We start from the raw sequence: 556454 nt of genomic DNA on the forward strand, positions 1-556454 counted from the left end.
CACAAGAATCAGCAACCACCACAACCCATTAGTCACCCAACTACTAGACACGACGGACCAGATCCGCAGACTAAAAAGAAAATACCCTCTAGATTAAATCCTTAGTTTCTACTAGAACCAACAATATAAAACTATTATAAGCCATGTCATTATATCACGCCAAATGAAGTTACTGAAAATTCTCAACGAGAATTGATTGTAAATATTCTAATAAATAAAAAAAAAAAAGAAAAAAACTTCCTTAACCAAAATTACCATCAACAAATCCGAGAGTCCCATGTCCTTAGACATACCCACCCCTAGCTTTCCTCAGACACAGTATCGTCAGTAAGATTCACTTATTCTGTATTCTTAGAATAGTCAACTTATCCTTACCGGTCTCTATCCTTATAACAGTCGCGTACTTAACGTATCATTGTAACTCAGCATGTATTCCGTTGTGATTGCTGAATTCGCAATAAAGTTTAACTAAAATTAATAGTTGTGCTACGACTCAGCTATCTTATTTTATCCAACCCTCAAATTACGTGACAAGCCCGACGTTATTCAATATCAACGTGGCAGGACTGGAAGAAAAACTAAGGAAAGGACAAGCTGGGGGCATAGTGGTAGAAGAAAGAAAAGTATGGTCACTAACATATGCAAACGATATTGTGCTAATGGCGGACGGAGAAGAGGAGTTAAAAGAAATGTTAAAGAGGTTCAAAAAATTTTTAAAGGAAGCAGAATTAGAACTGAACACGGAAAAGACCAAAATAGTAGTATTCGAAAAAAGAAGGAACAAAAGGAGACAAAGAAAATGGAAATGGGGAGAGCAGGAATTAGAAGAAGTGGGCGAGATAAGATACCTAGGGTGCATACTACAGAAAAACGGCAGCGATGAGAAGCACATGCAAGACAGGAAAAAGAGAGCAACGATAGCAATGAAGAAAACATGGAGCGTGGGAGAAAGAATATTCAAACAGGACTACAAAAGGAGAATAAAGATATTTGGAATACTGGTAGAGATCGTGGTGTTGTTTGGAGCAGAGGTATGGGGCTGGAACATAGAAGAAAGACTGGATAAAGTACAAAGAAGATATGCGAAATGAATATTAGGCTTAGATATGACAACTCCAAATTACATATTAATAGAAGAATACAAGATAATAGAAATAAAAGAAAAAGCATTAAAAAGAGCAGCAAGATATGAAGAGAATCGAATTCCTAGAATCGAAAAATGAATTAGTAAAGGCGTGTATAAAGGAAAGAGAGAGAAACTGGAGAAATTGCCATGAAGGGAAAAGAGCAAGAAAGAAAAAGACGGGACTAGAAGAGGTGAGAAAGGGAGGGACGCAGATAGAAGCAAGAGAGGAGCAAGAAAGGATGACAGCAGATCAGATTATAGAGGAAAGAAGAAAGAGAGAAGCAGAAGAGAGGGGGAAAAGGATAAGGGAATCCAAATATAATATACACTACGGAAATATAACCAAAGAAAAATTATCAAAGTACCTAGAAGGGAGGATGAAGTAGAAAGACAGAAGAATACTGGCAAGATTCAAATGTGGACACGAGACCAAAGCAAGGGAATACTGGAAGGAAGAGGGAGAAAAAAGATGCAGACTATATAAAAGGAATGAAGAAGACCTGAGACATGTAATAGAAGAATGCGAAATAACGGGAGGGCCAAAGGACATAGGAAAAGTACTAAATGAGACGGGACAAAGTTTAGCAGAACTGAAAACAATAATAGAGAAGAGAAGGGCAAACGACAGGAAGGATGCATAACAAGGAGACTAAGGCACACAGTTGCAATAGTTTTTAGTCATTAGTGGTTAATTTGTAGTTCCTAGTTTTAGTTTTTAGAGAATAGAATAATTAAGGGAGTACAATAGAATAGAGTGGAAAAGAGGGAAGATAGATATATAAGAAAAGAATTAGACATAAGAGATGTAAAACCGAAAGTTCGTCCAAAGCCGAAAGGCACGGACTATGCAACAATAATAATAATAATGTAGTGTAATACGATATAACGTAATACTATATAACGTAATTCATTATAACGTAACACTATACAGCGTAATATTGTATAGCGTAATAGTATATAACGCTGTACTATATAACGTGATACTATATAGCGTAATATTGTTTACCGTAATAGTATATAACGCTATACGTAACGTATAACGTAATACTATGTAATTTAATAATAAATAACGTAATGCTATATAACGTAATACTGTGTAACGTAATACGTTCTAACGTTATACTATATAATGTAGTACTATAATACGTAATACGTTGTAACGTAATAGTGTATAACATAATACTATATAACGTAATACATTATATCGTAATACATTATAACGTATTGATATATAATGCAATGTAATATAGCGTGATATTTTATTATGCGATGTAGTATAACGTAATATATTATGACGCGATACGATATATTCTTAGCTTATAAAGAAACTATACAGACTATCTACCACAAATCTACCCACACTAATGCAAGTAACTGAGGCAATTAATATATGGATCGAAATATTAATCCGTTAACAAAAAATATACACTAAGCATATATGTAAAAAATGAAACATTATGAATATAAATAAAAATAATTGTCTTTTTGGTAATACTTATATAAAAGTAAAATTATTGTCGCAAATATTGAGTTTGAGATATAATTGTTTGTATTAGTATTTTTCTTGCAAGGCGCAGTTTATCTATATAAGTCTATGTACAAAGCGGTACAAGACTTTAGATAAAATATTCAATCCTTCGTATTCTTTGTATCAAATGGTTTTAACCTTTCCTGTTAAAATAAATTGCTTTTATTAGTATCAATTCTTTATCCTCATCAAATAATTTACGCAAAACATATCAATTTATAATTATTTTATTATTAGAATCACTTTTAATATAATTCAGCTAGAAATCCGTCTTTAAAATCTCAGTTTAAAGCTTCTTTCCTATTGTGAAAAATTATATTAGTAATTCGAATCCATCTTGATTATATACAGAGTGATATATGTACGTATGTATATTGAATTTGTAACGTACTATCGTAGTATGTATAATAATGTGCATGTTTCTAAATTCTTATAGGCGTGTCACAAAATGCCACAGACGAATGTACCTCGTTTCACTTTTTGTGCCAGTACTACAGAATCGATAACATCGCATGTGACATGAAAGTGGTAAAAACAGGTATGAATCGGTAAAACTGGAAGTGACATAATAGTGGTAAGAAGGCTGGTAAAACTCCAATCTCTGTTGTATTGCATAATTTAATGTCACTTCATTCTTTATGTTACATTCATCCTATATGTTCCTCGTATTTGGTATGTGCCCATGTGCAATAATGATGCAATTTTATTTGGCTAGAATTGTACAAGACAGGTTTACTAAAATCAACATAAAGGTTACATTACGTGAAACTTAAAATCAAATTTGGTATCAATTTACAACAACAAACTATGTACATTGAATTAATCGGTTTCAATTTACTTGTCATTTAACGTTATTACATATATAATTGTATAACAGTAAAAATGTATTTTTTTTTTTATTTATTTACTTACTATATACATTTAATTGCATTGATAATTCTAATAAATTTTGTAATAATTGCAACAATAACTTGCCGGTTATTTTATTAAATCATAATTTACGATCTGAACGTTTATATATCGTGTTTTATTTTCATAGCGATAAGTTTATTATTTTCTGAATTTGCATATGAAATGGCCTGGTCTGGGAGATTTCACGCAAAAAACAATCATGATCTTATACAACATCTGAAATGTAAGTGATATAAATATAACTTTGCAATTACATTTACTACCAAAAGAAAGTTAGATGTAAACCACATGTCTTTTTGATTTAGCATCAAGAATAATTAAATCAGACAGAGTTTATGAAGCAATGTCTTCTGTAGATAGAGGAAATTATACCTGTTCTGGCTATGCATATATAGATTCTCCACAGGATATTGGCTATGGTGCAACTATAAGTGCTCCTCATATGGTATACAGATATGTACTGAATTTAAATCTGTGATTTGATGCAAGTTCCAATGTCATTATTTATAATGCTTCCTGCTGTTTCAAATTTCTTTCGCAACAACAACAAAAAGAATGAATTAAAGCTTATGATATTTGTATTTTTTATAGTGACTTTGGTATTTTTTTACAGTGTTTATTTTATAAAAAATGTTATCATTACATACAAATGCCATTATAATCATTTCCAGGTAGAATTTTCAGATAGAACTTAAAATTGTCGTTTTTTTTAAATAAAATATACAATTGCTTATAAATTCAATATTTTTATCAATAGTCATTTTTGAAAAAATATGACATTGGCACATTTTGCACCAAGACACAGAAGCATAATATAGAAAATATGTCAGTGAAATTGATAAATTAAAATTATTCAGCATGCATATGCTTTGGAAATACTTGAAGATAAGCTGTGTGATGGTGCTAGAGCATTAGATGTTGGTTCTGGTTCTGGATATTTAACAGCATGTATGGCAATGATGTTAGGAACAAATGGATTAGCTATAGGTATTGAACATATTTCTGAACTTAAAGCATTTGCTATGCAAAATATTCAGAGAGATAACCCAGAACTTCTTGAAAGCGGTCGTGTTCAATTAGTTGGTAATTATTTTCTAAATTTTATACAAATATGTGGATTTGTATATTTCATATAAAAATATGTAATATTCCACATTTGTTCTAATATTTATACATAATATTCTAGTTGGAGATGGAAGATTAGGATATCCAGAAAAAGCACCATATGATGCTATTCATGTGGGAGCTGCTGCTAAAGAAATGCCTCAAGCTGTAAGAAAAAACTTAATTACTTAATGTTATACAGAAATATATTATATAATCATTAAAATATTTATTACACAGTTAATTGATCAACTAGCTCCTGGAGGACGTTTGGTGTTACCAGTGGGTCCAAGGAACTCAGATCAAGTTTTAGTACAGGTTGATAAAACAAAGGATGGGAAGATTAAGAAAAAGTCTCTTACGGGTGTAGTTTTTGTTCCATTAACAAGTAAAGATAAACAACATCCTTCATGAGATACATGCATGCTCCAATAAGTGAGCAGGCTTTTTTCTGTGAATTAAATGCAAATGATAAATAAAGCTTATAGGTTTTAGTTATATACGCACTAATATATATACCCAAATACTTGCAAATAAATAAAGTACTTGCAAAGGAAGTAAAAAAGAAAAGAAAATCTTAGATGTAGGCATTATAAGTATCAATATATTTCAAATTGTATGTAATATAAATTTAGTTACAAACATCCATAAAAAGTAGATATTATGTAATATATTCAATAATATATCAATGATAATTCACAGGGCACGAAATGCCTCCTATAACGGATTTTTTTCTGTTAAATTAAATATTCTATCTAGTTTAAAGGGTTTAATAACACATTAACAATGAATTGAACTATATTCTTTTATTATTAATACTTATAGCTAAATATAAATTATTATATTATGTTACAGTTTTAGTTTTGACAAACTAGTTTTGACAAAGGTTGAAAGATATATCATAATTTATTGCATTCTTCGATTTCTTAAAAATACATTATTTAAATGTATAATAAAATTGTACCTTTCCATATATGCAATCAATTAAGTCTTTATGTATCAGCATTTGAGATCTATTAGATGTAATTTGGCACACACAATTATTTCCATTCTATACACAAAACATTTTGTATATTCATGAACTGATCAAATTTTACTATATAAATATTTTAAAAAAGTTTCAAAAATAATTTACTATGATATATCAAACATTACATTTATAAATTTTGTCATAAAGTATAAAATAAAATTATTTAATTTGATCCAATTTTATGTCTTGTGGTCCTGTTTTATTTTAATATAGAGGGCAGTATTTATATATTCCTTTGGTTCAGACACAAATTGTACAATTAAAGTGCTTTAACTATAAGCAAACTGAGTGCAGAACCTGATATCAATCCTATACCAAGGAAAGCTCCCATCATAATACATGCAATTTCCTTCTCTTGAGAATCTACAACCCTGTATAAAAATCCTTAGTATCAAACTAATAAAAATTTATTAAGTTAGTATATATAATAACTTACATAGGAGTTAAAATAAATGATAAATTACATAGATAGCCATTACTGATGGCAAATGCAACAGTCATTAAAATATAATAAAGATCATTATGAATATAAACAGAAAGATGATGTCGGGGCTGAGCATTACAAAATATAAAAGCTGGTACAAAGATGACTCTCATCAGACTTAAAAATACGACTTGCCATGGTTTATTTTTTGGCTAAAATATTAATTTAAATATTATTATAGTAACAAAAAAGTATATATTTTCAAATCGCGTTTATACATACCCATTGAAAAATGCCTGATAATATTCTTCCAGTATAATCACCACAACTAAAAATGAGGTAGGTCACCACAGGTACAAAATAAATATCTATAAAACATATAAAAAAGCTATAAAAATTTTATAATTATATAAAATTCAATTGCAAGACTTACCATTCCATACATAACCTTTGCCTTTATACTGACTGTCCACTAACACAGTAAGTGCTGGATATACAGAAAAGGATATCAAAAATACTAAAAATACATTAATACCATAATGCCAAATTCTTTTAATAATACGCATATAAGATATTGTAGTGCCTTGCGAAAAAGTTACTTCTCCGGTTATTGAATAATCTGCTTCTACATTTTCAGACAGTTTTTCTACCATATGATGTCTGAAAAATACCTATGGTAAAAAATAAATGATATCCATAATTTAATTGACATTATAATTTAAGTCTTCTCTTCAGTTCGTAATAGATTATTTTGTTATATGTCTGTTATTATCATAAGCCACTTATAAAACACCTGTATGATAAATATCATTATAGAATGCTAAATTACTTACTGCTTTTTCTAGAATTATATATGCAATCAAAGATAAGAACAATATAACATCTCCAATTATAAAATAAACTAGCCCTGAAAGTATAGGACTAGCACCAATCCAAAGAGAACATATTTCTGCTATAGCAGTAATAATTCCTCCAAGAGCTTGCCCACTTGACATAGCTGTTATATATTTTGGAGAAAAGCGTCCAGCAATACCCATTAAACTCCCTCCAAAAATTGCACTTGCAGCTACAAAAACGCAATATAATATCACTATTTTATCTGATTTAAATGTTGTAATATTCAATAATACTTCAAATTCTAATGATATACCATTGACACATGCCACTGTGATCAAGGTAATTATTAAAAATGTTCCCTGCCCTAAAACCAAAGTTAGTATATTACTTTAAATGTAAAATATATAATTTTATTCCGAATATTATCTTTTTATTAAACTTACATTTGTCCGTATTTATTTTAACAAACATTGTTGTTAGAATAAAAAATAATAATATTGTGCATTGAGAGCCCACCATTCTTACTCTTAAGGGAATTCTGTTATTTTAATATTTTGTTACATAGTTTATATAGTTTAGTTGTTATTTATATAGTTAAAAATTTCTTTTAATTTATATATTGCACTAATTCTTTTTTATTATATAATTACAGTTTTATTTTACTTACCTTTCACTAATAAATGCATTTACAATTAAAAAAAATGTATTTGGTAGTGCACTTGCTACGCTTATATATGATGTAAAACTAGCTTGGAGATCAGTTTTTTTTTCTAAATTTTCCATATGAGTATAATTAATACCTTTTGTAGAATTTTTCTGTATCTCTCGAAATTTATACAACCAATAATCATCAGCTGTGATGAAAAAGCTCCAAGGAATTAATGTATTTATACCAAGTACATAAAAAACAATATATGCAAGATTATATCTGCAAAATATAATTTCCAACATTATGTAAATTTTTTAAATACATGTATGTACATATTCATACAGTAATAAAATATGTATTCATAATAATAATTTAAATTATTTTAAACAGTTTTTACTTATCACTCGGTTCATATTGATTTAGGAACGGTTTTTCATCCGGAACAGAAATATTTGGATCATCAGCTTCAGTTTCTAAATCATCTTCAAATTCACTGTCTGATACACCTCCTAGCAAAGGTCTTCTATTTATAGAATATGACATAGTGAAACTAAAAATATTTAAAAAATTGTTACATTGTTACAATATTTACAAAATTATAAACATTGTAATATACTATACATATAACATGATAACATAAATAAATAAATTTTATCATAAAGTTGCAATGAATATAACATTAATTAGACATAACTATATTTATATTTTGTACTTACAATACTATATACAAAGCAGCAACAATGTTTCAACAAATTTTCTCTTGATAATTTATATACATTTAAAGCACTAGTTATTTACATGTTGATAAATAATCAAAGTAAATTTCTTTAAACGTTATCGAATTTAACAGATGTAAAAGCTTTCAATGACCATGTTTAATAAACCACGTCTATGAAACGATTGACAATGTCCTCAGTACATTATTGTTTTACAGTCTCAAAAGATTTAATACCGTAAGTATATATATATACATATATAAGTTATTTCCTTGACCACCTGTGATTAAGCACAGATATAAAAACCAAATACTGTGGCATTATAGTATTATATTAATCCCAATGTTCTCCTTTCACCATTACTTATTTGTGTGTATAGACATAAAACAGCTGGTACATAATACAAATATGACATAAGGCATAAGGTATCTGTGTTAATGTAGAGTAGGGATACTCTTTGGTTAAAACTATGCGATACATCATATGGGAACAAAATATAAGTAAACTAGGACATTCTAAGCTGGTAGTACTTATTTTACTGATTAAAACTGGTGTTTATATTGCGCATTGTATATGATAATTTAACCAATCAAATATAACGTTTTATTTTTATTTTTACTGATCGCGTATAGCACGTATATACAATATGTATATATATACATATCTGTACATACATATATAGATCCCACCATTGGTTAGACAAAAAGAAGAGGTTCAAGTCCAATGTTGCTCGAGTTTGCATACTGATGCGATGTAAAGACAGTTATGTAAAGTGTAAAGAAGTGTAGGTCAGTAGGTTTTATGTAGATTATACATCTGAAAAATTATATTCCACGGTTAATGTGCGTCATTATTTGTATCTATCAAATGTAGAACGTTTAGTAAATTTGATGGATAGTAAATGCGATATTTATCGTATTTCAGCTCGTAAACGTTTACATGATATGGACGTGTGATGACAGTATAAGAAACTGCAAAAATGTATTGTGCATTAGGAAGATGGTAAACAAGTTTACTTAATTAAATTCGCCAAAATATAATTAAATGGTATCGTTTTTTTAGTATTTTAATCGATTTAACAATCATCTTATAGTTTTTGCAGGAAAGATGCAGTAAGAGCTTTAAGTACGGGTGAAATATCCACTGCACTGCGACCTTTTTATTTTACCGTTCACCCCGATCTTTTTGGACAATATCCTACGCAAAGAGTGAGTATATTTTAATATAATAAGTTGAACAACTTATAAAAAGTAAATTTTGAAGATAAGCAATTTAAAATCGTTTATACGTCGACAACACAGTTCATCATTTGATTATAGTTAGAATTATTTATAGAACGAAGGAAGTGCAATAATTACTGCATACACGTGTATGCATGTATAAATACTTATGTATAAATAAATTCTTTACACTATGTTAAAATTTTTAATTTCTACTAAAAATGGTAATGTATTAAATATATGATATTTTTGCTTTTTTAAATGTTTCAGACAGTAAATGAAAATTCTTTAAAACAATTAAGTTCTATTATAGAAAGTTTACAACAGCAAAGACCAATAAGACCTACCACTTTACCATTTTATTTACGCTCAAAAAATGAAAAGGAACTCAAGGCTGGAAAATTTACTTTGGTACAGATACAGTTGAAAGAAAAGGATTTAAGACAAACTATACTTTCTATCTTAAAGACATGTGATTTGCCAACAACATTCGTAGATCAAATTGAAGAACAAAAGCCACCAGATAGTACAAAGTACAAGTCAAGATATTGGCAAAGAAAAGGAGCTGGGGAAGATATAGATTTCTCAGAACTAGAAGATGATCCTATTTATGCATCTATTTTAATGAAAAGAAAAATTAATTCAGAACCTGATGCTCTTAAGTAAGTCTATTTTAATCTCTCATTTGTGTAACTAAAATAATAAAAACTTGAAGCTAATTATGATTTTATAGGGCATATTTAGATAAACACATTAATGAAGTACATGTGAAGTTAGAAGCATGTAGACCAATGAGAGAAGAAGTACAAAAGTTGGAAAAGATATTATGTACTGAATTAGGTTTGAAAAATATTATATGGGACTGTGGATGGAACATAGCTCATTACAGGGGATGTTTATTAGCTTTTAAGGCATTAGCCGAACATCATCCTGAACCAATGGAAGTACTCAAAAATAGGACACTTGTCTTTGCCAATGATACGGGCATAAGTGTAGAGGGAAATGTTATGTTAAATTCAGGTGAAGTTAGACACAATTGGCTTGATGTAAGAATAAATTATTAAATTTATATAACATTTATAATATATTTTACTTTGCTAAATCAATATTTATTTTAACAGTTAATCAAGAACATTCAGAAGTATGATGTGGTATTATTTAGATTACCAGCTTTCGAAAAGGCAGTTTCACAAGTGCTTCTTGACATTAAAGTTGGTCGACGGTGCGTAATACAACACATTAATTGAGTGACGGTAAGGCTCAGGGTACTCTATATGTGCAGGAAATTCATGCCAAAAGTAATGGTTAGCCAGTATGAACGCCAACTTCGACAACTTACAACAACCCTCTCGGATTATCGAGGACGACGAAATTATCCGAAAATGTGGCCAGCCGATTTATCTACTTATGAAATCGTAATTGAAGCGTTAGTATTACTTACTTTTACCTATTTAACGTCTAATATATATCTTCTTTCAGTTCATTTATAAGTATATATATTTAATAGTGACTTAATTTATTTGTAAGTATAATATAATATAAATTTAGGGTATACGTAAGAAATGTGAGTAAATTAAATTTTATTTTCAGTGAAGCAGGTCCTTTAATGCTCTCTCCTACTGGACAGTTTATAGTTCCATCTTCATGTCCAAGTTTCCTTTTAGTAAACTTTATTACTGATAATTTAGAAGAAGCCACTAAAAGATTACATCATTACAATAAGTAAGATCGTGTGGTAATCTAGCATAAAAAATTAGTTCATTATTCTAAATATTGTTTTTTGCAGCATAAAATATGTAGAACGCGAACTACATGACAAAACAGTCCAGGAATTGGGATTGACTGTTTTAAATAAGGATGACAGTATAACTCCTGATTTGATGATACAATGTTGTGAACGCTTATTATTACATAAAAGCATTCTAGCTCCTTTATTGAAAGGCGTTATGCTTTGGGTGACGCATTATTACTCTGTCATGAGTGATGGTGTATTATGTATTCCATGGGACTGGAAACTTTGAGTTTCAGTGTAAAATATTTTCTAATGTCTTGCCGTTTTTATCTTCGTGCCGATTAATAGAACAATGACAAACTGATTAGTTGTTAATAATTATTATGTAGGTTATACATGTGATAAAAGATTTACATAGATTACATAACTTAGGGAATTGCACAAAGCAAATAACTTTTGCATTATGCTTTGTAAAATACAATTAGCAATGCAAATAATTCATTGTACCTTATAAGCTATATTCGCATGTTAAACATAATTATTATGTAACTAATCTTAATATATTGTACATGAATTTTTGAATTTGAGCAAATATAAAAAAGAGAATATTTTGTAAAATCATGCAATACGAATAATGCGTGTAGAAAAATAAAGATTAGAAAATTTTTACATTAATGCTAAATTTTATTAAAATTCCCTCAATTCAATATCTCAAATAATTCATTGTACCTTATAAGCTATATTCGCATGTTAAACATAATTATTATGTAACTAATCTTAATATATTGTACATGAATTTTTGAATTTGAGCAAGTATAAAAAAGAGAATATTTTGTAAAATCATGCAATACGAATAATGCGTGTAGAAAAATAAAGATTAGAAAATTTTTACATTAATGCTAAATTTTATTAAAATTCCCTCAATTCAATATCTCACTATTGTTAGAATTACAAAATCTCCCCTCTCTCTTCTTCGTCATAAATTTTTCATAATTATATCCAGACTTGCGCAGAAAATCTGACACCAATCAGTAAGAAATAGAATATACATATGTTTGATTTATGGTGGGGCGAACGAGAGAGACCAACGGACGCCTTACGATTTAGTATAAAACTATCATGATGGCCGTTACGTTATTATGACAAGAAATACGTCAAATGTGTTCCTGATTTCGTTGGTCCTTCATGTATACACAAACAATAAAAATGCCGGTCCAGAAAGATACAAATATCGTAAAAATCGCTGTTCAGATGACGGAACAAGTACCACAACTTATTGAATTTAATCAAAAACATCCACTTACTGCTATTATTCAGGTACTTATAAATTAAAAATTAATAATTTATTATATATAACATACATAGAAATTTTGTTAGTATACATTTTTATTGATATTCTTTAAGAAAATTTGCCTAAAATTAAATGTATATAAGATAAAGGCTTATGTAAAATGAGAATTATATATTTTATTTTTATTAGGAATTGTGTAATGGGTGGGGTCTTTCTGATCCTGAATCATATTCATTACAATTTTCGGAGAGTAACAATCAAAATTATATCACAGAAAAAAATCGTAATGAAGTAAAAAATGGTAGTATTTTGAGATTAGAATTTTCCCCCTCTAAAACAGCTTGTGATATTCTAACCAAGCTCAATAATGGGACTATCGAAGAAAAAACTATTGCTTTGCAAAAATTGAGCACTCTTAGCACAGATATGACATTTGCATTAGAATTTATTAACAAGCAAGGATTAGCTTTAATCATATCACAGGTATTATAAATTTGTTTCTTTCGTTTAGTTATATTATTTTATACTTTATTATAATTTATAACATACATAGGTGGAAGGCGAAAAGTATAAGGGAACTGCACTTGCATATTCACTTCAATCATTTGTGGAGCTAATGGATCATGGAATTGTTTCATGGGATATACTAGAGACACCTTTTATTAATAAAGTAGCAAGCTATGTGAACAATCAAGCTGTAATTCAAGATACTAGTATTATTGAAGCTTCACTTAGCATTCTTGAAAATATAGTATTGAATTCATCAGGAAAATATGGACAAGTTGAAAAAGAAGTTACATTTCCTAATCTAGTGATGCATTTACAAAGTGCTCGTCCACAAATACAACAAAATGCAATAGCTCTAATAAATGCCTTATTTCTTAAGGCTGATTTATCTAAACGTAGAGCTGTTGCTGCAACTCTTCAATCTAAACAAGTTAGAAATGTATTTTTGACGAATATCATACAATCTACTGGTCAGGTATAAAATCTTCCTTTTTCTCATATTATACAGGATGTACAAAAAGTTAGGGAAATACTTTAGGAGCATATAGTAATCATCAAAACAAGTAAAAAAAATCTTAATAAACAACAGTTCAAAAATCATTAGTTTCTGAAATTACAAGGTGTTTTTGTCAGTAAGACATTTGCAGCATATGTTTCATATGTCTCCCAATCATTTCAACATTCACTTTGCCACATCTTCTCATAGGAACATATATATGTTAAAAGATTCCTAGCATTTCTCTTATTTCTTGACAGTAGTTTTCAATTTGTTGTATCAACTCATTTGATAAAGCAATTGATTTGTATTATACACTTAACATCTTGTAACTCAAAAACTAGTAGTTTTTGGATCCACGTTTATTAAGACCTTTTTACATATACCCTGTATATGCATATAAATTTATGATACAATCAAATTTAATTATAGGTTGGTGCAGAAATGGCACACCAATTATATGTACTTCAAACACTTATGTTAAGTTTATGGGAACAGCGTATGATGACAAAAATGGATCCACAAGATCAAGATGCACATGATAAGATTAAAGAACTTCGAAGAATTGCTTTTGATACTGAAGGAGCTGTAGGTGGAGATATTACTGCTAGAAAACAAGGTCTTTTTGCTAAGGATTATAAAAAATTGGGTTTCAAATATGATATTAATCCTGCTCTTGATTTTACTGAAACTCCACCTGGCATGCTTGCTTTAGACTGTATGGTTTATTTTGCACGTAATCATACTGAAGCTTATACTAAAGTTGTTTTAGAAAACTCTTGCAGGGCAGATGAACATGAATGTCCTTTTGGTAGAACAAGCGTGGAGCTTGTCAAATTACTTTGTGAAGTAAGTACTTACATAAAACTTAACATAAGCCTTTAAAATAAATTAAATTCTCCATTGGATTTGATTAGGTTTTACGTATTGGAGAAGCACCTAGTGAACAGGGACAATCATATCATCCTATGTTTTTTACACATGATCATCCATTTGAAGAGTTCTATTGTGTATGCATAGTCCTTTTAAATAAGACTTGGAAAGAAATGAGAGCCACCACTGAAGATTTTGTAAAAGTATTTTCTGTTGTCAGAGAACAAATTACTAGAGCACTTCAGTGTAAACCTACAGCATTGGATAAATTCAAAAATAAATTACAACAATTAACATATTCAACAATTACTAATTTATGGCAACAAGAAAGGACTAGCAGGGAAGAGTGGGAAAGTCATGCAAGACCCATAGTTGAGCTCAGAGAACAAATTACACCTGAAGTCTTAGAACTTATTCAACAACAACGCTTAGGATTCTTAGTAGAAGGCACCAGATTTATGAAATATAGCGCTAGAGGACAGGTATTGGTTGTCATATATTTCATAAAATAATAAATGAAATGATATTTTTGTTGCTTTAATGAACATTATAATATATATAGAGAATCAAGGATAAGTTCTGGTACGTTCGACTTTCACCAAATCACAAAGTATTCCATTATGGTGACTGTGATGAAAAATCAGTACCAACAATAGATGAACTTCCTACAAAATTAGCTGTTGTTGAAATTCGTGCTTTACTGACTGGTAGAGATTGTCCCCATATGAAGGATTTGCAGCGACGGAAAACTACGCATCAGTTGGCTTTTTCTTTAATTTTAGATTCTGTAGAAGTCTCAAGCCTAGATTTCGTTGCTCCTGATGAACAAGTTTTTGATTATTGGACAGATGGCATTAACGCTTTACTTGGTATGTTGTAATGTTATTCTCGCCTTTAACTGACATTTCTTCAGATACAAAAAGAGCATGTTTTATTTATAGGTAGTAGAATGACCAGTAAAGAGGCGGAAAATGATTTGGAGACATTATTATCCATGGACATTAAACTAAGACTTTTAGATACGGAAGGAATTGATATTCCCCAAGATCCGCCTGCTATTCCTGATCCTCCATCAAATTATGATTTTTGTTATGAATTAAAATAAGAATTTCGTCTTATATATGTTCAGTAATTGTTATAATAATTTAACATAAGATATATTGACAAGGTAATGCTTAAATATTTATATATCAAAGAGAAAACTAATTATAAGCTATAACAAGCTATAATAAGGTATTCTAGACTATAATTTTTATACATACAACTAATTTTTAGCATTTTTTATTAATGCTGTTTCAACACAATACTTTTAATTATATACATAAATTTTTAATTATGTAAACCAAAACTGATACTTTAATTAGGTACAAAAATGCAGTATATTTTACCAAAGATACATTTTACATGTACAAATTATATACATATAACATTTTCAAAATTATTTGTATATATCAAATTTATATTTACATAATAATATATCCCATCTTTTTTATCTAATTATCATAAGAGGATAAAAATATAATATTATGTATGATTCCTCTAATAAATTTTTAGTTACATTATTCCAATCATGACGAAACTTTGTTTAGAGAGAAAATGTAATGTTTAAGGTATAAAAAATTCATAAATATAAATTAATAAATTATTTATTGAATCATTTCTTATTCAATATCATGAGTAAAAAGCTATAATATTAAAAGCAATAATCATCGAGATTATGTGCAGGTACATATGTGACAGTTGACATAACGTTAATTGCTTAATTATTAACATTTTCAATTTCTTAGAGGTGCAGCATTACCGAAATATAGTAATTGCAATTTATCATTATTTACATGATATCTTCTGAAAGTATCTGGTAGTTTTGTGGGTCATTTGTTTGATGATTTGGAGGACATAAAAAGAATTCTATAAAGTTAAGAACAGGACCTCTACTAAAGGGATTCAAATATCTTCCTTTTTTGTCTCGTAAATACGAGTACCGTTTATAATTAAACATTTCATTTGTTGTTAAATTCATACATGCATGTAAGACCTGTATAAAGAAAAGAAATCGTTACAAATATAGATACTATGTATGACATTCAATGTTAAAACAGAATAAATTTTGATATTTACTGAAGTACATGTCAAAATCCATCCAAGCCCACAAAATACTAATGCTTCTAGTACACCCAATACATATAATAATTGGATTCCTTCAATTGCCATACAATAGCAAGCAAAATAAATAGTGAATGAACAATTTATTGCTACACACATAACAAAAAGAAAGAACCACATTCTGTAATAATAATTAATTGGTTAATTATAGAAAATATTGAATTATAATTTTCTATGATTAAATATAAATTGTATTAGACATTACCTGTTTCTCAAACCTACACAGTTATATATAAATGGGCAGTGATGATCAAAATATGTAACACATCTGTTGCAGATTCTGCAATGCTTAGCTCTTAAAGGCCTAAAACATCTACAGCTATGACACAAACGTGACAATACAACATTTCTTTTTTTCCATTTATCAAAATATGGAATCTGAAAGTAAAAATCGTTTTATGTAAAATGGCTATATAATATTTTATAATATATCATAGAATTATAGAATACTTGTTTAATTGCTCTATAGTAGGTTTCGCTATTCTGGGGTACATAACCAGGATCTCTTCTGTTTGCTACAATCCATGAGATCCACATAACAATGTTCCAATAAATAAAACAATAGTGACTGCCACGTAAAAGATTCCATGTTAATGGAATACATTTTAATAAATACATTGGATATCCCCATAAAAGAACGGATATCATAAATAATAATATAGGACCTTTACTGTTTCCAGCTCCACCAAATAATAATGCCCTTAAAGGAGAAGCAAGAATAAATATCTCTATTGATAACATTTTCTGCAAAACACTTTACAAAAGAAAATTACAAACCAAAGTTCATTAATTGGTGGAATCCATCTAGCTCGCCGTTTCTGTTCAGCTTGTAGTATTCTTACAATTTCTGAATGTCTGTGACTTTTTGCCAATTGTAATGGTGTTTTACCATTTTTATCACGAGGTTCTAGCTCAATCTTGCTTTTTTCACATAATATTTTTACACAACTGACATTTCTAGAAAGACATGCTAAGTGTAGTGGAGTGGATCCAAAGTAATCTGGTTTTTGCAAATCTACTCCACTATACATAAGTAATCTTATTAATTCTGCATGACCTTTATATGCAGCCCAATGAAGTGCAGTATCTCCATTTATATCTGTTAAATGTCCTAGTGCACCAGATCCTAACAAAAATGCTGCTGTTGCAAATTTTCCAAACATACAAGCAGTCATGAGTGGTGTTAAGCCTTTAAAATCCGCTGCATTAACAGCAACTCCAGCCTGAAATCAAATGAAAACAATTTAAATGTAGATAAATAAATAATAAGCTATGAAACTGTTTATTTCATTTTAATACCTTTAACAATAGCTGAACTATTGCACTATGGCCTTTTCGACAAGCCCAATGTATCGGTCTTGGTCCTTGAGTTCCAAGACAAGAAAGATCAACTGGTCCATTTCGTTCTATTAAATATCTCATTACCTGTAATATGACAATAAATATAGTAGTTAAAGAAAAAGAAATTTATTCTTTTCGAATAGAATTAATTAACAAAAGTTTACTTCAATATTTCCATCCAGAGCAGCCCAGTGGGCAGGAGTATATCCCCATTCGTCTCTTGCACTTAATACGCTTAAACCATTTTTTTCTACCAATTCATCGACTGCTCCAATCTCACTAAAAGAACTTTTTAATTATTTTGATCATCCTTGTATTTATTCGCACAAATAACATTATATTTATAAAACTAATAGTGTGCACTGCAGATACCCAGCTCTAAGAAGTTCAAATATTTGTTTTGTTTCATCAGATGGAGTTTGACCTGGTGCAGTTTCATCGGCATAAATATTATCATCAGGACCATTTCTAGAGCTTAATTCAGAGCCTTTAGGTGGTTCATGACTATGATGAGTAGTGCTAGAAATTGGAGTATTTGGTAGATGCCCGACCATGTCGGGATCTGGACTTAATTCCCATACGGATCTCGCAGCCCCTGGCCCTGTTACAGGGCTCACAGGATATACCTAAAATTAACATTAATTTTTATTATTAATTAGAATTTGAAATTTAAAAATTTTCAATTTATAATATAAAATGAAAAAATTTATAATTCCAATCAAAACATTTAAATTTAAATTTGGAATTTTAAAAATTACAATTTAAAAATATAATTCAAAATTTTAATTTTTTTTTAAGCCTTTAATATGTATAAAATTATTTTTTTATATTCCACAAAGTTCCAATTCTTCTCTTATTGTATGTACGATATGCTTTATATGACGAAAACTTTAATCAAAGCTTACTTTGCAAAACGTTGCGAGTTCCGGATTTACACGTTCGTGTTCGGAAGGTGTCCTAAAAGATGTGCCCTGTACAGAGGATGTTCCACCTTCCGGAACGGTTAGTCACAAAGAAATATTTGGTCCAACCATGTTTTCTAATCTCCTTTTTGTTATACACCTTTTCTCTCAGCGCGACAGATTCTAGAACAATACGTTCTTCGTAATAGCACTATGTCAAGTTACAAACAGCAGTGTTCGCATTTCTAAATGGGACTATCGTTATATGATATTGCGCATTTAAATCAATACTTTGGTTGAATAAACGCCTGCGTACTAAAATTAGCAAAATCCTGAAATTTATACTATGTATGGTACCTTTTATAATTTCGACATAAAATATGCATTTTATTATGTTTTATAGAATCACCAAAATCAAAATGGCAATTCAAAAATTTGGTAAATGAAACTAATAATCTATTATAATAAATGAAATATACATATATATAATACATGTATAACGATAATATACATAATTATGTTACATAATAAATATAGTTGTTAGATATTATGTATATATAAATATTTAAATAGTCTACTTTTTAAATATTTCTGAAATTAAAAAAGGATCGCTTTCCGAATTTGAATATGTATTATGATTATGAGCAGAGAGAAAATGAGAGTGCCCACGCTTTTGGTTGTTCCCGAACTAGCGCTGCACCATGCGGTTAAGTGCTGAGTTTAACTGACGCTAGTATATACAAGAACCTATAAAATTAGAGATCTGCCCTGTTTGGTTGTAGCTTGGCATATACAAGAACTTTTTGAGTTCCACGCTACAGGAACCTATTTAATTGTACGGTTATCCAAGATTATTTTTTTATCCAAGATGGACAAGCATGAGAATGATAAAATCGCGCAATAATGAAAATAATTGTAAGTTGCCTAAGGAATAGAAATTAATAGTTTACTATATTTTTTTGGCGAAGAAAAGAGAATATTTCCTTTCAAACGATTATGGATTACTGGAATGATGCAATAATTTTAATATTTCTCTATACACTATTTAGATTTAACATTAATCCATGGCACTTGGTACTTCAATTATATTGGCATGAATATTTTTTCATCGTAGTATAAAATCACATATTCTTTTTCCTTAGTACGATGGTGTTTGTTGAGACGAATTGAGCGACTTTGTATATGAGGTCATTTATTGTTTTAAAATGTTATAAATGTCTTTTTGATAGTACTCATATGAATAGAGATAAATAGAGACGACATATATAAGTTTCTAATGTAGAAAACCATTGGTTCAAAAGTTTTGCGTTCTTAAAGTTTGATACTTTTAGCCTTTTTTTTTGCGTGGAAGAAATCTTTATAAATAGGTTTTTTCCCCCAGAGAACGCAGGGTAGTGCCCAATTTCTACCGGTTAAGATCTCTACGATGGCCATCCCGAGCGCTTAAGGAGGCGACTTTGGGAAAGGAGTTCCCAACCAGATAGGTGGCAGCCCCGCGACGCTGACCTTTATCCCCAGCGCCTAGGACCTATTGGCCACGGCACCCGTGTCCTCCACCTCTCTATGACCCGCAGATCTGCTCAGGGTGAGAGCTTTCTACCTCGGACGCCTCTTTCCGGAGCACTAACTGCTCGCAGGAACAGGCGACCGTCCTCCGGTCGCTCATGCCTTTGTACTATTTCCAACCTTGCTTTATATGTGTCATCGTTCAAAAATATAGTAGCTGGTACATTTCTCTTTTTTAGCTAACTTACAATTAGTTTCATCATTACGCGACTTTATCATTCTTATACTTGTTTATCTCAGATAGAATAGTAGATATGAACTTTTCCGTAGAACTGTGCAATTAAATAGGTTTTTCTAGCATGAAATTAAATACGTTCTTATCTATGTTAGTATGCAGTTCAACAGTGCAGATACCTAACTTTAAGCTTAACACATTGTTGACCGGTCACGAGTTAACTCGTGTTTTCATGGCCAAATGTTGCTGACCGGCCACGAGTAAACTCGAGATGCGCTTTGTTTTCGTATCAACGTCATTTTCTTAGTGCGCTGTTGGAGATCATACACTGCAATTGTTGGTCAGCATACCTCAAGTTGTGTCTCTCACTTATAAGACCCGTCAAGTTGTGTCCTTTGTTGTAAAAAAAAATTTCAACGATGACGGAACGTACCAATGAAGAATCTTTCAATGAATTATTCTGATTGTCCGAGTGATTGTGAATCACATTGTGGTGACTTGAAAAATGATACTCTATCAGAAAATAGTGAATCTGATATTAGGCCACCAAAATATCATTAAACCTATGTGCATATTACAATACAATAAGCACATGAAAGGGATAGATTGTGCAGATCAGTATTTGGCGAACAGCAGTATTTTACGAAAAATGTTTAAATGGTCCGAAAAGTTAGCATTTTTTCTGGTAAACTGCACCTTGTTCAATGCATATAAAATATATTGTACCTATCTGCCAGATAATAAAACAAGACACAAAAAATTTCTACTGGAAGTAGCTAGAGAATGGATAATTGTGGGTTGCAAAGAATGCAGCATTGCACCTGACACTTCTCTAATTTCTAAAACAGCTCCTTATAATGATGCACCCTTCAGACTTTTCGGTAACTAAGAGACCACGTTATAGAAAAAATAGTCACTGGCAGAAAAACAAATCCGACTAAAGCGTGTAGAGTATGCTCTTCAAAAGGAAAACGCAGCGGAACTAGATATATTTGCAAAAGCTGTTGTGTACCATTATACGTAGGTGATTGTTACACTGTTTATCATACGAAAAAGAAATAGTAAAAGTTGAATAATAAATAAAATTTATTAAATTTTATTTATATTGTTTTACTTCTACATCCAATTACGAAATAATAGCCGGTGACATGAGATAAATTCTCAGTAAAATTGCCGGTCAACAATGTGTTAAATACATAGGTTCTTGCGTATACTAAATTCTAGTCAAACAACCCTAATTTTATAGGTGTTTGTATATACTGATCTCAATTAAACTCAGCACTTAGCCGCATGGTGCGGCACTTGTACTGTGAAACTAGAAATACAGGCATGAGTACTCTCATTTCCTATCTAGTGTGAGGTATAACTACGTGGCGTCGGATAAACTGTTTTTAGTATACAAAGTGTAGTTTGCGTTTCGGAATTAGGGGTTTTGTAATGTCTAAAATCTGTTAAATGTCATTTGTTAATGTAATATGGCTCCTACAATTCAAACTAATGGTAATACAGCTGAACGAGATAAACGTACGACTAGACCAGCAGAGAAAAGGTAAGAGATTTGATTATAACCTGTGGTTTTTATAACAATGATATTTTATACTCTTTTGTTATTTTTATTTCAGATCTGAGTTAATATGTAGAGTTAAATATTGCAATACATTGCCTGATATACCATTTGATCCTAAATTTATTACATATCCTTTTGCATCCACTCGGTAAGATCAGATACTTAAATATCAATAGTAGTTTAAATAATGTATAATTAATTAATATTCGTAGGTTTATTCAATATAATCCAACTTCACTGGAACGTAATTATAAATATGAAGTATTGACAGAACATGATTTAGGTGTAGAGATTGATCTTATAAATAAAGATACATATGCTGGAGATTTGAATGCTCAATTAGATCCCGCTGACGAAAAACTTTTGGAAGAAGATGTTCTTACTCCACAAGATTCTAAAAGATCTAGACATCATGCCAGAAGTGTGTCTTGGCTTAGACGTACTGAATATATTTCTACAGAACAAACTAGATTTCAACCACAAACTGTGGATAAAGTTGAAGCTAAAGTTGGTTATAGCATTAAGAAAAATTTCAAAGTGAGTCTTGATATTTATATGCTTTATTTGTACTAAAATTTTCGTCATATGCATAAAATTGTGTTATATTTGCATTTATAGGAAGAAACATTATATATGGACCGTGAAAGTCAAATAAAAGCAATAGAAAAAACATTTGAAGATAATAAAAAGTCCATTGAAAGACACTATAGTAAGCCAAATGTAGTGCCTGTAGAAATTTTGCCAGTATTTCCAGATTTCAAGGTATTTTAAATACTTTTATAGGACATAAGTATGTATTTTAATTTTTTTATTATTTTTCAATGGATCTTTTTCAGCTATGGAAATATCCTTGCGCACAAGTTATATTTGATTCAGATCCAGCACCAACTGGACGTTCTGTGCCAGCTCAAATTGAAGAAATGTCACAAGCTATGATTCGGTAAATTCATACTTTTTTTTTAGTTCGTTAGCACAGTAAACTATAGCCAATACTTGATTTATAACATTTTACAAAATATTATAACAGAGTTATTATTTTAGGGGCGTAATGGATGAAAGCGGTGAACAATTTGTGGCATACTTCTTACCTTTAGAAGAGACATTAGAAAAACGTAGAAGAGATTTTGCAGCTGGTATTGACTATGCAGATGATGATGAGTATGAGTATAAGATGGCTAGAGAATATAATTGGAACGTCAAGAGTAAAGCTTCAAAAGGATACGAGGAAAATTATTTCCTTGTCATAAGACAAGATGGGGTATGTTTTACATTAAAATTATATTAAAATGTACATTTTACATTAATTATGTGAGATGTATGTATTTTATCATTATCTGTGTTATGTAGGTATATTATAATGAATTGGAAACAAGAGTACGACTTAGTAAACGTCGTCAAAAAGTTGGACAACAACCAAATAACACAAGATTAATAGTAAGACACCGACCACTTAATGCTAATGAATTCAAAATGCAAAGATATAGGGAGAAACAGTTGGAACCACCAGGAGAAGAAGATGAAGATGAAGAAGAGGAGGAAGAAGAGGAAGAGGAAGAACCTCAACAAGAAGCTGAGAAAGCAGAAGATAGAGGTCATTAATATTACATAAAATTCTACTAGCTATGTATTATGCATATTTTTTAAATAATTTTATGATCTAATTTTATTTTAGAAGGTTCTGAAAATGAAGCCGAATCTAGAGCATCGTCAAGAGCATCTTCCCGAGCATCATCAAAAGCATCATCCCGAGCATCTAGTAAAAAATCCCGCTCTCGTTCGAAATCTCGTTCTAGATCAAAATCTCATTCGGCATCACCATCAAAGTCTAGATCTGCTTCATGTTCACCTTCTGAATCCCAGTCTCTTAGGTCGCACAGTAAGTCAAGGTCAAGATCTGGTACTCCTCAATCCAGAAACTCTTCTAAATCAAGATCCCAGTCAAAGTCACCTTCAAGGTCACGATCCGAATCTCCGGCTAAATCTCGTTCTGGATCTCCAACTAAATCTCGATCTGGATCTCCAGCTAAATCTCGGTCTGGTTCACCATCAAGTTCAAAATCTAGATCGAAGTCAAGATCTCCATCTCGATCTCGATCAGCTAGTGGCAGTGATAGCGAATCTGCTAGTGGCAGTGGTGAAAGTGGTTCTGAGAGTGAATGAATAATAATAATAGGAAAAATAATAATAATAAGAAAAAAAAAATAATAATAGTAAGAAAAAATATAATAATAATAAGGAAGATGAAAACCTATGTATATATTGATTGTTATAAAAGTAAAGTAAAATGCAGCCACAACATATGCAAAATTTTTAATAATAAAAGATAATCGATGAAGGAGGTTACATTTTTTCGAAACTATTATATTTAGCATAGAAATGTACCGATAGAGGGCAGTCTGTGTTCCGTTACGTGCCTGTAAGCTTCTTTTAAGTAGCATTGCATCATCAACATGACGTATCGAAACTGTGTTTTACCGTGACACGCATGATAAATTATTAGCAACAAAAGTCTCAATTGTGAAGCTTTTATGGTGATACAAAATCAAGAATTTAGAGTATTTGTATGGAATATAAAAAGTAAGTAAAATTTCACATGTACGTAACGCGACATCTTTCGTCATATGAGTTTGCCTTAGAGCAAGTACTTACGTACTCTAATCGTTTAAAATAGACTATATATTCTAAAAACACTGACCATAACTTACATGATGTGACGTATTGTCTGTTATGGATTTATGATTGTACATAAATACATTATATACATATATTATTTGAGCTTACTACATAAATATTTAACAAAAAGTAATTGAACAAGTAACAACGCGATATCTTATTTATAAATTTAACAATATATTTAAAACACTTAAAAGTAGCATTCATGAAAGTTTTTAAATTGAATATATCTTTTAAAATGAATTGTAGATGGCACCCAAAAATAAAGAAAATAATACATCTGGAAATAAGAAGAAAAGACAAATTTCTGAAGAAGAAGATGATGAAGATTATCGACGGCGCAGAGACAGAAATAATCAAGTAAATGAAAGCAATTAATTATTTTGTAGAAACTATATTGAAAACATTTATATATTTATTTAATATTCTAATATTTTTTTAGGCTGTAAAGCGTTCTAGAGTTAAAAGTAAATTACGTACACAACAAACATTGGAACGTGTAAATCAGTTAAAAACAGAGAATGAATTACTTGAGGAAAAAATTAAGATGCTTACAAAAGAATTAGGGTTTTTGAAAGACCTTTTCCTTGCACATGCAGGTATACAGATTTACATTATGATCATGTAATCGTAACATCTTTTTATAGTTTTTAATATGTGTTATGCTTATAATTTTAGGTTCTAGCCAACATTCTGTAAGTTTTCAAGATGTAGACTTAAATGCTCTTTTGGCTGAAGATACAAAACCCATGGAACAGGTGAAAGAGACATCTAAGTCATAGGCCAGAATAAATTCCACGTGAAACAAGTAACGTGGTATTGATCAGATCTGAGATGAAGATGCACTTTGGTTCGTCTATTTCTAATAAAATGTCAGACTTCTTGGAAAGATGTCTGCTTATAATCGACTTTTAATGAAAATTGAAATGCATGATATCTTAGTGTATGCAGGTCTTTGCATGTGAAATTCATTATTATTGGAATCTCAAACACTAAATAAGACAAGCAACAAAATTCAAAGACTAAAAAGTTGACAATGCATGTAGAGATGAAAATTACTCTCAATGGAGGAAATGATATGTTACATGAAGAAACATACTGTATTTGCAAAAAAAATAGGTGAATAACAAGGCATGCGTATAATACATTTAAGTATGTTTACAGTGGTAAAAATTGAATGATTCCACAAAAAGAAAATATTTTGATAATAAATTTACATGTATATAGTAAACTCTTATTTACTATAATGATAAAAATAAAATTCTATGAGTTATAGTTGCTTTAATAGCATTATTTTAAACATTCCATTGTAATTGAGTTTTCGATATTTACCGTTAAATATTTTATGCAACTGAAATATTAAACGGAGGAAGTTTTATAAATTATAATACGACAAAAATTTATTTTAAGAAACTATATTACTATAGAAAACATTTATTGTTGTAATGTTTGTGAAATGTCAAGAATTTAAAATTAAATAAACTAAAATACCCGCCAGTCACTAGTATTTATTCGATTTGTAAATAAATTTATATTTTCTGAAATGGGACATATCTTTGATGAGAACAGATAGTATACGTTTCCCCTAGGAAAACACCTGTCTTCATTCTGTTACTAGAGTTAATGTTAACTTCAGTGACTTAAGTTATTTTTTTAATAATGGCATAAGTTTTAATATCGGAAATAGATATAGCACAATTTAAACGAAGGATTGGATATGGGGAAAACAACAAAAGTAGTTGTTTGTGGAATGAAAGGAGTAGGAAAGACTGCATTGTTGGAACAACTCATATATGGAAATGTCAACGTCAAGACAGTAAGAATATAGGTTATGTTTGCATAAAAATCAATTGCGGTACAATATATTTCTACGTTATATACTGATTCTCAATTTTAAATTTGTATTTTAACTACGACAATTAACGTACTATATTTATTTATGTCAAATTATATTTTATAATTTAAAAGGAAATTCACCCTACGATCGAAGATATTTATGTCGCAAATATAGAAACTGATCGCGGTACGAAAGAAAAAGTGCGATTTTATGACACTGCGGGACTGGAATCTCCTCAGAATAATGCAAATAATCAGCAACTACCTCGACATTACCTTGGCTTTGCTGATGGATACGTTTTAGTTTACGATACCGCAAAACCTGAATCTTTGGATGTGTTGTTCCCATTGAAAAAGGACATTGATAGGAATAAAGACAAAAAAGAAATAATCATGATCGTTATTGGAAATCGAACTAAAGCTGAGGAAGAATCTCATAGTTTGGAGAATATAGCAAGCAAAGCTGCAAATTGGTGTACTAGAGAGAAACTGAAACATTATGAGGTAAATGTTATGGATAGAGCAAGTTTGTTTGAAGCATTCGTTAATTTATCGTCTAGATTAAATCCTCCTACAAATAAGAGCACATTCCCACAGTTAAGTATGGGTAGAAAAAACATAAAAGTTGATGGACTTTAATCACATTTATTTATAATCTTAATCTACAATTAATCACATTTGTTTATGTTACCGATGACAATGGTAATCATTGATACCAATTTACTTGTTTAGTATGCTCAAAATATTTTTATATAAAATAAGCGTATATTCAAAGGATCATGTACTTAAAACATCAATTTGCTGAGGTTCTTATAGCAATGAATAATGATACTTTCTTCTTTGAAAGATTTGGTTCAGTTCTATGTACGTTATTGTACATGTATCTTGTGCATTTTGTTTCTTGTTTGTACTTAAAATATATATATCATCAAACGAACGATAGTATATTATAATTGACTTCTTTTTGTACTGTTTGCTTGTTATATGTACATAGTTCGTATATAATTTACCATTATGGACGAATCGATTTACCATTCAATGGGCTTTAACAATTGCCGCAAACAAATATTCGTTCTGAATATATAATCCCATAGTTTACTGGTGATACCAAAACCTGAAGAACAAAGTTTTTATTTAGGATTTATCTAGTTTTTAGAAAGCAAGTAAATTTTACCTAGATCATGATGTAAAAAATGATGATAGTTATGATTCCTTTTCATTAAGTACATATATGTTCCAAACTTCGGCGCGCCATGATGTAGATAATAATGTACTAAGTCGTAAAATATATAGCCTATGAGACAAATTTTTTTTACATTTGATACATCATTGATATTTATGATAAAATCAATAAATATAAATATTTTAATACCAGTACCTGTCAATGTACCAGAGAGTACAAAATAAAAAATCGTTTGTGGAAACACCACATTATAAATCATTAGTAACAGTTTTGCTACCAATAAAGCTGGTAGAATAGGAAATACTAATCTTCTTGTATCAAATGGCGCCTATTGAACAAAAAATAAAATCATTATGTGATTTAAAATTATTTTCATACGTCGATTTTATCGTCATTTTTTCATTTTCCTTGTAACCAAATCAATTTAAGGACTGAAAATTACTTTTTACCTTGTGATGAACACCGTGTAGTAAAAAGTGCAAAGTAATAAGTAATTTCGAGTTATCGGGTGGTTTATAGTGAAAAATTTCACGATGAAGTACGTATTCTAACATAGTCCATATGAATATACCGAATATAAACGAAGTTAAAGGTTCAAACACGGTGCTTTCTGAAAGTTTCAACAAATAGAACAAAATAAATTAACCCTTTCGCATTGGAGGACGAAATATCTCGCCATGTAATTCGTTCATATAAAAATATTTGTTCATATGCATGAAACTTCATTCAGACGAGATATCTCGCGTGTCCTGTCGTTGGAAAACATGCGGTACGTGTCGTCCAACGATTGGTATAAAAATCAATTCGTAAGACACTGCGTTTGTGAACGTAAAAGGGATTAGGAATGTTAAATGAAGGAAATGTTGTATGAAATAGTTGAAAGCATGGTATTATATGTATGTAATGTTACGTTACGCTGTCCGATGCGCGACTTTCAGTCGTAAACATTAAAAAACGAGAACGTGAAATATTTCATTCAAAACATCATATGAACAATATTGGAACAACATTACATGGCGAGATATTTTATACATTGATATAAAGGGATTAATAAAGTTACCATAGTTCTCAATTAAGTAATGTGTGCAATAGAAATTACTGTGACTGATAGAAAAAAAAAACGAATTAAAAATGGTAAAAATACCGGTATTGATGGCAGCGATGCGTGCCAATCCGTTATAAAAGAAGTAAAGAGACATCGGAATCCATACTATCGGTATCAGATACCAAGGAGTAATTGTTAAACTTTCTAAGATATTTGACTTGAAAAGTTTAATATCCCTATACACTGGTAAATTGACCCATTCCCAATAATGATGACCCAGTGAACCTACTTGTCCGAGTATAGCTTTGTCCCAATCGATCAGATTCTATAAACGTATAAATGAAAACGTTGTCAGTTCGTAACTCTCGATGAATTGTTCCATTTATATTCGCCGAACGTTATTTTTTAAAGCGTGAAATGCCTAGTACAAAATTCGAAGATAATACATACAAATACATATTACAATAAATTTTCCTGTTGTACTTACTTCGTATTTTTGATATTTTTCTTCATTCAACGTGAAGTCCTGCAACAGGTGGAATGCCGCTTGCGAGTGGGGAAATTCTTCGAACGCCTTCTCTAAGCTTCGATTTTTAAAGTATCTCAATATCTTCGATCCACCGGGGTGATACCGAAGAAACTTTTGTATATTGTAACATTGATTTTGATAGTTAATTAAAAAGTCATCGTTTTGCTTATTTTCGGTTGATTGTAATTCAGATTTCGATTCTGTGGTACGTTTGCGTACATCGCAAATAGAGTCCGTGGTCTTCTCCATTGAACCGATCAAACTGATTGCTATTCGCAATCACCGGAATATATTATTGGGAAAAAAGTTAGAAAAAGTTGTGTATATATATAGATATATGAAACGTTGTAATTATCGTCGTTAGACCGATGGGTGAGTAATGAGCAGAAGTTCGCGAAATATCTACTTTTACCTGTCGAATGTTTATCGTGGCACACTTGATATCTGATAGAACTACGTGTATACGGTTATCGTACAAACAGACAAATCACGTTATCTTTGATGTGTTTCCCACCTTGATAAGTTTCTATCTATACGATGACGTCACCGTTTGACCTTTTAATGTATTTTTAACTCTTGCTGCTTTTTTGTCTTCTTTGTAGCAGTATTTGAAATCGTTAGAAATTATCATTTCAATAGGCTAAATATCAGTCATTTGCAGAATTATACAATACCTATAACTCGAGAGTTTCCTTCCTTCTGGTGGTGATTATATTTATCACAGAGTAATAATAGTAATGAAAATTATTAATAAAGGGAATCTGCTTAAGCGGACGATAATGTTGTAGTTGCAGTGGACGCGAATTCGTGCAAACTGACGGTCTGATCAGCTCAGTATGTCAAAGCAATCAAATATGTATTGCGGAACGACCAACCACTTTTATCAACTTATGTCCATCTCAACTTCTACACTAAGTCCGTATAAGTCTACTTTTGTGAGATTTTCCAAATAGAACACTTTGTGTAAGTCATCAATGGTTCTTGCCTTTTCCTACGGCATAATATCTACTAAGAATCTGCAGCACGCATCAGACATCTCCAGACGACTCTCTGATTCGCGATTTTAATAAGTTAGTATCTCTCGTACATCGCTGAATTATATGTTCGAAAGTTTTAGTTTGTGTACAGATAGTTATCGGATAGCTATCGGAAAATAAATATCTGTCGCTCGGCACACGATCGTACGTTTCATTTGTCAGTTCGCCCGGATTCGCGTCCAATGTAACCACAGGCTAACAAAATTGATAAAATCGCTCGATGCTGCATGTGCGACGATACGTATATCTTATTTCTTACATCTAAGAAATCGTACATTTGCTGAAAATCGTTTGTATTTTCTTGCTCAAATTCCGTTAAAACAGAATCAGAGAGGAACAGGCAAGGGGGAAAAATCGATAGATACATAGGTATTCATAGACTCGTGTACTCGGCAATAAATAAGCTTTTATTTAAACGTTTTGGATATTTGTGTATACAATATACCCTATGTACGATCTATATTTAAATGTCTACGAACGCAGCAACGATCATGCTCCGGTATGTCAAGTGGAAAAAACAGAAGAACTGAAAGAGGAGAGAAAAGGAACGGGGTAATACCCTATCACGAAGTTAATCTGATTGTGAGCACACGCGCTGCCAAAAATATAACATTTCAAGCATCGCGATGACAATGCAACGCGATGAACAGTGTATCTCGATATTCTCTTTTCTGTTAGAATTGCTATTGATGTTTTCGAGCCAGGTACTGACCTTGTCAAACGAGTATATTATATCGCTTGACGGAAAGATATCCGCCTTTGCGTTTGCAAAGTATCTGTTCCTCCGTAATTGGTCATTACTGATCGAACGTAATCGATCCTAGAAATTAGAGGAAACGAGAAAAATGAACGAAGACGCGAACCGCGCGTGTACACAGTTTTCTCAATCTCTCATTCTCGATTTTCTAAGGAACGATTGCGCAACCGATACCGATCACGTTTATATCAAATTGAACTTCGACAAAGATTCGAATCATCGCGAAGAGATTTCCGCTTCGTGGTTCTTCCCTTTTCTCCATTGTTTTCTCTCTCTCTCTTGTTAAGTACGATCCTGAAAATTCTTCGACCCGATCTCGACATATCTGCCACGGAGACATTCAAATTTCACGGTATTTCGCGATCTATCTCTGCCTTAAGTAATCGGATTTCTAGCAATTCGGAAGTATTACGAAACTCAACGAAGAGATACCGTCTATACACTATTTCCTACTCGTACAGTTCTATTTAGGCGAGTAGGTTTATAACTTCTAATTAGGTTTCGATATTTCCAACTTTTCTCTTTTGACCATTTCTTCTCTTTTCACCCCTGAGGTTTGGAAGCAATAGGAACGTAGGCACCGTCTAGAAATCGCTCGGACATTTCAAGACGAATGATCGATTCTACGTACTATGAATATCCGTACGTTTCGAAGGTTTCGTTTTTAATTGGACGAGCCTTTGTCAGAATATTTCATTGTTTGATCCGTAACATAAGTAGACGGTACTCTTTCTAAAGATACGAAGGAGGGAGGCTAATATCAACGCGATTCGTTTCTTCGCGGAAGAAGTCTAGACTTAATAATGCTGCCGTAAGGGGTTCGTGCGTAATTCTGCATTTTTTTATTTTTTCAACTTGCTGTATAATACCGATCATATGATCAAACGAACGAACTAGATGGACTGGACAAAAACCAATCACCTGAAGTTATCGATCAGACCAAGTCAAAGATAATTTAGATCTCAATGAAACAGAGTCAATCGGACAAAGCTAGCAAGGCGCGACGAATCGACCTCTCTCTCTCTCACTCTTTACCATGCATTTTGTGACGCCGAGTATTTTTTTGAGTTTTCTCCGCTTTTCCGTTTCTTATTTGCTTCGTACACGTTAATACCGTGTCATAAGTTCGACGGAAAGTAAGTATTGCTTTCAAAAAGCACCGATCGTTCAATTCTTTCATTCCTCGATTCGGATTTGCAATTCTTATCATTTTACGCGTCTCCTAAGAACTGAAATCCCAAAAGGATAAATGTTCGGTTATCCTTCTTTCCCTGATTTGTTCGTAAGAAGAAACGGCGCGACGAAAGATCGCGGACCCAACACTTGCTTTTAAAAGTCCATCACTTCCATTTTGAAGGGTTTACTCTGAAGCTTGTTAGGGACGATCTTCGTTATGGGCGGTGCACTGTTGTTGTCATCGTCGCTATTCACATCTTCGTCCTCTTCGGGAAAATCTTCGAGACGGTCGTGATACTCGTCCAACTGAAAATGGAGATTACTACCGTTAATTACAAGTGGCCACGTTCTTCCGTGATCGAATCGTGAACGAACAATCGCAGCTAAGGCTATGCGTGATTTGTTCGAAACGCAGGCCAGCCAGAGCGTGTTCCTTATTAATGAAAGAAAAGTGCGGTGCCAGTGAGATATCAAAGCGAGAAAGCTCTTGCCCGGTGAACTCAAGTACCGGGTTCGTTGGTTTTTCTTTTTCGCAGACAACATGCCGACTTCGCGCGATGTCTAAAATCTGGTCATCGGCAACGTTCTCTAAGTCGTAAGATTTACAAGCCGAAGAAAACACATCTTCTTCGCGTTTCCTCCGTTTTTCTCTTCGTGCTCGAAGATCATCGTCTCGATAGAAACAACGGTGCAAAGCGCGGAAAATTAAGCTAAGAGCATTCCATAAACGATAGTACGTATACTACGGACTCACGTGTAAAGTATCTATGGAAGAAGCGATTAATCGACGTTACCACACACAGAACGGACGCTTTCCTATAACTGCAGGTACGTCCAACGTGAATCTTAATGCTCGTTCAGGCTTAATCGACGCACCTTGAGCATGTAATTCTTCTTTTTGACTCGCACTCGTCACGCTAACAGCGTAAGCGCGTCTCTCGGTGCGTCAATTAAGTCATTCTCCATTACGATGACTAAGTCTCTACGTTGTTTAGACAAGCATATGAACGTGCCTCGCGTGTTTTATCCATAGTTAGTCAAGACTGGTGATAAGAGACGAATCGCCGAATCAGTGAAGCGGAATGATATAATTCGTATAAATAGCGAGGGTGGCGCGATTTTCTTGGCTTAAGATAATCGTGTTGCTCGATTTATCGAGCATACTTTTCAAACGCGCGAAATAGTCCTTGGTGAACGTTCGAGAGGCTACAGAGTGTAAATAAAAGAAATACACAAATGCAAATGCGTGTGTCGTGATGTATACGATCGAATAGAGAGAATAATGGAGGATGAAAGGAACGTCGGGCGGATGTTGGTGAAACGAGCTCATCACGGTCAAAGATTTTCTGGATCTACTCACATCAACATCGCCCATCATCTCTTTGGTAGAAACAGTGGTATCTATGCGTCGTATACTGCCTTGATGAATGTCAACGTCCAGCTTGACGCATTGGAACCGTCTTAAAAGAAATACGATCGGTATTGGCGCGATGCCCGCGAAAATGATGACGACCGCTATAGCCAACACCCAACCGGGATACGCGGTGGGTACGGCTATACCCTGAAACGTACAAAAGGAAATATCGAGGTCGAGACTTATTAGAAAATTTGGCAACGGAAGAAGCGAAAATTTGAAAACTCAACAAGTTTTTCTCACCCGTGACGCGTCCCATGCTGAATATGTGGGCTTCTTGATGAACATGGACGCTATACTGGAAAGGAGAATGCAGACCATGATTATCGGGGCAAGAAATCGCCAGGTAAATTGCCAATATATCCCCGGTCTGTATCCTGTCATTTCCTCGATATCTTTCGTGAATCTGGAGAAGAATTGTTTCCTGTTAATCAAACGCGAAATGCTCCCTTAAACCAGAAAGGACCATCAAGTATGACAATTTTAGCGTACTTTTCGTGACCATAAACGAAAATGACTGAAATCATTTCCATGAGCGCGACCATCACGAGGCCGATGGTACCGGCGAAACTGTCGAACATTTTTAGCCAATATTCTCCGGCACCGGTACAGAATATTAAACCAACGAAGAAGCAGACCGTACAAACCACCCCTAAGAGAAAAAATTATCGTTTATCGCGTTTGCTCTATCGTGAATAGAAGACGACGACGATCGTACCTACCTGTTATGTATTGCTTCTTTATTCTCTTGAACAGATCTATGTCGAAGATGACACATAGCATTCCTTCTAGTATACCGATCTGGGAACCCAGACCGAGTGCTAGAAGCATTAGGAAGAAGATACAGGACCAAAACGGAGCGCCAGGCAGCTCGACTATCGCCTGGGTGAAAACTATGAAAGCCAATCCTGTTCCTTCGGCAGCCTAATAATCGATTAATTTTTAAAAAATAATTTAAAAACCGTCTTCTTAAAACACAATTATAAGAAGAATGTTTGCCGATTACATTATCCAATTGCTCGCTGAGACTGCAGGTTTCAAGTGTGAAGTTCATCGCAGGTGCGTTTAACGTATTTACAGTTTCCTCGTATTCTTCCATGGTAATGTTCTTGTACATTATATATCCATTTTGAAAAAGTAAGTCTATGTTACTGAAACAAAGAAATGGAATTGCCCGATCGTTAATAGTCTGGATGATCTTCCATCTTTCATTCCTAGAAATTATTTCATGGAAATTAAATAAAAATCAGTTTACCTCGCCAAGCACTTATCGACGTTTGTCATTGCCTTGAAGCCTAGAATGGCGAATATCACGACACTCGCGTAAATAGCGGTGAAGGCGTTACAACCGCTAACCAGGAGCACGTCCCGAACGCAGTTGTTGTCCGGAGTGTTGTAAGAACCGAACGCGATCAAGGAACCGAATGCTAGCCCGAAACTGTAAAAAACCTGCGTCGCTGCATCGAGCCAGACCGTCGGCTCTAACAGTTTCTCGATCTGTAGATGAAAAAGGCAATCGTGAAAATTAAGTGAAAAACAATGAAACACGAGGAGAGTCTGCTCGAAAAAGTGGAAATTAATTACCTTTGGCGTGTACATGTGGGCTAATCCAGCGCTGGCACCTTTTAACGTTATTCCACGAATAAAAAAGATAGTAAGCACCAAATACGGGAACATGGATGTAAAATATACCACCTTTAAATCAAGCAGAAACATAAGTCGTTGACACAGTATATCTGACTCTCGCATTTACACGGAGGAAAAATGGAATGACGGGAAAATGGAACAGGAAGTAATTCGAAGGGAAAGTAAACGACCACCCGCGAGGAAAAGAAAAACCAATTAAAACACTCGACGTTTTCCTACCTTTCCCGATGATTGTATTCCCTTCATCACAATAAAGAAGACGACGATCCAACTCAACAGCAGACAAAGGACGATCCACCACTTGAGACTCTGTCCTTCTTCGATCGACGGTGCCGCGTCCAATGTGGTTCTGTACCAAAAATATGCAGTTTCCGAACTCTTCACGCATTCTTCGACTGGCTTATTATCAACCTCTGGACATTTCGCCCATGGTAACGGCTCCTGCGTTGAATCGTTCGTTCGTCAATAATGTACCCTCGACATCGTTAATCAGAACCGCGTTAATCAGAAAATATAAAAGCGTCTAATTTGCAATTTCCTATAATAAGAACTACATCATGCGCGACGCGTTCCATTTTGTCCATTTCTTTTCCAGGCAAACTAGCGAATGCAAACGAAAATTGAAATTGACAAGTACTTACGTTGAACTTAATCGTGACAGCCTAATCGAGCAGCATGAAACATAAATCGTATTCGTTAATCGAACGATCGCGAAACTGTTCTGGTACCCGGTGATTATAGCACCCGCGTATTCCATCGATCAATTAAACGCCATAATCGAGTTGGTATTAAGCTCGTTTTCGATCGTCGGAATAACAACGGCCTACGGTTTTATTGATTGAATCGATCGATCATCGGAAAACGAAGGGACTCACCTCGAGCGAATTAAAAAGATAATAGAAGCACCAGGTAATGATGACGTTGTAATAAAGCGCCACGAAAAAGGTGACGATGCACGATGCTATTCCTATACCGCCTAGCCATGGGTGTATCGTGTTCCATACACCAAGGGCACCCTGTCGCATTCGTTGACCGAGACCCAGCTCGATTAAAAAGAGGGGTACACCCTCTAGGATTAACATCACGAAAAAGGGGATGAGAAAGGCACCTGAAAAGCATCCCGTGCATAACATGTTTTACCCCTGGCAATTTTCTTTTTTCTTCTTTTGCTGTCTAAAAAGCGAGATCTGTATTCTTCCTATTCTTTCTCTCGGTAAAATAATATCGTTCGTTATCCTCTCCCCTTCCTCGTCCCATCTCTTCTTCCTCTGACCCCTTATTACAAAGCGAATGCCGTAACCGTTCTCTTTTAATCTCTCCCATTTGCCAGGGCTTGGCTGTGACCCTGCTTAGAGAATATTCTTCGTTCCCCTTTTTTCGCAGTAGTCTAGTTTGAGACAGCCGCAGCCGGAGTGTCTGGTACGGTATTGATCGAGTGACGCGTATCTACGTACACGTACATACGTAGGTACACGTTCCATCTTATTCGAACATTCTTTACCAATTTTTTTCATCCTTCTCGTCATTCCGATCGAAAGAATTTCGGGAGTGTCGATAGGCGGCATACTATTGATCAATCGTGTCACGTACGATGTGATATTACCGCGATTACACACGTTCCCAGCGTAAAAGGCTGGATCGTTCAAGTATGCGGCACGCGATTCTCCTGTAAGACTTCTCGATAAATCGTCTGACTAAAATTCCTGATTCTACTTATGCCATGTTCCCATGGGTCGTTCGCTACTCGTCTCCGTTATTATTGTATTTCAAACATTTTGAAATACCAATCCTTAAACTGTTCCTCAAAAAAAACGAAAATAAATAAATAAAGAATACTTCGTATCTAAAAAAATTGGCAAAGCTTTCGTAAAAGACAGAATAGACGATTCATAAACTCGATGCGGATGTGAAATTGTTACGTGTCTGCCGATAAGAACGTTAAAAATCGATCGACGCGCGTCGAACGTCGGCGTCAGGCTGAACGATGGCCTCGACATCGGTGTCGTATTGTAGCATAAGGAAATTTCCATTGAAAATCGAGTAGAACCAGGCTCGTTTTTGGTGCAGTGGCATATACGTTCTGGCGAATCGTTAACACGAACGCTGACCTAGCCAGAACTTAGCTAGAGGAAACGCGCGGTTCGGTCCTTGCGTTCTGCGCAATAGTAGTCTCTTTCTCTCTCTATTCGTCGGGTCTTGGCTCGTCGACGTTCGTAACACTGATGGAAATTTCCACGACGAAATTCGCGGGGGCGTCCGATTTAACGGTCGCGTAAGCCATGTCCCTGTGACGTAACGCCCTACCGTCGTGATTTCATTCGTGCTTCACCCGCCACCCTTGTTCGCGCATCCACCCACGTAAACCAGCAATGTCTATTTTCGCGATACGTGTGTTTCCGTTTCGTTTTCATTGGAATGTAATCGAGTTACGCCGACTGAGGTATAGGTCGTGGATAGAAGAAAGATCATGGATAGGGAGAGCAGAAGGTTCAAGGGCGAATTTTATAGGATTTTATTAGTTTCCCCGGGTTTCCCTCTGTATTTGGATATTCGGCAGGAAGTATGGAATACGATAGCCGGAAACCAAGGACTGTTTACGACGTTCTCGCTGGTATTTCGGAGATCCGTGAAACGCTTCGAACATATATATTTTTAAGCGGATAGGCATACGGCGAGGGCAGGAAAGGGAGGTTGGTCGAACTATGTGACTGAAAATAGCGTATAACGTTGCGTTTTACGTGGCCATTCGATTATAGCGGCTTTAGATCCATCTCTGTATTAGAGAACGTTTTCAAGGAGAACTGGTAACGATTCAAAGTACAAGTTTGATAATCTATGCCTTGGTCGATGAATTTTACAATTTAATAATGTTTACGCGTCTTATTTTCTTCGAGGAAAGAGGCGATAGAGAGGAAATAGAAAGAATTAAGATATCGCTCATCAACAAATATTACTTACCTCCTCCGTTTTGTTGGCACAGGTAAGGGAATCTCCAGATATTCCCGAGACCCACGCTGTAACCGATAATACTGAGGAAAAATTGCATCTTGCCGCTCCATTCTGCTCTGTTTTCTTCCTTGGTTTCTTGACTGCCAGCAGCATTTTGATTTCCGGTTATCACGATCGTCACGTTCTGACCTGCCTGACGTTCCTCGTTCAAGGGAGCCAGCTCATGCCCATTTCTCGTACTCTCGTTCTTGACTACCATGCTTCACCTCGAAGTTCCTTGTTTCAAAGACAAATTGTTCAATTTCCGCTTATTATTTCCTTTCCGTTTTCAATGCTCTGTTTCTATTGCTTATATTCTTCTCCTTTCCTTTCTTCCTGTCTTTAGATGCTTTCGCGTTCGTTGAGAAACAAGTCAATGGACCAGTACAGATCGGGATAACCGAGCCGATATTTAAAGAGTGTACAGATATATTTTGAAAAATCACCACGGCGACCAATTACTGGCACGAGATACAAGGAAAGCGATAAATTGTGGCAGCAACGAGTGACTGCTATCGAGAGCAACAACAGTTTAACAATAACAATAACGACGACGACGTTAACGAGTGTGTCAACGACGCCGACGACAAAGACGAGGACGAGAATGACAACGGCAGTTCAACAAAAGGCCCAACAAGGATCTTAATCGTTACGTTTAACTATAAGAATATTTTTTATTATCTGTTGTGTTTGTTTCTTCTTCTCTCTGTTAATATAATACCGTTATCCTGAATAAGTTAGATCTCTGTGTAGAAAAAATTCCTTAGAGTAACGCGGAAGGCATGCCTGGTACGAAGAACGCGGCTGTTTGTCGGAGCGGCTCCTACGCGGACGCAGACTCCTTTCTGTGAACAACAGAAGGGAAAAACACACAGTGGGCTATTCTTCTTCTCCCTGTTCACCTTACCGTGCTTTCCGTCGTATTATTCTTTACTATCGATCGGTTAAAGTGTCGTGTGGACGTTCACGGAAGTTGAAACTCGTGGTTCGAAATGCGTTCGTTACAATATACGAAGGAAGAATGTGGCGATGATTCAAAGAGATCGACAGAATTACGCGAGAATTATGCGATTCACATTGGCAAGGCTGAAAATCAACGATTCAGATATCTGTCTCGGGGCAGCAAGTATAATCGATACGGCGTGGGTTGTATACGAGGGAAAGAATCGTCGTATATCGGACGCAATTTTTCCTTTAATTTGCACGTTGCGAATCGAGAGATTCGTCGTTTTCTTAACGATATCGGATCGATTAACGGAATAACCAAAAGAAACACGACATACGTGAATTACGAGACGAATCAGAAGAAAGAAAAAGGACAAGGGGGTGATCGAAGAAAGATGCGTGTACAACGATCGTTGAAAGGATTCCTATTTGCACAAGCGAGAACATCAGTTTGTCCCCCATGCGAAAACGATGCATCTAAATCATGAAAGATCGCCACAGCGGTCCAGGCACAAGGAGAATCACTTTAACGACTCGAAGGAATCGAAGGAATCGGAGGAAGCTCACGTTTCACGTTGCTAACAGGATTATTGTCCTGGAACATGCCCCCGATCTTCCGTCCTCTCTTTCCTTACACCGTGACACCGTTCTTCTTTCAATTTTCTCCTCTTTCGTCTTCCGTGGATGCTGATGTTTCTTTCGATTGCCTGTGACATAAGCTTTACAAGCGAGGGACAATTCTCCTACTGTAGAAAATATTAACGACGATTTACTAAATCGGCAGCGTCATTTGCATCGCGATCATGCTTCTCTTTTCTTGCGCACACTCCTTCTCTTTCTCTTTAAGCTCGCTGTCACAGTTGTGATACCTACACTCTCGAGCGTATACGTCGTTCAAAATGTAATATAGGGGATGTACACAGAGCAGAGCTGGCTGCCGCTGGATCGCTCTTCTTCTGCTGACAAAACTCACGAAACTGACCGAACTCGAATCGTATTCGATTATTTCGAAGTGACGGTCCACTGATTGAACCGGTAGTGCTCGCTCGAACGTAGATAGTAGACGCGTGGTCGGGGGAAAGAAGGAATAATTTTTGGAGCCATGTAGTTCGGTTTTGTAACCTCCCTCCTCGCTCAAACCGGGCTATTTTTTCTGGCTGCTACGATCAGTCCCACCTTCCGTTTTTTCGTTCCTCCGGCCTCGGTAGGCCTTTGGTATTTCTCGTTCTCTTTATTTCTGATTGGTCGGCTGACAAACAGCCCGCGCGAATTCTCTTCGCTCTTCTCAAGTTGCTGTGCCTGAAGAGACTCTAGCAACGCGCCCCGTGCACATGAACGTCAATAACCAACTGAACCACCGTTGCGCGGCTGTGTGCGCGCGCGCTTATGCACGCACGCGAGGGAACCAACGGGACGAAGCAGACCCTGGAGCTTCGACGCTTCGACAAAGCTTTGCACAACGCTTTCAATTCCCGATTGGCCGTAGTAATTATGTACATATGGCGCATACGCTCTACGGTCACGCTCTTCCGACTCCCAACTGTCGACTCTCTGCTCTTCCCCACGAACTAGACCGCTCAACGTGTATCAGGAACGGCCGAGTTGCCACTGGCCGACTTCCTTCGGGGAGAAAATCGGGAGAAGGCCGTGAGCAGAGGGGAGAAACTCGTTCGAACTGATCTATCCCTCTGTACCGATATATTCTACCCAAAGAGGACGAGGCTATCTTTTCCTTGTCCTCCGTGTTTTTGGTCAACGTTACGTTATACCCTGCAAGAAGAGTAGGAAGGTGACGCGCGCGCGCGCGCGCCTCGTTGCACATCGATCTTCGTCGCAGCCAATCCCCGCCATTTTCGTTTGCCTCGATTGGCCCACGATCTCCACTTTCCTCGAGTCTTTACAAATAGAATTCGCCTTATTTTTTTTTCTACTTTCGACAGACGTGCTTTCGACTTTAATCGATCGGCCACCAACAAAGTTTACGCTTTTACTGACCTTCGACCCTCGAGGTTCTTACTGATCGTTAACTAAGGTCAGGTGGTTGCACCATGAGTGAAATCACATTGAAGGTGAATAGAAACTGAGAGCGGTGTACATTAAGGAAGCAAATAGACCAGCAACTGGTTTGCTTAAATACAACAACGGTGTTTACATACAAGGCACGATAACTCCTTTGTCTCTGTTTCATTTCAATTCGTTTCGGTCGATCATAGCGTATACATTGTCGTTTACAAAAGGATTTCAATATTGTTTGATCGATATCGAACGATTCTACTTACGAAAAGACTAGCATCTATTTTTTCAATTGATTGCTGATAAAATACAAATTGTCTTTACATACAATAAATATCGCATGTTACGGGGACTGGCACGAAATTTTCATAAACCACATCTGGTACTCGTGTGAAGACGACGAGAGTACCCATTTGTGAGAACCATCATCGACTAAATAAGTGTGTCAAGGGCAGATCACGTCGAAGAAATCAATTTGTTTAATAAATATCTCTCGTGTACGACGATATGACTGATTTTGTGCGATCGTACGCAATTGCGCCACGAATTACCCGTTCGGCTTGTCCGATTAATTCCCCCTTTCTTGTCATCTATTTATAGTGAACCGAGAAACCTCGGCGAGCAGACAATGTCTAAAACGATTCATCGTTGATTGTGCTTATAAATCAATTTCTTTTCCTTTTCTCGTCGATGTTTACTTGCTCTTGTATTTCACAGGTAAACAGAGATGATTACACGTATTTGCTCTGGTTTGAACGTAACCGTGGAGCTGTTGAATATTCCCTCTCGTAAAGTGTCTCACGTCACATCCTCATTCACAAACTTATTAATAATGAGACATTGTTTACACACAGTTAATTTCTGATTATCTACGTGCAGACTATGCGCGGCTTCTAAAGAACGACGCGCTGATATACACAGAAGGGTCGCGTCGCGTGGCGATGATACCTCGATGATTTTCTCTCGTACCATTACATACCAGCCACGTATATAATCGTTATATATAACGTATATACGATGTATACCATGTATATACGTTATATATCAGAAATCGCATTGCGTAAGCGTTTCATAGTTACCGATCCGTGCATAAAAATTTAACTCGTTTCGAGCAAATTCATAGATTAGTTTTGCTTACGATTTCATATCTGCATGCGATCGGAATGTTTGCCATAGACACGCGGCTTTCGTGACCGAAGGCTTTACTTAGTTTATATTTCGCGTGCGTCGTAATATTGCTCGTCTTTTCGCGTTGCGCGTAACAAGCGATTGCTAGAGATCTCGCTCGATGAATCTGACTATGCCGTTTAAGTCGATAAAAATAGGTTTTTGTACGAATAGAATAGTTTTACAATCGATTTGGGTGTTACAAGATACAGACGCTCCGGCGTCAATGTTTGAGCGTTCTTACGTAAACATCAAATAACATTAGCGTAGGCAACGGGTGGTGAGGAAGAGACGAAGAAAGGAGGAGGAAGGTTGGGGGTGAAATAAAAGATTCAACTAACATCATTTAACAATATATATTCAATAACATATCTGAATATTAAGTTACAACGCTTTCGTCGTCTCCAGACTTGAAACAATAAATCGACACATCCTAATCGTTTGATATCCGCACGATATGCAATTGCCGATCTAATACAATGTTCGTGCGAATAGTATGTTTGTATTCTTATCGTTTCCTTGGGAACATTTTAAACCTATAAAACAAGGAAATTTACCTCATAAGTATGTCAGTTGCGTTATCAGCGATATTAATGAAACGACCAGGCCTGCTATCCGGATTGTGTCAAATCGAGTCGAACGATAAGCCGCATTGTCTTATTCTATGATGCAGTACGAAGCGTCTGAAATAACAAAATTGCGAAGGTTACGCGAATATAGCTTTAACTATTTGCATCGCATATTCTACGTCTTACCTGAAGTTGCTGAAATAATCCAGTCGATGTAAGCTCCAACTCTGGTATTTACACCACCAACGACGGCGCAACCTCTACCCCTTGCAATGATTCCTATCAGGACAAGTCGTCTAGTCGTCGGATTTTGCCATAGAACAGGTCCACCACTATCCATCTATTTTTTAAACAAATGCTTCAGTATTACTGCATTCGTGGAAAATTTATTTGATCGATCGATCGCATCGATTCTGTTGTAATTCAAAGCGAAATTTACTTGACACGAATCCTTGTTTTCGGCATAGGTGCAGATTTGATCTGACGTTATATTCTTGTAATTTTCAGAACACTGTAGATACGAAAGCACGCTTAAGGTAACTTTCTGCAAAATATCAGAAGTTGGGCCACCATAATCCGTTGTTCCCCAACCTAATTTTATCAAAAATGTTAAGATATAATAACAAAGCGAATCGTAACGCAGTATGTAACCACTATATCACTAACCCAACAATTCAACATAATTGCCACCAAAAGTATCCGGCGAATGTTGAAAAGGTAGACAGGCCGGGCCAACCTCGTTAGTGAACTTAATTTCGTTCTCTGTTTTTATGATAGCCACGTCATTTTGATCGACTCTTTGACCGTAATTAGGATGAATTATAATTTTGATTATTCGATGTAATACCGTGGCGTTTGTATCCGACCCTAAACATCGAAATCAAATTAGCCACGATCCGAGATACCAAGTATTTGCATTTACAGTAGAAGCTTACCTGTTCGCAAATCATGATCGCCAACCAGGGCACCCAATTTCTGGTATTCCCTCCCGTCGACGCAATGTGCCGCTGTTAGTACGTATCTTGCGGATATTATAGTGCCTCCACAGAATACGACTCGTCTTTCGAAGTCCACAATACCAACCATCATAGGGAACTCGTTCACCCCTGTATTATTTCCACCGACGATGCGGCTCTAAGAACGGTTAACAGAAGCTCTCACTTGCTTACAATAACGTTACTCAATCTAAATGAAGCGTCGATGAATTTGCGTAAATATATACGTACAGGGTTTTTCCATCCACATTCACAATTTTCGGAATCTTGGGATCGTTTCACTGATCTGACTTCACAAGCGAATCGACCACCCCTCGACCATATTGGCGATTGCAGCGTTACAACCATCGTGTTTGATTCAGATTGTATGTTAAACTGTCCATTACCACAATACCGATGCGTAGTAGAAGAATTTACTTGCACAGCTACTTTGTCTTGGAAGCAATTGGAACTCTGCACGAAAATCATTCGTTATCTTACGATTTCTCTTACGATTAGTAATTAATTCTACAATGAAGACTATAGCCTTACCCATGGTAATTCAAACGTGCTACAGGTTAAATCAACTTTATACTCGCTTACGATGGTCCATGAACATGATTGTGACCTGCTATAGAAATTCGGGTATTCGCGATTCTGAATGAAATACGTAGCACCAGGAGTTAGTTCGTGATAGTAGGTGCAACTGCTATTCGCAGCATTACTTAATTCAATCGAAAATATAGACCAACAAAATAACAAAACCGCCGCTGCAACGAAAATAAATTTTTTCTTGGAAAATAATCAGAAAAATAAATGTAAAAGGTTTTTTTATTTTCCGCGAAATGTTAAACGTAAATTCGATAAAGTACTCGAAACGTGATAGCGTCTGAATTGGATGCTTGAAGTCAGATTATCTATGATATAATTCACTTTCTGCGGATATGGCAAGATAATCAGAAATATTTTGATATAACCCCGATTGTATACGATAAGAAGCACTTTATGAATAGTTGCAAATTCTTTGCCGCAAATTTCTTTTGCCAAATAAAAGATTCATTATGTGTACCTTGTATCATAAAACCGTGGAACGCGGTGGTGCGTATAGAAAGCATGATGCTTCGATCAAAAATTTGTTACGCGATAAGTACGAAGATTTCGGAGACACGGTCGCTATCCATCTATTTGCATTTGCGTGCATTCCGGCGTTTTTATCCACGTCGCGAAGACGAGTTAAAGTAGCAACTAATAATTTCGCGGCTATTATCACGGGTTCTTATCAGAGGTAGTTGCAACCTCGAGAATAAAAGTAGATTTACGACAACTACTTAATATTTTCGCAACAAAATTCATACAAAATTTCTTAATATTCATATTTGTTCATTTTCAAAACGTACATGCTTCATTTTTTAATTAGTCGATATAATCGTTTCGATCAGGACTGACGTGATAGTTTATATTACAATTTTTCATAGAAGATATCCAAGATATTGATATACTGCTTTTAATTAGAAATATATAGATATTTCGTGAGATTATAAATGCGAGATATCTTTTGGCAATTAATTCATTTATCACTTGATAAGATAATCAATTATTTCGTAATATTCTTAGCATTCTAAAAAAGCTTTTTTATCTACTTTATATTTGTTAGATAAGTATTTACTTAGGTAATTTTAATCGCGTAAAATAATAATTTGCTTGTAAATGTAGTATAAGAATTTGTTTTCTTAATTTATGGTTATACGTAACTATATTCCTTCTTTTTTATATGTTGTAGACTATATTCGATAAAATAGGGTCAGCCGTATCGCATACTTTTTCTTGTTTCTCGTATATTACGTTCGTATTAAGATTAAAGATAAAATATATAATCGTAATATACCTCAATTCATAATTATGTACTCGTAAAATGCATTTTCCTTTCAACATTTCCTATTTAATTGACGCAGATATATATACAACGTCAAGCAGTCGAGGACATCTTAGATATTGCTGCAATTAGAATGTAAAATATTGATAGTAGTAGTCATTTCTAGACTGATTGTCGAAAATTTTGCACACGTAAAAATGACTTATTTTCCCATTTTGGAAGTGCGATTTTAAAACAAATATTTTTATATTGGGGAATTCATATTGGAGAACGTACAAGCATTTTACTCCAGTAAGTAAGTAAATAGATATTATTATATAAAGATTTAAAGAATCAAAATTATCATAAATCCAAAGATTTTGTGTGGCAAGATTCCAATCTATTTGAATTTTTTTAGATTACTCTTTATGTAATTGCTTTTGAATCATCTTGACATAAGCCAATAACATATCGATTTAAAATAGAGACAGGAAAATCAAAGCAAACACCATCTGGTGTGAATGTTCAGTACAAAAGTAGTTGCTATGGCAATAAGTGTTATACAAACTCGAAAATTAATAAAAATATGCACTCCCGTACAAATATATACGTGCGTATTTTGTTTGATTAAATTTGTGATTTTTCTATCGCGTAAAGTTGATCTGTTTACCTATGATTTAAAATATTTTAAACAGTTTTGATCAAATGATTATATTAACTTATATCGGGTTTAAACTATAAAATAACGAAAATGGCTAATTGTGATAGTATTATTACCCAAGAAAAAAAGAAGGTAATTATCGTTAATAATAGAATTAGTATATTATGTTCGTAAGAAAACGAAAAGCAGTAAGCAAATACTTCATATGACCTTAACCTCATTTTCTTTATTGTACACAGCATAACTATAGAAGAACAACAGGTGTTAAAAGCAATCAGGACACAACTTCCGTACCAATTTACCGTCGCAGACGCGTTGCAAAAACCAAACATACGCTCAGAGCTCACAATGTTTACAAATATCCATCAGATTGGATAACTGATAATGACGTCATTGAACCTGAAGATGAATTGCTTTTGAGAAATAGAACTGAAACGTATGAACATGAAAGAAGTAAAAAGCTAAACGAGGATGGTAGTCTTCAAAAGCAAGCATTTGATGAAGTTGATGCAGATTCAGGTATTAAACACTCATAGGTTATAAGACAATTATTGACTTGGACAAATGATAATCAAAATCTCATGCCGTATTATTTTAGGTATTATTTTATCACGAACAAGAAAACATGTCTCACGGGATGCGATGAAAATAGCTGATGAGTATCAGAAATTGGAAAAACGTTATAAAAGTGTCCAAGAAGAATGTCAGAAATTAAGTAATATATTGGAGCAAAGAGAATTAGAGTACAAGAAAGTATGTTTACATTATGAAACGTTAATACAAATGATTCAGGAATTAGAAGAAGCCAAAGTTTCTCTGGTTCAACACAATCAAAAACTTGAAATGGAGAGAGTTCGGTCGAATGAAGATATAATACTTTTAAAGAATATTGTTTACCAGTTAAATACCGAATTAGAGAGATATCAAGACAAATTAGGAGGTCAAAAGCATGAAAATATTTCTGTACATGCAGAAAATGAAAACAAATATGATTCAAGGATTTGGGGAAGTATTAATTTTCATGCTTTGGGGCCACTTCTAAATGCTTACCAAGAAAATTTATCAGAAAAGCAGGAACTTATACACATGTACGAACAGGAAATGGCTGAGTTTAGTAGTAGATGTAAGGAAATTCTTACGGAAAATGAGATTATGCACAGAGAAGTAGAAGGATTGAAGTCAGAGGTAAATAATTATAAATATATAGACGATATGGATAAATAGATGTATATAAAAAAAAGGTGCTTTACATCATACATATAAATAACTACAATAAAAACTGTACAGTGTGATAGGTATACAAAGGAAATAAAAAAGTTGTTTGAAAATACTATGTTACTAAAAAATCAAAATGATATTTTAAAAAAGGAAGCTGCAAGTGTAAAGAGAGAAACTGATGATATTCGTTCATCATATGAGTTAAAAATGGAAGTAATTTTAAAATGTAATGAAGCATTAAAAAAGGAATATACAACCACAGCATCCGAACTGAGCAATTTACGAGGAAAATACGAAATTTTAAGTAAAGAATTTGAAAAATTGAAGGGTAAAGGAGATCAAACAGTACCTATTGCTGTTCATACTACTGCTATCGAAGAATGTAAAACATTGTTAGATGAATTAAAATATCAATATGAAAGTGAAAAACGTAATCTCTGCAATCATATAAAACGTATAGAGGAGAATCAACCCGAAAACGAAAAACAACTTATAATGGTTACAGCTGAAAGAAATCATTTAAAGGGTCTTGTAGAAAACCTCGAAACAACCTTAAAGTATGTTATTTATTTGTATATTTTTTATGCAAATGTTCTATTCATACAGAATGTATACCTAGATCTTTTTCAGACGAACGCAACATAGAATTGAACATATGCAAACTATTGTTTATTCGACTCGAGTTTCACGTAATTCTCTGAAGGAGAAATTAAATAAAGTGACTGCTTATTGCGAAGAACTGTTTTCCGAGTATGAAAGAATTGTTACAGAGAGAGAAAAATTACTCGCTTTCTTACGCGAAACGGAAAAAGAAAATGCAGATATGGATCGTCTTGGTAAAAGTATTAACAGTCGAGTGGAAGGTTTAAAAAGTCAACTAGAAGTACGTTTAAAATATATGTAGTATTTAATAGAATAACAAAAATCTTAAATAATTTATAATTACAGATTGTTCGAAAAGGTACGAAACAGCAGGTAGATTCTGTGGAGAAACGTATAAAATTACAAGAAGTTCATGTACGCTTGATGAAACATGACTATCAACGTAGAATACAATATTTAAACGATATAATTAAGCAACAGGAAGAAATGATTGAAAAGTTACAGAAAGAGAAGCATTCTAGTCTAGATAGTTCAACAAAACGGATACTTCAGACAACAAATGATGATAACCCAGAGAACTGTAATACTGGAACAAAAAATGCATGATCTTTGAATCTAGTTCATAAAAGGTCTGCATACTATAAAGTTCGTGATAAGATCGTCCATAATAGATTGGACTTTGAAACTGATTTTCAACAAATATCATAATAAGCATCTAATTATGGAATAGGTGCTACTCGAAATACCGTTCTCATATTTACAAACCGTGTCAGTCGCTTTATTTAGCGGTGACATCAAATGAAGCAAGTGATTGCGAAGGCTACTGTACTCCACTCTATGAACTGTCGATGGCAGTGGAGACTCTAATAATCATATGGTGAAAAGTTGATGTCATCCGTTATAGGTATGATGTCAGATGCGTTCCATTCATTCATATGTAAAATACACCTGTTTTAGCTTTACATTTTTTTAAATAGAATTTAATAATAATCTTGAACATCGATAATCTATATCGATATTTTAATAACCTGTCCATACGATATATATCCAAAAAATTAAGGACTTTTTCAATTGCAGGGATATAAAAGATAAATTTTTAAATTCATATTCCTTCCGATCTCTCTGCGTTTCCTTCCTTATTTCGCTTTAGTTTTTATTTAGGAAGTTGCATATATATTCTGATTATTATCATAATTGTATATTTCGAAGAAAAGAAATATTGTAAAAATGAAAAAGATATGCCGAAGAAATCGGAATAAAAAGTAAATAGAGATAACTTGTATTGAAATAACGAGAAAAATGGTTTTTGGAATTAACCCGCGTAATAAAATAGTGTGGTTAACCACCGGGTGGGGGCGTTGCGAATCGAGAAAATTATTCAGTTGTGTCGCTAAAGTTCGGAGATTCTCGACGTAGTTCGGGACTATTCGTCGAAAGCAAAATGTCGTCTGCTAGGCGCGTCGTCGTCGTCAGGAACCGGGCCGTATTTCTAACACGAAAATTGCTATGATAAGTGATAATGCGATGTCTTTGCATACAAGCATGTAGTGTTTTTTGTTGGAAAGTGTGTCAAAAATCGCAAAAGGATATTCTTCGAATCGGGCTCTTTCGTTGCCGTCAAAGAAACTCGAGGGGAATACCGGTGAACATTGATTTTTCCTGCTTTCGCATCTTACTCGACAGATGATCAAACGGTAATGCATACCTTTCGTATTCTGTCGAATCGTTAATATCGTAAGGATTTCAATGACTTCGTACTTTTGTTAGAGGAAATAGATTAAAAAGAGATAATATATCAGTTCATCCACATTGTATTACATAAAGTTGATTATTTGTTTCAAGTTTCCAACAGATATGTTCGACTGAATCACAGTTACATTTCATTATTTTTGGTGAAACGGTTATCTTGATTAGTTACTTGCAGAATGTTTTCCGCAGATGTCGCTGATTCTTGATATTATGTACATTGCTCGTACATCTTTCACGTTTGAGTAGAAAACTTCTGAATTTTATGATAACGTTCTTCTAGAGTATCGTGTACATGTTCGTGATGCGCAAGCTGAAAGAATTTAGTGTCATTTTGTTGTAATATTACTGACTGTGTTCTCACTACGTTTTCTGAACTGTTAGGTTAAGTTTAACTCGAGAATAACCGAATTACATCTTTGTTTCAATCAACAAGGATGTTTTGAAGCAATAGTGTTTTCAAGTGTTTGATTATTTATTAGAAAGACGTATAAAAGTATTTGTTGTGATTTTGCATCCGACATTCTTAAATTTGAAGTACAGAAAAGGCGGAGGGAAGAGGAGAGGAAAATTATTTCGCGTAGTTTTGTGCACCATAAACTGAAGATTTTTGAGTTGTGAATATACAAAAAATCGGATATTTTTTTCATTCGAACTGAAAAAGAAATTAACTAGAACCATGAAAAGCTTCATTTGTAAAAATATTTCGTCGTATATAAGTGTTCAAATCAATAACCATCAGAATAAGCATTTCAAATGAAGTCGGATTATTTTACCTCTGACAGCAATAGAATCATTGTTAAATAGATAATAAAATGTCCTGAGGGTTTCGCTTGTTTCTAGCACAAATATACACATATGCGTATAAGCAACTAACCCCGTTTGAAAATAGAATGGTGAGCTGTACATCGAAGAATTTACGCATGTTTCAATTTTTTTAACGCCGCCTGAGAATTAGTTCGACTTGATACGTTACCACATCCGCTTCCGGCTCTTTGTATCGGATCTCTCTCGATCTATCTTTTGCACCGTTGATGCATATATTTAGCATGTACTGAAATTAAATAGGAAACGCGTTAAATATCGTTATTAGCACAATCAGCACTCGTTTGTTAAATGAAGTTTCATGATATTTCGGACATCCTTAGAAAGCGCTATACGACAGGAAGCATTACTTTCCCCACATGAGTCATAATTCGAGTACTAAAATATTAATGCAATATTGTTTGCCCCGTCTCCACTGGACACGCATATGTCGTGGGTATTTTGAAAACTAAATACATACATACTTTTGTACGATTTACTATTAATATTATGAACGAAAAAAAGGAAGAGGGAATAGGAAGAACTAAAAATATTCTTTTTCATATTTATAGAATGTTTCGGAAAGGGGATAATATCGAGGACAGCGAGGGCGGTGGAACTAGACTACGATATTTTGACGTGTGAAATACTAAAGAATCTAGAGTTGGTGGCAAAGGTTGTGAAACATAGGAACAACGACGGGAATTTATGGTCGTGTCTGGGAACTCGAGCCTGACTTAACTGTTTTCGACCAAATCTAACCTGACCTAAGCGCCGCTGACGACGAAGATACGAAGCATTGCTGATCATCGGCGTGCTGGAAGCACGTTACGTTGCTGGCTAAAGTAACTGCTATACGTATCAGCGAGTATCAAAAGGACGCCAGACATCGCGTACGCTTTCCCTGTTCGTTCGTCTCCTTGCCACCTCTCTTCCTTCCGTTCCGCCGGTGCAGTTCGTGCACTTCTACGCAGCGATACACTACTCTACCCTACAGCGGCGTCGTGTACAGTAAATAAACGCGCAGCATGCTTGATACGAGTTCCACGTGCTTTTCTTTCGGTTGAAACTATTTTCAACAACAAAGCCATTCATTTCGAAAGAAAGAGAAAGAAAAAAGGGGAAACACTGCTAGCGTGATCTATATCGCAGAGGAAGAGAGTAATAAAAAAGAATGTCGTATCTAATATTGCGTGCAAAGTTGCCAGCTGCCCGCTGTCGATAACACGGCGACTTAGTTCGGTGCACTATTCGCCGCTGCCCTCGGCAACATTATTGAACGTAGACGACGTAATACTTTGCAGCTCTCTTGTGTGTTGCGGTTGTGAAATTGCCAAGTGATTGTGAAACAGTGCCGAGCAAAAGAGGAGTTGCACGAATATGGTGTAAAAAAAACAAAAGAAGTTTCAATTACACAGTTTTAGAGAATGGAGTTCGAGCTGGACGGAAGTCTAAAGGAATGGGTAAAGGATAAACCGCTGAGTATCCTGCAGCTCGATCCTGCTGACAGAGCCGTCTTACGGATTGCCGGTAAGTGTTAATCAGTGTTTTCAGTTTCCGTTTTCATAAGCCGGTTACGTACTTAAATTCTCTATGGCGCTGTGTTTCGCCTTCCGCCTTTCGTTTTCGTTCCAAGTTCGATTCGCGAGTATATATTACGCGAGGTTTGCTGCTTTACCGAGGAAGAAAAAGTAAATGTATTTTATCTTTCGTTTTCGATGTATAAAATCAGTTTAAATACCATGCGTTCGCCAACTATACGAGCTATTCGATCAGTTATAAAATGGACCTCATTACGTATACGAGTGTGATGAATTACGCTAAACGGTGATGACGTTTGCCACGATTGTCGTACTACTGATCGACGACATGTACGTAATCGACCAGAATGTTAACATATAATGAGTGAATTAACGACTACATCGATGATAAATCATCTACTCTTATTTTTCAAATCGGATGATATTAATCGAGCAGACTAATATAAATCGTCGGGACGTGCGTTCGAATCAATAATGACGCTAATAATTGATGAAGTTTTTCTGACCCCTTGTATTATTTCCCTGCCGATTCTCCCCCGAGTACCCCTTATCGATCGTATCGATTAGCGCATAAGGGTTTCGTTAAAGGAGGAAAGTAATGGTATATACGTGTATGATCGCATCGTATCGTCTGTTACTCTTCTGTGAATTGAAGACTGATAAACCTACAGTCACGTATATATGTACATACATAGAAGAAGTCATAAGAAATTAGCTGCGTTATAAATTCTTCTGATGTAGGAAACGAGAATCGTTTGCGGTACTATCTTGCGTCGACCTTCGACGCGGGATGTTGACCAGGAATAGATACTCGATACCATTTGATAAATATCGGATTGCAGTTTGCTGATCATCTTACCGTGAGAGATTTTTCATTCAGTTTGCGTGCTTCTGTCACAAGTCGTTCTTCGCGACGCTTGGATCTTCGAACCAATTTTATCCGTCCGTACATGCAACGAAACCTCGGAAAACGGACCTCTTCCGCGATTATCGAGTCCGCTAGTTTCTTTTTTTCCTTCCTCGACGGGCATAGGACAAGCGTGTGTATGCATATGAACGTATGCATGTAGGACATATCCGATTCGTGAAATTACAGGCTCTGATTCACGCTCACAAAAGCAACGGCGCGCGCGGTCTGCTTGGTTCCGCACCATTTTCACGTAGCGTCGTTAAAATGGTGTTCGATCGACGTAACGTAACTCTCGTTATCTCGTAAATATACCGTAGGTGGGAGCCAATATCGAAGTATCGCATCTCGGGCACGCGAGCATAATTGTTTCTAATTATAACGACCTATTGGTACGCTATCGTGAATGCTCTAGTAACCGTTGTTCTATCAAGTACTGGCGGCCGATTCTCTCAATTGCTTTTCTGCTCTCAAGGCTCACGCCGTTTCTCCCCCTGCTGTATTAATTTATGGTTTTCTGAGAACGCGAGCGAATCTCGGCTGGCGAAACGACTTTTAATCACATTGAACGCGTTCCGGTCGAGAACGATGAATGAAGACACTTGTGTCGCGATCAAAGAGAGCAGACAACCGAGCAATATGTGGCTAACGATCCAACCACGTCGTCGCGTCGATGAACTCACGACCATGCTTTTCACCGGTCACGGTCCATAAGATGTTCGTCAGAGAGGTTAGTACTAGTTCACTATGCCTACGCGATGGCAAGTAGAGAGCGGAGGCGGCAGGTTAGGTCGGTCCGCATTAATCTAGGAGCGTGGAGGCGGCAACAGGTGCTCGGGTCATGGTTCGATGCCCCAGCCTCGAGAACGTCTTCTTCCCCCTTCCTTCTTTTTGCTCTTACAACTTTTTTTCCTTCCTCTTCGTTACTTCCTTCCTCGCGGCAAACTCGTTTCGTTTAGATACGCTCCGCTCTGGTGTCATTTACAGATCGTTCGAGATATTTCATTTCTAAAATCGAATCCCGATCCTAATAGAATAGAATTGAATAGCATATACAGTTCGCTTGCTTTTCTACCAAATTGTCGAGTATTTTAATGCCAATAGTCGAAAAGGAAAATATAGATATACGACGAGTTTCAAAAGTCGAAGGTGCAAACAGAATTTCAACCGGTGCATTGTTTTGCACCTGTTAGTCGTACATTTGTTACGATGTCTGGTTTTCTTTGCCTACATACAAGGCTTCACAAGCCGCTCGCTAGATGTCCCGGGGTACCCGAAGTATCCGAAGAGGTCGATGCATCCGTGTTTTGTCTTGTATTTTTCGCGGCAGAACTTTTCAGAATGATTAAAGGCCTACGCGTAACACGCGAGTATCTCTCGAACCGAAAGGACAGACGGTGGCCTAATTAACTTCATGAAACTAATTCGTCTGACAATTGAGAGATACTCTCTCCGTTTCCTTGCTTACCTGCTATGTAAGACTTCTTCATCGCGCACTCCCTTGTTCCTCGAGGATTCTTGTGTTCGAGGGAACAGTAGAACGTTACACGGACCAACATCTGTAGCGTTAACCCGGTTGAATACGTTCCAATCTACCAATTCGGCGTTCAAGATCAAACTAAATTTCTTTGGCGCAAACCGGGATTTAATATATATTTCGTGGAGTAATCTTCATGGCGATCGGCGGTACAGTTAGGAATCCGTGTGTACTTGCCAACAAGGCAGGGAAGATAAAAAAAATTAAGGTAACAGATAAAAAGTTGCCCGATGGGATCCAGGCCATGAGTCGGGAACGATGAACCGCTCTTCGAACTCATCGAATATGTAGTAGACATTACGATATAACGTTAGAAGAGTGGAAATTATTTCATTTGAGACGAATTGGTGCCTGCAGGCGTGCATTCAGCTCGTACCAACGGTTCTATTTGGTAAAGTCGAGAAAATTCGTTTGTGAGGACTTGGATCATCGTCCGGGAAGCCGATGAGATTAGAAGCTGTAAATAGCTGTGTGCCCGATACATGAATCGGTTTACAACAGGCTTAGGCCTCTTATATTGAAATTCAGATCATTTCGACCCTTGGCGTGTTTGTATATCTGTTCACGCTTTCGAGGACTAACGGTTCGACCGAATTATTTTCTTTCCAGTTTTCAGCCGGGTCACTCCTTGTCCAAAGAGAAGCTGTCATTAAAATTTATATACAAATGGCCATCAAGTATCAGTATATGGAGAATACGAGGAGAATTTTTGGTAGTTTGTAAAAAGATTATTTGGAGTTGACGCTCTTTAAAATTATAACCGTAAACATCGTTGATGACACTTGGCATTTAACTTAATGTAGGGATTATCATTAAGAAAAACGGAAATTAAACAGTACATCGGCCGTTAAATCGCAACGAACAGTTATTCAGGGTAATCGATTCCTTAATCACTCACTGGCTTGAGTACTTACTCATCCACCTTTGTACTGGGACAATAGCCGATACCTAGTTTCTGCCAACGAGTTAGTCGCAACATAGTTGGATAATAATTATACGACGCAAATGTTATCATGTATCTTGATAAGATAAACTTTCGAAGATATATCGATAAATTTGTGCATTCGTGATCGCGAGCAGGATTAGCGATCGGGGCGAGAGTCACATATTTAGTGTGCACATCTGTTAGCGGCGACGCCGCGTTTGCCGTCGAGTTTCACCGCGAGCATAAACAAGAGGTAGAATATCGGCGACGTTAGGAATGATCGACGAAGAAAAAATGAGGTACATTTGGCCTGGCGCCAGATCGCAAGAATTCTCACGCTAGCGTCGGGTTCTCCCGCGGCTAGGATACGGCGTCGTTTTCTTACTCGCGATCTTCTCTTTAACCAGGCAGGTCGAAAAATTCTCTGCGAAACGGTAAACGGTAGAGGATTACCGCATTGAATGAATATCAGAACGCGGTCGTATTCACGCGTGAAACGCGAACAATCCTTGTCCTGTTTGGCACACAGTGTTCGGTGCATTGAATTCGTGATTCGCGGGATTTTGCACGGCGCGCCCCTGTCGTTACGTGACCTGCCCTACGAACCTGTTTGTAACGGCAGCTATTCCACGGCGGCGGAGTACATCGCTGTCAAAAAGACAGAGGCCTTGTCTGGTCTTTGTCTATCGCATCTATCTGTTGGTCCCGTCTCTGTTCGGCTCTTAGGCGGTTTCACCCCGACCCTCGACGTGTCGATTTCTCTGTTCAACGAACGGAGAAAGTGAAGGATGAACGAGCTGCAATGGCGGGGTATGCGAGGAGTAGGTTCTGGAACCTCGAGGCTCGAGGTAGAGGCAGCTTGGGTGGGCGGCAGTTGTCCAGGCCGCCGCAGTCTGTGTCGAGGCGACGTGCTCTACACGACGGAGCGGCAAATCGCGTCTTCTCCAACTCGCAAGCCGCTCGCTCGCTCTCCTTCTCTCCCCTTTCTGTCCCCTCCCCTCCTCTTTCCTCTTTATTCTCCCTCCCTTCCTATTCTCTCTCGTTCTCTCCCTTCACGCGTCTCGTTGCCATTCCTCCTTTTGCTCGGTTCGGTCCTCCTCTGCGTTCGTCGCGCTGTTCCTTATCCGTCCGTTGCTCCTCTTTCCTCGGCCCATTCATCCTTCTCGGTCCACCTTTCCGTCTTTCTCCGTTCAACCGTTTCTCCGGCGCGAGCGTGCGCGCGCGTTCCTCTCGCCACGAGTCTCTCCATCCTCGTCGTACGGCCTACAGCTACCTGGCCGTGTTACGGCGGGGTTCCGGATACGCGCGTCGACTTCGTCAACGTTGTCGTGCGGTACGTTCTACCAAGAATTCCAGTGCCACGTCTCGAGTAGCGGCGGTCGGTTGGTTTGGGTCGGACGGCAGGACGAACGATCGGTTTGATTTGTTTATTGCTCTGTCAGTTGTTGGGAATTACATCGATGCTGTCGTCGTCGTCGTCTATATATATATATATATATATGTTTTTCGATGTCAAAGCTCGCGCGCGAATGTTGTCGCAACAAAGCGTTCACGGCGATCGAATAGTGTGATGAACGAAGGAACGAACACCGTTATCGTGACGTGATGTTAGCTTGTCAAGGGTTGATAACGTATCAGCTGATAACTAGATCGATAACGCGGCGATTGATATCCAGTGCGACAATCGAAAGGACGTTTGATATCGAAGAAGGAACTACTCTTGCGATCTCGTGGGTGTTCCTTGTTGCATTTGACACGTGACAGGGAGATTGTTCGGTCAGTTCGGTGTATGGTCGAGAATATTGGCCCGCTTTGACGTGGAATATATAGATATTCAGTGAAAAATTTCGGCAAACTCGGACTGTGAGCAAAACACGAGGCGTTCCGTGAGTCACGCTTCGTTTTGTGGCACCTCCCAGCTCTACTACCTCTGTTTCTAACTCCGGCTGTCTCCCTCTCTCTGTCTCGCTTTTTCTTTCTTCCTCCGATATAGGCTCGTATACTTACTCGCTCGATCGTTCCCACTCGGGTCTCTCGGTTGCCCCTTCCATTAGTAACCGCGTTGTTGGTAATCACGAAACGGCATATTGAGTCTGAACGATTAAGCGTCTGATTCAGCAAACGACAAACGCGTATATCGATATTATCGCAAGGGTTCATTCAAGATTACAATCGCTTGTATTTCTCCCTTTTTGTTTTTCTTCGTCGTTCCGAGCTTCACTTCCTAGAATTCCCCCTGTCTGAAAGACGAACTAGTCACAGTTGGTTCGTATCATTCGTTTCGTTCCCTTTAAGTAGGTAGCGTGTCAAGCAAGCTTCATAATAGCCTGAAATCCGATCGCCGAAACATAAGACATGTCACGGGGTGGGTTGACGTAAGAATAGAGCTATCAATGGGACAAGAATGTCGAGAGGTGTCTGTACGATCAGCGAGGAATACCACGCCGCGCGACCAGTGTATATGTATACATACACTCCCGTTCAAAAATATGATACTTGGATCATCACAACAAGTATATGCTCAAACTTGTGGATAATCATTAACGAATTTAATTAAATATCTGTCTCGTGCTTTCATTACCACGTTTGTAGTTAGCATTTTCGACATTCTGGCTGTTAATTTGTTTATTGCGTTAAGTATAATCTTATTAATTCTTTTTTTTTTTTTAAATATGTATTTCGAGCATGACAATTTAAATTGCTCCAAAACTTCTCTGTGGTCTTCTTCTTGTATCCAAAACATCGAAACCAACAGACTGAGCACGGAATTTGCAATTTACGTCTATAAAGGTTCGAAGTGTGCTTTAATATTGAAAATTTTAATTACAAATCGAAACACGTTCGAAAATGGTACGAGCCCTCGTACTTTTGAACGGGAATGTATATAGATAGACGTGGCGGTTTCAGCAGCGAGTAAATCAGAAGAAAGTCGTTTTCATCGAATACGGCGATTGCGTAATAATTGCAGGCTGTTGGAACTCTATGACAAACCGGCTTCGCGAGAAACACCGCGCACAATCACGTATGAGTCCGCGCTTATGTGTCCCCGCGTGTACGTGAAATTTCTTAATTTGGTCCGATCGGCCTATTCTCTGGCCCGAATCGGTCGTAGCCAGTTGATCCGTCTTGGTACCCTGGTTTCGCCGTTTCGAGCATAATCGAAACACGAAGAAACGTTATCTCGTGTAAGTGCGACTATTATTATTGTGCCTAACTAGACGCAAGAAGTCGCGTGAGTGACCTCTGCTTCTGAATTCCCATCGTTCCTTCCAAGAAAAGCGTACACCGAAACCATGGAAAGCGCGTGATACTCGAAAGCGGAACAAGTCACGTGTTTTCTTGCCAAATTACTGCGCCTGGCGTAATTGAGCACTGCCACGTCCCTCGTGTTCAAATGGAATGTCAATTATTTTGTCTCACACGCGCGATACCCTCCCTGTTTATCCCTCGTTATCTCGCCGTCCTCTGGCACGCGATACTTATGTCTGCTTCAACAAACACTTCGTTTCTCGTTTGATCGGTCCTTGGCTGATTTTCATTCAGATTTTCTATCTTTCCCCTCCAACTTCACGTTCACCACCTGGACTGTCTTCCCCCTCTGCTTTCTTTCTTTTCGTCCATCGTCATCACACACGGATCCATCTGTTCTCGTGCCGATTCGCTCTCGCTATCGTTGTCGTCACTCTTTCTCTCTCTCTTTTTCTCTCTCTCGCTCTCTCCGTCTACCCGTTCGGTTAGTACATCGCCCCACCTTTGTATCTGCGATCTCCTGCGTGTTCGCACCGAAAACCGTATTTGGTTGTTGCGTTAACAAATCCACGAAAGTGCAAGTAAGTTTTATCGTTGTGAAGCACGTCGAGTTTATCGAGCCGCGACTAAAAGTCTTCGAGGGTGCGCAATCGTATGGAGACACGGTTATCGACTGACCCACCTTTCCTCGATACACGCACCGATTTTTCTCTTTTTCCTCTTTCCGGTTGATTCTTGATGACGCAGTAGCAATGATTGCGCGAACGTCGCAAGATTTATCATTTATTATTATTTGACAAACGAGGAACCACATAAACTCGGATTACGCGAATTCACGTCGAGAAACAGCGAAAACGCGTGAATCGATATCTCGTTCCATTTTACGGAATCGCGTTGAATATCAAATGTTCTATTTCATATACGACTCCGGGATCACGTTCGCAATCTCGAAAACCAGTTTGTGTTGCCTCGTGAAACAGGAACAGAGTTTAGAGAGAACCGGAGGCTCTATTAGCTGAAACGCTCGACTTTAACGGCCGGTCTCGAGAATTCTCCGTTTTGCGCCGAGAAAGGTCAGCCGAAAATTTATCTACCGGTCGGAATTTAGGATCCGGGACTTCGTAGAATTCCGCGAAGGTCGTCTGCAAGGCGTTCCTCGTTTCTTCGTTCGTATTTTTGCTAGCGATTCGAGGTATCAAGTTCGAGGCTAATAAGAAGACTCGCGAGACGGTCGATCGGTTCGCGCGAGGGTCAAACTGCGTTCACACAAGGGTCGATTCGTAATCGATATACTAGAATTACGTATTGCGGAATGGATAGCGATCGGAATGGATACGATACAAAAGAGTTAACGGATAGCACATCGACTGTGTGCGTTCATAAGTAGGACGTAACTTGGACAGTGGATGAGCAAAGCGAGAAAGATGCTTCTAGCTGTCGGATGGCTGTTTTGTCACTTGACTCGAGGCGGTGGTTACGATAGATGCGAAGATAGGTGGGGTTTCCGGTGGCGAAGTAACAAGGGAAAGAAGGATGGTGTCGTCGTGGTAAAACGAAGGGGCGCGGAGGTGTCTTGTGAAAACACACCGAAGGAGAGGAAAAGAAGTCTCGCACGCGCGACTCTTTACAGCGGCGTGAGCCACGCTTTGCCGCGTGCAGCTCAAGGTTGAACCGAACTATACGACCGATGGAGAGAGTCTTCTCGGCTTCCAAGAGCCCTCGAGAAATCCTCCGTGAGCCGACTATGGACCCGTTATATTGCTACGCCGTTGCCACAAGAATGCCGCCAAGCCAGCCCCCTCTAGCAGCTCGCATTATGCCGATCTGATGCGTGTACACGCGCTTCCTCCTTCTTCGTTCTTCGTCCGCTTTTCTCCGCAGCTTCTTACTTACTCGTTTATCGGTTCCGGCTATCGTTCCTCTGCTATTTTTCTGCGTGGCTGGTTTCGCGTTAGGAAGCGATATCGTTCACCGGAGAACCGAGAGATCGTAGGTGGTGTAAGATACGTTGGGTGGGGAGCAGAAAGAGCATGCTTTGCGTTTCGATCTGTCGTGATGTCATCGATCGTTTCACGAGTTTCGTTATCTCGTATTCTTACGTGTTCTGCTTCTTCTTAAAAGGAACCCGTTGTTGAGACAGATGTCGGAGTTTCCGTGGAAGAATCCGGTTGAGGAGCAACTGGCACGTCGCGTTCCCCCTTTCACTAGTTCTTCTAACAAAATTTCATCGAGAGATGTGACTATTCTGTTGGCGCGTTACGTGCGCGCGGGGTACTTTCTCTCGAACTTTCTATACGTCGCGTCGTCTAACCAATGCGACGGACACGGTTAGAAGGAGTTCGCCTAACATCGCGTGGCGCGTGACACGCGTTACTCTATTTTCTATTCGCATCTAATTCCGTCTGTCCTAGAGAGAACCGGCCAGAGTCGAGTCGAGTCCGATCCGAGCCCCGCGATCTTGGATTTCGTACGATCACGTTTGACGTTTCGTATTAGACGCCATGCGCGAGCCGTCTAACTTTGTCGAAAATATCAACGGAATAGCAAGGAACAACGAGATCCATTCACGGCTTTTGATATCGGTGTTCAAAGTTCAAATAGGGCGTGACCGTGGTTGGTAGCGATACGCGTAACGGGACAGGTGACTGAATGGATCAAAGAGGGCAAACAACACGCAAACTCGATTCGAGTAATCTGAATTCGAAGGCCGGTAGGATTAGCAAGGGCCCGATGTCGATGTGTTGCAATTGGCAATTGGTTTTCGCTTCGATCCAGAAGACGACACCCACGTGCTGTTGCTTCTATTACCATATACGAAGATCCCGATGGTCTTGGGTTTCCCCGGGTGGCACCCGTGTCTCTCAGTCACCAATCGTCTCGTGGACCGTCAGTTTGGTAGATCGCTCGCTGGTTCGTTGGTACGCTCGCTCACAACCCACAGCCGGTTGTTCGTTCGTTAGTGCAATCGCTGATTCGCTCGCGTGCTCGATCGTTGCCACCGCGTTCGCTTCTCTATCCCTGCCAATTCCCATACCTTTCATTTCGTCTTGTTTCCTTTAGTTTCATTTGGTTATCGGCTACAGTCTACTCTACAAAGTATTTTTTAACATTCTATACTTGGTTGGGTTAGTGACGCGTATACTCGCTAATAGAATTGTTCGGTTTAATTGGTCGCGCGAAAGTCGAGCGGCAGAGTAACGAAAATTACCTCGTGCTCTTCTATTTATCGTGTCTGTTCGGATATAGTCGGAGTCTCTTTCGCTCTCTCGAGGAGAACGATGAACTAGGGGTCCGCGAAAGACCGATTACCGGCGTCTCGTGGTGCACCACCGAGCCACTTTGGCCGAGAAACGTTGAGTGGTTACGTCTGCGACGTGCCGTGATAAATTCGGTCGTTGATTCGTTAAGCTTCGTTCGCGTCTAGAGAGCGGGCGAACGGCCGAACGGACAAACGGGGAACGAAATTAGCTGTTCTTCTCGTTGTCCGCATTGTCCGTGTCGTCGGTGTCGCCGACGCGCCCTCCAGTTCCTTCCTATCCGATCGCGTCGTGCCTACGTTCGTTCATCCCTGGTCGTCTGGCTTCGCGATCGTCGTCCGACCTTTACACTATCTCTCTTCTTCCAACAGTGCAACACCACAGCCAGTGTCAAAATTATTCGATCCGAAAACAAACGAAAACCGAAGGGAGCGCGCGGTAGCAACGACAGGGGTGGAAAGTGAATATAATTAAGGACGAAACTAGGTCTTCCGTCGACTCCAAGTGCCATACGTATAATTAAACCTTCCATTAAGATAAGCCTACGTTAGTAAGTGTTTCTATACGAAACGTTTTCAAAGTGTTCCGCGGTAGTTTCCAAGCCACTAATGTAAATACGAGCAAGAGGCTTCCGCGAAAGGAAACTGCCGGTTATAGGAAAGGAGTTTATTCTTACGTCGACACGGTGTCAAGAAAGAAAAACGGAACGGGACAGTGTGCTTGGTACGCGCGTGCATGTGGCGTATCTTGGCGAACGGAAAGAAGATAACCTAGTAAAAAGGGAGAACTTGTGCGTTTCGTTGGAGATAAGGATTGTTATACATATAGGAAGAAAGAAAAAAAGAGCAAAGGCCCGATGAACAGGGAAAACATCGTTTCGTTGTTGGCTGGTTTCGAAAGAACCTAAGAAGACTTGTAGCGAGCTTAACTGGCTAAACGAGATGTCCACTCAAGCTTATTACAAGGAGAGGCTCGGTTTCGATCCGGCCGATACCGTGGCGGAACATCATCGTGAGCAGAGATCGCAGCACGGATACGAGGAGTCTCTTTCCAAGTTCAAAGGTCAGAACGAAAATGGATTTTCGTGGATGATGGAAGGACGGGAAAATTGGCGGGTAGAAGGGGCCACAGAACACCGTTCCGGCAGCACTCAGGCTTTCTGGGGTTGCTGGGCGATGTTCATCGAGGCGCACGGTAGGTGAAGAGTTGGCATGCCGATGCTGGATCCCGTCCAATACCTTGCCCCTGACCCTCCTCGTCCTGCCAATAGAAACTTCTTTTTCAATTGTCCCGAACACACGTTTTTTTATTTTCTCTCGTTTTCATATTTTTTCTTCTTTTTTTTTTTTTTTTTTTTTTTTATATCGACTTCGCTTTGGCTTCTCCCTTGGTCTTTGTCGTCCGAGAATCGAGACAAATCGGCACGAAATAGCTAGCCCTACGTGCGATTCTCCGAGTTCTCCTCCCTTGAATATTCCTCGGTCAGAACGAGATTCCGTTTGTTAGAAGCGGAGAAATCGAGAGAAAAGGGAGACCGGAGAATTACACGCATCGCGTAAACTAGAGTTCGTATCGGTTTGAGAGTATACCGTGAACGGAAGTATCTTTTTTGAGGTCGTTTACCTTTTGCCGTTTGACCCGAATGTTTCGCGGAAGTAGCCTCGGAAATAGCCGGGGCAAAATAATTCGCGCCTCGTGACGAGCTCCGATCCAAAGTCTCGAATGTCCGATACGAGAAAGTTCTTAATCCTACGCGATTCTTGTAATTTTCTCGCGCGTACAGTGCAACCATGTATAGACGCAAACACGTGTTTGTGAACTTTGAAAGTGTTTTTGATTTCTCTTTCTTTTTTTTCTTTTTTGTTCAGTTAACATTGACTAACTTTTTTGAAGTGTCTTTGTGTGTCTAATATCGCGCCGATCTTTTGTTGCCGGATTGAATCGTGGTGGATAGTCAAGGCTTGCCGCCTCCTTAGCGTTTCGACCATGTAGAATCATTTACATTAGAATCCGCTTTTACAAACGGGTTACGCGCTGTTCCTTTTGTCCACGCACATGCACATACGTAGATAGTGTCTCACTTACGAAACGATTTCACGAATGTATCGCGCGTGATAACCAAGCGTTTTCGCCAAACGGTTCTCTTTTATCGAAAGAATTCTTTTGGGGCGTGTACGCGTGGTTTGCGTACGTAATTCAGTACGTGCCACGTTCGTAGAAACGTAAGCACGTAATTGCCTGTTTGGGCCGTCGTCAGGAAAACATTTATCGCGATTTCCTTTCCATCGTTCCATAACAAATTCATGTCCAGGGACGATCGTCCAGCAATCGTTCCCCGTTATCACACGCTCCGAAATCCCATGTGTGTAGTCGGGGAACGAATGTTCTCATTGTCCCAATTTATCTCCAATTGTGCTTCGGTATGCCACTCTTCCGAAGCGTTGTTTTCGATTACGTTGGAATATTTTTTCCTTTCAAGGCACATGCGGCTTTTCGACGAACTTCGATCGAACCGATTACGAGTTAATACCTTGTCACGTCAATTAGAATAAACGTGTTTATTTATTTTTAACGATTACGTACACGTGTGAGCCTAATCGACCGGATCTTTCTTTTTTTTTATCTACTTTATCGTATATTGGATAACGAGCTTCGGTAATTCGTGAACGCATTACGGACGAAGTATGACTCGAACGTACATTTAATTGCTATTACGCGGACCTTCCATAAAAGCATCGTTGTAAGACGGTGTAAATAGGTTTGTCTTACCTATTTCGTAATGCTGTTGCCACAAAAATGGGAAAATTCATCGAAACCGTTGTTCGCGACTCCTTTCGAAGTTGAGCAATAGTTCGAGGGTCTGAGGGTTCATTATTCGTATTAGCTACGATCGTCTTCAGTCTCCGTCTGGTTCACGGAGAGGTTAAATAAGTGTTTCTTAATGAAAGCCTACAGCTACACAGAATCGGATAATCGGCCGTAATTAATTGCTACTGGGAAGTCCGAGCAGGAGCCTCCTACTCGATTAATCTCGCGATCGAGTAGTGTCGTCGAACTTGTATCTATCTAGTGTAACGATGTCGGTTCGAATACTGGCGGATATTTCATCGATGGACGTTGTAAGGTTGCTAAGACAGATTATTCGAAACGTACAGCATAGCAAGATAGCACAAGTACAGAACACAAGGGGATAGATATCCCATTGCTTTATTATTAGAGATCAGGTGTTTAGGGCACAGGTTGGGAGGACATGGGCAGATTGCACTTGGCATTTATAGAGCCTCCTAATAATGAATAAAGTTTTAACACACTTTCGCTTGTTTGCGTGCACGATCGGCTGTTCTTTTCCTTTGTGACTACCTACGTACAAACACCCATCTACCTATCTATCTATCTGCCTACCTACTTTCCTATCTATCCCGACCACCTACCTGTCTGTCTGCCTGTCCGTCTGTCTACTGTTGCTTTGGCTGCTTACTGCCTTGATGCCTGATGCCCGATGCCTGTTTGCCCGCGTAGACGATCGCTCGTAACTCGTGTGACGGTGATAAAATCGAAATTGACGATTTAATTAAACTTCAACGTAGGAAATCGGTACAATCGCATACGTTAGAGAAAAGGAAGCGGAGAAAGCGTAGAAAGACAACGTTCGCTTTTCACCCTCGCAGTCAACGTTTCTAACAAATTGATCCTCTTTCTGATTGCAGACGAACGAGACGCGATCCAAAAGAAAACATTTACCAAATGGGTGAACAAGCATCTGAAAAAGGTAAGTCTCTCGAATCGTAGAAAACATTTGGCGTTTTAAACGGTGTGACAGTCGATGGGCGTTCACTTAAATCGGTCTGCTACTCGACGACAAACGTTCGAGCAGTAAGTTCGGATTGATCTATAATACATACACGCGCGCGTGTGAGCGCGTGCAATCTACCAGTTATGATCTAATTCTTCTACAAGTAATGACTAGGTGCATTCCGCGAATTATAAGGGGAGGAGGCTGTTCGTCGTACGGCAGCCGTGGCCCTTCCTTCAAAATATCGAACGATACCTAATTTTAGAGCGACCTTAGCAGGAGGCCACGGCTGGTGGAGTCGAGGCGCGAGGGAATATATCGAAACACCTGATAGGTGAGCATACGAGAGCAGCGGCGCGCAACACCGGGACAACCAGCTGTTTCGTAACCACATATGTAAACGATAGGGGACCTTCTTATCCACCAGTATACAATACGTATATGTTGTGCTTGTTCCTGCACCCGTCTCTTTTTCCATGTAGGACGTACGCGTGGGTCGACCGTAATCCCTTCCAGGAGGGTATTTCACGCGCTGCTATAGAAGGTAACGTATCGAGGAAACCGAGTGGGTGAAATCGAGAAAATCATTTGAATCTATAGAGTTTCGACTCGTTCCTCCACGAGTTTCGCTTCTATTTTTCTCGCACCCCTTTTGGCTTCACCCTCGTCAATGCTATCTCGATTAGTCAGCTGCGTGTCAGCGTAGTTGCCTATGATCTCCAGCGGAAACTTGGTTTTTCGATAGAGGAATGTTCTCGCTCTCTGTCTTGTTTTTTTGTAACGTAGATCGATTAATGAGATTCGAATGATCGTGCTACCGTCGATGCGTTGAATTGAACAAACACCGCCACTGTTCTGCGTCGTACGCATTCTCGAGGCAACACGTGACGGAAAAAACGATGCCGTCGGCGGTGCCAGCATCTATTCCAATGCCGATCGCTGGTCGTTGATGCCGACGATACCATCAACATGCCAGTGCCGATTCTGACGGTGACGAAACCATGGGTGTAGACGCGTTAATGGTTCTGACGACCACGGTGACCGCAACCGACGTCGACGACGATGACCACGACGCCGACGCCGTCGACATGCCACGCGACCGCGAACAATTCTCGTAACTCGAGACACGTTAGCCTTGATCTCACGTGACTCTCGTCTTTGTTTCTTCTCTCTCTCTCTCTCTCTCTCTCGGTGGTACCGTCGCGAATCAACGATGACGCAGGTTCTTCTTCTGTTTTCGGAAAGAATAAAAAAGAAAAAAGAAAGAACGGACATGATCGTTCGTAAACGATGATTGTCCCGTTCGAGATAGAAAGAGAAGAGTGCACGTTCAATGATAAATCGAGCAGTGATACATTCCCTGCATTGCTTTCTCGTTACGTTGGCCGCGTATGCAAAGTCAGGAGTCAAGGAGAAAGGAGAAGAGACGCAAGGTTGAAGCGGTCTGTGTTCGTAAGCAGCGAGTATAACTCGATTGGTATTTCGAGGGTTATCGAGCCTTATTTTCTTCCTATGTTAGTTAGCTCTTCGACCCCGGTTCGTTTCGAAATCGAGCGACGACGAAGAACGGCGCCTACCGAGGTGCGGCATTACTCACCCCTCTCTTTAACTGACCCCTGTTCCATTACCTACTTGTTTCTCCTTCTTCAAAGCCTTCGGTCTCTGGTTCGTATATACATTTCCGAACGAACCACGCAGCCCCACAAATAGATGAAAGATTTTCGCATTGATTCAAAAACGATCAATTGGCCACAGTTTCGCAGTGTAAGAGAAATTTCTTTTGATACTGATTTGATACTGATTCCCTTTGATATTTTTTTCCCTTTAGAAGGGAAGAATAAAAGAAACAGTAAATACATACGAATACGGTCCCATCATCGATTATATTGATGGTTAATTAGTTTCAATCAACGTATTTTGACTTCGATAATGAATTGCAGGATATTACGGCGAACGGTACTGCGTATTTGCGCGTTGCTCGGTACTGGTTTTCTTGGCTACCTACCTGCTCGATTCCGCGCGCCCACCTTTCCTCTCGTAACTCTGACCTTATTCGGAAACGTTCTCCTGCGGACGACGTTCCCGATTTACCACCTCTTGCCCAGTAAGTAGGTGGATAAGTAGGTAGTTAGGTACGCAGGTAGGCAAGCACGATTCAGTCAGTCAGTCAGTCAGTCAGTCAGTCAGTCAGTCAGTCAAACAGCCAGCCTGTTGTCGGAGATGTGTTGCACAGTAGCGGAGGGGCAGAGGAAAAAAATCTAGCTGCGATCGCTCAAGAGTGAGTGCATGCTTGGCTATGACGCACCGTTGCCATTGCGTAACATTTGTGCCAGGAAATGGTCCGCTGAAGTAACTTCTGCGTCCATGAATTCCGATCTGTTGAATAATAAAGATATCCCGTGACTCTCCCTTGTGTGCCGTCAATGATTCTTGGGACGAAATTAGAGAAGATCATCGTTCCAAGAAGTGAGCGTTAACAATGTTACAAAGAAACATTCGGAATGAGACACACCCTCTTTGTGACAATATCATGAATTTTTTTCAAACGTTCATTCATGGATATTAGATCGATCGTACGCCCATCAACTGTACGCGTTTTTATCGCTTACCCGATTTCGATTCGCGAAGATCGGTCGTTGTCCCGGGCGGTAGTGCAAAAAGCTACAACGGCTCGATCTCTGCTTCTGCTCACCCGTTTTTACTTTCGTTTTACTCTCGCCCGAGAATAGTTGAAAGCGCGTCGCTTGTGCGCAGCATAACGTCCACCTCGGATACGCTCGTTGTGCCCGTGACAACGCATCGATTGTTCCATGCAGATTCCTGCAATTACATAAGGGTCCATTGTCCAATGAAAATTCATAATAATAATTCTCTACTTTTCATCCTTTTACGCTTATCCACAGCATTGGAAGTACGTGAAGGTACGAATCCATCGTATATTCTTCCCAGAGAACGATCGACTGGGACGAGTGGTTCGGGTTTCTTTTAGATTATGGGATGATCATTAAAATGCATGTCAATAGCACTAATGTGTAAACCTAGGTTCGTTCAAGTCGATAGGCTATCCCTCTCCTTAGTTTAGTATTTGAAAATAGTTATCATTCGGTAGACGTTAATTATGATTTTTCAGCTTCGTACGAGTTAAAAGCAAATGCTCGAAGATTTTTATTTCTTGCGCGTTTTCATAATGTATAAAGTGCAAATTCACAAAGAAACTGTTTTATATTCACGACGTAGAATGTTGAGAAAAGAGTGACGGCGCCGGACGATGAATTTCAAATTTACCGCGCTTAGCAGAACAAACGCTGACGTCTCCAGCATTTGCTTTTCACTCGTCATAGTTCACGGGAACCAGGCTTTGCATTCTAGGTTCGTTCTTCGAAGCGTTGACATGCAATTAAGGATTACCCACCGTAAGTCCTCGGAAATTCTCAAAGGGGAAGTTATCTCTGATGTTTTTGTATTCTTGCATGCCACCGAGCTTTCCGGTCAAGGACCACTCGTCCATGCGACCGACGAGTAGTGGTAGATTCGAACGCGTTAATTACGAGCAAATTAACACGAAGACGAACGATGTACCGTGTGACGGTGACTGACAATCTGCCGCTACTTTCGGTCGCGTCCAAGCCAATCGAAACTAAACACATAACTCGGGCCGTGCTTCTTTTTCAATCGATGTTTTTTTCAGACTTACACGTGCCTACACGTGTGCGTCCTTGTGAACAACCAACCATGCTGTTCCCCCACTGTAAGTTCAGGGCAGGTGATATTAACGAACGTTGCCAATGTTAGAAGGAACTTTACGCATGCTCTAAGAAACGCAATGTCTTGTTTTGTCGATTGAATTAATTGTTTTCCCAAGTAACGTCCTTTCATATTTCCCTCTGCTTCCATTTGTCACTTAAAGAAATCATCAATGAACAGGCCCGTTGAGAAACCGTGGCAAAAGTCGACGTGCAAAAGCTATGCAATTATGGCGAATTAAACGATCTGCGTGTGATTTCTACGATACCTGAGATTCGTGCTTATCGCGGCCGACATTTAAAGTTTAACCGAGAGTTTGAGGGCCACGATTAATGCGTTTGCACGTGACGCACCGCGGCCGTGTAATGTACATTTACTTTCGCGAGACACGCGACTATCTTTTCAGAATACCTGCTTCATCGAAATCCGTTCTTCCCTTATCCCCTTTCTCACTACATCCGTTATATGTGTTTGCACGTACACGTTCCTAGTATTTCGTATTTTCTAACCGTTCACCGTTCGTTGTTCAATGTCCTCCCGCCCATATGCACCACATCTTTTCCTTTTTTACATTTAATTTTTGGTTGAAGTCGCTGCGTTTTCTTTTTTCATAATTTCGATTCGTTCGATGGCTTGTTTTTATTTTCAGTTATATAGAATTGTCGAGAGACACTTGAACAAGGAAGTCATTTATCAGTGCTCTGATGCGTGAAATCGTTGTTGCAGGCCAGCAGACATGTCGGAGATCTGTTCGAAGACCTGCGGGACGGGCACAACCTCATTTCCTTGCTGGAGGTACTCTCGGGCGAGCATCTTGTAAGTATCCCAAAGCTTTTTTCCTTCCGCGATACTCTTTTATGCGGCACAGACGCAATTGGCGCTGGTCCGCTTACCCGTCGGTTTCCAGGGTGAAATGCTCGTTACGTAACTGTCGGGGTGGGACTAACTTGACCTGGATTACAGGGGTAGACGATCTGTATCCTCTGTCCGTTTAAACAGGTCATCATGCTTACAGGCAATAAATAATATTTTGAAACGCCAGCAGTTAGGTAACATCGTTTGAACCTTGTCAATCGAGGGTTGATCGTAATTACGGTGATTATGTGCCATATAATAGGATTTGATGTACGATTAATTCAATTCATCGTTTTTTAGCCGCGAGAGAGAGGTCGGATGCGTTTCCACATGCTGCAGAACGTACAAATGGCTCTTGACTTTTTGCGCTATAAGAAGATCAAGCTCGTTAATATTCGTGCTGAAGACATTGTCGATGGAAACCCAAAGTTGACTCTAGGTTTGATATGGACCATCATACTTCACTTCCAGGTGAGTGGACGCCCGGATCTTCCTGAAATTATCACCGATTACGCTTATCACAAATTATATACCACCGCCAAGTATACTCTAGTGGGTTTGGAGATAGCACCTAAGAAAACGGAACGTTTCAATAGGAACGTCTCGACACCTGGTTCGCCCTTTCGAATCGCGATTATCGAAGGAATAATGATACCCATTGTTCGATCGTGCTCCGGCCGAAGTTCAAGCCGTTCCCGCTTTCAAACAACGAAAACGTTTTTTTCGTAAGAGTCGCGGAGCGATACCGATCGAAAGTTTCGCTTCCGAGAAACCGATGCTCGCGAGGGGAAAACGGTCGGCTAGGAGAATCATCGCGCAGGAATGCCCGACCACTCTCGTTTTTCTCGCGATTCTCGTTCCGATCGAAAGCGAGTCGGACGGAGGAAGCGCAAAGAAAGAGTGAGAGCCGTTGCAGGCGACGTTTGGCGCCGTCGAGGACGGCACGCCACGCCATGCCACGTCGTTGCGCGCCACAGAACGGGAACGCGATTACGCGCGATGGTCGGGTCATTCGGTGAGGAGAGCCGGCGCCAAAAGAGTTGGCCGATACTGGACGTCGCGTCGGATCGTCTGCGGACGGGCGCAAAAAATCTCGAAGGCGAGACATCGATCGCGGCTCGAGTAACCGTATTACGCGACCGCACAAAGACACACAGTGTTCGTTTTCGTAACGATGCAACGAATACGCGACTTCTCGTTATCTCGCGCGCTCTCGAATCGCTACTTCGAGAAAGAAGTAGCCGCCGAGAGAGAGAGAGAGAGAGAGAGAAAGAAAGAAAGAGAAATTTAAGCCTATTCCCCTTATATATTCTTACTAACTATCGGCTCCTCCCGATCAGCATCTGTATCTAATGGTGTATTTTTTGTTCTGTTTCGCGCCGCAGAGCTGGCGTCGCAAGGTAAGTTCCCTACATTTTTATGCCGTAGTTGGTTCCCTCTGCAAAAAAAAAAAAAGGAACTGAAAAGCATTTACCAATTCGTTCGAAAAAAATATTGCGATAATTACGCCCGGATCAAAGATTTGGATACGTATTTAGTAGCCAGTGTTGGCTCGATCTCTTATCGACCGCGTGAACCGATCGAAAAGCCAGATGGCGCTCGCAGATAGTCTTGTAACAGCCGTCGTCCTACGCATGGAAGCTCTCACTGATCCACCGAATCGTTTTGAGATTCATTTTCCTCGACAATCGCGACAACCGCGTCATTTATCCTAACCGCCTGTGACGACTATCCTTTCGCTCGCGACAGACCTGTCCGTTTATGGTAGTTCCACGCGTACGTCGAGTCAGCAAGCCGGAAGGTTGATTGTCAGTCAAAAGCATCGCGTGGTATTCCGGGACGTGGGAGGTGACCAGATTGCGAACAGTCGTGTCGCGGCTCCCTGGCGCGTCTCTCGTGGTCTCTTCTGGTCGCGAGCCGCCCACCTTGTAATTATGATAATCGGAATCGGTCGATCGAGCACCGAATACAAAAACGCGAATGACGCCACCGGCCAAGGTCAGGCTGTGAGCGACCGTTCCTTTTTAGCGCGTTTCATGCATCTTGACGACTTTCGCGCCCTCGTAAAATACACGTTCCTTTGCATTCTTTCCTTGACATTGTACAAAGATTTTCTTCAAGAGAATTTAAGTTAGGAATAACTTCGTTGACTAATAACACAGCTGGTTTAAAAATAGTTTGTATACAATTTTTTTATTTGGAAGGATCGTGTCCATTTAGTTTGTGTTGTTTCTAGGAAGCAAGTCGCGTTACCATTGTATTACGGAAGGAGAAGTACCGGTAATCGCGGAAATTGCGAAGAATCACAAGGATCCCGGAGGATCTTGCAACGATTGGTTCACGCGGCTGGCATTGTAACGGAAGCCAATGCTCGGGGCGGGCGGTTGCGGGCGCGATGACGTCACGTCCGGTCTCGAGCAAACCGCGCGCCTCGAGTCTCTCTTGACTGTTTTCCGTTCCTTTTTTTTTTTCTCTCGTTCGCGTTCACAACGTTCAGGGACGCGACGCCGCGTCCTATTTTTCGCTTGTCTCAACTCGACGTTGCTTATTTAGGCATTGTTTTCGTTTCCTCGCGTACCTCCCCATGCCCTCCAAACGGAGTTGACGCGTATTGTTAATCGAAATTGAGAGAGCCGCGCAACGAATTAGGTAAGTCTGCGACATAATGCGAGCGAACGTCAGCTCGGGACATCGACGACGTTCCGAAGGCGGCGCTTACCAAGTGTTACTGTGCCACGGTGAATCGTAAAAATCTCTGGAAAAGGAAAAGGAGGAAGGACACGATGCGCGACGGACGGCAAACGAAGCGTCGCGTCGCGGCGAAGTGGGGCGTCCGGTGTGTTCCCGACGCGTTTCGCCTCGTTGCAACAGCATGTTCCCCGATGACTCGGCCGATATAACGCGAGCGCATGCGCGATCTTGCACCGGTTATGCACAAATAACAACCATATGACCGCGACGACGACGTGCACTAGGACAAGCATGGATTTTAGGGGGGCGTCGCGGAAACACAGCGAGATAGATGACGTCGTTTGAATTGTAGGGGTGAGCAACAGGATGAAGAGTAGGCTATGGTATAACAAGCACGAGCAGTCATCGACAAAGGGAGAGAGGATGAGAGAGAAAAAGAGAGTGGGGAATCAAGAGGGGGAATGTCGGAGGCGTCTCTCACCTGTGCGCATTTCGTTGGCCTACTCTCGCGACGGCAGCCGGATACAACACGGCACGCTGTCGGACGTTCGTTCGGTGAATCGCGGTATATCCTGTTCTTTTCGTTCGTAAATACCGTTCCGCATAAAATCTCGAAATCGTTGGAACGTGGTCGTGCGACAACGGACCAAGGAACACGTTCATCGAAGCCTCGAACGGTAGACACGTGTCGCGGCTAGGGACGCGCGACGATTCGCATCGCGAAACCTTACCGGTGAAACGTGCGAGCGGACGGTCGAACGAACGAACGAGCGCGCAAAGAAGCACGAAAAGAACTCGAAGTGGGGGATCGGTCTCGATGAGCTACCTGTAGTGCGCGGCAGTCTGTTCGCGATACGCGCGGCGATGGCCGTACCTGCCGTCAAGTGTCTCCTCCGATAACTAACTAATTCTTCCAGCGTTATCATTCCCTCTTCTGTTCGCACTTTCCCCTTCCGCTACTTGGCGGATTCCTCTATCATTCTCCCCGCCAACAGGGTATCGTATTTTATTTGTCCTGATCTACGTTGACATTGTCTTCTGGTCCAGTGAACACAGTTCCCCGCTCGAGGCGGTTTCTCCGAGAGTAGGCGCGATCGCTCCCCCACTTTCAAGAAGCGTTGGTGCTAAAAACGAATCGCAATTCGGTGCAGCTACTCGATGCGCTCTCAGACGATCGCGAGTCGTTCGTTCCGTTCGAATCGCACGCGTATCAGTCGCTTCGGTTTTTTTTTTCGAACTGACCATCGAGAAGATACGTATCGGTCGCGTATTCGCGAATCGATAACTGTTTTTCGAGTCGTGTCGAGTATCTAACTCGGACTAACGGTGATAGACGGACTGCCGACTTTCGATAATCGGCTTTCACGAGCGGCGTCGCGCGGCATAAGCTTGGAGAGACCGAGACGCCGGATAAGGCTACGAATGAGTAGCCGTACGTGCCTTGCCTCTATTCCTGGAGGTCGATGTTAGTTTCTTGGAGCAACTCGGTCCTTTCGACGGCCGCCAGAAGAGAGACGAGAGATCCCCGTGGATACAATTTCGTACCGATACACGATGTCGATATATCGGTTTAGCAAAGGTGGCAGACTGTTCGTGCAAGGCACCAGAGAGGATGACGCTCGCGAGAACGTCGCCTCGCCTGCTCCGTCTACTGCGACGCCTGTCACTGATGACTTAAGAGCGATTTACACCAAGAGAAGACTGTCGACCGAGGTTCTAGGTAGGAACTCCGACAAAACGGCAAGTTCGACGAGTAACCTGGCTACGAGTTTCGAGGCTCGAACGCTTTGATAAGATATTTCCTCGTTAGTCGATCGTGATCAACTCGTTTAAGGGTCTAGAAGTCACGGCACGATCAGCTTAGATGGTGCTAAGTTGGAACGTAGCCAAGCTCGGAGTCGATCGTGACGCGATTTCGAATCAACCGGTTGATCACGAGCACGAGGGAGGCCTCTGAAACTCGTTTGAACATCGCCGGTTAGTCGGAGCTTCGTTGGAATATTTTCGTGCGGGTTTCAGTGTGTTTACGTAGCGAAACTGATAACGCTACGATTTAGGATCGTCGATCGAGTCAACGAAAACTTCGAGACGCGGCGAAAACGGCACGAAACGTATCGTGACCCGGATCGTACGTAAAACGACCACATTGACACGGGGCGAGGAAAGATGCGTGGCCGAGGATCTGACGAAACGTGCCACCTCAGGCTACTTGCAGGAGACCGCTGCTTCCTCCTCCTCCTTCTCTTTGAGTCGACAGGCTTCGCCAAAGCCGAAAACCGTCCGGGTAAGCGTAATCTTGGCAATTTTGTTTCGCGTTCGCGACGCGAGACTCTTCATTTTAATTTCGCGTTTTCGTGTAACGCATTACAAGGACAGGCTCGTCGTCGTTGTTCGTCCCTAGGTTCGCGCTTCTTTTCACGTTTAGTGGCAACAGGGTGTAGTAGAAGGGCAGGACGAACATTTCGGGGCTCGAATCGCGCGATTGAACGTCGAAGGGCGAACCAAGCGGAAGCGACATCGAGGTCGATGCACGACACCAGAATTAGATCTAAACGAAAATAAACCTGATGTACTCTCGTGAATATACAAGCATCGTTTGTTGACGAACTATGACCTTTTCTTTTTCTCTAGATATCCGATATCGTAGTGGGTCAGGAATCGAACGTGACTGCCCGCGAAGCTCTTCTGAGATGGGCCAGACGATCGACGGCGCGTTATCCTGGAGTGCGCGTCACGGACTTTACCGGATCGTGGAGGGACGGGCTAGCTTTCAGCGCATTAATCCATCGAAACAGACCAGATCTGGTCGATTGGAAAGGTGCTCGTGCTAGTCAACCACGAGAGCGGCTCGATCGGGTCTTCTACGTCGCGGAGCGCGAGTATGGCGTTACGAGGCTTCTCGATCCCGAAGGTAAAGATCCACATTTTAGATCCTATTTTAGACGCTCGATAAACAGATTTTTCCTTTTTGGCGAGTTTCCTCTCTTGCCACTTTATACACGCGTTTTCTCCTCGACGTTCTCTTTTTTCCTATGTTTTCTCCTATGGTCGGGAATGCTCGAGGCCGTCACCAATGTCTAACACCGCTTCCGGTCGACGCTCGAACCGTGACGTTCTCCTTTACCCTCTGCTTTTTCCCTTTTGCACGATAAGACAGCCGAGCGATTCTTTTTGGAAAGGAGAGCAAGAGAAGCGTAAAGATTCACGTGATATGCAAGTGCTTTAGGTTTTTGTATTTCGTGTTACAGACGTGGACACTCCTGAACCGGATGAGAAGTCCTTGATAACGTACATCTCTTCGCTCTACGACGTGTTCCCGGAGCCGCCAACGATTCACCCGTTGTACGATGCCGAGGACCAGAGGCGCTCGGAGGAATATAGAGAGCTAGCTAGTTCCCTCCACATGTGGATCCGCGAAAAAATGTGCCTGATGCAGGAACGTGTCTTCCCGCCGACCTTGATAGAAATGAAAAATTTGGCGGCCGGCAGTACGAAATTCAAGAATGAGGAAGTACCGCCCAGATACAGAGACAAACAACGACTTTCTTACATCTTCAGGGATTTGCAAAAGTACTTCGAAGCGGTCGGTGAGGTGGACATCGAACCTCACTTACGTATCGAGGTTATTGAAGAAAATTGGAATAGATTGATGATGCTGCATCAGGAAAGAGAACAGGCGATAATCGACGAAATTAAACGGTAAGGATAGGGATAGATATCCCTTCCTTAAGTAGCGAGATTATTCGCATCAACGATTCGTTTCCATTCCAAGCTCGAGCATGTATCTGTTTCTCAGACTCGAACGACTGCAACGATTAGCAGAGAAAGTGCACAGAGAGATGAAGGCGACCGACAATCGATTGGAGGAACTCGAGAGACGAGTGGAGGACGAAGCCAGGCGTCTCGATCGACTTCATCCTCTGGAAGCGAAACATGCGGTGGATCTTTTGGAACAGGATATTCGTAACACCGAGGTCCAGATCCAAAATATTTTTCCAGACGTGCATACACTTACCGAGGGGCGATACAGTCAGGCGGCCGAACTTCGCAAAAGGTAGCTCTCGCCATATCATTTTCTGTTTCTTCCGTATTCGTTTGCGGAAAAATCACAGAATTATCCGTGTTATAGAGTTCAGAAGCTACATCAACGGTGGGTCGCCCTGCGATCTCTTCTTCATAAACGTTTGGTACAGCCGCTGTCGGCCGTATCTTTCCCGGTAGAAGAACGCGTCGTTACGAAACACCGTACTACCGTCCATGAAACCCGATTGGTCGACACCAATCCACATTTCCGTGCGTTACACGACTGCATCGACTGGTGTAAGGCGAAGATCAAACAGCTCCAGGATGCAGACTATGGCTCCGATTTACCTAGCGTGCAGAACGAACTGGAGGTTCACCAAAGAGAACACAAGAATATCGAGCAGTTCCATCCTAAAGTGGAGAGATGTGTGCAGGCTAAGAGCCACTTTCACGCCGAGGAATTGACATTGTACAGCCAACATCTGACTGTTCTTCAAAAACTTCACACTGAATTATTGGCGGCCTCGAATAAGAGACTTTCCGATTTGGACACTCTACATGACTTTATACAATCGGCGACTAATGAACTGGTTTGGCTGAGTTCTAAGGAGGAGACGGAGGTGACACGCGATTGGAGTGACAAGAATTTGAACGTGCAAAGTATCGAGCAGTATTACGAGGTAATTTATGTTTCAATGTTTTTTTGCGATTATATGACAATTATATACTAGCATCCTGAATTAAATGGTCATCGAATCTAATATAGAAATCATTGATACTTGTTTTTGCCCTGCAAGCGTACGTTTGGATCTGGTATAGAGGTAACGAAGAATATAATTTAAAGCGATCATGGTGTATGATAATCTGCATGATGGACGAATTTATAAATATTTACACGCATCCAAAGACGCGTAGATTATTGTAATCCATCTATGAATTCATAATGTATAAATTGTCGATTTTTTACAGTCCCTTATGAGCGACCTAGAGAAGCGGGAGATTCAATTCTCCGCGGTGCAAGATCGAGGCGAAGCTCTGGTCCTTCAACATCATCCCGCCGCGAAAACAATCGAAGCTTACATGTCCGCCATGCAGAGTCAATGGACCTGGCTTCTTCAATTAACTCTTTGTCTAGAAGTTCATCTGAAACACGCAGCACAGAGTCAACAATTTTTCCGGGATGTTCAACAGGCTGAACAGTGGATCTCGAAGAGAGATGAGTCGCTCAACACCATTTATTCCCAATCAGAATTCTCCTTGGACGAGGGTGAACGTTTATTGAAGGGTATGCAAGAACTGCGCGAAGAATTGAATAGTTACGGCGATCATGTGCAGAAACTGGTTGATCAAGCGAAGGACGTGGTTCCTATGAAGCAACGTCGACAGCCTGTGGCACGGCCTATGCAAGTTACGTGCGTCTGCAGTTACAAACAAGTCAACGTAAGTAGAATGACCATTATGTCGTTCATTCGATGTCTGTCATATTACTTTAACATGTAAATTGCTTGGTTTCAGATGTCGATTGAGAAGGGCGAACAGTGTACGTTATACGACAACTCTGGTAGGATAAAATGGCGCGTAAAGAATCAAGAAGGCGTCGAGTCCCCTGTTCCAGGCGTCTGCTTTGCTCTTCAGCCACCTGATAAGGATGCTCTCGATGCTGCGGAAAGATTGCGACGACAATATGATCGAAGCGTTGGATTATGGCAACGGAAACAGCTTCGATTACGACAAAACATGATTTTCGCGACCATCAAAGTGGTCAAAGGCTGGGATCTACCGCAGTTCTTGGCTATGGGTCAGGATCAGAGAACTGCTATCAGAAAAGCCTTGAACGAGGATGCTGATAAACTGCTGTCCGAGGGCGATCCTGCTGATCCACAATTGAGGCGACTGAAGCGAGAAACGGCCGAAGTGAACAAATTGTTCGATGAACTGGAGAAACGTGCCAGAGCGGAGGAAGAGTCAAAGAACGCGGGACGTATTTTCAATGAACAGATATCTGCCATTCAAGAAGCATTAGACGAAGCAGAGAGAGTTCTGAATACTCGCATAGCTGCGCCATTACCAAGAGACATTGACAGCTTAGAACATCTGGTTCTGCAACACAAAGATTTCGAGCAAACTCTCAAACGTCAAACATCAGATCTAGATAAAGTTCAGCAAACTTTCCGTGGTATTACTTTGAAGACTCCAGCCATGAGAAACAAGCTCGACGCTGTTACCACCAAATGGACAAATATTTGGAACTCGAGCAATCTGTACATCGAGCGGCTAAAGTGTGTTGAGATCGTGCTTTCTAGTCTTGAGGAGAACACAACCTCGGTATCCGAATTGGAAGTGAAATTGGCATCGTTCGACGAGCTGCCACCGGACCTGAAGGGATTACAGAATGTACTAGAAGATCTGATGGTGCTTCAAAATGCCATCTCTCAACAGCAAACTGCAATGGATAAACTGAACGAAGATACGCAGAACGCAAGACATGTTGTTGAAAAGTCGAGGCCAAGTCATCGTGGCTCTCATTCTGATATGGATCGCTTAGACGATGAAGTGAACAAACTAAACTCCAGATGGACCAATCTCTGTGCTCAGTTGGTCGAAAGAGTTCGCAGCGCGGAAGCAGCTTATGGCCTAGCTCAACAGTTAGAACATGCCTACCGTAACGAGGTTGACTTTATTGACGAATCGTACGAAAAACTCGAGGTGGAGAATGCGAAGGTAACGTATAAGGATTCTGACGAATCGTGATCGATTATTCCCAGCCTGTATATTTTATACGCGCTTTCTTTTACGTTCTGTTTCCCTTTAGAATCTATTGAACAAGGTGGTAGAACGAGCGCCGGCGATCGAAGCAGTAAATGTGACGGGCAGTCGATTGATTCGTGAAGGAAAGGTAAGATGACAAGCGACATGATTGCGAATGGATATATTCGCAACCCCTAGGTAGGCTTTGCTAGTATTAGGTAGCCTTTAGGTAGCCTGTTAGCTTACGGTATGAACGCTTGCGTGAATGGGATATTGCGTGAGTCCTTTGTACGCGTTAGTCTTCTCTAGAAGAACACCTTGCGCGATTGTCGTGCGTCGCGATCCCACGTTGCGCTCTCCTTTCGATTACCTTCTTTGTCCGTCCCGACGACTGCTACATGAAGCTACATGTATTGCTCTACATAAAAATGTGTTTACCGTCGTGGAGCCTCGATCATCGGGACATCTGTCACGAGCTGTCATCAAACTGCAAATCATTAGGAGAAGCGATCGCTATTGTCGTCATTGTCGACTGTATGCCTACTGGATAAACTGTAAATCGCAGCCCAGTGTTAATTACAATCTGTTCATGACGACGAACAGACATTTCGAGATCTCAGTTATTTTCAGGGATTAATAAAGTCGCAAGTCTATATTTCTCTTGCTTTTGTCGCATTAAAAATTGCTTTAATTTCCTTCCCGCTATAGACACCGTAAATACCATTACAGGCTTAGCTGATGATAACGTGCTAATGACAAAATATACTTTGCTTTTGGTGGCTTTGCGAGTGCGAATGGGGAAGCGACTGTTCCTTCGTCGAATCAGAAATCTATTTCTTTATTTTAGTCTCCGTCTTGAGTATATTTGCACTCAAGTTCGAACATTCTACACTCGGATTTCCGTGTCGTTCCTCACTTCGTGCACCTTTCCTTCGTTAGCAATTATTTATGTTACACGACATCTCGTAAATTTTCTACAGTATGCAAAGTAGAAAAAGGTAATTTCGTTGCGCTTAATTCACGATCCTTGAGGTATACCTATCTTCATAGTACGTAGCTTTTTCAAATTCTTATATACATTTCTTGCATACGATCAGCTTGCTTTAAGGTTCCGTAAGATATGATGGCAGTAGGGGTAGCTAAGGGAATAGAAAGGGAATAGAGAGACGCACATGCGATAATCTAATTCTATGCACTAACCGTAACGGGCTAACCAAAACCTTTAGATCTACGGACAAAGGCTTCGAGCGTTCACGGAACAGCTGGAAGATATCTGCCCGTCTTTGGATGCTTCGGTGAAAAAACCGCGACGAGAGTTCGTCTCAACGGTTGATGACGTCGCTCGTGATCTAGATACTCTGAACAAGAGGTACACCACGCTGGTGGAACTTCTTCAGGAACGGGTTACACAGCTGGCAGCGCAACAAACCGAGGAGACATCTCAACAGGTAAGATATTTCCTCTCTTTCTGTCCTTGCTTCCTGCGCGTTCATGTCATCGGAAGATTGATTAATATTGCACATTCTATATCTTGTCTTATACGCCTTGCAAATTACGCGATTTTCCCAGAAATGTATTTACGGAAATGGCGCCATTTATAATCGTTTAGCCTTCAGCGCGCCATTAAACGCCCCAATTACATAGGATAATGCAATCTGTAGATAACATTTTAATGTTTATCACGCTTCGTCAAGCAACTGAAATGCGAAAGGTTAAGATAAGAAATAGAATAACAATTCGACTATGTATGATATTTATGGTCTTTATTCCTGCGTGTGATGATGAACAAATATTCAATCTGGAACGAATTACACGCGCCTCGCGGCTGTAGTTAGATCATGGTAAAGTCCTTGCCATGGGGCATACACGACCCGCAAAATGCTAATTGCTCGACCGTCTTAATTGTCAACATGCACAAAATTGGCTGTGACCGAGTCTTCGTCCTTCTCCAATATTCTCAAGTCCGCCTACGGCCGGCACTCACGCATAACAAACTGGTTCTCAAATGGAATAATACGCAACCAGCGACAAAGATTCATCCTTGCCGCCGCTTCCGCGTGGGATCGATACACGAGCGTATATTACCGCGAGGCATGATAATTTTCCTTGCACAACTGGTGCTAATCAACATTCGTTTATTACGCTATTGTGATGATGACACGTTTCAAATTGTCGATGGTTGTATGTTTTCAACCGGGTCGTTCGTTTTTCATTTTGATACACCATCGTACTTAATCCACTATGCTAATTGCTAACCGTTAAGGAAAACTGGGACGCTCGACAATCGCGATGATTGGAGTTGCGATGGAAACAGAGAAGGGAATACAAAGTTTTTTCTCCACATCATGTGTATGAAATCGAGCGAATTATATGCACGATATTCGTCGATTACACGATGCTTTGTAATCGTATCTCCGATTTTACGAAGGTTCACATCAAGTTAGTATAGAGTTGTGTGCATGGAGTATTTAGGACGAATTAGCATGAGACAAGGGTCGAAAGACACGTGTCATTAACCGCAAATGTATGCTTCTCCATTTGTAAAGAGCAATCGGTCGCGTTTCTAAAAAAAGAATTTGGCTTTTTTACGCGCGGCTGTCTCGTTTTGCGAGTTTACGAGACGATCGGCATTTTGCCAACTTTAGACAGTCGACTCAGTCGTTCGGAGATGATCGCGCTAATTAAACCTTCGTTTCGAATCGTTCCGTTGTCCTTTTGTATGGCCATATTTCTGCGAAAGTCCACCTTCGAGAGCAATCTACAGCCCTCGACACACGACGCAGTTTCTAAACGACCGGTACGCGGGTCAAATTTTTAAATCTGCTACGACGATAGATCCACTCGACGAGGACGATCGTGGTAATGTCGTTTGATAGAGGTGTGGCGCCGTAATTAAAGAGAGAAAGATGTAATAGGAAGAGAGGATGCATTTCGTCCGGGATCGGCTAGTGGATTCGTCAGTAAGGCTACCTAGCAGGCCTCGGACGAAACGTGATCTTCATTTTTTCTGAAAAGTTCCAGGAGGCTCTGGAGGGTCTCCAGAAATGGCTAACGGACACAGAGGAAATGGTATCCAACCAGAAATCACCATCGTCGGATTACAACGTAGTTAAGGCGCAATTACAAGAGCAAAAATTCCTGAAGAAGATGCTAATGGATCAGCAAAACTCAATGTCCTCCTCGTACAACATGGGCCAAGAAGTGGCGGCTGAGGCGGAGCCTAAGGAACAGAAGAAGATCGAGAAACAACTAAAAGATTTGATGGCAAGATTCGATAATCTTACGGAAAGCGCTGCTAAGAGAATGGAAGCACTCGAACAAGCGATGGGAGTAGCGAAACAGTTCCAGGATAAACTGATACCACTTCAAACTTGGCTGGACAAGACCGAAAAACGCGTGAGAGATATGGAGTTGGTTCCAACGGACGAGGAAAAAATCCAGCAACGCGTTACCGAACACGATGGTCTTCACGAGGATATTCTGTCAAAGAAACCTGAATTCAGTGAACTTACAGAGGTTGCTAGTCAACTAATGTCCCTGGTAGGCGAGGATGAAGCCGCTGCTTTGGCTGACAAACTTCAGGATGCGGCTGATAGATACGCTGCATTGGTCGAACGATCGGAATCTCTTGGTAACTTGCTTCAACGTTCGAGACAGGGTTTACGTCATCTGGTACTCAGCTATCAAGAACTTCAGGCTTGGATGGAGGGTATGGAAATCAGATTGTCGAAATACAGAGTGCTGGCCGTGCATACGGAGAAGCTTCTTCAACAAATGGAAGACCTAGCTGACTTGACCGAAGAGGTTTCGACTCGACAGACGGAAGTAGACAGTACCACCGATACTGGATTGGAATTAATGAAACACATCTCGAGCGACGAGGCGCTTCAATTGAAAGATAAACTCGATTCTTTGCAACGGCGATTTAATGATTTGGTTAGTCGAGGTTCCGACTTGCTGAAGCACGCGCAAGAGTCTCTTCCATTGGTGCAACAATTCCATGATAATCATAATCGTTTAATGGATTGGATGCAGGCTGCGGAATCGGCTCTGCAATCAGCCGAACCTCGCGAGGATGAAATTATTAGATTAGAAATGGAAATATCGGAATATAGACCAGTTCTAGACAAGATCAACGCCGTTGGGCCGCAGTTGTCTCAGTTATCTCCGGGTGAAGGGGCGGCGACTATCGAAGCTCTAGTCATCAGAGACAACAGGAGATTCGCCGCCATTGCCGAGCAGATTCAACGAAAGGCTGAGAGGCTTCAGCTGAGTAAGCAACGTTCGCTGGAAGTGATCGGTGATATCGACGATTTACTAGAATGGTTCCATGAAGTGGATAATCAATTGAGGGAAGCAGAACCACCGAGCAGCGAACCGGAAATCATCAGGGTACAATTGAAGGAGCATAAAGCCTTGAACGACGACATATCCAGTCAGAAAGGACGTGTTAGGGATGTTATATCCACGGCAAAGAAGGTGATCCGTGAAAATGGTCAATACGAGGACAAATCTACGATCAGAGAAAATATGGAGGACTTACGAGAAACCATGGAAATCGTATCCGGTCTTTCAATGGATAGACTCGGTGCTCTGGAACAAGCTTTGCCATTGGCTGAACATTTACGCGACACTCACATTGATTTAGTCAGCTGGTTAGAGGAGGCTGAACAACAAGTCGCAATGCTTCCTATGCCTGCTTTAAGACCCGATCTAATAGCCGCCCAACAGGACAAGAATGAGTTCCTCGTGCAGAGTATCAACGAACACAAACCTTTGGTCGAGAAGCTGAACAAAACTGGTGAAGCATTGTTGAAGCTGTGCAATGAAGAAGAAGGTATGAAAATACAGGACATATTGGAAGCAGACACTACTCGATATGCAGCCCTCAGAGCAGAACTTCGTGGTCGACAGCAGACTCTCGAACAAGCACTTCAGGAATCTTCTCAGTTCTCCGACAAGCTGGAAGGAATGCTGCGTGCTCTCTCATCAACTGCCGATCAAGTAAATGGCGCCGAACCGATCAGCGCTCATCCTGGTCGGTTAAGAGATCAGATGGAAGAGAATTCCGCTCTGGTCGACGAATTGGCTCAAAGATCCGAGGCCTATGCGGCTGTGAGGAGGGCCGCCGATGACGTGATCAGCAAGGCAGGTAATAGAGCTGATCCAGCCGTAAAGGACATCAAACGGAAGCTGGACAAATTGAACAAACTATGGAGCGACGTGCAAAAGTCGACGACCGACAGAGGTCAAACGTTAGACGAAGCTTTGGCGATCGCCGAAAAATTCTGGTCCGAGTTGAATGGCGTGATGTCGACTCTGCGAGAGCTTCAGGATGCTCTTGCTGGTCAGGCGCCACCAGCAGCTCAACCTGCTGCCATCCAACAGCAACAGGTTGCCTTGCAGGAGATTAGGCACGAAATCGACCAAACGAAACCAGATGTCGAGCAAGTACGAGCTTCTGGTCACGAGTTGATGGGTCTTTGCGGTGAGCCAGACAAACCAGATGTTAGAAAGCATATTGAAGATTTGGATCAAGCATGGGATAACGTGACTGCCCTATATGCCAGAAGAGAGGAAAATCTGATCGATGCTATGGAGAAGGCCATGGAGTTCCACGAGACCTTGCAAAATCTTTTGGAGTTCCTACAAGAAGCCGAGGACAAGTTCTCCAGTATGGGACTGCTAGGAAGCGACATCGACGAAGTTAAAAAACAGATCAAACAATTGGCCAATTTCAAAGCCGAAGTAGATCCTCACATGGTCAAGGTCGAAGCTCTAAACAGGTAACAAAATACGATTCTTTTCCTTTTGATTTCCCCTTTGCGATTTGTTGAATTCATGCGTGATCTCAAGGAAAAATCTATTTCGCGAGTTTCCCCACGAACATTTGTTCCGCATAGATTTACTCTAGTAATCTATTTATGATACCCCGCCGTGCGATATTCCATTTGTACGATAACGCAAGAAAGCCTCTCTACGTATAAGCAGCGAGATTCTAATCCAACTTTTGTTTTTCCGCGCCGGTTCCTGAACGCATAGGAGTCTGATAAGGCAAGTCAACCTCTCTCTGTGTTGTAGCAGTAGTTAGAGCATGGCTTACAATCTTTTTTTTTATATATATATATATATATATTATACCTCGATTACACCTTCGAGTATATAATAGATCCAGGTTACCCAAATGGCTCCGCCCCTTAGCCCTTTTAATCTCATAATTCCGTAACATTATCGTAATACCCCAGCTGAAGTCGGATGATTGGAATCCTTAACTGTCTCTGTTGGTTGGAGTTCGAACAGTATTTGGTCGACGAACGTATCTTGCCTGCATGTCTGCCTTGGCTGTTGCCTGGCTCGTGACGTGCCTGTTCTACTTACACATACTATATCGTAGGTATTTGCCCGTGGACTCGACGGAGGAATGAGTCGCGAATTTCCTTTCAGATGATACCACGGAGTAACTCTATTGACGACTTCCGGGTTAAATAAATATTCTAGATAAGATAATTTGTGTAATACGTTTATTATGTGATTTTAATGATGGCATACGATATTAAAGGCATTCAAGGCAATGTGTCACATATTTATTGTAATCGAATAGCATGAAGGGCAAAAGAACTTGATGACGTCAAAAGAGTAATTCCTTACAATAATTTTGTATCGCTCCTTTCCCGTAGAATTCGTCGACCCTGTGTTCATTATGACTAAACATCGATTCTAAACGTACGAGTTTAAACAAAGGTCGGCATCCTTGACGAGCATTCCTACGGTGTATGCTTTCTCACATTGACGCGTACAGTTTTCCATTAACGATCTACGTAAATCACGCAAGTATTCCTCGTGCAATTTCAGACAAGCTGCCGAACTGACAGAGAGAACGTCCTCGGAACAAGCTGCGGCCATCAAAGAACCGCTTGGTGCCGTTAACAGACGGTGGGACGGACTGCTTCGAGGTCTCGTGGAGAGGCAAAGACTCTTGGAGAACGCGTTACTACGTCTAGGGCAATTCCAGCACGCTCTAGACGAGTTGTTGGTATGGATCGAGAAGACGGACGACACTTTGGATAACTTGAAGGCCGTTGCCGGCGATCCTCAAGTGATCGAAGTGGAATTAGCTAAACTGAAAGTACTTGTGAATGATATTCAAGCCCATCAGACCAGCGTGGACACTCTGAACGACGCTGGAAGACAGTTAATAGAGGATGGAAAGGGAACAGCCGAAGCTTCGACGACTGCTGAGAAATTAGGCACTTTGAATCGTCGTTGGCGCGATTTGTTGCAACGTGCTGCTGATCGTCAACGAGAACTGGAAGATGCGCTTAGAGAAGCGCAAACCTTTACGGCGGAGATACAGGACCTTTTGTCTTGGCTGGGTGATGTGGACAATACCATAGTAGCTTCGAAACCTGTTGGAGGATTGCCGGAAACGGCTTCAGAACAGTTAGAACGCTTTATGGAAGTGTACAACGAATTGGAACAAAATCGTTTGAAAGTCGAATCGGTTCTTCAACAAGGACAAGCATACTTGAAGCGTGCCGATTCTACTAGTGCCGGTGGTCTGAATCACAACTTGAGGACTTTGAAACAACGATGGGATAATGTGACTGCTCGCGCAAGTGATAAAAAGATCAAGCTTGAGATCGCTCTGAAAGAGGCTACAGAGTTCCACGATGCACTCCAATCGTTTGTCGATTGGTTAACCAACGCGGAGAAGATTCTCACGAATCTGAAACCTGTGTCGAGGGTAATGGAAACTATACTCGGACAGATAGAGGAACACAAAGCGTTTCAGAAAGACGTTGGAGTTCATCGTGAGACTATGCTGAACCTCGATAAGAAGGGCACGCATTTGAAATACTTTTCACAGAAACAGGACGTGATTCTAATCAAAAACTTGTTGATAAGTGTGCAACACAGATGGGAAAGAGTAGTTTCGAAGTCTGCAGAGAGAACCAGGGCTCTTGATCACGGATACAAAGAGGCCAGAGAATTCCACGATGCTTGGTCCAATATAATGAACTGGCTCGACGAAACGGAGAAGACTTTGGACGAGGTTGCCAGTGATGGCGCCCTTGGAGGAAATGATCCAGAGAAGATCAAAGCTAGATTGAATAAGCACCGTGAATTGCAGAAAGCTCTCAGCGCCAAACAGGGTACCTATGACGCAACTATGAAGAATGGAAAATCATTAAAAGACAAAGCGCCTAAAAGCGACGAATTTGCTCTAAAAGAACTTTTGAATGAGTTGAAGAACAAGTGGACCACTGTTTGTGGTAAGTGCGTGGATAGACAGAGGAAGCTCGAGGAAGCATTGTTGTTCTCGGGACAATTCAAGGACGCTATTCAAGCGTTGCTGGAATGGCTTAGTAAGTCTGAGAAGCAGCTGGCGGACACCGGTCCACTTTATGGCGACCTTGATACTGTAATGAATTTGGTTGAACAACATAAGACCTTCGAGAAGGATCTCGAATCCAGAGTCTCTCAGATGGAATCTGTAATCAAAACGGGTCGCGAGCTTCTTGCTAAGGCGACACCTGATGATGCATCTGCTATAGGATCACAGCTTGCTGAAATAAATAATCTTTGGGACACGGTAACCAAGTTGTCCTCTGACAAGACTGAACGACTCCAAGAAGCCCTCAGAGAGGCTGAACGCCTTCACAAGGCAGTTCACGTACTTCTGGAGTGGCTGAGTGATGCTGAGATGAAGCTGAGATTCGCTGGACAGTTGCCGGAAGACGAACAGGAGAGCAGGAATCAGTTGATGGAACACGAAAAGTTCTTGCGTGAATTAAGCACCAAAGAAATTGAAAAAGATCAAACATTGGAGCTGGCTCACGTGATTCTTGCAAAGGCACACCCTGACGGAGCTTTGGTTATCAAACACTGGATCACGATCATTCAGTCCAGATGGGAGGAGGTTTCCACCTGGGCCCAACAAAGGAATCAAAGATTGGAGAATCATATGCGAGGACTTCAGGTATTGATCTTTTTATTGACGCTTAGAAATACGTATTGATTCTTTTATAAATTTGTGAACTTTATTTATTGTTTTATTCATTCTTCAGGACCTCGACAATCTTCTGGAAGAACTACTGTCATGGTTAGAAGGTTTGGAGAACACTCTCAACGCTCTCGAAGCTGAGCCTCTACCAGACGATAAAGCTACTTTAGAAATGCTGATTGTGGATCACAGAGAATTTATGGAGAACACCAGTCGAAGACAGAACGAAGTTGACCGCGTCTGCAAAGCCAGACAGATCAAATCTGCGAAAGATACGATGAAGATAACGAAGGCTAAGTCACCTGCTCCAACGTACGTTCATGTTCCTTTTTATTTATCTTTTGTCTTTGGTCCCAGTTTTTTTTTTTTTTTTTTTTTTAGTGAGTTCAAATGTCAAAATCGCCGAAGATCGCGCTCGTCAAAATCCATCGTTTGTTTGAGGTAGAAAAAGTAAACGAGATTCGCCTATGTGCTTCTCGATATTGATTTAAGTAACTGAAACGTTTTCTGTTCGTTTTCGTTTGCGCTTTGTCCTTTGGAAATTACACTTGCCCGTGCATGTGTTGCGTCTGATACTCTACTCTTCTAGTTATATTTATTTTTTTTTTTTGTTTTTTTTTTTTTTACTTTTCTCTTTGTCTACGTAAACGATTTTTGATAATGATTAAGTACGGACGTCTACGAGGACAGCTGGTGGTTTCGACAGAAAGGTGCGTTCACGAATAAAACGGGTTGTCGAGGTCTCTGATCGGTTCATTTCGAAGTAGCAGCATGGTATGTGATAGAGTACTTTTGAGTCTGAAAAAACGAGTACGGACACTCGAAGCGCATCCAAGGCGTTCAACGGAGAATAGGCCGCTCTATTTATAAACATTACTGTCGAATGAATATTAAATATTTTGTCTTTTATGCACGAGTAATACTTGAATAGCATTCTAGGTGGCCTATTCTCCTTTCTCCTTTCCCTTTTCCTTCGTTTGCTCGTCTCACAAGGAAACTCGACGATCGATCGTTGACATGGGTTTGAGCGATCGGTGCACGAAAACGCGAGTTCTGCCAGTATTGGGTAGAAAAATGTCAAGTGATGTGACGCATGTTCCTGTTTAGCCGAGCCAGCCCAGGCCGTGAGAGAACGCCCGATTTGTTGCCGCACATCGGCCCACGGTTCCCACCCAAAGGAAGGTTCGTCACACCTACCGTTACTTCGATTCTTCCTAATCATTCGTGCTTTGCTTTAAATCCCTAACACACTTTTCCATTTATCTTTCTATTTATCTTTTGCAGTTTAATCGATCGCGTCGGTCGTGTCATGGATGAACAATTCTCCTTCATAGATTATTTCATTTCTTTTCTTTCCTTCTTCATCTTCTCATATTTGTACTTTTTTTCTGTTAAGTTTCGAATAATCATTGTGGAGGTCGTTTCTGGTGATTTACATATTTTAGCGTTCATCAGCTTCCATTGCCTTACATGCTTTGTTTATTTAATTCACGATGAGGAACGGAGGTATTGACGTAATTTTTCTGTCCATATAGCAAAGGTGCCGAACCGGAGTTCCGTAGTCCCAGAGTAAAACTGCTGTGGGACAGGTGGAGACACGTTTGGATGTTGGCGTGGGAACGTCAACGTCGTTTACAGGATAAGTATAATTATATCCAAGAACTGGACCGTGTCGCAAACTTCAGCTGGGAGGATTGGCGCAAGAGAGTGAGTATACAAGAAAGAATCATTAATATTCACTCGTCTTTCGCTTGTAATCCGACCACCAAAATTATCCCATTACAGTTCCTGAAATTCATGAACCACAAAAAGTCCAGATTAACAGATCTCTTCAGGAAAATGGATAAGAATAACGACGGACTGATTCCACGGGAGGACTTCATTCAAGGAATCATGAACACCAGTGAGTTCCTTTTTTTTTAACTTGTTAAATTTTTTTGATAACAAAATATAACATCATGAGTATGATTTATTCGCAAAGAATTCGAGACTTCACGGTTAGAAATGGGAGCGGTCGCAGATTTGTTCGATCGCCACGGTGAAGGATTGATAGATTGGAAAGAATTCATCGCAGCTCTAAGACCAGACTGGGAGGAACGCAGAACCTATAACGACACTGACAAGATTCACGATGAAGTGAAACGATTGGTGATGCTTTGTACTTGTCGCCAGAAATTCCGTGTATTTCAAGTTGGCGAAGGAAAATATAGGGTATATATTCGAAATTAATTTCTACTTTACGATTAGGGGGATTTTGTAATTCGAAAATATATTTGATTTTCAGTTTGGAGACAGTCAAAAGTTGCGGTTGGTTCGGATTCTACGATCGACCGTGATGGTACGAGTCGGTGGTGGATGGGTAGCATTGGACGAATTTCTATTAAAAAATGATCCTTGCCGCGGTAAGTGTTTCTTTCATTTAATCTGTCTGTTTTTCTTTTTCTCTACTTCGTTACCGCCGAATTATGCCGTCGGAATCGATGAGTACGGACTTTTTCCTGGTCTAATTTTGAATGGTTTTCTTTACTATAACAACGAGTCTTTACAAACTTTCCTTCGATCGTTCCGTTTCGCCCCTACCAACCTTTGAACGTGACACAAATAGATCGGGTCTTAATTAAAAATAAAACCACTATTTCCTTATCCTTTATCCTCATCCAAAAGAGGCAGCTAAACGTGTTTATATTTTTTTACCAACTAAACAGACGTGTGGGATTTAATTGTTTGTCCTTCTGTTTGAGATACGTTTATTAACGTTATATGCTTCTTACCTTGAGTTTTATTGTTTCTGTTTTTTTTTTTTTTTTTTTTTTGTTAAGGGTACTAAAATTATAAAATTGAAAAAAGAAAGAAAAATCGAACTCAATTACTTTCCGCTGCCTCGGGAATAAATATTTGCTTGTATACGCGTTCATTGACAAAAAAAGAAAAAACAGATCGTGTAACATTTGTATCCTAAAAAAATATTTCATTCATCAAATTGTCTCATTAACGAACCCCCTCATCGATTCTTCCCGCGCGATCATTCTCATTTCTCTCCATTGTGTCGCATTTTTGTTGATGCTATGTATTCACCTACATTTGGTATACGTGTACGATCTCAGCTCCTGAGGTACAAAGTGTGAGCGTGACTAATCATTAATCGACTCCACGCGAGTTTTTTAACACCGTGTATATGAGCAAAAGAGGAAAGCGTGTGCTCGTTATGTACGACCTCCGCTTCGCGTAATATCTACCTGCGTACTCGCTAGATTTTCATTTCACCTTAATCACTAATCACAGCGAACGACTCTCCGTTCCACGAATTACTTCAATATTCAGTTTTATCTTCTTTTTATCGTTACAAGTTCTGGCCGATTCTGTTGCATTAAGTTTTGCAATACAAGTTCGTGGAACTCGATCGTTCGGTTGACTATCAAGTTGACTAAAGCGATTATAATGTATCTTGATACTTTAGGAGATTCATATTGCTTGTCACTTGTACGTAACTAACGTCATCCTCTGCCAGTCCCTCTGATCTCCAACCTTAACGAACAAAATAACAACATTCTACCTTGTTCCATCGAATCATTTCATCTTTTATTGCGCACAATTTTATCGACGTACTTCCCCGATTTCATTACGTGTACATTTTTTAATTACGCATTCAGTTCATTCAGTATTGCATGCCTTCGTCTACTTTACATTAAAAAAGACAAAGAAACGGACCAACTAAAGTCCTCAAATCGTAATTAACTCGTTAAGTTTTTCTAATGCCGATACCGGACCCTAACAAACCGGAACAACATGAGGGTTGGTGTCCGCTCGGTGAGGATCTTTTTATATGGGAATAATTTCAATTCGTGGCCCATACGTTACATTTTTTCCAAAGAAGAAATATTCATTTTTCACATTTCTCTTTACGCTCTATGAAACAGAAAGAAGAACGTCTTCAAAAATGTATTTTGCGATCGTACTGGCCACGAAATGAACATCCTGCATGGTACGTGTTTTGTACGGTGTACATAAGTTTGCTTTTTCGCAACGAGTTCAAGTTTTGTTGTGTACTTTAGTTTCTTTTCATGTTTGTTTGTCGAGCAGAAGACTTCGTGTGTGCGTGTGTGTTTGTATGTAAGTAAAGTGGCATGCGACGCGGAATTCTGATTTTCAATCGTTCTAACGGAGAATCTTAAACCATGTTCGCGTAGATCTCGCGTTTACTTTGTCAAGATAGAACCGTCTTACCTTTCTCAGTCATCTTCCTTTTCCATTACATACCGAAATAATAAAATCCGTTTCTTCAAAGCCATATTCACGTTTCTCTTTTTTTTTCTTTTTATTCGGCAAAGGTATATCGCTAGATTTTCGTGTATATCGAGATATCTCATTTATCACTTACTACCGTCGTCGTCAAAAGTCAGCTAATCTTATTTATCCGGTCTCTAATTAGATTCTAGTCGAAGACAGATTCAATTTGACTATCTGCGTACGCTCTGAAATTAATTAGGTAGTTGGCTTTCGACGCCGACACGATTCGCATGGCATACGATCACTTTTCTAATAGCGTAATTAATTGGGAATTATACTTAAATAATGGGGAATCATAATTAAATGCATATGAAATCAAAGCGGTTAACGTTTCAAAAATATTCCTCGAGTCTTATCGTCATCAACACGATATCCGTCTGATTTTTATCCTTAATTATCACTCGAACCTTTCACAATTATCGTCGGACGAATATTCTATAATACACTGTATTTTGTTTCTTTTTTGTTCTACCGTACACTCGCACATGAACATACCGCGTGCGCCGCTATCATTGCCTTTTAACTGATACTACCGCCGCTACTATCGCTACTACTATCTACTCTCGCTATTACCGCTACAACAACCTATACATTCTCTACTCTGTTACTCTCAACTCCAACTTTCTCTGTGCACGACATCTCAAACACCTGGCAACGATAAAACTCGACCAAATCGGCTCTTTAATCTGTCGCTATTGATAACGCGCATGATTACTCGATAACGCCGCTGTAACTACGCCCCTACTTACGTATATCTGATCGCTTTACGTATTCTGTATATCTTTGATCGCTCTGATTTATACTATGTTTCCTCTATTATTTCTCGGCTACCCGTTAATCATCTGCTCTATATATTGTTACCTCTTTCAACGCTCGTTTTATCTTCTCTCTCTCTCTCTCTATCTATCTATCTCTTTCTCTTTGTAAAAAAATACTATTTTCTATGCTCTGGCCCCGCGCTCCCTTTCTCGACACCCCGCGATACATATCCCGTAACGCCTTCCTTCTAACTTGCGTGCACGCAACACACTGTAGCCAAGGGAAGAACGAATATCGAGCTGCGAGAACAATTCATATTGGCGGATGGCGTCAGCCAGACAATGACGGCGTTCAGATCGAAACCGAGCCCAACCTCGACGCTGCAGCGTACGCCAATCTCATCCGCGAATGCCGGACCCATCACCAAGGTAACGTGTGTGTATCATCATTCTCTCGTATCCTCGATCGATCCTTTAAGTCGCGATCGTCGAGTTTCCAAACTCATTCGAAAGTCATTCATTTCGTTTGAATTTCGCAATTTGACGAATTTCGATATCATGATCCGGGATCGATCCGGGGAACCTTACGGCCTCCTTTGCGTAGATATGCGAGACCCGGCACACGCGTGTCGAGGCAACTAATCTTTTCGTGTTAACAATCTGTTTATGCGAACGTAGAACTCCTACTTTCAACGTAGGTTGCTATCTTGCTACTTGTTTATCGCCATCTGTGCATTCAAATTCGCAGTAACTGCGTGAACGAGGCCTAAACATTTGTATATCTCTTTCATGTCATCGAGTCGCGTGCTCGAGTCTGCCCGTTTGAGGCTGGTTTGAGAAAATGTATGCAACCTGGACCGCTGGATCGTTCGTTGATCCGTTCAGCCGCCCAAAAGCCGATCGATGCTCCACGGTGAATGATGTTGTCGGAGTTTCCTTAGTTCGATATCGATCGCAACGATCGCACGCATCGTAGATCCCTCTCCCTCATATCGTCTCTATATCTCTTGACTTATCTCGGCTTTACTCCGGTCATCTTTCTCTCTGGTCTATATACGCCTAAGCTCGATCGACGATCTCGCTGTGATTTAGGTAAGTATTATACTACTGACCCGAGGAAATCAGGGACTATGTTTTTCTTTCCAATCCTCTGGACTCGTTCTTTTTTATCCTCGCATGTGAGCATGTCAGCTTTCGAAATGGTAGCAATCGTCGCACCTACAGCTACCTTAGCTCAGCCAATTGCACCTCGAGGTAATTGCTTTCAGCCATTCCTGTCCCTCGTTCGGCTCAACTCCGAGCTCCTTTTTGGTTTTCAGCCCATCAAGTCCCCGAGAAAATACCTCCCGGCCCTAGCCACGCTGATACGCCCTCGAAATCGGGATCGAACGGGTCGTACAGTGAATCGGGACGATCCTTGGCGCTTCATTCCGCCGAGGGAATACAGAGAGTACCTCACCTCAGGAGATGCGATTTCACGAGATTCTATCACTCTTTTTTTTTCTTTTTTTTTTTCTGATGATTCTTTTCTTCTCTATCTCTATCTCTGTCAGAATCTGTACATCGTATCGTTAGAATCCAACGTTCGACGTCGGTTCCAGCGACGTGCTTGACATCGCCGTAATCTCCTCGATATTCCAGTGATCCGTCCACTTGACAGAGCGAATATGGAGCTTTCGATCGATAAATATATCAAAGCTGTTATAAAATAGCGTTATACACATGCGAAAGAATCTTGAAAGAATTCGTAAGGGGTCGGTCGAAAGATCCAATATTCGTTCGATCGACGGACAAACGTGAGAGAACCGGTGCTTTCGCCACATTTACGACCGGTGTATTCCTAAAATTTTCGTTTATGGTGTAGCGGAGGAGTTTATGAACCAGCTGACGCCGATTTTTGAGAGTTTGAGGCAAAAGGAGGACCTCCCGTGCTCGTATCCCCTCCACATGCACGCCCCCTCTTATCATTGGGTAAATAAGAAAACTCTGTCTACTCTTTTAATTTCTGCTGTCGATGGTGTGACACACATTGTATTATCCGATACAATTGATTAACCGTTTTATTTTATATTTTCTGTCGAGTTCATCTTTTTTTCTGTTTCTTTCTTTTTGTTTCCTTTTTTATTTTTTTATTTTTTTTTTTTTTTTTTTTGGGGTGATAGTGATTTGTCTTCCTCGAGTGCGCTTATCACGTTCCTCAGCATCGTGCGACGACCGATGGGAACGACTCGTTGTTCACGATTTCAACGCCCGACTATATCTCGTACCGATCTCGCTGTCCCGATTCTTGATCTCTGTTTCTTGTGTTTTTCATTTTTATATATTTTGTAATTTGCGTTGCTGCTACCGCTACCGCTGCTCTCAGCATTCCCGCAAGTATTGTCGTTCGATTCTCATGGTGATGCGCGCGTACATGAACACGACGAAACATCCCCCACGTCTCATGGCATCATCGCTTAAACGAGAATCATCTATGCATGCGGTAGAAATGGTAGTTTAGCTCGACGATCGTACTTTTCATGGTTTTTAGGCCGATTCGCGGGACGATATCTTTAAAAGAGCCGGCGCATGTATCACACTGAACGCGTAAAACGAAATTTCGTTTCGAGTTCGCAGTAGCTCTCGGCGTTTTTTATACTGTTTTTCGTTTCCACGTTCGTTAGCCTAATTTGCCGTGTCTAATTTCTTAAATTGGATGCCTCTGAACGATCTCCCCTTCCTCGTAGGACGAACCGAGAATTCTACCAGCTCGTCTTCAAAACGATCGGTATCCTCGATCTCTTTTATATTCGCCCGCTTACAATTCCTTACTATTTTCTTCTGGATCGAATATCGAGGATGCCGAACGTTGTAGAACGTTGTAATGTTGTTCGCGAGACGCGATTCGCGGATACGGTGAACTACTGTATCGAATATGTGCATAACGATCTCCTGTATTGCTGTATTGGTGCGTGCATAGTGGCGTTGATCGGAGATACTTCGAACCATCATAAGCTACTCTATCTGTCCCAACTTCCTCTGGTAAGTTTGCATGGATCTTTTTTTTTTCCTTAGACGTAAAAAGTCGCTGTCTATCTCTCTCGAGCTACCACGGTGGTCTCTATCTTTTTCACTGGTCTTTTTGTTTTGTTTTTTTCTATACTTCTTCCTTCGATCGATCGATCGGTTTCTAGTTCGCATCGGTGGCGTTGAATGGTTATATACGAACGACCGAGGAGCACCGCGGAAAGAAAGAATCAGATTTCTTCGCGATATATCGCTGATGCAAACGTCACGTGGCGGAAGGAAATTTGTAATTCTCTAAGTACTAAAAGAAAAAGAAAAAGTAATTTTTCTAATTAAAATATTTACTTTTCAACGTTTGAATTCGCTTCCTTCCGCTTTGCGATTCGACGTGTATCGCTTCAACTAACAGTATCGGCGCGTGCCACTCGCGCGTCGACCGGTTCAAACAATTCTCGCTATTTGTCTATCTGTTTGTTTGCCTCTCTATTTCTACCGTGTACTCGCCTCCTCTGGTAGAACGCATTTTTCCGTTTGGTTTCCCATCCGTGTTCGCTTAATCGAGATGAGCTTTCTATCGCGTAGGTGAGAGAACGCAGCGCTCGCAGCGTTCCCATGGGACAGTCACGAGCATCGCGCTCTTCGTTGAGCGCTGGAACGCCGGACAGCCTAAGCGACAACGAGAGCTCCTTCAAGCTTGGCTCCGCCAGAAAAACAAGTACACCCTACAGAAGCTCTATGACACCGGGTAAACAATTCTATCAAATGTTTTTATCCTTAGATTTTTAATTATCTTTTAGTCAATTCTTGGGGGAAAATTTATATTCATCGTTCAATAACTGCAGGCGGTAGTCGACCATCGAGTAGACCAACCTCGAGACCAACGTCCAGACCAACCAGTAGACCCGGAAGTAGGCCCGCATCCAGGCAAGGAAGCAAACCACCGAGTCGCTATGGTTCCACACAGTCGTTGGATAGTACTGGTAGGTACTTATGAAGGATCAACAAGCTTTTTAGTCGTTTTAATATTCGCAATATGTACTTTCTTTGTGTTTCTATTCATTTCAGATGATTCGACAAATGTGAGCCGCATTCCACGCAGAACGGCTGTGAGCACGACAGGCAATACTCCCACTTCTAGCAGACACAATAGCGTGTCAGGAAAGCGCTTATCGGTGAACGGTTCGAGCTCACGACCTCGAACGCCCACCGGCCTGGTTAGTCCTGCCAGTGGTGTTCCAGCGAGGTTTGTACCGACATCTTCCGTTTTCCCGTGTGTTCATCTGAAAAAAAAAAAAAAATACAGAAATTTATCTGCGATCAACTAACTCGCATCTTGTCGAATCTAGATGATTTTGTCGCATCGTCAATTCTCGTGGTAGAGACATTAACGACGGTCGTATGTATCGTGACCTATTTCGCATCTCGTATTCCTATAATCTTGGAATGATATTGATCGACGTGTCGTGTGCAAGATACGGTGTTCGTTCTGCCGGCATTTTGTTCATTTTTCACCGTTTTGTTTCCCCCCCCCCCTCCCCTTTTTTTTCATCTGTTTCTCTTTTTCTTTTTTTATTATTCGTTTTCCGACGAACGAAATCTGCGAATAATTTAGAATTAGAAAAAGCAGAGACCACGGTTTTAGAGCCATGCCTATTAACCATTCGGTACTCACTCTCGTGTCAGTTAACGACGATTAACGTAAATTTAGTTAATAACATTTTTTTAGGTTTGGCACGATCCATAGAGCTTCGAGCATTCCAACCCTGACTGGTGTCGGCACACCGATCAGGTAAACCAAATTAACGATTATGGAATCGAGGTGAAAATTGGCGATTGGCTTTAGCTTCATTTCTCACATGTTATATACTACATACATAGCGCTATTAAGGTGGACTGTCTAAATCACGGTGCCTCGTATCTATCATGTAACCGCTCTTCCAAGTTCATATCCCTATCGCGTAGGCAATGCTCGCAGTGGTGATGGAGGTGTTCTCTTTCCATTTATTTTTATTTCCCGTTGGATTATCTGTTATCTCGGTTTAATTACTCGTGCTTTTGTTCGCGGCTTGTCAAAGGGAAGAAGGAAACGATTAAATTAGTCGAAAAAGCTAAAAGGGGAGCGCGATAGGTGGTATACCGCGTGCGATAGTTGATCAGCTGATTAATCGAATGGTGATGGTTTAGCCGTTCGAGGATCCCCGTATATGTGGGCACGGATATAAAATCCCCACAATCGACGACCAGCAATATTTCCACTCATTCTACGCAAAGCAACTACTCGACGGTTTCTACCGATTCTACCGGGTATGGCTGAACTCTTTCCTGCTCTTATTAACACCGTCACGTCTTTTCTGATTTTTTTTCTTTTTCTTTCTGCACTGGAGATGTCATTTGCATGCGCACTGGAGTATCCTTTTTGATTTGGTACTTTCTCTAATGCTTTCATTTATTCTAGTATCGTTTCCATAGGAAGCGATTTTACGATAGCAAAGTAAGTAAATGCTTCTCGACGAACGCAATCGTTCAACGAAAGGATCTGTGTTTGACGATGAACGATCGCGCTGCTCGGGTGAAAATTACTTAACACCGATCATAATAAACGTGTAAATTTGATACGTTTGCCTTCGGTATTCGCACAATTATCACAACGTTTGATTTGCAGCATCGTCCTATTAACGGCCGTATTTCAGCCTGCAGCACCGCTTAAGATCTACTTAATAATATGGTATCGTGTTTGTTTTCTAACACTATAGGAGCAGCTCGATGTGTACAAATTCAGCAACTAACACCTCGTCGGCCGTTAAGCGAGCTAGGTAATCATCGTTTCGGTCTGATTCGGTTTACACGTAATCTAGTTTGTAGCTTATATCATTATGATCACGCGGACCGTCCTTAAAGAACCCAGACGGACATAGCGGCAATATGTACACGCATTTATATTTAATACGCAGCCGATCGACCGATCTGCGTATTTTTGTTCGCGCGATCGATCGATTTCGATCCGTAAACCGTGAGAATCTAGTATAACGCAAACTACTGGTTTTCTATAGAACAAGGACACCGTCCAGTGGATCGAGCACGCCACTGCCGCCTTCTTTGAAGCTATCGAGGAAACCTTCTGGAGCATCGGATACGTCCGTATCGACCACACCGGCCACTAAACGAAAAGGCAAACCAACGCCGATCGACCAACGGGCGCCATTCCGATTGTAGTCAGCAGATATCGTCATAGTCAGTGAAAGGCCAAACACTTCTGAAAAGCTGCGATTGTCGGCGATCGAAACGAGGACACGTCGACGCTTAGGATATTCTAATATATAGTAAGAATAGATTGGAACGCGCAAGGCCGTTACCCGAGAGAGTTGCTCGTATCGTTGCTAGCTTTCGCTGCTTCGGATAATTAACGCCAATATTCTTCTTGGGGACGTCCGAATCGAGTGAAAGAGCTTAATATTATTGAAATATTTTGTAAAAAAGATGAAAGAGAAACGAAATGCATAGAAACACGAGGAGATGATAGAATGGACGCGGTTACAAAGCGATCCAAAGAGAAACAAAATTATCGCGGAAGTGGACATCGGTTGTACGTAAGGAGGGCGATACGTACGAGTTAGACATAAGTTCCGCGACCGAGCGTACCAGTTAACTCTTTCGTAATAAATTTTCTTTACCGCGAATAGCGATAACGATCATTATTAATGTAATTGTAATTTTACGTTATCCATAGGACTAGGTTTTTACCGGTCGAGTAACACTAATGATTAACGTTTCATGTTTCGAGAAGTAAAAACCGTTGCCGCAGTGTATGCGTATTCAAGAGTCACAGAATTCGACGATACGATGTACGCCAGGTGCCGCGTCGCTGACTCGATCGATTCGGTCGATCTTTTCCGTTCTTTCGTTTTCTTTCGATCGTCGTGTTTTTATTTCTTTTACTATCGTTTCCTCTCTGTCTCTCGTTTACTGATGGAGAAAGGGCCCTACGGAAAGAGCAACACGAAACCGAAAGGATATCAACAGGAAAATAGTGGCCGCGCTGTATATGTACATATTGCTCGATTCTCCGGGTCGGTGTCGCACCGGGAACCACTCCGCGAATAAGACAATTTCCTAAAAAATAAAAGACACAAATTACGCTACACGCAACGATTGCCTTAGGTCTAATCGCCGTAAACCGCTTCTGCGCGAATCGTACCTGCCTACCGAAGTGAACCGACGCACGGATGAACCGGACGGGCCCTTAGAAATGTCGGCCAAGCGAACAGAGAACGCGTTTAATATGGAAACCGTAGCCGCTTCGTCCAAGATGAAAGAGGAAAAAAGAAAAGATAAACGGCAAATGCCCATTTTATACCTGTCGGGCTTTACAAACGATGTATCTATTTTGCGAAAGGCATTTCCGAGCGTTTTTCCCCTCTTTTTCTTCCCCCTTTTTTTTACGTTTTAGAATGCGATAATTAACGCGCGAGATAGCACGATTCGTACGATGATGCGATTAATCTATTAACTATTCTTAAATGTTAATCTCTGTTTTCGCTTTACTTGAAGGTTCTGTATCGTCGCTACTAATTACAGTGGAAAAAATATACGCAAACGCACACGCATTTGACACCAAAAAAAAAAAAAAACACCCGATGAAACTGAAAAAATCAACATGAAAAACTTCCCTCGTATCCTTTCATCGAGAATCGAGTTGAACGGGAGAAAAAAATCGAAGACATGTAAAAAGTATCGTTTATTAGAATTGCTTCGATTTCTTCATTCGCGGAACAATCGTATTTATAAATTAGACACAAACTTAACCAGTCTATATACAATATAACAAATTCATGCCAACGAATATATCTACAACAATAATCATTATTTCGTTTTAATTTCGACGAAATTAGTGCCGTAAAGAGTGGGACGGACCGAACGGAACGGACGATCGATCGATCGATCCCATAAACTATGTTTATTCGTAACAACCAGACACTATCCTCGCTCGAAGACGAGAATAGTTGTATTCGTTCGACTCGTTATAACGCACCTATCGATGTATTCGTGATATCGAATCTAGATTTACTTTCGTGAGAGCTTCTGAATCCGTGCTTTCAGTCCCGTGGCGCTTAGTTTCAATTTTTCTACCTTTGTTTTACTTCCGTATTTCTTCCTCATCTCTTCCATTCGTTCCTTTCTTATTCGTTGTTGCTCCTTTTTCCAGATATCCTACGAAATCCGTTGTACAAGTATAAAGAAACTCGAGGGAATAAAATGATATATACCTTGAAGTCCTGACAGAAACCGAGCCAGAGGATGAAGAACGCGCTCGGATCGGCCGCGTCTAGGTTCTTCGCGCCTTTAGGAGTGTACTGGTAGAATTGCATCACAGCCTTGAATTTGCTCTTCGCGTCGAGCAAAGCTTCCTGCTCGTTTGCCAATTCTGCTCTTGCCACGCGGAAAAACGCATCCATCTTTTCTTTGAACGGTCCTGACGATTCGGGATCCGCGTCAACGACGATTTCACATTTTTCGGTACATACTGCAATACAAAAAAAAAAGAAGAAAAGTACATTTTCAGAATCTAAAAAAAAAAAAAAAAAAGATGAACGTTTATAGATTTTCACCTTGAAGTTCCTTCTTTAATCTTTCTAACTCGGCCGAGACATTCTCAAAATTGATGTTCGATGCCGCCTCCATGTCGGCCGGTTCCGGAACCGGTAACGGCAAAGGTTCTTCGAAGTTGTGATCCTTCTCTTGAGCTAGTCTCGCTCTAACGACATAGTGGAGCAACGTAATACCAGGTACATTTGACTTCACGTCCCTCAACTTCCCTAGAATTTCCAGACCAAAACCGTCGGCTTGCCCTCGCGTCCTGTTCCCGCCATTCATGTAATTGCCGAGCGTGAGAATTAACGCCATCACTTTTTTCAGAGAAGTAGAATTCCGTAAAAAATCGCAGGTGCTTCGTAAATTTGTTAACTTCGATGCAACGAACGAGATCGCGTCTTGAAATTCCGCTTGAAACATTAGACACGCAATTCTCTCGGAGAAGTGATTTATACTGGACAATTTCTTGAGAAAAACCTCTGGTCGATCAAGAGGAACGTCCGTATTGCTCTCCTCGAAAGCTCTTATCTCGTCCAATTCCTTCTGCGTTGGCCTCTAAGAGCGATTAAATCGCACAAAGTTTATATTATATAAACGAAAATCTGAAACTACAGGTTTTTGTAATTTTCGAATACCTACGATTTCGTATATCTGCTGTAACGCTTCAAGGTTAACCACACTAGTATCCAAGTTATAAACCGCGTTCTCAACCTCGCAGAAGTCCACGTGTAAGCTCTTCTCCAAAATGCCCACGGTCTTGGATCGTTTCGAGTCGAGAATCTTTGCTGGTTGTATCTTAGATGGTTTCGAAGCGTCGTCCGCTTTTTTGACCGGTTTTCTGGCAGTCACCTGACGAGAGAACAGGCCGGCGAACTCTTTCATATCCAGATTTTTCTCTTCCTCTATTTCCGCCCACAGAGGAATCTATCGAGTAAATACAATTAATAACCTGGACTTAACAACTCATCTTCCTCCTCTGCTCGTGTTATAACCAAGTACCTGAACGGCCGACTCTGGAGCGTCGACGGAACCACGCTCCGTTGGTACTACAGGTACCAAAATCCTGGTCCAGTAGAGCGGTTTCATAGGAACCTCGGGACAGAGCGGCTCTTTTCTCATGCCTAAACGAGGAACATCGTTCTGATCATCGCGAAATCGGCAGCGTGTCTCGTAGACAAGTTCTGTCCTGTTACTCACACGCTCTGCTGGCTGGGTTCCAACCTCCAACCGGAGGTGCGGGTAAAGGGCAAGGTCCTTGCGATGGTCCTTGGATTCCTGGCGGAGGCGGAGGTGGAGGAGGACCTCCGGGTACACCCATAGGCGGCGGTCGTGGTATGGACGGTGGTGCAGCGGAAATGCCTCCGATTGCAGGTGGTGGCGGAGGTGGCGGCACGCCCATCATAGGCGTGGGAGGAGGAGGCGGTGGCGGCGGTCCTCCGGACACCGTACCGATCAAGGGCGCTGGGGGAGACGGTGGGGGCGGAGGAGGAGGAATCGGAGGTCCTGAGTCTAGTCGACTGATGCTTGACGCAGAGGATAAAGGTGGTGGCGGCGGTGGAGGTGGTGGAGGCGGCGGAGGTATCGAATTAAATAGAGGCGTCTGAGGCGGTGGCGGAGGTGGTGGAACTGGTATGGAACACGCCTGCCTTAAGATCGAGGGTGTAGGGGATGGAGGTGGTGGAGGCGGAGGAGGTGCAGGTGGTGCTGCTTGTATCTCACCCGTCATCGGCTGTAAGATCGGCTGCGGTAAGGGAGGAGGTGGCGGCGGCGGCGGCGGCGGTGGTGGAACTATTGGTAACGAAGTAACGCTTCGTTGAGAGGTAAACGATTGCGTCGCGGTGGTGGAGGCAGGTAGCGGAGGTGGGGCTGGGATGGAGAAAGACGGTTGAGAAGCGGAGGCTGAACTGTTCTCAGAACGATAGTCTAAGAAGGGCGAGGGGGGTGGAGGAGGTGGTGGGGGCGGAGGAGGTGGTGCACTCGAGTATGCAGGCGGTGAAGAAACTTGCGGCAATGGGGAAGTTAGGGTCAACGATAATCGAGTAACACGGCCCGGTGTCGTGTCGTTTCCGCAAGCCTTCGCGTCCTTCGAACCACTTGCGGCTGATGTCGAGCAAGTGGCACTCGAAGACTGCTCTTGAGAAGTCGCATCCTGAACGATAGTCTTCTCCAACGATGAACCGAGCGTTCCAGGAGACTTCCCTTTGGATAAATCTTCGGAAATTGCTTCCGGGAAAGTTGTCGTAGGAGATGTCTGCGTGGATTTACCTTGAGTAGTTTTGTTTGCATGTTTCGCTAGTTCTCGAAGTTTTTCGAGCTCCCGTTTCAGCGACTCCTTCTCGGAATCTTGTTGGTCTTTCGCGGAAACTGCTTGGCAAGTTAAACTGCTCGATATAGATTGCGTATCTTTGCATTGGCACTGATCTTCCTGAAACGAGTGGCACGTTTGTTTATTTTGTTTTCAAGTACATGATCTTTGACATCCACTAGAACGAACAGACGTCTTACTGTAAGCTCCTTATTCCGCGTGACACCATCAAGTGTAATCGATCCGATAATACCATCCGATACAAGTCTGGAATATATTCCAGCCGCAAATTGTTTGACTTCGGCTTCCGTAAGTATCGACTTCAATTGATCCGGCAGCGCCGAGATTAACGTTCCAACGATTCGCCGTTCTGAAAGATTAAAATATTTTTAAATACTTCCCTACTTCTTCTCGTCGATTGCACGTTTTCTACCATGCAGTCTCACCCGATCATTCGTTTCGAAATCAAGCAAAACTCGAGGAAACGAGACAAACATCGAACCTGTGCAACTCTCACTGATCGAGTACGATTTAATGATAACTTCGTTTTTGGCCTCGCCGCCGTTCCAGCCTTCGTCCGGCATTGGCGGCTCCTCTTATCTGCGCGTGACTCTGGACTTTTCCGATTGTACGGTCACATCGTAACTGGATTTCCGCGAAAACTCAACAGCGATCCACAGCGTTCGCGTTGCCGTCGTCGTCTGTGCTCTCGTTTCCCGTAATTTGGAAAATGTCGCGCGATAAGTAAATGTTGGCCGCCTCGTTAACCTCTGACAGCGTCGAGATAATTGCCAATCATATATCTGTACAGTTCGCCTTTAATCGAAACATGCTCCTTTCCGTAAAAACGATCTTGAAGCCAGCAACTATTCGGAAGAAACGCCACCTCGATAGCTGCCCACGTCATATTGAATGGGTAACGATGAATTTTTACAACGTCCCGACGAATTTCACTTTCAAAATGGGAACGTGACCATCGCTCGATGTTGCAACGGGCTACATCGCGAAACACGAGTGCGACACGTGGCGAAATCACGCCTCCCTGATAAACTTTATCTCGTTTCTTATCGAAGCTTTATCGAAGCGGAATACCTATTACTCTCGGTTGTACATCGTTACCGGCGCTTCGCGAGTAAACAAGTTTCTCGATCGCCTCGTTTCCTGATTGAGAAATTAAAATCAAGTTACAGATGGTTTGAGAGTACGCGATATCGTTTCTCCAAGCAAGCAAGCTATCGTAATTACGTAATTGAAACTACATTTTATCGTTTACGACAAGCCGATAGAAAAACAAATTTGTTAAGCCATGAGCCATATACTTTGAAACATCCTGTAACTCATTTTTAGATCTCGTATTGAGGTTACTAATGAGAGAAGATACGAGTTCCGCTCACCGAAAAGCGGGGACATGGAAGACGGCTCGACCTCGTGACTCTTCAAAACAAGCGCCAATGACGTCGAGACTGCTTCCTCCTTGGCGCCATTCGTAGCGCCGGCTACTTCTTCGGGATCGGTGAACACGCTGTCGCTCGAAGATTCTTGGCTAGGTGGCATCGAAATCTCAGTCACAACCATGCACTGATTGGCCAATCGCCACGAGTCTGTGACCAGGAGCGTCGGGTCTTGCTTTTGAATCTGATTTGTTGCTGGCAATAATGGCGTTCCCGATGAATTTTCTTTGGTCTTCGTTTCTGTTAACCCGACTCGTTCTATCGCTCTTTCAAATCCATCTTCTTTGTCGTGTTTTTCTCGTACGTATGACTTTTTCCCCGAAAGCTCTGCTACAACCGGGCTGACCTATTTGAAATAAAGAATCAAGAAATTCCAAGTTATTTCGATATTAAGGTACTTGAAGAATTGATTTCGAATCCTTCGCCATTTGATTTTGTCCGATTAGATACGTATATTTTTCCTTTCATTAGGAGGATATCCGCGAAGAAATAGTGAATTTTTCCGAGATGGTGCAGGCAAATGGAATAGAATTGCGTAGGAAAATGGGCAGATCTTTTCGATTAACTTTTACGCAAGCAATCGCGTTCTTTCGTCATCGTAGAATCGTGTATATCGTATTTAAATCGCTTTAAACGCGGCGCTAGCATTTCAGTTAGCCTCAACTTCCGAAAACATCTGAACGTATGTCAGTGTGTGACTTTCGACCAACTTCACACACACACACACCAGGTAGATTACCATAAACTTCCAATCGACCCGTAGCAATTCCAATTAGTCCAAAGTCCGGGAATCAATTATTCGACCGTTTAGCAGGGGCGGAGTTTTGTATACCATCATCCCGTTTTCTCATCGAAAAACACAGAAAGCCGACATACCACTTCGAAATAAAACACGATAGAACCTGGAACTCCGTTCAAATCATTCCCTATAACTGACCTTTCTCTCGGTAGATCCAGGTGGTTTCGGAGCCTGTCTCTTGTGAAGCGGTCGCTTTTCCACCCCATGTCTCTGACATACTTCCATCTTTCTAGCGGGTGTTTCCTCCGAGTCACCCGTTTCTCCATCATCCCCGGTGTCGGTCGCGTCGTCGAGACCATCCGCTACGGATCCTGGCGTGCTGGCAGTTCCATCCGCAGCCCCTTTGCCCTTCTTTCCTTTCTTTCTAGCCTCGCTTTGGAGATTGCCCATGGCAGGATCGCGCGGCGACGCTTGCCTTGCCGCGAGACTGTTCGGCCCACGGCAGGAGGAGTCGGTGGCTCGTTTGACGTCCGATGCAGCGGTTGCGGCTGCAACGACGGTGAATGCAGCCCCGACGTCCCCGGCATAGAATGCTCGGAACGTGTTAATACAGAAACGGACGACGTCGCGCAGATTTTGGCTGGTGTGCTGTGACGCGGCTGCGCCCTCGTACATCCTCTCCTTCATCCCAACTTCGGTCGATACCGCCAGTCCTTTGCTTCTTCCGCAACAGTCGCCGGTGTCTCTTCTAGCGCGGACACGCGTTTACGCGTGCCGTTACACTCTGTTCTTTGCGACTGTGGCGTTGCAACTGCCGAAAAGATTCTTTCGGTCAGTGGTTTCTGGGAAAGATGCCAAGATCGGGCTCGCCTACGGGAAACATTATCGTAATGTCGTAGTGTTCGATTGACAGGGACCCGGGAAAGAGGTAAGGGATTCGCGGTTTTATTCCCGGCGAGTGAAGTAGACGATTCGGTGGTCGGCCTGTCGTTTAATGCGCGCGAACGATGGTATGTATGATTGCGAAATAAGTCACCGATCTGACTTCGAAAATAACCTTCGATCGTTCCCTGTTGTTGTTGCTGTTGCTGCTGCTGACACAAATAGACAAGCCGCTTCGAGGAAATGAATATCGGAGTTATGAATATGGAGGAGCGTTTTAATTACGCGGGGAGGTATGTCACGTCGAACGTTTGAGTTTCCTCTTACCTGACCGGAAAAAACTATCCGATCGATCCATGATCAAGGTCGGGACGGTGCAAATGCAGACAGCGCCCCGTAAATGAATGTCGCGAGGAAAACGCGTAGTGTTTACATATCCAATGGTTCGAGCGGCGCCACGCTGTCTCTGTCGAACCACGATCCTTGTATCTGCGGATCCCATTCGTTTTGAAAAGATGAACGACGTTCGTCACAATTTCTTCGATAGACGCATTTCCTTTCGCACCGTTTTACGTTCGAGCATCACGCGCCACGATGCCACTTGTCTCGCTGCTTCCTCTCGCCGAACTATCGATTCTCTATTAGTTAGAAAGAGAAACACTCTAGCGGATACCTTCTCGATACCAGACGAGAATCTTTCGCGTAAAATTTCGTCGTTTCTGGTGTGGCTTTCGCGAGAACTCTTTTTACAAATAAGACACAATTCCATCGAACGAGTTGAGATCGTATCTGCCCCTTGTTTCGTGCGTTTCTATACCACCCGTGAAGGGCAAAAATTACGCCTGAAACGAACGAATTCACGTTCCACGGAAATGCAGAGAGATACGAGCGGCTGGAGGTCGTTCACCATGAAATTATCGTCCCCATACTCGTAGGAACTTAATACATGCAAAGAAATAACTGTAAAGCCTGCACGCGTAACGAGGAACAACGGGCTAATCCGGCATAAACACCGAGACTGTTTTGCATACCTGAACGAAACGCGCAGGTCTGTGCAGTCGGGATGAGAGACGCGAGACGCGAGGTGTTGTTGAAGGATTATCGATATGTTCGTTTATATATTCGATGTCAGCCGAGTACATACAGAGCGTCTGTTCTCTATTAGCCTAATTATTCGCCTCGGGACATGTTTGATAATTCGATCGGAACTCGTGGATATTTAAGAGATATCAGAAGGTTTGTCGTTTTATCGTTTATTTTATATCGCAACATAAAATTTGTACAAATAATAATTCGTAATAATATCGTAACTATAATGGACGATAATTGATATATATGCATATGTGTCGATCAATATATATCAATTTCAAATTTGCACGCGACACGCGTGCGTCCGTGGTGCGCGCGCATCGCAACGCTTACAGCGCCTTGTCAATGCGCGTAACCACGCGATCGCACGCGTAACAATCACTTGAACCGACATATGGTACGGTAGAGACCTATTTGACAATGCGAAAACCTCGCGACAGGCGCGTGTCTTATCGCGATACGCTTTCTGTTTCGGAAGCGATAGAATATTTGGTCGGTCGGTCAATCGATCGGTTTGTCGTTGAGAAGCGGAAGAACGGTGATTTCCCATCGCTTGCGGAGACGGTCGAAGATTCGAGGAACGGCGGAAAATTTACATTCAGCTGTATTTTTTCCCCCGTTCGCGAATTGTTGCGTTTAAAAAGGTAAATGAAACTCCAAGATACATAATCTCGGAAACGAAACAGCCTATATGCATATACATATATGCAATATCGGAACAAGAAGTGAAAAGAAATTCTATTAGCGGCAAATAAAGGAGACACCGTCCCGCGGTCGATAAAAATGCTCGCCCGTTCTCCCGAACGTTAAAAAAGAAATCATGTTCGTATCTCGGCGAAGAAATGAGATCACAAGTCGAAAGGAACGAACGCGTACGATCCGGCTGGTCCTGTTTATATCTCTCTTTTTCCTTTGCTCGCTCTTTTCCACTCTTTCCTTATCTCTATATCTCTGCGGTCTCCCTAATAGCGCGCGTATATTTGACACGAGTACTAGAACACGAATTGAAACACGATTTTTCGGCGAACGTCGACGGCGTTCGCAAGAGCGGTACAAAAATAAGGACTTCAACGAAGGTCGCTACGTACGCGAGATTTCTAAACACGCCGCGTTAATACTACAAAACTAAAGGGACGCACGGTAGATGCACGAGCCAAGAAATATCCTTTCAACGTTAAAAGCGTAGCTATCGTTAGTTCGGGCTGAAACCGCGTACTCCCTCCGCGGTGTTCTAACGCGAGACACGAGAACGTAACGGGCCATCCGAGCATTCCACTTTCTCTTCGGTTGGTTAATCGTCCTTCTCCCCTCGTTCTCGTTCGTATTGAATACACGGAACGAAAGGAGAACGAGGCGCTCTCGGATTTCTTTGGAATCCCTCGGGCCCTGTCCGCGGCCGTGTCCCACTTCGTTAAGTACTGATACGTTTACCGTTATTTACAACAGACGAACGCTCGAAAATTCCAGCCAGGCGAAAACGATCGTGCGTGCGTTTTTTTTTTTCTTTTTCATCGAAAACGCGACGATTCTCGACTTGAAAAAAATGCGCGTATCACCTACGCGTCGCTGTCGAACGTCAGACTTATTGCTTAAGTTAATAAGCGCGTCACGGCGCAGTCGAGTTATGGTACATTTACAGAAAAAATCGTCCCCGATCGCGGGAACCGCGGGGATCATCGCTCGAGTCGGCGGCATCGTCCACGATATAAAAGTACAAAATGCGTAAACGCGTCGCAACTCGAAAGTGTCGAGTTCTATTAAGAACAGCGAGACACGTTCAAGCCTCGACGCTCCACGAGATTTTTTCTTCGCCTTTGCTTCTCGAAATGGTTTATGGCCTCTTATGGCATCGCGTCAGCCTTCGTGCGAGATTCTTTCCTCTCTCAAGACTCGATCGTCCATGTTCGTCGCGGTTTGTACTTACATGCTACTTAAATATAATACACATCGAACGATATATCGGTCGGCGAGAAACGAGTTTGACCTCCTTCTTCCATCTAAATTATCAGTTGCTCTCTAGCTTTCACAATTGTTCCGACAAAATGATCACTCGTAACGTTTGGATCCCGTCGTTGTCCGCGAATTCGTCGCTTCTCTCCGAGGATTCCCCATCTTTCATTAGGTTCCTCGTCGACCCGTGCTCGCAGCCCTCCGCTTCCGCTCTTACCTCTTCCGGCGCGCGATTGTTGGACCCCTCGACATCTTCCTGTTTCTCATTCGTATCCGTTTCCCGCATTGCGGAGACCGCCACCGTCGCCGTCGACGTGGTCACGGTGGTCGTGGTGACTCTAGTCGTCGGCAAACTCGACGTTCCCTCGAAACCGGAGAACGCTGTCGCCGTGCGAACGGTGAAAGGAAAATTGCAGCAGGTCTCGGAATATCTGCCAATACTGTCCGCTGTGTTGTCGTGATCGTTCCTGACTAGAGCAAACTTCGACAAACGTCCCGGAGTTCGCCCTCTAGCTTCGCAATTTTCTTGCAATTGGAACGACGAAGCGTAGCCGGATGCGTCCAGATTCGCAGACTCGATTCCATCGAGATTACGGTCGAAAGTCTGTAACGTGGTTCCCGCGTCCGTGTGGTCGATTCTGTGACGAGCTTCGAGAGAGTCGAAGGAGACTGACTTCGTTGGCCTGGCCAGATCAACGACGGACAACGTTTCGCAGGAATCTAATCGAGATCCGTCTATTCTTTCGTGTCCGATCATCGACGCCATACCGATCGGAGGAACGTTGGTCGTGGACGCGACGGGGAACGCGTTAGAGCCGCCAGACGCCACGTTTGCCCGGCTAATTTGTCCCGGGATCTCTGGTACTGGATCCAGTTGTCCGATACACTCGAATCTTCGAGGCGACAGCATCCCGGAAACGAAGCTGTTCATTCCGCAAAGGAATCTTGGCGATCTCAAGCCGGTTCTTAAGGTGGACGCCTCCGGTTCGGTGATACCCAACAGTCCAGACTTGTCGATACGTCGAACCGACGGTGAAGCTCCATCTGGATCGTCGTACGACCTTCCTCGGTGTTGACCGCGGCGCACGGAGTACGGATCGCCGGCGAACGGAAGCGAATTGGCCGCGTACGTTTCTCGATAAGAAAATCGTACAGGGGGTGGGTAGCTGGGAGTTGCGGTGGGTTTTTCGGCGATGGTTATCGTCATCACGGTCGTAGCAGCTGGCATCGAGGTGCACGCCACGACGTTGGACGACGAAAAAGTAGTGGTCGATGGAGCCGTGACGATGGCGTTCCACGAAGACATCGTCAGCGGCTGTAACGGGGGCGGCGGAGGAGGCGGCGGTGGTGGCGATTCCACGGGGTTCTCGATCACTATCTCCATCCTATGGCGGAGAGGATCGCGCGTATGGTCCACCGGGTGATACGTGGCTCCGGTGGGAGTGGCCTCCTGCTATAGCCATGTGGTGCGGGTGCTTCCGGCTCGTGAGCCGGTAGGCAGATCTCAAACGATTATCTCGCGAATAATCCGGCGTCCTCGGCTGTTCGGGGTCGAGTAGCCCGACTCGAGACTCTCGTCGTACGATAGGCTGACCTGCTGAGGTGGCTTCGCGTCCTCGTCGTAGTTCTCCTGATAAGGTAGACCGGACACGTCGTACGGTGAATCTGTCGGACAAACAATCGGCAAACGGCCGTTGAGAGTAGGAAAACAAAAGAACGCAGCGGTGGCGGCGATGTACGTGCACGGAGAACGAGAGAGGAATGCGAAGAGTGGATGCGGTGGATAGCAATGGCTAGGAGCCTCGTATCGAACGTGCTACGACGATAAAAGCTCTTGGCAAATTGCAAAGGTCTCGAATTCGCAATCGCCAAGTTGGAACAGTTGTATTACTTAAGGGTAATTCGAAAACATCTTCATTGAAAAAATTGTGATTCCGCTGGTGTTAGAATTCGCGGCACGCGTCTTCGAAACTTCGCGCCCGTTTTACCGTTTAAAACCGCTCACCTATATTCGGTACGTGGCGCTGTATAAACACGTCGTATAAGACAATTCCGTAACGAAAGAGAAATAAAATCGGCGATCGGTAACAGGCGGGAATTCTAATATCTGAAAACTGGTGAGAATGGCGAACCGCTTCGGCAACTCCGCCAAGTTTGTACGATCGACTATTAAGCCTGTCACGACTGTCGAAAACACCTTGAAACATTTTTCGATTCGAATAACGCTCGGAGGGCGATTCGAACTTTCCGTATAACTAAATTGTTCGAGAACTTGCGACAGATAGAATTGAATGCTCATCGCTGGACGTGGTGGGTCGATCGTGGAGCGTCGGCTAAGGCTGGATAAAAGGGGATGAAACGGGCTGTGAGGTGGGGAAAGGGTCGAGGAAACGGCGATAGGGGAGGTGAAACGGGGTAGAAGGGTCGCGGCGGAAACGGGAGAGAGAGTTCCACCGAAGAATACTACTCACCGACGTGTTTTTGAGACTTTACGACGGTGGCGAATGGTTCCGAGCAAAACTGCTGTCGACTTAGATTATGGCTCTCCCGGTAATCCTCCCTCTGTGGGAGGTAATGAGGATGGGTCGGGTAATCCGACTCGGTGGTTGCGTAGCCCGCCAGGTCGTACGGCTGGCCAACGCCGTTCGCGGCCGCCGACTTCATCTGCCAGATGGAGTCTTGCGAGTTCACCGAGCCCCCGTTATTCGAGTTCGAGTAGCTGTTGTCCATGTAGCCCATGTTGACGCCTGCCGTCAACGCGAATGCATTAATTACCATTTATTAGGCGAACTAAGAGTAAAAAGTTCTTGTTTACCATGTCCGAGGCATATAATCGTTGGCTCGGTGTTGAAGTAACGGTTATTTTCGAAGCGACGAGGAACGCCGAGACGTTAATGGCCGAGACGTTCCTACGTCTCGAATACGACGAGCGTGGGAAGAAGAAACGGAGAATTTCGAAGAAAAGAAGCGGACGTTACTTTTGCACTGTGACAATTTTTAGTCGCGTGACTTATTTACTCCGTACAGGGCGAGTAAGTATCGTGCAAGAAAGAAAAGCTAAATTGCAATTGCACGTCGCTACGCGAGTAATCGTTGGAGTTTTGGAAGAAGTACGGTCATAGGAAGGTAGACCTCGTTAAACCGCTCTACTTTATACCGTATCTTTTCCATTCGCGTCCGAACCGAGATACGTCCCCTCCACCCCGACAAACTTCTTCCAGTTTTTTAAAATTGCTACTTACCATTGATGTTGTGGTTCGGTTGATGGTAACCGTAACCAGGTTGCGAGTACGCCGGCGTCTTGGAGTCCTCCATGGCTAGCGCGTGATCCAAACTGTGTTCGAGGGCTTTGTTCTCCGCGTAGTAGGGCGGCGGCGCCTGGCTCTGCTGTCCGTTTCCGGCGACGAGGCTCGGCCGAACCCTGTACGAGCAAACAACATCGAAATCCCATTCGAGCACCGTGTAGCTGCAACTCTCCTCGAACCGTCCAAACAGATTCAAATACTTACGCGTTCGAGTCCATCTCGTAGTCTTTCGCCTTGGTGACGTGTTTTCGTCGACACCGACAAAAGAGCAATAACAGCGCGGCGAACAACAAAAACACGGCACCGCTGACTACAAGGGCGATCAACGTCGGTGTTGCAAGAGCCCCGGCTTGTGCGATATACGAAGGACCAACTGTGACAAACGAAAAACCGTTCAGTACCGTATGGTCCTTGGATCATGACGCAATACGATTACGATCGGCAAAAGAGGAAACGCGGTTACTCACTTTCAGCCTCCGCGTATTCGCCACATTTTTGCCGATCCGCCTTCAGACACAGTCTAACTCTGAGTCTTGGTTCGGTATCGAGAGATTCTAGGTCATCCAGGACACCCTCCCTTTGAGTAGGAGCGCTTCCAAGTACCTCGAGAGGCCACTCGTCGAGAATCCTCCACTGCGACTCATCCGTGGAGGAAGACGGCCCATCGAACTTCTCAATCGACGACACCAGCGATAGGCAAGTGGCGCCGACACTGATGGCTAGCATCCCGCTCTCTGGGTCGTAGCTAACTCTCAACGGCGACGGAATTTTGGCGACCGCGGTCGTTGCTGTTACCTCGTCGGAATAGTCCGAGTGGTTCTTCGTGTTGTACACTTTAACCTTGAACGTGTACGTCTGATGTTGCTCTAGGCTGGTCACATTACACGGATTAGATCGACGACAGTCCAGTTCGAGCCACTGACCAGCCGGTGGTCTAGGCACGGCGCAATCCGGCGCTACGATTTCGTCACCACCGGGTACTCTTCTGTAAGAGACGAAGTATTTAGTGATGGGCAATCCGCCGTCGAAACCGAGCTCCCAGAGCAAAGCTACGTGAGTAGGGCCGACGTCCATCGCCGTGATGTTGATGGGTCTCTCCGGTGCGCCTTTCGGTTGCAGTCGAATGGTCGAAGTGATGCTACCTTGAGCGTTTGCCGCTCTGCAACTGTAATCTCCGTAATCCAACTCTCGGATGTTGGTTATCCTCAGCACGGATGTGTACACGTCGTAGTTGTCGCTGCTCGTGGAAATCTCGTAATGACCGTCGCTCGATGACCCTTGCAAGCTGGCCGCGTTGGTGCCAAAACTCCATTGGAACTCGGGTTTCGGCCAAGCTTGGACTTTGCACGCCACCTCGGCCGTCTCCCTCAAATTATACGCGACTTTGCCGTGTTGATGCAGAGCGATAGGCTCGTGTTCCACCTTCAACATCATCGTCGACTCGACCTTCTTGACCTCGTTCACGAACACGCAGGTGTATTTGCCCCGATCGCTGGCCACGATCTCGTCCGTTTGCGGTCGGGCATGGCCCAGGAAGCTCAGCGTTGAATTCACGGTGATCACGTTCCCGTGACCCTCCGAGGCTGTTGTAGTCACCTTGTAGAGCCTCTCATCCGCGGTGAGCTCTTGATCGTCCTTCAACCATCGAACACTTGGCCGGGGTTTGCCCTGCGCCACGCAGGACACTTGAAACGACGATTCGCCGACCCTGTGAACGACATTTTCCTGTTTGCGCTTTTCGTTAAAAACCGTTTCCGAGTAATGTTAATCGAACGAGAGAATTTCACGAGCGAACGTCCGAAGCGATACGACAGAAAAATTTGTTCGATGTCTTTCTATACTTTGAGAATAAGTACGCATCCACGTTGTTACGCCAAAGTAACGTAGGTACTTGGATGCGATCGTAGCACACATTTAATCGTCCTCTTTGTCGTTAAAAATACAGGGAAATGTTCGAGAGAAGGGTTGAACGATCTCGCGTGATGGCCGAGGGAAGATAATTCCTGTGTATTTTTAGCAGCAAAGAAGGTAATTAAGTATTCTGTTTCTGATCGTCCACTCTTTATTATTCGTTGTATACCGTATAATTGCGATTCCGTCACGAGATGGAAGATGAATCTTTTGCCAAGGGAAAAGGGATTTGGCCGATTTCGCGTTTCTTCCCCCAATCTACGAAATTCTCTTGCCCGCGCCCGCGTAACGGTCTCTGGATTATTTGTGAATTAACATAGCCGCCAGTATTCTAAGGTGTTCCTAACTTCTCCGCGACTTTTAAACCGTAAACTCTTAATCCCAGCTTAAAGTAGACCGACCCAATTTCCAGCCAGCATACAACGTGGCGAATGGCCCCCGATAGCATCTGAACTTTTCCGTCTTCTTGATAACCTCGAATACAAAACGCTCTAGAAACGAGAACGAGAAAATTCCAGGGAAACTGGATACTCACTTCCTGGTAACGTGTGGTTGCAACTTGGTCAGTATCTTGGGCGGTTGGTGTACGGTCAGGTTAACGGACGCGGCCTCTCCGTTGCCGATCTCGTTGGTGGCATGGCACTTGTACGTGCCCTCGCTGCCCAAGTGAACCGAGTCGATCTCGTATCTCGGGCCGGTGTTCTCCGAGGGCATCGATATCGTTCCAGACTCACCCTCCTTCCACCATTTGTACCTGGGTTCTGGATAGCCAGCTGGACTGGCCATACAAGTGAGAATAACTCTGGACCCCTCGACGGCAACCGGAGAGTCCGGAGTGACCCTGGCTGGACCCGGTTTGTGCCTGACTCGGACGGTTAACCGAGCGGTGGCCGAATAGTTTCGCCTCTCGCCGCCAGAAGGATAGATCGTGTTCACCGCCCGACAAGTATAATTTCCGGCGTGATCGGCCGTGACGCGGCTCAGCCGAAGAATCGAGCCGAGTTGTCGAAAATCCGGTCGGCTGTCACGCAACCACTCGATCACCGTCGGCGGAGGATTTGCAGTCACGTTACAGTGCACGGTCACCGTGTCCTCGACCTCGGCGATCCTCAGAGGATCGCCCTCTATCGAGACGGTCGGTGGATAAAGAACGTCCAACAAGAGGGAACTCTCGCCCCTCTTGCCAAGTCCGTTGTCCGCCTGGCAGGTGTATTTGCCGGCATCTTGGACAGTGACTCTTCGTATGGTGTGCTGAAAGCTGGTGGCCACGAAACTTCCGTCCCGCCACCATCGTACCATACCAACGGTCGGTTTCGAGTCGACACGACACTCGAGGTTTGCGGTTCCATTTACCTCGACTTTCAGAGGATTTTCCGGACCCACGGTAACCCGCGGAAAGTAGTTGACATCGAGGGTTACCGTGGCATTCAACGTTTCACCGTCGCGCATAGCCCGGTTCCTGATCACGCAACGAAAAGTCGCTCTGTCGTCCTCTTTTTTCGGCTCCACCGACAACGTTCTGCCGGAGTGAAGAACGGCGGTCTCGTTGCCGCGGTACCATCTGACTTCCGGCTCGGGGCTGCCGCCGTTCGTGTTGCACTGCAACTCGAGCTTTTGGCCCTCGGTGGCGGACGCCGAGGTCGGCGAGATCGTCGGTGGCCCAGGCGCTCTAAGTACAGTCAGAGTGATGAACTTGCGGTGCAGGTCGTGCCCGGTGCCGCTCGCCTTCACACGGCACTCGTACTTGCCGTTGTCCCTTTCGTACGATACGTTTCGTATCTGAAGATCGTATCGACCTTCCTCCAGGTTCATGAACACCTTGTACTGAGGCGATAACGCGAGATTGTCTATCGCTGCGTTATCGTGATTGTCATTGGTGTGCGTCAACCAGAAACAAGTTACGTTTTCCCTCGGCGGGGAGAAGCGACACTGCAGCTGTACGGTGGACCCCTCGTGCGTGTCCATCTGCGTTTCCTCGACGCGACCCTGTGCCGCTGCTGAAACACATCGAAACCAACCATCTCGTTAGAACTCGCGCTCCTATACGCCGTTGTATATTCTTCGTCGATAGACGCTCGTTTTCTTTTCATCGCGGCGTGTGCATTTTCTCGCGACCGTTTCCCATCGTCTAATTCCGTCTCGCGCTCCAACGGTCTAATATTCTATGCGCCAGAGCTTGCACGATTTATACTGCTCGTCGTCGCCGAGCCAACCTATACGCGGGAATCGTTTTGCAATTTTAACCGTCGCCGATATATAACGTCCACGTATATGCAAAACGATAGGCGTCGCGACGGCCAAACGATCCGTCGCTGTCTCGTCATTGGGTCGCGTAACGGTAAAGTCACCGGTTTGACTTCTCGCTGATATCGCGAAACCTCTCTTTCTTCTTCCTCTTATTCTCCTCGTTCGCGACTGTAACCCCACCACTACTGGACGTTCGTTTCTTCGTTCGTTCGTTCGTTCGTTCGTTCCAAAGGATCGTTCCCCCTTTCCTTCTAACCACCTTAGTCTACGTTATGTCAGCGTGCGTCTCTTTTCAACCTTCCTCTCTCACCTTTACCTGTTCCGTCCGGCTGCCACTCGCTGCTCAACCCATCTTTTCTCTACCTATGCACCAGTCTATATTTACGTCTGCTTGTCTCTCTATAAATCCATCCGCGCCGTTCTATCCCTCTTCGTTGCCTCTATCCCCTATCTTAGCTATTCATCGACCCATCGCAGTTTACGTTTTCCCTTCGAACTCTCCCCGCGTTTCTCGCCGTGGCTTGTTTACTTTTCGATAGCACCGTTTTCTTGCTCACGTGCCATCAGACTGACGCGACGTTCGATTTCTTCTATCTTCTCTACCGACTCTACGTATACGTATTTCCCTATCTTTACTAGCACGCGTGGAATGTGAACGAGTGTATATATACGGTGCATCGTCGAAAAATCGATCGAAAGAGCGTTGTTGAACGAATCGTAACGAGCTGCCATCGGTGTGTCGTCGGTTACCTAACGTATATTATATTCGACGAAGAAGCAGCTGCAAGGCGAGCCGTAGCGTTAACCCGTCGCTCGTATACACGGAGACACCTGTGGCAGTTCGGCTACGTCACGAAGCCTAATACCGTCGTCGCGGCGTCGTTCGGTATTTCTCCAACGGGAAGCTGCCTAAGCGAGCCGCGTTCTGCATACCTAACGAATTTACCATGACTACGCTATCGACACAGCTTCGTCGAATTTGTGTCTTTACAGCGTGAAATACGAAGAAACGTGGCTCGTAATGCCACGTTCACAACGTGCAACGAAAAAACGTCGAACTCGTCAACGAACAGCGAACGAAAAAGTACATCAAAGGATCTGTTTACATTCCGTTCGTGAACTGTAACGGTGAACACGGTGCTACTTCTATTCGCAATGAGCACGTACATAGCGGAATTATTTGCCAACAATTCTGGTTAATGTGGATGCGGCATTACAGTCGGCTCTACAGAGTACGATCTATACAACGATGCCATGTTAGCCAATTAGAATTTTTCTTCGCTAACTGGTGCTCGCTTACAAAATTAATTCTTGGAACTTGTTTTTTGCAACTTCTAGTATCGCGTATGTAAATGCGCAAACGCGGTTGGCTCAATACTTGGGATTTTCGAAAAATACCTCCACACAAGATCGTAACTTGTAGTCAGCTAGAAGAATATTTCCGTACTTCGATCTATACGTGAACGTTCGAACGTTTGTCGATAGGATTGAAATCGCGCGCAGAGTTTTCATTGGTCGAGCAGGCGAAAGGAGGCCTTCTCGGCCTCGAGCGCGGCCCAGAACGGGTTTGTTAAAAGGACGCGCAACAAAACTCGCTACAAACTGCGACATACCGACACGGCACGTCGCGAGAGTCGCGACGCCATGCAAGGGCTCTCTTTCCAATCGTTTTCTTCGCCGGCTGTAAAACCGTTTCGTCATTCACGATGACACGATTCTCGCTAGGAAAAAGTCTACCGTCTTTTTCCTTTTTTTCATCAAGAGAGAACTAGGGTCGACGAGTCTCGACGCAGGCTACGAACGAGAAACGAGTTTTTTTCGTTTCCGGGGAATGTACTTACCGGGATGCAGGAGCAGCAAGGTAACGACAATAATTGCCATGATGCTCGGCAGTCGAATCCTATCCATTCTATCGTCAAAATGAATTCCACGAACGGTTCGAGCGGAACGGAACAACGAGAGACGCAAATTGCGCGGTTCCATTCGCACTGGAGGACAGAGTTCCGCGTTGCAACGACTTTCACCGAGAAACGACGGCGGTGCACGAGTTTTGCCAGCACGCGGCATCGATGATCGTATCGATCTTCTCGATCACGCTCGTCGAACCACCAAACAAACCACTGCACGCATAACTCGATATTCGTTCTATTCTATCACTCGTTGTTTCACTCTCGCACCTTCTCTTCGCACTGTATCTCTCTCCCTTCGTCGAAATCGGTAAAACGGAGACAACAGCAAGCTTCATCGGTCGCGATTCTTCCCGAATTCCTATGCGATCGACGTTTTCGAACGAATCACGACTACCTGGATGGTAGACCCACGCGAATTGTTTCACGATCCACTGGCTCAAAAAAGTATCCTCCCATCGTCTCGGATGCCCGACGCTTGGGTGCTCGATGGTTTCTCACTCGAGGCGATTTCTCAACAGCGGCACGTTCGTTGCAGCAGGTTCGCCGAGAACGACGAGGCTCGCACGGTGATTTCCATCGCGAGCATCCGTCCGTCCGCGGGACGGACAAAAAAGGAAGGTTTGCGCGCGATTTCAAAACGCCACGTTGCAACCGTCCGGCCTAAGGCACTCCTTTGTTCCGCTGGTGAGACTCGCAGGTATTATACGCGTTCTCGCGTACCACCTTCGGTACGCGGATCTTCGTTCAACCGCACCAACCTGCGATACTCGATCGCCACCTACGTGCTTTGTCCTTCTGTTCGTGAAACTTTACTTTCCCCTGTCGTTTTCGCGAGACGGTCAGTCGATGCAAAAATAGCAAGGGACGAGCGAGGAAGCGAGGGCAACGGGACGAAAATAAATCGAAAAATGTGTCAAGATGGAGAAAGTGTAGGGCGAAACGAATGTAAAACTTGCAACATGCGAATAAAAACACTGTTCTGTCCTCGGATATCGTACCAGTCCGTTTTCAGTAAGAACACTACAAGGGTAACGTATCCGTAGGAGCGTTAAAAAATTCCAACACCGACTAACATTCACGCAAACACACTCGACGAGGGTCGCGCGAGGACTGAGCTTGGGGTCGCGTAGCATCGCCGCTACCCCCCACCGGTCGGCTTCTCCCCGATCGCCGCGTCCCCCACTACGGTTTGGTGCGCGCGTAGCGCAGCGCGCAACGTACAACCGGTCGTCGTTCATTCGTATGGATATATATGTATAGGACGATGGTGTCGGAGGTGGTGATGGTAGTGGCGATGCTAGTGGTGATGATGATGCTGGCGATGGTAGCCAAGGTGGCAGCGGCTGGACGGAAGACGAACGGCGAACGAACGTGTTCGACGAGGATAGAGAAAAAAGGATCGGAGGGAAACGCGTAGGGCATGATGAAGACGAGGCAGAATAAGGTAAAGCCATTGAGGAGAAGAGAGAAGACGATGGTTAGAAAAGGTTGGAGGCGCGAGAACAGCTTGCCCCCACCGACCTATGCGGCAGGTGGTTCTTACCGCCGTGGGCTAGGCCCAAGGGGCTGCCAAACCTTCGCACGGCCGTCTGTCGTTGAGCTTTTTCATCGGCGAGCCTGCTACCGACCCCCGCGCAATTTTTTTCTCTCTCGAAATAACCGCTAGGAACGACGAACGACGACCGAGGAATTTAACGAGGATGAACGTCCTGTTTAAGGATCAACTTCGCGGCTACTACTCCTCAACTGGAATCGCGAGGAATCTTAGCAAGAGGGTACGTTGGTCGCGAAAAGAGAAGGGTCGCGACCGGTGGTTTTTCGACGGTCGAAGGACACCTCGGTGCAGCAGGTGTCCGTTTCTCGACGATCGCTCCTCTCCACCCGATTTACCATGCTACCTGCCTCTTACTTTCGGCCAGCTGCTCCTTCCATCTTGCGGAATTCTCTATTTTCCTAGGGATAAATATTCCCATCGTTCTGATAGTCGAAGGATGCGTTGGACGAAAGGTGCGCGGACATATGGCCCGCGTGAAAATCCACGTTTCCCACACCCGCGCTCGTTCACGTTCACAAACCGTAAGAGGAGCGCTGAACGCGATCGAAGGGAAGATGCGAAGGATGAGAAGGAGTACGAAATGAAATCGAAGACGGGTCTCGAGGACGAGAGAGGCCGCAAAGAAGCGGGTCTCGATTCGGATGAAAGGCGGAGGACTCAACCAAGGGGAAACGATCGGTTTTCGGTTCGGTTTGAAAAATCGGGCGAGCGGTGAATGGTAAACGGTCGGGTCGAAGTTTGCACGCGAGACGCGTCAAAAATGCGCTTAATTAAACAGTAACGATTGCCGTTCGCGAGCCGTTAACGAACCTTCCATCCTGCGACTCGACGAGGAACGGTCAGCGGAATAAGCCCGGCGGAATCGTCGAAATAATTGCGGCCGCGATAATTGCGCCTCGATTCGAACGATTCCGGGTGGCTCGCGTCAGCCCCGCGGCTTCTCCAACTTTTCACCCATTGATTAAAAGCGCGCGATTAAACCCTGTGTCATTCTCAACACGTTGTAAACGTCTCGAGTGCCGTCGTCTGCGCCATTGGATTCGATCGATGGCGTTGCTTCTTTCCATTCGCGCTCGTAAAACCGACGCTCGATCGTACTAAATCTAGTAGATCGAAACGACCGAATCGTGAGTCTTCGTGTGCGCGAGATCTGTCCGGCCTGGAGTTTCAAGCAAGGTTAACGGAGAGCCCAGAGAGAGAGAGAGAGAGAGAGAAAAATAGAGAAAGAGAGAGAGAGAGAGAGAGAGGAAAAGGCAAGTAACAACGACGAAGTATGGTGGCAAAGAGGGCAGCCGAGCCTCGCACAGCATCTCGTGGCCGCCACGTCCAGTCACGCGAACCATTAAAGATTCAAAGCCCGGAGGCCGAGCAGATGGTCCCCGAACCGAGAAACGAGAATCGTGAAGAGATCTCTCTGCCAAGAAGCAACAGCCCGGACTCGGACTCGGACCCGAAAGCGGCAGCCCAGGAATTACTAGGAAGCGGCAACACCGCCGGGCCGCGGTTACGTCCTACGGTCGTGCCGGTGACCGAGAGCTCCGACCCCTTCTCCATCTCTCGTGCCCTCCGCGCCAAACGCTTCCCTCGAACACTGCCAGCTTCTTTTCTACGCTTACGTTCGACGACGAGAACCTCTCTCCCCCCCCCTCTCGTTCACCCTCTGTTAAGCCCTCTGCTGCGTCTTCTTTTTCTTCCTCCACCTCCTCCCTCTTCTTTCCTTTTTTGCCTTTCAGAACCATTCTCCCTCTCTGCCGCGTCTTACCTGACGCTCTCCCGGCACTGCGCTCGCCCGCCACCTCTACCTTCCACCAACCTTCCAAACCGTCCGACAACGTCGCCTCCGTGATCTCGCAACACCGTCGGGGCCTCTACCTTTGCCAGAGTTGGCAACGTCGCCTACATCAGGCCCCGATACCGTGCCTCAGGCTCAGCAATGCCTCTCCGCTCTCTGCTCGACTTTCTTACCGTTACCATTCTAGCACGTGCATTATCGGCGCCAGCCTTTGTTCCACGATCAAACTCGATCGACTCGACTAGCTACGACAAGCACGTCGTCCGAATTCACGATGACGCGCGGGTCATTTCGTTCGACAGACGAGCGACGACACGGCATATTATATGTATACGTCGAATTGGTTCCAGAGGTCTCCTTGACGTCTCGATAAGGAGTATCTCGCGACGTGTTGATCGATGACGCTCGAACGTAATTGTAGAAACGGACTGTTCTTGTTTATCCGTTCCATAAATCGTGGCTCTCGACAAACTCTCGCGGGACGTTCCCGTTCCCGGAACTCCTTCCTCCTTCGAACAGCTTAGCCCTTTACATCGCTCTACCGCTACTCTATTATTCTTCGCTTCAAACGATGCTTCGAGTGCCTATTGAACTCTTTCAAGGTCTAATTGAAGCCTAGATTACAGGCTCTATTAGTCGCACGGTTCAAAAGAGTAACCAAGGCAAAGTCGAAAACCTGTCGCAAATCTCATAGAGGATAAGCCTCCATTAGCAGGGACTCGATATTTCCTAAGCCGGTACCATTCCTTTGTCTCGTCTCTGCAATAGGATAGAGCTCGGTCCAGGCGCTAAACTGGCCAGCTTGGTCGTATCTGACTTCTCCCTCGGTTCGCGCATTGCAACGGCGTGGAAGCTACTTACGTGCAGCTCCGAAGGTAAGTATCTTTGGAGAAATACCGTGAGGTATATAGAACGCGTCCACCCACGCCCGTGAATACGACTGTCGCGTAGTCGCTTTCCCTGAACACTACCGTCCCCGCCTTTCGCCGACCTTGGAATTCCTGATTCTCGAGCGGCGTTCGTCCATCGCCGACACGGGTAGCCGCTTTCTGCTCGAACAAATACGAGGTTGCAGCGTCGCCGGAGTTTACACGATGCAATGAACACGCGAGGTTGTGCGTACAAGACGCGTATACCGCTAGGCTGATACCGATATCGGGTGGACCCGTTTCACGGCCGTGAATGTATGTACGCGGACATATGTAAGTACTGTGGAAGGAACGGTCGGTGTCCCGGTTCGGGCGTTAGCGTGGAAAAAGAAAAACGACGACGTGGTCGAAGGCACTGGAAGAGGTCATGCAAGACGGGTGGCGCGAGAGAGGAGAGGCTGAGTAAAACCGCATGGCCCCGAGAATGGCAGCGTGTAACAAGAGGCTCTTTCATTTCGTGGCCGCAGATATGGCGGCCGGATCGGCGACAAAAACTTCTTTTTCTCTCGTCGAGTTGGGAGAGGTTGAGAGAGCGCTTATCGCACGTACAACGTCAAGAGCATTCCTGGATACTGTCTTGGCGAACGAGCGCCACATACTGTGTACTGTTCGACGTTGCGTTAAACGACGAGCCAAGGCGAGGGCGGAAAAAATGGGGCGCGCGGCGAACGTGTCAGAAATGAGATGCAGTGGGGGGGCGGCGAGTCATCTACACGCGCGCCGACCGTAGTCGAAACCGTCGTTTACGAAATGAGAAAGAAATGTAAACTATGAGCGGAGAACCGAAGGGAAGGTGGAACGGGGGGACGCGAAGCCGATAAGAAAGAACACGTGCCACCTCGTTAAAACTCGTCTAGAGACCGGATATCGCAGTGGCCAGGGCGCTCTGTTACTCGGTAGAAATAACAGTGGCTGCTGTTTTGGAACGAAAACCGCGCAAATCACGAACCCTGGTTACGGCTTATATTTGTAGACGAACCGCGACGGACCCCTAGGGCGATCGGAGGGCCGCGGAGCGAAAGCGACCGGCCAACCGAACCAACAGACGGCAGGAACACCGAACGGACCAGAACGAGAGAAGAGGAGGACGGAAAGGTCTTGGGTTCAACGTTTCCTAAGAGAAGATCGAAGCTAAATTTAACCCTGTTCGCGTCACGGTACGCCAGATACCAGAACAGCTTCCACACAGAACACCGTCAAAATTCTCTTTGATTGGCGTTGTTCGATCGATGCTCTTTATACATAAACTCGGTGGCCGTAGGCGCGACAAAAACGAGACACGGTAGTATACGTAACTGGCTCGAGATGCGTCTTACCACGGCGAGTCCACGACGCGAAACAAGGTCACGTTTCCGCGAAAAGACGACCTACTCTACTATCGCCCCCAAATAAAATGATCTCGATGATGTTCCTGGAGAGAGAGAGAGAGAGAGAGAGAGAGATCTTGGGAAAAACAGTCAACAGGATGCGCGATCTAAACGAAGGGAATTATAGGTAGAGATACTTCGATAATAAAGTCAGGACAATTAAATGGTGTTGAGCGATCCACTTGAAAGAGAAAATCTCTGCTCTAGTGTTCTTAGGCGGGAGTCAAAGTCTGGGCGTGTTGAGTCAGAGCGATAACAGCGGCTTTCATTCGACCTGCGATAAGGGGTCGCACCATGCTAGGTTTATTATGCCTGGTGGTATTGCTTACCACATTTCCCGCCTCGTTTATCTTTCCATGATTGCTTTTTTCTATAACACCGTCGCCTCTCGATCACCCCCTCGGTCTCATCGAAACTTCCGTCGAACGTGCAACGCGACGTCGTGACGCACGCCACGGGATTCGCAACTCGTCCTTCCGTAAAACAACGTACTTTTCTACACACATCCATGGTATGTGCGCGTACATCGAGGGACTTGACGTCGTCTTCCAACTCCCAACAGCGAAGGAGCGTGGGATACATTGGAGAGCGTATCACGTGTCCTCTGTGCGCGTTACTACGCGCAACACGCACCGCGTACGAGCCGTGTGTATGCGTAATGTACGTAGCGCGCGTATCTCCGCACTGCTGCGTGCCTACGTGCCTGTGTGGCTGCGTGCTTAGAGAGCCCACTGCTCCGAAGGTTTCCTTTGTGTCCCCTTCACAGCATTTTTTCCTCGGTGGAGAGTGGTCGAACGTGACCGAGCGATCTAAACGATCTCGACGTCAGGACCGGTGGTTGTTGTTGGCACGCCGTTGTTTTGACGGACTGCCGGAAAAGTAACGAGCACCAGCAGGGTTTACGAGCGTAACGAACTCGCGTTTCCCCTCCGACGAACGGGAGAAACAACGAACAGGCTAGGACAATCGGGGCTGGGAAAAATCCAGATCGTTTCCGCGTACGGATACTTACACGGTCGAAGCCTTTCGATTCACGTCGCTCGATTGTTTTATCGTTGTTGCTACTGTTATTATTATTATTATTATCATTGGAAAACAGGGAAGGTATCGCAATTAACGATAGATAGCGTGCAAGGCGAGTAGCTTCGGCGCGGCGTATAGGCGAAGCAGTGATCAGAGCTATTCTGTTTCTCTCGTTGCTCGTTAGCCGTGAAAAAGCCATCGGAGCCAGCTAATCGTGACACGAGATTCGCATTAACCAAACGCCACGCGATCGAACGAAGAAACTCATGCTATAGCTCGAACGACTCGCAACGATTCTCTCGATAACGAAACGAAACGCTGACTCTATTCCAGAGGATATTACCTAACTCAACTGTTTTGTTCGAAGCCAAGCGTACCACAGCGAACTTTGTACAACTTTGTACAAACTTCAAACAACAAAGTGCATTTTTAAAACGAGCCGTGGCCGATGTGTCGCTCGTAAATCTGTTTAGAGACACGCTGTGATCGAGTGGTGGAAAGAGAAAAAAGGAAAAAACATAGTTTCGGGAGGGAAAAGAAGTAGTTCACGAGTTCGGTAGCCTGTCTCGACGCGATGACACGAGAATACATGGCACCTCGCGCGACGATTTATCATCGAGGAACGCGTCGAGAAGCTCGCCTGCCTACATAGTCTCCGATTTTTCGTCTTTCTCTTCCTCGCGGAGCAACGTTATCGCTGAAACATCTCTGACCGCACGCGAGCCACGTCCAACGATCGATTTCCCGATTGGAAAACGCCACGCACCGCGTTCAACTATTCCTTATCGCGACCGTTCCTCCGCTCCCGAAACTGTACCCCGGTACTCTGCGAAACTGTGCGAGAAGTTCGCAGTTCGCCGGCGGCACCTGTTGCACGGATTTCCGGCACGTTTTCCGCGTGCGTTTGTGCGCGCGCCCTCGTGCACGAATGCAAGAGAGAAAAACAGTGGCGAGGAGGAACGAGGAAGAAAGCGGATAGCGGACGCGTCGTCGCGCGATTAACCAGCTATTCGCGGATTTGCTACGTTACGTCACACTCTTTGACGCGTGTTCTGCTATGAATCAGCCGCCAGCGATTCGAGCTAACGCGATTTCTAACGTTATTCGGTCGTGCCTCGTGGCATGAAATCGAAATCCAGTAAATATTAAGATCGGCTCTCGATTGAGTGGCGAAATAAGAACCGAAGAAGAGACAAAGAGGGGGGGGGAGAATTCGCGATATTGGGACGACGTAAGCAAGTACGCGCGAAATCGATGGCACTGAAGATCGACCGTTATCCGGGATTTCCTTGACGCGGAGGAAACGCGGCGAGGAACGAGTGGAACGATCGCAGGCTGTTGCGTGCGTGTATACGTGCGACGAGGTGCGTGGAGAACCGAGGGTCTCGCATCTGCGAACCAGTCACACCGGTCCCACTTCTCTCTCATTGGCGTAGCAGCCGAGTTTTCCGAATTAAATTGCCCGCTAGTGAGTAGCGCTGAGCGCGGTTCGCAAACGGAGCGATTTAAAGGGCTTCGGGCGAGAGCCGCACCGATCCATCGATCGAGGTCATAGTATCGTATCATTAGTCCGAGGAAGCCTCTTTTTTGTTTGCCCGTTTACGTGGAATCGAACGGGATTAAGCCAACTGTTGGTTAACTGTCGGAGTAATTCAACGTCTGTGAGTAATTAATCGTCGAGGTTGGAGGTAAATTTAATCGTACGAGGTAATTGCCAGATTATACGAGATCGCTATGCTTAACTTTGTCGCTCGGCATGATCGTCCTCTTCTATTTACAATGCTTAAGGAAATGTTTGCTAAATGACAAAGATTCCACACGAGGATATTAAAGGAAGCGATACCTTCGAACTTATAGGCGATCGATCTTGATTCTGCCTGCATAGATCTTTCCAATCCAGCCTGGCGAGAAATCTCGAATCATGCTTAAATCCAGCGACCTTCGAAATCGTCGCGTCGTTCACCTCGAGTTCCTTCGTTGCATGGTAGCATGGTAGGAATCGCACGATCACCGAGCACAATGCGTCACGAGTTGCCCTGAATTTTCCGAGTGAATCGCTTCTCACGTCGAACGGGAAAGAACGCAGGTTCGGTCGACTAAGAAGGCAGAGGAAAAGCGCGGAGAAGCAGCGTATTCGTGCTCCAAATACAGGCACTCTCGTTCCATCACGCTTTTAAACGAACGAGGATGAATTTCTCGCTGACGTATTTTTTTGACGGACCACTTTTTTGCATGCAGGAAAATGCGCGCTATATAGTGCAAGTCCGTGGCCCGTTGCTGCTTCTTCTTCCTCTCTGGACGACAACTTTGGAAACCATTTTTCCCCGGCTTCTCCGAGGTTGCAGTTTTTGTCCGCGTCTCCGTTGTTCGTTTCTCTGGCTCCGGTCCTCCACCAGGCCAGTTCCCCGATGTTTTTGCGAGCGTACAGAGCAAAGCCTGGCTCGAGACGGAAAATTCCTGACGAAAACTGAAAATTCTTGGCTTTGCGCCATTGGATTCCAGTCGAGCCGGTTGCCGCTCCTACCCGCCGTTACCTACTGTCTCCCTCCCTCTCCTTTCCTCTCCGTTTACCCGCCCCCTTCCTGTCTCTAGCCTTTCTCTTTCTCTCCGTTTTGTTCCTAACCTATGCCTCTTTCTCTTCGCTTCTGTTTCTCCTCTACGCTCTTTTTGCCGTTTCCCTCCTGTACCTCCGTTCCTCCGGAGACCTTCCAGCCGACGGAATATACCTTTAGCACTCTCGACTACTCTCGAGTCCCGCACTGGCAGTGCCTCTCGTTGTTGGTGGTACGCGTGACTCAATTCCGTCCGATCTTTTCGTTTTGGCTTTAAACGGGCTAATCGATGCGCGTTACTTTCGCTGAATTCCTCGTCCCACCTTTTCCTGTTCTGTAATTTCCTATCCGATCGCCAGCACTTGGGCGAGCATCGCGAATCACGACGAAGAACTTTGGCGTCTACCGGAAACACCGTGATACCGATGTCCGTCGAGATTGAACGAGAACGCAAATATCTCGTCGACGATACTCGGTCTTTCTCGACGAACGAAAGTTTCTCGATCCAACGGTAGTGAGAACACCGGTATTTGCTTGCCAGCACACCGGGAGCTCTAATAGCGGTTAAACGGCCGGTTCTTAGCTCCCCAATTGCAGCCTTATGGAATACTATCGAACAGAGTCCTCGTGAAAAGTCTACCTCGACTAATTGTTCCCCGCGCACCACCATCGACACTCGGCTATTACGAGCGTTGACCCGCTCGATCGATAGGGTCGCGGCCAATAACGCTAAGCTTGCCGATCATCGAGCCACCCCGTGATCTCTGCCAATGCGGTTTGAGAAGAATTCTAGAGGCTGCGAGCGAGGAACTTCTCTTTTCAACCGCGATTCTATTCCAGGAATCGAACGAACAACACGAGCCACTGTGTTCGAGCACGATCGCTCGCCGCCAAGTAGGCCTGCGTCGGTTTTCGGCTTCCAAGAAAGAAACGAAAGTACATATAGTGGATCGCGAGTTTGCTCGATACGTAAGAGAGATCGTGTTCGACGCGCCTGGTTCGTTCACGCTTGTTCTTTCACCGTGAGCTCCTTATTTATGGGCATTGCATTCGCATAGTTACGCAATCCGGGTGTTTATGGTCGAGTAACGGCACAACTTACTAGGCCAGTTACTACTCGGCTCCGTTGTAAACCCGTCTAATACCACCACAGCTCCGTCTCCTAAGTCCAAGCACTGGTCCTGAACTTTTCCTAGTCGTGCGTCTGGCGGGTAGCCTCGCGCGATATCATCGGTCGAGGCAGCTCGTTTTTATAAAGCAACGTACCGCGGACGGTGGTTTCGCGTAAATTTCAGCGGGAGCTCACGTTACTCCATCGTGAGGCGCTAGGAAACTTTCCGACGAGCTTTTCTCATCGGGGTGTTGTTGCGCGCGAACTCTGCGAAAAAATGAGCTGCAATGTTGCCTCGCGTCCGAGGCGAGCGAAGGATCGTTATGCTCGAGCACATCCACCCGCCAAAGAAGTTTATCCCGGCTTTTCCTTGCGAGCGGGAGGAAAAAACGATCGCGAACGCGGATTAAAAGAGTGGCGTGGGCGTGGAAGGGTGGAGCGCGCGGGGACGTGGGTACGACGAGAAAAAGAGAGGAAAAAGAAGACGTGGACGCGAGGAGCCAGCGCAGCCAGCGTAGGAAGACGACGACGAGGCAACCGTCCCGAACCGGGCGGGCAATATCGACGCGGCGAACCGTTCGAAGCGGCACACCGCGACATACGAACGAGCCGAGTAAGCTCGATAAAACTAGTTCTGTCGAATAGCTCGAGGATATAGCTGCCGTTCGGACCCTTTGTTCTCGTTTATCGAGGTATTCGCGGCCTGTCTCGCGGTCGCGACTTTCCGTTGCGCTCCAATCCGTCCGATCGCGTCGTTCTCGATTTCCTCCGGTCGAGTCGTTAAGACTTCTTCTTCTTCTTCTACTTCTACTTCTACTACTTGCCCTTCTTCCTCCGCTTCTTCACCTTTGTTCTTCCATCAACTTTTCCGATAGACGAGAAGAATACGAACAAGAGACGGTTCACGCCTCTGCTCGACCCTATGCCGGAGGGTGTGAGTTCGAGTGTGAGGCAGAGAGAGGTTGATAGTGGCGGGTGAAGCACGAGAAAAGTTCCGAGTGCGTGTCGTTCTCTCAATAAGGCGGAGGACATGGCGCTTCCCTACGTCTTCCGTAAACTCGACGAGGAAAAGGGGGAGAGGAAGCGGAGAATCGGGCGGAGCTTCCGCGAATGCTCGTGTCTCCAAGGCCTCAAGAGGCGACGAGAGAGAGAGAGAGCAAGAACGTAGGAAAGTGTTTATCCTTGAGATTGGACGTTCCGGGAGCTATCCTCGTAATCCCCTGGTGGCAATCTCGTAATCCTGCCGTATAACTTCGCCCCCGCTACTCTCGATCTCACCGTCCACCGATTCGCCAAGACGCACCTCGACTATGAGGCCAGGGATATCTTATCCTATTTTATCCGAGATTCGGGGCCATTGTGCCCGACTCGATATTTTTCACTCGTTTTTCGCCCGTCAGCTCCGACGTCCTTCCTGTCTTTCCTCGAATGTTCCCCTTCGAGCACGTTCTCCGTTTCTTTCTCTCTCTCTCTCTCTCTCTCTCCATATGGTGTACAAACGAGGTAGAAACTATAATTCGCGGAGGACAGAGAGACGGAAACGGAAATTGAGGAGTCAGCCGTGGATATCGGATGAAAACGCGTTAATCGTCCCGAGATGAAGCTTCCGCGTGCTTCTGCGAAGAAGGAGGGTCACTCGAGCGAACGACTTGATCGCCGGCTAACTAGATACTCCGGTGTCTCCCTCTCCTAAAACTGTGGCGGCCACTCCGACTTAACGAAAGGTAAACTTCTCTAGCAAGAACAAACTTATCCGGGCCGGTTTTTGTCCCATTCCAACATGATCTTCCACCCTGTTGAACCGGTCTTCCGTGCCGCTTAAGAAACACGGTTTCACCCTAATCGACTCGTTCCGGGCGACCCATCCACCCGTCACGATCGACTACGGCAGACATTTACTCGACGTTGCTCGTCCCGATTCCAACGTCTTGCCGCAGCGGAACGGTATTCTGTCTTCGTCTGTCGTGTTCGGTCGTACGATCGACGTTAGACGAACAAATGGAACACGTACTAGCCTTCCTCGGTCTCTCGATGTATTCGCCGCGAATCAATAAGGCGAACCACCGATATTATATGCATAAAATTACGAGTTATTATCCGGTTCCAACGAAGAGACAGGATTCCACTTTCGCATCGACGAATAATCACCGTCTGGTTGCAACTGTGTGGGTTAACAGAAGAACGATGAAGCAATACTTTCCACGAAAACAATCATCCGATGTTTTTCGAATAATCGTTAACCAGACCCGGCATGTACGATAATAATGGTAATGTTAGTAATACGCAGCTTGCAAAATTAATAATCAGATTGAAGATTCGAAATTCAATGTTCCATTCGGGTGTATTAATACGATATTCTGCTCCGTTAACGCAGAAACTAATCGTTACAGTTAAAATCGGTAATCTTTTTAAAACGTCGTCCAACGAAACACGCGACATAATATCGTTATCGGGCACGTAGTCGGTCGGAAGTATGGGTTTTCCAACGAGCTTTAAACTCTCTTCCGGTTCGGCGTACGTGCACACGCGGATTGACGTCCAAACATCACACAGCGGAGATTTAGCGCGACGCGGGATCGGGGCAGGGCATAATTCGATATCTCGGCAGAGACGTTTATGTCAACTAACTGACAATGGACTCTTCGTTAGATTACCAGCTCCGGTAAACGTACTTGTTGGCAGATTATACCGGGGATTAAGCTAAACTTTGTTATTTCGCCTTGCATCCTAGTCTCCCCTTTCGTTTTCTCCCTCTACGAGCGATGCTCTTAATTTAACGATTCCTCCCCCGCGACTTTGTTCAAAGAAACCGAACCCTCGTTACGAAAACAGTCGGACGCAAACAATTATGGAAATTACCGATCGTTTCCATAAAGGGTGGCTCGCCCGTTCAAAGAGAGACGTCGATCCTTTTAGCCGAGATCGTCGAGGACACGCGTTACCGGATAATCGGAGGGAACCACGCCGTCTCGCAAAAATCCCTGGGAGACGTTTAGCCGGGCGTTTAAAGGGCGACCTCGTTTCCCACGTCTCAATTCGGTCTTTCAGTCCGACTCGAAAAAGAGTTCGCAGCCGTTACAAAGATAGCGGTAACTGGATTTAAACGATCGGTGGCTGATCGATAAGGTACGCGCTCCAAATCTCTCGGGCAACCGGTCGCTTCGAGTCGACGTCAGCCGACGTCCTTTGAGAGCGTTCCCGGAAACTTTTTTCCCTGGCAGGGAAAGAAAAAGAAAGGTTAATTCTAATCGTGGCAACGTAAACGAACTGGCGAATAAAGGCAAAAAGAACCGAGCTACTTTCCGACCCCGCCATTCTCCACCCACCTATCCTCTGTCACCGTTCTCGCTGCCTCGACATTTATTTTCCCGTACCGTCTTCTGCGGGTCTTCCGTGTTTACCGTACGGCCTCTCCCTGGCCTTTTTCTAAGCTCCGTATATCGTATATCAGTTTTCGCGAGCTCGCGCGCTGTTGTCACACTCGCTAAACTGTTCGTCGAACTTTCGACTAAGCCCAGAAACGAGACGTATCTTCCGCGATCACCTGACTCTCCGCGCTGCTAACGATGTCCAGAGGCTAAACCACCGAAAAACGGCGAGCGCTGCCGTGGTCTCGACGAGAAACATCGCGGAAGTTGCACGAAATTAGAGGTGAAGCGCCCGGCAGAAGTGGCAAGGCCTGTCCGACGTGGAACGGGAAAAGGGTGGAGCGTAAAAAGGAAGCCAGTGGCGGGTCCGGTGGAAAAAGTTTGAAAAAAGCGAGCAGCACGGAAAAGAGAGGTCGGAGCAAAAGCTTGTTTCTGGCGGCATTCGCGGGTGCTGCTCGTGGCATTAATATGCATTTCGTATCGTTACGGACGAGCTTGTGGAACCGTTTCCCGCGTCCCCTCGGCTCGCGTGTATCGCATCGTGGATCAGCGAGAGGTTGTTTCTAGTTAACGAATCGCGGCCTTGGCTCGCGAGAGCAACGCACGACAGACGTTCGAGTGGTACATGGTTGATACCGTGGTAGAGATGGTAAACGAGCGAAATAGAATAGATAAAAGAGAGTTCGCTCGATGGTGGTCGGCTCGTTTCGGGCGTCGCAGACCGCGCACAGACGACCCTGTAGGGGAGCAGGAGCCACGAGGCAGGAAGCGGGGGCAAATGGCAACCAGAAAAGCAATTCAATCTGGAATCGGCAAGATAGAGGCTAACCGTTGCGGCTGCGCGTCCGTTCCATTACCGGTTTACGGGAAGAGAAAAAGGAACAGGGAGCTCGACGGAGGCAGCGGAGGCAGCGGCGACGGTGGTAGCCGGAGACTGGTTGCAATGCCACGGTTTGCCACGACGCACGGCTATTGTCACGGATAATTGCACGGCTAGTTAGCCGGCTACGCGAAGCCACCTCGTAAAGCCCCCACCGTCTGCGAGACCGAGGGACGCTATCTCGTTTCCCTCTGTTAAGAAATTTTCTTGCAACGTTTACGCGCGGTTTATCTATTCGCGTTCTCCGCTGCAGATTCGCGGGGAAACGGCTTGCTTCCGCATGTTGCTCGAGCGAAGACGGGAGGAGGTACAAGAGTCGTTTGTCCCTCGTGTGCGATACCAGATAAGCCACCAACACTGATTCTATTTGTCGCCGCTTGGTTCTAAGACGAAAGAAAGGCGCGCGTTCGTCCATTAGTCGGTGCCTCTTGTGGAAAACGAAAACGACGCACGCGGATTGCAGAAACGGGGAATCGGTGAATGGCGTACAGAGGGTACCTGCGAGCGTCGCTGCATAGGTAATATCGTCTAACGGGGCAATGCGGGATAATAGAGGAATTAAAGTTACACCACGACGCGATCTCCTTCGAGCGTAGCCAAGGCTGATGGTTTCGCCTTACGCGGTTTCTAAGAACTATGCGCCGCAACGCGGATGGAATTTCCTCGGTGTATCGCGATCGTTGTCGACGACGACGATACAGCGGAGAAGCTCTCCTCTGGAAATCCCGAGGTTCTGTCACGAGCACCAGCTTTTCTCGTTGAGGACAGCGTGCGTACGCGTCGCGGATCACGGATGAGCTGCAAGGCAAAGGGAAAAAGAGAGAGAGAGAGAGAGAGAGAATCAGGAAGGACGGATGGAAGAGAAGGGAGAGGAAAGCTTGTTCCTTTGGGCTGGAATGGGAAATGGAGGTTTTGGCTGATAGGAAAACGGGCGCACAAGACGCGAGCGCTCGGTTACGCGTTTCCGATCCTTAATGGGTTTATACAGGCAGTAGCATTCTAAGTTCTCCGTCTACGTAATTCGAGTCGGTTTAACAAGTTCTCGGAGACATCCGCACTAGTTGAAAGTACGATCGATCCCCGGCGTATACGCGTCTTTACCGATGCTCTCTGTGTATCGCGGCGTTTCTACGTTCCGAAAGAGGCACGAAAACGTTTTAGCTTTCGGTTCCTAACATATATCATTGGGTAACGCGTTTCACGTGCTCGACAGATGTTGCGCGTACCAGCCGCGCGTTTTGCCGTCGCACGTTCGCTCGTCGTCCTAGTCATCGTCGTCAAGGGACGAGTATTTGCGTTCGACCCGTGCCGTTTACGTCACCGTGAAACCCGATAAACGAGAAAATAGAAAGAAACGGATAAAAAAGAAGAGAGAAGACCGACATACGGGTAGAATTTGGTATTAAATCGAACGAGCCCTCGTGTCTACGATACGAAGCGCCGCGTATCCCGATACCGCGAGTGCATCGAAGCGGACCGGAAAGCATCGCGAAAGGACGGAACGGTTAATGCTCGGGCATAAATATCGAGGCTCTAATTACGTCGACGAGCGTGCACGCGCCACACATATACCGGGCATATTCCCATCGAATTCGTAATTATGGGCTTAATTGAAAACGTGCCGGCCATTCTCCGTCAGCCGGTCCGCGCCGTTACAAACGCGCTACCTCGTAATTCCTAAAAACAAAACTCTACCGTTTCTCTCTCACTCCCTCTCTCTCTCTCTTTCTTCCGTCGCGCCTCCTCCTCGTTCTCTTATTTCCGTTCTCTTCCTGCTCTCGCTCTTTCTGTCCCCACCCACCCCCCGATGTTTCCTCGACTATTTCGCACTCGACATGTTCACGAATCGCGTCGCGACACCGAGCCGTCCCTATGTACGATACACGAACGATGACCTCGATGGAAGTTACGGTACCCAGACTGCTACCGTGGATCGCAAAACCGGCCGCGAGCACCGTCGCGCGGATTCGGGTCAACCGAAGCCGAACGAACGCACGAAACGCTTGGAACGCGCCAACGTCGGCTCGCCACGCGCGCCGCTTCTCTCGATCGGCCGCGAACGCAAACCGGAATGGCGAACGCGAACTCACGGTGCTCGCCGATTTTCCGAAGCTTGCCCTGCGACGAAAAAACACGAATGCAAAGCGACGGCCGTGTAATTTATATCCGGGAACCGAGCCAAGAAGCTGCCGGTTATCCCTCGGATCTCGTAAATCTCGGCGGAGCTCGTGCGCGCGCGATCGGTGGAAACACCAGGCTAGTTCGTCTGGCTTGTCCACGATTACATCCGTTTCGACGGATAGGAGGATCGAGTACACGAGTCGCGATGCGACGTAATCGACGCACTCGACGAGCAGCTCGTGAGAACGGCCCGTTTGGGTTAATGGCACTGGAGGAAACGCGCGAAGTCGAGGGTCGTTCGTTTTTTTCTCTTTCCTCTTTTTTCTCTCTGTATTTCGCGTCCTGTCGTCGGTGTGTTAACGCGTCACCGAGTTAAACGTCGAAGACGAGAGACTGTTTACGCCGTTGAATAGATTTCGAAAAAGAGTGAAAAGCGATCGAGCGATGGAATTTCAGCGAGTCGAATGGAAAAAAAGCGGAAACGATGCTTTCTGGCATTTTTTAATAGTAAGCCCCTTGGAAGCGGCGCGAGTCGGATTCTCGGCCGAGGGAGGATGGAGCGGCCGTTTCGCAAGAAAAACGAATTCCTGGCTATGTATAAGTCGATAACGCGAAGGGAGGCTACGTCCTGTGGCGGAGCTTAGCCGCGTCGCTTATAGGTATATCGTAGTCTTTGATCTTTAAAAAGAATTCAATTTGCCTGGAGATTGAACCAGGGTCACTGAACCGCGTGCAAACGCCAATCGTTCTTCCCCAGTGCACAGGGGCTCCCACCTCGCCACTGACGGGAGAGAAACCGACCGTTTTCCTTGAAAAACCGTTCCACCGAATCACCCGTGACCTGTTCCTCTTCTTTCGTTTTTCATCCCGTGACCCCGTTTCTGTGTCTTAATCGAAGATGAACATTCGACTACCTTACTGGCGCGTGAGTCCCTTTACCGTTCGTTAGCGCCTCAGAAAGAACTCCGTTCGTAGATTCTAACGCGATTTGAAAATTTTGAGAGACGGCGAACGACGGACGAAGCTCGAGCGAAGAACGCGCGATCTTCTTTCAGACGGTGTCCAGGCGACTGGAACGTGTGCGACGAAACGAACGGTGGACATGGAAGAAGCTGACTCGAAATCGAAATCCGATTGGAAACGTCGCGGCCGGCTGTCGCATAGTAGACGGCGTGGAAGCCGTGCAGGCGGAAGAATCACGGTCGCGACGTAACCACGATAGCGCGCACGTAGCTCTCGAAATATTCGAAACGGAAAGACCGTAGGGAAAGAGCGGCGGACGACCTCTTGGCTGCGCTTATACGCGCATTTGCATAATATCGGAATATCCTTAATGGCGAGCTGCGCCACGCAGCCTTCGAGAAACACCGATTCTCCGGGGTGCCGTGAAACTTATCGCTTCTTAACCGACGACGACCACGACCACGCGTCGATCTTTTCCTCTCTTTTTTGTTCGTTCCGGTCGTTTCGCCTAGTCGCCTCGCGAAACGAATGCGAGATGCGAGATGAGAGTTAGCTGGTAACGAAACGCGGCGGAATATCCAAGGACGGTCGAGTGGACGGATATCTATTCGGCTTTCGCCGGAATTTCGCGGGTAAATTTAACTCGGCCGTTCGCTCGTTTCTAGCCCGCCTCGTAATCGCATTAGCCCGCAGCTACGCGAACGTTTTTTCACGTGGTTCGTTGAAAAAATAGCGCCGCCGCGAATAATATCGTTCCACGGTATTTGCCGGGCGCCGCGCAATCGCGAACACGCTTCCCCTCGAACGCGTTTCACCGAGTGAACAAGGCGTAGAACGCGCTGCAACGAGCCAAGAACGTTTTTCCAGTCTCAGATTATCCCGATCCTTTCGAATCTCGTGCACATCGTCCGATACTCCGGTGATTCTCTCGCAAAAAAGGATCGTTCGAGCGAGCTATGTAGTTTCTTTTGTCTTCGATTGTTCTCCTCCGCGGAGATCAGCAAATTTCGCGAAATCCGTGCATCCATCTCTTGCGACCAACTTCTTCTTTACGACGATATTATTAGCGAGCTTTCGCGGTCGTTCGCGCGAGACAGTTTCGACGAAACGAGCTAACGAGATAACGCAGTTCGCCGTCTGTTTCCGTTCATCTGAAACGTCGGTCCGCTCTCCCTGTCTCCCGACTTTCAATGTCCGACTTAACACCTTCCACGAGCTTGGTTTTGCACGATATCGGATATACGATCCGTTTCGACGTCTCATTCTTTTCTCCTTGCGCTCGTTCAGCCCTGTAATTTACGTCCACTCGACGAATAGATCCGCGAAACTGCCCCGTCGCGAAAGACACTTAATTACCGTCTACAGGCAGCTGGAGTTATCTCGCGGATCACCGTTCCATCCCCTCGTTACCGTCTCGAACTCGATCATGGAAGTGCCCGCTTCGTAATACGCGGCCAAAAGGGATCCAAGCAGCTTCGCTCCTACTTTCTCGCTTTAACTCTGTGACCATACATTAGTTTAATGCACGGGACGCGTGTCCGGTAAAATTCTAACGGAGCATCGGGGGAAAATCGATACGCGCTAACGAGCAGCGAAAAACCTTCTTCCGGCTGGCGTTTGCACGCTCCTGCCTCCACGGTGACCGGCGCGACGGCGCTTGTGTACGCTAGTTCGTCGAAAAGAGCTTCCAAGTTGCCGCGAATACGGTCACGAAGGAAAATAGGGAACGGAGAGGGGGAATGGGGGTGAAAGGTAGGAGAAAGTCGAGAAATGGTTCGACTCTCGAGGTACGGCGGGGTAAAATTCGAATATTCGAAAGTACGACGGGAGAAAAGTAACGGGCGGACGAAAAGGCGCAGCGGCGCAGGGTGTCGTGCGGGCTGGCCTCCCCTCGCGACACGAGCGCGTATCGGCGACAAGGGTTCACCAGGAATAATTTCACTTTGCGGCCGCCGATAAGCCCACGGGTGCATGTTACCCTACCCACGTCGTATGATTGCGGAATCGCGTGATGCTCGAGTCGCGGTAGCGTACCATGGTGCGATGCGGCGTAACTCTAGAACGCGTAAGCTTGGCCCTTTCGCAGCCGCTGAAAGCAACCCCCGATGGGAGGAGGAACGAGTGCAGAGAGGGTCGTAGCCGAGCAAGCAGTTCGCGATCATTGACGATACTCGGAGGTCGTGGACGAGCCGGATACCTCGCAAGCCAAATCATCGACCAACGCCAGGCAAAACCTTCCCATTCATCGAGCAACCTTCTCCGGTTTTTGATCGCATCGCGCTTCGCGGCATGGCCGATCTCCCGCTACCGATAATAACGAAATGTACGTCGAAGTTTTTGCGCACCGCTGGCGAATCGTTTCGTCCAAGAAGACGATGACGATGCTCTGGTTGGTTTTCCTAGGACGATCGAAGGCGAACTCGCAGCGAATGGCGAGGATTGTTCGGCCAGGAGGTCGCGTAAATACGCTTCGTATCGATAAATCTACGAGCGGGCACCCATAAATAGTCGATACGTGTAGTCTGGCTGCTATATCGCGATACACGCCGGCTCTAGGTGAGACTGTCTCGCGAAAGGGTGGCGGAGGCTGTGAGTTGGCTGCGGGCCAGCAGATATTTTCGTAGTCCTGGCCCCGCTGCTGGCTGTATGCGTCCAGAGTAACCCCGTCGCTTCCCGATCGGTCTACTTAAATCACTGGTAATGTACGTGGTTCGATCGGGCACGGTAGATTCGAGCAGCCCTAACGGTACGACGGCGTAGAACGGAAGCCTGACGGATAACCGCTGGATGGAGAATGAATCTGCCATCGTGCTCGCCTTTGCGGCCTCCTCCGATTATGTCTATAGTCTCTACACGTGGCGTATAGCTCGGCTAGGTATAAACTATTCCACGAAACGTTCGAAGCTTCTTCGATCGAAGCCAATGACTCGCACAAAGGCGGTGGCGAATCACGTGAGAGCGCAAACGAGGCTGAAATCGGACAACGAGACCGGCTTTAGCCGCGAAAGGAACACGAGAGATACGCGTATACGAATCCAATTACGCGGGATGAAGACTTCGCGTACCCTCGGTCCAATTAACGGGAAAACTAATTTCTGCGCGGCGGCGAAATCCGTGCTCACCGAGCTCCCGCGTATTTTTTTCTTCCTTTTGTCCTCGGAAAAGCCGCCGAGAACCGAGATCCCCGCTTGCCTCTATCCTTTATGTGATATATATACATTATATATTTTTTTTTCTCCCCACTCGGTTCCGTCGACCGGCGGCGTCCCAGTCCCGATTCAGCGCGCCGTAATACGTGCGGCCGCTCGCTCGTTCCGCTGAATTTAATTTAGCACTTACCGTATTGCGCGGGGCACAGCTAACCGTTTAACCGCCTAACGCCTTTGCCAACTTGGAGGGAGTAACGGCCTGCGAATTTTCGTGGACGCGGGCCGTTTTCCATGCAGCGTGGCGGCCTCGATTCTCGTGGTTGTCGCGTTGAAATACAGTGACCCTCGAACGCGTTCCTCTCGACCCGTTCCGCTCGACCAAATCGTCGCTCGGTGTGCGAGGCGGCCCGATTTTTCCAGGCAATCGCTTTTCCCTTTTCTTTTTTCCATTTGCTTTTTCATTCCTTCTTTTTTTTTTTTTTTTTTTTTTGTTTTCCATTCGATGATATCGCTTTCTGACCGGCCGCGTCGATTTCACCGAGGCTTGGATTAACGGTTAACCGTGCTCGCAAAACGAAACCCTCTAAACTCGCAGGTCTGTTTGTTCAGTATTCGTTTCGTCGATGGAGAGGCTCGATGGGCTAGTCTGCTTTTTCGTCGTCCGCGAGATTATTGCGAATGAACGGACCTCGCACGGTGATTGGTTCCGACTCATCGGTAGCAACTATTCCGCGTATCGAGTCCGAAAAAAGGAGAAAGCGATATGGAAATAGCCTCCATTATGAATCTCATAACTTCTCGGAGAATCGCTCACACCAACTTTCTATCGATTAAGGCGTTAATTTCAAGAAAACGCGCTCGCCGTAATCACGATCAACCTGCAAGCCGTTCTGGGTCACGTTTCCGGTCGGTTTATCCCGCGTATTTTCCTCGCACCTTTTTTCCCGTGTTCACGACGCGACGTTTTGTGCCTGACGTAACCTGAAAACCAAATTACCAGAGCCGCTGCGCTCGAGACGCGTAAGAAGTCGTGAAACGAGACCCGAGCTTGTTTATCGAGGAAAATCAGCGGAAGGAAGAGAGACGCAAACGCGCCGCTGCAACTATCACCAATCTGTCCCTCCCTCCCCGAAAGCGCCATTAAACGCAAGCGATGCCAGCCTGGCTGGCTTTTAATCAGGCTAATGCGTAGCGTCGAGTTATTCCGCGGCTCGTTTCCCTTTCGCGTCCCGTCCCACACGGATATCGAGTAGCCCGTGCACGGCGAAAATCAAATGCGGCCGCGTCCGTCAACGTCGTTCCTGCGCCAAACGAGGATCGCGAAACCAACAGAACGTATCACCGTCAACAAGGAGAAGGGAATCGAAATTCGCGAGCTGAGCCTCGTTATGATATGCATAACGAAAAGAGAGCTTGTGGCTCTCTCGATTGGGGAGGCCACAATTCGGGACGATATCGGTCGGTCGACGAACAACGAACGTCAGAAACGAAAATTTATTCGCGGAGGATCGTGACAAATATAAATTGTCGTGAGACCAAGCGTCGCATTAAAGACCTGTACGGAGCGAAGCGACGTCGTTGCAATTTCGCAGCAGTGATGCTACGCGCTTCAGAAGGATTGCATTTTTAATAATACGATGCGCTCGTTTCTCACATCTGTCTATTAGGAATATAAAGTTGAGCGAATTTTTTAGTTTTTTAGTTTCATTGCAGAAAATCGGAGCGACGAAAATAGCGCAATCGCTGATGAAATTCGTGATTCGTCTTTTTTTTAAAATTCTATCCTTGTTCGATACCGGAGGGGTAAAGCTTTTGCTACTCATCGACGACCTTTAAACGAAGCGAAGTAGCCATAGAAATCGCGTTATTTGGGTTACGAGGAAACCCGACGAGGTCAGAGAGGGCCGTGCAGACGATTCGCGAGTAAATCCGCTTTGCCTGGAACGCGAATTCCTGACGCGGCGTTCTTATCAGCCTTATCAGCTCGCTCTTCTTGCAAACGAGTTCGCGGAAGAAGATGCAACTTCCCTTTTCGGCCAGCTGCACGGTTTTCCCATAATACGCCGCGACGTCTTTTCACTCGTAAACTCGGACTATATCCTCGTGGTTTGGCCGTGTCCCAACAGCCAGCTTTTCGCTTTCTCCCTGAATATCATTTTTCTGTTCTCCTTCCTCCTTCCAAGTCTCTTCTCCTTCATTCGTGTCGTAACATTTGCAACGAAGCTCCGTCCGAGTTATCGAATTTCTATCGAGCGACTTCGCTACGCTATTCCATCTATATGCTTTTTCTATGTAGATAGTCTGCGCGTATGCGTTGGTCGGTCGAAGCATCGCGTATTCGATTTGCAAGCTGCTCCCTTTTTACGGCGAGTCGCACGAAACTCGCGGGAAAAGAGAGTGAAACGAGGGAACCTGTTGAGCCGGATAGGCTCGCGCGGATTCGCGGTGATCAGTCGCGAGGACGGGGTAAGTTTCGCGGGCGTACAAGCACGAGTAGGCGACGTGTAGGAGAGGTTTAGGCGAGCTCGCGGCAAGAATCGGCCCGAGGTCGATTCCGAAAAGCGAACGCGTCGAGTGACGCGAAAGATCAAAGATTCTCGTCGAAGCACTCACCTACGGTTGCCAGCAGCACCAGAAAGGTCCAACGATGTCCGGATCTCTCCACGAATCTCATCCTCTCTGGAGTTACGAGCACTCGAGGGCGGCTAGCTCTTTCCCTGGTCTACGCCCACCAAAACACACGAGACACAATATTCGATATCGACACTTCTTCCGTTATTATTACAGCTGGCACAAGCCGCTTCGCGTAAATTCCTTAATAAAAGGAAATCACTCTGCGTATAGTGGAGTAACTGTGGTAATCGTCCCGTGACGAAACAGCACGCCTCCGACACCACGCACTACTATACCTTGTTCAAAAGAAACGAAGAAGCTTCTTCGTCGAAGAGTTCCAAGTTTATTCAGGTGTACGCGTGCTCAATGGCCGAGGACCTTGCAGTCGAGGCCTGGATCGTCCTCGATCCTCTGCTCGTCATGTCTGACAAAGGTGAGAGAAGCGCGGGAATCGCGACACGATCGGCGTGAGGTACGCGAGGCCGTGGTAACTCGCAAGGATCGAGCTTCTCGACTGGCGGGGTATGTATCCGCGGCGGAAGGACGTGCGCGCTCGCCCGGTGGCCAACTCGCGCGGCGAGAGAACGAGCGGAGCGAAGCGGAACAGAATGGAACGGAACGGAAGAACGCGGCGGAGGCTACGTTGGCACCTTGATAGTCGGCGGTTAAGTGCGACCGCGCTCCGCTCGACTCTCGTGTCTCGCTCGCCGTTTCACGGCCGAGCGACAGAGAGAGACTGATCTCGCGATGCGCGCATGCCTCCGGCGAAAGTTTCCTCGAGTCGAGTGAAGCCGAGTCGAGTCGCGGGGCTGGTTCGTTTATTTCTCGCGCCACTCTTCCACCCGTACAAGTACGCGCCTCTTTTCGCTCTGGCTCGATCGTCTGATCGTCGTCGTCTCACAGGAAATGCAACGGGTCGCGCCTTTTCTTCGTCTGTAAATACGATGGACGTTACTTCCTCCCTTCGAATGGCGGACCATTGATCCATTGGAAACTGTCCGCGGAGACAATCGTTCGGTTTCTCTGTGACTGGTCATCGATACACAGACACACGAAGAGTCAGAGAAACACGATCGAAGTTGGCGAATAAGAGTACCGGGTGAATCGGTGGACGGGGAATGGTCTCTGGGTTGCAAATGGTCGTTAACGGGGACGGATCGGCGCGAAGCAGCAGGTATCCCGTGCAGCTGCGGGACAACGTGAATTACTGGTGTGAATTCCAATGGTGGGTGGTTCGCGGCGGCCGCTTTCGCCGCGAGTACGTCACCGACCACGGACAGATATACCCACGGTGGAAGCCGCTTCCCATTGCGTTAACGCGACGCGGTTTTACGAGCGCCGATTCTACCAGTAAATCGCGCCCCGTGCACGGGATTCTCTTTTATCTGCGGAACATATTTCTGCCGGCGGTGAGGACGAAACGAGACGAAAAACGAGAGAGGCGAAACAAGAAGAGAGAGAAATGCGCGAGAGGACGCGAGACGAGGAACAAACGCGAAATGAAACGAGCTGAAATGAAACGCGCGAACGAACGAGAAAACGATCGTTAAAACGTTTAGAGACGCGGTTCCGGGGTAAAGAGATGCAGTCGAAGATGTGGAGCAAGAGGAGCCGAGTATCGGTAGACCGTAGAGCGAATAGGGGACGAGGAAGGGACGAGGGTGGAACGAACGGGTCTACGAGAGAAGTTAACCAGGGAGACCGGAGAAACTCGCAGACTCCGCATCCGGCCGCTCGATGGTAGACCGTACAATTGTCTGGCATTGTGCTTGCAAATCAAGCGGCGGGCCGAATTTACATGAGATTTACGGCATTCCGTTTGCCGCAGCCCTGGCTGCCGCGTCCTCCTTCGTGTAACGTTCACGATTCCGCCTCGTACCTCGTCCAGCATCGCGCGAACGCTCACCTAGACGATCGTGCCCTGACCGCGACAAAAACCTCCGACGAACACGCCTTTAATAAATTCCACTTCAGTTCGTCTTTTATATCTCTGTCCTTCTCTCCTTTTCCCCATTCCCCCCTTCTTAACTGGATTCGTTTTCCCGCCAATCGACTTTGAATATTTTGCGGAATTCAACGGAGCTCCTCCGAAGGGAGAAGTTTCGGGGAAGGCAAATACGCTACGAACCAGAGGCACGTACACGCTGCAGAGAATACGCCGGCCGCGTTACACCCGAGACTTCCCGCGGGAGATTCCCGTTTCTTAATTACTTCCATCCATTAATTAAAGAGTCGACTCTTGACCGCCGCGAAAGCTCGAGCTTCCGAGTACCCGGATCGCGAAACTCGCTCTCGATCGAAAGAGTGCCGATATCCTGCTAGATAAATCGCCCGAGAGCCTGCAACATCCGCCTTTCAACTCTGAACAACGCAAAAAGAGCAGTACTACTTTGATATTTGACGCCGTGACGTTCGAACCTGAGTGTTTTGTGATTTTTGCGAGTGTACCGGATATCACTGTAATGGAATAATGACGCCTGAGCAAGTTTGGCGAATCGTTGAAGAAATTAAGAAATCGAGAGGTGTTTTCCATGAAATGTTTCCTAAACGACGAACCCGCGATATATGTAGATAAACAAATAAAATTATTATAAAACATACCGATGCATACGCATAATGCTAAAGAAAGAAATAAAATCCGAACCAAACACGGTGTTTGAAATCCCAATGTCGCTTTAATAACTTTACGATCAAGCTCGTTGATCACAGTTTGCCCTTGCTCGTATGGCGCCACTCTACGCGGTAGATTATTTCATGAGAAGCTCGTACCGGAGCAAAGTCGCGGTCGCGAAGCAGACTCGCGCGCTCGCGATTTCAAGACTCCAGAGACTCGGTTCTCCTCAGGCGCTCGCGTAGGTCTCGCAGTTAAATTAGGTGAAATAGCTCCCTAGACGTCTGTTCGTTAGACTTCTCCAGACCGTTATCCTTTCGCGTGATACGAGAACTAAACTTGCCTCTTTCCGCGAGATGCCCACAATTTTGCGACTTTCATCTCAGTTCAGCTTTTCGCGATTCGGACTTCGTGAAGCGGAAGTCGCTCTTTCTAACGGGTTAAGGTCGAAATCAGCACGTGTGTCACGAGAGCGGCACGAAACGATCGATGTACCGGCGCGAATTCATTAAGTATTCGCGCGGCTTTAATTACGAGAACAAAGTTTCCGCTCGATTGGAAAAGTTTTCACGGCGCCTGCATACTCGATCGCGTTGGATCGGCGCTACTGCTGCGCTGCAAACCCGCCCCCGAGGCCAACCGTTCGGGAAAAGCGGAAGCTTTCTTTACCAGCGCAGACAACGTCACGTAAAAATTCCCAGCGATGAACCGACTCGCCCGAATGGGGCATCCCAAGTATCCAAAGTTTGAGCTTGATTTCCTCCGGAGAATTTCTATAGAGATACGGCAGCGAGAATCTTCAGGGGTTTGATCAAAGACAGCGAACCGTCGCTGATCCGACGGTGGATCTTACGTTCGATGCAATTAGAGAACCCTCCTACATTTCTCTTCCCCAAGGAACCTATTCTCCATCGATCTTCCTCGATTTTCTGTCATTTAACGGGGCTGATAGATATTATAGCGGTATGCGACACGCAATATTCGATATTGCTTGTCGGGTAAACAGACAGTGATCTCTGCTCTAAAATCACCAAGTGAATCGAAGATTATTCGACGACGCCACGCGAAAGCGAGATAAGCTTTCTCGAAACATAGTCGTTTTATTGGCAAAGCTTGGGTTCGTAGATTTTTTACCCGGCAAAACTCATTAAAGCCTGCTGTCGGGTAGCCGCACTTTCCTATGATCCAATTTCCAACGCTGTTCTCTCGCGCTTATTCTATTTTCTTTCCATCGCACGACTGAACTGAATAAATAAATAAATCTTCAACTCGACCTGAATACAGGTGGATAATTCTTGCGCCAAAGGAAATTACTGCGAAAGAGCTGACGCTAGAGGACCGATCGGCGATATTGCTTTGCAGCGAAGCCTATCTTCTCTTTTCGCAACCCGTTCAACGTTGAAACAGCTGCGCCGCGAATCGAACTTCTTCTATCCTCGTGCAAAGGAGACCACGTCTAGAGAGATTCCCCTATGGGAGACATCCGTGTCGCTTATCGTCGCTGATAAAATCGGGTGTCGAATTTGTCGCGAGCCGGCCAACGGCTCCGCTCTCGATATCTCCCTTCTCCCGGCTTGCAGAGACACAAATCGGTCGAAGGCGAGCTACTGGGTGAGGTGATGGCGACGAAGGGAAGCAAGATAGGGGACCGACAGAGTGGTAAGGGGATCTCGTAATCCTTTTGTAAGATGGCCGAGAGAACGGTGGTTAACGTTTATCGCAATAAATAAAGCTCGGCTTGCTGTCCCGGAAGGTAGACGTACAGTCGTTAAAGCGTGCAAAGTTTGGGAGGGAGTATCGTTAACGGTAGCGAGAAGCAAGAAGGAGGCGAGTCGTGAAAGCTCTTTGAGGTCGCGGCCGATACTACGCGCGCAGGTTAAGTGCTCGCTACGGCACCAAGATTCGGCTCGTCGGCTTAATAAGCTCCCAAAACGCCGTGGAAATTTGTTGCCCTCCGACACGGTATACGACCCTCTGCTCAGACACCGACTAATCCGGATCCACCGCAGCCACCTTCCTACCATCGATGCCGCGGAATTCCCACGCGAGACTGCGTCGTTGCGGTTCCATCAACGACGAACCGTACCGTTGCTCTCGATCCCGACGGAGGATCTCTGTCGAAGATACTGCGGTAATACGCGATACAGGGGATACACGCGAGGATATCGATGGAACGGAAGACGAGCTCCGAAGGAGAATGATCGCTCCGAGACGGTTAGGTCTTTGGGCTCGGTTAAGGTCTGCGCTCGCAGGTGGCCGCACGCGAACCGAGGAATCGACCCAACCAACGGTCGAGAGGCGAAGCGACGGTGACTCGACGAGCCGTGACCAAGACTTCCGTTCGCACGGCCTGTACGAGCACCTCGCAATAAAAGCGTTTCTCTCGCGTTTCAGTCGGATCGGGAAAGGGACGGGGTCGCGTGGGAGGCTACCGGACTCCTCGATTGCCAGGGCCCGATAGCGATCTCGGACCGATCTGTTGGCGGTAGCGGTGGCGGTGGCGGTGACGGTAGCAGCGCCGGAGGCGGTGAATCGAGACCGTACGTAGTACATTGGGGGGCACCTCTGGGAATGGCAAGGAAAATCTTGACAAAACGGTGATTGCCACGGCAGAGTCGACGTGGTACGCGAACCTAGGGGACGCCGCGGGGAGAAGTCGAGAGTATCGGTTGAACGACGGAAGAGGCGCAGCTGCCAGTGACTCGTTTCAAGTGTCGCGTCTTCGTCCTGCCGTACAACGAACACCGACAAGAACGCACGTCTCTACTCTCCCTAGAGTATCCAGAGAGAGCTCCGAAGTACGGAGACGAAACAAGACGGAATCGGGTATCAAAGAGGTAAACCTCGTTTCGACGGTACCGTTCTCGGTAAACACGATCGAGTAAGGTAACTATGAAGCGACCGAGTGTACGCGCCGGGGATAATTATTCGTCGAATTGCGAGTTCTAATTACGGAGGTCAGGTTTAGAGTCCCGTAGAATTTCTGTTCCTCTTAATTGGCGCCCGGAGACTTTCAGAGTCATGGCTACTGATTACTTTTAACGTACTCCTTAACGATTCTTGCAATCCATTTTCAGCTTCGCCGTTCCTCGAAACTAAAACGGCTGTACGTGTATTGTTTTTGTTCTACGTAATGGGTTACACCTGCTAAGTAACCCCTTTCTCTCCCCCTTGCGTAAGCTACTTGCTTTAAATTGCCATACGTCCAGCTAAAATCTCCGTGGAAGAGCAGGGCGCGGCATAAAGACGACGTCCTTTCTCTTTCCGTTCGTTCCGTTTCGTTTCGCTCGGTAGCCAGAAAGGAGGAAACCACTCTCTGTCCGGGCATTTAATCGAGCCAACGGTTTTCCAGAGTTGCACTCGTAGCCGCGTTCTCTACGACAGTAACGGTCGTCGACGAACACGTGCCAGATGACAGGTGTGTTTGCGCGACTAGGCCGTGTCCGATCGCGACGCGCTATCGTTTATCTACCGGCTTATCGGCTCGACCGACGCTCCCAGTAGTCGTTCGTTCGCTCGAGGCCCGGGTCGCTTCCGAATCTCGACCCTACCGATGGCGATGTCGTTCGACATCTCCGAAAATGGATGAGCTTTATCGCGTCTTTCGATTTCTCCGAGTTGGAGTCGTCGGTGGAATAACGCGCGAAAACTTGACCGTGAGTTTCACGGTTTATTGAAATGCATCGGCGAAAGGAATCAGAGGCGTCGGATCTTTATCGTTTCTGCAGCGCTTCCTAACGCCGATAGGTTTTAGCGGCTGAATCGTCCTTCTTTCTCGAATTCGTTCTTTTCGCCTGGTTCCCGCAAAAAGAAGAGGGAGGTTGATCGATTTATTGGATCGCCGAAGTTCCAAGCTCTCCGCATCAGGGGTCGGATATAAATCGATTTGCTCGATTATCGTAACGGCCAGCTGACTTTAATGGCTCGCTAAACGCTTCCGCTTGTCGTCGAGGTACTTGCCGCGGTTAGCCGACCGAATAAAAACCGTTCTCGGTTCCCCAGTCGACGATCACGGCGAAGGTGTACCGTCTGCGAGACCGGAAACAGTCGGCGACGGCGGCGGTGGTGCTACGCGAAACGAGGACGCCCGTCCTTCCGTTCGTTTCGTTCACAGCGAAGAAACCTGGCTGGCAAAACGTGGCTAAGCTTCTTGCCCGATCTTCGTGACCCGCGACGCCGTCGATTCTCTCTCTTCCTCTGCGGAACCTTTGCAAGAACTTCCCAAAGCAGTCGAATCGAAAACGCGCACAGCCAGCCGGTACGTTATTTACGAGGCCTGCCACTCGTGCTTCTCTTCTTCTTGCGAACACCATGAATCGCACGTGCAACCCTGCACGGCTTCGACAAGCACCGCTGCCACTAGCGGCGATTAACGAGCGTGACCGTGGCCTCACGCACCACTTCTGCGCTTTTTCCGCCTCTCCTCTTCGTCTTTCCGCAGATCTGCCGCGCGGTGAAGAGAAAATTCGTCTTGCGGGCGGAGAGACGCGAGGCCAGAAGAGGTCAGCAATCGTTGGTCGAGAGTCCGGTAGTCGTTCCGCGACACTGCGTGGTAAGTATACTCGACCGGTTCGCGTTCCCCTGCTCGAAAGGGCAAAGAAAAAGACGGGTCGCGGCGGAAAAAGATGGCGGCAAAACGAGTAACTTCTCGTCGAGTAGCGGGCCGCGATCTCCTCCGCTTCGAGCCACCTCGTCGTTAGATCCGACGCGCGGAGTCCGTTGAACTTCTACCGCGCGAGGCCGACCTCTGTCTTCCTTCTTCTTCCACTTCCTCCGTCTCTTTCCATCATCCTGACAAAAGCAAAGGCTGTGGAATCGGATCCATGGATGGTAGGAAATAGCGCAGAAACATCGGCTTCCCCTTTGAATAAATCGATTCCGTCTTCTTAATGCCCAGTCAGGATCCTTCGCTACTTGGCGACTTGAACCGTTCTTCGTGGCGTCTTACGCGATTTATCGCCATGACAATTGTTATTCTATCGCTGCTAGCTTTTCGAAATTAAAACGATCTTTCCACTGTTTAAACCGGACTTCGCGAGGATCACCTTGTACCTTTTGACCGTCTCTCGCGCGACTTTCTCCTCCTTTGTGGTTTTTCCGCAACTTGGTCGATCGCGCGTTCCAAAGTCATACGCTTCCTTATTTCGTCGTTGATATTTGTCGTGGAACAGAGGTGTCCTTCGCTGAGAAAACCGAACGGTTTCGAATGTAGTTCATACAAACGGAGTATTCCGATCAAAACGATAACCTACATTTTCTTACCTCTCGTTTCTTCGATAGAAAAATGACCCGAGTCCCGTTCGTAAAGCTGAGTGGGTAAGCGAGACGCTTGTTAGAAATTATCTCCGCGTAAAAATTTGCTGGCGGACTTTTTGCTCGCCGGTATTCTTCGACGATGCTCGAAGGAAGAAGCCCGAAGATACCCAGAATAGCACTTAACGAAAGCGTCCTCAATACATCGATTTTCGATTCGAAACGAACTTTATACTTTCTTCGGTCTCGAACTAACAGGATCGTGCTATTTTTTCCGGATCTCGTCGACTACTCTCTCTCTCTCTCTCTCTCTCAGACACCTCGTTTCGAAAGATTTTGCCCGAAGATCGTCGGAGACCCGATGCTTTTTTTCCGGCAACGAGGAATAATTTTTTCGTGAGCTGTGAAAGATCGATTACGAGGAATTCATTTGCGCACGGTCGCTCGCAGCTAACGCGACATCACGAGGCTGTTCCAGCCTCTTCCTCGTACTCGGCACGACTTTGTTCGCGAGCCAGCCGCGGAATTTTTATTCGCCGTTTAGTTTTAATCAAAACCCGAGGCGGACGTCGCGATCCGCCGCCGGCACTCTTCAACGGTCTTTTTTCATTTCGCGACGCGTACGACGGGAACGCGAAAGGACGTCCGGTGAAATGAGAACAGGAAAACGAGAGACGCGAACGCCGCTCTGTCCGAGGTAATTGGAAAAGTACCGAGGAAAATAAAAAATTCAGTATTCTCTGCGTGTAAGGCGAATGGACGAGTCGACCGGAAGACCGCATGGGTTTCTAATCTTTCGTCGGAGGTTCCCGCATCGCGTGACTTTCCGCGCCGTCACGGACCTGCATCACGGACAAATGTGTTCGTCCACGGGCAAGATGTTCGACAGATTTTGCGAGTTTCCACTTTAGCCAACGCGGTAACATTTGGAAGACATTCGAGTCGGCTGTCGGCTCCATGGTCATTTGTCTTCGAAGGAGACAAAAGTAAACGTAAAATTCATCCTTAACGAACGAAGGACGGAAAATTATGTTCAACTCTTATTGTTAGCAGAAATAGAAAAGGAATGTTAGTCACGAGTGTCGGTTGGCAAAGAGGCTCTCTTTACCTTAATGCCAAAGGTCGTAACCATAAATTTGTTTTCAATTTTTTATGGCCTCGTGGCACATTCGCCCCCTTAATTCCCCGGTCATTTCCATCAATTTATCGAGAAAGGCGTAATGAGTACCTAGAAAGGTACAAGTTACACACGCGGCTTACTGCGCAACTGCACGTAACGCGCGCCTCGAGTTTTTCTAACTGCTGTACGACACTAACTAGAACCTAGGCAGCTAATCAACTCGTATATCAATATTCGATAACGATAGGTGTTACTTCCTACTCGCCTTAATATTCCGGTGGCGCTCTAATTTGCCGTCGAAACGCACACGATATCTACGTGTACGACAATGTGTAGGATCGCGTCGAGCAGCTGCTTTCGAATTTCCATGGTACCCGTAGATATCATCGCCGCGAAGAAAGGACAAACTATTCGTTCTGGCGTGCAAAGTGTCTCTGGTGTTTCCTACGGCGATAGAAGCGGCGGCGAATCCGTTTCCGCTCGAACGATCGCTCGAATATTAATCGCATCGGTGACTCGAAGGAGACTCCCTGTTTCGGTCGTCTCGGCCTTTTCTCCGTTTCCCCTCGGCCCCGTCTCCTTGCGGACTCTCTCCTAAATTCCCTCCTGTTCCGCGACTGGTTTCCAAAGCCGCTCCGTCCAGAGCAGGGACGCGAGAGCGTCGGGGAGGACGTCGCTTAGCGTTTCTCGCGCGCGTTACCAGAGTTAGTTTCAGCCGGCTGAACTACGCTCGTTAGCATGTCATTTTTATTCATCGAGCCTCGAGAGGACCTGTAAGACAGCCAAATCGATAGCTGGATCCGTGAACCGCGTCTCGTAGGCGCGACCGCGCGCCTGCGTTCTTGTCCGTCTAGCTTCACGCTACCTGCACCCACCTGGTTACCTGCCCTGTCCACGAAAGACCGATGGAAAGAAAAGTCGGTAGATGAGAAAGCCGGAAAATCACGAAAGTTTCGATAAAGCCGGCTGAAAGAGACGGGATCCGTCACGAGCGGATGTTCCGAAATCCGTTTCGATCGGATGAGGTCTTCTTTGCTTCCAAGAATTCTTGACGCCGCGTCGACTTCTTCACTGCGAATCGTCGCGTAATAACCGCGAGATGATCGATCGAACACGGGCCGTTGGTTATCGCGCGAAAAACTTTGACCACAACGCTTCGCCCTTCTATTTCTGGTCCTTCCTGTTTCTTCCGTTGGCTCTGTATTCTCGGGCTCGAAATTTTTCAACATCGAGATCCCAGCTCTCCCTTCCTCTCGATCGACTTTACTCCTTCAGGTTCATACGCGGACAGGTTTTCGGTCGGGCTTGGCCCCGCTCCAGGCTCTTTCTTCGACGTGCTTACCTGAAACGCACGGAAACGGATCCGTTCGAGCGAAACAGGCTTCGTATACGTGTCCGCGATCTCTTTGGTACGTTTCAAATCGCGAGGGACCCTTTTTGGCCTGGAAGCGACGACGGTCGAAACGGAGACAATCGGTAAGCAAGCACGGGGTCAAGACGCGGCAGGAATACCACCCTGGAAGACGACGGGCAAGGAGAAACGAAAAGCAGAAGAGGAGCGGCGTTTCGCATGCACGGACGATCAGAAATTGGCCGCAATCTTTGCGCCGCTTACGGACAATTACTAACGAGATTGCCTTTCTCGGTCTCCCCTCGCGTTCGTTCCCTTCCACAGCCCCCGACGCTATTTTCACTCCCACCTCCCGCGGCCGTTTAACGTCACCCCCGTGTCATTTGCCATAGAGAATCGGACGACCACGCGCCCCCAGCACCGAATAAAATACAATCGTGCGTTCCGATCTGCCGTTACGGCGGATTATAACTTCGTTGATCGCAGACGGAACGCCAGGGGTTCGTCTATTTGTATTCAAAGGCAATTGCGATTGTGCAGGCGCCTCTGCTTCCGGCGTTTCTCGATATTCTCGCATGGGCCCTCTGTTTTCTCTGCTCTGCTCTGCTCTCTCTCCTTCTCTCTGTCGCTCTCTCGCTCTCTTGGCGATACCGAATTTCTCGACGTTTAACTCTAGCCAATATCTTTACCGTTTCGTCGCTATAAATTGCAGTCGTATCTTGGGTCACTGGGAAATATGCGGCGATGATCATTGACGTTTCAATCTTTAAAACTATCGACCGAGTTAAATTTAAAAATATGAATCAGTAGCAATATTTATCTGGATATCTGCAGCATCGACTCTGACAAAATGGTAAATTTGCAACTTATTGACGTATATAGCGTGGTCTATCTACCCGGCTCGGTTTACATTAAGCGACCCGTAAGCTGAAATATTCTTTGGATTATTTCTAATGTAAATGGATCAAAGGAATAATGAGGTATCCATACAACGTTTGTGCGAACAATTTTGAATTGCTCGCTCGAAATATTTATAAACACGACTTGATATACTGGAATTTATTGGGACACGAACTAAAATCCATCGGAGTTATTTACATAGCTGTGTATGATTGCGATCCTCAGTGAACGTGACAAGTATCCGCAACAATGAAATTTAGTAATGATGAAAAGTGAGATCGATCCTCGTTTATGGCGCATGCGACGAAAATTCTGAGAGAGTAAAACGTTTGCACCGCGCGAAACAATATTCGGAGCGAACGCTTTGTCGAACGTTAGAAAAAGTGATAGCAATGCTGAAAATGTTCACGATTAATAGTATTCCGTTCTTAAAATAATTTTAAAGCAATTTAAGATGATGAAATTACGCGAATCACGTGGTATAAACTATTTACTTATCGTACGTATAGATATGACGCATCGATAGAATCTAAATCTATCTCTTTTCTTCTATCGGAATCATCCACGTCTATGTTTGTACGTTTTGACCCCGTTCGTCCGAATACGTAATTTGACAATTATTGCCTCTATCTAAATTTTATCACCCATATTATGCTTTTTGATCAGATTTACTCAAGTTCCGATTACTAAATCATTAATAATTACTATTTAATCGACCGCAGGTGTCACGGTGGGACGAAAATAACGAGTTAATCTCGTCTATTTCTAAAAACGATCATCGAAAATGCCCGTTACTCCCGATCGAACGATAAAAATTCGACCTGGTTTGCTGGATCGCGCTAGAAACAGTGGAAAAGAAGAATCACCGAATCGACAATTACAATTTCACCGTTCGCCCTTTTTCCTTGCCTCGGCAGTCCTCCACAGTCTCTGTGTAAAAGTTCCGCCTCACCGTCGCAGAGTCATCTTTCCTGTCGTCGAGATGCTTGCTCGCTCTACCACTGAGGTCTTTAACCTTCGCAAAGAACTCGACGCGGAGATACGAACGGCATAAAACGAGGCAACGGTGGCGGTGTACGCTGATCGCGCTCGCACGTTCGTTCGTTCGCTCGTTCGCTCGCTCGCGACCACGATCCGCAAGGGAAATAAGGAAAAGGAAAGCGTGGAACAAATAGAAACGCGATACAAATATAAATAGAGAGACGCGACCAGAAGAGACGAGGAAAACGGCAAAGAGAAGACGGAATAGAGAAACTAGCGTGCGACGTTGAAGGCGTCTTGGACTACGTCGAGCTCTGCGATTTCTTTTTGCTTAGTGTATACATGTGTGTTTGTGTGTGTGTGTGTGTGTATACGTACGACGCATAAAGTCGCGAAACAAAAGCAGCCGAAGGAAGGCTATTTTATTCGTCTATTGAAGATGGAGCCGCACAGAGCCGGAGAGAAGCAAGACTGACTATGAGATTCGTCGGGCCACTTGGCGCACATGGCGTTCGTCTCGATACTCTCGATTAATTCGATGACGCGATGGTTAATGAAAATATTATCCGCGAGCATATTTGAGCGAATCCCGCGAGAGTCGTGAACGTTTATTGGCAGAGACACGCTCGGACGGCGCCGTAATTAGGTCCGACTACCGGATACGATGGGTTAACATACGACCTGTGATTATTAAATGGGAATTACCGGCAGCCCCGACATTAATGCGGTGCCGAGTATTATCGCGTGACGACCCTATACGGCTTACACCGTAATTCCGTGTCTCCCGTTGCGCCACTGATTTTACGAACAACAACGACGACCTTTGCAACCGATAACGACGGCGCATGCTCGATCGAGCGGATTGCTCGAAAACGCAGCCGATTTCGATCGATTCCCACCGATATCCCTTCCTTCCCTTCTCTACCTCCGCTATTCCCCTTCGCTCCTACGCCCCTTCTCCGATCCCTCACCCCTTTCCCCGTCCACTGGCCACGTCCAAATTAATTAACGATAAGATTAATTGGTCGACGTTCACGTTCCGACCGTGCCGGTATCAATCGTCGAACGAAACGAGGTCCGTTCGCGTCGCTTCCTATTCCCTTCCACCGTTCAGATGCTTTCATCTATCCGCCGTTCTTCCGTTTTCGCGACGACTTGGCTTGTTAGGCAGAACCCAGGCGAGAACAAAGTCGCGATTCTTTCGCGTCGTAACGACCAAGAACGGTAAAAACCGCGGTTTCTGTCCGTGACACTTTTGCGATCAGAAAATAGAACCGATCGATAGCTTTGCTCTGGAAACGCGTCGCCGCCGGTCACTACAGGGGAGCAACCTTTCGATCCATCCCTCGCGACGAACGCCTCGAAATGCCGGCCATTCTCGCAGTCCCATTTCCCCTTCGCCTCACACTTTTCACCTTCCTCTTTTTCCACCTCTTTTCCCCACCTCTACTCTCGCTATAATGGTCGGGCATCCCCCTCGTTCGCAGGTCCGTTCATCGGTCTAATGCATGGAATACGAAGGAAAGAGGAAAAAGACGTGGATTCGACGGGGTCGCGACACCACCACGAATCATGCCGCTTTCCTCGAGAACGTCGCCGGTCACGGGTAACCAGATTTATTCGCGGTCCTCTCGATACCGATGTCCGCTAACGGTGGGCGGTGCTCGACAGAAAAGTTACGCGCCGCGAAAGGAGTCTCTGGGAAGTCTTTAGAAGAGAATAGCGCGTTCTCTGGCTCGTGAAAAGAGCTCCTGGAGATCGTTCGTCCTCGGTGCCCGAGCACCACCCACCGAGATTGGCCCTAAAGTTCCTCCACTACCCACAAAGGCACGATCGTCGAATTTATGTTCTCCGTTGGGCACCTTTATCGGCGCGCGGATTCTCTTCACGGGACCGCGTTTTCCTCGAATTCCTCGTGTCGAGATCCTAATTGTCTTCCGCTGCCTCTGACTCGAACCTTCCTACGAACGAATGAACAAACGAAGCGAAGTAAGGACGATTTTCGCAAGCTCTAAGATAATTACAGACCGCAAGAGGAAGAAATTCGCGAACGAATATACACCTACCTTCTCTGGAAAAGGGGGGTTCACGCGTCGAAAGGAAGAGTTCGGTAGCGTGATGTTTGCCCTGATATTCGGCGAGGGTGGCACGATGCGGCCGTTATAATTTATCCTCGTAAAATATCGTCGCTTCAACGACGCCAATGACGCGGAAAGGCCGACGGTATATCGTCGAGAATCACGCGACCGTGGACACCGCGAAAGGCCGAATCGCGATCAATTGTTCGGATCGAATTTTCGTTACGAGCTAGGCGGTTGCAGTGACGACGGGGATAAAAGTAAAAAATGTTGAAAAACAGCAAAGGGGTAGTGTATGGTGGGAAAAAAATATAGGGAAAAAAATGCAGAGAACAAAGATGATACGTGGTCGGGGTTGAAAACGTCGAGTTGCCGTTTACCTATCGCAGGACGGTTTCGAATACGTCGGGCCGAAAGCAATTTCGACGGTTCCTCCCTCTTCCCCTCCCGCGCGCGCGGCTCATCGATATGGAAACGGGTCGCCAAGGAATTAGAACGCGCAGACCTCGATGCTAGAGCGCTATCGTACTCCCGAATAAACCAACTACCGCCGCGCCGTTCTGTCCGATTCCCAAGGATAGACTCCGATTTGCTCGATTTCCTACAAACCAAATCTCCGCTACCACGAGATTCTCTCTTATCAATTACGCGTCGATTCAAGCCGGTCGTGTTACCAACCGAATCCGACGATTACGATTCGAACGAGACGCGGCGTAGGTAGGGCGTGTAAGCGACGTGAACAGCTTGATAAGGATGTCCGCGTCAAAAATTCGTCTCCCTAGGGTTGCATGTTCTGGTCGGTGGATCGTCGGATCGAAACATGTCGGTGACAAACAAGCCTGGCCCAAAGGGAACCAACTTCCGTATTTATCCCGCTGACACGTTTATTGCGATATTACTGAGTATTTCAGAGCACGTAATCTGGCCATAATAACAGGATATCCCTGAATATTAGCAAGTGTCAAGGCGTGAGATATTCCCGCAGTAGCTCATCTATAGTCTTTTCGTACAAGATTCATAATGGCGCGGTCCGTGTAACGGAGCTACGGGATCCTGCTTGATTCATCATTAAAATTTGTTAACCGCTACAACACCGACGCTATAACGGTCCAAGAACCAGTTAAACACCGTTCCCTCCCAAGACGATGAACAACCACGTGAACTTCGTTGTTCCGTTTTAAGGTGTATCTATCCCTTCGGTGCGGAGCGATGAACTAGGTTTCTAGTTCACTTAGCGAAATGCTCTATTGGCAAGTTAACGTATAATCGAAAACAGATGCCAAAGTCAGTGTCCTACGAGCGACATCTCGAATTCGGCGCTTTAACGCTTTAACCTCGAGCATCGCCGTCGCTTCCTTCCGTTTCGATTGAACGCGTCGAAACAAACGACAAGGCCGAGCGAAAGACGAGCGTTCCACGCTACAAATCTCGGAAGAAGAAAATATAACTTCACAGCCCATCGTAAATTACCATTTCCCATTAGCGTGCTGTGTGACGCAACGGCGTGGTTCGTTTCACATAATTAGGGGGATGGCTCGATGACACGTACGGGGTACACCGCACCATAGAGTCCCATAACTCAGACCGGGAACAACGATAGCGATGCCGTTATACCGGCGTTATTACTTGCCACGGAAGCTGACTCGGAATAGCTGGTTGGTGATACCGTCGGATTAGACGGTCTTTCCTGTTCCACCCGCTCCCGGTTGCCGCTCCGCCCCTTGGCTTCTCTATTTTCCCTGTTTCCAGAACCTGCGTCCCTGGCAGTGGCCGTGAGCCGCGAAACGAGATCTTCGCGAAGCGAGGCAACCGGAACGTCGTCGGCGCGATTTCTCGTTTCTACCGTGCGACGTGCAGCCGTCGCTCGCGTGAAAAACGCGGTCAACGCACAAAACAACCCCTATACAGAAAGGCGGACTGGCCATGATGAACTTTAACGATCGTCTAGAGCACCGGTGGAACGATAAGAATCTACGTAAGGAGTAGGCGGGAAACGATGGCGAAAAAAAATCACGGGGCAAGTAGGCGCGTGACGCGCACGATTTCGCGTCTACACGTCGACGTGTCGTCGAGTTCCAACAAGTCGGACGCGGTGTCGTTGATCGTTGGGGCGCGTTAGACGAGAACCGGATGACGCGACAGAGCGGGCTCTGGTCACGCACGTTAATCCTTGCTACGTTTAATAATAGCCGCTGTTAATCCGCGATTTATTTCAATTTTACCGATCGTTATCCTCGATCCGAGCGTGGAAACGAAAACGTCGAGAAACGCGTCGCAACGATCGGCAACGTGTGTCACGATCAGTGTACTAAAAGGACCGCTAATAAGCACGGAAATTTGGAATATCGAGCAGAAAGCGAGGCTGTGTAGAGCTGGCTCGCGGTAGAAAAAACCGAGACTCCAAAGTTTCGTGGCTCGGCGATAATGACGGTCATATTTCTTCCCGTTCGAGCAAGCAAAACGCCCACCGTTTTGTTCTCGGGCACTCCGTTTCTTTCCAGTCGTGCTTTCTTCCGCGAGTTCCTCATCGACACGGCGCCACATCGAGCGCTGTGATTCACCGATCTTCAATCTCGTCGACGGAAAGGGAAGGAAATTCGCCGAAACATCGGTCATATCGTGGTGGTAGAGACAAACACGACCTGCTGGTAGATAGGGTGGACCGAGCCTGACTTCCGCACGGCTTTGTCCCTTTGACGCGGAACACCAACGCCGCAGCCACGTTACTAGCCACGTCTAAGACCCGTTTGGCGTTTGAGATCGCGGCATCGACGTTGTGCTCGTCTAATTCAAAGCTACATATTTAATCCTCGGTAAACTCGCGAAGGTTGCCCGGGTAACCAACGACACAAAGAACTCGGTAGCCGCGAGGGATTTTTAGACTCGTGGCCGTTCCCCGCGCCGAAGAATCACGAGTAGGCTGGCTGAAAGAGGGTCTGGAGCGACGGAGGGTGATACGGGAAGATCGCGATGCCGATGCGAACGATGTCGGCCGTGTCTCGGAGGCGGTGCAGGCGACAAGTTACGGTACAGGGCGGTGGTGACGAGCCGCGGCGACGACGACTGCGAATTGCAACTGCAAGCATAAAGCGCGACTGTATACTGGATGGAAAGGAAGAAGTGCGGCTGAAGGAAGAAAGAACACGCGGCACCCTTGTAGTTTTGAACGCGACCCTCGTTTCCGCCGCTTGTATTACCTCTCTTGTTCTGGACGAGAGATGCGCGGTCCTGATGTCTGGCTTCTACTCCGCGAATTCCAGCTCGATCCGAGCTTCGTAACCGTGGTAGAGGCTTCAGCTCGGCTCACGGCGCGAAGTTGCGAAGGTTAACGCGGCGTCCGTGCCGAAACTTCGCATCGTTTTCCCGTGAAAAACGAGGAGACCGCCGATAACGTCGCGCAACCAGCCACGCTCGTGTTTCCATAAAACTGTTGGCTTGGCCGCGCGAAACCGCAATACGTTTATTACCGTCATTAAAGTAGGCACCTACTTCTTAATTAGCAACCGCGGGAAGAGTAAGTTTTCCGGACCGACGGCCGTGTTCACCCAACGAGTCTGCGAGCGCGAGCGCACTCGTGCTCTTACGCTACGAACAAAATGCTAACGGACTCGATCGAATGGATCATAAAACCAGACCCGTTACTGTCGCAAATCAATTATACGCGTAGCCACGTTGCAACAGCCGCGCTACGCCGTTGTGCACCGAATTGCGATCCGCGAGTCGAAGTTTGCCTGTTCGGTCGCGCTTGCTCGCTCGCTCATACGTTGGCAAAAGCTTACGCAATTTCCACGCACAGTCTCGCTCACTGGTGACTAAGCGACGCTGCGTTGGAAGGGATAAACGCGGAGCGAGAGGACCAAGGAACGATCGAGAACGAGAAACGGAGAGAGGCGATTTGAGAGGCGAATTCTCATCCATCAGAGTGTACGAGGCACATGCGCGATATTAGCGGTATTTAGTGCTTACGGAATGCTGATTCAGTTCAGTACCAATGGCGAAGCTGCGAACACTCGAATAGCGACGCGTTCTACCACGAACGAACCTCGCTGCGCCAAGATATCCGCTCGATTTTGCGTTTCACGTACCAAATACAAACAAAAAGATCTTTCCCGGCTTCTCTTTAACACGAAGCACTAACCAAACCTGGACTCTTCCCCTTACCTATCTTCCTTCCTTCCTTTCGCCGTGGATTGACGGAGCTCCGAAATCCCATAAAATTCCTTCCCCCGAAAATGCAGCAGCGAGGAGAGGAGATTCGTTAAGAGGCGGACTCCGCCGTCAGCTATGTATATCACGACGCAGCGAGGGTTTTAAAAAACCGTAGCTTTCTAGCACGCTTTCGACCACCTGAGGTCGCCCACAAAAAGCTTACACCTTATGCCGGCTAACGTCGAAGAACGCGGGCGCGCAACGACCAAGCTTGAAACTGGCCAATTCCGCCAGGATTTACTCCAAACCCCGCGAAATCGCTTCTCTAGCTGCCGATACGGGCGCGTTATTGTTTCCGTGGTTACTCACGGGACGACAGATTAACGGAGGACGCGAACGAACTCTGCAACTCCGTTACAGCATGTATCGGACGGGCTTTCCTCTCGTGGATTAGGCTTGTCGTTCGAGGTCGAGTTTTCGTTCGGGGCTTCCGCGATTAACGTCCACGAAAACCAGAGGCAGTATCTTCTCGTCTAGTCTCTCTTTGCCGCGGTCATTCGCAGAATACGTGAAAACTCGTTTCCGCGTACCGAACCGCCGAACAAAGGACAGCCGTACCGAGATAGTAGTTGTCGGTGGCGGTTTAACCGCGATAAAGGTACGGCTATGGATGGCAATCTCAAAAGAAAACGCGACGAATCGCTGTTTTCCACTTTCTCGGCCTTTGGAAGGGAGGCCGTGCAATTGCCTCTGCCGACCTGAAAGAAGGGACGAAGCGCGATTCGGTTTTTATAGCCGGCATCCTGGACCCCGACTAGAGATACGGGGGATATTTATCGACGTACTTATTTCGACGAGCCTCGGGACCAACCCCAGCCTCGGGATAATCGTCCGAAGAGGCTGCGAGCCACGGCTGCCACCCCGACTGTCTTCCCTGCACCGCTAATCCGAAAGGCACATAGACGAACGTAAATCAAACCCAACACGCGCGCCAACCGGGGAGAGAACGCGTCCCACCCACTCGAGGGAACACCAGCGGACGATCATCGCCGGCCGAATCGCTCCCTTTCTATTGCCTCTCGATTCTCATCCGGCGAAATTCCCCGTTGCCAAAATTCTCCTAACGCGATTGTTTTTGCTCTCTCTCCGTCTATCTGTGTCGAGGTGTTCGTCCACCAATTCCGCCTATTTATCTGCGAGTTCGTAACTCCCATAGTTCGAGAGAATCGTTATCCATTGTTGAATGGCGCGATTGAAAAGACCCGATTGAAAATCACCCATAACATGGTATCGAATATCCTCGTCTAGTCGACGCGGCGCGCCGCGAGGAGTCTATCGGTACGACGGTGTCATGGAGAAGTGCTTTGGTCGGAGCATCGAGTCAGTCGTTTAACCTGTTCGTTCAACCGATACGGAACATTAAGCATCTAAAGAGCAAAAGTCGAACAAAGCAAGCTCGAATCTCTCGGATAGGTGCGTGCGAATTAGATCAGTCGCCGATAAACTTCTGGTTCGAATCGAGTATCCAAGTGACTGTCATTCACAGCGATTCCGCGTTCTCCGATATGTCATCGGATTTCCATAGCCGAGTAATTGTATACGATCTCGAGTGGAGCCGGCAGAGAAAAAGAGGAAGAAGGAGGTCGTTTCGCGAAGAGCATCCCCGATTTACATCCCCGTAGCAGAAACACGACCGCCGCGCCGTGTGGAGTTCGAAAACGCAAAAACCGTAGATTGCCGGTGGATCCCTGTTCTCTTCCTTTGATCTGTCGAGTGGACAGGCCACGGGGATGCGTTGCCGTCCGGTATACCCGTTGATTAAAAATATCCCGATCAAAGAGTTAAAAAGCAAAGGATGGAACTTTGCCGCCGTCTCGATCACGACTCCGCTTGGAATCATCGTTCTTCGCCCTTTCTTTTGCACGACGAGCCGAACGATCGACGTTATTCGTTCGAAACCACGACGCGATCGATTCTCTCGAAATCGTGCCGGTTGTTGTGGACGCCGCAAATAAAGCTCTAAGCGGGACAAGAACGTGTCGCATTGAAACCCATTTAACGGGCTTTCGTGCCGTTTTTCTTTTTTCTTTCTTTAACCACACACAGAGACTATCGAGGTTCTAATCGTCGCTACGAGAGATTCGAAAAGCATCGCGTTGTTGCCCTATCTGAGTGGACCGTGAGCGCGCGAGTTTAACCCATCTATTTTCTACTAGGTTCTCTCTGTTCTTCTCATTCTCAGAATTCCGGAAAGCATTGACGAGGAATCTTTGTTACATAACGAATATTTTATTTATCTTTTTTCGCGTGCACCACACAGGGGCACGGGGACAGGAGGCAGGGATGGCGAGAAGCAGGCGGCGCGACTCTCGCATACATTATCGATCGTTGGCCGGCTTAGTCGACGAGTTCACGATGCCAAAACGGATGTGAAATTCGCGAAAGGGTCCGGTTGAAATTCCCTTCCTCTTTTCGTTTCTCGGATGACCTATATGGCTATAATAGCTTCGATTGCGGAAGAAGACAACGCAACGTGTAGTGGCAGCAAGGTTGAAGGATTTGGCGATCGACACCGATCGTAACGACGCGACGACAGACCCGAGATCTCATGAAAGATACGGTTGATCGAAAGGTCGTTTCGTTAGAAGAAAAGAAAGAAAAATCGAGCAGAAAGCTGACTCTAGCGATGAAAATAATCTTTCGCGAGGCTCGATCGATGCTCTCTCCAATAAGAGCAGCAATTTCCTCCTTATGCAAACGGACGAAGCTCCGTTGGTGAACGGTAGATCGAGTGAGAAGCTCCGTTTCGTTGGCTGTGTGCGCGTGTGTCGCGTCGATTTCTGTGACGAGTAAGCTAGAGCTCGCTATTCTCCGAACGTGTTCGGGAACGGAATCTCAAGCCGGATCGGTCTAGCGTGGATAATTTCCATTATTCTCTCGGCCTGATGACAACTAGCTGGCACCTCGCACGGAAAGCTCGGTCTGCCCTCGATTCCCGCCGCGTTTCACCGTCTTATCCTCACGGCAGCAACGCCGTCTCTACTTTTCTCCACGTTTTCCCCTTCTTTTCCTCGTGACCCGACCACTGACTCCACGCTTTCGTCCGTCCCTTTTTCTGCCGTTTCCACGTCGCGGCCCGTCTCCCGGCTATCCTTCCCACTTCTTGCCTCTCGTTTCCACTCGTTCCTATTTCTTTTCCTCCCTTTCCTTAGCATCGCGCGAGCTTCCGGCGGTAGAATTCGCTTCAACCATATTACATCGTAATAATAGCACTCTACGTTCCGCGACTACTGCCTACGTGACTCGTAATAATTCGCGAACGTGCGACCCGATACACAGAACGGCGCGGAACGGCGGCATACGAAACCGCCTCTTCAGGTTTATATACATCGAGCACAGCGAAGGTGGATTGCAACGGTTCCTCGTATCGATCTCTCGTCGATGCACGCCGCTAGTCCGCTCGATATGCCATCACCGATATACCTTCCAAGCCGGTCACCCCGATCCAAGGCCAATTGGATCTTCCGTACCCTGGAGTAATCGCAACCGAGCGTTCCATTTGCCTCGTACCATCACCAAACTCTACCGACCAAATATCGTTCCTAATCGTTCCGGAAGCGAAACACGCGCGAGCGCGTGCTTCGTCGATTCCAAACAAACTGCGCTTTCTTCTCTCCTTGCTCTTACCAAGTCAGATTCCTCTTTACCTTTTTCTATGGCGAGCAATTGCACAGCGGATAATGGATGAATGCGCTCTCACGATGGAAGACAGAAATCGATGTGGATCGAATCCCACGACCCAGGATTACCCGTCCATTCCTTTGCCATTCCTTCTTCTTCTTCCCGTTCGCTGCGAAAACAACGCAAAACGATCACGGACTTTCGCGTAAACGTTCGCCCTACCAAACGGATAAACGATCGGATCCGCGTAAACGAAGGTAAGGTACGAAGCGTATCGTAGCGCAAATTTATTGAGCTCGACTAAACTGGAATTGCGCGAACCGCTCGAACGCGATACGGCTACCATCGCCAGGGATATGCAACCCCACTCGGGTCGAACTTAAGTTTGCTCGCCGTTGCCCGGTCGTACTCCGCGGAAACGAAAGTACAAATACCGAAGGGATGGCGAAGGTTCGCCCTCAGATCTTTCTAAACTCGACGATTGTTCGCATTTCTCGCGAATCGTTCCTCGCAAAACGAATCTGTTGCGAACTCGCGATACGGTAAATCAACGGCGGTTTCGAGCGCATTAAAAATTTCAGCAATATCACGCGGAATGTTATTTAGAAATTCTATTATTTCTACTAATTATATCCCTCCATCGTCCTACTCCGGTCTACTCTGCAGTCAACTCTGCATTACACGGCACGCTACGCTACGAGCGTATATTTTTTTCGAGTGCCGTTCCGCCTACCGAATTCCATAGTTTTCACGATTATGTTGGCAATAAAGACACGCGATTATAGCGATGTCGTTAAAATTTCAAGCACACAGTCGTTAGAAATCCCTGGGTCGGTCGATGGGTCGCGATCAATTTCTGGTCCTCGACCTGCCCGCCACTTTCGTATTCCGGTAATATGTAAATATATGCGGTCGTCTGTTTCTGCGTGGCAGTAGCTGTAATTGCGGCTGAGAGGAGACGCGGAATGGATCAGAGTCTCGTCTCCAGCGATAAAAAGCCACTGTTCGCGTCGCTTTGTCGTTGTTCCCGCGATTACCTCGTGGAATGACAAGTTTTCCACGGCCGGTTCTGCCAGTTCGCGAGAGGAAAGAAGAAATCAAGAAATTTCCGTGTCAGGGAAGGGAGGACTGTCCGTCCTTTTGCCCGGACATAGCCGCAGCCCGACACGATTATAAAGTCCCTTAACCACGGACTATGCGTCTGGCCGAGATTATACTCGGGGAAAATAATCGCGAGCCCATTTCGGTGAAAGCCACGCGTACAAAGTAATTAGTCTGATTTTCCAGCAGTGCCACCGTCGGCCGTATTCTCTCCTCCTGCTCCTCTTCCTTCTCCCCTTGCTTCTCCTCGCGCGTAAATCCTCTACCCTTCGCTCCTCTTTTTGTCACCGGTTTTTCCTTTTCCTTCGCGTTTACCGCAAGTCCTCTCCTCCTCCAGCTTCTCTCCTCTGAAACTTCAACTCATTTTTCTCGTCGTCTTGTCTTCGTTATCCGAGTCGTCATAGGCGTAATCGAATTGCTCGAAATTCCAAGACGCTCGCCAGTCAAATAGAAACGCGTTAACGTACTCGAGCCTTTGGTTGGTCTGTGGAAACTCGTAAGTTCGATTTTCATCCATGCATTCCTGAAAGAAGACGCGACGCAAGATGAGAAACAAGCAACGGACGACTGTGATTCGACGAGATAACGGGAAAGCCGCGGTTACGTCTATGACACAAGAGATTCTGCTATAGTACATTGCGGTACTCCTCTAGGCGTGGAAATTCGTCGAAACAGCGAGCGCTATTACGCGCGACTCCGCGGCGCAAGACCGCAAGAAAAAAGACGCGAAGCGCAACGGGGGAAAATTTCTTTTCCGCGGAAACCAGAGCGATCTCCGTGAAACGTTTCACCGTCCCATTTCCGCGTGGTCCGGCCAGACTCGTCTCCGGCTTGGAGGTTCCTTGCTTCGCGTGCTCTCTCACGGTTCGTTTAGTCCGTTTCTCGTCACTAAGCAGCCAGTTTATTTAAACTAGTTGTTTAAGCGCGGCCGAGCCAGCTGGGATTGGACTAGTCGCCCGTGCAACTCGTTACTGCGATTCCAAGGGATCGGTTCTCGTCTCGCTGATTCGGCTAATTTACCCTCTCTCGTGCTGCGCTTTCATAAAGACACGGGACAAAGTCTCACGGCACATTGCTCCTGGATACTCGGCTTTTCTCACGATCCCAGGGATTCGAATACGGGCGTGTTATCCTACGCCGCCTCCCCTCGGCTTTCCCGGGGGATTTCTCTTCGAACCCTCCCCTCGAGAACGAACCAAGTCGCGCCATGGCGACGACACGCTCTGAGAAAGACAACTCTCTGAGAACCGTGCACTGTCCGCGAATAAAGCGGGTCGAATTCGACCGATTATGCAGCGGCGTATTTGCTAGTCGTTAGAGAACGACCTAGTTACAAACGCCAGGGATGCGTATACCAACTTTTTAGTCTCTTAAATCCCGCCGGCGTTTAAATAATGCACCCTTCCTAGGAACGATGGAAACGGTTTAAACCGCGTTAAAAGTTCTCATAAACATTAAACGGAGATCGCGTTTAGTCCAGCCAGCGATCGAACTTTATCAAACGCCGCGAGAGATTTTTCTCGTCTCTCGCTCGCAGATCTCGCGTCGATTTTTCGACAAAGGAAAATAAAATACGAGGTAGCTTCTTATCCGATTCGTCTCGGTCTCGTCATTATTTGCATTTAACAGAGGTGGTTTCTCTCTGCCGGTTCTTTCCGGCTCTCTATCTGTCGCAACGACGTTCTTTTCTTCTTTCGACGTCGACAAGAGGGAGGTAGCGGCAGCAAGGGTAGAAGTCGCGACGGAAGAGGGCGAGACGGCGCGAGGGGCGAGCTAACTTTGCCGCAAGGCGACTGGGACGATCTTTCGAGTTAATCAGGGACCGCCAGTGCCAGACGTCTCGAGTTGAGAGATTCGATAGAAAGGAGAGAACAAGTTTCGGCAAGAGTGCGCCGTGAATCCCACGAAACCTTCGCAGAAGTCAAAGTGCAGGACGAAGCCAACGGGATGACTGAAGACGAGAAGAATCATCGAACGAAACTGGACTATGTTGACAACCGAACGTGCGCGCGCTTTCGTAGCTTCGTGACTTCGACTCGTCGATACGATCTCCGAGAGAACGTCGACTCATTGCCATTCGATGGATTTTAATTCGCAGAAAACGAACTCGACGATGATGTAATAAAAGCGTGCCTGGTTCGATGTAATCCCGTAAATCGATGGCGGGTTGGGGAGGGAGCGTAGAAACAAAATAACGACTGCGTAAATCGCCAAACATATCCCCGTTCACCGAGCTTACGGCGTCGTTATACCAACGTTAGTCTGCAGTTATTCCGGCGGCGTAATATCGTCACGATAGAGACCGATCGACCCCCCGTAAACTTTGCCAGATGGGACGAGGACGCGTGCCACGTCGAGATAAAAGATTACCTCGTAAGCCCAACAAGAGCTATTGTACGACACGAGGCCGCCTTTCGCCTAAACTTCCCATCAACGAGTAAACCCCTACGGTCCGTACCCTCTCCCCCCACCATTCTCCTCCTGGGTACTTTTCTGTGCCAGAGCAGGTTCCTTCGAGCGACAGGTTCGTCGATTCAAAACGAAACGGAGGAGGGTGGAGCCCCTCCAAGCGTTGGGCCGGGGTATCGTCGCGGTCATATCCACCATAAGCGAAACACTCGGTCAAAAGGGAGAACGAGCGAGAGAGTATCGAGCGTTATCCAAAGGATGGTGCTGGAGATTCGTGGCATCGAAATTTACGAGCATCCCTTAATCATCTCTGCGCGACTCTTTCTCCCATGTCTGTTTCGAACGTTCCTCGTCGAGCGGTCGAACGCGTTTCCACAAGATCGCAACGATAAGCTACACAATTTTTCTCTCGAGTGTTTTTATCCCCTTAAAAGACAGAATGCGGCTCGTGCGTTAGAGTGGCTGTATATTTATTCGGAAAAGAAAGCACGACTCTCTCGGGCTAAGATCCTTAAGATACTGAAACGTAAATACGGTTGGAAAGTGATCGACCGACAAAGTCAAAGTTACTCTAGGGTGAGACGTATTTAAGTTTGCGTACTGCCATACAATCTTAGAACTTATCACTTGGCCACGCGATAAACCGGGACTTTAGCTGCAGCACTCGGCGCCTACGGCTGCGAGAAAAAAGGAAATTTTCCAAGGTGTTGAGTTACGAATAGATCTTGGCCTTTTGCGAGCGAAGCGCGACGGTACATTTAGCAATTGCGTTTTAAACTACAAAATTGATCGTGCAATTAAAACTTCCGTAGATGAATATCACGAGATCGTTCGTGAATAATTATCGAACGATTTGTCCAACTTTTCAACGCGTCACGATATAATCGGGAAAGTGCTGCCGGATGGAACTCTCAGATTTTATCAGGCTTTATTCTTCGGTAATTTGGTCTTCTCCATCAATCTAAATATCAGTTACTCCCCGAGAGAGAAAGAGAGAGAGAGAGAGAGGGGGAGAGGGAGTTGAACGGCAGTCTCAAGATTCATAACTACGAAGACGAGCAACCCCTCTCGCAGATGAGACGATGATGCTTATGAATCCATACTTCCAAACTTAACACGTTTCTCCGCGAGATACCGTTGAATCGAATCGAAAGTTACCTACTATTCTTCGGTTAGTTTCAAAGTAATTAACGGGTCGGTGAAATGTCCACAAATTTTAGAATTAATTAACTCGGACGATCCCTAGAGAGCACTTAGGGCCGGACGGTACAACGAAAACAGCGATTCGATCGATAGGATGCGTCGAGAGGCAAATTCATTTGCTGATTACGCCGACTGTATCGGCGCTAACCCCGTTTTAATGGCGGAAAAATAAATTTCCCCTCTGGGCCGGAGAGTGGAATTCTTGCTGGCGTTTTAGCGTGAACGAATAAATAGATATGATTCGATCGTTCTCTCGGCCGTTCGCTTTGATGTGCCGCATCGACGCCGGAAAATCGAATTAATACGCTTTCTCTCGGCTCCGCTCCGCCAACGTCTATGTACCTTCCGTTCCGTTGCCTCGGCCGTCTCTTATTTCTCGATTGTTCCACGTTTTCCCTAGACCTTCGTCGGATATCCTTTGAGAAGATAGTAGATAGAAGCGTACAGGCCGAGCGACAGGTAGGACAGTTTTGAGTCTAAATTATTTATCGCCGAAGGGTGTCGCGTCGAGTCTCGTTAATCTTTAAAAAGAGGCAACGCGTGGATTGTGTTACGCGCGAACGTCGCGAAAGATGTCGAATAATATGGAACACGTCAAAGACGATACGTATGGTAGAACCGGACAGCGTCTTCTGCAGCTTCTCGTCGAGAACGGCAGAATTGTATCGTGTACATGTACGATAGCCGCGAAGATAGCGAGGAAATCGAAGTGGTTACGGACGAAATACGAACGGTCAGACCGGACTGATTAATCGCGAAACGGAAACGATCGGCACGCGTCACACGATGGATAATCGATAAACGCGTGAATTTCTAGCGGTGCGGCGTTTGCGCGTCCTGGAATGAACGAGTACACTCGTTGAAACGCCTGGTAGAGAGGTACGCGAGGCGACAGGCAAGAGACGACGAGTGGGAGAGGGACAGGAGAGATTTCACGGCGTTCGACGAGACTTCGTTCTAATAAATCCAAATTAATTGATGCCCGTTAGCGGGTGGCGACTCGACGGTGCGTAACCCTCCGGATTCGAATATTTTATCCGGTGGAATTCGATTAAACGTCATCGCGACCTGTTCGAGCATTTGTTCCCAGCCGCGAATCATTCGCTACCAGCGAACAACGATAAACGCTCGCGGAACAACTTGAATCGCCAGGCTGCCTGTTCTGTCGCTGTAATAACCGTTTCATCGATTGTCGAGGACAATCGATTATGAGAGATCGAATCGGCGCCAGGTATTAGTGGCTTCAACGATATATAGCGAAGTCCTAAATTAAAGCACCAAGTAGCGATACAAATCGAAGCTGCGACATCGAGGATCGTAGCCGATGTTTTGTCTTTACCGATTGAGATCAAACCTAGGCTAAGACGCATATATTTCACGCGGCACAAATTCAACATTTGGACTCTTATCTCGCTAGTCGAAACGCTGAAACATCTAAACTTTGGCAACGATTTATTAATTACTACGATTTATCTATTAATTTATCATGAGCGGACACTTTCACCAAAATCGTGGTTGGCGACTATGTGACTACCATGAGCGTCGCTAAGTGTTCGAAATGAAGATCGGCGATGGGAAGTAATTTATCACCGGATTTCTCTTTGACGATACATTTCCGGAGTACATCTTACCGTGATGAAATTTGGACTTTGAAAAATTTCTACATTCGGCGAAGCTATTCTACCACGTGGAGCGTTTCCAGGAACGAAATTCTAGCAACGAGAGAGAATCCAACCTTCTAAGGAATGAAAAATAGACAACGATAAAACGAGCAGTACGAGGACATCAAAAAAGAGTTGTACCAACAAAAAGAGGTTGTAAGGATATAAAATACAAATACCAACGATAAAGAAACAACGCAAGGAGACCAAAAAAGGGATTTCAGTAATACAAAAAGATCGAAAATGAAGGTTCAGCGAGAGAGGAGCAGCGCGATACCAGGCAATAGGTATAAACATTATCATGAAAAGGAGAGAGAATAACACCAAGGTACGAAAGAAAGCGAAGTTTTCACAGAAGCACGGCGAACAAATTTCAAGATATTCTCAAACTAAAGCGATCTTTAAATTCATAGGATATCCTAGGATTCTAAGAGGCATGTGCCAGAAATCTGAGAATAGCAGGTCGAGATGAGATGGAGTTGAGCTGCGAAGTTATCGTTGTGAGAACGTGACACTACACGCGCAAACTATTGTATACCTACACGGCCGACTATGCAGAGACGGTATAAAGACCGTGAGATTGCAAGTCGAGCTTCGAGACGCGTAATTTCGAGCATTCGTCCTCCCCCTGACGATCACTTGACTCCGACGAAGGATTCTTTTTATCGTTTCAATAACGAGATAATCCGTCGGAGACCTAATAGAAAGATAGAGGCCACCTTTCCACCACTTGTGCCTGGCTGTCTCGCGGAAGAAGGAATCTTTTATCGACGAAACAAGCCGATGAATATTAATGGCCTGCGGGCTCGATTTCTAATAAGCAACGACCCTCGTGATTTTAATAAACCAGCTTTTTCGCCGTAGCGAATGTCGTGATAAATTCGCTACCTTGCATCATCGGATGAAAGACCCTTGAGAAGCTCTGGTCACCGATCGTCGCGTAATCGTACCGTAGCGAACGTCCGAAAGGAAATCGTTACGCGGTGGATGAGAGAGTTTAGAGTGGCCGAAAATTGGTTCGTTCTCTCCGATGGAAAACTGTAAGAAATAACTGTGCTCGTCGTTTCGCACTCGACTCGCTCGTATTTGACGAGATAAATATCACGGAAAGAAAGGAAAGAAACTACACGGCGATGGAACAACCGCGAGAGTCACAACGAGAGATATGTTTCGCCAAGGCAAATTAATTCAAGAGCGTGACATCGTTCCCTAAGGAATCGGTCGAGGGAACGACAGAGGACGCATCGAAGTCAGTGCATAAACTGATACATAATTTATGTAATACCTTTGGGTACGCGATCAGCAAAAAATATCGCCAGAAACGCGATACCGCCAAGGGAAGGAACAATAAATTTAGCGGGACAATCGGGATCAGCGCGATAACGCCGCGGTCTCCAAACCCCACGAAATATTCCGAGACCGAGCTAAAAAATTCAACTGCTATTAATTCTATCGATAAAATTATTTGACGAGAGAACGCGTTCTGAACTGCCGATGTAAATAATGAGTTCGTTCGAGACACTGCCCGTACAAAAATAATAAGTCACATAAAACCTGTATGTAAGGTGAATAATCCTGAATGAACTAACCTAATATAGCGACGATGGTACGCGACAGACGTGAGAAATTCGGAACGAAATACAACGTACCCGCGTGAATGGGTATTCAGGTGTACACGGGTGTGCCAGGATGCGTTTTGTTCTCGGTTCATCATAATCCTGCGCGACCGATAACACAAATTCAACACAACAGTGCCGTGACCCAAATGGAGGCGCATCGAACTCTAATCAAGAGAACGAACCGAACGCAATGATCGTGACCAAATTGTTTCTCTAAGAACTCGAATCTCTCCGGATCGTGATCTAAATGGAATTGCAGCTGCTCGCCAGTGCCGCGCCGGATGTAAAAGGCAGTAAAAGCCTTAAAAAGAGAGAGAAAGGTTGTTCGTCGATCGTCCTCGAGTTACGAAGCGAAAGACATTTTTCGAGGAAACGTTCGACGGTGGTCCTCTCGTCTTGCAGAGTCCTGACAGCGTGACGAACAACTCGAAAGAACGGAAGGAAGAGGAAGTCGCGTAAGAAAAGTGCCAGCGAACAGAAGTGAGAGCTCGAAGCCACATAATTTGCCCCTTCGAGCTCAAGTTTCTCAGAAAACTTCGCCCGTTCCGTGCTTTCCCGTCAACTATTCCAAAACTTCAGACAGTGGCCAGGCTCCGTCCAGGAGGTTTTCGCCTAATCCTAGCTACCGCCCTTCCCGGACTACGAGAAAACTGGCGAAGAAAACCAGATCCAGAGACACAAAGGCGTCTCGAATAGACCAAACGTTAAGCTTCGAAGAATCGCTGTTTAAAAGTCCGCGCATCGACGATATGACGAAGAAATGGAAGGAGAACGATTACGAAAGCGGCGACTCGAGAAAAGTAGCGAGCAACGATGTGTCAGCCCTTTCGCAAGGTGAGGCTTTCGTGCGTCTCTGTATCGACTACGACATACGGGCATGCTAATGTTTGGCAAGTGCATTCCTTTCATCCTCGAGACCCTATTTCGCAACGAAGAAAAGGGCGAGCGAGAAGGAGAGCGAATAAGCAATGGGAAAGACGAAGGTGGATATGCGGGCGAGAAGAAGAAAGCGATAAGGGAGCGAGAAAAGGGGAGAAACGAGGTTGAAAGGACGAAACGCGGGGGGGGGGGGGAAGGGGAGAGCCCTCCCGAAGAAATTGAATGCAAATACGGCTGCAATACGTTTCTTCGGTTAGGGAAGCTTTCGACGACTCGGCTGTTTGTCGGTTATTCGAACGGTGTGCTTACACTGGCCGCGTGCACGCGAGACGAAAAGAAAGGAGGCAGATAGATTGTAAAATGGGTCGAATCAGAGGACGACGGAGGCAAGGAAAGGAAGCTGCATGGAATCTTTTCGGTGGAGTGGCCGAGAGTCGAGGTTTCTTCGGTGCCGTTAACACACGGTTGACTCTTTACTAATTCAAGGCGGGAGCAAGGGCGAATTTTCGTCGGAACCGTTGAATCGAGATGAAGCAAGGGCGGGAATCGAGCGCGGGAAATGTTTGGTCGCTGGTTCCTTTGCACTGTCGTACGCCTTCTACCGTCTTTCGTCTCCAAAGAAGGAATGGTTTAGCGACGCGACCAATAAAATCGTTTCACGGTGGTAATAAAGGAAAACGCGCTTTCACGCTGCTCGTATTTTCAATGTCGTAACGGAATCACGCCTGGCCAGCGGAAAGCGATCATGGCTAGGGAGAAAAGGACAAAGCGAAAGAGAGGGGTGTGTGTATGGGCTGAGGAAAAAAAAAGGAGATCAGAAAAAAAGCTTTCGCGCGAGCTGCTGCGAGAGGACGCGAAACGAGCGCGGAAAATCCGCTTTGGCCGCGCGGTGTCGTTAGCAGGCTAATTGGAATCCAATCAGTGCGATTAATCGTTTAACGCGTCGTGCCCACGTATCGGCGCAGCGGCGGCTGACGGTATTTAGGTATTTAATCGGGGAGAAAGAGCGGGCTATCGGTTGCATGGGCGTGAACCGTCGACTATATTTTACCACGCGCAAATCGGGAATCGGAATCTTTTGTTTTTCCCTGGCCGCAACTGGGCCACGAAAAACGAGGAACAAGAGACGCCCCAGAGAGCGCTACCACTCCACAGGGAAACATCTTTCTCTTGTGGTAACGCCGTGGAAGCGTAACGCGTCGGAAGAAACGTGCCTCTGTCGGACGTCGAATTTCGTTCGTTTACTCTGTGGGAAACCACCGCGTTTTCCCGGCTTTCTGTCCCTGTTTTTTCCCTTCTCCCCTCCTATTTCCCTGTTCCTTTCTCTCCTCCTGTTTCCCGCACGTTCATTAATTAAATCTACTTCGTCAGAACGAGGATGCACGCGCGAGCGAAATAGAGAATGAGGGAGGTCACAGGCCACTACTGATACCGACTATGCAACATTCGGTAAAACGACGACGTAGCAAGTCCGATTTTCCGGAAACCACATTGGAAACGCATCGATCGATCGATGAGCCTCGCGGGGGAAAAAAATGGTAGGAAAAGAGGTGGATCCGGAGAACGGCTAAAGCAGAACGACCGTCCAGCCAGCCAACCCATCTCATGGACGCGCGTTTCACCGGATCCCTGGTAATCCAGTTCTCGCGAACGGTGAACGGCCAACGGAGGAGGATTTAGCCGAGGAAAAATACGACCAGACTCTTCTGATCTTCCCTTAACATCCGCCTTTGCCGCGCCTCGTAATTCGGACATAGAATCCACCGCCATGAAGATTCTTACGCTTGATCGGGAATAACGTCGGATTATTCGAGGAGAAGCATTCCGCGCTCTATGTTCAGCCAACTTTCATCGAAGAAAACGGGAACGCGCGTATAGCTGATGCAAATATGTAATGCGAAAGAGCCGTCCACCCCTCTCCGTCTGTGCCGAAGGTAGTGAGCGCGAAAGTAAGAAGCTGCGTTGATTTGCGAGACGCGGAGGACGTTGACGAACAAAGGGACGAAGAAGCAGAGTACGGCGAAGTGTCGGAACAGTGGTAGAGACAGAGAACGAGAGCTCTGAGCGATTGCCATTTCGTACCTCAGGGTATCGTTGAGCGTTTCAGAGGCGAGGAAAGAAACGAGGGTGACGGGATGCGAAGGGGTTGGCTAAGTGGGAAAGAAGAGAGACAGAGAGAGAGAGAGAGAGAGCGGCGGCGGACTATCGTCGAAGAAAGGCCGAGAAGAACGAGTATGTATCTGCATATAACCTGGTTTCTCACTCTCGCGAACGTAAGCTTTTACGCGGACACACAAGCCGATGTGTAGGAGAGACGAAGCTGAAACGAGTTCCCTTGGGAAGTGACCAGCCGTACCCCGTCCATGTTTCTCGAGTCGTACCTCCCGTCAGATATCCAGGAGAAGACCGACCACTCTCGGGAGACCGGACTAGTGCTTCTCAAACACAGGCCAGCCGGCCCTTCTATCCTTCATTACCTGGCTTCTCGTTCCAGCTTACTGTTCCGCCGAGAGTTTTCCTCGAGTACACCCACGTGCCACGCAAACGTAAACGCACCAACGAATCCGTGGCTCCTTTAAAGCCGACCTGTCGCTGCGTACGTGCCTCCCAGCGGCGATTACGCTTGCACCTGTATCGAATCTGTGCGAATTTGACCGCGTCAAATCGGAACTCGTTTGTCCTCGCTGCTGCTTCGTAATCGTCGATTGTCAGTCGTGACTGATCGCGACCGCAGCCGACTCTCGCATCTCAAAAATTCTCGACATCGCGATCTTCGTAATCGGCAGTGTGGCAGGATTACGTATAGGACATAGTCGATGACGAGTAGTCAAACTCCTCGTAACTTCATAAAAATAGCATTCGATGAATTTTTGGTGTATAGACGACCATAGAAGCGGATCGCGACGCGAATTGGCAGAAGCGTCGAGGTTGAAACGAATCGAGCGAGTCGCGTCTGCGAGCGTGTTCGATCGCTAGCGTCGCGTCGCGAAGCTAACGAGCCACGCTTTAATAGGCAAAGTTCCGTTTCGAGTCGTAAAATCGCGACTGCTGGTGACTTTATCGATGCAGAGGCGGGAACGGAGACAGAAGCGAAAAAGCGAACGAAGACAGCGAATTGGAAGCGGACACGGGAACGAGACGGAGAGAAAGGAAGGTTAGATAGAGAGACCGGCCTTGCCGGATACGAGAGCCAGACCAGCAATATCGAGATGAGTTATTGTTCGCAGAGCACAATACGCTCAAATATGGAACGTAGCCGAGAAATTGATAGAAAAAATCCGTATGGCTCCACCAAAGGCTTTATTAATTCCTGCCAGCGTCTCTGCAAATACGTAGCGAGATAGTCCGCGTTGAAAAAAATACACGTGTCCAAACGAGCGCGCGCGAGCACACGCTACTGTTTCGCGATTGCAGAGGTGGCTGCTGACCTAAGTTTTAAGATTGTCGGAAAACCAGATGCAAAGGCCAAGTGATTTTACATAGGAAGGGCAAACAGTAGGCAACGGGGGCGATTCGGTGGAATTATATTAGGCGGGCGCGCTCGCGCGATACTAAACAATGTATCGCCATTAAATAGACTTAAATCGTGGGACGCGGGCCTCCCCATCTTTGGTCGATCGATACAAGAGAATTCTCTGGCGACCGTTCATAGGGTGGATGACAGAAATAAGAGAGAGAAAGCGAGATGGAGGGTGAGGAGCGACCACGAGAAAACGCAGCGACAAAGGGAAATGGAGATGGAAAGAGTGGCAGTAGGGTGAGCGAGATTAAGGTAGGGGGACACAGTCCCTCGGTCCAAACTCGAGCGGCACGCTTCCACCTCGCTTTCGTGCCTCGACGACGTTTGCCTCGCTAGAGAAAAACGCCGGGGACGAATGACTCCTCGTAAATCGATTACGTGGACGGAAAACGCCATGGTTTTCGGTCTCGAATACTCCTCCTCCCCCTTCATTCACGTTCCCTCTCGTTCACTGTGAAAACCCGGTTTTGTCGTTATCGTTATTCTATCGTCAGATTATTTTGATTTCGTTGGAATCAACGTGGAGAAAAACCCACGATGATATCGTATTCATGCTTTCCGAATGTCGCTTACTTTCTCTCTCTCTGTCTCTCTCTGTCTCTCTCTCTCTCTCTCTTTCTCTCTCTGTTCGAAAGATGCTTTCGATTCCGTGTGATCGATATATTTTCATCGATATTTTATTTTTCACTGCGATAAAAGTGGTTTCGTCGCGTTTCGTAAACCTGTTTCTGGACATAGGTGAAGGAGCGGAAGTAAGGATTCGTCACCGCTCGTGTCTCTCCCATCTGACAAATCCCTCAAGGACAACGTTTCCCTCGTTCATGTTGAAACAAGCCGAGCGTTTTCCTTTTGTCTTCGTTTCCGGTGCGTTTCTTTCTCTCCGCCGAGGGAATTCTCGTTCGTTCTATGGGAATGCGATAATCTTGGACCCTTCTCGCGGGATTTCCGTAGCAGCGTATAGCCTTGCGATTCGGAAGACCGAGAAAAACTCGTGAGCTCTTCTCGTCTACGGATCGTCCCGCTGCTCGAGAGACGCTCCATTAAGCTTCTTCCAGGACTTTTTGCTAGGTAAAAAGACGCGGAACCGAGATTCGCTGCGCGGCAGCGATTCCATCTGGTCGCCTATGTTTCGTTCGCTCTCTTTTCCACGATCATCTCTTCGTCCCCTTCTCGACGATCGTTTCGCAAAAACGTGCTCTTAACGTCGGCTAAGGAATCATTGTTGCCTATTTTCCGGCGCAATTCGCCTCATCGCGCCTCCTCCTTCGTTCTTCTTCGACCTGTACGATCATCTTCGGAGGACCAGCCGAAACGGGTAGACGCGGTCGAGTAGCGTTCAAACATCGAGATCGTCGTCAGAATAAGAATATCGATCGGCGACTCGCTCGAAGCCGCGTAACCTCGATTCCCGCAAACGCTACGTGTCTACGCGTCTACCATGGTGTACGTGTCGCGACTGAGACGAAATATTCTTCCGTCTCGCCGGGGACCTCCTTATTACTCATAGCTTTCTCCGTTCTTGCTGACACTCCGGTCCATTCTCTCGTTCTCCAGGCGGAAGTCGAGAACGACCTGAAAGGATGAACAACGAGGACCGCGAGCGTCGCAACTGATTCTCTTAGAACGTTCACTGAGCAACCGCGCTTCCTTCCATGTGACGTGTCATCTTACGAGGTGCCATGCCAAGTCGCCAGTTACGTCACACATGAAAAAAACCTACCAATTTTCGCTGCGTAGCGGTATTTCGCCGCGTCATTCACAGAGGAGTTTGAAATTTTGAATAACTACGTCGTTCGTGTTCGCGTGGCTTTCGAAACGCAAAGAATTCAGGGAAGCGAACGAGACTGGTTAGTAGCCAGTGGGAGCTCGAGGGGAAGGAGGTGGATTACGTTTACGCGGTCCGACTCTTTTATTACGCCGGTTGCCGCGATTCGCCTACCTTTCATCGATCCAGCCACTATTCGAGTGTTTGCCGTGCCCTCGAGTCGGCTACCATTCGTTTTACTATTTGGATATTGCTGTCGTTATCCGAATAGAGGACGGTCCATCCGGTTGGCAGTTGCGTCGCGACCACCTTTTTCCAGGCGGCTTTCGCGTGGATATAGCTTGGCGAAAAACCGTGTAAAAGCAACCGTAGAAGTGGACGAGATAAAAGGAGGCGGGAACGTGGAAGACGCAGCCCGATGAGCGAGAAAGAAAACGGCGGCGATGATGGTGCACAACTTCGTTTTTAAGTAATTGCCGACCCTTTCGAGAGCTTTCATCGAGACGAAACGAAAAGCGCGCCAGCCTCCGTTCACTGCGAGCATTTCTGGAGTCTCGATTAAGCGATTAAACGAACCCCCTCCGGGGTGCTGCCGTATTTAATTTACCGCCATTCTCCGCCTACTACTCTGGAATTTCTTCCATTCTTATTCCTCTCCATCCGATCGCACCACCTGTCCTTTACCCTTATCTCTCGATCTTTGTCTCTCCTCCCTATTCCCCTCATTTTCATATCCCGTCACCGGTCTTTTATCGTTCACTACGCGTCGTCAACCTCTGGCGGAAATCGAGCCACGACGAAAGACGAATCGATTATATCCCCAGCTCGAAAGAAATTTCGACCTGTCTCACGAAGTACAGCTCGGGCGATAGAGGAAAGGCGGACCATCTGCCAAAGGAGAGGAACCACCATGGCGACGCTGCATCGACGTTTATCGGTGACTCGGAACGGACTCGATTCGGGTGACACTTGACAGCTCGTTAGCTCCTTTCCCCGACAGGAGAAATCGTGGTCACGCTCGTCTATTCCGGCTGTCGAGCCGGTACACGGTGCACCAATTTTCGCGCACAATTTTCCGCGTGAATCTGTCTCGGCTGAATTTACTTCGATGCCACTATCATCCTTTCTCCTCTATCCTTTCGCCAACCGTGTTTCGTGTCCTGTGCCCGTACTTTCTGGCTACTCGCCAGAATTAATTCCTACTCCTTAGACGATCTAACTACAAGCCATCTGCGACCGGTTTTTGCTGCCCCGTTTACGACAGTGATATTTAAAAAAACGTTTCTCTTTAATAATTCTACGCGATAAAAATCACTTTCTCTCCAGCTAGATAAAACACTTTACACCGAGAAAGAGGAAACATTTGTATTGCCGCGAGAGGTTCCAGTAAACAACGATCGATATCTAATATCTATTTTCATTTGTTTCTTTTCAGACAAAATGTACTCTTTTACCTGATAGCAATAGAAGAAGAAGAAAATGCAGGAAACTGGAGAAAGACAAGCTCGAAGTTGGAGAAAAAGGAGGGTGGCAGGAGGCTGGACAGTGATTTCGTCCATCTCGATAGACGGAGAAAACGGCAGGTGTTCGTTGCGGAGCAGCTGCAATCACGACCACCATCTGCCGCAGTAATGCACGCCTCTTCCAAGTCTTCCAGTCTTGGAGAAGCGAGACTCGTTGCCCGAGGCATCCATTCTCAATTAGACGCCACCTGAAACACGTGCCCTTCTCGAATCCATGGATTTCGATGGCTTCTTTCTTCTCCTTATCTCCTTCTTTTTCTCATTCCTCTTCTTGCTCGACTTCGCTCCTCTTTACCGGTTCTCTGCTTCGTATCTTCGCGTTCCAAGGCTTCCTTTCTTTTTTCCACGCCACGCGTCATTATCCTTCACTTCCTGGTATAGCGCCGATGTCATCGATCACCGATCCCCGTTTTTCGCGGCGACAGTTGGCAAGCACCAGGCTTTGCGTAAGCGTAAAAACAGCCCTGACACGTGCTGTCGTTGAAAATGTGAATCCGAATAAGAGATCCTGGATATCGTGTTACCGCTCGATGATTATCTGGTCTGGATTATCTAGCAAGCTAACCTTTCGAAATAAAGTTACTAATTTTCTAAGATGAATGCGCATTTGTATTTTTTTTCACTCATCTTTCCTGAAATTGCTTCTGTAAAAGTTATTGCATAGAAAAGAATGTACAAACGCGATACGAACTTCACTCGAATAAAACACGTATACTGATGTTTTAACATATGTATTTCGCTGGATTGATGGTAAATATTATATGACCGCACTTGGAATAGTTTTCTACATTACCGAGTTCGTAGGCAATAACTTGGCAAACGAATGTGTGGCGTCCTCTACCACGACGAACCTATCTTACCGAATTATACCGCGTTTACTTTTTCATCTTCTTAAAAGATAATAATACCATTAAAGAAAAATTTATTAAAAATTCATAAATTAAGCAACGAAGAAAATTATTAAATTAAGCATTACTTAAATTAAACGGAATTAATTAATTTTTTTTTTCATTTTTACCAATAGAGACGGTAATATTCTCGGCCGAATTAGTGGGAATTACCCTTTCGCTTTCCATTTGTTGTTTCAGTTTATATTTCTGTATTTTCCCACTAGCTGTTTTCGAATATTCCGTTACGAATTCTATGTAACGTGGTATCTTAAAATACGCCATACGACCCTTACAATATTCTCTCAATTCTTCTTTTCTAAGACTCGCGCCCTCTTGAAGACGCACGCACGCGCATACCTCCTCCCCGTACACTTCATCGTAGGCGCCTATAACTTGTGCCTCAGCCACCAGGGGGTGTGTCATCAATACATCCTCGACCTCCTAGAACACGATTTGGCAAATAAACAAAATTAAACATAATGACTGGTATGTACACATACTTTTGGGAAAATGTTCTCTCCTCCCCGAATTATCATGTCTTTCAGCCTCCCTACTATCTGTCCATAACCATCCGATCTTAAGACGAATTGATCACCAGTCATCAACCATCCATCTTTGGTAAGAGTCTTCTCGGTTGCCTCTTTGTCGTTCCAATATTTCATCATGGTGCAGTAACCTCGAATCCAAAGTTCTCCTGGAGTACCGAATGGCACGGTGTTCCCATTCTCATCGACGATCTTTTCAATAGAGAAAAAATGTAATTAAAGAAACGTTTACTTCGTAAATAACAAATACCGAATTTCGTACGATTTTTTGGTTACCATAGCTTCAACGTGATCGGCCAAACGGCCTACTGTATTCTCTGTCAATTCGTTATTCTCGTTGGGCAGTGTCTGAAAGATGACCGCCGTTGTCTCCGTCAGCCCGTATATCGTCTGTTGAACATGGCGAATCAGTAATTCGTTTCGTAATCAGTAATAAGTTTGAAAGAGAGAATATGGTGAATATCAGCGATTCGCGACGTACGAAGAACCTCGGAGCCCGATCTCACGAAAGAGAACGTTATTGATCGAGGCCAAGAAACGATATTTCTCCTCGCAGAATCGTATTTATGCATACGAACCGAGGAGTTGCCCGTGCAAGATATGTGCATAGATAACGCGGGAAACGCGACGCGTTATGTCGGGCCGAATTAAGTACGACCCTGTCGTCGTGTCGACGACCTTCGTCGATTCCTATATCCTACCAACGTTCGTATGAATTTTAAAAATTGTATCTATCGAAAAAAATCCAACTGACGACTCAATTTTACAATTAAGATTTAATTACGTTATACGTACATGCTCGATTTTTACGACGGACATAGTGAACTGTTCAACTATACGGTCGCAAACACGATTACTTTGACATACAGGCGCGCTAGCACGCGCTCGTTTAAACGGTTAAAAAAAAAAAAAAAAAAAACGATCGAAATGTTAATGTTACGATAACACGATTCGACACTCGTGACTCTACATTTTTCTCATCACATCCGATCCCTACCTTCATGTTGTCAAAATTGAAGCATTTTCTTATTTTTTTGAAAAGCTCCGGCGACGCAGGAGCACCACCGGTGACGCCACAGGCTAAAGTTATTGGTGGCGGTTGTAATCGTTGTTGAACGTCCAATAGATTGATCTGTCGTAAATAACAATATACAACACTAATACTTATTTACAACGAACAAACGAAAATGTTATTCATTTGTTATGTGAAACTTTCGAATCGTTTCCTTACCCACATTGTTGGAGTTCCGTAAACGACATTGCACTTCTCACGTACTATCGCCTCCAATGATTTCACAGGATTAAATGAACGAGCTGGTAACACGAGCGTGATACCCGCGTGAAGCATGCACATCAACCCTTTAATAATGCCAAACACATGAAAGAATGGAACGTTTAGGCAAACTTTGTGGTCGACGGTTAACTCTGCTTTCACGGCAGCCTAAACGATCGAAGTCCAAGGAAGGTACTGTTATAAAGATTCGATCAGACATCATTGAGATAATTACTGGCGATAGTATTATACCTGTTTCGAATTGTTCATCACAGACCTATGTGATATCAACGTGGCTTTTGGTCTTCCAGTGGTTCCTGAAGTAAATTGTATATTACTACCATCGTGACAAGATATTTGGCCCTGCTCTGCCGCGATCCACTGCGTCTCGATTCTGGTTGCGAGCTCCTCCACATCGATAAAGCGGCGAGTTCCACTGCAACAATTTAGAACCGCGTTAACCGATCCATCGATCGATCGCGACAAGGTGGTAATGCATGTTAGAAACGGAATCGAAGTGTGCGTAATAGACTACAAAGCAGCAACTGACCATTAACCTAATTGCTCGTCAGTGATTCCTTTTCACGGAAAGAGATTATTAATCAAATCCACTCGATGATCAGACAAAACTTTGAAAGTTACGAGACGCAATTGAAAATAGATCGACCGTGCAAGGGCGACGCAAAACTATCAATCGGATTGTCAATCGGTACGACTGGCCTGATTGTGGCTTGAAATCACGGGAGGAGGTTCTCGAGGTCGCGCATTTAGGAAATTACCAAGCGTTTGGGTTAATTCGTTTCCGCTCGTTCGGCCGAATGATTATCGGTTTGCGGTTCGTTAGACGTTTCATCGAATATCTCGCCCATGAGATCCGATTCGAATCAACGAAATGAAAACAAAAGGGATAACCGTGTCGCGTGGCACATACGAATCGTTTATACGATCGCCACGGTATACGTAGTCTGACCTAGCGATTATACCAACAACTAAATCGAATAGGGACTGTACGTCGATTGTTGCCGCGTTTTACTACACGCGATATTCATGAATTAACAGATCGCACGAGAGCGAGTGCGAGAATACGTTAAAATTGCACCCCTGTTCGACCTCGTCCGCGCCTACTTATCACCAGGAATGGCCAACCGCGACGAATTTACCTCGGAGGGATGCTTGTCGACCGCCGCTAACGACTCGATCCGATCGCGTTTCCTAAGAACAAAGGATTTACGTATACTTCGTCGCGTCCAACTTGTCCCTTTATCGACCCGTCGTTGCCGGATACCAAGAGTTATTGCACATTGTCCATTCCCTCGCTTAAATTAGACGAAATTCAAAGGAAACTGGAATATATCATTCGCGAGAGATAGAGTCACACGCGTCGCCTCAGAAGAACATTCATCTCATGATTAGAACTTAGGAAGTGTAGACAACCATGTTAGACGTTGACCGAACATTTCCTTACGTCACGTGATCCTTCGAATAGATAATTATGTGTTCCAAAGTAGGACACATTTGCTGGGCTTGAAGTAGCATGCGTGGATAATCTTGCGTTTTAAAATTGTCAGGTGATATCACAGCCTTTACGCCGACCTTTTGTATACAGTGGATGAGCTCATCCATTTGATAGTTAGGATTGATAGCAACAAGAATGAAACCCGCTCTGCTGGCGCACATGTAGGTAATTAACCATTCGACGTCGTTGGGACCCCATAGTCCGAGACGATCGCCTCGCTTCATACCCAATTTCATTAAACCGGCAGCCAAACGATCGGCACGCTGAATTACGTCGGAAAACGTTAATCGTATATTCTGATGTAGAGACACCACACATTCTCGATCAGGCCACCTTTCTGCAGCCGTCCCGATTAATTTTCCTATGGGTTCGTCGATTAATGGTACACTTCCATGCTGTAGCATGTGTGCCGGCTTATCTTGGTTTTCGTGAAATAACCGTTGACTCGACATGTTGCATAATTTCCAAGAACTTCGGGGATTTACTACATAAAATGTTTGATAAATACGCTTAGATGACTTGCTTTTCTTTTGTGTCAATTATATATATTTTTGATAAATATCTTGTTACTCACCAAGCAATGAATCTTTCACATTAGCAACATTTCTGTAATATACGCGGTAACTAGTAGCTGAGAAGAAAAACGAATTCCTTGTAATACAAAAACGAAACATTTCTTTAATTTATAACTTCCCAAATCCATACGCACTTTACGGCTGCTGAGATAACACTGAGAGCCTTCCTTCAAGACGAACTATGTTGGAACATTTTAACTGCGTATAGGTAATATTTATCTCTATATGTTTATCGCCTTATCCTCAACCGTATACACACTGTTAACCATTTAAAATATCAAAGTCCAATTAACATTAATCTTAACGCTTTTGTGCACTTGACTTATGATACTCTACTAATCACCTTTTTTTTTCTATAAGGCGACGAAGTTATCTTGCATGATTCAATTGCACAACTGTGTTACATACTACGTATGTATAAACGAGTCCCGATTGAATTACCAAGTGCAGTTATCTCACTCTACAATAAAGCGGTACACATGTAGACATGTATCTGTACATTCATTTAAAAGTCTATAACACGTTTTGTAAGTCATATTAAATTTAATTTATGTTTGTAAGAAACATGATGAAAGATACGACAAGGACACACGTGATTTATTTGAAACGTCAATCAAGCTCCTTCGTTGGAATGTTGAGATACGAACGCAAAAGAAAAAATATATGTTCAAGTGAAAAAATGAAAGGTATGTAAGAAAAGTAAATCGGTTGCAGTAAGGAGGATAGCAGCGGTTAAAGTCTGAGACCGAAGGACTACACATAGACGGATGGCGTGCCTGCTGGCTCGGCGCCGGAAGTCGCGTGTCGACGTCGACCATGGCACCACCGTTCCACCTTCTGCTCCCCACTCTCGTGGTAGGTTTCTCGGCTCTACCGAACCACCACTGCCGCCGCTGCTACCACCACCGAGTTCACCACCGGTTTACCGCATTTTCTAAGCATCCGACGGGGCGAGGGCTACGGTAGCTAGCGGGTGAGCCAGTTAGGCAACGTTATACGCGTCCGTGCAACCCGGTTGAATCGAGTTGTTCTTTGCTGGTGTGTACCGTTACCCTGTAGATTCCCGCACTACCGTGACAGTGATTGGTCGATCCTGCCCGAGCAGCGAGAGGGTCGAGGGAAGGCTACCCTTCGCGAGCCACGTAACGTCTTCAGAATCGCCAGGATAAACGCGGCGTTAGCACGCGTCCGACCAACTAAATCGCTCGTCCAACATCCAACTTTAGCATCGGTTCTTTTTTTATTTCACTATCGACTGTTAGAAAATATTCGAAACAACGTAACAATTTATCGGTATAATGGTTTATAAACGTTAAGAGTTAAATACAACAAAACTAAAAAAAAGTGGAGATATAGATTTTTGAGTGACAAACGAAGTCGTCCTTCAAGCGTGAAACATGTCGGTTGACTACGATGAGAGATCGTACGGAGTACCATGAGCAGTAACAGTAAAAAGACATCGGGTGGGAAGGACGAAAAAAAGAATCCCTCCAGCAAAGAGGAAAGCCCAGTAAGCAAAGATGAGGCCGGAGGATCAGCCTCGACGGGAAGCATCGGTGGAGGAACAAGCGCGGATGGAACACAACCTGGAAGCAAACCTGGATCGGCCGGAGCAACCAGCAGGGAAGCCGCGCAAAAGCTCCTCGGGCTTGCCGCGCGTGGAGAATGGGCACCGGTGGACCAGCTGCTCAAATCTCTGGAGAAGGCGGTGCAGAGCGTCGGAGAGGATGGTCCCCTCCTTCCTCTCGCTAGTATCATGGACCCGGTTAGTCGAAAAAAAAAAAAAAAAATTCTCGTTAACAAAATAGCTCGTTGCCTCTATCTCAATCACTGGTCGATATATATTTTTAATTTTCAGGCAACGGGCATGACACCATTGATGTACGCAGTAAAAGACAATCGCACGGGATTGCTCGACCGAATGATTGAATTGGGAGCGGACGTAGGTGCCAGGAACAGCGCAAGTATTCCAAGAAATTCGAAGTATTTCAAGAAATTTGCTAGCTCTCCCTGGCGTGGTTTAACGAGTAAAATACAACTGGTAGATTTGCAGAATTTTTTAGTTGCTTTCGAGACCGCTCCACATATCACGGACGGTGATAAGTGTTTTCGCGTCAAAATCTAATTGTCTTAATTGTGGCGATACTGGTTTTTGAACAAGTTCCCGGTCGCGTTACGTGGCTGCGACACGTAATATTTGAATGACTGCATGATCACAGCCAGTGGAGACCATGGAACGTGTATAGTTAACGATCTCCTTGTAATCTCTGTTAAGTCGAGTGAAGGAGGGTAAGATCGCGTGAAGGAGGGCCAAGGCCAAGGGGTTTACCGAGGTTAGAAAGTAAGCAAGCAAGTAGGCCGACGAGTGAGTAGGGCGAAAAAGTAGCTCGATTCTAGGAGCTGATTAGGCAACTTCCAGATTTTATCGGCGCGTTTCTTCGCGGTAGTCATGCTTATGCGGCTACGTCCATGCTTGACCAATCCTAAAGCTTCTAGAAGATTAAAAACCTACCAGGCAATCGTGACCCTTTCCGTGGGTATTTCCGCGATTACGCAAGCTCCGAGAATCTCCAAGAATTTTGCGAAAAAACATAGGCGCGCCCCTTCATTAACTTGAAGTAATAGCTAATCACAGGGATCGGGTTTTCTAGCCCCACCCAACGCGTTGGTTCGACGTCATTTTCAAATCGATCGACGATAAGCCATTCGTTTTATTCTGGGCGCGGCAAAATGCGATTTATAACCCGGTTTCCATACTAGCCACTTGACCCGGCGAATCTCGCTGGGTCTTACGATTTATTTCCATCTTCCATAGCTAGTTGGAGCTCTTCGGTTCAATCGAGCGGAAGTAACTAAAAGGCAGGAAGATGAAATCTTCACGTCGATCATACATAAACTAAAAATTGCGTTAACAAAATTCGTCTTCGTCTTTCGTAGGACAATTACAATGCTCTTCACATCGCGGCTATGTACTCGAGAGAGGATGTCGTCAAATTATTACTGTCAAAGCGGGGCGTCGATCCTTATGCCACTGGAGGAGTATGAACTTTTCTTTTCTCTTTTTCAGCTTATTAACCGTTCAAAGTATATGATATCTCTTTTATTATTCGAGTATAGCCGAGGCAACAAACAGCTGTACATTTGGTCGCGTCCAGACAAACAGGTACTGCGACTTCAATTTTACGAGCGTTACTGGCCGCCGCCGGCCGGGACATTAGGTTGAAAGTTGATGGGGTAAGTAGTATGCGTCAATGAAATCACTAGAACTCGATTCTTTTACCGCTTAAGTGCTCTACGTTCTTGTAAGCATCAAACGTGGCAACTTTGTGTCAGGCGTTCCTTGATCGAATTAACAGTTTTTGCGCGATTTCTATCGCGCATCGCTCCCAATTCTCGTTCACGTTTCTCGCGTGACGCGAATGATGGCCCAGGACTATCGCGGCCTGGTACCGAACAGCTGTCATAATTCTCCTCTAGCTCGTTTCTTCTACATTTTCTTCTTCTACCACCCTTCGGCACATTTCCATCCATTTCCCCTTCTTTCTCGCACGCGCATTTACCAGCCTCTTAATGTTCCTTCGTTCTTTGTCTCGTAAACGAGCGAGATTATGCGATTCTAAGAGAAACTGCTCCCCAACGTCGATATTTACGTCTACATACGAATGTGACTATTTATGGAAATCGTACAGGATACGTTTTTCTTTCTTCGCGAAAATCGATCTGACAAGCCGTCTAATGTCTCCCGATACTAAAACGGAAATGAACCGCAGTCTATAAGGAATTGTTTCGAAAACACTGTCCTTGCAGCAGCATAATGTATTGCAGAGAGGAAAGATACCTTTGCTCTTGGCGGTGGAAGCTGGAAATCAATCGATGTGCAGGGAATTGTTGGCTCAACAGGCACCGGATCAGCTCCGTGCCACTACCACTACAGGTGACTCAGCTCTTCATCTGGCGGCTAGGAGACGGGACATCGATATGGTGCGAATATTAGTGGATTACGGGGCGACTGTGGATATGCAAAACGTATGAGAAAATCCTAGGATCTTGGAATTGCGGAAATGTTGCATACCTTTAAAGAAACGTCCTGGGATATCTTTGAATGCAAATATTCTTCCAGGGCGATGGACAAACTGCATTGCATATAGCAAGCGCTGAGGGTGACGAAACCCTCGTCAAGTACTTTTACGGTGTCAGAGCGTCAGCCTCCATCACTGATCATCAGGATCGTACTCCGATGCATTTAGCAGCAGAAAACGGACATGCTTCTATTATTGAATTGTTGGCTGACAAATTCAAAGCCAGCATATTTGAGAGGACGAAGGACGGATCAACACTGATGCATATAGCGTCATTGAACGGTCACTCGGAATGCGCGACGATGCTCTTCAAGAAGGGCGTCTACTTGCACATGCCAAATAAACGTGGCGCCAGGTCAATTCACACGGCAGCGAAGTACGGTCATGTTGGCATCATAAGCACTCTCCTACAACGAGGTGAAAAGGTATTAGAATGGGAAGTCACAAATATAGTTTTGTTCGATTAATCTTGAAAGGGAACTCGTTTAAATTAGTTGTTTGAACATTCTTTGTCGCATAGGTGGACGCAACTACGAACGACAATTACACGGCGCTGCATATAGCCGTGGAAAATGCAAAACCTGCGGTAGTAGAGACTTTGTTAGGTTACGGGGCCGAAGTTCACGTTCGAGGAGGAAAGCTTCGGGAAACGCCTCTTCACATAGCAGCCAGAGTGCCTGACGGCGACAGATGTGCGCTGATGCTACTGAAATCTGGTGCAGGGCCAAATTTGACTACCGACGACGGTCAAACACCTGTGCACGTAGCGGCGAGCCATGGCAACTTGACGACGTTATTGCTTCTTCTGGAGGATGGCGGGGATCCTATGTACAAGTCGAAGGTATGATTTTTCCTCTTCTATCTGTCACTTCCTTTCTCTACGTTACGATGGAACTCATTTCGATAGAATGGAGAAACGCCACTTCACTTGGCGTGTAGGGGATGCAAAGCCGACGTCGTGCGACACTTGATCGAGTTTGTGAAGGAAAGAAAGGGTCCAGAAACAGCGACGGCCTACGTCAACAGTTTAACAAACGAAGGAGCGAGCGCATTACATTACGCCGCTCAGATCGAACCGTCGGAAGTTGAAATACCTGGTGACGATCGCGCAGTTATCCGAGCTCTTCTGGAGGGTGGAGCAGACGTTTCACTCCAAACAAAACAGGCTCAAGAATCAGCGTTCCATCATTGCGCGTTAGCTGGAAACAACGAAGTTCTAACAGAGATGATAAGTGGTATGTCAGCCACGGAAGTACAGAAAGCGTTAAATCGTCAAAGCGCTGTCGGTTGGACTCCGTTGTTAATCGCTGCCCATCGTGGTCACATGGAGCTAGTGACCACGTTACTGGCGAATCACGCGAGAGTAGACGTATTTGACCTGGAGGGTAGGTCCGCGCTTCACCTGGCTGCCGAGCACGGTTATTTACAAGTCTGCGATGCGTTATTGGCGAACAAGGCATTCATAAACTCCAAGTCCAGAGTCGGTAGAACAGCATTGCACTTGGCAGCGATGAACGGCTACTCGCATCTCGTCAAGTTCCTTGTGCAGGACCACGGGGCTGCGATAGACGTTCTTACGCTGAGAAAACAGACACCCCTTCATTTGGCAGCTGGTGCTGGCCAATTGGAAGTGTGCAAGCTTCTACTCGAACTCGGGGCAAGTATAGACGCGACCGATGATCAAGGTCAGAAACCGATTCATGCTGCAGCGATGAACAACTATGCAGAGGTGGCCCAGCTATTCCTTCAAAGACATCCCAGCTTAGTGATGGCATGTACCAAAGATGGGAACACATGCGCCCACATAGCGGCGATGCAGGGCAGCGTGCGCGTGATCGAAGAGCTGATGAAATTCGATCGGCAAGGTGTCATCTCCGCAAGAAACAAGTTAACCGAAGCGACTCCTCTTCAGCTGGCGGCCGAAGGAGGACATGCCGAGGTTGTTAAAGCCTTAGTCAGAGCAGGTGCTTCTTGCGCCGATGAGAATCGAGCGGGATTCACCGCGGTCCATTTGGCCGCGCAACACGGACATGGTCAGGTATTGGAAGTGATGAGATCTTCTCAATCTCTTCGTATATCCAGTAAGAAGCTTGGGGTTACTGCCCTTCATGTTGCCGCTTACTTCGGTCAAGCCGGTAAGCTTATTCCACCTATCGTATCTTAGGAGAGAAACATTCCAAGCATAATCTTCGTTTCTTAACAACGATATCGCGGTATTGATATAAACAATGTATTTTCACACTAGACTTGTCGAGCTTTAGAGACAGTAATCACGCTTATTACAAAGCGGAGATGTCGCTTGGAGGCTTTCCCGCGTTAGACTTTACCCTGTAATACAGTAAAACAATGTATTTTTCGTTCAGATACCGTACGGGAACTCTTAACCAACGTACCTGGAACGGTGAAATCCGATCCCCCAACTGGTGGCTCTCTGGTAGGAGAATTAGGAAGCGAATCCGGAATGACACCTTTACACTTGGCTGCTTACTCCGGAAACGAAAATGTCGTACGACTTCTGTTAAACTCAGCTGGCGTACAGGTATCCAAACGAAAAAAAAAAAAAAATAACAGTATATGGACTTTTTAACGGCGATGAGCTGATGCCAAATCATTGCCTAAGGTGGAGGCAGCGACCACGGAAAACGGCTTTAATCCCCTCCATTTGGCCTGTTTCGGAGGTCATATCACGGTGGTGGGTCTTTTGTTGAGCAGATCGGCAGAATTGTTACATAGCTCAGATCGATACGGTAAAACTGGTCTGCACATCGCCGCGACTCACGGTCACTACCAAATGGTGGAAGTTCTGCTCGGTCAGGGAGCAGAAATAAACGCGACTGATAAAAATGGCTGGACGCCGTTGCATTGCGCCGCTCGCGCCGGTTATCTTGATGTTGTTAAATTGCTGGTCGAAAGCGGAGCCTCACCGAAGAGTGAAACCAATCTCGGAAGCGCGCCGATTTGGTTCGCCGCTTCGGAGGGTCACAACGACGTGCTCAAGTATCTCATGGAGAAGGAGCACGATACATACGCTCTGATGGAGGATAAGAGGGTAAGCTGTAATCGTCACTGCCTCTCTCCGTGACTTTTTTCTTTTTCCTGTAATTTCTTTTCTCTTGAAACTCGAGCTTCGACAACGCAATTGGCACAGCACGGAGTTTCGAAACTTTCAACGCGAGCAATGATCATTGCTCGGTCGAACCAATAAATTTTGGCGAGTGCCGACGTTAAATAGCAAGCACGCGATTCCCAACTTTTCACTTTGCTTCCCTGATGGTTGATTTCGTTCGTGATGCACTCGATCGATTCGAACTCGTTGATTTTTCAGTTCGTCTATAATATGATGGTCTGCAGTAAGAGCCACAACAATAAACCGATCGAGGAATTCGTGCTGGTATCGCCGGCGCCAGTAGACACGGCAGCAAAGCTTTCCAATATCTACATGAAATTGTCGGAGAAAGAGAAGGAGAGAGCTAAAGACTTGATAGCCGCCGGCAAACAATGCGAAGCGATGGCCACGGAATTGTTAGCTCTAGCCGCGGGCGCCGACTCGGCTGGAAGAATTCTTACCTCGATGGATCGCAGAAACGTGGAATTCTTGGACGTTCTGATCGAGAACGAGCAGAAGGAGGTGATTGCGCATACGGTGGTACAACGATATCTTCAAGAACTGTGGCAGGGCAGCTTGAATTGGAACGCCTTCAGGACGATTCTTCTATTCGTCGCATTCCTCATCTGTCCGCCAGTATGGGTGGTGTTCGCTCTTCCGCTCGGTCACAAGTACAATAACGTTCCCATCATAAAATTCATGTCGTACCTCACGTCTCACATATATCTGATGGTCTTCCTTTTACTGGTCGGTATAATTCCTATATATCCGGTGGTAAGACCGAGCCTATTACCGTACTGGTACGAATGGTGTCTTCTCGTGATGCTGTCTGGACTTTTGCTCTTCGAGCTGACCAATCCTAGCGACAAGAGCGGACTAGGCTGGATCAAATTGGCGGTGCTATTGTTCGGCATCTGTGGAGTAGCGTTCCATCTTATGGGCTTCGTGCTCGTTCAACGACAGTACTGGCCAACCCTGCTCTACCTCAGGAATCAACTATTCGCTCTGAGCTTCTTGCTGGCTTGTGTGCAGATCCTCGACTTCCTCTCGTTTCACCATCTCTTTGGACCATGGGCGATCATCATCGGAAACCTGATGAAGGATCTCGCCAGATTTCTTGCTGTGTTAGCCATCTTTGTGTTTGGTTTCTCAATGCACTTCGTTGCGCTGAACCAAGCCTTCAAGAATCAATCGACTCAAGATATGCGCGAGGACAAAAAGAAAAAGGGCGCCTTCTACGACGGTAAGTTCGACGCACATGATTAGCCGTGATCTTTTTTAGAATGTAGCAGAGAGAGAGAGAGAGAGAAAGGGAGAGAGAAATTACCTCCTAACTTTTACCCCCTGTCTTATTCCTCGGATATACGATCGCAGCCACTCTATGAAAAAAAAAAAAAAAAAGCTAGGCGGCGCGGTCGATGGGACCGCGAACATGCGATACGCGGGTACACGAATAAAAACACGCGTACTCGATGCTTCTCTTCCTCTGAAAAGGTAGTATTCGATATTCGAAATCGTTCGAATTAATCAATGGCAGTGAATGACGAATCATTCCTTGTCCATCGCGATGCCTCGATACTTAGATAAGTTTCGAACCTATACGACCTACTAAAATCAATATCGTTTCAACACCACCGGGTCTCACCTCGACGCAGGCCTCCGATGATTTAATAATTTCGAAGACGAAGACTAAGACCTATCGTTGTCCCGACTATACCATAGAACAGCCTAGTTGCCTCGAGACAAACGCATAATCGGATAAATTGCAATGATAGATTTGTTGGCCAATGTTACGGAATGGATGATGGAGACGCCATCGACGGCGCCTCCTCGTCGACACCTCCGTTACAAGACAAAACCACCTGAGTGTTGTGACGATAGCTCCCGAAATAGTAAGTTTTAAAAGCCGATTGAGAACGTTAACGAGAACCAGAACGGAACGTGAATTGAATGGCAATGACACGTGCACAACGGAATGCAGGACACGATTCTTCTTGGTGTCGTACCGTCTGCATTGTGCGTTTGCCCGATGTGTGTTGCCTGCTGGGACTGCTGCCTGATTCCAATTAACATAAATATTTGCAACATCGCGAGAAATGTTTCTCACTCCGCTGTAACCTGTGCTGTGATTCGGGCTTGTGACGAATATCCGGGACAACTCCGCACTATGTCCAGTTTCCTTTATTTTTCTCTATGACGATCAATGCCATAAATTCCTGAAACATGTTCATACTCACGTGCGACACGAAAGACAAAAGGATGTTGATGCTTTTCCCAAATCCTAATTGCCTGGTCGCGAGTCCGAATAGCAGCTACTCGGTGTCTACAGCTCGATCTCGGTTCCGATCTCGAGATCTTAGCATCCCACCGAGTGGGTTGGCGACCACCGCCAGTTTCTTCCTTATTTCACGGAGGCGCCAATCGAGCGCGCGTTTCTCCACAGCCTCTATTGTGCATCGTACGCATTTCTCTAAACATACAAAAGTAATGTTATCTTTTTCGTGCTGTTCGAGTCTTGCGCAATGCGTGTTTTGTGTGTCACTAATCGGCCAAGTCGAATTACGACCTCGAAAAGCGTCGGGCTGGTCCACATCCAGACGCTCGATCCCGATGTGCCACCCGATGCGCGCACTTCTCCATTTTTTTCTGTGACTGTCTCTAACTACCGGAAACCGCCTCGACTCAATCTCCGTTTTAGACTTCCCTATCCCTCGCCTCATCCTCGAATGTCCTCCTTTTCTCCTTCGAATCCCTTTCTTCGTTTAAAGTCGTGGCCGCTTTACGTGTGCTTCCTTACGATCTTGGGAAGCAACGAAGCGTCCGATCTTTTCCTTGCATGCGCACGGTAAATAGTTCTCTTTCTACGTACGTGTTCGCTCGTGCGGTTACGCCGCCGCAAGATCAAGACCAAAAGAGAAAAAGAATGCTCGCCGCGCCGTCTGCATGCTGCATCTCATCGTCCAAAACAAACGAATCAGTTGTAAACCTCGTGAATTCCGAGAACCCGGTAGAAAGAAGAACATGTCAAGAAAGTCCGCGCAATCGGATGATCGATAAAATATACTTACCTTTTGTAGATCCTCGATACATTCCGCGAATTTGCCATCGCAAATTCTTGCGTCTTAACAAAAAAGAAAACAAAAATGCGAACGGAATAGAAATAATAATAACAGGTATACCACCTTGAAAGTTAAACGACACCGAATAATTACATAGCGTGGATCGATCGAAGCTCACGGAACGTCCGGCATGCATTCGACGTTATTCGCAAGCATGGCCAATCTGTATTAGCATGAGCATGTTCGTACATTCATCGTTCGTTCGATCGTTCGTTCGTTCTAATGTACGTATGATATACCACACCCGCATCCATACATAGCGAGTCCACCAGTAGCCGCCTAAAGGCACGAAGCAGCAGTCACGAGAGAAAACACAAAAAAAAAGACAAATCAAGAAACGTATGTGCCTCGAATTCCAGTAAAGATGAATCCTGTACTCGCCTTCGAGTATCTGTTCTTCGCCGTCTTTGGCCAAACGACCCACGGCGAACTGAAGGTCGAGACTAATCAGCCGCAGTGGACCTCGGTCCTGTTCAAGTTGACCTTTGGCGTATACATGTTGGTCTCAGTAGTTGTATTAATTAATCTACTGATCGCCATGATGAGCGACACCTACCAGCGGATACAGGCGCAATCGGACATTGAGTGGAAATACGGACTCAGTAAACTGATCCGAAATATGCACAGGTAAGCCGGCAAACGTGTTTCGTATACAAGACCAATTGGATCTCTCAGACCCGCGTTCGGAACATAAATACGCGCCTATTTCCGTTTCTTGTGCTAAGGAAGCAATCCGTATTCCCCGAAAAATGTCTGCTACTCCACCGCTAATTTTCGCTGTCAGTTTCCCGCATTGAACCGCCTCCGCGCCGCATGTTTCGTCACCGTGTAGTTCTTTCTCGTGAAACGAATCTGCGGGATAGGCTGGACACACGATTCCGTGTTGCAGAACGACCACCGCCCCATCGCCTCTTAACTTGCTCACTACTTGGATCGTGTATTTCATCAAAGTGTGCAAGCAACACGCTGCAAAACGAAAACGTCCCTCTTTAGTCCACATGATGGGACTTCAGCGAGCTGCTCGTCTCTCACCTAGATCGAAGATGGGCGCGAAGTGGCTGGCCAAAGTGAAGAAAGGTCAAGTCAGACCAAAAGACAGTGTAACCTTGTCCGTGGTTCACTTGAGTCCTCTTGGAAGTCAATTGTCTTTCAATAGCGCTACAAGACTCGAAAGCGTAGTCGATTGGGATTCGATCCGTAAGAAATATTTAGCTCTGTCCGGAAGCGAGCCTGAAAAAGAAGCAGACAAGGATACCAAAAACGAGGATGACGAGAAAGAGGATGAAAACGCACCGACGGCTTCTAACTCCTCCATGGTACCAACAACAATGACGCCACCCATCTAGAGGAAGCTGATTTTTCGCCTCGGAAAAATACACAAGTTCGATTCGATGCATAGCGAATTTCATTTTACCGGATGCAATGCCGTATACGAATTTTCGTCGCGCTAATACCGCATTGAAAATAGCTACGACATCAAAATATTCTAGGTAACAACTCGTAGTTGGATTCATATCACCTTTTGAAGGTCGACCGGCTATTCGCGAGATATAATCAACATGCTATCGTTTCGGAATTTACGTAAGTAGTCCCGCGAACACGAAATAGACAAGTACGATTACGATATCGTGCGTCTGTAAACATTTGACCCAGCATGGCTATCCTACTTCTGGAGTGCACTAGAACTACCTTTGGTCCCTTCCTATGGTAGGATTTGTAGATGATTGCTCGTCTAGAGCGATCTGAATTCATCCTTACAAACGCATCCCTTAGTTTAAGAACCTAGAATAACGCGTTCTACTACGACTTAGCGTTTAGCTATAGTGACACTATCCTAAAAACGTCGAGGTCAACAAAAAAAAACATGCACGTACTTACACGCATACAAATATACGCAACATGTACATATGTACGTACTTCACAAACAGATTGAAGAACATAAAATCTATCGCGGTACACAGAGTTTTCACGAGACGTATCGTTCCCACATATTTCCAGTCAGGATGAGTCCCGTATTGGCCGTTGAGTTATTGTTCTTCGCCATCTTCGGTCAGACGACCCACGAACAATTCAAGGTCGAAAAAACGCAGCCCGAGTGGACCAAAGTTCTCTTCAAGCTCACCTTTGGTATTTATATGCTGGTTTCGGTGGTTGTGCTGATTAATCTGCTAATTGCCATGATGAGTGACACTTACCAACGGATACAAGCTCAGTCCGACATCGAATGGAAATACGGATTGAGTAAGCTTGTTAGAAATATGCACAGGTAAGGGTTTATAATCGTTGCTCACTGATAAGAAATACCGGGTTCTCCTGTAGCGTACCATTTGACAATCGAAATCGAGATAGAACCGGTATCGATTTCCGATGCGATAAGAAACGCCGTTGTATGCCCGCGCAATTTGAACGAGACACGTTCGTTCGAACGATCGCGGAAATTCTAATTGATTAGATACGTTTATCGATGTGCAGGACAAGCACAGCGCCATCACCACTGAATCTCCTTACCACCTGGATGGCATATTTGTACAAACTCTGCAAAAAGCGGGCTGCAAAAAAGCAACGACCTTCTCTTGTCCGCTTGATGGGATTGCAAAGAACCGATGCGCTTTCAGCGCGGTCCAAAATGGGCGCCAAGTGGTTGTCCAAAGTGAAAAAAGCACAGGTGGCTCACAAGGATAGCGTTGCTTTATCGGTTGTTCACCTGAGTCCTCTTGGTAGCCAATTATCATTCAGTAACGTTGTCAGAATCGATAATGTTGTTGATTGGGAAGCGGTCCGACACAAGTATCGTGATCTTTATGGTGAAAATATCGAGAAACGTGTCGAAGAATCGAAAGAATCTACCGATCATGAATCTCTACCGACTGTTCTGGAAAGTTCGTTGGCCGGTGTTGCCGTGACAGGAAGCCAAACTGCACTTACTTCTATTCCTTGAATCGATCGATTATTTGCAATCGATATATATTGGTTAAAGTTGAACCTAATTGAACTTGTCCTCCTGGTTCTGGATTACTATAGTAAAACGACGTTATATCGTTTCGTTTAATAGATGTGTACAGTTTCGTCTCATACGTATTTTCTCATTAAAATAAATATCCAAATTAATCGGATCGTTCTGTGATTCTACTATTATTCGCGGACCTTTTACCCTCCCTCGCATCGATGCAACGATTACCGCCTCGATCGTGTTTTAAAGAAGACTACCAAAGGAATGATGCTGTATAGCAACAATGCATAGGAACTTAACGTATCTTTAATGGTTAGTCCATCTATATGTATGGTCACTCGTATTGCCTTGCTCTTTAATTGTCACACTAACAAATCGATAAACTAATTCCACTGCGTTAATGAAATGTTACTGAGTGCATGCGTGCATGCTCATTAGCCGAATATCACCATGCTTACAGACTAATACAATCGAATGCGTATTTGCAAGATTCGATCGTATCGCGAAATTGGTGCATCGACCGTCTGCCGTTCGATTAGTTCTCGATCAAATCATAACATGATCATAACACACCGTCTTCATCAATTAGGATCATTCGCACGAGATATCACGATGTCTTGAAATCGATCTAACGAGCGAATATTCATTCATATATCGTCTAAAATATTCCAATCTCATTAATGATCGTTTAAATTGTACTCCTTCTCCAATACGACAATTGCCCTTATCCTACCTATATTATCTTTTCATCTCCATCGCATGTTTCGCATTTCGTGCTGTATATATCCCTTTCTTTCAATCAATGTCATTAAATTTAGCGATTGGGGCGCAACGATTAAAGTGAAAATTCACGCAAAATGAATCGCGTGATTGAAGATGCAATGTAAGAATGATCTTTGCGTTCCTCTAGGAATACCTTTGACAATTTTAGACGCTTGATTACATTCTTTCAGTGAAAGTGAATCCCATCGATATCACGGAAAATCTTTTCTTCGCTATTTTTGGCCAAAAGGATACGGATGACTTCACGATATCATTAAAACGAAAAATGCAACCAAATTGGACAATATATTTCTTTAAGGTCAGACTAATATTCACAACTACTCGTGCACGATTCATACCTCAAGGATTGACGATCAATGCTCTCGTATTCTAACAGATATCTTTCTCTCTATATATGTTGGTTAGTGTTATTGTACTAATCAATTTATTAATCGCGATGATGTCCGACACATATCAAAGTATTCAGTCGCAAAGCGATATCGAATGGAAATATGGATTGAGCAAACTTATTCGTAAAATGCAAAAGTAAGTAACTCGCAAAAAATATACCTATACATGTCAAAAACAAACTTCTATATTGTAAAGAAAAGCGAAAAGCACATTTACAACTAATACGTCAAAATGTTTACTGTTTTAAATGTAACGAAAATCGAAATACCTATCCTTTTTAAGAACACGTACCGCACCTTCGCCGTTGAATCTCGTTACTTCCTGGATTTCATATATTGGAAGAGCGTGTAAAAATCGAAGCCGCGAACGTAAAACTGGTGTAATGCACCTATTTACGGGACATACATTTATTCAGGTAAGTCAAAGGTCGATAGTAAATAAGTAATAAATAGCAACAAATTGCTTTTTTCGCTTAGGACAATGGAGTATTATCTCAGCAGCGTGACGTCATTAACTTTCCATTACTTCAATCAAGTCCATTGGAAAATCAATCATCTTTGAAAGATTCCATAAGAATTGAAAATGCCGTCAAATGGGATTTTGTAAGACAAAAATATAGAATACGATTTGGCAACGAAGTCGAAAAACCTCTTCCAGAAGAGCCATCTACGACTAATACGAACCGTTGAATGATTTTATATGTAGTTTCCTGATACTTACACATATACACCGTAGATTCGCCATTTTCTCACACACGATCTTTGTATCTTCTACATATTTGATATCCCTTTTATCTTGATCATTAAATATAAAAAAAAGTATTTCTGTATCACTAGTAAAAAAAAATGTAAAAATTATTTAAAGGTTTTTAATGAATGTTAAGTAAAGCATTTTTATGAAATATAATTTCTTCTTCATAATATAAAAGTACAAAAATATTTATATATACATATATATATATATATATATATATATATATATATGTATATATATCTTTTTTATATAATAGTTTTTTCTATAATATTTCATATTATATCATCTTAATTAAAGTAGCGCTTAGATTTTAATAATTAGCTTTGCTAAGGTATGTTATTTCTCTACCGTATCTTTGGTGCGTAGTAACGATCAAGCCGAAAACTGCGGCTTGTTCACGTATACATTTGTCTTCCTCGGGGGTCAAACATTCAGGAAGTGGTTGTCTCAAGGCTTGATTATCTTCAGAAAAGCTTTTACAAATCTCGTATGCAGCTTTTTCAAAAGCAGAAGGCTCTTTCTTTTTATTTTCTTCGACTTTTAAGCAATTTTCCCAAAGCTTTTTCTCCATGTCCAAGTACTTCCTTTGTTTTTCATTTGCCTAGAAGTAATGAGTATGATAAAATATTTCCAGAAACAACATATATATCTTTTGATTTTATTAACTCACAAGTTTAATTTCCTTGACAATCTCCATATTTTTAGGTTCCATCTTCAGAGCAAGCTGCAACTTTTCCATTGCTCTAGAAAACTCTCCCATTCTCAATAACGCCCGTCCATAACTATAAAATAAATACAAAACGTACAAATGTACAATCATGTTCATGTAGGTATTTCTTAGAATTTGTTTTAATCCAACATACTTGAAATGAGTTTTAGATGTAGGTATAGGAACTCTATTGCATGCATTACAAGCATTACGTGGCATATTTTGAATATTGTAGCAAATTGCAAGATTGTTATAACCTCTTGAAAGTAGTTTATTTACTTCATCTTCCTCTTTCTGATTTTTTAGTTCTGTTTCTTCTAACCATTGAAGTGCTTTTCCATATCTGAAAACACGCAACAATAATAATAAGGTGTTGATATATATATATATATATTTCATTTAAAAAATACTTACTCTTTTGTTGCCTGCTTAATTTTCTTTTTAATAAAGTAATCTTTGGCAGTATTAAATTTAGCCTGAACACCTTTAACAGCAGTTACAAATTGTCTTCTTTCTTCTAAAGACAAGCTTTGAAATCTCTTAGCAGATCCATTATCCACATAATCAGTTAAATGTACAATGAATAATACTTCTTCATTTGGTGGAATACGAGGAGCACAACCATATTTTCCATATGCCAAATCCGGATGTATAAGGAACATCGCTATTTCATGCTTTTTCATTGATGTAATACCAATCTCTAAACCAGGTAATAATGAATCTTCACCTAAATGTAAGGTTTCTGTATCTCCGTGAGCAAAACTAGAATCGAATGGCTCATCACTGAATTCAAAATGTGCTATATATTTGATACTAACTTGTGCATCACATGGTATAACAGTACCAACACCTTCCTGTTTTATTAATTTCATGACCTATAAACAGTATTAAAAAAAAACATTATTCTATGAAAGACCATCAATATACTAACAACATCGAGTAATATAATTTACCTTTCCATCTCCAAAAAGATTAGTCATTTTAGTTTTTAATTTTTTAAAACTGATACCACAAACTGTAATTCGGTTATTTATATTATCATTATCACAAGTATCTTCATCTTGAAAATCATCCATATTTAAAAGATCTAATACTTCATCATTAGTTAATGGTATATCTGTGGAATAACCAAAATCTTCGTCGTCGAAGTTCTTACAGTTATTAGAAACTTCAAATACCATTCCATCTTTTAATGTCAAATCTCTGAAATATATATTTTATCAAAGATTTTATTCGAAATTATTCGACGTTTCGATTAAAAATATAGGTTTGTATTGTAAAATTTGGATTTGTATACTTGAGGGTAAATCCATCTGAAGCATTTATACACTTTTCCATTTTAGTAGCTTATATCAATTTATCTAACTGATCAAACTTCAATTTTTATTATTTCCTCTGACAGAATGCTAGTGCAATCCCAGTGGAGATCAGTAATAATTACAAAATTTTGTCAAGATTATTGGTAAATCAAAAAGACTTTACTCAAAGAGAAAAGGTTAAATTCTTTCTATCTTTCGTTATGGTTTTAGATCATGAAAAGAAAGATACTCTTCCCCACTCCTCACTCCCCACCACTGCTTATCGTCTACGTATATTCAAATTACATCCATAACAAACGATCATATACAAAAAAATAGAATAACCATTATACGAAAATATTTTAACTCTGATATTGCTAATTATTAAACGAATATTATATTGTAAATGAATAAAAATATTTTTTCATCATGAATAACACATTCTTGGATATAGATGATACAATATTAACAAAAAACCTAATATTACCTGTAAGTAACAATAGTAATTAGGTGACTTTCATGTTAGAATTAGTATATATATAAACAAATAAATCTTTTATTTCTGTAGGATAATGATACACTGATAAAACAATCTGATTCTAAACCTTTCTTTATTATCCAACCTACACCAGGTAATTCCGGTTATTAATATTAACAAAATTAATAACATTGATCAAATATAGTCTCTCTCTATATATATATTCTAGGTATATGTATAAAAACAAGAACTGATGGTGGAGAAAAAGTGTTCTTAAACATATGTACATCTGATAAAATACCACCACCTGATGATATATCGGATGCAAAACTTTTTGAGATATTGTCACAAGAAAGTTCAGAATTTGTAGTACTTATGAGTATTGGATGTGAAAGATTTGAAACTGATAAAGGTAACTGTATTGTATAGCAAGATAATATAACATTAAAATTAATATATCACATGTAACATTATAGGTGGATCCCCTTGTTTGACATATGACATTGTTATTAATACAACATATTTTGAAAAATGTCAAAAAAACAAAAACTTTTTACTATTCACAATATCAGTCATAATAGATGGTGTATCGAACAAATTTAACAAAACATTAAAGACAGAAGATTATGTGATTCTTAAAAATAGAAAAGTATATTTATTTTCTAATTAAACATATGTTAATGAGATCATGTTACATAAATAGAAGAGACCTCAGATCTGAATTGTATATCTTTTAGGTAATGGGAAAATTACAACAGCACAGGATTGAAGATCGTAAGCCACGAACTCACACACAAATCCAGAAACAATTAATTGAGGAAATTAAAATTCCTACTAAAGACATTCATGAAAAAGAAAATAAAAGTAATTTAGAAAATATTTCTTCAGATACTGTAGTTGGTTTAAATCAAAATTATGTATTACTGAAACATTTAAAAGGAATATCTATACATTTGATTGGCGTATTCCAAATACCTAAAGGGGTAAGGTAATCAAAATTTAATTTCCAGTAAATAGTGTATAAATATTAGTATTTTAGTACAGGTTACTAGAAAAGAGGTAGATGTACTTCTTGACCAAGATCGTATTGTAATTACTATTGATAAAACTGGTCTCGTATATGACTTATCAGTTCCATACATCATAAATATACCATATGTGAAATGTATTTTAGATAATAATCTCAGGGTAAGAATGTCACTTTATTGTAATTACATTTCCTTGTAATATTATAATAACATATAATTTATCTCCTTCACAGATATTAAGGTTAGATATGCCCGTGGAAAGAGTTTTAGAAAATATTCAAACAAGTTAATTTTTAATCAATTATTTTATTGTAACGAAAAACATTGTAACATTTGTTTATATCCTAAAAAGGTAAAATATAAACTTTCTTATTAACTGTTTCAATCTATTTCTTTTACCAGTGAAACTATAATTTTAATGCATGTATATGAACAATATAATTGGAACTAGGTTAACAAGTTTGAAACTTGAAATTGAGCTTTTGGTATATAAAATAGTACAGAACATCTGATTCACATATCTGTGACCTGTAGCAACAATGAATACGAACAATGAATATATGTATACAAAAACAATATCACAAACATTAGTATTGGAATGATTTGTACAATGATTATAATTTCATATTATGTTTACTTTATACCGATAAAACCGATAAAACCGATAAATGCATCATTTTTATAACTGGAGGAAGCGTTTTATATTTCCGTGTAAAATGTCGGTCGTTCGATTCCAATTATAGAAAATACATTTGGCAAGAGATACACTGTATTTACACCTATCATAAAACAAGTCACATATTTGTGGACTAGATCAACAAGAACCTTATTGTTATCTTCTGAATAATTTTGACTTTTCATGAGGTCCTCAGAATTAATTCTTAATATGGCACACATTATTCTATAACAAAGGGATTTGCAAACAGCCCTTGTTACAAGAATACTGGAAAATCCAAGTATTGTTCTAAGTATCATGCAACCAAACATTGGGTATGTTGGCCATATAATATCATATGGTGGTGATTTTGTAGGTGCTATCATAGCTCCAGTATTGTAGTTAAGCCATGCTCCTAAATGAACCCCGGTGGTAACGGATACCACCATAGTTGTATCACCTCTAAAATAGAAGGCTGTTTGTCATAATCAAATTGGTATATTTATAAACTATATGATCATTATATAAATTACCTGGTTGGTGTCCATTTCTTGCTACATGGGTAGTAAACTATAACAGCTATACTAATAGCAATTAAAATTGCCAAAGCCCAAATGTTTGAGAGAATATAATAATCTGTGTAGTCCACTAAAGGTACTAATGGAATCATTAATGCAATGGCTAACATTAAGCCTGCTAGAATGTCTAATACTGTGTGCATACCCAGATATAATCTACTCATACACACAAGTGTACACCTTTTAAATAAATAATAACAATTATATTTAAATTCTTTTGTGAATTTTAATCAATCTATTGTTAGAGAATAATATGTCACTTACCACAACATTGCAATTGTCCAACCAATAGAAACAGGGTAGAGATACCTATTTATTGTAAATAATACTACACTGAATGGAATCGATATACCAATCATAGCATGAGTAGATGGCATTCCATATTCTTCTGACCATTTTATTTGCAATCGAACTGCTGGAGGACATGCAGGTCTTGCCCAACATATAACATCTTTTAATATTTGACCTACATGTAAATTTTCATAATGCAATGACACTGTTTAAAAATAAAATGTATTAGATATTATTAAGTAATAACATACCTGTTGTCATGATAATAGCCCATACTAAAACAACCCTTCTACCCACTGCACCATCAATATTCCAAAACCAGAAAGGTATAAATGTAGAATAAAATATTTCATCCCCTAATTCTGTTCCAAAAAAAAATAAATAATACCAAAAATAGTTTGTTATAGAATAATTGCAATTGAGGGCGATCGATGGTTCGTATATCTCACTCGTACATATATTTGTTTTTACACCACAAACAGATCTTTTTTCCGTTGTAATATAACCATTTTCTTTCGCTTCTCCAAATTTTAATTGGCAGCTATTCACATTGCGTTTAATATTTCGACAATTAGTACCATGGATTTCAGGACAGAGATTTTCCTTATAATGTTCTTTCAAAGTTTCGCTATAATGTATTTTGACACCAAAACAATTTTGTATTTTTGCCACTAAAGATGCATCTTTTAAATATTCTACAATTTCTGACCACATAGTTCCTACGTGTAATGTACAAGTTTCATCGCAGGAATAACATTTTACTTAGTAATTTAGTAAATTACTATTGAATATATGAATCCGACAATGATGAATTCATTAAATTGCATACATCAAGATTAAATATATAAAAAAATTGCTAAAATGGAGGTGATTCAATATAAATCTATCACATAAATATTAATTTATCGAATATTCATCAAACTATTTACAAGAAGTGTAATTCCTTTTAAATTTTTATTTACAACAAGTAAAAAATGAAAGAAAAGATATTTGAATAGTTCAAACGTGTTTAGATAACCGCAAAATCGATGATATTTGTATGTATCATCTTTAAACACATTTTTTACCACTCTTGTAGTACATTATTGTGCGTATATATAAGTACATATTCCATAAAGCATATAGTTATGGAAGAGATGCTGCAACTATGCGAACTTAGATTCGCCAACTTCAAGCTCCGGACTAAACCAATGACCGTAATCGTCTAATATTTTGTAGTTATTTTACAATAAAATGGATAGTTATATCTCGATTAAGAAATGTATTAATTTCTTTATAAAGATATGTATATTAATATTTTTAACTGTTTAAACGAAGATATGAGTTACATATACTTCAATAAGAAAAGATCTAATGAAAAAGGGATTGACTTTAGCCTTTTTATTTGATAAACTATCCTTCACCCTAATTGCAAAACTCTATATACAATATAGAAAACTTACAAAATAAAATTAATCCCATTCCCATATTTTACAATATATGAAATATGTAACGAGTGATACCACTTAAAAATGCAATAAAAAACATTTCGTACATTTATTATTCTTTTTTATCCATGCAAAATATATTTCAAGTAATAATTGAAACATATTTGCAAAATAAAAATTTATCACAGAAACATTTCAATTTGAATTTCATCAGTCATTCATTGAATTAATCTACGATTGAAACATTTGTCCGATAAGAGCGAAGCTTTTAACAGCTAAAGAAACATCAGAAATTTCGGAATTCGAGTGAATATGTAAATCTGATGTATTAACAGCATTTATGTTAGCAATATTCTGAGAATTTATTTTTTGAATATTGTCCATGTAGGTTTTACTACTTTGTGTGTTTATCGCATTAGTATTGTTTAAATAAACTTGCGGTAAAACGGTAATGATAGAGGTTGGTGAAGACGTTTCCGATTCGCAATAGGTTTGTATATTTTGCGTCGAGTTGGATTGATAACTGTTATATTGCGCTTTACACTTTTTCTCATGTACAAATAAACTACCAGAATGGCTATACGCAGTGCCACAAATCTTACAAGCATATGGTTTTTCCCCCGTATGCGTAAATTTGTGTTCTTTTAAGTACTTTAGTCGCCTAAACGATTTACCGCAAGTTTTACAATGATAATTTGCTTCTCCAGTATGTGTTGTAATGTGTGCTTTAAGCGTACATGATTTGGCAAAAGCAGCACTACAAAAGTGACAAACGAATGGTCTATCGCCAGTATGAGTTCTTTCATGATTGATACAATTAGAATTTGAAGTGAATCCTCTTCCACAATATTTACAAACATGAGGTTTATATCCCGTATGCGTCCTCATATGGAACATGAGACCTGTATTTTGTCTAAACGTTTTGCTACATATGTGACATAAAAATCGTTTAAAATTTACATCTTGCTGTTCCTTAGCGCGCTCGTGAATTCTTATATGTTTTTGTAATTTAACTTCCTTTTCAAAGGATTTATTACATTCTCCGCATCGATATGGTTTTAATCTTTCGTTTGACTTATGTTGATTCTTCTCCTTCTCGTCACAGGCACACATTTTACCGCACGTTGTGCAGTTTTCTCCTTCTGTATTATGCGTACTTAATTGATGCTTTAGTAAGGATTTTTTTGTGTCGTATGATTTTCCACAAATTTTACAAGGAAAACCCTTTTCCTCGTTATCTGAATCAAGCTCCTCTCGGATCCAACTGTTTATTAATTTAATGGCTGACTTATCGTCACTTGGTTTTTGCACCTCTAATGCTGAATTTTCATTATGTCCATATCGATTTTTATGACTATTTAATCTATCTTGCCGAAAGAATTTCATATTACATACATTGCAAACAAATCTTTTTTCAATATGAATCTGTAAATGTTTTTGAAGAGATTTTTCGTTCGCATAACGCTTGGTACAGTAGTTACATCGATAAAGTGTCTCATGATCGAAAGAATCAAAGTTTTCAGTAGATATCAGTAGTTCAGTAGATAATGAGCCAGAATTACACTTTTTATCTTTAGATTCTAAAGTCCTTTTTTTTAGGACACTTAAAGTATTATTCTCATTAGTTGCAAATTCTTCCTCTGTTTCTTTTTTATCTTTATTATTTTCAACTTCTTTTCTTTCTGGTTCAGTTATGGTTTCCAATTTTCTTTTATCTCTAATTTCTTTCAGAATAGAAAGGACCTCCTTTGGATTAGTTCTTTTATGAACATTTAAATGTCTTACCATAGTATCAGTTTTCCTAAAATTCCTATTACATATTTTACACAATACTGGTTTAGGTTTTTCTTTAACAATATGTAGTTTATTATGTTGTATCAATTTATCAAGTTGAAAAAAATGTTTGTTACATTTATCACATGTGAATTTCTTTTCATTATGAGTTAATATATGTCTATCCAAAGATCTTTTGCTGGAATAGCACCTGGTACATTTCGGGCAACTATAAGAACATTGAGAATCTGTCTTTTTAATATCTGCTGCATCATCATCCCATTTAACAGCTGTATTCTTTTTTATATATTGTCTCTGTCTTTCTTTATGATTTTTTAAATTTTCTATGGATGTTACTCTTTTAAACATTGTCATTCTTCTTGTTCGATAAACTTCTCTTCCTGTAACACTTTTTTCATATTCTGTTTGTTTACATTTAATATAGGCATTTTGTTTATTCAAGTTATTAGTGGATTCTTTATCTTCTGCGTACTTTGATTCATTAATTACTTCATGATCTTTTATGTCTTTAGTACTAGAATTAAGCATTACCACTGGATAAGAATTATAACCCATTGCAGAAAATGAATCAGCTTCAATTTTGATTAAATCAGAAGTAAATGAATAATCAGTCTGGGAAAATTTATCCTGGTGAGCAATAAAGGACGAAATAACAACAATTTTGTAAATATACTCTTTTTTTACAAATGTAAAATACTTACTTTTGTAGTTTTACATAAATTGATATTATATATTTTTTCCACTTTACCATACAATTCTCTTAATTGGATATCAGATCGCTGGCATTGCCTTCTTAATTCATGGGCATCATTGATCTTTAATATACATTTCGTGCAAATAGTGGAAGGTAAACCATCATTTTCCAGTACCTATCCAGTAAAAATCACATTATAAAAAATATAGCAAACAAACATTGAAGAAAAAAGAAACTATTGGAATTGAACTAACCTCCACGCCACTGCACAAACGAAGTTTTTCAGACAAATCAATTGTACTTTCATTAAATGAATCACTTCGTTTACTATCGAAAATGCATTGATTATTTTGATTTGTTGCAAGACAAACACGGCAAACATTGCCACAATCATTTGATGAAATTGTTGTTTTATTTTCGATTTCCATTGGACCGTAGCTAAACTAAGTGTTTAAATAGAAATATATTCACATTCAAATTCTTTAGAATATTCAACAAAAGATCATAATTTAGATATGATGTGGTGCATTTACTATCACATACACGTTATTTCCTTTTTCTGCGAAAGTTCATCAATGCTTCTGGTAGAGTTTCTATGACAGTTGTGAAAACTCAAGGTTTCTTAAGACATCACCTTTTCAAAACAATGATCTCTCAATATTGTTGTTATTGTTATTTATTATAATATATAGTTTATCTAACTCCATCTTTAAAGATAAATAAAATATTAATAAAAGAGAGGGAATACAAATCGAACGATAATCTGTTTATTTCAGTTGTTCATGACATAAGCAAACATTATGAAAAAATAAATACGTAAATAGTGATTTGAAATATTGACACACTTAAACCGTAGCGTTTTGTCAAATTATACGAAAGAACGGAGTAATTTTACTATATTATACAATTAAGTGATGGCAAGTTTATCAGCAAAAAGAAGTTACGAAGACGATGATAGTACACTGAATGTCAAAGAGAGAAAAAAACATCATACTGATTTATACTTAACCTATGATGTTTTACGACTTGTATTTAAATATTTGAATTGGGTAGATCTATTGAATGCTTCGATGGTTTGCAGGTGTGAATGTTCGATATTTCATTAAATTTTTATATCCTAAATGAAGAAAAAATTCATTGCCAAAAATTTATTTAATCAAAATTGAATAAACTTCAAAAGTAGACATTTGTGTGTTAAATTTTTGTAAAATGTATTAACATGTGGGGCTTTATATTTCAGGTCTTGGTTAGAAGTGGCAAACGATGAAAAACGAACCAGGGGAGGTCCTACTACTTTAATAAACAGTGGTAAAAAATATATTAAAGTTATAGAAAAATTACGGGACAAACCAGCATTAGGATTAGTTTTTAAAGGTCTACATAAACGAAGCATTAGGCAAGGTATTTATTTGAATTGTACCGCAGCTTTTTTAATTTTAAGTTAAATGTTTCCATAAAGTACATATATCACTCTGCTTTTAATCATCATGTTTGGTTCTATCAAGATTGCCTTTGTCAAGTTCTTCCACAAAGTTGTGAAATTGTAACACTGTCCACATTTGGTATACTTATTGAAAATGCAGAAATGGAAAGAGTTCTTCAGAAAAGAGTATATGCATTTCTACCTGAAATACCTGATGTAACAATGAAAGTAATTACAATTGCTTCACGAGATGATTTTACACAGTATTATCAACAAATGAGACTAGCTTTTGTCAAATATGAAACTAATAGATCTAAATGCCTTCTACTATTTTGTAATCAAGCAGGTCGTGCTCTAGCACAGAGAACTGCAAGGATATTACAATTATGGTAAAATTCTAAATTTCATAATCTGGTATTATATTATATTATATTATAACAACATAATGCTGTTTTTACATTTAGTAATGGAAAAGTTAGACCTTCTGTGTGGGGAGGAGTAGTCAAGGATTTATATGTGTGTAATTCAAAAAATCTTAGTCATGATGAGAGATGCTTTTCATATGCATTCTGTGTTGGAATTATTATAGTTGGAGAAATAGATTCATGGTCTATAGTTATGGATGATAGTTGCAACACTAAAGAACTAGTTGAACAGAAGTTGGAATCATTTAAGAATGATATTTCATTAAGAAAACATTCCATAGGTTACATGTTTGCATGTTGTGAACGTGGAACAAATATGTTTAATGAAAGGGACGTAGAGTCTACTATTTTCAAAAAGCTGTTTCCAGAGGTACCATTGGTAGGCTGTTTCGGTGATGGAGAATTCGGAGAAAATACGATATCAAGCAGTAAATATCTTTCATTATGACCACAGACGTTATTATAACAATGGAAAATAATGCACTTTTATTATAAATTTTTTCAGAAAGTCTTAATTATACAGAAGACTACTGGTATCATGAAAGATCTACTGTATTTTTAATAATTACATATGGCCAGAAATTGACTTGAATCTATAATGAAGAAATCTGAACTATCAATTAAATTAATATCAAAATATATTTGATATATGTTAAGTGGCTAATTGTAACATAAACAATCAACAATGGTGATTTAAAAATATATGTTATATAATAATGTATCTTAATATATTTTATGTTCATATAGATTTTTTTATGTTATTTCCTAATTTATTGCCCCATAAAAATGTCTATAGCACGAAAATTTTTACTTTTTTTCTTAAAAAATGGTTGGCTTCCGGAAAAAAGCAATTTAAAAATGATTACCAGTATGGAAAACAACTTTGTTTAATATCATGTACGCGTAACCGTTTCAACGCGATATGGAAACACTTAGCATATCCGACAGTTAATTGGACAAAAACCTGCACCTCTTTGAATATAATTATAATGTTTAAAACATTGCCTGATTCCAGACAACTACTTGACAGTATTTCCGCACGTACGATACCACGGTAAAGATAAAATAAAGGAAACTGGGCCGTGAAAGAATTTATTTATGTTTAGTATGATATTGCCAGGGTTTATAAGGTTGTACTTTGAAGCTTTTCCCATCAAATTAAGTCAAGTAAGGATATATAAATACTAGGACATTGAACTCTTCACCGTGTGGAAATCTTGTATAATTATTTTAGGATCATTTATAATTTATTTAACATATTAAATACGGTGTTTGTTTAAAGCGAAACAATGACTATATTACTATACTCTAGTACTATATTCTATATTCTAGTTGTGCCTGTTATTTTATTTAATTTTACGGTTTGCCAAGCATGGAACAGTGGTTTGCAACAAAGATACGATGGATATGGGGTAGATTGGATTTTTATGCCTGATGGAAATGATCAGCCTCAAGTTGCGGTACTGAGACACACAGAAAATGATGAACGAGGCATTTTTGATGACTCACAAGTTTCTTACGTTCTTTATACTCGGTATATTCAAAAGTTTATAAAATTTAAATATTTACGAAAACACGTTTTATAATCCTTTTGAAACATAAATATATTTCAAGATCTAGTCCAGAAAATGGTACTCAATTATATACGAACGATACTAAAGGACTTCACAACTCTAATTTTGATCCGTCTCGCGAAACTAAATTTATAACACATGGATGGAAATCAAGTGCAATGAATGCTGGCCTCGTTGATATGAAAGAAGGTATTGTCATTTTAAAGATTTGAGAACGTAATTCTAGAAAGTCGGTATATTTTACCGTTTATTATAATTACGTAGCGTATTTAAAGTATAACAATTATAATGTTATTATGGTTGATTGGCAACCTCTGGCTGCAAGTACATTCTATCTTGGACCAATGCGTAATACAGAAAGGGTGGGAAGAACATCTGCTGAATTTATCGACTTCTTAGTGGCAGAAACAGAACTTAAAACCGAAAATATTCATTTTATTGGTATATTATTAATATAACGAACTTCAGATCTAGTAATTATTCCACGTTTTCTATATTTTCATTATTATTTTACGAAGGGCATTCTCTTGGAGCGCATGTAGCTGGTAACACCGGAAGTTTAATAACTTCCGGACACTTAGGAAGAATAACCGGCTTAGATCCCGCTTTGCCTGGATTTCATTTACTTACGTCGGATAAAACTCGATTAGATCCTACAGACGCGATGTTTGTCGATATTATTCATTCTTGTGGCGGAATTTTAGGCTATTTGCAACCTTTAGGAAGCGTAGATTTTTACCCAAATGGAGGAACAGCCGTTCAGCCTGGTTGCTGTTGTATTCCAGAAATAATGGGTAATATATCATTTGTATGCTTTAGCAATAAGTACATATATCTATGTTTCTTTTTCTATAGAGGCATGTAGCCATGGTCGAGCACGTGTATATTTTACCGAAAGTATTGGTTCTAAAACTGGGTTTGTGGCGAGTAAGTGTGATACATGGGATCAATTTATGCAAGGAAGTTGTAATTATTCCAAAACTACACTATTAGGAGAACATGTTGATAAAACGGCGACTGGAACCTATTTTCTCACAACAAGATCTGAATCCCCTTATTCTAATCAGATGGAAATAACTGATAATACGATTTAAATAAAATATTTGGTATTTAAGAAAAGAAGGTATATACTATATATATATATATAGATAGCAAGCAGAATCAATCATAGAATAAAATGTATATTTAGTAAAAATGGCTTATTATATGCAAGATATCTAATGGAAAATATTTCATTTTAATAAATAATAATTACATTATTTAACATTTCAAATACAAGAAACTCTATGTTTGTCAATTTCCAAATATTTGTTTTACACATCGATATTTCATCTTACCTACAAAATATACCTTGCTTCGATGTAACTAACAATTGCCAATATCTTAGGGAATGACTGAAGGACCTTAAATCGGTTTGTATAATAAGGTTGTAACATATTTTTTACGATAACGATGCGTCGCCGATAGAACCATTACGCTATCCTTAATGCTTAAAGCATATAGATGATTTAACATAACATGATTTGGTTCTGGTAGAAGCGTTGGTTCACACTGAAATTAGTATCGGTAAAAATAATAATACATTTTGTAGCAAATTAAAATGCTTGTTAATACATTTTTGTAAACTTACAGATAAAGGAGTATCTTTATTGAGAATAACTTGAAGCAAATGAGGTGGCAATATTGGTGGACCAGCTACTTTCTCCCAGGGCTTATTAGGAGGAATTTCTTGGCCGTACTCAGTCTGAGCACTACTAATAACACCTTCGCTATCTTTTGCAAGTGCTTGAAAAACTTCAAAATCAGATTTTCTTACAGATACCAAATTATTCTTGGAACCCATTCCATTATCAACAATTTTCTATTAATAAAATATTTTTATTAAAGCATGTACAAATGAATGGATATTTTAATATCGTTTAAAATTAGGAAAATTATTTCTTACTATATCTGGATCGTGTCTCCATTCACCATCAACAAAAAACTTATATTGATGTTCCCCCTCTGGCAAATCAATAATTGTTACAAAATCACCATGACTCTTAACCATTGGTAATGTTTTCCATCCAGTAAAAGTTCCACTGATATAAACCTGTTTACCACCTCCCTCCCATTTAAACACCGTTGGTAGAACTTTGCTATCTGCTACTTTGGTTCCTTCAGATACTGTATTAGAACGTGGACGTTGAGAACTAAAGTCTTCTCCATCTTGATGTGTATTAGTCTGTTGGTAAAAATGATGAGAAAATTTTTTAAATAGATCTTTCTGTGAATTTGCAACTAATGTATTTAACATAATGAATTACTAAAAATACCTTAGCAAAATAAGGTTCTTCCTCCTCATGAGACGATTGGAAAACTAATTTTTGGCTTGGCTTCTTATCAAAAACAAAAGCTTGGCCTTCCTTCCCTGGTGAAGGTGGAGGATATTCTTTAGTATGGCGGTGTTCTCTATTTGTGCTGCTAGTGTGATGATGGCCAACTGGTTGATTACTGCCAGCGTTACCCATTATTAGGCTGCAATTTCTATCGCAAAACAGACTAAATGTAACGATCAAAGTATTTATTAATTTGATACGAACGAGTAAAAAGATATAGAGGAAAGTATAGTTATATCTTCACCTTTCTTTTAAATCACTTGTTTTGTTTACAAGAATCTAAGAATTCAACGAAATTTTATCTCATTTAAATAAAATGACAACCAAACTTTAGATTGATAGTGATACAGATTATTTCATTTTCACTGGTAGTAGCTTTTAATTTGTACATACCTTGCTTTTAATCTATAAATTAAACACGATAAAAAATCATAACGTCAAAAGACAGTAAGTGAAACAAAAGTAATGATTTCATTAGATTTGACTAAAAATGGCTACTTCACTTATTGAAGATCTACTTATCGATAAGTTGACGATTATAATAAGCACCTACATTATCAACTGCCGGAAATTCTGACTTACAAATTGTATTTGTAAATTATATCGACAGCGAATATAACAGAGAAGTCGTACGATTTGTCAATATTAACAAGAGCGCTCGTAAAAAGAGCGTTTGCATACGTTTGTTACGGTTTCAAAAATCGTTTTAAGCAAGTAAAGTGAAATTTATTATTTTTATACGCTCGATTCGAGTGGTCCTTTATCTAAAATCTAAATCTTTTCTATAAATCTATAATATTACACATATCTATTAAGGTAACATTATGTATTTATAATATTGGTAACAAATGAAAACTAGATGTGTGCGCGCATGTTTTGTTTTGATCTAACACGATTATAAATATGTGTAGAGTGGTTGTCGTTTGAAATCATCATTTTCATAGATCAGGTGTTGTCGAACATGATCAAACGTGTATTTCTATATCGATATCGTCCAAGCCTTTTCGAACGTTGAAACATTCGTGGTTTTCAAGGTGAGACGAACCTTGTATAGTAAAAGCACCGAGGTGTGCGAAAGGTGATCAATAACCGTCAATATGCAGGACGACGTTTTAATAAGAGTGTAAGCCTGAGATCTTGGGGCCCAGTTTATGACTCCGCGACACAGGACGTCACTTCGACGCTCTTACTGCTTGCTCTTTATTACCACTTGTCTCTATCTCTTTCCACCCTACCTCGCCTTCGTACACTATTCTCTCGTATATGTTTCTTCCTTTTCTCCGTCCTATCTCCTATCTCTATCTTTGTCTCCCTTGCTGTGTTCTCACGCGAATTTATTATTTATAAAGCTAAAGCAGCATATATCTCCTCGGGCGTATTCTAACTTGCCCGTCTGACTTTCAGCTTTGCAACAAAACTCTTACGAAGTCTTAGTCGACTCGTTTCACGATTCTTGATCATTTTTTCGCCAAAAAATGTCCACTCTCTCGTGGACCTTTCTTATCCTGTTTTCAATTTCACGAGTGCATGCAATGTCTTAAGCTAGATGTCACTCTGAGAGGTTTGGAAATCGTATTTGCGCGCTTCGAATGCGCAACATATCGTAACGGACAGATGTATCCCAGTGAAGAGTCGTTTTATCTTTGAAAGCTTGGGTCGAAATTCATTTAACGGAACCACAGATTTGATCGATCATGTTAAATGTATTTCTCGTTCCGCGATGCTGATTAGATTATTGTAAAAGCTTTGGATTATCTGAAGTGGCAACATATGTCGGACATTTCCGGGAGTTCGAGTGGCTTGCACGCGGCCTGCTATATGGATGTTAATTTTTATCGGCAACTTCGATAGACCGGCCGGCTCGAGTAACTCGCGTAACGAGAGAAGTTAAACGGGAGTACAACGACGCGTTCTTGTAAACGTATGCATTCGCCAGGAAGTCGAGGCCGCTAGGATGCGCCTGTGTCGACTACGCCAAGTAAACCCAAAGTCCCGGCTTTCTGTTCCGGTAAACAACGTTTTAATCCTATCGAGATTGCTCGTTACAGGGCACGAGACAATATCCAAGTTTCAACCAGCAATCATCGCCCGAGTACAAAGCATCTCAACTCTCTGTCGTCGCGAAACGTTTGCTTCTCGCATACGATCGAGAACTTGTCACTCGATCTCTCGTATCGATCGAATCGTCTTTTATCCTTTAAATCCGAAACCGTTGGTTGTTTTAGGCGCGTGAGACGGGTGAGGGGTAACAAAGCGGAGGAGAGTTTTGGCACGAGCCAGATGTCGAGCGGATGCGTAACGAAAGCGAGAAAAGAAAGGAAGGAAAAGAAAATAGGAGGAAAATCGCGAGGAGCTGAGAATCGAGGTAACGTGCACGCGTTTAATCGATAATCACCGGCAAGTGGTTTCGTCCGAAAAAGGGTGTGGAGGTTACATCTGCGAGGTATCATCAGTGGCGGCCTACGAAACGGCGATCCATCATCTCTCGGCAGTCCAAATGCGAAATTGCTCGGCCATTTCCTCGGGCTACGCGTGCGGCTATAATAGGGATTAAGACTGGTGTAAATAAATTTCGAATCGCAAGTAATCCTATCTCTTTAAGCTTTGCGGCGTTCGCGGAGTCGAAAGCCCCGGAGGGGCGCCACCGGTCCTCTACTTCTCCTTTCGTAGAACTCGTTCAGGATGATTGCACGTTAAAGAGAGACAAAGAGTACGAACTATTTCAACGAGTTATTCGCCATACCGAATCTTCCGTCTAGAAGAAAAAGGAGCTAAGCTACCGCCTACGACATACTTGTCCTTTTTTGTTCTTTTCTTTCTAGATGCAAAGGGGGCTGGCAACGTGAGCTGATAACGAGAAGTGACAGGAAGGTGGTTCGTTACCGTTGCACGTCGGTAACAGAGCAGTCGATCCGTTCGTTGGTTGTGTTCTTGCGCGCGGTTGCTGAAATAGTATTGTTACGCTGTTCATTGAGCACGAGGCACGTTAGATTATCAGCAGCAGATAGAGGGACACCCGTTGCCGGATAATAATAGATACGTTGTCAGCAGGATGTTTCGACATTCGATCGCAAACTCTTGCCTCTTACCTGACTAAGGAAGTTGACGATCGAATGGAGAGTTCCTGTCGCCGAGGGAACAGGCGTATTCGGGGATGACGCGGACTTAGGCCGTGTCGGCGAAGGTCCGGAGAGGCGGCGCGGCAGCGGGAGAACAAAAAAGGACGCGCAGCAAGATGGAAAGGATTACGGTGCGTCAGAAGCGATGACTGAACGGCCGGTAATCGCCGTTGCCGCTCTAATATTTCGAATAGTTCGCATTTACAATGGGCTTTATTGGCGGGAAAACTGAGGGGGGTATTTCGAGCAGCCGGGACATCCATCACCGGGTGTCAACGTGATTGTCTTGTGTCGCGTTCACCGTGGAAAAGTATTGACACGGAGAGAGTAACCAAGCCGCGCGATTACCAACCCATACCGCTTGCGAATCGAACGACGTTTTCCATTTAGCGTTAGCGAAACTAGCAATATCGCTAGTCATCTCGTGATCTGCTAATCGGTTCGTTGGCGAGTAGAAGAACGCTAAGAATTTTCGTAACATTCGATCGGCATTTTTGGACAGCATTATTTCAACCGACGAACGATATCGCGCAACCGCGGTCCGCTCGTGCTCGGCATTGTGTCGTATTTAAATGAGCTTTCTAATGCGTTTAGTTTGAATATCATGGCGGGCCAACGCGTCATCCTGTCGTCGGAAAGGTATTTAGTCATTTTGTCGAATCTACGTATCGATTTTAATTATACACAGTGGCTGTTTAATTTTATGCGACGAGGGGAAACTCGAGGGATTTTCAATGACACGTTTTAAATTCGAACGTGAGAGATGTTTATTCGAGAATTAGAAAACTAGTTATCCGGAATTATAATTTAAAGGATATCAGCATTTTCGTCGTCGTTGCTTTTCTTAGTAGTTTTCCCCTGCGAAACACATGCTCGTTTCGTCGAGCAGATTCAAAGGGAGTGGAATCGAGAGCGTCGTAACGAATAAAAGTGATCGGCGTTGTCGTCAGCGTGCGGATTAAAGTGGACGAGAAATAAAAGCTGGTCGTTCGTTGGGAAAACAGTACGGGTGGTCAGAGAGTAGGTACATACGCTCACGGGAGGCGTCGATGCATAATCGGAGCGCACCCTCCCGTGGCTATCCGTTTTATTTATCCGATAACACGCCATTATGGGCGAATCGCGGATGCGGCTGTGTCGGTAACGATTGGCTATTTATAATAACACGTGGCATATGGGTAATTAGTTGCGCGTAAGCCGCGCTGAAAAACCGAACGGTGGCGTACGTGTCCAGAAAAATTACCGTCGTTTTTCATCCCTCCTCAAAATCCATTATTTTAGCTCTTGATTTTTCTCTCGTGCCGGCCTCTATACCAAGCCGCGCTGTATATAAACCGCGCGCAATTAACGTTTTGTAAAATCCCGCTCTTTCGTGACTCTCGATCGACTTTGACGCCTGTTTCGCCGCGACGCGCACGTATCTCGCACGAACAAGTAATTACGTTAATTCGATCGATGTTTTCTTTTGCCTTTGATATACAGGCGACGAATCGACGGCCGTAGAAAGCCTGCTGGTAAATTCGAAGGGAATGGAAAGACGATCGCGAGCATCGAACCGGAAACATGTCGAGCAAAGAGAATCGAAGCGACAGACGACAAGGTGGCAATTGCAAAGGAGACGATCGGCAGTAGCAGCCAGTCTGATAAACGCTCTACTCTATTAACTTTTCCCCCTGTATTCTCTTCTTTCTTTCCTTTTTTTCCCTTTTGCACAGGTTAACGCGACTAATGGCGATAGGATAACGGAGGCAAAAAACCTGGACAAAAATTCGCGTCGCGGGTACGGTAAACGGAACGTCGGACAAAGAAACGGAGAAGAGCGACGCTTCCGGTGCAGTGGAGTCCTTCTGACGCGTGTCCGGTTGGTTGGTGCGCAATACCTTCCTTCTATGCATGCTCTTTCGACAAAAATTCGCGCTTTTTTCCCTCTCTTATCCAACGTTACACGTTACCCTCCTTTTTGCCGTACGCTCTGTTACAGTTCTGTGACGACGACGCGCAAACAATGACGAGGGTTACGTAACAGCTATGCACGAGAGAGGCAGCGTTCTCTGCTTGCGCTTCGCGCAATTCTCCCGTGCAGGGTGGCCAATGAGCAGTAACAGGAACGCCGCTAGCGAACCGCAGTCCCGTGAACGCTCAAACAATGCGTATCATACTCAGCCGACTTGCCTGAAAATCCGTCTGTCGTCGATCGGTTCACCTTCTCTTGTCCAACAGATTTTACCCGCTTACGAAATATCAGACAAGTCGGAATTCGACTTCAAAGGGAAACTAACACGATATGGAGGGATTTATAGGGTGCTTGAAGTGGCAATTTTCTGTAAATAGTATCTTTCGTCTATTTTTCACGACGAAACTCGGTCTACAGAGAGCAAACAACGTCGCGAACGAAATTGTTTTCTGGTGGCTGGACAGAAAGACACGAACACCGTTAGCCAGGGTACGTTCAAAGTCGTAATCTCGTGGGTTCCAGATATTTTCTCGTGACCGCAAAACAAGAGGAGGCAGCGGTTGCTTGGACGAGCGAATGCATCGGGCTGCTCGGTCCAACCGACGGGATTGTCCTTCATTACGCACGAAGGAAAGTGCAGTCATCGACGTGCATACCCGTAGGTATGCACACAGAGGCATTAGCTCCCCCAAAGCCAACCGGTATTAATTCCACTAATTGGACGTGGTTTGGTTCGTGGCAAACATCGGTCCCCTACCGATCCTCGACCTTCCTCGGACGAGGGACTTGGATCTCGCGATCGATCGCCTTTTCGCTGCAAACAATGTCTTTATCGTCGATGAAAACGAATACCCTATCTCGAGGATGTTACCTTTATTCGCGATGAACCGCGCGTTTCGTTCCTATAAGCGATATCAACGATACGCTATTTGGATGAATCATAGGCCGAGCGAAGAACTACTGCGATTTCAAAGGGTGTTTGGTACCTAAGAGACGAGATCTCGAAGCAAAGACATTTGGAGAAAGATTCAGGATGATCGAACCCCACTCGAACGAGTCGCGATGGTCAATGAACGTTAGGCCCAGGGGGTCTCGTTTCATTTGGGGTTGCACGAGGTCAAGGGATCAGCTGCGGTGGAGGAATACGTGTGCGAAGCCTATTACCTATATACGTGTATATACTATATACTCGTAACAAACGCAGAGGGTCTTTCCTCGTGGATCTGGGTCACCGGACTGATGAGAACTGATCGGGGGTTCACCGTTGGAAAAAGGCTAAACGATGGTTTTTCCCACTTGCTTCTTTCTCACCCATCTCCACAGCCTTTGAACTCTCGCCTATGACAAGTTAATCGAGCGCAGTGCGTCTTTCCTCCGATCTTAATTTTTTATTTCGCTTCGATAGATACCAAGCTCGACCATCGAGCCAATTGGTTTCCTTCGTTTCAGAAAAAAAAACACGCAGCACGAAGAAAGGAATGGAAGCGGCAGCAACCGCTAATCGCGGATAGTGAAACCAGAAGGTTTTTGTACGACGAAGTAGAATGAGCGGCGGCGGCGGCGGCGGAAATTAGCGACAGACGAGAGATGTTACGCGCGGAGAGCCTTCAGGGAAAGTTCGGACGTAAGAAGCATCGGCGAATACGGACGCTTTAGGTATGGTACAAAGATATTAAGCACTCATACTCGGAGCTTACAGAGAGCCGCGGAGAGTGTCGGGTATGGTATATCGCGTATGCCGCGGGAGGAGGAGCAGAGAAAAGGTGGTAGCGATACTTGGCTTGGCGGGGCAGGGGAGGGGAGGGGACGGACAGGCGGGCGAAGGAAGGGCAGGAAGGGGCGAAAGAGGGTGGTGGAGGAGCAGAGAGAGATCGCGAGGAAGCGAAGTTACCTACAGAAGAAATAAGTGCGCTCGTGTAATGCTGATGGCGAATATGGTAGAGGAGATCCGAGGGAACGGCGAAGAAGAAGGTGGCAGGGAGGATAGGCTCTTTCTGCGGGGCAGGAGAGGATGCAAGTAACGGAAGGGGGACCCCCCGCGCGCGCGGAGACCGACCGATCGATTCGAACGCCGGCGACATTCTTCGTCGTACGGACAGAGAACCGAGGAACAGGGAGAAACCGACAGAGACGGTTGGGTACGATGGAACAGAGGGAGAAACGAGGTGGAGGCTACCGCTGGTCGCGCGAGAGAGCGCGAGTTCGAGAGAGCGTATAACGTATAAGCCATAGGCCAAGGTAGGAGGAGAAGCTGGAAGAAGAAGTGGGAGGCATCTACGAAGAGGCAGACAGAGCGAGTAGGAGAGAGGTCGTGCATTCGTTCGAGATAAAGAGGGCGCGAGTGCGTGCGAAGAGAGAAAAAGGGAAAGCGAGCGAGCAAGAGGTAGGGAGGAAGAGGGAGGTGGTAGACAGGTGAAGAAGAGAGCAAAAGAAGAAAGGTAGCGAATAGGAGAGTTTGGGCGCACGGGGTGGCGAAGAAAAGAGAAAGGAACAGAGGGAAAGAAGGCGAGCGAGAAACACGGATAGCAAACGAAAAGAGTGGAAGGAAAGCGACGAAGGGGTTGGTAAACGGAAAAGTCGTGAACGAAAGAGAAAAGGAAACTGGCGAGGGGTACCGCGCGGAAGAAAGCAAAAAAGGGAAGAGAAGAAAAGAGAAAGAAGGAGAAGGAGAAGGAGGAGGAGGAGGAGGAGGGAAGACCCGAAACGCGACAGAAGCGCGGTGGGGTGGGTCGGTGTTAGGGGCAGGTTAGGTTTAGGTGAGGCGAGGTAAAGAGTAACGTGGGCTACGAGGGGCAGCGAGGAGAGGCGAGCCGAGAGAGCAAAGGGTGGTGTGGAGGGAGAGGTCGCGAGGAAAAAGAAGAAATCCCCACTCGTAGCGCGTAGATCGGCGGTAGGTTCGAATCGTACTGTCTTGTCGAGACTCGCGTCTGCGTCTGGATGTCTCCGTGTGTTAGTCGCCCCCGGAATCGTCCCGGTCGGCATCGTCGGTGCGCGTCGTCGGTGGCAGAGGTTGCCTCGTAGTGGGGAATACTCGCTCGTCCCGCCACCAGCCGAGGGAAGGTTCGAAAGGCGTCGACGGTACGAGGTTACCGTCCAATAGGGAGAACTGCCACCCCGGTGGCTCCGCCAACCGGATAGTCGGTTGCGCGCACAGAACGCCCATCCTCCCCGTTCCTCGGGCTTCCACTGATGTTTTTATTTATTACATCTGTGACTGGGTAGGGAAATACTCCCGACTCGACCGAGAGAGCGTTTGCCACTTTGAGAACGAGCGACGCGCGTCCCTGCGAGTTACCGCCGCAGCCGCAGCCGCTTTCGTCGTCGTCGTCGTCGTCGTCGTCGCCGTCGCCGCCGCCGCCGCCGCCGCTGCTGTCGCCGTCGTCGTCGTCGTCGTCGTCGTCGTCGTCATCGTCATCGTCGTCGTCGTCGTCGTCGTCGTCGTCGTCATCATCGTCATCGTCGCCGTCGTCGTCGTCGTCGTCGTCGTTGTGCTCGTGTCATCATCGCCGTTCTCGTGGTTGCTATCACGCGCGACAGTATCTTCGTCGTTCTCGTTTGCGTTCGCGGTGTACGTCGCTGTCGTTCGCGTCGCGCGTCCCTCGTCTATGCGTCAGTCCTGTCCTACGGATCGTCCTCGACCCAACGACGACGATTCGTTGTCCACGCGTTTTTCAAAGGCAAGAAATATCGTCGCGCGACATCGCGTCATCCAGTCGTCTACTCTCGTGTGAACCAGTTTCCTCAGTGAGAAGAAAAGCACCTACTCGTCGCGAAGGAAAACTCGTGGTTGGTGAATCGTTGAACGAGGGGCAGCTTGGCTGCTCCTCGAGCGAAGCCGACCAGCGTCACGCGGAACACGGACCTGTCCGCAACGAGAACGAAGTCGACGTCGAGGCCCGTATCGAGTGACAACGGTCGATTGTCATGGACACGATTGTTCCAGTGGTTGTGCACAGTGAAATTGTTACCTACGTACACGGTCCAACGTACTCCGTGAGACGCGACAGTTTACCCGAGTGACAGTGACGCTTGCCAGCAGCCGAGATACCCGTGGCTGACCCTGGATCGGCGGCAGCTTCCTCGTCGGCTGGTGTTGGCAGCCGAACGAGCTAGAATCGGTACGAAAAGAAGAAGAGATCGGTCTAGTATGCGTTGACTCGTGCCGGTATCCCGAGTTCCTCGTATCTCGTGGTGTCCACGTGGCGAGAACCGCGGCGAGGAGAGAGGGAGAGCGAAGGAACATCTTCGAGGAACGGGCGAGAAGGAGTTCCCATTGAGAAGGCAAAAGAATAAATTCTAAGGAACGTGGTCAACGAGAGAAAGACACGTGTCCTTCAGAGAGTCGATGGATCACGGAGCGATGGATAGCGCTTCGGATCACAGCAGCCGCGCCAGTCCCGTAACCGGCAGTCCCAAACATCCACACAGCCCGTCGGCTCAACAAAGTCAGCAACAGCTTCACGGGTCGCAGCATCAACCGCCACCGTCGCATCAACAACCTCATCCACGGGACCAGATTCGCGAGCAACAATCGCAACAGCAACAGCATCGCGGCGTTCCCACGCCGGGATCGCCAACCAGAGGTTCGCCACCTCAGGGACTTCCGTTGAGTCCGCCGCCTCTTTCCGCCGGAGGAACACCCGGTGCACCGCCAGGCATGGTGCCCCGTATGCCAGGCCTACCGCCACCGGGATTGGGCCTGTTGGGACAACTCGGCGGCATGCTCAGCGGTCATCATGGCTCGCCGCTCGAGCTGATGGCCGCCCATCACGCTGTTCTGCCTCCGAGATCGTACAACAGCCCGCCGCCGATCAGTACCAGCGATCCCACAGCGAACGAGTGCAAACTGGTCGATTACCGTGGCCAGAAGGTGGCCGCGTTCATCATAGCCGGGGACACGATGCTCTGCTTACCGCAGGCGTTCGAGCTCTTCCTCAAGCACCTCGTCGGTGGCTTGCACACCGTCTACACAAAACTCAAGAGGCTCGATATAGTGCCGTTGGTGTGCAATGTCGAACAAGTTAGGATTCTGCGTGGACTCGGAGCCATCCAGCCAGGCGTCAATCGATGCAAACTGCTTAGCTGCAAGGACTTCGACATACTCTACAGGGACTGCACCACGGCCAGGTAAGCGGAAATAGATCGGTGCTATTTACACTAGCAACTATCTCCTCGTCTAGGTTAAACGGGCGAAACAGAAGGGCCGAACAGATCGAACGAACCTTTCTAAAGCTGGCACATGGCTTCGTATGAAATTACCCTGATCTGCCGATGATTTGCGACGATAACAATGATCGTAGATATAGAGCCACCTACGGTTGTTTGTGCGCTTTTTGTAGCTTCTGTTGTCTGCCGAGAACGGAAGCTACCATCCTCGTGTGTATTAATAACGCCCGGTGTCGCCTCTGGGCAGCACTTTATCTTCGGCCAGCTACGTTCCTTACCGAGCTACCGGTCGACCAAAAAATATTTTAATCGCGCGTTCCCTTCTTCTCGACACGCGTTTCGTTTCCTCCTAACCGAGTTTACAGAGGACTTCTTTCTTATCGTCTATAGTCCGACTATGCTCTATCCATCGAATCGTTCCTACAAATTTCATCTCTTCCACCGATTACTCTTCGACTACTCTACTTTTACGATCGACTCTGACATTTCGTTTCGATATATTCTCCATCGACAGCCCTATCCACGGAAAAGGAGGCTGTGGTAAAGGCACGTGCCCTTGTATCTGGAATTGTCAACGGGCCTCCGTGCCAACAGGTGTCCCTTTCACGGCAGTTTCTCTGAATGAATCGTCCCCACCGACGAGACAGAGAGAAGTGGCTGTAGTACAAGCTTACCCCACCCACGAGTCAGACGGCAGACGAAACGGAATGGTAAACGGAACGAGGGGATCCGGTGTTATCGGGGAAATATTGTCCCAGACTTTGGAGTCTCCCTACGCGTCCTATGTTTCAAGCGTTTCCTTCTTTAACTCGGTCTGCCGTTGCTTCTTCATCTCGCCAAATCGTCGTGCTTCGTAATCGAGAATCGTCGAAAGGGCAGAGCGCGAGTAGAGTGGACTCAGTGGCGAGGCAGTGGCGTCGGTGGACAATAGTATCGCGGCGAGCGGCGCGCAGTGGCAGTCGCAACGGAAACGGATTCAGCGCGACACAGAGAGGGCGAAGGAGAAAGAGGGCCGAGGGATAGCGAACGGAGGGAACAGAGACGGAAAAGAGAACAGGGAGGGAAAGAGAAAACGGGAGGAAAGAGAAAGCTATAGGGATAGGGATCCAAATAATCCGAGTCGTAGTCACAGAACAGAGTTGGCCGAGCCGTCGGCTCGTGCGCGGGCTCTTCTTCGCACGCTCCTTCTCCTCTCTAGGGACCAACAATCTCGTCGAAATACCGACTAAACGTTTCGTAGATCGTTCTGTCGGAGAACGCTTAACCCGCTCCTCGTGCGCCGAATGAAATGCCGAAGGTATCGCGTGTAATTGATCTACGATGTATGGAACAACGCGGAATTAACGTGGTTGGTTATCTCGGTGAATACGAGAGTATGCTGGCCAAAAATCGATTGGAAAAATGAGAGGGGCAGGATCGAGCGGGGGTGAAAGGGGCGGGAGAAGCGGCGAGGGAGTATCGCCAGGAAAAATCGGATGATTAAGAGACCGCGGTATGGTTCTCGTGTGTGCGGTCCGGTCTCGTCGCGTGTACCGCTGACGTCGTTACATTCTGATAATGCACGGCAGTGGTAACAGCGGCAACGACTACACACCGATGTTCCATCCATGGACCGTTGGTCCGCGCACACAGTTACACGGTCGTCCGACCGTGGCCAGCGCGCTTCTATCGCCATCGATGCAACAGCATGCACCGAGAACCGCACCGATAATTCAGGGGGATTTTTCTTGCGGTTTATAGCGTGGCACCGGCTGCGCTGCAACGCTCGCTTCCTCGTGTCCAACCACCACGTTCTCCCCTGGACCCGATCCGCGCTCATCGTCCCTCGGATCAAGGATCGAAAGTACGGTTTGACTATCGCCTACGCGAGAATCGTCGCCGCGCAGTGTCCTCGATTCGGTGCGTCGAGGCTAGTTCAGAACTCTTTTCTCCTCGAATATGCCTAATTGATGCCATATACGCTCGCTAACGAGACGAGGCAATTATCCTCGTCAATTTGCTGGATTCTAACCGAGCGGATTCTAATCGCCGCGAAGCGTCCGCGTGTCCCGATAGCGTTTCATCGAAAGACGCCAGAAGACGAAAAGAGAATGAAGAAGCGCGCGAGCGAGCGAACGAATAAGCGGTAGATCGCGATAAGAAACCGCGCGCACGAACGAGATTTCCTCGTTTCTATCTTCTTCCTTTCCTTCTTCCTTCCCTTAAATGTCTTTCTCGGCGCGTATACGTAACCCACGAACGCAGCAGGATACGTGGGAGTGCGCGCGGCCCTGGACTATAATTCTATGCGCTATTAGCCGTTTAATTATAAAATTGTGCATAGATTAATTGGCTCCCGTAATGGCCCTAACAATGCATAGACGCGCACTCGGAGACTAACGGAGAGAGAGAAAGAAAGACGGAAGGCGGCAGGCAGGAGGGCGGGCGGGGGTTGGGAGGGAAAGGAACGAGAGTCTGGTTGCACCGGGGGAAGAAATGCGCGAGTGGGAGGTTGAGAGGAGGAGAGATCGAAAGAATATGCGCGCGAAGGAGAAAGAGAGGACAGGGGGAGGGTCACGGGGAGAGGAAGCATCGTTATTAATATTTATTTCCTTGGCTCGTTCCTCCCAACTCCTCTTTCGTTGTTGCCGTGTGCTTATGCACAATCGCGTCTCGAGTCTAGCTGCGCGATTAAACGAGTACGCGCTTTCGAATTAAGCGCGCGTACACGCGTGAGCTATGCTCGCGGAACGCGTCGTATGGAAAGTAGTACGATTTCCAAATCGAAGCAGAAAGGAAAGGAGGTAGAGACGGCAGTACCAACGATAGGCGAACAACAAGCAGAAGCAGAGAAAAGATCGTTCGTGAAATCGTGTTTTCCCAGCGAGCAATTATTCCCTGGCTCGAGTACCAAGTTCTCGTGGTTGTTCGCGACGATCGAACCCCGATGCTTCCATTTATCTTCCGCAGAGAACTTATCCGCTCGGCGATTGTATCGAATACGGCAGCTGGCTCGGCCGCTGCGCCTTTTTTCTTCTTTTTTCTTTTTCGGTTTCATAACCCACGCGCGCCCAACCAGCCCGCTAGGCAGCTTTACGTTTTTAAGGGCTTCTATTATTGTCCGGGGGCCGCTTTTGACACAGATACGCGTACATTTTGTTGCAACGACGTGGCCGGGCTCATCACCGCTTTCGTCTATCAGCGTTCTCCTACCGATGTTTTTCTGTTTTCACGTTGCATCCTGCACCCGGTTACAGCATGTTTTTATCACACGCATCACTCCATTGTTGTCGACCAGAATTTCGTGCACGCGTTCGCGTTTCCCCTTAACGAAGACGCGCGATTCTCCTCCTCTACCGGTTCACGTCGGACCGAAAACGCGTCATTCCTTCGAAAAGAAATCGACGCGATGCCTTTGCTATAAATCTCGTACCGAGCTTTCCTTCCAACGTTCCCACTACCCTCCACGAAGTCGAACCCCAGCCGAGCACCGAGACGGTAATTCTCGGTAATTAATAATCTGCAATAAGTAATAATCGAGCCGGTAATCCGCCGGCCGGTGCGCCGCGACAAGCAGCGTTCTTAATTCTAGATAATTAACGTAAAGACAAACAAGAAGGATTAACCGAACCTTCTGCGTCTTTCTTTATTTTTCTACCATTCCTCATTATCGTCTTCTTCTTCCGTCTTTCCGACAATTTCCCTCGCTTTTAATCCAACTTTTCTTCTTCTGTTTCTCTCTCTCTCTCTCTCTTTCTCTCTACCTTCTTCGTTTTCTCCCTTGGTTTGCACTTGTTACGAGAGCTGCCAGATCTTCCAATAATTACTTAATTTTTTCTCAAGAAAGCGATCCTCCGAGAAAAGTATTCGATTTCGCCTCTCCTCGTGGAAAAATTCTCGCAAGCCGCGAACTCGGTAGCGCCGACTACGGAATCTAATAATAAACGCGGTAGACGATGAAATCGTTGCTCGCGAACCACGTGAATTCATAGAAGACAGGCAAGAGGGAAGGGAAGGGAAAAGTAAGGAGGAAGTCGAACGAAAGCGCCTGTGGCTAGGATCCTGCCGATTCCTCTCCTCGTGCAGCTCGATATGGATGCAAGTCATCTCGGGGTCGGCATTGTATCGTAACGGCGCCAGGCTCCCGTTCCCTGACTCCTTGTCTTTCTTCTGTTCGTGCCACCGATTATCCACGATATTTCCATTTATCGGTTCCTACACTTTTATCCATCCAGTTGTAAGATCACGGGATCTTGGCCGACTTGCTTTTTGGAACGCCATTGACGACGCTGAAAACGATTCCTTATCTGAAATATGCGCGTACGATCTGGAAATTCCGCTCGTTACAAATGCGCGTGTAACATCGCTTCAAGCGAAACAATACGAATTCTTTCGTCGCATTTAAATGCAATATACGCGTCATGTGAAATATTATTACGTATCGACTTTGTGGCACTATATATAGAACGGAGTCGTTTATACATACAATAAAATAGCGGCCATAGAAGAGAAATCAAAGAGATGGTAAATGGGCGTGACGCGGTATTAATTGCTGTTACGAAGACAAGTAACGAAAGAAATGTTTTATTTAACTTAAAATAGCTTAATTAAAAATAGGTTTAATGGGAAGGGAAAAGAAAAATGAATGGGAGAGAGGGAAAGAATGAGTGGAACTAGTTCGAAGGAAGTGAACGCGGAATCGCGTATTCGGCTGGTGTCGAATCGAGGCGATAGAAGCAAGTTCGATGTTTAGTGATACGACGAGAATTAAATTGTCTTTAACGGGCTCTAGTAGTAAATATAGAGGAATTTTTTTATAGAGGATTATGCGTCTATACGTTTGTAAAAGCGATGTTTATAATTACACGGATGTCGGGAAAACGTAGGAAATTAATTGCGTAAAACGACTGAAACAGCCATTTCGTCTCCCTTCCGTTGGATTAAATCGTTCGCTTTAAACCGTGGACACGAGAATTCCATAAATGGAAGGTATAACTGCTGTTCTACTCTCGACTTTTTTATCGGGTCAGTGAGTTTGTTGGAACTTGGTGTTCTTAGAGCGATGCGAGTTACGCCTCCTACATAAATATGTATTTGCCATGTGCGCGTAGCCGAGCTTATATCTTGCAGCAGTGTGTGCACAGTAGGGTTGTTCGGTTCGAGTAAACAACCACGAGGCGTCTTTTTCTCCGTGAAACTAGGCAAACCTTTGGCCCTGCGACTTTTCGCTCCGCCATCTTCTCTCCAACCGGGGCGTAAAGGGGGTTCGAGTATCGTCCAAATCGCAACATCGACACCGACCATCTGTTTCGCGCGACCCGTTACTTTTCCACATTGTTCGCGCCAGCATAAATCATAGCGCAACACGGGCCGATGGAATATTTAGCGCCAGATCGCCGGCTTCTATCAACGTTTCCCGATGTTATCGCGATTACGTAGATCGTATCGGTGGTAGCTCGACGAAAAGTGGACGAACGTTCGGGTGATCGATCGAGGGTGCGATCCCGCGGACGCCTCGATCGCAAAGGACGACGTTCGTCGAACCAGCTGGCCTGGAACGTTACGGCAGCTTGTCGGTAATATCTCGAGGTTTCGGCGAATGGAAGAAGAGACGAAGAACGTAGAATTCGCAGTTAGACGGAAATCGATCGTTTTGTAGGAACTGGTGACCCACATTAAAACAGCTGACTACAGGCAGACCCTTGGGTATCTCGCTGTTTCCCCTGGTCCTCCACCCTCGTCGAATCAACGAGGCCTACCCTTCTAGTCGACCCTTTCCTAAAAGACAACCTCCTACTGTCGCGACGTTCCTCTCGACATTTTTGTCCTACTTAACACTCGACCCTCTGCTTCTTCGGTGGCAAGATTTATCTAGCTCGAAACCTTCTACTTTCGTACGCTAAGACTGTTCGGAGCGGAGAAAAAATAATCCAGGCAACAACGTGGCCTACGACCGCTACTGCGTACATTTGTACGGGGGATACCTTCCCTTTGGTCGGTTTTGTAATTGCACCGATTATCTGGCGGATTGAAACGGTGCTGCGTACGAGTAGAAAAGGTGGCCGGTTGGATAAGGCGGAGCGAGGGGTGGCGTTGCTGGCCGAGACAGGAGGAAGGCTGCCAAGGGGTGGTATAGAAAGAGGGAATGGGTGTGAGTCGCAACGGTACTCGGTAATTTCGAGTGATTCGTGGACGACGTCAGCGAGCATATCGCACCCCTTTCTCGAGAGGGGTTTCGTGCGCACGGCAGGCCACTCGAACTTGTTACACACGGTAATTAAACGACGCACGAGACCTCCCTGGTAGACGTTCGTTCGGTATTTTAAGCTACTGTTACAACCAACCGTACAAGAATTCCCCGTTATCGTCGACCATGAAATATATTCTCGTATAGAGAGAATGCGACGCGAGGGATTCGCGCGATACTACGACCGATATCCGATCAGCCAACGAACCAGGATCCTCGTTTATCGTGAGACAGAAATTCCATTTCCAATCGAAAAACAGGAGTAAATCCGCGTGTACGAGCAAAGATGCCTTCGAGACTAGAATCGAGGGGTCGAGAAATTGTCGAGAAGCAATCGGAATTTCCATAGCGCACGGCGGTTTCTCGGCCGTCTAGCTCGAAGCTACTCATTCGGAGCAACGTTCGAGCCGGTAACATCTCGACGGACGACTGTAATCTAGTAATCTGGTAGCAGGCAGAGGATAGTCGGCCCTATAATCGGCACGGTTTCGCGTAGTACGTACCGCACACTGGGATTCGCGACTCGCGGATGGAAGGATCATGTCCGTGCGGATCAGTCCCTGCCCCTTCGGCTCTCTATCTCCACTCGTAGTCGGCGGGTTTGTTTGCCAGTTACCGAGGCGAAATCGCTACCAATCGAGGCCGTTTGCTCGGCTCGCGTGCCGTCGAGTTTGGCGTAACGTCGCGCGTCAATCAACGCTAGCCCTCTCACGGACTCCCACGAGTAACGATCCCTGTACTCGACGTCGGCCCGATCTTCCGTACATGGACGCCCGTCGTGATAGGCCCCGACATACGTACAGCTTTTGAAGGGAAGCCTCGTTTCGAGTCGACACACAGTCTGCGAGTGCAAGTCGAACTCGAAGTCGGAGTCGTAGTTAGAGTCGAAGTCAGACACCGTCTGGAGGAACCATCTTTACACGCGTGCGGTCAGCTCGCGTGTTGCACGCACGCCTTCGTTTCTCGTTCCGCCTCCTCTTCTTCTCTATTCTCGATGCTTTCTTCGCGCGAATCTAACTTCGTTCCATCTATGTCTGCTCGGTTTTTCGTCGCACGAATCGATCGTGATTTTGATATTCGAACGCGTAAGATATCGATCGAATCGGTTGAATCACTGCGAATCGCACGAATTTCGAGCAATCTACTTTTTCGCAAGAGGTTACGAAGCTCGCGCGGAACGGAGATCCCGACACGGTTATTCTATGATACGAGCAATCGAGATAATCGCCAGCGATGTGTAATTATATCATTGTGCCAAATTACCCGGCGGCGTTCACGGTCGTCGTTACGGTTGCGGACCCCCGAAGAACGAGACTACGAGGTGTTATTAAGTGCCGACGTTGATACATCTAGTGCCGGTTCGCAGCGGCACGGGATACGTCTCGTATCGACGGCAACGTCCTTCTTTTCTTACTCGAGCCGGGGGGAAAATGAGTCTGAGAGAATCGTCCGACTATGCGAAACTTCAGTAAGACAGTATAACATCGATCTGTAATAACAAAAGCCTTGTACAAAATATTCGTTCGACATTCGAGTTAAAGAACAACGCATTTAATAAAAAATAAAAGTTCGCGATGGTTGCAGTTATTGGATTATTTACCGATCGCCAGGCGTCTGTTACGAGAGGTGCGATCGGCAGTGGGCATAGACGTGTAATTACGAAGGGTTCGAGTTCTCGATGCGGTCCGCTATTTATCAACGTCGCTCATTACCGCGTCCCCGAGCTCTCTTCCGTTTAACCGAAAGAAATTGCGGCCGATCTACGTTCGAGGCCGGCCGAATTTCGCATCGCGAAATATCACGTCCAATTCGAGATTTCACGGTGCTGCGTTTTCGAGCCTGGAATTCGTCTCTATAAACGTTCCGTTCGATCGACGTCTCGAGCGAAATCTCGGTGATCCTTGAATTATGGATGAACGACGTTTCGTACGTAAAGAATATCGTTGTTTCGACCGCAAGTATATAACAACTCGGGGACAGGCGAGAACAAGAAAGAGCGCGATGGAACGAGAGAGATCCTTACGGCGATCGCTATCGGCTGACACGAGCCATAAAGTACGTTTTAATTCGAGCGCAGTGCGATAGATAAAGCACGAACGGGCTAGGTGAACCGCGTATGTAAGCCCACGGATCGCACGTACGGACAATCAGACTTGCAAAAGCGGAACTTAATTGGCCTCTTAACCGCGCGGGACGATGATTAATTGGCGCGGAACCGGCCACGAGACTCTAGGCACGAACTCTCCTTATCCGATTCTCGCGACGACTTGGCCGAATCTTCGCGAGATAACCGGGTCGATGCGAGTCGTTGGAAACGAGCGCAAACGCCTGTTCGTAATCGTGCATTAAATCGCCGTGAACTATCCGCAGGAGAGAGTAAATCGAGTAAAATACCGAGGCGCGCGACTCGTATGCTCTCTATACAGTTTCCGAGTCTCGGTCCATTCTCTGTTCTCCGTTTGCTCGAACGATTTCCACCAGGCCGTGGACAAAGGGGCAAGGCAGTGCCGTCTCGGTCGATCGTTTTCTACCGCGATAATTCCTGAAAATTTCTACCTTTCAACGCGGCCGGCAAACCGAACCTTCGATACTTACGATGTTACGCGAGAAGGAAAAAGCAGTCCTCGAGCGATTTCATCGGCGTCCTTGGCTTTATTCGTATTCGCGCCGACGATTCTTCTCCGGTCGTCCGTTGTGAAACTACCTCGTGGAAAAAAGCTCGTAACCAGACCGAACGAGAACGACGCCTTCCTTCGTCTCGAGATACTCGCTCTCTCGTTTCTCGACGTTCTTTCGCGTTTTCGTCTACTGTCGCGTCGAAAAACCCTCGTCTCGGTTAATCGTTGGCTATACTAGGAGAAAACCGAACAACGGAACACGAAAACAAGCGGCGGCAACGAAACGACGGAAACCACGTCGAGGGCTAAGACGACGACGAGGGCACGCGTATTCTTGCTTCCTTAGAGAGTTCGCAAACGAGCTGCCGTTAATGAGGCGATATTTCAGTTTTTGAATAACTGACCTAGCCTGGACCAGACACACGTCGAACCGGTTTCAACAAGAGTCTCAGCTCTGTCTACCAGTAGAAACATATGTCCCGGCAACCTTCTTTCCTCTTTTGCCCATTCATTTTGCGCCGCTTCTTCCCAATTTTATCGGCCAAGAGAGAACCATTTACGGTTCCTACACCCTCGTTTCCGTTTTCGTCGTCGTCGTGTTCGAATATTTCACGTTCTCGATCAACGCGTCGACGTCTATCTCTCAATTAGTCGCTTCGTTGTGTCATCGGAATGGGAATCGATGGACCGGGGATGAAAGTCGCGATCCAGCGATGAAAGATGGGAGAATCGTGGGCATAAGAGGAGGAGTAGAAGCGGCGAGCTCGGGATGGGGGAGAGATACAACAAGAGGATCGAATACATCGACGAATCGAAATGAAAACCAAACAAGTCCCCTCCTCCCTCGGCTCGCGTCTATTCGTTTCTTGCTAATAATTGATAGAATAAATTAAATCATTTGTCTTGGCGGGAAATTAAAAAGGTAATTTATATACGGCGAGGGTCGGGGCGTACCTGGCCGAGTCCGAGGACTGAGAGCGCGAGAGAGAATGTGGCGAGACGAGAGACAGAGAGACGGCTGCGTACACCTACACGCGCTGACTTGTTTTCTACCGAGGAATTGGACACGAAGAACGTGTGGAAACGGGTCCCAGGATGCATCGGAACATCGTGCACGGGATTACCACCGTGTGGACGACGGAAGGGACGAAACGAACGATGAACCTTTCCACGGAGGAAAGACCCGAGGATGGAAGGGATTGAGAACAGAGACGCAAGGGGGTGAGACGCGAAGAAGAAACGAAATGTACGCGCGGCGCGGTGGCTCGTTTTGTTTTTGGTCCGTCTTTCGATTTATTCCACGCTGATGAATCAGGTGTGGCGCTCGCCTTCTCCGTCTCTCTTTTACCTTCAACGTGGAGCGCGGGGTCGAGATTACTTTTGTGGGCGGGACGCTTTCTGTCAGTGCCTCCGAGGGTATATTCAGGTATAGAAACTCTTCTCGTACGTTCCACTCGGCCGTGCATACCTTCTGCTCCCGTGACTCGTTCAGGGACCCGGAGCGCACACGTTCACTCTTTCGTTCTTCTCGGACGTTCCGCCCGTTTAAATTGGAACACGAAACGCAAACGTCTGGCGACAAGCAGCGGCGGTACGCCGTCGAGCGTCTCCGTCGTTCACGGCGCCGGCAAACCTCGATGCGCGGTTCTCCCACGTGTTTGAAATCGCGATAAATATCAGGCAGGACGATCGGAAACGATGTTTTGACAGATGAAGCGGCGCGTCGCGTGACGGGGACCCACAGCTTCTCCCGGACCACTCGTAATCGCGGCCATACTTTCGCCATGACGGGAACCGACCAGTGCCCGATCGACTTGCACCAACATCCCAGGCGCCACTAACGATATTGGCTTAACCGTTTCGTTCCTCGGATCATAACCGATAAATAACGCCGTGTTCTAGATACGCGTTCATTCCGTTCGCATCGTTCAGACGGAGAGCAACTCGGTAGCATTTGGCAAGTTAACGTGAAACGAGCGAAGAATAGATGGCAAAGGAGGGAGTGACATGGAGGGAGTTCAGTTTGACGGGCTAGCCATTCTCTTGTAGTTGCTTGAGAAAACAGAGAACGCACCGATGGAATTCTAGTTTCTCGAATTTGCCGGTCGAGCTTCTTTTCTTTTAAATCGAAATTGAAACGGGGAATCGAATTGGAAAACCTAGCGCTTCGATGATTCTCCGAGAAAAGGCCGTATCCATGGTCGGTGGTTGAAACAAACAGCGGAGAGCGAAGGGAATCGAAGGAAAGCGGAGAAGAGAAAGAAGAAACAAAGCTCCGTCTCTCGGCGGCAGCGACGGACGATTTGTTCGCGCCGCGGGAGTTCGACTTAACGAAAATAAGCGAACTTCTCACATAACTCACTGGGGACTTGGCTCTGGGGCCTGGTATACCCTCCGTCTTCGCGTTAAACGAACCAACAAACGAATACAAATAGAAATCATTAATGGTTTTGTTTCATGGGCCTAGGCTCTCCGAGAAGAGCACGATAATGATTCGTTAATGATTCCTCGGGTTTGCTGTCTCGGATGGAAGTTCGGTTTCTCCTTCGTATGAGAACGTTCTTTTTATTCGTTCGGGCCATACCGGTGTAACGCGTTTCGATGGAACGAACGAGATTTCACGCGAGACTGGTAAACGATTCGTTGAAACAGTGGAACAGCGGGAGCGATTTAGAAAGGAAATCGGCAGGTAGCCGATTCATCGTGCGGTGATTTCCACGTTTGCTCGATCGTCGCTTCGTTCGAATCTCTGAACACAATCGGTCAGAAAAAAAAAAAAGGAACGTGGAAAGGGAAGAAGGTCGATATTTAACGCGTGACATCGAACGAACGTGGTCGGTTTTAGGTACGGCGGGGTTTTCCCACTGGAAGGCTAAAGCGGGAAAGCGGCATCGTATCGATCAATGACACGAGTGTTTCGAACAATGCAACCCCGTTTCTCTATTACGGTCATCAGTCATTCGGTATAAATATTAAATTCGCTAAAAAACTGGTCGGCGTTGGGGTCGAAGTTGCATCGTCAGCCGAGTATACAATAGGCGGGGCCAGCTGATCGACATCGCCGATCGAAGGGTCCCGATCACGGGAGGATCTCTGCGTTCCTAGAATCGATTCCATGCGATTCTCTGCCGGTCGCGTCGCCTCGATACGCTGGACTTCTTCGACGGCGTATGGGCGCGTATAGGCCTCTGCCGATTTCGTTCTTCCATTCGACATTGCGTCCTAGCAACAGCTTTTTTGTTTCTGTTTCATCTTAAACATCTGCCTCTCCCCGTGGATCTCCCCAACGAAAAGCAGATTCTTCTGGCTGCTTCATTCTGCGTCGCGCGTTCCTTCGCTCTTGATCGACAATGAGCGAGGAATCGTGGCTGCGTTTTTCCTTCGACGAACAGCCGATGACCAAAGACGGGCCTCATTGTCGCCGTAACGGGCAACAAAACTAATTTCGCCAAAGAGGTCTTTGCCAAAGGAAGGTATTGTGGGTCCGGAGAAACGGCCGTTTAGCGCTCGATAATGAAGCGTATCTCGGCTCGGACAGGAAGATCGAGCGCGTCCGCGCTGTGCACACCGAGCACTCTTCTCGAGTGCAGCTTCGAGGGCACTCGAGTCGGAGAATCGAACCGAGCACCAGTCGAGAAGAAACGCACCGGTCCCCTTCTATCCATGGACAATGCGTTTGATCATTGTAACGCGTCGCAATTACGTGGTCGCGAGCACGGATCAAAAGGGAAGAATTTATCGGCACTTGAGAGAGAGAGAGAGAGACCACATAGTTCTTTTCGTTTCTTCTCTCACGGCCTCTACGGCTCTTTCTTTTCCCTTTGATCCTCTCTCGTACTCGGTAGAGGATGGTTCCTCCCGTGACGGAAAGGAAAACAGGAAGCCAGATGGAGGATCGAAGCGCGTTAGCGTCTAACATGTTGGCGGTAGTCGGCGAATAATCGCTTTTGCAGGTATACGCGAGCACAATGAGACTCGGCATTAATTAACGAGGAAATTAGCATTGCCGGGGTTAGCGAACGGCAGTGATTACGTTTTAATGATACTAACCATCAGTGCGGTAGTAACAGTAGCAGGCGGCAGACACCAGATAACTACGCGACTACGATTCCTCGGGTTGTTGGCTCCATGTCGAGCAACTTAGATCTATCTAACATCTACTCCTATTTTTCGCGCTCTACCTTCTTGCTTCGCTTTGCCTCTCGTCTTACCTCTACCTCTATGAATCGTGCGATTCCTGCAATTACCACTTGCTCCTTTTTTTCTCTCTTTCTTTTTACCTTTTCTTCTTTGCCTAGTTCCTTTCTTCGATGCCACAGAGAACTTGGTAAAACTTGGTTAATATTCGTACGTCAGAAATTTTCCAGGCTATTTATTACGTTGGCAAGTAGGGTCGGTCGTGTCTTTTCGAAAATTCCTTTCGTAACGTCGAAGAAGATCAAGAAGGTTGCGAAAGATCAGGAGTACAGTGTGGCACGTGCGCGTCAGAAAAATGCGACACGAGAACGCAGCGTCGAAAGGGATCGAATGGGATGAGTGGGGACGATACCGGACGAGAAAAATCACGCGCTATCAGCTGGATGGTCGAACAGAGAAATCTCGCGGTGTTCTTAATTAGCTTCCTTGGCTAAAGGGGAACGTAGTAGCGCGTCTCGCTTCGTGTTGCCTCGTGCGCTCATTAATATACGAGAACGCCAGCCGGGAATACGTTAACACCGCGTTAACGCGTACGCGGTTACACGCTCCAGTCTGTTCCCGTCTACCGAAAAATCGAGCCTCTTTCTTATACTTGGAATTTTTTTGCAATTTGCATGCCGGGTAATCGTTGATCGCTCGTCAGAACTATGATTGCACGTTGTTAGGCTTTTTATTTCCTGATTTGTAACGAGCCGAATGAAATGTTGAAGGAAATTGAAGCGCCACATAATTAACGGACACGTCACTCCGGCGTGGGTATACCTAGCCATTTCAGCTAAAATAGTCGGCAATCAGTGGAGATTGCCTATTGCTTCGTCGACTATTTAATTAAACCAGGTCATGGTGACTCGCGTTTTGTCCGCGTTCCTCCTCGACTCGCCGTAATTCGGCAAATAAGTACAGAACGACCTTTTCCCTCGCGTTAACCTGCCTTGTATTTCCCCGATGCGATCGATGTTGGAACTGGTAAGGCGCCGTTTTTCCTCGATATCTATCTCGATTGCTTCGATTGTCACGGCACGAGAACAAACTGGAACGATGGTAAAACGGAGGAGGAACGGCAAACAAATTAAACAATGGACGTCTTGTTCGGATCTCACGGCAGAATAGTGTCGCTGAGGACCGTTACGCATGGTGTGCTCCCGATCGAGACTCCGATCCTGTTATTTCTCTGTTTCCCTCGCGCCTTCGTACACGTACAATTCGTTCCGCGTGTTTTTCAGCCCGCAAGATAATCGTTACCCGGTAATTAGCGATTACGCTGTCCCGCTCCCGTACACTTTGTCTCGGTTAGGCCGAGTACGGCACGGTCGAAGATTTTCCGCTCAAGCCGCAAGACGGAACGCGCAAGGAGTCATGCGTAACGAATCGCATGCTGGAAACCTGTTTGTCACCGTGTCGTAGAAGGATGCGTCCGCGGAGAAGGCCGGAACCGCGTGTCACGGATACACCACGCTTCGCATACATTATGTATGAGCGTCCTTTGCCTTCTCCTCTTCCTCCTCCTCTTTCTCTCCCTCTCTCTCTCTTTGTCTCTCTATTTCTGCTTCGCCTCTTACCGGTCGTTGTCTATATCGCCAGCTCGTCTACCGGCTTACGCGTCGACCAATTTTCCATCGTCTTTCCGTGCGGACGCCTGTGTTCGATATTCCCGAAGCGGCTCGCGTACGCCCGTTTTAATCCGATAGTTGTTTCGCTCTTGCGTCCCCGACACACGGAACTTCTCTTTTTTTTTTTTTTTTACGGCTCATACCACGCTCCAGCGTACCTGAAAGATCGCGTCGCATAATCGCGCCGCGGGTGCCGTTCCGCATCCCTCTTGAACGAGAGGTGCCCAATTTCTCGCCCCCGTCGATCGCGCGACGGGTGGTAGATTCTTTGCTTCGCAACAAACGTTACCGCCACCGGCAAATGGTGGACAAAATGCACCCTAAATGTCCCATGAGCGTCTCTCATTCTCTGCCCGCTCTTCTTTTCCTCGCTCTCCACCCCTAAGGTCTCTCGCCCTGCGAAATCGCTTACGCCCCGATTATCGTGGCAAATAGAGCCAGCCTGGATTTTACGCATCCCCGAATTATTTCAGACACGTTTGCACGACTAAAAGAGACGCGTCGAGCGTCGTTGCCCTTCTCCCCTTGTTTCCTTGTTTCCCGAGCAGAGCTCGTCGCGAAAACGATACAAACTCCCTTTTACGCGTCACCCCGCCATACCTCGGCCCGCCTCTCTACCGATCCTAATAATCACGGTGCTCACAATTTTCAGGCTCTCGAACTTTCTCGCGAGAGTCCGCATACCGTTCTTTTCTTTGTTCGCTTCGGCAAACGAAATGGAAATGCAATAAAAAGTTGTAATCGAGCCGGGTCGCAGGCCGACGAAACGGGGAACGTACTAAGTCGTCGTCGCTTTCCATCGCGAATTCTCATTACTCGAACTCGAGAAACGCTTCGCTCGCTTAAAAGAGATGGAATTTAAAGCGAGTTAAGCACCGTGGAGCGACGCTCGTTTCGTTTCCTAGTTTCCCGATTTCTTCCGCGTTACGTAACACGTTTCGAATTCCAGTATACGCTCACACATGAAACTGGTCGAGTCGAATCGGGTCCGCCGATTATTTAACGCGCTCGAATTAAAGGCTATATAGGACAGACAGGCGTGAAATACTCGAAACGTTTGCCGTGTTTCGTCGCGTCGACAATTGGAACGATAGGTTCGAAATACGCGGGGAACGCGTGATCGAACGTGGCCCGGTTCGCTCCCCGGATCGACACGTTCCTCGGCCTAGTAAGGACGTCGTTACGTTATAATGCGACGTTACACCAACGAGCTGGCGTTTTCGTCGGGTTGTAATTTATTCGAGGCCACCCTGTAATTAGCGGGTAGCCCCAGAGCGTAATATCCCCACTCTGGTCGCGTTCTCTGGATTCCATTTATCACAAATCAGCAGCTGCCTCTGCAAACTCGTGGTTCGGCCTCTGCGTGGTTACCTCTGCTCCGCATCTCCCGTTGGTATTTACGCTTCCAAGTTGGAGACCACGGGACACGATGACGCGTTCCGTTTTCATACCCGTTTTAATATTCCCCTCGTTCCCCTAAGATAGTTTCGCGTCAACTTTTCGGTTTTGAGGTGGTGGAAAATATGTCGCCCAGACCTCTCTGCTCGTCGCTGGCTGAAATCAAACGGGAGTAAATCGTCCGACGAATTCGGACGACGCTAGTCGGGCGCGCGACGATCGTCAGCGAAAGCAATCGAGCGAATGCCTCCAATTTCCTCTCCGTTCTTTTGTCCCCATTCGTTTCTCTGTTTCTCTCTTTGACGTGGTTGCAGAGGGCGCAACGCAGCAACAGGTGTCCGCGGGGACATTCGCAGAAACGCAGAGGGTGCGAGAGACGGTGGAACGGCGTAGAGGGTGAAGGCCAAAGGGTGGTTCGAGAGCAGGGCGAGAGAATTCCTCCTCTTTATTTATGAGCTTTTTTATTCGACTTGTTGAACGCCTTCCTGCTCTCTTTTTCCCTTTATCTCGCTTCATTTCCTGCTTTTCCCCGTTCTGTCTCCGTTTTATTCGCGTCCCTCGGTTCGCCTGCTAATTCCACGAAAGTCACAGCTCCGACTCACAGTGTCATGGCAGGGAAAATATCCTCCTCGTCGCTCGCTCCGGACATACAAGTACTTTGTAACAGTAACCGGAGATATTTCAGGCTATGCTTCAGGTAGACGCCGCTCTAAGCAGACGTAAGGAGCGGATAGATACGATTTGGGCGTAATCCGTCAAAGAGTTCTTTCAACGTCCGTCGGAACGATTTATCTACGATCTCCATTAAAGTTCAGTTAACGCCCTCTTGCTTCTCTTCTTTCGCCTTTTCGTTCCTTTCTTCTCCTGCTCCCGTTGCTTTTTTTCTCTCGCGCGCGACCACTCGGCCGATCTGCTTCCGCGGCATTGGAGAAACCGTCGCACCGTCCTTAGTCAGCGATCCGAATCCAACACTGAAACGGATCTCCCCTTTTTTTTCGGCTTTTCGGATTTGTCCGGAGCCCCCGAGACCAGACCTTTGGAGCAAAAGTGTCAATTATCTTTGCGCTTCTGTTGCTTCGGTCAAAGATCATCGGATCGCGGTTCCAAGTTTCTCGACTGTTTCGTCGCGTTTCACGCAACGAAGAGTCTCATTTTCCGCGGGCGATGGACCGTTTTAACACCGACTACCCTCCGCACGCTATTCTTTCCCTCTCTTTTTCATTTCGGTCGTTCCGATCGATCCTACGACAAGTTCTTCGACACGGAAGCGCAGCCACTAGCTCAATTGGCGTAACGTCCGAGCGATCCTTTTCGAGATAGCAAAGAAGCGCGCGTTCGCGCATATCGTGTAACGTTACGTTCATTAAAGATGGACGAGGCTGCGTATATGTACGTAGCCCTGAGTTGGGGATACGTTTCTCACAACCCTTCGGTCTTACGTTAGACGTAAGCCCCCTCGAAAGCCCCATCGTCTCCCCTTTCTCTTCACCGCCGTACTCGTTCTGCGTCACCCTTTCTACCCGCCTACTCGGAAAGGTATCGAGTTACTCCCAACATAATTCCGTTAATTATGATTTCGTAGGACGATTTTCCCTCGGAGCTCGAACTCGCGTTCCTACGAGTTTCGTGTCTGTTCCGCGAAATTCTCGTTTCACGCTGCCATGGAGATCAGGGACGGCCGATCTCGAATGTGTTCGCGTCTATGGAGCTTCTATGGTCGAACGTTCCATCGTCTACGTTCTTCGTAACGAAATGAACCGCCCCTTCCGTCATTCTCGTCGAAAGAACCGATTCTCGTACTCCGAAGGGTGGAACGCGAGGCACAAAGTCTGCCCGACGCGAGGTGATACCAATAAGGACGGTAGGTGGTAGCAATTTAAACCTCATAAATGCAAAATCGCGCGATGATTGCATTCATAAAGGTCGGGGCGCGTAGGCAGAGGCGAACGTTTTCTCGGTCTCCTTCGCTGCTGGCATCTAGCGCGTGGAGGTAATTTACATTGATATTTATGCCGTGTCATAACTGGGGCTTCGCCGCTCGCCACGGAACGGATTGGTATCGCTAATCCCCCGTCGTGCCGGGGGGTTGTTTTAATTGAAATCTTACTCGCTACCTCGACTCGCCTCGACGATTCGCGTCGGGGATAAGAAGGGAAGGACGCATGTTGCTCGTATTCGCGGTACACCAAGGGGTTAACGAGAGAACGTTACACGTGTCTCGGGGTTCTTCGCGGTACTCCTTCGGTCGAAATATCCCTGAACTTACGAAACATCCCATTTCGTCCGTTAATGGAAATCAAAGAAAGGGGACAAGTCTTATTGTCGCGGTGTCGAGAGGAATCCCTCGGGTGCCGCTAAGAATCGACGTACGATGAATCTCGGATAGGCGTACGCAGGCGCGTACATACGTAATTCACGATGCTCCCGGCTAATATTATTCTGCTTGGGGTTGCTCCGGCCGGCTGCGCGTTTTTCGGAACGACGAAAGTTGCGTAATTTCGCGAGATCGTCGCGCGAGCCGAAATGTCAACCGCGAGACCACTAAAACGAGAGAAACTTTTAATTTGTTCATTTCGCCGGGCTCAAAGGGTCGGCGAATGAGGCTTATTAAAATTTATACGAGCCCTCAGCCTCTTTCTGCCACCTTATCTCATTCCCCTTTCTCCTTCGTCCTTTTCTACCCTTTCCCGCCGGTACGGAACAACGCGAGATTTTTTGTTCCTTTTACGATACCACCGTTAAACGTTTTCATTTCGCTTGTTAGGCTGTACGAGCGTACGAAACCAACCGTAACATCGGAGAATCCGAGTTTTACCTTCAAGAAACATTTTGATTGTTAATCCACTGTCTCCGTGGATATTACACGGCAAGAGAAAAAAGATTGCGAGGGGGAAGTACAAGACCGTGGTTTGTTCTCGAAACGAGAGGCGTTCGCCCTTTAATCCTTGAGACAATAGCCAGACGGGCGGCAAGAAAGAGAGAGAGAGGAAGCTTTTCCCTTGGCAAAGGGTTGCAAGTTCGCATCGACCCCCGAGGTCCGTCTCATCCGTCGTTCTCTTCTTTTTCTCCCGCCACTCTTCTCGGGCGTGCTAATATTTTTCGAAGGGTTGAAATCTAATTTTTTTCAACCCCCGACAAAATTCTCGGCCGCGGTTCACGTTCGTTTTCCTCCTGCTTGATGCGCCGTCTCGTCTTACCCCGTTCCGCACCAGCAGGGAAGACGAGTCGACGAAGGAGGGAGTAGCTTCGCTCCCAATAGACATAATAAAAACGCCATCTGAAATATGCATCCCTTAATAAAACTGTCCAATTAGGCGAAAATGGAATTAAGTATTTAGGGGGTGTCGGAGAAGACTTTTCCGCTGGGTTCTCAGGTGCTCCCGGAAACCCTTTTACGAAAAGATTAGGTTCTTAGACCTTCCCTTTGACCGCTTGACGAAGAAACGAACCGTCGGAGAGGGTTGGGAAGAGGGTTGGAGAATGGCGGGCAAGAAAAAGAAGGAAAGAAGAAGGTCGAGTAACCGAAAGGGGCAAGGAGGAGGACGCGATGGAAGGAGATCGCGCCAGGTTCGCCGTCGGACGGGACTTGAATTATTTATGGAAACGAAATTCTTTCGTCGCTTTTCCTCCTGTTTCTGTCCACAACTTCGATTTATTGTCGCGGTTTCCTTCGCTTTATTCGCTGCAGGCACGTCGACTAATTTGTCCGGTGATGCGGCGGTGTTGGCGGTGAGACGATTCGCAACTGCGAAACGGTCGGGTTCCGGTCGACTCTCGGGAAGGATCTCGAGGTTGATCGTACGTCCGGGATTCGGCGCGTATTCGTTTCGATCCATCTGCGAGAGCGAGAGCCGCGCGAAAGTACAAGGGACAAGATCGATGGAGTGGCGGGTCCGAGGGCTCGTGGCAGGGACAGCTTGGTCATTTATAAAATTAAATCCCTCGAATATTTCAGTCGTACAAATCCCTGGGCTGGCAACGGCGGAAGGGCTGGCAGTCAGGCAATCGTAAAAATTCCACGAGGTCTGGACGCATTGGAAATCCGCGTAATTAACCGAAGGAATTCCAGGGTATACGCCGGGGGGGTCGATTAAAAACGCGAGCAACGCCTACAATGAAACGGGAGGGAAGTTCTTTCTCGCTCGTGCCGCCACGTGTACTTCCTCCGTGCGCCCCACTCTTTCCTCGGCTTCTTCATTTTTTTCGCGTTTCCACCTTTCGTTCGAATGGTTCCGCAACGATGCGCGTTCCCCGATGCTGGATCCCCCGGTTGGAAAATATTTCCAATCCCGGTTTGTAGTCGAGTGGTCGATCGATCAAAATCCTGCCTAACGTTTCTCTCGTTTCTCCGCGCTTTGCCTTCATTTCGTTTCGATCGTTTCGGCTTGTTACGATCGACACGGTCCCGCTCTCGCGATTTCCCAGTCCAATAGCCCGAGTATACGTAGACTGGAAGGACATGTTCATAATATATACGACAGAACACGATCTTGATGGAACGTTGCCCATTAATTTCAGGCTATAGGATAGTTCTGGAGGTGAGCGTAATTAATACTAATCATTGGCATACCGTCTGCGTGTCCGTGGAACCGCGAAGAAAACGCACCAGCGACGAAGAAGAGCAACGACGCGACGAAGGATAGAGGGTTCGGAAACGGTGTTGTGTCCGTAGCGTGGCGTGGCGAGAACGAATCTAACGTCGTTGCTGGGTAAATTTATACGACTAATACACGGGACTCGGGGGTCTTAATATCCAACGGGCGTACGATGAAAGCAGGCGAGTTTAAAAAGTGCAATATCACGGAATATATAAATGCGAGATGAGGCGATTTGAATGAAAACCAAATAAATTTCGCCAGCGACTCGTTCTCTGCCCGTCCGTGTATCCAATTTCGCTTTCGCGCTGGTTTCATTTATTTTATCCCGGCCGTCACGCGTCTTCTTTTTCCACCAAGATTTCCTCCGTCTTAATTGCCGCGTACAAGCGCGCTAACCCATATCTCCGCGAGCTGAGCTAGCGGACTTCGATAGCGGCCACGAGCCGGAAACGAAACGACGTTCCGATCCTCGCGGCGGAGGTCGTTAACGCGATTCTTCCTCTCTTCTTTTTTTTCTTCTTTCCCTTTTTCTGTCTTTCTCTGCAACGCGAGTCATCTCCATGTGCTGGCCGCGTACGCCAGTCGTGCGCGCGGACCGAGGCTGACGTCTCGAAGATAGGAAAGAGGGAGGAGGGCCAGAGAGCATTTCGTTGGATTCGCAAGATTCCGCGTTACGTTCGTCGAACCCCTCTGGGATCGCGCGAGCGTGCTACTTTCGATGGATGCTCACTCGATACGACGAGATACGAGTATTGCGGGGATCGAGATAAAAGAACCGAGTGGGTAGAACGTGACGAGACAATGGATCACCGGTCCACTAGCCATAATACAATCGCATCAGCATCTAGCCGTATTGTTTGCCTTGCTTTGATATCAGCCCGGACCTCTCGATTCCTTTCCCGACGCTCGTGCTCTCCTTCTTTCTCCCCGACGCCTCTCCCTCTTTCCTTCGTTCGATCGTCGACAGCTAAGAGAGCCGATATCCGACAGCTAGACTTCGTTCCCGTTCCTCTGTCGCGTTCTCACCTACTCTAGTCCCCGCGATACTCTTTCAATCGACACGACGTTGGAACGTTTTCGAAATTTCACCCTGGCCTTGTTCGCGCTTTCGGTTCGTCAGCGATTTTTTTTCCTCCCATTCGATCACACGGCCGAGAAGGCGGGAGAAACGAACAGCGAGCGGCGAGCAGATAGCGATAATAACGGAACAGAGGTGTCGCGGCGGAAATTCGCAAGAAAGAAGCGCAACGAAATGGAAAGGGAGAAGCAGTTAGTTAACTCGAGTTCTCGCCGAGTTCGTATAGATAATAAGCCATGATAAATTCGTAACGTAACCGTGTAAGTATCCGCGATGTGGGCGGGCCGGCTTCGGGACTGGCGCGGAAGGAGTACGGACCGTGGTTCGATTTAAAAAGACTGTCTATCGTAAATAGTCTTAGTCGCATTTACCTTCGATTCGCGTATACTTTCGTTTTTCTTCCACCGACGGGAAGCGAGTCGATCAAGGTCAATCTCTCGAGACACTCGATACTCGCCAGAACGAGTTCATCGAACCCATTTGTTCGAGACAAGGATCGGCGATCGATATCGCGCACTCCATTTTTCATATTTCATCGGACGATCGATCGACCGATTCGGCGGCGAATTTGATTTGCCCCGGAGCGACCAAATTTTCAAGAAAATTAGGGGAGTTGGAAGAGATCAAACGACCGAAGAAAGGTTCGTTTCTCACGGTAGGCTGCTTCCTATCGCGGTTACCTTACGACTTCGCGATCGACTCTCTTTCTTCTTCTCTGCCCGTCTCTCTGCGTACGTTCCACTCCCTTTGGATCGAAAAGGAACAGCTCCGTCAGAGATTAAACGATAGAATTCCGTGGCTCCCTTCCAGCCACGTTTTCGCGAGATCGCTGGTGGCTCTCGACAAATTAGTACAATTAGAATCCCTCAAAGAAAATTGATAAATTCCTTCGGAACAATTTCTCGACTCATTTCACCCGGTGCACCCTTCGACGTTCCACGGATATCCTTCGTATCGTCGAAGTTACTCGCGCGAAAACTTCTCTTCGTGGAGCCAGCTGCGCCGAACGAAGGTCGATCTCGAGTAGGAAGAAGTTGTTTTCTATCCTGTGTTTTCGTATTTACGTACGTGAAATCTGGATTATCGGGAACCACGCGACGCAGAACGCGTGGAACGTTCGGGTGATTAATAAGAAACGATGCGACTATTAATTTGATTTACGATCTGGCCTGGGTTTGGAGTGGCGAGAGGAAAGGCTTTGATTTGTTGCTCGCCAGACAGAAGTCAGTCGTGTTTCACGCTTGACACGCCGCGTTTCGAGGCTACGTCGCGTCGCGTCGACCCTTTGCTTTGTTTTGTTTCGTTTCGTTGGCCAGTTCCTTTCCACCAGTATTGCACGCGTGTATTCTTTCAAATCCATGTTACCACGGACATCGGTGCTAGTATCTGCGTTGCACGACCGCGTTCTCGATAGGCTGTCGACGATATTCTATTCGTGTAGCCATCGAAGATTCAAGGTAAGAGAAGGAAACGCATTCTCCCGTCATATTTTCGTCGATCCTTTGAATAAAAGCGTCAGATTCCTCTTAATTACAAGTACGATTGTACTCTTCTGGTTGCATACGAGTCGGGGAACAAAGGTCTTTGTTCCACCCAGCGAGAAAGTTTCTTTATCGCGGTATCGTGATTTACACGGATCGACGAGTATCACGGCAAAGCATTCGGTAGCAAATTCGCCAGTTTCTCGATAATCGATGGGAGCAGCTCGAAAAAACCATGCCTCGTTTCCTCCGCTCGTCTACGAAGAATGTATATGTATCCACCGGTGAAGATTCGCAGGTTCGCACCCGCGGGATTCACGGCGATTAATTGTAATACCGTTTCCGAGAGCGTGCGAAGTAACGAGTTCTTTGCCTACCGTGCGAATGCACCGTAATGCAGCAGACTCTTATCCAAACGAGATCGTCGGCCACGAGAGCGGGGGAAATGGGAATTAAAAGAAACATCCGACGCACAATCGTCCTCGTTTGCGAGTGTGCACGCATTCGTATCTCTTTTCTCGCGGAATACGAGCGACCACGGAGGACGCCACTCCTTAAAACTAGTCTCGTTAGCACCGTAGTAAATCGTCCGTATTCGTAGAAAAGTTTCGGGGCGTTTCTTTCAATGAGCGACCGTTTTCTCGGCGGCGTGGGAACGTCTTTGCGAAACTGGTCCAAATTGCCAGGCAAACGAAGGAAAGCCTGCCACGCGTTCTGCCCTCGGCCCCTTCGGGAACCCTTCTCTCCTTCTGTCGGGTTTCTCCCGTTGCTCCTCCACACTTCCGTGGCTTTCTTCGCTCCGCTTTTACCCCTTTCTCGGTCGCTCGCACGCTCTCTCTCCTTCTTCTTCGCTCTGACTCGTCTCGCTGTTCGCCCAACCTCGCTTCCGCGAGCCACCAGCAAGCATTAAGAGCTCCTAGATTTATTTATAACTACATTTACGCGCATGCCACGCTCGCGCAACCCTTTCGAGCACTGCGAATTATTACGTTTATGCGAACGGGATGGGGAGGCCCGCCCTCGTATTCTCAACTCGTTTCCCCTTCCCCTTGTAAAGAACTCATCGAAGAAGCCCGTCGAGAATAACTCTGACGAAGTTTCTGCGTTTCCTCGACGTTCTCTTTTTCGACTCCGCTTATCGTCTTACTCGTGGTTTCTCGTCGAATCGTATATCGAACGGGTTCGTTCACATACGGGCAAATAGCAAAGGAAAAACGCGTTCCCCGCTGGCGCTGTTCTCTCAAAGCGTGGTCGCGTTTTAACGCTCGAACACCGAGCGGTGGTTACCGGTACAAGGCGAACGCCGTGTGTACGCTGTCTCGCGGAGCGGATGAACGTTAAACAACGTTACCTTTACCGCGTCACGTATATTTGCTCGAATAAACTTTCCACTTGACAAACTGTGGCTCACCGTTGATATATACGTACGCGTACGTGCGTTCCTCGTTCGTGGAATCAGCCTGCCCTCGGCTGCGTCTCGCGCACCCACGGCATACCATCCTTTCGTCGAGAATTATTCGGGCTTTACGTCAAGCCTTACGACGTCCCTCCAGCTAAGGAATCTAATTTGAGCGATGTACGACTATACCGGCGCGATGCGAACCTAACGCACCTTCCTAAGCTCTTTCTCTCCCTCGTATCCCACCTTTCTCCTCCTCTTTCGGGATCTGCATGCTTGTATCTCGAATGTCGTGCAAAGTATTTCGGTCGAAGACATCGTTTTCACGAAATTTGATTAAGAGAATGGACGGAGGTGTTTGTGAATTGCGCTTAATATCGCGAACAATACCATTTTGGCTTTGTGAATCGCATAATATCCGACGTTACTTCTTCGATGATCTTTCTAATACCAATTTCGTATGGGTTGAATAGAAAATATTTTACAATTGATTTTCAATGAATATCGAGTGTTCCAAGCTATGCACACACTTTGAAGCACCGCGATTTCCAATCGAGAATTGAATATTCTGCGTACAAGGAAACGTCAGAGGGAATTCCGTATCGCGAAAACTAGCAAAGATTCGCGTACTTCGGTCGACGCTCGTGAACAGCGGAAGGTAGCGGCGCTCTTCTCGCAAGACGGCTGAATCGAATTTGCAAACTTGCAGATTGGATTCCAACTTGCCTATTATAGGGTGCGTCTGTTCCGGTTAAAAGCAGGGGGCAAGGGAATTAATGTCGATACGCCAAGGAAGGCCGGAGGATTACTCCAAAGGCCCGTATCTCATTGTCTTAGATGTTGCTCCCTGCTCTCTAACCTTCGCTCTACTATCTCCACCCCCGGGAACTCCCCTTCCATATCGCTGTTCCAGCTTCGCTTTACGTCCCGTTACAGCCACGTTTCTCGTCCATCGTCATAGTTGGACGAGTTTGGTTTCGATCTCGCAAACGAAGCTTCGAAACATTACCACGTCAGCGGCATTAATACCTTCCCTGTGCTTGCTTCCAGCTCGATTGCCTATTTTACAAGTGACGTACTACTAGGGCGAGATTTTATTCCAACGCATCGTAACGAGATCGCCGCTATTCAAACATCCTCCGACCATTGTCGACGATTCGATTACGACGATCGTATTCGCGGGACACGCGCTCGGTCTCCTCTCTTGGCAGAATAGAATTCCACCCTCGCAAGAGATCGCGGAGACTTTGCCTTTTTCTCCTCTGTTTCGAGTGCTCTCGGGGCTGGTGCGCTTGCAAGCGTAGCCGCCGTCTGGATGCTCCTTCCCGGTCGAGCGTCTCTCTCTTCGAGGCTCGGCAACTTTGTAATGCATTTTATTTATTCACAAAGGCAAATACTCATTTACCGTAGCGGCACGGGTAAATGTCCGCGAGAGTGAAGCACAGTGGCGCGGTCGTCCCCTTTTTCCAGCTTTCCGGCCATGCTTCTCGCGCGACTGGTGCGTACAACCCGGAAAGAGAGACGGCCACCCTCTTGCCCGTCGTCGCCACAGCGTCATTAGCTTTCGTCGCCACTTCACCCTTGGCCGCGGCAGAGTCGCGGCGCCTCCGGAGTTCCAGCTGGTGAACTTTGAAGAGCGCAACGCCACGCGAGATCCCTTTGATGGAGTTTCTGTAAATGGAGCGGCGACGAGATCGGTTCGCGAGACCCAAGGGTGAGTCGGGACTCCGGCTCACCCTCTCCGACCCTTCATCCCCTCGTCGACTTTGAAGCGCCACGGAACCTTTCAAAACCGCGGGCATTTTTAATTTCCGAGGATTACCATGGAGGATAGAGAAGCGGAGGCGATTCCAGCCGTGTGTCCACTGGATGGTTCTCGTCCTTTCTTCCTAGTCTATTTGCGACTCGACTTTTCCGTCTCTCAATACTCCTACGCTTCCTCCCCACTGACTTCTCATCTCTCCGCCAAATTTCTTTCTTTCGGAACGGTCCGTGCATCACGCTTGACAAGAACGGACAGGGGTACGCGTTTCGCTAAGAACCAAAACCGTCGTGTTTAACTAATAGACCTCTCGACGAATAGATAGATCAGTGGCGGTTGAGAGACACTGGCGTGGTCTCGGCGGTAGCCTTTCATCGGGTCTTCGTTAGGCCGTGGTAAATGTATTATGACTTCTGATTGAGTGCCGCCACAGCGTTACGCGCGTCGGTATGGGCTCGCACACGCTCCATCTCGTCCATGGGGGCGTACGAGCGATACCATTTGCGCGCCACCGTCGAAACGGACCGTGTGCTCTCTGCAACGAGAAAGCATTCGTTCTCTCTTTTGGCAGGAATCGTCGCGCGATACGATTCCGTGGGCGCTTTTCGTGGCTAGTCTGGCGTACTCCGATCGATCGTAAATGAAATAAAGCGGAAGCGTAGGTGGCCGAGCTTTTGCGGCTGGATTCACCACGGAAAGGGAAACCGTTCGGCTTGGCGATAGCCGAATTTTTCTCGACGGCGCGGAAATCGTGGTTTTGCGATATTTTTTGGTCGGGAAATCCGCCAGCGTGAAAGGGGGGGGGGCAATCGTAGTGGCGAAATTCACGGAGGGGGAGAGTATCATTGACACACGCTATACGAACGTATATAATAATTAATGGTGCTCTCGCGTAGATGTGGGAGCGGCATATGCCGGCATCGAGAGAGAGAACGCGACGTATATCTGCACGGGCAAAGATGCGTAATTGCGTTACCCATCGAATTCAGTTATACCGGCATGGCGAGTCTGATGCATAAAATGACGGGGCCAAATTCAGTTATAGTTCGCTTCACAAAGCGAATACGGTCGCGTCGTTAATATCGCGCCGTTCCGAACCAGTGTGATATCGTTACGACGGAATTTCCGTCATCGACGACCGGGACAGGGAGCGGAAAAGTCATTAAGAGAAACATCGCGTGCCAACGCATTCGGTTCCTTCCGACCGCCAGGGCTATAGCGTAGATGTAGTAACATCGCGGCAGCTCCGTGGAAATCGCTCGCTAAGAAGAAGTTGCTCCGGCCTCCGGCATCCCTCGTGCAGATACGTCTCGGGGTGATTTTTTTCCTGGCTCGCTGGAATACGGCTTCATATCCAAGTTATAGAGGATAGAGAGAGCGAGCGAAGAACGAGCAGGCAGGCAGACGTAGGAGAGAGCGTGGTAACGGCGGGAGGGTGAGACACAGGTCGAGAGAGAGAGAGAAGGATCGATTCGCTTTTACTCTTATTTTTCCCGGAGCTCGCGACTTAATTAATCGCATAACACCGGGCCTAATGAAATCAGAACTCCCACCCCATCTCCGAGTCTATTCTCGCCCCCTCGTTGGCCGCCATGGCTGCCGCGCTACCAGCGAAAAAACGGAAATATTTGCCGGGAATACTTTTCCGCCTCCTCCACTTCTTGCCGCTTATTTTAGCCATCGGCGAGCCCCGAGGGTCCGCGATGCTTCCGAGAAACTGCCGCGCGCCACGCCGCTTCGAAAATCGATCCTTCGTTTCCAGGAATATTTCCCTTCGACGACCGGGAAACGAACTTCCATCACCCGATCGTCGAAGATGGTGGTCTACTGCTGCTGCAGATTCGTCTCGCGTTCGATCGCGGTTCCGCGATGGAACTTAATCACGGAGGCAACCCTTGGTTTTCGGATCGCGAGAGATCCACGTAGAAGTCGAGGAATGCCGGGTACTCGCTGAAGCGTGCACGAGGAGCGAAAGCAGCAGCAGCGCCAGGATGTCTCGAGTTCCTTCGGGAATCGAGGGGGTTCCCGATTCGTTTGCCGATTGCCTCGCTGCTTCGCGGCTTCTCCATATCGAGGGCAAAGTAATTTCTTCGACGAGAAAGTCCGGATTGCTGAGCGGGATACTTGCCTCCCCCCTCCACCTCCTTCCCTCTCTTTCTCTCTCGAGGATTAATTAAAATCTCGAGCGTGCCGCCGATTAATCAACGCTGCTCGATGCGCCGAACAGCTTCGTAACAGCGATTAATAATGTATACCACACCGCGTGGCTTGCTCGTGCGAGAGATCGATTTCTTCTCCTGGAGTCCTTTGTCGCTGAAACCGTCGTTCCTTCTGCCGATCGACTCTAAACTTGCCGCGAACGTAGAAACGTTTACGCGACAAACGCGTGGAAAAGAAATACGACGACGAACGCCACGACTTTGGAATCGATCGGTCTACCAGTCCCATCAGTGCGGGTCCGTGTCGTTCCCGATGAAACCGCCTAATCACGAAATTCATTAAGGGCTCGAGACGATCGGGAGCCGGTTAGGAAAGGCGAGGTTGCCGATTGGCTGCTCGTAATTCGGAACGACACGGTTTCCGACCACCTGACCGATTCACACGACGCGTTTAACACTCGGTATTCATTTAACACCTACCGACTGCCTATTCTACTCGTGGTTCCCGCGTAAAATAATAAATGTGCCGGCAGCAGGCGTCGGTGAAACGTACCGATAGCCTTCGGGAACTATCGAACCGGTGCAGCGTTGCACCGAGCGATCTATTTCTCCGACCCTTCCTGCATTTAGGGCTTTATCCAACTCGCGACCTTCGGTTAGGATACGATCCTCGTGGCTATTTCCGATCGATCGATCCGCCTACCGTGTCGCTGACGATTCACGATCGGTTTGTACCCAGAGATCCTACGGGCTCCACGGATTTGAACGCTTCGATTCACAAAGATGAAATGGTCGCGTGAGGAAATAGAAGCGCGGTAAAGTGAACGCTTTATCGATCGAGCGATTCGGCCAGTGGCACGTTGCATTACCGATGGTCATTACATCGGCGATAATTCGACTTATCTGCAGATTTGTTAACGCGATATATCCCGTGCATAGTTGTGGCTGGTTACAGGTGTCGCGGAAGATCGACAACAGGTGATAGGGGCTGTATTGCGATGCAACTGCGAGCAAAAGCTATATATCTTGTCGTAAATATATTCTGACTCGTTTCTCGTGTTCGCCGGTTTCAAACTCGGCCGATTAGCGACCGATAAAACGCGCTTTCGAGTGTTTGCATTCGTCCTGGTCGAGTCACGTCGATTGATTTCAGTCGAATAATAACCGACGATAAGGAGCCCCCTCGTTACCCGTTCTACCAGGCCCGTTGTTCACACCTGGACGTTCGCATCGACTTTTTTCGCCGATTGCTCGAAACAGCGTTCTTGCAACAGTGACAATATTGCGTTTGCCGCTTATATCTAGCTCATTATTAATTTCGCTGAACGCCACAGGCTCGCGATTGCCGGCAAAATTGCCCGTTGTAATGCCCCTATTATTTATTGAAAATGGTACGTCGCTTGGGCGAATGAGTTGGAAATGGAAGAGGGTAGGAAATTTGTTTGGTCGAATCTATCTAAAAACTGTATCCGAGTGAATGAGGTAATCTATAGAATTTCAAAGTTCTATCGTGTAATGGGAGAATCGCGTGAGCTAGTACTTAATAATTCTTTAAAAAACTTTGCAAATGAACGGAGGAGTAGAAAATACTTGATGAATTCCATTCAAGTTTTTCTCTCCTATTTTCTGCATTACTTCGAGGTACACGTATGTCTTTCAAAACACTTTCAGATAATTTATCGTCGCTATTCGTTAATAGTTTTGATATTTGCCTCTTCTAAAAGAATTCTTCCTAATAAATGGAACTCTCTGTCTCCTGTTTTTCATCTGCTGCGTCATTTCATAATCCATATACATGTTTGCTATCAAACAAATAACACTGTTTTGTGCTCTTTCGGGATTATCTGTGACCTTGACGCGTTGTACAATTACCGTCCACTTTCCTTTAACGATCGCTATTTGCATGTTGTCGCAACAGCGAATAAGGTTCTAGACTTTGTCCTTAGATTTAGTAAACAGTTGAAGAATCCTTACGCTCTCCCAAAGTTTCACACGTCTCACTGGTGTCGTCCTGCCTGGAATATGTCACGATTATCTGGTAATGGTAAGGTAGTTAACAAATTTTGTAATCTTTTAGAGAGAGAGAGTCCAACGTCGCTCTTTGAGAACCCTTGCCTATAAAACTGGCTGTCCCGTTGCAAATGATCGTTATAGATCATGCCTTATCTCTCAATTATGACTACTCTTAGTAAAAAACCTTTAGAGCAGCCATAGACTATTATCACAATATTATAAATAACAAAATCAATAGCTGGCCTTCATTAGGCTTGGTCAACTTTAACATCTCGCTCTATTGGGCACGTGCCCTTATTTTATTTGCCTGGTTTTAAGTCAAGATTCGGTCACACTGATACGTTTGCCAGAATATTTAGCACTGCGAATAAGTAACGGATTATTCTTGGATTCTCTGCTGTAATAAGAAAATCTCATCGAATATAGTGTAAACTTACGTAGGTATATGCTCCTAAATTATACCTATATGTCGATGTTCACAATGAGGCTCGGTATTATTCTCGTCGCAACACCAATGTTGCTTCGTATTGTGTGTGTGTGTGTGTGTGAATTCATTGTTTTCGTCATCTGTTCTTTCCTAGCATCATCCATCGATCATTTTGACTGTTTAGTCATAAAAAGGAGGAGCGAACTCGGTTCGGAGTCCTTGCAGAGCGAAACGATGTGAATCAAAGACGAGAATGGGACTTAAAGACGCGCGGGATTCTAGTAGTCGTCTATTTAAAAGTGCCTACATGCGCTCGTTCATCGTGCACGCGTCCCGACTATGCGCGCGAGTGCGTATGTGCGTGTCTGGCCGTTAAGGCTGGTTGACTCCTGCTCCTCCGTTCGCACCGAACTCGCGCGCACCGGGAATGACATTTCGCCGCGCGTTGCATGCGCACGCTTTCGCGTAATCGCACCTGCCTTACCTGCTTTTCTTCGGTTTCAAGCGTGCTCGATGCCACGCGGCGTTCCTCCTCCTCGCTCGGGCTCACCGTGCAAGGTCAACGCTGCTACAAAGCAGGGACGGAAGAACGCTCGGAGGACGAGACATCCACGAGGAGAGTGAGGTCGGGAAATCGATAACTCGCGAACTTCGATACTCGGTGAAACTTGTTAATTTATAAGAGACACGCGTTTCAATTAAAATACATTATACAGAGACTGATATTTCGAACTGCCTGCGGTCCAGAACGAGGACTACTTATTTCTTTCTTTGCCTCGAGAGCAACGGTCTCTTTCTACGCAAGCTTGTTTCGTCGACTGGTTAACTCGCGTAGACATTTCATTTTGCAATGCATCACTGGTTTGGTATAAGTTAAGTTGACATTCGGGCGTGTAGATTTTATTTAAGGAACACCTTCGGCATTTGACGAGGGCGCCATAGGAACGATCGAACCGCGAGTAATTTCGTCACTTAACAACCCAGGAAATACATTCGATCGGTCTATTTTCATCGCGCGCCGCCAGAGTATTACGAGGGCGCGTTAATCCGGTATTCTGACAGGACTCGCGCGGCCGCGGACGCGGAGCCTTTTCCAATCCCGACACACTGATTGTTCGGATTCAATGCGCAGTGGCATTTGGCAGTTGGCAGTTCAGGAGGTGGGCAGACCGGTGGAATAAGCTGTCAGAGTGTTGCACACCCGATGAAAACTCTCTGCCAGCGAGAAAACGCTCCGCCGATTCCCTCTCTCGATTCTACCCTCGACTCTTTCTCCCTCGTATTCGCTGTCTCGGGACTCGTGTTTTCTCTTTTTCTCTTCGTCCGTCCCCACCACGCTGCTCATTGCTTGTTCGTCGCTTTTTTTTGTTTTATTTTCATCTGGATTCGTTTTGACGCACTTTTATTGGGCGACACGTCAGCGGTAGAGGGAATAATAAGCGCGAGTTCGACGAGAACACGGCTGTCAGGTGCGACACGCGGCAAGGCAATTTTTCATCGAGCCCTCAAACTCCAAGATCTTCGGTGCGAATACATGTGAGTGCGACGCCGCGCCGCGCCGCGTCACCTAATATGTACGTGATCTCGAAGCGACGCCACGGTTCTCGAATATCCTGTAAATAGGACAGAGCCGGACCAACGTAGCTACCCATGTAACGAGCTTCCACTTTTCCCATGGTGGAGAAAGAAAAGCAATCGAGCCTAGGATTATCGGGCTAACGGTCAGAGGAGACACAGGGACGGGGGTCGTCAGACACACGAGCTACCGGAGAAGTTTAATTACCGCACTTGAGTAAAGTAATTACAATCAGACACCCTTGTACGGGGTCGAAGCAGCGCGCGGGCTTGGCGCGGGTGGATAGCAACGCGCGAGAGGAAAGAGGAGTCGAGTGCCAAGGGAACCGGGATTCGTGGTCTATGATTAGCCAGAGGTGACCAACGGAAACGAGCAGCGCCGCGTCCGTTCTCTGTTGTACGGTAACGCGGACACTATCCAAGAGGAGGGCTCTTTCGATTAATTACCTGTCGTCGCGTTAGTTAACTCGAGATTCATCGAGAGCCCCGCGCGAAGAACCCGATAGTTAAGCGGAATTCGGAGAAGGGACGCGATTACATAGCGTTACGCTGTAACGTTGTTACCAAGGCTTGCGGCCATGTCCCGACCGATACTCGGGTCGATCGATAACGATTCACGCTCTCGACGAAAGCGGCAACGCGAAACTGCCGCCGAGTCGAGAATCACGGAGCTTCTTCGTGCACGTTTCTCAGAATTTCAACATAGACGAGCAACGTACATCTACGTAACGTCTTAGTTTGTATAAGAAAATACGATAACGTTGCGTTGTACAAACGATATTACAAAAATAAGCGACGAAGGAAAGTGGCGGGAAAAGATAGAACGGGACGATGCGTTAATTACGCCAATTTCGATCCTGGCAACCGCGAATTTTCGCAATTACCGGCGTTTCGCCGGCACCCAGCAGCCGGCTTCGTACGGAACGAGTCCCGTCGGAAATCATAAAAAATGAAACTAATGGATGCGCTGGCTTTTTGTTGCGGCTTTCCGCGTCGCGCGTTCCCTCAAGTACCCAGGCGTAATTATTATCGTGGCCCGGCGTTCGGCACGAGCGCGAACACGACCGCAGATCGGATAGATACAGCGGTTCCTCCTGCCCGTCCTCTTCCCAACCCCATTCTACCCCACCTTCCGCACCCTTTATCTCTCTTTTTCGCTCCACGCCTTTACGTCTTTTTTCCCCTCGCTCTCGTCCTTCCCGTTGGACGCGAGACTGCGCGCACACTTTCGCTTTTATTACCAAGTAGCCGGAGTATTCGCAGTCCGCAATTCCAAGGGGTATATCGCTCGTCGTAAACGACACAGCCAACGCTGCCGGCTATTCCACGCCGAGGAAACTGTGCAAAGACCCGGGACTTTATCGCGAACGCTCGGTGTCGTCGTTTATAGGACTAATTGCGCGCGCGATTTTCCGCGATCAGCCACATTTTCTTCGTCGTTTCAACGAAATCTCGAAGATAGTTTCGGGTCGTGGCACTTGACGCTGACGATTCGATCGATCGACGCGCGGTACAGCGTGGCAATAAAGTCGTCGGCGTTATATTATTATTAGCGTAAAACGACTCGGCTTACAGGTAATTTAAATCCCATCGAGAAATAAAGGCTCGCCACGTACGTAGGTACGTATGTACGTACGATCAGATTACCGAGCGAAGCGAGGCTGTATTTGCATAAGTCAGCTTGTCAGTCAGACTGCGTGGCAACTGCACGACCCTCTTGCCCTCTCTTGCCCCCGAAACAACCCCGTGCGCCAGCCGCGCTCCGCGTGGACAGGAAACCGCTCGAACACGCTCCGTTGTGCTTTCCAACGAATCCCTCGAATTTATTCGCTTTTTGCTCGCCTGTAAGGCTAATCGAAATCTCGGTGAATAAACAACGTTACGATCGGAGGAACCTACGCCAGAAGATTTCCAAAACAGCTCGTTACTCATCGCGAGGATATAATTTCGTTGATATATCGAACGCGTCAATTCCGACAAATTATCTCGAAATACATCGGACAGATATCGAAGGGTCGATTTATTCGTCTGAACGAAAAGAGTGACGAGTCTGGCGTACTAGAAGAGAAGAGGGGTAAAGAAGCCCGTGAAAACGAGAGGCAAGCACGGTCGATTAATCATACTTTCGTAGGAATTACCCTTGTATATGCGGCGGCGTTCGCGAGGTCGAAGGGCAGTTTCGGTTCCCTTTCCCCTCCGTGTGAGTCGGCCGATCCTCAGCTTGCCCCCGTGTAACTCTTATAGTCGAGCCTTGGTTCTCGTACACGCGAGCACGCTCTCGCCAGACATGTGAATTACGTAAGGGGGCCCGCGAACGTGTACAGTCCGGAGATTACGATATTCTCCGATTGGAGTGGCTTGACACGAGTTCAAGAGGCACCGCTGACGGCAGGCACGCACGCATGCACGCACCTGAGCCCGCGCGATTCTGCTCGCCTCGCGGCTATCTGACTTCGCGCCGTACCGCGTTCTCCTTTACTCTCTCACCTCGCCGACGTCCAGCCGTAGCTATGCTCCAGTCACGCGGTTGCTCGCAGGTTAAACTTGGTTCCAAGGTTTCCGTGCGTCCAGGGGACGTCTGCACAAGCTTCGGCTACGAGATCAATATCGGTTTAGTGGAAAAGAACGAGTCGATCGGGCATAGTTGCAGTTTCTCCTTTTCGTCTATTTTGGACATCGTTCCAATCAAAATCTTAGTCACGTATGCTTAACGTTCGATTGATACATGGAGCGCGCGACTAAAAACGAGGACGATGAAGGAAGAAAGTCCGACGTTGCGAACCGGAATCGTCGAGGCCGTTTCTGCGGTAAACGTTTCCTCGTTCCCGCCGGTTTCCACACTGTTTGAACACGAAATGGACAACATATGTAACAGCCGTGTGCGCGGCTGACCGATCGCCACAGGGGCTTCTCTCTCCCTCTTTCACCCTCTCTCGCCCTCCCCCTTTCTCTCGATGGAGAGAAAATAAAACGCGGCCGAGAAGGGACGTGGAGATGTTTGCCGAGCCATCCGCGTGATTGCACGCTCGACGAGCTTCGATCGACTCTCTGCCTTCTCCTCGCGCTGGCTCGATTCGTTCCGTTCTTTCCTCTCGATTTCCCTTCCTCGTCCCTTGTTCCTATCCAAGCTGGCCGCGGTGCAACGTTCGAGGAAGCTTCTCGCGAATGGAATTCGTGCAGTTCAACGAAGAAGAGACTCGATCAACGACAGCGGTTTTGCGGTCAAAACCTCGGAATCGCTCTAGCGTCCTCGGCCGTCCTTCGAACGATCGAAGCTTCGCGTACATAGTTTCGTTTCTCGGAGTAAATTCCGGCTCGCCCTAAATTTCAAGCTTTATCCAAGCCGGGCAGTTACGCCAAGTGGTCGGTGATTCGATGGCGGAAACGGTGCAAATATAGGTATAGCGTGACGGTGGGAAAAGGATGCGAGGAGATTGAGAAAGGGAGAAACGAGCAGACACTCGTGGTAGGGTGAGCGAAGACGAAGGGTGCGCGAAATCCGGCAAAGCTACCCCGAGATACGACACCAATAACAAAAATCATAAACACTCGGACCGTTGATTAAGTCCTTCCGCGAGGATCTTCGAAGCTCTTTCCTCCGTCGAGATGAGGATCGTATCGTAGCGAGGCTAGCGGCGGACCATCTTCCCGGCTTCATTTCGCGTAATACTCCCGGGACACGAGTGGCATGGCTATATAGGAACGGTTGTCGAGTCTCGCGCGTATCGCCGTGCGAACGTCCATCGCGGCTTTACGTCGCTTCGATTGCCTGTCTGTAATTCCAGCGTTACGAGCTCGATCGCGTTAATACACCTACTCTTCTTTCTCTTATCTGCTGTATCTCGCGCCTGCACACCATTTCCTACGCTTGTTGCCGGTGGACGAGCGACGAGTCGAGTCAGCCGTATAACCGTCTAGTCGGTATCGATCCGTGAACAAGCTAGCGATGAGAGAGCGAGCTTTCGAAATCTTGCTTAGTCCGGCCGCAAGTCTCTCGGCGATTCTCTCGGCGAGCGAGCGACGATGGTGTACGAGTCTCCCGGGGCCAGGTTACACGCCAGAAACACTCGAGCTTCTGTCGAGAGGCAGGCTCTTCGGAATAGGTAGGCTACAACGCGGAAACAACGGAGTACATTGTCGCGTGTACCGGCCTGTGCGTAACAACGACACGCTGCCAAGAGGACTCTCGTCCAGGCTTTTCCGTATTCGGTTCTCATGTCGCGGCGGCTTTGCCGACCGTGACGAGATAGATAGGACGGGGACGATGGACAAACTTGGAAATATTTGCCACAGGGAGCTGTCTCTTTCTTCGTTCATAGTGTGTGTGCGTTGTAGGTTCGTCGAGTTAGGCCGCAGCTCAAGCTACGATACACTGCGGCCGAGCGCAACGACGCGTTCCGCTGGCCGAGCCTCGTACACGCGTATATGCGAACGCACGCGCATAACGAATGCAACGTACGGTACCGCGTGTCGAGGATAATTACATCGGTCGAAAGAATGATACGGAATTGCGCGGCGCCCCGATCCCACCGGCCAGATAACCACCGCGATGAATTTGTTACCGTGGAAAAATGCTGAGCCATGGCATCTTGTTTTTTTTTTTTTTTTTCGTACAAAGAGTTCGCGCTTCTGTATCGCGTGAAATCGTTCTCATACGCGGTAGCCGGAGAGAGGAACAAAGAGTGCGGGGCTCGATAGCTTTCCGCTTTGAAGCTTCTGTCTCTCGCTAGCTAGGTTATTCAAACGCAAGTTCTGCGTGAATGCGTCTCTGGCCCCGAAAAGCCTGGCCCCTCTGTAAAGGATATTCTTATCGCGAAGGGCCTGCATCATTTTCGAACGAGTGACAGCCTCGAGTCTCCAGACTAGGGGCTCGAGTGGCGCCGTCGACCTCTTTCGACCAGAAGTCCTCTCGTTGCGCTGTCTTTCGAGGACGAAAAGCAGATACCAAGGGAACCGGCGGTCGGTTTCCGAATGGTTCTACGGCCGCGAGGCGGCATAGATAGAAAATAACTTTTACTTCTCCCTTCTTTCCTTTCTAATTCATCGAAAGGCTAGACGCCGTCTTATTTTGAAACGTGGCCGGCACTCGAGATCGATCGGTACGAGTTGAAACGCGACTTGAAATCACGAGCTTGTGAGAAGGCGAGCGATATTCCATTTTTAAAAGCGGCACGATGGCTTTTCCGGTAGACGGAGCAACGGGGCCCGCCGCGCGTCTCCGCTTGCTACTCGTTTGCATAGCCATCGCCGCGAATAATAAATAACAAGCGAAGCAGGATAAAAATAAAGAGAGAAATAAAGGCAGGCAGAGGGAAAAGCGGAGGGAAAGAGAGGATCCTTGTTGAGTGTATGCGTGCGATTTAACCGCGTGTGAGTGTGCCAGACTACAAAGCCATCTCACAATGGTGGGAGCACCGTGCGATATCCCGACTGTGTTTCCGTTCAAATAGACCTCCGCGTGGCTCGAGTTGGTTCTCAAGGCGCAGGTGTCAACCCTGCCGTGTTTCCGGACCAGATTTGTGCCATTCCTTTCGACAACGAATGTCAGCTAGCACAGGTAGGTGGGGCAGGTGCGTCCGTTTCCTCGAAACTTCTTCGCGAAACGGATAAAAGGCTGGTTCTCCAGAGAGACACGATAAGGCGATCGTTCGATTCCGACGATCGAGATAGTCGCGTGTTATGAAACTTGTTCGTTGATTAAAATCGTAGTAATCGTGGAAGTAACCGCGGAACGTAACAGGATCATAATGGACCACCAGGAATGCCATCGAAAAAAAAAAAGAAAAAGAAAAAGAAAAAATATAGATAACCGACGGTGGGGTGTTCACGTGAAGAGGAGCTCACGTAATTCTGGAAATTGAGTGAAGGACCTGGATTCTGGAAACGCACGGAAAAAAATGGGAGGAGAACATCCTCTTCTATGCTCGTCCTTGCGACCGCTGTTCCTCGAGGAAGCGGTAGTTCTCGAGAAGCCACGATTCCCCTGCTCGACTCGAGTGGTCGGATCCGAGTTATATACATACGAGTAGCAGGCAGAGAGCACAGTGTCAATACTATCCTCCGGAGAGCGAGTTAACACCGTGGCTTTTAACCTTCCCTGAAGTGAGTCCGGCTCGATTGCCGATCTAGCTTTTACGATTCATAACTCAAATATAGCTAGGCGAGCGAAGAGCGGAATCGAGGAGAGGAAGGATCGCCCAGACCCCGAGTATAAACCGTTTATTTATATGTTCTACATAATGTTCGTTCGTTCGTTCGCCACCCCACGGAATTTATTTATTACGGCTGTTCGGTAGCGATGGGCTCGAGCGATCTCAAACGCGATCAACACGGTACGGGTCGTTTAACGTCGCCCAAATACTTTGCTGTTGGCCTTCTATGTCCGTTAAAATTAGAAATTTTACGGTACGTACGAAAGGCGAAAGACGGTCAGGTACATCACGAGGAACGACAATTTGCGCGATGGACAGGAGAGGAACTGATCGATCGGACTAAGCATTGTCCTCGGGACGAGCAACTCGAACGAGGACGTCGAGGTGATTGGGAACGAGGCGCGCGCGGGTTCGCTAGGTAGCATTACGCAATGAAATCTAGTTGTCCAGCCAATGGATCCGCATCCTCTGCCGGAGCAGAGCGCAGATTCACGCATCGAAGCTGGTTGCTAGCGTGATTCGACCTAACCACTCTAACGTCTGTCACCGACGGCTAACCGTCTCCTCTCTGTTAACGACGTCCACTTAACGCTAATAATTATTTTCATTGGGGGCCTCGTGTACACGGGACTCCCCCATCCTACGGGGCCAACTTCCTGTACGAACGGATATAAAAATAGAGCTCGTACCGCTCGGACATTCTGTAACAGGGCAGACACTTCAAACGATTTGTTTTGCCGAGCGCTGGTACGCTTTTGTCTTCGAGATCAGCGTCGATCTCGAGGAATTCGTCGCGTTAACGTTGATCAACCGTGTTACGATCACGGTTAATCGTGGAAAGGCAATAGACGGGCCAGTGGATTTCTTCGAATTCGTGGAAATGGCACGAAACGATGACGCGGCGTGGACGAAGCTGGACGTGGGGGAGGAAAAGAGAAGGCCAGATAGGATCGTAAATTATTTAGTAGCTCGGGCCAAGGTGTCGACGCTCGTCGCCTCGATTGGTCCACGCTGCCCAATCCGGGAGAAAATTAAATAACAACAAAACGATAAAAGACAATTGTTTCTAAGTTTTATGACCCTGGTTCTCGCGGCCTCTCCGACAGCTCGACGAGACGAAGGGCGTTTTATTGCCGCTCGGGGTCTTTCGGTCCAGGCACCGGCCACCCCTGATCCATGGTCACTTTATTTAGGAGGAAAACGATGGGGTGACTTGGCTAGGCTGGTTGGATTTTTTCCCCCTTTTTTTTTTTTTCTTTTGTCGTTTTTCTTCGCGCGCGTGTCCGTTGCGCGCCGGCTATCACGATTCAACGATCGACGAAATCGACGTCACGATGGCGATTTGCAAGAAATCTCGATTACCAGATGCATAAAAGTTTTAGAAGGATATACGCGAACGATCGATCTTTCGTTCGATGAAAAACGACAGAGCGAAACGAAAGAAGCGGGGGACCAGTTTTTCGCCTCTTCCCTTCGCTTCGTTTTTCCACCTTTTTTCCTACATGCTGGTTCGTGTGCGAGCACGGAATACGCGGCCGAGTCTCTCTATCATCGCAGCCGTGGCAATAAGAGAGGGCTTACGGTTCTCGCCATATATTGCGGCCACATTTTTATTTTGACACTAATAGCCACGTGGTATCGACCGCGAGCATGACTTGAGTCCGTCCGATCGTGCTAATCCCGACTCGATATTGCCCGTATAAATCCCCGAGACTCGCAGGACGTACACACATACACACGCGTACTCGCTTCACCTTGGTGAAGAAGAAGGGCCCAGGGGGAAGCGGCAGAAAAGAGATCGCGGGTCCAATACGAAGTGGCGCCTAATGCTATCCTGATTTATCGATACAACCACGCTACCATCGCGCGCTTCTCGAGCTGAGAGGCGAGGAAGAGTTGGAATTAGAAGAACCTGTTCCACAAATCAACGCCCTTTCTTCTTCCCTCGTCCTATTGTTTCTTTTCTTCCGAGCTATCCTCGCGCGTGCTGCTCCCTTTTGCGCTCGACGACGACGACGACGACGACGACGACGACCGGTCGGCTCTTCTTTTCCATTCCATTTCCGATCGTAAGTCTTACGGACGACTGATAACTATAATATCGCTTCATAAACTATCTTACGTCACACGCTTAACCATCGTTCTCGTTTTTCTGTTGCAGGTATGTATCGGATTGGATTCGACGGTGTTCTCAGTCGGAAGGCGACGTTTCGAGAACGCATGGTTCTCGTCCTCCACCACCACACGAAGACCGGCAAACGTTTGTCAGTCACGCGATTGCACGGCAAGTGGTTTTCTCGAATTCCACGTTTCGATGCTTTCGTACGATCGTTTGATTTTGTAACGAACATCGACTCGGACAGGCGGGCAGACTCGATATCGTTGAGTGTATCGCGAGTTCGAAAAGTTGAAACGATACACGACGAACAGGGAAACGGGAGAACGTCCGGCGGGAGAAACAGATAGATAGGCTAGAAACGATCGATTGGACGCGAAAGTAAAGCGCGACCCTCGCATCCAATCATCGAAATTATTTCATAAGATGAAAGCCGGGTCTCGGATTGCTCGTGTACGAGGGACAAACGGTAGAGAATCGAAGACAAGTAGAGTGGAACGGAAGGAGACGGAGTTTACTGCTTCATAACTCGAGCCGAGCACGGACAATCGGCCGTTGTGATTTCGGTTGCTATTTTGACTGCTCCGATCGTGGTGGGTGGCCCACCGACAACAGAACGCTACCAGAAATATGCTACCTCGTAAACGAACGACCCTGCGTCGTAGCCGCGTTGCTAGCGCGCGGTGTCTTTCTTCTCTTCGGTGTTTCCCCGTGTCCCTGCGTGCCAACGTTCCACGCGATTTCGACGAAATGGATCCTATGGTTGTCCTATCGTGGCACGAGTGCTTCCTCCAGGAAAAATCGTCGTCCGTACACATGTATACACGGAGCGTTGTCTCGATTAGTTTCGTAGCCTGTGCGCTACGTCGATCGATGGACACGTTCCCCGGAGAATACCACACTTCTCTCCCTCCGGCTCCGTAATAAATTTGTTCGAAGCAGTCTCGAAATCGTTGCGTAATAGCTATCGATCTTTCGTGCGGCGAATGTCGTTGTCACCGGACACTGGACACGGTTGCCTTTTGTCTCGACAGCAATCAGACCAATGGACGAAGAAGCTCGTGCCACGAAAGAATGCCGGTCCCTTAACTAGCGAATACTTTCTGCTCGATACAAGAGCGCTATGCTAAGCGAACGCCGATTTTGCTTCGTCAACTGACCGTTGCTATCCCTATAATTTCTTAAAATTAAATGTAATCAACGTGCATGGATCGTGTTAGGGTAACTTTCTTTTAATTTTCCGCGAACATTGCTTAAGTCGATTTAACGGATGGCGGAAACATTTTTCATCAAGAATACCGGGACTATAATTCTCGTAACTATGTGAGACGCCCTTTATCGTCGACCCACGCGACGCCAATCCGAAATGGACGAACTGCTGGTCAACACGGACGTTCAACCTCGCTTGTCAATTTTCCAACGTAACGTGTGCACGTTTAAGCGCGTTAAGTCGTAGCGGCGGGGCAACGACGCGACGCTGGGATCCGCGCGTACACCACGCGCCGTTAAATCATCGGTTAACGCTCGCGCGTAATGCCGCCGCGAGAGCCAGTGACACGCCTCGACCATAAAGGGCGACCCACGACCTGGACCAACAGCCTGCTAACGCTTCGCGATGACCAGCTTCGCGAGAATCCATTTTTACAACAATTCAGACGTTCATTTCGCTTCTTCTAATCGATGGAAGCGATCAAAGGAAAACGTTCTTAAAGGGTGTGTTTTCAAAGAATTCGATCGCTAAGGGTCAAGAAGTCAAGAAGCGAAACGAGAGTAGGCTCGTAACGTGACATATTTGTATACCGTATCGCGAAAGAAACTTTGGTTCTCTCTCGAGAAAGTCAAGAAAGTCCTCTCGCGCGACGACGTTAAGCGAAATTGCACGCTGGAGACGCTGTGCCGGAGGAACGGCCTGCAGCGTTCGAGTTTGCTCGCGTCTAGATAGCTGATACGTGGCCGGAGGTGGAACGCGGGGGCTCGTAAAATGTGGAAAGAAGCGGGAAAAGGGTGTGTCGCGAGCTACTCGACGAACGTGGGAAGGGGTACCAAGTTCGACCGATACCCGGAGGAGGAAGCGGGAAATAATATTAACATAAGCTTTATCTAAATGTTAATACGAGGCGTTCGTAACGTCGAGCGTCACGCACGGAATTCCCAGAGTGTCGCGAGAGAATAGGGCCGCGTCGTTGACTGTTCCTCGCTTTTCCTCTCTCTCTCTCTCTCTCTCTCTCAGCCCTCTTCACCCCATGGTTGTTCGTTTGTCGTTGGCCAGGGGATGGTTGGTGCCGCGGGCTCGAAAACGAACGCTTAAAAATGTAATAGCGAGGAGCCCCAGAATCGTCGGACGCGAAAACGACGACGCCGAGCCTCTTTATTTTCTCCATTATTCAAATATAAATGTAAATGTTGATACAAACGGATAGGTAAATGGAAAGAGAGAATTCAATTGTTCGACACTGAACGCGCCGACAGCAGGGAGGCGCTCGACACGAAATTAGTTTATAAGGAAGCGAGCGGCGAGACGGGGGTAAAAAATATACGGTCAAAGAGAAAGAGGGATAGAGAGGTAGAGAGGGGTGGGGGCAGAGCGGAGGGAAAGAGGAAGGCGGGCAGACAGAGGGAACGGACGGGAGGTCGACGGGGATGCCGTCGTCGAGGTCCTCGTGAGAGGATTCCCCCGGGCGCCACTCTGGTTCTCCCGGCTATTCGAATTTCCGTTTTTTCCAGCGTTTATAACGCGACCGAGTATAATCGTTCATCGTGCTAGTTGGTCGGAACAGTGGTAGGAGAGGAATGTCCATCGGCGTCTGTTTCGTCGCGTCAGGAAGAAACTGGATGGAGGACGATGGATATTTCCATTCGTTCGCAGTCGTATCTGTACAGCCCCCGTGCTAATTGTGGAACGACGGTTAAAACAACAGGGTTTACAGGACGAGATAGGGCGTGTATCGGAAGAAAACAAGGCGCAATGCTATCGGTAGCTCGTCGACGCATTCCACGAGATTCTTGGCAGGAAAAAGGGTCCCGGCAATATCATCGGGTGTACACGGGGTTCTCCTATTTCCCTCGACGTATATTGTTCTCGCCCCTCGACCCGGCATTGTGCCACGACGGTAGCGTAGCTCGTGGAACAGACCGAGTCGGGGTTGCAGTGATGCAGGGTGCATATGCGCTGATAGCTCGTAATGCCATCTCTAATTCCATGCAAGAGCCGATTTGATTTTGGTATTAAGATAAAGCGAGTCTCTTTTGCTCACTGCCGCCCCATCGCTGTCCCTCTGCCTCCGCCGACTCATTCCGGCTCCCCCGATTTACTCTCCGTTTCTATACCGACGATCACTTTCGGAACTCGAAATAATACGAGGGATGAATCCGAAACTTGAAACGCGATATCGATGGCTGCACTAACCACGTTACCGCTTAACCCCATCGGGACTAGAGAGAGTGCCGTTTCGCGATACACGCGCGTTTCGATACGAGCCAAAGATAAACGCGACCAGACTCGTTGCTCTAGCACTCGACGAAAGGAAACAAACAAACGCTCGAAGGACCGTCAGCCGGCGTTTCGTCGACGACGAGGGAATAAAGATGGATCGAGGGTATCAACAAAGGGAGAACATGGAAGATAGCGCGAAATCTTGTCGAGCGATCGAAGAAAAAGAACGAGCGTACAAGTCGGTGTTTCGTCGTGTGGAACGGCGATCGTGTCGACGACTCGTCTCGAACGATGACGAAGTGTTCGGCTAATGCTGTTCGATCGCGTGCCATAAGAGGGCGCGAAAATCCTCCGTGCGATCGCGTTTTGAACGACCCTCTCTTCCGCTTGGTCTGCGCCGGACGCAACGCAGCTCCTCGCGCGATCAACCGCGAACGAATCTCGCGCCCAACGACCTGTCCGATTCTTTCGTTGATCGAACGCCTCTGCGTTCTCGCGGTTGAACCCGATCTCGACCTGTGTTTCGTTGCCGTATCGCGACGAAACTGCTCGATCTTCTCAGAAACCGTCCGACTATACCGTGAATTCTAGGGATCCTTGTCCGATCAGTTCGTAGAGGATTGGCGGAGGAAGGGAGGAAGAAAACGACGGATTCTTAGAGGTCGCGTCGACATCGTTATTGGCGATGTGGTAGCCCGGGTGTGCCGGCGTGGCCGCGACCGCAGAGGTATCGGAGTGCGGCATGGCACGGGTCAACCGCAAACCGACAACGTCCACGCGCTCTCTCAGTCCTCTCTCTTGGTCGTCCGCGTTCTGCGGCTCCTTCGATAGAGGCCCGAGGCCGCACACCCTCACGCACACGATGCCCTCGACACGATGCGCCCGATGCACGCGCGTACCTACTTGGCGCTGCTCGCGGCTGTCCGACCCGAGTACCCTACTGTACTACTCGATAATTAGGGAATCTCGCGAATCAAAGGATACCCGAGTAAGACGAGGCACGTGCATAGCTTGGTAATTCGGTTTCGGTGGCGAGTTGCGAACACGGATCTATAGGAACGGGGGCTGAACCGGTTTACGTAGGCCGAAATTCGTTGACCGGCACGGCGTTCAGGGCGGAAACGGGCGCGGCAGGTGCAACCCAGTAATTGCAAACGTTTGATATTTAATTATAATTTAACCGTGCGGCGCGGTGCGACGGGGTCTGTCCTCGGCGAATAACCCTCGTCGCAGCGTCGGTTCGATGGGATCTTCAGATCCTCTTGGAAACAAAATAATTCCCTAATTATTCTTGCCGCGGCTGGGCCACCGCGCCGCGTTCGCGTTGAGTTACGGCCTCGGCTTAATTACGTTATTAATTAGTCCTTGTCGCGGAACGACAACGGTGTGTCCAAAGTTTCCTCGTTCTTCGTCGAGGCTTGTCTCTCGACCCGGTTTCGATACGAAGAAATAAGAAGACACGACGATCGACTTTGTCGATCGTTCGTGACGACATCCGGCGCATGCGGCAAACTCCTTTTTCCTTTCCTTTTTTTTAACCGCACGACAAGACGATCGCGAACAAAGTGACGCCCGAGAAGAGTGACCGTGACAAAACTCTGACGGGAGAAGCCTCGAGTCGTATGTCGGCGTGAGTTTATGTATCGCGCGCGGCGGTATCCCGAGCGAGCTGCTGTCCTGCTTATTATTTCGATCTGGACATGGTTTCGTTCGGACGCGTTAGGACTGTAGCGCGCTCGTAAAAGCCGCACTAGCCGCTCCGAACAGCCGAGAGTAAAAGAAACTGTTCGCGAGAGATACGCACGGCGGCTTTGTTATTTATTCCGTCGTAAGTCGTAAACGGTCCCGGGTGCGGATTTATCGTAGAAATATTAAAATGAGAGACACTGCTTTCGGCGTTTTCTCGGACACAGTCGGAGCCCCGTTGTTCGCCTTCATCGACAAAAAATTGACCGCCGCCGACGCTTTACGAGTCGACGTATTTTATTCGAGCCGAGCGACGGTTAAGATTCCTTGTCTTTCGCTAGCTTTTGCCAAAGGAGATAGAAACGATAGGTAGGATATAGAGAAGACGAACGCGTCAACGCCGCCGAGACGTCCGTCTCTGGTTTCTGGAGGAAATTCGCGAGAACGTCGTCGACTTGAAGTTTCGCGATCGAGCGCGTTCAGAATGTTACAATCCTCTCTCCCTCTTCTTGTTGGATAATCCGCGGTCCAAATTGGCAGGATTACTCGTTCCGAAGACTGGGCCACGTCCTCGAGATTGCCGGGATTACGCGGCTGTAACGCACGTCGAGCGTGCTCTGCGTTTCGCCTGCCACGCGCAAATACAGGTATTATCGGGTATTACAGCGAGTACGTATCGCGTGCGTGAAGGAATGTCGCGCCGTCTCGGCAGGATCCTTGTCATGCCACGCGAGAACCGTCTTTCGTTCGGCGCCACCGAGATCTGTGCCAGGTGAAACCCGTTAAAACTCGTGCCTGCCGTTCATTCGTATTTATCTAACTCCTAAAACGAGTTGGTATTTGATTGGTATCGCGTGCTTGAGCTAGAGCAGAACGCCACCGGTAATAAACTCGCTCGGTACCTTTACGAGCGTGCCGAAATTGAAACTGGCGCACGAGCCAAGCGCGAACAGCTTGGGAAAAAATATTGCCCATCCTGGACAAGCCCTCGAGACATCTGCCTCGCGCGCTTACACGCTTCGTATTCGGATTAATCGCGCATCTGCACGGTCGAGTTCTCCTCGCCTTTGTCTTTCCGTTCGTCGATCCGATGAGACGATAAACATCGAGCAGTCGGACAAGGTTGCCGGAAGTCTGAGTCTCTTGGCGCGAGTCAGGTGTCGCAACGATTTCGGTAATTTTCTCAGCACCCCCGGTGCGACTCCTCCGACGAACTAGCAAGCTAATAAGCGGCGTACCTAGCCTCGCAACATAAATAAACGAGCCACGCTGAAATCGTAATGTTCCCCAACGCGGCGTGGCATCGAAATTAAAATTAGCCTGGAAGATGGGTCGGCAGGGCGTGAAGGAGGCACCGGAAGGAGGAACGAGGAGAACGATCGCGAACAAGGGGCAGAAACAGAGAGGTCCGCCCCCGAGACGAATATTATGCAAAGCCGCGAGCAATAAAAATAACGTATTGCGACCGAGAGAAGCATAAGTTTTAATCCAATATTACTAAGATAAGTCTACCGAAGCCCACCCTCAGGTCGGAAGAGAAAGATTTCTTTTGTGTGTAACGCACCCCAACTTTACATCGTGGTTATTAGAAAATGCTCTCTCTCGATGCTGGCTCATCGCGCGAGGGGAGTTTTTCTTTCTCCTATCTCTCTCTCCGCCTCTTAATAGCCGCCCGTAAAGATCGCGGGATACGCGCTGTTACTCGGGAAATTTGCTCGGGCGCCACAGCGAGAAGAACTTTTCGAAATTTTTCCGCGTTGTTCGTTCGATGAAAGTCGATTCGGAGGAAACAACCGCGATACGCGTTTGTCTACGGCACCTTTCTCTTCCCTTACTTTCCTACAAATTGCTAACATTTTTCAAACGGGTTCGTACGCTTTCTCGACCGGTATTCGATGCCACCGCGTTCCTACCATTTCCTCCTACTATTTCGTTCTCGGAAAAACGCGACGAATACCGGGGAACGAACGTCAGTGCAAAGTTATGATCCATGGCGGCGCTTTGACATTCTTATTACTCTATTTCACGCAACTTTCTCGATGGACTGTATTACTCCCGTTCGACCCGGCCCGAGGAAGGAAGCACTAAACCGGCTGATGCTTTGTTTCTCGCTCGAGGAACGAGAACGAGCGTGAAAAGGAATAATATCTAGGGTGGTTGTGAGATACAGAGAGCGAGTGTGAGAGCGAGGGGACGTGCGGCGAAGAGAGAGGCAAACGACCGCGCGCATCCAGACCCTCGCACGTTCTTTTCCACTCCGGGCGCGAAATCGGACAAATCCAATCTGACTGACGGGATTGCCGCGATCTATGGAGGAAGGGAGAACGAAGCGCGGGGTTCGGTCCGGTGGAAAGGAAATAATAGAGAGAAAGAGAGAAACTCTCGCGTCGGGCTCTGGCTGTGTCGACTCGACGCCCGTACGAGCCCTCGTAAAAATTTATAATTTGGAAAATACCATTCGCCGTTCTCGGATTTCAGCCAGCCAATCGAGTTTATAAAGCGAGAAATCGAAGGAACCCGGTCGGTCTCGAAGCAGAGACGAAAAAAAAAAAAGAAGAGAAAATCGAGGGAAGGGGCGTCGACGACGTCGACGATAACGTCGAAAGACTTTTGACGAAAATTGAAGTCGTTGTTATGACGGGAATTGCCCGCGACGACGCTTTACGAGAGGGACGCACCCGTCGACGCTCGCAACTTTTCGAAAAAGATTCGGGGGATGAGAATCGCGCTTTGTGTGCCCGCGCTTGTATGTGTGCGTACGTGCGTCGTGAGACAGAGAGACGCAGGAGAAAGAGGAGGAACGGTCGGCCGATTACGGTCGCCAATGGCCAGAAAACCAGGGAAACGCGTAAAGGCGAAACTGACAATTAGAAGCCGAGCCACGAACGCTCGTATTATTCGTTATATCGTTTTACGACTTCGCGTTCGCTGCAAGCCGCGCCGCGTTAAGCGGTTTATAGTTTTTTTAATTGCCGAAGGGTGTTCCGCGTTACAAGTATGTAGAATCTCTCGCGACCATACAAGAAATCTGGATTATTCCGCTGGCTTGGCGACGTTCACATACATAAATCGGCTACGGATGCGTCGGACATTGGATCAAATTAACGCGTGTAACGACGCTACTACGTTGATGCTACTCGCGCGAGCAATCGTAAAAGCCTCGTTACAGTCGTAAATGTGATATATTTTGTTTCGACCATGAAATCTTTCCCACATGATCCGGTGTCGGGTCTAAGCCCGTTGTAACGGCGTTACTTAAAATTCTTTGAGTAGGCATTGTCCGGTAGGGGAAGTACTTGATATCGAAGCAGCGTGCGGGGCGAGTGATGCAGATGTTGCGGGTATCAGTTAAACGCACGTCCGCGTAACGAGAGCTCATCTAGGGACATCCTTTAGTGGTTCGCAGAAAGACAATAGGAGAAACGCGAGTAACGCTGTACACAACGCGCACGCTCTGCGCTGACTGTGGAACACAGAAACCATGTAAAAAGATCTCACGGCAAAGAATGCAGCGTTTAAAGCATGGTACGAGCCGCTAGCACGGTTCGTTCTCGTTTCTCCTCGGCTATGGCCTCAGGTTCCCGCGTTTTCGGGCAGAGTGTTTGAACGGCGCAGAACGGTAGCAGGATGCGATAACGCTCGAGCATCGTAATTCAAAGATAGCGCGTTGTTTAACAAGCAACAGTGGCTCCTTTGTCGAGTCGAGCGGTGCTGAGATCGGTGAAACGACCTGGCCTACGAATTCCACGCTACGATACAGCGAACGCGAGGAAAATCCGGAAGTGAAATAGCCGCGGCGGGAATGGAAGGGTATTGAGGGGGAGGGGGTAGGAGGAGAGAGGGGCAAAGGGTGGAAGGGAGGAGGAGGGAGCGAGAGCCGGTGGCCGTTTGGCCTGGAATCGTGTTCCGGTCGCGGTCGAGGCTCGATCCTCGCGAGCTTAACCCACATGCGACCGCGTGTATACACGCGTCGACAACTGCTGGCTGCAGCGCAACATCAGAGACCGTTTAATCCCGGAATGCCGAATACGAGAGAGCAGATCGTCGGCCCCGAGCGATAGATTTGGCCAGTATGCGAAAACGGGGTTGCAACCCTCCGCTCGAGAGTGCACCCTATCCCTCGCCGGGCCATTAATAATATACCCATATTGGACACAATTCACCTTGAAATTAACCGGCAGCCGATTGGTAAGCCCGGGCAAATTGACTTCGAAATTGACAATTTATAGTCGCTCGATTCCGGCCTCGCCTCTCCTTCTGCTGCTGCTGCTGCTGCTGCTGCTGCACCTCCTCCTCCTCCTCCTTCCTTGTTTGTAATTCTCTCTCGTTTCCCGCACATCTTATTTTCCTTTCTCGCGAAGATCGATCGTGATCGCCGCCAGGGATGACGTACTCTCGAATTTCAACCATTACGAGTGATCGAGAGTCGCGTCGATGATTCGACGAGTCGCGGCAATTTTCTCCCGTTCTTTCCTTTTTCTCTTGCGAGACGCCAGATGGATAAGTTCGTAACGAATGCGAAACGAATTTCGAACACGCGTTTATCGGCGAGATCGAGAAACACGAAAGGCGAGAGTCTAGCTTTGCCTCGGTGATCCAAGAGACCAGGTCGTTCGATCCTTAAACGGCCCATCACGTAAGAATGGGTTGCAACTGTTCCTCGCGGATTGGGATTGGCTTTCTTTGTATATCTCCGTGCTTTTTCAACCTCGTCGGATTCTTTTCTGTGCGTTCTCGTTTCTCGTCTCACCGAACGGTCGGACGAGGAGCCGCTTCTGCGGTGCAGCGATCATTAAGGCGGGGAATGATCGGATCAAAGCATAGCACCTGGCGCGATCATCGCGAATCCCACACGCGATACACGACCGGACGCGAATCGAGCGCAACGCGAACCTAACTTCTATCTAATCGATCGATCTGCATCGATTATCTGGCAGGTTCCATCGAGGAGCATCCTGAAGTAAGTCGTAGGTGTATTTCTTTCGATCGGTAAACGATACAGTGCATTGCAAGTATACGTATAAGAACTCTTAAGAATCAGACACGTTACTTGTTCAGGATGCTTACGTGCCTATTCAGCTGCCGAATCGCCCAACGATAAAGATAGATTCCGTGAATTTCATCTACCGACAAGTACTGATAATCTTACAGTAGCCGTTCCACTCTACTGGCCGTTGATTAGAATTTCCACGAATTCAAATAAACCGGAGAGTGGTTGTTGACGCAATCGCTACGACGATTATGCATCTCGAGGAATTTCTACGTTTCCAGTAGTTTTTATCGCGTGTGAGGCAGTTGAATGCTTGCTTGCAGTCTGTCAGCGATATCTATCTAGATTTTTCAACCGCACGCAGGAAAAAGTTGGCGCCAAGAGGCGTGATCAATGCGTTAAGGTATCCTGCGCTTCGTATCCCGATAGGGGAATTAATTCCGTCGAGCCGAAACGAAATCTAGTAGCTACGGGGCTCCGTGGTCGTCGCAATAAGGCCGATTACTATCCATCTCATTTTCTTCCTCGATCTCTTGGCCAACAATAGGTCACGATCACCTTATCCCCGCGAAATCATGCAACATCGGTTTCGCAAACACCTTTCTTCGATATCCGGCCGATCGTTTCAGACGAATCGTTTCTTCGATGTCCGATACTTTCATCGTACGGTCACATCTGGCTTCTTATTAAGGCGTATTTAATTAATTGCGTGTTTATTAAATCAGCCGAATTCGGGCCACGTACATCGAACCTTTTACAGATAAATCAGAGTCGTTACGCGAAGAAAGGATGGAACGCGATCGGCCGTTCATTTCGACGCGACGTTTTTCTTATTTCGCCGGTAGATTCGTACGCAAACAAGTACGCATTATACGGGTCTAAGCGTTGGAGAGTGCGTTCTTGTTTTCGGTGTAACCCGAAGCTAAGCGGTTTAAGAGATCAACGCCGTATAAACCGGCCGTCTGAGAATCGTCTGGAGATCTCGTGCGTGAGAGCTGGCAGAGAGACAGAGAGGGGCCAAACGGCGAGAAGAAGAGAACACGATAAACGAGAACGAACTACGAAAGAGGACGAGTCGGAGAGTGGGAGGGCGCCAGGGAAGCGAACAACGAAGATCGAGAGATCGAGCGCCTCTGGAGGAAGAGAGCGGAAAAAGCACCCCGTACGAGCGATAGAGGAGGGGGTGTAGAGTCGAACGCAGAACGAGGACGAGGAAGACCGTGGGCAACGCGAAGAGGTAAAGCGAGAGGGCAGGCAGAAAGACGGGATGAAAAATTAGATTTACAAATCTGTCCTGACTACTATGAGATTGCTCGCTTACCAAGCAGAGATTCTCAACCCGGTCGAGCTTTTCGTAGCGTCTCTGTCACCGGGTATAAATATCGAGAGGACTGGTCCTCCTCCTCCTCCTCCGCCGTGCTTCAATTTTCGTTCTTTCTCTTTGCTTCATTTTCGTCGCCACGTTGCTACCCGCCCTCCACTTGTCAACGACGCGACGCTTTCGTCGAACGAAATCGTTTATGCTCCGCTGCCAATGGCTGCATCCTGCAAAGGGTGCCGTCGATCCAGCAAGATTATCGGCTAAATTTGAAACGGATTCCGAAATGAAACTGACGCGAGTCGTTCGTAGGAACAAAGTCGGCCGGAGTCGGGGTTGAGTACCACTGGAAGAATATAGCCGCTATATCGGGAACGGAGGAAAGGATCCTGCCACGGTAACAACGAGTCGCAGTCTCAGTCTCAGGCCCGGCGAAAGCAAAAGCTCGAATCACGCGCGTACGCGTATGTACACTTTGCGCGGCATGTGTCCGTGGCTGGTGTGTATATGGAAGCGCCTCTCCGGCGCCTGCCGCCTATGAAAAATGAACGTTTCTGCCAGCCGCGGTATCTACTCCGAACCATCCTGTGAGATCGTTCCGCGTCAGATACTTTTGCGCGCAATTCGCGACACGCTGCTCGCGGCTAGTCGCTTCTATTCTTCTCGATCGTCGTCTATTTGCCGATCGTTGGCGAGAATCGCGGAATATTCCCGCGACCCCTCTTTGAAACCGCGTCCAAGGAGAATAATCGAGTCTTCGAGACACGATAAGTTACGCAAATGCAGGCTGTTTGGCCCGTTCCATCGCCTCTCGCGCAGCTTTATCTTCCCCTCTGCTAGATTTATCGCGGCAAACGTCACTACGTATTAGCCGGTGGTATCTCGTGACTCGTAGCCACGCTCGCTCGCGACCACGCGCGGCCCCGCACGGATCGCGAGAAGGTGAACTTCATTCGGCTGCAGTCGGCCGAGAACCAGTTCTCGAAACGTAGCGGCATTCTAGATAGAGTCTAATCGACACTTGTAGCGACCAGAGCTTGGTCATCGAGTTTCATTCGAGCGTTTCCTCTCTTCCTTCGAGATCGATGAGTCTCGAGATCGGAGCCGGGGGACCGGCCGAAGAGTCATCGTTTCGCGAGAAAAGACGCACTCATTTTGTTCGCATGAAAAGCGTTCGCGTTATTTGTCGTACTAATATTCGTCATATCCATGATCCATTATACTGGATATATTATACTGGAAACGTCTTTTCTCGCGACGTAATCGAACAACTTACGACGAGAGTCGTAAGCTCGACGATCGGGGTAAGACATTACCTCGATGACAGGTGTCTCTAACCACAGTAACTCTCTACCACTGTACAGCTCCAGGCCAGGAAGACCACCGAAGAGAGCTTCCGTCGGTCTGAGTCTCGCAGCCAGCCACCTGGCCGCCGCGACCGGTCACCACCCCCAGCATTCTCTCAAGAAGCACCGAATGGACAACGGCGATTACTACGAGAACGGGCATTTGGGTAAGTCTCGTTACACTTCCTTTTGTTCAAACAGCCGCTCGTAAGCGTCACCGACGCTCGATCGATAGGCCCGCTCGACGGCTGCTTACGATTCTGGTTACGACCGTGCCAACGACTTTTTAGCCATTCGAGGCCTGTCCCGTGTCTCGGCTCTTCCAGACGTTCGTATTTCACGCCGCGTGTCGTGTCCTTTCTCTCGATAACGCCACGTTTTATGGAGACGCCGCGGATTCAGCGACAACATTGTGCCACGATGTCGACCATTCGAACGTTGTTCAACGACCGTGAACAACGAGACGCGTTGAAAGGCTGCAAATGATCGAAGAGGAAACTTTTACAATGTGGGAAATGGGCATTTTTGGATTAATCGAGTTCATTAGCGTGCGAGAGTCATATCGGAGATGACATCGTCGCGACGATCAACGTCGAAAGCGCGGAAAAAAGGGACGAAATCGTGGAATAGGTGAGCCACTCGTAGGTAAAACGGTACAATCGCGTAGATACGTAGCCCTGGTACCAGGGGCACGCACTTGATTACTGCCATCCGTATACGCGCCGGGCCACGGTGACCCTACCGATCAATTAATTAGGGGAATCAAACACACTTGGAGTGAGCAAATTAACTGCAACTGCACCGTCGTGTTGCGGCCTGTGGTGGCGGTTGCCAATGTCGATATTGCATCGATGTACTCGTACCTCCAACAGCTTCTCCTCGCCGTCCCTAAATCTTCTTATTGTTTAGATGCATCACCTTTCCGCTCGATTCCTTGTCCTCTGCCTTTTCCACGATAATAGCAAAAGGCTGTAGCACATGACGCTAATTAACGTTCTTAAATTATCGTGGCGTTTCGCAAGAGCGGTTATTCGGTCTTCGAAAGCGGTAAACTCTGGGCAAAGTCGGATCGTAAAATCGCGTTGAACCGCGTCGACGATCGCCGTTCGGAAATTGGTTAAGCAAATAATCGCGAATACGCCGGCCGTTCAATTTTACGGGCAAATACGTTTGACGGTGCAACGTTAATGAATTAATGCCACGCGGACGAGCGCAAGCACGAACGCAGTTGCAGAACTGTACGATCGCAGTCGGGGTAAACGTTGAAACGGCGAGCAATTAATTACGAGCCCGCGGTAATTGTATAATTGTTTTACGATTGGATCCCCTTTCTGGGTACGATTGATCGCCGCGGCTGCCGCGACCCGTTTCCTTTTAACTTTGTCGCCGCGCTCGTACCAAGGATGCGGCCCCCGCTTCGGACCAACACAACGCCGGACGATTCGCTTGTTACACGGCAACCTCGTAAAATGGGAATCGTAAACATCCGTGTGCTGCGTATTCGTCGCGAGTCTTTAATCTCCGCGTGTTGTAAAAAGTTACGTAGTTTTTCTGCCGCTCAAGGAACTTGGATCCTTTCGTTCCTGAATGTCCCAATCAACCACGGTTCGCTTTTTTCTTCCCTTGTAGAAACGCGGGTAAAAAGCGCCAGGAACGTGGATACACTTACATGGTATAGTAAAAGTTACAAAAGTGTACGCGTTTAATCGTCGAATAAATGGAAAGTTATCGGAGACGCGATCGCACACTCAGAAGCACGCGTTCGCGCGACTTTCGAGCCGAGGATTATCTTCCGCGAGCCATCCCTTATGATATCAATTTACCGCGAGAGGAGCGAGGACCCAGCGCGACGGGCTTCCACGGTATCGACGCTCCTTCGGCTCATCGGGAAGAACGAAGGCCGCGAGTAAAGCTGAAGAGGAGAGAGCGTAAAAAAAGGTGGAAGCAAAGTGTATGGAGAAGGATGCAGGAAGAGAGAGTGCGAGGCGAAAGCAACACGTACCGGGAGAGCGGCGTGGCTCGCGTACAGCGGATTTTTTTCAATTTGGACCGGTAGGCGAGCGCCACTTGCCATAACGCAATTAATAAACTCAACGAGCGAGATCCGATCCCGATAGCGGCGGCGTAACATCCATTCGGGACGTAGCGGGCACAATGGCCGGCACAATGGCCGTGTATATGTGCACCCAACGCTCGGTACAGCCAGGACGGCCGATACGCATCTATGTTGTCTCTACAAAATTAAAACCCATGAGAAAAATAAATAGCCCGAAGGGGAGAGCAGGGTAGGAAGCGAGGAGTTCGAGATGCAGAGAGAGAGAGAGAGAGAGAGAGAGAGAGAGAGCAAAGCGGTAACGCGAGCGGGGGTTGCTTGGCTTAGGTTAACGACGTGTGCGCGCCGCGTGTGCGGGAGAGAGGCTCTCTTTCTCCCTTCGGATGGATGGGAAGCCGCGTAGCTCGCGCCTTCTGGCCGGATTCGCGGCTTACGGTAGCTCGCTCTCTCCATTTGCCACGATCGTTTTTCGATGAAACTATTCCCGGAGCTGGAACTATTAGGCTAGGCTGCGTAATAAACTAATGACTATCGGCTAACGTCGAGCCGTTCGTGTGCGTTTCTGCCCTCGGTAATTATTTAATGCATCGATTACCGAAATAGCATTAATCAAATTGGCCGGCCGCTATTTATATTATATGACCTAATGCACGGCGAATCGTATATTAATGCGCAAACTAAGTAAATTATCCAAGCATCCGCGTTTACGCGGCGAACGTGAATTTCCCTTCTTCCACCTCGGGAGACCCTGAGTGATTCTGGTCGCGTGTATGCGAACGACCGGCACGGATTGGCCGATTCCAGAGCGGCAATATATCGGTGGCGAAACACCGCGAGCAGACGAGTCGCGAATGAGTGCGAATCGGTGGAGGCAAGGGCGAACAGAGAGGAAGAGCGGTGGGTGTCCGGGCGGATACAAGAGAGGGGCGACGCCGAGTGGGTGGCTGGGGTGGTTCGGCCGGTCGCGGCTGCAACGACGCTGTACTGGCGAGCAAATGCTCATAAAAGCATTGATTAACTGTTGCCGGTCGTAGGTCAGCCAACGCGGCTGGCTCGTGTACCAATAAAACCCGGTTAATAGGGGGTCGACGTCGCTTCGATATCGCGCCATCGACCGTTCTATTCCGTTCCATTCCGTTCTTTCGCAGCGACGATTTTCACACTTCGAAAATCGAGCCCAGTCGAAGGTTAGTCTCGGAAAGCCACGAATTTGCGGTCGAAATACCGAGTCGGATCGCGTATCGGCGCAAAGTAATTAACGAGTCGGAGTAAGGGAATCTCTGGCGGAAAGGCGGACGATGGACTAGCGTCGCCTGATCAGAGGTTCTCGCGGGCTAACGATTCGGTATTAAAGATACGAACGGTCGGGGGTGGATGTTGCCGTACCAGCGACGAGAACCACTGGCTTAGGTGGAATTTTCAGGCTGCGGTTAGAAATTACGCGCGGGGCAGAGGGTCGTGGCTACGAGGGACGCGAAACCGAAGCCAAAACCGAGCGGTCCGGAGATTCGACACGAAAGTGAAATAATCCTCGCGATTAAAGCGATAATAACGCTCCGCGAGATTATTACACGGTCCGAGTTTCAACGATACGAGGGGAGACGCGATACGATATTTTCGTTTCACAGGCCGTTATGATTTTCTGTCCCCGCGATATTTTATGGCGTGTATTTTCTCGTCCATCGAGGACGATTATTCTGGCGCGAAGCGGAGGTGAGATTCGGGACGGAGACAAGGACGAAATGGTGGGAGAAGCGAGTTCCGCGCGAGACAGAGTAACAAAACGCCGGTGAATTAAACCCGTTCGTTGCTGCAACATCGTTCTGCGTGGCACGCCGCCGTAAATCAGTCGGGCCAGGAATTTTCGCGTTTCGCTGGTTTTTGCCTCGTAACGAAACACTTGCATGCTCCAGCCAAATGAAGACGTTAAGCGGCGACGCAGGAGAAAAAGTAGGCACGGCCTCGCTGCAGGGAGTTCGCCGGATGAACCGTGTTTGCTTTAACGCTCGGAATGTGGAACGAACCCGATCATGTTCTGACTTTGCGACTCGAAAAACTCGAAATTGTCGTGCGACCGAGCAGTACCATTCTCTCCCCCTTTTATATTCGACTGCGTTATGGGTCGTGCAATTGCGATAACCCGCCGGTTGCTCGTGCGTAAAAGATCGTCGCATTCGACCCTCGCTGCGAACAAGCTGACGCGCATCCTACACTGTCGCGTCATAAATCGCTCGCGAGACAACGTGGCCGGTTTTAGTACGACTTAATTACCGTGCTCCACGCGTCGTTTAATCGGTCGTTTCATCTCGCGGAGACCGCGCGTCGCCCGATTCAGCCTGAATCGAACGAGTTTCGATACGTATGTATATACGTTCGCGTGCCACGGTACTCAACGGACGAACAAAGTCCGCAGAAGGTGGATTCACGCGGGTTGCGACTCTCCTACGAGCGTACGCGTGCTTTTTAGGAGAGTGATGGCAATTTCCTGCGGTTAAAACCGAGGCTAATTGCTTCAAAAATCTGTACTAATTTGCCGGCCATTCCGGCACGGCGGTTCGGGGGAGGGAGAGGGGCGGCAGGTTGGCTGGTTGGCCGTCGGTGTTCGCCCGGCACCGGGGTGATGGTGGTAGTCAACAATTTACTCGTTAGCGGCCGGCGAGTGCCGCGCCGCTCAATTAACTCGCGAATCAACGAGCGGGCCGCTTTGTCCTCGAGCGAACGAGCATAGCGCGCGCTCTAACTCGCTCTTTCGTGTATTTTTATAATTTGCGCGGCCCTCGTGACCAACAAACCGGCGGAAATGCGTGAAACAACGGGCTAGGCCAACTGTGGGGGGTGGAGAAAAAAAAGAAAAAAAAAAACAGCCACGCACACGTATGCGCGAGCATATACACGCGTGCGCATCTACAAACGAGCGGAGGGTGAATAACGCGAAAAAAAGCGCGGGGGAAATGAAAACCGACACCACGGATCGTGGCTTGTTTTCTGCCGGCGGAACCTCCCCCTCGACACGGGGTAAATGTCTACTTTCGAGGGCGGTCGACCGGGCCGGTTGCTCGTTTACACGGGCACATGTCAAAGGTCCTGGTTACGCGTGTACCCACGCAAACGAGCCGCGGTTTTTTGCCGCGCTATTTATTTTCTTTTCATTTCCGTTCTCGTTCGGGCTGAAAGCGCTGGTAACAAGCGCTAGCGCCACTCGTTCGACTACAACCGGGACACGGCTGCCTTTAAATCGCTCAACACTCGATATTCGTGAGGCGCATGCAACACGCACCAACCTAACTCTGCTTACGATACAAACTTCGGAACGTTTAACCGCGTGGAGAAATCGAAGCGTACGAGGAAGGAGGACGGACAGAGAGAGAAAGAGAGGGATTGTAAATGCCGAACTGTGGCAAAACTCGGAGTAGAACGATCTGGATTCAAGCGGAAACGCTTAGGGTCGTACGAAATCGACGCTGCGCTTCTAGTTCGGGATCGTGGATAATACAAATCCCGGTAGGCATTGCGCGATAAAGGAAACCGGTATCGAGCGCCGCCTCCGTCTCTTTCGCTCTCTTCCCACTCTTTTTTCCACGAACCTCTCTTTCTCTCTCTCTGCCTGAACGCCTCTCTTCGTCGCGCCACAACTTCTCGATTCGCTCGATCCCCGGCACTACAGGCAACTGGGCAGGTTTACCTTCAGCGAGTGCACAAAAGTGCCCCGATCCAGCTTCTGGGCCCAGCCAGTCGGAAGATATTAATAACAAAATATGATATAATGGGAGCATCCCCGGCGAAATACAATACAATGTTTATGCAGAGGATTAACCGATGTTACGAGCACGTGAAAAAGTATCGACCGGCGAGCAGCGGGAGAGATACGGGGCCGTTGGTCCGAGCGGACTATTGCAACGCTGTCCAAGTTCACGGGCCGAGCCAACGGGCAGATGTGCCTCCGAGAACGCACGGGTCCCGGGCTCGATCCTTGGTTTTGATTACCCCGCGGGAAAGATTTACTTTCCAGATTAGCTCTGGCATCGATTTTTCGAAGACCCGATTGCCAAACGCAAACGGTTCGCTTCTCGCTCTCCTTTTTGACGCGTCCACGATCCATTTCGTTCGCTTCAGAAATAACAACTGCGTTGATCGATTCGAATGCGTTCGTTGGAATTACAGTTTATCGCAGAGTTCAGCGACTGGCGAATGAAGTTGATCGATTTCGCAAGAACTCTGGGCAACTGCGCCAGAAGATGTAAGCGTTACGGGAATCGTATGGATATGAAACAGCGTTTCGCAACAAAGTCGCAACGTGGAAGATTTTAGAGAATATCGGCGCCACTGTTCGTGACCGGGACGAAAGGGATTCCCAAAAAGGTCTGAAAAAGGAGTCCACCGGCGGCGAATCGGGCGCGATAAAACCAAAGGTTTCGTGCGTATCATCATCATTTCCGAAATAAAATATGCGTCCCTCTTTCTTCGGGTGGAGTTGCGTGCCGAGGCCGTGGTCGCGCGGTGAAATCCAAAATCCGCGCCGGCGGCTATGCGATCGCGTATGCCTGCTCGGAATAGATAATTTCGCGAACGATGCAGCCCGCGCGATCGTATCTAATTTTATAAATTCGCGGTACCTCGACTGGTTGGCGAACACAACGCGGAACATAGAGAATCTAGCGCCGAACCGAACCTGTCGAAGAATAGCTGGCAGGAAATGAAAAACGGAGATGGCGTTTGCGACATCGCCGATGCGGATCACGATGACGTTGCCGAAGAGGCAACGGCGGACGACGAAGAGCAAGAAGAGCGCGCGAAAGAAGTAAAAAAGGCGGGAGGTGGAGGTGGTGGAAGAGCAGCGGGAACGAAGATGCGAGACAACCGACTACAAACCACGAGGAGTGTAAATAATACTAAGGCTGATTGTGGGCGTGGCTGACAGAACTCTAAAAACCTTCGACTATATATCAAAAGGTTTACTGCCCTCGGATGATGCTCGTATCCGAGGAGACCCTGCAAGAACAAATACTGGACTGCTCTTTCGCGAGGAGACGCGTGGTAGGCAGCCAGTCGAGAAAGGCCCATGAACGAAAGGGACGAGAGATAGGGTTAGGGTCGGCGAGGAAACTGGACGTCCGACCAGCCGGATCTTATCGTCGTTAGGAAGCTTCGCGAGAATGATCAACCGTATCTTATATGCCTCTTCGTCATTCTTTCGTTGCTCGTAAGGTAGCTTGCGTCTCAATATCGCAAAATACCTTCCGTCCTATCTTCCCGGTCGTCCAGTGTTTTCCTTTCAATACCAACCCCTCCACTTTGCTACCGATCAACGGAAAGGCGATCGATGCGTCCCGATGACATCGTGAAAACGTCCCGCGAAGAAACGAAATACCAGCGGAACGGTATTCGCGGCTGTCTCGCGCGAGGCAGCAAGCTACGTCTCAATACGGGCAAGCGATTAAGAAGAATGGGTGTGGTGAAAGAGGAAAGCGAGGAAAGAAGAGCAGGGAAGGAAGGAGGAGCGAGGAGGAGGTATACATAGTCATGGCATCCACTCTCTCCTCGGTTGTTTCCAGACTGGACGCAGGGAGCTACCTCGATGGCTGCCCGCCTGCCTGCCTGTCTGCCTGCCTGTGCTCGCCTGCTCGCCTGTTCGCCTGGCTGGCTGGCTGCTTGCCTGCCCGCTCGCCTGCTAGCCCGGCTTCGAGTCTCTCGATTACTTGAAAAACCGGATTCCTCCTGCGCGAAACTGTGTTTCCCGTCTCGTGTTTATGTAGCAATACACGTCGATGGAACAATGTTGGATGGGATGCACGTGCATGCAACCGGCTAACGGGCTAAGCGCGTACGCGAGAATCCAGCTCCCGATCGGGATCACGAATCGATGACACTGTCGGAGAATGCCCGAGGAATGGGTGACGGTCCCGTGGCACGCTGTCCAAGGAAGAAAAGACGCGCGGTACAGCGAAGGAGAGGCGAAGAAGACGCGGAGAAGATGCGAAGAAGAAGAAGCGAAGGAGGGATGGCGTGGAAAGTACTTAAAGGGCCACGATGTCATCGGCCGTAGCCGGAGGGTCGGTGTTCGAGGGTTAAATCCAAGGGTTTTGAGGGAGTCGGTGTCGAGGGTAAACATATACATACCTAAGCGCAAATAACGCGCGTTGTCGGAGTTCGTGGCCGAGCATCGAGATAGCAAGACAGGGAGAAAGGGAGTCGGTGGATTTCTTCGTCGTTTGGTAGGAACAATGGCGGTAAGCAGAGGATCCGCGGACAAAGGGCAAATTTTCCGAATAATTTCACGATGCCTCGTCTCGGTGGTCATTCGAGCAGAGGGAGAGCGGACGGTTTTTTGGCCCGTACGACCACTGTTGGCAGCGGCCGAAGAAAGGAAAATTACAAAGGAAAATGAAAGTTGAAACTATGCGCTGGAGAGCAGAGATAGTCATGGGGTGTATCGATGACGTCGAACGTTTCTTTGCTCGTAGCAGGTTCGCGGTCGAAAACACCGGCGTACTCGGTAAATTTTCGTTAAGCCTAGCAGAAGATCGAGACGATAGCGATGGGAGGAAAGTCTGGCCGTGATCGCGACGCATAACAAATTCCACCTGTGCAGACGGCTCGCCTTCCATTCATCTGTCCATCGCGGAGGGCCGCGCTGGAAGAAGGAACAGACGTGACGAGGTCGCGGTGGAGAGGGATACCAGGCACTCGTTTAGCTCGGCAATTTATTCTCGCGTTTTGTAATTAACACCAGAAAAGAAGTAGCGCAGTCGTCCTTCTCTTACGGGCACGAGACGCGCGGCACGAGGGTGGCGGTGACTACCCACCTCCCGCAGTCCTCCCTTCGCCTTCGCCTCCTTCTTTCTCTGGCCGCCACGCCGAGTCCGACTGCTGATTTCGCATCTTCGCCTCCGCCTCCGCGCCGAGAGCGTTACACATGCAAAGAGAACACGCGTATCGTTATTAAGCGGCGTGGAAGTCAAAGTCCGCTCTCTCGGTGGATCTCTCGGCTCGTGGATGAGATACGCCGTGTGTGGATGAAAGGAGCAAAGAGGGAGGATAAAGGGTAATGAGAGAAAAAGCGAGATCCGCAGATACGGAGGAGAATATGGTCGAAGGAGAAAGAAAGGAAGAAAGCGGAGGAAGGACAAGAGGGAGAGAATGCGCACGGTCAGAAAGGCCAAGGGAGTACCAGGGAGAAGTTGAACGAAGAGGAAGACACAGGGAGGACGGTGAGGAAAGGGAGACGAAAAGGTGGAGGATGATGGAGGCCTCTCCTCCGCATGCCACTGCAGTCAGGCCAGACAGAAAGCGGTCTGTATAATTATGGGTTGTCACCTCATCAGCCACGAGAGGGGCAAAGAGGTGCCGGTATACGTCCGCGCGCGGACCCAGGGGTGGGAAGTTAGAGGAGCGCGGTCTTTAGCTCAAATTGTGTTTTATCGTCCCTCGCGTTTCGCTTCGGTCGGTCGTCGCGACGATCGCGATCAAGTTGGTCGATTCGTTTTTTCTTCTTCGCTGCCAAGGAAACGGAAGATTTTCGGAAACGCGTTTGCTCTTTGACCACGCGGAGGAACGCTGGTATCCTGGGTATCCTTCGTCGAGAGGATACGCCAGGTTTCGGTAAGGTCGGACGAAACGTCTTCATCGGTCGTCGCGTTACAACGCCGAACGTACCGCGACCGACAAATAGCCGTTGTCGAGGTTATAAAATCGGGGAACGTGCGTTTTAAGTATCTTCGGTGATCGGAACGTGCCACGGCGTTCTCACTCCCTCCAACCGTTCCCTTCGTTCACGACCCTTCAGCCCCTCTCTGCCGCGCGCATCCCCTCGCCAGCCAGCCCCCCGACCCTTTTTCTCTCTCCTCCCTCTACTTCTCCCTTTCGATCGTTCTCTCGCTTTCTGCCCGCTCGTATCCACGCAGCTACCTCTCCGTCTTTCTCATCCCGTGACGTCGCTCGGTTTCTTTCGCTCTCTATTGGTACACACGTAGCAATCTACGAGAGGAGCGCGTACACACGGAGGAGGGAAAATAAAAAGAAGGGTACTGCGCGAGAAGGTACTGAGGCTAAGTGGAGAGTTTAGAGGGATTTCATTAAATCATATGGATTGGGGATAATGTATGTTATTGAGCGGAGCGTTCAAATCGTGCTCTATAAGTTGTAATAAGTCCAATTTTAGGGCCGGTCATGGGCCGGGTCCCACAGTGGTTGTCAAACGATCCGTGGCGTTGTTTCGCTGGCAGTCGCGAACCGGCCGGCCGTTCGCGGGATCGACAGTCACTGTCTAGCGAACCCGCCACTTACTCGTCAAACGGCCAGCCGGTCCGCCGAAATCACTGCCATTTAGATAATTTGTAATGAATAGGCACCGCTCATTTTCTACCCCTTCCACCGAGGTCACCTCCTTCTCCCCTTTCTGCCTGGCCGCCGCTCCGTCTCCTTCTTTCCCTCTCGGTTTCGCCTCCCGTTGCACCGTATACCTCGCTGTTGTGCCCTCCTTCCGCCTCCCCCTTCTCCACCGGCCATCACGATCTCGGTCTCGCAATAGCATCATCTTCGACGTCATCTTTGCACGACTGGAATCCCAAAAGTGGGCCTCTCGATAATCGTCGGGTCTCGAATGTTCGTACAAAGTCGCCGTTGGTTCACGCCCCGTGAATCGACCGGCTCTATCAACGGCAGAAATTTGCTCACGATACGTTACGATGTGGTTAACGCGATCGTCCCCTAAGCGAGATCGTGACGCGTGCCGGTTGACGAAGATATACGGTCCGTTTGGAAATCCTGAAACGCATCCCCTAGATCCTCTGGCAAATATACACACGGTATTTGCGGGAATATCGGCGGACATCGCCTGTCCCTTGTTTCGTATGCTCCTCTCCTGCTACCTACAGTCCTCTGACTAACGGGGTTTGCTCGGTTCTTCTTCCAGACGTGCCGAGGATGGAAAAGTCGCCGCTGCTGGCGAACGGCTACAATCACCCACCCACGCATCTCAGTCACATGCAATTCATGCAACTGGGTGGACATCCAGGTGCAGGACACACCGCCATTCTGTCGCCGGCTAGTCTGCCCCATCACCTGCAGGCACAGGCTCAGGCGCGCGCTGAGCAGGGCCTCAAAGTCAACCCCAACATGTCGAACATGGAGGCGCTCGCGAGGTAAGCCTTTGTAAAACGTCTCCTTAAAATCTGCGGGGTCCAAGTTGTGGAACCATACGGTCGAACGCTGCATCGCGTCCTGGGAACGAAGATACAGAGACGATGGTCCCAAGTTAGGAAAATGATCGAAGACAAAGTACATAGCTGGGATCTCGTACGAAGCGATAGGCTACTTTTTCGGAGGTTCGACACGCGTTCGTACGGATCGGCGCGTTCATCTTGTCTCGGTGTAGTTGTAACGAAGGGCCAGCGAGGCCAAAAGAATACAACTTTAAGAGGATTTGAAGAGACGGCGAAGCCGTGGAAATCCGAGGGGTCTCGACACTGCTTGATCTTTCCTTCCCTCCTTCACCTCCTCCGTCTCTCGGTGGCGAAGTCCGTTTCCTTGGGTGCGTCGCGTTCCTTCTAGGTCGTTTACTCGACTCGCGTTACGCTCGCGACCTCAAACGAGTCACCCTTCTATCGTTCCCGCCTGACCCAACTCGACCTCGTCGTACCCGTCGATGACCAACGGTCGTAGCCAAAATTTCGCCAGTTTATGTGGAATTCCGTAAACTCGTTCGTTGCGTCGTATTTCGTTCAGGAGCACGAGGTCGACCGGTTGCTTCGATCGAGGAGAGGGAACCGGTAAATCCTCGAGGCGTTGCAGTCTCGAGACGTATATCATGGATTACGCGTGCCCGTTTAGTCGTTCTCGCGCGGGAGCCAGGGAATAGGGAGAAACGACGGCGCGTTGGGACACAGTCTATCGAAGGAAGATCATCCTTGCAGAGGGAGCGTAGTCTCCGAACTAATCTAGGCATTTGTTAACGTGTTTCTAATAGACGCGGCTGGTGGTGTTCCCTGTTCTCTGGTCTTCCGACGAAACCCCGTCCCAGCCAGTTTTGAGGATACGGAGACTCGCCTTAATTTTCGATTACACCCGCCAGCCGTAATTAGCTTCGTCCTATTCGCCATTAGTCGGTCGGTTCAGTCTGCTTCTTCGTCTTTCATCCGAGTTCCTCGGTTCGATTCACGGTGATTCGAGATGTACTTTCGACCCGACAGCACGAAAAGGTTCGAAGCGTGGAAGGAAAGGAATCGCGTGGATTCGTCTTGAGTGGAGGGGCGGCCAGTGTCGGCTAGAGTAAAGCGTGTCCTTCCGACGCTACGCGCCTACGTGTATAATGACGCGACGAAGGCGGCGCCGCACGTTTCGCATTATGATTTCAGCGCTTTGCTTTTAATTAAAATGCAAATCTATCGTGGCAGAGGAGCGAGAGAGATCGGGAGGTAAGACGGATTACGTCTGGGGGCGGCACGACAAACACCGGAATATGATTAATTCAACGCAACCCCATCCTGGCGTACCGCGCCGTCAGCGCACCGTTGCCCTCTATCGCCACCCTCTAATTCAGCCCCGAGCCCTTCCTGCTCGCCACGACGACCTACTCGACCGGCTTACGCGAGCCCTAGGCCGCCTTCTGCGACGCCAACTTCCTTCCGACCCAGACGATCGCGCTACGGTTTCCACGTTTTTCCTTCAACAGTTCGATCTTACTTTGCCACCGGTTCGTTCTTCCATTTCCTTCTCTTTTTCTTCGCTCAGTTCCGCCGGGATCCACGGTGATCCTTGAAAGTGTTTTCGGTGGTCGATACACCGGCTAAATTAGGACAATCTCGGGGACCGCGTTCTAGGGACGATGCGACGTCTTTTTTAATCAACGACTTCAAAGCGTCTTCGTTTCGAGCGTAGGACAGGCTCGATCGAATCAAAGGACAAACGAAAGACGAGACGGCACAAGGAGGACTCTTAATCAACTCCGCGGATCCACTTTCCTCGAGGATATCCCGTGGCAGGCTTATAATTAACCGATTCGTTTATCAACTCGCGCCCCTTCGTTTCCCCACCGTTCGTGAAACGCCGGTGATGCGCGTTTCTACGTTATTTTTCATTCTCGCGACGCTTCGGCCTCTTTCCTGTTTTGCGTTCCACCGTCGTATCTCAAGTGTCGCTTTTTTTGTGATCCACAGGTCCGGAACGGTTTGGGAAAACTGCCGAGCTGCCTACGAAGATATTGTCAAACATCTCGAAAGGTAGGAGAATTTTGAATCCGTACCTAAAAAAAAAAAAAAAAAAAAAAAAAAAGAAAGAAAGGAACAGAAAAGTAAAGAATGAAAGAAAGAGGATAAAAAACGTGGACAATGTATGGAAGACTCGATTACGTTTCGCGCCATGGGTAATTCGGCCAGTCATCCGTGTCTCGATACCCTGCGTCGGTTTCGCAACGAGTCGAGAAAAATGAGCCGCGAGACGCGGGAAACGTAGGCCGGTGCAACACGCGACCGTTTCGCGTCCGATAAATCAGCATTACCGTCGGCATCGAGTTTCCGGTCGCGCGACAGGTTGAGTCCAGGCGTGACGCTGTAATGCCCGCATGATTTGTACGGTGCGAGCGTCCGCACCCTCCTTCCCACCGTCCTCAAATCCATCCGCCGGCAGCCCGGTCCCGTCACCGATACGACACCAATGTCGACCACCGGCGACCACCCTCGGTATCCGCCACACCGCACCGCGCGCATCGACCATCGCGCGCCATCAGCCAGCGTCATCCGCCACCGAGGTTTCCCCGTGATCCTAACCACTTGTCACTTCACGGCACGCAGATCATCGTCGCGACGTGCCCGTCCATCATTCGGGGATTAAATCATTCGACTGGCTGTGCGAAATACTTGCGCGTCCCGCGTCGCCCAACAGCCTCGTTCCTTTTACACCACCGAGGGAGCTTTAGCCGCGTGAAAGCGGCTCTCTGCCGTTCCGCGGGTTACAAACTGAAACTTTCATCCCCTGCGTGTGGTGGTTGGCTGCCTTCGCGAGACACCCGAGTTCCTTTGTCTGTTTGCTGGTTTACTATGTCGTCGGCTGATCGAGGCGGAGAGAAAGGAAGGCAGGAAGAGGAAGGTGCGAAGTCCAGGGTCGAACTGTTAATACGGGGGTGAAAATCGACACTTGACCGGCCGAAACGTAATTTCCAATTCAAAGGCAATGACCATTGGCTCGCTTCTCTCCGCGGCTCCCTTTGCACCCCTCGACCCCTCGCACGCGTCACCTCCGCGATCAAACCCCTCTCGCTTTTCCCTCTTTTGCTGTTTCTCTATCCAGCCAGCCGTCTCGTTCTATTTGCTTTAACGGCTCCCGGTCCAGTCGACTTCGTCAACCGGACAAACGCGTATTGTGATTTCAGCCTTTGACTGCTAGCCGTTCGATGGATATCGTAGGGGGGTGGCAAATGGTCGCGGACCCGTGCGGAGCGATACAGAACGGTACGGAGGGAGGAAGAGGAGGAGGAGGAGGAGCAGGAGGAGGAGGAGGAGGTAGAAGAGGGTGGTGCAGAGGACGGGAAATAGGGGGTCGAATTGGCGGGTACGGAGACTGGAAGGGACGGACGAGCGAGCACCGTGAATATTCATGCCGAGAACCCTAGACGAATTCGGACTTGTTGCGACTGACACTGATGTAAACCTTTGTTTATCCTGCGTGCACCATACCCTCGGCCGTATCCCTTCCGAGCATGGCTGGCTACGCACTCCGATCGCCTCGTCTCGCCTCCACCCCCGATGCCAACCGAGTATTTAACTGAGAGTTAAATTCTGATTAATCGTCGGTACCGGGGTTATTAATTGTTTGTCCTTTTGATTTTACAAGCACACGGAGCTCACGCCTACCGAAATCTGGTTCTCCCTGTCGGATTCCCTCTCGTGTTCTCCATCTCTCTTTTGCCTTTGTTTCCAAGTTTGCCGTAGTTTCTCTCTTTCCGTCTTCTTTTCCACCGCACCCTGTTTCCATTTTAATCTCGATGATTTGTTGTCGCTAATCCGGCTGAGACCCGTGACATCGGAAACCCGAATTCCGCCACTAAAGTTGGCCGGCTCGTTTGTCTTTCCGCCAGTTCGAGCAATTAAATCTCATAAGCCAGAAATCGCAGCCCTCGAAAAAGTCGGATAGCTCTCGCAGATCCGCTGGTTTTTCCAGCGACGTTACGGACGATGTTTCGTGCCTTCGAAACGTTAAAACTTGGAGAGGGTGAGAACGGAACCAAATGGAATCGCGGAAACGAGCGAAACGACGGATCCATTCAGCCCGCCGTGAACTCTGTCCGTAAACTAAGTAATATTAATGGTCCAGCCGATGGCAGAAGGCGCGGTATCAATGCGCTAATGTCGGCTTCCTGCCTTTAAAACTACCTCGTCATTCCGGGATAATTCTCGCGTATTGTCGTTCGCCATCCAGCTACGCCGGTTTTGCCCGCTTCCTTATCGCCGACCCGTCCGGCCTTACGAACTTACCTCTGATATTCTCTGCCTCCTTCGGTCTTCCTCCTCTTTCGGCGAATTCGCCAACGACACCCTCGGAGATGTCATTAATTACGACGACGACAACGACGACAACGTCAACGAGCTTCTATCGTCGGGGACATCTGCTGGAAAATAATATTCATAAAGTTGAGCCCCGTCGTTACGAGCGTCGTTTTCGATCCATCTTCGCGCGTATTTCACTCCTACCTCCTATCGCAAGAAACTTGGAATCCTATTCGAATATTCCTATCTCTGCATGATTGAGAAAAAATGTAACGAAGAACGATTCGAGAGGAAAACACGTATGTTCTACATACTGAGAGACGTTATTAATGACTAGACTGCGGATGGTTGTGCACTTGTGAGATCTTTAATTATGCAAGAATGTATAGAATGCACATAATACGCAAGAATGTACAAATATTCAAAGTATCTGGAGCATGAAACAAATTCCTTTAATCGTATTCGTAAGAATCTGAATTTGCATAAGTATCCGCAGTCTAATAACGAATAAGGTAGCAATTTCTTTCCACTGTATTAGATTGTCCGAAAAGTGTCTATCCTTTACAGACACGTCTTTTACAACGACGCATCTTTATATAAACGTAACGTGAAACGTAATCTGTCGAACGTTGTGATCTTTATTTTGATAGGATAAAATGGATTATACGTAATTCGATGAAATAATATAAAACGGAATATGTTGTACATCCATTATTTCCTTATAAAATGAGAGAAACGTTTCGGACGATCTAATATGTCTAATCTCAGGGTAAAGGGAGACTTTGCGCGAAACGGCGTCGACATCTCCGCTTTAAGTCGAAGAGAATCGCCATCCCTTTGCCGTCCTTCCCGCGATGCACCCCTCGTTCGCGAATTGCGACGACGCAAAGGGGGCAAGGGAGGATTAAAAAGAAGCGTGAAGAACTCTCGAGTGCCGGGCTTCCCTCCCGAACCGTGACGCAGTGGACCGTTTCGCGAGAGCGGAGCGGCGCGACGAAACGGTTAATTCGATTCGACGATCGTTCGCCGCGATAGCGAGCTCGGAGCCGACAACTATCAAGCGGCGCGTTAATTGCGTTCAAACGAACTGTCAGCGCGTCGACACGCACGCGCGCGCATCTGAGCGGCGTCCCGCGTGCAAATACGCGCATTATGATTAATACCGTCACAAGCGGCTCTAGGCGTCGGCTTGTCAGCGGCTTGCAATCAGGGGATAGGCTAATTACGCTCTCTCTCTCTCTCTCTCTCGTCCGAACGTTCACCTTCCTTCGTTCCCTCTCGAGATCCTCCTTTTTCGGCTACGTAGTTTTCCATTCGACCGAATGCTACGACGAAATTAATAATAACGGGTTAGCTGTCGATCGCTCCGAGTATTAGTTACGGCGTTTCCTTTGTCTTTCATCTCCACCGGTATCAACGCGATCGTTAAACCTATCTTCTCCGTGTTCGCGAATATTTCCACGGCTCGTCTCCGCAGGCAGTCCAATAATAGCACCCACGTGATTTACAGATCCAGTTTAGCGTGGGTGGGGATCTAACAAATCGAATCGGTTACTCGTTCGCGTGTTCGAGGAATGTCGGATCTCTTTCACGTTCGCGTGATAGTCCCGCGAGGTAAAAGAGGACGATCGTCTACAGTCTAGGCGGATAATCGTATGTGGAAGGCGACAAGCGCGTCGATTCGTTCCTCGAATCGGCCGCTCGTGCCAAACATCCTGACCCGAAAATGGACCCTTCTAACGACCCTCTTACGAAACGATACGGCCACGATCTCGGCGGTCGGCTCTTGGCCCGGGTCCGGTGTCCGACCACCGAATAAATTGGTCCTTGCCTGTCGCGCGTAGATCCGGATGAATCATTCTCTCGGGTATATCTGTTCTCCTCTGTCTCCCGCGACGAAAAGAGACGTCGAGGTGGATCGAAAGAAGGACGACAAACGGGCGAGGAGACCTCGTAAAGTTTCTCGACTCATAAAGCTCGCACGGGCGAGAACGCGACTCGTCGACTCGCGACAGGGTGCCGTCTGCAGATCGCAGAAAAGAGTCGTCACCTCGTGAACGAGCGTCTTTGAGACATTCATTTTATTAACTCGACAACGAATTACTTAGGGCCGGCGGCGCGGGTCCACCGGGCGCAACTTCATCAGAAGCCGCGATAATTATCGTTTGAAGGATAATTAATGCCGCGCCATTAACGACGTCGCGCTCTTTATGCTCGCCTCGAAATTTTCGCTGCCGTATTTTTAGCAACGACATCGCTCTCCGACCGTTTCCGGGTCATTTACTCCGCGAACCACCCCCTTCGCCAGGATTATTTCGATAGCCGTCGTCGAGTCGACGGAAGATAACGAGGAAGAAGGCGGTCGACCATATCGACTTGCAGGGGGCGTGAACTTCGTCGCGATGTCTCCTAGAAGCGACGCGTTACATATTAGGCCGCCGTGCGGTAACGAGCGTAGCCGAGTAAACTTTGGCTGCGACGAAACGCGATGATTAATTAAAAACATAATTAGTCGCGACGACCGGGATCCACCCACAGCTCGCCAATGTACCGTGAAATTGTCAACCATCTTGTTTCCCTTTCCTGCCTTTCGCTTCCTTCGATCGTCGTCGTCCGTTCTTTTTCTGGCCCCGGCGATCTCGTTAAAGGCGGGCCCGTTCGCTCATTTTCTCGGGTCTTCGTTCGGGAACGCGCGCGATCTTCGTGGAAGTATCGAACGTCGTGACTAACGAGCTGCTCGCGAGTCTCCTCGTCTAATTTGTCTCATCGATCGGAGAACGAGTCGCCTCGTTATGTCCCGCTTCGACGTCCTTTTTTCGTATATTCTTTCGCGCATTACGACGAACACGACATGGCTCGTCGTAGACAAAGAGCATACCGAAAGCGTCGAGCGAAAGGCAGCGTTCATTCGGGGCAATACCGATTCTAATGATAAAATATCTTTCCTCCCATGTTCGCACCCTTCTTTGTCCTTATTTCCGCGCGATTCTCGTGTACCTTCGCGACGGCCAAGATATATTGTTATTAAATGGTCTCCCTTCGGTTGTGCGCGCACGCTAGTATATTACGTCGCGGGGCTTCTCCGTTGCCTTCACGTACGCACGCACAACAGACAGCCCGCACGCAGTGCTTAGCCTTCCGCGTGTGGAACTGCTCTCTTATTTACGGTCGACTGGCATGCGAGTTTGCCACCAACTTCCGCTCAAAATTCGTCGCGAGACAGAGACAGAGACAGAGAGAGAGAGAGAGAGGGAGAGATCGGAAAATCGAAAACCTCGAGGCGAAAGGGCTAATGTGGCCCTTGAAAGTTGGAAGTTGGGAAGAAGTGAGCGAACCACAGGGAAAGAGTTGCTCGATGGGTGGGGGAAGCGAGGAGAAGAGGCGGTGGGGAGGTTAATTGAAAAGCAGTGGAAGGGTGTCATTAAATAAACCGCGGACGAACGTTCCTGCGGTTCCGCGGCACTACCGTTCGCAGGCACGGTTTCGCCGCCACTTTTGGTAATGAACTAATATTTGCAGTGTGCGTTCGGACGGCGGTTTGCACGCGTATACGCGGCTGGTGGCTTACCTTTTGCCTTGTCCAGACGCGCAGTAGCGCGCGGTGCGCGCGTCGAAGGGTGCGCTTGCCCTGGCAAGGTTAGCCTTGGACAAATACGCGACCCTCGCGGTGATGGCCATGTACCAGCGGGGTTTTAAAGGTTAGGGAACGATCGAAAATTCAATCGTGTCGCGGCAAGGAAGCTTCTACGCTGCGGACGATTATTCGTAACGGTCGTTGGACGCATCGACGAATCGGCTACCAAATTCGATAATACTCGGACGAGGAACGACGAGGAAAAGAGGCGCGGAAACGTCGGTGACAAACGAGCCGAAAACGGTCACTCGAGGAGGGTAATCGTTTCCCAATTGAAATCCAATAGCAAACGACATACAGGCGGTGGCCCTCGTCCCTCGAGAAGGACCGAACGTCCATCGCTGTGTGCGTCCATTGATCATCGGTCTAAACTGTTTCTGACGCGAATTATGCGGAAGTAGGTGGAAAAAGTGTGGGCTGGCAAAAGCAATCGCGAGTCAGCCGCTCGGTTCGTGATCGTCGGTGGCGCGAACACTCGTGGAATTTTCAGGAATTTAAATAATATCCTTTTATATTATCGAGGATGCGCTGAAAGTAGCAGCGGGTAGGGTCGTAGGTTTTCGCGGCGGCTATCATAAATCCGGCGGTTGCGCTGCCAGCGGAGAGAGAGAAAATCTACAATTCTAAAGCTTTCCATAAAACACTCGACAAAACGCTTCGCCCGCGGTTTTCGAGTGGCTACCGGGCCCCTTCTCCATCACCTCCCTCTCCACTTTTCCCGCGTCTTCCCTGGCGCGTCGGCCGCCTGCCTCCGCGCCGCCGCGAATCTGTTGAAATATGTAAAACCGTGTAACCTCTTCAATTTACATAGGAACGCGTGGGCGCGCTGCTCCCCCGGATGAAAAGTGGCCGATCCTCCTCTTATTAATTGATCGCCCGAAATCCGCCGATCCACTTTCTACCCCTCCGTGAAAAACCCTTCCGTTCGCCCTTCTTCCACCTACCAGTTTCGTGGTTTTCCGATTTTCTCCCGGCTAGACAAAGAGGAAGAGAAACACGACTGCTATTTGGCCGTACGGCTACGAGGAATTTCATGGGTGGACAAAAACAGCAGCAAGACTAAAAGGGGAACCGTGACGAACGACGCGGCGGCGGGGAAACGTTGTCTCACGTGATAGACGTCCATCATCGCGCACGACGAAAGCCTTAACGTCGCGGACGCGACACGTAAATACACGTGTGTATCGCCGTTGATACAACGATCATTTTTTTCTTCTGGCCGTCGACGATAATCGCAGTCGCTCGCTTCGTTTTCCTTCCACCTTCGCCTCTTTCCATACCGTCTACTACGGTTCTCTTTCTCTTTTTCTCCAGCCGGTTTCTATATAGGTTTCTCTGGTGGCGCGTTCTCTCGCCGCTATCCGTGATCCAGGGCGACGGCACGCCGCTGCCACTGGTATTTCGAAACTCGCTGAACAAACAAGCGCCGATAAAAGTACCGCGGTATATAGTACATCTGGAAGTAGGGACCATCAGTCACGGCGCATCTGCGAACCACTTTCCTTCCCTCCCCCCGCCGCCACCTCCACCGCCGCCGCCACTGACTCCTCCGCCCGCTCGTTTTCCCTCGCGCTCCGACGACCCCTCCGGGAGTGCAGCGGGTGTCCCGAACTTCTCCTATCCACCCACCGCGCCGCTAAAAACCATTTGTCATCGGCCGCGTAAATATGTTCTCGAGCGAAACGTGCGTTCGACTTTTTTCTCTCGCCCACGGTGTTACGCTCCGCTCACGGAAATTCGAGTCCACGCCAAACGATGATGGTCGATCGCGACGCGACCATCCATTTCCTGAACGCCTCCTACCTTTTTCCATCGAAAGGCGACCGGAATCGCTCGCGTTTCCATACGTTTCTTTGATCGTGCAAGGATTTATGGACTCGTGTCGCAACAACTATCCGACTATTCCGATCTTTGCTTCATTGGCTGAAGTAGAATGTTCCAATGGCGTGTATATTTTCGCAAGCTCCCGCAACCAAATGAACTATCCGCGCGATAGTTCCCTGGCATTGTACCAGAATCTCTAGTATCGTTTAACGCGAAACCGAGTAAATAAGCAAGCACGTAGGAGATCGACGCCGGAATGGCAAGTAACGAGCTACGGCTACGCGGGCAAAGTTTATCTTTATTTCGGCGAGCTCCGCGTCTTCACCAGGGGAGTAGCTTAAAAAGTTGGTCTAATAAAACCCCGGCCCATTTGTCAAGGGGTGTTGTAGTCGGTTCCCGGAGGCTGTTGCGAAATGTATGTAAAACACATCTCGGTCGGCTTGCGGAGTCGTAACACGAAGCGCGGGCGGCTCTGATGGGCCGACATCTAAAATAATAAAAGTTGCCTCCGTCATTTGTCAACGGTTCCTCTAAGGAGCGACTACTTCCAACGCCACCTCGTAATTTCGCGATGTCGCAGCTGCTACCCCCACCCTTGTGTCCCTTGCTTTTTCCACCCCGGAGATGTTACGCGATTCCCGACCTTAATTTTCCTGACACCCGTCACACGGCCGCTTCTTTTCCCCGAGAGCGCGATTTATTCCAAACTCTACGCGGCCAACGTGTAAATTCCAATCTTCCTCCACTTGTTTCATGTTTGACCTTAATATATTCGACACGCGTATATACTTTGAGAAAACAATTCTCAGTGACCGAGTAATTTCTGCGATCGTAATTTCTATTTCGAGAAGTCGATGGTCCCGATCGTGGAATATTCCAGGCTGCGTCACCGATCTCGCACCAGTTAAGATGCAACCGATGTTGAGCGTGGATTGAAAAATATTTCTTTTCAATTTGCAACATCGGTTGAACTTTGAGAGGATGCAAACAGTCGATTGTGCTGCTAGACGGTTAGACAAGCCGCGTTCCGCTGAAAGTTTAATTAAAAGCGAGCGTGTGGGAGCGGCGCGGCTCGAAGGGAAATAAACCGATACTATACTGACCGGTTGAATGGTGGCGCTCGGAGGTGACGCGAAACGAGGCTTCCCGGTTCTTTATGCGAGCCCGCTTTAATCCTTGGACGGAGGAAGACGCGTCTTAAAGTGAAATAATAAATAAAATAATACGTCCGGGGCGTCGATGTCGGCTCGCGGTCTCGGCAATAATCTACGGCAACGAATGTGCCAGACGACTTTTATGAAACGCGGGCCCCTTCTCTTTCAGCCCTTTTACGCGGTTGAAAAATAAAATCCTAACCCTTTCCCGACGTTCACCGAGCAAGAAATAGGGGGCGCGCGAGAAACGAAACGGAGGCGGCGGGATAAAACCTTAAATACGACCGCTGAACACCGGGGGCCTACAATAAAATTCTCGTAAACCATTCGCTCGAATAATACACCTGCTTTGACCATTACTTGACCGGAGAGCCAGCTCTCCGCCTGTTTCGGTGCAACTTTTTCCCCCGATTTTCTCCTCTGATTTACAGTTCGTACGAATCGTATCTCCGACTCGTCCGTGAATTTAATTGGAAAGAGTTGTTCGTTCGATCATCGCCGTTTCTACCATCGAATTAGCAGGTTCCTAGGCAAACGAGCGATTTTCTATGCCTTTTCGGACGAGTTTGAAACGAGAAATTTCGTTTTCTCCATAGGAACGACGTTCGCGCACTGAAAGAATGATCGAGCACCCGGTGCTTGGGATAAGCGGTCCCGGTTGCTTCGTTCCTCCAGTTTATTTTCCAAGTAACCCTTCACATTGCGCTAATGTATTTCTTTGAAACCGCTATTCACCGCGTCGACGTTTCAATCCGGTCCATTCAACGTCCTCCAGCCGTTTCCCGGCTGAAACACTCACCCGATCGATCTAACTACCGCCGTCTATCGTGAATTTTCACACGACTTAATCCGCATGCTTTCACCCCCCTCGGTGACTCGTACTTTTCTGCTCGCTGTTTCTTTTCCTTCCTCTCGCGCTCCGTCTCCGCTCCCTGCCATCGTCTTACCACACGCTATCGATCGAAATTGTAACCGGGGAAAACTCGATCGACCAGGTGGTGCGCGTGTATACACGATCGTCGTCGTCGAGAGGAAGAGGAAGGACGAGGAAAGGCACGAGGAGACGCGTGTCGCGCGGCGGCAAGGGGTTAGCGCATTCCAACTCGATTCGATGGCTAACAGGTCGCCGACAAAGGGAAACAGGCGTTTCGAGGGGGTGGTGTGCCCCGTTTCAATCGCCCCGTCAGGATCGCTAAATATTTCATTTCGTATCCCTCGAAACGTTTAATCTCGGGTCAGGTGCGCGCACGCTCGCGATCGCGTTGCACGCGCGTTTGTGCGCCGTCGATGACAACCATCCGGCGGATGCACGAGCTTTCTCTCTCTCTCTTCTCTCTACTATCTTCTCTAGCGATGCTTCGAGCGATCGAATCGATCCTCATCCCCTTCGTGCAGCGTTCGAATCTCTCGTTTGATTTCTTGGAGCCTTTGTTCTTTCTGTTTTTCCAGAAAGGTTCGCGCGCGGAAAAATGTAGGTGCCGGCAGCCAGCTGGAAAATCATTCCGTAACCGGGAGACGTTCGATAAATCGCAGGCGTAAAACCGTGCCATCGGTTATATCGTTTAGGTATAGCTTTGTGCCTCAGCCCGAGCATCGGAAACTTTCATTATCGGACTGTTCGCCAGCTTTCACCCTCCCCGTTACCCATCTTCGTTTACATTTATGATTTAATATGATCGTCCATTGTTGCGTCCCCTTTGATTCCGCCCGCTCGTTTCCCCTCGCCCTCGACAAATATCTCTTTCTCTCGGTTCCCGTTACGTGTGTAATTCGAACGCCGACCTCTTTACCCGCTTTTCTCTTTTGTCGTCTCCTTCGTGCTATTGGGATCCGCAACAAGCACCCTATCTCGGGAAACCGAGAGTCTGGATGGCGGCAAAGAACCGAACGACACGCGGCGGACAAAAGAATCGCAATTTCGTGGAATCGCGGCTTCTCCTACCCGCGGGGGAACAAACGTGCAAGTTCACCTGGAATATCGGCGACACGGAAACGCAAACGCGAGACGAAACGATAGATAGGTAGAAAGATAGATAGACAGAGAGGGAGGGGGGGGGCGGGAGAGAGAGAGAGAAGTCTAGAGAGAGAGAGAGAGGACAAAGGACGACGCGCGCGGAATATTAAATTCGTGCAGAATTCGAGCAACTTTTCAACGAAGCATTATGGGTCGGCTATCTGGATGATGTAGCACCGAACTTGGAAAGACTCGACCGAGTGAAACCCCGACTCTTCTGCCGTTCCACCTTCCCCATGCTCGTTTTCGTCGTTTCTTCGCTCGCACGCGCGTCTTTCCTCCCTTCTTCTCCATCCGTTTTTCTCTTCCTCCGCTCGTTGTCTCTCGTTCCATCTTTTTCCCCCTTTCCCAGCGGTCGCTTTCCCTCTCCAGGCGTAGCTTCCAGGGTAGCAATCTTTTATTATTAGCGCAGGCTTTACCAGACAATGAAACGAAAGGAACGGAATATGATATTGTAGTACAGAGGCTCGGCGGAAAGGGAAGCTATTGTCGGTCTCTTTGAATTTTAAAGTCAACGATCGATACGGCTCGGGGGATGCGCCTTTAGCCATATAAACCGCTCCGCTCGCCCCCTCAACCCTAGCCCAGCCCTCTTTTCTCCGCGGTACGTTCGCCCCTCGCGGTCCCTTCCATCCTGTTCTCGCGACTCTCACTCCCTTCCCCCTCCTCCACAGCCCCTGTATCACGTTTGTTTGGAATCGCGAAACCAACTCCGCTTTCGATTCGAAACGAACCATCGTCGGGAGACACGTGGGTTGATACGTGTAGCCTCTGACTTCTCGCCTCTGGTTCCCGCGAGCGAAGGACCAGCAGCCCCGAGCGGAATCGGAATCGGAGGGCCGTCAGCGAAATTGTCGCCGGTAATGATAAATTGCGCCCCCGGCCCCGACGGAACAGCCCGTCCGCACAAGTGCCGACCGACCGTGCGGGAATCAAATTGCAATTTGTTATTTGTAATTCCGAGTGTCGTTTAATATACTCTCCCGCGTTCCTGGCCACCCTTTCAGACACACTAGGACGAAGGGGTTAGAAATTAAGCGGAGCTTGATGAGAAAGCGCAAAGGTGAACACGCGTCTCGCCACCTTATTAAGCGCGACAACCTTTATTTTTACGCCAACGCGTAATTGTTTTCCGTAGCGTCTCGAGCAGCTATTTGCTTCGGTTCCGGTCCGATTCGTCCCGGTATCGTGCTTCGCTTTTCTCATTACCGTCTCGACAGGCGATTTAGACGTAAGTAGTATTTACGTTGGCCGATTTATTACAGTGATCGATCTCATGTACATCTCAAACCAAGCGATCGTAACCACGAAGATTTATCTAATCGCGATGGAAAGAACGAAGCAGTAAGCAGAGATAGCAGGCATAGAGGGATGCGGTGGCTGAGTAGGCAAATATTCGATTTTGTCTATTCAATTTTCCAGAAAAATAGTGCGTCGTTTCCCTCGCGTGTTCTTCTTCAGCCTCATCCCCCGATCCAGGCATTATCGACGCGAGGTAGCGACAGAAGGAGGCGATGGCTGGCTGAACGAAGGAAAGGAATAAGTTCGATCAGTCAGAGGGTGGCAGTTACCGTTTCGGTTATGGTTTTCGGAAGCGTCGTCGAATCCAATTCTTGCGCAAACCAGATAAGCGGCCTTTTACGCGTGTATTTTCACACGCGTCGCGCGGCCAGAAATAGGGGTGCGCGTTTCGTTCTATCGCGGACAAGCAGATTTCCACGCGACAGATATCGGTCTCTTTTTGTCGATAAACGATCGCCCCGCGTGCCCCGTTATTTTCTTCTTCTTCCATCGTTTTTCATCCTTCTCCGAGGTAACTTCCATTCGCCAGAATATTCTGCCATATCTGTGCTCTTTGGCTTAAGGCTTCCAAGCGATCCTACGTATCCTTCCGCGTGTGCACCCCCGATCCTTCTTTATTTTTCTCGTTCGGCATATTTTTCTTCGATCTACTCCGCAGGCTGGCTCAGGGCGGCAAAGGGGACGATGGGTCGAGGGTGTACGAAAGGGGATTCGTCAGTTTATTTGCGTATTGCCTGGCGGCTGAGCATCGAGCCGTTCACGCAGCGGAGAACTCGAACGCTATGCTTATCGCCACTGAACCTTGCGTTAAATTTCCATCCCTCGAATCTTTTCTTCTCTGCCAAGATCGACCAGAGTTTCTTCGTTCGAGTGAAACGTTCGTTAGATATCGCACACTGTCAGATATCAAACGACAGACGGTAGAGCGTAACTCTAACATTTAGAATTTGCCACATTACGTTCGGAAACACCGTCGAAGTTATTATAATTTCGCTGTAGAAGATAAAAGGAGAAAGAAAACGAGAGTATATAAAATAGACGAGGAGATGGATTTGGGATAAAAACAGGCGAACGATTCGGTGCCACGACCCCCGGTGGAAATCGGTCCATTCGAAACCGCGATAAGCCATGTCGCGTTCTTTCTCCACTTCCTCCTTTCTCGTTGTAGGGGCGCAGATTCGTGGGCTGAGCTCCCAGAGCGACCATCGATGGCCCTTAATCGAGCGATCCGCCGCCAAAGTGATTTTTATTTTCCACGAATCTTGATTTATACGGGAAGGCTTTTCGCCTCGACCCCGTGTGACACGACGGAAGAGAGGGTTTGGGTGAAAAGGGAGAGAAAGAGAGATCGAAGACTGCAGTTTCACGCGCATACGCCGCCGTGCGGTTGCCTTCACGAGGGGTTACCCTACGCGTTATCTCTCCGTTACGCGTTGGCAGGCATATGGCTGGTCGGCTGCAGGGGGCGCAGAGGCGGCAAGCGACCGGGGGACTGGCTCATAATTTTCAGATTTATGTACAAATGTTTCTGGCGAAGCGGCCGAGCGGTCGCTTCCTTCTTGTTCTCTCTCTCTCTCTCTCTCTCTCTCTCTCTCTGGTGGGGAAGATATCTATCGTAAAGTTTCGCGGAATTGAAAAATGCTTTCGAGGCTTTCTCGCCTGCGAATACACAGCCGAAGGGGCGAACGTCAGCCGACGACGGGGATGACGTATCGTCCACGAACGCGATCCACACAGCCGCCTATCTTTCCGGAATAAATGATTCCTCTCGCTAACACGCGTCTGTTTCTCCACGATCCCCCAACTGCGTCGGATTTATCTCGGGATTTCGCGACATTGACCTCGTTTGTAACTTTCGGAAAGCAGACCTCTGGTACAATTAAATTCCGTATCGTATTTTACCGTAGTTCGATCGAAATTGAAACGTAGATGAAGAGACATCGAGAGAATTAGAAGAGCGAGCAAGGATTAAGGGTTAAACAAGCATCAAAAGCGAACCACTCGTGCTATTTCTATTCGAGTCCCTTCTAAAATCGTGGCCACATGTTACGCCACACGCTACGCGTCTAACCTTGAGCTAACGAGCGGAGGGGCCGAGGCGGGTGGTGGTAGAAAAAGAGTCGCAAGAAGGAGATCATTCCCATTCGCAGTCAGCCATCCGACCAGCCCGACCAGTCGGTCCAAGTGGCGTGGAACGAGAATAAAAAGCGCTTAGAGCCGTATAAACAAACAATTATTCGTCGCAGCCAGTCGTTCACACCTCGTTCCCCGACTCGCTAGTCTGTCGGACAAACTCCAACAGGCATCGAGCGTGAAGTCATCGAGATTGTGAGTTCCTCCAGGCGACTGACAGCCTCTTTGTCCATCGTGCAGTTTACTTTCTTCTCGCTTTTCGATTTTCACACTAAACCACGTGGTTCCTTTTTCGTAACGTGGCAGTGAATCGCTCGTCAGGCTCGCGTTCGCGAGGCGTTCCGAGGATCGAGTCAGGGCAGTCGTTCGTCTAAACGGTCGGTTATCTGGCCGGTCGATCGGCATTGTCTTCCCTCGGCAGCCCCGGAAGCCATTCGGAAGCGAAATAGAGTAGGAGAGAGAGAGAGTGAGAGAGACGGGGTTTCGAAGCGAGTGATCGCTGTGCGGTGCGGACCAGGGCACGATCGAGCAGAAGCGAGAGGCTGAGGAAACAATTTAGCTCGATCAACGTTTCTAGCCGGAATCTCAGGCGTCGTCGTCTAATTAAACCGCTGTCCTGCGCGGATATAAAGTCGGAGGTTATCACCGGCGCGCGGTATCTGATCCCCGGCCCCGGCTTAATCCGACTGTATTTCCAGCCGGAGCGTTTTAAGCGGCCGTCCAATACACACGCAGCCATGGACTCGCGTGTACGTATTTACGCGGACACGGGCGAGTATATGAAACGAATAGAAACTCGGGTAGTCTCATTTCCTGTCTGCGGGGGTCCCGCAGGGGATACATAATTAGCTGGTTCGCCCGTTCGTCGGAACGCCGACAAGACGGGGAAATGTAAGAAGACCTTTCGTCGAAGAGCGCTCGTCTTTTCCTCCTGCCTGAACACGCCGTTGCTCGTGTCGCTTATCGATTGCTCTCGCAAATTATCGTAAAACGGAAGCAAAAACCAGAGGGCGGCAAAGGCGAAGGAGGGGATGGTTGGCGACCGTCGAGCGTCTCACGCTTTGTTCACCGAATTTTCGCCGGACGTCCCTCGAAATTGAAATTATTTTTCAAGGAGAGCGCGCGTAAATCCAGGCGTCGACACGGTTCGGTTCGTTTTCTTCCCTCCCGTAATTCCCCGAGCTGACAGCACCTCTCTCTCTCTCTCTTGCTCTCCCTCTGCTTCGTCGGTTAGGCCAGTTTGGCTTAGGATGAACTCGACCGCGAGAGTATTAAAGCCAGCTACAAGAAGACGTACAACGAGAAATTAATCTCAATCGTCGCTGGGCCTCGGCCCCGTCATTTATCACGACTCGTTACCGGGAACGAGCGGCCGGAATCCACGGATTGATATGAAGTTAGCAACGGTAGTCTGCGCCCGATTGTGTCGTGACTGCCGCTGAGATCTATTAGTCAAGCGGGGCCGAGTGGCGAAACGGAAAATGGAAGAAGAAACCTGCTGGCTGGAAGCGGAGCAGCGTGCGCCCCCCTGAGCATCCGACTCGAACAGAGACGGAGAGAAAGCGAGAGAAACGCGTAGAGAGGAGGAAGAGCGAAATGGAAAGGGCGGGGAGGAGAAGGGGAATTGGAAACGGAGATAAAAGAGGCTGGAGCGTAAGGTCGATTTAGTGGGGGCGCCATGGGTGGGCTTTGTCGCGGCGAGGATTCGCGCACGGTATCGTTGTCATAAGTATGTACCCGGAAAGATCTTGTCCCGATGACAATGAACTCGCGTAAACGTCGCAATTAACGCGCTGCCGACTGGGAAAGCTCCCTTTTTGCCGACGCAACGTGTCCCGCCCGACTTCATCCACTTTCGAAGGGCGCAGATCAAATCTGCATAAGTACGAGACTTGCCGTTTAACGAGTTTCCAAGGAGCGGATCCAGGCTCGTTTTTAATCGTAGCTCTGCCGAACATGCTAATTCGCTCGAGTCGACGAATACAGATAGAGATATCGGATGAGCGGAGAAAAAGACTTTCATGTTTCGAAGGTTCATCCTTAGCGCGATACAATCTTTCACTTCAATGCGAAACAAACGAGAATTTCAATTCGAGGAAACGTTAACGAGTGTCGCAGAGGCGCGATTTTGTGACTCACCGCGAGCCGGACGCCTTATTCGCCGCCAGCGATATGATCGATGAGCAGAAGAAAAGCTGGAATCCTAGGAATTCGATGATTGAATCAGTCCGAAGACCCCCCGAATCCGAGCGGTCGCGCGCGGTTTGATAAATGCTGTCCGTCTGCCGATACGTCGGATAATATTTGCGAGCAGATCCGGTAGAAATCGAAAGGCAGGGGCGACTGGATCGAGTGTAATTCGATTCCTTCCCGGCCCTTTATACCGTTCGTCCGGAGAGGCAACGTTCTGACACTCGTCCCACAACTCGGCCGATGCCTCCTCTCCATCTCCGAGCCAATCTCTGCCTTCGTCCCTCGTCACCGACCTCTATCTTGAATTATGTTTCTCATATTTTCTCCTTCCACTATCTCCGGGACCTGTAGCCACGTGAAAATACAAGAAGAAACGCGTTCCTGGAACGACTCGTTCTTCCTTCGCAGAAGGAAGCGCCACTGATTGCGAGGCGAAATTCGCGATATCTTTTCGGTAAGACGATCGGCCAGCGACCTGGTTCCTTGATAATTACCGAGCTAACACGAAGGAAAGGACGTAGAGAACCGAGATGAAATAAGGAATATCCTCGAAGGACGAAGGCTCGCCTTCGCGACACTCGTTACGAGAACGAACCCCTTTCGCCTCGGATGTCACACCAGCGAGGGTGGCGTTTTCGAGATCGCGTACTTTGGATCTCGTTACCAAAATCCCCTCTTCTTCCTTGTTTATTATTTCGTGGAATTTTCAGAGACGAGTTTCGCGACGAACTACGAACGCCGAAGTAGAGGAGCCCGAGCCAACCGCCAGCATGGTTCATCCCCTTTCGGGCTGCGACCGACAAGGCTGTAACACAATCGCGCCTCGGATTCCAGAGACGTAATTAAAATTACGACGGCGTGGGTCAATCGTCGTGCGTTCCACTCGCAACGACGAAAAGCGAGCCGGTGACAGAAAGGAACGAGAGGACGGGCGAATATCGACGTTCGCGTGCATCGTTTATCGAAAAAGCCGCGGCGGCAGGGTCGCCAGCATACTTTCGCCAATTAGCCCGGCTCTTTGTCCTCTTAAAATTACAACTGTTCCCTGTCATTATCGGAACGCGCGTCACGCGTACGCGATGCTTTTGATTTTTCGCCAAAGTAACAAAACGCGGGCAAACAGCCCGACCGCGCGTTCAATGATTCCCGCCGAACGAGCCGAAAAAGCGTTGATTAAAAACGCCACCGGAATGCATGGAACACCGGCTTCAATCGCAGCAATGTATACGAGGACCGGTGTCGCGAAAATGGCACGTCGAAATCGCGAACCAGCTCGATTCCAACATAACGATGCCGAATCGCAGGTCGCTTTCTTCGCGTTCAAAATACGCCTCTTAATGAACTCCAGCTGGGCAGGCAGCCCGTTCCTTGGCATTGGGGCAGGAATCCCCGCGGTGTTCGTCATTACCGAATCAAAATTAAAGGCAAAGATCTGGAGAAGGGTATCGTTCGTTCAGCTTATTAGTCGCATACGTACTGTACCACGCTAATGGATACGACGGGGATTGATACGGTTCAATCATCGGTAGAGGATATGGATGCGTCTAAAATAGCTGCTTCCGAAGCGAGGGGAGAGCTCGTATCGCCTTTGTAGCTCGTCTTCTCTATTATAGACCGAAGAGGTTTCGATCGATTTATCCGCTCCGTGTTTCAATAAGATTTACAATCTTCTGCCACAAAGTCTCGTCGTCTGTGAATCTCGTGGAATCTCGTTAAAATTCACACTCGTACTCGATCTAATTGAGACGGTAGCAACGCCAACAAAAACCATCTCGGATCATCTCGCGAGGTACAAAGATGCGGCGCAACTCTTCGCTTTCTGCCAAGTTCGTGCAACACGAAATTCAATAGGGCTGAAGCTATCGGTCCCGAGGAAAGGAAGGCAGCGTTTGCTAATTATTCGCGACTAGAAGCAGGGATTGGCCGCGCTCCGAAAGCCGTAGGCACGCCTAATGAAATCCATGATCTATTAAGGCGGCTGTGAGAGCGTCTACGTGTCTACTCATGCGAACCTAGATAAACGCGCGGCTAAACGCACATTTGAGCGCGTAAACGCGCGTACAAACGCTCCATGGCCGGAACCGTGAAGACGCCGAGGCGACTGACGATGTACCTGCAATATTCGACTAATTAGAAATTTAATAACCCCGCTGCTCGGCTGTTGCAGCTTACGACGACGTCCCGGCAAATCAACTTCACCCTCTCTCCCACTCTCTCTCTCTCTCTCTCCCTGCCACCCTTAATTTCAACGTTTTTTCTTTTCTTCGCCAACTCGTTCCTTTCTCTCGACCCTTTTCTCTCGACCGTAGTCGCTCGAACAAGGCTCCGCTATTCTTGTTCCCATCCGAATTTGCCGGACCGACGAGTAAACGGGGGCCAGGTCCAAACGGAGGCGGACCGAGATATCCATCGGTCGTCTTAATCGACTCGTATTACCAATTAAAATTTAATTATCCCCGAAATTAAGTCGTTACGATATCGAAGGCGCGCGAGCGCGATCCGTCTATAATTTTGACGTTGCTGTCGGCGATGATAGCGAAGGGATGATGGCTCGTTCTTGCGTGTTTCGTAGCTCGTATCTCGTCGGCAAATCGACTTCTCCGCGAAATTTCGAAGTCTGGCAAAATCGGTCGTCGAACGAACCGCGGCGAGCGCGTCGCCGAGCGACGAGATACCGCCGCGTATTTCGTAGTCGTCCTCTCGAAAGCATCTGCCGTGGAAAGGGAAACGATGGCTCGTCGACGGAAGAAGAAGAAAAGAGAGGGGGGAAAAAAGAAGTATATGGAGGGAGAACGAGGGGAGAAGGTGGGCATCCTCTCCTCCATTCCGCTTAACGCGGCCGTAACTTATCGCTCGTAGACGCACGGTATTTCTCTCCGGCTCTTTGAAAGCATTTTCTCATTAAAAAATTAAGGTTCGAGGGGTCGAGGAGGGAGGCGGCGGTCGGGGAACTGAGCGGGAGGATGTCGGGGGTGGATGGAGGTCTCGCGGGTTCGCGCGCGGAGCGGCAGCCGCCGGTGAAGAGGGCGGTTTGCGGCGGGGGACGGTCGGTGGTGGGTCGGTAAGTGCTCTGCGGCTCCCAGATGCGCCCAATATTATGTTTAATGATATTAACTTCTTACTTAATGGTCCGCGGTTCGATTCGAGGTGCGAAGAGACGCCCTCGGACCGCGTGGCCTACCCCGACCCATAAAAAGAACTATACCCGGGAGAATAATTTGCAAGACGAGGAAAGGAACGTCGGGATTCGGAGGAGGGGTAACGAAGAGGTGCGGCAGGAGGGTCTAATCGTCTGGAAAACACCAATTTTCGACTACTTCGCGTGGCTCTTGGAAAATAAATTCGTAAATACACCCTCGATCTACACCCTTGGAAATAATTTCTTTCGTCGACCCGTTACCCCCCTCTCTTCTGTCGTCGCTGTCTTCGAGGACTCGCCTTCGTCTCAAGGTTCCGGGACGAAAGGAAATTTCGTTTGAAAATGTGCGCGCGGAGTGTTAAATAGCGTATGGCCGGTTAATGTCAGTCACGGCATCCGGCCGCGAATCTTAACGATTCTCTGCCTACATACCGCGCGGCTCGATCCACGAGGGTCGAACAATATAGAACCAAGATTAAAAGTTTCGCGGTACCGAGGCGTAAAGACTGGCTGGTGTGGCTTAACGAGCCTGGCGCTCGTAAAGACGAAAAAAAACATTCGAGGAAACTGAGAAAAAGAAAATAAAAGAGGGACACTTGGCGCGGAAGCCTCGCAGGAGGCAGGAATAACATCATCGGCCCCGTTAGTGACGCGATCGTTTCGCGATAGATTCGACGAGACGATTCGCTTTTGAATCGACGATGTGATACGAGAAACTCTCGATTCATCGGCCGTGGTGTCGAAACGAAACGTGGAAAGAGAATGTTCTCCGTTACTACCTGCCACTCGGGCTCCGATGGAAATAAAAGGTCGGAGGGAAGCCGGTTTTACGCGAGAGCGTGCGATCCCTCGAGGCGATGCGCGACAGCTCCGCATAGAAAAAAAGAAGCGAATCGATTAACAGCGATAATCGGATGGAACGCGCGGCCGACAGAAAGACCGGCACTTATCTTCCTACGCGGTCGGCTCGAACCAAGACTAGAATAATTATTTAATTAATGGGCAGCGCACAGGCCGAGAGTCCACCTCCGCTTTGACCGATTCGTCGCCATCCGCCGGAATCGATACTAAAACTTGTCCCTATCTGTTTTGCTGTTTGCAGGCTCCGCGAGGAAAGAGGAGACGCCGAGAGAGCACTGGCGTTGGACCAAAAACCCAGGGATCTGAGCTCGCACAATGGTAAGATAAATACGCGTACGCTCGTTTACCGTAATTATAGTAATCGGCCGATAATACGGCGAATAACGCCGAGTCGTATTATGGGCCGAGCACCATTACGCGGACGATGAATCCTCCTTCTCCTGGCGACCGGCGATCCTCGTGATTCGAGGCCGTCGTTCCTTCGCCGTTCCATCCAGTGGAGGAGGATGCTTTTGTACTTTCTTCTTCGATAAACAGCTTCGAATCGAACGTCTCTCTCGTGGAACGAAACGTTCGCGCGATTTCCACTTTGCCTATGACGCGTACGAGATTCTTGTAATGGCAGAGAGCCTCGAAACGGAACATCCCTCCGTAACAGGGATACTGGCCATCGCTCGAGGCCAGGACACGAGTTAACCGAGCGTGTCCGGATCGCGGAGGACCAGTCCCTTTTTCGATTTCTTTATTTCTCATCGCTGGCCCGGTCGAGCGTTTAGGCGGCCTGGAGAGATTAAGTCCGATATCGGGTTACGGGGCACCGTTCGGCTCCGCCTTTCTTCTGATTCTCCGTAATATTTTAATCCGTTCGATCGGATCTTTTATCCTGATGGCGAGTGTGCGCGGCCCTAGGCCCGGCCAGGACGACAAACTGGACGTTTCGAGTTCGAATCCGATCGTGTTGAAGCCGCGGGCCCCACGGAACCTGCGGGATTTCGACGCGGACGTCGATTGTGCTTAATCGAGCGCGTCCTACCGCTGGCCGCGATCCTCGCCTCGAATCGAGACTTATTCGCTCGTCGACGAACCACACGGTTGTTCCACGATGCAGCCACGGTCGAACCACGAGCGATGCGTCATTCAGCTTGGCGTCGCTGGCCAAACAGTATCTATCCACGTCAGGATTAAAATGCCGGGATATCAAATACAAGGGGAGCGGGTCAACCGTGGAAATTGGACGGTCTGTTTCTTCTCGTATAAGCGGAGGCAAATAATATCCATCAATCATTGTCGATCGAAGCGTTCTATTCTTCGAAGAATCGTATAAGCGCGCACGAGATCGTTATCCAACGCGTAGACGGACGATAGATTCACGGAACGATGGTGTTAACAGGTTCCTCGAATGGTCACAGTCCCGTGCTGAACCTGTCGAAGACGGCGGGAAGCGGAAGCGTGGGCGAGCACTCCGGAAGCGAGGCAGAGGCGTCGCACCGTTCGCAAGACGACGAGGAGGAGGACGACAATCTGTCCGAGGACCTGGACGACGACAACGAGAAGGACGAAGGTGAGAGAGCGTGGCGTGGTCGGATTCGTCTCGTGGAAAATGCCGCGAGACCGACCGATCTCCTAAGCGTCGATCGATACGTCGACCAAGCCGATCGGTCGATCAATTAAAGCCAGGTAGAGCGTGACGGTGAATTTGACGTGTGCCGAAAGTCGAAACGATGTTGCCCGTTCCGCGCGGCACGCATACGTAAAATAATTATATCGAATGGACCGGACAGACCGCGTTTAAAGATGAGTTCCCTGGGACGACTGGTAGGTCAGACCCTCTCATCGATCATCTCGGGCCCGCCGCGAAACGACGTTCTCTGGGATTCGTCTTTCATCCGGCGTTCCGAACCAACCGAGGTCTCTCCTCAGCGGTTGTCAAAACTTGTCAGCCGTGCACGATGAAATTTTCACCGAGAGGCGTTTGGAATTTTACGCGCTGCACGTGTCTCAACTGCCACCTTTTTTCCTCCGTCCGTTTCCTTTACCCTTTCTGCTTGTCGTGCGTTCACGTCGAATCAGATTGCACTAGAGAGAGATACATCTCGCGAAATTTTTCTTTTAGTCGATAGTTATATCTCTTGCAAGTCATTTACGAGCGTGATCAATCGCGAATAATTAAGCCTTCTGGATTGAATATTATCTTCGTTCTATGGTTGGAAAACTCACCGGATCTCGATATTACGGGAAAGAAATTTGAAGAAGTTTTAAGGAAAAATTGTACGGTTCCTTTACGATTCGAAGCTCTCCGAAAAACTGATATAAACGAGATTCACGCTGGAACAGCGTGAAAGAAGCACCACTGGTGGAGGGGCCCGTTGGTCGTTAGACTCGCATCTTCGGTATTTAGTTTCATTTTAATAATGAAAGATGGGTCCAGATAAAAATCTCGGTCCGTAGCTCGCGGTGCTATCTGGACTGTCCCGGCGCTTCGATGCACCGAAGCGTCATAATCGCGATGATTTCTAATCGATTTGCCGATTGTCTGCGCGCCACGCGTTAATTGGATATTCCAATTAGAGCCTGCGAGTCTTCACCTCGGTTGACACGAACGGTTGAAAAGAACGTCTTTCTTCCTTCCAATCTCTCGTCGTACCGCCAATAAAAATACTAGCGAGAAAAACTGCTAATAAAAAAGGGAATCGTGGAATCTTCCGCCCCCACCCGCCCCCACAGGATATACATATGTCAAATTGCAAAAGAATATAAAACTAGCAGGACGCGATTAAAAGGCGAGGCCAAGGACCCGGACCCAGAGACGAGGAACAGTAAATGTTCGGTTAGGCGGGTGGATTAGAGGGGAAAGGCTACAGGGTGGAATTAGCGGGCCCCTAAATTTCAGGAAAGACACGAGTTAGACGTATAAATTCTGGTGGTCGTGTACCAGAGGGGGCAGAAATTCGTGTCTCGCAGCGTGTCGTATACATCGGCTACATCCTACCTATGGTGCTCGCGGTGATCGAAGTAGAACCCCATCGAACGTCCGTGGGAGTGTACACGCCCGTGGAATGCAGTTCTGATTTAATGAGACGCGCCGCTATCTCGCTCTCGTTCCTGGAATCCGATCTACCGCGATTCGTTCGTTTCTTGCCCAACTTCCTGGAGATTTCGTCCGATTCCTTTTAACCCCTTCTTCCCGGCGAGATTCTCGCTAAGCGAGAAGAGCTCGCGAGTGGCGCGAGTCTCGCGAAATTTCTCGTCGTCCTCGCGTCGCGTCGGGCAATTCGTTGGGGAAGACGTTGGCCCTTGGCCTCCAACGCAGATAATTGTAATGGGTTTCGAGAGAAGGAGACCGAAGCGCGGCGATGCAGCGACCATCGAGAAGAAATCGAGAGGAAAAGGAAGGAGGGGGTGAAGGAGGGCGACGAAGGAGAGACAGAGGAGTGGAAGGTTTGTGCTATCAAAAGGTGCCGGCGGATCGGCACCGAAGGCAGCCGCGCGAGCATTAAATCGGCCAATGGCAATAAGTAACCGAATGCCGTGGCGTTGTAGGTGCGCGCTGATAATTAAAAGACGATACAATAAAGCACGTATCATTGGCCATAAAGCAGCCGGGGCTAAAGCCCACGGTGTGGGCCGTAGGAGCGCGCGGACCGGTCACTTAAGCTCGGAAGAACCCACGCAGACGTCTTGTCTCGCCACTCTCCGGACCTCTTCGGCAATAACCATAAGGCATCCTTTATTCCGGCGATCCCCGAGCCCCGGATCCTTCCACGGTGTCCAGCGCCACGGTTCCTTTCGTTCCAACGACGAAAACCATGCTTCCAGGCTAATCGTCGATAGAGAGAGAATAACGAGGCTACTCCCGCCTCTTAGCCGGAGAACGACGAGTCGCGATCTCGAGTAGAAAGCAGAAAAAGAGTAGCAGAAGGAAAGAAGTGCGATCGTGCAGGAACTTTATTCCAAGGACCGCGCGTCCTTCGTGGAATCTCGAGAGTTTTCCATCGAAATTCCCTTACCCGCGGCGCGATACCGGAGGATAAATCGCGCGGCTGGAAACGAACGACAATTCGGTGTGTTCGTCCTGGTTCCCCCACGGTGCCGTACACATCGGATCGGCTAATCGGTCGGCCGAGTGCCGTTTTAATTCGCGAATTTAATTCGTCCGCGATGACGTTAAATCAGAGACGTGGCGAAGGGTAACAAGTAGTCGTGGCGGGATTACGGCTTTGGAACACGCACGCGTTGTAAGTCTCCTCGAGAGAGCGGCCGGCGCGAGACCTCCCTCGAACGTTGTTCCACGATCCTTCGGCGAAATTTATCGGCGACGCGTCTCGTATACGCGCGCTCACGCCGAACAAAAAGTCGCGAAGAGACGGGCTAATAGGCGAGTTCTCGTTGCCGCTCGTTCGCGTGTCCGATTATTATATGCGCATTTCCTCTACACCGATCGCGTTTTCTACGTTCTTCACAGCGGATCGGCTCGTAAACGATCGAGGACGATTTAATTGGTTCGAAAGCGCGATGCGAGTGCTTGGGAAGAAAATCCTACGCGAATCGGCACGACGTCGATCGAATCGAAGAATCTTACACGTATGTGGGTAATTTTTTCAGATCTGTCGGACGTGCCGGAGAACCTGCCGCTTCCCGCGCCGGGATCCGAGAGTCCTCAGGCTCTGAATTATTCCCAGATCGCCTCCGCGGCGGTGGCCGTTTCACAGGGAGGCCAGGATCCCTCGGTCTCGAGTACGGAGACCCTGCTCAGGAATATCCAGGGCCTGCTCAAGGTCGCGGCCGACAACGCGAGGCAGCAGGAGAGGCAAATCAACTACGAGAAAGGTCAGTGGCATGGCTTTCTTAACGCGTCTCTAGCCGAGGCCGCAATTTCATTATCTGCCAGCTCTCGCGAAGCCGCATTAAGAGACATTAGTCTCTTCACCGACCCTTCCATCCCATTTTCCTTTCTTTCTTCCTCCCTTCCTTTCTTCCCTTCTTTGTCCATCGTTCGCTCCTACTTCCGTTGACTCCTCTACTTCTGTAATTTGTTCGGCGTTCGACTGTCACGGCACGGTATCGCCCGTGACATCCGGCGCTGAAACTCCGCGAGATGAATCCGAATACCAGCTTCGCGGTGTCGACGACTAATTTCAGGGTAATAACGCGTTACTCTCGCCAGCCATTAAGGTTTAAGGATCCACGGAAAGAGTAGCAATTTAGGCGCCGTTCGAGTGCTGTAATTTCGCCTAGCTCTGTCTCGAGTATGTCGTTACCGTTTGCTTCTCGTACCATTTCCGATGGAACGTGTTATTTTAAGGTAATCCGAATACCTGCTTTTCACGATTTTTATTGAAAACCACGCCGAGAATCTACTCGCCGTTTAGCGTTTGTATATCTCGTGGAAAAAATGCCCAATCTTCGCAAAGACGATCGATCTCGAACGCGAAATATGACCGACTCGCAAATATCAGCCCGCCTAAAGAAACGTTTACTCGTTGAGATATCGTCGTTGTATCCGTGGCGGATAAGCGACGCGTGTCTTAAGTAGATAACGGTCGAACCGGGGTAACGCGATTAACAAGGCCCTGCGAACCGTGGACTCGCGTCGTGTACCTCGCCTTCGTTCTCATTAAGCGCGTGATAGATCGACTCGTGTTATTATTATTATTAGCGTCCGACATGCAGCGTCTTGAGACCTGGAAACATCCGAGGAAGAGGTGTAAAGAGAAGAGAGAGATCACACGATCGGATGAAGACGACGAAGTGTTTAAGTCACTCGTCGACGACGACCCTAGCGTTTCTGTGAACATCGTCCGGCACTTTGTTAAAGATCGATCGATCGATCGGACTTTCTTCTCCAGGCGGCATAATCGCGTGCCTAAGAGGATTCGTGTTTCGACGTCCCGGCGTCGATGCTCGCGATTTGCTAATAGCAATCGGAGACGGCGTAATCGTCGTACGATCGCCATAAAATAAGAAGGAAAGTGGAACATCCTGTCGAACGAGTTCTTTGTACGCGAGCATTCTATATACTACGAGCACGCAGCGTAAGAAAATTCTAATAGAGATACACGGTGACGTCGAACGCGTAGTATGATCCTTTCTTGGCCCAGTTCTCGAGGACCACGTGCTCGCTCGCATTCACTCTCCGTCGACCTCTTCCTCGCTGAAGTAAGGACACGCGATGCTTAATATATATTCCAGCCGAAACGTAAAGCCGGCCTTTAATTGCCCATTAACGGCGGTATAAAGTGTCGTTTCCACGGTCGTCGAGTAACGCGTGTTCACAGCGCTTAACGACGTCGAAGCCGGACGCGGCGAGTACCGGACCGCGCTCTCGTACCCCACGTTTTTCCTCGCAGCGAAGAAGAAAAGTGGCATTCTTTCGGGCACGGTAGGTTCTCTGAGCGCGGTATCTCTCAGCGGCGATCGCCACGAGGAGACCGTCCTTTGTTTCGCGACCGGTCCAGCGGCCGATTAAGCCGGCAGTTTAACGCGAGAGGACGTTCCGCGTCTCGAAGCCGACGCGTGTCCAGCAACGAGTTCATCTTCCATGCCGCGCGACGTCCAAGTCGGCTTAACGCGGATTCCTCGTGTCCACGAACGTTCACCGAGAGACGAGCAGCGAACGAAGGAGCGAACGTAGAGGAGCTTTCGTTCGCGAGCCGATCAAGTCGATAAAGAATCCAGGAGAGAAAGAAGGAGATCGCTGGATAAAGGGACCGACTCGAGACGCGGATACGCGTCAAGGGAATGAAAACGAGATCGTAGGAGGAAGAGAGGAGGGCAGGAATTGAGAGCAGATCGACGAAAATGCGTAGCCTGGAGGACGAGGGCCAAGAAGAGGGTGTAAGAGGGCCGATTTAATACTCGAACGAACCAGCAGCTCGTTTTACACCAGATGGTTTTACATACGGCCGCTATCGTGTTACCGATGGCTGCTCCGTATGGCTGCGTTGGCCGCTTCGACCGGGACCCCTAATACGCGCGGACGCGCAAACACGAGCGAAATCCTCGGAGCGGCGCAGTGACCGACGCTCTCCTTTGGAGAACCGGACTCGATCTTGCGTTTCTTTGGAGAACGAGCACGGGACGACCAGGGAAACCGAGCGGATTTTCGAGAAGGAACGCGGGGTGGTATCCTAAACTTCGTTAAGTCCGCCACGAACGCACGAGTGGATTCCCTCGATGAAAAAGGAAAGAGTAATGTAAAAGTGGCTGAAAGATAGAAAGAGAGGACTCACGGTCTCGTTCGGTCGGTAAGTTACATACACGATGCACGGGAGAACAATATGAGCTCGCCGGATGCTGGCGAGCAACGTAGGTGCTCGCTATCTTCGATGCTCACCGAGATAAGGGTACGAGGGGAAGCCACGGCGGGAGCGCAAAGATTGTGCGCGCCTCCTCTTCGTGTCCACCGCACGGGTCCGCACACATAAAGGTATACGTGGACGTGCACGTGGATAAAGAAAGAAGGAGAGAGAGAGTCCGTGGCGGGCCGGTTGCTTAAGGCCCGCCGAGAGAGCGGAATAGAAAGAGGGGATTGAGTTGTAGCCGCGAGTGGAGGATCTTATGTAGATTCCTTGTAGATCGTGCACCCGATTCGATCGCGATCGGCTACCCGGTACCGGGTTAATTAAAATTGTACGGGCCGGACGTCTTTCTTTCTCGCTGCCTCTCCTTTCTGCCTCGCGTTCGCGGCCTTTCCATCCTCTCCCCCCTGTTCTCTCTTCCTTTGTGTCTCTCCCCGTGCCACCGTCTTCTCTGCTCGCTGCCTCCCTGTTCTCCAGTGTCGCGTCGCCGCCCCTCGCCCCCCGACCACCTTTTCTTTCATCTTCCTTTTTTCCTTGGCCGTTTCGTTCGAACCAGCACGCTGGCTGCACCGGCCGACGGCGCATCCTACCTACAGTAAGCTCCTTCGATTTTTGGCCGCTGCCTGGGAGGCTGCTTACGTGAAATCCTATTACCGCGAGCCACGCCGCGCGACAGCGCAACGACTCTCTCTTCTTCTTATTTTGCTTTTGCTTCTTTTCCCTCTCATGACCTCTGTGCACGAGCCTGGTGCAAGCGGACCAGGATGCAAACAGTCTGGCTACCGAGCTACGCTCTTGTAATCAACGATGTGTTTTGATGCTGCTTCTGGCGTTACGTTGACGCTACGAATAATACTATGCGCGATAATAATACGTGCGTTACGATAGATCGTACGCTTTGAAGTGGTCAGATTCGCTGTTACTATAAATTCGAATACGCTTATCGAGATCAAGATCGACAATTTGTACTATATCTTCCAGCATGGTCACGGTCTAAACACAGATTGCGTAAAGCCGCAGGAAGCTGAACTGGTCCCGAGCACGGGATACCCGAAAAAACGTGTAGGACTGCGAGCTATCGAGTCCGCCGGTACCACTGGTCCCGTTCCTCTACCTACTATAAATAGGGAAAGAGAGAAGGGTACGCGAACAGGCAACAGCAAAACGAAGAAGAGCTGGAAGGAATTACGATTCCATTGGTTTCCTTGGCTCTTGTTCTATCGTCCCGTTGCCCCGTTCGATTCGTTGCTCCCATTCGCGAGAGCCGAATCGGCGCAGCCCCGAGCATCATTAAACGTCCGCAACCACTTGCAGGCTACCTTAAAGATCGTCTGAGGGTCGAAGGTCGCGGGACTGCGAGCGCGCGAACAACCGGCCGCGTCGATTATTATGCTTATTAAGGTGGAAAGTAATAAATTACAGCTGGCTAATAGCGGGTATCGTGAGAAACGACGGGAGATGGGGGGAGGAAACGGTCGAAGAAGCTTCTCGATCCGCGTGTACCGTTCAGATCGATTCGTCGAGGAACTTCTTCGGCCACTGAAAATAAAACCGATCGGCTGTTGTCTGTTGGTCGGTGTCTGGACCGCGCGACCAGTCGCCGGGGGAGGACGTTTCCAAGGCAATAAAGCTGTTCCATTCTTAATTAAATCCGAGACCACGCGAACGAGCTAATTAAAGCAAACATCCGACGCGATAAAGTTCGAACGTTGGCCCGAGGTCTCGAACGACATCCTGGAATAGGGAGAATCAACGAATCGTAAAAAGAGCTAGTTGGCAAGTTTAACCACTCTTGTTTCACGTAGGTTTCCAATACGCTTTTCCTGCTAGTATCAGTGTCTAATTTGAAGCCTGGCAGGCGAACGAGATGGGAAAAGGCAGAAAACCGTTGCTGGTATCGATCTGCGGCGATGCCTACACGGCCACGGAAATATCCGTGCTCTTGGGGGCAGAAAAGCGAGGGGTGGGCAGCCGATTGCTTCGCGAACGACGTATACAGAGAAACGAGTGGGAAAAAAACGAGCGTGCCATCGATACACGTGTGCGTACATAGTTTGCGCGATAATGGCCGCTCCGCCAGCCGATAGAGAGATAGCGTTGCTTTGGCTCGCGCGCGCGACCCAAGGGGGCGGAGGGTCGTTCGCTGCCAGGGCTAAACGTAAATCAATCAGACTGCGTTCAAACGAGAAGCAACTGGTCGAAGGACTCGAATGTTTGCAACGAAAGGTACGACTGCACGTTGCTCGCGTGTGCCATGTTGATTTATCGCGAAATCAATGTGACTGCGAAGGAAAATGTACAAGCTAAATTGAATACATATTTCTCGTCGTATAGAAACAAACGATTAAAAGGACTGTAGTTGCCGTAAAAAATGGTTGGATAAACTTCAGGATATGCATATCGTAATAATTTCTCTTCCCTCGCCTCTGAGAAACAAAGGCGAAATAGCGTACATGCTTTTTCGTCGTGGAAGTACCAAATCGCAGCAGCAGTCTCGATAATGTGTCCCGGTATCGAACTCGAGGAATTTTCATAACGAGCAGCAGCAGCAACAGCAGCAAGCCGGCTGGAAGAAAAAGGGCGCCTTTAATGGGACACGTTGGCGCCCGGGTCAGGGTGGCCCCGTTGTTACTCGTTAATTCGAGCCGCGACCGAGAGAGCACGCACACCAGCGATCCGGTGGCCAGGTCCGGCTATTCTCGCGCGAATCCGTGGAAAGCGCAAACGAGCGTGATCCCGAGGTATGCGCTTCGTGCCGAGGAACCGACGAAGAGCTCCACCCTTTTGTCCTTCTCCCTCCGCCGTGGTTGCCTACCAAACCGGGCAGAAAAGTAGGAATAAAAACGCGAAACAATACGATGTCGCAGCAGCGTGGTCGTTGTCGGTTCCCACCTCGAGCTCCGGAGGTTCGCCTGGTCTGGAGAACGCGGCCGATTGTCAATTAGAGAAACCGCAAGGGCTCGGTTTTAGCATAAGCCACCGGCCAAAAGGGGCTAGGATAAGCGGGCTATAGACGCACGCATCGTGAGCGCGTTTCTTTCTTCGACTTTCTTCTCCTTTCGGGGGGGCGGAGGCATCGGTGCATCGATAAAAGGAGACAATAAGATACGGAGAATCGGAGGAAAGAAGGATGGAGAGTAGGCAGGCAGCGTGCGAGCGAAACAAGGGGGAAAGAATTTAAGAGAGAGGGACCGCTGCTGTTAAGGAAGCTAATAAATTATCCTTAACGCGGCGACAACTGGTTGATTATTTATTTAACGATAAAAGGAGTCACGAACTTGAGAAAGAGTCCAGCTCGCTGGCCTCGTCGAATACGTCGAACGTTGATTCTAACCGATTGGATATTTGGTATCGATCTGGAGGACCTTCGCAAATTACAAAATCCACAACTTCCTAAAGAACACTCGCTACACCGATTGTAACGGATGACGTTGTTCAAACGCAAACGAACGAGGATGAATCGACAGAGAGATATCCGAAGGCGTATGTATCGTTTGCTAGAAAAAGCCTGGACAAGAGTAGGAGGAAAACTACGGTACGCGACGATAAACCGTGGTGAACACGTCGCTTAAATCTTGGATTTAACGATCTCTGGGCATCGATCCTGCCGCTCGATCGTCACCGATCGTTGTCGCTTTGGAATTAAGCGACAAAACGGACATTGGCGACTAACGATCCCGCGCGCGATTTCCCGGCTGGAGAGGAGGTGAGACACTCGCATCCAGCACGATTATAAAAGCGGAAATTTACGAGCCTCTCGAAGCCCACGGGAGGAGATCTCGCGGATTCTTTTCCGTCCCTATCTCTTCTCCCAGACTCTGTCCGAGACTTTGTTGCGTCGCAGATTTTATCGTCGCCGCCGTTTTAAGTGTCTCCCGTGAGACTTTGTTGCCGAGGTCTTTCCTCTCGCGACCTTCGGCCGATTACCGATCGCCGGCTCGATCGTTCGTCCGTCTTCTTTACGCCGTACCTGCAGCATCGGATTGTACGCTTAAACGCGATATTTTTACGGTTAGAGGAAGACCCAAGCGGTAATTTTAAATTAGAAGATGTCTGAAAATGAAACCTTATGAATAACTGTTAATTTGACGAAATTGAAAGTCGAATTCAATTTTGATCAGATTTCTCGTCGAACGCGTCAAGAGCGAACGAAGCGACAGAGACAAAGGAGAGAAACGGCCTCACTCGAAAGAAAGGTGGAAAGAAACTTGACCTACCGCAGTTTTAACTACCGTTCAATTATACAGTTTGCTTTCGGTTGGGTCGTCGCACGGGTCGAATAAAGCGTGTAATTTACCGGCAATAAAAGAGCAGTGGTAACGGCCACGCGAGAGAGTTGGTGGCGACGCGCATGAACGAAAGAGGGAGAAGTCGCGTCGTTAACGACGCCGTTTACTGCCGCGAGCAACGAATATTTTGTTGCGTCTCTCTGGTCCGCCAACGTGGAATCGACGACGGCACGCGGCTTCGTGGCACTCTCGCGGAGCCTTCTCTGCTTTTCCCTCTCCTCGCCACTCCCCTCGACTCATCACCGGGCCCATCCACGACAAAGAGGAAAAGAAGGAACGAACGAGTCGGTACGCGACAGAATCCCGTTTCGAAAGTGTCATCGTGCCCCGGCGAGAGATTCTCGCCAACGGCGTAAAAGCACCGCGATAATTGGCCCTTAAAGCACGCCCCTCGCGGCTTAATGCATATAATCGCGCGCATTATGCGCCTGCGACTCCATCCTCTCGACCCGCGAGACGAGTCTGGCTAATTTTCTCGCGTGACGTAACCGCCCGATTAGACCGTAGAGGAGGCGCGAACCTGCGCGTTGGGTAAATAAGGAAAGCGTGACGACAAGAGTTGTCGTTTCTTTCGTTCTCCAAGAATCGCGGTGGGCAGGTGTTCCAGGTGTCTTCCACCGTACTCCTAAACCCTGAGGCGACAACGCAATCCCGCTTGCATATATATATATATATACATACGTCGTGTTCAGCGATTGTCACGATCGAGAAGATAACGTCGATAATACGTAATCGATGATGTCCAGTACTTGCTTACTCGCGTTTTATTTACGATTACATGTATAGCGAGTAAAAGTTTCAAAGAAAATGACGAACATTTATCGATATCGGGATTTGTCTGCGCGATGCGACGGTGGTAGTTGAAGACATAAAATCGCCAGGCGGTTATTAGCGCAACGCGATAACGGCAGGATGGTGAACGTACGACAAGATGAAGATACCGAGTTACGTCGCATTCGTTAGAGCGATTCTTAATTACGGTTGTCTCGAGTGACATACAGGACGGAGAAAGAGAGGCAGCTGGCTCGGTAGCGCGATTTTACAACTCGTGCTGTTTCCGGTGCACGCGATACGCTTTGCCTTCGCATAAATTGTCGGCTATGGAGCACCGGGTACAGTGTCGCGAGTCGACAAGCCTCTAGGAGTCGCGAGACAGCGGAAACCAATTCTTCTACCTGTATCGACACAGAGAACGATGGTACACCGAGCAGAGGGATAAGGAACGGAGAAAGAAGGATCGACCGTTAAGAAGCTAGCCACAGGTCGGCAGAGGTTATTCGATAAATGCCGCGGGATTCTCGGCCGGTGAACGTTTTACGATCGGCAACCATTAATGTCTCGTGCTGTGCACGGGCGGTCTAGCATGCACGCACGTACAGTCGGACAGACACTCGTAATAACGATAAAGATCCAGCGGCACGTCGCGTCAGACTCGCTAGAACGAGGGGAAAAAGGGGGGCTCCGCGATGGATTACGTATGCGCTTCGGTTCAACGACTGAGCGAGATCGATTCGCGCTCGTGACCGGCGAAATTTGGTGACCGTTGGATACCGAAGTAAAAATCTTTCGCGATGTTACATAATTCATCCTTAGATTCGTTGACGATTTTGCTTGAAAGATCTTTTCGCCCCTTTCGAGTACGAAGAGATTGATTTCGCGCGTGTATTTCAACAATGTCACGCAGCGAAACAAGCTGTTCAAGGCAATTATGTAGCAAATACATAATCTCGGAACCGAACAGAATGGAACCAAAGAGACGGCGATCGCATACGATTTCTGTAATTATTCGTTCTTAGTCGATGAAATTTCTATTTCATTTTTATTTCCGAATTTTAGAACCGAATTACTTCGATTCGCGACGCTATTGAAATACACGTGCGATTTGATTTTCTGTGTTCTCCGAAATTGAAATCCGTTCACGGGGGAAAAGTAAAGAGCGACGAAGATGGAAAGAAGCGAAGGCTGCGATATCGTAGCAGCGGCGGTTTCTAAGCGACGGCTGTGCAATAACTCGGCAAGATATACCGGAGAGTCTGTTCCCGAAGGAAGGAAGGATTATCTTGAAACGCGAAAACGCTCTTCGCCGTATCTCCGGCCGAGTTCGTGCGACGAACACGGCCACCGTAGTCCCGCGTCCTCGATTGCCAACCAAGATATCGAAACTATTCACCTACGATCGACCGCGACTTAGGACCGCGTTCCTTCTGCCCTGGTATCCTCGTTCGATTGTCTCGGTGGTTATCAGGCTGAGAAAAGGACAGGGAACGTGGCTAGATCAGAGATTCCTTCGGAATTCACTGGCTCGTTGTTGGCGCGAAAAGTATTAGTTAAGGAAACGAGGAGAGTTCGCTTTTGTTTCGGATCGATAATAGGAACACGATCGTATGTTTACGTGGGTCATTGTGTACTCTAAAACGACGATGCTCGCGAATGTTTGATACCATAATTATACCAACAGAAAGGGGAGTTGCCTTGGAATGGGAAAGCATCGGGAAGAACACATGCAACAATATTTGCTATGACTGGAAGATAAGTCATTTCGATCGATCGCGCAAACTGTACCTATGGCGCCACGAATACTGTCACATCTGTAAACTCGCCGATACAATTACGCGTTACTGCCGTTGTTATTCCTTCGCTTAAGTTGCGGCTAGAATGGATACGTATTCGTACGAAGTGGCGTTTTAACGAAACATACGAAGACCCAAATGCATATAAGAATCTAGAGACACGTATTCGATTGCCTCGACATTGCCTTTGTCGAAACACGTTTCCACCGTAACTAGAAGATCCTGCTACTACGTAGCAGCAGTTACAAGTTGGATATTTGGCGAATCTTTGTAGAACACTTTCGTAGTTCGAATAGATTACAAACGTAAGAGAAAGAGAAGATCGTCGGAATTTGAGAATGTCGAGAGCGGCGATCAACGACGGAGAAGAAGTTGGATAATCCGTTGGACACGGCTTTTCGGCGAAGAAACCCGACTCCCGGCGCAAACGGCAGTAGTTTTAGTGCGCGAGCTCGACTAGCTGCGATTTAATCCTATTTTCGTTAGATCCGTTAATGGTTAATGGGAGGCAAAGTGGTCAGCGACCGGAACAAGGCCTAAGTCCGTCTTAAATCCTGTAGGAGGGAAACCCTTGTAGCCCTTAGCCGAGGATCGTAATCCGTGCAGGATAACTATTGGCCTCTCGTCGTCTTACGATCTAGCAAAGTCGCGAAACGTCTCGCGTTACCCTCCTGTTCTATCTTGATCGATCCGAGGATCGTGGTTCCGCGATTCGATAATAACGGGGTAACTTTTTAACTTCACCGTCGCGGTGGAAGTCTCGGAGAAGAAGGTGTTTCCGCTCGTGAACGTCACAGACAATTGAAGTGCCGCGTGGAGACGTTATGCCCGCGGGAAAGGACAAACTTGCGAGTATATACGGCAGAACGATCGTTACGCGTTTATAATATGCAAGGGTGGAAACAATAATATCGATGTTTCGGCAGGGCCTTCTTTCCAGAAGGGGAAACCATTGCGCGTGCAAATAAAGCAAATCGCGGGATTAATCGGCATTCGAGTTAAGGAATTTGCGAAATTCGGAAACGACGAAAATCCGATTTCTCCGTGTAATAATCGAGAGAACTATCTTCTCCGAAGAAAGAACAAGCCGCGTTCGCGGAGTTTCCGGAAAATTGGGGAGAAAGGGAATAAGAGAATACCAGAGTCGAGCTTCCGATCCTTGGTGTTGTAAATTAGCGAAACAATCTACAGGTATAATCTACGATTCCCAATGGCGGTTTATTATTATCAGGTCCGTTTCGAAATGAAATTCGTAAACGCCTGTCAATCTCGCACGGGTGAATAGCAGAAGAAGACGAAGAAGAGCAGCGGTTAGGCGAATCCGCGAGACGATCGAGAACGTTGCGTGGGCGTAGGCGTAGGTCGAAGGCGGCGATATATCGATGGACGCGTGTCGGAGGGCGGCAGGGCGTAACACGAAAGCTACATTATACTATTCAAACGATTGCAGGGCACGGCGCGCGGCTAAGTTGACATTGTTGTTTCTGAGGGTGGCCTGAGGCCCTGCGAATATCTTAGCGTCGTGCAGAAGCTATACCGTGCGTACACGTCGTCGTACAAGCCCTCGGGGGATGTGAACGCTACACCGCCACCGCCACCGCCACCGCCGCCTCCCGTCTTCCCGCCAACCATATACTAATCAATAACCATGAATCGCTCCGGGAACAGTGGCATGCACGTTCCGTTGCACCGTTATTGTTGCCGAGCCAGAGTGCTCGAGCTACCGTGAATATTATTATCGCCGATGATCCTTCGTCTAAACTCGATTTCGCGAAGCGATAGTCCGCGGTGACACTCGCCTCTCCGACGATTCGTCCGGGTCTTAACGAGGCGAGTCGCGAGTCGGCGCAGCTGTCGCGCGACTCGAAACATCGCCGACTCGAATCCGAAACGATCCACGATAAGGAAACTCATTCGAGCCTCTTCGGAACACCCTGAACGATTGCAGATAGCGAGAAGGAAAACCGATATGGAAGGAGAGAAGGTGAATGGTTTGGCGAAAGCAGAGTTTCGATCGGCAAGGAACGACGAAGGCAAGCGAAACCGCATCCGATAGATTCGTCCGTCCGAGTAACAAGCAGCGCGTAATTCACAGTTTATGGAGCGACTCGCGATTAGGGAACGTCTAATTGACGCGGGAACGACGACTGAGAAACGCACCCCTCTTGCAGAGGGCGACTTTTCTTACGTGGCAGTTGTTCGTCGCGGCCAACGTTAATCCCTGAAATTTTAATGGCCACGAGCTCGCGGTCGAATTTCAATAAGCTCGCACCCCATGCCGCGCACCCTCCGCGCCGCGTTCGAGGAATTGATTTTCCTGACTTCCGACTTGATCGCGGTTCTCTTTAAAATGTATACATATATATATAGGACCGAAAAGTTATATTTAAAAAGGAATGGTGAAAGGGGCAGAGAGGCAACGAGAGTAGACACAGGGTGATCGTTAAACTGAGCCGATTCGAATCGGGCCGAGGCGGCGGGGTTGACGTTCGCATCAACTACGATCTCTAATAAAGTTCAATTATCTCCGGAAACGTTAGGTACTGAGGGAAAGGTAGACGAGGCGGAGAAGAGCATGGAGGTTCGGAGGTGTAAGGGGGGAAGAGAAGAGAGTCGAACGAGACCCTAACTCGTCTCGGGACGAGAGAAAGAGAAACCGGGAGAGATGATAATCTAAACGATCGCAAAGTGGGCTGCAGAAACGCGCCGAAATTGGCAATAACAGGGTGGAAAGGGGTGGGGCGAGGGGTGGTGGACAGGCGGGAGCACGGCAGGAAGGGGCAGCCGCGTAACGTATACACATAGCGGCGGAGCTCCGGCGCGAACTTCCTATTCTGGTTAGCATTCAAATTGAATCTTCGTGGCGGCCGGTCGTGAAGAGTTACCGCCGTTAATGGACCTCGCAAACGCTCTCAAATTGCCGGCAGACTGCTGAGACGCGCGCCCCTACCTAATCTACCGGCTTGATTCTCCGCGTGGCTCGTCACCCTGCCCCCGTCTATCTCCGCGGATATCGCGCGATTCTGCCCTTTTCGATGCTGTTGCCGAACCGATTCGCTTTTCGCAAGTTGTGTTTCCAACAATATCCTCCTTACAGTATTTATACGTTACATATTCCAACGCGATATCTTTTCCGTTATTCGCTTCGCTTCGTATAGGACGGTACAAAGGAGAAGAGGAATTACAACGATATTGAAGTTGGAATAATCGGGTATATTTCACGAGGGATGGAACGTAGATTAGCTTCCCCCGAGCGGATTAGGTCGTTTCACCCAGTCGTTGCCATATCGAGCAGGTTTTATTGCGTTCGAAGAATCGCGAGAAAAACGACCCTGCGAAATGTCCGCAAATTGGTAGCGATCTAACGAGCGGCTTATCGGTCGATGAGCCGCGAGACGCGTTACGAACTGCGCGGCTCATTGGCTACCAACGTAATTCGAGAAGCAGACAACCAGAAAGAGGGTGGCTCGTTTTTTCCCCTCCCCTGCTTTCTTTTCTTCCGTTAAACCGAATTAGCCCGCTTGATTTAGACCCTGGGAACGTTTCACCGGCTAAAAACCGACTTCTTTCCTTTTCGTCGATACCTGACACGCTGTCCCGAGGGCTTCGAGCCCGATCTACTCGCTTCCAAAATGTCGATAATCCAGCGTCAGGCGCTGTTCTTCAACCATTTCGCAGCGTTTCGTAAACCGAATCAAGAATCATGGGGGTCTCGCAGTCAGAAATGCGAATTTCCGTACGACGACGATCCCAGCACCCTCTTGCCGAGATTTGAAATGGCTAATTTAGCGTGGCGAGTCCCAAGGGTGACGGGGGTTGTTCGCAAAGACGGAGAAAGGGCGAGCGTCTTAGAGACGAGCTAGGATGAACGCGGTCGGTATCGTCGAGCGTCTCGATGTAATTCTATTAAAGGTAACTATGCGAGCTCTGGTCCGGTCGTCGTCTGTTGGATTTAATCACGAACCCGCCAGACCGTACGATATTCTGCCGCGCTATCTTTTGGCTGAAGTAACGACGAAGAAGGTAGTCGATGAATAACACAACTCGAGCTTTAACTTCCAGAATAATTCAAAACGCAAGATCATTTCGATCCCGAAAGTCGTACAACGGCCGAAATGAAATATTTTCTCTTTTTCTGATTACAGCCGAACTGAAGATGGACGTTCTTCGAGAAAGGGAGGTTAAAGACAGCCTCGAGCGACAGCTCCAGGACGAGCAAAAGGTTCGAGGTGAGTATCCAATCTCCTAACGTTTGCTTCGAACGATGACTAGACATCGTGTCAGTTTACTGGCCATATCGTCACGCAAAATTCCATCGACCGCGTCTACGGATGCCTGTCCCCGACTAAACGGATGCTCTTTACGACGAATCTAGCGGCCACGTAAACGAGCTTTTCGTGCATAGTACGCCCGCGACGTACGATCATCCGCGAGAAGAGGAGGTTTCAGAGGGCGTTCCCGCGTCGAGCCGTTTAACTCCGCGATAAATCAAAGCAGCCACGCAGAGACACGCCGCTATAAAGTGTTCGCTACGCTCGTAGGTCCCAGCGTATCCTATTATTCCAGTCTCGAAGGACCCTCGCTCCAGCCTGCTGCAGACTCACGACTACTCTTGGCCGTGCTTCTCCTCCTTCGGACCAGCCTTCGTCCCGGCTGTTTCGCGACTTTAATGGAACGAAGGGTGGAAACAGGGTCGGAGGTAGGAAGGAAGGAAACGTGGAAGGACCGCGGCAAAGGCCGTGATCGCTCGACCAAGTTTGTATCGAATGTCAGTCGGTAATAGAATAGTCGTCTCGCGTTTACGGGCTCTGCTTCTCTTTGACCACCTACTCGATCCTGCACCGACACCCACTCTCCCCTTTGTCCGTCCGTGCCTTCTTCCTCTCTCCTTTCTTTGGCTCGCGTGGAAAAAGCGAGCACCAGGAGCGATCTGTGCATTGTGTCGCGCCTGTCGGATCGAGATCTCGCCCGAGAGATTCGAGACTTCTGGTACGTGGAGCGACACAGTGGTCGATGAATCACTCGGCAAATTCTTTCTGCTTGCAAACATCGGCCGCGTGACTCGATTGTCTATTTGAGAAGTAAGACGCACGTAACGAGACTGCAGGAAAGCATCGTTCACGAGTGAAAGCGTTTCGATGCCGGCGAATCGATTCGCTGCTGGACGAAGGAAAGAGGGAGATGGTGGAACGTTAGCGGCAGAAGGGTGGCAGGTAAATTCAATATCGCGGATTTTCCTGGCAAAAGATGTCGGCGTCCCGGCTGACGCGAGCACAATGCGAGACGCGATAAATATGTAAAAGTCGAGAAGACCGACAGGAATATCCGCGTGCTTCGGGGCGGACGCGCGCACGATCGCTATATTGCGCTTCGTACCAAAAAGAGTGGCTCTCCGGGGGCAGGGAGAAGCGGCGCGCGCGTTTTCGTTCGCGTCGATCATCCACTCGCTCGATCGAGCCGATATTTTATTTTTTCCCTTTCGTTTCTTTTGGTACGTCGATTCGGCTGGCATCAGAGGCGGCCGTCGACGTCGACGTCGACGTCGTCGTCGTGGTATAGCCGTGGACGCGTTTCGGTCGATTCGCAGGAAAAACGAGTTGCAGGGGCCGGGCCCTCGCGGTAACACGAGCCTCTGACAACAGCAGTCCATTAGTCAACCAGCTCAGTGTCAATACATGAATATGACAGCCGGTCTCACGGAATAGCCCATCTATCCCTTGGCTCACCCCCGACGCCACCCATAATGTCAAGCAAGTTCTATGATATCGCAAATATAGGAAATAGTCCACCGACCCCCTCCCCAAACCACTATAGAAACCTTTATCTTTCTGTGCAAAACTTTTGCTTTCGCCTCTCTGTCCCTTTCTCGCCTGCCTCCTTTGGTTCCTCTCACCCATCCACGCGATGATCGATGCCGCTACGAATTCCCTGTTTCTCGTTCGTTCGCCGCTTTCGTTCGCCTCTCGCGTATTTTCGAGGATTCTTAAAGGCGGCGGCGGCCAGCGTAAGACGATACTTAATTTGCGCGTGGCCTCCTGTGGTTCCGGTCGGATGATCGATCATCGGAGAATATTGACGCAACCGCTCTCTAAGACCATCGTCTTTCATTCGGCTAATGACCGGCGCGCAAATGAAAAGCATCGCGAACTGCTTTCTTCCTATAATACCCCAGTCTATTACCCTTCATAGGGAGTATAATCATACAAACGATCCCGTATCGACGACCAACGAAACAGAAGAAACATTGACATTGGCTTGCTTCTCCAAAGGAAAGATACTCGCGTTTCTTCACGTCACGGATAGGTTGGTTCGTCACGTTACCCGGAAGTCGGTGGCAAGCCTGATGTCTTTATCAATTTGATGGCGTATCGTGTTATTCGTGCCTGCAAAGGCAATTTGCGCAATAAGGAGGGAATCGGAGGGTAGACAGGGGAGTTGGAAGGGGGCGCGGCGTTATTAGCCCGTTTAAAGCCCCGTTTGGCATTTCGGTAAAGGTTGAAATCTCCGACCCCCCGCGGACCGACAGGCCGTATTATCTTAGCAGGGGTTGCAAGGAGACGGTACCTTCTCGTTGTTCTTCCACGCCGGTCGAGGGATTTGTAATGGGACACGCGTTGCTCTCGTCGAACAATGAGATGACCTTTGCACGGCCCGATACACCGAACAATCCGCCGCTGCCACGTCTTCCCTACGAACGAGAGAGAATCTTTACGTGGTTACTTCCTCGTTCGAGTTCTCTTCGAAACGCACGCTTTGTTTGGAAAAGATTGAAAAAGCGACGTTTGTTTGTCCACGCCGCGTGTGCACGAGGAAAAGGAGGTTTTTTCCCGCGGAAGGAACGCGAACAACGTTTCCCACGTTGTCTTCAGAATTTACGTGAACCGGATTTCAAAAGTCGTTAATCGCGCTCGCGGTTTTTCGACGACCACGACGACGATACTACGCCGTCATCGAGGGAATAGAAGAGCAAGATCGAGCCAGAGGCTGCGATTGGTGGACGGCGGCTAGGATAACAAATAGAACGCGGAACAAGAGCGACGCTGTTCTGGATTGGATCCGCGGCCGGAAATTCTGGCCGACGTCACGCGTCAACCAACAGAACGACGACCTACGCGCGTTTTCTCCGGAGCAAAAAGCCCTCGACGCGCGTAAACCTCCGTAAACCCGCGGGTCGCCTTGGGAGCCGACAGCTGCCTTTGCCACGGCTTTACGAGAACTTGCGGCCTTCCTGTAATTAACCGAACCTTTTGTCGCCCAAGAGAAACAGCCCTTTCGCGCGGCCTACGCTCTTCTTCCTCTTCCGCGTCCTTTCGGTTTCGTTCGTTTAGCGCGAGTCTCTCGCATCGTTCGTACACCATCGTCGTTTTTTCCCGGGGACAGTAAAAAGAAAAGAACCAAAAAAAAAAAAAAAAAGATAATAGGAGGGAAGAGGAATGACAACCGGGTGAAAGAGAATAATCGTTTCGCAGCTACCCCGATGCAACGACGCCTCGTTTCGACACGGCACGGTGGCGACAAACAGAATTGAAACTGTACAATCAACCGGACGAGATTTATACGCGCGACACTCCTCGTCCCTTGAATTAGCCGGCCTGTAATGCCTGGATCGGGTGTCGGTGTAATTGGGACCCAAGGGACTTTGCCGCGTTTCAACCCCAGTTCGACCAGCGTCACGCTATCCTCCAGTTTACGCAGCTATATGTTTACCACCGCGGGTAATACGGATTTTAAAACTCGAACGACGCCACAGCGATTCAAACTCGAACAAGTCCCGTTGGTATATGTCAAAGTTGAAGCTGAAATAAGCCTAAATCGAATAGCTCGGATCGACGGAGGAATGATAACCGTTCATTAGTCGCACGTTCACGGTTGACGATCCCCTCAAAGATTTCTGACGCGATGCTCGTCAACGATACACCGGCATACTATAATTACTCGTATTAGATTCATCCCCTGGATCAATAGTCCGTGACTAACATATCCATCCAAGTATCTGTCGCGACGCAAAGCAACCCGCTGCTGTGTCATCTTCGAACGAGCTTCGAAGAGCTAATTCTCAAAAGAGTTTGCATCCACGACAACGACGTCGATGACGACGAGGAGGAGGACAATAACAACAACAACAACAACAACAACAACAACAACACCGGCAACGGGTATGGACATCGATGACGTCGGTGCTCCCGTGCGTAACGATAGCTGATTTGCTTTGAAGTGAACGTTTACACACACCGAACGCCGGAACCCTCCCCGGCATTGTTACTGCTCTCGAGGCAACCGGTGGACGGGGGGATGCGTGCAACAACGTTGTCCTCCCTTGTGTCTCCGTCTGACCATCCACGCAGTCGACGTCCTTCTGCTCCTCGACGATGACGCTACTGCGTGGAAACGTGTCGATTACCACCCTTCCTCTGGCTTCGCCTGGCCTACGAATCCTTTGCTCGACCATTCTGATTCATTGAATCCCGCAACCGGAAACCCGGCGCGATCGTTGCGCCAGAACAAAGTCACCGCGGTGGACAAACATTAGGAGACTCGCTATGACAGAGACGATGGGGCGAATATCTTCTGCCCGGAAATATTCGTAGTCGCGTAGTTAGCGTTTCTACGGTTTATGATAGAAATCCGATGCGTGTTGGAAGTAAACGAAAGACATGTGTTAATATAGGGTTACGTCACCGTGTCGGTTTAAAGAACGTATATACAACAACTCGGTGTAATTTAAACATAAGTAAAAAAAAAGATCGGCTATGCAAACGGTTTACACGAGCACATTAGAATTTGAAAGTTTTTACTCGAGACGAACTAGTTCGTTCGAACGAACCGTCGAGATCGAGTCCGGATTCCTCCTTCTTCTCTGGTACCAACTTTGTCGATGACTCATCACGGCCGAGGAAAATCGACGACTAGAACGATCGACGCGAAGGAAGCAGACCGTCATCGACTTAACGATCTCCGCGAGTCTTCAGCCAGTAATGGCTGACGAATTCGTTCCGAATAATGACAGGAACAGAAGCGAATCTAATGCGGTGTGACAAAGAATCGAACGGGAGAAAGGGCGGGAAGAGGGGCAGAGCGAGGGGGACGAGGTTCCACCTCGATCAGCGCTGCGACGAGAGAGCAGATCGGGCAAAGGGTTCGACCGGTGAGAGCGGCTTACCCCCTTTGTGGCAGTTTAGCGTTTCATGTCGTATTCCGACTCATTGGAAATTGAGGAATACAGAAGAGGCGCAAAAGGGATACGGCTTTGAGATAAAAAGAACGTCGGTTGGCGACGCTGACACCGGCGACTACTCTGTCACGCTTTCGCCACCGCCCCGCGAAAATAAACTCTTCTTTCCCCTTGGTGGCGGGGATGCGAGAGCGCCACGACAAAGGTGTCGCCACCGAACAGCAGCCCTTTTTGGCCTCCGGGCTGTCCCCGTACCAGGGCATCGTGCACGGCTTCGATTTTTCCGCGAATTTTTTGCCGGTCTCTGCTTTGTGCTTCGGGGAAAAGAGCCGAGAGTAGAGCGGAGCAAAGTCGCCGTCGCGGGGCTGAGATTCGAACGTTCTTTGGGGCGGAGCTGGGTAGTGCCAAGAATATCGTGTGCTCGGGAGGGAAAGAGTCGATAGAAAGGGGATTAAAAATCTTGGAAAAGTTGGGGTACGCGTGATAAAACCAGGTTCGATGGGTCGATCGGAGGTAAAGCGACGTGGACGTTGGCTGCGGCGGTCGTTCGCCGTTGGAAGCCGATACGTGGGCTAGTATATCCCCAGAAGGTAGCTATATCGGCGAAGAGCCGATGCTGGTGGCTACAAGGGGGTAGGTGCCGCGGTCACTTTGTGAACTAACCTGGCTTTGCCCGCTGTTTAATTAAGTCTCGCCGAGACTACTCGTCCTCGCCCCCGTTCTCACTCTCTCTCTCTCTCTCTCTCTCTTCCTCTCCGCCTTCGTCGCACCCTTTGTCCTTCTCGCTTCGTCTCTGTCCGTTTCTCTGGCTCTCCGGCTGGCACCGGCACGAACCCCCGCTTGATTTCGCTCTGCCGGTGTGGCCCTTCAATGGCCGAGGGCCAGCTGTCTCTCTTGCTTTTGCGCCATCCATCGGCCCGTGTCGTGAATATGACACTCTGCCTACCCCTCCCCTCCCGGTCTCTTTCTCTCTCGGACAGCGAGAAAAAAATTAAATCACAGCCACTGTTACGACGCGACCAAAGGGTAACCGAAGCTGTCGAGGGTCTATGCTCGTTCCTTCAACCCTTTCTACCAAGCGCGAGAACAAAGCTGACCGAAGGGCCAGAGGAAACCACCAGCCCCTTCTCCTCTTCAAATAGGTCCCAGACTCGTTTCCTTTCGGCGGCAACATTTTCCGCGAACGATCGATGCCACGGAGTCCCTCGACACACACGCAGCAACTTTGTCGCAAGAATCGTTCGCAGATTCCAAGTTGAATCGCCCAGAGCCTCTGCAGACCGTAGATCCCAATGGACCAGCTCAACTTGCTGGCCACCGCTCTCCGGATCTCCTTTACCGGAGTATTTTTTCCCTCGATGGTTGCTTTCACCCCACGGAGCCCCGAAGGCACGCGTATGAATTCGCTCGCGCGTAACAGTGAGCTTCCGTAATATAATTGTTAATGCGCTGATAAACGCCTCGGGCTGCGGCGTTTACGCGTCGTACGCGCCGATACGCGCCGCGTCCATGCCGGCCAACCCCTTACGTAAAAATAGATCGGCTGTTACCTTAACGCAAATGGCCGCTTTCAGCCGAGGAACCAGAAGAGATACGCTCGCGAAAAGATCGATTCCTTCCAAGTATTAAATTCGAAATCTCGAAGAAGTACGGGGAAAGAATAATCGGTACGAGGAGATTGATACACGAATCGACGAACAAGAGGAAATTGCGTAATCGCCATTATGCGATAGCACTTTGGCGGCGGGTGATTCGCGAAAAGAGAAGGAACACGAGTCGAGGACAATAGCGGAGGATTAAATACGGACACGCGGCTCGAAGAAAAGTTAGCGTCGATGAAAGCCCGGCATAGCCAGAGGGGTGAATTTCTCGGCTACCTGGCCAAGCGTGCAACCGGTTGCTCGCAATATTCTCGGCAAGCGGGTGGAATATTCCACGAGACGGCGAGAGAAAGGGAGAGGAAAGAAATAAAACGCGACAGCTTATTTACGCAGCCGAGCAGGCACGAGCGATTCCACCGGGAAATAGGCGGTGGTTCTGCTCCGCTGTCTAGTTACATCTTGCTGTCAGGACGGAGCGTAAGCACGTCTTTCCACGATTTATTACCGGAGAAATTCGCACGATTATCGTAAACGTTGCTTGCTCAAAGAACACGCTGACGCGATCGTGTATTCTAAAAACCGCGTGGAAAAAAAGAGAAAAAGAGGAGGAGAGCGAATTCTCGAGTAGAGAGTTCGCGTGTAACGTTTAAAGCAATCGCGCGAAGCTTTGTATCTGCTGAGCGTTCTAAAAAGACAGTTTCGTTGAAATGCAAGTTGGAGAGGCCGTAACGTAAAAAGACCGGCCATTATCGCGGTGAACGAAAGGCGCGAAACGGTATTTCGAGCATCGGCATCGTTCGAACGCGCAAATATTCGAAATAGCCGAAGGCTGGACAATCGGAAGGAGGGTGGAGACGAGAAACGTAAGAGAGTACCGTGGTGTACCGACCTAATCGTATTTCGCAATAACGTCGTCGAGAGCGAGTATGTTGGCGTACGCTCGCTCGCGCGTCGGCCTACCCCGTGATAAATAAGGAGCGTAAGAAATACCATTAGGGAGGCTGGTGTTCCGTTCTAGCTAGGAGAGCACGCGTACATACTTAACCCTTCGGCTGGTTTGTGTACGAGTCGCGCAGGCACAGAGACGACGACGCGAGAAATTTTGTTGCTGCGGAATTTAGATGAAATTGCGCGAATTACTTGAGCGCTCGGCGCGCGCGTGTGTGCATACGTGGTCGGCTTCCTCATCTTTCTCCTCCTGTTCCTCTTCCTCTCGCTCTTCTTCCTTCGTCGGTCCGCGCGAACGCAAACTCGGATCGTTTCCGTTACGCGCGGAGAAACGCTTGCGAAAATTCTGCACGTACCGAAGCATAGCCATCCTCGCGAGCAGACCGTCGTGGAACGCGTGCAGCTTTGTCCCTCGTGAGCCGCCGATCCTTTAAGATAAACCATCGTGCTGGATCGTTCGATAAGAGCGAAAAGAATCCCTGATTCTTTCCATTCGAAAATTCCAAATTTTCTTGTATCTCTTTACGCGTAATTTGTATTTGCAGTCGATTCAGGATCGATGCGACTGCCCTCGCTGAAACGTAACATAACCTGCAGCAGAAACGAGTTCTCCTCGGTTAACCGCTCTGTATTTAAACCTCGAATCACGCGAAATTCCTCGCGGAAGGCGTAAATAAATAAATGTCCATACGTAACCGGTAACCCGTTATTAGGGCCGGTGTCACCCTACTCCGGGCAAACCCGACACCCCGAGCACCTCTGTCTCTTTCCCTTGCCCGTTGGTCACGGCTCGTCTCCCCCTAACTCTACCAAGCTTCTCTCGTTCGCATCGCGGTGTATGGTAAACCAGCGTGACGTCAATGCGGAGATTCGCTAAACCGAATTGCGCGGCGTGACCATTTTTGTGCACGACGGTGCGGTCGATGTTGCGGCGAATCTCCTTCGTCTTTCCGATGAAAATATTCAACCGGCTACGGTCGCCGGTTAGCGCCATCCTCTCTCAGTGTACGCAAGATATTCGTATATCGCGAGGTATTCCGCGTGTGGTGCGGCAAATTTGGGATTCGAGCGACGCAATAATTCCCCGTTTCCTGTTATATGAAAGAAGCAGAGAACGGAAAGAGGACGGCTGGCTGTTAGCTCTGGTTGGTCCGGAGGATGCGGATTCGATATCGTAGCGGTGCGGGCCGCTCGTATGAAAGACGACGAATCCGCAACCCTCGTAATACGAGTGCTCGTAAAGTAGCATTCCCGTGTAAGTCCTTCTGTCGGCCGGTCGACTACCATCTACGGCTTTCTATTATGCATGCGTCCCTTATTGGCAGTAAACGTGCTCACCCTCCTTTCGAACCACCCCAAACCACTGCACCCGTTCTGTTCCGCTTCGTCCGGAATTACGGCCGTAAGCATATTTCTAATTATAAGGTCGCGAGGAAAGGCCTCACGGACAGACGGAGAATCTCATAAATTATGGAGGAACGAAGCGATTTGGCAGAGGAGGGTAGAGACAGAGAAAACCAGTAGCTCCCGGCAAGACACGCGTTTCCTCCACAGCAGAGTGCGCAAAAGTTCCCGCGCGTAACGCCAGCGGAAAGATCGGCGGAGGAGAAAGAGAGAGAAAATGGAAGTGCGGGGTTGAGTCGTCGGGCGATAACGCGAGGCATGTTGGCGTTTACGTTTTGATTCGTCGTAACGGGGATTAACGGGCGGCGCAAATACGTTCATCATCGACCGCGTGAAGCGTCCGCGTTTACGCGGTTACACGCATACCGCGCGTATGCAAGCGTATATGGAGTGCGCGCGATCCGCTCTCTCGCGAGCCCATTCGCCGCCACCAATTTGGCATCGAGAATGGTCCATAGTCATTAATGGGTCGTACGCGTTAACGATTATGTTTCGGCTGTAATCATTGGACCGATTGTTCCGATCGTCGCGCTAATAAAGCGTGATGGCCTGGTCCGGTGTACTGTCCGGACATCGATGACGATGACGATCACGTTAGCGATGGCGCTCGCCCGTAATTGCTCGATCGCCGTGCCCTATAACTTTTCCAGTCATCGAATGGCGCTACGCGCGATTACTCCAAATTGCGCGACGATCATTCGTTTAACGCAAAAACACGTTTCAGTATCCGATGACTCCTACTCGGTGAAACGACCGGTGAATGCGAGTTAAAGCGTTACGTACGTTGGAACGAACAATTCGAAAAGGTCTCAGGGGCGAAGCGTTTAATCCGGAAAATTCGATCAGCGTTTGATGCAAGACGATGGAAGCGAGGGAAACGTTGTTGATTTGGAACGCGTTGCGAATGCGGATCCGCCGATTAGCAGACACTGGCGCTCCGGCATCTCGTTTTCTCCGGATTGTTGGAAGGCCGACGAGGGGCTGAAGACGGTGGGTGAAAAGGGGCCGAGGACGGAGGCCGAGACGCGCAGCTAAGACGTTCGCGGTTTCGCGCGAGGGGCCGCATAGGTCCTTCGGCGTAATTACGTTAACCGCAACCGCCAAAAGCCGATACCGCTCTGCCAGGGACTCGGAAAACGCCGTAATCCGTTGCCAACCTACCTCTTCATCTACCCTTGTGAAGGAACGACCAGCTTCCGGCTGCTGTATACGCGCGTTACCTATTCGTCGATGAGCGGCGCAACCTCGAGATCTCGTGGTTCTCTCATTCTACGGCACAAATCGGTCTCGACGAAGGTCGAGGGAAAGCAGGAAAGGAAGGAGGAGAGTACTAATACGATAGGAGAGAAGGTTGGAAGGCGATCGAGCGGCGGGACGAAGGCCGGAAACACATCTACGCGCTCGATGAATTAGTAATACTGGAGGTCTTAGAGCCGAAGGGACTTGTAAGCTGTAATTGCATTAATCGGGGTGATATTTTGGGCTCAGGTGTCTTCACGCCCGATACGGCTCGTTAATAGCCGCCATTATCGTTCTAGCCGCTTGTCGCGGACGAACTACCATCTCGCCGTGCCCCGAAACTCCACTCGTCTCCAAGTTTCCAGAGTGGCAGGCTCTAGCTTTGACGTTTATCGGATCGGACGACGACAGACGCTTCGATGCTAACATTTTTCTTTTCGCGCGAAACGAATTGCTTTATAGAAAAGGAAAGGGCGACGCCACAATTTCGATTACCCTCGACTCGTTTGCACGAACATCACGATCGTAGCGAACGATTTGACGATAGGGTTCGCCATGATTACGAGAAGTCTGAGTAGGACACGCGCCCAACATAGGCAAGTGTCGTTAAAGAACTGTCGACAGCCATCAGGAGAAAGGGATACACGCGGAAAAGAACGGAGCAGCAAAGAGCGATGCAGAGCGGGAGGGAGGAAGGGATGGGTTAGGACGAAACATTAATCTCTCGCGGTGGCAATATCGGGCCGATGATATTCGAGGCACGAGTATTATAGAGGAGCCGATGTCATTAGTCGGCCGCGTGTGCGTGTGTGGCCAGGATAGCGGAGAGCGGCGCTAAGCGGACACCCTTGCACCCTGTCTAGCGTGTGGCGTCCCCCAATGCTTTCTCTTTCTCCTCCTCCTCCTCTTCTCTCTCTCTCTCTCTCTCTTTCTCTCCCTCTCTTTCGCTCTCTCTTCGCCGCTGTCTCCGGCTCGACGCGCGCGGTTCTGCGCCGCGCGGCCCTGTGTCCGACGGTAGTATCGATATGCAGGACCGTGATAATCGATTGCCGCATTCCTCGAGATGGAGCGACGCTGCGCGCTTTGAATACGCCAGAGGGCCCTGATCGTGCACGATGCATACGAACGTTCATCCCTTGCCGCCTCTCTATCTCTCTCGATCCCTCTATACATTCGCCCTACCTCTTTGTTTCCCTTTCCCTCGCGATAGCACGCACTTATGGATATGCATGTATGGATGAAGAGGCGTACCGGCACGCATACGCGAGCGGATTCACGCGTACATTCGGTCTTCTGGATATTGCTTTTTCGTCGCTTCGCCGAATTCGTTATCAGCCCGCGCGGCTAACGAACGCACGCAATGTCTGTGTGTGCTCTTCGGTCGGCTCGCCGACGCCTCGGGTCGAACGCCGAAAGGCTCGGAGGCTCCTTAGGAAAAAACTAACGATTAGACCGTGCGCCGAGAAGTTTCTATAGATCGCGTGGAACACGAGTCGAACGTGGTCGGCGATCGGTAGCGAGTAGAGCGGCCATCGCTCGAGCGTAGTGGCTGCGGAGGTGCAGAAAGGGCCCTGAACGTTGGAGCTCGCGCCATCTACCCTTCCCGTCACCCCTGGCGCGGCTCGGTTATTGTTCACGTTAATTGATGCGTTATGTTTGATGCCGTTGTGATAGCCATTGTACGCGGGGTGTCCACTGATAACTGAGTTACCGACTGCGGCGGCCAGAGTGCACTCAAACCTAATTATCTCGGCCCAACTGCGACTGCCGCATTGCGTTGCCGGCGAAATCGTGCGCCACATGGCTCGCCGATACACATATCGTTCGCTCAACCAGTCCGCGGAAATCCCCGCGTTTTCTCCTTCTTCTTCCTGTTCCAAAATCAGATTGCGCCAAAGTGAAACGTTTCGTTAATATTTTCTCCCGTTCGTTCGAGCCACGAAGGCCAGTTAAAGTTTGGAGTAGAGAAGGCAGTGGTCCGGGAACGACGAAGAGCCAAGCGAGCGGATGACTCTTTTGTACCGGAAGTTAAACTACAAAGAGTATAAAAGAGGAAAGGTTGACGCGAAAGGATGGAATGAGTGTGGTAAGGGATGGGAAAGGAGAGAGAAAGAACGAAGGCGTTCGCCCGGAACAAAGAACAAAGCCTCTTTCGTGGCGGTGGCCCGCGGCGCGATTAGACCGGCCTTCCAATTAACCGGTCGAAGGTGCTTTCGGGTGCAACCCTGTCGTAAACTCGACTTGTTTACGCGCCGATTGCGAAGCGAGCCGCGGCGAACGGAAGCTCGCCACGATAAATTCCAAAAATCAATTCCGTTGCCGAACGAACCGAGGCTTTTTCGGCTTGCGCCACCGAAGACGAGGTCGTTGTCGCGCAGAAAGACGGCTCTCTACTGGCGTCGTACGGTGTTCGAATGTGGAAAAAATGAATGGCGTGGATGGTCTCCCGTTCGGCGGCCGCGGCACCGAGTCGACCAAGAGGAGAAAGCTGGCTCTGCTTTTTTTTCGGCGGTCCTCCCTTTTGCACGAGGAATTCCCATCCGGCGCGGTTCTTTATTGTCCAGCGAAATTTACGGTCGACACCGAGTCGCGGATCCTTCGCAATAATTCGATCGCCGCGACGCCACGACGTCCCGCGTAGCCGCTTAAAATTATTTGCCAACCAAGGTGAACGCGACCGAGAATGCCCCCGCCCCGCTATTATAAACGTCGTATTTGAAAACGTATTTGAAAATTCCTCAAATTTTATAGCTACGGTAAATCGAACGATACGATCCTCCTTCGTTATAATAACCTTCGATTCCTTCCCGAGGGATACTCGCGAGCGGAGGAGCGCGCTCTCTTGACCGAGGGTCGCCGCAGAACCTTTCGACCAAAGCGACCGGCTATTTCCGCGACCATCGCCTCTTCTCTCTCTCATTCTCTCTCTCTCTCTCTATCCTACATCTTCCGCGATTCTTCCCCCTGCCATTCTCGACTCTGCCGTTCGCGTCGCGTCGTTCCGTCTCCTCCGGCTTTCCGTCGTGGCTTCGACCCCCACGGTGTCCGCACACATATCGCAGAAAATTACATTTTGTCGGTTGTAAAGGGAGCGTCGTAAAAATCGTAACGCCGGCGACGCTGACTGCGCCGCTGCACGCCGAGCGAAATTGCACCGGCCCTCCGCTTATCTGTTGCCCATCAACATTGCTCCACGCTTGATAGACCCTTTGTAAAACGTCATTCTACGGGCTTTTATGCGCTCGCTCCTAGCCAAGCCCGAACACGCTCCATGGATCCTCGTTTTCGCCATTCCTTCGTGCTTTTCCTTTCAACAAATTCCTCTCCTTACCCATCGAATTCTATTATTCAATTTTCCTTCGACTACCAGTCCCTAGTTTATCGCGAAACAAGACGTCTCGATGGAAATTCCCTCTATAGCTCCTACGTGTCTTCCCGATCAAAGAATCCAACTGCAGGTAGAGCTGACCATACGGGCGAGAACGCCTCGTTGTCCCGGCGCGTCTGTGTCGCCGGTACCGCAAAGCCCCGTAATTAAACTCGGTGAGCGTCTTAGATGCAAAACGTACTTAGTAAGCGGAGCTTACTCGGTCTTCCCCTCTCACGGACGGTCTCTTCCGGGGCTCCTGCACGGCTCCGGGATCCTAACAGAGCTTTACGAGAGAACCAAGGGGTTCTCTGGACCGTCCAGCGAGAAAGGTAGTTGGAGAGGGTTGGGACGAGCCTGACGCCAAACTATCTTTCTCTCCCTTTCCTCTCCACTGCGCGGGCGTTGATGGGTTTTCCAATCCCCAAAGTAGAAGCTGGCACGTTCCGACGGCCAGCTTCGACTCGAAACTATGGATCTAGTTTCCACGAGGGCAAAGCAGCTCTTCGAGAAACCGGACAAGAGGAAGACGAACGGATGCCTTGCAAACACAAACTCCCACTCGCTTTACCAAGATTCGCGAATACGAGGAATCGAGTTGGGCAAGAACTGCTCCGACCGATCAAAGCGCTTGGGAAATTCGCCGAACGAAATAATCGTTAGAAGACTATGTGCAACGATATTGTTGAACGCGAATAGGAAACGGCAGGCAGTTAGTCTAACAAGGATTTAGAAGAGCAACTGCCGCTTCCTCGAAGCTCTGCCAACTAATGCAGACATATATCACGGAATAAAGCGACCGGTTTTCGTCGAACCGCCTAGAGTCCCTACCCTCTGTGCGTGTTTCTCGCAGGCATTTTCGGTATTGATACGTGGCCCGATCGTTCGGTCGCAACCCCTCGGCCGTCGAACGTAATAAAGTAATGGCCAGCAGCTTCTTTCCATTCTTGAGGCGGCCGCAAATACAGCGATCTCGCGTGGAAACGGCGTCCGTAATGAGAAAGAGTCGAGGAAAAAGGCAGGTTCATGGAAGTGGAAGAACGAGGAAGGAACAAGGTCGTTCCGAATCGATCTCTCGAACGTGTCTTGGTCGTGGAGAAGCGGAATTAAAGGGGTCGCCGGTTCGGTAATTGTCGGCAAATATTAATAACCGCGACGGGGGCGACAGCTCGCGCGAATTCAACGAGAGAGCGAGTGAGGCAGAAGAAGAGGCAGACGGAGAGAAAGCCGAGCCAAGCTTCGGGCGGCGACTTCGCGAGGGTGAACCCACCGAACCGGTTATACTCGAGAGCAAATACATAATGCCTGGATGATTTTCCGACGACGAGGGAGGAGCCGGGCGTGATTGAAATTCGTCGACTGGCTTTGACGCAATTACCGCATCTCCGTTCTTCTATCCGCGCCGTCACGGCAACGCGTCGCGAGCTTGTTCCTCGTAATTTCGCAGTAAAAGGCCGAACTTCCTTGCACCTACGTAAGCAGAACGACTTAAGAAACGCAAGATAACTCTTGGCTGATTTTACACGAACCTACATATAGAGAAGTCTAGCGAGGTAGTCTCGATCGAAAATGGATCGCAGAAAAATCAGTCCGGATACCTGACTGAAGGTGGAAGGGGGTTGCGGACGGTCAAGTTTCTCGAAAAAGTTTCAGGGAATTCGTTGCGAAAGGAAGCCCCGAAGGTGCGCGCCATAAGAAGCCCTTGTTCTCGATATCCTTCGAGAAACGCGGCCCGGACTTATTCATCGACGATCGTTCCCATACCGTTCACGATTACGTTAGTCCGCGCATAATCGTTCGGTCCTAGTCATATCCGGCTCGGCGTGTTCGCGGTGCTTCGCACGTATTACGTGACCGATCGTTTCGTCAACGTTTTCTCCGGCTTTCTACGAATACGCTGCTCCGAACCATAGCTACGTTCCCTTCCAGAGGATCGGATTGGTCGTGTTGGTTGAGTCGACGCGGATCTAGGAATCTGAGAAACCTCTGGCAGGCCTCCGCGAAAGACGGATTAGTCCTTCAGTGGTAGAACTTGTACGCGTAAACAATGTACCCGGCTGTTGAACGTAGCAATCCTATATCCAGGACGATGGAACGCGACCGTTCCAGCGCGAGTACGGGCGTGTACACGCGAAGCCGGGCCTCCTCTCGGTCGATAGCGTTAGCCACGCGTGTAACGCGACACCGTATATCTGCTGGTAGATTGGAGACGACGATCGCCGTCCAGGGAGGTCGGCTGTCTTCCACCTGCCATAATTCCATAGAGTCTCCTACTTCTTGTCCCTTTTCCCTTTCGCCCTCTTGAATTACTAAACGCGTCATCGATCGACAAAGACGCCAGAGACGGAGCGACGTGAGCGCGATGAAGGTGCCTGGTTCGAAAAGAGACGACTGATTAAAGCGAAAGAGAAAAGGAGCACGTCAAAGGTGTCGAGAGAGAAAGAGAGAGATGGAAATTTGTTCGTTTGGAGAAAGAAACGAAGAAGCGAATCGGAGAAAAAGGTAATCGCGGCGAACTCGGACGGTAATCTCGATGGAAACGGTCGCGCAGGGGACGCGTGACGCTAGCGAAGAGCGGCGGGGGACACGACTAGGGGGAACTGGAAATTCCCTTTGCTGGATGTTTAATGCGGCAATCTAGGGGCGTGATAAAGTGCCAAACGAATGCCGAAAGGGAATCGCGAAACGGCGGCGTGCGCGGTGAGTGGCTGGACCGCCCGGCACAATGCTGGCACAAGCCATTACATTGTATAAACACGGCCGAGAGTCGGTCGGTAGAGTTTTGCGGCGGAGAGAAGAGCCACTTGAACGGAACTGAAACGAAAGGAAAAGAAAAGCGACCGCGACTGCGGTCTCGGATTGAAACGCATCCACCCTTCCGGTACTTCTGTGTCGTTCCTTGCCCTCTCTTTTCTCTGCGCGCGCCACTCAATCTGTTCCCTGCTTTTCTCCTTTTTCCATTCCAGCCGGCGAGAACGCCGCAAACAATCCCTTTGCGGGTGCCGCCTCGAAGAACAACTCGAATGGATCTCGTTTTCCGCGTGCCGTACGTCCCGACATTCTGCGATACGGCTCGGAATCAACCTCCCCCGCGGTTAGCCGCTGTCGCGCGGAAAAACAACGTCCTCGATCGGAGGAGGATCACGGTGTCCGCTCCGCCGTGCTGCGCCGCGACGTTCCACTTGCCAACGGGTTATCCCTGCCACTCTGTCTAAGGCGTCTCTCGACCTGCAGCTCTTACTCTGGTCGCACCACTGGAACAAACTCCACTCTCGGCTAGATCGTAATTACGATCAAATTGCGCGCGAACTTCCAGTCGAATCCCTAGGAGTCGCTGGAATAGCTGCGTCCCTCTGCAGCTTCGAGATACTATCGTAATATAACCTACTCCGTTTCGTGCATTCGCAATCCGACTATTACCGTCAATTCCTCGGTTCTTTCGCCGGAGCAGTTTAAGGCGCCACTTCGCGAGCAAAGCAGCCGTTCCGATAGGCCAAACGAGTTCGTTTTTAAAGACGCCAGGCGTAACGATGCGTTCCTTTCGGATTTCGCCAGCTTTCATCGCGTCGTTAAATATTGCAAGAGCTCGTCGTAAGCTGGCGGTGCCTCGACTCCGCCGCACCCATCCACCGTCCCTTTCTTCTGTATGCCGTTTTGTCGACGGAAAAGAAGAATAACGTTCTTTGCATACTCGGATTAAAAGGCAAACAGTCCTTTGCTTTTGAAGGGGCGAGGCTGGGGGTGGCGGCAGGAGGATTCATGCACGTTTGAAAGGAAATTTATGGGAATTAATATCGGTTCCCCCGAGCGGCACGGAGACGGAAGCAGCCTAGAGGTAACTCGATTCTAGATGTCTCGGGGACTCGCGGAATGCCACATGTACGGCAGGGAACTTTAAGAATTTAATTCGTGGAGATGGTCGTTTTTTTTTTTTTTTTGTTTGTTCCGCTTTCGTGGAAGTTTGAAAAGTTTCTCCGTTTCTTTATCCTCGGTACATTCCACCAAATAAAAACGGGAAGGGAAGACATGCGCATTGTCGCCTTCGCGATAGCCATCGAGGAGAAATCTATCAGAAAATCCGTGTCGTTACGGAGCAACCTGGGTAAGATGTGCTGACACGTCCGGCACGGTCCGCGTGGCAAACGAAAACGAGGTGAAAACGGTCGTATAACGACAAAAAATCACCATTAAGCTGCCGTATGTTTCCCAGGGGATGCTTCCTTGACTCTTCGTGACGCAAAGGGATGGCATTAAACGCGATAAGCTAAAACATTTCTGGCTGTAGTACGCTGCGGGAACTCGATGCCAGTCCCCTGATCGGTGTTTTGGATATTCGGGGAAAAATGAAACGTCATCGAGCAATCTGTGGACGCGTGGATCGCGTATCGATAGGGGAGGCGAAAAAACAGCGGGGTTTCGTTCGCGGGGGACGCCATGGGCTGCTGGCAGAAAAAAGTGGAACAATGCTCTGCTTTTAGTAGAGAAAACATCGCGCGCTTTCTTCGCCGTATGAATATTTAACGAAATTCTTCTACATCGAGGTCCAGATGGTACCGAGCTTGAAACACCGGTTTCTTCTCTGCGAGATACGAGGTTTACAGGGGGAAATAATATCGGGCAGGGCAAGGGTGGCGCTTACGCGACTGCAAATCCAAATTACCCGGTTCGATGCGAGGTCTACGCGCGAAAAAGGTCAAAATAGTTTCACCCCGAGAGAGCCGTTCGGCAAAGAGCGAGCAGCCGCACACGGACGAAGAAGACCGGCCGATCGAGCGAACCATTTAAAAAAATAACCCGGCATTAGAAAGCCTCTGATCTTATTTTATCGGTTCGGCCCGCGATTACCACGATAACCATCTAGCTAACGTTTTTCGGACTCCGCATCGCCACCACCGCCTTTGCCATCGGCATTCGTTCGCATTATGTTTAACGCGATTCGTTCCGTTTCGTAGATCCTCTATTCTCCCCTTTCTCTTTCTCTTCTTATTCGACTTTTATTTGCCGACCAACGAAGCCGAGACAGTTTCCCCGAGTTCGAGTTTCCACGCGAAAACGGACGCCGCGAATTCGCGTCAACGTCCGTTCGAGCAGAAGAGAATGTCTACGCTTCTTTCGTTCCCTCGATTCGTCGCTAGAGATCCGTAGACGGCGTATCGCGTCGAATGGGTGGCGCACACGAGCGTCGACGTCGATGGAACACATAATCCTGATATCTGTCGGTTTTCGGGCAATAAAACACGCGTCCCATAGCGCCGAAGCCCCCGAAAACTGCCGCTGCTCGCTACCGATAAAGCAACGACTCGCAGATACGGATCCCCCGGCGTCCCATTCGACTCGACAAACTTCTGTCGATCGTATTATTTTTTTGCCTTTCTTTGGTGGATTCCTTTCTGTCTTTCTTGCGCTATAGCGGCCTGATCGGCGCGTAATTGCCAGTCCTTGGACGTAACGAGCTTCGAGGTCAATCGGCTCCCGTTAACCGACGAACGTGCGCGCGAAATGCGTTATCACGGCGCAGCCCTATCATCCCGCTCCATCGACGATCATACTTACCGATAATATAATATAAATCGGGCTAAATTAATGTATGCCGGTCGTAACCCGACAGCGATTGCTACCTTTAAAACAATTATCCGGGAATAGACGTGTTACCAACGACGCGACGCGATCCTCCCCTTTCGAATCCACCGAACTGGATCGACTCCTCCTTCTTCTCCAGACTCGCGTCTTTTTCCTCGTTTTCGCGTCGATCGATTCGTCAGGGACGAACACATCGAGCGTACGCTCGGTTTTTTCCATCTCTCTTTTCGATCTCGCCAAAGGGTTCGAGCCGAAGGCAAAGAAGTCGGGCAAAACGCTACTACGGCTATTACGTTTCCGCGCGCTGGACCTAGTAACCAGATCGGTCGGTTTCGAATGACCCACACTCGAACGCGATGTAAACATTTTCGTATCGGTAGCGTAATTCAAGCGCCGCACTGGTCGCAAGTTTCGTCTCTTGCGGCACGCTTCCGCCATGTCCGACCACACCTGAACGCTTAGACGAAACGTGGACGAAAACGTTGAAGAAGCGAAGCTAGGAGGAAGTTCCGTATTTGTTTCTGCGGTCGTTGGAGTTTCTTCCGCCTGTTGGCCTGAATCTCGTTCGAGACACGATCGTTGCCCCGGCAGGCAGTTTCGCGACGCATGTTTCGTTTTCGTTCGCGTTACGCTTGTCTAGCCTCTCGATTTCTTTCCTTCAACGCGAATCTAAAGCTCGTCTGTCCGATAAACAGAATCGCCGAGCCCGACGATAACGTATACAACGGATGTTAATAGGATAAATTAGTTTGTCCTATGAAAACAAGCGGCGAGACGAAACAGACGCTACTCGAGCGAATGGTCGCGAGAATATTTCGTGGCCCGGAAAACCGAAGGGACGAGCACGAAAGAGGATTTTCCCTGGTATACCTCGCCGCCGGATACCGGCTATCCCGATATCGGATAAAAGAATAATACGTAAAAGCGAAAAGCTTTCGACTTTACGACGTTCCGTGGCATGGAAACCAGTCCAAGGGTAGCTACCCTTCGCAGGCAAGGGAGCCGAACGCGTTTGACCCTCTCGGGGATGTTACCACTGGCAAACTGGATTCCGATGACCGATCTCCATTTCCATATGGGTCATGGAGTAGAGAGGAGGGTGGCGAAAAGTTGTCGCCGCAAAATTGATATTTGAACGAGAAGCGACCCTAGCGCGCGCGTAAGAGAGAAGGGTGAGAAGGCACGATTGTCGCGGCGAATCTCTGGCAGTCGTCCCGAAGAATCGATCCTCCGTGCTTCGTGAGGCGACAAAAAACGGCCTCTCCCCTCGTGAAACGCGAGCGTACGTGCATGCGTTCGGAGAGAAGCAGAAAACCGGAAGACATCGGTTCGCGGTTTCGTCGATTAGCCTGAAGGACGGACTCGGTCGGGCATCGGTTCCAGCCGTCCGAAATTAGCATTCGCACAGGATACACGGTCTAACTACTATCGACGTTCGTTGGACTATAATCGTCCGCGGCGAGCGGCGTGGCTCGAGCGTAATGTTATTCAACGGACGGCTTTTGTATGGATATCGAGAGAGCCGTAGAGCACAGATGCTGTCCGTCGGAGGAGATCGAACTGCTGCTGCGTCTCGAGTAGGTGCGTAAGAACCCCTTTAAACACCGGGTAACGGCTGTTTCCACCGCTCCTCGGCCCTCGAGGACGTATTCGGGCAAGATTACGCGCGCTCGTCCACACGCCGCAGTTCATCCGCCTTCATGAATCGTAATTACGCATTAAGTGTACGCGGCCAGCTTCCACGACCCTAATCTTGGCTCCTCGTTATCCCTTTCCGAGGATAGATCTCGTTCAACGTTCCACCTTAGGAGTCGTCGTTGCAGCTTCTCGAATACCAGACGATCGGATTTCGCGGAAAGGGATTGGCACGAGGCGAATTAAAACGTATAGGGAAAGATATAGCGGAATCGCGAATCGACCAGAGAGCAATACAGAGGGAAAGCGGGGATCGTTTTGGGCAGAGTATTATTAATTTTTCCTAAGCAGATCCCGGTCATCGACGAAGAAGGCCGCGGGCTAGGAAGGAGCGAGCGCTGCAGGTGCCGGGAATGGTCAATATAACCTCAAAATGTAAATCATATTGCTATTCCCGGAGGGACTGTTCTCTCGTTCCGGCAGGAGAACGTGTATTAAACGCGAGCCGGGTAAGACGACCGGGCCTGTATATTAGTTTCTGCGGGTTTCCCTATTGGATTTGCCCCGTCGCGTTTCCCCTGATTGTTTACGCGGCCGGCCGCTAATTCCCGGAGATAGGCGACGACTTCGAAACAGCCCGAAGCGATACCTAACGCAAAATCTCTCGACGTTGCCGACGCAACGTGGCCGTTCTTTGTCGTTTTCCGTCCAGTTTCTGGCACGTACGTTCCACCCGCGTTCTCTCTCATCGAGATCTGCACGATTTCAGTCGTGACAGCAGCGAGATCGATATCGGCCCACGAGTTCTCGATCCAGCGTTAAACGTAGGCGGACGCGACGACAGAGTTCGCGAGTCTTCTACGTGGGTAGTCCGCGCGGACAGCGGCCAGAAAATTTCTGATCGAACGCACAGCGGTAGCTGATGCATTTTGACGTATCTAGAGAGAGAGAGAGAGAGAGAGAGAGAGAAAGCCCGCTCTTCCTTCTCCCTCTTCTCGTTTCTCGTTTCTTTTTTCTCTCCCTACTTTTCTTCTCCGGTGCATTATCTAATGGAGCATTCTCCCCCTACTCGCGGTATCCCTCGACCCGCTATCTCGATCGCGCAACCCCTGTGCCCCGTGAACGAACCTGGAGGTAATTCCCTTCGCGGGCTTCTCGATCGACGGACGACTCATCGGCGTTCGGCGTACTCAGACGATATCCGTTCGCTCGAACAGCCGTGCTCTACTCCCGGCTCTAATTTCATAATCATGAGCGCGGATTTCTTTTTCTCGGACGCGCGATCGACGGCGTCGCTCGCCAGCCAGCTGTGTCGCGTAGAAACGCAGCGTGACTTATCGATATCGATCGAAGGAGAAACAAGGGTCGTAGAGACGATCACCGGTCTTTCCTACCCTTGGAAAACGCAAAATGCCGCGAACAGGAACGACGAAGAAGGAATGCTCGCGTAGCGATTCTTCGCTTCGCGCTAAGAAGCTGTTACACGGCTGTTGCGCTGGAACCGAGGCGGAACAAAGTCGCAACGAAGACTGTAGGAGAGACAGTTCGCGGGAAGGCCATCCACCGCCGTCACCGAACAACTATTGACTCGCAACGACCGGTATCGTGTGCAACGTACAGCGTAGACATCAAAATTGCCGAACGATCGCGGATGGACCACTTCTCGCAAGACCAAAACCAACGAACACCTTGCTGCTCGTGCCTCGCTCGCGATCGTCCAAGCGGTTCTCGATCGCGGAGTGGGACGCGCGCGGAGGAAAAGTCGCAACGCGAGAAACTCGGGTGGCTTTCGGAATCGTAGGTGGAAGTCAGGCCAGGGCAGCCCTGGTTCGGGGCAATTCTTTGCCGGGCTCGCGTGTATCCTTAGTATGCAACGTATGCAGTCGGTTGTTACCGAAGGAGTGGTTTGCCGAGCGGCCAATGGCGAGTGCTCGAGCTAATTCTAGGGTGCCGCAGCCGCGCCATCTTTGCATCATAATGCTGCGCCCCCCGCTTCTCCCTTGTACCCCACAGGCCGCTCCTACCACCGGAGAGAAGTCTGTCCCCTTCCCACCTTGTCCCACCCCACCCACCCGCCACCGGCGTACTTTGCTTCGTGTCCCTCCTCGCCCTCGCCAACCCTCTCCTCCGCCTCCCTTCTCGGCCTCCTCCTCTTCCTTCTCCACCTCCTCCTCCTCCTCCTCCTCCTCCTCCTCTCCGCACCCTCACGCGAGCTTTCTCCTTACCCTGCTATCGTTGCACACCTATTCGACAGCGAGGAGAAGACAGCATCTGGACGGGAACTTGGCGAGACGAAGAAACGGAGCACGCGAGAGAGAGTATCGAAGAGGGACGAGAAAGGAAAAAAGAGAGAGGAACGCCACAACGTCTCGAAACCGCGTCGTTCCTCGAAAGTCGGCGAGAGCAAGATCGTAACGGAGAAAGACAAAGGTGTACGCGCGGGGAAAGGGGACACAGGTATACCGGCATCGTGATCAGGTAGAGGGGGCAAAGGGGTTGTCTGCGCCTTGTCTGCTGGGAATCAATCATGTATCAGTGACGCTCAACCGGTGTCCACCTGCCGATCGCGTGGAAAATATCGGTGAATCGGATCCGATCGTAATCGTCTTCCCGTTTCGGCTGCTCGTCTAACCTTAGTTCGGAGCTTTCGAATTTTACGCGCGTTATCCTGGATATACAGGAAGCGGCGTGCGAACGAAACGATACTCCGACGGTGTGTAAACTATCTTTTACAATTTCCACGACGCCTGCTCGTTTAATAGCACCCTTCGGCGTGGGTCGGGCAAAAATGACGATGCACTTGCGCGTCCGTGGCCGACTCGCACTCGTTTCCTCGGTGACGAGATTAATTGGACGCTAACTGCCGACTTCCACGTTAAACACAGGGTAGTCTCAGGAAAGGCAGCTCTCGCGTTGTTTCCCTGCGTTCCGCGAAATCCGGCCACCGTAGAAGCGGCAACGCCGTCGATGCCGATCGCAACGATGATCGCGCGATCGAGGCGTCGACAACAAAGGCCAGGTTCGCGAGAGATCGGGGCCCGAAAGTGCCGGGAGCGGGTGATCCCGAGCAAGACACAATGGCCGGACGCGGCGGTTCGCAATAATGGAAAATAATTAAAGCGGACAAGAGGAGGAGGGACGGTTCAAACGCGCCGACCCGAGAGCCTCGACCGATCGCTCGATCGACTTGTCTGCAAGAACGCGTCTGACCATGTCGAATGTTCTTCCTGCGCGCCTCCGCTTTCGCCAGAATTCTACAATCCGAGAATCGAACGGATTTCTTATCGGCTCGGGATAGTTTCAAAGATAGCGAAAATACACGAGAGAAAGCGATCGCCAGCCTAATCGGTGTAGCGAGTCGCTGCAAAGCGTAGTACGCGATACGGTCGAGCAACCGGAGGGCCACGTTCTATCGAGATAAAGTAATCAAGAAACACGGCCGAGCTGACAGCTGCGAGGCAGTCGCGAAAAAAAATTGTTCCCGTTCGCAAATGGTGCGAGGCGTCGAGAAGGGGAACCGGTTTAACCGGGCACCCAATTCGTAGATCGATCGATAACTAGATCGAACGATCGATCGACGTCGATCCTCGGTTAGACATCGTTGACAGGCGCGCACGGTAGCCGACGGGACGATCAGACCCCCGCTTAGACGCGTGTTCGAGGTCCGAAGCCCCCTGTGCTGGCCGTGAAACCCCCCGCGGTACAATGATACGCCGAGATAATTTCGTTGGACTTTGACCGCGCCGGGGTTCCACCACCTGGGGAACCGTGAACACCGCCTACCGTTAAGTCGTTTTGACAGGTGTCCGTCGAAGTCGAAGTCGGAAGAGTCGCACGCGACATCCCCGGTTGAAATTATGCTAAAGGCTTTCGATGTTTCTGCTTTCAGTGATGTACCAGAAACGGCTAAAGAAAGAACGAAGGGCAAGGAAACGCCTACAGGAACAACTGGAACTGGAGATCAAGAGGCGCACGCAGCTCGAGGAGGCGTTGAAAGCAACGGGGGCTTCTTCCGAGCAAGTCAGAGCGATTACCGGTAAGTATCAGTTTCGAGTGAAAATGGAGCGGGAAAAGAGACGAGTTCGCGCGCGCTTGCTCAAGGATTATCGTGATACCAGAGAAAGAAAGAAAGAAAGAAAGAGAAGAGCACGAAGACCGTAGTAGAAACGGGAGAGTTTTCATCGAGTTCTGTTAACTGTTTCCCAGACGATTTCTCTCGCAGAGCCTTCGGGCTACCGGTGATCTCGGAATAAATTAATTAATTCGCCGAGGCAAAGCAAACAGCCTGACACCCGGCAGAATACGATTCCTTGCTTATCCCCTGCCGGCGGGAAGATCCTTACCCCCTTCCCGTTTCAAACACGGCAGTCCCGATGCTCGCCTCTTTCTCGATTCTCCGGTTAAACTGTTAAACGATAATAAACGGCACGATTCTTCGGTGGTAGGGGTTCGGAGGCAGCGAGAGGCACACCGCGGCGGCACCCTTCTTCCTGTCACTAGCAAAACTCGAGCACGAGCTTGAAACCCTTTAAGTGAAATCTCTTATTCCGATATACAACGCGGGTCAGGAATCCCGTTCGCGTCGCAACAACGTTGCTACTCCCGCTGCCGCCACTGATTAACCCTGTCAAAAGCAGAGAGTAGCGATACTAATTTCGAATGAAACGGAGCACGCGAATTCGCCGCTTCGAGACGGCTGTTGGTGGGATCGTTACCTGCTCTCGTAGCAGGACAAACTATTACGAACACCGTGACCGAGCAAAACGCTCGGCCAATTTGATTTTGTTTCTTTTTTTTGTGTGTGTGGTTTAGAAAACGTGAAGGTGGAGGCTCGTACGAGTTCAGAGCCGCCGGAAGCTAGTCCGGTGCACTCGCAGTCGCAGCAGCAGCCTTCGCAGCAACAGTCATCCCAGCAACCCCTTCAGCAACAGCAACAGGCCCAACAGTACAGGGAGGCCCAGGTACCGCGTCCCTCCCAACAACCCTCCACCCCCGAGAAACCGGCATGGGGATACGGCTTGGACCTGATCGGCAGCCAAGCCTCCGCCTTCTGGCAAAACTACCAAGGTCAGTTTGCTGCACCATCCTGTGACTAACCATCTAACTCTCGAGAAGTACAACAACATCGAGACGCTGAGTGGTACGATAACTTTCTGCCTCTTTGTACCGAGTCAATCTGCGCACACGGACGACAGAAAATAAGCTGGCGGACGATAACAATGGCGATCGAGCGAAATTTAAGAAAAACGGCGAGCCTCGCGGGCATCCGTCTCATAGCTACGAGAAGAGGGAGCGGCGCGACTGCGATGAAAAGAGGGCGAGGACCCGTGGCAAACCGCTAATTCGGATAATCGCATTCCCGTATTAGGATCCACTCAATTTTTCTGATCTTCCGGCCGGGTGACTTCGATTCTCGATTACCCAAACAAAAAAGAGGAAGCCTCGGTTTTTCGGTGCGAGGGGGAAGAGACTGCGGATATCGTAGCGAATGGAAAGAAAGGAGAGAAGAAGGAGACAACGGAGGGCAAAGAGACGCGCGTCGCGCCGGTATCGCGCAAAGTAAATTATTCGAAAGATCTGGGGAGAGAGAGAGAGAGAACGACAAAGATAGAGAACAATCACGCCGGGGGCAATAACAACCCCGTACACGGGGTGAGGGTAGACGAGTCGGGGGCGGGCGACGGGGGGCCAGAGTCGGTTCCGACGAGGAAACACGAGGTATTTGAATAGGGTCCCACAGCCACCCGGGCATCATGATGCGGAATCCATTTGCAATAAACAACGGAGATTTAGATGGGGCGACGGGGGAGAGGGACCGCCGGGTCGAGCAACAAGGAGAAACATAGGTCGACGTAACGTTGTCGTCTGAGGTGGATACTTACGCCACTGAGGGGACTTCGGGGCCGCCTTGTCTTCGAGTCATGCATTCTATACGAACAGCGCCTCTCATTCTCCTCGGAGCGCGGGAAAACGCGTCGAGGAATCGCCCGACAAACGAGGGATGGCTATAGACGTATCGAGTTTCGGACAAGTAGAAAGGAATGGTAATTAGCAATATCGGTGCATCGATCGTTTTAAAATCTCGATGCTACTTCTTGCTTGAGATCGTGTGAGAACGAGCTTGAAAGTATGGAGACGCGGACCGAGCGAGAAGCAGAGGAAAGCCGGTCGCGGTTGAAGCGAATCGCAGTAGCGTTTAATAAGCTCGCAACGACCCACTTTTGCCTGTGCGACAAGCATCCGTGGACGATGGTCGCGCTCACGGTAGCGGAATACACGTATGAGTGCCACTGAGTGTAATGCAGAGTTTATGCACATCTCTGGCAAGTAAGGAAGGAGCCGTAATTTCCCCGGCGGCCACCGTGGCTCTCGGTGGCGTTACCTGTCTTCCCTCTCCTTTCTTCCTTCGCTCGCTCTCCCTTCGTTTCCCTTAAACCCTCTACCTTTCTCTCTCATCCCCTTCCGTTCTGTGCGTCTACTTCTCCCTTTCGCTCGCTTTGTCCCTTGCACTCCCGCTCCTTTCTTCTCTCTCGCGTCCCGTTTCCCCCCTCGAGTACGTATATACGTGTACGCGCACAAGCGCACACGACGATTCCTTCGCGTCCATCATCCAGCATCCACCACCCGACGAGTACGACCGAGCACTCTGCCACGCTTTAATATTCAGACTATATGCAATAATTTCGCAGCAACCATAACGTCTCCCCTACTCCGCGTGTCGGCCGCTGTCTGGCGACAGACCGTACATGCCGCACCTCGTCTTCGCGTTCCTCTCCACCTTCCTCCTCTGTCGTTTATTTCCTCTCCTGTCTACACCGTCCCTCCGTCTTCTTTCCAATCTCCGAATCCACCTACTCAATCGCGACAATGCCGCGTCGTCCTATGTTCAACCGTACGTCGTAATCGTTCGTGATCGACAGATTGGGAGATAGATGTCCTGGTTAAACGCCTGTGTTGGAAGCGTGCCCGTTCGCGTCGCGCCGGTCCACCGAGGAATACGCGTGCACGAGTATCCACGGTGAATCTATTACAGCGCGGAAACTCCGAACCGTAAAGCCGGAACGAACCAAGCAACGATACAATATACCGCGATTGGTCGTAGGTTGTAAGTTGGTCGACGCATCTGGACGGGAAATCTTGTTTCTTGACGTCGCATATGCGGGAGGCGAGAAAATAGTACACGACACGCGGCCTGATTCCAGCCGGAAAACGCCGTGATGAGATATTCTGCCACGGTGTTCCTCGCTCGATCCGGGTGCTGGTCGACGATCCTATGTACACACCTGTACGCGGCGCACACGTGCGTGTACCATTAGACGAAAGACAATAACCCCGCGAGAGTGATAAACCGTGACGCGTGTATACGAGCAATATAGAGGCGAAAGGAAGCTAACGCGTCGACACGGGAAGCCTGAAAATGGTAGGGGGCTTGAAAGCGTCCCTCGCCGCGAATATATCCACAAGACACGACGTGGTTTTCCGGCGAACAAGCCAGGACTAGAGAAATCGGGAGGGTAAACTGGAAGGGGAACGAAGCATCGCTCCTGTGTATGCTTGGCGCTAGTTTGCGCGAGGGTAACTAGATGTTAGCGGATGCTGTCGAGAATATCGTCGGTCTCTCCTTCTACCTTTCCACGTGACGATTACGAGACGCGATTCAGTTCGAGGGACTTTTTTCCCATCTTGCTCGCTCCTTCTCGACCTCGTTCAACTATGCGCTTGAATTTATCGCCGAGAAACGGTCGCACACCCTCTCGAAAGGACGGAAGGAGCGCGACTCTCGTCGGAAATCGCGAACGACGGATTAAATTCGCTTCTGTCGCCTAGCCGAGCGAGAGATTCGTGGAGACAGGAGGTGAACAGGAGGTCGCAGTTCGTTCGGAAAAGCGTGAGCAAAGTGGCGGCGTTTCTATTGGAAATCGAGGCGGACGCGAGCATCGTGGCTCGAGCATTCCTCTTCGTTCTCGCCATCTTCGCTTTTTGTTCCGCTCGTATCGCCGCTTTTTGTGTCTCCGCGCTTCTCCATGCACCTCCTTGATTCATACAATTTCACGGTCGGCTTGGTGCTCGAGCGCCTATCTCCACGCATCCTCCGTCTCCGAGCTCTCCTCGCCCTCGCCCACCGCCTTCCCTCGGCCCCCGTGCCAGCGCCCCTGTTCCTCCCTCGTTCACCGTCCGTCTTCTGTTTTACATAAAGATCAGAGCATTAAAAACGCGGCGCTACACGAAATCAACCCCGTGGCCTTCCCGCCGCCGCCTTCGTCTTTTCGTTCTTTCCTTCGAGTCCTTCTTGCATCGTGCCTCCTCTTTCTCTTCCTACTCCTACTCCTCTTCTCGTATATCGGCGGTCTTTTTCTCCTCGACTTTTGCTAACTCTCGACTCGAGTCTTCTGCACGAGAAAGAGAAAGAGGAAAAGAGAGGAAGAGAGAGAGAGAGAGAGAGAGAGAGAGATCGACAGCATTCGAGCAATTACCGCGGCCGGGACACGATCCTCCGGAGGAGTCGCTCCGTTGGATACTCGCGCGAGAAGATCGTCGAACCCGCTACGACGTTTGTTTTTCAGCGCACGAGGTCACGAAGCGTTCGCCGCCTCGGAAATTACTTATTACACGCCGGTGTAATAACCTGGGATTCTTCGATGCCTCTACGGATACGTTTGCCCGCTCTCGATCGAGACATTCCATCTGTATGTTGCGCGATTAAACTTTTCTTCATGCGGGCCCGTAACGTTCGCCCCATGTAAAACCAAAATTATCCAGAAAGAGAGAGAGAGAGAGAGCCAGAGAGGAGTTTGACGGTTGATCGATTCCGAGGGGCGAACCACGATCAAAAGAAGGAACCTCGAAACGAAAGACGCGTGGACGTGGAATTCGAGCGTTCGCCGACTAAAAGACTGATCGATCCAAGCACCGGCGTTTCCAATGACGTTGCCACGTCGTCCGGCACGATACCTCGATTTTTCGAGGAACGGTCAAGCATACACACACACACATATATATATATATATACCGTGTATTCCTTTTTTCCTCCCTTCCCGAGCCACCGCATCGCTACCGCCGCCTTCCACTTCTTTTCTTCGTCTCCTCTCTCCAGAGACGAGTTGGCCTTCTCCTGCGATGCATTGTGCGCCAGTTAATTACGTGCGGATAAACGCAGAGTCATACCGGATACAGTTCGAGAGGTTCTTCTTTCACCGATCTCGCTCGGGGGCCCCCTCCGCCGCAGTCGACAGCCGAAAAAATCGGCGGCCGGGACGAGGGTACAATACCAACCGTTTAGAGGTGAGAAAGAGGGGTAGCAGACTCGTTCGGTACGGCCTGAAATTGTTTTCATTGTTCCGGCGATTTGTCAGGGTATGTAATACGGTAGCAAAACTATTAGTCGCCTGATATCCACGGATGTACGTGCGGCTGCAAGTGCACCGATGCGTTTCGCGGCTACGATCTGTCTCGATCGGATCGACCTGTTCCTCTTCTCCTCGGGGCAAGAAAAACTCTGCCGAACAACGAACTTATCCCCGGCCTACGGTATGGTTGTGCGACGTTCAGGACGAGAGAGGCGCGCAAACGACACAACGCGACACCCTTCGCAATCACAGCCAACCCGGCCGTATCTTGAGCAGTTAAATTGTCATTTGGATATCAAAGGGACGAGAAACACCCCGCGCGCGGATAAGGGCGCCAGAGGTAATTTGGCTCAGTGAAACGCAAACACTCGCGCCCGGCTCCACAGTCCCGTGGAATATAACGGCTCTGACGAACGCACGAATTCACACCCACCTACCACGAAACAGCCCTCAGCTATTGTTGCACAAAGCATAATGGAATCTCGGCCCCGACGTCTCTAGTCCCGCGCGGTCGCGCGACTCGTGCTACGCGGTACATCGCCACGGCTCCGACTTCTCTCCACTCTTCGTCCGTGTACCAGGCCGCGCCTGTTAACTCGGATTTAATAGCCTCCCAATTCGATTTTACCATTGCCCAAGGAGGCACCATTTCACGCTTGCCGATTATATTCGCATCCCCTTCCTTCTCACGCGATTAATCCTTTCGATCGACGGATAAATCTCTCGCTCGGGGCTGTTTGTCGACCTACGTTAGAAATCTCATCGGAATGCTCTACTTTTGTTTGCGTTTGCCGTCGAACTTTCTTTCGAATTCACGATTTCACGATTTCGCCGGCTCGCAGGATTTTCAATTTTCAGCAAGAGAGGGACACGAGTCGTAGCACGCTCTCCTTCTTCCGATCCACGGGCAGGGATACGATCGTGAGGCTGGTCGAAGGGACGTTGCGTCGTCCCGTGGACGCTTAACGAAGTAGACCGAAAGGAAGAGTCCGCCGGCGGTTAATTCGGCGCGATATCATTAAAGGGACATTTTCCAGTTTTCACCCTAATCCTTGCGGAATTCAGTGAGCAAACCTGCGGCCCTTTCACGCCTGCCTTCGTCCGTTATCCCTGTCCCGTCCCTTTTCCTTTCCCCTTTCTCGCAGTTCGCGCTCGCTGGTTTTCCACTAATTACCGCTCCGTTTCATCCTTCGCGCCGCGTTTCGGTTTACGCCTCGACGAAATCGACGCCAAGACATGCATTTGGTCGCAACCGTGTCGTCCCTCTGGCCCTTCCTCGACGCTCTATCAAATATGTAATCGCTGAACCGAATTGTTCGCAAGATCCGCGACATGACAGAGATAACCAACGAATTTTTTGTGTTTTCTTCCCTGTCGCAGAGTCTCTGGTGCAGGAACTCGAGCTGGAGAGAAAATCGCGGCAGCATCAGGCGGCCGAGAGAGACCAAGTGAAGTCTCCTCTTCAAGGTGGGTTCAACGACGCTTCCACGCCATTGAATCTCGAGCAAACACGGGCGCCGGTGACTTAGTACAAGAGACGTCGGCGTCAAGATCGACCGGTAAAAGTTACGCGGAGCCATCGCGACTAGCCGCCTCCGGACACGGAGGGAGGTGAAGAAAATTCGACGTTCGACCGGAACGTAACTCGATTCGTGGCCGGATCAGCGAGCAGGAATTTCTTGCGACAAGAAACAAAGTTCCGGATCTTTAATTAGAAAGTCTCGGGGATGGCAGTCGCGTTTCGACGGGGTTGTTTCTTGCAGCGGCGTCACCGGCACACGCCACTGCCGGATTCGAAACTTGCCGTCGCCTCTTGCTTCGCGGAAACTTGTCGAAAGTTCCAGGCTCCGCGGCAAAAACCGTCTAACCGATGGCGCGCGCGATTTCGACGCTCTTTCTTCGTGCCTTTCTCTCTCTCTCTCTCTCTTTCTCTCTCTTTTCGTGTCTGTTTCTCTCGGTCTCGAAGACCCCCAACGTGACGCTGCACGTAAATAATCGTTTTTCTGTCCGCGAACCAAAGTCCACCACGGCTTGGCAGCCGCTTAACGAGTGGTCCGCTTAATTGGCCGCGGCTTCGCAAAGTCAACTCTTCATCGGCGGAATGATCGTTCTCCGTTTACGCTTTTCTCTCTTTTCGAAATTAACCGCGCCGCCGAATGTTTTCGGGGACCGTGGAGCGCCGAAACCGTGACAAGGTCCGTCCGTGCAATCTGCGTATCCTCTTTCTCGAGTGTAACGCAGCGATGTTAGGGATAGCGTAGGAGGAAGGTAACACACGGGTGAAGAAACGAAGTAAATCGAGTCCGGTGGACTATTAAAGCGCGTGGTGATTTTCAATCATAAGCGACAGTTCGATAAAAAGTCGAGTGGCGGCTCGATCACAAAGGCGCCCTAAGGGCCGATGAGTCGACCCGTCTCGTATTTACGAACGCGCCCGATAGGACCCATCCTCGGTCTCTCTTTCTCCCGAATATCCGCGTCTCGTCCCTTTCGCGTTCATCTACGTCTCAAGAGGCAAGGATAATTAGTGAGCGGCGCCGCTTCCAGCTGAACGATCATCGAATCATTCGCTCGGTCTTCTCTCTTATTCTCAAATCGGTCGATCGCTTCATCCGCCGAACCGCGTGTACTCGATCGACGATAGGAGCACGGGGGACAAGAAGCACGTTTACGTTATCAGGCTACGCGATTCTTCTCTCAAGCGACACACACCAGGACACCGAACTCTTGACCGCCGCTTCTGTTTCAGAATCCCGAACGGGTTACTACAAGAACTCCGTTTTGTTCACGAGTGCGACCTAGAAGAGGCTGGAGGAAAGCAGAAGAGGGGCGGAGCGTGTACCAGCGAGCAGCCAAAACGAGTGATCGCGATCGATCGAGACAAGGAGCAAGAGAAACGAGGGAAACGGCGTCGAAAGTGGCGCGTACCGAGCCATCGGACTCTTCGTCGTAGTTTCGTGTGATTCGCGCGGCTGAGGCGACTAAATCGGCCCACCATGCAAAGTGATATCGATCGCGAACGGACGAGATCACGTAGCTTCGAATACACGGAGAAGAGAGTGCGCGTGCAACTGCGCGAGTTTAACGCTCGTGCGAACCAAGCTTACTCGCTCGTCGATCGAGCGTGGCACAGATGACAAAGAACGTTAAACCCGAAACGTCGATCGAACCCACGATGAATGCTCGTTGTCGGTCGCCCCCTCGGGACAGGGACTGCTTTCGGATGTAGCGACAGTCGCAATCGACGACGAGCAAGGATGGAAACACATATCAATGAAACGACCGTAATGGCTGTTCGTTTTCCATCGTTTCTGCAACGCGAAAACGCAGCCATTTTAATCGAATCCGGCGAGAAACGACACGCGAATGTATACCACGTGCAAGGATATACCGATTTACCCAGGGACAGTCGAAACCGCGCGTGACTTTCGTATTTCGCGGAGAACACGGCCGAAAATAAGCGAAATGATAATGAGACAAGCACGAACTTGCGAGGAAATTTATCGGGAGGAAAATAAAGAGACGGAAGATATTTCTAAAGACTGCTTGAGAGTGCGTGCGCGCGTGCATGCGTTCCTAGAGGTACCTATCCCCTAATTACAGATCGACTTTAATTAGTTAATCGTGTTAAGCTGTACGAACGATCGGGCGCGCCGCCTCGGTTTCGAGTATTATTATCATTATTATTAATATTATTTCCCCGACGACGGTGTACCATGAGAAGCCCGATCGTTGACGGGCGTGGGAAGAAAAAGAAAAGCGCGCGCGTCTCGAGATTCGCCAGGCTCGTCGCTTAGCCATCGATCGGAAATTCTTGTACGGCCAACTGCATTTCCGATCTTCTTTCGAACAGCATAATATCGTGCAACAAAGCACAGTTCGCGCGTGGTACCGTAATACCGGACACAAGATCCACAAGAAGCTTCGCGACGAGCCGCGACTCGATTACTCTGTATCATATAGAGCGTGAGAAGCTGTGCGAATGCGAGTGTGATATCGATAGACAGTTAAGTGGACGGAGACTGTGAGAGAACGTGATACATAGATCGACGAGAATTTAAGATGGTGACGAGAACGAAGCTGAATTAGCGCTAGAACGATAGAATACGCTTCGATCGAGATTAGCAGAGTAAGGAGAGTACTAAGTGCGCGTGCGAGAGAATGAGAGAGAGAGAGAGAGAGAGAGAGAGCGGAATAAAAAGAAAGGGGAGAAACAACGGATAAATTCTCCCGTGCGTTTTAAATCGTAACACCTTATTTATATAAATAAACTTAGTTACTACCGTCGACAAGTAAGGCTAATGCATATTGCGTGTGTCCTGCGTTTGCGTTGATCGGCCGCAGCTCGGCGAAATATTTCCGGTGAAACACGTTGGACGCGACCAAGAGGGAGAAGGGGGCGCCCGAGCCGAACCGCGACGAATATTTCCCCGAGGCCGATCCCCGTATTTAAGATCCATGTACAAAGTCTTTTGCCCGTAAGGTTCTTGTGTTGTAAAGTTCACATAATCATAGTGTCTAGATCGTACGTACCGGCTAAAGCCCGTTAAGACGATGCTACACGTAGTGAAACGAGAATTTAACCACCGATAGCTCATCTGTATTTGCCATCGCCACTACCAATCGAACGGGGTCAATCTCGCGATCGAGAATCGCCGGCACGAGACAGACAGCAGTCGACTGACTCGACTCGAGTGCGATCGCGAATCCGGCGTACGATTCGCGAGGACGAGCTCCGATCGATCGGTTCGCGACTGTGAAGAACGAATCGAACTTGGATTCCACTGACACAGGCGAATAATCGATTATGGTGGAAAAAGGAAAGGGGCACCGGCGATTCTCGATCGGCGAGTCGGGTTAATTCGCGTTAACGCGATTGAAGAAAAAGAATTTCGCAGGAAACGGGGTGGGTAAACGGGGCGGGTTGCGTACAGGGGAAAGAAACTCGTGGGTCGGGGGGGTCGGGTGGGGAAAACCAGTATCGCCACACTACTGATTAACGATGACGACGAGCGGTGACGATTTCGCGATCGGACTTATACAATCTAGTATCGAGGCAAAAAAGTGTATTCATTGTAATTCAGCATTATTACCTATAAATAAATAGTTGTTATTGTAAAGTCTTCGTGTGTATCTCTCGTTAACCAATTCCTGTCGCCGTCCTGATCCCCTTGACCGCGCTGAGAAACACGGTGAGAGGAAAAAGGACGAAAAGGAGGCAGAAAAGAAGGAAGAGCGAAGCAGTACCGAACGAGTCCACGGTAAGTGATTGTCCGCGCGATGGAAAAGCGGAGAAGGCTAGTGGACGGAGGGAAGGAGGCAAGTCGTTCGCGTTACAATTACCGGATTCCAGGCGATAGATTCGTCGGGTGTCGGCGAAGGAACGCGTGGTCTCGCCGCCTTCGGATTAAAGGCTGCACCGGGAGGTCGCAGCGTGCGACGATGTATTCTTATCAATTTCCAAGCACCCTAACGACTCGAGGCACGCGACGGGTGCCCATTGGTCGAACCATGCTCCACCCTTTCGACAGGGAATATATTTTAATAATAAATAACGACGATCCTGCTTGCGATTCCGTGGTCTGCCAGGGTCGAGTCGTAGTCACTTAATTAAATCGCCGCGCGAACGTCTTAATAGGCAGTGGCCACGATTCGGCTCGATCTATGCACGCGCCTAGCCTAACGCGTAGTCACGTAACCCGTAGCTCGATCGAAGCTCGATCACGCCACTCCAGTTGGACGACTCTTTTCTTCTCGATCGCGATCAAAAATTTCATCGACGGACGCTTTTCCATCGATGCAGCGACGAAACGAGAAACAAAGACTCCACTATTAGGCAGGGAAAAAAGGGAAATCACGCGTTTCCATGCAAATTAAGCGTCTCTCTCTTCGTGAGCGTCGCTGCGGAAGGCGAAGACCTGCCGCGTGCCGCGTTTCGGGTGCCCTTTCTTCTTCCTGTCATCCCCCTCCGGCTTTTCACCCCACGCTCGGTCCGTTTCGCGTTTCAGAATCATAAAGATAACCGAATTGCTCTGACTCGACTTTTATTCCAAGGACATATTGCCCGACAATCATTCCGGCATTTGCATAATTATCGAATAAAACGAGAGAGAAGAAGCACGAACGCGGAGCCCTCCAGGCACTTCTAATACTCTGGGCCGCGAGTACGACTAATTTCATGCTCTCGACTTTTTCCTCGGCTGCGAGGGTCGTTTGCCACTCGCCCCACACCCCTGCCGCTCTCCGTCTTCGTCACGATTTTTCTCTTTTCTTTTCTCGTTGACGTTCGTCAGAACGCTTCCTCTCCGCTCGATCTCCGTTTCCGCGTCTCGCCGCACGCGCGTTCCCAGCCGAGACGAGACCCTCGTTCGTCGCGGCCGATTAGCTTAATTCGGCCCCGGAACGAGCAAATTCCTTCTAATTAGAATCGCAACGACCGTCGTTCATGCCGCTCTCTTTACGATCAGCGTTCCGTCCTTCGATCTCCTTCTCGCAAAAGAAACGACTTCTCTCGAAATTAGCCAAGAGAATTCCCTTTTCCTCGCTTCGTACCAATCCCCTAGCTTTTCTCCTCATTCGGACCAAAAATATTCTTACCGATGCCAAATTGTCTGTCGCTGTTACGTAACGATCGATGAAGTCTAACGAACTTCGTAGCTTCGTCTTCGTTCATCGGCAGGGATTTTCCAAAACAAGGTGAATGCAAGGATCCCTGAGGGCGTTTGCCCGAGGACCTGCCCTTTCGTCGACATGTCACCGTGGTTAACGAGAACAGTCGAGCCGAGCAAAACAAGCGATTTTTAACGGGAAGAAAGGGTCCCCATCGCCTCTCGAATTATGCTAAACGATTTTACTCTGAACTGCGGCGGAGACGGGACTGTTCCCGCGAGCCAACGAAGACACGCCACAAAAGCGACCACAGAATCCCGCGATGGAAACTTTCGTCGCGACGAAGAAACGCCACATCGAGTAACAGCGGCGAAAAATTTGCAATTATAATTGGCGCGCGGCCTCGGAAATCGCGCCTGCGCCTTTTTCCAATACGCGCCAGTTCGAACGACCGCAAATTCCGCGCGATTTGACGACCGAATTCTCCGTACGGACTAGAAACGCCGACAAAAAATCTAATAAACTCGCCGAGGGAAAGGCGGCGTGGTTAGAAAATCAACGCCACCATTCCGCGGCCCGTTTTCTCAACGTTCTTAAATCTTCAAACTCGCGTGCTAAGGAGAAATAATTAGAAATACACGAAAGATTGTCGGAAGCTTAACGGCGAGGAAAGTGGAGTATTCGAATCGTTTTCAAAATGAAAAGTCGCGATGGAAGATCGTTTAGCAACTACCTCGTTATCTCTGAATTCGAGTGCAAACGAGCGGAAGGGAATCGTTCGTTTTTCCCTATTTCGGTCACGGTTCGACTCGATACGCGCAACGAGAGAGAGTAGGACGGACAAGGAAGGAAGAAACCACCGAGGAAGGAAACGGGAGAGAGAGAGAGAGAGAGAGAGAGAGAGAGAGAGAGTTTGGAGAATGGAACGAAAGAGGGAGAGGAACGGAAAACGAGAGAAGGAGGCCCGCGGTCGGTTCGGGGCCCCGGGGACGCATAATTACACCCTTGCGCATGGAGAGTCGGCGAAGAGAAGTCGGAGGAGAGAGGCGAAGCTCAACACTTTCCAGAGCGCCCCGTCGTCGTGGTCCGCAGACACCGCGAGGACCAGACACGAGGAATTTCGTAGTTTGATTTACAGCTGCTCGGATCCCGACTGGTCGTCTATCGGGTCCACGGCACCGTTTTGATTGCGCTTCCCTCTAATAGAGGGTAAACGGCTGGCCCGTTCATGAATTTGTATTAGAGAATCGGTTCCAGGAGTCGAGTCGACTCGTCGTTCGCCAAAAACGATCTCCTCCTCCTCTCGTTTCACTCCAGAAAGAGAGTTTCCCCGTTCCATCGTCGTTTTCGGTCGGGGCTCTGCACGGCCAATTGGCCAGAGAGACCTTGGCCAAAGAATTCCGAGATCGCTGCCCCGTTTTCGAAAGGGCGCCTTTAATCGCGATCCGTTTGTTCGAAAATCGAGGCGATACTCGCAAGGAGAACGCGATTAGGAGACGCGTGGTGCTCGGAAAGGCGAGCCTGCTAGAAGGATTAATTTTCTCGGCGTTCTACGCATTGGAAACACATAAGACGGTTCCCCCGGGGCTGCCGTATCGCTAATCTGTTTAAATAACGAAACATCCCTCGAGGGTGGACGGGGGAACGAAAGGAAGCCGCTGAAAGTGGGAAGCTGCGCTGCCGAAGGGGTGGGTAAACGAAAATCAATGCATCCGACACCGAACGAACAACGTCCCTTCGTCTACTTAATGAAATGTACAGAACGACGAAGCTTCCTGCGAGTCTCAAGCGTCGTCGTTCCGTCCCACTCTCCAGGGGGGGAGTTCTCTCTCCGTTTTCGGCTGTCGAACGCGAGTTTTCGTCCGGTGAGGCTCTTCAAATTTACCCCTCGCGCTCTTTGGCTACTTTTCACCCAGCAACTCGGTTAGCTCGGAATTAATTTTTGCAAATCACCGAATAGTCGTTTCCTTCTGCTTCCTCCTACCTCTCGCAACGAGCGGGCAAAACGTCGCCACTAGCTCGCCCAGTCGTTACTTTCACTCTCGATGCTCTTACACGCGGGTCATTACGCGACTCGTAAACGCGGTCCAGAACGGCGAAGAAGAGAAGGATCCGGTGGATGACCGCGAGGTACTCGAAACTTTGAAAATTCGTTCCGACTGCGCATCAAGATTTCGTTGCGCCGAATGAATTTCTTCTTGGGTGAACAGAAGCAGGGCCGGGCCAGACCCCGCGGTTCCGTAAGGGAAAATTTAATAACGAAGCGACGACTTGACTCGCTCGGAGCGCGCGGTCGCGTTATCGCCGCGGAATATCAAAACGCTTGGCCGGGAGCTGCGCCGAGCGTAATTTCGGCGGGCGGCAGTGCGCGCCGATACTTATCGTCGGTAATCCGAGTAGTACGAAGGGATGGAAAAAAGACGAGAGAGACCATCACCGGAGGGGGAAGATCGTGACCGAATAAAGGAGGCGCGGCATACCGAGGACCGATACCTCCGGTGCAACAGTTGGAAACTCCACCTCGTTTCCACGTTTGGCGTTCCTGCTTCCAGGGAAATTTACTGTTCGACGCCGGACAACCACCGAATCGAAAGATGTAGCTGCATCTCGCGAGGGAAGAATTCGTTTCGAGCCGACCAAGTGGAAAGACGAAGAAAGCCGAATCGTATGCACGTTCGAGGAGCAGCTAGGAGAAGGTAGATTCTCACGGAAGAGATTTTTCCGCCTGTACCGATTAAACACTGGCTGACCACATCCTGGCGATCGTTACGAAGCGAGATGTAACGCGCCGGTCTGGCTCTCGCTGCTGATCACGCGGTATTCTTGCGTGTAACTCTCACGAAACACGAGCCGAGCAAGTAGAAGAAGAAGCACAAGAAAGTACGCGCGCCTTGTCAAGGCCTTCAGGGCGCCACAACTGGAAAAAACGATCGACACCTCGGCGAATAGTTGGCCGACGTTTAAGTCCTCGATCGCGGCTACGGGAGAAAGAAGAGGAGGAAAAGAAGACGAGACAGAGCGTACCGGACGCTCTTATCCGTGAGAGTACACACGTTATTGGTAAACGAGGAAACTATAATCGTTAGTTACCTCGTGCTTTCCACGATCGTGGCGCGCCGCTTTATCTTTTGGGAAATCCGTACTCGCGAATTTCGACGAAATGGGTTCTGAATGAGAAAACCGCGTGTCAAAACGCGGGAAAAAAAGGAAAGGTGGAAGAAGTTCAGCATCCGGCGAACAGAAGGGAAAATAGATCGGGAGATCGAACGAATAAAGACAAATGGCGTCGCGCTGCGGAAGATCGGAACACGACGGTAGGTAGTTCGTTGCTTCCTTTGATCTCTCCGTAATTGAAAACACAGTTCATTCACACCATTAACGCAACGAGCATTACACTACAATTAAGACGTCAGACGAGTCTCACGATCCGGCACTGACTTTGTAGGCTAGATTAGATCGCCACGGTACATTTACGTGCGCACCCGGTTACGTTTCTCTCTGTACTTAATTATTTTTTTTTTTTTTCAGGAATTAATTCCATTTAGCGAGGAATATTCAAAAAAGCGTTGAAATAATAATAGACGGGTATATACGGCCGCGGGCTGTGCGGCCGCAATTGCGACACGGCTCGGTGCGCTTGATCTTTTCCTGTTTTTCAATAAAACTGGAAATCACGCTGGCTTCTTTCGCCGAAGCATCAAGGTTACTACGACTCATTAATGTTACATTTATTACCGTGTTGCTGGCAGTTGAGTCTAATTAACTATTCGCGGGGCCTTCTTTCCCGTCTTCGTTAGCCGCTTTCAAAGAGCAAAACCGTCGCAAGGATCGCGAACACGCCTCGATACGAGAAGAAAACTTCTCTCTCGTCCTGAACTTTGCGAGAAGCACGCGTGCCAGACCCGCGAAGTTCGTCGATCGACCGGCGAGTAAAGATACGACGACGCGCGACCAATGGGTCGGGTCGATCAGGCCGTACGGCGAACTCTGTAGGACAAACCGCGAGAGAACATCGAGAAAGGGAAAAGTACATACAGGTCAAATCGATGAAGGATGTCGTTTGTTGACCGCTTGGTCGGTCTTCTGAACGGATGGCCGAGCTACGGGGGGGAGGAGGGAAGTCCAGGTGATCTACGAGAGTTATACGGTAATGGAATAACCACAGGGACGACGAGTAATTGTAAGAATTAACTAATAACACGGCAGCGAAGTAGGGTCGTGCGAACAGCCCGTATCCTGGCCCGTAACCTGTCATTCCTCGATCCCTCCTCCGCCATCGAGGGATCTATCAATTACTTGGCCTAAGTGGATCCTAGATCGGACAATAGAATTGGCCCTGCCGTCCAGATTTTCTACGTCGTCCGTAGACCACGTCGATCTCGGCCGTCCGCCGAGATTTGCATGCGCAATTAAAATCTCAAAGCACGACGATACGAGGTAGACTCGTAGAGACTTCCCGGGAATTAATAATTTTCGCGAAACCGTCGAACCGTGTCTTGTTCTCTTCCTTCTTTTCCCTTTTTCTTTTTTTTTTTCAAGTTACTTTCACGGACGAGGATAGAAACGCGAGAAAGGACACGAGGAGGAGTATCGGAAATGACTAATAAAGCACACGGTATCGATCGCATCGATCTACCCATCAAACGATCGTGCGTCGCGCGACGTGACGTATAACCGGTAAAAATGACGTTCTGCCGTCGACCGATCGGTGTTTCCTACCGTTACATTTTTAAGCCGACAATTCAAACCCCTTCTTGGCGGGGTGCGCACCATGTGTCATTTAATTTCCGCAATAACGCTTTTGTTTCCGATTAAAAAACGGCGCGAGCTACGAGCCGATGAGAATGCGGACTATCGCGTATAGAGACGCACGAGTGAAATTCAGAGAGAGAGAATGGGTGGCGAGTGGCAGGAGGTTCGTGGGGTGACTGGCGAGAAGGAAAGAGAGAGAAAAACGAGCGGTAACCCGTTGGTCCGCGAGCACGGCATTGTTTCGCGCGTACACGAGCCCTGTCGCGGCTAAATGCCGTGAAATTGTCATCCTACAGTCACAAAGAGAATTCACTCTCGCAGCCGGTGAAATATAAACGCGTTTTTCCAACCGCCCGCTTTTCCAGCCCGATTGTTATTTGGGCTGAATCGTTGTTTTCCATCGGCGTGCCGTTCCATGGCGTTCGCTTCTGCGATTTTACTACTTTTCCCTCTACTTCAACGCCTCCGGTTCTCGCGTGTGCATCACACGCAACGAATATTACGCGCGTTTCCCCGCGTTCCTATCGACAGATTCGCGCGCTCGCGAGCACGATGAAACTTTAACGAGAATCGAGAACACGGTCCAACTTATTGCGGAGCGGATGTACACGCGCGCGTACTCGCGCCATATAAACGCAATTTTCCATCGACGATCGCGTTTTATCGTTTCCCGTTCTCTTTTCCTTTGCTTCTCTCCGCGCATATTTTTCCACTTTTCCCCTTCCTTTTTCCATATTTTTTCTTGCCTCTAGCCTTTTTTATTCACCGTGCAGGGGGAATCGGATTCAGGCCAGGACCGGATTTCGGTCCGAACTAACGCGAAAATTACTTTCCATCTCGCCAGCCACGAAGAATTCATCGGCACGAACATCGGCCCGGCTTTCGGCCAATAGTTCCTCGAAGCGAATTAAAAGATTATCCTACGGTCGCGGACAAACGTTTTAAATTGCTTCTTTATTTCTGCGGCAATGCACGCGAACCTTTCAATCTCGATTCGAGTCGAGAGTGCACGATCGATTAGGGAATTTCGAAGCCCGAGACGACGTGTCCCTCGGGACCGTTTAGACTCCACCTCCCGGACCCATTTCCCCCAACTCGGAAATTCAACCGTGCGTGATCCGATGGAGTACCTTTCTGCCTTTCTCCCTTTCTCCCTTTCTCTCAACCTCCCGTCTCTCCCTTTCGTCTTGCCTGTAGTTCACGTAATATTGGAAAATAATGCACCGGTGTATATGGCGTGCGGGTCAGCCACGGCTTAAGAAAACTCCAGAGCCGAGCGCGTGACTCGTAGTTTATCCAACGTCGTTCGTTTCCATTTGCAAACGCTCTGCTCGACAAACACCTACGTGTATACGCGAACTAGCGGTTCGTGCCGGTCGCCCAACGTTCTCCAACGTCCACGAAAACACGAACCTATCGATTTCCGTCGAATTTCTGACATCGAGAAAAGATACGAGAGAAGAAAAATGTAGTAGGAAAAGGAGACGAAAGAAGGGAAGCGACTCGATGAAAAATTGTCCCCTTCGCGACGCTAACCCGATGACGAGCGATACGTCAGCAACATCAGCGAGTCTACACGCGCGTCAAGACGATATATCGCGGCGTGTATATGCACGAACGATGAAAACCCGAAGGCAATTAAAGGAGGAGCTAACAAGCTGGAATCACTATCGTTTCCTCTGCATCTACCCGCAGAAAGGATCCACCGTCGCGTAATAAGGTACGCGATACATTCAACGTCCGCCACTGCGTATCTTAAGTGCATACTTAGGCGGTGTAATGCGTGTACTGTATGACCGACAATTAGGTCTCCTCCTTTGAGCAGCACGATTTCAAGGCCGATTTCTTCGAGCCGCGAAAGATCGCCGTCGCCACAGCGAACGATCAACGATCCACGAACAACAGGAAACACACCGATCGATCGTCGATACGCACCGACAGCCTCTTCGATCGTGGTGCAGGTTCAACGCTACCGGACGACAATTCGAATAAATCGGAGGTCGTCGTGGCAATTGGAATGTTCGGTGGATAGGAGCGATCTCGGCGCTCCACTGCCAGCTAGTTACCCGACGAGAAAAACTTTTATCTGGCATCTTTCCCACTGGCGTCGTTAGCGCCTTCTCTCTGTCTGGTTGGCATCGAAGACCCGGCGAGCCGGTCGTAACCCGCGGACACGGAAAAATTTACAACCTTCGCGGTGTATATACGAGAGAAAACGATAGAGAAAGAAAGAGAGAGAGAGAGAGAGAGAGGCGCGCCCGAGGAAGCAGCATTTGTTGCAGTTTCGAGGTGAAACAACAACAGCCTTACGACGACTCGCATCGTACCGTGCTGCGCGAATGGACCCAGGGATTCCTCTTTTGGATTCACCGATTTCGTCGTTCGGTATTCATGGTCAAGTAGGTTCACACGTCTGCGGTACACGATGATCTACGAGGCAAAGGGAGAAAGCTGGAGATTGGAGAAATCGAGCGCAGAAAGGAAACGAAGGAGGAGAGGAGAAGTAGAAATCGATCGAATCCGAGGGTGAAGAAGAAGAGGAACGATCGACGAGGCGCTGGGCAGCTGTCGACAGATTAAGATAACCCTGAAGTTAAGTGAACACGGGGTGTGTCTGGACTGTGGATTTAAGATGATTAAAGGCACCTGATATCGAGAATTATTATACCATATATTTCATAGTAGCGAAGCCATATTCTCACTGTTGCATACATTTCAGGGCTGCGCGAAATAATTGGCATTAAGGGTAGAGCGAGCTGCCCGCGCGCTCGCGTTAAAAAGTCTCCGCGGGCAACCCCCAAAAACGCGGCGCGTTCTGCTCTCGATCCAGTATGCCAATATCAAGAGTTCGATTCAGTGACGCGACCGGTCTGCACGATTCCACCGGCGAAACTGGCAGAAACGATTTCTCGCGTGGAAAGCGAAGGTTCGAAAAGAGGTTTGCGAACATTTTGAACCAGCGGCGTTGTAAGAGCGATCGTTAATTGGGGTGAGATCGCATCGAACGATGCATCGAGAATACGCCGAAGGTTTTTGTCACGAGGCACCTTCCTCTTCTCTTGCAACGACGTCGTTGTCGTCGTGGTCTATGGGGGGCATATACGGGCAGCTTGGCGAGGACGGTCGAGCTCGTGGAAGGAACGTGACTTCGAGACGAAGGAATTGGTGAACCCGTGATCCCCACTCGATCAGATGATCCCGGACGACTTCGTGACTTCGTATTTGCTCAGCCATTTCCAGCCCGAGCTCTATCCGTTCCACCATCGATACATCCCTTCCAGGATACATAATTATATTATAATAAACTGTAACGATACGATGGTTGCCTTGTTGCCCTTCTGGCTGCTCGTTCGATCCCCTTGGCTCCGCCTGGACCTTCTCCGGTGTGCTTCTTCTCTGCTCTCTTGATGCGAACCCCGTCGCTAGGGAAGACGAACGTTGCGCGCAGGAAAGGTCGATGAAGGAAAGAACGGAAAAAAGAAAAAGGAGAAAGAAAGAAGAGAGGCAAAGACGACGGGGAAAGGGAGAAAGAGGGGACGAGGTATGAACACTGGCGCGAAAGCAAGAGGCCAGAAGGAAGGAGGCACGGAGAGAAGAAACGCTAATTCTTCCTAGAGGTAGGCCGCATGCGGGAACAAGAGAGAAAGAGGGACCGCCGTGTCAGAGGGTCGAGTTTATCACTGTCATCTCTTGACGCCAGAGCTATGCCGTCTTAATAGGTTTAATGCCCGTCGTTGTAGGCCCAGGGCCTGACTCTCGATCCCTCTAACCACTCACGCGTACGCGCACTTTCAGCTTCATACTCCTGACATCCTTTTGCCCCGTTAGTCGTCCGCAAACGCAAGTGGATTCTCGACGAATTTCGCGCGATCAACAACTTGCTGTGCTAACCGTTCTTCTGGTTGAAACGCTCGCGTAACCCAATAACATTCGCGAATTTTTAACAAACCATGCGAGTGAAATAAAAGAAAAAGATAGGCTAACGAGGTAAGAAGCAGTCCGGGAGCCGTTGACAAAACGGATTACCCCGAGACGACGACGTCGAGGAACAACTGGCAAAGAAGAAGGAGAACGGGCGTCGAAGAACGAAATGGCCCGGGATTCGAGGCGCTGTCCAAACAACCCTTTTCCTTAATCATTTAAGTGATTCGGTAAGCACTCGCCTAGCGTCGAATCGTTGGTAACTCTTGTGTAAACTCAACCCTTTCTTGCACCACCGTTTCACAGTCCCTTCGTCCGATAATGATAATACCCGTCCGCTTCGACTACCGGGGTGAATAAAGCTTCACCGTTTCGCGTCCGATCGACCCTCCGCGTCGAGCAAAAGCTCGTCAACTTCGCGATTCTGTCCGAGCAATATCGCTACTCGTCGAAAACACAAGCTTCCTCGCCAAGAATATTTCCTTGTCGCCGATTTATTTCGTTCGACGTTCCATATCAATCGAGCTTTGTACTTTGTGTACCGGTGACTCGACGTTCGATCAAACTTTTACGAGGACAAGCAGGCGAATTTTATTCCGGCCCGCCGCTACGATATATTCCACAATGAAATCGGTGCAGTGGGGCATAGTTCACGAGGCGGTGGAATCCGAGGCGACAGGTTGACGTCGAATTCGATTAATTTTCCGGTCATTATTTTTTACGACTTCTTATCGCCGGATCAGCCCTCGTCCGTGAAGCGTAGGCGGTTCTTTCTCAAGGGACGACCAGAGGACGGTCGTCGTAGGATTTTCCTTTGGTTCGAGGCTTATTCCACGCGGTGCGATTATCGGGACCGTGCTCTACATAAACGTCTCCACGGATCGGCTGGCCTCCTAAAGATGCCAGGGGGATAAGACGAAATCGCGACCGAATATGGAATTTATTTTAAGCCAATCAAAGAAGAGAAAGAAGAAGTGGTAGAGTAGTAGTGGAAAGAGAAGAAGAAGAGGGGAAAGAAGGAAGAAGCAGAGAAAAACTCGTGTGCGAACGCATGAGACGATGCGTTAAGAGGTAGAAGAAAGGTACGGATCGAGGTGTTGGCGATATTAAGTACGAAAGATTCTTTGGCGTTTCGGTGGACCGAGCGCGGGCACGGTGCGGTGCGCAGAAAAGTCAAGGAGCGAGCGGCCGTAATTTATACCGGTAACACAGTCATTATCGAGGGTAATAAGCGGCCGAGAGATCGGCCGGTGGAAATTGAAATTTCGCGAGGCCGAACGACGCATCGGTGCATCGGTCGCGGCGCGTCGTCGGCCGATAATCACGATAATAGTTAATTACAAGAACGTGGTAATTCCGCGTAAATTACACAGCCAAATAAACCGCGCGGTGGTAAGCGGGTCTCGCGCGCGAGTAAGCGAGCGGTTGTCTGTGAAAAGGTGGTGTACGTACACGCGAGAAGAGAAAGGAAAAGGAACGAAGAGGAAAGGAAAGGAAAGGAAAGGAAAGGAAAGGTGGGCTTAACGAGGTGTATCTCTTCGGTCGTGATAATCGTAAATCTTGGCAGCGCGACACCGACGAACGCAGAATGAATTCTCGTTCGCGGAGTCGTCTTCTCGGTTTGGTTTGACGGTAAGTCGGGTCTCTTTGGCAAGTTGCACGGGCACAGGGAGGAGCTCCGGAGTCGAGCTGGGCGGAGCCTGCGAACCACAAAACAGCCGTCGACTCACTTCGCGGCTCTCTGGCTACTATTAATTATTTATGCTGCGAGTGTTGCGCCGCTACCAACCCCGGTACGACGAACCTGCACGTTGCACCGTCCAAGGGACCCGGTGCACCATGCCGCTCTGCTACCATCGCCTATATATCGTTATATACCTGGTACCGATCCGGGACCGACCAAACCGAGCCAATCCTATCGAGAGCCACAATCGATTCGCCGGGAATAATAATTATGATTGGATTCCCCGTGGTTCTGGGGGCAGGACTCGTTGCTTTTTTCCCTCTTTCTTCCCTTCTCTGCTGCCTCCCTTTCCTCGCAGAACTCCGCTTGCCCTTCGCTCAATCGAATCTTCCAGTCTTTGCTCGTTCTGGCCATCTTTGCGTCCTTTCCCCGTCTAATACCGAACGATCGAGGCACACGATTCCATCGAAAGTTCCGTAGGATAGTTCCGTTTTCACTGGTAAGAGAATCGATGGCAAAGTACGGATGGAAATTCTCGAACGGACCTTTGAAAAAACCTCTGGCAGCGCGATCCTTGCCGAGACAAAAGGAGAAACGCAAGTTGCCGTGCTCGTCGCCGAATCCTCGTAGGAAAGTTTTCGAAAATTCGCGACACGTTCGAGCTCGCGGGAACTCTACGAAGGAGAAAAGGAAGGACAGGAAGAAAAAGTCCGGGAAGAGAGGGAGCGCGGGCGAGAGAGAGCAAAAGGAAATAAAGGAGCGTCGGCGAAGCATTTTTCTTTGGACCGTGGAGCAGCCACCGTGTGATTACCCAGGACGAGGGGCATATATGAGTAATTTGTATTCAGCCCGATCATCCGTATCGAAATTCGAATCTACTTAGTTCTGAGAAGCCATGGTACCTCGGCCATCCTCCAGGTTCGATCTCTTCTCCCCTCTCCGTCTTTCGATCGGTTTCTCGCTCTTTCTCTCCCGCGGCTCTCGATCCACTATTCCACCCTCTCGGGTTCCCTCCCGACTACAGCTTAATATAATATTATTCCCGGTTTAGTTTAATGGTGCTGGGCGATTATTACGCGGCCAGAGTCCGACCAACTGCTTCTTCGGCCCCGGGTACTCGGTCTCTCCCTCCATCGTTCTTTTTCTTGCTCTCCCGCTCCGGCTTCGAGTCTTCTTCGCTTTCGCGGCATTCCGAGTGTCAGTGTGCGTGTGCATACACAGGACACAGACGCTCGTGCATAGGTACGCCGCCGCCCTGACGGGGGCTCGGAGTGATCCTTCGGACAAAAAGCCCCAAAACAAAACGCCATTATGATTAGTCCGGAGGATGGGTGGTCCAAATACCGCGGCTTGCATTCTTGCACCGAGAGATCGATATACTTTGCGAAAGCGGCCCTCTTCCTTGCCGAGTTTCTTTCTTCGTGCAGCTTACGATTATCGGGTCGTCGGTGCAATGGTTCGCGAGACGCTTTCCAAACGATTCCGAAGCGAAGAACCGACCAAGCACCGCGAATCGAAAGACGGCGAATTTAATAAGGGTTTCGAGAGCGGCACTCGCTCGATGGAACGTGCCGGCGCGCTTATGAGACCGCGTTTCAAACTCGTTATACCGCGTAAGAGTCATTAAGAGTCGAATAATTACTCGTATCGTTCCTGACTTGATAGATCGTTCGATCGTGGCCGGGATGACCCACGGGCGAAGCGTAAGGCGAGAAACGCTCTCCGCGAAAGAGATTCCGGAGAGCGCGATCGTGCGAACCGCCTCTAATGGCGTACACGCGTAGGATCGTAATTGCTCGCGAGCAAAAGCGTCCTGCAGGTTTACGCGCGCGTCCGCTCGACTGGCATCGATCAAGTCGACAGAGAAATCGCCGGATCGCTAGGCGTACACACGAACCGCGGTTGACGAGAGCAGGAGAGATGCAAAGCAGCGAGCCTAGGGTAGGGTAGCCTCTAAACGCATGGCCTAGGGACGCGACGAGCTGTTCCGGCGCGATGCGTCCGACGCTTTTCCCTCCCGGTCTGATCGAGTCGCCGAGGGGTGAACGACGCGATTCGATGACCCGCCCGATTCCATCCATGACCGAATGACAAGCCGCGAGGCGACAAATCGTCCGTGGCTTCGTAATTTACGGGGAGAGATCGATTAAATGGTGGCAAGAAGTCGAGTAATGCATGCGGTCTGGCGTCCGCGGCGGTGCAGCGGGTGGGGCTGCGCGGATATTAATGAAGATATTCAAATGAGACAAAAATGAGGGGGAACTGGCCTTTGTCGGGCGCAAGGTTCGACCGGTGACTCGGCCTATGTAGATTACCCTTCGTCTCCTCCTCCTCCTTCTTCTTCTTCTTCTTCTTCTTCTTCTTCTTCTCCTTCTCCTTCTGCTTCTCAAACTCTTCGTTCTGGATCCGCCTCGACCTCCTTCTCCTTCCTCTCTTCACCGGCTGATTTCGAGCGCTCCTCCGGCTCGCAAGTTCCCTCTTTCTTCGAAAGCTGTACGAGGTACCGGTAAGTAGGTAATCGCGAGTTACGAGGTCGGTACGTACCTACGTTTCCAACGTAGAAATCGATCGACATGATATGCGCGACGAAGGAGTATAGCGACGACTGGTTGGTTGGACGAGTCGGGTGGTGAACGTTCGTTTCTTTTAATTGATAACGCGAGCCGAGTCGAGTGGTCCGCAAAGTGGATTAGCAGGACACGGAAAAACGCAAATTGGGAGAATGTGGTTAGGTAGGAGGAGAGCTCGGCGGAGGCAGCTCGGCGCGAACCCGATCTGTCATTAGCGGGTTGCTTAATTCACTTGTTTCTTCAGTTTCCACTCGGATGAAATTAGAGCCGCGGCAAGGAGGCAAGGCAGACCAGCCAGGCGAACAGACAGCCAGCCAACCCAGCCAGCCCAGTGGATGTCATTAAGAGCCTTTTAAATCGCCCTTAAGACCCGCCGGGCCATTAGAGGATCGCGGGAGGAAAGGGCAACCCTTGTACGTATCTTTTTTCCCTTCCGCGGCACCGACGATGACGGCGCGAACGATGGCATCGTCGTGTCGCTACCGTGGCGTCGACGTCTCGCCAAGAACCACGCGGTTCCCCGTTAACGGCATTTCCTTCTCGACAATACTCGGCTTAGGGCTCTCCACTTCGCTCTAGAAGGTATCTACTTTACGCTTTATCCAGTTAGTCGCAACTAATATCGTTACCCGTCTTCGAGCTCGCTTTTCCGGCTCTACCGCGCGAAACGAGTCGCTTCCGTCGTAGCTTTCGTCTCGTACGCGTCCTACGACTTCTATTCGGGCCACGAAATTGGGTATCAGCGACGGTGATGTTTCACCGTGATACGGATCGTTCAGGCTCCGTTTGAATCACAGACGCACGAGGGAGATGATCTCTCCTCGGCCGGCTACCGTTTTCGAAAACGAACCGGCAGAATTCACTTCGGTGGCGCCACACGCTATTAAGGCGTAAGGTGATAGCCCCGTTTCGTTCTTTCTTCCGTTTGTTCCATCTCGCCTTTTCTCCCTTTCCTCCTGCCCTGCTGCCTTTGCTCCTCGTATTCATCGTCCAGTTATACGGGACAAACAATAAGAACGATCGACCTCCTCCTTCGACTCCTCTTCGTCTCAGTTTTAATTGATATTTCGTCGGTGGTGAGGCCCATTGTTTCCTTCGTTTCCATTATCGACACCTTTGTGCTCCGCCGATACGAAACGTCATTTTCGCAGACACTCCCCATCCGTATGGTCGGCGATCTTATTTGTCGAGTCATTACCGAAAGATATACCTGCCCCAAAGAGAGCACCGGCCGCGTCGGTGATTACCGCGAACTAGTCGATCAAAGAAACAAAAGAGAACCATCGAGATGCAGACCGCACGGCAGATGGACTTTCCTAACCTAGCCCAACAATCGCAGCGATATTCGAAAACGGAACGTTTACACGCGGCGATAAGATCCACGGGAATTCCACCAGCGTGTTTTCTGGTAGAGAAACATTGCGGCGACGATGAGATTACGATGCCGTAAAAATCGTGGCCTCTGGAAAATCAGGAAGACGAGAAAAGGGTACGCTCACGGAGTTCGGATAGGCCGGTGGTGATTAGCGCCTAAGTAAATACGCGGGATTCGCGATAACGCGAGCCAGTTGCGAGAGGTTAAGCAGCGATATAGCCGATAACCCTATCTGGCGGAGTACGGTAAATCATAACCTTAGGTTATGGTTAGCGAACTCGGTATTTACCGTCCACGGTTGCAGCGTAAAAAATTGCACCGAAACCGGCACTCTCCGTCGGGAACAATATTTTTAGCCGGGGACACTCGACTGTTCCACCATGCTTTCCCACGATAATTTCAGCCAGCCTGGAAAGGTGGTAATGGAACGTCGAGTGTCGGCACAGACGGAAACACCAAGGCGTGTTCCACCTCGAACCCGTCTTTTTTTATCGGGGATATCGATTCGTAGGTGAAAATCCCCTCGGTGCGTATAACCGGTTCGATTTATCCGTCGTAGAGCGTGCATAACATCGCGCGTTACACGCACAGACGTACGGATGGACGGACAGGACGGAGAAGTTTCCACATCGCATAAGATCGCGCCCGAGGGCCGGTTGTGTCTCGCGTGGAAGCGTTCCCTGGCCGACATCTGGAGGGCACCGACGACAAACCGAGTCGCCATTAGTCACGAGAAGAAGGAACGGTGGCCCGCAATTACCGCGAGCATTAATCTACCCGGTGTGCTGATTATTAAGGCGACGACAATAAGAGTAAAGCCGAATTAAACGCGAGGACCGCGCGGTCGGCCGGTCGTTTGCTCGCTCGCGCCTCTGCATATCGCCGCGGGAACTCTCCAGTTAATTGTTGCACTCTATATGCTAAACGCGGTGGCCGCGTGTGCGATATCGCGAGCGAGTCTCGAGCGAGTTATGGCACGGTCGCCGCCTCCGTCATGCGAAACATCGAATCGCTTATCTGCTCTCCCGAGCACCGGCCACCGGGCATCGGCCATCGTTCCACCGAACTGGCAACTGGCTACTCGCCGAATTAATTAATCCCTCGAATTTCGTTTCGTCGAGAATGGGCACCTCTTCTCTCGGCAACGGCCGCTGCTTCCGTCTGTCTCGACATCGAGCACGCCCCGTACGAAATTAAGATCGCGAACTACCCTCTAGCTACGAAGTGACGCGATACTCGAGCCACGTGATTCGCATTGTATCGCACCGTGTTTTCGATTATCCCGTCTCGATAAAATATGCGACTCACGATTGGGATATACTCGTAGATCGAGCGATCGATCCATTTTTATTAAAAAACTGAATCGACGCGATGATCGTTTTGGCGGACAGATGCTTGTAACCGTTATGATAAACTCTTGTATCTTGTATACGTGTTTACCATCTCTCGTAAAGGACACGCATTGACGTATCCCTCGAACGATTTTCACCGGACCTATAGCTCGATCCTCGGACTCTTTTCTTTACAGCTCGTCGGCTCAATGCAACGATCTAGAAAATAACCTTAATTCAAATAAGACGCAACACGCGAAACTCGTCTGATCAGAATGGATATGTATGCCGAGTGGTTCGTGCAGCGGTGTGCATGCGAGAACGCGAAGGTTGCCTCGAGTGTCAGCAGGTAAGGAAACTAAATTCCATTTGGCGTCACTCAATATTCCATCGAAACGAAGAGCCACGCCACGCTACGACACACCACCACGGTCTTTTGTTTCACGATGCGGGCAGCACAGGTGGCACTGCCAGCACAACCCGGGAGGTAGATGCTTACGCAACAAAGAGATCCACCACGGGAGCAATAACGTTCGGGGACGGTCCCCCGCGATCGTTACTCCCCATAAGGGTAGTATCGTGTATCGCATTGTTCGATCGATAAATCATCCTGCGACGAAATCGAGATTTTCTTATGCTCCCTTCTTTCCTTTCTAGAACAGATTTCTTCGGCAAAACGTTTGTCCTTGACGAGTCAGGCTCGTCGCGAAGGAAAGAAACGAGAGTGTACTCCTCCGTTAAACGCGATTACACGGTTGCGGCGACGAATAATTATTTCTTATTCCGATAGGGAAGTACGATCGAACGAATCGCAATTAAAGCACCGGCGAGTTTGCGAGCCAAACGTCGCGTCGTCCTCGTCGCGAACAAGTCAACGGAGAATCTTCGAAGGCATTGCACCTGCGCCGAGAATCCGATCTTTTTATATTCTCCGATACGCGTCCCCGACCCTTTCTTCTAGTTTCTTTCCTTTTTCTTCCATACAGGCGAGCTCTTCCCTTCCCTTAGTTGTTTCCGAGAGACGAGGAACGCGTTCGCGAGGGATCGTACGCGAGAGTTTAAGCGGAAACGTAAACGCGTGCTGGTGGCACAGTATCGCGTGTAACGCGATATCGGCCGAGTCGGAGATCCTCTTTAGCGGACTAAAGCCACGAACGCTGAGAACGGTGGAGATTGGTAAACGCGAAATCGCGGTGGCACGCACCAATGTAACCCAATAGCGCACGTGCGTGCACCGTATGGGAGCCGCTCGAATTAACCGCTTTTAGATCGGTTTACGTTAAACATCGCACCAAAGTAATCGGCTCTGCCCCGCCGCCGGACCGAGAGCAACGCAACAGCCGCAAAAAATACCGAGGCGAGGTCTCCGTGTGGTGAACGACGAAGCGGAGCGCGCTTACCTTTGCCCGCAGCCAGGACCGAGCGCGCGACCGAGAGAGAATCGAAGAAACGGGAGAACTAGTTGGTCGGTGGCGCGAGAGGCTGACAACGACGAGGGGTAACGAACCACGAGCAACGAAAAAAACGATATTCTCGTTACTAACTTAATCAACGCGGTCCACGATGTAATCGGAGCAACAAAAGAGACAACAGAGCGAGAGTGAGAGCGAGAGAGAAAGAGAGGGTATCGAGCGAAGAACAGAGGGATAGAGGGTGGGTGGTATGGCATGGTGGCGATGGCGACGACGTCGAACAGCGGGGACAGCGGGAACGGCGAGGATGACGAGGCAACGATAATTGCGATCGGAGCCGATCGGTGAAATCCTAATATAACGGCACGGAAATGCATCGAATATAAGCGCGGCTAGGTAAGCCGTAAGCCACTAGTTCTGACGGAGAACGACGGAGAAGGGAGAGCAAATCAGCGAGGCAGGGGTGACGGCGAAGCGGTCGCGGGGTGACGGGTCGAGAGGAAGAGGCGACTGGGGGGGGGGCGGGGGCGGAGGACCGGGTGAGTCAAGGGGGCCGGGGGATAGTGGGGGTATGGGGAGCGGGACGCGGCCGAGCAGGTATAACCTATTGTAATCAATATTAATTACTCCAGACAATGGAATCTCATTGGACTCGATCGTTCAAGCGGGTTCGCAACGAGATGGCTGCGGGGAAGCGACGATAGGGAGGAGACGGCGGGCGGGAGGGTGTCCAGGTTATGTTTGGCTCTAACGGAGGGCGGTAATGTAACGCGCGCTTACCGCGAGTGTGAGCGCGCAATACGTACGTGATTCTCGAGAGCGAGCCTGCTCTATGTTGGAGCATAATCTATTGTTGTTGACGTTATGCGTTGTGCACGCGCAACCCGCCACCGCTGCTAGCCTACCTCCGCAACAGCAGCCTTCGCGTCGCTCTCTGCCTCTGTTACCGCTCTGCCTCGATGGCTTCACCGCCATCCAACGGCTCTACCACCCCGTGTCCCTCTTCTCCTAGCCGGGGACACCCTCAACCACGACTCTATCCCACTTTCTCCTCCGCCTTTTACCCTTTCCCTTTCTCTCTACCCTTCCCTCCCTCCTCCCTCGTTCGTTCTCTTTCGCTCTCTCTAGCCCACCACGCTCGGGCAATGGACGCTCGAGAAACGACAACAACGAGCACGCTGACAACGCCAACGACAATGCCATCCGATGCGAACCATCCTCCTCTGCTGCGCCGCTCTACCGATCCAAACTCGGCGGCCAACCGCCAACGCACACCAACACTTATCTTCCCGTTACGCGAGCCTACCTTCCGACTACAGCCTCGTCATTACCGCGATGCGTTGTCGCTAGAAATTAGATATTATATAGGCGACCGCGTATCGTATTCCTGGCGCGCACCCTCGCACCGGACAACCGTCTATTCTATCGATAATCGAGCAGAAAAATCACCGTGTTTTCTCCCGCTTTGGAGCGGAAAGAACGCAAAGTCGTCTCTCGATCGACAAGTACGGTGGAGAAAGAAACAGAAAGATAGGTCGCCGCGCGAACGAATCTATTACGTGGTTGGCGCGATTATGGAGCACGATTACCGGGAGGTTCGCGAGAATCGAGGAAAGTCACGATAACGCGGGTGCAAACGGGATAATCGTTAATTATCAGGCATTAATTAATTAACCGGAGGGTTGTTCGGAACTCGAGCATTCGATGCCTTCCGTAGTACGGGTTGGTGCGTTGTGAAGAGAAGGAAAGTGGCAGGCACGACGCAACGACGACGATCGCTTTTTGCGTACACCGGCTACCGGTTGAACGAGCGACGCGGGTGGAAATTACTTCCCAGAAGGGATCGGTTTCGCGTGTCCACCGCTCATCAGCTCGCGGTGCGTGCTACAACGTTATTTCTGCCACGCTCTGCCACCGTTAGGAACCTCGAGGGTTTCCGTTATTCCGAGGTGGTGTTTTCCGCCAAAGATTCGTCCGATCGACCGGTGATCGAATCAGAATCTCGGGTCTGCTGGTCGTATCTTTGCGATCAGAAAAGTACCGCACGGGCTTGTAAATATTCGTTCTAAGTATGCAGATGAAATTAATTCGCAATAACACCTTTCAAAATATCGATCGTTTAGAGGGGAATCGATTAATCGATAAGTTTCCGAAACGCAGAAAAACCAAGGAACGAGAGGAACGTAGCCGGCCCAGACTACTGGTCACGTAACGGTAGACTTAGTTATTTTCTGCTCGTAGGTGTTTGCAAAGTAGAGCCCACCGGTTCGAGTTCTGGCGAGGTGCTCGAGACTCGTGCAACCCCCTGCCGGCCGGGCTCGAAGGAAAGGCTTTCCTTGTAGCCGGACACCTTCCGGCGCGGTATCGTTTCCGTTTTGAAAGCGAGTTTTCAGCACGTATTACACCGCGTCATATACTGCGGACACGTGGCAATTACCGTGTGGCGATAATCACGAAGAGGTCGTTGAAAAACCGGTAACCGAGGTGGTATCGTCGATGCGGCTCATTAGGCCTCGCTGATCGTAAGAGGGAGCGAGAAAACGAGCAAGCAGGAAAGGGATGAAAAAGGAAAAGAAAACGGTTCCTTCGACTTAATTTTTACATAGATCGCGCACCAAAACTGCAACGTTATCAGCGAAATCGTGGCAAATCGGGAATTCCGGGGGTACGACCGAATCGAAGCGCGTAATAAGCTGTTTTGTCTTGACTTAAATTCGTGTTCGGCTATTCGGGCGAATGAAATTCCAGTTTTCAAGAAATAACGATAATTCTGTAATTTAATGGATATGCTTCTTCGCGCCTGCGAATGAACTCTTCATAAAATAATCGTAATTTCGGTTCGATCCGCGACGGAGATAGGCCAGCGAAAGAGCTGATAGCTTGTGTCCGGGCAAAGTGGCAGGTGCCAAAGGCTTTCGATTATTCCGGCTTTGATCGGAGGAGGAGAGTTACGTGTAATGGGGTTTCGCTACCTCCACGGTTGCCATATGCCCTCCGCCTAATTTTTACGGTGTCGATCGGCTCTCCCGGTGTAAGAGAGAGTAGAAGGGACAAAGAGAGAGCGCGTACGCGTATATACCTCGGGCGACTTCGCTCGAATTTATAGGTTTTCAGCGCTATTCTCTGCGAACCTCTCCACCTCAGGAAATTTCAAGAGCCGCCAAATTTGCGTTGAAATCCATACCCTCGGATAGTTTATTATCGCTTCGCAACGATCGTCCGCCAAACGACTGCCTTAACTCGACCGTCTATGGGCAGGGAGACGCGAAACAAGAAAAAGACCGCGACGAAAGCGAGCCAAAGAGAAAGAGTTTATCGACCAGCCTACGTTTTCTACGCGCCTCCATCTTTTAGGAGGTACTGTGCCGCGTGCCACAAAGGGGTAACACGTCCTCTTACATACTTTCTGTTACGTACGAACATCGGTAGATGGACAATATAAATCGATTAAATCGATCGGTAGCTTGTAAATCGATTCCTAACATTTCGCATAAGATAGGCTGCCAAAATGAAAAATCGACCAACGAACGTCACTTTCTCGCCGAGAAACTAACGTCATAACCCCATACTATAAATAAATCAGAGGTATCGAGTTCCTTCGAGAATCACATAGGGGATTACTGGAAGGGAAGACGACTTTTCGTCGGAACACGGAAACAGCACGCACCACCGAACGCAACGAATCGACACCAGCCGCTTCTTCCTAATTGGCTAACTACAGGATCTGATTTCGGATGTAATCGCATTTGCCCCCGACATGCCATCGGATCGTTTTGCCGTGCGAGTTCTCGCACTTAATTTCCCCGCGCTCTGCCACCGCGTTCGCCAACCAATTTCTCGCACCTCTCGCCTTTCACCCTTCCTCCCGTAGCACGCGCGCGCAACCTTTCGTTCAACTACCCGCATTTTCATAGATTGCGATCTTTACGAAGGGAAAGACGCGTTATACTACACGGAGCCCGTAATTAAAAGAAATTGTCGTAGCTCGGTGACAACCGGCGAGAACGTTCGAACCGGCCGATCGGGTAATTCGTTCGGCCGGAAAGAAAGGAAAGGAATGGAACGATGATCGCGCGAAACGAAATTCAACGAAATCGTGAGAGTCGCCACGATTCTCTCCGTGCAGACGGGCATGCGAAGACAAACGCGTCTCACCCCCTGTATCGCGCGTAGCTGACGTAGGAGAGAGTCCGTGAGCCCTCGATAGCATCGGGCATCGTTGCTCGTGCGCGCGGCGAGATTCGACCGCGACAAGACTTTCCCGGCGTGTCTGAAAACTATTAGAGAAGATACGAGTTGTTAATGCACTTATCGCCAGGCGAGATAACGCGGCGGGCTTGTCGGCGAAGAGAGAAAGGGAGGAAAGATAGGCAGGCGCAGACGATGTGCAAGCAAGCGCGCTGCTAATCCTTCGGTCTCGTGCTAATTCCAATCGATACCTGGACGAATATCGAATTAACCAGCGACGATAGCGTGACGATGAGTTCTTGCGAATCGGAGCAAACGGAAATCCGTGTTCATCGAACGTCGATGAAGGTTTTCTCGTAACCGGTTTCGCAAATTTCCGCTGGCGACACCTCTCGGGTTTCCGCAAGTTCTGCTCATCGCAATAACGAACGATTCACCCTGGTCGCTCGTTGTCGATCTTTGCAAAGGCATCAGATAGTATAGGATAGATAGATCGACCACAACACCAGTTTCCTAGTGATCTATGGGATCGAACCGTCGGATCGAATCCAGCCGTGGATCACGGATTTCAGTGTGTACGCAGAGGCAACGGGTTTCGCTCGTCGCCAACAAGCCTTCCGGGCTTGGACGACGGGGCAATAATTAGAAAATCGTCCCGCCACCGAATAACCGGACCCTGCCCCTTGTCGAGCTACACGAGCGACACGATGCGCGCATCTACGCGCACGCCCGTGACGAGAAGAGGCATATTTTTGCAGGCTTGTTAATCCGCGAAAATACTCTGGCCCGATTAATCGCTCCCTCGTTTCATGGCGAAGCTAACTAACCGCGAGTCTGTGAGAGTAAAAACGAATTTCTGACATGTCGATGCACTATGATCGATTCTACGTCAAATACCATCTTCTTTTCCTCGTTTCTTTTTCTCGTGTTTCTCGTTGAGAAAGACAATGCGGATGAATCGTAGGTTTTTGCGGCTGTTGCCACAAAACGCGAATGGAGAACGAGAACAGGGACGGTTGAGGATTAGACAAATTCTGAGCTCGAGCTCGTTGATAATAAGGTTCGGTTTTGATTAGCACGGAGACTGTTTAACGGTTTGATACCTCGCTGGTAATCGAATCCGGACCTAATCTCTCAAGTTATAACCAGATTATTGCCTCCTCCATGCACTTGCTCTGCAACGTTCTCTACGCTCCGTTCCGTACTGTCGGCTCGTACCGTCACTCGCCACCTAACCCACCCTCCTTCATCCCTGGATTCACGGTTCCGAGCGTCTTACGTGCCTTTTAGACGAACCTAAGCTATATCTGGCTACACTTGCTAAGAATCTCCAGCTCAACGATTCGAGATGACCGTTGGTCAGCAACTTGTACCGATCGGATAACGTGATCGAACAATGATCAAAGAACGATTATTTCGAAATTACGTACAGAATTCAAACGAAAGGACGAAGAAGACGAAGAAGGGGACGATGGACGATTGGTCGGATGAAATGTAAAAAGGGCAGGCAAATAAGTGAGAGGATCGAATTGGGGGAGGTGGACCGATCGCGCGTTCAACGTTCGCGCAGCAAGATCGGCGATGCTCTTTCATCGAAGGCGCAACGTCTCGCAGGCATTACCAGCCGCGTCGTCCAATTTATATGGCTGCCATCTTGGATCGATAGTAGTCGTACAACGTTACGCGTTATACACGCGGATCGTTGCAGGTAGTCGTGTTAGGTTACAGTTTTAAACGCGGCCAAATTACACGTTTGTGCTTGCGCGCGGGGGCACGTTTAAAATATTCCAGCGTCGGATGGCGCGGGAAAGGGCAAAATAAATGTTACGGCATTACGATGGACAACGTGCACTCGCTCACCTATACCTCTCGGCCCCTTAAGAAGACTACCACCACACAACCAACGCCGCTACCACCTCGTAGCGATACCACCTTGCCCCCGATCTCTGTTGCCCCCCTCTCCGCCCTTCACGCTCGCTTCTTCTCTCTCTTTTTTTTTTTTTGCCTTGCCCCGATTCATCACTCTCTTTCCTACGTTCTTCTTCGTTCTCGCGCATTCGTCGTCGTTGTCGTCGTCATTGTCGTCGTCGTCGTCGTCTATCTTCGCTCTTTCGATTTTCTACACTCGGTAGCCACGCGGCGTGTACACACCGCAGCGTGCGCGTACAGTTTGGTTCACGGATTTGCACGTATACGCGTCCAGCCATTGGTATCTATATATCGGCAACGACGTCGTTCGCCACCGGACAAGGAGAGGAAGGGCGCGGAAAAAAAGCAAAACCGCGAAAGGAAGGAGAAAGAGACGCGAGAATGCCGGCAGAAAGAAGAGGAGGATGCGGAGAAGCAGAGGAAGAGCAATAGCTACGGCACAGCACGAACACGAGGAGGTGGTGCTGAAGAAGGAGGATGAGAAGGAGGAGGAGGAGGAGGAGGAGGAGGAGGAGGAACAGGAGGAAGAAGAGAAGGAAAAAAATAAGTGGAAAAAGTAGCGAGCTTGATTGGTGGAAATGAATTCAAAATGGCCGAGCCTCGAACCCTGGTAAAATGGCGTCGCAACTTTAATAGCCAGCTATTGCGCGGAAATTTGACGTATCTATTTGTAGTATTCGTACGCGGCGCTTCCACGGCTAGCTAGCGCTGTGCTCCACCGAACCACGGAAAGTGGATCGAATCCCTCGGTAGCTGGTATCGATAAATCATCCTCGGACTAAAGTACAGCAACAACTGCTCGTAATTAGCTGCTCGTATTTTACGAGCAAAGTTCCTCTATGTTGATATGGCTACTCGGTACACGGATACCGAGCAATCGGCTCGAAATTCATCGCGGCTAGATCGAATCGGCCGAACTGACGAGCGTGCAAAGGAGATGCTCGAGAGTCTCGACACGCTCGAATCCGCGATGCGAAAGGGTGCAGCTCGAGCAGAAAGCGAGTTTTGTAAAACAAAGACGAAAGGGAGTCAACCCTCTTCGCCCTCGAGGCAGATTCTTTTACCTTCTCTCGCTCTCCCACCGGCAGGGGGGACCCACTATCAAACCATTCTCTCCTTCGCTCTCTCCCCTCTCTCCCTCTCTCCCTCTCTCTTTCTCGCTTTTTACCTTTTGCTCGTCGCGTCTCCTCTCTTTGTCCTTCGTGAGATCGGCCACGATTCGTTCTCTTTTCTCTTCTTTTTTCCTCCACCCGCCCTTTCTCTTCGTTTCGTCCGAGCCAGCACGGATTCTTAATCGGGACCATTATCTCCGTGCGATCATCATCCCGAAAACTAATTCGTATTTTTTACTACGAAACCGAAAACTCATAAATCAAAGCTCGCTGCTCTCTCTCGCCAGTGCTTTTGGTTCCTTTAAGAGTTGCGCGGTCCCGGCCGGCTTGTAGACAATGGACGCGCGTCCATTTAAGGGATTCGAATGGACGCAATTTTCTATGGGAGTTTGTAATTATGGGTAGTTTGTTGGCGCAGTCCAGGGCCTAGCACCACTCTGCTCTCTTTTTGTCCGTGTGACCATAAAAATTCTCGAATTAAATTGAAAACCAGACGCGAAATTCACCCTCGACGCGCGGCCGCTCCTCCAAGGCCCTCGACGATACTCGGACGATATATCTCGACGATACCTCGACGGATAACCGCGATGTTTCTGCCACGACCAATCCCGTCGCCGTTTAGGAATTTCGCCGGATTAAGCGACGTTCGCGCGTTTTGCCTAACGACGATTGTAAATCTGTCGAAATTCGCGGACATTGTTTTCGCTGTTACCGATTTTAACGAAATAATGAAAAAACTTCCAGAGAGCGGATGCGATACTCGACGTAATTGACAAAAATGTCTGTGTAGCTCACGGCCTCGTGTCCATATATTCGCGTTACAGACGCGAAGAGTCATAGAGATACCCGGTATTTAATTTCAAGCCATGTTTGACGTGCTTGGAAAATAATCTTCATCGTATACGTGATGTCAGCGGCTCTTTCAATCTCAGCGAACGAGAGTTTTTTCGCGAAACAAAACAGCGTGGTCTACGAGGACCAAAAAAAAAAAAAAAAGAAGGAAGAAAAAAGGACAGATCCTTTGTATCCCTCCCGTTAGGATTTAAGAAACACGGAAACCCCTTCGCTCTCGGCGCAGTAGCGACAGTTTTTAATTATCGCCAAAGTAGCGAATAATCGATATTAACCCTGCGGCGTTATCACGGTGCACGCCTTTGTCCTGGTAATAACTGTAGCAAATGTAATTATCCGAGCAGGGAAACGGGCGAGAATCAGAGACGAAGACTCGTTTAAAAAGCACCGCGAAGAGTCTTACTCTCTTGTACTCGGCTCACTTCTGACGCGGTTTACGCAACTCACGACGCGAATCGCCACATTTCTGGAAGTAGTACCATCGATGCGCGTGTCAATTATTACGTAGCGTGACGATTACGTGTGGACGACGTGCGATGGATTCGATCATGGACAACGTTTATTTATATACCGTGCAGTCCGCGAAAGTAATCAGACCCTAGGCCTGATTCAAGCAACGCGAACGACGTCCGTTAAGATTTATACCTTGTAATGAGAAATCATTAGCCGCGAGGTGTATTAGATAATCTCGGTAATTGGCAAAAATTGGCCAGTCGTCGTGAAGGATTCGCGAGAACCGAATGGTCGTAACAGGGTTCGGAGAGCTCGGGCTCGACCTATACCGAGTTAAGAGAAGAGAATAGCCCGAGGCGCGCCGATTTTACCGGGCCCTGCTCTTGATTGCTTAGAAAAAAGATATTCAAAATTAAACGAGAGCGGGAGTAGAATCCATCGAGGCCGTTTCACGATATTAAAATACAATGGAAATGTGCTGTGCGATTCTACGGAATCGCCGACTCGTTCTCTCGATTAATCGAGAATCTGCACGAACCGACCCTTGCCGACGACCGACCATCGACCTATTTTTTTATCGTCCAAAGTATATACCAAGCAGGGAAAAATACCAAGGCCTGACGCGTTACAGGCAACAATTATAGATCGATGGACCACTCGGAGTCGTAGGGATTGGACAGATATTAAAAAAAAAAAGGAACGAAAAAAAAAAGAATCGAAGACAGATACGGATACGACGAGAAAGATGGGCACCCTCGTGCAAACCGAACAACATGTGCAGCCGGCTACGTTCCCTGGGGTCCGAGCACGGTATAAAAATCAATCACAACGAATGACGGCCAGCCTAAGCGAAAAAACAGAGAGTGCAACGTAAAAAGAAGGAAGGTTGAAAGCTACGTTCGAGACGCGACCGATCGTTTCCTCTCTCTCCTGTACCAGTGACACGAAACAATCTGTTCTGCCTGATATATTAGTTCTTCCCAAAAAGAATGGAGAGAAGTGAACAAAAAGAGAAAAAAGGAAAAATCAATAAGATCGAAAGTAATAAAAGAATTAGAGAGATATTCGAGGGGAACGGAATGAAATCGGTGAAATCAAGGTAACGCTATCGAGAGGCAACGTTCGAAATTAAAGCCACGGTTCAACGTATCTCGCCGAGAATCTGCATATCATACTAGGCGTTCCCAATCAACTAATTAACAAAAAACCATAGAACGAGCCATTAATCATCGTCGAGCCACTCGGAATACGGGCGCGTACGATGTATCAGATTGGCGAACCCTTTCGGATCCGCGCAATCGCCAAAGACGAAGAACCCTCGGTACCACTAATTTCCGAGTGACCCCACAGCCCTCTTCGCTTAATATCGATTATCCAGAGATATCGAGTTTCGCACGCTGACGTATAAATTGCAAAGCGCGAAAACGGGGCCACGAAGGGCCTTCCTCTCGTACTCTGCACCGCCGATGCTACCTGGGGATCCAGGACGATCATAGTCTCCCTCTAACTTTCGTTTCTGAAATCTCGTTTCTCTTTGTTCGCTCCGGTTCATATATGCGAATGCATGGATGCCAAGCGGTCGTTGGATTAAAACAAAGTATGTTGGATTCTCGCGACAACCGCATGTGCCAGAATAAATCTCTTGTTTCGAGATGTCTGCCGCATGCCGGTGCATAAGTTTCGCGGCAAATTGCACTCTGTCGAACGGTACAACGGTACTTGTCGACCGCAGCGAGCACACGGACGAGTACTTCGCCTCGGAGTAGTACTCTCTTTCTCTTCCTCTTTCCTTCGTCGACCCTCGACCTCTTGCTTCGACTCGTCATAATTTTCCATTCTCCACGACCCAACCGTCGCTCCCATTTCCGCTCGTATTCCAACTTCGGCCATAGTTACATATACATATATACGCGCATCGTCGAGATCGTCCACCCACTCGCGGCGCCGAATCGTCGCGCTGCATCGCAATTATTCCGTTGCAGACAGAGTTCAAAGAGGTTAATTCCAGGACTAATGTATTCACCCCTTTTTACCCCGAACCCCGGAGATTTCGTATGTATTGGCAATTTCGCATTTATACGCCGCCTTCCATCCAATGAATAAATTCGCCTCTCGCTTTCGTTTCGCGCCGCATTCCTCGCCTTTCTTATTCCCATTCTCCTTTCGCGATTCAACCGCCTTATCCTGCTCGAACGATTTTGACGTCAAGACTCTGCGAGCTTCGACTCCGTGAGCTCTTAATTACTTCGTGCGGTGAAAGAAAAAACGACAGAGTAAAAAGAAAGCAACGTAAGCGGGCGAGAGAGAAACGAGAGAACGAGGCTCGAGGAAAGAGAAGGAAGGGCAGGATGTGTATCAATCAGAGCAGTGTCTTGCCCACGCAACGCTCTTCTCCCCGGAAACATCCCCCGATAACCCTCGAGCAGGACTCTCACGCTCCTTGTCAACCGCCCTCCCATCCGATTCGGATACGGCCTTGCTAGAGGCTGAGCGAGGGACGCGGGAGTGTGAGCCGTGAAGGGGGTAGGGTAGGTACGTGCCATTTATCACCGCAGGGGAAAAAGTGCGCGTCATCGGCCGTACCAAAATCCGGATGACTTCGTGAGACGCCTGTCAACAATATCGTTCCCTTCCGCCAGCACGAGAACAGAAAGGATCCGCGCGCGCAAAACGCGTCAACGGTTCGTTTCGTTTTCGTCGCGCATCTACGCGCTCTTAAATTCGTCAGCTGCCAACGTTTCCACCAGTTTCGATTAAACGATCATACCGGTAGTACAAAGGAAGAAATCGAAGAACCGAGAGATTAAAATTAAGACGTCGAGTGGGGGTTGGGTTTTAAGGCCGATCGAATTGCCAAAGTCAAGCTGATGGGGCGGCAGGGAGGAGGGAGATTACCGGGGAGACCCGCTTTTCCTTCGTTCGCCGTGGACAAATAGTTCGGAAGCTGTTGGAAGAAGCTCCACGGTATCTACAACCAGATTTCAACCTGTCGAAACTCCACCCGAGAAACTTAGTCAATCTGCTGTTGCTAACTCATCCCCCGTTACCGCCCCCAATCAACCCCTAAAGCCTTGCAACGAACTTGCCAGTCGATATCTCGAAGGTAGCAGATCGTATTTCGACCCTCTCCCCCTTCCACAGCTCTTCTCTCGTCAAAGGAACGACTAGAGGAATAAAGGGTGCGGGGGGGAGGAGGAGGAGGAGGGGATTCGTTCTACGGGAGGTGTGGGCATTCCAGTTTCCTGTGAAGCGCCAAAACGACGGACTCGGGGAGGAATTAGAAAAAAAAAAAAAAACGGTAGTAAGGTTCGAATTTTTGGTGATGACGATGCTCGGTAGAGATTCTAGTTTCTGTAAATCATGGGATTGCACAACGGGGAGAGAGGATGCATCTCGGAGATGCGAACTTCTGATGGCGAAGTAGCAGGGAGTGGAGTAGTGGGCGATGCGACGAAAGGCATAAAGGAGAAGAAGAGGGAGAGTGTTGGCATACCAGGGTATACCCAAGCTGGCATAGTTCGTAAGAGACGCATTTTTCTCGGGCGTAACCCCACGGCACTCGAGCTGAAGGGTCGTTGGTAGGGACAAGAGAGTAGTAGCTGCTCGCGGCGGGCTAGAGGACTCCGTGCGAACCCCTCCGGGAGGACAGAATGCCTTCCGGGACTCAAAGACATTCTCGTCTTGCAGACTGTGAAGTTTCAACCATCCTCGATGACGGAGCTACGAAGGAATCTCTGACCACACGATGTCCCCGGGGCACGTTTGCTCGACTTAACGTCCCACGCATCAGCATCGTACTCGAAACCGACCGAGCGGCGGAGAAAGGATACGGAGAGAAGGATATAGGCGGTTTCAGCATCGTCTCCGGTTCTCCCGGTTCTCGCGTCGTTTCTCCTCGTCTCGCGTATCGTCTCGCGTCGCGGCTTGACCCGTCGTCGTGCGATCCCACCGAAAAGTCTTCGGGCGAACGTTTTATTGGGTGGACAGGAGGGGAGAGAGAGAGATGAGATCGTTGGTTACGGCGCAAGGAGCAACAAAACCTTGCGTATGCCGGTTGCGAACGAGATGCTCGCCAGTTTCGCTGGTTTAATAATTGATTTGCATAATTACGTATGTGCATATTTATGAATTTAAAGCGTAGCCGCGGTACATCGCGCGGACCTGATACGTTTTACTGGTAATAGTAATAAGTTTCTACCGGACTTGCCGCCATCCATGACGCTCTGCCTGTACATCGTTTATCGATCGGATAACGTATTAACGGCGTATCGAAATATAAAACCCGCGCGCGATTCGTCGACGACTCGAAACATTCGCCGAACCCGGCGAGTAACTCTTGCCCACGGACTCGATCGTACACGACCAAAGTTGTCTCGCGTGGCTAACTTCGAACCTACCTCGTCCCTCTCGATTTACGAACCGAAACTACCGCTCTGCACGCTCCGTCGTTCATCCACACGAACCTCTGCAAGTTGACGACGAACTCGTTCGTTCGGTTATTTCGAGAAAATCCTGTCTCACGAATCCCTTCGTGTCGCGTAGACGTCGTTCCGAGCGTATCGGCTATTTCCCGAGGAAGGAACCGCGAGCACGAGAGAGGAGCAAATCAATGGTAAGTATAGAAGCGCGAGATAACGGAGGGAAGAAAATGGAAGGAGGAAGGGAGAGAGAGAGAAAGAGAGAGAGAAAGAGGAGCCGTAAAGGCGAAGTTATGGGTTTTCACGAGATTCGCTCGCCTCCGCCCCTAATAATGGATAAAACGATCATAAATTCGACGAGGAAGGGGAAGCTTTTCGGCCTCTTAGGAAATATTAATTAAAATGTAATTGTTCCGTACGAAGAGCCGGGAAAGGGTTACGCCTTCCCCGTCCCATCCCCGTCCCTTTTACATCTTACATCGCGAGGAACCTCTTTGTTTTCGCATTCGATAACTCACTGGCGCGCGCACTCGCTCCTTTTATCCTATCCCCGCAGCCCCGCAGCTAAATTCTCCTTGAACACTCTTTAAACGCGAATATAATTCTTCCGAGGGACTGTAATTTATTCGCGCGAGGTTCACAACTCGATCTCCCAATTACGAAAGCTGGATCGCGGCAGGAATACCAACCCTGTCAGATTATTACCGTCGCGCCGCAAGAACGAGAAAACCGCTACCGTGCGAACGAACACAAGGTCTCGTCGTCGCGTTCGACGGGTTTGACGAGCGAGCGGCCGGCGATCGAGCCGCGAGCCGTTGCCGAAAACAAAAATTTTTGGCACATCGGTTCGGCGTTTCTAGCGGCTGGGTTTTCGGGCGAGGCGGACTCGTCCGGCTCTCTGAAGTCCGTCGGGTCGAGGTGGACATCAAAGAGAGAACAAACAAACGGGGCGGTAAGGGTCCTACGATGCGATGCAATTCGGACACGGGACACAAAGTGATGACGTCACCAACCGGCCAGAAGCCCTGTCGTTGTCGGCCATTGTGTGTTCAGTCGCTGGTTTACAAGTTCATTGCACACTACCACTTTATACGGCAACGTTTACAGCCTCCGAGTCGGCAGCTTGCTCCAATCTCCCTTCTCCTCCTCCTCCTCCTCCACCTCCTCCCCCTCTTCCTACACCCCCTCCCGTTCTCGCGCCCCTCTCGCAGCCCGTTAAATTCCAACGATCAGGACGCGATTCGACGTCCATTGATTTCCGGTTACAGCTTCCGGTCACGCGATCGAAAAATTTTTCGTCCACGAGTTCCAGAGTCGAAGCTGAAATGCCAAAAACAACGGGCTCCGTGCATGAACGCCATTTTGAAAGTTAAGTCGTTGGTTCGGTCGGAAGTCTAGCACGGTGCACCGCAGCTGCCACGGAACTCATATCCGACGATCGATCTCGATGCGTGCACCACTCGCCATTTTGAAGGGGTTCGTTCCTCGTCGCCATTTTTTCTCTTTACGCACGGATATCGGTCTATGTCACGAATAGTCGCGAGCCAAACCAGCGTTTGATCGCTAGGAAGATCGTGCTCCGACCGCCAATACCAGTCACCCGCGTACGCGACTGCTTCCGAAACGACCCATGGCGTTACATCTTGATCAGCGATCCATCGAATTCTGTTCTGCGTCTTCATCCGTAACCAGTTGCCGGATCACTTCTTCAATATCGAAGAGATGAAAGACGACTTCAAACAGTTGGAAGCGACTCGACAGGCGTTCCAGGACACCGTTGCGAGCACACAACACGAGGAGTAAGAGAATCGGAGGATGAAACGGGGGCGAAAGGACAGAGACGGTGGCAAAGAGGAAACGGGCAGAGGAGGAGGGAAAGCGACGGCGAAGAGGGAGAGAGGATGGACAACGTCGAGCCGAGCGTACCACCCAATTACACTGCAGTTCAAACACATGCAAATCCGGAGAATAAGCTTTATTTGTTGTGCAAATTAGCCGCATATTGGCGCACCGAACGAACGGTTTTGTTACCACGAGAATGAGAGGCCGAAAGTGAGGGGGGTAGGCGGGGGTGCAACAGAGGGAGAGACAGCAGGAGCGAGACAGAGTACCATGGGTCAATTGCTTATTTTGAGTTGGGCCGGTGTGCCCACCGGCCTGTAAATATCACACTCCCAGCAACCACCCGCGTCCCCTCTCAAACCCACCTCATCCCACCCTCCGGTGCAAGCGATATCGCGTGACGAAACCATCGAAAAATATTGATAACGATAACGGTGACTAATTTTCGTTCCCAAATTACTCCGTTCCGAAGGGAGAATCGAAAGGAAGTGATTTATGGAAAAAGCGAACCAGGCATACGTATATGTACATACGTCAGAGAGGCGCGACACGCGCGTCCTGATCACTACGATGTAGCAACCGATGAAAGACAAAAGCATGCCGATGAAATTCTAGCCGACTCTCCTCGAGCCGTGGACCAAGACCCTTCCTTCCGCCGTGCACTCTGCTCCGGCTCAGCCCCCTCGCCGACCAGCCGAACAATCGATCCCATAAAAATGCATACGAGTGGTTGCTCGTGGAATAATCCAGAGAAGAAGGTAAAAGACTAAGGGCGAACTCGGTTAGCCCTCACGGACCAGGAATTGGATTGTAATCGAAATCAATAAATAGACTCTTCCGCCTCCGAAGAGAACAGCCTCGAGGCGGTGTTCCCGTCGTGACGAACGAGCCAGTCTCGAGGGTTCGATCTATTCTCCGTAAGAGGAGGAAACCAGGACGAGAATGAGCAACTTCGCGATAGCCCCTGACCCACGGCTATCCTTCACGGACATCGAACTCGCGCATCCCGCGGGATCTCTTAGTCAAGACGCGAGCAACCTCTTCCCGCTTGTGTATCGAGAGATGACGCGGCTATTTCGGCCGCGGTGCTAACATTCGTCTTAAGGAGACGCTATTCGCCGAGCGATGCCGCTTTATCGCGCATCCCGAGAAATCGGCGAGTTCGAAAACTCGTTTACGCGGTCTTTGGCTCCGCGACAGGATCAGCGTTGACGGAAAACGTTATGCATGCTGCGTATTAGATCATAAGAAACAGTCTATAGAAAAATACAGAGGTGCAATTACATTGTTATTCTACTGCAGAACGAGTCGATTCTAAGGTTCTTGAAGAATTATCTCGCAAATGGCAATTAAAAAAGGAACAGTAAGCGAAGGGAGCTCAGCGCGGCACCGCGACCGTGTGTACGTTTCAAGGTCATCTCGTAATTACGATCGCATCTGTCCATTGAGCATCCCAAATTATACGCTACAAATCTTAAGAATTTGTGCCGAAGTCTCTCAACCGGTAATTGATACCCGATTGGCAAAATGACTAAATTAAGAAGCCTACTCCAGATTGTATCTGTCCAACGTAAAGTATAATAATTCGGGGAGTACACAGGCTTTTGCAATCGGACGATCACCGTATCCGAAGTGCGAGCATTTTCACAGCAAATTCCGGTAGCAACGAAGCTGTGCGGGTAGACCAAGGAATCTCGGCGATCGCCAAGAGTTGCCCGTTCGAGTTGGCGAAAAATGTCGAGAGTCACCGTTCGAATTACAATCCTCCCAGCTTTTGTCCTTTATCGTTTCGGCGTATCTACTCGATACACGGTAGAAAATCAAAATAGAGTCACGATCCCGTCGCGTTTTAACGATTCCCGGTCGTTTATCCAGTGACTTGCAAGCTATTGTTAACCCCGCTCCACCTCCTATCCCGCTGTCGACTCTTTGTCTCTCTCTCCCACCGGAATCCCCGGCTCTCTGTCGTTCACCCTCCCTCGTTTCTCTTCGGTCGCTTCCTCGAGCACCGACGCGCGGCCACCCTCAGCTTCGCGTTTTTTAAATCCGCACCGATTTCGCCCGTACCCGCTTGAATTTGAATCGACGCTGCAAAATCGTGGAGTCACCAAACGTTCATATGTTAGCCTGCTGCCACACGGGGCAACGAAGGGCTTCGCGTTCTCGCTCTTTCTCTGTCGTATGTAACCACCCGGCAAACCGTTCGACGCAAGAACGCGCGAGCCGCGAGACCGAGCAGATTTTCCGAGCCACTTCTCAAGGCAAGACGTTCCAATCGCTCTCGCGCGTTATGTTCCCTCCCCTTATTCCGTCAACTATGCCCCTCTCTGCTCGTTCAATGAAAGCGATTTGCTTAAGAAGTCGAGCCGAATGTATTTGTAAATAACGATTGCTCGATCGATCGAAAGCTGACGAAAGTAATTGACGATGGTGTAAAATATAATAGAAATCAAAACCTGTCTAATGGAAGTGAAGACACGTATCGCATATTAACACGATACGCGTTTGACCGAATTCTCAGGTCAACAAAAGCGTGGAAGAACGCGAAAAACATAAACTTGGATAGAAGTTCGAAGGTCACAGAGAAGTCTCCACCAAATTCTTGGATTAACAAGAGAGCATGGAAAGTCGCCAAAAATGAGATTCCAACGTTTTAGATATCGTACCCTTTATAGTTATAGTAACTGTTTTAGTCACCTCTGTGCAAATACTAATCATTCCTTCGAACGTTCTGTGTACTCTGCTATATGTAACAAAGGTTGACCCGTTTATATGAAACCAATAAATATCATAAATGATAATTATTATTCCCGGAATTTGGAAACAGAGTAAAGTTTGTGAGGCACCAAAGTATTTAACCGGCTGTACGAAAGGAAATCTCACTGTACAATCTTAGTTCACGGATCCGAGTCGACAAAGTGGAATCGAAGTTCCAAGGACATCGGAGATCCGCCCAACGCATTTCCCGACCGTCGAATTTCCCTCGAATCCTGGACGACAGGGTATCACGACGAAAAGAGGGCAGTGAGTCGAGCGTCGCGGCGACACGTTCGCTTCAATCAATATGCAAATACGACTGACACTAATTATACGGAAGCTCTGCGTCCTCTTTGATGTCGCTTGGATGACTGCACCACTCGTCGTCTCTCTACGGCCGACAAGAGAGAGTCGAGTAGGCGAGTCCTTGGTCGTTTCGTGGTTCTATCAGGACCGGGGAAAGTGAACTCGTAACGAGTTACTCCCGTCGAGGAATAAATCAACGCGCATCAAGTTCGCTTTCGTTACATTCACCGGCAGAATCCGGCTAATCGATGCACCGTCCCCGAATTAGCCGCCAGCGGCGATGTTGTCTCGAGCACGCCAATTAGGATGCACTCGATTAAAAGTTTCGAAAATTCTCGACGACATTAACCTCGAAGAGAGAGAGAGAGAGAGAGAGAGCTCGTTAAAACTTCCGAGTACCGATAACGCGACGCGTGTGCCGATGCTCAAGATTTTGTCCTGTCGTTCAACTTCATTTTTCAAATCGTTTCGTCCAGATTAACGTCAAATCATCGGCTAGATACGATTTTCACGACGATAAACGAGGAAACCGGGAATGCCTGTTTACCGCGTCGTCAATGGCGATGGTGAATAAATATAGTCGAGGCCATAATACGGTAGTGGAACGCGTTAGGTGTGTATCGGTTAGGTAGCTAGGTACACTCGGCGATGCGTCAACGCGCGAAATAATGCCGCTTTATATGCATACGTGATTTGACGCGTAAAGCCATGATTTTTCCTACAGGGGTTCCCTTTCCCATGTGGCCGCACATGGGCGAACTGGCTCGAGAGCAAAGAAGAAAGCAAAAAAAAAAAGCGGAGAGTAGAGAAAAGGGAAGACGGCGAGAAAGGCAGAAGGGAGAACTAAAGAGAAAGGAAATAAAGGTAGCAAGGGGTTAGAAGAATGGAGGGCAAGAATAGTGGTTGGTGGGTGCGTTACTACTTTACGGTTATTACACCGAAGGGCTAAAGCGTTCCGCGAAAACCACAATTCTTCGAGTCGGCCCCAGTATCTAATCGTATCGCTTGGCAAATGAAAAAACGTTCGCAGCAACCAAGATCGACGTCCGACGTTGGGAAAAAAGTATGATTCTCTTGGTCCGTGATCCGACCAGTAATACGCTTATCGCGATGGAATCTGCGTGCTAGTCGATGCCCGAGCTACACCTACAGAATCGGAAGTTCGTAAATCAACGCGGTTCGGTAACCATCGCGACATCAGCTGCCCGTGTATTTGCATAATCTCTATAACCATAAAATAATGGATTAAATGAGACGGGAATTCGCGATCGTTTGATAAATGCGATTCTCGAAATATATACAACGATGGTACAGGAAGCGATGGTAGACGGGGACGGGTGGGGAGATGGAAGAAGTCGTTAGGAAGTGTCCAAACACTTTCCGAGGAAGTTCTCCAAACTCGGCGAAACACGGACCCACGTCAAGGCATCGGGGTCGTCGGGACCCGGGACCTTAATCTTGCCAGCCTTAGACAAGGAAACGCACGTATACGGAGTATACGGGAACGGGCGCACGTGCAAGGAACTCCTAGAACGACAGACCGCCCCTAACTCCGGCCGCCGCCTCCTCCTTATCTCGGGAGGCCGAGTTTCCTCGGACAGTTTACCGGCGCTAATGAGCTGGCAAGATAATTAGCATTATGTTAATGTGTGACGCGCGGTGGTGCCGCCGCTAGCCTCCTTCCAACCTAGAACTAGCTACCGGTGTAACCTAACCTGAGCTCCGTGCCGAGAAAGCCTCCGGTTCATCCCCTTTTCTCCGCGCACAACCTTCCGCCCGTTATACCTGCCATCCACCTACGAATTTCCATCCCGTGTTTCGATTATCTCTCGCACGAGTTTCGTATCGTACGGTCATTCGACCATATCCTTCCACGATCTCGCGCATCGTTGACAAAAGTTTCACGGATAAAGTCGAAGGATTCGAACCCCTTCCGAGGAACCTCTAATTCCATTTGGCAAATCGTAAAATCGTTTGTGCGAGAGAACCCTCGTTCGTATTCCGGAACCACTCGGTTCCCCCGCTGAAGTCGCAGCGAGCATTAAAAACGAGAAACTAAGTGTCCTCTCCGAGGACTCTCGCCGGTATCTAAAGTAAACGTACGGGATCTCTGGAATCGCGGGAGACCAGCGTACGTGCACGCACGACTTCGCGAAAGTTAATATCCAAAGGGTGGTCATTCAGGGTTATATTTGCAAACCGATAGGATCGGGGAGATAGGATTGTGCGTTGGTCCGTGTCTCGTCCTGCGCACTTGTATATTCGCGATAACGCCGTCCGTTCTCTCCCACCTCCGCTTCAACCCTCTCGCTTTCTGCCCTTCTCTCTCTTACTATCGTTCAGTTTACCCGATGTATATTTCACGCGACTACTTGCCGCGTTTCGATCTTTATTCGACTTTTCAAAGATCTGGCCGCGAGTGCTGCTAGATTTTCAGGCAGATAACGGGCGAAACAAAGCAACCCGGGCTGCCTTTCCCTTTCGGATTTGATTTTTTTCTTTTGCCTATACGCCCTTCCGTTCATAAATTACAACTGGACTAAGAGGACTCGATCTCTTCTCGAGTGCTTTCGTAACGGTGAAAGAACGTCCGAGCGTTATCGCGTTCTTTGGGGCTGATTCGTAGAAAAACGCGAGTACTCGAAAGAGACGTTTCTAAATAAAAATCGATATCAACGAGATATCAATAGGTTCGCGACGGTCATCGATCCGTCTACGGTTTGGCAAACGGGAAGCGAAGCGGACACACCTACACACGTTCGATCCTCCGCCGTCCTAACTAGCCCGGGCTAATTAATTAATCATGCGCCTCCTTCCGCGCTCAAGTCGGGCTGCTTATCCGGAAGCCTCGCCGAGCTAAGTTTACCGTCAAGTTGCGTATCTTCGGTATTGTCGGCAACGGTTTGGTCGAGGTGTCGAATGTCTCGTACAGACGCTACTCCGTCCTTCCTTCCGTCCTTCCTTCCCTCTACCCTTTAACCCCATCCCGCTTCAACACCCTCGACCTCCTCGACTTAGCTTGCTCCACCCTTTTCGTCTTTGCCTACTAGTTCTCCGTACCTCGACTTGCCTCTCATTATCTTGATTAATTGACCGATGGACTCTCGCACTTTCCTTATCCCGCTTGCTCTTCCTTCACCGCGTTCCTTCTCTTTAACGCCTCTTTCTCTTACCCCTTTTTCTTACAGCCATCTATCGTCCGACTCTCGACCATACTCTTGTCATCTACCGTGTTTTCGCCGGGCAATTATAACGCCAAGTTCTAAGACGCTGCGCTTTTTCCTCGTTAACTACACACACGCGCGCGCGCGAACGAGTCCGCCACGAAAACATCTTCCTCGTCATCGTGAAGAAGAAGCGGCGCTTAACCTCGGATCGGTTAAGATTTCGTGCGAAAAAATTGATCGACCGCGCGAAGCAGCCTGCGATAACTACTTACCCGCCACGGGGTCGTTATTTTATTATGAACGTCCTCGCGAGAACGATAGACAAAAGCGCGGGAAAACTTGCAGCAGCCCTTCCTTCCTCTCGCTGCTTCGTATCGCTTCTTTCTAGGGATGATTCAACCTCGGCGCCACCACTCGAAGCTCAACAAAGAGGCAAGCAAGTATCGGACGAGTCTTAATTTAAAGTTAAAATTAATTTCTCGCAGCTTGGCTGGCTGCCGCGCTCTCCGTACACTCACGCTGCTACTTCGTATTTTGGCGACCGTAATCACCAGCATCTTTAGCTTTCCAATAACTTTTGCTTTGTCACGTTTCGTATAGAGGAAGTACAACGATTCGAAGGATCGAACGGAGGAATTGATTAGCGCCGAAACGGGACTGATTAAAAGGAATCTCTGATTAGTCGAGACGAGTCGTCTAAAAAATATTTACAGGCGGAATCCGAGGCTACAGGGGGCAAGGAGGCAGCGTCGACGGTTAAATTAAGAGAGTCAAAGGAACTCGACATAATTAAATCGCGATAATGATGCAAAGAATATCGTCGGGCTTTTACTTGGTGTGCGCGCGCCACGCCAGCAAACCCTTCGACCAACCGCTCGCCTCGACTTTGGTTCGCTGATTATTTTGTCGAGCGCTTTGATATTCAAGAAACAAGCCGCCCCCGCGAGCTTCCCGTAATTATCGGCCGTCTTTAAGACGTCTTTTGGGTTGCCGGCTACGCGAACGGAACGCCGCGATTTCTTTCAACTCCCGACCTCGAATCTTCCACGAACTCGCCCACTATTTAGGCCCAAGGGAAATCCTTCATCTTTCGCGCTTTGTACCATCTAATGAATTTAATCCTCTTCACTTACGTTTCCGAATTCATTCATTTCGCTATTTCGTTGTTCCAACGACGGCGAGATTTGCCTCGAAGGAACACAAGATTTGCTTAAATCGTACAAGCAGTCGACCATTGCGTCAGTGGAAACCACACCCGAAAAGCGAAAAGAGAGAGAAGGGATGTTCGTGGAGGTCGATCGAGTCGATCAAACAAGCGAAAAACGATTTCCATTCGATTTGCCGAAGAAGTTAGGCGCTAAATGTCCGTACGTAAGGGACGTAACCGAGCTGAGTGAACGAGAGGGCGCAACAGAAAGAGGGGGCAGAGAGAGGGAGAGAGAGAAAACGCACAAAAGCCCATGCATACAAATGGTATGCTAACAAGATACATTTGTCTATGGTGGTGTGTGGCCCGGCGTTAGTAGCTGCGCTCAATGTTGTCGTGCAAGGTAACGGTGTTAGTGTGGAACCACCCCCGCCAGTGACGTGCCCCTGTACTCTAGCCCGGAACCTTTCTTCCTCGTAAGCAGATTTATAGATCGATTATAGACTTCGCTTATGATTGGAACCATTTGCATGATGTAGGTATATACAGTCGGCAGCCTCTTTCTTCTACGACCTCCCTTCACCCATTTTGCTATGCATTTCTCCGTTTCACCCCGCTGTCAGGTTTCTTTTTCTCTCTCATTCATCCGCTCCGCGACCATCATGAATCATCCGCGCCAACTGCTCTCTTATGGTTTCATGCGATAAACGTTTGATGCGCGGTGAGCGATGCGTGTAACGCGGTTCTTTGCATATTCCATGCTTCTCGGCCGAGCTCATGGTATTTGACAACGTGCCACCCCTTTCGATATACCCTTATTCTCTCCCTCTCTTTCCCGCTCTCCTCCGCTATCCGTAGATTCTTTTAAGAACATTGGGAGAAATAGAACGAAATTCTAACGAACGTTAAACAATCAAAACAAAGAGAAATTTGTAAGTTTTCGTTAGACTCGTCGAATATAGTTTATCAAGTCTTCGTCGAAGGATTAATCGACCGATTCTAAATCCTACGAATCCTAAACAGAATCCGATAAATGAGAAAGTCAGAAGGACTGGCACTCGCGAGGGTGCTCCGCTCGAGAAAAGACAAACCCAGTACCCAAGTTACCCTCGTTCGCACTCGTGATTGATTAACTTCTTTTTTTCCTGAAGAGAACGAGGACGAGAAACGTAATTATAATTTTTATTCATTACCGAGAGCTGGGGATCGTTTCGTTTGATTCCCCATTTAGAGTCACTCGCTTGCGGTCTCGAGATACGATTCTTTTCAACGCACGGACCTTCACCGTCGCTGGGTAATCAATATTCATTTACATCGCGGAGAGCGCTCTCAGGGATTAACCGTCTACGAGACACGCTAATCAGCGATATCGCGTGTCCTTTCCTCCGAGATCGATCCCTTTTGAGAACAGACGCGGCCGATCAAACTTACAACGATTCGCTCTTCCTCGCGATAATTAAAATGTAATTTGTATTCCAGCGACAATTGATATTCCAATAAGATTATTCGATTTCAACATTTATAGCTAATCGATACGAGATTCTTGCCCCGTCTCTATATACCATTGTCATTAACGTAATCACCGATGAACGATTAAAAATATTAAAAACCACGTCGGACCGGTCTCGTCCCGTTCTCCAATCTTTCCATCTCAGCGCACCTCGATCGCCATTCAACCACCAACAGCCAACCTCTCGCGTTACTTTCTTCCCGCCTATTTTTCTTCCTCATCCTCTTATCTCCCTGCTCGACTCCTTAGCCCGTCGCGAGATTCATTTATCTTGTAATTAGTTCCTAGTCTTTGTGATCGCTAGCATGGGAACACGCCTCGGAAAGAAAGCGGAAAAACGAAAAGACAAAACGACGCGAGGGATCTGTGGAGAGAGAGCAAGCGAACCGGAAGCAAACGCGCCAAGAGAATCGAATGGTGGTTCGTTTGGCCGACAGCTCGCGCCCGTGCCAAACGGTTCGTCGAGGACGATGATTCCACTCGACGCGAGCAATAACTTTAAACCGAATCGAACCCCCGAGACACCCGGGAGTGGCTTATTTGCATACCGACCTGAAAATCCCGCACCCTCTGTCATTCCAAGTCACCCACTCGACATAAGGTGGCCTCGTGCCGTTCTTTCCTTCCCGATTTTCTACCCCCCCCCCTCCCCCCAGCCCCCTCTCATCCCGCTACACCGCTCACCCACACGCGCGTATCGCATAAAAATACAAACCCTCGCCCCGCTACCTCGCTTGTTCGCGATCGTTTAGCACTTTGGCGTAATTTTTTTCCACCCCCCGGTATTTGCATAGCTACGCCGTCCCCTCCAAGACAATCTACCGATAAAAATCGATGCCGCCTAATCGAACGAAAACACTCGACGCTCATTATTTGTCGATTCGAACATGACTTTTCTCCGTTCTCGATTCTTGCAAATGCGGACGAGCCGGTCGGTTGTCGAAAACAATAATTTTTGATTCCCGAGAGATTCGTTGAAACAACGTAAACAACACAGTTATAACATAGGAAACAAGACTACTACGTGTAAAGAATTTCAAACATTCCGAGTCATAGATGTTGTATCGTATCATCCATTGAATAAGAAAGATAAACATTTATGCGAATAAATTTTCAAGACCCTGTCGGTATCTACTAATTTACAAATCCGCAATCGTCGAAGAAATTTCTAAATCGTCTAGCGTTAAATATCAATGTATCATTCAGTTAGTATATATGCGTCAATTACCTTATAAATATAGGTTAATTCATTTTCGCTATAGTTGCCTCGAGTTCGCCCCGCTTTTATATTTATTTCTATAACAAAACGAAACTCCTAATTCATGTACATTACGGCGAGTATAAATACATATCGGTAAAATAGCTATCTTCCAAGACACGCAATGATATTGCGAACAAAGCCGTCTCTCGCGATGTATTTCACGGATTGAAAAATGGCCTTGACAAACGAAATACGTGGAACGAACGGCGCTATTCCTCGTTAATGGGGTGAGATCGCGAAAACGTATCATCCCGGAAGAGAGTGCGTGCAAAGAAACGGCGTGAGTAGCTGTGAGTCAACGTAATGCGAGACTTCCATACTTCCATCATGGCGAAGTATAAGAGGCGCCTAACGCGAGGAGGTTCGCCACTATCGATGACCTATCCTCGAGCTTCCGTGGTTTACTGCTACCATTACTTCGTGGATAACACCCCGGAATAAAAATCTTTATAACCTTACTCTGCTCTCTCTCCGTTTCATTGCAACAGCGTGGCGTCCATCTCCAATGTGCTTGTTCCAGATTGGATATTGTCTCATCTACGACACTTCCACGCTTCTACGCTTCGATACGGTGTCCCGGGAAGATTCACTGGCACCCGTAATTGCTAATCAACACCTAAAAGCAGTACCGAGTCTCACCGATACGCTCCTCGCTTAACGTATATTAGTTTGGACTAAAATTTCAAGGTTAACGACGAACGAGTTCATATATTTTCGTAAACGACACGAACCGCGTGTCGAAGGGATCCACCAGGCACTAATATGGCGAACGTCGCCGGCATTACTTAACAACTCGTCGCGATTACACCTGATTAGACGATAAAGATGCAACAAAACTAACACCATGCAAATTCGAGCGACGTACACATCGAATAAATTACGAACAATGGCACGCCACAGACTAACGCTCGCAACTATCCTCGAGTCCTTCCGAAGAAACAAGGCTCGACATTTCTAAAGTTGTCAAATATATTCGACTGTTGGAATGTTGACAAACAGTTTGCGGGTCGCGCGGTTGAAAATTGTTCGCTAGCGGTCGCTCATATACCGCCATCTGTAGGCACGTCGGGCGAAACACAATGCAGCAGAGTTCCCCAGCTGGTAGAGAAACTCGTGAACGGCGCGGAACATGCACGCGAAATTACTAAAACTTTAGGAGACAGTAAATTAAACGGAATTCCGGCTGCACCGTCGACATCGCGTCGACAAGGTTGTTCACGAAAAACCGATCGACATTGTTTCCCGTCGCGTATAAAGCGCGTTCCTATCGTTCGCGTATCCCATAAAGAGTACAATCGCGAAAATCTATCTCTCGAAACGAACATCTCGTTTACGCGTATTTCCCCTTTCCACGTCGATTTTTATTTAATCACATTGAGATCTTACTGGCAACAGGGGAAGGGGGGAAGGGGAGAATTCAAAGATAAGGAAAGGCGAGTGTTAAGTAGCAACCAAGAGATAAAACCTTTTCTCCTGGGAATCGATTCAAGAGTACGAAGAATGAAAAGAAAGGAGATCCGTAGAGTAGGAGCTGGTCGTCTGGCCACATTTACCCCTGTATGCGGTAGCTCATTCACGCTTGCACACGCTCTTTTGAAAAAATAAAGCGAAGTAGACCGAGTTCGCGCCCGCGTCGACTTTGTTTACTCCGTGGAAAACGGTAGTAGAACCGCGGGCAGCTAGGGCTGGCGACGGTTCGTGCTCTCGACGAATATGGAAAGGGTGAAGAGAACGGGAAGGAAAATGACGAACCCGCCGGAGGATGAAGAGAAAGAGACCACGAGAAGAGTACGGCGGAGGTGTGCTAGCCAAGACTTCGACGAACGTGTGGAGATAGCGGAGGGTGTTGAGGATATTGGGGTGTGAGAAGGGGGCGGAAGGCGGGTGGTGGCGGTCGGTGGTGCAAAGGCAGACGCCTTCCCTGGTTTCATTAACCCCACGCATTCATAATCTCGAGTGTGTTGGACGTGCGAATATAGATTGAGATGGGAATGAGACCGTTTTGTCTGGCGAATACTTGAGGCGCGAAGCGTCAGGAGAACGCCGCTCAAAGGGGTGAATTTGAAAGAGGAACTCGCTTGCCGCGCTCTGTTTGGCGGGTAAATAGGCAGTCGATTGGTCCCCCGAAGACGACTGACTCTTTCCGTGTCTCGAGTAGCGAACCTCGACCCACCAGAGGATCGTACTCGACGCTTATCCGGTGATCTAAGCGAATTTTCCAGATCGGATATGCGCCTAATCGACGGGAGGACGAATCACCGAGTGCCCTCGAACAATAGATCCAAGGATAACGCCGTCGTTCGTTGCTTCTCTCTCCTCCATCGACTACCCTACTAGCCAATTTACCGTCTCGAGTTTTCGTATAATCAGCTATTGGCCGATTGAAACAGCATCGAGATGCCAGAAAGGGGCGACATTCTTTAATGTTAGATTTCTGAGTTTCAAATGATGAATTTCATCGATCCATTCGTTTATCTATACCGTCGATTTTTCAATGACTTACCTTTTCTTGAAGACGTTAGTTACAATTGCTATTGGTCTCGAAAGTTGGTTTTACCTCGCAAAAACAAGGAATCAAATGATAAAGAAAGATAACGGGATGCAGACGGAAATAGTTAAGGGCAGGTAATTACGGAAGAATATGGTTAACGACAAAATCAAAAAGAAGTAACATGCACGGGAATGAAGCAGAAGAGGAACACGATGAAATAGCAGAACGGCCGTGAACTCGTATCTAAAATTCTCGTTGGGAAGGGAAAAACTAGACGAACTATAACCAGAGAAGAGAAGAGAAGAGAAGAGAAGCAAAGAGAAGAGATGACGGTTAGAAAGGGAATGAGTGGAAAGGGGTAGTGCGGGTGGGTGTCGGCAGGTGGGCAGGAGGGTGAGTCGAAGAGACGGTAGAGGAAGAACGTAGGGTAGGGGGAGTGAGCGAGCGAATGCACGAGTAAGAGAGGGACTGGCTTGGGGTGTGCTGTATGTAGCCGGGTCGATTCAGCCCCGGGCACTCGACTCCAAGCTACCTCTATCTGCTGTATTCCCTCTATTCTCTCTCTCCCCGCAAGCATCGCCACGGTGTTACCCACCGATCGTACCTCCCTCGCGCTCTTTCCCTCAGCCTCGCTTCGCTACCTCCTACACCACCCCCTCCTCCTCCTCCGTATCCGCCGCCTCGGCCGCCTCTGCCTCCTCCAGCCGTCCACCCTGCTGCGGTTCTGCCACTAGGTCTCGATACAACTTCCCCAACGACTACTACTCGCGTGTTCCTCCTATCGGTGCTACCAGTTCTGCACAAGTGCCAGCAGAGTCGAGGAACTCGGGGAGTTGGGGAGTTCGGGGATACCGGTGGAATGAGTTAAGAATTCACTTTCCGAAACCTGTCACGTCGGAAGCGCAAATTTCCCGCTCGTCCTCGAGAAACGCGACTAAGGACCTCTAGCTTCGTGCTTGCATATTTTTGATATGCAATTACGCGACCTTGAGCTTTCACCCACCACCCAACCTGCCACCATACTCCACGTTTAATGATTCTATACGTAGTAGCTTCATTCCGGACGACTTACGAAAAGACGAAAGCAAATCGCATTACTTTTCTTCTGAGAGAACAACGAATAACCGTACCGTGTCCGAGACGAAGGGGGAACCAAGCTAGAAATCTCATCGGCTGTATAATGTCGAGCGTGGTAAATCGAGTCGATGACGAGCGGAGATTAAACGGGACGAATAATCGGTGCCTTTGAAGCTCTTTTATGAAACGAAGAGCCAAAAAGAGGCCTGGTACCCCCGAAGGCCATCGAGTTCGCTCGGAGGCATCGACACCGTCGAATCCATAAGTAATCCTCGATGGATCCTCGACCCCTTGGCTGGAGGGTCGAAGTTTCGTGGTTGTATTTCGCGAAACGGAAATGGCAAGCAATGGCAGCGAAGGCAGTCAGGCGGGACCAAAGTCGAAGCCAGGGCGTCTAGGAAACAAGAGAATCGTTGGTATAGTAGGGGCGGTTCTCCAAGCGGGTCCGTTCAGGGGTGGCCGAAGTACTCGGTTATTTGTACGCAGACGTAAGCCACCTGGCCTTTCGCGCATTGGTTTCTACGTCTGTGCCGTTTGTCTGTACGTCTGATGACGTCAGTTACGAGGCTCCACCCAAGGTGGTGGTGGATATGTCGGGGTACTCGTTGCCTACCTCCGCTTCCGCCAGGGTGGCAGAACGAAGAGGGGGTGGTAGCCGTGTCGGTAGTGGTGGCGATGGCGGTGGTGGAGAGAACGGTAGAAGCTAGATTCTGGAAAGGCGCTTGCGCGAAACCGCTGGATCGTTTATTTGTATCTGTCATTGCCAGCTAAGGGGTAGAGGAGGGAGAGACCACTTTCAAGATCCCCTTCCTTTTATTCCTCTTATTCCGCTTCTCCGTCTTTTCCGTCGTCCCCCTTGGTTCGCCGCGACGCCATCGTGCCACCGAGTGGCCGTGGCTACCAGCAAACTAATTTATTTCTACGTATTACCATTTTTGTTTACCATATCCGTACTGTATTCCTGCGTCTGGTATCCTGATCGACTGACTACTCGATTGCCCGTCTAACGAAGGCACATACTACTCGACGACGAAAATCGACGGTCCGACCAGCCGACCTTTCTGTTTTCTACCGAGGCGACGTTTTTTATTTTTGATAGTCGATAAAACCAAGCTGCTTCTCGTGGAAAGCTCACGGGGAGAAGTTCTTTTCTCGGGCTTTGCTGTTAAGTGGTGCCGAACAGAAAACTCCCCGGCAGCCAGCCGACCGATCCTGTGGTCTAGACTAAAGGGTTTTAACCCACGCTTGCCCTCGCGCCTCGCTTCTTTCTCCGCCGTTAGTTAGAGGAACGTCGAGGCGAGAAAGATTAAAGGAAAAAAGGAGGAAAGAAAAAGAGTGAAAAACAAAAAGGGGATCGGTCTCGATAGACGAGCAGAGAAAGAGGGAGGAGAGAGAGGCAGGAGCGTCGATGGGTGGAAAGTGTGCTCCGAAGTTCGTGTCCCGGGCTTCGGAAGAAAAATACCGGCGGGAACCGCGTAATTTGAAATTCGATTAAGCTGAATTGGCTTTACGGAATATGCGGGTAAATAGCGCGAAAGAATGAAAGGACGTTTGACGCTTTAGCAGAGGCGAGCTCGGAGCTGGAACGCGGCTCATGCGCCTGTGCTCACGTTCGCGCTCACGGTCGCGATTTTATAAAGACGTTTCAACGAAGATTACCGGTATACGGGGCGAAAAATCAACCGGCACTCAACGGCACGGTACTCGTTTCCCCGGCGACACCAAGAGCGCTTTGATGAAACCAATTAGCTCGTTTTTAACGACACGCCGTACGAGCCCTCCGGTTATAGGAGCGCGAGTAAAATGTCAACCCCAAACTGCTCTCGATTCCCATGGCTGGAGGCGCGTACAGGTGTTACGGTAACCTTGACTTATAAAAATAAACGGCTCACGCGATTAACCGTAACGAACGCTTTAATCGCGCCGCTGCTATTCCCGCCGCTTCTAAAATCCACGAGAAACGTTGTCGCGTACCATCACCGAATGACGTCATTTCAGATACAACAGCTTACATGTGGAATAAACGAATTAGCTGGAAGGGGCTGTTAATTTAAAAAAAAAGGGGGGGAGGGGAAGCTCGTATAAAGCCTAATCGGATACGTCTTTGCTGATGCAAAGTTCTCCTAATTTCTTAATCCTTATAATACGATAGTAATTTCCAAAATCACGATATTCGTCGCTAAAGGACATAAAAAAGAAGAAGGAGGAGAAGGGAGGAAGAAGAAAGCAAGAAATTAAAGAAAGGAGAAACAACGCAAGAGAAGAGTGCAGTAAACAGCGGGAGAAGATAGTGCCGCGACCAAGAGGGATGGAACGGATAAAGTAGTGGAGAGGGTAGTGGAAGGCAGATTGTAGGGTGGAGGGAAAAGAGCGGAGGTAAGCAGAGGGAGGAGAGTTTAAGTGCTACCGAGTGTCTACCTCCTTGTGGGATCGAAGCCAGGACTCACTCCGGGTCTCTATCTGTGTCTCTTTCTCGGATCGAAGCAAGGCAGCCCTCGCCCTCTCTTCGCCCTCGTCCTCATCCTCATCTTCGTCCACATCGCCATTCCCCCCCTCCCGCCATCCTCTGCCGCCTGTCCCCGTCTTCGTTTTCCTCCCAGTTCCCTCTCGACCTCTTCACAGCGCACAGACGTCCGTACACATTCACGTGCACACGGACAAAGACTCCGAGAGGGAGAAACTCCCTCTTTCCCTCGCAAATACAGAGATAGTCCAACGGGAATGGAAGAGGGAACGCAAGAGGAAAGGAGATGCACGAGAAAGGAAATCTCGCTCGTTCCTTTGCCCGTCTCTGTCGGTTTCGTAGGAAGCGGCAGCCTCTCTTGCTTTCTCCGTTCCTCCGTTCCTCTCTCTGGCTGTTTCATTCGGTGTATAGGTAGAACGTGGGGCGTAACCAACCCCTCTAGAATCCGCATCGCGGCACCGACAGTCGGCATTCGTCGTGCCATTGGCCCCGACGACACTCGGAAACCCAATGGAAAGCGCAAATACGATGCCGACTTCCGGTCCATGAAACGAATTCGGGAAACTCCCGATCGCGCAGGGCCGTTCCTCGTTTCGCCTGCTCATCTCCACGCGCTTTATATCCACCCCCGTTGCATGGAAAACGAGTCTTCTCTCTTTCTCTCTTTCTGCCGTCTCTCTTCCATTACTCCCGCAGCCTCTTTTGCCACACCTGTTCGCAGTCACATCCGAATGCTGGAAACTCGACGATTGGTCGCGGGATTGTCGCCTCGGTCTCATTGGGCGATCTCAGTTTTCCTTCTTCCACTAGAAAGGAAAACGTTCTTTCACGATTGCCTGCCTTCTCTCGCAACGAGTCGCGAACATTCGCAGGAAAGGTGGAGCGTCAACGCACTGGCATTTGTGTCCGTTTCCGAGGTGCGCCGCTACGGAAGGAGGCAATCGAGTTCGCCGAAGTAGTATGGCCGTGATATAATTCGGACGGAGCGCGAGAAACCTTTCGTTTGAGAGGAAAGCCTATAACTACGAAACATTAGGGCTCCGTTTAACGGTCGACCGTGATCCAGTGGAACTGCCATAGGGTCGGTGGCCATTAATAGCAACTCGTAAAAGCCATAAATTTCGTCGAATTCCTAGAAAATCCATTTCGAAGAATTTCTAGTTTTAGATGTCACTAATGGAATAACTTGCTTGAAAAAGACTGATAGTCGAGGGTAGTACCGCGGTCATTGGTACCGCGGACGATTTTTTAACGCGAAAATAGGTAGACCGAAAGATGTCGGAGGTGTTGAATGCGATTGCGTTCTCTATCGATCCTAAAACACAGTCTTCTTAAAGAGATGTAGCACTATCTTCGTGCGAAATACAAAGCTGTGTACGGCAACACAGGTCGGTCTTTAAAGACAAGAAACAAGCACTGATATTTTTATTCCCGACCGCGATATCTGCCTTGCTCGTTACGAACCGAAAGATAATCTTGCATCGATGATACTCCGAAGTAGAAGCCCGGTATCATGGCAGGTCTCGCTCTACGTTTTTCCGACCCCTTCTCGCTTTAACGTCGCGAGTTTTCATGAAACTTTCTCTCGAGAACTTTACTTTCCGTAGAAAAGCTGCCGGCTAAGAGGACCGGCTTTTTTACGCAAAGGAGAATTCGTGGATAAAGAGCCGCACGAGGTGGCGACAGAAATAACGTCGGAGCATAATTCTTTCGCAGTTGTTCCGTTCGTTCGGATGCTCGCGAATTCTTGCGAAGAGACACGGGGCCGCGAGACGAGCCATGGTATTGGATAATACCAGGGGCAGCCGGCTTCTGCGAGAGAACCATCCATTTAAAATGTCTCCCTTAAATCTCCAACACCACCGGCAACCACTACCATCACCGCTCTGCCGCCGCTGCCACCGCCACCATCTCCGTCTCCACCTCCACCGCCACCGGCGCTACCGACTTTCAGTAGTCGCCTCCAAGCTCACCCAACCTCCGGTGCCGAGGGCCTCCCTTGCACAGCCACCGGTTTCTTCCACCCCTCACTTTTATATCCACCTAAATCCATCCATTTTAAATGACGGATATTTTCTCCGAGCGACTGTATGGATTTTCATACTTTCCTCCGAAGGAGAGAAGGCGTGCATAGAACACGCGCTCACCGTTTGTCCGTTAATATTTTCGCACACGGTGAAGGGATGCTACTCCGACCCTTTTAACCGAAACCAACCTTTTCGTTTCGGCGCTTGAAACTTTGACATCTAGTTACTCGTACACCCATTCTTCTACTTTCTGAAAATATTCTCCTATTCCTGCTGTTGTCGCTCCTTGTCTCGCAATGCATAAGTCTTTTGTTATCGCGTGGCAACGATTCGTCGCCGAGAATCGAGGTAAAATTTCGAAGGAGAGGTGTCCACGAAGAATCGAGAGGTCTGGGTCGTGGACAATACGCTACCGTTTATGGTTAGATCTCCGAACAATAGTAAAGTCACGGAAGAAGAGAGGTCACTTGTGTCACGCGGAATTGTAAGCGTCGAATATGCGTAGAAAAGTTGCGGGAGCAGGAAACGTTACAGATTTCGAGCGACATGTATTATTGATGCGAAGATGCCATCGAGTACTTTGTTTCCTTTCCTTCTTGTTTTTTCTCTTTTCTTCCATTCTACCCACGAAGGAAACCTAAACAATGCGGCATCCAATGTATTACAGATTCGGTACGAACGAAAGTTCATCGTGTCGAATACGATCCTATCGGTGGTTCGCGTTTGCAAAATTAGCAGAGACGAGAAGCTGGTTCGCAGCACGGATAGCAAAGGTCAGCGTGTAACCCGCAATAATTACAAGTCTGGTACATTATGCACGGTCGGCCGAATGCGGAAGGAACGTCAGGTCTCCGGCGTCGAGGCTTCGAGAACCGAGTATATGTATACTAGAAGGGGACGCCGCCTTCTTCCATTAATCTCGCGGCAATCGAAATTAGCATAATTGACGGAGCGGAGAATAGCGGCCTGTTCGACTCTGAAACGCCATCTCGTATAATCTCTCCATATATCTCACTCAGTGTTTTCCGATAAAGCACGCATCCGCGAAAGGACCATCGACCTGACAATCGTCCATGCCATCAAGAACCAAGTCCGAGAAGTCACGGAGTATCGTTTGAAATTGATTCGAAAGTTTCTTATAAGATTCGCCAAATTATTCCCATATTTCTGTCGAGTCTTAAACCTAACGATTCTGCTTTTAATTGTAAAAATTACACGCAAAATCGAAATGTACTTCGACTTAAAATTTCTACTTTTTCCGGATGTGCCTCTCGCGTTGACTGTCTCTTTCTCTCTGCCTATTCACGAGCGCTCATCTTCTCGAGCAAGACGTATCGACACGGATTTTTTTCCGCGTCAGTCATTTATCAAAGCCCTTCGTTCTCTCCGCCGTCTCCTTCGTTCGATACACGCGAACCTAGAGACGAGGATTTAGGCAAAGAGACGAGACGAACGCGGGAAGAGAAGGATACGGGAAAAAAGAGCAACGTTTTTCCTTCTTCGTCCTTCCTCCTATTCGTTCTCCGAAAGGAAAAACGTTGCTTTCGTGGAAGATGAGAAAATCCTCGAATCTTGTGTAACGGAGTAGTAGTAGTAGTACGGTACCGATAGAACACTTTGAAAGAAAAGGTGAGAGAGGTCGCGAGCAAGAGGCGGTCTCTATCTATCATTGCCTCGCGGGTTTCGCATCCATCTTCCTTTTCCACCACGATCCGCCTTGTTCTACTCCCCTCGAGCCTCTCGCGCATCCTCTTCCGCCATACTGCGCCATTATTCTCTCCCTTTTCCGTCTCTCTGTCTGCCTATCCGTCGATCCTTCTATTCCAACGTGGTTTTATCTCGAGCAACATTCGAGTCGAGTAAAATCTTGAAGAACCGACGACGATTCTCTCGGTTGAATTCTTACTCCACAACTGCAAAGCTCGCACAGACTCCGCAAGGTAGATACAAGTCATGAACTTTTGTTGGCGCTTAACGAAACAAAGGCGGCCACATATTGCGTTAGTTTGTGCGTTATGTGGAGACAAAAGGAAATTCGAGAATAGGGAAACAACCGCAGAGGTCGCAACAACACAGACTATTTTTATACCGTGGTGTCAAGTCTGTTCTCAAAATCTGACTGCTATAGTCCTATTGTACGACTGAAATTATTCCAGTTAACCTGTTTAACAAAGAAACCACCCTTCGCCCTACGTATATAGGCCTGAGCTACGGTTATATTTAGGGTTCACGCGTATGCAAATACCAGGCTACAGCGTCCGAGAATGCAAATCCATGGCAAACGAAAGATAAGCGCTGAATCCCTGTGATCGATCGGAAGAAACGTCGCTCCAGTTTAATTTATTAATTACGCTCCGTGGAGAGAAAGGGCGCAGGATCGCAGCAGCCGGACTATAAAAATAACAACGACACGCGCGCGATAAATACAGCATGCCGTAGCGAAACAAGAATACACGCCGAGAACCATCATCGGTATAACGAGGGCGGCTTTTAATCGAGCGAAAAATACAATGTTTGCGCTGCGAATAGACCTCGATGCTAGGTTCGATTTCCTAACGACACCTTTCGCTAGGTGGAAGTGGCGGTCAGAAAACAGTATATCCGAGAAATGCAGCGATTTCAACGTAAACTTTTAAAATTCAGAACAAATTCTGTTCATCGTATAATGTATCTGCCGGATGAATCGCGACTTCTTTCCGGTTAATGATCCCTATTACGAAGTTAAACGGCTACAGAACGGCAGTGCAACCAGGCCTACCTGGCAATCAGGCAGAATATTATTTGCACGAACGAATGCAGCCGAACTAGAATGCATATCAAACTGCAGTTCAAGTTTAGCCATTCGTGAATGTTCGGTAAAAATCGGACGATACCGAATCTACACGGCCCATAAACCGGCCGCGACTACTTTTCCCCTTTCATCTTAGCACCACCTCATCCCTCGTACGAAGTAGGTCCAGACCTATCCTATCAAATTTCGATGTTCTAAACGCACAGTGGACCTTTCGCTATACATTTCGTTATCGATGTCATGGGCACGGTGTAACTAATATACGCGAGTCCAACAGTTCCGATTCCATCTTCTTCCGATCGTACAAAGTCGATAACCGATAAATAATCATACACGAGGATCAGGTTGGCGAAATATCGACGACGTTCGAGGAGTTTAAGGAGCTGACGCTTAAGTAGAATCACACTGGGTACGACCGTCGTAGTCGAGATCTTCAAATTATCAAACGGACAAACAGCCGATTCTAAAACATTCCAGACGTAATCATAGAAGAGGTCGTTCAACTTTCAAACGTGACCATCTTGCACGCGTGACAAGAAAGAGAAAAGGAAAAAGTGAAGGCAGTGACGGAAGCAAAGAAAAGAGGAGGAGGAAAATAATAAAGTAAGAATATGGGAGAAGTATGTCTGTATGGCAGGAAAGTTATTTGTACGACTCACCGAATATAAATACCAAAGTTGGGTCGAAAAGTCACCAGTAGAAGATCTGGCAGTGTATTGAGTCAATACATATTTTCCTTCCCCACCCCCGGAACACCGAAGCCATTGTCACCGATCGACATAAATCTTGAGAATTTCACGAATTGTCGCGGTCGCTCGAAGGTCCATAACCACGAGACACGTAGGAATCGTTCGATCGTTCGTTTCGAGCTAAGTTTCGTTAGAAATTAATACATCGTTAGAAAGATAAAAAATCGAATAAAGATGAACATGGTAGAAGAATACGTGAACGCGAGCAAGTCTCAGTACCGTGACGCATTCGACATTATCGAGGAATTCAAGAAAGAGATGTCCGAGATGAGGGGGAAGTGCATCGACATCGGTTGCGGACCAGGGGACGTTACGAAGAAGCTGATCCTACCTAGGTTGTCAGTGGAAGCGGAGCTAGTAGGTAAAGGAACAGGGAGAAAAGGATGGTTGAAGTACGGTCCAGACATTGCAAATGTTTGCAGGGGCAGACATATCGAAGGCGATGACCGATTACGCGAGGCAGAAGTACCAGGGCGAGAAACGTTTGTCGTTCTTGCAATTGGACATCGAAACCTTGGCTTTACCTAACGAGCAATTAGCCCAGTATAGCAACGTACTGTCCTTTTATTGCCTCCATTGGTGTCAAAACTCTTGGTACTGTTCGCCCCTAACTCTTCTACTTGATTATTCTATCGTGCAATTTAACGTTCATCGTTGTTGAATTTAGGAGGGCCTTCGACAATATTTACAAGTTACTGCGACCAGGAGGAAAAGCTCTGGTTATGTTTCTGGCTTGGAATGACGGTTTCGATGCCTACATGAGGATTCACGAGAACCCACGATACAAACCATATATGGAGGTAACGCGTCTAATGATATTCTTCGAATAATTCAAATTTTCTGAATAACTCAGCGAATCACTCTCGCTTTAGGACGCAAATCGCTTCGTGCCTTTTTTCCATCGGTGCAAAGATTCCCGAGCGGCATTAAGGAAGATGCTGGAGGACGTAGGCTTCGAGATTCTACACTGTAGCAGAAGAGAAAAAAGCTTCGTTTACCAGAACATGCAAATATTAAAACGTACAGAATCGTAGTGTATTGGTCAAGTATCGTAACTATATAATTAAATCGCGTTTCCTAGCTGGCGATAATAAAAGGAGCAAAGGAGCTTGAATAGCTGGGATCAAGAGCAAAGTAACGGAAATATAGGTTGAAAAGGAGGTTACACGTTGTAAAAGCGGATCGATCATTGTTGCAGGTCATATGATTGCGGTTAATCCCTTCATCTCGCGGATCCCTGATCACCTCAAAGAGGAGTTCGAGAATGTGGTAGTGCGCGAAGTAGCGAGCCAGAAGATCCTATTCCCGAACAAAAACGACAACGGTCAACAAGAATATAGTATTTTGGATAGATATCACATTCTTGTGGCGTATGTAAAGAAGCCTGTCGACACATGCTGAAAGATTCGTTAGGAATTTTGTTTTACGCGATCACAAGGATGAGAGTTTATCATTGTATCCGTCGTTATTAATAAAACAGGTAAAATGGTATTACTGATCTTGTAATTTCATTGATTCTGTGACTGTCGTCGACGACAATGGTAGTAGGACAAGGGAATATCAAAAGGAGAAGCGATTCAAGGCACAAGTAACAACGCGTATTGTTTCTATCACGCTAATCTTTATTGTACGCTATATTCTTTGATTTTACAATACGGTACAGCCATTTATAGAATATCGTTAAAATTCATATATCGTCATACGGATATAAGTGGGTTTGTTATTATTTTTTGTTTTTTTTTTTTTTTTTTTTTTTGTTTTACAGTGCTTACGATATCCATACAGGGAATAACAATTTTACTAACACTTCTTCCTAAAAAATACACGCAAGTTTATAAGTCAGTTGACATCGATTGTTTCGGTATTACGACGCTTCCTCCAAGTCCGAACAAATTTAATCACCATACTAGAAACAAGAAGAATATCGATGCGGCGTGAATCGCCAGGATTTCGTTTCACGCGATTCGGCAAAGAGTTCGACTCGTCACGTGGATGTTCTACTCGTTTACTCGAGAGAACAACGGTCGCGGATCATTCGACGAGAACGGTACCGAAACTCTATATGGAAACAACTCGAGATTAACTGTCACGGACTGAAACTGACCGTCGTGAATCAGAGATCGATGTCGGTTGAAAGTTTCAACGTGCAGCATGTCTACGACGTTGTCTCTATCGCGTTTACGTCTATAACGCGGACCTATGCTTAAGCGAGAAACAATGTAAATGCGTCGAAATCGAAAAATATCCCAAAATATAGGAAAACAGTCCAAAGGGGGAACGATAACCGATAAGTCGCGGTGGCGATAACACGCGACTCGACAGAAAGGTGGAAGTAATATACATATATGTAAAAAACGACTCAAAAAAGTCTTATCGTTACGGAAGATCTGGTGCGAATTTTTCACCGCGACGAAAAGGTTGATCGTCGCGTGAACAACTAGCGGAAACGGAGGGCCAGTTTGAGGAGTACGCGACAACTGTCGAATGAAGCTTTCGACAAACCCATAGATCGCGGGGACACGTCGATATCGTCGTGGCAGATCAACCAGAGAATAGAACACAGACAACGGTATAAGGAAACAAAAAGAATGAAACACGTCCGTACGAATCGATACGTAGCTGGCGTTCCGCGGATTGAAAGAGATGTGCGTCGCAACGAGATTCTACGGCATCGCGGCTAGCCATCGATTACAGATAGTTTTCGACTCGCGGATCGATGCTGTTCAATCTTGCTTAAAATACCTATCGAGTCCACGTTTATAGGATATTACGCGTAGTATTAAAGGAAATCAAGCACGCATTTACTTGAGTCTATGAACATCGTAGAATTTAAGCCCGATCGCTTATCGTTATTTCGACCGTAAAGGAAACATAGTACGACGAATACCGAGGAATACGAGACGAAGACGCGCGAATAAATCAAAATCGATGCCCAGAATCGACGTGGCTCCGGTGGTTTTCGTATTTGCGATTGATTATATCGAATAATCAAGTGTTTTCCTATTCAAAGATCTTAGAAATGAGATTCTACGTTGAAATGGAAAACCGAACCGAAAGCTTGCCGACCCAAGCTCCTGCTTTTTTCCGGAAGTTAGGGAGGCGAAATTATTGTCTGACCGTAACAGCTGCGTGTTTGTACGCGTAACACGCGTACCACGAAAAAGTAACTTTTTGCAGAAAATTAAATTACCGCGTTAAATCAATTGGCGCGCGGCGACGGTATAAAGTAGTTTAAAATATGTATCGGGACAAGATCTTGAGAACGTTACAACGAATAATTCTCCCCTGGCCGGTCTAATGTGGAAGCGACTCGTAATTTACGGTTAATAGGTACGCACGGTTTTGTACGGGCAATTAACAATAACCAGGGACGAGACGAGGGAGCCGAGTGGTAGCTCGTGGACGCGACCAAACGGCGAAACCCTTCATTTTCTCGGTGTGTTGCGTGACGGCCGACGAAAGAAATCGACCGTACCCGTTGCGGCGTGGAAGTAACCCCGAGAGAAAACAAACTACGCGCGACACACGACCGGTCGTTCTAATTTGCGGAAGAAAAGCGCGGTTATATTACGCGTCTCCACATCGCAAACGGATCGAGCGTTACTAATCGTCCGTAAATATTCCGCGACGATCGATACCACTGTTTCTTACACAGGGAACAATAAATTTAGCTCAAATAGCTTTCCAAAGGATACCGGTAAATGAGAAGAAAATATCGGCGAACCAACCAGCCTGTTTCAAAGAAAGAAAGACACAAACGCTTATTATACGATGCCGTAGAAATTGCGTTGCCTCGTATACCCGCATCGAACTATGGAGAGTCGTTTAAAATGGAAGGCAAGAATAATCATGACGATACATGTTCGACAAGGCTAAAGAACTACGTGTATAACAATAAGAACACCCTGTTCGATAATCGAGAAACTATGCGAGAAAAACAACTATTTAGAAGATCGCAAGAAGAACGAACCAGTCGATAGAATGAAAAATCACACCGAACATCGAAGAACATTCGAAGCATCGAAGAATTGACAGACTTGACGATCGGAAAACAACGGCTTGTTTGCAGAGCTTGGCATTTGAATGCGATAAGAAAGCGTGTCCCGTTCTCGCGTGCTTGTTTCTCTGCTCGCTTTTTGTAGAATAAGCTCACGGAAAACGTTGGACCGACAGACGAATCGAGTCAGGTACGAAGAATCGTTGTTTCGCAAGAGATCCTTGTTATACGGGAGCCGGATAATTATGTACGGTATCATAGAAAAAGATTGCGCGAGGTGGAAATTGTAACGCGAGACCATATAATAATCACGATGAAATTTTGGTTGACGCTTGTTCGCGCCGAGACACTCTCCTGGGCACACGTGATTAACGAAACTCCTGGAAGAAAAGACTAAACGTCCTTTCAAAAATCCCACGCATGGTATTTCAAAAAGAACGTGATTCCAAACCGTCATGATCGTCGATAGGCCGTTTCAGAATTCCTTACAACATACAATCGCAATGTGTACTACGTACAATCTGTACACCCTTTGTCGCGTCTCTTTTAATCGATACGCCGATAAAATGTGCGCGCAATTCGCACGAATCGTCGCCCTTCGATCAGCCGCGATCGTTCGATCCGTCGGGAAAACGTATTTCAATTTTGGCAAGCTTCGCGATACGACAGCCGATACGATATAGCGAGTGTCACGATTTGTCTTCGTACGGATCACGCGACGATGTATCGTATACAAGTAACACAAAACTAGCCTCGCATTAACTTTATATGAACAACGACTATACTAGTACTCCCATCTTTTCGCTACTCTACTATTAACAACATCAACAGCAACAACACATAATATATCAACATGAATATAATATCTGTCCTCGTAGCCTAGTTCTTTCTTATACTTATACATTAGGTACGTGTGTAATATACATAATATACGAGCGCGTATACGCTGGCACAGATAGCAAATACATTCAGACGACCTGTCTCTCGAAGACGTTCTAATGGCGCTCGCGTACGCATTATGCATATTACAGGAATATAGGAAAAGGACGAAACGATGATCGTCCCAATTGAATTACGCGATATCTTTAAGATATGGCGCGCGGAGAAAAAGAAAATATTAAAAAAAAAATGCATTGCGCGAGCCGAACCTGACTCGATTTTCTCGGAGGACTTTTGCACACCGGCTCGCGAGACCAAAATGTTTGCGGCAAAACTATAGATACAAACAATCGAAACGCATTCGACGCGGCTCGATATCGCCGCAACACACGTAACCTGGTTAATCGAGGAACTGATTCTCTTCGCAGTTCGATTATTCGTAAAACGTTTCGCTCTTGTCTATACAAGCGTTTGGAGAAATTTACGCCCACGCATCGCCGCGATACCTGTACGGTTCTTGGAAATCTATCGAACATTGTGCTTTGCATCGAATCGTGAAAATCTTCTGGTACCCTAACTTCCTTCCTCACCCCGTTGAACCCGTTTGGTATCGCAAGGATCAGCGATGCGAGAGGCGTGCATCGTTGCGACTAAACGATCAGAAAGACATCGACACACGTATAATGTGTATACGAACATTACATATATATGTATACATATTATAATATATATATAAACTTCCGATAATCTTGTACGACTTAGCATAATGTACTATTGATTTCTCTCGCGTTAGAACGCTACGGGTAGTCCAATGACTACCGCTACTTAATTAAATTATACCCGCTTACACTTACATTATCTCATCTTTTAATAGATTATCACTGATTTCCTCCCGACTTAAATATTCTCACCGATCGAGTCCACCGCAACATATAACATTTTTCTTTTCCTTCTCCTCTTGTGGAAGATGGTAACTCGTTGAGAAATACAATCACGATAAATCGACATAAACTTAAGGAAATGGTAACTCGACGTGTACGACCGTTTCATCCGGATGGAAATCTACAGCTACGTTTAAGCGGACACGCTAAACTACCTAACGCTAAACTGATCCCTTTCTGCCGGATACGCAACATACGATAATACCCATCTTATAATAACAAAAATACAGTGTTTTGCACATGAATTAAACAGCCAGTTACTATAACATTGCGAGAGGTTTAGGATACGTTCTCACTATGTTTCTCATAGGACTTGCAATTTTCGCAATCGTCGGTATCTTTCCATTATCGAGCGCATATTCTACTTCAGTCGACCAACTAAACCGTACGAGTCGCTCGCATACCTACTACCAGAAAAATTCTATGCCTCGAGAAAACAATGTATACCCAATTCATACATCGTTGGTTGCATTGACACTCATTGTAAAATCGTCCAAATCATAAATACGATAAAAGAAAATTTCATAAAAATTGTTGCGTCAAATGATCTTTGGAAAAACAGAGTAACCCTAAAGATATAAATTTACACTAACTAACATGTACAATTGGAGCGTAGAACTGCGCAACACGGAGAACGTTGACCCACTTTTCGCGATATCTCGCAAAAATGGTCAAAATGAAGCGAGCCTAAACACTAACAAATTACGCGAACGTTCATTGTGCAGATTGAAATTTTCGCAAGACACACGAAACTTTGTACATCGTAATATAAAAGAGGCCCTGTTAAATAAATAAATCGACAGTGGCAAAATAATCAAGAACAGACAATAGTTTACCAACGATTCAGGATCAAGTTCAGTCTCCAAATCGAAGGGATTGATCCGCTCGTAACCCGTCGGCGCAACATAAACGACGACAGTATTATAATTGCAAAGGTACTCTTTTCCTTTCTATTCGCATTGATCACGATTACGCTTTGTTTGTGCACGTGAATGTATACGAATGTTTGTGTGCGTGCATGCATGTATGTGTGTATATATATACACACATGTTGCATATTATAATATGTAATGGTATATCGGTCATGAGCACGAATCATCAATAAAAAGACATTTTGTAAAAGCTCGCGATTCTCGATACTTCCGACGTACCGAAATGACGATTACGAAATAAATTAATGCGATGGATCACACGAGAAAGATTTACAATGCATAAGTGTGTGACGTATAACCCCAAATTTGTAATAACTGTTAAGAATATACATATATATGTACATATGTATGCACATATGTATGTATGTATAATATACATATATATATTAAGATATATGTGTGTGTATATATATATATATAATACGTATGTGTAATATCGAATTACTTAAATTATCGTATAATTAGAAACAACAAGGACAATGTTACAGCGTAACATTTTTGATTGTCTTCCTAAAAGAGGCTCGCCCCAATCGTTTCGCTCCGGCCTCAAAATGGCTGCAGCATGAAATCGCGCGGTACAAAAACGCTAGAAACGTTTCCATTAATATTTAGTTTCTTTTTTCTTCTTTGTTTTTTTTTTTTTTTTGTTTTGTTTTTTCTAGATTTGCTTTCTTTATACAATACGGTCTCTTTATCATTCACAATACGGACTATTCAAAAAATGTCTTTATACGGAGTACTTTCAGTCAAAAATATATCAAATCACGCACACGCCCATCCGAATCGTAAACTTTATCGCGTTCCTTACCTCTAGGCCAAAGAGATTTCACTCTCACTAACGTACTTCCTTTATCGTCGCATTTTGAATTCGGCAAAGTCCGACCAACGCACCGATCAGTAATGTTTTTTCGTATTATAAACAACCCGAGTATCCTGGAACGCGATTTAACATCGACTTGTTAATTAAATAACATCTTATACATATAATAACAAGTTAAATAGTAGCACTTAGAAACATTATTCTTATTTAGAATCGTGTACCTCTCTCACATAGTCATATTCTTCGCTCTTATCTTCCGAAATTTCATTGGCTTTTAAAATGGAACAAAATCTCGGCACTGACAACGATGATCTTTTATGTAAAGAGAATAGTGCGTTTAATACTATGCGTAAGTAACATCGAATAAAAAAAGAAAACAAAAGAAAAGAAAAGATAAACTTCCTATCCTTGCGAACGCAATGGTCAATGCTACTTTCCGTGTTGAGATCAAAATGGCGTTCCCGCATGCGCAGAGAATCGATCGATTAAACAATCGACCGATATATATTACTAATCTTTCAAAGAACTTTGAGTAAATAGAAAATAGTCTTAACGCGTTATTCAACACCGAACCTTTCATAATAACTCATATGCGACGAGATTCACGTGTTTGAATGCATTTATCCATAGCAATCGGTTAAAATGTTGCTTATCAGATCATTAAATCTTTTCAAAAGACATTCCTCGTACGTAAGACGTTTATAAAATGCTTTGTGGACAAAACATTATATAACAATTACCTTCTAATCTGATGGCGTTCTGCTCATCGAAATCATATATCACCTTATAAATGCTGCACGTTTTGCAAAGGAGATTTTTGGAAGTGAATAAAATTATTTTAGCAAAACACAGGTAACTGCGTAGACTTCACGAATTTTCTATCGTTACACCGCCGCTGCGACCCCTTTTTGTTTGGGATGAGCAACGCACAATCTGTTACTATCAACTTCCCAAATAGATACACGCTTTCAGCAAAAGCAGTTTACTGCCATGGGTTTGAGAATATTCCAACCATGTCATTACGAGACATCGATATTAAATATTATCGATCATTTTAGTCGATCAATACGTATTCCCACTAAGAGATTCCGGCATACTAGTTCCGCCGGATGGCGACAAAGGTAGCTCCCCACTCTCGTATTTACTACATCGACTGCTGTACTCTGCCATTAGAGATGCTTTGATCTGAATATAAGGAAACATACATCTTATATCATTACCATCATATTACACAAATTAATAATCCTAAACTAAATAAACACAATGTCATAAATTTGTACCTTTGTCCTTTCTGCTTCTAGCCTTTGTCGAACTTGTTCGTGCTGTCGTTCCAGCTCTGCCTTCTTTTTCTCATAAATTTTCGTTAACCGCGTACATTCATTCACGCCCTTTTCAACCGTGGACTTTGCAACTTCCCTCTTCATACGATCTAGCTCGGCTTTATCTTTGTGTACTTTTGCTAGCTGTTTCACCTACGATTAAATACAAATGGCTGCTACAATATCTGATACGTACATTATGAAATACATTTTATGCATTATATTTTATATATCATATATATTATAGGACAATATAAGAAACACACTTCTCCATGCCTCGTGGCTTGAAGCTTTCTCATAACATCGGCGGTTTCTCGTTCCAAAAGTACTCTCAATGTTTTTAATTGGTTAGATTGGGAGGTTTTCATTACTTTCTCTACTGTTGAAAACAGACTTTCATAATACTTTTCTTGAAGTTCCCGTTCTTGTTGCACATGAGCTTTACATACGGCCAGCAAACGTTCGCTCTGACTTCTAGGAAGTCCCTTTGGAGCTCCACCATTTCCTTCGCGATTTTCTATGTCTGGGCATTCTGATGTTTCTGCTAAAGCTAACGTGCTCAACCCTACTTCGCTTGAAAAACTATAAAAAAAAATATGAAAATATATAATCGTGTTTATACATGAACGGGGTTGCTTGAATAAAAATCATTAACTCACATATTCCTACTCGACAACCGTTTCACTAATTTATGGCTGACATAAAATTTCGATTTGTGCTTTTCACCATCGATAGATCCTTTTTGCGTTTGCATCCTTAATTTTTCTTTCTCATGCTTTTTCCGTAATGATTCGAGTTTTTTCTCAAGCTCCATTTTTTTCTCTCGGACGAGTTTGTTCTCCATTAATTTTTCTAATGATTCAGCCACTATTTCATCACTCACTGTATCATAAAACAATTGTTTATATCTTCTAAATAGAACGTGATAGGTAATCGATACTTACTGCCGCTGGCATTGACTGGACTTTTATTTGTAGAAGCTTCAACGGCTTGAACCGTAGGTGTCGACGTTCCATGCTCATTATCTTGTGAATCAGACGTGTTTAGACCAGCAACAGATGGTCTACCATGAACATTCGTAGATGTCGGAGCAAGTATTGGTAATTCACCGACAGATTGTAATCTTTTTGTCTTGACGATTTCCTCCTAAAACAAAACATTAGAACGGACATAATAATAAATTGATTTACATATATTGATCGAAATTTTTTGACCGACGAACTTACAGTTGGTTTAGAAGAAGTTGCTCCTTCACCAACTTTAGGCTTATCCTAGAAAATGTTAGTATGCATTTGTTAGTATATTAGTAAATTAGTAATAAATAAATTCTTAACGTTTTCAAACCTTACATCAATTTCCTCCGGATCTTCTGCACAATCTGTAAGAACTGATAATTGCTTTTCTCTTTTTTCTGTTTCACTCTGATATTTAATTGGATTTGCCAAAGCTTCGGCAAGCTCACTCAGCCCATCTGGTACGTAATCCTTCACAATTACGTGTAAAAATAAATTTGCTAATGGTAATGGTTGACCACATTCTGTTCTAAGAGCAACATGTCGATAGCCCGGACATAACCCAACTACAGGTAATACTCTGTGACCAATTAAACGACCTGATTCCTCGTACGCAGCTATTCTAATTGAAGCAAGTTCAGGCAGGACAACCTAATAAACAGATAAATCAAATCTTGTATTTATAATATCAGCTATATAGAAATATTAATTTTTACCTTTTTAAATATAAAAGGTTCCTCGTCGTACACAGGGTTAATCCCATTGTTTGGAACAATTTTCGTACGAAATCTCTTTCTCACTGTGTCTGCTGGTAAACCATACATATCTACTTCCACGTAAGTACCCACTCTTTTGTCTGTTAAGAACTGAGCCGATATTACGTGTATATGAACTGTTCCCGCTATAATACCATCTACAGTTGATTCCGCGAAAGGATCCAATCGTTGATCTTTTCGTCTCATAAATTCTGGCTTCAGAAGATACCCGCAACGTTGATTATATTCGAAAATTCCCAAGTTTAATTGCATAGCAAGATCTAATACACGAAATGGTGCAAATTAGTCTACATGCAATCCGTGATTAATATTAAGTTTATTCAAAGTACAAACATACCAAGTGTCTGATAATTTAATGCAACCAGTTGACAACCCGCATTCCAAAACACTTGAGGCATAAAATTACTAGAGTCAAAACGCGTACCTGCCGGGTACACTCTAGATAGTTGATGTTTATTATAATTTACAAACTCTAATGGTCTTTCTTTTAAAAGTGTCGTAGCTTGTTTTTCGTCGAATGATGACATCTCGTACATACGATTTTTCTCTGTGAACATTGATCAAATAATGGAATCATAATATCAAATATAAAAAAGTTAATTTAATAATTGTTACTGTAATACACACATACGAACGTACTTTCAGCCGATTCGAAACTGTTGAAATGAACAGGTTGCACATAATTAACTAAAGCTGAAATTTCCGCTCCAGCTTCCGTTTCTTTCGCGCTAGATGCTACTTTGTCAGGTGCAGGCACTTTATCACATTTAATGTCCTCCACGTTTGATTCATCCTCTTCTGTGCTTGATTCCTCTTCTTCATCTAAAAAACAAAAAGGGAGAAAAACGTAATTTTTTTTCTATGTTTTACAATAGCTAAAGTTATAATTTTACAACTATATTTTTTTAATGAATACTAACCTTCATCATCCTGAGTGCTATCCTTACTACTTTGTCTCTGCTGCAGCATAGGGGGATGTGAAATGTCTCCATTTCCAATTTGCTGATCATTGTCGGTTGTTTCAACTTGAGGAACAATATCTGCTGACGTACCATTCTCTCCCTCCGCTACTTGATTCGTTACTCCGTTATCTTCGTTTTCTTGAGTTCCTTCTTCCGATTCTGTTATTGGTGTCGGTTCCTTCTTCTTATGCTCCTTTTTCTTATGATGATGTTTCTTTTTGTTCTTGATTATAATCTTACGTTTTAATAAAGATGGAGGTGGTAACTCTTGTCCTGGCTCCAACTAAATAATATACATTACAAAAATGAGATTAGAGATAAAATGTTATGATTGTAAATATACTAAAAATACCTTATGAGATTCAAGAGGTGCGTCTAGCAGCATTTCTCCAAATAATTCTCTACAATACTGAGCTATTTTAGCTTGCTGTCTTGGATTACAATGATTTTCAAAGCTAAGAATAACAGGATATTCTGATGTTTTGAAAGCACTTTCAGCAATTGCTTCAATTACATCTCGTGCACTTATTTCAGGTACAAATGTATATCTACAAAATATTTCTAAAGGAGCATTTGATACTTAATTTCAAATACAATAAATTATCTTGCTATAAAATAAAAATACCCATGCACAATGACAGGTTCATCAAATTTTCCATTCCAAAAGTCCAATTCTACACATCTACAACCAGCAAGCAGACACTGACGATATATTTCAACGGAACTTTTTCCTGTAAGTTGATGTCCTAAAAATATAAAAAAAAAAAAAAAATATAAGAACTAATATATTTAAATCGATATTTAAGGCGTTATTCAAAGCCTGATCGATTATGAATAAAAGTAACAAACGTGACGTACCTGTTAAGTATGTATTGTGACTAGAATTTATAAAGTAATGCGCAAGCGGCTGATCCATATCGTCCGATAATTCAAGTTTCGATAAAGCTACGATTGGGTTATCTTCGCTCATTAAATACCTCAAAAATCCATCGAAACTTAGTTGACCCCGGTTAGCATTACATTTATTTGGTTCATATTGACTTATAATGTCCTTTGCTCTCGCCTCATTTGCATAGGGATACAATATCTCGTTTAAACGCGGATCTCTTTGAGTTTTATTCAAAAAATCAACAAATTGGGTGATGGACATTAGCCTACGCTTATTATTGCCTACGATGCGTTCGAAAACTTTTTCAACATCCGATCGTTGAGTAAGAGATTTATAAAAGTTGAAAAAATCTTCAAATTGAAATTTTTGTAATGATATTACGTCATTCTACGAACAAACGGAATACGATTTTCAATGTCAGGGAAACCATATTCATATTAAATATATAAAATATTATACTCACTTTCCCAGATGGAAAACCAGAAATATCAAGCGCTTTCTCGACGCGTTTACGATCTTCTTTGTTTTGCGTAAACATTCTTATTATGCTGAAATAACAATATATAAAATATATATATATATTTATCTTATAACATTTATTTATATGTATTATATATTTATTATATGTATTATATATCAAATTTAATACACATGTGAAAATTGTGCTCACTTCTTTACAGGAATCTTTTCTGACTTATCAGCTCCAAGTGTAAGTTTAGTGTGTGCTTTTTGTAAAAACATAGTTGTGCTGATATTTAATAGAGATAAATTATACGCGAGCTGAAAAATTTGCTCTGTCCAATGTTGTGCAACTTCTGCTCGTGTTGTACAGAAGTTAATAAAATTCATATTGACAAAGTCAGATCCATAACAAATTGTTACTGTCTTTTCCTCTAAAGAATCTTGAGAACCCATTGTCACAAGATGCTTTAATTTGGTATCCTGAAAATCATTTGCTTGTCTAAACATGTTGATAAAATACATATCTTTAGGATTTCAATGCAGTGGTCCTAACAAGATTTATTCTGATGGAATTAGCTCATGCACATTATAATAATAATAGCAGCTTCTATTACAATAAGCTACTAACATTAACTGAAACTGCGAACAATATCACTTTAGAAAATGTTTATTGATTTATAGGAAAATGAAACAGATAAGAACTGCTCTGTTTCCTATATAACTAAGAATATGTCCATTGTGTACAAAGATAGGTGTGACTGAAAAAAATGAACTACATTGAGGACATAAAGTAGGTAACATTCTATTTATAGATTTGTCAATAATTATCATGTGGTGGTGCTGTGCGTCATTAGCAACCACGCAAAAACATGATATAATTATAGAAAGTCAAGACAGCTTCATTTCCAAATATTTATACCTAATGCATACTAATATATAGATCTAATGAAACATTTAACTAATTTTACTCTTGTCTGTTACATAATCAACCATAAATTGACTTATCTAAATTAAAGGATAACGAACTAAAATACATAAATTACCAAAGAAAAAGGATAAAGAAAGAACAATGTAATACCTTCGGTACTTTTGCATGTTTCCCAGTTCTTGTATCTCTTATTACAGCAATATCCAACATATCCATCTCATTATGTTGATCCACCCAATGCAAATAGAATCCAAACTTGTCTACCTTCAATGTTACTGGAGTTACTATACCAGAATCCTATATAAAAATATAAATAAAATTAATATCATATATATAATAACATAGCTTGGATATTACAATTTAATTATACAATCTACAATATTGTACTATGATTTGTCTTGCAACTCATACCTCATCCCATTTGATGAATTTTTCTCCATCTTGTAGTTGTTGGGACACCTCAATCGGTCTAAATTGCAAGACACTACCTGTTGTTTTGTTACCCGCCATCCTGCCTGAAGGATACTGCGAGTAGTTTGGTATAGAAGCAATATTACTTCTTAGCACAAATGCATTAATAAAGGAGCAAGCGATGCAGGCTAATTATGCCAGTGGCAATGATAACAAGCACAAAGACCTTGATAACCACAATGACAATGACAACGATGTCAATGACTGTAACCAAAACGATGTTGATGACAGCGGTAATACAGAACAAAACGATGAGAACGATGACGGCGTCGACAACAGTAATGGCACCAGCGACGAGTACGACGACGACAGCAACAGCGGCGGCAACGACGATGATGACTGCGACGACGACGACGACGACAACGACGACGATGACGACGACGACAACGACGACGACGACGACGACAACGACGACGACGGCGACGACGACGACGACGACGACAACGACAACGATGACGACGGCGACGGCGACGGCGACGACGACGACGACGACGGTGACGGTGAGGGCGACGTAAGCCTCATCGAGAATTTCTTATGCATTAGACGCACCTCGTGAACCACCTTATCTTGACAGGTGCCGTTGTCTGATCATCTGTAATGAAAGATGAGATCGTATTTTGACAACGACGCCGTCGCCGTCGTCGCAAAATTCTGGCGGGTACCGTCTTGTGAATATCGATAACAGATACGTGGAGATTTTGGTGAACATCGACGTCAGTCTCGATTGATTAAACGTTTTGAAGGAACAACAAATCACGAGAATGTGAAATCACTGTCTAGTATCACGATGGAAATGAAAAGAATAATTTAATACATATGCCCCGCAATAAAAGGAACTTCCAATTGATGTGCACCGCGAAAGTTTTTGTACTTCTGAGCACTCGCGCACTCACTTGGTCCAGAAGAACATTCTTCCGCGCGTCGTACCGAAGGTGTTCCGAGCAAGTCCAAGCACCGCCACCCGTCATCCGTCACCCGTTACCCTCGTCGCCAGGAGGCGCTCAGTTTCACAAACCACCAGATTAACGAGGACGCACTACACGTGCGCCTATCGCGCTTAAATTGATTTTAATGCGAACCGTACTACTTATAGTTCTTCTAACGCTATTATGATCTTGCTATTTCCACGTTCTTTTACTTTTAATTATAAAATTATCATATGCTGTCTACAATCGTGACCTTTTCCCTTTCTATATCATATATATATATATATATACATATATGTTTTGTTCGAACGCAATTCAAAGATTTCGGCAAACTATGATACTAATTCTGGTCTTAGCTAAAAATAAGCATATGCCCTCCACATAGAAAAAGAACTAATCAGCTGCACCGAGTTCATTAAATCGATCTAATCTTATACCGCAACCAGTAAAGCCGATTCAATTTGATTTAACGAGCCAATGGATAAACAAATTATTCAGTATTTTACAGCATTTTAATAGAAGTAGAATATTTACATTATTAATTAGAATTTTTTAATCGTTTTTTCTTTCCGGTATATGTAACGTTATGGTTAAGCAAATTTAATGTTTTTTGTATTACAAAATTAGTGTTTTGTTCGCATTTGATATACATATGTATAAAATATAGATATAATTACAATTAAATTGTTACTGTTAGTTTCTATAAAATTATGGAAGTTTTATATTCAAGGAATTTCAGTTCTTAAAGATATAATATAAATGAAGGGTAAGTGTAATGAGGTACAGGGTTTTTATATATGTTAACAAAATTTCATTTGGTATTTATAGCATAGAAATAAATAAATAGTCAAATATGACTGAAATAAAGAACAAAGAAGATGTATAAAAGTTTAAATATTATCATTGCTCTCAATTCGTATGTAACAATCCTTCGTCATTTCTGTTAATCGGATCTCCTTTTAATAATGCAATGATCATACTGAAACATATAAATTAAAAATAGTAATAGGTAGTAATTTAATTTTAGTGATAATTAATGAACTGTCCAAAATATACATACCAGTAAAGATAAATAAAAAAGAAAATTAGGTAATATCCAAGATGGATCATACAGTCTCTTGTATGCCTTTTTAATTGTCCCCGATTATGGATTTCTGTAGGATCATAAACTCCCATATTACCACTAGGTACTCCAAAGTATTCATAGAGTAACCATAGTGTCATAGGCAAGTTCACTAAGCACAATATTAATTGTCCATGTGTTAATAGTAAAAATTCTAAGACTGAATGTGCTACAAGCTTTGGTACTACCCACTGTAAGATATAATTACAATTTAATTAGTACATTAACAATTAATTAAATAAACAATAATTAATCAGAAAATTAAGTAAATAATAATTACAATTTAGAATAAGTTTTATTATGTTTAAATTAATTAATAATTGTAACAAAAGTGTATACATAATTACCTTGTTTAACTTTGAACAACACTGCTGAGCATTCAAATAATCACATTCTAAATCTGATAAAGTTATGACCTATATATACTTTTAAGATAAGGAACCTCATTGTGCGTCTTTTACTAATAAAAGACATAAATTACCTTAAAAACGTCGAAAATTAGATATGGCGCCATTAGATTTACTGCAATATCATTAAAAAAATTTACCACAAAAGTCCCTAGACATATTTTCAATAAATTATATATAGAATTTAATAGTCGAATTATAAAGTTAAATACATAATAAAATATAAACACTGCAATTTTTCGTCAAACTATAAAATATAAAAAGGATACAAAATATACCAAAAGGAAAAGTACTGAACCGGTATCGATTAATGCAAGTACAAACAACAACGGCTCAGATATTAGACCCATTCTAACAATCTATTAATTCAAACAAATAGATGTTAGATAACATTAGAATCGAATCTGATGATTCATGAGTGTCTTTCTTCGAGATAAAACCACTTAAAATGCTTCCCACGTGCAAAGTTCAATAAACCTAAGAGAAAACTGAAATGACCGATTATCAAAATCGACAAAATGAACAACTCACAGTATTGCCAACTATCGAGAATGTTTTCTATGTCACAAAATAGTAAAATAATAGTAGTTTCAAACTAATATCCCTAGTTATCGATAGTAATGAAATGGAATTTTCTACACCAGAGAGGAAATTCTATACTAAATACTCACGTTTTATACCATAGATAATATATAACATAGATCTAACAACTCAAACATTTCGTCTCACTGGACTGAAATACCGACTTGGGATAAGATCGGAAATATCGGAGATATCGTTGATATTCCTATAATATTTGGCGATATATCTAGAAATTGTATTCAATTTAATCAGCAAAGCCAATAGGGAAACATATATAAAAATTATCATTTTCATATTTTTATTACTTTAATAATTATATACTGATGTTATATGCGAAAATTGTAAAAGAGCTTTAGAGTTCTCAGTTTGCGTGACATTGTAGGTGTTAACTCTATATATTAAATCTCATCTATGTTCATGTTATCAATTTAGTCAATAGAGCATGAAACGTAAATAATTACATACGAATTATTTATTTAATAAATTAAACTGTATATTTTTTACATGTAAATATAAATATTATTTATAAGTTATTTGTATGAAACTCCCAAAAAGCATTACAGAATAAGAGGTAAACCTGTCCTATTCTGTGAATAAATTTCACCTACATACAAATATTTGTTACTTGTAAAACATATGTATAATTATGATATAAAATAATAATTATAGGAATGTTTCGAGACGCACCAAAGATTATTATAGAAGATGGATCTTCTCCATCTGCTTCTTATGTTATGTATATTAGAATGGAAGACTTATTAGAAAAATTAAAATTGTTACATTATGATATTCAATTTTTACCAGAATTTAAAATAAAGGCCATAAATAGGTAATGTAATTGTTTTCATTGTATACAAATGTTGTAATATAATATTATATGAATTGGTAAAAAAAAATATTGATTTAAAATATAGGAATTATTTTGTAACACAAACAAATCCAGGAGAGCAATTTTATACATTCACATCATTAGCTGCATGGTTAATTAGGAAAGCAGGTGGGAATTTTAAAGCTCCGCAAGAATCAGATGATCCTAATGCTACAATAGCTATAATCCTGGACTATTTAAGGGATATTCATGTACCAATAGAATTTCCACCCAATAAGCTCAAACAAGGAAGTGGTGAACATGCCATATATGTCTTAGATAACTTAGCAGATGAAGCATTGAAAGCACAAAAGTTTCAATGGAAAAAGTAAATTAAAATAAATATACTTAATAAAGACAATATAAGTATGATCATATATTACACAGGTAAATATTTCTAGAGTAGAAATATCACCTGACGAACCAAGTAACGAACCAGAGATAGAAGATGACGATGCAGAATTAATTTTAGAGAAAGTAGAAGAGGAAATGATGGCTGAGTATGACGACGAGGATGAAGATATTTTACACGTTGATGATATTACAAAATTATATGGACAGAACTTTGTAAACATAGTAATAAATGTATTTATAAAATGTAGAAATCATGTACTTTAACTTTTTGTAATTTTTTTGTAGAATGAAATGCAAAAACCTGATGATATTTTAGAATCTAAAACAAATAGAGAAGAATGGCTACTAGAATTGGAAAGAGTTTTACCTCAACTCAAAGTAACTGTAAAGACAGGTACAAAATATCTAACTAAATATTAAAGAAGTAAAATTAATGGGAAAGATCTATTTTAGATTCAAGAGACTGGAGATCACATATAGAGCAAATGAAGCAATTACGTACAAATATAGCAACAAATTTAACTGGAACCAAAAATCAACTAGATAAACTACATATTGATATATCTAATACTTTAGATAAAGTAAAAACAAGAGAGTCCTATTTAAATAGGCAACTTGAACCTAGTTTGAAGGAATATCAAATGCTTCAAGATGAATTGTCGAAAATTAAGGAACAATATCGAGATACTAGTGGAGGTGTTACAGAAAGAACAAGAATTTTTAATAAATTATCAGAAGAATTAGAGCATGTAAAGAAAGAAATGGATGAACGAGGATCGAGTATGACAGATGGAAGTAAGTAAATAAAATATTATATAAAATATGTCTTAAATATCGATATTTTTTATAGCGCCGCTTATAAATATAAAAAAGACAATTACCAAAATGAAAAATGAAATTTCCGAAATGAATATTCGAATTGGCGTATTAGAATATAGTTTAATGTGTGCGAGAATACGTGATCGCACGCAGTTGCAAGAAGATATGAATAATCCAAATGCCACCGCAACAACTTAGTATATAATATTGATTATATGAACCTTTTTTAGCAAAACTTAGCAGTATTATCTTCTTTTCATGTACTTAAACGTAAGTTATGTGCTACTTGTTTAGTTTCTCACTAATAATAATCTTTAATAAGGGTCCAATAAAGCATTTATCTCATCATAGTCATCATGTTTGTAAAATTTGTATGCACCAATGTATCATATAATGTTTTTATGATAAGATCATATTAAATGAAATTGTGCAGTAATTCAAAATACTTTTTTGTTCCTATACTTGCTTTCGAAAGATAGTTATTTATAAAGCGTAATTCAAAATACGCGCGGTCTCTTTTAGTATTTGATGAAGTGAATCATTCGAACTGATAAACCGGTATAAAAATGAAAGAACGTGCTAAAGACGAGCTGCTTACTACCAAACAATACCTTTCCTTTCGGTAATCTCTCAGTTGGCGCTGGCCTTGCGAAGTGTTCGCTCGAAAATATGCGCAATCCAGTTGTCTTATAATATTTCGCTATCATTGGACGTGATATCCATTTTAATCAGAGTGCATTTTAAAAACGTGGCGGCCTTTAATCACTAGTAGTATCTTATAACGCTACTGGGTCTATCTTCTAATAAAATTCATTCAATAGACGAGCAGGTTTGTAAATAAAATTATATCATTTGTTTCACATCCACCAACTTCGATCAATCAGCCTTTTACTTGCATTTGTAGTTCGTAGTAGTACACGCGTTCTACATTTTCTTTAACGTAATTAACTGGTCATCAACGTGTATCCGTTGTACCTTGTTACGACAAAAGCTGTTCATAATTAAAATAATAAACTAAATAGTATAAAATTGCATGCATCAGAATATAATAATCGAAAATATGCATAAACGTAAAGTGTTATTAGAAAGTCATTGACTCTTCCATCTCTCCAGCAGGATGCACTTTCTTCTCAGTTTTAAATAATGCTTTACACATTTACAGTACTTATCGATCTTTCTTCAACTTTCACCGATATTTCTCCGTATGTATTTAAACAAATTAACTTCCTTTTAGTGCCATTCCAACGAAACATTACTAATATCAGAAAAGAAATTTCTTCTCTACTAATATGCTTATTCTTAAATAGATTAGTTAAAGTAATCGATCAAATAATTTTTCACTTATTTACTGAAGTAACGAAATTCGTTATTTTTAATTACGTTTTATGAATATTTAATTCGTCACAAGTTTCGTATCGTTGATTAGTCTGATTATTAAATATGTAAAAACATGATGAAATCATCATGGTTCATAAGTTCGGTTTAATTTATTCTCGTTATACATAATTATGCAGCATAATGTATATATATATAATGTATATGCATAATGTACGTAAAGCGCGACAAGTTTTCTGAAGATTTAAATGGGTAACACTTGTCTCATTAAAACATACAAATGCTATGAATATTTTACACAAAAAATAATACATCGATCTACTCGAATGATAATGTCACATAAACTCATCGATGCAAATGCGATGACGATCGCGTTTTGTAGATAAATTTCACCGCCTACTTTACAATCAATTTTGAATATTAAACAATCTCGAACTTTGTTCAGTACATAATAACAGATAATCTTTTAATCTAATGGAACAAATTGCCTGATTTTTAATTCATTTTGATAATATAGATTACATTTTAACTGATAATTTAATAAAAAAATATTATTATTTTAGATGCGATAGATCTTGTTATCTATCATTTCTCGAATGTATAACATGTAGAAAAGAATAATATACTCAGTCGGTGAAAATATTCTGTTTCCAACTTACCAATCGTTGGTTTTTTCATTTCCGAGGAATTTTCAGAACTGCATGACAGTTTCGTTAAACTTTGTACTATTCTTTATGTAAGTGACAGATGCGGAATCTCGATTTGCCTCTAATAGAAAACGATTGAGATAACTGAATATATTTATATAAATACGATTCTTTGAAATATATTTATGATATTTATTATGAATTTAATAACAAGTCATTTTTTATATATAAAGTTGATTATCTTTCATAATGTACGATTTAAAGGCATGATTATAGTGGTATCTGAATAAAGTACTATCAGAGTAAATTTTTGTTATAACTAATTCAATATAAGAATAAAAAGTACACATAACAGATAAGATAAATAATTCAAGAATTAATATAAATAATCGTATTATTATACTTAAAAGATAAACATATTTGTCTTTATGAACAATCATGGATAAGTGATTGTCGACATAACAGGAGGTCATGAAAGACTTTTACAAAATATTGTTAATTGACAAAACTCACAAATAGAATTTTTAACGAGATTGATTTTCACTTTATGCTATGTAGTGATCTTATAAAAACAATTTTTAACAAAAAGAAATATTTCCGTATGTACGTTTCACTACTGATTATGATGCCGTTGTAAATTAATAAGTGAAATCACTGGAATTTCGTAAATACAGAATTATGAAATGTTATGCTTATAGGAAATAAGAATGCATTTATTTGCAGTACGTGGTTCTTAAACTTATAAAGGAAAGGAAACACAGTGGAACATTGAGAGATAATAAGTTTTCAAATATTAGCGCTTACATTCTGAAATACATTATGCGCAGATATTAGCATACTTATTGTCTGAACAAACCATTTTTGTTTTGCATAAGTGAATTTCTCTCGCTAACTATATATTACAACGAATATATTCAAAATGTTTCTTAATGCAATCTCGGCGCTATCAGTCTTTTATATATCTGGTACTACATTTTTTATATTTTTTCATTTGGAAGACACCTATAAAGTGCTACCTTCATTTTGTTTTGGCTGTGTTACATACTAACCATAACATTTATTTGCGAATGTGCATACTGATTTATATTACCAAAAGTGTTTAAAACATGGATTGTATATTCAAACTTGAGCGTGTAAAAAACGCTGCAAATACAAACGTTAATGAATATCCAATATTTAATCGTAATTGTATTCTTAATACAACAATGTTGGTGCCCAACCAAGATTAATAGACGATTAAAAAGCATGTGACATTATAACATTATACATTATACATTAATAACAAGCATCTTTCATTATTTAATCGTATTTAACAATTTTGATAAGAAGTATTATCTTTTTCAGGTCAAAAGAACCAAATAAAATGATGACGATTCGTAAAAAGCTTCTTATCATTTTTTCAATAGGTTTAGTATTAACAATTATTGGATTAACTACTGGAATTCTTTGGTTTATGATTTATTCATCGATTTTAAACACGGTAGATATAAAAAATTTTACTTACAGCTATGATCATTGGTTAAGTCTTACAAACTGTTTTATAGCAATTATCTTTAACACCGACGTCTACAAGCTACAAGCTGTGGGAAATAACACCAATTCCTATGTATCTGAAAATATACATGTTCAATTTAACTAACTATGAAGATTTCATTTCAAATAATGAATCTAAAGCAAAACCAAATTTTGTGGAAATGGGTCCTTATGTATTTAGGTATTAAATTTGTGTCAAATATTATAGTTTTTACTAATTAGAAATCAAACAACATTGTACGAATTTTCTTAACAGGGAAGTTGACTATAAGGTAGAACAAAAATGGCATGACAATGATACCATAACATATCAAAGGAAAAGGGTATGGCATTTTGATAAATCTCTATCAAAAGGAGATTTAAATGATAAAGTAACTAATATAAATCCTGTAACTGCTGTATGTATCTTTTAATAGTACACTATATAGTAAATGCTATTCTATCTTATTACAATATGTCACTTTTCTAACATTCTCAGAGTGTCGGATATGCATTAAGACATAAAAAACCTATTTTCCGTGATATAGTAGATAGAGTAATGAAATCAGTAGGACAACGGTTAATAATTACCAAATCTGTTAATGAATTACTTTTTGAAGGCTATGAAGATACTATATTACAAATAGCACAAAAAATTAATTTCACAGAAATTCCATTTACCAAATTTGCTTGGTTTTATGGGGTAAATTTCATGTTAATATTATTAAAGCAGAGACATAACCGAAGAAGCATACTTATAGTATTGTTTTGTTCACAGCGAAATGGTTCTGCATCCTACGATGGAACATTCAATATGTTAACTGGTAAATCTAATTTACTCGATGTAGGAATAGTCAAAGAATGGAATTTTAATAACAGGGTAAGTTATTATCCTGGAGAATGTGGAGAAATAAGAGGAACAAATGGTGATTTGTGGCCACCATTACCTGATAATAAAACAGTATCTTTCTTTGTACCTGATATTTGCACGTAAGTTTAGTAATTAGTTTAACTTTCTATTAGGAATGCTGAAAATCAAATAAACACATACTATTTTTTGGATAATTATGTTAATAGGAGTATGTCAGTAACATATGATAATACAACTATTCATGAGGGATTAATAGGAGTTAGATATATTAGTGACGATACAACATTTGACAATGGTTCAATAGTACCATCGCGTTCGTGTTATTGCGAGGGAGAATGCGTTCCCTCTGGAGCATTAAATATTTCATTATGCAAATGGGGTGCTCCAGCATTCATCAGTTTACCACACTTTTATTTGGCTGATCCAAGTTACAGGGAAAATATCAATGGAATGAAACCTAGTAAAGAAAAACACGAACTTTCAATATCCATAGAACCGGTAATTATCGCAAAACAATAGGTATCAATTAACAATGACCATGTCATGTTATATTATATAAACAAAAATTTTTGTAGAAAACGGGTGTTCCACTGAACGTGCATGCACAACTACAATTAAATTTGTTGATACAACCTGACCAGGAGATGTCGTAAGTTCTTATTTTATCTTTTTACTATGGAATATAAATATAATGTAACGAATAACATATATGTAAATGAAACTTAAGCATATTTATAAAATATCATTTTCAGCATATTTAAGAATATTAAAAAAACATTTATACCAATGTTATGGTTTACTCAAGAAGCTTATCTGACAAGTAATTATGCTCATATAATTAAATTTATCATTATTTTGGAATCTCTGGGCAGCATAACTTGTTATGGTATTGCCTGTATTGGCATTTTAATTATTTCTACCGGCATATTTTTGTACATTAAGCATGGTTTGGCTGAAGAAGACAATCAAGTTTTATTGTCAAGCAAATCTAATGAAAATGATGATATTGGTACTGTTAACGAATGATTATATTTGCAAACATATGATTATATTATATGGAAAGATATAATCAATGTGTACCAAATAAGAAACAAAAACCATCTTCGAAATCTTAGAGTGTATAATAATTATGTATGTAGATTACAAATCTTACTGTGTATCTTTTTTGATTGAAATTGATATAACAAAATTGAAGATAACATCAAGTTGATTGTAAACAAAATTGTATTCATACAAAGTTAGTGCATTGTTCAAACTGTTTATAAATATGCTTTTAAAATGTAACTATAACGGTAATCAAGTGCCTCGGTGTTTTAATGGTAACAAACGTTAGAAATAGCGTAAAATACAATAGATACTTCGAATGCTTAAAAGTGAGATGCATATAATAGCAAATCAATATTAATATAAGTCTCCTTTCGTAAGCGAGGGATAGAAATATATTCCCAATCTCTTGTATAATATTTTTTTAGTACCTATTCAAAATATGTATTATATCGTAGGTATTTTTATCTATGAAATCTGGAGAAATAATGAGTATTAGAATCACATTCATTAAATTCAGTTTATGTTAATGTTCATCGTATAATTAAAGTTATAGCAATTGCAATATTGTTACAGCTGTGATAACTACAGTCTTGTTCCATTAGAATAAGAATTCTTAGAAAGTAAAAGACATTACTTTTATACAATACATTGTTGAAAATAAATTACATATATGTATGTATATATTTTCTTCTTATCATGCCTTTATTATCCCTTTGGTCTATCTTCTTGAGAAATCACTCGTGTAACTTCTAGATGTCACTACTGTTTAGTTTTTTAAATGAAAAAATACATTTTCTACTGTATTGAGGTCTGATAAAATTCTCGTATAAAAAAGAAATAGAAAAAAACAATGAAAAAAATAAAATCAGCAAATTTTATTTTTTGCATCAAATAGTCCGGCTTTTACTAAACAAAACAGATATGACGAAACGGTTGAAATTGACTGGTAGAATGACACGCCACGCCAATTGTAGTCAAACACAAGAATCGTAGAAACCTCGTAAATTCATAATTCATCAAAATTCTTATAAAAAGAACTTCGGAGGGTCTTTTAAAAAGGCAACCATTCTAATTACGCTCTGAACTATGTTTACATTTAGTAACTGCAGTAATATTACTGACAATGTATAAACTACCAAAATAATTCTTTCTTCGTACCTAGATTACCGATTAAACATGAAAAAATATTTTGGCCGAGTACATGCAGATCTGCAAAACGGAATGTTTTATCGATCGGGTCTAGAATGATTTCATTATTCACGTGTAAAAATAAAAGAATTCTTCGTTCGAGAATAGCCGCTTTTCGCTGTTGATTCCCTTTTTTCCCACTGCCACGCAATGTACATATTATTCTTTCAAAAGATGGCGATACAGACGTAAATTTTTCAAGCGCGGTAGAAAATACGGAACAAACGAAAGGACACGAAGCAAATTAGAAAAAAGTACTACTGAACACCTTGGAAGTATGTAGTTTCAATTTGTCATGCGTAAGCTCGAAACTCGTCGCGTATTTATACAAACCGAGTATACGCTAAGCAACGATAGTTTACTTTGATCCTATCAATCATAACGCACACAACTTTTTTGTATGTCACGTGCGTAGAACGATCTAACCGTCATAGTCGTTTCTCTAGCATAGCGAAACAACGATCGATCGTTCGTATTTACATACTCTATCTTCAAACGTATAATCGCAATAACGATGGGGCTTTATTTTCAAATAAATCAGACTGTTCGATCGATACTCCTTTCGAGGAAATTAACATTCGCTGAATGTATTTTATCAAAGAGAAGAGTGCCTGTACGTTTCTCGGTTGCTGTGTAAAATTCAACGGAGAGGGAAGAACCAGCACCCTGAAAACATCGTAAGACGAGCAGCCGAGGTAAACTGAAAACCTTTGCTCGTTCTAGTGTTAAACGATATTGACGTTTGCTCGCGATTTATGCGAAATAGTTCATAAACGCTATAGAGAACGCAGCAAATGTTAAAGAACGAAGAATATCTTTTAAATCTTTGAAGTATGTTAAAAACGAGAAACACTTGCATATCTTAAACCTCAACAGAGCTAACGAACAGACCTGAATAATTTTTTTTTTTTTTTTTTTTTATTTATTAGAATATTTACAATCAATTCTCGTTGAGAATTTTCAGTAACTTAATTTGGCGTGATACAATGACATGGATTATAATAGCTTTATATTGTTGATTCTAGTAGGACTATGGATTTAATCTAGTGGGTATTTTCTTTTTAGTCTGCGGATCTGGTCCGTCGTGTCCAGTAGTTGGGTGAGACCTGAATAATGTCGAAAAAAATACGCATAGCAGAATATTTTGTAAGTTTCGCACGAACCATCAATGCCAAGATAAACGTGACAGCAAGATAGGAAAAGGCTGACTCTAAAAGATTTATCGGCTGCAGAAATGATAAATGAGCGTGCGATCAAACGAGTCGACGGACTAACGAGGGATCGTATAGTGCGTGCACGGCCGAAACCTTTGCGCCCCTAAATTTTCAATATCGTGCAGGAACGCAAACGTTAATCCGAACGGTCAGTGAAAGGAATCCTCCGCTGGAATGTAATACTCTGTCAAGCTGCTTTTTATTTTCCAAGGATTTCGAAGGATATTGACACTAAGGACATTTAACTGGCACGGGACGAACTTAGAATTTTCTATTGATCGGAGCACACATAAAGTGCCGCACGAAATATTACGTTAACGCATTAGCGTATTTCCTTTATCCGTGCGGCTATCACGAGCAGAGGCTATTTACGATTCAATGACTATATTTGATCGGAGTTTTATTGACTTTTATTTGACGGAGCTTATGCTTCTGCATGAAACACAGTCAAATCATTTCGAAGACTATTTCCGATCAAAGTCGTCGTAAAGTTGTATTTGGCCGTAAAATCAAGATTGCTATTTAATTTTACCTGGTAGAATTTATTGACAAAAATAGATACACGCGTAACGCTGCTACAGAGCGGTTAAACAGTAGAAAAAGGATCGAAATACCGAGAAATTCCAGCACATCCAACGACTATACGTTGTTTGTTTAACGAAAAGAAAATATGAACGTTGCAAACGTTTACCACTTAACGTAACTGGAGGTAGCGATATAGGATTGCTCGTTTCAGCTATACTTTTACGATTGTCTTTCTTTAATAACAGGCCACTCTGTCTTTTAATAAAAAAAAAAAGAAAAAAAAATTGGCGAAAGAGTAAGAATCACCGGGTATTCATCGGGCTCGACATGGAAAAATTTCAGGACAAAATGTGACATCGACTAGTACTAGCGCACCTACGCGCGCTCGTTAAAACGACGTACATACCTCAGTTTCGCAGAATCCGTCGTCGCGTTCACATCCCTTTCCCGAACTGGGACCTTTTCTAACAAGTCGACGTGACACACATCGCGCAACATCTTCGACAAACCCTGTGATACATTCTCTTTATGAAACAATGGTTTCACGTTGTTATTAATATAAAACTTCGAACATGCGGTGTTTCACCATTTTATCCAGACAGTTGGAAAATTCAGTGAAAATTAGTCACTCGAATACGTAGAATATTTACTACCAGAAATTTGCATTAAACAACGACGAATAGTAATTTTCGTATGAAAAATAATAGTTCGATAAACGACGAATGCGGTGTGTAAAAGCAAGTGACTGTGATACGATTTTGAATAAAATTGCGGATATAGCGACGATGACGCGTATGTTTCAATGCCAAGTAATAAGCAAGAAATAGGCGATGGTGAATTAAAAGGAATCGTAAAAATCGAATAACAAATATGCGAAGTAAGGTTGCATGCGCCGCATTTAAGACTTTACAGAAAATACTCGGGTCTTGCAAACTTCGTTGAACACCGTGAAACGAATAGTTGGTTGGACTAATACGGGAACAAAGGGAAAATTTTGATGATCGTAGAATATTTTTTCTCTTTTTAGACTTTCCACGAAGCTTGTGCACGATATTAGCTGCGAATTGACCCCTTTGGTTTGGTCCGAGGGCTACGGAGAAAAGTAAGAACAAAGCGACAAAAGCTTTCGTGTACTCAAACATCTCTTGGAATTTGTCCGAAATCAAATCGATTAATCATCTTCGGAAATTTCGCTTCCCGCTTTGTCGCACCATAAACAATGCGGAAGTGACGAGCGAAAGAAAGAAACGCGCTGAAGTTTCCATCGAATAAATCGAAATCCTCCACAATTGATGCAAATCCGACAAATCTATGACAATTTATATTTCCGTTGCAGAACATGCTGGAACGAAGTCGGAAACATCGTGTCGGATGCCGTGTTAAAAATATTTCGAACGTCTATCACTTTTCCACAAGCTCGCACTACGGTAACATTCGATTCTTGTAGAAAACAAACATATTAATACCGTATATTCTGAGAATTTGAAATTAAAAGAAATCGATGGAAAAGCGAACCGTAATTACTGGATTATAATAAGTGGACGATTCGCATAATTTTTGTCTCACGAACATCACGAAATTGATTCTATTAATGCTAAACCACGAGCCGCATAATAAACGGTGGTAGAATGGTTTTGACACGTTCCTGATTAATTGACATGTTGGTTGTCATTGGCGATTCCGACGCGCCAGAAAAACGTGGTAGAAAACCCCGTAAGATTAGTAGCATAATCGAGTGGTTGTTTTTCTTTCAAACGTCGTGCGTCTCGCAGGGAAATCAGAAATCCAAAAAATTCTTGTCGGAAAGTTTTCACGGCGAACCAACAGAATTTCGAGTTTGTATCGAGAATCTGAAACGCGAATACGATGCTTTTAGCGCTTTTAACCGAAATTTATTAGCGCAGGCTAATGATTTTTCGAGCGGAACGACGATACGATCAATTAATAGAGACCGTACAATTGCGTTATGATCTTCGTACTATAAACTGCACCATGGTGTCGTAACGCCACAGTAACTTCTACTCAAGTACAATTAAAATTTCGATTAAATTATAGTTTCCGAGCGATGCTTCGTTAAACTTAACAGCAATGTTCATTTTACTTGCGGAGAACACGATCCAGAAGATTTTTTCTATTTAAACGCGGATCGATATCGTCGACCGTTTCGCGAATAGCCACGATAAATCGCTACGTTGATCGAAAATCGATCGATTCGTCGTTCTCTGTATTAACTTTTACGAGAAAAATTCCTTTCGCTACTTCCCAACAATTTCATCGCTATCCTGTAATTAAATTTAATCTCGAATTTTCTCTCTAGAGTTCGGTCAGACGTCGGAAGTAAAACCGAAAAAAGGAGGGAATCCGTGGGACAATACTTTCGTTCGAACGAGATAAAACGTATCCGACCGAGGTACTTCTCGATTTTCCAATTCTCGCGGACACTGCTTTCTTTTTTTCACGAAAGAATAAGGCAAAAACTTAGCATGGTATCGACTCGACAGCAAATTTATCGTCTATCCGCAGACTGGAAAATCCGATAGAAGAGGAGGAAAAGGAGAGGATCGAAGCAGGGTGAACTCAAGAATCATCGATTTTCTATTTGTCGAGCCATTAGTCGGAAGAAATTCATTCAGACATTTCGACGTGACGGCCAAAACTTTCTTTATTAGTCCTGATTCTCATTTCGGTGGCAAAGAAATTTCTTTCCTACGGTAGAAACAGGGGAAGAAGAACGATCCACTCAGTAATCTATCTACCATTCTACCAAGAATTAAGCGATATTAATCGCATGGAAGCAAGCGTATCAATGATCGATGTTAGCAGTTGATGCTGATAATGAAATTATGATAAAGAACAAGGGGAGTCGTCTTTAATATCATGGAAATCAGAGATAAGTAAATGTCACTCGGTTACAACAGAGGAAACGAGGCGAATCGAACCGAAGCGATAACTTTTCCGCCGTGTATTTCTCCCTTTTCTTCGTCCCTAAACGCTAAATATTTATTGAAGAAACGTCGAACTTGAGAACGTTCGAAATGGAAACTGAAAACAGCAGTAATCTGTAAAAAAAAGGGAGTTGTTTGTTGAACTTTCCCTAGGAGGGTTCGTGCTTTTCGATATCAATAACGTATAAGGGATCCTTAACAGAGAAAAAGAAAAATGCATCCTCTTGAGTTAGTGATCGTGGGATGGCTGGCATCGGTGATATCCACGTTGGTCGATGCCATCGATTATTTGGACGACTACTCAGCGATGGATTACACCGACGAATCGGACATCGATTACAATGCCACGAATTGTACCAATAGTTATTGTATCTCAAACGAAGAGTACGTGGATCGTATGATAAATTATATATTCCCCAAGTTTTGGGACTGGGTGTTGATCGCGTCGCATAGCGTTGTTTTCGTGGTCGGCCTAGTCGGGAATGCGCTAGTTTGTATCGCAGTTTACAGGAACCATTCTATGAGAACGGTGACAAATTATTTTATTGTCAATTTAGCTGTGGCCGATTTCCTAGTTTTATTGCTTTGTCTTCCGTTCACCGTACTGTGGGACATCACCGAAACCTGGTTTCTAGGTTTGACCTTGTGCAAAGCCGTGCCATATCTCCAGGTATGACAATCACACTTCATTTATTAGATTAACATTTATCTCTCGTAGGATTTTAATCGAAAAGGTCACGAAACGAAGCTAAAAAGAGTAGCAGCTTTTAAACATCCTAAAATGTTGCATTCACGCTTCTCGATATTTTCTTTCTGGAGAGCATCCAGGGATTAGAGATTTCGTGTACGTTCGTTGGACGCGCAAGCGAACTCTTCTCCCACGTTATCGTTCGTTACCTGCTGGATTCCTACTCGTACCACCGGTTGAACTTTTCTTCGATATTTATTTCGAGAGTGCGGAAGCTCGCAGCGAAGCTACCGTTCGAATTCGAGCCAACAAGAGATTGGGGATGTTCGAGGCGGTAAAGAGCAGCTACCTTAATTGCAAAATCGAACGTAGTTCCGATGCGATTCGATCGACCACATTTCCATCACGTGAAAATTCGCGATCTTCTCTATCCGACAATTCATAGCATCTTCTATTCTCCGAGTTTATACGACGCATAAATTTTTTGAAACTCGCAATGTAATGGATAAAGGCTTTCTCTGCTAAACCAGACGGAGGCCTGAATTTATAATAAATTCATAAGTCGGCCGTGTTATTCTTAATTTCATATTCTAGTCGCTTTCATATTCGTCGGACATGTTTTCTTTAATGCCTAGATACCTGATTGACCCAACATTGAGACACGAAACGCGGCGATGAATTAAAGACGATCACTTTAATTTTCAACGAAGATTAGGGCATTTTTTTTTTAGTTCCTCTTCAATATTGAATCGTTCGCGTCGTTAGTATATTCGTGTTGGTTCGTCGACGACTTCGGGCTAGTTTCGAATAATAGAACTCGCCTCACGAACACAAATATCTTTATTCAAGTTTTAATTAACTCAATTACAATATCCTTCTTCGCGTGACTAATAACGAACGGTATCAACCCGGTGAAAAGCCGATATCGCATTCGCCCCTAAATTTTCTCGACTCAACGACATGATTGGGAAGCCTTAATCGTAAATCAAATTATGTACTGAAATTATATAATTAACGTCTTATGGAATGTAATTGGAGGTAGATTCCTAAATATCTCGAACAATATCGAGGTCGAAACAATCGTATTCCTTCTCGTGCATCCTGCCTGTAATTTTAATCGCAGTTTGCATGTTTCTTACCTAATTATCTGTTTCCAAATTGCGTTTCTTTGGAGGCGACGGGCATCGGCATTTTTAGTTCGTCGACAGTTCAACAGATGGCTCGATACAAGTAGCGATTCTCGCATTCGGTATATCACTTTAAATGTAACATAAGGCCGGCACAAGTTGTTATAATTTTAAAAAGGGTACTCGCTACTTTAATAGCGCGTCGGTACGGTCAAGTGCCGTGTTGGCGGGGTATGGCCAATCAAGACATACCCAGTACATAATTTTTGTATACGCGAGGCTGTTGGCTGCCAATTTTGCACCGGCGCCTCCATTTGCTCAATTATTAATAACAGTAATAATAAAAATAAAGATTTTCTAATAATGAAAATACTGTTCATTCAAATTAAACATTGTTAGAAAATTTATTTACATCGTTGGTGTACGAAAATTAAAGCGATGATGATCAATGGTTGTATCGTGCTCTATACATCACGAATAGATTTAAACGTCACGCGTTGGCTGACGCGCGATCACGTTCCCGCGGCTATAACAAATTTCAGTTTAAGTTTGTATTTGATATTGTTACCGCTGTTGAAGCATAAATGATTAGACAAAAAAGTTGGAAAAAGGCAAAGCTTAAAAAAATTCATTACCGTTTTAAACGCCCGTTCTTTCATCCAATTTTCGAAGAAGAATGACCTGTTCGGGATCGTACCATTTTTCACGCCTGATCCACGATACCGTCCGAAACTTGACAGTCGGATGAGACATATTCTGCAGGTTTCGACATTGACCGCAAAAAAATTTATGTAATCGCTAACAAAAGAAATATGCTGCTTGATTGATAGCTAACCGAGGATTCGACTATTACAGTCGACACTCGTAAATTCCATCTGTTATGCAATCCACTTGCCGCTTCGTAATACTCGTCTTATGCAATATGTAATGCAATACACGAAGATGCGACGCTGCTCTACCATTCTTTCTCATTTTCCTCGCGTATCACCACATGTTAGCAGACCAAATAGACACGAATGACCGTATCGTATATCACAAAAGAATGGAAAAAAGAGAATGGCGCGCTTATAATTCAAAATGAGATACAAGCGATTTCGCATCGTGTAGCGTCTGGCAACCGAGCGGAATAAACATCGCGAGGGCGGTGGCCACGTCAGCGGAACAAACGAACTTTCTGATCGCCGTTATTTCGCTCGATAAAACGGAATACGCGAATTACACGGTGGGCAATGAATTTTACGAATCTTCGATTCGTTGCGAAGCAAACGGACACAGAACGAGACACTGTTGCATACATCGCGTAGCTCGAAATGAGTTTAGAATAATAATTAATTAATTCTGCAAAAGGTTCGAACGTCTTGCGCGATGGAATTTAATAAAATGAAACAAGCAACAGGAGAAAACGAGTTTAACGCGTTATTGCGATACTACAAAGAGGTGGTAGAGTACAAAGGGCGTATCTCGTATCGGGAGCCAAGACAACGTTACACAAACTTGCTTTATAGCCTATTGTTGGTGTATTGTTTCAGACTTTGGTGTTCGCTACATGGTAAGATACGCGTGAGAACGCGAGGAACGATCCATAGTTGGTCATAATTATCGTCGCTTTTGCAGCAATGTTAACGACGGAGTCACACTCAGCTTTGCTAAACCGAAGCTATGGAGAAGAAAGGTTACCCTGCCGACGTCCCATTAATATTGCATTAATGGCTATGGAAACGGCGATATTCGTGTAACGCGTCTCAAGCAACATATTTGCAAACGATACACCGCACTGTTTCGTCCAAGGGATAATTAACGTAGAATGCGCGATTTGGTTTGCAGTTTGCTACGATCGACCTGTGCGGTCAAGAGCACGTGTGATCCTACATTTAATTAAAACTTGATCGGCCAATATTACAACAGGGCTACACGTGTATATACCGAAATACAGTTGTGTGGAAATATCGTTCGGCTCGTTTATCATAGTCCCATGCATGTGATATCCACGCCGATGTGCAAACTTGCATCCTGCGTCTGTGCCTTCGTTAGGATGTACCAACATGTTGGCACAACCAAGGCAGCCTCAGCTAGCGACCAAATCGCGTTATCTTACAACGTATTACCGAACACCGTTCCTGCCGCGCGATAACTTATTTCTGCATTCTCAACTTGTTCAAGGAATTTAACTCGCTGAGCTGAATTCGTCTCGCTTTCGAAATAATAATCGCTTTTCATCTGTGTTGGATTGGATAACTTTACTTGCGTCGTGAATGTCGGTGGCAACCGGCGTTCGTTGTATCCAGTTCACCGCGTAGAGATTCATCAAGGACCAAGGTAACGTTACTTTTGTGAAAAACAGCCGGGAGAGGTCGTCGCGAGTAAAAACGAGTCGCTAGGCGAGATTCCAGCGTGAAGAAAGAAGAGATAGCCCGACGAATGCCGGAGAGATGGAAAAAGCGGGTGAAGCACGTGCCGAGTCGCAAGCACGGCAACGTCTCTACGTGTACATGAATACTTTTTACCGGAAGTAAACGCGAAAAGCAAAGAGACGGAGCGTAACGTAGCTAGCTATAACGAGAATACCGGGTCTCGCCGAGCCGTCGCTCTGCGAATGCGTGTTTATCGTCACGCTGTTTATACATTGCATAATTTCTTCGGCTATGGATAGCAGCCAAGAACTTTTTTCGAAGAAACTAAGACACGCTTAAAGCGGATATTTCTCGACAATACGTCCGTTTAAATGAAATATTCAACCCTGTGGGATATTCGAGCCGATACTCCATACAACAGCCTTCTAATTACTTACGCACTGTATCCGATGACAAAGACACCAGATTGAAACCGGTGCTGTGGAATTAATCGTTTGTATAATCGTACCTCGCTGCTCCCTTTAATCCAGATTAAAATAAAGATTTCCTCCGTGGAAGTAAGTGGCAAACAGCAGAACGACTGCGATAGGCTTGTAATATTGGTCGACCCTCTTCGAACGAGAATTAAACCCCTCTTGTGTTACGAGCGCATTTCCTCCATAACGTAAAGTCTCTGTTGTTCTGTATTCCCCGACTTGTTACCAGGTTCTATCGTATCTAAGATATAAATCTATATTGTACGATTGCCGAAAGCCGACTTAAGTTGTATATTTTTTTCTTTTATCCAAGAGAAACATATTACCGTACCAAGTGGCAATTTCCTATAGCAGTGGCAATTTGTCAGGAGATTCGTATATTTGCATTTCAGATAAGATCGCGGCTGGCTTGTGCAGAATGTTTAACGATTCCTGGCTTCTGACTATACATACACGAGAACATAGCTGTTATACATAACGTAGATGTTAGCGATTTTCAAAAAGGAACGATCACATTCGCCAAAACGAAGGAATAAGTAACGAGCGTCGCTTCGCTTTTTTCAACGTTTGAAATTCCGCGGTGGTTCCACGGGGAAAAGAAGCTCTGCTCGTTTGGAATATTATCACGTACACCGACATTACGGAATAGGATTACAAGAAAGAAAAGAAAAATTTTCCGAGTTGTCACGTTACATAGAGAAACCGTAATGCTGAATATCTACTTTCAGAATGGTTGCGAGCAGTAGCAAACGATACAATTCCCCGTCGCGACGATTAACTTTATCTATCGCGAGATTTAAATTCTTGCCAATGCCGTAAGACATAGTTATGTTACAGTTATGTACAGTGCCCGACGTGTTTTCGTCGTGCAGTTTAAGAAATCTTTGAAACACTCCGCACATATGAAGTCTCCATATCTTTCTGAAAGCGAAGGAAGTCAAAGTGAAGTAGGTCTGGTCATGGACGGACCGTTGGATCGTAATCGCGCACGCAACTCTTGCTTTACGACAAACCAACGTTGGGACGAAGTTAAAAGTTCACGAGACGGATGCATGTGTTGCCAAGATATTTTATTTTTTTTAACGTAGCGAAACGTTACCTGGCGTGACACGAAGTGAATTTCCCGTGGGTTTTTCGATACACCCGGCGAACGCAATGCAAAGTAATCCTAAGGGACGCTCAAAAATATGTATCGGCATCGGCACCTCATTGATTATTTAACCCTGAAGAGATGTAAGGATACATATTGCCGCTAGGTCCGTGCGTCATTTGGGAGTTCGAAACTCGAAAGACACGAAGAAGCTAATGATACAAAGTTTGCGTGCCTTCGGGGTCGTTACGGCGACCAAGGGACTGTTCGTAGCAGACGAGTCATATGAGTCAGGTGATATTTCACTAGGGAACAGCTCTTTCTCGTGACCGAATCGATAAGGTGAATTTTTTAGAACGTTACCCTAATATCTCCCTTTGTGATGCTTTGGCTTCAGGTTTCCACCAATAAAACTATAATTCCTCTAATTAACAGCGCAAAAGAGGATAACAAACTGAGTGTAAAATGAGGAAAAGGTCAAAGATTCTTCGCGTGTGTACCATTGATTGTACTCGTTGACCTTCCCAAAAAGTCAAGCATATATATATATATAAAGAAACAAATCAGAATAATAAAATTCTTCGATAAAAACGCATTCTCGGTGATATACACAGTTTGGTTAGAAAGTGGCACGAAAATGGCACGATGCGTGTCACTAGTTGATGATCAAAAAAAAAAAAAAAGGAAAGGATGAAGATACTCTCTCGTTTGGAAAAGCGATTTCAACGTCGATCCGCCAGTTATCATCGTCAGACTGGCACTCGTTAATCGAGGCAGCCGGTGTTGGTTCAATCGCTCTGGTGACCGAAGGGCAAAGCCCCAAGTGGTATTGTCGTGATATCGGTAGCACGTTAGGCACGCACTGGCGTGACGAATGCAGTTGTGAGTGTGACCGGTAGATAGCCGAGATTTAATTAAAACGCGCTCTACGGTCGCCTACGGTGACAAACAATTGTGAAATCGTCTCGCATTAGGTGGGGGTTGAAAAAACAATGGGTTCTGTTCAGGCTGACGAGCAACCTATCCGTTACGCTTCAGGATCAAGAGGAATTATTCGACTCACGTTTGTATATATCCTTTCCGTCAACATCTCACCTCTTTCTTTTCCTTCCACGTTTATCTAACTTTTTCCATGTGACACTTTTACGGATCGATTAGAGAACTCTGTCTTGTTTAACTGCTTATACCGTGAAATCCGCCTTAATTACTTTTACGTACACTTCAAAATTTCCTACCTAAACGCGACGAATAAATTGGGATATCTCGCCTGGCGCAGGCCTCTCTGTTAATTGCGTGGAAACCATGCCGGATAGAATAACGACAAGCGAATGCGTCCGGAACAATTTGCTCTGCGTGTTAAACGTAACCGCTCTTTGCTTCTGCTGTTCTAATGCCGATCGATTTACCCTATAGCTCGAATATCTCCTTGTAGGGATCCTTGACCGACTCTAATTATTACAACTGCAGTAAGGAACGATCGATCTTGTACCCAATATAAATATCCACGCAATTTAATCGTATTTCTGAAAGAAAGCCTATCTTTGATCTCCATTTGTGTATCACGAAGTAACGAGTTCTCCCCGAATTGCAAACGACAAAAATTACGTACAACTATTTCGACTATTCCAAGAGTATCGTATATCACAGGGAAAACGGATAGTCACTTGGGACGAGTAGGATTTGTGTCTTTCGTCGGGAACAGTTTCAATTTCAAATGTCCGCTACCGACGACAAAACGGAATTTCCTTTATCACATTGTTATAAATATACGAGAAAGACGAGCTCGAACTAATATCGATAATCGAGGTTGTCTGATAAATAATTCTCCAAGAAATCGGTCGCCGCACCTAGAAAACGAATCAAGGGTATTCGCTGCTTTTCTTTCCAAGAAACAAACGAAAGAAATGACAAATTACTCGTGCTGAGATAGCTACGATTCCCTTTGGTAATTCCGCTATATCGAAGCCGTATTTCCAAGTCGCGGCTAACGATGTTCGGGATTTTTCAATCGCTTAATCTTCTCCTATCTTCGTTGAAATTAAAGTATCCCCGGAGCTCGGAGCATCGTTATCTTCGACTAAGATTCTATGTTCTCCGATTTATCTTCCATTCGCGCGCATAGATTTCACGATAAAAATGAAACGACTACATTTACATAGGAACTCTTCGTTAAACGGATAGAACGTGGAAAGTATCAATGTAAAAATAAATAACACCTGTACGTTTCTTCTCGATCTTCGCAGGAGAAATTTAGTCGGATTAGACGCAACCGTCACAGTATGACAAGATGAAATCGTAAATTGCTACTTGCCACAGAAAGGGGATGAAAAGTTACGACCACATTGCGACAGTACGAAAGCTATGACGGAGCAGAGCGGTGGCCTAATCGGTAAAAGGCTAATATCTCGAAAAGTAGCAACCTGTCGAGAGCACCTGAAGCTAGAAGGTTGAACCTGCTACTGACCAATTCGACGATCAATTCGAATATACCCGACGTTCGTGTTTGTTGCCGCGCAGGAGCTTCGTAACTAGCCCTTTGACGATAATTCGGAAATTCAATCGACAGCAAGCACTTGCAGTCGGACCTCTAAACGCATTAGCATAACGTATGAAAAGACGTCGCACGGGAAATGCCCGGTAAACAGAACATGAATGTGCATATGTCGTTTCTCGGCAAACGTCGGAAAGAGTTTCACGGCTGAAATGCTTTATTTTAAATGCGATTTGCTTAACGATTTGTTTGTTTTTAATCAGTGCCGACTTTCGCTCAGTTTTTCACTTGGTTTCGTCAAATGTATCAAACGCGCTACCAATGGTATTCGCGAAAAGAAATTTAGGTCGAACTGACCGGCGCGATTCGTTTTATTAATTCTACGAGTTGTTCGTGAACAAAAAGAAAAGCAATTCGAAGCTGAGCTACGAAGCCAATAAATTTTCTGGCGGGAGAAAGTTCGGGCGCACCAACGGAACCAGCAGTTTTATCATTTTCCCAGAAGCAAAACTCCTACCAAGTCCTCGGTCATATTTTCTAACCGTTCGTTTTATATTCATAACACGTCTCTCTGTACTAGACCGACTACGAACAAACCGTGTTACCGGTTAAAAAGCTAAAGCGTAAGATATGTCAATGTCTATAATAACATGATCTATTATGATTCTATAACGAGTGAACGAGTATTTATATTCGTATTCACGTGGATATCAAAAAATGTCAACTACCTGTAAATAATTCTAACTTTATCATCATCGATCTCTGATGCAACACGTCAGTTCTATAGCGAACGGAACTTATGGAAATTTCATGAATGAACAAATTAAAATTCATAATGAACACATAATGGTTAATTCGTTTGTTCTAAATAACGCTGGATGATACTCGAAAGAGCAAGGAACGAACTGTCGAGCTCTTGTTTTTACAGCATTTATCTCTACCGATGATCACATAAATATTTGAAAAATAAACTTGCCTCTGCTTGGTTTTTGTTGCAGACAGTGTCCGTGACCGTGAGCATATTGACCCTAACTTTCATATCGATAGATCGATGGTACGCTATATGCTTTCCCCTGAGATTTAAGTCCACCACTGGACGAGCAAAAAGTGCGATCATCGGGATTTGGGCGGCAGCCCTTCTATTTGGTAGCTAAATATTAATTTAATATCTTTTCTTAAATAGCAATTCGACGAAACAAGCATATAATTCGTGTTTAGAGTACGCTTTTATGGAATAGTTTATTCGAAAATTAAGGCATCCGACATATTTTTAGTTACTGACAAACTATGAGAAAAACCATGCATCAACGCTCAACGTTTGTACAGATATTCCAGATCTCGTGGTGTTGCATACCGTCCCACCTACGCACATCAAAATAAAGACCGTTTTATTCACGCAATGCGACATATCCTGGAGTCAAAGGAGCCAGGTCGCCTTTACTATCGTCAAACTAATTTTCCTTTATACCGGACCTTTGATCTTCATGAGCGTAGCCTATTGGCAGATTGTAAAAGTCCTTTGGAGGAGCAACATTCCAGGACATAATTGTAAGCAAACGATCGATCTGCGTTTCCTTTGTATTTTTTATTCTACAAAGAAAATTATACGTGATCTATGACCGCGCGTTTACACGCGCAACGAAGCTATTATAAAATATTTCTAGAACATGCTCGTACGGGTCATTGTACGTTTTTCTTCGCGGATATTCGTATCATCGCGATCTTTTCTTATCGACAGTATCGTTAGTATTCAACGTTCGAAATTCCAAACTGCGAATAACTGCGAACATATTTAACGCGACATTTAATCTTTTCGTGGACGTTCATTTTACAGTTAAACGTTTAAGCTGTGTCCAATCAGTAATATCACGGTCGTAGCAAATACTAACCGATAATTCTACGACATAAGTAATAATACCAAGCATTTGCAGTACCGTCACGAGCATCCCAGATGAGCCAGATTCCATCGACCGGTGGCGGAAATCCGGAAGTGCAGCTGAGATCTCGACGAAAGGCGGCAAAAATGTTAGTCACGGTGGTCATCACATTTGCGATTTGCTATTTCCCTGTGCACTTGCTCTCCGTTTTAAGGTATCTTCCACTAATCGATACGTTACACAAATTCGATTTACCTTAATATCCCACATAACGTAATGTAACAAACAAAAACACTCAAATACTTCGGTTACGGACGAACGCGTGTATTACGACAGTTGGGAAACGACATTATTGTTCAAAGCAAATTGATGTCCGTATTATTTAACGTTTCAGGTATACCACCACATTACCATCCAATAAATGGATAAACGCCATCAGCTTAATCGCGCATGGCCTATGCTATTTCAATAGCGCGGTTAATCCTCTGATCTACAACTTCATGAGCGGTAAACGACTTTTGACTTTCATTAATTTTAAACAAACAATAGTTTATCGATCGTGTTTCAATTGCGCGTGTCGGATAATTCTATCGGGTAAGATCACTTTTTCGCGATTTGGTCGACCAACAGAATATAATGCTTTCGAATTTTATCGCCGTATACTGTCAGCTGACTTTCTATGGATTTTATGGATTGCACGGTGCTGTACCTCTTTGATCAAAAAATAATTGACAAGCTCGATACGATCGATTTACTACAAACGATCTGATACGTAATGCTGATACATAAAGATCCATGTCACGCTACTTCTCGCGTTCGTGGAATAAGGTGATTCGTTCCTATGTGTAAATAGAATATTTAAGATAATTGACTTTTGATCAAATTCTTCCTTTGCTCCCTTCTCTTCTGCTGTCTCTTGCTTGCTTCTCTTTTCACCCTTCTAATGATTCTGAAGTGATTTCTAGATATATGTACTAGACTATGTATAGATTCAAAATGAATCACCCTATTCATTACGAAATCTATCTTCTTAATTCATTACGAAATTCAAAACTTATCGGAGAGCTGTCCTCGCGGCTGTTATTAACACGCACCTCCCCGGATATTTCTCGGATCTCATTTACTTAAAGAACTTGGTAATTAAATGAAGCGACGTTTCACCGTTTAACTGATAACGACTTTGGTGTTTCTAACTTTCAGTTTGCATTTGAAAATGTAGAAGAGTTCGAAAAGAACAATGGCACGATTCTTTTACAGAGTTGATCGTTATATTATGCCATTTGATTCGACAAAGTTTTGCTGTAATTTCTTTTAAAAATACTTTTTGAGCAGTAAAGATGTACATATCGTTTAAATACGTTTCCAAATGTCGAAAGATACTTCAGTTCGTAAGAAAAAGACTACGCATAGCTGTATTTCCACTTTAATAATTCCGACTCGTAATGAAACCGGAAATAGAAACGATGGCAACGGTGAAAGCAAAAGGAGATATTCGGCGTGTGGTTTGCAGGTAAGTTCCGGCAGGAGTTTGGTCGTACATTCCGAGAATGCACGCCTTTGAACCCCACGAACGATCGCAGGCCAAACCAGCAACCCAGCTACGCTTACATGGCAAACGAATGTCGATCTGCATCGCAAAGTCGTCGAGAACGATTCTGACATACGGAAATACGAGTCTCTTGGGTGAAAAAAGTCCCTAATACAATCTTGGAAGGAACTCAGACCGAAAACGAATCTGTCCAGGATCGATGTAGTTTTGGGTTTTGTCCTCCGCAATCTGAATTACGCTTAGGGTGAGCTGTATTATATTCCACAGTTATTGGCCACTTTACAAAATCAATTTCTCTTTTACCGATAATTTCTCTTTATGTGTAACCTTTTCGTTTTAATTTAACCACTTCGCTGTACACATAACCGACGACACAAGAGAATTAAATTACAGAAGTTCATTACAAATAAACAATCGATCGATAATTACTTAATTATCTTAAGATGCAGACGTAGAAGGCGTTTTGATAGATGATTTTACCCTTTCTGAGAATTTTATTTGCATATCTGAGACTCAAACGATCTATTAGGAATTAAAAAGTACGCTTAAAATAAAGGTCGATAACGAAATATTATATAGCTTACCCTTTTCGTTAAAGTTATAATGAAAATTGAAGTCAAACGACAATAATGATGTTAATCTTAATTATAGCATTATACCTCGATTTAAGGTTTACACAATGGTTCATTCTTTGAAAGTAATACAAACTTAAAACAACGCAAATTATCTAATTTGTATATAATGTACCTGTAAAATATTACAGAAAGTATTCGATAATTAATGAAGAACTTTTATTACAGGAAAATTTCGGAAGGCGTTTAGGCGTACATTTCGCTGTGCTCGAGAGAATGGTTCTCGAATACAGCGTGGATATCTTGCGAGCACATCTAATTTCCCTCGAATAAAATCTCGGACCACGACGATACGAACGACGTTTAAGAATAACAATAATCTTCAACGAAATACCGAAATTATACCTCTCAGCGCTATAACCACTATTCAGCAGAATGAAAAACACGAATGATATAACTATTAGACGCGCAGTAAGATTCACAAGTAATTTATTTACATGTAATTTGAATTTTAATACTAATGTAGAATATAAAATATTACATAAATATAACAAAAACGCTATGTTCCACTCGGTAGTATTTTAAATAATAAAAAATACTTGTTAAAACGATTATATTTAGTTCCCAAATTGATAAAAATTGGTAGACACTATAAGTTCCATTGAAAAATGGAATCATCTGATATAAGAAAACATTGAATATCATTGAATTAATATGTAAAATGTACTTACAATATTAAAAATTACCACATAGAAGCTCGATGTTTATTCTCGCAGAGCGTAAACTATAACATAGGCACGTATGAATTTGTAAATCATTCTTCATAATAGAATGATTGTATTTAGAACTATTATATTGTATGTAATCTTCAGACGATACGTAAAGTTCGCTGACAAAATTGTATGTAAAAACTTGAATAGGATATAAATAATATATATTATCGCTATGTCATAAATATATGATGTAAATCTTATATTCTGTACATTTCTACTAGCACTTCATATAATCTCGACCGAATTTATCTTCAGTCCACAAAAATTACATTTTTACCGCATATGAGAATCATTTAACTGAATGATCAATCCCACTGTTTGTATGATATCAACACTGTTAATGAAAATTTTATACAAGTTAAAATTAATTGATAGGATCCGTACAATTAAAGTTTATGCAAAACTTAATAAGTTAAAAAGAGGAAAATAAATTTAGTCGTTTATGGAAAAACTTCTTATCAATATATTATCTTTCCATTCCACCTTGCCAGTAACAAAGCATATCTTCATAAGCGTATTTAAAAAAAAAAAAAAAGAATAATCGCGGTTTGGACTTCTCGTAGCTATTACGAAAAGCCGATTAACATTTATTAATGACAAGTTTAATAGTTAGTATTACTTTTGACTTAACTAGACTTTAAGATATGGTAAATTATGTAACGATTATTTCTTCACGATGCAGATTAAAGATTTCTTTTGTTCTAGTGTAATATAAGTAAAATTAAAGCATTAAGTAGTGGTTCTTTATCTAATAAATGTACTTCATTCATCCGCCGTTTACTCGAATCGCAGTACAAATTTGTTTATACACGAAAAACAATATATACTGAGGTTACTGACCTGATTATATCCTATTTACAATAGCCGTTTATATTAAAAAGATATATCGATTTATTAGTCATTTTACCAGCCGATGCTGCATGCGTTAATACTCGATATACAATAATATGTTTAACACTAGTTGCCACTACTAATAATTAATTATTAGTAGACTTCGTATATGAAAGGAGTTTAACAATATAGAAGGATGACGTTTAATGACAGCAGTAGATCGATGGAATTCGTAGTGAAACATTGATACAAATGTTATCCACGAAATATACAACAATATGCTGAAATTAGATACTCATTCAAAATATATTTTAGACACGCACACATCCAATTCCTAAAGTATCTCACAAATAATTTGTGAAGATCATTTTTCTATACAGATTGCATGGTAACGTCAATAAAATTACACAGTATCTTTATGATATATGTACTCATACTCACGAAATGTCACAATTATGTCTTTCGCAAGGAACGTTACACGCTGTACGATGTTTTCTCAAGCTGCTGCTTCTTCAACAACTGTACTTTCAGTCGTTGTATTTTCTACTTTGTTTGAATCATTTTTAGCCTTTTCAATGACTGGTTCCATAGCTTTAAGCGAAATAATATTTTCCTCCTTCATAATGACTTTTGATGAATTATTAGCACTTATATCGTCTAATTGATCGGTAGTAGTATCTCCCAAATTCACTGGTGTTTCGATATCAAGAATTTTAATATCTTTTTCGGTATTCTCAACCACAGGATTCGCTATTGCACTCGAACCGTCGATTTTCTCTGTTTCTTGAGTTTCTGTTTGTTCAATTTCTATATTATCGAACTGTTCTGGCACAGTCTTCTGATCACTTTCTATTGAGTTAATTTTAACTCCTTGTTCAGTCTGTTGTGTATTACCAAGTTGATTTGTTTGTTGTGGCTGTGTGGGTTTACCTCTTCCTCGACTGGTCTGATGTTGATTCTCTGGTGGTGGAAGAATTGGAATAGCTGCTTTTGGTCGTCTCATTGGAGCCGATTGTTGTTGTTGCTGCTGCTGCTGCGCTGGACTATAGTAAGTACAACCTTGTGGTTGAAACAATTCTTGTGGAGGTGGAGGACGTTGTGGCTATAAAATATCAAATAAAAATATATGTGACAATTCTTAAATAATATAACTTAAAAAAAAAGAATAAAAGATTTTGTAGTAGAAAAACGTACCTGTACTGGTGGACTATATCCTTGATAACCTTGGAAATTTGGTTGAAATGCTGGTCCATTTGGACCAGGAACGTAATTAATTATACTAGGTGGAGCAGTTTGTGGAGAAATAAACTGAGGTGGCGGTACTAAAAATGGTGGAGCATAACTGGCAGGTTGACCATTAGGTGGTATAGGAATTACAGGCTGACCAGTCATAGGTGCGGTTGCAGTAGCAACAGGTGTGGTTTGCTCAAAATGTCCTTGTGGATATCCTATAAAATTGAAATATATGCTATGAGCATTCGTTTAAGTGCGCAAATATAATAAAAAATAACATACAAATATGCAGACATAAACAATTATGTTTACTTAACAAAAAAAAAAAAAAAAACAAATAAATAAAAAATTATACACACATAGTAACCTACATTCTTACCTTGTGAATCTAAAACACCTCTTGAATTTCCAGCTAAATACATATACATACAAGTTAAATATTAATACAGGATATTTGATGTACCATATCTATATTGTTCACTCACCAACATATTTTATAGATAATAACGTTTCTGAGTGCATTTGTATCTTATTACCTTGAGGAGGAAAATATCCATGTTGACCATGCTGACCATGTTGATTGTGTTGATTGTGTTGTCCATGTTGCCCATGTTGTGGTGGATAATTTTGTGATCCTGGATTATCCGAAACAGTAGATCGCTGTCGCAAACTTGAATAACGTTTTGGCCTATTAGCAGAACCATCTTGCTGCTGAATCGATTGTTGTTGTTGTTGTTGTTGCTGCTGTGGTTGTTGTTGCTGCATTCTTGGAGGTACTGTTCCTGATCTCTGCTGATTTGAGGACTGTCCATAGAAGCTTTCTAAAAGAACATCAAGAAACAAATTAGTATGAAGATGCAATATTATACATGATTCAAACACTCACTATTATGTCTTCCACTTTGATGATATTGAGTACCATCAGTAACGCTAACGTGTTTCATGTCATGAGTAATTTGTTGCTCATCATCATTCTGTATATTATTTCTCTTATTCTCAGTGATAGTCAATCCAATTCCGCGTCCCTTTGGTTTGATTTCAACTGTTCTATTGGTGACCATATTGTTATTAGCATTTGTTCTGAATCCTCGTCCACGAGTTCTACTCGCTGCCAAGCTTACAGACTCTTGAACGTTCCTCTTGTTATTATCTTTTGAAGATATCTTTGTATTAATCAATTTATCTGCATCACCACCAGCTCCATTATTTCCATTACTGCTCTGAATGTGAGACGAATGTTTAGTATCCTTTTTCCAAGCTGGATTTGTAGGTTCATTAGGAGCCTTATTTTCATTCCTGTATATCAAGATATTGAAATAAATTTTATTAAATATATCTAAGTAAAAGAATCTAATGGTTTAAAAAATATTACATACGTATGAGTATTAGACGTATTGCTAGATTTTGATTTCAGACTATCACCTTGAGCTTGTAAAGGTGGAAAATTTTGTACTTTATTCTGTGACTTATTCTTACTACTGTACCAAGCTGATGAAATTACTGGTTCTTCTACATGTGTGGAAGCATTCTTATTTGTTCCTAGAGCAGGAAAATCTTCTCCACTTCTATTAAACTTTCTATTCTTATTTGAAACATTACTTCCAGGCTTTCCATATGCATCTTCGTCTTCCCAATTACGCGTATATTTGTTAGGACCACGGCTAAAAAATATAAAGCACATGATATGGAATGTTACAAATACTCTAATATTTTCAGAGATGTACTTACCCATATCTTCTTCTTCTTCTAGCTCTAGGTGGACCTTCTTCATTTCTTATATCATAGCCATAAACAGCTATTAATTCTTCATGGCTCTTTGGTGCCTGTTCTTCATCATTATATCGATCATGATCCCATCTATCTTCTTTATCTTTCCATACTTTTTTTTCTTTGGTTTCTCTCTCATTTTGTGACTCAACTGCACTATCTGTTACTTCATCGATGGTTCTATCATCATGTTCATAAAATGTTCCCCTTTTAGGGATATATTGTGGATTACGTCTGTCTTCATCATCATCCAGCTTTTTCTGCGGTTTTTCTTCTTCTTGCCCATCTCCACTTTCTCGCAATGCACCATCTTGAGATTCAGCATCAGAATCAGAAGGATAGATATCACATTCTGAATCCTGATGACCATCAGTTTGCTCGCTGCTCTATAGAAAAAGTTTATAAAGAAACTACGGGAAAATAAAAATGGGATTATAATAAATTAGGTAACGTCAATGTTAAAAAATTGTTATTAGAAGTTTCTCAGATATTATGAAAGTACATTTTATTTTGGTAATACAAAATAATTTTATTTGGATTCTAATATGCACCGAAATTGAGAAATTCGCCGCAAAACCACTTGCCGGTACATCGAACACAAAGGAAAGTCTCCCTAGTTACGATTATATTCAAAAGTATTACAGCAGTCTACTTAATCCACTTAATCGGGTCTTCCACCGAACTTTCAATTCAGTTCAATAAAAAGCAAAAAAATTCGATAAACGGCAGCAGCTCAGAAATCGTGAAAGGATGGTAAAACTATTTGTTTAAAATCTTCGAAATGTTTAATCGAAAACACCTTTGTAGCAGCTAACCTGGGTTTCTTTCGTTGCGTTTAATTCTTCACAAGAGTCCGAGAGGTCATCAGAACCACAAGACTGATTAGATTTTCGTCGTCGTCTTGTATCCGACATGTTATTTCAGTTGGAAGTACACGTTTTCGAATTATCACAGGTTTTCGTCTATAAAATGTGAATAAATGATCAACGCCAAATGACTTTTAAGGTCGAACTAGTTTATGGCTCTTTCTACTTCGATCAGTTTCCGATCTCGATTCTCGGTCATGAATCACAGGTTAAACGTATCAGTATTGAGAAGGCACACCAAACTCTTGAAATTTTAACAATAGAAACGATTTCGTCGAATCGTCAGATTACTCAGTAGCAATGGCGGTTCTATAAACTTTCGAACAAGAGATCCCTTCTCCTGGTCTGTGCCAAATCGCTAGTAATTTGAATAAGAAGTATTTTACTAGACCCACTTGTATGGCTTCAGAGTTTCTCTGTTTCTCTCTCTCTCTCTCTCTCTTTCTAAATTAATTAATCTGTTGAAAAAGAAATTATCCAATTTACATATAGAATCCATAAAATAGAATTTAATTGATTGCCGCGGGAATTCGAATTTTTATGCGTTGTAAACGCCATCTGCAAACTGTTTGATTGGCTATTGCTATGTGTTCATACATGAGTTGTACTCGATTTTTTCTAGATAGATGTATACAGATGTTTTCTCAAACTCTGAGCTTCGAATCTAATATAAGTTCTATTACGGATTTATGAAACAAATTCTACTTGAAATAAAGAAACCATTATAAACAATTATATATTTTTATTTTTAAGCATACTCCTTTATGTATGCTCATTGTATTTTATGAAACTAGATAAGATTGAATAGAAATATGACCACGTATACAGTTCACGTGGTATAAAATTACTGGAATTTGGACATAATTATAAGTGTAGTGTCAACTTTTCAAGAAAATTATTTCAACAAGAACAGTGAAACGTTTGTTTTTCATAAAAAATAGAACTTAAATTATTAAAAATTAAACGTATAAATATATTATAATATTTTTGCCTAATGAAATCGAACAAATACTTTTTAACCATCAAAGAGTGATATGAAATAATTTTTCAACTGATACATTGCTGATATATTTTTGCAGATATATTGCTGTCATCAGCCCGAAGATATCTTACATATACTTCGACTAAAAATATGATGAAATAATTGCAATTTTATAAAAATGTGGAAATATTGTAATGTTTATATTATTATAGTATTGTGTACTACATTTATAGTATATGGACACGATTTCAGAAGTTTCGACGATACTGTTCTTTTTAAAATTAATTGGCCGGGCAAAGCTAGCTCGGATTTATTAGTAAGTATTATTAGAATTGAAACGTAAATCAATATCTATTAAATATTTTGTTATGTCTATATTATATCATATTTATTATACCTAATAGGAATCTAGAACAAATGTAGAACCTTATATTATAACAACTGCAAATAAGGAACAGTATCAATGCTTAATAGTTGATAATTCAGAACAAGAGCAAGGTTATAACGAACCATACAATGGGCCAAATCCAATAGAAATTTTATCAACATTATTTAAACAAAATACTTGTTCTTATAGAGTATGTATTATAAATGCCATAAATGTATCATGTACGAGTTTAACGTAAATAAGTATCTTTTATAGGTTGAATCTTATTGGTCATATGAATTATGCCATGGACGATATGCACGTCAATATCATGAAGATAGAGATGGGAAGAAAGTGAAGACACAAGAATATTATTTGGGTACTTTTGATAAGTTGCAAGAGTTAAAGCTTTTAGCTGAGTATGCAGAAAGAGAAAATATTAGGAAAGCAGATATACCAGTTAAAAAAGTTGATGGAATCAATATGCCATATATTGAAGTTGAAATGGCTGATGGCACAGTTTGTGACTTAACTAATAAACCACGAAAGATAAAAGTTCTTTATGTTTGTTATCAGCATGGAAAACATGAGCTGTTTTCGTTAGAAGAGCCATCTAGCTGTGAATATGAAGTTATTGTTCTTTCACCTTGGCTATGTAATCATCCTGATTACAAGCCCCAAGCTACAGGGGAAAATGAAATTAACTGTCATCCAGTTGAAAATGCACCAAAGAAGCCAAGATCTCTTGTTGCGATGGAGATGGAAAGTCTGAAACTTCGATATCAGAAAGTAACGGTAAATCTATTTGACATTCTGTGTATTCAGTTATTTATTTTTGACTATGCCTGTGTGGTATGTATATATTGTTATTTAAAATAAAATATATTTACTTATATATTTTCTGTGTGTGATAGTGATAATTTTTGATATTGATTTATGTGAAACACATGCAAAATATTTTCAAATAACAGTAGATTTTAAATAAATTCCATTATGCTATGCACTTTGTCAGCATAAAATGTTATATTTTACCTAATCGTAGAAAACTGCATTGATCATAATTATATATCTTATTTATCTATCTGAAACACTTCAGTTTTACTAAATTTCAAGATTTTTTAAATAATTTTGACTTATACTCTTAAGTCATATAAATAATCTTTTTAGTGATAAACAATTTTTGTTTGCATTATTTATTATCTATACATTGAATTAATTATTTGTTGCGCAGGATGACAAGCTGCAGGAAGTCTATGCAATCTTCCATGTAGATAAGGAGGGCCAGGTCAGAATATTTCGTATTTTTGGGATCAGGCCAAAGTGCTTGGTGGTTCTTGTCATTTGTCGCCATTAATTTATATCTCATTCTGTCCCTTCCTTTTCTACATACAATTATTCCCTTTAAATCTACATTTTTTTTCCAAAAGAATGTTACAATAACATTATGAATACTATTTATGCACCATTGTGTCTTTAGCATCACAATATCTATTGCTTTACTTGTACACAACCAAATTTATAATATTTACATATTGCTTTTAAGTAAATACCAATAATCACATCACAAAACACTATATAATGTATATATTTTCAGAATAAATATAAAATGTTATAATATTAAAATGTTGCAAAGTCACGATTTAACTGTAGATAATGTCAATCGTTTATCTATTAATATCATAAATTAAAAGAAGGAATGATGTGTAATATATGTTTCATGTTTTTAACAAATTCATACAATTGATATTAATTGGTACTCATTCTCGTTATGATGTTCACTATGTGTGTATATTAATTGAAGATTTAATTGACTTGCATTTATTTCAGGATGGTGAAGCACGTGTTAGAGTTGAAATACATCCTGTCGGTGTTACCGATAAACATAATAATATTGAAGACTCCCTAAATTCGTTAGCAGATCAAGGTATTAGTCCTGCGGAAGCGAGTCCCATAAAAAACTTTCTAAGCGGAAAGAATTGTTTACACGGGGTAGGTATTGCACTTCTGACCGTATTCTGTAATTATATTTTATTTAATAATACATAATTGATGAAAATAGGGCAATGGATGGTGGAAGTATGAATTTTGTTATGGACGCTCTGTAGTTCAATATCATATTGAACGCGATGGTAAAAAGACCATAGTAAATCTTGGTAAATTCGATAAGCAAAAGCATTTGGACTGGATTGCTGCACATCCACATAAAAGACCAAAGTCTCCAGAATTGCGGAAACAGCTTTCCCATTTTTATAGCGATGGTACCATTTGCGATAAAACTGGGAATCCAAGACAAACAGAAGTATTATATAATATATATATATATATATATATATATATGCACAAACATTTTATAGAGTAGATTTATTTATTCTTATACGAAAGAATTTATGTAGCTACCACAATTTTTGTAATTTCCAGGTGAAATTAAAATGTGTTGAAAGTCATACGGCCAGTCCATCGAGTGTTTCTCTTTTTCTAGTCGAACCGAAAACATGTGAGTACGTTTTAGGTGTGGAATCGCCATTGATCTGTGATATTTTAGAATACGCCGATGAAAATGGATTTCTCAGTGAAAAATTTGACGTGAATTTCGACAAATTAAAAACAACTGCTTTTCACGAATACGATGATTTGGATGAGAGGATAGCAAACGGAGATGATTAGAATGATATTCAATTAATAGATATCAAAGAAAATTGTTAAATAAAATTTTTAATGATAAAAATAACAGTTTTGATATATCAGGCACATTGCATTTAGTTTCACTAAATTAGATAAAAAGATTGTAGGCTTTTTTTAATACTCAGTGTATATCAATATATAGGTCTTATGCTTCAAAGTTTTCGGATATTTTATAATACATATATAAACATAACAATTATTTAATACATATAGTGATGTTAACACGTTATCACGAACTATTAAGTCACAGAGATTGTAACGTTCACTCTGTAAGATTTTGAAAGGAATAATTACAATTCTCTCCTATATTAATTTCTGTACCATCAAATTATTTCCTACCATTCTTATAAATGATCTAAGAAAAAAGGATAGAATGACAAGCCACATTATACGTTGATTATCATTGTCCAATATTGAGACCAACACCCACTCGAAATTGCTGCTTCTTGTGGTTTAAAAGTATACTAATAACCAGCGAAGATTCTGGAATTGGGTATAGTTTCTTCTCAAACACGCCACCAACTGTAGTCTCAGAATTCACGATACCTCGAAAGACAAGATCCGCGTATGGTACGTTTACTTGGTAAACTATAGTAGCGATTGACTGATGAGTCCTCGTGTTTGTTTCTAACTCGACCCCGAGTTCCAGTTGCGAGCTAGATTTGCGGTGATAACAAAGATGAAGGCCCGCTTCACCTATCGTTCCGGATAATGTCGCAAGTCCTGTACTGTGTCTAAAAGCCAGACACATGACTGTCTGTTGACCTCCTGGAACTTTCGAGCCACGAAGACATGCAATTTCGGCTCCTAACGCGATTCTCGATGTGATCGATTGTAAAAAGTGTATTACCATTGTTGCTTGCTTCTTTTTAAATTTTGGGTTGGCTAAGGTCATCGCTACAGTAAAATCGTTCGACCGATATTCTAAGCTGGAACTGAATGCTTTCCATTTTTCATTGGCAATTTGCGCTGATAATTTAAATCTAAATCTACATGCAAGGGTATGCACAAAAGACGCGGACAAATTTCCAGTTGGTGTGATATCTCCCACGATTACGGGATATCTTTCTTTTAAACTGACTACTTTTGTACCGACATACTTTGCACCAAATTTGTATCCAGACGGTGTAACGGAACTAAGAGTTATCGTATGGGTCACGTTAAAATGGTCACTAAGTATTTTATTGATGACGAGCCGCGCACCGTCAAAGTTCTGCGGGTAAAGATCTTTAACTTTCTTGTGTATATCTTCGAAACTTCCTGGATTTCCTGGCACTCTGTCTTGCGGTTCCACGCACGGTATACAGTCTTCATGGGTTACTACGCTTGGTTCTTCTTGTTTTTTCCTTGAAGCATGTACTGTACCCATTCTAATACATTAGGCTCTTTTAGAGTACAGTCAACAAATTTTCTTCGAACGCTTCTTAATTTTATATTTGATGACAACATACGAATAAAATTAATCCTAATGCAAACGGGTTATCACATGACCTCTCTGCCAATTTCAAACTCAAAAAGATCGATATATTCGATTTTATGTATATCGATTGTAGACGTTCGATATATCGATTCGTATGACGATGCGATTCTAGTATGTGATTTTATTTCCAGATGGCTTCTATCTCGAATATCTATATGCGGTATCAATGTTAATATATAAAAATTGCTTTAAATAACTTTTGTTAAAGTAATTTTACTTCAAATATTATATTATATTACAACATCAATTACGACTTGATATACAAATATTTTCTCTTGTAATTTAATAATGTATAATATACTACAACACGGTCTGCTTTCTCGCTAGTGGTCAGATGACGTTCAGTTTGTATATATAGAAGAACCAAAGCATTATTTGCGGAAGTGCGTGTGCTAGTGATGGCACAACTGAACATTGATCGCTAACGTTAGAAATAAGCAGATCTGCTCAGTGGGTGTTGTCACGTGGTCGCTTCAAGTAGCTTGTGTCGGCTCCCGATTGCGCGTGTAGGTTCGTGGTGCGTTATTTTATAATTCACCTCGGATTTGCACGCCTGCACGGTAGAGTCTTTCACGTCGCTCCTCGAACTACCGCGATTTCCAAATTGGGGGGCAATCGAATAGGTCAGACGAGGTTAAATAAATTTATCGCTTCCATATACAGGCACTGCAGGAAAAGCAGTATGCCATGTTTTTTTTCTTTCGTTGCTTTCATTTTCTTTTTATAAATTTCACAAATCATGCAGATTTCATGCGGATAAAAATAAACGGAGGAAGATAATGTTTTTGCACGTCTTTTTAGCTTTATTTATACTATAAATCAGTGATAAGTGTTACGAATTCTCAACTGTGAGATAAGTGGTGATCAGTCAGGTGCAACTCATCGGTTGATATCGCGAACCTTGAATAAGATTAACGCTCAAGGAGGAGGTAAATTAAAGATACCAAGTATATAGTATGTTTAGGTTATGTATTTGCAAGTTAAGGTACAGAATACGGCGTACTATAACACGAAGAGTGTGGCGCTTTGATGAAGACTGTTGTAAGATTCTGTTACTGCTTGCAGAAGCTTCGTTTGATCCTTATATACTAACTTTCCGTCCCCGGTTTTCGTCCATGGTTTAATTGTGTACTCTCGTTGGCGCATATCTTCTAGTATTGCTGCTCGATACCAGATGTTTACTTTAGACCTGATCCATCGGACATTTAGGCGTTTATCAACCTTTTAATGATGTCCGCATCGTAAGATTTATAACTTGGGAGATGGGAAATTCGGACTTTCCCAAGAAGGCAAAGGTGCTGTCCAAGTCATAAACAGACGGCTACTTCAAATCCCGAACAATAAGTATAAAATCTAAGTAACAAGATTTTTTCGCGTTTCGCTATTTACTTCAGATGCAACCTGAGTGAAAATAAGATTCCAATTCCATACTTCATCCGGCTCTTTTGTTAGATTTTCATTGTATAATTTCTCTGCTAGAAGAGAAAGATTAACGCCATTTAGAGACACGAACGCGGCATTCTTTACCAAATCCGTATCAAGTTCTTTATACGCAGCGACTCTGTTCACGTTCACTCTACGGAATACCGAATTGAAAGTAACTGAATGAGAATTTTTGCAACAAACTTCACAATGATACCTACGTTGGTGTATTTACTAAATCGGACAAAGCATTATCCTCCTGAATCTCGTCCAAATCCGGTATAACAGGAATATCTAGAAAGTATAACCCTGTTAACAGCGGAACTTTTACATTTTGAACGATTTCAAATTAATTCTCACCGTCGATCACGTCGTCCTTCTCCGTCCCTCGAGAGCGTTCCCTAAGAAACAGTCTATCAGCGACTACGGATGCCTGATTCTTTAATTTTATTCGTTATACTCACTGTTCGATGATGCTCGACGATCCACGTATCCTAAAATTATAACCAAAAGAGGGCAAGTGAAAACCGCATGAAACATTTCTCGCTGAAACCACAGATTACCGCGAGACAACTTACTTCCCGCTTTTCAGTTCGTCACCCCATCCTGTTTTCCTGGTACGTGGCGGTGCTACAGGTGGTTGTGCCGATTTCACAGAGGATGACGATACAGGACTTTCCAAAAGATCATCGTTTAGTTTCGAATCTTCTTGTACGATGTTCTGCGTCGATCTTCTACCGAGACGAGGCAAAAGCTGAAAATCAATATTTTTTTGTTAACCTAACCGCTCTGTTGTTACCAGCAATCGAATACAAGAAATGTGTACAATGGACAAGGGTGAATATTTAAAAACTTACTTTTTTCGAGGTAATTTCTAAATCCGCGGCCCAATCCATAGTTGTTCATTGACATTGAATATTAAGCTTAACTTATTATTAGAGGCAAATAAAACCCGTGTTTGCGAGCAGTAACCATAACAACTGAACGGCCTAGTGACTCGAGCGATGAATCGACTTTGTTCGTTCCTGCATTCGGCTTGCTCCCCTCTTTCGTTCGGGAAGTAGCGCGAGAAACGTGACTGGAAACGCGCCAGTGGGAACGGTCAAAACCGGTTCCAAGTACCCTTTGATTAGAGCGCGTCTTTTTAAACGACATATTAAAAGGATACTGTTTAGAAATAAGGTCAAAACGTAATACGAAAAGTAAAATTAACAGCGCTATGTTTATTTCTTGTATTTCACTCTACATACATTCTTTACGCGCATTAAAGTAACTCAACGGAAATACAATCTCATTGGGACTTGTTTCAGGTATCTTGTATCATAGATACTGCATCCTAAAGGACGGCAGTTTAATAATGCTTGGTGTCATCGATTTGTCGTTGATATTCCTCGTCATCAGGATTCGCCTCACACGCGTTGTCATTGTTTGGTGGTCTTACTCCGTTGTACCTATAATTTCGATCATATTGTAAGTTACATAAATAAAGAGTACAGTATTATCTTAACACTTTGAGGACCGGCTGCTCTGACAACCATATAGCTTGAATTTCCGCGTGTTTTTGGAGCGATTGAAAAAAACTTTCCGGCAACCAACATTATATTTAATATATCGATAACGGTTTCGTATTATTCAAACATGTAATATAAAATTACATATATAGCATCTACTTATAGCATCGATTGCTTTTCTTACCGTTTTTATTTCACGGTAGTTAATATTTTTATAGGATGCCGCATGAAGTATGAAAGACGGGAATTCGCGTCTCCGGTCTCCAATCGTTGGAAAATGAAAGATGCGAATTCGCCGAGTGTTAATCGTAGATAATATACTTGCAAGTGAAAGACCTGGAAAAGTCACCCTTGCAAAGCCTCCAAGGCAGCACGTCAATTCTCTCGTGCAGTATAGGCGATATCTCAGGACTGACAAAGTACGGAGTACCAGCACCGGAACCACGGGTCAAGAGCTTCCTCTGATGATCGTAGCAACAGTGTTGAGCTGCGGCGCTTCCGCTTCCTTGCGTCAAAAACGAGCGCACGCAGTAAGTGGCTCCGGGTTTATAGACATCGAGTCTTTGAGAGCTACCACTAACGTCTCTCCACCTGAAATACTTCATTCGCTTCTGATCCCAAATTTTGTCTTCGTAAAAGATATCGTTCGGGTATAGGCACGGACAGGCGGGTAACGACGCTAGACCACCTGTAACGGCGAGTTCGAGAAACCAGGCACCGTGTTTACAACACTATGAATGTCGAGTTCGTACCTAAGAAAACTTGCTCGAGCTTATCCTTGCTGTCTAGCCACTTCTGACAAGGATCTTCGTTCGTGCCGTTCACAAAATCCAGCTCCTTGAAAATTTTCTGTCCGTCCGCTGCACTAACGTTTCGCAGATTTTGAAATAATTTGCTCACGATAACGCTCAAGCTATCGTGGAACATAACTCGATCGTCGATGGCCGGGTAAACAGAGGAAGAATTCATTTCGTCCGTGTAATCTATATTCTCGAAGAATTCATCGTTCGTGGTTCGATCTCGAGATTGGTTTTGATTTTCTAACTCAATTTCAGTAGAGATAGATCGCTCGTTGAGATCGTTTCTCTCTGTCATGATAAAACTTTTTTCCGCTGAATCGATTCTACCTTTCTCCTCGTCAATATCGGTTACATCGTAATCCTCCCCTTTGGTCCTATTGTACGATTCCTACGTGCCGGGGAAAAAATGTAATCCAGTTTATTTTCACTTCCCTCGAAGATCTACGCAACTCCAATATTACAAATCATTACCTGCACACCATCGTTGCGTGATTCTTCATCGACCTCTATAAGCGTGTTGCTTTCATCAGGATCTTCTTTTGTCTCTTTAGATGTTTGGTCTATTGGCGCCGTGCCATTGTCCAACAGAAAAGACAGCCTGATCGCAGATGTGTTTCGAAGACACGTCGATCGATTTCTACAGCGACGTCGCTTCCGATGTTTCGCGTGTCTCGTAGGAATCGTCTCTTCTTCGAGCTGCTCGTTTCGTTTGCTCCGAATCAACCGATCGTTCATCCAAGACGGGTGAAATAGGTGGGAAATCGGTTTTTGATACACGGCGACTTCCAAATCTCCAGTGATTTCATGATCATCGATCTATGAGGAGAAAAGGAGTAAATTTATCGATTATTCGCGGGAAAAGAAACGTCTAAACGGCCGATCTAGCGTAATTCGAATAGAGTGGATTCGAGGTACAGGGGTTATTTGAACGTTCGTGACAGAGGAGGGTAACGGTGGTCGGCACAACATCAAAAGAAGCCGTGTTTGGCTCGTCGATGAGATACGAGGCTCTCGCATGGAAAAGGGACACGGCAATACACGCTGGAACGAAACGGAGCGAAATGGAATACTCTCGCCGATCCGTGAGACACAAAACATTTCTACTTCTTGGAAGCGTTCGTTGCGAGACCGTTTCCCATTCAATGGCGTAGCAGCCAATCGGCGTGTGGATAAAATATCAGTTTCCCGCGTTCTCGTTCACCGCGAAAATCACTGGATAAAAGAATTAATCTGTCCTCTCGTTAATGAAAGTACGATTCAAATAAGTATTTATAATAATATTAGCGTGAAACTTAATGCGTTAATATGTTACTTACTCGACGACTGCCCGTGTGCACGATCGAAACAATTAACGTCAATTGGAAAACGAGAACGCAGTATACAAAGGCCGAGACCGTCATGTTCGTCATCAACGATTCCTCATAATGTCTTCTCGACGAATATTTAATTGTAGAAAATTACTTTTGTTTCCGTTTTGTTTTGTTCAACGCGCATCCAGTATACCCAGCGAAGGTTTCCACGAAATTGATATATTCGTTTGACCTTTCATCCCTCTCTATTTGATTCTTGAACGATTTTCAGGCAGACAATACAAGGACGTTATTGTCGGTCTGTTTGTTTACAAAAGCGTTTGTTCAGAAGCGATCAAAAACGATCGATGGATCGATCGACCATCGCATCTGCACTAGATGACGCGTCACGCAGGTAAAGGCTATAGATCGGTGAAAAAGAGATATGTAAACGCGTGAACGAAAACGGGAGAAAAGCGATGAAAAAACGACAAAGAACAGGCGACGGAAAGGAAGAAACACAGCATACACGAGGCACGAGGCGCGCACCGTTCAAAGGCCTACCACTATATGTATAGTTGTGAACTCGTGAAGTTCTGTCCCACTATAATGGCCAAGCAGCGGTAGTGGAGAGGCTGGAGAGGTAGCGCTTCGGATGACAGAACACTACGTCATTGTACAGGCCGTGGTACAGTTCACGGCTTAGGGTTTCTTACTTAGCGGCAGTTCCCGCCCTATCGCTTTTTCCTTTCTTTTTACACCGGTTCCGTTTTACCTCGTTTTCTCCTCTCCATTTCCCTCGCTTGTTCTACGTTGCTCTAGCCTCCCCTCTTTACACCGATACTCTTCCAATCTGCAGGCGTCATTAACCCTTTCAGCAACTACGTTTCCGTGAGATGTTCTAGTTATTCCTCTCCGTATCTTCGAATATATACATAGAACGTTTGGAAAAAAAGTACGAACAGTCATCGAATTTTCAGACGTCGTAATTTCCATTCGGTTCGTGTCTTTTGTCAGAGACCTGGTACTTATGTAAAAGCAGGGCAAATAAGTGGGTAAGATTCTGCTCGACTGTCACCAACATGGATCACACGTATTACGATATCAAGGATCTAAATACAGTGTTGGAATGCAATGGAACGCGTTTTGGCTATTTTTAGGCGGGCGAATTCGAAAATACACCCACCATGGATTAAATATAACTGGAGATGCACGCACACGGAATGCAGTGCGATGGCACGCGAACGATCGGTCGCTCGCAAATATGTAAATTCCCGCATCACGTCGAAAGCGCTGCTCCTTTTCATCGTCGATCACCTTATTTATCGTTGCAGTATTTTCGTTTGAATATCTCTATCTCTTCTTTGATTCTTGCCATGACAAACTATCGCGTGTGGAACCAGGCAGGCAGTTAGAAAGGAGTTGGAAGAGAAACCTAAAATTATTCCTCGGACAAATTGGTCAACTCGGTGGGAGGCGTGGGTGGAAATTTATGCGCGTGCAACGATTCCAAAGGGAACTAACAAGAAAGCAGGAAGACAGGTAGAGAGGATGGTAGCCGGCAATCGAGATCGCCTAATAGCCTAATCGTCCGTAATTTCGTCCGATTCTTCCACTGTTTGTTTCACGCAGCGTTCCACGTGGATTCTGCCTGTCCTAGAAAGCGCAGAGATATGTACATACATTATATTCTAAACCGATCCGCGATTGCATCGTGGATTCCAAAGGGGTCGTTAAACTAATCTGTTTACGTTCCTGGGCCATGCTATGAATTCCAGCGACGAAATAAAATGGGAACCGCATCGTTACGAATGAAGAGAGAAGGAAAAAGCGAAAGGCCGTATCGTAAAAGTATCAACGACAGAAATTCGGAACCGTACAGGAACTGGCATTAGCGCGAGATTTCTCGATGGGTCGACACGCAACACGATTTCGATTCAACATCGTTTATTTACTCGTAGATCGTTGAGCGCCACCGATACCGGATTGCAAAAGAAGGTAAAAGGGGCAACGTTTAACACCGGTAGCGCTGACATTCCACGACTGTTTTTCTGCATCCAGTGGCGCCAAAGTCATCGTCTCGAGCACTGTTACCGTCACGTTTATTTTATTGGCCCGCTCATAAAATTTACGCCTCGATTTCGTCGCTCAGCCAACGAAACTTCTTCTTCTAAGAAAATTGCTTCGTTATGTCCGAGCCACTCGATTTCATTCGCTCGCTCGTCCGTTCGACCAGCTTCGTTTATTTGGGGAAGGGATGACACGCGATTTATTGAAATAAGTAATTTCAAATGTATCACGATGGAAGCAATACATACCATCCTTCCAAATATAGAACCTACAGCCCGTAGAGCGAATCTCGTTCGATCATGATAGGAGTGTGAGAAGGAGCGAGTTACATATTACTCGTAAAGACGACTCGATAGCTTAAATACTCGTTTTATTTGTCATAATTAAAATATAAATAACTCTAACTCGTTTTACGACACAGTAGTATATACAATGATCGAGACGATTAATTCCCTACGTGTGGTTATAATAATAATTTAATGAAGATATAGGCTACGATATAGACACATTCTAATCATTGATACGCTTAGTTCTACGCGAATTTAGGAATGTTCTTATGTACAATGTTGGGACGTCAATTAAACGGCGATCTTTAGACGAATCTTTAGGAATGACTCTCGTGCTAATGCGTAAAAATCATTTTTACCTGATTCAGATATTCTGCCACTCTTACATTCGCTCTCTTTCTTTCTCTCTTTCTCGCGCGCACTCCCACTTTTTCTTTCTCTTTCCTCACATACATATTCACGCATTCTTCTTCTTTTCCATACCATTAACACATACTTTGACGCTTCGGCTGCTTCTTCCTTCGCAAGGGGAATAAAAAAAACCATGAGATCCTTAACGACATCCGCAACGATCCGCTATCATGTCTTGATAAACTTTCAGGACCACGTTTTCATTGTCATCGAAGAATAGAATGGTCGTGCCCAATAGTTTCGTGGGTACGCAGCAAGGTCTCTCAACCCCCTTCACCAGTCCCATTTTGTGAACGATTCCCTGAATAGTCGCGTGATTTGTCGGCTGTTGATCTTGACTCAATGGCGATTCGCAGATGCCTTTACAATGATAGGCGGAATAACCGAGCGGAGCGATGATAGAGGAGGAAAGACCGATTTCTTTAAAGTCGACGTACAGCTCGTGCCTCGTACATTCAGTGACATTTTGTCGAACAGAAGCGTGACTTTTAATCGACCGTTTTTCACGGAAATTTTCATTCGACAAAGACATCGGCCTTTGACGAACTCTTTCTCCCATTCTTTCGCGGCGTATCGCTCGTTGATATATGTCCATCGAGGTCAAGCCGTGCGAATGAACGTTCTTCTGTAATTTTCTCGAAGAGGAAATGGTTTCCCTTCGACGTCGTTTGGGCGTCTCTTCTGCAAGATCTCGGCTCAGCCGAGCAGTCTGCGTCACCACATCCTGTTCTCCTATTTGTTTTCTCTTCTGCCTTTGAAAGTATTCAGATTTATTCTCGCTTTCCCATCGAGTCTCTTCCGGTTGACCTTTTCCTCGATCGTGCTTCTCGGCATTCTTATCGCCGTACTCGTTCTTCAAATCATTCTTCTCGTCTTCGTTCTCGTAGGATGCTTCTTCGCTCTCGTTGTTGCTACGTTCGCCTCGGTGTCCTTTCCCGTCGTCATCGAAGAGTACCAAGATCGGTTGTTTGCTATGATGGTACTCGTTTCGCCGGGAAAACTCTACGGTTACTTGATCCTCGAACAAAGTGGAAGCCGTTACCAAGAGACCAAGATTCGGTTCTCCAGTTAACCAGGCAAGAACCGCCTGTTTTACATTGAATATCTGATGAAAAATGTCGAATGTTTAGTACACCGAGAAAATATAGTATTTTCTAAAAATTCCATTATCTTGAAACTTGCCTGCCAACCGGACGCGTGTGCCCCGACGTATCTAACGTTCAACAGCCTGTGAAGATCGGGTACGTCTAAACTTTTCTCATCCAAGACTTGATATACTCTTATCTAAAGGAAGATATATTCGTTATTCGAATCCTTAAAAAGTCGGCAAATTGCGATTGACGTATACTTACCAAATAATAGGGCGAAGCTAAAGTGGATGGATGCATAACTTTCAAAGGTGTCCTCTTCCGATAAAGATGAAGCTCTGCCTCCAAAACAGATTCGTCCACCTCTAAACCCGTGATGTTGAAGAAGTAGAATCGCGATAAGGTGGTATCTGCGTAAAAGTTTTTGTTTTAGTGAAAATTTCGATCGCAGACGGAACGACGACCTACGCTATGGAAGTGGTTAGAGGTTTACCTCTTTCGATGAAGCTGCGGACAACCTTGGCATTGTATGGATTTTTGCCACGCGTGACACCACTGGGATCTGCTACGTTATTATACAGTTCCACCATAAATTGCGGTGGCACCTTGCGACGTCCTGTTTTCTCGCCGTGACTCCGGATACCAAGAACCTGTAACGATTTCATCGACTGGTTAACGCGGTCGTTTGAAACACGCGACTTCCGTATATGGGATGTACTTGGTCGTTTCACTCATATTTTTGACCCTTTGAAAACAAAAGTTCTGTTTTCACCAAGTCTCGCACGAACAGCAAGGCATACGACACGATTATCTGGAGACGGACCTGTTGTAGTTTTTCTAGAGCCTCGTCTCGACGAGCATCGTGCTCGCTTCCTTCGTTTAAGTCATCCAAAGACCAGGAGTTGACAAGTTCTTCTTCGTTGGGATTATCATCTTCGGAGAAGCGATTCGGGTGTGCGTGTACGTTGAAAGTACACGATAAGAAGAGTATGGCCAAAAGAAACAACCGAACGTCACTCGATATCATTCTCGTATATGGATCGTTGGTCAGAATGGAGAACAGGTCCGAAAGTGGGCTCGAAACACACGACGACGACGACGACGACGACGACGACGACGACTACCAACGATGCTGATCTCTCCGGATTCGTTCGCAGAATCGAAAGCTCGATGACAGCGTGTAACATCGACCGAATCTACGTTAAGTCAGTGACAAACGCTTCTTAGCGGAGGAAGGAGCGGACACCTTCTCTGCTAGCGGACAGGAGGTTTGCCGAACCGAACGGAACGCTAAGTAGCATATGGGAGGTCTTGGCTGCGAGGAGTCACCTTTATGCTATGCCGGGAGTTGCCTCCCCCGCGTTGCTCCCCGCAGCGACATCGGCTTCTCTCACGGGACACCGACGCGACGCTACGCGACTCGACGCGACTCAACACGACTCGAAAATGTGACTTTTCTTTTCCCCCGTTTGCTTCTTATTAACCCATCCTAGATCATCTTCGATCATGCCGAACCACCGAGTGCGCGTTCCGTTTCTTTTAGCTGTCGAGAAATTGCTTTTTGAAATTTTTTACGCTCGAAACATTTATATTTTTAGGTAAGAAATTTTGCGTTTCTCTGGAAAGAAAAATGGTTGCGCGATTAAAAAATAGATACGAGGAAAGGACAAAAACCGATAAAGGTCGATTATACACGCGAAGCATTGCGAAGCGTACGAAACCCACCAGGAACGAGATGATGACATCGCGGGGCTATTAAAAAAAGCTCACGCTTCCTAAATTCCGTAGATTCGTGAGTGGCGAGTCATGTGGCCACGCAGCGATATTTAGATGTCGCGAATAATCGGTTGTTTTCCTACGAGGACGATGACGGATCTCGCGAGGGTGTCAGCGTGTATTTTCGCCTCCGCGTTCGAACATCGAGCACCGGCTTCGACCTCGTTCTTTTTGTTGCATTATTCGTATGTGAGCGCAAGACGAAACGGGAACGAGCTAGGGAATAGTCGTAAGTACAAAGTTGGCTAGTGCCAGTTGGCGTGTCTTTCGTGGAAATGCGCGTCAAATTCGCAAAAGCAACTTGCCGAACGTCTTATTGCGTCTTGCCAAATGTAATCCCGCTTTTATCATCCTACGTCGTAAGACGAATTAACAATACCACCAGTTCCAAGCTGGAACCAATTCTAAACTTGTTAGACATTTCTCAAAGAATTGACACGATTACCGTGAAACTTGCAGAATCATTTAATACGACGATAGAGAACGGCGAACGAACCGGATGGAACACGATGAGCGTGGACTAGTTTTAGGTAGCCAGTCGACGTTTTCTAGAAAGTCATTGTACGTTTATTTATCATAGCAATACACGGTGCATGTAGGAACATCGAAATGGTACTTTGTATTTACGCGACGCATAAAATAGCTCGAATGTTTCTACAAGTCTGTTCCATTGGCCCGTTGGATCGAACAGACATCTCTCGGTCCTCTCTGTTTTATTCAGACACAGGCACATTGGGTAATTTGAATAATTTCTCTCTTCGATCCACGACGTGTCCTGAAATAAACGAAAAACCACACCGATGTATGTTTAATTGTATTCGCATCGTCGATGATTAACCCGCATCCCCGAATACCTGTATTCGTGAACTTTGAATCTGGCGGGTGTACAAGTATGTTGCTTCGAGTACAGACCCGCCAGGCATCTCGATGGCTCTTTTTTGTCTCTCAAAAGACACATTTCCGTCTCGTTTCCTGGACACGTCCCAACGCATTGTCCGACGTTAATTTGCTATTTGCGCAAATACAAAGTCAACGATAAATTATAATACGATCATAGCGGTATGTGAGATCGCGTGGTAGGAAATTTACCCGAACGACTGGCCTAACGTCCGTCGTGTTTGTACCATCCTTAATTTCCACTTCGCTGAAATCTAAAACGGTCTCCATGTGGTCCATTTTGTGGCATGTTCCAGCACAGCCACATTTCTCAATCACTTGGTACACTTCGTCCCCTAAAATGTAACGTAATAAGTACATCTATCTCGAGTGAAATTATGTTATCTACTACGAACGTAGGAAATTTCACATACCGTTCGGTCCTTTGATGCTAACCGTACTGTTCCTCACCGGTTTGCATCCGAGATCTTTCAAAAGACGCATCGACGATTATCGATAAGAATTACGGGCGAATGGTATCGAACGAAAGAAAATTATATACCTTTAGCACAGTGACCCATACATACTCCGACATCGATCACGGCTTGGTGAGGAGTGCCAGAATGTACGAGATGCGTGAAGGATTCTCGCCTACAGGACGAATCGGGCGTGCATTCGCAAGCTTCTGTGACTTCGATAACACGAACACCTTGAATCGTTGACACCCTCTCCAATTTCGCCGCCCTTGGACGACAATGCGATTCCGGGAAACATCTCTGAAAGGACAAAAAGTGCAAATGAGTTACGTTGAACACGAGCGAAACGGAAACTCGGATATTTTAATCGGATCGGATGAAATGTTGCCGCTGGTAAGGAAGGAGAACACGCTTCTAGAATGGTTGGTCGTGTATCACACGGGGGAACATTTTATCGATACAGATGTTGAATGAGCAAAGCGAGCACGCGACTTCACAGAATTCGTACTTTATTTCGTCGTACGTTTGCCAAGCGAGAAAGTATCGATGGTGTCCACGGAGGAATTTATAATATTCGCGCGCCTCGTTATCTCTCGTTCGGACGTTTTCTTTGGTACTCGAGTTCTTTCGCGACACGCGGGCCATTTAATTATTCTCGCTGCGGGATAACATCGACCGTTATCTTTGTTCGTGCAAAGGCATCGGTGCCTCTACCCATTTTCTTCTCTCGTTTGTACCCCCGCTGATATTTCTGGCTAAGAATATTTTCTAATAAATTCTCTTCTCAGGTACATCCATCCTCAAGATCCCAGGAACACGATTCGGGATTTAGTAGCTGGCCAAGCTGGCGCCGGAGCGGTGACCCGGCTCGATGCGACCTTCCAAGGACGCAAAACACATCCTCTTCTTTCTGCATATCGCGTGCAACATTTTTTCTTCTCAAGCCTGTTTCTCTCCTGCAGCGTGGGTGCTGCAAGATCGTAAACCACCGATCGGGTTGCATCACGTGACGAAAATAGCTTTCTCCCCGAGAAGGGTCGTTCTCGAATTATTCGCGAATTATTACGACACGTTCGTTTACCATGCTAATTAGAGTCCACTGCCGTTTTAACACTGCCGGACTCGAGGCAACGGTTGCGATTCGTATGGAAACGAAGTAGAAACACGCGATGATCGTTTAGTCGCGATACGATTGTCGATGAATTTTGGAGAATAGAATGTGTAAGGTATGTACATATGTATAGAAGGGGTACGATGATCATCGACGAAGATACGCGGTTCTCGATACAGTGTGGGGTGTACACGCCGTAAAAGTCGCGTGGATCGTACGATCGCGCGGTGCTGGCGTGGCCGCATTCCAGCTGGCGGATTGGTCGATCCCATGCGTCATAAATCTACATGATGTTCCTGCCTTTTTCGCCCTTCGTATAGCCCTTGGCATACGTAACCTGCCGTGGCAACGTATATCGCGATATTTCTTTTTTTTTTTTTATTTGCGAATTCAGTCTTTTCGCCTCGTCCTTTCTTTTTTCTTCGACACGCCGCTCGACTACCCGAACAGAATTCCACGACGTCCGATCTCGGTTTTTCGAACTTAGATCGGTTCCTTCGCTATATACGCGTTCCTGACTTTTCAAAGATGTCGCGAGTTCGGCAATCCTTTCCTTCTCTTTTTAATCGTAAAATAAGCGTGACCATGACGTTGAATTTTAAAGGATTCCGGGTCGTGGAATTCGACAGTTTCACGACCGGTTCGATAAACTCCGCAATGGCGACGCGTTTTTTGTCGCAAACCCGTTGCGCCAAGACAGGGATCACCTAAAAAGATTTTTGTACCAGGTGCATCCTGCGGCCGCGCATGAGTCACGCATTACATACATCCATGTACCTCTGTAACCCTGCATTCTTTTCTGAGCCGAAATTCTGATAAGTAAAACTGGATGAAAAAATATTTACCTGTACAATGGGCCGACTCGCATCTCCTGGATCATCCAACACGTGTCGCGGACACAGTTTACGACAGTGGCCTGCATCAATTTGGATAATTTCGCCCGATATTCCTGAGAAAATAAAAATCAAAGATACTGTCGAAAAAGGGGATTAGCGTTAGCGATAAAGTGCGGCCAGGGAGGTTCAATGAAATTTCAGTAGACCGGTAGGATGGTGTTGTTGACTGCGTGCCGTGGAGTTCGCTCGCGAAAAATAAGACGCGAGTAAATCCGATGGCGCCGCTCTGTAATGCTCGCGATCATCGTACAAAATTTACGACTCGTATCACATTAAACAAGTTGACAAGATATAAGAAGAGGGTAGAACCGTCTATAGTGTAACCGTGCTATTTTTGGCGCGAACGCGTGGGACACGGAATGCGCTGATTCTTCGGTGATTCACATTACCGTGAACCTTCGGCTACTTCACTGCCACTTTTCCGTGTTTGTTCCTATAAATGGTATTATCTCGAGATCTACTTGAAATAGCAAACTACCGCGTGAACGCCCGATCGATCGGTCGAATGAATAATCGTTGCCGGTCTGGTCTTTTCAGGTAATCGGAGGTAGAAAGATGATGCGACGTTTGGCATAGCAATGATTTAAGCGTCAGCCGAGGATACCAGACATCGGTCAACAAAATCATTTAATTGTCAATTGATGGCGTCTAGAAGGGTGGTTGTTCCTTCGATCGTTTCGCGGAACCGGCCGCTTCGGCGAAACCTTAATTATTCGTCCGTGAGGGGCATTAACATTCCACGAATCACAGACTCGTTCCTTTGATCGCCTCCGATCTACAAGCGGCAATTGATCTCTCTCTCTGTGACAAAATCAAGTAATGAGATCGAATCGCGATCGGTTCGACGATTCCCGCGCTATTTTAATGCGATAGCTCGCAATGATAAATCGGTCAAATCTTTTGATCATGGGCACACGACAACACCGTCACCGGATGCTTCATCCTCTCGATCGGCGTCAATTGATTGAACACCCGATATTAATTTACCGGATCGGATCTAGCGACAAGGCCACCAGCGTTTACCACTCGTGAATATGGGGCGGCAAGAGTGAAACGAGGGAACGTAACTTACATTTAGCCGGTTGCTAAAATTACGCAACTTCTCGCCGAATCTCTTTTCAACGTTATATCGCTCCGCAATCTTCTGTGCATCTCTGTCCGTATGCTCCGTCCTGACATCAGCCAGAATTTACATACATACTTTTTCTTAAATTCGCTTACCGTATCCAACATCGATCATTTTCTCGTGTCTGGCGCAGCATACATGTTGTCGAACCTCTTCCCTGTGTGTCCTATCTTCGTTCCCTTCATTCTGGTCGCCGATGGCTGAAACAGAAACAACCCCGATATGCAGATATCAAACGATCGTGCTTCTTTGAGAACGTTGCTATTTTGCATGCCAACAAAAGTAACTTGTAAGAGTCGATTGAAATATACAAGCATCGAATACATCGCGGAAAACTTGATAAAAAGAGAAAGGAGCAGAGAGGACGAATCAGAATGAAAAAGTGCGATGCGGTGCCTACCTAATCGTAAATTGGCGAGGCAAACTAACGTGAAGCCACCGAATACGGCCCACTGACCCCTCGTGATTTGTATTCGCATCGGTACGAATAGCGATGGACGTAAATCGGTCGAATAAGATTTACCGAGACGGGATGGCGTGATTCGGAAACGAGTTTGTGTATCGAGGATGCACGAGTTGTTTGCCGTTTGAAAAATGCGTACAGAATTTAATGATATTCTCTAGACGTAGGTGTGAACGCCGCGTAGACGAAATTGTGCTAATTTGTCACAGTGGTTGTTATCTCATTACTCTATATATACCCGCGCGCGGATGACTAGAAGATTCGTGGTACACGGAATACTCTTGGACTCGCACGCACACGACATGCAAAGCGGTAGTCCAGAGAGGACGCACCGTGCGATCGATCACGATCGGTTGTTGCCCACGCAGGTTGCGATCTGCGAGAAGACTGGCCGTCTGGAAGCCACTGGATCTCGCTCAGACGGAGAGGCGTCCGGCTGACAGGCGGATCTCTATTAATCTCGTTTGGTACGGGAACGTCGGCCCGCTTCGTGACGGCTGGCCCGTCCATCCATCGGTCTTTTGCCTCTTGCCTGCCACGATCCCTGATGCGCCTGACGCTGCTGATTTTATGCTCCACCGAACCTGATTCATCTCGTCTGCATCTGAACCTCTACATTCCACACGACCAATTTCCCTCTATCAATAAAAGTTTCATCAGCAAATTTTCAAACCAACATACTATTTGCAGAATAACATTGATAAAATGGCCTTACCTGTTTTATAAAACGCAATCAATTTTAAATTATTCGGTAATGTAACGGTTAGATCGAACCAATAAGCCATAAGCCTCCTCAGCTCCCCCAAACCTGTGATCGCGATATCCCATCCCTGTCTTATCTCTTATATTCATCCACGAGAATTTTACGAGCTCGATATATTGGGATGATGATATTCGAAACTAAAAAAGGAGAAGAAGCTAAGAGACGGAAGAATCGTACATCCTTTACTCCGCATATTTCTTTACCATAGGATAGAATTTATTAGATTCGATAGAAGAATACGTTTTTACTGAATATGTTTGAAGATCCCCGTGAACACTTTATGTATATTTTCGAAATTTCTTGTTATCATTTGTCGATTACTAACTTTATCTTTGAAATTACACTATACTAGCTTCCTTAAGTAGGGTATTTTTATTTATTTAGGGGTTAATTCATGAAATTAAAAAGTATGACCTAACTTTGTTTAGCTGCGCTGAAAAAATAATTAAAATCTCTAATGTTAAAGTAATACCTTTCCACTTATAAATGAAATGAATATTTTACATTATATATATATATATCGGAATAATGTCTGTGACGTCATATTCAAAATGAATATGTTGTTCGTGTATCATCATTGAATACTTTATTTGTTAACCATTGCCATCATCCACTTATTAGAATTTATGTATATGTATATAGTCTAGGTGTTGCATGCCGAGCAAGGACATGTTATCATGGCGGACGGCATTTCTCTGTAAATATCTCTATGGATTTTTATATTTTTATATTGATTTTGATACTAAAAATTGCAGATTGAGAATAATTGTGTAAATCTGTACGCATTTTACACAAACTTCTTTTACTGCATTTGATACAAAACATTTGTATGTGATTTAGAGGTTATGTTCTCCCAGCTGAATACGTATTTAGTAGTTTCAATAAAACAGTTTTCAAAAGACTATGTCAAAAGATAGTAGAGTGGAAACGTTTTATGAATTATGTCCAACCAATTATCTCTATCGTTTCAGAATGATACCAAAAGGAAAAGAAAGTGGGAGGAAAAGTCTTTCTCCTTGGATGACATGTGAAACATGTCAGAGCATCTTGACACTAAAGGATCTAGAAGTACATAACACTAATTGTCCACCTAATCTTGTAACATGGAATCATAATTTCATTTACGGTGATATATTATATAGTACCGTAGAAACGTATAATCTATTAGGTATATATGCTCTTATATTTACTATTGTTTGAACCAATTTTATATAAGTGTTTCTTTGCATAGAACAGCCAAAAAATATTCATGTAAGAGCATTGGATGATATGGTATTTATATCGCAATCTGCTTTGCAATTATGTGAAATTGCAATAGGGGATTGTGTTCTTGTAATTGCTGGAGAAAGTAAAGTTGTTAAAACTGCTTGGCCGACTAAGGATAAAAGTTTAACAAGTGTTTCGTTAACAAAACATGGTAAAATCTCTTATTGAACCTTCCAAAATCTATATATAAATTTTTCTACCCATACGTTTTTTACAGCAATAGAATTAAATAACCTCCGAGGTTATGTTAAAATCGAAAAATTAAATTCTTCTGTCGATATTGCCAAGGAATTTGTAATCTGTAGCGTTGGGAAACATATATCGCCAGAAGCAACCACAGAACTTAACATAATACTTAAGAATCATAACGAGCAAAAAGTATTTACTATAGGTAATAAATTCAGTGTGCCTTTTTATGGCAAGAAATTAATTTATAAGATTGTCAAAGTTACATCAGATGATTGTGAAAATGTTAAGTTATCTGAACAGTTTAAACAATTGAGCATAACAGATGAAACACGTAATACCAAATTGTATAAAGCACTGTACAACACAAAATGGACAATTTTGAATGAAGAGCAAGAAAAAAAAAAGGAAGAATATAAAAAATCTAAATTTAAAATACAAGATATTGGAGGATATGATAACGTAATAGAAGATATCAAAGATGTTCTTGATATTGGCCTTGGTCTGTACCAAAGTATTGGAAATTTTTACATTAGTAAAGGAATATTATTATATGGCACCTCTGGTGTTGGCAAATCTGCTATCGCCAATGCCTTGATATCGCAATATAATATTAATTCTACCACTATTTACAGTTCAGATATTTATAGCAAATCTTTAGGCGAAACAGAGAAAAAATTGCAAGATATTTTCATGGAAGCTAAAGATAAAGCTCCAAGCATTATTCTAATAGAAGAAATTGATAGTTTATGCCCTAAAAGGAGTACTTCGAGTACAGATCACGAAAGAAGAATACTTTCTCAATTGACTGCACTCTTTGATGGAATACAAAATGCAAATGATAATGTAGTAATACTTGCCACAACTTCGAAATTGGATCTTGTAGATAATTCTCTTAGAAGACCTGGTAGAATAGACAAAGAATTCGAAATTCATGTACCTACTACCAATATGCGCGCAGAAATATTTAAAAAAATGTTATCAAAAATACCGAACACTTTATCCTTGGAAGATATACAAAATATTGCTTTTGTTACTCATGGATTTGTCGGCGCCGATTTATATGGTTTATGTTCCCAAGCAGTTCTGAATTCTGTGAAATGTCAACAGAAAACTAACACTGATCTTTCATTAAAAGTAACAATATCAAACTTTGAACACGCTTTAACCGTCACAAAGCCATCGGCTATGAAAGAAGTTTTAATAGAAGTACCGAACATCCAATGGTCGGATATAGGAGGTCAAAAAGACCTAAAATTAAAATTAAAACAAGCTGTTGAGTGGCCACTGCGCCATCCCGAAGTGTTTCTCAGGATGGGTATAACACCACCTAAAGGTGTTTTAATGTTTGGTCCACCAGGTTGTTCTAAAACAATGATTGCAAAAGCTCTTGCAACAGAAAGTAAAGTAAATTTTTTAAACATAAAGGTTAGGCATATTAAAGTTAAATTTAAAACTTTTCCAATCAAAAATAAAAAAACAGGGATAAAAAATACAATGTTTTTAGGGACCAGAATTATTTTCAAAATGGGTCGGTGAATCCGAAAAAGCCGTAAGAGAGGTATTTCGAAAAGCAAGACAAGTATCACCTTCAATAGTATTTATTGATGAAATTGATGCACTAGGAAGTGAAAGAGGTTCTTCGTCAAGTGCCGGAAGCAACGTGCAAGAGCGAGTTCTAGCACAATTATTAACAGAACTGGATGGAGTTACTGCGTTAGGCAGCGTTACTTTAGTGGCAGCAACTAACCGACCGGATAAAATTGATAAAGTTAGTTACATTTTAGAAAACAACTATATTTATCAAAGATGTTTATTAATTAAAATGTTGCTTTTTCACAGGCACTTCTTCGTCCTGGTCGTTTAGATAGGATAATATACGTGGCATTACCTGATTATGAAGCCAGACAAGAGATTTTCGATATAAAATTAAGAAATATGCCAATCGCCGAAGATGTACATATTCAAGATCTAGTTGATCTTACAGAAGGATATTCTGGAGCAGAAATCCAAGCAATTTGTCACGAAGCTGCTATAAAAGCACTTGAAGAAGATTTAAATGCTACTATAATCACTAAAGAGCATTTTAAAGCAGCATTGGCTATAATCACTCCACGAACACCAGCGTCGTTAATAAATTTATATAATGAATATATGAATAAAATACATTAACTATAAACAATTTACTTTCACGTAATAATTGAATTTGTCTATATTTGCAAAGATTATTGATCGTCTATCAACACCTTTCTATTATTTTAATACCAAACTTCAGACTTTTATTTTAATAAGATTAATAAAATTTGTAGTTGTGTAATTGCAAATTACATTGCCGAGTCAAATGTCGGTAATGACAAAATGTGAACGACCTTATGGGAAAAACGATTTAAAACAGATGATCGAAAGGTATGATCGAAAAGGCGAAGTATTTTATCATTTGATGAATGCAATAACGGTCAACTTAAATATTGTTTTAGTTGCGGTTGCTGTCCACCAATGGATCCACAATGCCCACCTTGTTCTATATCGTACGCGCCTCAAACTGTTTGCTGCTATGCGTGTCCTACTCCACCATGCAAATTAGAATCAAAACCTAATTGTTGTCCACCTATGCCAGTCACCTGCATGCCATGCCCGCCTCGACCTTCGCTCTTACCTTGCGTCCCACGACCTTTCGTTTGTCCACCCTGCACAGGTCACCCGTGTATTACCTGTGCACCTATACCTAAACCAGTTCCAGCTCCTTATGAAGCCGGTCCTGTCTTCAGGGCACCTGTTATTACTGGTGGATTATTTTACGTTGGAACAATCAGGTGTTATCCGTGTTTATCATATGCTTGTTGAACCATATTTCGCATATTTTACACTCCAATCCCAATCAGTCCTTCGAAGATAATTACCTCACGAATAAAACATTTATTGTCCAGTGTTAATGATGTTTGATCTGAACTTGGTGTTGTATATAAATATTAGTATACATTTCATATATAAATAAATATAAAACAAATGTTATTATAACAATATTCAGCCCTTTCGCTCAAGATAACCGCGCTATTCAACTAATTTTTAGAATTAATAAATCTTTACTAATTTTTAAATTTATAAGTGATTTATGATGGATAAAAGAATATGTGATCTCTGTCCACTAGATCATTTTAATAGAATCGGTTGCATGGTAACGACATGTAACTGGCCTTTATTAAATATTGTTCAACAAAGAACTAATCAACCATATTTACGAAAAATAGAACCAATAAAAGGTGTCAGGTAGGAATTTAATAATAATTTATTGAATCTGAACATAATAGAGATTTCATACATAACGTAATATTCATTCATTACTTGCGCCTTTATTAATGTATTTTAATTGTGTATTGGAGATTTAAACAACCTGCAAATTCGCCACAACGTCACGGGTCATGGACAAATTTAATGTACCGCCCTATTGTGCAAGGGGGTTTCAGATATCGTGGTGTATATAAATTACTTCCTCTTGATCTTTCACCAAGTTCTCCTGTATTGTCTCGACCTGCCCCTGTTCCACCTACAGATTTTCGAGGAATAACAGTATATTGTCGTCGATAGCATTGGCTACAATGCGTATGCCTATACATATATTCGCACGAATATATATTACATTTATGTAAATTTAAGCGTATATGCTTTATTTCAATTTATACACTATAAATTATAAGGCATTAATAAAAATAAATAAAATGTATTAGCGCGTTCTTTGTGCATTCTCTCTTACATGAGTAAGAAGTGAGGTTATGTTCTTATTTTGTAATTAGTACTAAGTAAAATAATTAATTTACTAGTACTAGTAAAGTTAAAATTAATCAGCATGGAAGCAATATGGAATCGCATGCAATTAGAACGTCCTCCCAATGCAACTTGTCATATCGAACGTCATAAATTTGGTAAGTTTAATTCTGTTTGTAAATAGAACAATAAAAAATGTTGTAATATAAATTTTTTATACGAAAGGCGAATAATCTTCCATTTAATAAATAGGTACATGATATTTTTTTATTTTTGTCACTGTTAGATGCATCTACATTTCTATTAACACTGGACAAAATTATAAAAGATATAACTTCTCAAGAATTATTGCACAAAGAAGCAGCAATTTTAAGCAGATTAATTTATCGTATGAAAAGAAAATTTCGAAATGACAAGGGTGTCAAATCAATGTCTAAAATAAATAAAGTTTTGCTCAAATATTTGTCATTATCACTTGAAAAGGAATATGAAAATTTGAAGAACTATGTTGAAATAGATGAAAAATATATTACATTATCTAGTAAACAAATGGTAGAATATGTTTTGGTTAAAACACAAGGTTTTGCAAAGCTTATGTTACGTTTGGAAGAAGTCTCTAAACATGCCGCATATTTTCTTAAATGTAGAATAAATTTAGGTCATGCCTGGTCTACTGCTATTATTGCATACGCTGTTGTTAGTAGAATATGGTACGTTATTTTTGTATTTCATAGTGTAAATTTATAAACTATAGCTATGGAATATTGGTATATTTTGCTACAGGATTTTGTCAAGATATCTAGTTAAGAAAACATGTACATGGTATAACGACTTATACCAATACCTACACTTTTTTGAATTTGTTGGATTATCTTGGCTACCCAAAGACTACGAACTTACAAATGACTTAAAATCATGGCTATCAGTACCATGGATAGATAACCCTATATCAAGGCATGTAAAAGAAAATAAATATAATAAATTATTATACAGAACTGTTATAGTTAAAAAATTTGTATTTATACAGCATTCCCAGCGATTATGGATTAAAGAATACAATGTTTAAATTAATTATCCCACGTGAATATGATTCAGATGAAAATCTAGATTGCGATATACAAGATTACAACAAGGAAACAAAATCTGAAAATACATTTTCATCGGTTGAAAATAAAAATGCTATACATATCTCAGTTCCAAGTGAGATCAAAAATGTTGTTTCTAATGATGATGTAGGAGGTATAAAAGCAAATTTACGAATCATATAATAAAAAGAAATATTATTTATACGTAATATATTTATAAAATTTATTTTTTGTAGAAATTATAGATCGTCATACTTTTAATTTAAAATATATTCAAAATACATCAATAGCTGATAGAAAGGAACATAAAAAATTCACAAAAATCGGAGAAACGAAAGAAAATACGGCATATATTAAGCGCAGTAATCGAGAGTCTTATTCCGATGATTTGAGAGACGAATTTGTAACTAAAAGGAGGAAGAAAAATTCCGAAAAAAAATTAAAAAACTTAATGGTAAAAAACACCTCAAAAGGATTAATTACTTTCGACGATATCAATAATATATCAGATTTAACGATACTTCTAAACAAAGAATCGTATCCTGGTTTGGATAAATTAAAATGGAATATGATTAGAAATAAAGGCAAAAGATTATTAGACAAGTTGGAAATTTGTTCTGATGGAAGTAAGCAGTCAATTCCATTAAAAAAAATAATGAAACGTATAAAAAATTGGATTGCTTAAATACAGTGTATGTGAATATATGTTAATATCGAATGTAAAAATAATATAAAAATAAATATTATATTTTTTATGAAGGGAGTTTTTCATTATCTTTTATTTTCCTAACGTGTTTTAAACATGCTCTAAGAAAAAATAAAAAATAATAACGGTGTACTTAAAGTGTTCGATATATTTAATTTATTGCATTTGATAACGTAAGAAAATTATGGTACATTAGATATTCTTATTTAGAACAACGACATTGCGAAATAAAGATATTTATAACGATAATTAAAGTAATTATCCCTGAGTACATAACACTTTTCTCGTTTCGATGAAGCATACCGGCATAGAAGTACAAAATATATGACAAATAATCAGTACTTGTCGATATTCGGATACAACCAATTCGTATACAACTGTGGTCTCATCCTCCATTTTAATCCAAGATCAAATTGTCTTTTCTTCATATTGTTGAAGCAACAAGCACGAAATTGTCGTGTTCCACATTTCTCGGCGCATTCTCTGCCACACTGTTCGCAAGATAAAGTTTCTCCAAAGACCCATAATGCGCATACTATATTGCAAAAAAATATGTTTTTCTCATTTATATTTATGTATAGATTTTATTTTATTCTAACTAAAAGAATTTGCTAAAAAAACCAGTTAGCAATATCTAAAGCACTATTAAAAAAATTATTTGTTTAAAAACGTATAAAGGGACGGATTTGATGCATTTATGTATGTTACGAAAAGGGTGTACGATCATCGATGAATGTTAAGCAAGTAATTACAAGTTATTGCATCTATATAGGGTATAAGCTAATGCATATTTCGACTAGAGTTCCTTCTTCTTCTTCTTCTTCTTCTCCTTTTTCCGGTTTATGCTAATAAAGAAAGAATATTAAAAAAAAATTGACTGTACTTATGTTTTATCTTCTTTAATGAGAAGTACAGCAATAAATGCAATAACATCGTAACAACTGCTTTAAGCGGTGTGCTGTATAATGACGTTATCAGCTTCAAGCGGAAATTATATTATAATCTCTAATCTGATTTATTTTAAATCTGTTTTGGAATATTCGAGCAAAGTAACTGTTTCATAAATTTTAGAATATTTCCACTCATAATAAATATTTAAAAAATACATTTTCTATTATAAAATGTAAATATTGCTTACCTATGAAAAATAGCATCACATAAGTGCAGTTCATTTTCTGGTTCGATAATTCACTGTCAAATAAAATGATAACTGTAGTTACTATATCGTCTATCGTGCTACACACTTTCTATTAAATTCAAATAAAAAAGAATTATAAAAAAAAAAAATGATAGAATAGTACACGTATAACACTGCAAATTTATGTCGGATCAATTAATCTTATCTAAATTTAAACAACACGATTTGAAACGCCAATTTTGTAGATGCCAACTTACGAATCCTTTGTGGATGAGCGCTGAACGGCAAGTGATAATCTTTCCGAGGACCGCTGGTTGAAGATATATCTCCCCACCAACTCCTGTTTCCACCTTAATCCTTAACGCACACGCAATTGCATTTTCTGTCTTGACACGATATTTAGAGAGATTTCTGATTTGAAATTTTGCTATAATTAGAATTCGCTTTGTACGGATATAGATTTATCAGAACTAATTACTTTATAATCCTAAAAAGATTGCGAAGAATTTGGTAATGACATAGATACATCAAGTTTCATACATAGAAGTCTTAAGTTCTTTGTCTTATACATTTATTTACTTTAATAATAAGACTATGTAGATGATGAGGATAACATGGCCAATTTTATAGCTTGACGCGCTACTAATCTGTGATAACATTTGAACTGAAAATAGAAAAAGATAGTTAGACGCATATGTTCATTTTCTTTCTAGTTTATATGCCTATATTGGAACGAATCGAACTAGGATAATAAACGATTCTTTCTCTGCGTTTATAATCCGTGTGTGGTATGGAAATTTCACACTCTAATAGCAACGGTTCCAAAGGATTTTTTACGATTGCGCTGCGCGTTGCAAAGAGGATGTTTTTATATTTTATTGTTTCTACAGTTTTATCATAATAACTATTGGCTTCAGTTCCTTCTATGTAAATTTTTAGTATCGGTCGCGGCTGTGCTCCGTTTGCTACGCACGTTACATTCAAATGACTTTTATTGAAAGAAGAAACATGAATGGACAGATTAGTTTCTGGCACTGTAATACAATATTAAGCAATAGTGTTATATGTCACATAAATTATTCGATTGTTATTTACAATCACAGAGTTACCATAAATAATCATTTTTGTTCCTTTCGTGTCCTCTTCCTGGAAGGTGCTAATCATACAAGTATACTCTCCGCTCATTTCGATCATGGCCATTTTCAAATGTATTATGGATTGTGAATTAGAATGTCTTAAATTTTGTTCAGGATATTCAGCAAATCCGTCTATCACTCCTATATCCTGAGGTGGCACTATAGTTGGGTTACGATAAAAAGAAAGAACATCATATATCGAACAGGATCGCTCAGCTCAAAAAGTTCAATTATGTTTAGTATTACTTGGTGGTATCCATTGATAGATTTGGTCTTTGTTATGGTACCATTTTATTACAAGACCGTTCTCGTCTTTAGTGACATTGTAAATGCAGGAAAGATCGATTGGTCCAGTTCCATTACGCACTACGTGCGGAACGTTCAATGTATAAATTTTTGAGGCGTATATATCTGGGAAGCAAATTGTTCTAATACACTTTGAATTTATTAATCATAGTGAAAAATAACTTTTAATGGCATACGATTAAAGGAGATGATTTACCTGTAAAGCGGCTTTTTATCACTGCTGCGGCAAGCAGAAAAACGATATATGCTACCGACGACATTTTCTACGAAGATTAGTTTTCAGACTGATGAACAATTAAACATGCTTCGTTAATCTTAAATCAAGCGCAGGTGAAAGGTTCTGCGCAGTTACCGATTATATTGTTCGTAGAATAAATATCTTTGGAATATTTTGTTGCGAAAGAAACAAATTTATATTTAAGAGAAACGCTTGATCGTGTTATTTATTTCTTTCATTATTTACAATGATTAACATTTATCATTCTTTTTCTTATAAATTTGTTTGATTTCCTGATCTACTATAGTGTACATTCCAGACACTCTTTAAATTTCTCCGGACGCTCCTCTTAGTTTATACTTCTCCTAAGAGATGGCCATCGAAGTTCTGTTAGATATCAGTTGAAAGCCTCTAGCACTTTTATAGAGTGTTTACTCACTTACGATTTTGTGCTTATAAAATATTGTATGTAAATAATAACAGTGTATTAAAAAATTAAATACATGAATTTTGTATTTCTTAATGAAAACATTAAAACGTTTAAATGGTAAAATGATTTTTCAATACTTTGAGCCAATCTTTCTTAAATAAACATTCGTATGACCATCTAAACGATTATAGGTAATTTATGGTGAGTGAAATCACTGACTTCAACGTTTCTATTATTTGAATAGCGAGTATGAAAACAAACAGTCACAGTTTTTATTGCTAACGTTTATTGTTAAAAATCAATATTATTTTATCAATTATGAATGATGACCCAAGAGAAGTACTTGTTCTTCTTAATTCTTTGGGCTTTGTTGGAATTACAGCACAACAACTTAAAGCATTTATGAAAGGTAATATTATTGATATCTTTTTTTTATATTTTATAATAGTTAATATTTAAATATTTTATGCACATTATATCTAGCATTGTTGCGTACTGGTTCTAATTTGTATTCCTTTTTCTTGGTACAAGATTTAAAGTTGTATAGGAAAATAAAAGATCGTGAAAGACAGCAAAAAAGGGAAGAAATTAAAAGAAAAATAATAGATAAGCAAAAAAATATGATTAAAGAAATTCTTACAGAACAAAAGACAGAGTTTCGTTCAGTTGAAAATACTATATCCACTAATTCTTCTAATTCTTATTTTGATGACACCATTGTAAAGGTAATAGTGACAAAGTTATCAAGTGACAAAGAAAATAAAAATCCTACAAATTTTGAAGAAAACTATACAAATGTAGGTCACAAAATGAATATGATACAGTCAAAATCCAAACCCATGAGAAAAGAAGATCGTTACAATGTTAAATCTATTGTTGTGCCATGTAATAATATAGAGGTAGATAATAAATCTTGTTTAAAAAGTAGAAATAAATATGAGGGGTGTTTGAAAAAAGATTTCCATATAGAAACACAAAGTAAAACAAAAATACAAGATGATAAAATACAGATTCAAGAAAAATCAACACCTTTGCAATCAGTACGTCCTATGAGTGCACCAAACATTTTAGACCACCAGCAAGGATATATTGGAAGCAGCCACACAAAAAGTACATCGTCTACAAAAAATACTCATTCTGGAACAAAATCGTGTAAGTTTCTAACACGTATCATATTGTAAATATGAACATAAATATAACATAAATACAATTAAATTACAACATATAAATACAATTTTACTTTTTTATCTCAATATAGTTATTAGACCATGGAGATTGCAATCAGACATCCAAAAAAGTAAAAATGTTAAAAAGACTGATCCAGTTTTACTTTATCAAAAATATCAACAGGAATGGAAACAAATGTCTTTTCCTGGAGAAGCTAAACATGCAAGCATAAGGTGGGCCATTCGTGAAAAAATGTTAGGTGAAGATCCTCATCCAGCAGTAAGGGTCTTTATTTTTGTATAATTATAATTCGGTATTATATTATTTTCTTTAATATCATTGACATTTGTACTTGCAGCCTCTTCCTAAAAAGTCAACTAGTATGCCAACACTAAGAAAGAAGTGACCTTTATTCAACTAGGGATGAAAATTTTGTTTTGATATAAATTAGATTAAAACTGATATTGATAATCACATTGAATTGTTATAAGAAATTAATGACTGTTACAGAAAATAAATGCAATTTGATAAGAAGTAGATATTTCATGCTTTTATTTTTTAATTTCTATTGCTGATTAAGTTTAAACTTTGCCATTAATTTATGATAATCTGGTCTATGTAAATGGTACAATATTTTGTCTTCGATTAAACGTGCAGCTCTTTCAGTAAGAATTAAAGTGTTATGTTTTAACATACTGTAGACATTCAGGCCTGGAAAATAAATTTATAATGAAGGTGATATAAAATAAATAACATCAAAATGTATTAATATATAACTTACCATATACAGGCATTAAATTTACATGCTTTATCGTGTCAGTTGCTTCTGAGATGTTTTCAGGCATGATATCATCAGTATCAACAAACAACACAGAAGGTCCCCAATGTCGCTCTTCTATTAGTTGTTCAATATATGATGGTTTATTGGATGGAATTTCCAAATCATTAACAATATACAAATCATCTTGAGCTAATTTAACAGACAATGTAGATGTAAGTCCAGCAACTCGGGTATAAAAGGGAAGCATGTAAAAATGAGTTGTAGGAGATCTAGGTCCATGTACTACACCACCACCTCTCCATAACGGGGAACGTATACTTGAGTGACGGGAAAGACCTAGTCCCTTTTGTCGCCATGGTTTCTTGCCACCACCTCTTACTTCTGAACGTACTTTTGTATGTGCGTAACACTAAAATGAAAAATTAATTTACCCATTTTGTCATTTATTGATTTAAGACTAATAGGAGTAATTAATGAGATGTAATAATTACCACATAGCGATACATTCTTTGCCAGCGTATGTTTGCATGAATTATATCTATCCTAGGAGATGCTGCATAAATGTCGGGATGTAGAAAGACAAGTCCTAACTTTTGTCTTTCAATGGTATCCAAATTTTCTAGCCATACTTCGCGCGGTCTTTGGTAAAAATAATTTTCATCTTCATAACTTCTTTTGGAAATGATTGGATAGATTTTTTCCGTGACAGCCTTTGTACAATACGTTACTTGTTGCGAATATGCTTGTAATTTTGTAATAACATTTCTAAGCGATAACATTTCAATAAAAGAGTTTCTTGTTATTGCATCTACACACGGTTTATTATTATAAAAATAACCTAAACGTTTTCGATAATGTTCAATTTAACGTGAGATGTCGCTAGGCTCAAAGATTTTGTAGATGTCACTAACATTGAACATGAATGGCTTAGTTATGTAGCAATTGGTCATTTTTAAATGTAGTCATTATTAAAGTTAGTCGGTAGTACTGTATTCAACAGCTGATGTTCAGAAAATTTTATTCTTATTATTATCAGTAGTATTATATATATTTTTAACCATATTTTTAAAATATGTATGGAAGAAAAGGCTTTAAACTTATTTCAGAACTAGATTTATATTCTGATATATTACCATTCAATGTAGGTTGTATGATAAAATAATGTTATGATGATATTAGAGATAATTAAGTAATGATCTAAAAAAATGATTTATTTATAGGAGGTACTTGTTAAAGAAGTTTTACAGGAGATGCAATGTCTCTATGATGCAAACGTAGCAGATAGGTTTGTACAAGATATAACAGTGTAAAAATTAAAACTTAGAAAAAGCTTATTGTTGAATACACTTTCAGCAATGCCATTAGGAATGATGATAATATGGCATTATTGCCATCGGTACAGTTGAGACATACAGCATTAAAAAGAAATAAAAGATGTGTCTTAGCATACATATATAACAGAATGAAAAAACTAAGAGAATTACGATGGGAAATAGGGAGCATTCTACCACCAGAAATAAATTCCAATCTATTAAATGCTGAAATTCAATGGTTTCAGTCATATAATAAGTCTTTAGCTAAATACATGAGATCTTTAGGAGAAGACCATGGGTTCAATCTAACAACAAACATGGTACCTCCAAAAACTCCTTATGTAGAGGTATATATAAAATAGATACTCAAACTCTGTTCTAATAACAGTTAAATGTACAAAATGTAATATTATTTCAGGTCAAATGTGTAGAGGATTTTGGAAGATTGGAATTAGATGATGGGCAAGTTATTTTGCTAAAAAAAAATACATATCATTTGCTACCAAGATCTGTATGTGAACCATTGATACGGCAAGGAATTCTTGAACATAAGAGTACATGATATTATTATTTTTATATTCTGTTAAAATAAAAATTATATTCATAAAAAAAATACTTTGTTTATCAGACCCAAATTTTATTGAAATATATATATATATATATTTATGAAGTATTTAAAACACTTAAATCTTAATTTTATATGGAAGAAAGTGCATGATTTATTTTTATTCAAAATCGCATTTAAAAAATTGATGAGCCCGTATATTCATGTTTACTTTCACTAGGAATTTCCCGTGTAAACTTAAATTCCTTATAACAGCGCGCAGTTGATTCAAACAGTTGGAAGCTTGTCTGCATGCGCTGCATTACGCCTTGTGCTCAAGTGAGTTAGTTTGTTTGTCTCTATCATAAGATTTAATCTATTTTTAACCTAATCTTATACATAGAATAATATATGTAACTACAGATTCTTCCCTATTGACAGAAGACGATGCAAGCAATTCATTTTAAATCGATCCAATCGACTAACGTGAGCTTCATTTGTTGCACTTGCGGCTTGACATCTTTAAACGGGTAAGTGATCACTTAAGAAATATATAGTTACTTTTTCCAATAAATTATTTGCATTTTGTTTAAATCTGCTTATAATTTTTATTCGAAAATAATTTAAATATCTGACAAACAGATTGTTGTATAAATAATACTTTTCAATACAATACATCAGAAATTTACAGAGCTGACTCAGAGCTAAACAGGTTCAAAAATATAATATGTTTTATTTTTATTTCTATCGTAATAAGGATACAACAAAATACTAATACTAGTATTTTATCTTTAGCTTCAACTTTGAGTCACTGTATTTCTCTAGACTTTGAACACTTCAAACATCATTAATATGTTTAACTTTGTAGAATACAAGTAATTAAGAGGTGCTATTGTTCTTTAAAAAATTTATTTACCATTGAGGACTTTCCTAGACTTTATAAATGAATCACATCAGAATCACATCGCATTGTGAATGACATCAGAAATGTCATCGTGTGAGCGCATTCGATACATGTACGATGTACAAAAAGTGAATTCAAGGTGCGATAACTAAGTTATTGATAATGAATGGTATATCTATCGGTGAATTTTGCAAATGAATTCGTGAACAATGCAGATATAATGTGTATGTATACGTACTGAGCTTATCACAGTTAGGTTTTTCCCAGATAGCTTTCGCACCAAATTCCCATTCATCGTTATTATAAAAAAAGTTTGGTCACATCCTTTCTCACACAAGGTCAGTGACAAATTTCCATCAATAAATCACACATTATCAGATCGATAAGGAAAGATTTATATGATTGTACAAACAGAAATAGTATTCATGAAATTATTCTATTCATTATTAACCAACGATTACATAAAATTATATAATTCATTTGTCATTGGTCTACAGATTAAGACTATCATTTACAAATGCTTTTACAACCTTCATCAATTCACAGTGGCCTTTCACTCTCATTTATGTAATATATTAATATGAGCTATTTTTCCGAAATAAGAAAGTACATGTTATGACAGCGGTCTGGGATTATCGGTGTACTAACGGTTTGTGTAACGGACGATAAGAAATACGTTTTCCCTTTGTTTTAAGGTCGAGTGTTAGTAACCATCTTTGGGGAAAACCGTATTTAAGCTCCCATGAATAGGACCGAGATTCACTTTCAGAGCGCATTGTACCAACGTATCTTCTCTGTTTACCTACTTTGTAATACCGTAGTATTTGAAATTATTTATAAATATTGGTAAATCTTCTAAGTCGGAAATGTCAATGGAATTTCCGGTGAGTGTGCATCATACGGATTGACAATTCAAAAAGAAAGTAGAACGGTGAAATCTGCATGTTCCTACAGAAACATATACGCGTTTGACATACTCGTTCACAATAACTTAACGCTTTCCCATCACTCTTTGAGCACCTAATAAAATTTGATTTGAATTTATCGATAATTCAAATGCGAAATAAAGATTTAAGCCATAGTTCATTAGATTCATCATTCTCAGTTAGCAAACGGATACCTGTCTTTTTACTTCGTAAAAAATAATAAAGGTAAAGAAACGAATGTCAAGTAGATAAATTACGACCAGGTAAATGACTGTAAAGCGAGAAAATGCGCGTTCGTATGCAATGTTGCGACGTCGAAAAATTTCTTCTGCGCCCGATCAGATACTGTAGTAAACTTTAGAATTTGCTTCTCTTTTAGATCGTTTTGTACATTATCTGAAAAGTAATTTCATAAATAATAATTGATAACTTATTTAGAAATACTCCTATGATATATGTTCGTATATATCGGAAGATAAAGATTTGCTTAAAGAAATGAAATAATCCATCAAACTACTTCCGCGTAAAATTGCGAAATTATTTGCGGTAAATAAGGTGGGAATTCTTTCATGGAGTTTCCGATTCAGCTTTCTTTTTCTAAACTGGTTATCTAAAGAATGCCAAGTTAAATTGAGTACACAGTGTATACGCGCAGCTGGCCCTGCCAGAGGATGATGGGTTTTCCCACCCCTACCTTTCCCCTTTGAGAGCTCACAAACTGCTGATACCGCTAGAGGTTCCACTGTGCCGAGCGGCCATCGTGGAAGTTATTCAGCGCGTCACCTAACATTACACGATTAGTTCGTTTCCAGACAGCGCGTTGAGTGGAGTTTCGACACAGTTACAAATTCGCACGGTTATCGAGTATATATTATTTTGTTTTCTTTCTCTGCAGTTCTCCGTCAGAAACATAAACTTTTGTTCAACAGACCTAACCTTTCCTTCGAAACCGTCTTCCTCACTAATATGTGAAATTTTCTGACGAACGCGAAATTATCGTGGAACGACGTGCACTAGCCACCGTTATTTACGAACACACAGTCAAAACGAGAATGCTACGACAACGAGAAACCGAATACACGTAAAGAAGCCAGCTGTTCGAGGCGAACGACAATCGAATGATTGCTCGAATAAACGGAGCAGTGGCGTCGCTTGCGAACGAACGAAACAGAGACGAATGTGTTCTTGTTCAGAGAAGGAAGGACAATCGAACGAAATCGTAAAAGTCGATTAAAGCATCCGCACGGAAAGCTACATATATTCGCCGTGTCAAGATTTTAGAGAAGTATACATAGTGGTGTATACACAGTGCGTCGGCCTGTGTGTCTGTGTATATGTGTATACAAGTCGCATGATAGTTTTCCTTCAGGCAGAGCGGGAAATAAGTAGATTTTCGGCCGCGGATTGAATATTGATATCGAAAAGATGTGGCATTCGCCGAGAACGACACCGATGGAGAGCAATGTTCCAGAAAACGAACAACAACAAAAGTGCGAAGATCAACGTAATTCGAGCCACGCCGATTCCGGATTTCTCTCCAGTGGGAATCTCCAAATTAGTTCGGAGCTGTGCGACTACGAATTGAATGCTGCAACAACCGCACCCGTCGCCCCGGAACCAATGAGAGCAGATAGCGGCGTGGATCTTGGCTTAAGCGAAAGCTTGAGCCAGCTTACATTGAAACAAGTTACATTAAATCCTCTGGCAAGCGGCAAGGTTCAGGTTGAACCTACCGTCGAATTGACTCCGGTAATCTCCGAGAAACTCGAGCAAGAAGACGCTTCAACGTTGCGACACGAGCCGCATCAATCCCTTGACAAACCGCTCAATAAGGAACCTTGGCAACTCTACTATACTCAGGACGACGATGGTGACACGTAAGTAATCTAGATATTATGTATTTTTCCTTTTCAAAACAAGTTTGACCTAGTTTTAACAATATATAAATTCCGATTAAGTTGGCACGTGTCGTGTCATGTGCGTCACAAATAGAATCGTAAAGACGTCATGTTTCTGAAATTTCTGATATGACTAACGAGATCGTTAGCGAGCAAAATAAAGTGATAGTTAATTTCACGTATATATATGCAGATCGGCGCATGCTCCGTTTCGAAGCAACCTGTAGCCCGCGTTACTTTCAAGAGTTTTAAGCGACATTATTGTTTTCGAGCGTATCGGCCGATATTGCAATAATAATAACGTATTCCGTTCAATGGATGTTCTTCTTTGTATGATGAAACAATGACTTGATTTACATATAACCTGTTTCCTTGTATCGATTAAAACGTAGGAAGTGTTGTTTTATATAATACACGTAATACATACGTATAGTCTCATAAAGAAAGCATCGTAGATGTTAAGAATTTTAAACAAAACAAATAAAAAAGATAATCGTGCCATCGTTCCGTTTAAATGATATGACAAATGGTATTTTAAGATAAATGCCTTTATCGAGTACAGCTGTTGTTTTTCTGATCATACGAGAAATATGTTAATCGAAGCAAATATTGTTACGCGTCATCGTATGCGCGTAGATCGGCCGATTGTCTCGTACGCTTTTCGCAAGACGAGGCACGTTGATCAATTAAATTATTGTAATCGCAAGATATACATCCAAGAGATCCTTTCAAATTGCGATACGTCAAGGAGAGTACAAGGCGACGGGGGACGATAGGACCAATGCCTTTCAGGAACAACTTCCGGGAACTTGAAGCAATTATATACAAATTCTTTTTTTACGCCATTTTCCTCTTTTCGTATTATAATGTGTAATACGAGTTATACAATTAGAAAATTCTATCAAAACGTTGTACGCGTCATCGTTGAATGACGAAACATTGACCTTTGCACATAGAGAATAAACTGTGAAACAAACTCTGAAATGAGGAAAAGAAATTATAGTGGCGCTTCGAGGTCGAAGCCTACTCGCGTAAATACGTACATTATCTCCACCAATGACCAATGTAATATCGTGATTACCCATTGCAGAGCGAAAAATTGCAACACATTCTTTTTCATCTTTATGCAAACATCTTTCCTTAAGGCCATTAGTAATCGTTTATTTTTTTTTTCTCTCTGTCTCTCTCACAGGCTACTTCATATGGCCATAGTGCAAGGCTTTCTGGAAGCTGCGTTCAGCTTGATAAGAATGGCACCACATGCCTGCCTTTTAAACATTCTGAACGATGATTGCCAATCGCCCCTGCATCTGGCCGTATTGACACGACAACCGAGGGTCGTTAGGCGGCTTATTTTGGCAGGTGCAAATCCGGCATTGAGGAACTTCCGCGGAAACACAGCTCTTCATTTGGCGTGTGCTACCGGGGATCTTGCCTCCGCAAAGGCACTTACCGATCCGTTAACACACGTGGAAAGGAATTATTTACACCAAGGAAAGGAAATACCTGCCCTGCCACAAAACCTAGAACAAAGGAATTACGATGGTAATTAACAAATTCATACTCCTCATTTTTTCTCCATTTCACCTTGCTTATTCTAACACTTCTCGTGTGAATTAACATTTGCTGTTTATTCTGCTTAAATCCCATCGGTGATAACGTTTTATGAATGAATGAACAGAATAGCAACGCAAAGTAGTTTTAGTACATTCGCTAAATCCTTGAACATTTGACGATGATGTATGACACAAAAAACACTGAGCACAAAGCCTGTCCTTATTAATGGACAATAAAAAGAAACCCAGGGAATAAGATGTTTTGTCAAGAAGGCAGGAAACGCGCGTGACGCGGGTTTAGTATCGTCCGCGGAAAGGACAAACGAAGCATCTCGGAAAATCCTAACAACTTTTACCGCATGAAACAACAGTCATTGGCATCGCACGCGCGCGCGCCGCGCACGAAGAACAATTCTGTAACCACGATTATGCGCGGGTTTCCCATGATTTCATCGAGGATCGAGAATGATCCGTTATTCCGTTTATTTCGTTCGGAAATTCCATGAAGTTAAAGTATAATCTCATTATCGACGATTCATGATATTTTTGAGAAGAGTGATCAACGTCACTCGTCACTTTCAAACAGATAGGATTTTTCGAGATGTTTCCAAGTAACAATCGCGTTATTCGTAATTCCAAAGTAGCTTCCTTTTCAGTGACTATTGAAACGAGAATTCGAGCCGCAGCTAAATGTGCTACGGATGCTTCGAAGAAAAGTTTAGTCAGAAATCTTTTCCACTATGCCTTTTGTATTCGTTGTCTATGCATCTTTCACAGACTCCAGTGTAATTACATTTACAAGATTTCCTTTTGCTATGCTAATTTGATATATCCGTGGTTTTACGTTAAATATTTCAAATTGCGATGCCTGAATAATCGAACGTTGAACGTTAGCTCTTTTACAAAGCTCCGGAATTCCCACATAACGTCATCCATATACTCCATTCTAGGCTTATAAAATAGATGTACACATGGAATGGCAAGCTGTTGGCGTAACGGCTGATTTTGGACCATGACGAAATAAATTAAGCTACGCTTTTGCTATGGATTTTTGATCTAATCGCAAGCTCGCGTGTCTGTTACTCGATTCTTACGTTGCGTCGTACGTACATACCGGTGACGTACAACGTGCTTTACGTCTTATCGATTTGTCAAGAAAAACGTAAACATTCGCGTGTGTAATTTTATCGATGCGAACGAAAAAGCACATGCTCGAATAACTAGGCTTAAATTAGAAAGACATACGGCCTTTCGTGATACGTATGATTCAATAGTGGAGCAGCAACGTTAGGGGTTCAAGTGTAGTCGCGGTGATTCGGTCGATGAGACGCGCCTAGAGAATTTCACGGATGAAGCAATTAGGTAGGGGAAGAAGAAAGTGAGGAGAAAAGAGTGTTGCGGTATTAAGCTCGGAATACACGCGACGGAATTTTGGCGCGTCGTCTGTGCGTGCGTGCACGCGCGTTACATCACGCGCGGCGCGCGATGAGACAGAAAGCTCGAAGCAGATGTTTTTGATATTTAAAAATACCTGCGCGACTATTTGCGTGTCGTGATATTCTTGCCTCGGTTCGACTCGATTCGACTTGGGAAACCCCACAATGGCGTGGAAATCGGTGGACACGTGTATGCTTTCACCCTTGAACGTTTTCGTCGCAGAGAACGAAGCGAGAAAGGAGAAAGAAAGTCAACGATTCTTTTGTTGCTCTTGATTCTCTACTTTTAGAGAATGAAAACCGAAGAAATATCCGATAAAAATTTAATCTCCTTGCTTAAAAGTATCATTCGTAATAAAGAGCAAATCGGTAATTGACAATACAATATCATTTAAGTATATCGAGAAATGTCGAAATATATAAATAATCTATTTCTTTATGTACTTCTAACGCAATTGCGTTTCGCGCATCGTGCATCGATACGTCTCGATAAGAATAGAAACATAAATATTTGCGCGGTAGAGATCAGCTCTCTGAAGCTCCCTGTTGCGAGGCGAGTTCAACTGCAACAAAATTAGTAATTATATTCCGCCAATGTACATGCTGCCGATGGTAACAAGGGAGGTTAATTTTAGCAGTTACTTTGATCGGTACGAACCTAGTTTGGACCGCGGGACGCCAGCCAAACCTCCGACGACAATGATTCACCACGTCTTCCTAGTTCTATCTATATCTTGTAGAAGCATGTGACTCGGTCGCATCGTTATGAAAAGTACGCGTTTCCACCCTCGTTAAAGACGTACGAACGTATATTAATATAAATGATCTTTTTTTTTTTTTAATCGTAGAACAATGTATTCAATGTACTCAAACAAAGTATTCATTCATACGTTATCATACGTTAATAATTCATATATAAGTCATACGTTAATCGTTCTATATTTTATGTAAATGTTATACTTTGCGTTTTAGGAGAAATGTGTTTGCACATAGCCGCCTCATCGGGTCAAGTAGAGTTGGTACGGCTTCTGCTACGCCTCGGAGCGGATCTTGAAGCCAGAGAAGCATTGGCGGGGAGAACAGCTCTTCACCTCGCTGTGGAGCATGGGTGTCGGTCAGTGGTCGCGTTCCTCCTTCAGGAGTGCAAACCTTGCTTGGATACGCAAACCTACGCCGGACTCACTGCGTATCAGGTAGCTCTGTGCTACGATATTCAACTCGCAAGGGAATTAGTAAGACTGGGCGCAACACCGGAACCGCTTCCAGAGTCAGATTCCGACAGCAGCGATGAAGACGAAAACTCTGCAGCTAATAATTATTTGCCCGCGATCGTGAGACTTCGACAAAACGTGGTCGGTGTCAAAGTATAGAAATATTTATCGATACGTTGACCAACTTAACAATTCGGTTTGTTGTACGATGAATTATTTAATTGATTATAATATCATCGAGAAATCACTATCGACGATGCCTTGACAAATGGTCGTGACGATACATCACGATACGGGTACATAGGGTAGACAGAGATAGTTCGAACTTCGACAAGTGCAAGTATTAATCACATCAAACCGAATATGTTTTATTTGCTTAAAGCTAATTAGCAAAATCAGTGTGAAACGTATTGTAAAAACGAAGAAAACGAAAGAATACACGAGGTAACGAAGGACGAGCAAATATATAAATATGTCTAATGCAAAAGTGCTTCAGTAAGAAGCAACTATTATACTTCGGTAACGAGAGAAACGATAACGTTCGAAACAAATAGAATCGTTGCAATATAGTAGATAATCGACTGCAAAGGATTTACATTTACGCTTAGGAGATCGTAGGATCTCGTCCTGTAAATATAGAAGAAAGTATCAGACTTTTTTATTCGAATAGTGTGAGAATGTAGCAGTGACATCCGTACGTTTGGAAGTGATTTAAAATAAGAATCTACGCTGATATAAAAAAGTATAAAAAGTAGTATGTAACAGAACATTCGTAATTTCATTGTTCATTTTAAGGTGTACATACACATAATTTATGTTAGATAAAGAGACCGAAATAACACTTATGAATAGGACTATTTATCAAAGAACGTATCAAAGCTGTACGGAGCTTTATTACGCCAGAATACTTCGGTATTTTACTGTGAATGTTCAACGTGTATTAATTTCCTCGTTCCCCCTCTCCCTATTGTTGTATATAGTCAAGTTTTGTTAGTATCGTAAATATGTTGTTTTTACGGTATCAGCAGTAAAAGAAGGATAACATTAACGTTGTTACATAACGACGATAATTATTTTTTAGTAATAAAAAGTCTTAGAAAATTTATCATATATTTTAGAATTTCTTTTGCCGATAAATACGAATAGCGAATGATTGTTAACAAGCATTAGCAAATATATAAGATTCGATTTTCATTATTAGGCGATAAATACAGTAAATACAATATGAAAGCTCAAAAAAGGATGAAATCTTATAGCTAATTTTGCAAAAGCCAGCGTAAAAATATGGAGCAAAGACCGGCTGTTGGTTATTTCGAGTTCGTAATGTGTAATGGTCTAGGCATTCTAAGAAGTCTGTAGACTTATTCCTTTTTGGGGGAGTTCGGTCTGCGAAGTGCACAGGTTCCGGGATATATTTGGCTCTTGGAAAAGAGAGGATTCTACTAATCGTCTACTAATTTTTTGGCTGTAAGTAGTAATTCATTTATATTATGTTATATTTACATTAAAAATATAATAATCTGAATCTTCTATCTTTACAAAGTATGTATGTATTTATGTTCCTTGTAATGTAACAAAAAAATACTCTGAATTGTATGATAAAATATCCGAGTGCGAAATATAATTCTAGAGATAATTTTACGGTTATCGAACTGCTTACGAACGAAAAAATGCAACACGACAAATATCTGGGATTCCCCAGTTACTCCAGTTTGCTGATGGAAATACCAGGTTCTGTGGCAACGAAAGTAATGTCAGATCAAGCAACCTTGGACACTAAACATTTTACCACACAAAGTTGTTCGTACGAATCGTACTTAAAATGCACCTACGTTCGTGAATCATTATAATATATGCACATATATGTCCTTTTTTATTTAATACGCTTCCATGATCGGATTCTACGATTAACTTGTATCGTAAATCCGAGCGTCTTTAGACTGTAACATTAGAACCATTTTTTAGTGAAATGTATATAATACATTTGTAATGTAATGTATATACAGGTTCATACAGAAAAATTATAATAATAAGCCATACAAAACATGAATTAAAGGCCAAAATTCTGTTAAAGAGAATCTAAATATCTAATTTAGAGACGTAGTTAGAATTATGATTGTTTGTGGTTAAGTACATACACATATATATGTATTTATTTAACATATTTTTAAAGGTTATATTATAAATTAGGAAGAAATGTAAATACAGTAATAATGGTTATAGTAATAAAATATGATGAAATATAAATGAAAATATAATATTATATAATTACACATAGAATATACATATGTGTATAGAGAGATCGCGATAGTGAAATATAATCACATATAAAACGTAATGTACCAACAGTCGACAAAATATTAATAAATACAATTTATGTATACATTGCGAAGCAGAAAATACTTTACAAATGAATATAGTATAATTTCGATTAAATGTGAAACTAGGTTCGCAATCAAGTTGCATATAAAAGAAGGACAGAATATCTTTCGAAGGTACTAGAAAATTGTGGAATATAATCACAAAAAGGCATTGCGTATAACTAGTTTCTCGACAATTGAGAAGAGGCGCTAGTTGTCCATTTCTGGAGCTTTCTGAAAATCTGCGCCGGCTCGATTGTACTTCACGAGTCATCACGTATCTTTGTGAGCATAAAAGAACGAGTTCTGAAAAATAGAACGAAAGTACTACTGTTCTAAAGTCAAGCGTTATGGACCAGGTAAACATTCTTACTACGTTGGTTACTATCACGCATTCCTTAAGGTTAAAAAGTTGCTAATTTGAAAAGCACTGTATTTATCCATGATGCTGTTAATTGAACACGCTTTGTTTTACGAATTGTCTTATTCCTTGCTCGCTGCACTATTTTCTCGTACATTCTATTAGATTACTACAAAGGATATCAATTCTTGTTTCTTTTTATTTAATTTTTTGTTTCGATATGATCGTTTATGTACAAAATCGAACATTTTTTATGCTCGTTAAATAAACGATATTTTTCACCTCCAAGTTAACATTGTTATAACTCTCTAGAAAGGACATTCCGATCTTTTGTTACTGCTTGTTTCCTTGAGATTTCAATTTAATGATACCAAATTATTAAATTTAAATTTGCAGGTATATGTACTAAAACAGAAAGGTAATTCTGCTTTACAAGAAGGAAGATATGAAGAGGCTATTAAACATTATACAGAAGCAATTGGCTTAGACGAAAATAATCATGTTTTATATAGTAATAGATCTGCAGCGTATGCTAAGGCAGGAAAGTACAAACAAGCTTTGGAAGATGCCGAGAAAACTGTAAGTTTAAAGCCTGATTGGGGAAAAGGATATTCTCGCATGGGCAGTGCATTGGCTTATTTAGGTAAATTAAATGCATCTATCAAAGCATATGAAACTGGCCTGCAACATGAACCCGACAATGCCCAACTTCAAAGTGGTTTGGCTGAGGTGAAAGCTCAACGGTTAATGACATCAAATCCCTTCAATAGACCAGATTTATTTGTGAAGCTCGCGAACGATCCCAGAACCAAAGGCTTTTTATTAGATCCAGAATATTTAAAACTTCTAGATACTCTCAGAAATAATTCAGAGGCTGCTGCTGAGATGTTAACAGACAAACGGGTACTTACAACTCTTAGTGTATTAATGAATATGGATACTGACATGGAAGTAGAAACGAACTCATCTCAGCAATCGGAACCACCGAAACCTAAACAAGAAACGCCTAAGCCTCAGAAGAAAGAAGAAGAAGATTGTAATACACCTCAGAAGCTTGCACAGCGTGAAAAGCAATTAGGCAATGATGCTTACAAACAAAAGAAGTTTGAGCCAGCCCTTCAACACTATAACAAAGCAGTAGAATTAGATCCTACAGAAATTATTTACTTACTAAACATAGCAGCAGTATATTTTGAACAAAAAGAGTATGACAAATGTATCGCTCAATGTGAAAAGGCCATTGAAATTGGAAGAGAAAATAGAGCAGACTTTAAGTTAATAGCTAAAGCATTCACTAGAATTGGACATGCATACAAAAAGATGGAAAACTGGAAACAAGCTAAAGTGTATTATGAGAAATCCATGTCAGAACACAGAACACCCGAAATTAAAACTCTTCTTTCAGATATTGATAAAATCATCAAAGAGGAGGAAAGAAAAGCATATATCGACCCAGTAAAAGCAGAAGAAGAAAAGGAACTTGGAAATCAAAAATACAAAGAGGGTGATTATCCAACAGCTATAAAACATTACTCAGAGGCTATCAAAAGAAATCCAGATGACCCAAAATATTATAGCAACAGAGCTGCCTGTTATACGAAATTAGCAGCGTTCGATCTCGGGTTGAAGGATTGCGAGAAATGTGTTGAAATTGATCCTAAGTTTATCAAAGGATGGATAAGGAAAGGGAAGATATTACAGGGAATGCAACAACAAGGAAAAGCACTTACTGCTTACCAAAAAGCATTGGAATTAGATCCTTCGAATAGCGAAGCATTAGAAGGATATCGCTCATGTGCCGTTTCTGTTAGTTCCAATCCTGAGGAAGTAAGGAAGAGAGCAATGGCAGACCCAGAAGTTCAAAGTATATTACGTGATCCTGCGATGAGACTTATATTAGAGCAGATGCAAAGCGATCCTAGAGCTTTACAAGAGTAAGTATAATCAATCCATTAGATTTATTATATTAGAACAATTTTTTTCATTTTGTATTAATATTATAATTTTCCTATTTATAGTCACTTGAAGAATAAAGATGTAGCAGCAAAATTGCAAAAACTTTTGGAGTCGGGTCTCATAGCTATTCACTGAAGATGAAAACATCCGCATTTGTGCATAGCCCTGTGCGACATTTTACTGTCGTCAAGTTCCTTTGATATCAAGGAAACAACGCTGTTCATTATATTTTTGTGTATTAGAAATACGTTATTTAATCAAGCAGGTCGCCTAGTGGCGTATACATTGTATATCTGTGTTCTGAAAAAGCCATTTTCAAGCATACATTTCGTTGCAAGATATTTTCGAGCGAATACAGTGGCCTTCAGGTCATAGACCATTTTTGAATTGTAAATCTTGTTACAATAGCTGATGCTTTACTATGTCTTACAGAGTGTAACTCTATGAAAATTAATTTCTTATATAATTATAAGTTTTTACGTCTTTTGCATAAAGTTACACTTTCACTCGTAAATCATTAATTTCATCAACCTGAAGTACGCAATATTTTAAATTTGTTACATGTGGTCTAAGTTAAAGGAAATTATTAAACCTAATTAAACTTAATTAGTGTCAATAAAACATTTCCATGCGTTGAACATATATTTAGATAACATGTATCTACTTCATAAACCAATACAGTTTTGGTCTAAAGTACTAATACTGTAGCGATGATGAAGAATAATAATAGCTATAATTACAACTAATTATAATAATACTTGTATGATTTATTTAGAGTCAAATTCAGTACAATATAAAAATAAGATAAACAATGTAATTTCCGAATCTGTTTATTACAATATCTTTTGCATCAAAATATACAGAAACTTTACATATGCATATTTTAATAAAATTTTGTGTTCACATTAAGTTTGCTAAATTTCAACAGAAAACATTCATAAGTCGTAGATGTCTATTATTGTTTATACACCATTTTCTTACGCTCTAGTTTTTAAACGTTAAAAAATTATTTTCCATTGGTAACTATTGTATTGTTAATTGTATGTTGGCAGTAACGTCGGCAATGTTGGTAATAATTCAAATACCGAATAAGAGAGGAACTAATTACAACTGAAATAAATATCGCTAGATCAAAAAGAAATTTTTTATTACATTTATATTCAAACGTTTACGTTTCGGTATTAACTCAATGAGAAAAATAGCATGTCTATTTTAATGGTTACGGTGCCTCATGCGTCGCTATTTCGTCTATTTATTTGGTATGAATATTTATACATACATGCACATACACATGGATTGATCACAGCGCAACCTATCATATCTATGGAACGTATGGTTGAATGCGAAACTACAGCGAAACGCGTATGTGTTACGAACATATCGCATATATAACGATTTAGTTTGAATAGATGGCACAGATAGCGCTACGGTCAATGCATTAACACTTCACACGATAGATTGTTGGCAGTGAATCTACTGAAAAATTCTAGACAAGAGATCGAACGTGTGACGGTGTGTGCATATTAGAGAAGATTTTTCCAGGATAAAAAAGAAGATCGTGGAACCGTGGACAGGGTACTTAGAAGTCAGGATACGAACCTGATCCATCTTAAGCGCGGTGAGCCGCCGCGCTGGTGGGCCTAGCAGACGACATGTTGGCTACAGGGAGTACTTCGTGTCGGATGTTTTGGTCACGAATTTCCTTGGGGATTGTTGAGTGAGGAGAGTGAGCGAACGCAGTGAAAGCGAGGTGGAAAGAGAGTAAGACCACTCGAGGGTGTGTGCGAGAGAGGGCACACGGTTGGATTCCTCGAGTGGTGGTTGTGCTGTGGTGGTCGACAAGAAATCCGCGGAGAGGGGTAGAGGCTAACGAGAAGTTGAGGAGGGGGAACCCGGACGAGCCCTCGAAAAATTGAGGAGTCAACGAAACGAAAATCAGAGAAGGAAGAAAAGGTTGGGTCGATTCTCGGTACGGGATCTCCTTGTGGATGAAAACCTGGAAGAACGGTGTAGAAAATCGCAGGACAGAGAAGTAGGAGAAAAAAAATTCGTGAGAACGTAAAAAGAAACGGTGGAAACTGCTCCAGTGAAATCATCCTCCTTATCTATGGGAGCTGTCGATTCCACGACTTTGCTCGATTTACTCGAATAACGAGGTAGTAGCGTACCGGAGCCGATCTATTTTAACTTTTCGTTGTTCTGTCCGAAGGGTAGGGGCTGCGTAGTGAGGCGAGGCGAGGTCGAGCTGTCGTATGTCGTATACACGCGTCCGAGTCCCTTCCTCCTGAAACGATTTCGCGTGTCTCATGTTCGCGGGCCATCACAGGAGGCGCATCGGACAGTGCACGTCAACCTATTATCCCAGTCCCGGTCTTGCTCCCACTCTCGAGCGCTGATCGCGCCTCGTGCGTACTCCCTCTATCACAACCTGCCGCGAGTGTCTCGCGGCCGGTTTTCGTCAGTGTTCCAACCGAAGATTCGGAAGTGATTTGATTCCTCCTATATCGTCGGTATTTTTTCATCGAATCTGCAATCAATTTAATCGTGCTCGGTGTTGCACGATTCGCCTATATTCTTCTGAGTGGATCAATTTCTTATCGGGCCAGGTGTCACGACCCCGTAAACCCGTCGTCGTTTCAACACGACCGATTGCTGGTAGAAACTCCGGCATTTGGCGATCATTCCGATCCCATCTTTTCTGTATATTCGTACTTAAAATACGCACAAGAAGTCGATCGTCGTTCGAAACCAGCGTGTTGGACCAGCAGCACTGTCGTCGATCGTGTGTAGCTATGGTTTCGCGGGTAGTGCGAGATAGTGAAAGAGAAGCCGTGAAGTGATTCGAGTGTGAGTGCAACGGAGAGAAGACATCAAGAGATATACATACGCGTAGTTGTTGCTAGTGTACAAAACGGAGATAGTAAACGCACGACAGAGGCAGAAAAGGAGAAAGACCAGCGCACGAGAGAGGGAGTGCTACTCGAGGAAGAGGGAAGGACGAAACTCGAGTGTGGAGAAGCGCGATACGGTGATAGATAAGTATCGAGTGACAGACACGGCCGGAACGAAGGAACGAACTTGCAGTAGGTATATAGGTACTTGGAAAGGGAGTGAATCTGTAGGAACTGCGGTGCCAGAGGGTATACTTATCGAACGTCACATTTACGCGAGATAAACAACACGCGCCGACGGTAGACCCGTTGCGCGAGTCTATTCTCCCTCGTTCGAGAGTAACATAGTGGCGAGATACCGTCTTTCTCTAAGCCGAGAACAACAGAGAACTACAGAAGTGGAAGGGAAGAGCGAAGAGGGTGAGCCGCGCGTGTCTCTCTCGTGGTGTGTCATGGGGTGTTTCGGCAGCCAGAGCAGTAAGGCCAGCCAGGATGACAGTAAGAACCAGAAAAGGCGCTCGGATGCCATTACCAGGCAATTGCAAAAGGACAAGCAAGTTTATCGAGCTACCCATAGGCTCCTTTTGCTTGGTAAGTCAACTCGTTAAACTTTCCCTTTTTTTAGGACCTTCCATCATTACCTTGACGACCTTTTATTTCGTGATATCCACGATGTAATCACATGTTTCTAATTGAATCTCTCTGTAGTTAAATCTCAGTACGTTTCGTTAAAGATGTGTTTCCTTTTTTATCTATTCTTTTTTAGATACAGTATATAGTCTATATCTATGTACACGTGTCAGAAACGGAGAAAATTTCCGCTAGAATACCAGTTGAATCGGCTTCGATCACCAATTTTGGACAAAAAGCGAGTCCGGTCAGAGGATAGGCCGAACATTATCGCGATGTTCAGCAGCGCGTAATTCAATTTTATCGATTATCGTATGAGCCGGCACCCACGAATATCCAGCGGCTGGCTGGCTCATGTTGTACCCTTTTCGTGTCGCTCTCTTCGTCTCCTTCTTCTCCTTCTCCCGAACCGGAGTCTTTTTCACATAGTCGGCCAATGTGGGTGTGCGCGTGCGCCCTCACACATGTATGCACACCATCTACTTATTGCGATACTTAACCCAACACCTAGCCATTACCTTCCTATTCTTCGTTTATGTAGGTCGTCGTTCTAATTCGACGTGTGGACGTGTGTTGCGTGTTGCGTATAGTTGACTCGTAGCTGTAGGTTACGAAGCAACAGCTGTTACTGTATTGTTTCCCCTGCCGTCTGCAATTACGATCCTATTCCTGTTTTCCAAAAAAAGATACGATAATATGCCGCGTCTTGCGCATTCGTCGAATAGCTTTTCAAACGATCGTTCAAAAAATCACTATCGATCTTTAAATATATATGTTTAAACCATTGCATCTTAGCCGTTTCCTCTTTTAAACTTGAACGATGCTTTTTTTTTTTCATAAAAGAGAAAGGAGAAAAGGAGAAATTTTTTTTTTTTTTATGTTTTAGGAGCGGGAGAATCGGGGAAGAGCACCATCGTCAAACAGATGAGGATATTGCACACGGATGGTGGCTTCAGCGAAGCGTAAGTTTCGTTGCTCCGTTACAGCGTTACTACTTTTAAGCCAATCCAACATTCGATACTATTCGCACAACATGGTAATGCCACCGGTACATGATCTCGAGTCTTTTATTTCTTCCCATTAATACGTACTAGTGAATGATTCAAGCTACGGTTAATTCGATCCATCGCGTGATCACAATATCAACACGTGGTTCAAGCAAATTATCCCTCGCATTTTCTAACTTTCTTTCCCTTTGTTTGCTTCAGCTTTTTTCTTCGCGATGTTATCATTGTAATCATCTCAAGAACGTCGCATTTCCGTAAATCGTCCAACGAATACGCGTCTTTCGTTCACTTTCGATACTTTTCCTTTCTTCTTCTTCGGTCGATCCGTTTTCATATCCAGCTACCGTTTGCTAGGAATAATCAAGCAAACGGATCAAAAATACAGTCGCGAAACGGTGCAAACTAGATAGAAACAAGTCGTTATCGTAAAAAGAATGTCGGTACACTTATATACGTGAAAAATCAGGTGCAACTAGATAGGATGAAAACGATGTGCAAACAAACGGGCTCGGCCCGGTTCGTGCGTGTCGTAAATTCTGTCTGCCTCCGGCGCTGATAACGGACCCGAACGTACGCCTTATTACTACTTTTGCGGTGATTTTTTTTTTTTCATTCGTCTTTCTTCTTTTCTTTATTTTCTTGCTTGCTCATTCTTCTTATCTGTCTCCTTCTTCTTTCTTTTTCTTTTTATCGGCGATCTCGGGATTAATACATTGTTTCGAGTTGTTTGCACATGAATCGCGAAAAGTTGTTTCTATCGTCGAATTTAACGGACTCTTTTTTGCTAGCGACGCGATTCTAAGAAGCATTGCGTGTTCGACCCGCTCGTTGCAGATTTCGCTTGTTTACTATGGAAACATACCGTATAACCTTGCGTATTTTTAGTATTTTTTTCCTTCTTCCTTTTTCTTTTCTACCCTCTGGAACTTTTTTACACGCGTACGAATTAACATCATTCCCGATTATCTTCTTCGCTCGCGTTTGTATATGCTTGATAGGAGCCCATGAAATGCACAGACACCTCAATCGGCTGCAATTAAGTAAATAGGGTTATGTAAATATATTTACATTTGCAGTAGCAGCTTTTAGAACGGTGAGACTTTTAACGTATAATCCTACTAAACGGCAAAATTGTTGGAGTAGGTAGTCGTTCGATTATTTTTAGCGTTGTATTCGAATATCGCGTGTAACAGCGCGAAGCCTTTTAATCCGCAGTCACATACGTCTGAAACGTGGAGAACCGAAGGATCATCGGGATAAGGGAAATCGGAAATACGGTGAAAAGTAGGGAAGCAGACGAAAAGACGAATTTCTAAGTACGATGTGAACAAGATGCGAAATTGCGGCGGCGATATACACGATATATAGCATTGTGCGTAAGAAACCTGAACGGAATAATAACACTATAAAAATGGGAACCTGTATTAGATTGCGACTGTCGTCATCTTATCATGTACGTATGTGATACATGTACACGATATGCGAGAGTGTCTTAAACGACTGAACTTTGCTCGGGTGACGATAGGAGCCTGGCACAGGTATCCCACATGAAAATTCGATGCTGCTGTCCCATAGTTGTGACGGTGAGGAGTCGGTCGCATCGATCGCCGGTATTAGATTCGCGAAATTTCCAGTCTGTCTCCAAATCGACGAAATAGTTATACTAAAACTGGCGCGATGCCGTGCGATCTAAAATTATCGAATGACTCGGGTGCCATTAATAATGAAAATACGCGCGTATACGTGGTAAATATTGCTCGAGCCTAACTTGTTTCGATATTTCTTTATATAATCATGATCGAGTCATTGGTTTCTTTTTTTACGCACGGCATTAAGAGTATTCAGCGATGTACACAACGATGCATCGATATTGAGATCGAAGGATCAAACATATCGTTTGTTTCTCACGCTGTTCTGTGCAGGGAAAAGCGGCAAAAAATCGACGACATCAAAAGGAACATCAGAGACGCGATATTGGTAAGAATCCCTTTTGGATATTTGTTTATGCAATACCTTTTCAAACTTGGCGCGATACCCGCTACTCGACCGAAATTTTTTTCCTTCGTGCGTCGCGTTTTATTTTTATTTCGCTGTGCGGATGTTATAATCAACGGACTACTATCCTTCGGGATAAATAGTGAAACGCGTAGCAGAACGTAAAGTAGCTTACGTTGTATTATTCTTCTGTTTCTCTAAGACGATTGGTCTCGGCAATGGTTTGTCACAGCCTTATTAAAATATCGTTCGGTGGCACTATTATGCGCACATGTGTCTTGGCTAACTATAACGATACAACGCGTTTCCCTCTCCGAAAATACCTTTTCGGAGTAATATTCGTGAAACGCGTCGAATAACGCGGCGTATTCTAGGAATCTAGTGATTTATAGCTAAATCGATACGAAGCGTTGGTGTTTTCTACAACGGCAGTATTACGGTATTGCCGAAGAAAACGTCTCCGGCCATGAAATCGAACAACTTTTTAACTTACGTTTTAACAGAGATAAAAACCTTGTTCCGTAATATCTATCGAAATGGCGGTAAACGCGTCCGTTTTGACGGGCGTCTCGTCATTAACGTTACGTGATGCGCCCGTAAATTCGCGACGGTTTAACGCCGTGCTGAGGAGAGCAGCGCGCTGTCATCAATTTGTCGTTCGAGGTCGTGTTTAGATACGCGTATCGTCTGTAACCTTGCAATCGCTTCCGTATGTCGGGTGAATGTAATAGACAAGCTGCCCCGTGGCACTTAAGGATTATGAATGACATATTATCTGCGCATATAACGATAGATACGGCCGGGATGGAAATTTCGCATACGCATCGCAATCCCGCGAAGAATGCACTTTCTTTTCCGTTCGCGATGGACGTTGTCGTTAGCGTAATCGTCGTGGAATTACGTGCATATGTATGCTATACGATACATCGATGCACGTGGACAGCGTGGCTTCCTTTTTTTCATTCGATGCGTTCCTTTTCAGACGATAACCAGCGCGATGAACACGCTAACGCCACCCGTTGCTTTGGAAGATCCGGCGAATCAGAGCAAAGTCGACTATATCCTGGAGGTCTCGTCTGCCACGGACTTCGATTATCCCCCGGTGAGTCACAGCCAACCTATTTGTTCCGCGTGCCGTGTGTACCTTCTTAATGTAATACGATGAAAAATACGCTCCAGTTTTGTACGAGCGGTTCGCTTTCGTCTTTTCGTTGAATGAAAGACCGGTGTCTCGGGCAGACGAGGAACTTTACTATACAGCGCAACGTAAATGACTTACGAGGTTTTATAGCGTTAGAAGGATGAACCAGGATTATAAGGGTCGGTGGTAAACGATCGTGCTAACCAATTACAATGGATTGTCCTTTTCTCAGGGCAAGTGTGATACTCCTGCGGTACCGAAAGTTTCTTGTAGCTTACGATACACGTTGGTAACATTTCTTCGCGTGAGAACCACTGCGTGGCATGATCGGTGTTTACAATGTTTACACAGCCATCGCATATGTGCTGTGCTATACAATGCTCTGGCTATGATGTGCTGCGCCATTCCCCGCCTCATGTACAAAATGCGCTCGTAGATCTTTGTGTCGATCGACTACCGTGCGCCTTCGATTATCTGGTGCTCACCATCAGTCACGACGATAATGATCGACTTTTAATAAGAATAAGAATTTTCAAGCGGAATGTTTCTTCATCTCCCTGTAAAATTTTCCGTGCTGTCAGAACGAAAGAAATACGAATATATATTCTTAGAATCGCGACTTGACTTTCGTCCAGGATAAGTATCCGATTTTATTTTATGAAACACATCGATCGACTGTTTCCACGCGTGACAAATATATTTCGCGGTATACGATGGCAAGCGGTAGAATTAAATTTTATTACCGTGATGATTTTAATCAAGAAGAGCATTATTTCGAGGACACCAGACGTGCGTTTATAAGCGGCAGACGTACGACAAGAATGTTCTGGTATGGATCGCGTAATTTCACAAGCCGCGCGTACAATGAATCGTATAGTGAAACTAGATAGGGGAAAACAGGGGAGGGTGTACCATTAAAATATTACGACACGAGCGAGCGCGGTACACGTTATTTAACCCGTTTAGTCATTTTGTATTCAGGCCAGCAATTTTGCCGCGCCTCTTTGGAACGTGCGCTGAAGTTACTAGCACGATTTATCCCTTAAAGATTCTCCGATTTGTTGTTCTTCCGTATGATGTCCGTGCTATGTCGAATTTGCCGAATTCGCCTTATGTAATTTGGATCGATGATACGGAGAATTTATCAACGTGCGGTTTCTCGGCGAGCCGGCAACGTCCTTCAAGGCAGACGAGGAAACATCGAACAATATTTTCGGTGGTACCCCTCGATCGATTTTCCCGTGATTAGTGTCCCCGATTATCGTTTCCCGATACATTTAAATAGGAAGCGTGGTAGGTATAGGAAAACATAACATTCGTACCGTGCGAGGCTAGATCGAAAAGACGATGAAAAAGATTTTAGGGGTCGAGGAGACATTGACATCTTCTGCAACCAGCTGACTGGACTCAGTCACGCGTTGTCGAAACTTCTGTCAGTTCGAGGAGAATAATGATTTTTCGCGTGCCAAGAGGATCGGACCGAGATTTCGAGAACTACGAAACCCCCGAACGCTCCGAACTGGCGAAACGACGTGGCGCATCTCGAAATAAAGTCGTCGCGACAAAATAATCCATGTGTTTTGCGTCATTCACTGGCAGTTGTTGGTACGTGTGTACGTATGTACTTTTACGTATCTCTGGCTCTGCTTGTACAGGCGCAAATTGTCGTAGTTTCTTCTTCGCTATACGCGATTCGACACCCATAACCATCGAGAACGATGTATCCGAATTAATCAAATTAAGCCATTTGTTACCGGCAGAGTTTCGAGCTCCCACGTGACACTATGTCTCGTTCTCTCGTTGGGAATTCTGTCGGATTTTTGCTCGACAGAGTGTTTCATCGAAATACCTTAACCGATGGATGGAATACAACACCTACGAGTATGGTAAAGATAGTCATCCGGCCGTCGGATAAGGTGAAGGGTTTAAATTTGAATTTCCACCGTGAGGATACATTATACAGTGAAAGATATGTTTATGCGTGCGAATAAACATGTCTTTGTATTAAGAGGAAGTTAGCTAACTAGCAAAATAAAGCAGAATAAAAGCTACCTTTTATTTTGTTCCGCAGCTACGTTCGACGAGCCGCGTCCAATTTGTCACTGTCGTTTCGCTTTTTGCATATCTAGGCGTCGCTTGTTGAGAGTACGGAAGTTTATTTCGAGTCGAATTCTACACCGAATTTGACCGCAACTCTATCACCGGGCGAATCTGTGCGACTAATTCCTGTTTTACGGAAATGCGTCTAAATAAACGTTGAAATGTTGTTGTTACATACTGCGGAAAAGGCTAACACCTATCTAAAATTGTCTCTGTTAGAATGTTTGTGTTTTTCGGTTCGAAGTACTTTGGGAAAAAAGACAGGAAAATAATCGAACATATCGGAGTTTGTGCAGCGACTTGGAGGTTGAGAAAGTTGGCTTGGTCTACTTTGAGATCGGAAACATTTCGAAAAAATAAAAAATTTAGTAATTCGAAAAAGTTCTCGAAAAGCTTTCAACGCGACTTTCCGCTTTGATGCGAGAAGCGCATAAGTTTACAATTTGTTGGTCGCTTCTCTTGACAAATTAACGTTTGCCTGTATCTCGATTCTTTCGAAATTGAATCCTATTCCTTTCGAAAATTATCGTAATTGTCGGTTGCTTTATTTTCTATCCGACAACGCTTCGGCAATAGATGCTATTCGAATATTTATCTTGACTTAGACACCTGATCGATATCCATTTTTATATAGGAGCGGATAATACGGCGACAAAGCCGGCGACAGAATTAAAAATGAAAATATTTCTGTCGATAACGGACGTGCTTCGTTGCTACCAGTTTCGCATAAGTTACGCTCCGAATCGTCTTTTTCACTGGTCCAACTGTGACGCGGCGGTATATTCTGTTGTCACGATAGTGGCCGGGTTCGAGCCAAATTTTCCATTTCGTCAGAGACCACGTTTTTTAGATAATTAATGAGATACGATAGAGGCGGCCGCTAAACTGTGAACTTATTTGCAAATCACCCACGGATGTGCCGTCAAATAATTATTTATTTTTTAATGTTATTTCCGCCATTTTCCATTTCATCTCGATGAATACGTAATTGTAATACGTTAACCGAATTACAATTCATGTTTGCAGGAGTTCTACGATATTGTCGAAACCCTTTGGAAGGACCGGGGCGTTCAACAGAGTTTCGAAAGGAGTAATGAGTACCAACTAATTGACTGCGCCAAATAGTGAGTTATCCTTTGTTTGTACGACCATTAAATCGAATTTAATGCTACACTGAAGTCAAATCTGCAAAATTAAATACTAGATTGTACATTTGGCCATTAAAATAGAATATTCTTCGGAAAATGAATCAGTTTGATTTCCGAATGGATCGTATAGTATAGTATAGTATAGTATAGTATATACGGTAAGACAGATCGTGAAGTGTCCAATGATAAAAATAAGAGGGCAGAGTTATTGGCCAGATTCGTAGCGTGAAATAGCTCGTGTGCTCGAGTCGCAACACACGGTTATTCTAATTCGCCCCGGCACTGATATCATGATTATGATAAGAAGTACGTATGATAACGTTTATACGATGATAATGAGACCGCGAATCGCGTCGGATTTGCCCGCGAATTCGTCCGCTATCCTTCCAACTATTCCGCGCGTGCCAGACGAGTAAAACCTGAAACGAGAACTCGTGGTTCCGTGAAAAAGTGTAACGATTCGCCTATGTATTCGTACCTGTATTTCTGGCTGTGTGAGTATATTTGTATTTGTTATCGTATCTGACTTGTAAATAGTCTGCAACGCGGTTGGATAAATTTCGGAAGCGTTCTCATGACCGCGATACATATGGTATATCCGTGTATATTCATGGGCCTGTGACACCGATTTAATGCCAATGGAGACAATGCCTTAACGAGGTAATCGCTTTAATAGGGGCCACTCGTTTATCTAGGGGTTCTCGACGAATTGGCCCAACCTCGAACTTTTTTCACGCTGTTCACTGACACGGCAGCTGTTTAGGTACATACCGGTCGAACATACTGTGCTTGCTTTTGTTCCACTCTCTCTTCTTCTCTCTTCTTCTTTCTCTCTCTCTCTCTCTCTCTCTCTCTCTCGCACTCCGAACGATATTTTTAACACCGCACACATAAGATATTTGTTTTTCCTTGTGCGTTCCACCTGTACGGAGTTCGATAGAGTTCGTCTAAAGATGGTAGCCAAGTTCAAACTGTTCTTTAAAAGTTTGATGCAATGTTCGCGAATTTGTATTTTGTCTAGCCATAAATCTATAATAAGATAAAAGTTTGAAAGGCGACGCCTTCGTCGACAGTGCGTTTGACGAATTCATATTTACCGCTTGAACGGTTAATAACAAGTAGATAATTGGATGAAACTGGAAACGGTGTGTCACGAAGATCGTGACGCCGTGTATTTACAAAGATATATTACTTTCGGCATTCTCCTTTTAAACGTCGCGTAACTTGGAGGGAATAAACGCTGACCCGATATATAAATGAGCGAAAAACTGGTCCGCTGCGAACCGTCCCGGTCCAGCAGATCACTTTAAACTGTATCCCTTTGAAAATTACATAGGTGAGGCACAGGTTGTTGCACTGAATCGTGAGCAAAGAGGCGTGAATCTCGAGTGTAAACGCGAAACTTATCCACTAAACTAACAAACCCGAATATGTGACTTCGTTTGCTGTTTATCATTTCGTCAAATACTTTAATTAGGCAGAACACACTTTTTATTTGGCTACAACCTCATTGGATCTCTCTTCGTCTCCGCATATATAATCACTATGAATACCCTTGTCGTTATTATCATTATCGTTACACTGTCAATAGTAGGTGAAATTAAAGCGTTTATCGTTCAATTGATACCACCCCCGTGAGACACGAAACAAGAATACTTCGGAATACGTTCACGATCGACGTTTAGCAACGTGCCAAATAGTGCCTCGCGTTTCACGGCGAGATCGCATCAAGATCACGGCGATAGTTTTCGTTTCGGTTAAAAATATATTAAACCTGGTTACATTTCGGTTACTGCACCTCGTTGGCCGACGTTTGTGTGAATTTTTTTTTTAACACTTCTCCTCCCCTTATCCTGGTTTTCTTTCGTTTCTCTCCTTTTCCTCTTTTCCTTGATTCTCTCTCGTCCTCTTGTGTATCGAAATAGAAAGAAAGAGAAAGAAATCTCTCGATAAAAATAGCGTATCGTATTTTTAGGAAGCACTGCTCGAGAGATGTATAACGGAGAGATTCTTGTGGACCCCGGGACGCTAGATCGTTGTAATTTCAGACGCCTGTTTGCTAAACATTAGATAAGTCTCTCATTCTTGATTCGTGATCAAGGAAACAGATTTCGTTACACAAAAATTGGTAGAAATTAATGGGTCAATTCTTTCTTCCCTTCTTTTTGAAAAGCAAAGAAATTTAAAGCGAAACTGTCTCGAATACTTGTATCGAAGATGAAAGGAATATGGACCAACGGCAAGCTTCCTAAAATATCATCGAATTGGAGTTGGTGCACAGCGAATAAATATTTGTGCGACGTGAATAAGAGATCGCTATGCGCCAACGCCTGATTATCGATTGTTGGTTCAGTCACAGCCATTTCCGGGTTGAACAACTGTCAGATTTCATGCAATAAAATTCGCAGGTGAAGCGTGTCGCAATATTATCGCGATTCAGATTCTGCCCGTATCTCCTTTGAAGCCCATCGAATCGCGCTGAGAGTTTAATTCGTCGTCATATCATTTTCAGTATCGAATTTTTGTTTCGGATTAAAAATAAAAAAAGAAGAACTAAAAAAAGAGTAAGGGGGAGGGGGAAGGAAAAATTGCAGGAGAAAGAAAAAAGAAGAGGAAAAAGAGAAAACGAGCGCTGTACACGGGGAGAATCGAGTAACGTGTCAATTACACGATGGGATACCTCGGCACACCTTAAAAAAGGAAACACGTGTCTCTATATATAGACGCTGGTCTATATGCTGGGATCACTGATGTTGCCACACATAGTTCATGAATGTTTAGGTCGATAACAATCTTCTTCCGTGCCATCGTCATGTTAGATAAAAACCAGTATTTTTTATCCTCGTTAATAACTTTCGATGCCACTGCCTAAATATAGATCGCGAAAAAATCAATGAGATCGTTTCAGAAAGTCTTTGGCGCTTCTGCAGAAGTTGCCGAGATTTTTTTCTGTAAAATCTTTTTTGTAAATCGACCGATACGTCGAAACTTTTCCGTTATATCGAAGCAAGAAGGAGCGATTGTTAGGTTCTTTAAATATTTGCAATTCGAATCAACCGATCGTTTAAGATGAAACAGAATGTTAGAAAGCGTCGAAATCAATGTAAAAAGTACGCAAAGGATGCTCAACGCGGATTCGATCTGGTCTACTTCATTTCGTTACTTATGCAACGAGCCGAGCATTGTTTTGTAGTTAGTCTGACCTCGTTCAAAATCCGCGAACCATTTATCTTCTTGAAAGTGTTTCTTATTCTTTTCATCATCCTACGCATTGTCGTTTATACAGGACGGTTGGTTGAAAAGTAAACCCCGGGAAACCTAGAAATTCCCAATTCTCTTGTATGTTATATTTTCGATAAAAATGAAATATTTTAGCGATCGGCGGTTCTGCATAATCTAACGCTGGTATCGTGATGCAGGAGGAGTATCACGCTTGTCATATCGTTAGAAATAACGTTGTTATAAAGTTGACTTCAAGGTCGGTGAAGTTACACCGCCACGGTAACCAGAAAATCGTTCCGCTGTAACCAGTGGGTCACGACCTCCTTCCTCTTTCGATTCTCAGGAGGTCGATAACCTTATTTCTGTACGAGCGCGCCAATTTCATGACCTACCTTCCTCGTGTGCCTACACACGAGCCACGTAGACCTTTATCCCAGGGGCTTCTCTCCAGCTTTTCTCCGTGCAACTACTTGCCGAAAATCAATTTCTCCGATTTCTGGTTCCTCGAATTTACTCGAGAAGCTAAATTCTAGTTACTCACGCCTGTTGAGGTCAATGAACGCTGGATTAATCGCTGTTGCATCTCGCGATTCATTTTATCCTACCTTTCTGCCTTTTATACCTATGAAGATCCCTTTCAGTCGTTTATATTATTTTTTTATGACGAAACGATATCCCGTAGATATACATGTAGTATTTAGAATCGACAATTTTGCAATTCTTTACATCTATGATATCTTAGTAACGTTATCTCTTTCGAGTTTCGGAATATTTCCAATGAAAAGGGTGTCGTTGTCTGTACGGCTATTTAATATCCGGGCCGGAGAGCAGTGCAAGTGTCTGTCAGTAAATATATTATCACCGTCAACCGACTGTGGAAGGTTGCATGGTGGTGTCAAAGCGAAGACCCACCCCTGTAGGTTCTCGCGCATACAACATACACCTGTATAGGGAGCTGGTATACATACGCGAAGTTAAGTCTGTACGTACGATTGATGGCGAGCAGCGGTGGCAGTGACCCATGACCCGGATTGGAAACTGGGTGCTAGAGAGGCATAGTCGGCGAGGCCGAGAGGGCGAGAGTTGGGGTTAGGATAGGACACTACCGAGAATCGATTTTCCCCCTTCGTGCGCTCTATCCACCCTAGACACTAGCCGGGGAGGGTGTTTCAAGAGAAACGGTGACAGCAGCATGAAAAAAAGGAGAGAATTCTCTTCGTTCGGTGCTCTCTCACCCTGCTCCAGCGTTCCACCCTTTTCCTACAGCCACTTCCGTTTTCCATCTTGTGTGTTATCGCGCCACTTTCCACACATAAGATTCCGCAGTTTCCATCTGGACGGAAAGTTCACGAACGAAAACAATTCTGCATTCACCAAATGGCCAAAAGGAACATTTAGAAATACCTTTTGTTTTTTCCTTTGGTTTAAGGTAATGCGTTGATTCGGTTTTCCGGATGGCGTCGATTATAAACGTTGTCATTAACACCTGACAATTGACAATTGTTTGAAATTTTTAACGATGCTAGGATAAACCATAATCGCGCGAAGCAACTCTCACGGTAACAATGCTGTTAACTAGCTGTGTTTATTATCGGCGATGATCAGCATCGGTGGGAAATACTTGCACATTGATCAAGGCGTAGCTCGTTATAGCATTGTCAAATCGATTACATTGTGAAAATTTACATTTAGGACTATGAAGATCGTAGGAGACGTGTGTAATCGTTTCTTCCGTTCTCTGTTTCAGTTTTCTAGATAAGGTAGCCATCGTTAAACAACCGGATTACACACCCTCGGAACAGGTAATCATCGATACAAGATTTTAACGGGAAACCGAAAATGTACAGATTTGATTCGAATGATAAATTTGGTCGATCTGTTGCAGGACATCCTCAGGTGTCGAGTCCTTACGTCCGGTATCTTCGAAACGCGGTTTCAAGTCGACAAAGTAAATTTTCAGTAAGTCCTAAGCGATAGCTACTCGCTTTACTCCAGTGTCGTCTAACTATATATAGACGACGTATTACAGTAACATCGGTCGACGGTAAATATAACGTAAAGCAGCGACGCGCACCTCATCCCGGCGTATATATTACAGCTATAGACTTACGTGCTATACGTGCAGCGGAATCGGTTAGCCGCGTTAACGCCTCCGCAACTTTATAATATTTTCCCTTTTTGCCTTGGTTCCCATTAGCCCCCTCCCCCTCCCGTTAGATCCTGTGTTTCGCATTAACTCTACGGAGGAACATCCAGTCTTTATCGGTCCCTTACGGAATTTCATCCCGACAGAGTTAAATTTGCGGATCAATTCTAATTTCGACTTTTTTTTTAGCCGTAGATGGTGTTACGTAAAATGTAAAGTATAGTACACGAACACGATCCTTTGCATGCATTTCGTCCATAAAAGCGTTGTAACGTGTAGCATCAATGATTGCTTGTTTGTAGTATGTTCGACGTTGGTGGTCAACGCGACGAGAGGAGAAAGTGGATACAGTGCTTTAACGATGTAACGGCAATCATATTCGTAACAGCATGTAGTAGTTATAACATGGTACTCAGGGAGGATCCAACAAAGTTAAGACTCAGAGAAAGTTTGGACCTCTTCAAAAGCATTTGGAACAATCGGTACGAATCGGTTTAATTGCTTGGAAGTATTCGTCGTATGATAAGATGTTCGCTCGAAATCTTCGTTACATGTCTGTTTTTTCCTTTTCTAGGTGGCTTCGCACAATTTCCGTAATCTTATTTTTAAATAAACAAGATCTATTAGCGGAAAAAGTAAAAGCGGGAAAGCACAAATTAGAAGATTATTTTCCAGATTTTGCGCGATATCAGACACCGTCTGAACCTGGAGTAGTGCCAGATCCTTCGGAACCTCCTGACGTTATGAGGGCCAAGTACTTCATTAGAGACGAATTTCTTGTAAGTATATCGTGTTAGATATCTGTGCACAACTTTATTAGGCGAACAATAAATTTTCCATTCGACTGTTTGCAGCGTATAAGCACAGCCAGCGGAGACGGTAAGCACTATTGTTATCCGCACTTTACATGCGCCGTCGATACTGAGAACATCAAGAGAGTATTTAACGATTGTCGGGACATCATTCAACGGATGCACTTGCGCCAGTACGAGCTCTTGTGACTTCGTTCCTGCCGACATATCCTGTCATGTATTCGTATAAAAATTACGGTAGTGCTCCACCCTGAGCTAACTCGAGACAAACCAGTCGTACCGTGGGCGATCTGAATGGTATCGCGATGTACGATGATATACATTGGTGCGTGGAACTCTTCTTCGCGTGTCTGAAGCTGTTTAATTATTCAGAAAGTAACGTGTCGAAGACTCCGCGTGTACGCATACATGATTGATGACTGCGAGTCGATCGTTCTTCTTCGACAAAATTCAAGGAGAAAAGTTGATACGCAGCGGTTGGGGGTTACCTAAAAAAAAAAAAATCTGTCTCGCAATGGAGAGAATAGTTCTCTTTTTGCACAGGATCGCTTATTATGTCATTGGTGTACAAGCAAATTATGCCCTTGCGCATTCTACTTTAACGATCGTTTCGACATAAAAAAAAAAAAGAGATATCTCGGGCATTTCGATCACTCGACTCCTTTTTTAGGTTTCGTCGAGAGTGTGCTGAACGTCGTGATTGGGGGGAGGAGAATAATATTTGTTGCTAGAAAAACACGTGCAATTTTAACTATTACCTCGTTAATTTTATTCTTATTACGCATCAATTCGTTGATAAGAGGAGTGGGAGAAAGAAAGAGAGCGATTGAAAGAGAGCGAATGTTCTAACGTGGGTCATTGTTATAGATTAACACGACGGCGATCGTGTAACGACTCTTTCGTCCGGCACACTCGTCGCGTTATTATCTCGTTCAGATTTAGTATTAAGAAGAATGTTTCCTAAGACTTAGGTAATTTCACCGATAAAAATCCTTATCGTTGAACGTTTCTTTACTCATTTTTCGAATCTCTATTTTTTCCTTGCCCCTTAAAACAATTTAATTATATGATATAACCGTGTTTATTGGTAAACTAATTTTTCGAATTTCCGAATCTCGACTTTTAATCGCATTGGCCCGACCCGTAGGAGTCTCAGCCGCACCTTTTTACAAGAAGAGTATTTTGTGAGATTTTACAGTATTTCGATGAGCGTTTTAATTATATAACTATGTATCAAATATGTACAGGGTGACCGTCCACGGATTCATGTTTTTATGTGCGTTTCCTATAAATCGAGATTCCTCACTGATATCGTTTTTACTGATTTCCATTGAACTACTTTAATTCGTGTACTTAGGCACATATATTATCATTGTAGCTAGTATCTACATATAAATCCTAAACGTACGCAAGAGAAATGTGCCACGTGGGAAATTCATTTTACACGTACACTTTTGACTATAGCGTTAGGCTCCGACATTACAACAATCAAAGTACGTCAATGTGAACGTTATTACATACGGAGGTATAATATGTTGCTTATTTATTCGAGTTCGTAACGTAAAGTCCCGCGTCCCGTTTTCGAGTAAATGCTTTATGTCCCAAGAGTATGCAATGGTAACATGTACAAATTTCGATCGATTCATCCAAACGATCAGTTATCATCGGAACTTCTTAGGGTAAAGTTTCCTGAACCAAAGTGCGATGTGCGAATTTCTTATCTCAAGTATCTTTACTATTTGGACACCCTGTATATGGTAAGTCACCTATTGTTTTCTTTCGAATCTTAATCGTATCTTTCCTTTCACGTATTTTTTTCTCAATTTCATACCAGATCCAGAGGACGAGAGGAGTTTGTACGCGTGTGCAAACTGCTTTGGAACTACGCGCATTGCGGCTATATCTCGCACGTGCGTACACACGTGCATTCTACTGCTATAAATATATAAAGCGATGAATTGATACACGTATTAGTAACAGAAAGAAAAAGATAGAAAATTCTTCGTGGCAGCACGTTCACTCGCATACATACACCCTCGTACCCCTAGATTAAGTGCGGGTTACTGATCTGTGTAACATCTACTTTTATAATAGGTAATGAGAGTTTTTTTTATCGTCAAATTAAACTGAATAAAATAGGGATACGAATAAGCCACGTTCCGGTTTATGTGACACAACGTAAATATATTGGGGCATCCGGTTTTACTATCCTTATTATCGTCTTGTTTCAAACGTTTTTCTAATAAATTTGATCATGTTCACTCTTATTTCTTCCTTTTTTTTTTTTCATTACGATCGACCACTTCTTTGTAAAGCAGAAGAGATGAAAAGAAAATTGTCGTGCATAGAACATTTCTCAGAAGGAAGACAAACTTTGGCAGTTTGATCGATATTTCCCTTTTTTATTTTTTATACGACTACTCGGTCTTGCGACGTTTTCTCTTTTTTTGAAACTTTACAACAATGGATCATTCTTCTTTTCGCGTTCTTTGGAAACTGTTCTTATCCAGTAGTATGGATAATCTGATTATTTTTAATCCATTAGATAATGTTTCATCCGATCGTGTTTAAATATTGTGACTGTCGAAACGATGAGGATAGAAATTCCGGACATTGCATAACGGTTACTCCGTACATGCTGACAAGCCCACACCCTCGTAAATGTATTCTCATGTAATATCAATATATGGGCCCGTGTGCATACATATATATGTATACCTATCGTACTAATACATAACTGACAAGCCATAGTTTGTAACGGTATTTATAACTTTACGAAGTGTTATTTTTACTGTAAAACTTGATGACAGATGTAAGAGTGAAAGTAAGGATGTTAGGGAGTGAGAGACAGCGAGCCTGCGAGTATACATATATAATATTACCTGTCAATGAAACTTCCGTGAAACTTTAATGTTCATCCAGCACAAAGAAATACGAAACATCATTTTGTGTATGTCAGTGTACGAAAGAGTAACGAGTATCGCGTAATTAGTATTGTTGCGAGCATTCTTATGCGTTTTATTTTTTTCGTTACGATTTTATTTTCTTTCCCTTTTCTTTCGAATGGAGAATCGCGTTCGCCCTAATTTTGAATGCTTTATTAAACGGTATCGAACAACAAGAAAAAAAGGGAAAGAAAAAATACGGTATGATTGACCATAACGAAAGGAAAAGAAAAAAACAAATTACATACAAAAATGTATCGAAGAAGTATTGGTAGATTGATTGTCCGTTTTCGTCGGTCGCGGTGCAATAAAGAAAAAAAAAACGCAAAAGTAAAAGATAATATATATACTTGCTACTTGAATGTAAACAAAATTTGTAAGTATAATGATGATCGACTATTGTATGCGCGTATGCAAGCGAGGAACAAACGGATACCGAATTAATAACTAACTAATAAGTTTTACGTGGCCACGATTATACCGACATAGATATACATATATACATTATATATACTTACATATATATATTATATATATTGTATACATACGCCGATCGCACAAGTTCTTTTCTTTTATTGTACGTACAATATACGAGGTATGCGAATATGTACATGTAAAAATAAGCGGTGCAAGTAATTATTATTTGTAAATACAATAATGACAGGTTCGTGCGGATGGGAAGCAATGACGCATCGATAGCAGCTTGTCGAAACTAACTTGAAATTGTGCGTTTGATTAATGGATATATACTATTCGGTGTAGTGTTCGTTATTGGAGAATATCTTGCGTTTATAGATCGCTTAACCACGTATAGAAATGTGTTTGCATTTAAATATTTTGACAATGACTGCGTCTATCTTTATTTTTATTTTTTTTTTTTTCCTTTTTGGAACGTAACGAAGAATTGTCGAAGCTTGTTTTTTTTTTGTTTTCGTCAATGCTGAAACAGAGTCAAAGGGCCCAGTCGTGTTTTGTACGAAACGAACCACTCCCTATTTCTTCTTTCCTCGCGATCCCCGTCGTGCAAATACAAGTCGTCGATAAAACACGATGCAGCACGTCGTCCACGAAGCGCATTATCCGTTTGCATTTCGCAATACTCTTTGTGGACCACGTTGCTAAGAGAGCATTGCCTTAAAAAGCGAAAGTCAAAGTAGATGGAATGGGCATAGTTGGAATTGTCGTAACGAGAGATATAGAGATATACAAGATCCGATGAAGCAACGTTAATGGTGATTACCGTCGATAAATAATTAAATGTTCCAGTTAAATTCGATTCGTGGACACGATTGCATCGTCCAGGTCTTTTAACTGCCTCGGAAAGAACGAATTACCGAGAAGAAAAATTCACATCCTGATTTTCAATTCGTTACACCTTTCTAACGAAGTCGTGGAATGTTTGCTCGTAGATAAATACGTGTTTTATGCTATCATGGTCGCGTTTATGTTAAGGATACAGAGTCATTTATTGTGATCGTCTTATCGTTAAATTGTTATTCGATAAAAAGAATTGTCTCTACACGGACAGATTTTATTGAAACGGAGAATGTAGTTATAGTACTATTATCATTATTCTTATTACCATTTATTATTGTTATTATTATTATTATTATTATTATTATTATTATTATTATTATTATTATTATTATATTATCATCGCTATCATCATCATCGTTTCATTGTCATTATCATCGTCACTCTCATTATTGTCGTCATTATTATTGTAATTAACGATTACTGCTGTAATCATTGTTAAAAAAAAAAAAAAGCTATCTTCGGAAGAAATTAGATTCATCTATCCAATATAGAGTAATGTATTTATTTAAACTGACCACGATCAGTGCAGATGGAAAAGTGAACATTGTAACGCTGTGTTTGAATTGTGGTTGTCTTTCCAATAATAGATATATTCGTCTTTCATACATCGTAGTTATTTCTGTTTGAAAAGGGAAACTTCGATCTTTCGTTATTGAAAGAAAGAAAGGAAGGAAGGAAGAACGAACGAAAATCTAGAGGAACGTCATACTTTTACAACGGACATTTGTCAGAGCTCCGATCATAGTCCCTTGCATAATTCTAATACGATTTAGTAAGAAACGAAGTTTTCAGAAGTCTTAATGCAAGGCGAAGGTCGTCTTAATGCAACGTGAACGACGTATACATCTGCGTATATGCATAGAGACTGGATGATCGTTGTCAAAGTTGTCGGAATTAGTAAATCGATGACGCATGCACGAATGCATGGAAAGTCAATAAGTTCAATCATTTGAGATTACAATAATCGTTCAAATATATAGCAACGCATGTTCTACATATACAGAGATGCGAAGATACTATTTTTATTTCTCGTTAAATTATTTTCACCGAGAAAAACATAATAGAGGGCCAGGAGAGACGGAAACGTCTCTCGATCGAATACGCGTATCAATCTGTCTTAATTGATTTGAAACAAAGATACGTACGTTGTTATTTTTTACTTTTCCATATCTTTCATAGTAAAGTAGAATTAATTGCTTAAATAATAATGACTTGCCTCGGAAAGTTCTTTGAATATTTTCGCTAATCATTTTGATGTATGTAACGAACACGTTCGTGATTAACGAGCATTTTATTAGTAGAACGAACGTGTAAATACGTGTAATACGGTCTCACCGTGAAAGTATCACAAAATATCAAGAGCGGTTCCCTGTAAATTCCCCAAATGACGACATAATCTTTTCAATACCACCACTCTACCTTTCCATCCAGTCGTTCGAATTTACCAATAGGCAATAAAAAAATGTTCTACCGTCTTTTATCTGAAACGTCTTATCAATCGTTATAAGTCGTGGTTGCAAATGGTCCCTGATCGTGAATCGTACCTGATGTAACACTTATTTCAATTGTCTTGTTGATTCTTCGTATTTGATCGGAAATCCAGATTGCTTTAATAGTACTCTTAGGATCATCAAAGTAATCTTATATTGGGAAATCGTACGTTCGTTTGTAATTTTTCGGTTGATGAGATTGCCGGCTCACGATGTAACATAAAACCACTTTAATTCGAAGACTTATTGGATGAAATTGTGAAAGACGAGAAAAGGAGCTGTCTGTGCCTCGAGCGCAGCAATTATCCTATTCGTTGAACAATAAACAAACACACGAGAAGAGTTATGGGCTCTTTCCACATATTCTGTCAGAGTAATTTATATAAAAATATAGCTACATATATAATGATCGATCGTTGGTGTAGTCCGAAGTCTTTTTTCTAGTTTTTATCGCATTGTTCGCTAGAATCCAAAACGTTCGAGAATCACGAGCATTCGTTTGATACGAGGATAAATAATATCATTTTATAAAATTACGGAATTTATCTCCGAATAAATAAAAATGAACGGCGATTGAAGTGAGATGTTCTAACTTGGAAGCTGGCGAACATTCTATTGAATATTAGTTATTTGAAAACTGATTGAAAATTATGTAAAACGAGAAAGGAATATATCTTGGCGATCTTAGGGATGCAAGGAAAAGAGTAACGAATCACTTAATTGTTCGTGTGTAAATGTATTCATGTAATAAGGTACGAGAACTGAGAAACTAAGAAAGAGAGAGGGTGAAAAGAGTTTTTCCAACTCGTCGATAAGTACGTCCACCCTCCTTTCTAAATAAAAAAAAAAAAAAACTGGGTTTCCTTCCTGATTCTTAATGACTTTGTTGTTGCGTGTATCTTAGAAGTATGTTTAGCTGAGGACTTAAGAAAGTAACTATCGACGCAGACGCAAAACTAAAAGTGGAAAGAGGAATCGTTGGACAGTAACATTTGAATAAGCAGTAATTATGTACGAGTGAATGGATAATAACGCGTATACAGAAAGAAATATACACATACGCAGAAAAATATGGAATTAAAAAATACGTGTGATGTAAATGAATAATAACACAAGAAATTCGTTAGGAAATGAAATTAAATGTTGCCCGCCCCATGATTTTTCTTGATATTAAAATGCTGTGTCCGCGCGACAACCAGCACGGAGAATTTCTTTTTTAAATCCTAGACTAACGAGTATCTATGATACAACTGCGTAATAAAAAGGTAAAGAAAGGAGATACATAAGCCGACAAACATTGCGTACAATCCAATCAAACGAAAAGATACGGTTGCTATATAAAATATGTGAACAAGTATTGATCGCCTGAGTCGTTTAGTTGTCGAAGCTATTTAAGTAAAAATCATGGGGTGGACATATAGTATATACAATAAATTGATATATATATATATATATATATAAATAAGTATATGTATATATTTATGTCATATAAATATATATGTATATTGTATAAGTATAATTCATGTTGAGTTAATGCGATCGAATAATTCCGCGTGTGTGATAGCCAGTGTGCATTAAAAAAAGGAAGAATGATCTGTACAACTGTAAATGTGTTTTTAAATTACAAGAAGATACAAAAAATATTTCATTCTCATTCTGTGATGACTGTCTGAATATGAAGGGAAAAAAGAAATGTTTTCATGGATCTATGCCGATTAATCTATTAAATTATTACAGTGAGTAAAGAGTTCGGCTCGTGTTGTATTAATTGTGCAAAAGGAATAAAAAGAAACCATCTGCAAGTGTGAAGATACGTGCGTCTCGTTCACTCGTGTGAACAACATAAACGTGTTATGTCCGTATAACGTGTGTTAACACGTGAATCATATATACACTATTTAAGAAAAAATGGAGAAAACAAACAGTATAATTTGTATACTGTATAACTTTAGTCATTTATTATTGATTTTGAAAAATGTGTATAAATTATTATGTGTAATTAAACAAAGATCATTTAGTAAATTCTAAGAGTATATAATATATACATATATACTATACAAAACTGAATCACACATGCGCGCGTTTGCGCACGTGCCATATAGAAAACACAAAAAAACATACAAAGAGATATTGTGAAAATTACAAAACTAACAACACTGCAAGGCCACTGTATAATACATTTGTGTAACTAAAATAGTGATGGTACAATTATGAAAATTATAAAAATACAATAAACACTTACCGTATGTCTTATATACACATATACTATCTAAGTGCTATCTAAGTGCTATTATGTCTTTTCTAGAAATGATATATCAAGAATACTTCATTGATAGTTAATTATGAAGTAAATGTCGAGACACATCGTTACGAGAACTAAGATGTTATATTACTTGTAACAAATTTATATATTACATTTAGAAGTACACTACGTTTATAAATATTAAGAGACTATTCAAACACTGGTATAACATATTGAAATATAATATTCAAAGGTAGAGAAACTTAGTAAACGTAGATTCTCATATGATTACGTATTAGCATTTAAAAGTATTTTAGCTTGTTTTTACCATATGCCTCTTCAAATATAAAAGTTGTGTTTTTGATTCCAAAGAAGATAATTCGTTCACGTAGGGCGCCATTTGCTGTACATGATTTTGGTAATTTGAACCTAAAAAATTATAAATATTCGATATAATTCATATTATAACACGAACACAAAATTGACATACCCATGGCTGCTTTCTTTTCTCCGTATACAACTTTCCCGTCAAAATCATTTAATGGAACCTTTATATCTGCATCGACTTGTTGAATCGTGACATTTAAATGATCCTCGATTTCAGCCAAGTACTAAAAAAATGACGTTAGTAATATCGAATGTCAAAAAAAGCTAAGTACGTCATGTTATATCAAATCTTACGTTCGGTTCGTTGTACCAAATGCAACAACCACCCTTATCAGTGAGATTAGTATTGTAACAGTTCCTTCCACGAGAAGGACACCATTCGCCGTGATACCATACTTTTTCAGGAACTTTACTAACTAGTGAAATTGCTAGACCCATTCGTTCAGCTCTGCCGACTCTACCTATGCGATGTACGTAGTTGGATTTCTCGTCAGGTAGAGTCATATTAATCACTAGAAAAAAATTATATAAGCAGATCATAATTACAAAAAAATTTATTAAAAGTTAGTGAAGATTACGTACTAAAAGGTAAGCCCGAAATATCTAAACCTCTAGCTGCGACATCGGTACAAATCAAGAACTTTACTTCCTGCCTTTTGAACTTCTCTAAATTAGATTTGCGTTCCGCGGGCTTTCTATCACCGTGGAGACATACGCATGAAAATTGGTTTCCACCAGATTGTTTCAAATATCGTTCCAAGTTATCGCAGTCTAATTTAGTTCTACAGAAAATTATAGCTCTGTCCATGTTGTGCTCTTTAATGGCACGAATACAGTATTCACCTTTTAATATTTTCACAGCCTCTGAGAGTGTCTCTATGAAAAACATTTAATCACATAATTAAAGACAGAGGAATTTCAAAATTATACGAGTTTATTTAACTTGAAACCTACCAGGATTGTTATTTCCAGGTCTTATGTTATCCCTGTTATGAATACCGTCAGTTTCTATATGTTTCCTTAAGTTATGCCAAGATTTATCTTTCTGTGGATCGATTATTACAACAACATGGTGTACTGTTTCGGGAACTGCATCTTCACCTTTTAAGTCTACCCACGTTGGAAAGTGCATCAAACGTTCCTATGCGAAGTAAATTTATTTCTTATATATTTTTTTTACAAAATACTGCATAAAAATACGAATGGCATTATAAATACCTACCGCCATTTTTTTAACTTCAAATGCATGCAGTGTGGCAGAACAAACGATCATTTGTAATCTTTTCCCATCTGACGTAATTTTTGGTATCTGTCTGTGCAAACGATCGATTAATTCCGTGTAGCCTTGCTTCAATAAACCATCGGCTTCGTCCAAAATGAAAAACCTAAAAGAATTGTACTATAACAACCATTATCTTGATAAATTTGGCATAAAACGCATTGCAAAGTACCTGCAATGTGTTAAGGACAAGTAGCCACCTTGTATTAAATCTTCTAAACGACCTGGTGTTCCAACTACTATATCCACACCAGAATTTAATGTAGCAATTTGTTCTTTTACGCTAACTCCTCCAATAACTAATAATTCTCTAATGACTGGATCTTTCAAATGTTTTTTAAACTATATAGAGATAGCATTTTATGTATTAAATATTTTAAGCAAAAAAGTATTTTGGGATTAATCATTACTGATATCTTACTTTTTGAATTTGATTATATGTTTGTTCAGCGAGTTCTCTCGAAGGTTCCATGATTATAGCTTGAGGGGCATTGCATTTAGGCTTGCCATTTTCCCTATGAGCTTGGCTACTGTTTACAGGATTCTCATTTATAACTTCCTTAGGAGCTGAAGCAACAGCTATATAATCATTTGGAGGGGGATACTTAAATGGCTGTGCTCCAAAATTGAATGACATTTCTGCGTTTTTCAATACTACAGCTGGGTAAAAAGTCTGTGATTTTTGTTGTGCATTCAGAGTAAATGCTGGACCCAGATCCACACCATTCAATGAGAAGCTAATTTCACCCTTTGATAAATTCAGAAGACATCCAACAACATCGTGCATTCCAAAAGCCTTTCCGTAATTATCAAATTGTTTTGCATTTGATTTTTTGCCAGTACCACCATATCCAAAACCAAATTTATCTGTTCCTAAATCCAGTGAAGCCTATATCATAAATGCAGTAATATTTATAACTTTTTGACATCATTTTTGAAAAGCTAACAAAAATTCATGAGAATTACTTGAGATGTAGACCAGCCTACACGACATAATCCTTCATCAGTTACTATAGCTTCAAAGAAGTATTTGCCTTTTCCTAGAATTCCTTTGTTTGCTCTACAGCCATGCCATTCTTTCTGTTCACGACTCTGGCATCGTAAACCATCTGGAGTCACAGCTAATGCTCTACCTCTATCAAATAAACTTAACAACCAATGTGAAGCTGTAAATAATTAATAACATTAAAAAAAAGAATGAACATGTTATAATGAATATGAAAAAGAACGTACAATGTTGCTGATGTCCACTATTGCTCGAGGTCTTGCCAGTTTTACCAGACTCTAGATCCTTAAAAGTTTCCCAAACAATTTGCAAAACTGGTAGACAAAAGGCACCAGTTTTCCCACTGCCAGTTTCTGCAGCCATTAACACATCTCCACCACCCAAAATCAGTGGAACTGCCTCAGCTTGAACATCAGTTGGCAATCTGTGTAAAGATATTTGATGGTATTTAATATTTCTTTTCATACGCATGATATAATTTTATTTTACTTACGTCCACTCCATTTCGTCAACTGCTTTCGCGATTTCGGGTAAAACACCCATTTCTAAAATAAAATGTTCATATATAAAACATTTTGACAATTTCATAAGCAACATCTATAATTATGATTTTTCTTATATAATTACAACGCCAGAAATATGCCTAATAGGCATATTTACCTTCGAATGCCGTCATTGTTATAATCTCAGTTTATGTCCTTTTTGGATCTAATTTAAAAACGCAAAATCAAAGAACAAACGCCGGTACTCTTCTACGTCATGAAGAGATGCGTTTGGATTTTGGAATATTCGATAAAAGTGCCATCTATACTCCATGGGTAAATCACGAACTATGTAAAATATAGCAAGGAATATACATCTTACGATCTTACAAACTACTCATTTTTTTCATTTTCTTAAAATTTAAGAAATAATTTGAGACATTTAAACCTCAACATTCGATAAAAGTTATTTCTGCAATGACTTGCAAATTAGCTAAAACATTATATACAAAGAGAAAGGGAAGAACAAAACAGTTCTATCATTTTCAAACTAGCCGTAAGATCATATTGCTCATGCGCAGAACTGTGATATATGTGTGTTAGTATGTTGTGAGTTTGTTATGTGTCAGCCAAAATATAAAATGGAAGGTTTGTTGCTTTAATCAAGTTTATTGTAAATAATTCTTCCGTACATGTCTGGGAGGTGTACAAATATTATTGCAGAAATGATGTTAAATATTGTTTGTTGCTTATTTAAGAGATAGCACTATAGAAATGACTCCAAAATGGAAGGTATATACATCTTGTACAGGTTATACAATCACTTTGTCTTCGTAGTTTATATTACATACAAATCTGAATTAATGTATATGTTATTATTATTAATGATAGGCCACTAGTTCAGAATCCACCTCAACAACAAGTTCTGGTTCTTCATCCAGCAGTTCATCAAGTTCAGGGAGTGAATCTAGTTCATCCGATTCAGAAAATTCTAGCAGTTCTGCTAATAGTCAAAAAGGATCTGATACAGAAAGAACAAAGAGGAAAACAACACTTCCTCCTAATAGGCATGGCAAATCCAAAATTGACACAGTTAATGCTCCACCTATAGAAAATAAAAACAAAGAAAGGATACCACCAAAGAATAGACCCGTAGTGTATTCTTCGGAATCAGAAGAATCGCCAAATAAAATAAAAACAACAGCAAAGAGAAAACCGCCAGCTAAACCAAAAGCAACTGCTACGGTAGCACCAGTTGTTAAACAACAGAGACCACCTGCTAAATCAGTAGCTACTACAAGTCAACAAAAAAATGTACCAAATTCTAAATCAGTTGCTAACAAGCCAAACAAGCCTTGTAGTAAGAATATATATATTTAAAATCATTTATTTAAAGCAGCTTTAGTTTCGTTCAATAATTAATAATATACTTTTTCGACAGCCTCTACAAGTACTAATGGGAAAGTTCCTGATAAATCCGCAAAAACAATTTCAGAGCCTGTACAAAAGAAATTGAAAAAGAAAAGCATATTCAGCCCTGAAAATAGTAGTGAAAGTGACAGTGGTATTCCAACAAAAGCTAATTCAGCTAAGCCTATAAATAGTTCCGCAAAATATCCAAAAAATCAGCAATCTAAATCAAAACCAAATGACGCAAAACAGAAAACAGTTGCTCCAAATAGACCTAGTACGTAAATATGACAAACAAGACATTTCACAACATATAGAATCATTAATATCATTAATAATTTCTAATTAATTATTTTATCGTGTTAGGTTTATTAACCAAGGCTGCACCTTCACAAAAATCAGATAGCTCCGCAAGTTCAAAGAGCTGTTCTGCGGGATCAGGTTCCTCAGGCTCGACGGATAGCAGCACTGACTCTGAATCGTCAGAAAGCGTTGCAAGCCCACAGCCACAAGTAAAGAAAAAGGATACTCAGCCAAGTACAACAATAGGTGCTACCACAAATGTTCCACCAAAGCGACCTTCAGCAACAGTTGCTCCTGTAAAACCACAAAAGTGTACGAAACGACAAGGTAAACAGTTGGTGTTTATTAACTGTGATCATTTTTTACAAATAAACAGAATGTATCTTTTATTTTGCTTCCTTGTAGGTACAATAAAGAGCGAAGATGAAGCCGACGCGTCCGCTAGTGAAAAGGAGATGGATGAGCATGGAGAAACAGGTGCAACGAAAGCAACAAATAAAGGCAAACGGAAGCTCCAGACTCGGAAAGGCAGCAAGTTTCTTCATCTTCAAACAAAAGCGGCCAGCGACTCGGAATCTGATACAGGTACGAATATATGTTGTATAATAAGCTATCGAATGCGATATTTCATTACTAAGCTTATATTTCCTTCCTATCTCTTTATGTGTTATGTTTTCATTTAAAGAATTGATACTTTCTAAATACTGCCTAACATGTTTTACTGTTACAAGTATAATTAGTTGTATATCCTGAGTATATATTAGTTTTGGTTTGTTTTTTCCTGTATCGATTTTTACTGGACAACATTGCTTTAGAACTTAGATTAATTAACCGTTTTCGTATTTTCTCTCTTTACAAGTTCAGTTCTTCCTACCGATCTTTTATAGCAACCTTATTGCGAATTTCAGTATGTATATAGGTAGATTGTTACTGTAGTACCACCGTTCTCTCGTAGTAAATATTTCTAGATACATTTCGATTAGTTAATTGGATAAAGTCAGAATTCTTAGCATGAGTATCTTGAAAAGAGGCGGGTAGAGAATTTTCTGCAGGCGGTGGATTTAGGACTCTATGCTGCCTCCTTAACACAAAAATGCAGTATTTGCGGTTCTGGATGGATGGATTGGACATATATGTGGCTCGTAGGAATCCTCTGGTCGATGGGACAAATATTTCGTATACAAAAAAGCATGTCCAAGGTGTCCTAAGATGCAGATACAGTCTTTTTGTTTACGGCGGCAGTATGGTTCTCAGGTACGGAAACGGTAGCGTGTAAACGTATCCTGCAAATTCCCCTGATCCGGTGTGATTTATCGAGAGTAGCTGAGAGCAAGAGGAGTACCAGCAAATCACCTGTAAAACGTGCCGGCCCTAGTACCGCTGCCAGACACTCGTCCGGATCCAACAGAGTATCACAGAATAGTAGTGCGTCAAACGCTATTAGCGGAAGATCTGGACAAGGCAATTATGGCCGTACACGTGTAAATAAGGAGAGAGAATGTCCCCTAGCGCCAACATGCGATTCTCGAGGTCATCTTTCCGGAAAGCTCGATTCGCATTTCACTTTAGAAGCATGTCCTTTGTACCATAACACTACGCCACAAGCTTGCGTGTAAGTGAGATTTAATTGGGATATAATAAACATGCTCTAACGGTGCATTAGATAGTAAGCAGTCTTTTTTCTGTTTTCTTTGCAGAGAATTTTATAAAGATAGAAAAAAAAGAGAAGAAGAGAGGAAAAAGGCGGTAACATGTTTGGCGAAAAAGTCTCCGAAAGGTTTACACCAAACAACAGAACAGCGCAATTATCAGCTGAAAGTGCGGGAAATGAGAAACAAGTGGAAGGGAAATACTGGCGATGGAAACGAAAGCGATAGCAGTTGCGAACTTCAAGGAAACGAGAAAGATCGTCAACCACGTTTAACGAATTTAACACCGGAATACGATTTAAAATTGTTTATGGAAGCGCAAGCAATCGCTAGTGAAAAAATTGTAAGTTAGGAAGTACTACTATCTATTCTACTTTCTACGCATACGAATTATATTAGGTTATCCTATAAGTTCGTTCCGTTTTTCGAGCGGTTATATATGTTAAGATTGTTTACATACCTTTCAGTTTCATGAAAAAATGTAATCCCCCTCTCTCCCTCTAAAAATGGGAACTTCTTCCCATTTTTCAAGTGCATCGGTCCCTTATCGCCGTATGTTTATAAATCGACACATGAAATGTATACACAAAAGTCGGCCCGAATTTATCGGATGACCTGATACAATATTTTTTCTTATAGGAGAAAGAATTGAAAGAATTAGATTATGATGGCGAAGGGAGAAATGGTGGCGGCACGCGAGTCATCGAGATGGGAAAATGGGAGATGGAGGTATGGTACCAAAGTCCGTATCCGGAGGAGTTTAGTCGCGCACCAAAACTTTATTTATGCGAATACTGCTTGCGATACGCAAAAAGTCGTCAAGTTCTAAGGAGGCACCGAGAGAAATGTTTATGGAGACATCCGCCCGGTCATGAAGTATACCGGTTAGTAAATAAATATAACTAATACAGGCGTTGTGCATTAAACTTATATATTTTCTCTTGTCTCCTTTTTGTATATTCTGTGTTTCATTCTCTGTACGCAGAAAGGACAAGATAGGTGTGTGGGAGGTTGACGGGAAACGCTATAAACAGTACTGTCAAAATCTCTGCTTGCTGGCAAAATTTTTCTTGGATCACAAGACTCTATACTACGACGTCGAACCTTTCCTCTTCTATGTGATGACTATTGGCGATTCCGAAGGTTGTCATACCGTCGGTTATTTCAGCAAGGTGAGTTTTTTATTTCACGCGACTAAATAAAAATAAAGCGATATAAAAGGAAAGGACTCTTGACCGTAACATACATTTTTTAATGTTAACATTCACGGTAAACAACCAAGCAAATAATACCTTTCGACGTGGATTTTAATTAACATTTGCACAATACGCGTTAAATTATAAAGTAAGTTCTAGGAGAACGAACGATGCGAACAAGCGTCTTCTTGTTGTGAAACACTGGACAAATATTTTCATAAATCATTTATCAGGTTAAGAGATTATTTTCCAATACGAATTGTGCAAACGGCGGGTTACTAAATTCAAACGAGAGACGTTGCGATGTAGCGAAAGCGAAGAATGCCAATGAACCGTGCATTTGTTGATTGTATTCGATGCTGTTAAAAAATAAAATCAAGCGAGGTATAAAAGAAAAGTTGTCGGGGCGTTTCTTATTAGCACGGATCTCGTAGCGACAAGTTACCAACGGTGATATTAATGCCGAGCACGTGCTTGTACGTGCGCGACTGTGCATGAACGATGGTGTCTGTTGTTTTTACTTGTGTCTGTTAGCACTTGCGTAAACGGTGCCCACGTTTACGTGGTAGGCGTCTCTATCGTACGACCATCATGGTTGATATTAAAATCGTTTAGCCTATTACAACGTAACGTTTTATCTCGCCTTTGTACTCTTCTTTCGATCGGTGATACACCAAAATATGACGTATCGACCTTTTCTTTCCTATCCATTATAACGTCTCGTCGTAGGCATTAAAACTGTTCGGGAAAAGGGAAATTTTGATAAATTTTAAAGTAGACGTCATTCATCGAGGATACATAACTTAAGAATCGCAACTCCAAAGCGAATAAGATATTCGCGATGATCGTAAAAATTGATATTCAAGAGGAGAAGATTACTTTTGTTTTTATTTTGTGGTTTACTAGGCCCGTAATGGCATTCACGTAGCCTGTAGGGATTATACGAACGAGGGTGTGTATTGCGAAGAGGGTGTCTCGTATCCGTGACCCCTCTTTTCCCGAGCACTGCTGGTCTGGTTGGCCAGGATGTCGGTGGGAGAGCGCCGTGCGCTACGCACGCCTATTTACCGCGGAACAGCATCGCCGGAGTCGAAATCTTTACCGACGTTCAATGACCTCTGACCCTGGCAAGACGCGCCAATCTACACCTTCCCACTCCTTTTCACTAAGGGAGGAAGGGTGAGGAAAATTTCCTCCAGCCCCACGCAAACGTTTACGCCTGTCTCTTTCGTTCTTCTCGCCTCTGCAAAATTCTCATCCATCTATCAGAGGATACCCCGACCTTTTTTTAGTACTTGGCGTATTTTCCACGTCGACATTTGTTCGGCCGTCTTCTTAGAAAATTTCGAACGAGCTTTATTTTCCTTCGCCAAACTCGTTCTTCCTACGTAACTCGATATTGTTGCTGAAATACTTGCAGTACATTCGTCTGCTCAGCCAGGTTCTCGAAATTCCAGGGACACTGAACGTTCATCGTCTCTCGAATCGTTGCTCTCTAGCTAGCTGCGACAGTCTCACACAAAATCGGATAATTCTATAATTTCGATATCGATCGTTCCGCTCGAATTACACCGGAAGAGCCGAAAACGTGTTCTCGCAGGACAACAGATTGCGTTACACACCTTACAAAAGGGCGTACTCCGTGGTTCTCCGCTTCCTTGCATCCGTAACAGCGGTGGCGGCGGCGACGCCGGCACAGCAGCAGTAGCAGTAACGCGGAGTCAAAATCTTTATAGACGTTCAATGACCCCGACCCTGGCCAGACGGTCGTAGGGTGATGGCGGTGATGGTAGTGGTGGTGGCGGCGACGTACAGAGAGAGGGATGACGGGGGTGAGTGGCTCTGGCGTACGTACGCTATGCGCTTACGACGTGCAGTACCAGGTGGATGGTTTAGACGAGTGGGGGATGCCGAGGGCGGTGGTGGTAGCTGCTGCAAGGGGGATGATGGTTGCAGAGGACGATGGAGAAGGGATGGTAGGGCAGCAAGGGGAGAGAGGGCGTCGCCTGGCATCGGGTCGTCAACCTTTCTGCGGCACTGCGACGTCGGGATCGTTATTATTTCCTCCTCCTCTTCCACCACCACCTCCTCCTCCTCCTCGTCCGACACTTCCTACTCCCGTTGCTGCTACCTCTCTCTTACGTCTTTCTATGCTCTCGCCGCGTTGTCCTTCTCTCTGTACCAGCGCCATTTCTTCTTTCCTTCTCTTGCTTCTCGTCTCATTTCCTCGTGGTACCTGAAACCTCCGAAATTTTCAACTTCTTTTTCAAGTTTTCTCTTGCATCGTCTCCATTCCACGACATCTTCGCTATCACGAACTTGGCCGTTGCCCCTCTGGCAAATCTCTTTGTTATCTACTCGCTCGATGTCTCGTCGTTTCCGTATTAACGAAAATTTTCAAACTCGCCAACTGCCATATTCACCTGGACAAATTGAATTTTGCCTGCCCTCCTGCCTCTCCCTCTCGAGCAATCGTTTCGCGACCGCACGGTCGAGACAGATGATTCGAATTGTCTTTCGAACGATTCGCGGAGAAGAAGGAAAGGGGAGTCTCGTTCGCGGAATCTATCGATCGAACGAACTGTCCGGTAGTACGCTAGGATATTTCTTCTTCGTATCTTGCGGTTCTCCCCTTGGTTGACCTCGAATAATCCGGACATTGGCCTTGAGACTGGAGGCCGTTGACCCGAGCTAGACAGCCGTTGACCTTGAGTAATCCGTACATTAACCGGGCGCAGCGAACTAACTCGGGGAAATCTAGACGTTGACCTTGGGCGATGCTAGCTGCGACCTTGAATGATTCGCCCCACGTTTCGTCGAACGAGCTGCGTGGCAATGTGCACGCGGTGAACACGTTGAGAGGCGAGAAATCCGGTGGAAGTTTTCGCGCGAAAGTGAGGGGGGCGAAACGAACGAGCGAGCGGCGTTGCACCTACTGAATTTATAAATTTCGTTATTAACCACGCCGTTCACGCCTCCCTTTGGTACATTAACGCACCACTCGGTGTGCTCATCCTGCGTGTGACGTAGAATTTTTATCAATTCCGAAGCAGCCGAGCAGAAATTAAAAGGGGGTCGATTCGAGGCGTGAACATTTACAGCTTCCGGCCGTGATTACCGAGACATGAAAAGAAGCTTCTCCGGCGAATTTCGAGAAACCCCTGCCTCTTTCTCGTTCATCGCTCTGCGTTTCAACCTTCTCTCAACCCCTGGCTTCCTTTCGTGCCACCTTGACGACCTACTCGTCCTCGAAGGTTAAAGGAAAATATTGAAAAAGATAAAGCAGGAAAGGAAGAAGCGAGCTTCGAAACGGTTAAATATCGCGATAGGTGCGTAACGTCGTACGTATTACGTAGCAAAAGGACCGTGTCTAGCGTTCGTACGCAGATCCGGTGTAAGCGAGAGCACGCTGAATTAAACGTGTCTGTGACGGACGTAATACGTTTATGAAGCTTGTAATGTGTTTTTTACGACACGGACAATAATGACGTTCGTAATCGTAATGCAATACAGTTTATATATTCGCGAGGCCCGTATTCCTTTAGATCCCCGAAAAAGGAGAAACGCGTGTCACGTGAAATCCAGACGGAACCGGTTTTCGGGGCCATCGGGTCCAAGATACGCACAACGGGGCCCTGTCCTGCTCCTGAAATCCTTGTATATACCTTCCACCGTCCGAGGATCCAGCAGGCTGTTCTAGTAAAACGAGATTTTCGATAGCCTTCGTGCTCGATTCCACCGATCATCCTCCGTGTATCGAATTATAAACGATGCGTGTAATCGA

General features: G+C 44.9%; 51 protein-coding genes, 8 long non-coding RNA genes and 1 other non-coding gene across 181 annotated transcripts in view; 31 read left to right on the forward strand and 29 right to left on the reverse strand.

Moving 5' to 3' along the window:
• The first annotated feature begins 3081 nt into the window (after positions 1-3081).
• On the forward strand, positions 3082-5168 carry LOC126914423 (protein-L-isoaspartate(D-aspartate) O-methyltransferase-like). 5 transcript variants are annotated; one of them, XM_050718364.1, is made up of 6 exons: positions 3082-3192; positions 3694-3789; positions 3872-4011; positions 4424-4649; positions 4753-4838; positions 4911-5168. In XM_050718364.1, exons 1-6 carry the CDS (start codon positions 3174-3176, stop codon positions 5082-5084), a joined length of 741 nt encoding a protein of 246 aa, XP_050574321.1. In that variant the 5' UTR covers positions 3082-3173; the 3' UTR covers positions 5085-5168. The 5 variants fall into 5 exon arrangements, with proteins under 5 accessions (XP_050574321.1, XP_050574319.1, XP_050574324.1 ...); XM_050718362.1 differs by having other exon boundaries at positions 3183-3326; XM_050718367.1 differs by lacking the exon at positions 3082-3192 and adding an exon at positions 3247-3326 and having other exon boundaries at positions 4424-4553.
• A 289-nt stretch (positions 5169-5457) lies between these two features.
• Positions 5458-8219, reverse strand: LOC126914400 (equilibrative nucleoside transporter 3). 2 transcript variants are annotated; one of them, XM_050718313.1, is made up of 9 exons: positions 8008-8207; positions 7629-7889; positions 7405-7499; positions 7275-7325; positions 6958-7190; positions 6558-6795; positions 6407-6492; positions 6137-6336; positions 5458-6071 (listed from the first exon to the last, which is right to left on the reverse strand). In XM_050718313.1, the coding sequence occupies exons 1-9, from the start codon at positions 8151-8153 to the stop codon at positions 5960-5962; spliced, it is 1422 nt and encodes a 473-aa protein (XP_050574270.1). In that variant the 5' UTR covers positions 8154-8207; the 3' UTR covers positions 5458-5959. The 2 variants fall into 2 exon arrangements, with proteins under 2 accessions (XP_050574270.1, XP_050574271.1); XM_050718314.1 differs by lacking the exon at positions 6137-6336 and having other exon boundaries at positions 8008-8219.
• Positions 8220-8654: 435 nt separating this feature from the next.
• Positions 8655-11953, forward strand: LOC126914399 (T-cell activation inhibitor, mitochondrial-like). 5 transcript variants are annotated; one of them, XM_050718307.1, is made up of 9 exons: positions 8655-9168; positions 9251-9328; positions 9420-9534; positions 9817-10208; positions 10280-10592; positions 10668-10768; positions 10811-10972; positions 11137-11268; positions 11333-11953. In XM_050718307.1, the coding sequence occupies exons 2-9, from the start codon at positions 9306-9308 to the stop codon at positions 11565-11567; spliced, it is 1473 nt and encodes a 490-aa protein (XP_050574264.1). In that variant the 5' UTR covers positions 8655-9168; positions 9251-9305; the 3' UTR covers positions 11568-11953. The 5 variants fall into 5 exon arrangements, with proteins under 5 accessions (XP_050574264.1, XP_050574267.1, XP_050574265.1 ...); XM_050718310.1 differs by having other exon boundaries at positions 9429-9534; XM_050718308.1 differs by having other exon boundaries at positions 8655-9114.
• Positions 11954-12333: 380 nt separating this feature from the next.
• LOC126914389 (engulfment and cell motility protein 1) lies at positions 12334-16567 on the forward strand. The gene is made up of 7 exons (XM_050718279.1): positions 12334-12595; positions 12759-13052; positions 13123-13551; positions 14005-14421; positions 14490-14927; positions 15008-15314; positions 15387-16567. The coding sequence occupies exons 1-7, from the start codon at positions 12464-12466 to the stop codon at positions 15548-15550; spliced, it is 2181 nt and encodes a 726-aa protein (XP_050574236.1). The 5' UTR covers positions 12334-12463; the 3' UTR covers positions 15551-16567.
• On the reverse strand, positions 16076-19538 carry LOC126914394 (uncharacterized). 3 transcript variants are annotated; one of them, XM_050718291.1, is made up of 10 exons: positions 19521-19538; positions 18855-19034; positions 18322-18575; positions 18114-18237; positions 17908-18033; positions 17386-17831; positions 17059-17308; positions 16814-16986; positions 16564-16729; positions 16076-16480 (listed from the first exon to the last, which is right to left on the reverse strand). In XM_050718291.1, exons 3-10 carry the CDS (start codon positions 18501-18503, stop codon positions 16277-16279), a joined length of 1671 nt encoding a protein of 556 aa, XP_050574248.1. In that variant the 5' UTR covers positions 18504-18575; positions 18855-19034; positions 19521-19538; the 3' UTR covers positions 16076-16276. The 3 variants fall into 3 exon arrangements, with proteins under 3 accessions (XP_050574248.1, XP_050574246.1, XP_050574249.1); XM_050718289.1 differs by lacking the exon at positions 19521-19538 and adding an exon at positions 19430-19512; XM_050718292.1 differs by lacking the exon at positions 19521-19538 and having other exon boundaries at positions 18114-18228; positions 18855-19149.
• Positions 19539-19614: 76 nt separating this feature from the next.
• LOC126914393 (RNA polymerase II-associated factor 1 homolog) lies at positions 19615-24494 on the forward strand. 2 transcript variants are annotated; one of them, XM_050718288.1, is made up of 9 exons: positions 19615-19766; positions 20233-22141; positions 22215-22307; positions 22372-22696; positions 22778-22921; positions 22996-23099; positions 23201-23417; positions 23507-23750; positions 23835-24494. In XM_050718288.1, the coding sequence occupies exons 2-9, from the start codon at positions 22068-22070 to the stop codon at positions 24317-24319; spliced, it is 1686 nt and encodes a 561-aa protein (XP_050574245.1). In that variant the 5' UTR covers positions 19615-19766; positions 20233-22067; the 3' UTR covers positions 24320-24494. The 2 variants fall into 2 exon arrangements, with proteins under 2 accessions (XP_050574245.1, XP_050574244.1); XM_050718287.1 differs by lacking the exon at positions 19615-19766 and having other exon boundaries at positions 21746-22141; positions 23832-24494.
• Positions 24495-24580: 86 nt separating this feature from the next.
• LOC126914429 (CCAAT/enhancer-binding protein gamma) lies at positions 24581-26329 on the forward strand. Of its 2 annotated transcripts, none has more exons than XM_050718380.1 (4): positions 24581-24736; positions 25082-25192; positions 25275-25431; positions 25511-26329. In XM_050718380.1, the coding sequence occupies exons 2-4, from the start codon at positions 25082-25084 to the stop codon at positions 25612-25614; spliced, it is 372 nt and encodes a 123-aa protein (XP_050574337.1). In that variant the 5' UTR covers positions 24581-24736; the 3' UTR covers positions 25615-26329. The 2 variants fall into 2 exon arrangements, with proteins under 2 accessions (XP_050574337.1, XP_050574338.1); XM_050718381.1 differs by lacking the exon at positions 24581-24736 and adding an exon at positions 24845-24961.
• A 76-nt stretch (positions 26330-26405) lies between these two features.
• Positions 26406-28228, forward strand: LOC126914425 (NF-kappa-B inhibitor-interacting Ras-like protein). The gene is made up of 2 exons (XM_050718372.1): positions 26406-26648; positions 26801-28228. The coding sequence occupies exons 1-2, from the start codon at positions 26550-26552 to the stop codon at positions 27305-27307; spliced, it is 606 nt and encodes a 201-aa protein (XP_050574329.1). The 5' UTR covers positions 26406-26549; the 3' UTR covers positions 27308-28228.
• LOC126914411 (fatty acid 2-hydroxylase) lies at positions 27527-30462 on the reverse strand. 3 transcript variants are annotated; one of them, XM_050718342.1, is made up of 6 exons: positions 29940-30462; positions 29384-29694; positions 28996-29221; positions 28301-28461; positions 27843-28179; positions 27527-27782 (listed from the first exon to the last, which is right to left on the reverse strand). In XM_050718342.1, exons 2-6 carry the CDS (start codon positions 29672-29674, stop codon positions 27697-27699), a joined length of 1101 nt encoding a protein of 366 aa, XP_050574299.1. In that variant the 5' UTR covers positions 29675-29694; positions 29940-30462; the 3' UTR covers positions 27527-27696. The 3 variants fall into 3 exon arrangements, with proteins under 3 accessions (XP_050574299.1, XP_050574298.1, XP_050574300.1); XM_050718341.1 differs by having other exon boundaries at positions 29838-30461; XM_050718343.1 differs by lacking the exon at positions 29940-30462 and having other exon boundaries at positions 27843-27962; positions 28047-28179; positions 29384-29826.
• A 386-nt stretch (positions 30463-30848) lies between these two features.
• LOC126914390 (sodium- and chloride-dependent transporter XTRP3) lies at positions 30849-41109 on the reverse strand. Of its 3 annotated transcripts, XR_007709647.1 has the most exons (13): positions 38415-41109; positions 36332-36564; positions 36098-36118; positions 35676-35897; positions 35394-35504; positions 35065-35306; positions 34816-34960; positions 34532-34733; positions 34302-34461; positions 34053-34215; positions 33756-33956; positions 33150-33217; positions 32579-32701 (listed from the first exon to the last, which is right to left on the reverse strand). XR_007709647.1 is itself a non-coding variant. In XM_050718280.1 (12 exons), exons 1-12 carry the CDS (start codon positions 38662-38664, stop codon positions 32549-32551), a joined length of 2103 nt encoding a protein of 700 aa, XP_050574237.1. In that variant the 5' UTR covers positions 38665-41108; the 3' UTR covers positions 30849-32548. The 3 variants fall into 3 exon arrangements, 2 of the variants coding, with proteins under 2 accessions (XP_050574237.1, XP_050574239.1); XM_050718280.1 differs by lacking the exon at positions 33150-33217 and having other exon boundaries at positions 30849-32701; positions 38415-41108; XM_050718282.1 differs by lacking the exons at positions 33150-33217; positions 36098-36118 and having other exon boundaries at positions 30849-32701; positions 38415-41107.
• A 1801-nt stretch (positions 41110-42910) lies between these two features.
• Positions 42911-45345, reverse strand: LOC126914407 (venom serine protease 34-like). Its single transcript, XM_050718335.1, has 8 exons — positions 45182-45345; positions 44665-44882; positions 44365-44586; positions 44074-44272; positions 43805-44005; positions 43578-43729; positions 43325-43478; positions 42911-43252 (listed from the first exon to the last, which is right to left on the reverse strand). Exons 1-8 carry the CDS (start codon positions 45225-45227, stop codon positions 43227-43229), a joined length of 1218 nt encoding a protein of 405 aa, XP_050574292.1. The 5' UTR covers positions 45228-45345; the 3' UTR covers positions 42911-43226.
• Positions 45346-46058: 713 nt separating this feature from the next.
• LOC126914391 (centrosomal protein of 89 kDa-like) lies at positions 46059-49456 on the forward strand. 2 transcript variants are annotated; one of them, XM_050718283.1, is made up of 7 exons: positions 46059-46280; positions 46383-46757; positions 46865-47144; positions 47224-47810; positions 47913-48400; positions 48474-48726; positions 48792-49456. In XM_050718283.1, the coding sequence occupies exons 2-7, from the start codon at positions 46716-46718 to the stop codon at positions 49050-49052; spliced, it is 1911 nt and encodes a 636-aa protein (XP_050574240.1). In that variant the 5' UTR covers positions 46059-46280; positions 46383-46715; the 3' UTR covers positions 49053-49456. The 2 variants fall into 2 exon arrangements, with proteins under 2 accessions (XP_050574240.1, XP_050574241.1); XM_050718284.1 differs by having other exon boundaries at positions 46059-46276.
• A 404-nt stretch (positions 49457-49860) lies between these two features.
• On the forward strand, positions 49861-101925 carry LOC126914377 (microtubule-actin cross-linking factor 1, isoforms 1/2/3/4). Of its 42 annotated transcripts, none has more exons than XM_050718219.1 (35): positions 49861-50140; positions 51569-52526; positions 66120-66181; positions 69109-69126; positions 69894-69953; positions 70676-70765; positions 71105-71275; positions 72190-72204; positions 76127-76406; positions 76744-77194; positions 77292-77549; positions 77625-78198; positions 78316-78339; positions 78488-78958; positions 79034-80239; positions 80331-80414; positions 81493-81714; positions 83282-86052; positions 86309-86320; positions 87119-89246; positions 89335-89582; positions 90378-90452; positions 90806-90977; positions 91056-91173; positions 91252-91481; positions 91555-91672; positions 93015-93077; positions 94593-94744; positions 97904-98066; positions 98164-98301; positions 98387-98564; positions 99048-99110; positions 99506-99625; positions 100075-100134; positions 100372-101925. In XM_050718219.1, the coding sequence occupies exons 2-35, from the start codon at positions 52424-52426 to the stop codon at positions 100532-100534; spliced, it is 11061 nt and encodes a 3686-aa protein (XP_050574176.1). In that variant the 5' UTR covers positions 49861-50140; positions 51569-52423; the 3' UTR covers positions 100535-101925. The 42 variants fall into 42 exon arrangements, 41 of the variants coding, with proteins under 41 accessions (XP_050574176.1, XP_050574190.1, XP_050574183.1 ...); XM_050718204.1 differs by lacking the exons at positions 49861-50140; positions 51569-52526 and adding exons at positions 57091-57239; positions 62784-63606; XM_050718203.1 differs by lacking the exons at positions 49861-50140; positions 51569-52526 and adding exons at positions 57175-57322; positions 62784-63606.
• Positions 50240-51571, reverse strand: LOC126914434 (uncharacterized). Its single transcript, XR_007709655.1, has 2 exons — positions 51070-51571; positions 50240-50505 (listed from the first exon to the last, which is right to left on the reverse strand). It is a non-coding gene; the product is annotated as an uncharacterized LOC126914434 (long non-coding RNA).
• LOC126914432 (uncharacterized) lies at positions 68060-74123 on the reverse strand. Of its 2 annotated transcripts, none has more exons than XR_007709652.1 (3): positions 73977-74123; positions 68815-69025; positions 68060-68581 (listed from the first exon to the last, which is right to left on the reverse strand). It is a non-coding gene; the product is annotated as an uncharacterized LOC126914432 (long non-coding RNA). The 2 variants fall into 2 exon arrangements; XR_007709653.1 differs by lacking the exon at positions 73977-74123 and adding an exon at positions 69618-69903.
• A 112-nt stretch (positions 101926-102037) lies between the features above and the next one.
• On the reverse strand, positions 102038-108093 carry LOC126914383 (formin-2-like). Its single transcript, XM_050718264.1, has 9 exons — positions 107604-108093; positions 106610-107012; positions 105416-105585; positions 104108-105335; positions 103910-104031; positions 103550-103834; positions 102928-103465; positions 102586-102842; positions 102038-102529 (listed from the first exon to the last, which is right to left on the reverse strand). Exons 1-9 carry the CDS (start codon positions 108090-108092, stop codon positions 102383-102385), a joined length of 3639 nt encoding a protein of 1212 aa, XP_050574221.1. The 5' UTR covers position 108093; the 3' UTR covers positions 102038-102382.
• Positions 108094-108268: 175 nt separating this feature from the next.
• LOC126914430 (uncharacterized) lies at positions 108269-182526 on the forward strand. The gene is made up of 3 exons (XM_050718383.1): positions 108269-108415; positions 108513-108580; positions 181839-182526. The coding sequence occupies exons 1-3, from the start codon at positions 108413-108415 to the stop codon at positions 182116-182118; spliced, it is 351 nt and encodes a 116-aa protein (XP_050574340.1). The 5' UTR covers positions 108269-108412; the 3' UTR covers positions 182119-182526.
• Positions 109525-144908, reverse strand: LOC126914382 (hemicentin-1). Of its 3 annotated transcripts, none has more exons than XM_050718262.1 (7): positions 144123-144908; positions 117078-118539; positions 115099-116339; positions 114836-115004; positions 114569-114747; positions 113798-114073; positions 109525-112991 (listed from the first exon to the last, which is right to left on the reverse strand). In XM_050718262.1, exons 1-7 carry the CDS (start codon positions 144181-144183, stop codon positions 112831-112833), a joined length of 3549 nt encoding a protein of 1182 aa, XP_050574219.1. In that variant the 5' UTR covers positions 144184-144908; the 3' UTR covers positions 109525-112830. The 3 variants fall into 3 exon arrangements, with proteins under 3 accessions (XP_050574219.1, XP_050574218.1, XP_050574220.1); XM_050718261.1 differs by lacking the exon at positions 144123-144908 and adding an exon at positions 120631-123928; XM_050718263.1 differs by lacking the exon at positions 144123-144908 and adding an exon at positions 120188-120589.
• Positions 182527-182641: 115 nt separating the features above from the next.
• Positions 182642-186873, reverse strand: LOC126914392 (medium-chain acyl-CoA ligase ACSF2, mitochondrial). Of its 2 annotated transcripts, none has more exons than XM_050718286.1 (8): positions 186725-186873; positions 186325-186634; positions 184887-185070; positions 184593-184802; positions 184359-184493; positions 183638-183751; positions 183317-183553; positions 182642-183257 (listed from the first exon to the last, which is right to left on the reverse strand). In XM_050718286.1, exons 1-8 carry the CDS (start codon positions 186822-186824, stop codon positions 182922-182924), a joined length of 1626 nt encoding a protein of 541 aa, XP_050574243.1. In that variant the 5' UTR covers positions 186825-186873; the 3' UTR covers positions 182642-182921. The 2 variants fall into 2 exon arrangements, with proteins under 2 accessions (XP_050574243.1, XP_050574242.1); XM_050718285.1 differs by having other exon boundaries at positions 186100-186634.
• Positions 186808-202028, forward strand: LOC126914379 (serine/threonine-protein phosphatase 6 regulatory ankyrin repeat subunit A). Of its 7 annotated transcripts, XM_050718254.1 has the most exons (16): positions 186808-186933; positions 187287-188490; positions 188584-188685; positions 189663-189764; positions 189843-189959; positions 190551-190751; positions 190846-191229; positions 191325-191645; positions 191712-192939; positions 193168-193343; positions 193425-193853; positions 194130-195153; positions 200933-201060; positions 201139-201287; positions 201435-201567; positions 201629-202028. In XM_050718254.1, exons 2-16 carry the CDS (start codon positions 188161-188163, stop codon positions 201839-201841), a joined length of 5037 nt encoding a protein of 1678 aa, XP_050574211.1. In that variant the 5' UTR covers positions 186808-186933; positions 187287-188160; the 3' UTR covers positions 201842-202028. The 7 variants fall into 7 exon arrangements, with proteins under 7 accessions (XP_050574211.1, XP_050574207.1, XP_050574208.1 ...); XM_050718250.1 differs by lacking the exons at positions 200933-201060; positions 201139-201287; positions 201435-201567; positions 201629-202028 and adding exons at positions 195686-195802; positions 199028-199295; positions 199502-200142; XM_050718251.1 differs by lacking the exons at positions 200933-201060; positions 201139-201287; positions 201435-201567; positions 201629-202028 and adding exons at positions 195686-195802; positions 197389-197656; positions 197919-199075.
• LOC126914433 (uncharacterized) lies at positions 189940-190931 on the reverse strand. The gene is made up of 3 exons (XR_007709654.1): positions 190798-190931; positions 190564-190734; positions 189940-190473 (listed from the first exon to the last, which is right to left on the reverse strand). It is a non-coding gene; the product is annotated as an uncharacterized LOC126914433 (long non-coding RNA).
• Positions 197662-199343, reverse strand: LOC126914436 (uncharacterized). Of its 2 annotated transcripts, none has more exons than XR_007709658.1 (3): positions 199225-199343; positions 198062-198259; positions 197662-197995 (listed from the first exon to the last, which is right to left on the reverse strand). It is a non-coding gene; the product is annotated as an uncharacterized LOC126914436 (long non-coding RNA). The 2 variants fall into 2 exon arrangements; XR_007709657.1 differs by lacking the exon at positions 199225-199343 and adding an exon at positions 198947-199058.
• A 12-nt stretch (positions 202029-202040) lies between the features above and the next one.
• On the reverse strand, positions 202041-204128 carry LOC126914401 (inactive peptidyl-prolyl cis-trans isomerase FKBP6). The gene is made up of 6 exons (XM_050718315.1): positions 203912-204128; positions 203568-203817; positions 203029-203489; positions 202769-202957; positions 202576-202687; positions 202041-202506 (listed from the first exon to the last, which is right to left on the reverse strand). Exons 1-6 carry the CDS (start codon positions 203950-203952, stop codon positions 202216-202218), a joined length of 1344 nt encoding a protein of 447 aa, XP_050574272.1. The 5' UTR covers positions 203953-204128; the 3' UTR covers positions 202041-202215.
• A 54-nt stretch (positions 204129-204182) lies between these two features.
• Positions 204183-205794, forward strand: LOC126914417 (PIH1 domain-containing protein 1-like). Of its 3 annotated transcripts, none has more exons than XR_007709649.1 (7): positions 204183-204401; positions 204481-204544; positions 204620-204802; positions 204867-205039; positions 205128-205373; positions 205430-205578; positions 205652-205794. XR_007709649.1 is itself a non-coding variant. In XM_050718353.1 (7 exons), the coding sequence occupies exons 1-7, from the start codon at positions 204342-204344 to the stop codon at positions 205706-205708; spliced, it is 927 nt and encodes a 308-aa protein (XP_050574310.1). In that variant the 5' UTR covers positions 204183-204341; the 3' UTR covers positions 205709-205794. The 3 variants fall into 3 exon arrangements, 2 of the variants coding, with proteins under 2 accessions (XP_050574310.1, XP_050574311.1); XM_050718353.1 differs by having other exon boundaries at positions 205435-205578; XM_050718354.1 differs by lacking the exon at positions 205652-205794 and having other exon boundaries at positions 205422-205573.
• LOC126914405 (sphingosine-1-phosphate phosphatase 1-like) lies at positions 205705-208204 on the reverse strand. The gene is made up of 4 exons (XM_050718332.1): positions 207194-208204; positions 206916-207117; positions 206607-206831; positions 205705-206535 (listed from the first exon to the last, which is right to left on the reverse strand). The coding sequence occupies exons 1-4, from the start codon at positions 207654-207656 to the stop codon at positions 206118-206120; spliced, it is 1308 nt and encodes a 435-aa protein (XP_050574289.1). The 5' UTR covers positions 207657-208204; the 3' UTR covers positions 205705-206117.
• Positions 208205-208296: 92 nt separating this feature from the next.
• On the reverse strand, positions 208297-211542 carry LOC126914384 (zinc finger protein 665-like). The gene is made up of 4 exons (XM_050718265.1): positions 211401-211542; positions 211112-211300; positions 210865-211032; positions 208297-210790 (listed from the first exon to the last, which is right to left on the reverse strand). The coding sequence occupies exons 2-4, from the start codon at positions 211283-211285 to the stop codon at positions 208601-208603; spliced, it is 2532 nt and encodes an 843-aa protein (XP_050574222.1). The 5' UTR covers positions 211286-211300; positions 211401-211542; the 3' UTR covers positions 208297-208600.
• A 227-nt stretch (positions 211543-211769) lies between these two features.
• Positions 211770-213453, forward strand: LOC126914410 (F-box only protein 22-like). Its single transcript, XM_050718340.1, has 5 exons — positions 211770-211938; positions 212098-212258; positions 212363-212669; positions 212745-213133; positions 213211-213453. The coding sequence occupies exons 1-5, from the start codon at positions 211772-211774 to the stop codon at positions 213294-213296; spliced, it is 1110 nt and encodes a 369-aa protein (XP_050574297.1). The 5' UTR covers positions 211770-211771; the 3' UTR covers positions 213297-213453.
• An 80-nt stretch (positions 213454-213533) lies between these two features.
• On the forward strand, positions 213534-215736 carry LOC126914412 (pancreatic triacylglycerol lipase-like). 2 transcript variants are annotated; one of them, XM_050718345.1, is made up of 6 exons: positions 213534-213872; positions 214038-214239; positions 214320-214468; positions 214544-214720; positions 214798-215073; positions 215135-215736. In XM_050718345.1, the coding sequence occupies exons 2-6, from the start codon at positions 214133-214135 to the stop codon at positions 215371-215373; spliced, it is 948 nt and encodes a 315-aa protein (XP_050574302.1). In that variant the 5' UTR covers positions 213534-213872; positions 214038-214132; the 3' UTR covers positions 215374-215736. The 2 variants fall into 2 exon arrangements, with proteins under 2 accessions (XP_050574302.1, XP_050574301.1); XM_050718344.1 differs by having other exon boundaries at positions 213534-214239.
• On the reverse strand, positions 215496-217194 carry LOC126914418 (5'-AMP-activated protein kinase subunit beta-1). 3 transcript variants are annotated; one of them, XM_050718356.1, is made up of 6 exons: positions 217051-217163; positions 216902-216936; positions 216595-216805; positions 216225-216503; positions 215910-216140; positions 215496-215830 (listed from the first exon to the last, which is right to left on the reverse strand). In XM_050718356.1, the coding sequence occupies exons 3-6, from the start codon at positions 216787-216789 to the stop codon at positions 215684-215686; spliced, it is 852 nt and encodes a 283-aa protein (XP_050574313.1). In that variant the 5' UTR covers positions 216790-216805; positions 216902-216936; positions 217051-217163; the 3' UTR covers positions 215496-215683. The 3 variants fall into 3 exon arrangements, with proteins under 3 accessions (XP_050574313.1, XP_050574312.1, XP_050574314.1); XM_050718355.1 differs by lacking the exon at positions 216902-216936 and having other exon boundaries at positions 217051-217194; XM_050718357.1 differs by lacking the exon at positions 216902-216936 and having other exon boundaries at positions 216595-216820; positions 217051-217166.
• Positions 217195-224489: 7295 nt separating this feature from the next.
• LOC126914387 (dachshund homolog 2) lies at positions 224490-366926 on the forward strand. 7 transcript variants are annotated; one of them, XM_050718270.1, is made up of 12 exons: positions 224500-226857; positions 280497-280645; positions 291443-291671; positions 293685-293747; positions 314505-314581; positions 315654-315824; positions 318866-319090; positions 332566-332649; positions 357256-357402; positions 358179-358433; positions 364094-364180; positions 365463-366926. In XM_050718270.1, exons 1-12 carry the CDS (start codon positions 226076-226078, stop codon positions 365513-365515), a joined length of 2322 nt encoding a protein of 773 aa, XP_050574227.1. In that variant the 5' UTR covers positions 224500-226075; the 3' UTR covers positions 365516-366926. The 7 variants fall into 7 exon arrangements, with proteins under 7 accessions (XP_050574233.1, XP_050574234.1, XP_050574232.1 ...); XM_050718271.1 differs by having other exon boundaries at positions 224505-226857; positions 280503-280645; XM_050718276.1 differs by lacking the exon at positions 358179-358433 and having other exon boundaries at positions 224490-226857.
• Positions 366927-422598: 55672 nt separating this feature from the next.
• Positions 422599-424399, forward strand: LOC126914420 (juvenile hormone acid O-methyltransferase). The gene is made up of 5 exons (XM_050718359.1): positions 422599-423269; positions 423331-423502; positions 423576-423708; positions 423781-423928; positions 424107-424399. The coding sequence occupies exons 1-5, from the start codon at positions 423083-423085 to the stop codon at positions 424307-424309; spliced, it is 843 nt and encodes a 280-aa protein (XP_050574316.1). The 5' UTR covers positions 422599-423082; the 3' UTR covers positions 424310-424399.
• Positions 424400-424509: 110 nt separating this feature from the next.
• Positions 424510-438299, reverse strand: LOC126914381 (1-phosphatidylinositol 4,5-bisphosphate phosphodiesterase classes I and II). Of its 4 annotated transcripts, XR_007709645.1 has the most exons (20): positions 438191-438298; positions 437238-437351; positions 436977-437123; positions 436107-436378; positions 435900-435984; positions 435406-435823; positions 435173-435293; positions 434900-435095; positions 434506-434830; positions 434225-434407; positions 433923-434132; positions 433526-433845; positions 433146-433460; positions 433023-433067; positions 432741-432942; positions 432456-432678; positions 432063-432378; positions 431758-431949; positions 431218-431662; positions 424510-430590 (listed from the first exon to the last, which is right to left on the reverse strand). XR_007709645.1 is itself a non-coding variant. In XM_050718257.1 (19 exons), exons 1-19 carry the CDS (start codon positions 438263-438265, stop codon positions 431540-431542), a joined length of 3882 nt encoding a protein of 1293 aa, XP_050574214.1. In that variant the 5' UTR covers positions 438266-438298; the 3' UTR covers positions 424510-431539. The 4 variants fall into 4 exon arrangements, 3 of the variants coding, with proteins under 3 accessions (XP_050574214.1, XP_050574217.1, XP_050574215.1); XM_050718257.1 differs by having other exon boundaries at positions 424510-431662; XM_050718260.1 differs by having other exon boundaries at positions 424510-431662; positions 437238-437341; positions 438191-438273.
• Positions 438300-438996: 697 nt separating this feature from the next.
• LOC126914427 (protein cornichon homolog 4) lies at positions 438997-440372 on the reverse strand. The gene is made up of 4 exons (XM_050718378.1): positions 440023-440372; positions 439694-439762; positions 439284-439537; positions 438997-439202 (listed from the first exon to the last, which is right to left on the reverse strand). Exons 1-4 carry the CDS (start codon positions 440101-440103, stop codon positions 439133-439135), a joined length of 474 nt encoding a protein of 157 aa, XP_050574335.1. The 5' UTR covers positions 440104-440372; the 3' UTR covers positions 438997-439132.
• Positions 440373-440541: 169 nt separating this feature from the next.
• LOC126914406 (intraflagellar transport protein 57 homolog) lies at positions 440542-442819 on the forward strand. Of its 2 annotated transcripts, none has more exons than XM_050718333.1 (7): positions 440542-440906; positions 441005-441164; positions 441250-441531; positions 441605-441779; positions 441843-441951; positions 442011-442352; positions 442408-442819. In XM_050718333.1, the coding sequence occupies exons 2-7, from the start codon at positions 441007-441009 to the stop codon at positions 442572-442574; spliced, it is 1233 nt and encodes a 410-aa protein (XP_050574290.1). In that variant the 5' UTR covers positions 440542-440906; positions 441005-441006; the 3' UTR covers positions 442575-442819. The 2 variants fall into 2 exon arrangements, with proteins under 2 accessions (XP_050574290.1, XP_050574291.1); XM_050718334.1 differs by having other exon boundaries at positions 440550-440906; positions 441605-441770.
• Positions 442820-442997: 178 nt separating this feature from the next.
• On the forward strand, positions 442998-448467 carry LOC126914396 (protein croquemort-like). Of its 6 annotated transcripts, none has more exons than XM_050718298.1 (9): positions 442998-443205; positions 445703-445838; positions 445903-446072; positions 446148-446289; positions 446370-446573; positions 446649-446860; positions 446948-447239; positions 447317-447390; positions 447494-448467. In XM_050718298.1, the coding sequence occupies exons 2-9, from the start codon at positions 445722-445724 to the stop codon at positions 447765-447767; spliced, it is 1485 nt and encodes a 494-aa protein (XP_050574255.1). In that variant the 5' UTR covers positions 442998-443205; positions 445703-445721; the 3' UTR covers positions 447768-448467. The 6 variants fall into 6 exon arrangements, with proteins under 6 accessions (XP_050574255.1, XP_050574252.1, XP_050574254.1 ...); XM_050718295.1 differs by lacking the exon at positions 442998-443205 and adding an exon at positions 443505-443578; XM_050718297.1 differs by lacking the exon at positions 442998-443205 and adding an exon at positions 445157-445323.
• A 2639-nt stretch (positions 448468-451106) lies between these two features.
• On the forward strand, positions 451107-467105 carry LOC126914404 (orexin receptor type 2-like). Of its 7 annotated transcripts, none has more exons than XM_050718329.1 (8): positions 451107-451817; positions 453033-454330; positions 462882-463029; positions 463210-463431; positions 463815-463974; positions 464155-464267; positions 465271-465553; positions 466110-466256. In XM_050718329.1, exons 2-7 carry the CDS (start codon positions 453875-453877, stop codon positions 465417-465419), a joined length of 1248 nt encoding a protein of 415 aa, XP_050574286.1. In that variant the 5' UTR covers positions 451107-451817; positions 453033-453874; the 3' UTR covers positions 465420-465553; positions 466110-466256. The 7 variants fall into 7 exon arrangements, with proteins under 7 accessions (XP_050574286.1, XP_050574288.1, XP_050574282.1 ...); XM_050718331.1 differs by having other exon boundaries at positions 465271-465510; positions 466110-466255; XM_050718325.1 differs by lacking the exon at positions 465271-465553 and having other exon boundaries at positions 451110-451817; positions 453033-453125; positions 453217-454330; positions 466110-467105.
• On the forward strand, positions 455648-455787 carry LOC126915007 (U11 spliceosomal RNA). The gene has a single exon (XR_007709991.1). It is a non-coding gene; the product is annotated as a U11 spliceosomal RNA (small nuclear RNA).
• On the reverse strand, positions 467094-471757 carry LOC126914385 (protein CASC3-like). 2 transcript variants are annotated; one of them, XM_050718266.1, is made up of 8 exons: positions 471301-471756; positions 470447-470871; positions 470095-470379; positions 469605-470014; positions 469255-469539; positions 469098-469130; positions 468680-468933; positions 467094-468587 (listed from the first exon to the last, which is right to left on the reverse strand). In XM_050718266.1, exons 1-8 carry the CDS (start codon positions 471397-471399, stop codon positions 467982-467984), a joined length of 2397 nt encoding a protein of 798 aa, XP_050574223.1. In that variant the 5' UTR covers positions 471400-471756; the 3' UTR covers positions 467094-467981. The 2 variants fall into 2 exon arrangements, with proteins under 2 accessions (XP_050574223.1, XP_050574224.1); XM_050718267.1 differs by lacking the exon at positions 469098-469130 and having other exon boundaries at positions 471301-471757.
• Positions 471758-471973: 216 nt separating this feature from the next.
• LOC126914398 (endoplasmic reticulum lectin 1) lies at positions 471974-475694 on the forward strand. 5 transcript variants are annotated; one of them, XM_050718305.1, is made up of 8 exons: positions 471974-472117; positions 472431-472649; positions 472738-472911; positions 472977-473495; positions 473932-473985; positions 474528-474689; positions 474760-474999; positions 475119-475694. In XM_050718305.1, the coding sequence occupies exons 2-8, from the start codon at positions 472512-472514 to the stop codon at positions 475362-475364; spliced, it is 1533 nt and encodes a 510-aa protein (XP_050574262.1). In that variant the 5' UTR covers positions 471974-472117; positions 472431-472511; the 3' UTR covers positions 475365-475694. The 5 variants fall into 5 exon arrangements, with proteins under 5 accessions (XP_050574262.1, XP_050574263.1, XP_050574260.1 ...); XM_050718303.1 differs by having other exon boundaries at positions 471988-472316; XM_050718302.1 differs by having other exon boundaries at positions 471988-472270.
• LOC126914415 (mitochondrial import receptor subunit TOM40 homolog 1-like) lies at positions 475397-476912 on the reverse strand. Its single transcript, XM_050718348.1, has one exon. It carries the CDS (start codon positions 476749-476751, stop codon positions 475783-475785), a length of 969 nt encoding a protein of 322 aa, XP_050574305.1. The 5' UTR covers positions 476752-476912; the 3' UTR covers positions 475397-475782.
• Positions 476913-477814: 902 nt separating this feature from the next.
• LOC126914426 (intraflagellar transport protein 43 homolog) lies at positions 477815-479287 on the reverse strand. Of its 4 annotated transcripts, none has more exons than XM_050718377.1 (6): positions 479142-479287; positions 478863-479038; positions 478749-478778; positions 478645-478685; positions 478506-478578; positions 477815-478051 (listed from the first exon to the last, which is right to left on the reverse strand). In XM_050718377.1, the coding sequence occupies exons 1-6, from the start codon at positions 479178-479180 to the stop codon at positions 477865-477867; spliced, it is 546 nt and encodes a 181-aa protein (XP_050574334.1). In that variant the 5' UTR covers positions 479181-479287; the 3' UTR covers positions 477815-477864. The 4 variants fall into 4 exon arrangements, with proteins under 4 accessions (XP_050574334.1, XP_050574332.1, XP_050574333.1 ...); XM_050718375.1 differs by having other exon boundaries at positions 477815-478438; XM_050718376.1 differs by having other exon boundaries at positions 478645-478697.
• Positions 479009-480161, forward strand: LOC126914431 (uncharacterized). Of its 2 annotated transcripts, XR_007709651.1 has the most exons (3): positions 479009-479151; positions 479224-479754; positions 480014-480161. It is a non-coding gene; the product is annotated as an uncharacterized LOC126914431 (long non-coding RNA). The 2 variants fall into 2 exon arrangements; XR_007709650.1 differs by lacking the exon at positions 480014-480161 and having other exon boundaries at positions 479224-479791.
• LOC126914403 (uncharacterized) lies at positions 479488-483575 on the reverse strand. 4 transcript variants are annotated; one of them, XM_050718322.1, is made up of 5 exons: positions 483071-483575; positions 481067-481411; positions 480548-480983; positions 480132-480483; positions 479488-479735 (listed from the first exon to the last, which is right to left on the reverse strand). In XM_050718322.1, the coding sequence occupies exons 1-5, from the start codon at positions 483071-483073 to the stop codon at positions 479636-479638; spliced, it is 1236 nt and encodes a 411-aa protein (XP_050574279.1). In that variant the 5' UTR covers positions 483074-483575; the 3' UTR covers positions 479488-479635. The 4 variants fall into 4 exon arrangements, with proteins under 4 accessions (XP_050574279.1, XP_050574278.1, XP_050574277.1 ...); XM_050718321.1 differs by lacking the exon at positions 483071-483575 and adding an exon at positions 481912-482959 and having other exon boundaries at positions 480121-480483; XM_050718320.1 differs by lacking the exon at positions 483071-483575 and adding an exon at positions 481912-482950.
• A 732-nt stretch (positions 483576-484307) lies between these two features.
• Positions 484308-487448, reverse strand: LOC126914397 (bone morphogenetic protein 2-like). The gene is made up of 5 exons (XM_050718301.1): positions 486564-487448; positions 486234-486390; positions 486005-486150; positions 485835-485936; positions 484308-485757 (listed from the first exon to the last, which is right to left on the reverse strand). Exons 1-5 carry the CDS (start codon positions 486765-486767, stop codon positions 484795-484797), a joined length of 1572 nt encoding a protein of 523 aa, XP_050574258.1. The 5' UTR covers positions 486768-487448; the 3' UTR covers positions 484308-484794.
• A 612-nt stretch (positions 487449-488060) lies between these two features.
• Positions 488061-493008, reverse strand: LOC126914413 (uncharacterized). 2 transcript variants are annotated; one of them, XM_050718346.1, is made up of 8 exons: positions 492797-493008; positions 492097-492201; positions 490825-490928; positions 488955-489168; positions 488827-488880; positions 488606-488748; positions 488371-488525; positions 488061-488291 (listed from the first exon to the last, which is right to left on the reverse strand). In XM_050718346.1, exons 1-8 carry the CDS (start codon positions 492972-492974, stop codon positions 488234-488236), a joined length of 1011 nt encoding a protein of 336 aa, XP_050574303.1. In that variant the 5' UTR covers positions 492975-493008; the 3' UTR covers positions 488061-488233. The 2 variants fall into 2 exon arrangements, with proteins under 2 accessions (XP_050574303.1, XP_050574304.1); XM_050718347.1 differs by having other exon boundaries at positions 492402-492887.
• Positions 489129-490948, forward strand: LOC126914439 (uncharacterized). Its single transcript, XR_007709660.1, has 2 exons — positions 489129-489261; positions 489657-490948. It is a non-coding gene; the product is annotated as an uncharacterized LOC126914439 (long non-coding RNA).
• Positions 493009-493769: 761 nt separating the features above from the next.
• On the forward strand, positions 493770-496859 carry LOC126914386 (ribosome biogenesis protein SPATA5). 2 transcript variants are annotated; one of them, XM_050718268.1, is made up of 6 exons: positions 493770-493924; positions 494199-494395; positions 494459-494644; positions 494711-496107; positions 496187-496450; positions 496522-496859. In XM_050718268.1, exons 1-6 carry the CDS (start codon positions 493905-493907, stop codon positions 496849-496851), a joined length of 2394 nt encoding a protein of 797 aa, XP_050574225.1. In that variant the 5' UTR covers positions 493770-493904; the 3' UTR covers positions 496852-496859. The 2 variants fall into 2 exon arrangements, with proteins under 2 accessions (XP_050574225.1, XP_050574226.1); XM_050718269.1 differs by lacking the exon at positions 493770-493924 and having other exon boundaries at positions 494247-494395; positions 494464-494644.
• A 7-nt stretch (positions 496860-496866) lies between these two features.
• On the forward strand, positions 496867-497702 carry LOC126914428 (keratin-associated protein 16-1-like). Its single transcript, XM_050718379.1, has 2 exons — positions 496867-497085; positions 497157-497702. Exons 1-2 carry the CDS (start codon positions 497021-497023, stop codon positions 497521-497523), a joined length of 432 nt encoding a protein of 143 aa, XP_050574336.1. The 5' UTR covers positions 496867-497020; the 3' UTR covers positions 497524-497702.
• Positions 497703-498273: 571 nt separating this feature from the next.
• Positions 498274-500285, forward strand: LOC126914402 (uncharacterized). Of its 2 annotated transcripts, none has more exons than XM_050718317.1 (5): positions 498274-498599; positions 498694-499151; positions 499225-499395; positions 499469-499680; positions 499763-500285. In XM_050718317.1, the coding sequence occupies exons 1-5, from the start codon at positions 498567-498569 to the stop codon at positions 500209-500211; spliced, it is 1323 nt and encodes a 440-aa protein (XP_050574274.1). In that variant the 5' UTR covers positions 498274-498566; the 3' UTR covers positions 500212-500285. The 2 variants fall into 2 exon arrangements, with proteins under 2 accessions (XP_050574274.1, XP_050574273.1); XM_050718316.1 differs by having other exon boundaries at positions 498728-499151.
• A 1504-nt stretch (positions 500286-501789) lies between these two features.
• LOC126914422 (uncharacterized) lies at positions 501790-503219 on the reverse strand. 2 transcript variants are annotated; one of them, XM_050718360.1, is made up of 6 exons: positions 503009-503219; positions 502753-502917; positions 502480-502665; positions 502114-502404; positions 501950-502034; positions 501790-501857 (listed from the first exon to the last, which is right to left on the reverse strand). In XM_050718360.1, exons 1-6 carry the CDS (start codon positions 503070-503072, stop codon positions 501845-501847), a joined length of 804 nt encoding a protein of 267 aa, XP_050574317.1. In that variant the 5' UTR covers positions 503073-503219; the 3' UTR covers positions 501790-501844. The 2 variants fall into 2 exon arrangements, with proteins under 2 accessions (XP_050574317.1, XP_050574318.1); XM_050718361.1 differs by having other exon boundaries at positions 501790-502034.
• Positions 503220-503450: 231 nt separating this feature from the next.
• LOC126914416 (uncharacterized) lies at positions 503451-505163 on the forward strand. Of its 3 annotated transcripts, XM_050718350.1 has the most exons (5): positions 503451-503576; positions 503651-503868; positions 503991-504611; positions 504718-504905; positions 504985-505163. In XM_050718350.1, the coding sequence occupies exons 2-5, from the start codon at positions 503778-503780 to the stop codon at positions 505030-505032; spliced, it is 948 nt and encodes a 315-aa protein (XP_050574307.1). In that variant the 5' UTR covers positions 503451-503576; positions 503651-503777; the 3' UTR covers positions 505033-505163. The 3 variants fall into 3 exon arrangements, with proteins under 3 accessions (XP_050574307.1, XP_050574306.1, XP_050574309.1); XM_050718349.1 differs by lacking the exon at positions 503451-503576 and having other exon boundaries at positions 503638-503868; XM_050718352.1 differs by lacking the exon at positions 503451-503576 and having other exon boundaries at positions 503638-503868; positions 504718-504859.
• On the reverse strand, positions 504899-506292 carry LOC126914419 (39S ribosomal protein L4, mitochondrial). The gene is made up of 3 exons (XM_050718358.1): positions 505899-506292; positions 505408-505816; positions 504899-505337 (listed from the first exon to the last, which is right to left on the reverse strand). The coding sequence occupies exons 1-3, from the start codon at positions 506184-506186 to the stop codon at positions 505192-505194; spliced, it is 843 nt and encodes a 280-aa protein (XP_050574315.1). The 5' UTR covers positions 506187-506292; the 3' UTR covers positions 504899-505191.
• Positions 506293-506332: 40 nt separating this feature from the next.
• LOC126914424 (DNA replication complex GINS protein PSF1-like) lies at positions 506333-507794 on the forward strand. Of its 4 annotated transcripts, none has more exons than XM_050718368.1 (6): positions 506333-506548; positions 506628-506692; positions 506761-507067; positions 507139-507274; positions 507506-507603; positions 507688-507794. In XM_050718368.1, the coding sequence occupies exons 1-5, from the start codon at positions 506480-506482 to the stop codon at positions 507535-507537; spliced, it is 609 nt and encodes a 202-aa protein (XP_050574325.1). In that variant the 5' UTR covers positions 506333-506479; the 3' UTR covers positions 507538-507603; positions 507688-507794. The 4 variants fall into 4 exon arrangements, with proteins under 4 accessions (XP_050574325.1, XP_050574326.1, XP_050574327.1 ...); XM_050718369.1 differs by having other exon boundaries at positions 507706-507794; XM_050718370.1 differs by having other exon boundaries at positions 507541-507603.
• A 2055-nt stretch (positions 507795-509849) lies between these two features.
• LOC126914408 (NF-kappa-B inhibitor cactus) lies at positions 509850-516300 on the forward strand. The gene is made up of 3 exons (XM_050718336.1): positions 509850-510971; positions 512185-512537; positions 514957-516300. The coding sequence occupies exons 1-3, from the start codon at positions 510520-510522 to the stop codon at positions 515352-515354; spliced, it is 1203 nt and encodes a 400-aa protein (XP_050574293.1). The 5' UTR covers positions 509850-510519; the 3' UTR covers positions 515355-516300.
• Positions 511822-512185, reverse strand: LOC126914435 (uncharacterized). Its single transcript, XR_007709656.1, has 2 exons — positions 512036-512185; positions 511822-511970 (listed from the first exon to the last, which is right to left on the reverse strand). It is a non-coding gene; the product is annotated as an uncharacterized LOC126914435 (long non-coding RNA).
• Positions 514381-514903, reverse strand: LOC126914437 (uncharacterized). The gene is made up of 2 exons (XR_007709659.1): positions 514643-514903; positions 514381-514547 (listed from the first exon to the last, which is right to left on the reverse strand). It is a non-coding gene; the product is annotated as an uncharacterized LOC126914437 (long non-coding RNA).
• Positions 516301-517688: 1388 nt separating the features above from the next.
• Positions 517689-520781, forward strand: LOC126914395 (stress-induced-phosphoprotein 1). The gene is made up of 3 exons (XM_050718293.1): positions 517689-517914; positions 518313-519850; positions 519935-520781. Exons 1-3 carry the CDS (start codon positions 517906-517908, stop codon positions 520005-520007), a joined length of 1620 nt encoding a protein of 539 aa, XP_050574250.1. The 5' UTR covers positions 517689-517905; the 3' UTR covers positions 520008-520781.
• Positions 520782-521308: 527 nt separating this feature from the next.
• Positions 521309-544971, forward strand: LOC126914409 (guanine nucleotide-binding protein G(s) subunit alpha). Of its 3 annotated transcripts, XR_007709648.1 has the most exons (11): positions 521309-523354; positions 524280-524355; positions 526323-526377; positions 527378-527497; positions 530663-530760; positions 535754-535808; positions 535892-535965; positions 536455-536634; positions 536727-536931; positions 537007-538721; positions 538799-544971. XR_007709648.1 is itself a non-coding variant. In XM_050718337.1 (10 exons), exons 1-10 carry the CDS (start codon positions 523216-523218, stop codon positions 537151-537153), a joined length of 1149 nt encoding a protein of 382 aa, XP_050574294.1. In that variant the 5' UTR covers positions 521309-523215; the 3' UTR covers positions 537154-544971. The 3 variants fall into 3 exon arrangements, 2 of the variants coding, with proteins under 2 accessions (XP_050574294.1, XP_050574296.1); XM_050718337.1 differs by having other exon boundaries at positions 537007-544971; XM_050718339.1 differs by lacking the exons at positions 521309-523354; positions 524280-524355 and adding an exon at positions 525912-526143 and having other exon boundaries at positions 537007-544971.
• Positions 544972-545083: 112 nt separating this feature from the next.
• Positions 545084-548451, reverse strand: LOC126914388 (ATP-dependent RNA helicase Ddx1). The gene is made up of 12 exons (XM_050718278.1): positions 548291-548451; positions 548124-548175; positions 547858-548054; positions 547591-547790; positions 547046-547513; positions 546797-546966; positions 546568-546730; positions 546300-546486; positions 545928-546221; positions 545640-545857; positions 545449-545569; positions 545084-545387 (listed from the first exon to the last, which is right to left on the reverse strand). The coding sequence occupies exons 1-12, from the start codon at positions 548304-548306 to the stop codon at positions 545272-545274; spliced, it is 2202 nt and encodes a 733-aa protein (XP_050574235.1). The 5' UTR covers positions 548307-548451; the 3' UTR covers positions 545084-545271.
• A 249-nt stretch (positions 548452-548700) lies between these two features.
• Positions 548701-556454, forward strand: part of LOC126914273 (histone acetyltransferase KAT7) — a 22625-nt gene continuing 14871 nt past the window's right edge. Inside the window, exons 1-9 of one of the 3 annotated variants that reach the window (XM_050717980.1) lie at positions 548701-548904; positions 549004-549472; positions 549554-549799; positions 549889-550152; positions 550231-550410; positions 551068-551437; positions 551523-551817; positions 552114-552358; positions 552460-552646. In XM_050717980.1, coding sequence (XP_050573937.1) covers positions 548887-548904; positions 549004-549472; positions 549554-549799; positions 549889-550152; positions 550231-550410; positions 551068-551437; positions 551523-551817; positions 552114-552358; positions 552460-552646 — 2274 coding nt within the window. In that variant the 5' untranslated portion in view covers positions 548701-548886. The remainder of the gene's footprint in view (positions 548905-549003; positions 549473-549553; positions 549800-549888; positions 550153-550230; positions 550411-551067; positions 551438-551522; positions 551818-552113; positions 552359-552459; positions 552647-556454) is intronic. The other 2 variants (XM_050717981.1, XM_050717982.1) reach the window with 2 other exon arrangements.

This window comes from Bombus affinis, chromosome 3, assembly GCF_024516045.1.
Source record: "Bombus affinis isolate iyBomAffi1 chromosome 3, iyBomAffi1.2, whole genome shotgun sequence".
Taxonomy (NCBI): Eukaryota; Metazoa; Arthropoda; class Insecta; order Hymenoptera; family Apidae; genus Bombus; species Bombus affinis.

Excerpts from the sequence above, each read along its gene's own strand:
- LOC126914389 (XM_050718279.1), top strand. The coding sequence starts at position 12,464 with ATGTATACACAAACAATAAAAATGCCGGTCCAGAAAGATACAAATATC. Across the intron at positions 14,422-14,489 it reads TTGTCAAATTACTTTGTGAA|GTTTTACGTATTGGAGAAGC; the intron begins GTAAGTACTTAC and ends GGATTTGATTAG. Across the intron at positions 15,315-15,386 it reads TGGCATTAACGCTTTACTTG|GTAGTAGAATGACCAGTAAA; the intron begins GTATGTTGTAAT and ends TTTTATTTATAG.
- LOC126914398 (XM_050718305.1), top strand. The coding sequence starts at position 472,512 with ATGTGGAAATATTGTAATGTTTATATTATTATAGTATTGTGTACTACA. Across the intron at positions 473,496-473,931 it reads TTCGATATCAGAAAGTAACG|GATGACAAGCTGCAGGAAGT; the intron begins GTAAATCTATTT and ends TTTGTTGCGCAG. Across the intron at positions 473,986-474,527 it reads ATGTAGATAAGGAGGGCCAG|GATGGTGAAGCACGTGTTAG; the intron begins GTCAGAATATTT and ends CATTTATTTCAG.
- LOC126914420 (XM_050718359.1), top strand. The coding sequence starts at position 423,083 with ATGAACATGGTAGAAGAATACGTGAACGCGAGCAAGTCTCAGTACCGT. Across the intron at positions 423,270-423,330 it reads AGTGGAAGCGGAGCTAGTAG|GGGCAGACATATCGAAGGCG; the intron begins GTAAAGGAACAG and ends AAATGTTTGCAG. Across the intron at positions 423,503-423,575 it reads CATTGGTGTCAAAACTCTTG|GAGGGCCTTCGACAATATTT; the intron begins GTACTGTTCGCC and ends TGTTGAATTTAG.
- LOC126914416 (XM_050718350.1), top strand. The coding sequence starts at position 503,778 with ATGAATGATGACCCAAGAGAAGTACTTGTTCTTCTTAATTCTTTGGGC. Across the intron at positions 503,869-503,990 it reads ACTTAAAGCATTTATGAAAG|ATTTAAAGTTGTATAGGAAA; the intron begins GTAATATTATTG and ends TCTTGGTACAAG. Across the intron at positions 504,612-504,717 it reads TCATTCTGGAACAAAATCGT|TTATTAGACCATGGAGATTG; the intron begins GTAAGTTTCTAA and ends ATCTCAATATAG.
- LOC126914413 (XM_050718346.1), bottom strand. The coding sequence starts at position 492,974 with ATGGACGGGCCAGCCGTCACGAAGCGGGCCGACGTTCCCGTACCAAAC. Across the intron at positions 492,202-492,796 it reads CGATCGTGATCGATCGCACG|CCATCGGCGACCAGAATGAA; the intron begins GTGCGTCCTCTC and ends TTTCTGTTTCAG. Across the intron at positions 488,881-488,954 it reads TATGGGTCACTGTGCTAAAG|ATCTCGGATGCAAACCGGTG; the intron begins GTATATAATTTT and ends GTCTTTTGAAAG.
- LOC126914388 (XM_050718278.1), bottom strand. Across the intron at positions 547,514-547,590 it reads TAGGCTGGTCTACATCTCAA|GCTTCACTGGATTTAGGAAC; the intron begins GTAATTCTCATG and ends TTTATGATATAG. Across the intron at positions 546,967-547,045 it reads CATATAATCAAATTCAAAAA|TTTAAAAAACATTTGAAAGA; the intron begins GTAAGATATCAG and ends ATCTCTATATAG.
- LOC126914424 (XM_050718368.1), top strand. The coding sequence starts at position 506,480 with ATGTATGGAAGAAAAGGCTTTAAACTTATTTCAGAACTAGATTTATAT. Across the intron at positions 506,693-506,760 it reads GATGCAAACGTAGCAGATAG|CAATGCCATTAGGAATGATG; the intron begins GTTTGTACAAGA and ends ATACACTTTCAG. Across the intron at positions 507,068-507,138 it reads CAAAAACTCCTTATGTAGAG|GTCAAATGTGTAGAGGATTT; the intron begins GTATATATAAAA and ends ATATTATTTCAG.
- LOC126914397 (XM_050718301.1), bottom strand. The coding sequence starts at position 486,767 with ATGATATCGAGTGACGTTCGGTTGTTTCTTTTGGCCATACTCTTCTTA. Across the intron at positions 486,391-486,563 it reads CTCTAGAAAAACTACAACAG|GTTCTTGGTATCCGGAGTCA; the intron begins GTCCGTCTCCAG and ends AAATCGTTACAG. Across the intron at positions 485,937-486,004 it reads TAGCTTCGCCCTATTATTTG|ATAAGAGTATATCAAGTCTT; the intron begins GTAAGTATACGT and ends ATCTTCCTTTAG.
- LOC126914395 (XM_050718293.1), top strand. Across the intron at positions 519,851-519,934 it reads GATCCTAGAGCTTTACAAGA|TCACTTGAAGAATAAAGATG; the intron begins GTAAGTATAATC and ends TCCTATTTATAG.
- LOC126914411 (XM_050718342.1), bottom strand. The coding sequence starts at position 29,674 with ATGGAGAAGACCACGGACTCTATTTGCGATGTACGCAAACGTACCACA. Across the intron at positions 28,180-28,300 it reads TACACGGTGTTCATCACAAG|GCGCCATTTGATACAAGAAG; the intron begins GTAAAAAGTAAT and ends TTTGTTCAATAG. Across the intron at positions 27,783-27,842 it reads TTTTTTACATCATGATCTAG|GTTTTGGTATCACCAGTAAA; the intron begins GTAAAATTTACT and ends TTTGTTCTTCAG.
- LOC126914428 (XM_050718379.1), top strand. The coding sequence starts at position 497,021 with ATGTCGGTAATGACAAAATGTGAACGACCTTATGGGAAAAACGATTTA. Across the intron at positions 497,086-497,156 it reads TTAAAACAGATGATCGAAAG|TTGCGGTTGCTGTCCACCAA; the intron begins GTATGATCGAAA and ends ATATTGTTTTAG.
- LOC126914418 (XM_050718355.1), bottom strand. The coding sequence starts at position 216,789 with ATGGGTAACGCTGGCAGTAATCAACCAGTTGGCCATCATCACACTAGC. Across the intron at positions 216,504-216,594 it reads AAGAACCTTATTTTGCTAAG|ACTAATACACATCAAGATGG; the intron begins GTATTTTTAGTA and ends TTTTACCAACAG. Across the intron at positions 216,141-216,224 it reads GGAGACACGATCCAGATATA|AAAATTGTTGATAATGGAAT; the intron begins GTAAGAAATAAT and ends TTTTATTAATAG.
- LOC126914392 (XM_050718285.1), bottom strand. The coding sequence starts at position 186,824 with ATGTTTCGTTTTTGTATTACAAGGAATTCGTTTTTCTTCTCAGCTACT. Across the intron at positions 186,635-186,724 it reads TGTGAAAGATTCATTGCTTG|TAAATCCCCGAAGTTCTTGG; the intron begins GTGAGTAACAAG and ends CATTTTATGTAG. Across the intron at positions 183,752-184,358 it reads TCAATTTTGACAACATGAAG|ACGATATACGGGCTGACGGA; the intron begins GTAGGGATCGGA and ends CATGTTCAACAG.
- LOC126914399 (XM_050718307.1), top strand. The coding sequence starts at position 9,306 with ATGTATTGTGCATTAGGAAGATG. Across the intron at positions 9,535-9,816 it reads GACAATATCCTACGCAAAGA|ACAGTAAATGAAAATTCTTT; the intron begins GTGAGTATATTT and ends TAAATGTTTCAG. Across the intron at positions 10,209-10,279 it reads TCAGAACCTGATGCTCTTAA|GGCATATTTAGATAAACACA; the intron begins GTAAGTCTATTT and ends ATGATTTTATAG.
- LOC126914423 (XM_050718362.1), top strand. The coding sequence starts at position 3,293 with ATGTTACATTCATCCTATATGTTCCTCGTATTTG. Across the intron at positions 3,327-3,693 it reads CTATATGTTCCTCGTATTTG|CGATAAGTTTATTATTTTCT; the intron begins GTATGTGCCCAT and ends TTATTTTCATAG. Across the intron at positions 4,650-4,752 it reads CGGTCGTGTTCAATTAGTTG|TTGGAGATGGAAGATTAGGA; the intron begins GTAATTATTTTC and ends ATAATATTCTAG.
- LOC126914408 (XM_050718336.1), top strand. The coding sequence starts at position 510,520 with ATGTGGCATTCGCCGAGAACGACACCGATGGAGAGCAATGTTCCAGAA. Across the intron at positions 510,972-512,184 it reads CAGGACGACGATGGTGACAC|GCTACTTCATATGGCCATAG; the intron begins GTAAGTAATCTA and ends TCTCTCTCACAG. Across the intron at positions 512,538-514,956 it reads AGAACAAAGGAATTACGATG|GAGAAATGTGTTTGCACATA; the intron begins GTAATTAACAAA and ends TTTGCGTTTTAG.
- LOC126914400 (XM_050718313.1), bottom strand. The coding sequence starts at position 8,153 with ATGTCATATTCTATAAATAGAAGACCTTTGCTAGGAGGTGTATCAGAC. Across the intron at positions 7,326-7,404 it reads TAAAATAAATACGGACAAAT|GGCAGGGAACATTTTTAATA; the intron begins GTAAGTTTAATA and ends CTTTGGTTTTAG. Across the intron at positions 6,337-6,406 it reads TATCAGGCATTTTTCAATGG|CCAAAAAATAAACCATGGCA; the intron begins GTATGTATAAAC and ends TTAATATTTTAG.
- LOC126914426 (XM_050718374.1), bottom strand. The coding sequence starts at position 479,180 with ATGGATTGGGCCGCGGATTTAGAAATTACCTCGAAAAAA. Across the intron at positions 479,039-479,141 it reads TAGAAATTACCTCGAAAAAA|CTTTTGCCTCGTCTCGGTAG; the intron begins GTAAGTTTTTAA and ends ATTGATTTTCAG. Across the intron at positions 478,698-478,748 it reads TCGTCGAGCATCATCGAACA|ACTGTTTCTTAGGGAACGCT; the intron begins GTGAGTATAACG and ends AGTCGCTGATAG.
- LOC126914402 (XM_050718316.1), top strand. The coding sequence starts at position 498,524 with ATGGAAGCAATATGGAATCGCATGCAATTAGAACGTCCTCCCAATGCA. Across the intron at positions 499,152-499,224 it reads GCTGTTGTTAGTAGAATATG|GATTTTGTCAAGATATCTAG; the intron begins GTACGTTATTTT and ends ATTTTGCTACAG. Across the intron at positions 499,681-499,762 it reads TTCTAATGATGATGTAGGAG|AAATTATAGATCGTCATACT; the intron begins GTATAAAAGCAA and ends TATTTTTTGTAG.
- LOC126914385 (XM_050718266.1), bottom strand. The coding sequence starts at position 471,399 with ATGTCGGATACAAGACGACGACGAAAATCTAATCAGTCTTGTGGTTCT. Across the intron at positions 469,540-469,604 it reads TCAAAGTGGAAGACATAATA|AAAGCTTCTATGGACAGTCC; the intron begins GTGAGTGTTTGA and ends ATGTTCTTTTAG. Across the intron at positions 468,588-468,679 it reads GATATAGTCCACCAGTACAG|CCACAACGTCCTCCACCTCC; the intron begins GTACGTTTTTCT and ends GATATTTTATAG.
- LOC126914417 (XM_050718353.1), top strand. The coding sequence starts at position 204,342 with ATGAATAACACATTCTTGGATATAGATGATACAATATTAACAAAAAAC. Across the intron at positions 205,040-205,127 it reads TGATTCTTAAAAATAGAAAA|GTAATGGGAAAATTACAACA; the intron begins GTATATTTATTT and ends TATATCTTTTAG. Across the intron at positions 205,374-205,434 it reads TATTCCAAATACCTAAAGGG|GTTACTAGAAAAGAGGTAGA; the intron begins GTAAGGTAATCA and ends ATTTTAGTACAG.
- LOC126914409 (XM_050718337.1), top strand. The coding sequence starts at position 523,216 with ATGGGGTGTTTCGGCAGCCAGAGCAGTAAGGCCAGCCAGGATGACAGT. Across the intron at positions 526,378-527,377 it reads ACATCAGAGACGCGATATTG|ACGATAACCAGCGCGATGAA; the intron begins GTAAGAATCCCT and ends GTTCCTTTTCAG. Across the intron at positions 536,635-536,726 it reads AAAAGCATTTGGAACAATCG|GTGGCTTCGCACAATTTCCG; the intron begins GTACGAATCGGT and ends TTCCTTTTCTAG.
- LOC126914427 (XM_050718378.1), bottom strand. The coding sequence starts at position 440,103 with ATGGGTCTAATATCTGAGCCGTTGTTGTTTGTACTTGCATTAATCGAT. Across the intron at positions 439,538-439,693 it reads GTTGTTCAAAGTTAAACAAG|TGGGTAGTACCAAAGCTTGT; the intron begins GTAATTATGTAT and ends TATATCTTACAG. Across the intron at positions 439,203-439,283 it reads TTTTTTATTTATCTTTACTG|TATGATCATTGCATTATTAA; the intron begins GTATGTATATTT and ends TATATGTTTCAG.
- LOC126914393 (XM_050718287.1), top strand. The coding sequence starts at position 22,068 with ATGGCTCCTACAATTCAAACTAATGGTAATACAGCTGAACGAGATAAA. Across the intron at positions 22,142-22,214 it reads ACTAGACCAGCAGAGAAAAG|ATCTGAGTTAATATGTAGAG; the intron begins GTAAGAGATTTG and ends TTTTTATTTCAG. Across the intron at positions 22,922-22,995 it reads CAGTATTTCCAGATTTCAAG|CTATGGAAATATCCTTGCGC; the intron begins GTATTTTAAATA and ends GATCTTTTTCAG.
- LOC126914415 (XM_050718348.1), bottom strand. The coding sequence starts at position 476,751 with ATGGGTACAGTACATGCTTCAAGGAAAAAACAAGAAGAACCAAGCGTA.
- LOC126914386 (XM_050718268.1), top strand. The coding sequence starts at position 493,905 with ATGGCGGACGGCATTTCTCT. Across the intron at positions 494,396-494,458 it reads AGAAACGTATAATCTATTAG|AACAGCCAAAAAATATTCAT; the intron begins GTATATATGCTC and ends TTCTTTGCATAG. Across the intron at positions 496,108-496,186 it reads TAAATTTTTTAAACATAAAG|GGACCAGAATTATTTTCAAA; the intron begins GTTAGGCATATT and ends CAATGTTTTTAG.
- LOC126914407 (XM_050718335.1), bottom strand. The coding sequence starts at position 45,227 with ATGCTTTCTATACGCACCACCGCGTTCCACGGTTTTATGATACAAG. Across the intron at positions 44,587-44,664 it reads GCACGTTTGAATTACCATGG|AGTTCCAATTGCTTCCAAGA; the intron begins GTAAGGCTATAG and ends ATTTTCGTGCAG. Across the intron at positions 44,273-44,364 it reads AATGTGGATGGAAAAACCCT|AGCCGCATCGTCGGTGGAAA; the intron begins GTACGTATATAT and ends AACCGTTCTTAG.
- LOC126914425 (XM_050718372.1), top strand. The coding sequence starts at position 26,550 with ATGGGGAAAACAACAAAAGTAGTTGTTTGTGGAATGAAAGGAGTAGGA. Across the intron at positions 26,649-26,800 it reads GAAATGTCAACGTCAAGACA|GAAATTCACCCTACGATCGA; the intron begins GTAAGAATATAG and ends ATAATTTAAAAG.
- LOC126914422 (XM_050718360.1), bottom strand. The coding sequence starts at position 503,072 with ATGTCGTCGGTAGCATATATCGTTTTTCTGCTTGCCGCAGCAGTGATA. Across the intron at positions 502,405-502,479 it reads AACAAAAATGATTATTTATG|TGCCAGAAACTAATCTGTCC; the intron begins GTAACTCTGTGA and ends ATTGTATTACAG. Across the intron at positions 502,035-502,113 it reads AAGAATCGTTTATTATCCTA|TTCAAATGTTATCACAGATT; the intron begins GTTCGATTCGTT and ends TTCTATTTTCAG.
- LOC126914384 (XM_050718265.1), bottom strand. The coding sequence starts at position 211,285 with ATGGAAATCGAAAATAAAACAACAATTTCATCAAATGATTGTGGCAAT. Across the intron at positions 211,033-211,111 it reads GTTTGTGCAGTGGCGTGGAG|GTACTGGAAAATGATGGTTT; the intron begins GTTAGTTCAATT and ends TTTACTGGATAG. Across the intron at positions 210,791-210,864 it reads ATTTATGTAAAACTACAAAA|GATAAATTTTCCCAGACTGA; the intron begins GTAAGTATTTTA and ends ATTGCTCACCAG.
- LOC126914403 (XM_050718320.1), bottom strand. The coding sequence starts at position 482,004 with ATGACGAACATGACGGTCTCGGCCTTTGTATACTGCGTTCTCGTTTTC. Across the intron at positions 481,412-481,911 it reads TGCACACGGGCAGTCGTCGA|ATCGATGATCATGAAATCAC; the intron begins GTAAGTAACATA and ends TTCTCCTCATAG. Across the intron at positions 479,736-480,131 it reads TGCAAGGGTGACTTTTCCAG|GTACAACGGAGTAAGACCAC; the intron begins GTCTTTCACTTG and ends TCGAAATTATAG.
- LOC126914429 (XM_050718380.1), top strand. The coding sequence starts at position 25,082 with ATGGCACCCAAAAATAAAGAAAATAATACATCTGGAAATAAGAAGAAA. Across the intron at positions 25,193-25,274 it reads GCAGAGACAGAAATAATCAA|GCTGTAAAGCGTTCTAGAGT; the intron begins GTAAATGAAAGC and ends ATATTTTTTTAG. Across the intron at positions 25,432-25,510 it reads CCTTTTCCTTGCACATGCAG|GTTCTAGCCAACATTCTGTA; the intron begins GTATACAGATTT and ends TTATAATTTTAG.
- LOC126914381 (XM_050718257.1), bottom strand. The coding sequence starts at position 438,265 with ATGACGGGTGGCGGTGCTTGGACTTGCTCGGAACACCTTCGGTACGAC. Across the intron at positions 435,096-435,172 it reads GAACCTGTCATTGTGCATGG|ATATACATTTGTACCTGAAA; the intron begins GTATTTTTATTT and ends AATATTTTGTAG. Across the intron at positions 431,950-432,062 it reads AAGCCACGAGGCATGGAGAA|GTGAAACAGCTAGCAAAAGT; the intron begins GTGTGTTTCTTA and ends ATTTAATCGTAG.
- LOC126914406 (XM_050718333.1), top strand. The coding sequence starts at position 441,007 with ATGTTTCGAGACGCACCAAAGATTATTATAGAAGATGGATCTTCTCCA. Across the intron at positions 441,165-441,249 it reads AAAATAAAGGCCATAAATAG|GAATTATTTTGTAACACAAA; the intron begins GTAATGTAATTG and ends TTTAAAATATAG. Across the intron at positions 441,532-441,604 it reads CAAAAGTTTCAATGGAAAAA|AGTAGAAATATCACCTGACG; the intron begins GTAAATTAAAAT and ends AAATATTTCTAG.
- LOC126914382 (XM_050718261.1), bottom strand. The coding sequence starts at position 120,856 with ATGCCGCGTGCTGGCAAAACTCGTGCACCGCCGTCGTTTCTCGGTGAA. Across the intron at positions 115,005-115,098 it reads CGAATACGCGGAGGCTGAAA|TTGGTCCTTCGTATATCGCA; the intron begins GTGAGTAACCGC and ends CGTTTGTCACAG. Across the intron at positions 112,992-113,797 it reads AAAGTCTCAAAAACACGTCG|ATTCACCGTACGACGTGTCC; the intron begins GTGAGTAGTATT and ends TTTGTCCGACAG.
- LOC126914391 (XM_050718283.1), top strand. The coding sequence starts at position 46,716 with ATGGCTAATTGTGATAGTATTATTACCCAAGAAAAAAAGAAG. Across the intron at positions 46,758-46,864 it reads TTACCCAAGAAAAAAAGAAG|CATAACTATAGAAGAACAAC; the intron begins GTAATTATCGTT and ends TATTGTACACAG. Across the intron at positions 47,811-47,912 it reads TAGAAGGATTGAAGTCAGAG|TGTGATAGGTATACAAAGGA; the intron begins GTAAATAATTAT and ends AAAACTGTACAG.
- LOC126914404 (XM_050718325.1), top strand. The coding sequence starts at position 453,875 with ATGCATCCTCTTGAGTTAGTGATCGTGGGATGGCTGGCATCGGTGATA. Across the intron at positions 454,331-462,881 it reads AAGCCGTGCCATATCTCCAG|ACAGTGTCCGTGACCGTGAG; the intron begins GTATGACAATCA and ends TTTTTGTTGCAG. Across the intron at positions 463,432-463,814 it reads CAACATTCCAGGACATAATT|TACCGTCACGAGCATCCCAG; the intron begins GTAAGCAAACGA and ends AAGCATTTGCAG.
- LOC126914412 (XM_050718344.1), top strand. The coding sequence starts at position 213,995 with ATGACTATATTACTATACTCTAGTACTATATTCTATATTCTAGTTGTG. Across the intron at positions 214,240-214,319 it reads TCTTACGTTCTTTATACTCG|ATCTAGTCCAGAAAATGGTA; the intron begins GTATATTCAAAA and ends ATATATTTCAAG. Across the intron at positions 214,721-214,797 it reads CGAAAATATTCATTTTATTG|GGCATTCTCTTGGAGCGCAT; the intron begins GTATATTATTAA and ends TATTTTACGAAG.
- LOC126914396 (XM_050718294.1), top strand. The coding sequence starts at position 445,465 with ATGGATTGTATATTCAAACTTGAGCGTGTAAAAAACGCTGCAAATACA. Across the intron at positions 445,566-445,702 it reads TGTATTCTTAATACAACAAT|GTCAAAAGAACCAAATAAAA; the intron begins GTTGGTGCCCAA and ends TATCTTTTTCAG. Across the intron at positions 446,290-446,369 it reads ATATAAATCCTGTAACTGCT|AGTGTCGGATATGCATTAAG; the intron begins GTATGTATCTTT and ends TAACATTCTCAG.
- LOC126914387 (XM_050718270.1), top strand. The coding sequence starts at position 226,076 with ATGGATCACGGAGCGATGGATAGCGCTTCGGATCACAGCAGCCGCGCC. Across the intron at positions 291,672-293,684 it reads AACATGGAGGCGCTCGCGAG|GTCCGGAACGGTTTGGGAAA; the intron begins GTAAGCCTTTGT and ends TGTGATCCACAG. Across the intron at positions 332,650-357,255 it reads GGACGAGCAAAAGGTTCGAG|TGATGTACCAGAAACGGCTA; the intron begins GTGAGTATCCAA and ends TTCTGCTTTCAG.
- LOC126914419 (XM_050718358.1), bottom strand. The coding sequence starts at position 506,186 with ATGTTATCGCTTAGAAATGTTATTACAAAATTACAAGCATATTCGCAA. Across the intron at positions 505,817-505,898 it reads AAAGAATGTATCGCTATGTG|TGTTACGCACATACAAAAGT; the intron begins GTAATTATTACA and ends TTTTCATTTTAG. Across the intron at positions 505,338-505,407 it reads AAATTTAATGCCTGTATATG|GCCTGAATGTCTACAGTATG; the intron begins GTAAGTTATATA and ends TTTATTTTCCAG.
- LOC126914401 (XM_050718315.1), bottom strand. The coding sequence starts at position 203,952 with ATGGAAAAGTGTATAAATGCTTCAGATGGATTTACCCTCAA. Across the intron at positions 202,958-203,028 it reads ATTAAGCAGGCAACAAAAGA|ATATGGAAAAGCACTTCAAT; the intron begins GTAAGTATTTTT and ends GCGTGTTTTCAG. Across the intron at positions 202,688-202,768 it reads ACATCTAAAACTCATTTCAA|TTATGGACGGGCGTTATTGA; the intron begins GTATGTTGGATT and ends TTTATTTTATAG.
- LOC126914430 (XM_050718383.1), top strand. Across the intron at positions 108,581-181,838 it reads CGTTTTAATTACGCGGGGAG|ACAAAATGTACTCTTTTACC; the intron begins GTATGTCACGTC and ends GTTTCTTTTCAG.
- LOC126914390 (XM_050718280.1), bottom strand. The coding sequence starts at position 38,664 with ATGGTAGTCAAGAACGAGAGTACGAGAAATGGGCATGAGCTGGCTCCC. Across the intron at positions 34,462-34,531 it reads AAAGAAGCAATACATAACAG|GGGTGGTTTGTACGGTCTGC; the intron begins GTAGGTACGATC and ends TTTTTCTCTTAG. Across the intron at positions 32,702-33,755 it reads AGATGATGGGCGATGTTGAT|TTGGACGAGTATCACGACCG; the intron begins GTGAGTAGATCC and ends CTCCATTTTCAG.
- LOC126914377 (XM_050718204.1), top strand. The coding sequence starts at position 63,354 with ATGTCCACTCAAGCTTATTACAAGGAGAGGCTCGGTTTCGATCCGGCC. Across the intron at positions 78,340-78,487 it reads CGTTTGGATCTGGTATAGAG|TCCCTTATGAGCGACCTAGA; the intron begins GTAACGAAGAAT and ends GATTTTTTACAG. Across the intron at positions 91,174-91,251 it reads TCAAGGAATCATGAACACCA|AATTCGAGACTTCACGGTTA; the intron begins GTGAGTTCCTTT and ends TTATTCGCAAAG.
- LOC126914379 (XM_050718250.1), top strand. The coding sequence starts at position 188,161 with ATGAGCAGTAACAGTAAAAAGACATCGGGTGGGAAGGACGAAAAAAAG. Across the intron at positions 191,230-191,324 it reads TCCTACAACGAGGTGAAAAG|GTGGACGCAACTACGAACGA; the intron begins GTATTAGAATGG and ends TTTGTCGCATAG. Across the intron at positions 192,940-193,167 it reads CGCTTACTTCGGTCAAGCCG|ATACCGTACGGGAACTCTTA; the intron begins GTAAGCTTATTC and ends TTTTTCGTTCAG.
- LOC126914383 (XM_050718264.1), bottom strand. The coding sequence starts at position 108,092 with ATGAAGGAGAGGATGTACGAGGGCGCAGCCGCGTCACAGCACACCAGC. Across the intron at positions 105,336-105,415 it reads CGCGGAATAAGGAGCTTACA|GAAGATCAGTGCCAATGCAA; the intron begins GTAAGACGTCTG and ends CACTCGTTTCAG. Across the intron at positions 102,843-102,927 it reads ATTAAAGAAGGAACTTCAAG|TATGTACCGAAAAATGTGAA; the intron begins GTGAAAATCTAT and ends TTTGTATTGCAG.
- LOC126914394 (XM_050718291.1), bottom strand. The coding sequence starts at position 18,503 with ATGGTCGGGCATCTACCAAATACTCCAATTTCTAGCACTACTCATCAT. Across the intron at positions 18,238-18,321 it reads TTTGAACTTCTTAGAGCTGG|TTCTTTTAGTGAGATTGGAG; the intron begins GTATCTGCAGTG and ends ATAATTAAAAAG. Across the intron at positions 16,730-16,813 it reads TGTGTAGGTTTGAGAAACAG|AATGTGGTTCTTTCTTTTTG; the intron begins GTAATGTCTAAT and ends TTATTATTACAG.
- LOC126914410 (XM_050718340.1), top strand. The coding sequence starts at position 211,772 with ATGGCAAGTTTATCAGCAAAAAGAAGTTACGAAGACGATGATAGTACA. Across the intron at positions 211,939-212,097 it reads AATGCTTCGATGGTTTGCAG|GTCTTGGTTAGAAGTGGCAA; the intron begins GTGTGAATGTTC and ends TTTATATTTCAG. Across the intron at positions 212,670-212,744 it reads GCAAGGATATTACAATTATG|TAATGGAAAAGTTAGACCTT; the intron begins GTAAAATTCTAA and ends TTTTACATTTAG.
- LOC126914405 (XM_050718332.1), bottom strand. The coding sequence starts at position 207,656 with ATGTGGTCAGAAATTGTAGAATATTTAAAAGATGCATCTTTAGTGGCA. Across the intron at positions 206,832-206,915 it reads TGGACAATTGCAATGTTGTG|GTGTACACTTGTGTGTATGA; the intron begins GTAAGTGACATA and ends TTTATTTAAAAG. Across the intron at positions 206,536-206,606 it reads AAGAAATGGACACCAACCAG|AGGTGATACAACTATGGTGG; the intron begins GTAATTTATATA and ends CTTCTATTTTAG.